A 516880-nucleotide genomic window follows, 5' to 3' on the forward strand; every position below is an offset into this window, starting at 1 on the left:
TATAGTCCTAACGGTAAGCTTGGACGCTATGTTGCTGCATCACAAACAATGGTAATCATTTTACATCATTCAAAACTTGGGAGAAATCTCGTAAACCTCCTCAAAATAACATGCTCCCATCTGCACAGGTACATTAAACAGCATCTATCTCGAATAACGTGCCATAAAAATAATATGCATCAAACAGACAAAGGGATATTGTGTAGGAAGGAGCTGCAGATGCTTGTTTAAACTGAAGATAGACAGATGGCACAATGGGCTAAGTGTTCGGCTGGCAACCGGAAGGTAGCTGGTTCGAATCCCGCTTGGAGTGCATACTGTCGTTGTGTCCTTGGGCAAGACACTTCACCCACCTTTGCCTGTGTGTGTCCTTGGGCAAGACACTTCACCCACCTTTGCCTGTGTGTGTGGATGTAATTATGTGAAGCACTTTGGGGTCAATGCAAGTTGACTAAAAATGTGCTATATAAATAAATAAATTTTAAAGATAGAAACAAATAGCTGGAGTAAAGGGCTTGTCCCACTTGGGCGTAATTTGCGCGTCATTTACACGGTATCCTAAAATTTGGGTGGCGAGTCGTGACGCGCGCATGGCGTGCATGACACGCGCGTGGTGAGGCGTGGTGGCGTATGCAGTGACACGCGGTAGCGCGCGGCGCCCCAAGATTTTGGGATGCTCAAAATCCTCGCGCGCCACCTGCGTGACGCGCAAATGACGCCCAAGTGGGACAAGCCCTTAACTCAGCGGGTCACACAGCATCTCTGGAGAGAAGGAATGGGATACGTTTCGGGTTGAGATCCTTCTTCAGACTGAGAGTCAAATTGGAATATTCTTGGTTTGGTGAACAGGCATAAAACCAGAGACTACTATTAATACTTCACAATCTTACCAAACCTAAAACTAATTATTAGGCATTTGTAGTTAATATATTTCTTCTTTCTAGCTCAATGCTTTTCAGGACATGAATCCCCATGGCAGCCTAACAGCAGCAACACAGACACGATTACCACGAAGGAGCCAGAGGTTGCACGGGAGACAGAGAAAGCTCTCACATTCTCTCAAAGGAACATTTCAAGAAACTCACAAGAAATTTGATTTGTAGATATACCAAAATCATCCTTCTGGTAAATTGATCATTTAATTTTAGTGTTTCTGCCCAAAATTGCTCCATAGTTTCACTGGGCGTCTTGTGTTAACCCGTAGAGTTTGTCTTTCATTTTATCTCGTTCTGAGGTGGATCCAACGGAGATGTGCATTTATTTTGGGGAAGGTCTGATGGTGAATTTCTTGTGTTGACGCTGATGTTGCTGGCTGCAGGCAAACTTACAGTTAGAAAGCTGGCCATGAATGTTCGAGTTTCAACAAGGCATTGCAGAATGGACTAGAAGTACTGCAAACAATGTGCCAGGGTCTAACAAATATTAATTCCACATGCTTTACACATAGAATGGCATAGCACATGTAGGAGTGTCTAGGTCGCCACAGTGGCACAGCTGGTAGTCTTTCTGCCTCACAGCGCCAGAGATCCGGGTTTGATCCTGACCTCGGGTGCTGCCTGTGTGGAGTTAGCATGATCTCCCTGTGACCACGTGGGTTTCCCCTAGGTGAATTGGTTTCCCCCAACATCCCAAAGACCTGCAAGATTGGAGGTTACTTGGCTTCTGTAAACTAGCCTTAGTGTGTAGGGAGTTGATGAGAAAATGGGATAACATAGAAAAGTGTTATGCTGCCTTGGCAAGGCCACCAGCATAATCAAGGACGAGTCTCACCCTGGTTCACTCCTTCTTCTCCCTTCTCCCATCAGGCAAGAGATACAGAAGTTTGTACCTCCAGATTCAGGAATAGTTTCTTCTTAGCTGTTATCAGAAAACTGAACCATCCTATCACCAACTAGAGAGTGGTCCTAACCTACCATCTACCTCATTGGAGATCTTTGAACTATCTTCAATTGGACTTTACTGGACTTTATCTTGCACTAAATGTTATTCCCTTTATCTTGTATCTGAACACTGCGGACAGCTTGATTATAATAATGTATAGCCTTTTCGCTGTCTGGATAGCATGCAACAAATAAGCTTTTCACTATACCTCAGTACACTTGACAATAATAAACTAAACTAAAGGAAAATAATGTGAATGAGTGATCGATGTTCAGTGTGGACTCTGGTTAAGTGGCCTGTTTCCATGCTATATCTCTAAATTAAATTAAACAGAGGTCTAGAGGCTAAAGAGGCTGGAGTGGTCATATTGAATATGGACTGAAGGCCATCATTGAAATGGGAAGGGTACTTATGGTTGGCTCAGTTGGCCAGGGGTGGACAGAGGTGGGAAGGTGAGAGGGGACTGCAAACTGCTTAGTGGATGCCAGTGGATTGGCTAAAGAAGATAGGTGTAAGTTGCTAAGAAAAGATGAGTAAAAGAGATGGCTTGCATCAAAAAAGAGGTGAAATGGACAGCCAAGGAAATGTCTTTATTTTTAAAGGTTATTTCTCTTTCATGCTTGTAAGATTGGGAACATCTCCAAGACAATGGGAATAGGAATGGGAACATGTACAATGGGAATGGGAATTTGTACAATGGGAAATGTTCCTGATTTTAACAATTACACAACGTCAATGAACTTTGCAGACAATTGGTGTGCAGAGACCTTCTTACCTTTGTTGCTGGTAGAACTGAGATGTCTGCATCAGTTCTATGGCTCCATGATATAATTTGTAACATCATAACAGCATTATAACAGCATTCTTTATGGAAGACGCTGATATTTCAAATTCTTATATTTAAATGTAATTATTGGATGGGGAATTCAGAGGACAAGGAACACACTGCAGTAATGTGTCTTTCCTTCTGTATGAATGAAACGTTCAAGATCGGATCATGAGGAAGGGTATCCCCACAGATATTTCAAACAAAATCTTTAAATCAGTATGTTTACACAGCTAGAATTCACAATACAAAGTGAAACTCACCTCTAGTTAATCCATGTCTGCCTCCTCTATTGAACTTTCCTCTGCAGTAAATTCAAATGTTGGTAAAGGCTTGTTAAATCCCGCTTTGTTTTTAAGCCAGTATGTTGCTTGCTTTCCTTTTCCCTTTTGAAAAATACAAGGGATTTATTTCATAAATGGAAAAAATTGAAATTATTTTTAAATTTATAAATGGAAATTATTACAGCATGTGCAGTACAGTGACGCAGCTGGTAGAGTTGCTGCCTTATAGAGCTACAGACCCAGGTGTGATCCTGACCACGGGTGCTGTCGGTTCAGATTTTGTACTTTCTCCCTGTGACCATGTGGGATTTTTCTGAGTGCTCCAGTTTCCTTCCACACTCCAAGGACATACAGGTTTGTAGGTTAATTGTCCCTAGTGTGCAGGATAATGTTAGTGTATGGAGTGATCGCTGACCGGCGTGGATTCAGTGAGCTGAAGGGCCTGTTTCCACACTGTATCTCTAAAGTCTAAAGTTGGTTTACCAAACAGTATGAATGAAGTCATTTTTCTAAGATTTATGTATTTTTATGCAAATCATGCAACCATATTTTAATTTGTTGAAGGGAAAAATAATGAAGTGATTTTCTCCTTTGTAACTGGAGAATAGTCAGTACCAGACTCGGAGCAGGAAACTGCAGTGAAGATCTGGTGTACAAGTCCTCCAGATACTCCATACAATATACTATGCATCCATTTAATTACAGAAAGGTAGGAAGGATGAGAAAGAATCAACCTCGGCCCAAGATGGATTATTTCAATCATATATACATACATATAGATCAGTTCAGCTCCTAACGTGGGTCAATTGCACAGCAGTGTCTGTGCCCATATGACATCCTTTGCTGGCTTTACCTTGCACTAAATGTTATTCCCTTATCATATACACTGTAAATGGATCGATTGTAATCATGTATTGTCTTTCTACTGACTGGTTAGCACACAACAAACGCTTTTCACTGTACCTCGGTACATGTGGCAATAAACTAAACTAAACTAAACTTTTCAAACGGCACAGATACTGAAATGGCAGGGTGGTTATAGAAACAATCTTGGAGACATGTGGCAGCCTACATTGTGCTGATAGTTTTGGCTGCAACAAATGGTACAACAACATCAACCCGATCAGTTTTTACATTTGAAAGAGGATCATCTTTAGGTTGTACTAGCATTTTTAATTCATGTTGAATGAATGAATGAATGAATGAATGAATGAATGAATGAATGAATGAATGAATACGTTTATTGTCATTGCACAATACTGTGCAACGAAATTCCATTACATCTCCTCCGGTTAAAAAAATACAAACACGACAACCATTAACACATATGTACACTTATTAGTAAAAAATAAATAGGTATTTTAAAAGAATTTAAAAGAATTTAAAAGAATTTGGCGGCATTTCTTGAAATTACATTTTGCTTCCCCAGCATTCTCTGTTGGAATTTAGCTCTTTTATCGCACATGGGTAGAAACTATTTTTTAGTCTACCGGTGCGAGCCTTCAGAGTCCTGAATCGCCTCCCAGAGGGTAGCAGAGTAAAAAGGTGGTTGGCAGGGTGGGATGTGTCCTGCTTGATATTTGTGGCCCGGCACAAGCATCGGGCCCTATATATGTCATCCAAGGAGGGCAGTTGGGCGTTTGTAATGTTCTGCGCAGTTTTTATAATTCCCTGCAACGCCCTCCTCTCAGCCACAGTACAGCTAGCAAACCACACCAGGATTCCATAGGAGAGGATACTCTCCACGGCGCATCGGTAGAAGGACAACAGCAGCGGCTGTGAGACGTTTGCTCTCCGCAGAGACCTCAGGAAATACAGCCGCTGATGTGACTTCTTCACGAGAGTGACGGTGTTCATTTGCCATTTGAGGTCCTGGGAGATGTTTATTCCCAGGAACTTAAAGCCAGTGACTCTCTCCACCATGTCTCCTTTGATGTATAAGGGAGCAGGTTCCTCTCTCCTCTTCCTCCTGAAGTCAATGACCAGCTCTTTTGTCTTTGATGGATTGAGTACCAGGTTGTTTTTGGTACACCAGACAGTCAGTTTTTGGAGAATGGAGCTCAATGCAGGCATCTTACAACCTTACCAACAGAACCATACACAAATAGCAGCATACATTTTTTCCAGCACAACTATTAAAAAATAATTTTACTGGAAAAAAAAACTTTAAATGAAGTGATGGAAAAGTTTATGATTTGATTCCTTACCTTCACTTTTATTGTCCCTCTCTCCACTATTTCATATCCTCCAAAGCCCCTCAGCACATCAACTGTGCTTTGCGACATGTGTATTTTCAAGGCTAAGAACAAAATTAGTTCATTATCCAGACTGCATCCCTTAAGAATGAAATTTACAGTGCACATTTCTCAATGATCATTGTGTAAACTGTCCCATCAGACTGTCGGCATGTCACTGTTTAGTTAACAGATGGGTAAATGTAATGCATGAAGGATTCCACATCTCCATTTATGTTCGGAACAGATACATTCAGATTGGATTTGATTGAATAGTACACAAACAAAAGCTTTTCACTCACCCCACAGTACACATGGCAATAATAGACCGAAACCTAAACATACAGGTTTGAACTGTACCGAGTTAGCCATATCACATTCTTTGCACTAGAATGGATGTGTACATTTCTATGAAGAACTATGATTTTTTTCTTTATTAGAGGCACCACTTAAACACAAATTGCATGCTGATAAAATAGTGAATTTGTACACAAACATCTCAAAGATTTTCCCCATAAGACGTGCTGAAGCACAAGTTTAGACTGCTTCTTACTGCTGCCTTAGTGCAAATAATGAAGGCAAAAGTTGGTTAAAAGGGCAAGTGCTCAAAAACTCAGTCTTGAAATTTAAAGCTCTTCCATTGCTGTCCATGTCTGTATGCAGTGCCGACCTCGCCTGCACAAGCCCTCAGCAGCATACAGTAGATAACGATTAGACTATGGCTGCAGGACTGTCCCAATTACTTTATGACAGCTAGTGCTGTCAAAGGCCTTTACTGCTATTTCCCAATGTCTTTGACAAACACCTTAAAAATAATAGGGTTAAGAACGATAAAATCATTTAATGACACGTGATAAAAAGGTAAATAAATATACAACAAAACAAAGGACAAATAAACAAAAATATATAACTAAATTATCAAATGAAGATTAGCAACGCCATTCAAATGAATGGGAATGTGCTGTGTAAGCCAGTTACAGCCGGCATGATGTGAGGGGCCAGATACGAAGTGCGCCTGACCTCTGTGGGTCTGAAACCCATGATGAGTGCAAGGGGCTGAGCGGGAGATCAGATGTGCCTGCATCTACCCTCTGGTAACTACCCAACTTCCGTGCTGCAGTGGGTATAAGCAGAAGTCCAGGAGATAGTGTAATGGGCACTGCAGCTAGCACACAGCTCTCCGTGGAACCTCCAGTTAGTTGTCAGTGTGTGTCCGACCAAGGCAAAGGTAACACTGAGTTTATGGCATTTGTTCTGCATGAAGTATTCCACATTTACATTAATGTGTAAAAAACAGAATGAGCAGAGTATACAATTCTGTGCACACTACATGTTCATTTAGGAAAGCCAAGCTTGCAATGATTATTAACAAAAAGGTATTAAAAACAGCAAAATATTTTGGAAATTGGAACCCTTGATTCTTTTACCAGGTGAAACAGCAAGTAAATCACCCTCCTTTCATTTTAGTATCCTGCACGTTGCTTAAGGCATTGTGTCTTCCACATTGGGGAGATAAATGTGAAATGTGCTGTTGCTTTGCTGAATATCTCTGCTCAATCCACAAGATTCTCACCACCTTCTCTTCCACCTTCCTGACCTCAGTCTTCCTCACTCCTCCTGGGAATATTCGTTTAAACACAGGCAGCCTATATTCTTATAGCTGGCACCTTACACTCTTTGGAATTTAATATTGAGTTCAGTAATTTCAGACATTGATTCTTCGGTTCCCATTTACATCTCCAACATGTCCTTAGCTCCAATACTTGTCTGATTAACATTGCTGCCACTGTGGTCTGATGTCCCTTCTGTCGTTTAGCACCTCCTGTATTTTTCCCTAACGCGGAACATTGTTTCTGATCTTTCCTCCCCCATTCCTCTTTCTCTCCACCTTAAAACCTGTTTTGTTTCTAATGTATTGATGAAAGGATATGGATTTGAAGCATTCACTGTCTTTCTCTTTCCCCGGGATGCTGCCTGGCAAGTTGAGCATTATCTGTATTTATTAAGGTGAAAAAGATGGAATACTTACGTAAACTGTTGCTTTCCATCCTTGAAGCTACATTGACTGTGTCTCCAAAGAGACAGTATCTGGGCATAATGACTCCAACTACACCAGCAACTACCGGGCCTACAGAAGCAAATGAACATGTAACTCAATGTCTGCAATCAAGGTCCTTCAAACTCCCCCCCCCCCAGTTCAGTACAGTTCAGTTTATTGTCACATGTACCGAGGTACAAGCTTTTGTTACGTGCTACCCAGTCAGTGGAAAGACAATCCATGATTACAATCGAGCCATTTACAGAGTAGAGGTTTAAGAGTGTGGAGTGATTGTAATATGTGAATGTAGATCAGCTTCTGTGGTTAGCACACAATATTGGAGAATTCAATGTTAATACCGCTGGGTTTATAACCCAAGTGGGGTGGGAGATTGCAACCTTCACGTGGTCCACCCTGTTTCAACTAATGCAATCAACCCGACGTGCACAAACAAATAGATGTAGTGTTTTGTTAGGCTGTGCACACCATACGCAAGAAGAAGAAGAAGAACAAGAAGAAGAAGAAGATAGCCCAAGTGAAAAATGAGGTGCTGTACCTCCAATTTGCGTGTGGCGATGGAGGAAGCCCAGGACAGAAAGGTCAGTGTGGGAATGCGAAAGGGAGTTAAAATGGTTAGCAACCCGGGGATCCAGGAGGCCTTGTGCAGCGAGCGTAAGTATTCAGTAAAATGGTCACCAAGTCTATGATTTGTCTCGCCAATGTACATGTCCTATTACCACCTCCTTTGACTCCATCCAGGGTCCCTGACAGTCCTTCCAGGTGAGACAGAGGTTCGCATGCACCTCCTCTAACCTCATCTACTGTATCCGGTGTTCCCAACGTGGCCTCCTGTACAGGTGGGTCTATGTGTAGACTCGGCAACCGTTTTCCCTGATTCGGCAAGAATCTCCCGGTTGCTGGTCAGCATGCACTCGGTGGGGCCGAAAGACCATGTTTCCAAGCTGTGTCTCTTAAAACTAATTGTCAGTCCTTCCTCCACAACCTTTGGATTCATGGGTGTGTCCCCTAACACAAATCTACTAATACAGGGGTCAAGGAAAGAGTGTTCACATCACAGCCCTGTTTTCAAAAATCTTTCCACCACCACGCACAAGAAGCACAAGAAGCGCAAGACAGACACCATTGTGCAGATGCCGAGAAGTGCGTTCAGCTCTGGCTGAACAACTTCTAATCTTGTGTGTGAACTCGATAAGAAGAAGAAGACTACTAATACAGCATCTATTTTAGGCCCAAACCATTGTTGTCACTTGTGATACTTGATTGACATTTTGCAAGATCTTAGAGGCTGGAACAGGATACTCCAACCTCCCCCCCCCCCCCCCCCCCCCCCCCACTTTAAAACAGACAATACATTAGTGTTACCTGTATTGAGACCGATGCGAAGATGCAATTGTACATTTTTTATGTGTCTTATCTTAAAGGCGGCGATGGAGCTGAGAAAATGCAAAGACATTGTGGCAATTTCCCCAGCGTGCTCCATTCCATTGCGAATTGGAAGTCCACTTGCTACCATGTAGGCATCTCCTATTGTTTCAACCTGTGGTCAAATAACAGAGGAAATTAAAAAAACTGAACAAACATCTAAAACTAACCAAAGTGAGCAGGCAACAAACTAACAATATTCTTTTTGCATTGGATTCGTATTTTGCAAAAGAAAAAAGGTGTCAGGCGTGGGACAACACAGTCAACTCTTGTTATTACGGCCCTCTTTATAATGGACTTTGGTTATAATGGACAGTATCCCCACAGGGGATAATCAGACACCACCGCCTCGTTTAGAACACAAGCAGCTTGGAACACTGCAGGAGGCCATTGAATTTGACAAGCAATTGGTTCGATCAACACTTGTGCAATGATGCACTATTAAACAATGTACAAACAGCCTTTAGTATTTTTAGCTTGCAACAACAAAAATACATGTTTTAGCTGTTAAAAATAATTTTGTATTTGAGAAAATCTCTTTGCTTGCTGGGTGGTTTAGAACAAATCTCTTACTTGGTTATAGCGGACAATGGGCTATAACGGACATCATCCCCCCCATATGAGGGTTATCTGTGCACAAGTATCATTACACTGCCATTCACCATATTGTATACTATTTGAACTTGCTAAATGTTGCCATTGCTCTGGTTATTTTATTGAATTTCAACAACAATTCACTGCCAATATGAGGAATAGTTAAATGATAGGAGCAGTTGCACCAGCCTTGGATGTAACTAAGTTAGCATTTAATATCCCATTCCAGGTGGAATATTTTAAAATAAAATTATTATCATCCCATTTACACTGGTGGTTCAACATCCTAGACTTCATTTCCTAGCAACACCATGGACTATCTTCATCATGTGGTCCTGGTGGCTCAAGGAGGCAGCCCACCATCACAATAAGCAATGGCCAAACTCTCCCAGTAAAGTTGCCAGAGGAGGTGGTTGAGGCAGGTACTATTACAATGTTTAAGAAACATTTGGACGGTACCTGGATAGGACAGGTTTATAGGGATATAGGCCAAACGCAGGCAGGTACAACGAGTGTAGATGGGACATGTTGGTCGGTGTGGGCAAGTAGGGCCGACGGGCCTGTCTCCACACTGTATGACACTATGACTCCAAGTACCCATCACACATATGTTGGTGAGGCCATTCTTGGAGTGCTGTGCTCAGTTTTGGTCACTTCCAGCTAGAGAAAAGATGCCATTTAGCTTGAAAGGGTGCAGAGAAGATTTACAAGAGTATTGCCAGGACACGAGGTCCTGAGCTGTAGGGTAAGGCTGGGACCTTACTCCTTGGAGTGCAGGAAACTGAGGGGTGACCTGATAACGATGTATAAAATCATGAGGGGGATAGACAGGGTGAAACCACAGTCTCTTTCCCTGGGTAGGTCAATCAAGAACTAGAGGGCATAGGTAAAAGGTGAGAGGGGTAAAATATACTGGGAACCTGAGGGTGGTGAGTATATGGAAAGAGCTGCCAGAGGAGGTAGTTGGGGGGCAGTCACAATATGTTTAACACATTTGGATAGGTGCATGGATAGGGAAGGTTTTGAGGAATGTCGGTCAAATGCGGGTAAATCAGACTAACCAGTGGGGCATCTTGGTTGGCAGGGACAAGTTGGGCTGAGGCTTATTTCTGTGCTATATGACTATGTCTCTATTTGAGCATGAAGAAGCTGAATTTATTGAAGGCTAAAGCATATAAATTTAATTGAGCAGTGGGATATTAGTTAGTATCAACAGACTGGATGCAACCATCATACAATGTGAGGGTTAATTTCAAACATATTTTTTTTTAAAACAGCACCGATTGCAAGCATTTGAAGTGCAATTACAATGGCTATCTGCGACTTGACTTTACCTTGTTCTTTCAATATCCAGTCTTACCTTATATACGTCATAAAACTTGAGAATTTCATCAAATAAGCTGTACAGGTCATTGAGCATATCTACCACCTGCAGAGGGGTGCTGATGGAGCAAAGCTTGGTGAAGCCAACGATGTCCGAGAAGAAGATGGTTACTGATTCAAAGAATTCTGGCTCCACAGCCTTTCCTAGCATGAGTTGCTCGGCAATGAAACTGTTGGTAAATAAAATAGTTAGCATCATCCATGGCATCAACAGTTGACCGCTTCACCATATACAGAAATGAGGCTAAGTGATTGACCTGAAAGATTAAAAAGCTGATTTAGACTTTATAGATACAGCACGGAAACAGGCCCTTTGGCCCACATGGGTCTGCACCGGCCAGCGATCAGCCAGTACACTAGTTCCATATCTTACACGCTAGCGACAATTTACAATTTTACCGAAGCCAATTAACTTAAATTTCTGCACGTCTTTGGAGTGTGGGAGGAAAGTAGAGCACTTGGAGAAAACCAATGTGGTCACAAGGAGAACACACAAACTCCGCACAGACAGCACCCATAGTCAGGATTGAATCCGGGTCTCTGGTGCTATTCTGCCACTGCACCACTGTGCAGCCCCTGTGATCTTCAGGGTTTCAGCTACTCTACAAAAAGGTATTAATACAGATATTGATGCGTAATGTACTTAAATGGGAATTTTGCTTAATATTTGCATGCCACCAAATACTCTATCGAACTTCCACAGATGTACAATGGAGAACATATTGAGTGGCTGCATCATGGCCTGGTTCGGTAACTTGAATGCCCAAGAACAAAGGAGGCAGCAGATAAATTGCCAGGCCCATCACATGCATCGACCCCCCCAACAAGCAAAGAATCTACAGGAAGCACTATCTCGAGAAAGCAGCTAACATCATCAAAGACCCACACTGTTGTGGCCATCTTATTATCTCGTTGCTCCTCCTGGGAAGTGGTTACAGGAGCTTGAGAACCATTACCTACGGGTTCAGGAGCAACTTCTTCCCACCAACCATCTGGCTCATGAACCACCTGCACAACCTTAGCCAAAGCTTTACCTCAGCACTGAAATATGGACTTTGCACTGAAGTCACACTATGGACTAAAGCTTACACCATCATGTTATACTGTATTATTACGTTTAATGTGCCTGTTAAGCTGCAGCAAGTAACAATTTCATTATTCTGTCCCTGTTGCAAATGACAATTTTGACTCTTGACACTTGTCAAAGACTTACAAGTGACTTGCCAGAGTCGGAACTGGGTCGTTCAATCTCAGTATGTTCAATGTGGTCATGAAAGGATTATACCTTGTGTTTCATAAAGATCCAATGTTTCATGATAGTGTAGTCTTCCAGTACATATTTATTCGCAGTCCTATTTATATTTAGAATAGTTCATTTATAGACTTCAAATAAGAATGGTATAAGTTTAACTTTGTGAGTTTCCTTATCGGAAAGTCAAGGAGGCAGTACCTTGGCAACAGGTTGATCAGGAGCTGGTCAATTTTCGCCTTCTCCTGTGTGAGTTGGCGAGTCCTTTCTTCAACCACCTCTTCCAAGTGATTCGCATATTTTTCAAGTTTATCCACCATAGCATCTAGAATGCTCACTTCACTATAAAGATCAAGAGAAATATCTAACCATACAGTGTGGAAACAGTCCCTTCGGATCCACTTGCCCACGTGCCCCATCTACATTAGTCCCAACTTCCTGCGTCTGGCCCATATCCCTCTAAACCTACCCTATCCTATCCCTGTACCTGTGAAGTTTTTTAAACATTGTGATAATACCTGCCTCAACCACCTCCTCCAGCAGCTTGTTCCATATCCCTACCACCCTTTGTATAAAAACATTGTCCCTGAAGTTCCTTTTAAATCTTGCCCCCGTCACCTTAGTCCTCTGGTTCTTGATTTCCTCTACTCCTCTCATGATCTTATTCACCTCTATAAGATCACCCCCTCAACCTCTCCCTATAACTCAGAAGAACAGCCATTCCCAAAACTCACTTAGCTTGGGGACTATGTTTGCAGTCAGCAGATCGACACACAGATTTCTTTGCTGGTATATTTAGAGAAGATATTGCAGAAAGAGAGGTTTCATAACCTTTATCAGAAGAGACTATTATTTACTATTGACATCATTCATCAATTGTTTCAGACAGTACATTATTTACAGAAATCTCTGAGAAATGAACGGCACCACAAAAATATCTTCCTTTGGATGATAAACTGATGACAGCAAAAAACAAACTGCTGACAAAATTCAGCAGGTCGGGCAGTGTCTATGGAGGTCTATGGAGTGTCAAATGGTAAGTCGGCATTTTCCATCGAGACCTTTGAGCTGGACTGAAAGAATAGAGGAGAGAAAGGTGATATAAAGAGGTGAGGGGGAGGGGTGCTTGCAAATGATAGGTGAATCCAGTTGAGGAGAGGGTTTATTGGCAAATGGATTCAGACGGAGAGAGAGTGGAAGAGATGGCGACAGATGCTGGAGGTGATAAAGTGGAGGCAACAAAAGGCTGTGGAATCTGATTCAAAAGGAAGTGTAGAACCAAAGAAGGGAGGGACAGTGGGCAGATGGTTACAGTGGAGGGAGAGGTGTGGGAGGAGTGTGCAGGTGATGAGCAGAGGGGGTCGGTGGGGAGAGGTGAAGCAAACTGGGTGATAGGTGACTGGGGACGAGAATGTAGGAAAAAAGTGGTGGCATGAGAGAGCCTGGGTAGATCAGGAGAGAGAAAGGGGCATTGGGTGAGCGGGCTGTGTTGAAGAATAGCACATCATATTGCGCATGAACAGTCTACAACCTGAAGTCATAAATATTGAATTGTCTGATTTCTGGTAACCCATAAATGTCCATTTCCTTCCACAGATGCTGCCAGAACCGTTGAGTCATCTAGCAGTTTGCTTTTTGCCCCATACTCCACCCCCAGTCCCTGGTGTCTCTAAGAAATAGCTGCCCCACTGATATTAGGAAGCGTTGATTCTATCAGTCGTTGTGAACTCCTAACTAGCTAATGTGCAGGTCAATACTAAGGACCAGAGAAGCTTCCAGCAGTGTCAAGCGGTGCATCTTTTAAGACTCACCCTTCAGGATTGTCCTTTCGCAGTGTATGTTTGATTGAGTGAAAGCCTGGTCTTTTGTCAGCACATTCATCCCAACAGGATTTCAGCAGAGTGACAATCTGTTCCGTACACTTCTCAGCCGACAGGGTGGGTCTCAGCAGCATTATAGGGTTTATGAGTTTACTAATAATTTCTAAGTACAATAAAATGAACAGCAAAATAACGTGATAATTAAGATAGACTTTTTCTTAAAACTCTTTAACGTGTTTCATTGACATTACCTGAACCAGAGGCGGCATTGCACTGGGAAAAATGTTGAGGTTAACAGGTTTTAAGATGAAGAGAAAAATGACAAGAAGCGAGAAGGAAATGGAAGGACTGAGAAGATGACAGAGATGAAATGGCAATAGGAGTTGACAAAGGTCGATGAAAGAGGGTGATAACAGACACTTCATTGCTGTTATATCTCCAACATTTATTTTATTTTATTTTTTTGTCACGAGTATAGTACAATAAAACGCTTTTTATTGTGTGCTAACCAGCCAGCGGAAAGACTATACATGTTTGATTGATGTATAACCTAGCCGTCTACAATATACAGATAAATGATAAAGGGAATAATGTCTAGTGCAAATTAAAATCCAGTAAAGTCTGATTAAACATTTACAGGTTATTGCCATTAAGTGTCTCTCTGTCCTCAGCCCAACCTATTGACTTTGCTCAGCATTTTCTGGTTTGAGTTCAGATATCATGTTGTTGAATATTTTGTCCTTTTTGCTGCTATCAGACTTCTACTTGCTTACTATTGCTCCATAAGTGCTACTTCCCTGTGGGTTTTCCGCCAGGGGCTCCATTTTCCTTCCACGCCACGCGCTTGGGAGGTTAATTGGCTACAGTACATTATCCCCAATTTAGGTGAGTGGTGGAAACTGAGGGCAGATGCTGAGAATGTGGGTGAAATAAAATAGGATTGGAATAAAATTAATGTAAATGGGTGCTTGATGGTCCTGGCAGATTTGGTAGGCTGAAGAACATGTGATACCCTATGATTATTACATACTATGTATAAATGTACTATGATTAGTACCGGTGTCAGGGGTTATGGGGAGAAGGCAGGAAATTGGGGTTAGGAGGGAGAGATAGATCAGCCATGATTGAATGGCGGAGTGGACTTGATGGGCCGAATGGCCTAATTCTGCTCCTATCACTTATGACCTGATGACTTTATGATCCTAGGTAGAACACTAAGCTTGGTACTGCCTGCTCAACAGATCTGAAAGTAATGTGAAGAAAAGTAGAACGTTTTAACAGTTTTCTGGAGAATGTGTCTCAACATTAAAGGGATGGTTTTCTTATTTTGTCATTAAGAACCAGTACAATTGGTTGAGAAAATGTTGATCTACACCTGACTACTTTAAGTTGATTTTGTTTATGCAAGATAGAAAGTTCCTCAATATTAACACATCTAAATTTAACGTGCCAAAATTATTGTTGGGTTAAAAGTTAAAAACACCAAATGAATCTAATAGCGATGGTTGCAAAGTTTGAGAAAGGTAAGGAAAAAGTGAGTAACAGAACGGTGGAGACTAGAGGTGAGAGAATAAAGAAGCAGATTGGGAAAAGATTACTGTGAGGAAGATATGCAGCAGGGGCAGCACAGTGGCGCAGCGGTAGAGTTGCTGCCTTACAGCGCTAGAGACCCAGGTTCAATCCTAACGACGGGTGCTGTCTGTACGGAGCTTGTACATTCTCTCTCTGTCATGGTGGATTTTCCAGTTTCCTCCTACACTCAAAAGGCATACAGGTTTGTAGGTTAATTGGTTTTGGTAAGTTGTAAAACAAATATAGTCCCCAGTGTTTAGGATAATGTTAGTGTTAAAGTTAGTAACAGTTTTTACCCCACTGCTATAAAGGCACTAAATGTAGCTGCCAAGGAACGCAGGGGCGATACATACTAAGGGACTGTGGTACACTGTGAAATCGACAGAAGGATGTAGGGTTGGGTGTTTATGCATGCTATTTTCATGATATTTATTTTAGTTGTTTATCTTTTTAATATTTTACCTTGTATGTATCGTTAGCTTTTAGAAATGTTTGAATGGTGCACTGACTGGCTGACATTTTTAAATTTCGTTGTACATGGTTCATGTTACAATGACAATAAAGAAACTATTCTATATTCTATTCTGTATGGAATGATCGCTGGTCGGCGGGGACTCAGTGAGCCAAAGTGCCTGTTTCTATGCTGTATCTCTAAAGTGTAAAGGTGCAAGAACCAGACTAACTATGATGCCTGATGGACTATCGGTCTACAGCAGCCTAAGTGAAAATTCATTCATTAATTTTCATTAAAGCATATCAATGACAATTTGGCATTCTATCTTCAAATTTCCAACACTTCCTGGCAATAAATATGACTTGTTGTCTACTTATGGTTGTTAATTTAAGCTAGAATATGACATCAGATAATTAGTGATGCAGTTAGCATCAGATAATTAGTGATAACAGTGGTGCAGGTAGCTCTCACAGCCCCAGAGACCCAGGTACCAATCTTGACCTTGGGTGCTGTCTGTGTCGAGTTTTCTCCTTGCATGGCTTTTCTTTGGATGTTTTAGTTTCATCTCACATCCCAAAGATGGGTGAGTTGGTAGGTTAATTGGCCCCTGCAAACTGTCGCTTGTGTGTAGGTGAGGGCTGGAATGTGGGAGAAATGTGGGGAATGTAGGGAAAATGTGATGAATGTAGTATTACACAAATGAGTAGTTGATGGTTGGAGTGGACTTGATGGTCGGAGTGGACTTGATGGTCGGTGTGGAGGTGTGGACTTGATGGTCGGTGTGGAGGTGTGGACTTGATGGTCGGTGTGGGCGTGGTGGTCGGTGTGGACTTGATGGTCGGTGTGGGCGTGGTGGTCGGTGTGGACTTGATGGTCGGTGTGGGCGTGGTGGTCGGTGTGAACTTGATGGTCAGTGTGGACTTGATGGTCGGTGTAGGCGTGGAAGGACTGTTTCCCTGTCGTATTTCTCTGTGAATCAACCTTTAGCAATGGAGTTGATCCCAAACTAGAAAGGACAACGATGCAAAAATAGATTCTAAGCAATGACACAATATTTGATCTTGTAAATCTAGATAGTTGTGTTAAATGAAAAATAGCATAATAAAATTCATGGTGATAAATGATCTATTTTACCTTTTGGCTCCATCAGAAAATCGTGGTAGGGACCTTTGTCTCCATGATGAATCAATTCTTTTGTAATGATGGCAAAACCATATACATCCCCTTTCTGGGTCCCATTGTATGGGCATTCCTCACATCGTAATAGTTCAGGGGCAGTCCAGTATAGATCTGCCGGAAGATAAATGGAATGCATGTGAGAACAAACTGTAAATTCCGAATCGCTTACCCTTTCTAAGATACGCTTTGGAGTTATTTGAATTACCTGTGTAATCCATATCTTCAGCAAAGATTAATTTTCTTTTGGTTTCATATTGGAGCTCCCAGAGTCCAAATCCTGATAGCTTTACTTGCATTCGGCTGTCTATTAGACAGGTTTTAGGCTTTAGGTTACCATGAGACTTCATTGGACTATCATGTAAAAATATCATGCCCTAGTTAAAATACAAAACATCATTCATTCTCTTCACAGGCAACATTTATTACAACAGTTGAAATTAATATTGTTTATGTAAACTATGTTAAGTGTGGGTCTTGGGTTTTTTTGTAAAGTAAAAACTGTAGAAAATGAAATGTCGTTCAAACCAAGTTGTTTGAATGACAATAAAAGGCATTCTATCTATTCTAATAATCTGATTGAAGCTAATTTATTTTACTTTTTTCTGTCTATGCTGTCGCCTTGTCTTTCGACTTGTATGAAATAGTCTGTCTTTTCCTCAATATTTTCCAGGGCCTTACCATTCATGGTATATGTCCTACCCTTCTTAGAGAACCCCCCCCCCCCCCCCCCCCCCTCCCCTCTCCAAAATACATCACCACACTTATTGGGACCACATTTTATCTGCCATTCTTCTGACCATTTGCAAACTAGGATTATCTATTGGATTCCATGGGCTATAACCCTTTGGACTAGTTTCCCAGGTGAATCTTGTCAAAGGCCTTATTGAAGCCTCTAAAAATTATATCAACTGCACTGTTCCTATCAGTTGATTTACGTTCGACAAGGTGACACGAAAATAGGTGAGGTAGTGTAGAGGAAGCAGGGACTCTGCAAAGGGACTTGCACAAGGTGGGAGAGTGTGCAGAGAAGTGGTAGATGGAATATAGTGTAGCAAGGTATGGAGTCATGCATTTTGGTAGTAGGAAAAAAGGCATGGACAAAATGGGAAGAGCATCCAGAAATCGGTGGTGCAAAAGGACTTGGGAGTGCTGGTGCAAGATTCTCAAAAAGTTAATTTGCAATCGGTAGTAAGGAAGGCAAATGCAATGCTAGCATTTATTTCAAGAGCTTGTATACAAAAACAGGTATGTAATGCTGAGATTATTTGGAGTATTGTGAGTAATTATGGGCACCATATCTGAGGAAAGATGTGCTGGCTCTGGAGAGGGTCAGGAGTAGGTTTACAAGAATGATCCCAGGAATGAGTGTTAACATATGATGAGCATTTGACAGCACTGGGCCTGTACTCGCTGGAGTTTAGAAGGATGAGGGGGCACACATTGAAACTTACCGAATAGTGAAAGGCTTGGATAGGGTGGATGTGGAGAAGATGTTTCCACTAATGGGAGAGTTTAGAAAACTAGACGTCATAGCCTCAGAATTTAAGGACATTTCTTTTGGAAGGAGATTAGGAGGAGTTTCTTGAGTCAGAGGATGGTGAATCTATGGAATTCTTTGCCACAAAAAGCTGTGGAGGCTGTCTATGGATATTTTTAAGGCAGAGATAGATAGATTCTTGGTTAGTATAGATGTCAAGGGTTATGGGGAGAAGGCAGGAGAATGGGGTTAGGAGGGAGAGATAGATCAGCCATGATTGAATGGCGGAGTAGACTTGATGGGCCGAAGGTCACTTATGACCATATGACTTTCGACTTTCTGCATTCGACAAGGTTCAACATGGTCAGTTGCTTTGGAAGGTTAGATCACATGGGATCCAAGGAGAGATAGCTGAATGGATAGAAAAGTGGTTTCAAGGAAGGAGGCAGAGGGTGGTGGTGGAAGGTTGCTTGTCGGACTGGAGGCCTATGACTAGTGGTGTGCATCAGGGTTCCGTGCTGAGCCCGTTACTGTTTGTCATCGATATCGATGATTTGAATGAGAACATGCATGGCAAGATTAGCAAGTTTGCAGATGATACAAAAGTGGAGGGTTTAGCAGATAGTGAAGAAGGTTGTGAAAAGTTGCAGCAGGATCTTGATCAATTGGCCAGGTGGGCTGAGGAATGGTTGATGGAATTTAATACAGAGAAATGTGAGGTGTTGCATTTTGGGAAGTCTAACATGGGCCGTGAATGGTAGGGCTCAGGAGAGTGTTGTAGAACAGAGGGATCTAGGAGTGCAGGTACATGGTTCCTTGAAGGTGAAGTCACAGGTGGATAGGGTGGTCAAAAAGGCTTTTGGCCTTCATCAGTCAGAGTATTGAGTATAGAAGTTGGAGGGTCATGTTGCAGTTGTATAAGATATTGGTGAGTCCACATTTAGAGTATTGTGCTCAATTCTGGGCACCATGTTATAGGAAATATGTTATCAAGCTGGAAAGGGTACAGAGAAGATTTACGAAAATGTTGCCAGGGTAGAGGATGTGAGCTTTAGGGAGAGGTTTAATATGCTGGGACTCTATTCCTTGGATCAGAGGAGGATGAGGGGTGATCATATAGAGATGTAGAAAATCATGAGAGGAATAGATCGGGTAGATGCACAGAGTCTCTTGCCCCGAGTAGGTGAATCAAGGACCAGAGGATGTAGATTTAAGGTGAACGGGAAAAGATTTAATAGGAATCTGAAGGGTAACTTTTTGCACAAAGGGTGGTAGATGTATGGAACAAGCTGCCAGAGGAGGCAGTTGAGGCTGGGACTACCCCCAATGTTTAAGAAGCAGTTAGACAGGTATATGGATAGGACAGGTTTGGAGGGATATGGGCTAAACGCGGGCAGGTGGGACTAGTGTAGCTGGGACACATTGGACGGTGTGGGCAAGTTGGGCCAAAGGGCCTGTTTCCATGCTGTATCACTCTATGATGCTATCACTATGATTCTATGACTCTATGACGCTATGATGCTATCACTCAATGACACTATCTTCCCTATCAGTATCATTAGACAAATTGGCCTGTAGTTAGGCATTTTCCTTATTCTTATCTGCCAGTAACAACTTGAAGCACCTCCTTGTCTTCCTAATTTCATTCTAAGTACCCCATGCCATGTTCTACTCTCCTGAAGGGTGTCACATGTTCTCTGTGCTCTTTACCTGCCAGATGTTTCTTTATTTTTCTATATCAAACTTTTGATATACCTAGAGATCTACGATTCCCTGAATTTTTCTTCCTCGCATTTCACTCTGAAAGGTGCTTATTAGACATGAACCCTTATGATTAAACCTTTATAAGACTCCCCCTTGTCAGATATTGATATATCTGAATGTCACTGCTCCCAGACTTTTTTTTAGCAAGGTTCTGTCTTCCTCCAATTCAGCAACTTAATTTCCAAACTATCCTCTACCATTCCATGACCATTTGCAGATGACACAAAGCTGGGTGGCAGTGTGAACTGTGAGGAGGATGCTATGAGAATGCAGCGTGACTTGGACAGGTTGGGGGAGTGGGCAGATGCATGGCAGATGCAGTTTAATGTGGATAAATGTGAGGTTATCTACTTTGGTATCAAAAACAGGAAGGCAGATTACTATCTAAATGGCATCAAGTTGGGAAAAGGGGAAGTACAATGAGATCTGGGGGTCCTTGTTCATCAGTCTATGAAAGTAAGCATGCAGGTACAGCAGGCAGTGAAGAAAGCAAATGGCATATGGGCCTTTATAACAAGAGGAGTCGAGTATAGGAGCAAAGAGGTCCTTCTGCAGTTGTACAGGGCCCTAATGAGACCACACCTGGAGTATTGTGTGCAATTCTGGTCCCCTAATTTAAGGAAGGACATTCTTGCTATTGATTACACAGGAGTGCAGCGTAGGTTTACAAGGTTAATTCCCGGGATGGCGGGACTGTCATATGCTGAGAGAATGGAGCAGCTGGGCTTGTATACTCTGGAGTTTAGAAGGATGAGAGGATATCTCATTGAAACATATAAGATTGTTAAGGGTTTGGACACACTAGAGGCAGGAAACATGTTCCCGATGTTGCGGAAGTCCAGAGCCAGGGGCCACAGTTTAAGAATAATGGGTAAGCCATTTAGAACGGAGACGAGGAAACACTTTTTCTGACAGAGTTGTGAGTCTGTGGAATTCTCTGCCTCAGAGGGCAGTGGAGGCTTGTTCTCTGGATACTTTCAAGAGAGAGCTAGATAGGGCTCTTAAAGATAGCGGAATCAGGGGATATGGGGAGAAGGCAGGAACGGGGTACTGAATGGGGATGATCAGCCATGATCACATTGAATGGCGGTGCTGGCTGGAAGGGCCGAATGACCTACTCCTGCACCTATTGTCTATTGTCTATTGTCTATTGTCTATGACCATTTTGAATTTAACAGAGAAATTAGTACTTCATCTTCTGTCGTAGGACTATCTACAAACTGGTTGTAACTTTCCATAGAAAGAGAGATAATCAAATTTATAATGGATGCTTCAAAGATGAATGAATTTTCATCAGGGTAATTGAATAAAGAGAAGTTAATAGATTAAACTGGAATGTTGTGTTTTCAGTTTGTGTTGTTTTAATAAGAAATAAATGATTAGTTCCTTCATCATTCCTGTGACAAAATTAATAGAAACATGCTGAAGAAATGTTTAATTTGTGATTTTACTAATTAGGACGTACAGTATGATAGTTCCAGTCATCAATAGCTACAGTATGAGGCCCATTACCTTACATCTGATCAATGTACCCCATGATAAAGCAATTTTAAAATTGATGCCAACTTTGAGTCCTAATCCATTCTTGATTAACTTGAAGTCGGAGATGATGGAGGATTAGGCTTGGGTTGGGTGGGAAGTACAGACGGAAACGGTTGAAACTAAATCACAACCAGCCTTATTATTTTGCTCAATGAATGTAACAGAACCCATGCAAATATACTTGATATCACAATATTGCAGTGAATCGTTACTTTGCTAATGTCCAAATATTACCTGCAGATACTCACGTTAATTATATCATAACATAACGAGAGCTTGAAAATCCAGTCAAGTTCAAATTCTACATTGTTCAGGATGTCCTATTGAAAGAAATGGAATATTTTAAATAAAGTGTGATGGTTAGAACGTTGCGTAGACTTTTACATCCATTTGGAAATTGGACGCAATTGTAAATAACTTAACTTGTGAATGGACAAGCATATTTAACAAATCTCTGACCTGTGGAAGCTGTAATTTGTATCAGTGCTTGGCTTTGTTCATTCACTACTTAAAACTACAACAAGGTGGAAGGTAACTACAACTAAGATGAGTGAGGAAAGATTTAATAGGAACCTGAGAGGTAACTTTTCTACACAAAGGGTGGTGGGTATATGGAACGAGCTGCTGGAGGAGGTAGGTTGAAGCAGGTAGTTGAAGCAGGTACTATCGCAACATTTAAGAAACACTTAGACAGGTACATGGATAGGGTAGGTTTAGAGGGATTATGGGCCAAATGCAGGCAGGTGAACCAGTGTACATGTTGGTCGGTGTGGGCATTGGGCCGAAGGGCCTGTTTCCACTCTGTTTGACTTTATGACCCAATAACAAACAACACTTTGACATTTTATACTTCAACGTGAAAAAGAAGCACCTTAATAAATGGAGTAAGTCGTGGGCTCTCAAGAAGGCTGGAGAGAAGATTTGTTTTGGTGGACAAGACAAAGTGAAGGAAATAGTCAGGGCATCTGACCACATCATCTCCACCTTCATGGACTGGAGACGCTAACCTGAGAGTGCATGTTACACATTTGAGAATACTAAGCAATGCCAAAAAAACCCTTATGTCAAATGGCTTACCATTAAGGTTCCTCTTTTGCAGCATTGTGTAACTATAAACACTCTTGTTGCATCAACACACACACCGAAGAACATTACGAGATTCTCATGTCTTAGTTCTCGCAACTGGAAAAAAAAATCATGAATAATTTAATAATTCAAATTAATATACCTAAACCAATAAAATGTACCAGATAAATTATGCCTTCTAAGTTAGACAATGGACAATAGACAATAGACAATAGGTGCAGCCCTTCGAGCCAGCACCGCCATTCAATGTGATCATGGCTGAACATCCACAATCAGTACACCGTTCCTGCCTTCTCCCTATATCCCCTGACTCCGCTATCTTTAAGAGTTCTATCTAACTCTCTCCTGAAAGCATCCAGGGAACTGGCCTCCACCGCCCTCCACCACCCTCTGAGGCAGAGAATTCCACAGACTCACAACTCTGTGTGAAAACGTATTTCCTCATCTCCATTCTAAATGGCTTGCCCTTATTCATATTCCATTGTCTGTTGATCAGAATCATAAACATCTCTTTGTTCGCAGTCCATCTTATGACAGAATTAATACATATGTCCTAAGGAAATGTTTAATTCTAATGGAAGGTTTAACAATTTCTTGCAACTGTGTTAGTGAAGTCCATCATTTCCAACTAAATGATAATTTTATGGTGGGTACAAAGCAGTTGGTCTCATCATTGACTCGTTAGCTTAAAGACGATGGGATGGGATGGGTGTGGGAAAGAAAGCCGTTATTTAGAGATACAGCACGGAAACAGGTCCCTCTTCTCACCGACTCTGTGCCGACCAGCAATCCCCATACACTAGCACGATCCTGCACACTAGGGACAATTTACAATCTTTACCAAAGCCAATTAACCTACCAACCTTTGGAATGTGGGAGGAAACTGGAGCTCCCGGGGAATACCCAGGCAGTTACGGGGAGAACGTACAAACTCTGTACTGACAGGATTGAACCCGGGTCTCTGGCGCTGTAAGGCAGCAACTCTAACGCTACGCCACCGTGTTGCCCCAGCATTGGTGAGGAGGAAGGAGGAGAAGATTGTGGGTATGGAGGGAAATGGCTAAAATGAAGTTGCAGCAGACATCATTACACCTGGACTATGGATGGGAATCACTGGTGTAAACAAAACATGACCTACTGTCCCCAGAAAGCTAGGGCTTTCTATCCCCATTTTATGTAATGTGAAAACAGGTTCAGAACTGCCAGTGATAGACAATCTGCCCAGGCTCTTACACAAGCTCATCGCTCAGGGGGAAGCTGAGGAACCAGAGCCCAGCAGAACCTTAAAAAGGCGGAAAAAGAAAAATTCTAAAACAAAAATAAAGGATTTTGGCAGCCAGTTTTCAGGGGTGTTTAATTGTGGCCTTGAAACCATGAACATGTCCAACATACCTGGTTCATTTCATATAGTATTGAACGCTTGTTCATGTCCGGAGGAGTCTTTCTCTCAAAGTTCAGGACTGTCACATGATTTCCCTGTAAAAGCAAAAAAGAATGAGTGCAGTAGTAATTTGGACACCACAGTCACCATTTGCTTTCCGCAAGGTATTTTTGCCCATTGACTGCAATTGGGGTTGGAGCAGAAGCTGTCTCATCAAATGGTACAATGTTTACCGACGCCAATTAGCCTACATACTGTGCAGAGGAACGGTTTGGAGGAAGCCAAAGCACCCGGGGAAAACCCACGCGGTCACGGGGAGAACGTACAAATTCCGTACAGACCCATAGTCAGGATTGAACCCGGTTCTCTGGTGGCTGTAAGCAATGTTTTCACTGCGCCGCCATACCACCTTGTATCGACAAGCTAATTCCCCCACAAGCCAATTGCTAATGTACTCATACCCACTTTATATCTGTCCCTTCATCTTTACCCCGGCCATAACTCACATGCAGGCAATGGCCCATTAAAAAATGTAAGGGAAGCCAAGTGCTTTGTTTTTATTTTATTTTATTTTACTTACTGCTACTATTTTAAACTACTTCACGTAAGTTAAGGATCTTTAAAAATCTACAATGTAACTGTTTCCAGATGCCTTGGATCACGGGCTGCCGAAGGGAATCAGGGTGTTCTAGGAGGGGGCCTCAGTTTGGGTGCCTGAGGACATTTAAATGCTTGTAAACCACTCCACTCCAGGAACAGCAAAAGACAAGTGCATCTGTTAAACGCAGAGTGCGGTGCAGGCCAACGTAGTATGATCCTTCTCAATGTAACCATCCATTGTAACTAACCGCACTTTGAAGCCACACGCTATTCCCAACATTTCCACTGGGTGGTTCTGCAGTGCTTTGCTCCCAGACACAGGCTCACCATCTCAAGCCAGCTGGTGATGACCTGACACATGGAGCTTGGAAGGTTGCGATCAAATCCAACCAGGATATAGTTGTTGCAGCCACTTAATGCACAAACAGCAGACACATTGTACAGGATACATCTACGACAATCCTCAACTATCAACCAGATAAAAATGCTCTGGCCCCGACACAAAGTGGCATTACTGTGATAAAGCTTTGAGGGTATTAGGCTGCTGAATGTTATGTTTGGTTCCTGGCAAAACTGTGGTAGGCATTCTTTGGGAAATATTGAAAGATTCAAGGTGTGGCTGCTTATCCAACTCAACTCCTGGCCATATTCAGTGCTATCCATTCAACAATTTGCCATCAATTACAGTGTTATAGAATCAAACAACTGTACAGCATGGAAACAGGCCACTTGGCCCATCTCTGTTCTGTTCACCATTACTCTGCACCTTCGGGCATCGTGTGCAAGTAGTATGCGTAACTTCTATCTCCAGAAAGGACAAGAACAAGGTTGCCTGAAATGCCACATCCTGTAAGTTCTCCCCAGTCCATAAAGTCATAAATCACACGTAGAAATACATCGGCTAGCCTGCAAGTGTATCTAAACTTCCCGTCCACTTTTATTACTTTTACCCAAGCTCCTCGCCACCTTCTCCTAGATTTTATGGATCTGACCAGTAAGCCTGCATACACTTCCTTCTTCCTTCCGATGTAGAAACACATTAAAAAGGAGCAGGAGCAGGCTATTCATCCCTTTCATAACCGATCATCCATCAAAACACCATATTCCCCCCTTCATACCTTTAAATATATTCAAGGATGTGGCCTCCACAACTGTGTGTGGTAAAGAGTTCTATAGGGTGAAGAAATTCTCTTAATCTCAGATGATAACTCTCTTACCCTGTACTTTTAAATTGTGATCCTGGTTTGAGACTTTCAAAACACTGGAACCAAACTTTTAAGTAATGTCAGAATTTTGAATGCTTCAATGAAGTTGCCTTTTATTCTGCTTAACTCTAGTGAATACAAAGTCTAATCAACGCAAAAATTGTTTGACTGCAGTGGAGATAGCCAGCAGCTTCAAATTCTGAGGCAATAATATCTGACCCGATAGTCAGATGTTTTAATGAAGTTAAAAAAGACTTCCCCCTAACTTCCTCATGGAGTTGTTATAAAGTGAACATCACATCCACCGAGCCTGCAGATGGATGGAATCCACAGTGTGATTTGGGGAGATCTTTGATGACAGAGGTCGAGAAGGACCCTGGAGAGAACTTTCTCATCGGTATCAGCAGGGAGACTCCACTATAGTGGTTTGGATTTGTCGTTGTTCTTGTAGCTGGTCATGGTTCCAGCATCTCAGACACCTGCTTAATCTGCCTCTTCCCAGATGTGGACTATCAATTTGTGGATTTATGATTGCCAACCAAGATGACCCATCTACTATAGTCCCATCTGCCCATTTGGCCCATATCCCTCTTAACCTTTCTTATCCATGTAACTGTCTGGATGTCTTTAAAATGTTGTTATAACATATTTTTGAAGACAATGTTTAGGTATGTTACAATACTTACCTTCAGCGGCGCTGCAATTCTGCCACTGGCCGTGTGCGCAATTTTGGCGCCTTTGAGGGGGGGGCGGGGTTAAAACGCAGGTTTCTCCTACCTTGTCCTGGATTATATTTCGTTGGAGTGCAAGCTTTTGCTGAAGAATCGTTCCGACAGGCGTTCTGTGTATTTTTTTTTTTTTTTAATCGCCCAACAAGTTCAGCGCTGGAGTAATTTTAAAATCTGCTTCTAAAGCCGTCAACGCCGACAACAGGGACGGATTTCACGTACGGGACAGGCATCAATCATACCAGTGCCTAAGAAGAGTAAGGTGACGTGCCTCAATGACTATCGACCAGTGGCACTAACGGTGGTGATGAAGTGCTTTGAGAGGTTGATCATGGAGCAAATCATCTCCTACCTCGACAAAAACCTGGACCCACTGCAGTTCGCTTACAGCCACAACAGATCAACGGTGGATGTGATCTCGCTGGCCCTCCACTCCGCTCTGGACCACTTGGACAACAAAAACTCATATGTCAGGCTGTTATTCATCGATTACAGCTCGGCATTTAACACAATCATCCCCTCCAAGCTGGTTACCAAACTCGCAGAACTGGGTCTCTGCGCATCCCTCTGCAATTGGATCCTCGACTTCCTCATTCACAGACCACAGTCTGTTCGTATTGGTGGAAATGTGTCAGCCTCGATAACAATCAGCACGGGAGCACCTCAAGGCTGCGTGCTCAGCCCCCTGCTGTACTCACTCTATACTCATGACTGCGTAGCCAGTCACAGTGCGAACTCCATTATCAAGTTCGCTGACGACACCACTGTTGTGGGACGTATCACTGATGGGGATGAGACAGAGTATATAAGAGAGATCGAGCAACTGTCCATATGGTGCCAGCGCAATAACCTGGCCCTCAACACCAGCAAAACCAAGGAACTGATTGTGGACTTTGGAAGGAGTAGGAGGGGGAACCACAGCCCCAATTATATCAATGGCTGAAAGGGTCAAGAGCTTCAAATTCCTGGGCGTGCACATCTCTGAAGATCTTTCCTGGTCCGAGAACACTAATGCAATTATCAAGAAAGCTCATCAGTGCCTCTACTTCCTGAGAAGAGTACGGAGAGTCGGTTTGTCAAGGAAGACTCTCTCTAACTTCTACAGGTGCACAGTCGAGAGCATGCTGACCGGTTGCATCGTGGCTTGGTTCGGCAATTTGAGCGCCCTGGAGAGGAAAAGACTACAAAAAGTAGTAAACACTGCCCAGTCCATCATTGGCTCTGACCTTCCTTCCATCGAGGGGATTTATCGCAGTCGCTGCCTCAAAAAGGCTGGCAGAATCATCAAAGACTCACACCATCCTGGCCACACACTCATCTCCCTGCTACCTTCAGGTAGAGGGTACAGGAGCCTGAAGACGGCAACAACCAGGTTCAGGAATAGCTACTTCCCCACAGCCATCAGGCTATTAAACCTGGCTCGGACAAAACTCTGATTATTAATAACTCATTTTCTGTTATTTGCACTTTATCAGTTTATTTATTCATGTGTGTATATATTTATATTATGGTATATGGACACACTAATCTGTTTTGTAGTAAATGCCTACTATGTTCTGTGTGCTGAAGCAAAGCAAGAATTTCATTGTCCTAAACAGGGACACATGACAATAAATTCACTTGAACTTGAACTTAAAGGAAAGCCGTTTATTTTATGTATAAAAGTGCTCCTTAAGATGCCTTTAAATTGCATTTTACATTGCGAAACTGTGATTTTTTTCCCCTATACGAACCGGCAGTATTTTTCCTGCCAATATGGGGTTTAAATTCACCGCAACCGCAACGTTAAATGGCCATTAATTTACCGGAATTAAACATTAAATTCCTTCCACTTGGCCTATAAATCCATGACAATGAGATTTAAAAATTATGTTATATTGAGAATTCTTGTGTGAATGTTATTTGGACAGTTAGGCTATTTAAAAATGTTAATCTATTCTTAAGAAATTGATAGATGTTTAGATCTAGTAATTGAATTTTGTAATTAGCTACAATTAGGTAACTAACTAATTATATGCTTTAATTTCATCATCTAAGTAAGATTGTTTCATATTTGTTTCAGAATGCTTCAATCTAAAATAACTGAAAATTTCTTTCAGTTCTCTTAATTTTTAAGAAAGTTACGGGCTTTTGGCTGTCCTCGATCACAGCTTTTGTGTTAAGTCAATGGAAAAGCAATAGGGAACAAGATGCTAATTTCTGAGTATGGAAATGGCCATAACTTTCTTAATACTAAAGATATGAAAGTGAATTAGGTGTCAAATTAAACTTCTTTTTATGCTTTATCTGATGGGATAAATTACAGATTTGATTTTTAAAATCTCAAAATGTTGTAACATTGCTACAATGTTTGTCAGATAAATGATCCACAAGTAATCTAGTTCATCTACCATGAAAGCTTATGTACAGGCTATTTCTTAAATAGCATAGTGTTAATTGAAAATGTTACATCCCTTTGAGAGACAACTACCAGGGATTACCAGCAGATGAATGAGCTCCAGAGCCACTATGGCAGTCAGAGGGTTGGGGTTCTGGGTTTTCCCTGCAATCTATTATCCCTTCTCATTCACAGTTCCAAAGTAAAAGTATACTGGTGGAAAATTGGCTGAAAGATTCAGATCAAAGAGATGAAATAGGTCACACTTAGAGTCATGGAGCTACACAACGCGATAACTGGCCCTTTGGCCAAACTTGCCCATGGTGACCAAATTGGCACTCCAGGCTAGTTTGCCACCATCTGACCCATAGCCTTCTAAATCCTTCCAAGCCACATACCTGTCCAAATGTCTTTTGAAAGTCAGAATTGTATCCAGTTCTATAGTTTTCTCTGACAGCTCATTCCAGATAAGGATTACTGTCTGGGTGAGTCCCACTTAAATCTCTTCCCTCTCAACTTAATCCCATACCCTTTAGTTTTAGAATCCTCTACTCTGGGGAAAAGACTGCGAGTGACCATTTTATCTATGCCCCTCATCATTTTGTATACCTCAATAAGATCACTCGTCAGCCTTCTACACTCCAATGTAGAATGTCCCAGCCTCTTTCGATAATTCAGCCCACGTCCAAGCAGTGATCTCATCAGATATGATCACATCAGTCACAAACAATTTTCCTTTATTCGTTAAATACTGCTAATGATTTTCACACAGTTATTTCATGCTCCGCTGTATATGTCAAGTAGTCAAACAGCTGCTTAGAAAGTTTTAAAACTGGGGAACATGAAAGAACATCATTGTTAGATCAACCAACTCTGATGTGCTTCCAAGCTACTCTTTGTGCAAAGAGCTTTTGTTTTCCTGTGCGTGATATTTTCAGCACAGGAATAGAGTCTATTTGGGTTTAATTCATCCCTTGTGATCTGACAAAGCCAACAGTAGTTGAGTCAGTAATGGACCACCGTAGTATTAGCACTTTTATGATTTGATGTTTTTGTTCATGAGCAGAATTTGAGAGGATTTCAAACAATTTTTAAATTTTTTTTAAATGTTGGGCCAGATAATGGTTAGCTGGCCATTTGACCATCGGCATGGTTAAACCTGTTCCTTAGTTCACTGCACTGCAGTGCGGAAGTAGGGAATGTGGTGGAGGTCAAATGTCAGGGCACCTGATCTCTGCACTGTACAAAACTGAGTTGAGGGGAGGTTCTCCATCATACTGAGGTGGGTGAGCAGATAAACGCTGCCTTTGGCCTCTCAGCCTTAGCTAGATTACCCAGCAAGGTCCCTTTCATTTGAATGGGGCCAGTCATAGAGTCAAGCCTGAGGAAACAGGCCCTTCAGCCCAACTTGCCTATGCTGATCAACATGCCCCATCTACACTAGTCCCACCTGCCTGTGTTTTTTCCTCGTTTCCCTCTAAACCTATCCACTCCATGTACCTGTCTAAATGCTTCTTATACGCTGCGATAGTCCCAGCCTCAACTGCCTCCTCTGGCAGCTCGATCCATACACCCACTGCCCTTTGTGTAACCAAGTTACCCCATGGGTTCCTATTAAATCTTCCCCCACCCCCTCGCCTGAACCCTATGTAGACATTGGATGCAAAAGGAAGAGAAGGTAAATAGTTTGTATTTTGTTAAATATAATAATTGATATTATTTTCATTAACAATGGTGTAACAAATTAAATTGGAGCAGTCATATGTGTTTTAAAATGAAATTATTTCTCATGTTTAAAAACTTGGATGTATTTCAGCTGCTATTGATATTAATGTGAGAGCTCTTTGCATTAAATGTAACAAAAAAGGTTTTGAACTACAAATGGTTGATCATGGTTGGGAGTGAGTTGTCCAAAAGCCACCAGGAGGTCTGTCCTCGAGTTCCACTCCTAACACCTAGTTGACCCTTGTGGACGGCACCACTTTGTGGGAGGGACACTGTTGCGAGATCTCAAGGCTGCTTGGAGCCACACACAAACTAAGAACTAAGAATTAAGAATAAGGGGTAGGCCATTTAGGACTTTAAAAATAAGGGGTAGGCTATTTAGGATTGAGATGAGGAAAAGCTTTTTCATCCAGAGATTTGTGAATCTGTGGAATTCTTTGCCACAGGTGGCAGTGGAGACCAATTCACTGGATATTTTCAAGAGAGTTAGATTTACCTCTTAGAGCTAACGGAATCAAGGGATATGGGGAAAAAGCAGGAACAGGGTACTGAGTTTGGTTGATCAGCCATGATCATATTGATTGGCAGTGCAGGCTCGATGGGCCGAATGGCCTACTCCAGCACCTATTTTCTATGTTTCTAACTCTGGATTCTCCGAGGACGAGAGCGGGCTTCGTTGGGAAAATTATAGCTTCACTAAGGGTGGCACAATGGCGCAGCGATAGAGTTGCTGCCTTACAGTGCCAGAGACCCGGGTTTGATCCTGACTACAGGTGCTGTCAGTACCAAGTTTGTACATTCTCCCTGAGACCGTGTGGGTTTTCTCTGGGTGCTCCGGTTTCCTCCCACACTACAAAGTCATACAGGTTTGTAGGTTAATTGGCTTCAGTAAAATTTAAATTGTCCCTAGTGTGTAGGATAGCGCTAGTGTCTGGGGTGATTGCTAGCCGGCATGGACTCAATGTGCCTGTTTCCGCACTGTGTCTCTAAAATAAAATAAACTTCCACAGATCTTTATACATCCTTTGGAATATCACACACAAGAGATAGCGTACATTACACTTATCTATGTAAACGCTACAAATGAAATTTAAAAGCACTGAATTAAGTTGTTTGAAAAACGTGACTTCATTAACCTCGGAAGAATGAAGCCTTTATATTCTCAGGTCATCCAAGAGTCGATAACAGCCAGTGATATTGATCAGAGGTTAATCACTATTGCTTAGTGGACAATGGATCATCATTATTCTTTGGACAATGGTGGCTGACAAGTAAGACCCACAAAGAAGAAACAAGCCAAATGTAGATCGAGAAGTGGGCTAGAAATTGCACGGTGCCTGGAAAGGTGCAATCATTCAGGGGTGCACAAACTGCAAGTAAAACCAAGGAAACATTTGACCTTATTTGGTTTTTCCTTCAATTTCCAACCTTCATTCTCCAATCAAAGTTTTTAAAAATGCAAGCCTGGCTGATGAAAATTTCTGATTGATGTTCCTCCTGCTGCTACTGCAAGCCTGTGTCCCAGACCTTTCATCAATGAGAGCGCTGTGGAGACCACAGTGCCGTGGTGCGGTGGTAGAAACGTTTGAATATTGCATTAAAAACTTCTGATGTAAAATCTCTCGGTGTATGTGAAATCTCACAGTGTGAGGTTAAAATCCCACTGGGTTGAATTGGCATACATTTCAAGGTTGTGCTTTAAATATATTTCAAATACCATTTCAATCAAATTCTGTAATACTCTCTGCAAATGATCTGACCTTGAACAAGAATGACTATTTAAAAAAAAAACTGTGTAAGAATTCATGAAGTAAACTCACCTGGTAAATGGCGACTGTGGTATAAATAGTTCTGTTATCCATTTTATCTTTAACACCATAATTCTGATGACTTGAAACATTACTTTTAGATCCGTTACCTCCACCGTCTCCTGTTGATGGGTTTTCATCGTGTTTCTGTGCATTAGTATGAAAATAAAAAACTAAATTTGTGTAAAATTGTGTTTTGTTTTACTCTATAAAACAAAGAGTAAGATGGATCTGTTCACAACAGACCTGTACCTTGGTATCTTTTATAAAAGCAATGTCTTCATAATTTATTTTCCACCATGTATCGTTATATCGGTTTAGGGATTTGTGCTTGTGTGACATCAGGAAACCAATGACAAGGGCCGCAGTAATAGACATGATCACAATCACAACGATTAAAATCACAACATAGCTATCTGTAAAACAGAAGAACAAGTGTGTACAAGGCAAGACCAAATTGATGGGTGTTGCTAAGGATTTAGACCATAAGAAATAGGAGCAGAATTAGGCCATTCAGCCCATTGAGTCTACTCCACCTTTCAATCATGGCTGATCTATTTTTTCCCTCTCAACTCCATTCTCCTGTCTTCTCCATGTAACCTTTGACACACTTACTAATCAAAAACCTATCAATCTCCATTTTAAAAATACCCAATGTCTTGGCCTCCACAGCCTCTGTGGCAATGAATTCCACAGATTCACCACCCTCTGGCTAAATAATTCTCCATTCATATATCCTTTTACTCTGATGCTGTGCCCTCTGGTTTTAGAATCTCCCATTACTGGAAGCATTCTTTCCATGTCCACTCTATCTAGGCCTTTCATTGTCTGGTAGGTTGCAATGAGATCTCCCCTCATCCTAAACTCCAGCGAGTACAGATTTGTGTGGCCAATGTTGGTTTAAATTTAAATCCTATTGACGTCAGTATCGTGACAGGAATAATATAGCCTCCCTCATGGGCAACTTTCCAAAGGAGGGGTTTCCATCCAAGGGATGGCATGTCACAATATCACACAATATCACAATACCGCACCCTGCATTCTGTCATTACAGGAGCTTGATTTGGGTAAATGCTTACCTAGTCCATCATGACAATTTTCATTGTAAAACCCACACTCAGGGAGGTCTTTAATCGGAGTTCCATCAGGCCACCCAATGTTTGGAAAATCTTCAGTGGGACTGAAAAATGAAATCTACTGTCAGAGAAAGCATAGGCAAACTCTGCACAAACTCCATTGGATGTCAGGAATAAACTGCTTATCACTGGAGCTGTGAGACAGTGAGTGTGTATATATATATATATATATATTGAGTCATATAATGATCAAGAGTGGAAATAGGCCCGTCGGCCCAACTTGCCCACACCAGCCAACATGTCCCAGCTACACTAGTCCCACCTGCCTGAGCTTGGTCCATATCCCTCCAAACTTGTCCTATCTATGTACCTGTCCAAATGTTTCTTAAACATTGAGATAGTCATGTATATACATATATATCTATATTACTAAAAGTCTGATCTTGACCACTTCCTGTTGTTCTGTATATTGATTTTAGAAACAACGCTGCCACGTACGGCTGTGATTTTTTGGCCATCTTACTCAGAGTCCCCCTCCGTTGCGCAGGACAAGAGGATTTTTCCCATCTATGAAAAATAAAATTTATTAGTGTTTAAAAAATGTTGAGATTCTCTCTCCTGAAGGCCACGCCCCTTCTGGAGGGACTATAAAACCTAGAAGTGTTGAGTGCCTCAGTCAGTCTCTGCAAGATGGGGGGAGCAAGAGGGTCACGTCTCTCAGTCTAAGCTGTGAATAACACTGAACACATGTCTACTAAAATATTTACAGATTGTTACTCACATTAACCCGGTCGACGCAATAAACAGGTTCCCTTCATATTTCATGTTATATTTCACGTTATTCATCATTAAAGTTTTAAAAAAGCCAAATCAGCCTTTCAAAAAACTCACAGATTCTTCAAGCAGCTCCGAGTGACATCACAGTACTCCCTCAAGGGGAGCGGGTCGCCACCCTCTCCACCTCCCCAATGGTTTTAACTTCATAAACCACTGATTCTTCGCAAGGAGGGGGGAACCACACAGGAATATTCTGGACCCCCCCCCCCCCTTTGCCTGGCCCGCCTGACCCAGTCACACTGAAGATGCGGCCTCGCTCGGCGGCCTCATTCGGGTCCTCGGATCCACGCCCGCCCGTGGCCTCGCTCGGATCGGCGCCCGCCCATGAGAGTGAAACCAGCGCATATTCGGAGCAGGTAGCTACATTTCTGCACTCAGGGAACCCAACCTTCACCCAGTTAAGTGTTTAAAAGGCAGCACATCTGAGAGGAAGATATCACCCATTAAGATCACAGCATGCAAGAAAAATATATGCATTCTGACTCTGAAAATCACTGCCTTTTAAAGATCATACTTTCCAGAAAGTGGAGGGTCTGAAGAAGGGTCCTGAATTAAAACATGGCCTGTCCATTCCATCAACTGATGCTGCCTGACCCGCTGAGTACCTCTAATACTTTCTGTTTTGCTTGCACAAAAATTGTTTATCAAACATTCAGATTAATTTATTGAAACATATCGTGTCTTTCAAAGAGCAATATTATTGTGACCAGATGCAAATTTGATGAACATTTTTTATAAGCCTTGGATAGACTTAATCTGGCTCTAGACATGAGGGAATAATATATGTTCACACAATATTCAACAACCCATTCATTAGCTGCAGAGCAGAACCTACCTGAGCAACTTGCTGTAACTGTCATATTCTAGAATAGGAACAAACTTTGTGCCATTTACATATTTTTGCATGTCATACACAGAATAATTCAAGGATCTTCTTCCGGAATAATCAATATTCACCAAGCCAGTCAGACCTATACACATAAAGAAAGAGTTGAATTGGTACTCATCGCATTGATGGGCTTCTTGTCCTTTACATAAAAATAACTAATCTCCCAGTGCAATGTTGATATCCTTATATTTATTGTTACAATAAATGCTATCGTCTTTGTTACTAGGATGACGAATGCTCAGTAATTCATTGTTCATTGGTCGTTGAGCATTCACTTACAATGACAAATCAGGAATCACCAATGGTGGATGTTTGCTGTAATTTAGAGATACAGCACGGAAACAGGCCCTTCAGCCCATCATCTCCATGGCGACCATTGATCACCCATTATTGCTAGTTCTATGTTATCCCAATTTTGCATGTACTCCCCACACAATCAGGGCAATTTACAGAGGCCTACAAAACCCGCACATCTTTGGGATGTGGGAGGTAATCGGAGCACCCGGGGGTCAGAGAGCAAATCCCATGGGGGTCACAGAGCGAATGTGCAAACGGCAGACAGACAGCACCTGTGGTCAGGATCGAACCGGAGTCTCTGGTGCTGGGAGGCAGCAGCTCTAACTTTATGCTACTGTGCCACTCTAGAAAAGGTATACTCTACTTCCTTCAGTCTGTGTCCTCAGAACATTAAGGCTCATCATTGTCACTAGACTTAAAATAATAAGGATGACACAGACCGCACTAGACAGGACAGCACCCGAGCTCAGGATCGAGCCCGGGCCTCTGGCACTGTGAGGCAGCAGCTCTACCAGCTGCACCACTGTGCTGCCCCAATGCAGCGAGGGAATCTGGGTATCAGGAAGCTACTCATCTGGGCAATGCAGATTGTGCAGCTGGGTGTCTGGGGAAATGGGTGACAGAGAATCTGGCATCTAGGAAATTAATCCACTGGGACATTAAATTTGGCATCTGGATAACAAGGGCCTGGACATCAGGGACAATGGACATCTGGGAAACAGTATCAAGGAAACAGGTACCTGGGAAACTGGGCTCCTGGGAAATGGGGCATTGGGGAAGTCAGCCGTCTGGGAAGACCAGGAATCTGGGAATCTCTTTAACCAACTTACATAGCAACATAGATGCATAGAAAATAGATGCAGGAGTAGGCCATTCAGACCTTCAAGCCAGCACCGCCATTCAATATGATCAAGACTGATTATCTAAAATCAGTACCCCGTTCCTGCTTTCTCCCCATATTCATTGATTCCGGAAGCCCTAAGAGCTAAATCTCTCCCTCTCTTGAATACATCCAGTGAGTTGGCCTCCACTGCCTTCTGTGGCAGAGAATTCCACAGATTCATAACTCTCTAGGTGAAAAGGTTTTTCCTCATCTCTGTCCTAAATGGCCTACCCCTTATTCTTAAATTATGACCCCTGGTTCTGGACTCCCCCAACATCGGGAACGTTTTTCCTGCATCTTGATTCATGGATTGAGAAATAAACAACACAGGGACACAGAAGGAAGCTCAACTAGCTTTGGTGAATTTTATACCAAATTACATAAGTGAAGGGAAATAAAGGAAAGAAAAAGATTAGTTTAAGAAAGAGAAAATAAAGAAATAGATTGTGTGAATATTGTCAGTTTTCTGGTAAGCCCTTACATCAAAGAAAAAGGTCCAACCCATTTGTGGGAAGGAAAAAATAGAACATTAATACAAGAAATGTGCCTTTTGTCTATCTTACATTTCTAATTGGAGCACAACTTTAGCTGACAACATAATAACATGTTTTATTTAATTTCAGCCAGGCCATGGGCTACTCAGAGTTGGAATATCTTACCTTGAAAGGAAAATAACCCAAGTCCTCTGGCCCAGATTGAATTCAGTGCCTGTGGTAAACTGGACTTCATGCTGTGATTGAAAGATACAGCATGGAAGCAGGCCCTTCGGCCCACCAAGTCAATGCCACCATCGATCACCCATTCATGCTAGTTCTATGCTATTCCACTTTCTCATCCGCTCCCCACATAGTTGGTACCAATTTACAGAAGTCAATTAAATTGCAAACCCATGCATCTTTGGGATGTGGGAGGAAACTGGAGCATCCAGAGAAAATCCACATGGTCATAGGCAAAATGTGGAAGCTGAAGGTCAGGATCAAACCCGGGTCTCTGCTGCTGTGAGGCAGTGGCTCTACCAGCTGCATCACTCTGCCTCCTTTCCTTTAATGTACAGGAGTAGGAGAGTCAGTAAGTTCCATCATCGAACATGAAATTTGTCCTTGGCACTGATATTTCAATTCTCATAAAATATATTAAAGTTGCTCAATATCCCAATAAAAAATAATTTATCATCATTTTTTAAAATTACTTTTGGAGCCAATGTGAATTTATTTTGCTGGCCGTTTATGGCTGCATTAGTAGCAAGAGAAGGATATTCACCAACAGATGAGGGAAGTCAGGTATGGAGTTACTCCAGGAAGGTTACATGATGTATCTTGAACTTACTGCTGAGAGAATGAATACAAACGGGAATTGCTGTGTGGGCAAATAAATAAAAAAGTCATGTGATATCACATTTTCTTACTTACCATAAAATTGCCGTTTACCGTAACCCTTCAAATTCTTAACAAATTCTCTTCCATTGCGTGGATCCATTCCCGCATCTAACATTTCTTGAACCCCCCAAGCATACAGCGTTACTGCATCATAAAGATAAGCTGAATCGGAGCTCATCTGTGTTAAAACAATATACATATGTGATAAAATACATTATTTCACATTCATCTGTTCTCTCATCTCTATTGAACAGTCTAGTTAATATGAGTGTTTATTACTAGCATTCTACTTTATCTATCATGAAGCAATTTTTCTCTCTTTATATGTTCGCCTAGTTATTACCAATGCGTTATTTATTTGTGGCACTCATGACAAAAATAATCATAGTTATTAACAAATAACCATCATCTGCATTTGTGTTTAAGAAGGAACTGCAGATGCTGGAAAATTGAAGGTACACAAAAGGTACACCATCATCTGCAGTCTCTTGTTACATCATTTTGATGATGCACTTTCACAAGATCAGTGGAGTTGTTTTAATTTTTTTTTAAATTGCAGTAGTTGAAAATCTGCAAAAAGAAACAGCAGGTCAGTCAGCATCTGCGATGGGAGAAACAAAGTTTAAAGTCAATGACTGTTTTAAGTCAATGACCTTTCTTCCAGGAAAAGTTAGATGCAAAGAAAGTTGTCATAGGAAGAGGGAAGAAGACAACAAAGAGGAGAGTCTGGGATTAGAGATTAAAATGGATGATGGAGCCAATTAACAGAAAGTGGTAAAGGCACAAATGCATAACAAAAGAAAGATCATTTCCCAATTAATTTCGTTTCTCCGTTCACAGGTGCTCCCTAAACTGCTAAGTAGGTCCAGCATTCTCTGTGTTGTTTTAAATTCAGTTTCATTCCACTAAGGAGTGAAAATGTGCTGTAACAATGCAAGTAAAATTAAATATAAACCTCTGCCACTGAAGACAAATTGCTGTAAAAGGGAGGTCCTTTGGATCGCTGGTAGGCTTCTTGTAGAAAGGTGTAATATTCATATTCACTGTATGACTGCAGAGTAATGAGAAATACTGGCTCATATGCCGCAAAGGTATCCTCATAATTCTCATCCGGCACATCTGATTTCCAAAAGTTATCCTATGGAGAAGGCAAGAGCATTGAACAGTTCTTAACATGTTTCTGGGTGTCATGTGTGGAAATAAGCATTGACTAACCGCATTGCCGTAGTGAGGTTTTAATTGAAGCATTGCTTTAAATGTTCCAAAATTTGATTTTGACAAGTTATTGTTAGATTGCAATTTAGCAAATTAGTTTAACATTCATATTAGGAAAGATGCTAGCGTTCAGGCAGGATGTCACAGTATATCAGAGTGCTGAGAAAAATTCAAGGTAATCATGCAATGTCGACATGCGGAAAGGAAAATCATGTTTGACCAATTTATCGATGTTCTTTGCAGAAATAAGCTGTGCTATGGACAAGGGACAACAGAAAAATACAAGCAACATATCATGTTTCTTCAATTGTACAAACAGTTTGTAAGAGTTTTCATAGATAAAAGAGTAACGCATCGAGTATCGCACCTGTAGAAAGTTAATCTTGGAAATTAGTAATGTAAGATGAAGAGATGCAGATAAAGTAAACAGGTATTTTGTATCAGCCTTTCCCATAGAGAAATAGAGAAACAGAAGGAACATCCAAGACACAGCAGTAAATAGGGAATTGGATTATAGAGATCAAGGAGGGGGGTTAGTGGATACTTTACATCTAGATTTTGGGAAGGTGTTGATAAGATTCTTATTTTGGAAAATAAAGTCTCATGGTGTAGGAGGTAACACATTGGTGGGATTGGATGACTGGTTGGCAAACAAGAACCAGGGAATAAGCATAAACATGAGACCTTCTGGTTGGAAAAGCACAATGCCACAGGGTTGCCTTCAGCCTTTCAAGATGTAGGTATGAAGGTATAACTGGTAAGTTTTCTACACAAAAGACGATGGGAAAGTAGTTTAGCAAAGAGATTAAACATGGAAACAGGCCCTTTAGCCCACGAGGCTATGGTTGTGTGCAATGGTTCTAGTCAGACAAAAGTGACTGCTTGCCAACTGTAAAAAAAAACATTCTTAAAATGTACTTACCACATAACTGCTGAGTTCAAACAGCTGAATGATAAAAAACACAAATTTCCCATTCGTCATGCCTTGACGATATGCCTCCAACATTATGGACCTTGCCACCCCAGGAGCACAAATTAAGATAACAACTGAAAAATAAATGTGAAGCAGTATTATTGATTGAAAACATAAACATGTATCGGATACATTATTGTAATACTTTAACCGACCATAGTACAATGAGAAAAAACCCACAAAGTGGTGGACTGACTCAAGCAGGTCAGGTGGACATGGATAGGCAATGTTTTCCCCGTCCTCTTCCACCGATATCCCATCCCCTCCCCTCAGACTTTACATTTCACTCATCTTCTGTCCTTATTTAACACCCTTTTGTCTCATTTTCATCTTTAGCCCATTTGCCAATCAACACCCCCTTTCCACTGCCCTCCACTCATCAGTATCCACCTATCACTTGCCAGGCTTTATCTCGCTCCCATTCTTTCCAGTTTTCTCCCCACTACTATAATCAGTCTAAATTAGGGACCCGATCAGAAATGTCACTTATCCATGTCAGCCTGAGATGCTGACTGACCTGCCGAGTTACTTTAGCACTTTGTTTTGTCTTGTAAACCAGCAACGGCCGTTCCTTGTATCGCTGCTGTTCAATTAGGTTATTTTATCATTATGTTTGTATTCCAAAATAGTTTTAGAAATCTTTAACCTTGTGTCATGGAATAATTATAAGTCCTGACATGGGGAGGGAGGGCGGACAGTGTCGGGATGAATGGCAAGGGGGAAAATATTGGGCAAAGGAAGTTGGTTAAAAATCAGAGCCTCTTGCCTTTCTGGTTGTCAATGTTATCATGAAGCTTGTTAAAAATATTAAAATATATAGTAAAAAGAATCAACTATTTAAAATGATTTAACATTTCAAAATCTGAATTAAAGTTTTAAAATTTACCATTTTATGTGGGTAGCTGTGTTTAGTTTAGGGATGGAAACAGGCCCTTCGGCCCACCGGGTCTGCGGCGACCAGCGATCCCCGCACATTAACACCCTCCTACACCCACTAGGGACAATTTTCACATTCACCAAGCCAATTAACCTACAAACCTGTACGTCTTTGGAGCGTGGGAGGAAACCGAAGATCTTAGAGAAAACCCACGCAGGTCACGGGGAGTACGTACAAACTACATACAGACAAAACCCATAGTCGGGATCGAACCCGGGTCTCCGGCGCTGCTTTCGCTGTAAGGCAGCAACTCTACCGCTGCGACACTGTGACCTTCCATGTTCTTAAGAAAGTTCATGAAAATTGTGTTATAAAAATAATTGTGTCAATAGGGGAAAAAACGTTAGGTGCTAGGTCGTTTCATACTCAAAGTTATTTTTTCCCCACATGATTTTCAAATATAAAGATCTTCTCAAGTTTTCTTGTTGTTACTGCAAGCTAAAAATACAAAAAGGCTGCCTGTTACATTGTTTAATGGAGTACCAAAGAACAAAATGCTGGAGGAACTCAATGGGTTAGGCAGCATCTGTGGAAGGGAATGGACAAATGACATTTTGGGTTAGGACCTTTCTCCATAATGATTGAATAATCGATTGATATCCCTGCATGTTCACGTGCCTGGATCTGGATGTAATACGCTGAAAAGCTCTAGGTAGAGAATCACTCGGCACTATGATGCTGGTCGAGACGGAGATGCTTTTTGAGTCAGTGCACCTTCCTATGTGTTGATGTTTTGGAGATCTCTGATGCTGGCTGGTAGGGTATTCTAATCCCTCGCTGTCTTGAAGAAAAATGAGTTAGAAAGTGCTAATGAAGTGTTGTGCGGAATGAAATAATTACCAGATTGGTAGCTTCTGGTTGACATGCCTATGGCCGCTTGGATTAACTGGATGTAGTCCTCCATCTTTAAATCAATGAGGGCTTGTCCCACTTGGGCGTCATTTGCGTGTCACGCAGGTGGCGCGCGAAGACTTTGTGAATCCCAAAATCCTGGGGTGCCGCGGGCGACCGCGCGTCACTGCCATGTGCGCGTTGTGCGTCGTGCGTCGTGATGTGTAAATGATGTCGCGCAAATGACGCCCAAGTGGGACAGGCCCTATCGTGGTATTCTGGATCAATAGTGGTATTCTGAATGCCTCCTAAATTAGCTATCGTATCTGCTTCACTACTTACCCCTGAAAATGAATTGGCCTTCCACATCTCCAACTCTCACTAAAACTGTCCCTCTCACTTGCAACTATGTTCTCGAGTATTTGACTTATGCACACTGCAAAAAAGACTGACTATCTACCCTATCAATGCCTCTCATAATTCTATACATTTCTATCGGACCTGCCCTCAGCCTCTGATACACCAGATAAATCAACCCAAGAATATCTCCTCAAAGCTAATACACTGTAATCCAGTCAACATCCTCTTTTGCATCCTCACTACAACCTCAACACCCTCCTTGTAATGCAGCGAGAACTGTACACAATAGTCCAAATATGGCCTAACTAAAGTTTTATACAGCTGCACCATAACTTCCTGCCCTGACCAACAAATGAAATATTGCCATATTATTTCATTACCTCAAGGATCAAGAGTCAAGAGTGTTTTATTGTCACTTACCAGGAGAGGAGTTGAGGCCAGCATAGATCAGCCTGCTGGGCCAAGCGCCTCACTCCTGTACCTGCTTTCTTGACAAAGGTGATAATTAAGTACATTGTTCTTGCTGCATGCCGCAGGCTACTATCACTGATATAAATAAGTCAGTCCACTAAAACTCTCCACTCCACAGCTAACTTCAGTCCTGTCTGCTGCAGCACAGAATCCTACATTAACATTCACACAGCTGAACCAGAGCAGCTTTGTTTTAGGGTCAAAGGTTATCTCCATCAAACCAACAATTCTTCCAGCTTAATTCATTTGAGAGCAACTGGGTTCACTTTTTACTTTGCCATATCTTTAGAAAATCAATACAAATACATGGGGAATAATAAACACAGGTGGTGATCATTGTTATAATGACTTACAAATGAAATAGAAATGGTTTCTAATTATTGCAATATGATTTTGCCTAACCCTCAAATTATACTTTGCGACAGAGATCTATGTATTCTATGGCAATTGTAGCATAATCTCGGTGAATGGTATTTACTCGTGAATATTATTTAAAGGTTTTATAGTGTGGTATTTAAAAGGAATATGATTCTCAGAATATAGGTTTGTGGGATTCAATTAGTTGGTGCAAATTTGAAATTTAATCCCATTTACCTGCCTTTTCCTCATTCCTTTTGATGTTCTCACTTTATTGATTGTACCCTGGTTCTGGATTCTTTCTACCTGCAGAAATAGATTTTATTTACCCCGTCGTCTTTCTAATTATTGAAAGTCAAGTAACAGTGATGAGCTTTAATTTTCTGAGAACAGATGGCTGAAGTTGTACATCTTTTCTAGAGTGGCACAGTGAGTCTACTCCACCATTCAATCATGGCCGATCTATCTTTCCCTCTCAATACCTATCTCCTGCCTTCTCCCCATAATCCTTGACACCCTTACCAATCAAGTATCTGTCAGTCTCTTTTAAGAAGCCAGGCAACTTTTAATAAAGTTTAGCGGGCATTTAACATGGTCGGTTTTCCTTGGTTCTGAAAACTCCAATGAGCCAATTAAAATGCCCGGTCAGTGAAGGAGATTGCCTACGGCTACCTCGACTGCCTACAACTACATGGCGACCCCACTCCACTGCACTACAAGTTCAAAAGAATCATGCCGACCAATTTTTATTCGCGGAAAATCTTTCAGCATGCTGAAAAATTTTCCTCGACCAAACTGAGGCCACAAGTATGCGGGAACTTCCCTCGAGCATGAATGAGAGTTACAGCGACCTCCCACGACCTCCATGAACCACGTGCCGACCATGCTGTGAGTTTGAGTCAAGCGCAAACTCTTCTAAACTCGCAAATTAGGTCCCCGCAGTGGTCCCTTTAGTACTATTTTCATTTTGAAGATAGTTAAGAAAAAATCTTAGAAGGCAATTGTGCCTTAAATGTGCTTGGGAGGGGTTAGCTTTGATAGAATGATAACTGTAAAGCAGGCTGAAATGCAGGATAACAATTTGCTTGTTTTTGCTATCAGTAACACTTACTTCTCGCTGAAACTGCAGCTTCCTTGAGTTTCACCTGGTGGAGGGCCATGTCGCCTGTGTCATATCTGATTTCAGCTATAATGGTGAAGTTTTCTTCCAGCTCATCGGCAATGATTTGCCAGAGTTGGTCAGTCATGTCCCAGCTGGACTCCTCGGAAGACCCTCCAAACATGGCAACGTTCTTCCAGCCAAAGAAACGCAAGGTTTTAGTGAGGACATTACCCATATTCTGGAGTGAAGACAGCAGGTTGACATAGGTATCGTACACGTAGAAATCATCAAAGGCAAGGGCCTGACCAGCAAATCCAAAGATGGGGATATTCCACTGAGAGGCAAGGAGACCTGTAATCTAAACAGCAAAACATGGACCATGGATTTATCAAAATAAGTAGTGCAACGGAGATGGCGTTTTTTCCTACCATTGAGAACTCTCTTGTTTATTCTGTGTGACTACTTCATCTATTCATTTCCTGGTTATTAATTTATTCTTTCTCCATGACATTCACCTTAAGCGCTCCTTGCCCACATCAGTTTTTTTTTTATTTCACCGTTCTTTTTTTGCTTCTTCAGGTCAGGTCGGGGGGGGAGTTCCCCACGTCACGGGTACCATGTAATTCCGTGCTACCTGCTCCATGGTCGGATAGTCGGCGACTAAACCGTCTCCCCCACCTGGTTTGCCAGGTGAAGAGGGGGCTGTGGACCCCCAGCAGGACCAAAAACAAGACCTGTCAAAGGGCGGATGAGCTTCTAGCGAGCCAACAGCCATCCACACTTCAGTAGTAGTTGCGATCACTGTCGTACATAGCATTGTAAGGAACGATGATGAAGCACACACACCAAAATCCTGTACTTCCAGCGGCGGAAGTCCACAGGAGCTGGAGGACAGAGATGTGTGTGGTACGTCCTTCATTGTTCCCATCGGAAACCAGCATCACTGCGTTGCGAATGTTTTCAACTATGATGAATGAATGAATGAATTTTTTGCTTCTCTAATTACTTTATCTTTTATGGTGACTAATTTGACTTCATATTCCATCTTTATTTTATAATCTTTGGAAATGATTTATTTTCTTTGCTTACTCGGTCTCCTCTCATTCATGGGTGGGTCGTTTGTATCAGGAGCTCTTCCCTTTAAACTGCCCCTCATATCCCCCTTTTCCATCCTTCATGGTATCAAATAATTAGCTATGCTAAGTAATAGACACTATTTCAGAAAGGTGTACCATTCACAATGCAAAATATGATATTTTAATTTCAGCATCAACGTAACAAAAGCAACCAATGGTAAATTGTAAAATTGGTACCAACCAGTTCTCCCAAAGTAGAACCTTTTTATGAGACCACTTACAATTTGATCCAAACATTAAACATTGCAGGTTGCTCCATTTTCCTCCACAAATATTAGATTTTGTTTCAGAAGATTTCTCCCTGACATAATAATTTTAGTTACGTTCATTTTTCAGGAGACATCATTTAACAGACACTAATATATTAATGACTAAACACAAAATCCGGTATAAATAATCTCTTACCTCTGACACATCCGGGCAAGCTGGTCCAAAAAGAGCAGAAATATTGTACCTTTGAACCTGATCTATGAACTCGCGAATGGATACTTTAGGATTGCAGTCACTGTCGGCATATACAAAGTCCAACGTATGATTAGGTAGGATGTTGGGGTCTAAATTTATTTTGTCAATGGCGAGCTGGATGGCAGACCCTATTCTCAAGGCACTGAAGGGGAAGGAGATGTTTCTGGGAAGCTGAAGTCCTAAGTAGAATTTCGAAGACTCAGTGCAGTGAACGGGACAAAGCATGCAGGAAAACAAAAAGACATAGCACAGAGCAGCTGACACAACCTGTACATGCTGTTTACTGCAATGATACAAACCAGGATCTTTATGATGAAATTTAGATTGTTTTAGCATCATCTCCCAACCACTGAGTGAAGAAGTCAGTGTGGTCAGTTCCTCAAACAATGTTAGTACCACAGATCACATATATTTATAACCAATGCAGGAGGTGGATGTGTTAATTCCCGAGTGCCTATGGCAGGACAAGTACTTCTTTGTCACTAATTAGCAGAAATTCCTGACTGTCATGTCACAACTTTGATTTAAGTGTTAGGCTCAGGTTAAAACAAATCAGCTCCAGAAATTGCACCTGGGTACAAGTTGTTTTTTTCCCGTCCTTATTCTGCTTCTCCGCTATTCTGATCATTCCTGTCAGTGAATTCAACCTGATAAGACTGGTTTTAGGTTCTTCCAGAGATCTCAACAATATAATTTAAAAAAAATAATCAAGTAATTGGCATTGGATCAAGATAACACCAACATACTGTCTATGATATCACCTTGATCTCTGTCCCTTTGTATCTTATGGGCCTGTCCCACTTAGGCGACTTTTTAGGCAAGTGCAGGAGACTCTGCGCTCGCCACATGGTTGCTGATGGTCACTGGTGAGTCGCCTTCATTGTCGCGAGGAGTTCCCGCATTCTGGGAACTAGTCACGGCCTCAGTATGGTCACCCACATTTTTCAACATTTTGAAATTTTTTCTGCGACCAAAAATTGGTGGCCATGGAGAAAATTGATAATCTTGTAGTCGTAGGTTCAGTTGTAGTGGGGTTGCCATGTAGTTATGCGTAGTCGAGGTAGTCGTAGGTACTTTTAGTTAATCGCCTTTGCTGACCGGTCATTTTAATTGGCTCATTGGGGGAAAAAAACGTAAGCAGGAGTTTTCAGAACCAAGGATAACCGACCGGTAATGTTAAATGTCCATCGAACTTCACAGCTGTGTATCTCTGGCTTATTAAAAGTTGTCTGGCTTCTTGAAAGTGGTCTCCCCCTCCCCTCTCCCCCCCCCCCCCACTTCTCCCCCCGCCCTTCTGCTCCTCCCCCTCCTCCCCCCCCCCCTCCTCCCCCCCCCTTCTCCCCCCCCCTCTCCCCCCCCTCTTCTCCCCCCCCCTTCTCCCCCCCCCCTTCTCTCCCTAGCTTGTGAACCTTCACTTCAGTAATCAGTCGTCTCGTCTGCTTCGTTCACCCTTTAAGGTACAGAATTCCAAGAATTCACCATCTTCTCAGAGAACAATAATTCGCCACATTGCTGCCTTAGATGGACACGGTCTGTGTGATTCCTAGTTCTGATTCTTCCACAAGAGGGAACATTCTCCTCACATCCACCTGCCAGGATCCCTCGGGTTCTTCGCTTTAGTTATTTCAGTTTTCAGTTTAGTTTATTGTCACGTGTACCGAGGTACAGTGAAAAGCTTTTGTTGCGTGCGAACTAGTTAGCGGAAAGACAAAACATGATTACAATCGAGCAATTTATAGTGTAAATGACCAGTCACACGCGAGCAGTGGCGTAGCGTGGGGGGGGCCAGAGGGGCGGTTGCCCCGGGCGGGCGCAAAAAAATAGTTGGATAAATTTTTTTTATAAAATGGCAAAAAAAATTGTTCTAAAGGCACGCTGCACCTCTTTAGCAGCCTTCCCCTGAATTATTGTAATAAATTTTTTTTGCCATTTTATAATTTTTTTTATCTAACAATTTTTTTGCGCCCCTAAAAATTTATCCAACAATTTTAACCAACCAGCGATCTCTGCGCCGAGGCCACTGCCACTGTCCCAGCCGCCGCTGTCGTCCACTGGGCCCGTGGTCGGGTCGAGTGGCCGCTGCTGCCGGAACGTGCCCCAGCTCCGAGTTCTGGTCGCCGCTGTCCCAGCTCCGAGGCCAGGCCGCCGCTGCCTCTGCTCCAGCTCCGATACCGTGTGGCCGCTGTCGCTGTCCCCGCTCCGAGGCCAGGCCGCCGCTGCCGCTGCTCCAGCTCTGATACCGTGTGGCCGCTGTCGCTGTCCCCACTCCGAGGCCAGGCCGCCGCTGCCGCCGTCCCAGCCGCTGCCGCTGCCATCCCAGCTCCGATGCCGGGCGGCCGCTGCCGCTGTCCCAGCTCCGAGGCCAGGCCGCCGCTGCCACTGTCGCCGCTGCCGCTGCCCAGCTCCGAGTACTGGTCGCCGCTACCGCTGCCCCAGCTCCGAAGCCGCCATTAGGCCTCGGCGCAGGCGGAGACGGGGGATACGACAAAAGAAGTCGCATCCCCCGAAGGAAGAAACCAAAAACCGCTAATGAGGAGGCGCAATATTTTAAACTGCCCCGGGCGCGCAAAACCCACCCTACGCCACTGCACGCGAGGCCTGGTCCCCCAATGCAACAGCGGGAGTGTTCTATGGTCGGGGGACGGGGATAGCTTCAGGTGGGTCCTGTCGGGGGGGTTGTGTGGGGGGAGGGGAGGGTGTGTGTGTGAGAGGGGGTGTGGATTGGGGGATGAAGGGGTTGGGTGGGGTGGGTGGGGGTAGGGGTGGACGGGGGATGGTGTGGGTAGGGGAGGAGGGGGAGATGGTGGGGGGTAGGGATGGGATGGTGGGGGTAGGGGTGGTATAGTGGAGGGGGTTGTAGGAGAGGGGTGGTTGTAGGGGGGTGTAGGTGAGGGGGTGTGTGGGGGGTGTACCGTATGGTGGGGGTAGGGGGGATGGTGGGGGTAGGGAGGTTATAGGGAGGGGTGTAGGAGAGAGAGGGTGTGGGGGTAGGGGTAGGGGAGGGGGTGTATGTGAGAGGAGGGGGTGTATGTAGGAGGGGGTGGTGTGGGCCCCCACTCACAGAACACAGTGCACAGCCCCCGCTCGCAGAACAGAGCTTGATTATGCTGCTGGCCTTGCCGAGGCAGCGTGTAGTATAAATTGAGTCAATAGGAGGGAGGCTGGTTTGTGTGATGGTCTTTTATGATCATATATGTATGTTTCAGATAGTTGGAAAAGTTGATAATGATGTTACAATTACATAATGAGAAAGGAATTGCTCTGCTCACAACACAGCAGAGCAGCAATGTAACATGGCCATTGGCTGGTGACCATAATATTTCTCACAGCACATGAGTGCCATCAAGAATACAACGGAGTCTTAGAAACCAGTGGCGGAACCAGTGAACTCCTTTGTTCAAAGAATCTGATGAGTATGTTCTATATTGCAAACACGGTGCTATCCACATATCCAGCAAATGTTGGGTGAGTCCAGAAGCAGGGGCCACAGTCTTAGAATAAAGGGGAGGTCATTTAAGACTGAGGTGAGAAAAAACTTTTTCACCCAGAGAGTTGTGAATTTATGGAATTCCCTGCCACAGAGGGCAGTGGAGGCCAAGTCACTGGATGGATTTAAGAGAGAGTTAGATAGAGCTCTAGGGGCTAGTGGAGTCAAGGGATATGGGGAGAAGGCAGGCACGGGTTAGTGATAGGGGACGATCAGTCATGATCACAATGAATGCACCTATTTTCTATGTTTCTAAATGACATAAAAAATAACAGATGCAAAGTACCGGAGGGGTAAAATCAAATGGCAACGATAATATCCACGATCAAGAGAACAATAGCTCTGTGATGCAAATTAGTCAGTCATAAAGCATGGAAACAGGCCTCTCGGCCAAACATGACCATGCCCCAAGATGCCTCATCTAAAGCCCCTGTCCCACGATGTGAGTTTACCCGAGAGCTCACCCGAGTTTAAAAAAATCAACTTCATCACGAGTATTTTTTTACTCTTGGAAATTTTTCACACTGTTGAAAAAACTTCATGAGTTTCCGCGTTTCCCGAGTACCTGCCGTTAGCGTTACGAGCCGCTACGAGACATCCACGAGCTCCGACGTACCCACTACGTACATTTTACGTACTTACCACGAGTTTGTTTTTTTTAAACTCGGAAGAGCACTTGCATCGTGGGACAGGGCTTTAAGCCAGTCTCTTTTGCCCTCATTTAGCCCATATGCCTTTAAACCTTTCATATCCATGTACCTGTCCAAGTGTCTTTTAATTATTTAGCTTAGTTAAGTTTAGAGATACAGAGCGACCAGCTATCACACGTGCACTAGTTCTATCCTCCATACTAGGGACGATTTTAAGAAGTCAATTTACCTATAAATGTGCGCAGGATGGACATCTTTGAATGTAGAAGGAAACCAGAGCACCCGGAGAAAACCCACGTAGTCACAGGGAAAATGTCCAAACTCCGTACAGACAGCACACATAGTCAGGATCGAACCAGGGTCACTGTGCCACCTTTGTTAAATTATCTTCATTAACTATCTCCTCTGGCAGCTTGTTCTATATACCCACTATGCTCTATGTGAAAACATTGCTAGTCACATCTATAAATTTTACTAAAACTCTCGTCTTAACCACTTCCTGTTTGCTTTTCTTTAAATTTGCGCAAAAAACGGTACCCTCACACCACCCCCCATACCTCCCCCCCATACCACCCCCCCACGCCCCACACGCTACTCCCCCATGCCACCCCACCCCCCACCGCACCCCCCACCGCCCCATGCCACCCCACACCATGCTACCCCACACCGCCCCATGCCACCCAACCCTCCCCACACGCCACCGAAGAAGTGGAAGCCAAATAACCAAACGGAAACTACGCTGAAAAGCCAAATAACCGAAAGTGTGCGACGCCGAAAAGCCACAAACCAAAAGGGCGCAATGCCAAAAAGCCAACTAACCGAACGTACGCGACACAGAAAAGCCAACTAACCGAACAGACGCAACGACGAAAATCCAAATAACGGACATGACATCGCCGGGGGCGGGACTTGTCAGCGATTGGTCCAGACCCCCGTGTCCATCACATCACTGGCCGGGGGAGACGGGAGGGTGGGGATTTCCCACACAAGACCACCCGGGGCTGGAGGGTGGCTGGGGACTCTGAACCCGAGCACCAAGGTGGAAGCGGCCGAAGGAGCACATCCCTCGGGACTGCCCCCACTCTCCCTCTGGGGTCAGCACTGTCCGGCCATCTCGTCTCCCCCGTGTGGCCACACTGTGACGGGCTGCGGGTCAGCAGCGCACACACACACGGGGCTGGGTGGAGCGGGGCTGTGGCTAATTAAGTGGTGGGATTATATCCCTGTTCTAACTTAGCCTTTGCTTTAAGCCGGTGGTTACATCCATTCCATCCCTCCCTCGCAAAGATGTGAGATTTCATTGAGCACACTTGGATGGATAGATGCAAGCGGCATGTAAACGTCTAGCATCTCTTCCATGCGCACAATACATGAAGCTGATGAAATGAGACAACTGTCACACCAAAGATGGACTCAAAATGCTGGAATGACTCAGTGGGACAGGCAGCATCTCTGGAGAGAAGGAATGGGTGATGTTTCGGGTCAAGACCCTTCAGACTCAGTCTTCAAGTCTACTGCCTCTTTTATCCATATTTGGGAAAAAGATTAAACATGTGGCAAATATGTTATTGCTGCCTTTGTGTCGGGGAAGGGGTAAAGTTGCAGTTGAATAATTTGCAATTTCCATTCCACTGTGCGACGTGGGCTGATCAATACCGCGTGGCCCGGCTATCTTTCACTGCTTGACTAGTGCTCGTGGGATTGATTTCAAGATGCTCAGATGATCTTCTAATGTCCTGAGTGCCAAATCCCTTCAGCTGTACCTGCAGCTGGAGCTATGGGTGGATTAGTAGACTTTGAAGAGGCATTGACACTTTGTTTTTATGTAGAGGGGTAAGGTACGTGATTTGAGAGTAATGTATCGTCTGCGGGGGGAAAAAAAGTACGACTTACTCGATACCGCTGCTAAAATGGCACCGTTAAATGCGCAAAGTTAAAAAAAACTAATGAACTGCAAATGAACTGAAAAAATACAAATTATCTGGTGTTTTGTGCGTGGGAGCATGTTGTGTGCATTACACAGGCAGCCAAACAAACAAACAACAAACAAACAAAGGACATTTATTATCACATACACCAATTGGTGTAGTGAAATTTGACTTGCCATTTGCAGCACACAAATAAAAATAAGACTCAACTTTAAAGAATTTAACAATAAACATAAAAACATCCCCCCACAATGGTTCCCACTGTGAGGGAAGGCAGCAAAGTCCAGTCCTATTCACCCATGGTCGGGCCTATTGAGGCCTCCATAGTCGCCGTTACGGCAGCCCGATGCTTCAGGCCCTCTCGCCGGATGATGGAACTCCGGCATCGGCAGAACCCTCTCAGCGACTTGGAGTGTCTGGAACGGCCGCTTCCTCCCCGGAGACCGTGGCTCCCGAAGTCCACAGGCCGCGCTGGTCGGAGCTCCAACACTGGCGATCTAGGCGAGCGATCCCAGGCTCCGCGGTGTTTAAAGTTCAGCGCCGCCCCGCAACTGGACGCTCCACAGACCGCAGCTCCGCGATGTTGGAGTCAGCAGTCTCAGCACTCCGGAGGCCACCGCACAGCAACTCGGGTAAGGCATTGCCCGCTCCGTGATAGTGCTTCAGCGCGGTGCCGCCGCCGAAGCTGAAGTCCTGACCATACTCGACGGCGCCCCCTACTAGACGGTATTACTGTGTTTAAACAATAAATAAAACGTGCTTCTTGTTGTCAAGGTGGGAGGGGGGGGGGGGGGGAGTGGGAAGAGATAAAATAGTTCGTTGTCGTGCACACTTGTCATCGGCCCGCCAGGGAATTTGTGTCCCCCCATGTTTTAAACGCGATTTCCGCCCATACCAGTAAGCGGAATTCTTCTAACTTCCGTGGACCTCCAGCTGAACCCAGCTCCAAAATAAATTTCAAATGTGAAACCTGAAACGATGCCACTTGATACAAATCAACATTAAAAAAACTTGAGGGAATCCGCAAGCAACGAACAACTCACTTATCTTCAACGAAAGACACTTAAAAAAATAATGAATATACGTCCCACTATTTCTGACCTGTGGATGTATAAATCTCCACGTTATTTTGTAAACTGGACGTTAGTTGTTTGATCTCATTATCAGGGCTATTACGAAATGGACTAAAAACGCGATGAAACACTAGCCATTAACTGGCGGATGCCTGCTTTAATAATTAATCATATGAAATGTACTGCCGATATGCATCCAATATTCATATAGGGAGGTTGCACGGCAGTCGAGGTCACGAATTGTGACCCGTACTGTTGCCACGCAAATCCTTCTGGAGTACAAGCAGTGAACGTCAGGTAAGCACTTACTATGGCTGCCAGTGCCCGGGCCATCTGTCCCTGCGGCCGGGGGGGGTGAGTCACTCGGTGTGGGTGTCGGGGGGTGAACCTCCCCGTGTGTGGGTTGGGGTCCGGGGGTCGGAGGGGGGGTGAATCATCCTGGTGTGGGGGTCGGGTGCCGGTGGCATTGCATCGCGGTCAGTGACTCTGGGTGGGCGGAGGGACCAGACTGTCCCCAACTCTGCTGCAGCTGACGGGGACGTTGCTGGGTTTTTGTCCCCGTGTGTCCACTACCTGGAGCCGCGGCCGCTCGCGGGAGACGAGGCGGACAGCGGCCATGGCCGGACTGCGCTGACCCCGGAGGGAGAGTGGCGGCTGACCCGAGGGATGCGCTCCTTCGGCCGCTTACACCTTGGTGCTCGGGTTCAGAGTGCCCAATCACTTCTGACACCTGAATCAATCTATCTCTATCTCAAGAATCTATCTATCTCTACCTTAAAAATATCCACTGGCGGCCTCCACAGACTTCTGTGGTAGAATTCCACAGATTCACCGCCCTCTGACCCTAGAAATTTCTCCTCATCTCCTTCCTAAAAGACATCCTTTAATTCTGATGCTAAGAGTTCTATTTCCAGACTCTCCCACTAATGGAAATATCCTGTCCACATCCACTCTATCCAAGCCTTTCACTATTCTGTATCTTTCGGTGAGGTAGCAGTGTTCATTGATGGTACCTGCCCCTACAAATTCCATGGGTAACATAACCAGTTGTACCTTTGATCCTTGTATAATGTCCCTCCACCATGGGATTTAAACAAACACCTACACTACTATTTTGTTTTGTGTGTTCCTTTGACCTTTGTCAGCATTTGCAAGTTATCTTTTACTTTGCACTTAGGGGTCTACTATAACCTTTTATCTTATCTATTTTGGCAGAGCGGGATGGTAAAGACAATAAAAGGTTCGGGGCCTAGATTTCATTTGCAGAGGTTAATAGAAGCTTTTTAATAGTTAGTAACTAATTAACAGGAGACTTTCATTCAATGTTTGCAATCGTTACAAAATAAGTAGTTCAAAGGGCAGACTTTATAAAAACATGTACTATTGGATGCAAAGTACAATTGGACTAAAGGAAATGACTGTGAAAAGTGTGGAGAGTTTGTAGACAGAAAATGTAACATCACAACCTGGAGGAGAAGCTATTAAGCAAATCATGTAAGTAACAAGAGCCATCCATGATATTTTAAATCAGGTATCAATTAACCCAAAGGTGGGATATAAACCAGCACTGCGTTGAGTGGGAAATTGTTGATAGGAGACTGTCCCTGTTCTTGCATCTGGAAAAAAAATATGTCTGGCTGGGAGCCATTGAGGAGGAACATGAGGTGGGTGTCAGGGTTTATGGGGAGAAGGCAGGAGAATGGGGTTAGGAGGGAGAGATAGATCAGCCATGATTTAATGGCGGAGTAGACTTGATGGGCCAAATGGCCTAATTCTGCTCCTATCACATGACTTTATGATATGATGAGTTTAGACCACTCTGACAAATCAGGGAAGACAAATGCATTTCTGTAGCGTTTGATCTAGGGAATAGATATACCTATGGCTATTTTATAGCTATCGTTAAGCTTTTATTGAGATACTGTTTAAGAAACCCACTAAACCAATATTTGTTTTACTAATTGGGTTTGGGGATCCAAGCATGTTAAATTGTTGGAATTATTCCGCCAATTCCAAAGTTTAATTTAAAGCAATACCTTGTCTTTTATCAATAGTTTCATATTACAGAATTTTTAGAGACAAGATATCTGATAACAATGCATCAAGATATCAAAAAGCAAAGTTGCCTGACAATACATTGTACTTTGATAACATTTCATGCAGTTGTATTTTTTTCTTAATTGAATTTAATACAGAGGAAGAAAATTTGCATTTGTATCATATCTTTCATGACTTGGAGGATACTCTAAAAGATTGTGCAGTCAGTGTGTGGCGTGCAGTTACAGTTATAATGAAGGAATGTGATAAATGATCAGGGAAAAAATAGAGAGCCAGGACATTGTCGAAAACTCCCATATTGTTCTCTAAATGGTGGATAACAGCAAAGCATATTTTACAGGAATGTGAGTTTAAGGCACTCTGAAATATCAGCGATTTATATTGAGTGTGATTGCTAAGTATTGTGGCGCATAGCAAAGATTTGAGTACATGAAACTCATAATATGAGTATACAGGTACAACAAGTAACTATGAAGGCTAATAGAATTTTGGCCATTATTGCAAAGATGGATATAAAAACAGATGGTAGACAAAAATGCTGGAGAAACTCAGCGGGTGAGGCAGCATCTATGGAGCGAAGGAAATAGGAAACATTTCAGGTCGAGTCCCTTCTTCAGATAGGGAGGTTTTCATGCTAGTGGTGTTGCAATGGAAACCATTTTTTTTCTCTTTCTATTTCATTAAAACCTTTCAGTATTGTGAACACATGATTTAAATCTCCTTTTTACATCCAGAACAATCTTATCAACCCAATGTTTTGCACAGCTTTACCATTGCACACACTCTACTAATCTCTGCTGCCCCTTAATGACATTCATATCTCTCCTGAAGCATGCCCAGAAGTGAGTACAATACTCCGGTGGTGGTGGCGGTCGCACCCTACTTTATGAAGTTTTTACGTTTGTTCTACACGTCTCTATTTTAGAAATGTAATACAGATGTTACTAGATGTAGCCATATTGAGAGCTCATAAAGCTCATAAGATTAAGGAATAATCTTTGTCAATAACATGGAAATCTCAGTCATGCACCTACACAAACATATATTTCTATTACTTTGTGTCTGACCATAATAGTGTCAGGAGTAGGTCACATATTTACTCAATAATGTTTTACCCTTCAGTTAGATCATAACTAAACTTTTATTTTCCCCATTCCATAATCCTTAATTTCTTTAGTGTTGATAATGCATTGATTTCTGTTGTAAATAGCCGTATTGGTTGATGATCCAATGACGTTGAGAATTCAAAACATTCACAACTTTGGGATAAAGAAATTTCTCCTCACTTCATTCCTAAAAGAAATACATCCTGCAAAGCTAAACTATGTTCTCTCTATTGTTGGTGTAGTCTCACCAAAACTAGATGTTGCAATAATATTTCCTTATTCTTATGTTCCAACAAGTTTTCAATAAAATGTAATATACTAATGGTCTTTTTAACCGGTTGTTACATCTACACAATATTTTCAACAGCTCTTAAATCAATTTACAAATGAGCATTTGTTCTTCTCTCCTCCTTTAAAATAAATTCTACTTTTTCATTCTTCCTTCTTTGGAGGACAACTTCAAACTTCCCCAAATTTTACTTAATCTGCCATTTTCTTCAATCAGTTTTCATGCACTGTATATCTTTGCAGCATCTTCATGTCCGCTAAGCTTGCATTCCCCCTCCCCCATTCATGTTTCCCCATTGAAACCATTGATATAGAATCGCCATCAGTCTGAAGAAGGGTTTCGGCCCAAAACGTTGCCTATTTCCTTCACTCCATAGATGCTGCCTCACCCGCTGAGTTTCTCCAGCACATTTGTCTACCTTTGATTTTCCAGCATCTGCAGTTCCTTCTTAAATGATATAGAATAGCTAATGCTTGAGTACTGGTTCCTGTGACACCCTACCAGTCGCACACATATGGATTGAGCTCGCATCTGTATCACAGTCACCATGAACAAAGGAGTTGAAGGTGAATTAAACTGCTCAAGATTAATATTGCTATTGAGACGTTATTGCGACAATCAACATTGATTGAGCCAATTGAACCTTTGAACTCATCTCAGCAGAGGTTCAAAGATACCTGGGTGCAGTGGCCTTTTTAATCAGGTTGGCTACTTGCCATGGGTGACAGGAATGAAATTTTACCATAGAACAAATGATCTTGAGCAAGTGCTGTGTGAGCAACATGTGTACATATACATATAAACTTTAAACCCAAACTACTGGCAGAGTACCTCTCACAAAGTAGCTCTAGTAATAAAGATAGGAGCTTCAGCTTTAAGTGTGTGTCTTCCATTGCAACTCTCGGTCATTAACGGCTCAACTATTAGGTATGTAAGGCTGCTTTCTTCCATGTTGATATATTCAGCTTAGTTATCTTTATCTTTGTTACCATAATTCTGACGTTTTTAGTCCATTGCTTGTGATAAGATGCAAATAATTCAAATTTTCGTCAACTCATTCTTTGCTTTTTGATCAAATTCGTCAATACATATACTTGACATTTGAACATTGTTTATTTTTTCTGAGCTGAGTGAAACATTTTCTCTAAATTTAGCCTTTTGGTTCAAACAAATCCAATTCTAACTTTACTATACCTTGCTTAAGTTATTGAATTCATAATATTAAATTAATGTTAGCTTGATACATAATATTCATAAAGGTGAAATCTATTCGTAAGCAAATATCAGGAGGCATGCTAAGAATGTATTTTTGCTTGTTTGCTTTAGCTCTATGCTTTATGACAGAATTAAGTTTGTTATATTTGTTGAATGTATTGATTGAAAGATTACAGTTAGCAATGTTAGATTCCACTGTCTTAACATAGTGATGTCACAATACAAATATCTAACTTTTACCCAAACTAATAGAAACATAGAAACATAGAAACATAGAAAATAGGTGCAGGAGTAGGCCATTCGGCCCTTCGAGCCTGCACCGCCATTCAATATGATCATGGCTGATCATCCAACTCAGTATCCCATTCCTGCCTTCTCTCCATACCCCCTGATCCCTTTAGCCACAAGGGCCACATCTAACTCCCTCTTAAATATAGCCAATGAACTGGCCTCAACTACCTTCTGTGGCAGAGAATTCCACAGATTCACCACTCTCTGTGTAAAAAATGATTTTCTCATCTCGGTCCTAAAAGACTTCCCTCTTATCCTTAAACTGTGACCCCTAGTTCTGGACTTCCCCAACATCGGGAATAATCTTCCTGCATCTAGCCTTAAGAATTTTGTACGTTTCTATAAGATCCCCCCTCAATCTTCTAAATTCTAGCATGTACAAGCCGAGTCTATCCAGTCTTTCTTCATATGAAAGTCCTGCCATCCCAGGAATCAGTCTGGTGAACCTTCTCTGTACTCCCTCTATGGCAAGAATGTCTTTCCTCAGATTAGGAGACCAAAACTGTACGCAATAATACGCAAAAACTAAGGGAAATGAATTGGGACAAAAAACTATAACTAATAACAATATATTTTATCGCATCTTCAGGAAGTTATGGGTCAAAAGGCTAAATCCATATTAACTATTTCATTTTGATGTTTCCCTTTCCCAAAGTAACTTCCTAAAATAATTCAGATGCTGGTATCTGGTAGATGTTATCTGCTAGCACATAAATGTTTTATTTCTTAACAAATGTAGTTTGTTTCCGTTTGTTTTTGGTGAATATTGCATTTGGTTTCATTTTATAGCTTTGATTTGTTCTGTACAATGTAAAAAGCATTGCTCACATAAAATTATAGTGGATTTCCAGTCCATTAGATGTGTTGTTGCTTTATATGTTTTGGTCACAAAATGTAATCATTGGAGTTTTGATATAGTTCTGCGCTGTTTATGGCTGTAATCAGAATTTGCAAAACAAATTCTCATTAGGTGAAATATGTTCTGGTTATATTCATAGCTGGATTGCTATAAATTTGAAAGATGCTATTTTCACCATGAAGATTTTTCACTTTTAAAATGCAACCTTCAGTGCAAATTTCTACCTGACAACAGACATGTGTCCTTTATTGCAATGTTTCATAAAAAGAGCTAGTAGCATTGATTTAATCTTCTATCAACAGAATGCCAAGGTGTAGCACTGTGAGCTTTGTACTTTGTGAAATGTGAATGCTGATACTGTTTAACGTGTTTGCAATAAGAGATAATCGATTTCCCTTTAAATTGTGCCCATAGCTTGAAACTCCTATCACAAGTCCAAGGTTACTCATTCAACATTTTAATAGCTGCAAATAAAAGTTTTGATTCATTTGGACATAGTTTTAATTTTGTTGACCGCATTGTGAGTTTGCATTTGGTACATTTTATTGTCGGCTCCTTCAAAATTAAAAATGTATTTAAGAATACATTTCTCTGCGGTGAATGAGTTAGCCTATCAGAATGCAGACATTTTATCTACGTAACTAATGAGACAACTGTATGTTGTATCCACTGCTCATGAAGATTAGACCTAGGATTAACTGGGGGTTTTTTTACAAATGTTTAATTAAACAGCCCTAAAAATGATTATTTTATGAAAGGGATAGTGAATCTGAAAACATGTAAATATACATAGAACATTGGACAGTTCAGCACAGGAACAGGCCCTCGAGCCCATGATGTCTGTGCTGACCATGATGCCATTTAAACTAATCCCATTTGTCTGTACATGGTCTATATCCTTCCATTCCCTGCCTCTTCACATTCCTGTCTAAATGCCTCTGAAACAGTGCCATCATATTTGCTTCCACCACCACCGCTGGCAATGTGTTCTAGGCAGCCCCATTGTTAGTATAAAAACCTGCCTTGCAAATCTTCTTTAAACTTTTCCCCTCTCACCGTAAATCAATCCCCTTTAGTATTTGATGCATCCACCCTGGGAAGAAGATTCTGACTATCTATCCTATTTATGCCTTTTATAATCTTATAAACTTCTATCAGATCACCCCTCAGCCTCTGATGTTCCAGAGGAAAAAAAAATCTAGATTCAACCAACCTCTCCTTACGGTTCCCATCCAGGCAACATCTTGGTGAACGTCTTCTGCACCCTCTCCAAAACCTCCACATTCTTCCTGTAATGTAGCAGCCAGACACAATATTCATCATTGGGTTTTATATATCATGATTTTTTGCAATTATCCTCTTCTAATTTGGGCTTCATATCTGAAGAAGGATGTGCTGGCTCTGGCGAGAGTCCAGAGGAGGATTACAAGAATGATTCCAGGAATGAGTGGGTTAGCATATGATGAGTGTTTGACAGCACTGGGCCTCTACTCACTGGAGTTTAGAAGGTTGAGGGGGGACCTCATTGAAACTTACAGAATAATGAAAGGCAAAGATAGAGTGGATGTGGAAAGGATATTTACACTGGTGGGAGAGTCTAGGACCAGAGGTCATAGCCTCCAAATTAAAGGGCGCACTTTTAGAAAGGAGGTGAGGAGGAACTTCTTTAGTCAGAAGGTAGTTAATCTGTGGAACGCATTGCCACAGAGGGCTGTGGAGGTCTAGTCAGACGATCTTTTTAAGGCAGAGATAGACAAGTTCTTGATTAGAACGTGTGTCAAGGGTTTTGGGGAGAAGGCAGGAAAATGGGATTAGGAGGCAGAGATCAGCCATGATTGAATGGCGGAGCAGACTCGATGTACCAAATCGCCTAATTCTACTCCTGTAACTTGTGAACTTGTGAACTTCAAGCATTGACATTCTTTCGAAGCTTTCAATATATCCACCACCCCCCACCCTTGTGTAATTTTTATTCTCAAGCTGCTGTATATATTTCCATTGATAAAAACTAAATTAATAACAAAGTGATCAGCAAAATCATGATGTGATTTATGTCTGAATGTGAAAGCAAACACTCATTGAAAGCTGATTTCATCCTCCCATCCTGGGTGTAAGGTTGAATTTTATGAATCATATTCTGTACTGGATTAGAGGGCCATTTGATCACTCATTGATAGTGACTGCGGTCTGCCATGAATACCATTTCATGTTGATCATCAACGGCACTCCTAATAGTGGCCTAATGACTCTATTACGGAAGTCAATTCACATTGAACCACATTGACTTGCACAATTGTGCAGCATAAGAACCCATAGACAGCATCCTTCTTGATGTCTTTCACATAGCGACTGCTTCAATTTCTCTGAGAGTAGACTGATCTAATACATTAGATTGCTTCAATCAAAACCAAAGTGCTGGACGACCTCAGCGGGTCAGGCAGCATCTATTAGAAACATAGACATTGAAAATAGGTGCAGGAGTAAGCCATTCGGCCCTTCGAGCCTGCACCGCCATTCAATATGATCATGGCTGATCATCCAACTCAGTATCCTGTACCTGCCTTCTCTCCATACCCCCTGATCCCTTTTAGCCACAAGGGCCACATCTAACTCCCTCTTAAATATAGCCAATGAACTGGCCTCAACTACCTTCTGTGGCAGAGAATTCCAGAGAGTGGTCTCACCAAGACCCTGTACAACTGCAGTAGAACCTCCCTGCTCCTATAAGATCTTCTAAATTCTAGCGAGTACAAACCGAGTCTATCCAGTCTTTCTTCATATGAAAGTCCTGACATCCCAGGAATCAGTCTGGTGAACCTTCTCTGTTCTCCCTCTATGGCAAGAATGGCTTTCCTCAGATTACGCCTGGAGTATTTAGAAGATCTTATAGAAACTTACAAAATTCTTAAGGGGTTGGACAGGCTAGATGCAGGAAGATTGTTTCTGATGTTGGGGAAGTCCAGAACAAGGGGTCACAGTTTAAGGATAAGGGAGAAATCTTTTAGGACCGAGATGAGAAAACATGTTTCACACAGAGAGTGGTGAATCTCTGCTCCTATACTCAAATCCTTTTGCTATGAATGCTAACATACCATTCGCCTTCTTCACAGCCTGCTGCACCTGCATGCCTACTTTTAATGACTGGTGTACCTTGACACCCAGGTCTCGTTGCATCCCCCCCTTTCCTAATCGGCCACCATTCAGATAATAGTCTACTTTCCTGTTTTTGCCACCAAAGTGGATAACCTCACATTTATCCACATTATACTGCATCTGCTATGCATTTGCCCACTCACCCAGCCTATCCAAGTCACCTTGCAGCCTCCTAGCATCCTCCTCACAGCTAACACTGCCCCCCAGCTTTGTGTCATCCGCAAACTTGGAGATGTTGCATTCAATTCCCTCGTATTGGGGGAACGGACAGATAATAATTCAGGTCGGGATCCTTCTTCAGTGATGGAGTCGTTTTTCTGCTTTAGTTTCAGTTTAGTTTATTGTCACGCATACTGATGTACCGTGAAAAGCTTTTTTTATTGCATGCTATCCAGTCAGTGGAAAGGGTGCATGATTACAATCAAGCTGTTCACAGTCTACAGATACAGGATAAAGGGAAGGCTGTTTAGTTCAAGATAAAGTCCAGTAAGGCTTGATAAGATGTTTAAGAAGGAACTGCAGATGCTGGAAAATCGAAGGTACACAAAAAAGCTGGAGAAACTCAGCGGGTGCAGCAGCATCTATGGAGCGAAGGAAATAGGCAACGTTTCGGGCTGAAACCCTTCTTCAGACTGATCGGGGGGTGGGGGGGGCAGGGACAAGAAAGGAAAAAGGAGGAGGAGCCCGAAGGCTGGGGGATGGGAGGAGACAGCAGGGGGACTGAGGAAGGGGAGGAGATAGCAAGGACTAACAAAATTGGGAGAATTCGATTTTCATGCCCCCAGGATGCAGACTCCCCAAGCGGAATATGAGGTGCTGTTCCTCCAATTTCCGGTGCTGCTCGCTGTGGCCATGGAGGAGACCCAGGACAGAGAGGTCGGAGACGGAGTGGGAGGGGGAGTTGAAGTGCTGAGCAACCGGGAGGTCAGCTTGGTTATTGCGGACCGAGCGGAGGTGTTCGGCTAAACAATCGCCCAACCTCCGCTGAAAAAAATGCAATTACATTTTACCCAGGAGATAGATTAACAATCACGTTGCCTCAAGCATAAACGTCATTCAATGATGATTAAGAAGCTATTCTGTAATTTGTTTAAACAAGGCCTTATCATATTTCCTCCCATATCTTGACCCATAAACTAGGTGATAAATTACAGCTGTGACCTCATGTGCTTCTGAAAACGATTTGGCAACTACAATCACATAATACTTTGAAATACACAATTGTGGTACATTGAAGTAATTGGAAATGTCTTAAACAGGGTCAGAAGTCAAAATTTAAAATGATTCAATACATACATGGACTCATATTAATGTTACGTGGCTTTTTGGCCATTTAGCCATAAGCCTGTGCCTCTGTTTGTCACCATATGGGTGTAGTTCTGTGATGCACAATATGTGACCTTCAGTTACAGTATATCCAGTCTGTAGGATGGATATCTGGACAATTCCTAGAATGACTAGAAGAATCATTTAGACAGGTACATGGTTAGGACAGATTTAGAGGGATATGGGCCAAATGTGAGCAGGTGGGACTAGTGCAGATGGGGCATGTTGGTCGGCGTGGGCCAGCTGGGCCAAAGGGCCTGTTTCCATGCTGTATGACTCTATGACTCTGCTCCCATAACCTTCCTGACACCAGGCCTTCCTGACACCCGGGACCTACAGTATCGAGAACTGGGACTGTGGACCTGACATGTGGTAGCCAGGAGCAGAAACTCAGGGACTGTGTTGGACCTAGTCCAAAGCCCATACCCAGGTCCATAGTCATCGCTGGACCCAGGTACCTGTACACTATGCTGATAAGGCATGAGTCTGTTCGCATAAAACAAATGCAATACTGGTGGGGACATAAGGACCTGCAGATGCTGGACGCATTCACAGAACACAAAGCACTGGAGTAACTTAGCAGGTCAGGCAGCATCTCTGGAGGCCATGATCAAAATTGATCAGCAATGACCACAATGAATGGCGGTGCTGGCTCAAAGGGCCGAATGGCCTCCTCCTGCACCTATTTTCTATGGATAGTAGTTGTTTTGGGTCCGGACCCTACTGGTGGGTGCAGGTCTGTCACTGTTCAACACTGGAGTGAATTACTGATATCACAGTCTATCACATGAAACAGTACTGGTGGGTGCAGGTTTGGCAAATGAGAGAGCAGCACCAGAAATGGCTAGTGAATGCACACTGAGTGAACACACACTGAGTGAACACACTGAGTGAACACACTGAGTGAACACACACTGAGTGAACACACTGAGTGAACACACTGAGTGAACACACTGAGTGAACACACTGAGGTGCAGAGACCATAGCAGTGAGTGGCAGTGACCTGACCAGTGAGAAACCTACAAAGAGGTATCCGTGTAATAGAAAAGAAGGAATGATGAGGGCAATTAGTGGACCAGTAAAGAGGCAATGAATAAGCAATATGAACCACAGCTGAAATAAAGTTTATAATATTCAATAAGATGCATTTTAATAATTGGATATCTTACTGAAGGAATTTATTAATTTTTTTTAAAGACCACTTAAAAGAAATTACAGATATTCACATTCTCACTTGCCATGAAAATACTGTACTTTTAAATTTGATTTTATTTTTCCACTTTATATTGCACTAACGGCAATGTAAAATGTCTGCTTTCTTGTTTGCAAATAAACTATTTATTTTGCTCTGAATATTGTTGGTTGATGAAATTTTGTTCTACTCCAAGTATAAGTGAGAATCAGTTACGTCACAAGCTATTAGAAATCAGTAAGCTCACTGGCCATCTCAGTGGATTCACTTTGAATAACACCAGGATGTTTCTTGCTTTTGTAGCATCACACTGCTATGCCTCCAATTCTCTTTCCTAGAGTACATACACTTATCATTTTGTTTAATAAACAATCTCTTAATGCTAGTTCTAAAAATTGACTTGTTTCAACTAGAATTTAATAGTATTCACCACCCCTCTCTCACCATGAGGGAGTGATTGTTTCAGGAACATTAAGGTTATTCAGTGGAAAAAGCTTCCAATGAAAATTGGGCCATTAAACAAAGAAACATGCTGATGGAGAGGGTGAGGGTGATAACAACCGAGGGAAGGGGACAATGGGAAACAGATTGCAGTTATATTGCAGATGAGTTAATGAAGATATTGCAAAGAAGCAATCTAGCAGTAAACGTGACTACTTGATGTAAAGTGGTGATTGAAGGAAGTAAGCTATCTTTCAGAGATGATCTTCAGTGGAACCTCGTGAATCAATTTGTCATGAAATCACAATCACCATTTATTAAAATATACAATTGCAGAATTTGAAGTGGGGGTGTATTCAAAAATACTAGAAAGGGTTTTAGTTGCTCAGTAGCATTTCATAGTTTGTTGGTGGTGGCAGTTTGTTGAAAACTTAATCGGTCAAGAGAGTCAAGAGTAAGAGTGTTTATTTGTCATATGTAGCGACATCAGACAATGACATTCAGGTAGCAGTTAACAGGCCTATAAATATGCATGGATAAATATAATAATCAAAAACTCAACAAATTAACAACCATAATACTCGTACAAAAAAAATTTAAATACAAATTATTCATACTGCTTTATTCAATCTTGTATGCTCTATGAAAATCATGAAGACCCAAGAAACTAATTTGTGCCATTATAAGCTTAGGTTTTCAATTCTCAATCTCTGGATGTAAATAAAATTAGGTATCATATAAATGTACTTGATAAAATTGCAATCAAGATTGGTCAAGAATTTGAGATGATGAATATTGCAAAATGATTGAGTGCCTGTTTTTATATAATTATTACAGCCACAACTTAGCACCAGAACTTAAAGAATGAGCTTCTTCCTGGCTGCCTCTGTGCCAGTTCTGGTCTTGATTGCTACTATTATTTACTGGTTGAGAGACAAACCAAAACCCATCAAAACATTATGTGATCTTTCCAAGCAATCTGTGCAAATCGAGGTGAGTTGAACAAAATGTAGATAATAAAGACGGTACGAGTAGATAAAAATGTATTTAAGGATAAGCTTAATATGTATGAAATGTGTGTTTGATGTAGATTTTCATTTTATGAAGAAGCAACAAATTAATCACACTGGCTTGCCACAAACCATCTTTTGACAATTTCCCTCATATTCTCTTTCTAAATGCATTAAATGTTGCTGGTCAATGATTTCTCAACCAAGAATAAACAAGACTTATCGAGGATAGTTGTAGTTTATAAATTCATAAGTTGTAGGAACAGAATTGGGCCATTTGACTCATCAAGTCTACTACACCATTCAATCATGGCTATCTATCTTTCCCCCTCAATCCCATTCTCTTGCCTCCTCCCCATAACCCCCGACACTTGTACGAATCAAGAAAAAAATCAATCTCCACCTTAAAAATATCCATTAACTTGGCCTCTACAGGGGTCTGTGGAAATCGAGGCTGTAATGATCCAGGCCTTTCACTATTTGGTAAGTTTAATCAGGGCAGAGGGAATGAGATCATGTCTCTTGACCATCAATACTGAATCCATTCTGGGCAAGTTAAGGCTGTGAATCAAATATTTTGTCTCCACTAGACAGATGGGTTAAAATTTATTTTGAGCTGGTTCAATGTACTGTTAGTTATTCTGAAATCATAAGCTGCTTGAAATATATAACTCATCAATGAAATTGTCATTAGTCTCTTGTTTATACGGATTGTAAATCCGTATAGATTTTCCAGATTAATACGACAAAAATGCACTGGGGTAGAACAGTCGGAGGATTCTTTGCATCAGAATGTACTGTCAGCTGATCTGGGAGTTGCTCCATATTAATGTGCTTTATATTAGTCCCAACCTGAAACATCGTCTGTCCAGACCCTCCACTGACTCAGTCTGACGCCTTTGCTTCCCCCCGAACTTCATTTTTTGCTCACGATTCCACCATTTCCAGTTTCTCGTGTTTCTCTGAACCTTATGTCAATCTGGGTTTCAGTATCATCTGCTTCATGAAGACGTTTTGTGAAAGGAAGCTTATTTTGTTTTTTTTCATTTGCAGAATAGTGGAGGTGCCAGGAGAAGTGCATTGTTGAAAGACGATGAAGTGATATCTCATTTTTATGATGATGTCAAAACACTCTATGAAGCTTTCCAAAGAGGTTTACGTGTATCAGGTATTAAAATACTCCACAACCACTGCACTGGGATCTGTCATCATTTTTTTCTATTTCACTATTTAACAGAATTACATATTTCTCTCCTGTCAGGTAATGGGCCTTGTCTGGGTTACCGCAAACCTAACCAGCCTTATCAGTGGCTCTCTTACAAACAGGTAAGAGGTGTTGAATTAATGAGAAAATCCAGGAAATAGTACAGAGATCCAAATTGTGGACGAGCTTGGGGAATAGAAAGGTACAGTTTGTTAGGATGGGGTCTTGACTCAGAGAAGAGGAAAATGATAAATAGTTGGGGAGGGTTTGTATGTGGTGAAACTGTCATTATGAGCTGTCAGTCTCAGCTCCACACCCCAGTCTATTTAAATACACATCAACTCCTCAGGAAACCGATTCACACTGTGAATTCCACCTGAATTGCAAAGTTGCGCTAATGAACTTTGGACCATAGCTTCCTTTTGCGTGTTGCACTTGACTGAATTGTTAGGTGAGAGATGTATGAAAGTTACAAAAGATAAGAAAGTGTATTTATCTCTGAAAAATCATGAACTAACAGGAAGGCATAGTATTTATCTTATTAAGTTCAATAGTGTCAACATACAAAATTAGAAAAGGTTGTCTATTCATAAGTTTATGTCAGAGGAGCAGAATTATACCCATCGAGTCTACTCTGCCAAACAATCATGGCTGATCTATCTTTCCCTTTCAACCCCATTCTCCTGCCTTCTCCCCATAACCTTTGACACCCTTACTAATCAAGAATCTGTCAATCTTTGCTATAAAAATATCAATTGGCTTGGCCTCACTGTTTCAATGTTCCTCTTCATCCTTCTAAACTCCAGCGAATACAGGCCCAGTGCCGCCAAACACTCATCATACGTTAACCCAATCATCCCTGGGATTAATGAACAGCTGAAAAAGTGTGTTTTGATAGTGATCCAAACCTAGACCACTGTTTCATGGCACCTGGATGTTTTTTATATTTTGATTAATGTTTTACAATTGATATTTTTCTTCTGAAATAAGAAACTAAATATTCCTAATATAATGTATCCAAGGTGCAGTTGCAATCTTCCTTTTAATGTGAATACTGGCGGCAGTTGACACCGTTCTCATTGGAAACAAATTGCAACATTACAACAAGGACATTTGCAACAAACGTCATGGTGCTTAAAGGTGTAGACCGAAGGAGTCAATAAAAATTCAACATTGGGCCATACATGACTAACTATTGACTTAAAAACATAACTTAGCTGGGATCAGTAGGTTGTGTGATGCTAAATGGATGGAATGGGTTAAAAATGCACAAGTGTTCTGTTTAAATCTATACTTAACTGTTCTCATTTACCTATAGGTGATTGATAGAGCTGAATATCTCGGATCAGGCCTTTTACATCGTGGATGCAAACCATCCCCAGACCAGTACATTGGGATATTCGCTCAGAATAGACCTGAGGTAAAGGATATTGAACCTTGGACTTTAGACTTCGGAGATACATTGCAGAACCAGGTCCTTCATCCCACCGAGTCCATGAGTCGCTACACACTAGGGACAATTTATAATTTTACCAAAGCTAATTAACCTACAAACCTGTACTTCTTTGGATTGTGGGAGGAAACCGGGGCACCTGGGAAATCCCACGCGGTCACAGGGAGAACGTACAAACTCCTTACAGACGGCACGTGTAGCCAGGATTGAACCCAGGCCTCTGCCGCTATAAGGCAGCAACTCTACCACTGTGCCACTGTGCTAACCACTATTACACTATTAATAGCTATGCTTCACAAACCTGTAATAAAGGGCATTACTTTTTAAGTTATGGATTTCATTTTGGCAAGTTGTGATATTTTGCCTGATTGCCTGAAATGAACTTTGTCATTTGACAACTGGGTAAATTTGTAATGTTACAAGTTTAAAAGCATCATTTAATCTTTATAATTTCTATCTCTGCTCTTTAAGCTGTCTCACAGACATGGCAGCCATGGTAACTTCAGCCATCAAAATGAGCAGGAAAAGTACTTTGTTTGAATTACTTCAATATTTCCCTATAACAACTCATAACAATGACAGCACAGTGGTAGAGCTGCTGCCTCACAGCACTGGAGACTTGGGTTCAATTCTGACCTCGGGAGCTGTGTGTGTGTGTGTGGAGTTTGCAAGTTCTCCCTGTGACCACTTGGGTTTCCTCCGGATGCTCTGCTTTCTTCCCACATCCCAAAGACAGGCTTTAAGGTTAATTGCCCTCTGTAAATTGCTCCTAAAGTTTCAGAAGTGGATGAGAAAGTGGGATAACATAGAACTCGTATGAATGAGTGATCGATGGTCAGCATAGGCTCATAGTTTAAATGCTGGATCTCTGAACTAAACTAAACCTGTCAAATTTAAGCCAAGAGTGGCAAAGTCCCATTTCTAGCTGTTAATGATTAACTGAAAACTGAAACAGATGTGCCAACATGAATAGTTAGTAGATAAGACAAATACCTTAAAAAAAATATGGTAATGCAACATTTTCAAATCTATTGCTATTAATACTTATTCACCATACAGCCAACAATGCCAAATAAAGGCAAAATGGTCAGCATGGACGAATTGGGCTAAAGGGCCTGTTTCTATTCTGTATGGTTGTATAACTATGACTCTAACAGCCTTGACTCTGTGGCCAGGATTTTCTTGGCCTGTTGAACCGAGAGAAAGTATTATTTTAAGAATATTAGAAAAGATAAAAATCACTTGAACCATTCAAATTTATCTCCAATTCTCAGAACATTGTATTTTCAGTTACACATGTATTACAATTGCTTAAATATACAGCATCTATTTGCTGAACATTTGGCAACACATACTTTCCTGCAGTAAACATTTTGACTGAATAATTGAACTTTGGCATATATTTAAGAGCAACACATTTATATTGCTGTAATATTGTTTTCAAGGCCCAGCCTATATATAGACAACTTTGTCTTGAAACTTATATCCATTGCAGTTTCTTGATATTTCTACTGTGGAAAATAATTTTATAAATTGAGATTATCAAACTTCAGGACTTGTTTTAGGGCTCTAATCTTTCTTTTCCTTTCTCATCAGTGGATAATTTCTGAGTTGGCATGCTATACCTACTCCATGTCAGTGATACCACTGTATGATACCCTGGGGGCTGATGCCATGGTGTACATTATTAATAGAGGTTGGTATAAGTTAAAAACAGATCTTAAATTGTTTTTGTATTCAGACAGTGATATCTAAAGAGTATTGCGTCAAGGAATACCTGCGAGCTTTTGCATAGAAGGAGATTTTGTCCCTGAGGGTTAGTTATGTTATACTAACTCTTTGCAACTCACTATTTTATTGCACTGAGCTGCTCCCGACTTTGCATCCATCAGCAGCAGTATGTACAGTAATGATTAATGTAACGTTATCTGGGCAACAATAATGGCTAGTCATTTTGTACTTTTTCTCCCCCAAACTATTTTCTCATCCAAAGGGATGGTGGCACAGTGACGCAGAATTGCTTACAGTACCTGGGATCCATGTTCGATCCTGACCAAGGGTGCTGTCTGCACGGAGTTTGTACGTTCTCCCTGTGACTGCATGGGTTTTCTCCAAGTGCTCCAGTTTCCTACCACATGCCAAAGACGTGCAGGTTACTAGGTTAATTAGCTTTTGTAAATGGCCCCCAGTATGTAGGATAGTGCTTGTGTAAGGAAATGCTGGTTGGCCCAGACTCGGTGGGCCGAAGGCCCTGTTTCCACGCTGTATCAATAAACTAAACCAGATATGGCAAAAGGAGGGTGTGTTTTAATGCAGAAGCAATGTTTAAGGCATAATAAAATGCTGCCTCAATTCCCAACAGAGAAATTGCTAAATCCTATTAAAGTTGCTATGTTCATTAAATCAGCATGTTTGTACTAAATGTAGTGGATCATACTTTGGCAGACTTAAAGAAAGGTCGATTGTAATTTAATGGCATTGGAATGATAATGTAATGATAGAGGAGCAAAAATGAAAAATCTGGCAGATGCTGGAAATCTAATAGAAAAAAGAAACCTAACATACACAACATGTCAGGTAGCAATTTTACAGAAAGAAGAAAAATGAGTGAAAGTTATGATTTGGTTACTTTCAAAAGAACAGAGAAAAGTTGAAAATAAAATATGTTTTAAGTTGCAGAGAAGGAGTGGGACTGAGAGAGAAGAGAGGAAATGCCCATGATTGGGTGAAATCCAAGAGACTGAATGACACAAGTGGTGCTGATGCCTGCTGCTAAAGGACGGTGAAGACTTTTAGTTTAGTTTAGTTTAGAGCTACAGTGTGTAAACAGGCCCTTTGGCTCACCGAGTCCGCACCGACCAGCGATCCCCGCGCATTAACACTATCCTACACACACTAGGGACAATTTACATTTACATCAAGCCAATTAACTTACAATTACCTGAACATCTTTGGAGTGTGAGAGGAAACCGAAGATCTCGGAGAAAACCCACGCGGTCATGGGGAGAACGTACAAACTCCGTACAGACGGCACCCATAGTCGGGATCAAACCCGGGTCTCCGGCGCTGCAAGCGCTGGAAGGCAGCAACTCTACTGCTGCGCCACCGTGTCGCGGTTAATTGTAAATGATCTCTCTGGAGGAAATGTCATAAGAAAGTGGAGAATTAGAAAAAAAGGAAAACAACACGGGAATTGTGAGGTCAATCTTAGGAAATTAAACACATGGTTGACGCTGGAAAAGAAATACTAACAGAAGGTGATAAATGCTGAGCAGCGACTAGTGGAGAGAAAAAACCTAAATTAATTTAATGGCTTCAAGACCTTTCATCAGAACCAAGCATTTCTGGTATAGATTGAAGGATAGATTAATGGCTCCAATGTGCCAGGTTAGAATATGACGCGCTGTTCTTCAAGCTTATTTGGGTTTTTTTTTTAAAGAGACCTCAGATAGAGAAATCAGGATGGAGAATTAAAGTGATGGACAACTGGAAGCTTGGCTTACCCTTGCAGAATGAAAGAAGGTGTTCTACAAAGTAGGCAGTAAGTCGGCACTTCTCCAATATGGAGGAGACCACATCACGAGAAGAACATGTGGCACACCAGAAAGTGAACCACTGCTTCCCCTGCAAGGAATGTGTGTGTCTGGATGGTGGGAAATGATGAGGTTGCTGTGTTGAACTTGCACTTATTTAGAGTTATTCCATTGCCAAGAGATGAAAAGTATTTTATTCAATCTTTTGATTGTAAAGACAACAGCAAAGTACAAGTTACCACACCTTTCAAGCCTTGAGTTGATCAGTCTTAGCCAGACTTATGACTTTGCTGTCTCTAAATCCCAGATTCAGGGTCTCTCTTGTACAAATTGGTCCTTGGTTCCCTCTGCGATCCTACATTCTCGCTGTTCTAGGGTTTGGTCAGAAGTTAACTCCTGTCTCCCACCCCTATCTCCTTCCTATGCCTTCTGTTCTGCTCCAGTGAACCAGTACTTTTGTAATAATCTAGTACAGGTCCAACACATTTCAGCCATCTTGGTCTTGTTGCATCTGGACTATTAGCTACCACAGTATCATGTGGCCCATTTCCCATGTTACCAATGGTATGCCTTCTTAGATACTGGTACTGAGCCAATTAGGTAGAGAGGAGCATTCATTGCTCGTAACTGTTTATATTGTCTTCATTCTCCACATGGGTCTAATAACCAGGTCTCATCACTCAGGTAATTCTCTGCCTGAATCTAGGCCATTAGTTATCTCTTATTACCATGGAAATTGCCAGAGCCTCTGTCTGCCATTGAGGTCCTGTTGGAGATGACTTAGCGTGGACCTTTGGTTTCTTGTCCAACTAGAGTCAGGTCTCATTGCTTTTGAGATATTGGTTTATTGAAGTCAATTTCCCAATTTTGGCTGCTACTTGGTGAAGCTGATAGAACTTCACACTAATGTATCTCATGCTGGATCCAGTCCTGGAAATTCACTTCTTCAATGAAGGCACTGTTAACATCTCTACATATATTTTCTTAACATCCTCAAGCAACTTTACAGACTATTAGGTATCCTGGTATGTGGCAATCTCCAAACATCTGTCAAGGCTATACTTAATTTCCATTCTTCCACTAAATGACAGCTGTTTCTACCCTCTGGAGACCACAAGGTAAATGGACAGGCGCTGTGCATCTTTCATGAGTTAGTGCCAGGGGAAGAGGAGTGGTTGGTGGTGATAGAAGAGCGAATCAAAGTGTTATGAAAAGAATGGTCCCTTCAGAGTGCTGAATCATAGTGGAACAGGAAGATACGTCTGGTTGCGGTTTCACATTGACTATGGCAAGGATTTTAGAGAACGATTTATGGATCATGAAGGCAGGTGAGGTGGAAGGTATGTACAAGAAGAATCTTATTCTTGTTCTAGCTGGGAGCAGAGGAGTTTAGAATGGAAGTGGAAGGAATGGAAGGGATGTGGTTGAGAGCCTAGTCAAATACAGGAGAAGGGGAGATCACATTTACAGAGAGAGGAAGACATCCCAGAACACCATTAGGTAGGGTGTTTTTTTTCTCTATGAAGCAGAGTTGTTTGAGGGGTGACCTGATAATTGAGGAATACAAAATTATACGGGTGGATAAACAGTGGAGGGTGCATAAATAGGTCATAAATCGAGAGAAAGAGCTCCTGTTGGTGGTGGTGTTTATGACCTGAGAGCTCAAGTTTAAGTAAGATATTGTGGGGATTTCAAAAATAATTTATTTCATCTAGAGGGTTTTGGAAATCTGGAAGTCATGGCCGGAGGGCTGTTGGAGGCATAAACTCTTACAACATTTAAATAGTATTTAAAAGGGTCGTGATCTGAAATGTCACTTGTCTATGTTCCTCAGAGATGCTGTCTGACGTGGTGAGTTACTCCAACACTGTGTCATTTTTTGCAAACCAACATCTGAGGTTCCTTGTGTCCAGTATATCCATGATCGCTGTGAACAAAACAAAGCGCTGGAGAAACTGTGGAGGGAATGGACAGGTGACATTTTGGGATGGGACCCTTCTTCAGACCTCAGGGGCAGCAGTGAGAGAAAGTTACACAGAACTCCCATTGGTGAAAGGAGGAGAACCTCTTGAAAATAGGCAAAATAAGCAAAATGGAGACAAAAGGAATACAGATGCTGGAATCTTTAGCAGAACACAAGGTGCTTGAGTAACTCATCAGGTCAGGCAGCATCAGTGGAGGATATTGGTATGAATGTCGGGGCTGAAGGATCAGTTTCTTCATTGTATGACTCTATTACATGGGAGGCAGCCAAGTGAAGAGAACTGCATACATATTAATGGTCATTGAGGAATGTCACAGAGTGTCATGGAGAGAAGAATCTGTCAAAATGCTGGAAGAAGGAGGGTTGTTTTTTGAGACCATGTGTTAGTGATGACAAAGGATTGTCTGTTAAATCTGATGGGCTAGCAAACAAAGGCAAGAAGATTCTTCTCAGTGTTCTTTTGAATTTGAAGATTAATGACTAAAGGTTACTTAAATAATTATTCATTTCTATTTAAAACTTGAGTGAGTGACTTATCTGCATTAAACAGTGATTATTCAATACTTTGGTTTGATATGATCATGGGGAAATGATTCATGTGGAATATCTTGTGATGCGTTAAAAGTTTGCTAAACTTAATATTCACATTTTATAGCTGAACTTGCAGTTGTGATCTGTGACAAAATGAACAAAGCAACGGTTTTGTTGGGAAATTGTGAAGTGAAGCAGACACCATCATTATCCACTATTATCCTGATGGATCCATTTGATGATGCCTTAAAAGAACGTGGGACAAAGTGTAATGTTGAAGTCCTCACACTGAAAGAAGTTGAGGTAAGATTTGTGAAATGTTTTGCTTTCGATCTAGTTTTTGAGGTACAGCGTGGAAACAGACCCTTCGGCCCACCGAGTCTGCATTGACCAGCGTTCCCCGCACATTAACACAATCCTACACACACTAGGGACAATTTACACTTGTACCAAGCCAATTAACCTACAAACCTGTACGTCTTTGGAGTGTGGGAGGAAATCAAAGATCTCGGAGCAAACCCATGCGGTCACAGAGAGAACGTACAAACTCCGGACAAACAGCACCTGTAGTCGGGATCGAACCCCAGTCTCCAGAGATGCAAGAGCTGTAAGGCAGCAACTCTACTGATACGCCACTGTACCACCCCCAAAACATGGAGGATGATGTACCAGATAAAGCATGCAGGTGGGAAAAGATTCTGCACATAAATAGACATTCTGTCTGAATAGTAACTGCTGGACCTATCAACTATGTCCAGGTGCCCTGAGTTAATTTAGTGAATTTAATTAATTTGATAACTAAGCACATTTCTTAGCTCAATTTATTTGCCGCTGACTATTTTCTGACATGTCATTAACTGTAATGCTCTGGCTCTTGAATAGAACTGGAGAAACCTAATTTTACTAATGTGTTTTTCTTTTTAGGATCTTGGAAGGGAAAATCTTCAAAAGCCTATTGTAAGTATCTTAGCTAAATTTACTGTGTAATCGTGCAGTTGCTCATGACTCCCTAATCCTCTTTATCTGGGTTTCTCTCGAGATTTTCCTCCATGTATACTGCTTATTTGATGCCTAAAGTTGTAACATGAGCTAAATTGCGTTACTCTTCTAGTCCTGGATAAAGAAACTCAATTAGCCTAGACAATGCTGAAATTCCAAAGTAACAATTGACCTAACTAATCAATGCCATTCATCCGTGTGAGCACACTAATGTTTCAATATCATTTATTTTGTTTCTATCCTTCAACTGTCTCCATAACTTATATAGTGGTATTGGTTTTATAGGGCCTGTTTTCTTGCTGTGTCAAAAAGCAGTTGCATTTAATTTTAGTTTTACCATTCCCATATACTCAACCACCAGAACCAGCCTGCTTTGATGGGTATTAGCCACATATAATTTTAAATATCACGACCAAATCATCCTTTAATCTGCATTGTTCCTATAATATTGCCTCATGAAAAATAATTTATAAGTGAACCCATTGTTTCCTTTCAATTGTCTCTATATTCTCGAAAACAGAGCCCCAACTTGCAGGATTTTATAACTTTGAAATTACTTGAATTATCAAGTAGGTTTGTTATTGTGTTTCAACTTCTATATTCTGCATGTTTATGTTGAAACCTATTATTCAATTACATTCATTTAAAGGGGCCTTATGATGATGTGTTAATGCATTGCTTTTCCACATCACCCAACAATCTCTCAAATCATTTCTAATGTTTTAGATTTTGTGTAACTTCATTTTATTAAAGAATCTAAAATGAGTCACATAACAAATTAGGGTCATAATTGTGATGACACGGTTAAAATACATACGTTTAAATGTGTCACTGGATAGACATAATTAAAGAGATGTTGCAATCATAGTAAAAATCTACGCAGCAAACCGATTATTAAGCACATATCTGAGAGGTTCAGCCATAAATATATCTTGCCGCATTTAAAGTTTACGTGTGAGCTCACAATTTTGACCTTGGCCTCACAATTGACCCAATCGTATTCTACTGCATTAATTGAAGTAAGGTAGATCTGCATCCCTCTGCTTGTGGTCGATCTGCGTAAGGTCTCCAAACCAAGGGTCAATAATTGTACTATTGCCTTCAAAACAATGGGGTTCAAGTCTTTTTCCAGAGAAAGGACTAAATCTTTGCCGAAACTCCAATATAGTGGTTCCTACTTGATTGCTGGGAGTGCCGTCTTTCTGATGAGATATTAAGCAGGGACTCCATCTGCATTGTCACACACACATGGTTGTACTCTTGGTTTTATTTTGAACTTTAGCAGAGTAACTTCTGCACAGTATTTATTCCTTGATCGACATAAATAAAAAAATATTTGGGTGTTTTTTTGTGGGACAGTATTGTGCAGAAATGCCTGTTATGTTACTACATTGGTTCCATTTTAAGCATTCCAGTAGCTATAATACTTTGGAGCATTATGACTAACTAAAGGCTTCACAATGAATGCAGGCCTGTCTGTGTGACTTTCGGATAACGGTAACTTTGCATGTATTTAAACTTTCCTTTCAATTCTACTTATTATTACATTTTTTTTGCATCTTCCCTCACTAAATAATAAAATTGTTTCTTATATGTGTGTCTGCGTCTTCAAACATTTGCATTTCTCTTTAATTTCATATTCCCTGGTCTGATTTCTGTTGGCCACTCTTCACATAAGACTTCCCTGGAATTTTATTTGGATATAAAACAGCTCAGCTTTGAATCAACTATTTCTCAGAATCAAACTACTTTAAGCCAGGAGGGATACTCCTCCAACACCACACACTCCACTGTGTTTAAATGACCAATCAAGATGATGGCAGGGATTTGATGCCAAAATATGGACATCTTTATAACCTTTTCACTATTATTTTTACTTCCAAGTTATTAATTACAAATGTTACAATTCAGAGTTCTTATTTTATGGGGGAACTTTGTTGCATTTTCATTTCAATTGATCATATAAATTAATACATTGCAATCATTAATTTTAAGGCCAATTTCATACACACTGTCTATTTTGAATATTTCTTCTCAAATAAGACTTTATTCACTGTTTTCTAGCCACCAAAGCCTGATGACTTGAGCATTATATGCTTTACAAGTGGAACAACAGGTATTTCAGTTCTCATGTTTGAGAGATTCCTCCTAATATGACTTAAAGTGTTTCTTTTGCAATTATGTATATGATAGGACAATCACAGAAGCCTTGGTCAAGGAATGGAAAAAAACAATGTACACATTGTCCTTAGATCCCAAGGAGCTTGATTTGAATCTGGCCAAGTTTCATGCAAGACACCATCCAAATGATTTGAGGAAATTGATATAGTTCCACACCGTCAAATGAATATAAAATAACCACGTTTTTAAAACATCCAGGCTGGTAAAAATAAATGTTATGCAATTTTAGCGTAATTAAATCTATCTCAATACAAAATGATGCCGGAAATTAATCACCTTAGGCGACATCTCTGACTTCAGTACTGAAGTTCCTGTGGAAGTTGATTCTCATGAGCTTCATCAATCTTTTCCCTACCAACTCCCGAAAGATATATAATTTTTGTTTTGAAATCTCCCCATTTCCTGAAGCTAATTTAGTCAAAAATTTGGGATCAATTTGGCAGAACTTGTCCTTTGGCAGAACTTGACACGTGGAAATGTGGCCAATTTGATAGAAAATCCCCCAAAAAATACACTGAAGCAAAAACCAGAAAATGCTGGAAAGAGAAACATTTGTGGAAAGAGAAACAGTTAACATTTCAAGTCTGAGATCCTTCACCAGTTCTGAAGTTTATTCAAAGTTTCTCTTTGTACAGATGCTGCCTGACTTGCTGAGAAGCATTTAAAGTTTTTTTTAAATAGATTTTAACTTTGCTCTGTTTAGCAATTGCTTTATATTAAAATAACCCACGGTTAATTTAATATAATTGAAAGATGCCTGCATTTCCTAGTAGATTTGGGTGTGGGAAATAGAACAGTGTTGTGTAATCTAGATTAGTAAATGTATATAGGAAAACATAGAAGAGTACAGCATAGGAACGGGCACTTTGCTCCACAATGTCTGTGCCTACGTGAATGGAAGGATATGAATCATGAAACATGAATGATATTCTGTATTTTCTGAAACAGGTGACCCTAAAGGAGCCATGTTGACTCATGGAAATATTGTGGCCAATTCGGCAGCATGCTTTAGGATGATGGAGGTATGTATGATAATGCTGCTGGGACATCTGAGCTGAAAGTGGCCATGGATGATTTTGCAATGGTATTTTGTGGAATTGCTGGGACAAACATGTATTAAATACCATGGCAATGCTCTGCTTTGAATTTACCTTTATCATTTTGTTTGACATTTCCCCAATCTCATGTGGTTGTGTGGTGCTGTTTATCTAAACTGCATCTTATTCATTGCCACAGATGGCGGTGGAGGCCATGTCATTTAAAGCGGAGATTGTTAGGTTGCTGATTATTAAGGGTGTCAAAGGTTACAGAGAGAAGGCAGGAGAATGGGGTTGAGAGGGAAAAATAGATTGGCCATGATTAAATGGCAGAGTGGATTCAATGGGCCGAATGGTCTAAATCTGATCCTATGTCATGGTCTATTAGATCTTGATTTCTCATCTGCAGCTGAATGTATTCTGTTGGGTGATCTGAATAACTTAACGGGGTGGAAGATTGCAACCTTCACGTGGTCCGCCCTGTTTCGACGAATGCAATCAACCCGGCGTGCACATCACATAAGATCAAATAGAACAAGTTGTCCTACAACTTTAGGCTGTGCACGCCACACGCAAGAAGAAGAATAACTTAACAACAAATCAATTTGTGAGGGATAGAGGCAATTCTTAAAGCTCCAAAAGAAAAGTTGGAGCATGCCTTCAGATAGTCAAAGGCAAAGCATTAGATGGAATTGGAAGTTCTTTTTAAAAAGGTTATTGCATATTAGGTAAACTCAGAGGAACCAGAAATTCTGGTGTTGGAATTTTCTTTTGTGTTTTGAAAGATGGCAAAGATTTGGCTTAGATTTCAATTAATTAAAAAATTGACAAGCCTTATGCGTACTTTATGCCTGACCTTAAGTAGATTTCTTTTCAATACTGCAGATTGGCTTTATTTGGATAAAGGGTTGAGACTGCTTTAATCCATTAATTCCAGTGCTAAGAACTGGAGCTGCTTTTGTAGAATTGAGACTCCTAATTGATTAATTTTGCTTTGAACAATCTCATGCTGACATGTCTTGTCACTTGTTGTTTGGATATATTCTAATTGCCTACTTCTTATCTGCACAGCCCAACTTTTCCATCAACGTTGATGATATTTCGATCTCCTACCTCCCTCTGGCACACATGTTTGAAAGACTGGTTCAGGTAACAAGATGCATTTTCGTGCAACTTCTAGGGCAAAATTAAACCTTCTTTCTCCAGCAAAACAGCAGTCTTGAGACAAGAGGGTGGATTTTGGGCATTATTTTGAGGTGTGACTGTTTTGGGTTTCTAATTTCTGAAATTAAGAGTCTCCGATTGTGTTAATGTTGTTTTGGGATGCTAACAGTAACCTGGAATAAGCAACTTCTTCGACCATGGTAATTCACTAATACAGTTAGTCACTGGAATCCAGTAGCCTAAATGTGAAAAATGTAGATTTTTGCATATATCGATGTCATTTTTTTTTAATCGCAGTGGTTTTGGGGTGCAATTTATTAATGAGATCATGCTGAACATAGCTTATTAAATGAATGCAATTGTATTGTATCAGGCAACACTGTACTGCAGTGGTTCCAGAGTGGGATTCTTCCAAGGCAACATCCAACTGCTACTAGATGATATGAAGACCCTTCAGCCTACATTCTTTCCAGTTGTGCCTAGACTACTGACTCGTGTCTACGATAAGGTTTGTTCCTTTTGCAGAGTTTAATGTGGAAGAAGAATATATTAATTTTAAAATAATATAATAATTTCTTTGCATTTTCTTTTCTTTCCCTGCCACTCTTTAATAAATGGCACAATTTTATATCCATTGAATATAGGTTTAGAAGAATATGGGCCAAATGCAGGCAGGTGTGACTAGTGTAGCTGGGACATGTTGGACGGCATGGGCCACTCCATCACTTTATCAACAGAGTGCATCACTCTCTCAATCTATAACACTGGGTGGATTGAACGATACAGCATGAAAACGTGTCCTTTGGCCCACCATCCATGCCAACCATTGATCACCCGTTTCACTGGACGCATAGCATTATCCAACTTTTCACAGAGCTATATCTGATTTGTGCTTTAATACCATCCATATTTTTTGCTTATGTAACCTCTATAGCCTTTGACTAACAGAATTCTATTAAGTTGATTTGAAATTTTTAATTGTCAGACAACCTCGATAGATTTTGGGCAGAGAGTTCCGTGTTTCCAGCACCATTTGAGTGCAAAAGCTCTTCCTAACTTCATCTCTGACTATTGTGAAAGTTTTGACCCTGGCTCTAACCTTTCACATCATAGGCAACAGTTTTGTTCTCTCCTTTGACCAGATTAAACAGCCAAATTAATCATCCTTAATGTTGATGTTTAGGATTTCTAATTATAAATTATATACCAGTTCAAGTTAAGTTATAACAGAGTGATTTGATTTTGACGTTCTAGAATTTGAATATTATTTTTTTATCTGTGCTGGAATTTTAACATTCCAATTTCATGTCAACTTCCTGCAATTTTCAACCCTTACATTTTTGTTTTCTGTTGGTTAAAATGTTAGAAGGGCAGTCTTTTCTTCTCTTCTTGGGTAACAGTTTGAAATACTGTAGGCCTCTCAAACAATGTAAAGGAATTGTAAATGTGAAATGTTATTCATTACCTTTAATATTTATTCCCTGCCACACTGTTGAGGCTGTACCACAAGGTAGATTGGGTTAGGAGAGATGATTGGACTTCTGACTTGGTTTGATGGTCTTCTGCTGTCAAATATATGAAAAAAAAACAAATATACAAATTAAGGCCATCTGTAAGTCACTTGAGCTAGCTGCACAGATGATTAAAATCATGAATAATCATGAATAATAATTAAGGATGTATTTCACTCTACCTCTTTGTGGCCTTTGTACTTGTTATTTTCCCTGTAGCTGTAACACTATATTCTGCATTCTGTATCATTTCTCTATTGGCACAACCTGTTGTACTCATTCATATATGATATGATTATAATCACATATGGAATGATTTGCCTGGATAGCACCCAAAACAGTTTATCACTATTTGGGTACACATGACAATAATAGACCAATAATAATCTGGATGATCAATTTCTCTCCTGGGATAAATAAAGTTCTATCGTGTCGTATTGTTGTAACCTCAGATCAGCATTCCTATCTGCCCATGGTATTCTTTCTCTTCTATTGCGTATCAATACACCTCTGCTTTAAAATTATTTTAAAATGCTTCCATTGGAGAGGAGAGCTTCAAAGACTCACATCCCACCATGTGAGATAATTTCAATGCATCACGGTCTTACTGTAAATGAACAACCTTCTATTTGTAACCATTGATCCCCTTGTGCTGTATACTACTCCAAGTGGAACCCACCCTACTAACTCACTCATTGCTCTACAGAAGGAAATCTTTTGACTCATTGGGCCCATGCCAGCTCTCAAAAGAACAATTGCATCCACTTATATCCCTGTACCACTGCAACATATCCTCCTTCACACATGCCCATCATCTCCCCTTTGATTATGTTGTCACTTACCTACACTAAGGAGCAATTTATATTTGCCAATTAACATAACAGCATATCCTTGGCACGTTGAGAAAAACAGATCACCCAGGGGAAACATACAGTCCCAGAGAGAACACGCAAACCTCACACAGACGATACACAAGGACAGGATTAACGCCATGTTTGTCAGTAGCTGTGAAGCTGCAGTGCCAACTCCTACAACACTCTGCCATCCTCGTGTCCAGATGGTCAAAACCACTCCAATCTATTCTTCCCTTTCATTCTTCTAAACAATAGCAAATACAAGCCTAGTCAGTCTAAACTTGCCTCATAAAACACCCTGCCCATTCCAGGTATTCTTTCAGTAAACCTCTGAAATGCCTCAAGCAACATAATTTCTTACATGAGGAAAACAGATGTGATCTCACCAATTCTTATTGGAAGCTGAACTATTGTATTCAATCTCCCTTGCACCAAGCAATAACATTTGGTTGGACTTCTTAATGTCTTGCTGTTCCTGCTTACCCCGAAAAATGATGATCTTGGAAATCAAAAACCTTCTGCATCTCAGAGCCTGCAGTCTATCACAGTTGAGATAACGTGCTTCTTTTTTATCTTTCTGCCAAAATGGACAATTATCCACATTATAATCCATGTGCCAGATCATAATCCATTTGCTTACCTTTCTTTTATCCATTTGCAAAATCCTAAAACCCCTTTCACAACTTGTTTTCCTATCTTCCTTTGTGTCATAAGCAAACGTAACAACCATACCTTCAGTGCTTTTATCCAATAGTAACAAGTAGATCCAGCACAGATCCAGGTCCATTTTGTACTCTCTACTAGCGAATAGTCCTCTATCCACACTATGGTGCCATCCATACAATGAACTTTCGTTTTTGTTCTGCAATAACTTTTGATGCAATATCTTAGTTTAGTTTAGAGATACAACACAGAAACAGGCCCTTTGGCCCTCCGAGTCCACACCGACCAGCGATCCCCGCACACTAACACTATCCTACACACATTTGGGACATACACCAAGCCAATTAACCTACAAACCTGTACATCTTTGGACTGTGGGAGGAAACCAAAGGTCTCGGAGAAAACCCATGATGTCACGGGGAGAAGGTACAAACGGTGTACAGACAGCACCGTTAGTCGGGATCGAACCCGGGTCTCTGGTGCTGCAAGCGCTGTAAGGCTGCAACTCTACTGCTGCGCCACCGTGTCTGCCCTAGTTCTTATCCAATTTCATCTGCTAATCTAACTATCATGCATCAGTCTGAAGAAGGGTCTTGACACGAAACGTCACCCATTCCTTCTCTCCAGAGATGCTGCCTGTCCTGCTGAGTTACTCCCACATTTTATGTCTATCATGCATCCATCAGTATCCTTTATCTACTGTAAATGTTACTTCTTCAAGGAATCCCAATAAGTAGGTCAAACTTAATTTCCCTTCCACAAAACTATGTTTATGTAGCCCGATTGTATAAAACATTTCAAAGTTCCCTGCTTTAAAGTATTAATAATCAAAAACAGTTACATTTAATTAAAAAAATACTTTTTCCATCAAGTGTGTAAAGTGAAAGAAATTAATTAAAAATATTGACTAAAATGTTAAAAGAACACAATCACGACATTTCAACCCAGTTTGGTGGCTCCATTGAAATGAGTGGTCTTGTGTTCCATATGTAGCATGGTGGTGTGGAGCTAAAGAGCCATTCACAATATGTGTCCTGTTCCTCAGCTCAATCGGACTGAACTCTGCCTCAGACCTGGTGCACTTGCTGATGGAGAGGTTGTCCGGTGAACTGCCATCTAATCTCCATCATGTTACTGACCTTCTTATTCCATGGCACAGAATGGAAATTGTGTTACCCGGGAGATCTACATCAAGCCACTGGATAGCACAATCCAAACCACTACACTCAATACACTACACTACATTCACACTTCAGTCTGAAGAAGGGTTTCGGCCCGAAACGTCGCCTATTTCCTTCGCTCCATAGATGCTGCTGCACCCGCTGAGTTTCCCCAGCAATTTTGTGTACCTTCGATATTCCAGCATCTGCAGTTCCTTTTTGAACACTCAATATCCCTCTTTGGTTGCTGACCTGTATAATTGTTTTTGGACTTGTTTCTTTCTCGTTTCTGCTATTAAGATGACTTAATTGAGGGGGGGAGGGGGTGTAGGGATGCCTGAAGACGCACTGGAAACTGGTGAGTTCTTTCTCCTTGAGAAGTATCTAGCCATTGCTATTCATTGATTGTACTACACTGGAGAGATTAAATTAAACTCTACCTCATGGTTTGGATGCACGGTATTGCCTATTTAATCAAACCTTATTGATCATTTGAGGTCAGGTTTTTGTGTGTGTTTAATGAAATGCAACTTCTTTCGCTGGAGGTTCTTCATTCAAAACAAACATATACATGGTTGATCAATTCAGAAATTCCAAACACTGCTCTAGAATTTAAATTTATTTAACACTTATTTTTTAATTACAGGTGCAAAGTTCATTTCCACCCCCTTTTAAAAGAGGGCTGTTAAATTTTGCACTTAGAAGCAAGCAAGCTGAACTCTTCAGAGGAATTAGTAGAAATGACAGCTTTTGGGATAAAGTGATTTTCAACAAAATTCAAGTAGGTATAGACTGTTTATCTTATCCTGAGCAGGAAATTACATTTGTCTGTTTTTGGCAATGGTTAAGGTAGCTGCTTGCAAACGTAATTCCTGGTTAGGTTTTTGGATGTCGTAACAGAATGCTAAGCTAACTATCCAAATTCTTTTGTCAATGAGTGTTCTTGCCACTGAATTTTTCCCCCATTCCAGCTGGGAAAGTATATTTAGGTACTGTTTACTTAGATCTGCAAATACTGTTCTGTAGCTAATTCACCACCGGCTTCATGGAGGAAATCAATGGGTCAAGCAGCAGCTATGGAGGCGAGGGCATTGTCAACATTTTGGGTTGGGACCCTGCATCAGTACTCAATGTTATTTTTTGCTGAAGATTAGACCATGACCATAAGACATAGGAGCAGAATTAAGCCATTTGGCTCATTGAGTCTGCTCCCCCATTCGATTGTGGCTTGATCTATTTTTACCTCTCAACCCCATTCTCCTGCCTCCAGCTAAAGGAATTTCTCCTCATCTCCATTCTAAAGGTACATTGTTTTATTCTGAGTCTGTGCTCTCTGGCCCTAGACTCTCCCGCTACTGGAAGCATCCTACCCACATCCACTCTATCAAGGCAAGCATCTGCAGCTATTTGTGCTTCTATGGTAGAGTAACTGTTTTATTGGCCCCAAAGAGGTTTCTTGAAGAAAGATAAGGCAGGTGAAACTTTTCTGGGAATACGTGGGTTCGTGTCACACTTTGACTGATTATTGTCGTACGAAGGCCCATCACATACATATAAGATCCTTGTTTAAGAATGTAATACAGTAAACCCTTGTTTTACCCGACCCCTTTATAACGGATTTCAGTTATAACGGACAAACTTGCCGACCCTCCCCAGCTCGTACCATCTCTCTGGCCGCTTACACCCCTGGCTTCCGATGCCACCCTCGGTTCGCAAGGTACACCAGTGAGCACTTCCTCTCCCCACAGCACGGCCTGGTTGACGCGGCTGTCATTGCAGCTCGCGTTGTAGTCTCTGGCCAACAATGCTTTCTTCAGACCTCCTCCAACGACAGAACATGTTCGGTCACTGTGGGGCTCACTCCCCTCTCACCAGCCACCACTTCTTTTCTATCAATGGCAAGGAGATTTATTGAATGGATCTTAATAAAGAGACAAAGTGACGGCCGACAGGAAAAAGCTGCCCCTGGTGAGAGGGGAGAGAGACCCAAAGTGACCAAATGCACCCTGTCAGTGGCAGTGGCCTGAAGAAAGCACTGCCAGCCAGGGGGTACAACGTGAGCCACAACAACGGACCATGCGATGGGTGAAGATAGGCTCGCTGATGTAGACCAGAGGCATCGGCGTCTATTTTTAAGGTGAAATAACGCACAATGAAGTTACGCAGCAGACTGAATCAGCCTGAAGGTTTCCAACATAACCTATCCATGTTCTCCTGGGATGCTGCTTGACCTTCTGAGTTTACTCCAGCACCTTGTGTCCTTTTGTGTATTAACCATCATCTGCAGTTCTTTGTTTCAACCACGTACACTGATAATGCCAAACTCGGTTAAAGCGTACAAATTGCACCAACAGACACCATTTCCCCCCTGTGGACCGCTACAACGAGGATTTAATGGATATTAAATAGAGCCGAGTGATTTCCTATCATCTAGATAAATACTATTAACAGAACATTATTTATAATTTGCAGATTTTAATCTAGTGCTGAAAGTGACAACTCATTGTGTCTTTATTTTTAATAAGCATTTAAAAGGTTGTTCTAAATTATTTTATCTATTGCAGGCTACCATGGGGGGACGTGTCCGTGTAATGGTAACAGGCGCAGCTCCCATTTCCCCTGCAGTTTTGACCTTTCTCCGAGCAGCATTGGGCTGTCAAGTATGTATCGAATTGTGTGCTGTTATTTCATTTGCTGTTGTTCATTTGCTTTTACCTCACATTTACCTTTTGCCCTGCAAATAGTTTTAAGATTTTGGGCCTTCAAATGTTTATGCAATTGAAAGTTTTCCTGTAAGAAGAAGCATATTAAGATTGTATATGTGGAAACATTGGAATGTTAAGAAATGGCTTAAAATGTAATGAAGTTACTGCATGGAGATCAACTAATCACAAATGACTTTTTTAATTAATAAGAGATGAACTGGGATCTAGTTTGTTTATGTTGTTAATAGATTTTTGAAGCATATGGGCAAACTGAATGCACTGCTGGATGTACCTTCTCAATGGCTGGAGATTCTTCTGCCGGTAACTTGTTTTTTTAAACACCTATTTTCCCTTTGCTTCCTCTCAAAGCTAATCATTAATTTGCATTTGACTTTCAAGTCGTGAACTGAAGCTACACATACTGCTTGATTCCCCTACCATTGGAAAATACTCTGTGCATTCGCCATATCCATTTTCCTCATGTTTTCTTACAAGTCTGTAAGATCAACCCTCAACCTCCTGCACTCTAAGGAATAAAATCTTAGCTTGCCCAATCTCTCCCTATAGCTCAGGACTTTGATAGACAATAATGGACAATAGGCAATAGGTGCAGGAGTAGGCCATTCGGCCCTTCTAGCCAACACCGTCATTTAATGTGATCATGGCTGATCATCCGCAATCAGTACCCCTGCCTTCTCCCCATATCCCTTGACACCGTTATCTTTAAGAGCAACATCCTTGTAAATCTTCTCAGCATTCTTACCAACTTAATATCTTTCCTATAGCAGGCTGACCCAAACCTGAACACCATACATCAAATGTGGCCTCACCAAGGTCTTGTAAAACTGTCACATAATGTCACAAGTTCTATCTGCATTTCCCTGCCTGATGAAACTAGCATGAGAAAAGCCTTCTTCATGACCCTAAATACCTGTGACACCAATCTCAGGGAACCACAACATTACTCATAGACCCCTCTGTTTTACAATACTCCCAGGGGCTCTATCATTCACTGAGAAGATCCTGCCCTGATGACTTCCTGCAAAGCAACACTTCACACTTCTCTGAATTAAACTTAACTTTATTTCCCAACACACATGCCTAACTGGTCAAGATCCCACTGTAATTCTTGATAACCATCTTCACTGTCTACAATGCCAGCTATTTTAATGACATCTGCAAACTTATTATATTTTACAGAAAAATTCCAGAGACAAAGGAGATATGAGTATACACATAGAAAATTCAATGAAAACACTTACTTTCTAACAATTTTCTTCAATCAGTGCAGTGGATCTTGGCAAATCCGGGAAAAACCCCCCATAATTGACCCATTTGTCCTGTTTACTAGATAGCCAACGTTTGAGAGAATTATGAACACACAGCGTTCTTTGTCGATACTGATCCAAGGTCCTCGTGTTTTATTTTTTATTGTAGGCCATGTTGGTCCTCCACTTCCTTGCAACATTGTGAAATTAGTTGATGTTGCAGATATGAATTACTTTGCTGCTAAAGGGGAAGGAGAGGTAAAGAAAAACATACTGTAACTTGACTTTATGTTTCCATACATTGTTTTTGCTGTTTGCTTATCTTTGTGTGCTCTCCCATTCCAGGTGTGCGTCAAAGGCACAAATGTGTTCAAAGGCTACCTGAAAGACCCAGAAAAAACATCGGAGGCTATTGATTCTGATGGATGGCTCCATACAGGAGACGTTGGAAAATGGCTGCCTGTAAGATTATTAATATATCCAAAAAAACTTGTATGTGGTCTTTCCAAATACCTGGAGCTGTGAGTTACCCAAATCTGCAACGTTCCATCTCACTTCCAGAGAAGGATTCTGATTCTGGTGGAAGCCTCTGATTGGTGGAAGAGGACCAGCGGAAGCAGCTGATTGGCTTGTATTGTATTTGTATTGTAATTGTAAGGCTTTATTGTATTTGGATAAGGGGGAGAATGAGGGCCAGGGCAGTTTACTGTTCTGGATGTCAGATGTGGGAGGTCATGGAGTCGGAGTGCCCTCCAGACGTCCACATCTGCGCAAGGTGCGTCGAGATGGGGCTCCTAAGGGACCGTGTCAGGAACCTGGAACAGCAACTCGATGACCTCTGCCTGCTCAGGGAGAGCGAGGAGGTCATAGAAAGGAGTTACAGGGAGGTGGTCACTCCAAGACCACGGGGAGACAGAAAACTGGGTCACAGTTAGGAAGGGCAACGGGCAGAGGCAGGGACTGGTGAGTACCCCGGTGGCTGTACACCTTGAAAATAAGTACTCATGCTTGAGTAAGGGTGGGGGAGACAGCCTACCTGGGGGCAGCGACAGCGGCCGGACCTCTGGCACAAAGACCGGTCCGGTTGCTCAGAAGGGTAAGGAAAAGAAGGGGAGGGCAATTGTAATAGGGGACTCTATAGTCAGGGGGTCGGATAGGCGATTCTGTGGACGCAGACAGGAGTCCCGGATGGTAGTTTGCCTCCCTGGTGCCAGGGTCAGGGATGTGTCCAAGAAATCCTGAAATGGGAGGGAGAGGAGCCTGAGGTTGTGGTGCATATAGGTACCAACGACATAGGTAAAAAAAGAGAAGAGGTCCTGAAAGAAGAATTTAGGGAGTTAGGTAGAGAGTTAAGGAGAAGGACTGGAAAGGTAACAATCTCAGGATTACTGCTTGTGCCACGCGACAGTGAGAGTAGGAATGGAGCGAGGTGGAGGATAAATGCGTGGATGAGGGACTGGTGCAGTGGGTATGGATTCAAGTTTCTGGATCATTGGGACCTCTTTTGGGGAAGGTGCGACCTGTACAGAAAGGATGGGTTGCACTTGAACTCAAGGGGGACCAATATCCTGGCGGGGAGATTTGCAAAGGCTACTGGGGAGACTTTAAACTAGTATGGTTGGGGGGAGGGACTCAAATTGGGAAAGCTAGCAGTCAGTGTGTGAAGCAGGGGGCAGAGAATGGTAGCACTCTGACCCAAAATGTAGGGGAGAGAGAAGAAAAAGAAAATAATCAGAGAATAAGAGAGGGTGGGTTTCTTAAATGTGTATATTTTAATGCTACGAGCATTGTAAGAAAAGTGGATGAACTTAGAGCCTGGATTGACACCTGGAAGTATGATGTTGTGGCGATCAGTGAAACATGGTTGCAGGAGGGCTGTGGTTGGAAACTAAATATTCCAGGATTTCGTTGCTTCAGGTGTGATAGAATTGGAGGGGCAAGAGGTGGAGGTGTTGCATTGCTTATCAGGGAAGATATTACAGCAGTGCTTTGGCAGGATAGATTAGAGGGCTCGTCTAGGGAGGCTATTTGGGTGGAACTGAGAAATGGGAAAGGGGTAGCAACACTTATAGGGGTGTATTATAGACCGCCAAATGGGGAGCGAGAATTGGAAGAGCAAATATGTAAGGAGATTGCAGATATTAGTAGTAAGCACAAGGTAGTGATTGTGGGAGATTTCAATTTTCCACACATAGACTGGGAAACACATTCTGTAAATGGGCTGGATGGGTTGGAGTTTGTAAAATGTGTGCAGGATAGTTTTTTGCAACAATACATAGAAGTACCTACTAGAGAAGGGGCGGTACTGGACCTCCTGTTAGGAAATGAGATGGGTCAGGTGGCAGAGGTATGCGTTGGGGAACAGTTCGGGTCCAGTGATCACAATACCATTAGTTTCAATATAATTATGGAGAGGGACAAAACTGGACCTAGGGTTGAGATTTTTGATTGGAGAAAGGCTAACTTTGAGGAGATGCGAAAGGATTTAAAAGGAGTAAATTGGGACAGTTTGTTTGATGGGAAAGATGTGGAAGAGAAATGGAGTACATTTAAAGGTGAAATTTTAAGAGTACAGAATCTTTATGTCCCTGTTCGGTTGAAAGGAAATCGTAAAAATTGTAAAGAGCCATGGTTTTCAAGGCAAATTGGACACTTGGTTCGGAAAAAGAGGGAGATCTACAATAGTTATAGGTAGCATGGAGTAAATGAGGTGCTTGAGGAGTATAAAGAATGTAAAAAGAATCTTAAGAAAGAAATTAGAAAAGCTAAAAGAAGATATGAGGTTGCTTTGGCAAGTAAGGTAAAAGTAAATCTGAAGGGTTTCTACCGCTATATTAATAGCAAAAGGATAACGAGGGATAAAATTGGTCCATTAGAGAGTCAGAGTGGCCAACTATCTGCAGAGCCAAAAGAGATGGGGGAGATATTGAACAGTTTCTTTTCTTCGGTATTCACCAAGGAGAAGGATATTGAATTATGTGAGGTAAGGGAAACAAGTAGAGTAGCTATGGAAACTATGAGGATCAAAGAAGAGGAAGTACTGACACTTTTGAGAAATATAAAAGTGGATAAGTCTCCAGGTCCGGACAGGATATTCCCTAGGACATTGAGGGAAGTTAGTGTAGAAATAGCAGGGACTATGGCAGAAATATTTCAAATGTCATTAGAAACGGGAATAGTGCCGGAGGATTGGCGTACTGCGCATGTTGTTCCATTGTTTAAAAAGGGGTCTAAGAGTAAACCTAGCAATTATAGACCTGTTAGTTTGACGTCAGTGGTGGGCAAATTAATGGAAAGAATACTTAGAGATAATATATATAAGCATCTGGATAAACAGGGTCTGATTAGGAACAGTCAACATGGATTTGTGCCTGGAAGGTCATGTTTAACTAATCTTCTTGAATTTTTTGAAGATGTTACTCGGGAAATTGATGAGGGTAAAGCAGTGGATGTTGTGTATATGGACTTCAGTAAGGCCTTTGACAAGGTTCCTCATGGAAGGTTGGTTAAGAAGGTTCAATGGTTGGGTATTAATGGTGGAGTAGCAAGATGGATTCAACAGTGGCTGAATGGGAGATGCCAGAGAGTAATGGTGGATGGTTGTTTGTCAGGTTGGAGGCCAGTGACGAGTGGGGTGCCACAGGGATCTGTGTTGGGTCCACTGTTGTTTGTCATGTACATCAATGATCTGGACGATGGTGTGGTAAATTGGATTAGTAAGTATGCAGATGATACTAAGATAGGTGGGGTTGCGGGTAATGAAGTAGAGTTTCAAAGTCTACAGAGAGATTTATGCCAGTTGGAAGAGTGGGCTGAAAGATGGCAGATGGAGTTTAATGCTGATAAGTGTGAGGTGCTACATCTTGGCAGGACAAATCAAAATAGGACGTACATGGTAAATGGTAGGGAATTGAAGAATGTAGGTGAACAGAGGGATCTGGGAATAACTGTGCACAGTTCCCTGAAAGTGGAATCTCATGTAGATAGGGTGGTAAAGAAAGCTTTTGGTGTGCTGGCCTTTATAAATCAGAGCATTGAGTATAGAAGTTGGGATGTAATGTTAAAATTGTACAAGGCATTGGTGAGGCCAATTCTGGAGTATGGTGTACAATTTTGGTCGCCTAATTATAGGAAGGATGTCAACAAAATAGAGAGAGTACAGAGGAGATTTACTAGAATGTTGCCTGGGTTTCAGCAACTAAGTTACAGAGAAAGGTTGAACAAGTTAGGGCTTTATTCTTTGGAGCGCAGAAGGTTAAGGGGGGACTTGATAGAGGCTTTTAAAATGATGAGAGGGATAGACAGAGTTGATGTGGAAAAGCTTTTCCCACTGAGAGTAGGGAAGATTCAAACAAAGGGACATGACTTGAGAATTAAGGGACTGAAGTTTAGGGGTAACATGAGGGGGAACTTCTTTACTCAGAGAGTGGTAGCTGTGTGGAATGAGCTTCCAGTGAAGGTGGTGGAGGCAGGTTCGTTTTTATCATTTAAAAATAAATTGGATAGTTATATGGATGGGAAAGGAATGGAGGGTTATGGTCTGAGCGCAGGTATATGGGACTAGGGGAGATTATGTGTTCGGCACGGACTAGAAGGGTCGAGATGGCCTGTTTCTGTGCTGTAATTGTTATATGGTTATATGGTTATATGGTAATCTCTTGTCTGTTTTCGTAACGGGCTATTAAATGTTCTGTTAAAAATCTTTTGAGAAAAATCATGGTGCAATTTTTCTGGCCTTACTTCAATTGACATTTAATTGCAGTAGGCCAAATGGCACACCATTGAAATAAGCACCTGCCATTTTCTTCCTTTTAGAACATTAAATATAGAAGCACAGGAACTGGCCCTTTGACCCACAATATCTGTGCCGAACATAATGCCAAGATAAACTAATCTCATCTGCCTTCAAATGATCCATATCCATCCATTATCTGCATTTTCATGTGCCTATCTAAAAGCCTCTTCAATGACACTTTCGTACCTACCTTCACCATCAACCCTTGCAGCGTTTCATGCACCCGCCCCCCGCTGTGTAAAAGAAAACTTGCCCTACACATCTCCTTTAAATTTTCCACCTCTTACCTGAAAGCTATGCCCTCTAGTCTTTGACATTTCCACCCTGGGAAAAAGATTCTGACTGTCTACTACCTTATCGAAGCCTCTCACAGTTTTATATGGTTCTACAAGGTCTCCTCTCAGCCTCCAGTGTTCTAGAGAAAATAACCCAAATTTATCCAAAATGTCTGCAACATTGTTTTTATCAGGAGGATGCTTATGAATGCTGCCTTTCCATATTTTGCAGTCTTTCATTTGGTTTGAACTTATTTGTTAGTTCTGCTTGACCTTTAGTAAGGTGCAATAATTGTGGAGGGGGGGTGGGCAGGAGGAGAGACTTCCACCAAATCATATCTTGACTTAAAAAGTGAAAAGCTATCTATTAAGAAGCCCTTTAAATCAATAACATTTTCAGAGAGTTGCAGTTTTGTGAAGGATGACTAAGAGATTTGACCTTAAATTTTACACTTGGTATTTATCTTTCATCTCAATTGAATTACTGCAAAGTCACTGCACCGGAGCTAATTATCTCATAATGCGGAAGGAAAAAAAAGTTTTTTATCTTAAAACTGATGAATCAATTGCTTATTAACTGTCTAAGAAGCTTGTTTAGGCTTGGATAATTAACTGATCTTGCGTATGTAGTTACAATGCACCTGTTCAGACATGTTGAGGACTAATGAGTGCTTCAACGTTACATGGAAAATAATGAAGAAAGGTGAACTAAATGTCAGATGCAAGGTTTTGTTGTTAATGGGTAATGGATAATTTGTGCTTTTAAGAATTAATAATAAAAAATTTGGCTGGAAAATCTGCAATATTTATTGGATATGTGAAGTAATCTCTTGTTATTTCAGAATGGAACGCTGAAAATAATTGACAGGAAGAAGAATATATTTAAACTGGCACAGGGTGAATATATTGCACCAGAAAAAATTGAGAATGTATATATTCAGAGTGGTCTTGTTGCCCAAGTTTTTATTGCTGGAGACAGCTTGCAGGTAAATGTTAAACAACCCCCCTACTGCTTCCATTTTATTTTAGTTCTACAGCCATTTTGGGTAGTGATGTTTCTACCACTATGCAAAAATCTGGCCTGTAATGTGCTGAATTAAAACGTTTCTCTTTAAACGTATAGTTTAGTAAAACATTTCGCAAGCTTCGTAATTTAAGGAACAGCAACCTTATCCAGTGTACTCAATTAATTGTATTGTACCTTTCTTTTTTCTCAGTCTTATTTGGTGGGCATTGTGGTTCCTGACCCAGAGGTACTTCCAAAATTTGCTGCAGGTAAAGGATTCGAAGGCTCTTACGAAGAGCTATGCCAGATTCCGGTATGAATTTTAATTTTGTTTTTACTTTAATTTTCAAGTTGTTGAACCAACAAAATAGTTAGCCATGATGGATCTTGCAACCAATTTGGGTTATTATTTGTTGATTTGTTCTAATTGATAAAGGATTTAAATTACAATGTACTGATATTTGGCACATTACTGAAGTAGGTATCATAGTTATAATTAATGCATTTGGTAGTGTGATTGATGCAATTGCGAAAATGAACAGGGACAACCTAGTTTAATTAAGGGTTCTGCTTTTCATTGAGATATAGATGTTTGTGATTGATAGATCTGCATTATCCTGATTACTTTTAAGAATTCACATCATTAATGTTTCCCTTTGCAAATAATTTCCATGACGCCGAGTCAACCTTGAGCCTTGTTCTTTTAAATTGAACCTAAATTCTGCATCAGTACAAAAATTCACAGCACCTCATGGGATTTCAATAAATAAAGAATTGAATTACTAGATGATTCTAATACATTTGATTGCTTCAAGTTTGCCAAACTATAATGAAATAGCCAAACTTGTTTCTGTCTTTCTCCCAACCATTATTTAGGAAATAAAGAAGGCTATCCTAGAAGACATGGTTAAGATTGGCAAAGAAGCCGGACTAAAATCATTTGAACAGGTATATTACTGTGTGGGGAAATTACCACCATCAATTAAGACACAAAGTACTGATGTAACTCAGCAGGTTAGGCAACAACCCTGGAAACCAGGGACAGTTGAGGTTTTGGGTTGGAACACTGCTATTGATTGTTGGAGGGGGGTGTGAGGGATAGAAAGCTGTAAGAGAGAATGGGCAGGACTAAGGTAACAGGTGAACGCAGACGTGCGAGGGTTTTGATAGGCAGATGGTTGCACAAAGGCCAGAGATGAAAAAAACAGAAGGCGTGAGAAAAAATAATTTAAAAGGTGAAGACATAGAAAGGATTGGAGGGGGAGGGGAGAACTGGGTGCGAGTCTAGGTGGAGTGTTGGGGGGAGAGAGGGGGGTTGTTATAAGAGGTTACCTAAAATTGCAGAATTCAATGTCCACACCATTTGGATTGCAAGCTACGCATGTGGAATATGAGGTGCAGCTCCTCCAGTTTGCATGTGGCCTCACTCTGGCAATGGAGGAGGCCCAGAACAGAAGCATCAACATGGGAACGGGAAGGTTAACAACTAAAAGATCTGGTAGGTCTTGGTGGACTGAGCCCAAGTGTTTGTCGAAACAGTTGCCGAGTTTATGCTTAGTCACAGCAATGTACTGGAGGCCACATTGGGAACACCAGATGGAGTAGATGCACAATAACCTCTGCTTCACCTGGAAGGACTGCTGGGGTCCCTGGATGGAGGCTTAGCGGCAGGTGTTACGTCGCCTGCGGTTGTAGGGGAAAATACCTGGGGATGGGGTGGTTTCTATGGAAAGCAATGAGTGAGCCAAGGAAATGTAGAGGGAGTGGTATCTTTGGAAGGCAGAAATGGGTGGAGATGGGAAGCTGTGACTGGTGGTGGGATCAAGTTGGAGGCGACAGAATGGAGTCAGATCTTCCCAACTAATCACTACAGATATACTAACTTATGAAGTTCAGAATGTATTCTATATCAGGGTCTATTTCCAAAATAGTTTGTGTAAATACTGCGGTTAGTTTCACAAATTGAATATGTTCAGTGGAAACCATGGCGTCAAATGGCTGTGATCTGTGGTATCAAGGCTTCTGTGCAACATTGTGCAGCTGCCAACCTAATGGATATCGAACTTGGTTCACTCAGTTATACCTTAATTTCAATTGCTGCTTATTGCTTGTACGGACTGGAGGATAGTACAACATTAATATAGGATACAATGGAAATGCTTTATTATTTATTGAATCCAATTAACTATCTTTGTGTCTCTGTCTCCTCTAATATATAGGATTTTTCCATTAAAGGGGGAAAATATTTTTTTATTATACACATCAGAACAAATTCTAGAATCTATTGTACTATAGCAAAAATTCATAAAACAAAATGTTCATAAATTGAGGAGCACCTCTGCTTAAGTAACTGTTTTATTTCCCCTTTGAATCTGAGTGGATTATTTCACACTTACTTGTGCCTTGTCAAACTGCTAGATGTTTTACACACTTAAAATTGCAACGATATTTATTGATAGATATCATCTACTGTAATTCTCAAATTTGTGTCTTGGCAAGTTTTTTATATCCCACCCCTCCATGACATAAACCATTAATTCATAAACCATAATGAAGATCCAGAGCTAATCCCTGTTGGATCTTGGTTTAATACTTAGCTGTCTTCTAACATTGGTAGGTAACATTGCATTAGCTGGGAATCAAAGGTTAAGGTTTTAGGGCAATAAAATGGAGTTATCAGATCAGCAAAGATCTTATTGCATGCCAGAGCTGACTTGACTCAAACTCAATGCAAGAAATAGAGCTAAGGGGAAGATACAGAGTGCAGTATATAGTTATCAGCTTTTTAGTGCATCAGTTCTACAAAGTCCAATGCCACAACTGGGGAGGGGAGAAATGAATCGGACAGTGGCCTAGCATATACAGTGCATTCAGAAAGTATTCAGACCCCTTCACCTTTTACATATTTTGTTACGTCACAGCCTTATTCTAAAATGGATTAAATTCATTTTTGTTTATCATCCATGTACACACAATACCCCATAATGAAAAAGCAAAAACAGGTGTATAGAAATTTTTGTAAAGTAGTTAAAAATAAATAACTGAAATGTTACATTTACATAAGTATTCAGACCCTTTACTCAGTACTTTGTTGAGGCACCTTTGGCAGCGATTGCAGCCTCAAGTCTTCTTGGGAATGACGCTACAAGCTTGGCACACCATTATTTGGGTAATTTCTCCCATTCTTCTCTGCAGATCTTCTCAAGCTCTGTCAGGTTGGATGGGGAGTGTCGATGCACAGCTATTTTCAGGTCCCAACAGAGATGTTCTATCGGGTTCAAGTCCGGGCTCTGGCTGGGCCACTCAAGGACATTCACAGACTTGTCATGAAGCCACTCCTGTGTTGTATTGGCTGTGTGCTTAGGGGCATTGTTCTGTTGGAAGGAGAACCTCTGCCCCAGTCTGAGGTCCTGAATGCTCAGGAGCAGGTTTTTAATCAAGGATCTCTCTGTACTTTGCTCCGTTCATCTTTCCCTCGATCGTGACTAGTCTCCCAGTTCCTGCCGCTGAAAAACATCCCCACAGCACGATGCTGCCACCACCATGCTTCACAGTAGTTACGGTTTTGGCCTGGTGATGAGCGGTGCCTGGTTTCCTCCAGACGTGACACTTGGCATTCAGGCCAAAGTGTTCAATCTTGGTTTCATCTGACCAGAGAATGTTGGAGCCTTTTGGCAAACTCCAAGCGATCTGTCATGTGCCTTTTACCGAGAAGTGGCTTCCATCTGGCCACTCTACCATAAAGGCCTGATTGGTGGAGTGTTGCAGATATAGTTGTCCTTCTGGAATTTTCTCCCACCTCCACAGAGGAACTCTGGAGCTCTGTCAGAGTGACCATCGGGTTCTTGGTCACCTCCCTGACCACGGCCCTTTTCTCTCGATTGATCAGTTTGGCCGGGTGGCCAGCTCTAAGAAGAGACGTGGTGGTTTCAAAGTTCTTCCATTTAAGAATGACGGAGGCCACTGTGCTCTTCGGGACCTGCAATGCTGCCAAAATTGTTTTATACCCTTCCCCAGATCTGTGTCTTGACACAATCCTGTCTCGGACGTCTCTGGCCAATTCCTTCGTCTTCACCGCTTGGTTTTTGTTCTGGCATGCACTGTCAATTGCGGGACCTTATATAGACAGGTGTGTGCCTTTCCAAATCATGTACAATCAATTTAATTTACCACTTGTGGACTCCAATCCACTTGTAGAAACATCTCAAGGATAAACAATGGAAACAGGATGCACCGAAGCTCAATTCTGAGTGTCACAGCAAAGGGTCTGAATACTTATGTAAATGTGATATTTCAGTTATTTATTTTTAATTACTTTGCAAATATTTCTAAACACTTGTTTTTGCTTTTATATTATGAGGTATTGTGTGTAGATTGATGATAAAACAAATGAATTTAATCCACTTTAGAATAAGGCTGTAACGTAACAAAATGTGGAAAAAGTGAAGGGGTCTGAATACTTTCTGAATGCACTGTAGGACCTTTTCAGAATCCTGATCAAAAAAGAGAAGTAGTTGAACCTGGGTCTGGTGTGCACACTTTCAACCTCTGTACCTTCTGTTGGACAGGAGCAGAGAAGGAGGAATGATCGGGGTGGGACAAGTTTGTGATTATGTTGGCTGCTTTGTCAACGTGAAGTGTAAATGGAGTCAATGGTGGGAAGTTTCATCTGTGTGATGGATGGGACTACATCTACAAGTCTCTGCAATTTTTTGTGGTCATGGGCAGAGCTGTTCCAAAATCAAGCTGTAAAGCAACCTGACAATATGCTTATATGTACCTATTCTGGTTAACATTTTTCTCTTCATACTCGTGCCTTGAATAGGATCTGCACAGACTTTTGCAATAGGTTTGGTTGAATTTTAGTTTGTTGGATCAAAATAGTTGCAGATCTTTAATAGGGCATTTCTTTTTCAAATGGGAAATTAAAGGAATGTTGTTATTCCTGTATAATTTACACTAAAATCCATTGTATTACATGTCTTGTAGAGATGAATCCATAATGTAGTGAACAATCCTGTCTTACAATCTTAATTCCAAATTGAGATGTAAATGACCGTTCATTTGATGATGGACTCCATTGTCAATTAATAGTTACTCTCTTGGCATGTTGGAGTTTGTTTTTGAAAGGAAATTGGTGCCTGCTCTGCAAATTTACACGATTCTGCAAGAAAAGCAAAACATTGCAGGTGTTGGCAATCTGCGATGGAAGTAAAATTACAAGGCATATAGCTAATGGTTGAGATGAGAACATGTTAATTGATGTGCATTAAAAATGTAAGTAATAAAAGGTGAAATTGTACATAAAAATAAAGCAACGTTGGCTCAACTTGGTTGCTCATTGGTATTGTTGTAGGAAAGAGTGAACGGATCATTTCTAGTCTTGACAGTTTTCCTGATCTTCTCTAGGTAAAGGACTTGTACCTGCACACGCACATGTTCACTATTGAAAATGGACTCTTGACTCCAACACTGAAGGCCAAAAGATCAGAATTAAGCACATTTTTCAAAAAGCAGGTTGATCGGCTCTACGAGAAAACACAGGGATAAACTCCAACTAGAACAAGACAATAATGTGTTCCTATCCTAACCATGTCATCAACTTGAATGGAACATTGAGATGTAAACCAGAATGTTTAAACCAAATAAAAGATTTTTCCAAAAAACACATTCAGTCGATTATTTTTTTCAGAGCACCAGGTTTGAGCATGGTATGAGTAGCAATGTTACAAAATTTTGAGATTTTAAAAATCAAGTCTGTAATTTATCCCATCAGATAAAGCATAAAAATAAGTTTAATTTGACATCTAATTCACTTTCATATCTCAAGTATTTAAAAAGTTATGGCCATTTTCATACTCGGAAATGAGCATCTTGTTCCCTATTGATTTTCTATGGACATAACAAAAAAGTTGTGATCGTGAACAGTCAAAAGCCCATAACTTTCTTAAAAATTAAGAGAACTGAATGAAATTTTCAGTTATCATAGATTGAAGCATTCTGAAACAAATATAAAATAATCTTACTTGGATGACCTGAAATTAAAGCATATAATTAGTTAGTTACCTAATTGTAGCTAATTTCAGACTTCAATTACTAGATCTAAACATCTATCTATTTCTTAATAAATGATTAACATTTTTAAATAGCCTAAATGTCCAAATAATATTCACAAATAATTCACAATAAAACATGATTTTTAAATCTCATTTACATTAATTTATAGGCCAAATGGAAGGAATTCAGTGTTCAATTGCTGTAAATAAATGCCCATTTAAAATCAGCTTTCCAGTGGGTCCCTGTGGAACGCGCTGGTTTAGAACGTTCACATTGCGGTAGATTTGTGCCTCAAATGCCCAGAAAAATACTGCGCGATATAATGGGCCCAAATTGAGCTACTCGCAATATTAAATTTTGTATAAAAGGATCTTTAGAAGCCCTTTTGAATGTAAAAATATACAGCATACCTTCTGCTATTTTCTTTATGAGACCCTGCGGTTGATGACGGTCGCGGGTTTAAAGATTGATTTTTAAACTACTATAACTATTATTCAAGGCCTTTAAACCTAATAATAGCTTTTGCGACGGGGTCTTCCAGCGATTTTTCGTTAATAATTAACTAGGCTGAACATTTTCGATTGGAACAGCTTAGAGAAAATCGCGTTTTAAACCCGCCCCCTCTAAACGGCGCCAAAATCGCGCACAGCCTCAGCAGCAGATCTTCAACGACGCTTCAGGTAGGCTTTGCAACATACCTAGTATGAGTCCAGTTAAATTCTTGACAAGGTTGAGACCCTTCTGGAATGTGTGGAGGGACGATAGCTGGTATAAAGGGGGCAAGAGCTGCATGCAACAGGTGTATTCAGACAAGGATCCACCCATCGTTTGCCAGCTTCTTGCTCGCTCCCCCTCACCTCTTTACACTGATTATACCGCACCCGCCGTTCTTAGTCCAGATGAAGGGTCTCAGCCTGAAACGTTAATGGTCCATTTCTTCCACAGATGCTACCTGGCCTGCTGAGTTCCTCCAGCAGTTTGGTTTTCTTTTCACTCCAGACTCTAGTATCTACAGTCTCTGGTCTGAATTTAAAACTGTACTTTGTGATAGGCCAGAAGTAATTGATGTTAACTGACAGCCACAAGAAATGGATGAATATATGATACATGAAATATATGAGCACTTAGGTTCAAATTTCATTTGCTTGTGATATTGAGTGCCAAAATTCTTCATCTACTTTGTAGATAATCTTTGCAAACGCAGGTTTGGATGATGCCTTGCACTAGTTCCCTGAACACTTGACTGAACTTCAGTTCCAGATAGAGAACTGAATGACCTGATCCCATTTATCTGAAAAGTGTAATCAGCCTGAGAGGTGGGCCCCCTAGCAGAAGCGTCCACATCGCGGGGCTGGAAACTGGAAGTATCCCGAGCTAATTCTGCTACCACCATCATCTATTGCGACAAGTGACGTCTTCCACTGATTGTCGCCAGAAGCTTGCGTCCGTTTTAGGACGGATGATGACTGCGAGGCCAACATTTGTAACAAGATGGACACGAAAAGAAGAAGCCTGAGAGGTGGCTAAATCGTGGGAGATGTACCACTGAGGATCATCTGGAAATGATCCAGTGGCTTTTGGTTTTCTGTTGCAACAGGTTTTTGAACTGTTTTTAAATGCATCACATCATACAGCATGGAAACACGCATAATGGGATTTGGGTAGAAGTTCACCCAGGTGGTAGGAGCAGAATTAGGCCATTCAGCCCATCATGTCTACTCCGCCATTCAATCATGGCTGATCTATCTCTCCCTCCTAACCTCATTCTCCTGCCTTCTCCCCATAATCCCTGACACCCGTACTAATCAAGAATCTATCTATCTCTGCCTTAAAAATGTACATTGGCGTTCTCCACAGCCTTCAGTGGCAAATAATTCCAGATTCACCACCCTCTGACTAAACAAATTCCTCCTCATCTTCTTCTTACAGGATCGTCCTTTAATTCTGAGGCTACGACCTTAGAATGGTAACTTAATTTCTATCCTAAAGGATATAAAGAGGGGCAGCACAGTGGGCGGCACAGCTGGTCGGGCTAATGCCTCAAAGCGCCAAAGCCGTATCAACCAGCATCTGCAGTTCTGTTTCTCCAATAAAAGGAATACCGAATTTAAATTTCAAAACACTTAACTTTTTAGAATTTAAAACCAAATAATCTTTTTAATGAAGTTCAGACCCATTCGCTGAATCTGGAGGTACTTGACACTGATGTGAAGCTCATGGACCAGTTAGAATGAAACCAAGATGGGAGCTGCAAAGGCGAGGTGGCCAGCACGTGATAGCATAAATTATTGTTATAGTCAAGTGAAGACTTAAAAGTGGAGGCACGGATGTGGTAGTAGATCAGTAGTTGTATTTTAGCATTTTACTTATATTACTATCCCAATTTGTGCCAGGAAATTGTTTCCAAAGTTTCACAGTAAACATGGATCACACAAAACCATATGAAAGGGAAGACAATTTATTGTTTCAAAATTGCAAATCGCCTCTCAAATCTCTATCACCATAATTAGATTGTTTCACAAACATTTGAAAATGTAAAGGAACTTCTTTGATTATAAAAGAAATGCAACTGCTTTATCAAAACAAGTCGATTCGAAATTAAATGTGAAAAAGAAAGCATCGGAAAAGAGATCCTGTAGAAGACCATCACCAACTCTGTTGTCAAAAGAACCGGTGCCAATAACTATCAGAAATTCTTTTTTTCCTCTTCTGTTCTTGTATCTGTGGCAGGGCCATTTAAGTATTTCTCAACACATTTTCTTGGGAACCAGCCTCGTTCATGCTTTCCAACTGTTTAAATACAAGTAAAAGATTATTGAAAGTAATTTAAATAACAATGTCATTACTTTTTGCAGATTCAAATAAACAGAAATGTTGCAATTGGACACATCTCCAGGAAACTGGGTGCCAAATTTACTTACTATAGGCATTTTTCTTTAAGTTCTTGTCGCCATACATCCAGTGCCTGAAGAGAAATATTAATTTCTATTGAAAATGAAAATTGATAAATGAAAAAACTCATTTTATTTTTTCACTTAATAATACAGGAGACGCCCAGCATTACAGGAGGTTCACTAGGATGTTGCCTGTATTAGAGTGTATTAGCTATAAGGGGAGGTTGGACAGACTTGGATAATTGTCCCTGGAATGCCAGAAGCTCCCTACAGAAGAGTACAAAATTAAGTGAGAAATCTGTATTTTTTCCTCAGGGTGGAAATATCACATGTGAGAAGCATATATTTAAAGTGAGATGGGGAAGATTAAAAAAAGAATCCAGTAATTATTTTGAGATCTTTTCATATTTACCTCAGCGAATGATATCCTGACAGCATCATGTGTCCTGTCAGGGGAAGTTATAGAAACAGATACGATAACAACATTCACGGGACATTGAGACAGGCCCAAGATGAAGCAGGGAATGGTCCATGTGCAGGCAAGAGAATAGTTTAAATTGGCATCATGGTCAACACATACATTTGGGCTGAAGGGACTGTTTCTGTGCTGCACTGTTTCTTCTATTTTCAAATACAATTTAATATGGAGCTAGATTATCAGAGGAGGAAGAGGGCGGTGCAGAGAAGTTTATGAAGGGAATTTCAGAGCTCAAGCTAACAACTTGAAATACTGCAGTGATTACACTTGGAGTGATCAATAGACTAGAGTTGGAAGAGTGCATGTATCTCAAAAAATAACAGCGAGGGAGTAGTTTACAGGAGATAGAGAGGAGAGAACCCATGGAAGTATTTGAAAACAAAGATGAGAATTTTAGAAACTACTAAAGTGTTTAATGGGAAGCCAATGAAGTTGACCAAGCTTCAATAAATGAATAGGGCTTGTCTCAACAGGCAGAGATTTTGATCACATCTAGTTTACCTAAATTGGAGAATAGAAGGCAGTCATCTGGCCATGAATGTCAAAAAAATATTTTCATTTCAAATCCAATGCTACATGTTCCATGACAAGATAAATTTTGCTCAACTTACTTCAAACCTCTTGTGGCCGAAACCAGTTCACCTTTTTTCAGCTGAATTCTGGGCTCTTCAGTACAAGGTGTGTTATAAAATGTTTTGAAACCTTTCGTTATAGGACAGCAAGCTCCATTGTAATCTTCAATCACTCTGTATTGAACCTGTCAGTAATAAGATTACAAAATCATGCAACTCACAACCATCACACTTTCAAATAGATCCCAGTGTCAATATAGCTACCAAGCACACTCAATTTACTTTGAAAAAACATCTGCTTTTGGTATAATAATTGAAGACAGATGTTACTATAGTCATACCTCAATGTCAACATTTACTTACACAAGCAAGCCAGGTGTTCGACAAGGAATTAAAATGTGTTCTACAGATTCTTTTCAATTTTTAACAATATGCTCTTACAGCTTCATGATTCAACTAAGTACCATGGCATTTATATTTCCCCGATTCAGAAAAGGGAATGATTTTTAACAAAACAATCCACCTTCAGATTATCAAGACGTAGGATTATTCCAGCCCCGCTCCTTATACGTGCCTGCACCAAATACTAACACTGTCCATCCATTACTTTCAAGGTTAAAGTAGAAAAATAGCTCTCCATAAAAACAAAATCCTAGTAATTACTGGGATCAACTTAAGCACTCAAGAAAGATTAACTACAATTCTCTTACTGCCTTGAAAAACTGAGCCTGAGTACTTAAAGTTGCTTGTTACTCCTTTTTATCGGTCTGCTATGCAAACTTGGACTCAAAACAATCCATCTACAAGCAAATCATCTTATCATTTCAAGAGGTCTGTGTTACTGTTGAAGATTTCAGATTAAACAAATGTGGGGAGTTTAATTACCTGGCAACAGATGATAGAAAAAAGTACATATAACTCATTACTGCTTCTGCCCCCCCCCCTGATTTTAATGACCAGGACACCATTTACTTCACACCTTTTTAATTACAGCAGTTTAAAAAAAAATAATTGTGCAATAATATTAAATGCAATCATGCAGAAGTACTTATTGCTCAAGGCAAAACACAAATCAGGTAAGTTAGTGACCTGACAATGTCACCAAATTCTCTTACTTATGTCCATTGAACATATCGCAGCAATTCGGATCAGTCCTGGAGCCTCATTAATGTATTATCTATATTAACAATTTAGGAGATGAGGGCAGAGTGCAAGGTAGCTGACAATACAAAACTAGGTGGGGGTGCAATGAGGATGCTTGAACTCTGGTTCAATGGGGAAAACCTGGCAAATGAAAAGTTTAATGTAGGAATGTGCACTTCAAAGGTCATGCACTTCGGTACAAGGAATCAAAAAGTAAATTATCTAATTGGAGACTGGTGAATGGAATAGAAAGGGATCTAGGCATCTTGTTGCATGAAGCAAAAAGCTAGTAAGTAGGTGAGCAATTAATTAGGAATGGTAAACTGGAGGAGCAAAGCATCAGCCAAAAAAATGCTGGCAATGCTGGAAATGAATAAATCTCAGGATTTGCTTTTCATAGGTTCAATGGGGAAATTCAAGGGTTTAGAGAGTGGTTGTTTTTCTAAAATACTATAGATTTTGGAATTGTTCCTGTGGATTGGACAAGAGCCAATGTGACTTCTCCAAATTAGGAAAAAAACGGAAAATGTTGAAATCTGTAATGATGGACGTAGCAGCAGAACACCTTTAAAAGAACCGACCAAATTCAGCATGGATTTATGAAAGAACATGTTTAACTAATCTGTTGGTATCCTTTGAAGTTGTTACCTGTAGAATTGAAAATAGGGATTCAGTGCGTGTGGATTTTGACTTTTTAAAAAAAAAAATTTTTTTTTTTTTAAAGGGGTTTGATAAGGTCCTGCACTGGCCAGTCAAAATGTTAGAGCAATGTATTGACATGGATTCAAATTGACGTACAGACAGAAATTAAAGTGAGAATAAACTGACTATTCTCAATTTGACAAGACATGGTGACATACTTAGGGATCGGAACTTTTCCCAAACAATAACAATTTAGTGGGCAAATTTCATAATTCCTGATAACACTGAAGTAGGTGGGATTGAGAGTATAGAGAGCTTCAAGGGGATATGAAATGCTGAGTGAGTGGGCAGGAACATACTACTTCATGTACACAAGGTGAAGTGAAGATGAAAAAAAGTCAAAGATCACCTAGCCAGTTGCATATAACAGAAAAATTGAGAATTTGTTAAATGGTAAGGGACTGGGTAGGATTGATTTTCAGAGATCTGGGTGTGCTTTACCCCTTACTGAAGGTGCAGCATGGTTAAGAAGGAGAAAATATGGCATGTTTTCCTTTACTACAAAGAGATTTGAATGCTGGAGCAAGGAACTCTTATTTACAATTGCACAGAGCTTTCTTGGACTGAACCTAAATTTTGCCTAAATTCTTGGCTCATCAACTAAGAAAGGGTGCAACATAAAAGTTGCAATGATGATTCATTGGAATAGTCCCGGGTATACAGGTTTTCTGTACGAGGAGAGACTTAATAGGCAGGGATTGTATTCTCGAGAGTTTTGAAGAACAAGAGCAGATTTCAATAAAACATTCACATTTTTTAAAGAGCTTGACAAGTTAGACACTGGGAATCTGTTTCTCTTGGCTGAGTTTAGGTCAGTGAAGCATAGTTTCAGAATAAGGGGACAGTGATTTAAAAAAATCTTCAGAGTGTGGTGAGCCATTGGAATTGTCTTCCCCAGAGGGCTAAATCATTGTGTTCATTTAAAACACATTGGTAGATATCAATGGCATTAAGGTTGTGGGGTTAGTTGCTCAAAAGATGGCATGGAGATAGACTGACATGATCTTAATGAGAAGATGTAGCTGCAAGTCACGTTATCCAAATCTGAAAAATAACTATAGATTTCTCAACTAACTACAAGTACAAATCATTTATGAAATCTAATTTGCACAAGGTACATCCATGAAATGCTGCCATCTGCCAAAAAAATGTGGGCATTACAGTACTTACACTTCTCACTCTTTTATCAGCTTTCTGCTTCAGCTGTTCTATCTGTAACAAGACAAAGTTCGCAAACACTGTCACAAATCAATTCATTCATTATTAACTGGTATTATTCAGAAGTCTTGAGAAATGACAACAAAATAAAACCATGTGCGATTCAAGATAAAGCATGGGTTCAAACATTTCTCTCTGTCCAAATTTCAAGGGACAATTGGTTTCTTTCTGATCTTACCCATTTTTCATCCGAATACATGGAAGTATTTATTTTGCAATTTCTATCAGAAATTTAACCTTTAGTTTACTACTGGAAAAGGAATAAAATGTTTATGCATTACATCTCTGGCACTTTAAGTCCACAATTTAATATACAGCAAGCAATCGATTTTCAGCTGTTAACTCATGCTGTGTAGTCAGCTGTCAAATGGAGCTCAAGTGCAAGGAAAGGAATCAAAAGAAGAGGTCACAAAGAGTTGCTCTCCTGTATTCCCCAATAGTCGGTTCAAAGAGAGCATGACTGTTAGCTCCTAAGCCGGTCGTCCCATGACCCATGTGCTATTAAAAACTGAAAGCCAAACAGGATATTAATATTAAACCAGCAACTTGGACTTGATTTTGCCAGTTGGGGAAACATCATCCTGTGAGCCACATGCCAAACCATTGGTATTTTTGAATAGTGAGATAGTGTATTATTTTACTGAACTTGGATAAGTAACCATCGCTGTTTTCTACAGTGCTTTAACGGCTAATTTGTAGTCAGCAAAGTTCCAAGTATAGCATAGATGATTGAGCAATAATCTGCATCATTGAACTTGGGCCAATTGTGGGCAAATGGGACTGGACATCATGGTCAAGTTAGGCTGAAGGGTCCTTTTCCCTGCTGTACGACTCCATAAACTTAATATGATTCAAGGTATTGAGAGAAGCTTCTGCTGCTTCAATAATGTGCCATAGATACCTTGTGGCAAAGAAAGTGACTCAAGTGAACCTTTAAAAGAGAATTGAACACTGCTGATCATGCAACAATACTGGTATAATTCTGTAATTAAGTCTGTCTACTGCAATGTATCATAGAACAACGCTCAAGCCCATAATGCAACACGAGCTAAGAGCATTACCATGTAGAGCAAGCCGATCAATTATTATACTAAACAGAATTAAAAGCACCATGACAAGTCATGGAATGACATTCATTGAAAAGTGCCCATATAGGCTTAAAATGATAAATAAATGCGCTGAATTTAAAAACCGATAATATTTTTTGAAAGGGCAACTACACTATTACTTGTTTTATGAGCATTTTGTGCAATTTTCATTCAGTAATCTATTAAAAGGGAATTTACCGTTAATGTGTATGGATGGTAGCCTTCATGAACAGGCCAGACAATTCCATCTGTTTCAGGAAGCCCAGACCACGTGAACACCTGCCTGAAGTTCTTCCACTTGCTTCCAAGGTCATATGGAAAAACGAACTGCTCACCAGTTTGATAATACTGGATTCTGTCTTTGGCCTATGAAAATTAGATTGCACTGGTAAATTTTGAAAACAATTATTATTGCATTGAAGGAACTTGATAACCTGTTTTGTACCATGGTAAAATTGGACAAAAACCAAAACATGGAGTTCCTTGGCACTTTGATAATTAATTTCTGCGAAAAATCTGTAACCGCCTTAAGTACTTCATTCTAAAACTCGCACTACCAGCGTCAGAGATATATCATGTTCATAAGTCATAAGAGCAGAATTAGGCCATTCGGCCCATTGAGTCCACACTGCCATTCAATCATGGCTGATCTATCCTTCCCTCTCAACCCCATTCTCCTGCCTTCTCCCCATAACCTTTGACGCCCTTACTAATCAAGAACCTTTCAATCTCCGCTTTAAAAATACCCAATGACTTGGCCTCCAAAGCACCTGTGGCAACGAATTCCACAGATTCACCACCCTCTGACTAAATAAATTCCTTCTCATCTCCTTTCTAAAAGGTACGTCCTTTTAGTTTGTGCCCTCTGGTCCTAGACTCTCCCACTAGTGGAAACATCTTCTCCACATCCATGCTATCCAGGCTCAAAATGGATGCACCCGATTGTAATAAAGTAAGCCACCAAAAATTCCAGTAATCTTCATAAGAACAGATGATACCCTGCGTACATTTCCATTTGGCAGTCGTGATGCAATGGGTAAAGTTGCAGGATAACAACCAACAGTTCAAATCCTACAAAGTTACCCTAGGAATATAAATGGGCATGAAACTGACAAGCCATCTGGCAAGGCAAAATCTAACATTATATTCAATGGCATTATTATCCATCAACATCATTAATCACTACTAACCTGAAAGTTATCTACACCAGTCAATAGTACCATCGCTGCAAGAGGAGGGCAGAGACAGGATACGCTAAAACAAGCAACTTGATTACTGATGGCCTTAAACATTTCTCTTATTTTCATGGTGTAATGGCAAATTTCCGACCCTTCCAATGTCCAACTTTAAGAAGCCAGCTACAGCAGTCTTCAGATTCCTTCATGATGAGAAATAGGTGATCAGAGAATTTGTGGGGTTCAATGGATCCTTGACAACGACGTTCATAGATCAGGAGTGAGACAGAAGACTACACTTCTGTTCTCATCCAGATCCAACACTCAAACAACTGGATACCAACCAGGACAAAGCATTCCGCCTGAATGATACACCAGCAACCTGCCAAGCATTCATTCTCATCATCAGTAGCTTACAATAATTGCAGTGTATCAAATACACCGCATAACTCACATAGGCACTCCAACAGCACCCCCTAACCTTGGTCATGTACCACCAAGAAGGAACACCATTACTGCAACTTGGATACATGTTACTATTCTTTCTTTGTCACTGGCTCAAAATCTGGAGCTCAAGCCATGAGCAGTTTGGGAATACCGAACAAAATATACTTGGGAAACAGATTTTAAATAGTTCTTTATAAAGACTTTCTCAGGGATTATAGAGAACATTAAATTATTCAATAAAATCTTACATTGGTCAAATTATAAAAATTAATAGACTACTTTGAAAGTTAAAGCAGTCTATTTTTTTTTAGTTCATGCCATGTTAAGGGGCATATCAACTATCATTTTTTCCCAAATTTTATGAGGAGAGTTTACAAGGGACTATTCAAGAAATGGTCCATCTCTTCGTCCATTCTATGGGATCTAATGTAGCAACATATCAAAGTGACATTGGCAGTATAGAACTGAGTGGGGCCACAACCTACCTTTTCTTCTATCCAAACTTCAATGGATGTTTTGTTTCTAAGAATCACTTTCATCTAGAAAAAGAGAGAGCAAAGTGAACCCAAATATTCACGCAAAATATCCAACAATGTTAGAGATTCTATTGAAATAGAGGAATATTGTTGCTTTTATAATAGGCAGCAAATTCGTGATAGAGTTCAGGGACTGGGTAAAATATTTGCAATGGGAATTAATTAGCTTGCTGGAAACACTGGCCTTAACAAAATTTAGCTCCAACACAATATTCTACGAATAAGCAATTTCTTTCAGTTCCCTATTCCGCATCTAACTATATTTTGGATTCCTTAATTTGATTATTCCTCAAAAATGTGCGATTTCTTGGATGCTGATAAATAATTAAATTGCATTTATAATGTTAAAGAATGACTTTAATGGGCAACTAACATTAAGAATATAACCTTCTGGTTGGACGATACATGTCAACATGTAAATTGGTTAAAAATGGAGGGAAGATTGTTTGCCTTTTAGTATAGGCTCGATTCCCCTATCTCCAACACATTTGAATAAGTCAACGTATAAGCAAAATCCGATAATACATAGTACTATCCATATCTGGAAACAGTTCAAATTCAGTCTTAAATTGAGAAACATGTCTCTCCTTCTTCCTATTGCAAACAATCCCTCGTTTAAACCGTCTACTTTAGATATGGCGTTTGTTCAATGGAAGAACCTGGAAATTAATACTGTGGGAAAGATAATACTGTAGAGATAACATAGAAACATAGAAAATAGGTGCAGGAGTAGGCCATTCGGCCCTTCGAGCCTGCACTGCCATTCAATATGATCATGGCTGATCATCCAACTCAGTATCCCATACCTGCCTTCTCTCCATACCCCCTGACCCCATTAGCCACAAGGGCCACATCTAACTCCCACTTAAATATAGCCAATAAACTGGCCTCAACTACCTTCTGTGGCAGAGAGTTCCAGAGATTCACCACTCTCTGTGTGAAAATAAGAAGGGGACTCTCTTTTCTTTTCAAGAACTACAGGAGAAATATCACTTGAACGCCAACATTTTTTTTAAAGATACCTTCAAATCCGAGATTATGTGAAAACATATACACAAGACTCTCCTCTTATGGGTCCAGATATATTAGACGCTTGTTTGAATAGACATGCCGATACAAGTAAGTTGATATCTTACATTTATAACACTCTCCTAAATATTGATACCCCACCTTCTGAGATTTATAGGCGAGCATGGGAGGACGAGCTGGGTTTACCCTTTTCAAAAGATATATGGGAGGAAAGCCTACTATACATACATTACTATTCTTAAATGTCAGGCATTGCCTGATACAATTCAAAGTATTGCATAGGTTATACTACTCAAAGACCAAATTGAATAAGATTTTCCCAACTGTCTCCCCTCTCTGTGATAAATGTCACCTCCAAGAAGCTACGCTACCCCATTCTTTTGTATCCTGTATAAAAATACAAAATTTCTGGATGGGAATATTCAATACCATTTCTAAAACACTCAAAATTCAATTGGAGTCAGATTCAAAATTAATAATATTAGGAATGTCAGAGGACTGCCCTAAGTTAACGATATTCCAAAGACGTTTCCTTGACTATGGTTTAATAACTGCGAAAAAACCTATACTTAAATTCTGGAAAAAGATAACAGTTCCCACAGTGAAGATGTGGATCGCAGAAATGACCGAGACACTGCATTTAGAAAAAATAAGGCTTGTTTTGTCTGACAAATCAGACCAATTTTCCAAAATATGGTCTCCTTTCATTGAATTTCTTCAACAACAGAATGGTTGAACACAAATTCAAAACCGACGTTAGGGTCGGGTGAGCGGGCGTAGGGAAGGGTAGTGGGATATATCTCCCCTTTTTTTCTCTCACTTCTTTGTTAGTTCAGGGGTTTTTTCTTCTTTCTTTTTCGTATCTTACTTCTTCCTTTTCATTCTTTCCTTTTTACTTTTTTCCGATTCACTTATCAGTTTATAAAATGTTAAAACTGAAGCTGTACGAAAATTGTATAATTGTTATGTCAATTACTTTCTCCTTGTACAATTGCTTCTAATAAAATAAATATTTTAAAAAAAAGAATGACTTTAAAATAACAAGTTAGCCATGTTCATTCAATGTGACTGGGTCTAAAATGTCCAACCATATATTTTAAAGCATTTCAATCCAAATTTTACCTGAATTATAAACAACATTCCAACAGCAATTGTTGTACCGATTGCCAATCCTAAAGCAAAGAGAGAGGCAGCAAATCCATAAATTCCAAAAGGAAGGATGAGCTGTGGATTGCTTCGAGTCATGCTCATATCAATTTTTACAGAACTCCAACCAAATGAAATCTGCAATAAATCACACATAAAGACTGTAAATAGACATAAATGCAAACACCTTACCAAGTCACTTTTTCAAATCATAGAACAACACTGACAAGAACAGGCCCTTCACATGACAATGTCCACAAGTTAAACTATTTACCTCTGCCTGCACGTGATCCATATCCCTCTATTCCCTGTATATGCGTGAGTCTACCCAAGACTCTTAAATGCCACTCCCTTTTCTGCCTCCACCATCCATTCACCCACCCTCTGTAACAAAAAATTGCCCCCTACATCATTTTTAAACTTTGCCTCTCTCACCTTAAAGCTATGTCCTCTAGTCTTTGACATTGATCCATTGACGTTTCCACCCTAGGAATGGGGTTTTGTCTGTCTACACCTATCTATACCTCTGATAATTTTATATATTTCAAACTGTTTCTTAGCGTGATATCTTGAGATATATTTGGAACAAAACGATGCTTTACTTACCCTGTTATAAAGCTGTGTGTACATGGTCATGATTAAAATCACAGAAGCATGAATACAACCCATAGGTGCTAACATCAGGAATAAGGTAAAGTAGCCATGGTTAAAATTACCACAACAATTATTGATCCATGGACAATGATGATCCATCTTCATCACACACCTAGGAGCAAAGAGAGAACCAAGAGAATATCAAATGCAATTCTATCAAAATAAGTAACTGACATGGTCAGGAACAGGAATTTTAAGTAGGTATGTTTACCATATTTTTATGTTTAATCTTATAAAATTTAATTTGCTTATATTTTCCTTGATAGATCTGAACAATTCAAGCAATTCATTTGAAATTAATAGCCATCAGCGGTTAATCAAAAAAAGCTTGACATTTCACCTCAGTCATTTAACCATCAACAACAATTTTTGCTTTGTCCTCATTTGAATATCATGTAGCAAAAAAAAGCAAAAGGGTGGTGGAACTCAGCATCTGCGGAGAGAACGGACGCATCGTTTCGGGTCGGGACCCTTCTTTAGCCTTAATTACATCTTTGCATCTTTGATAGCAATTCTTTTATGCAATGACGTTTCTTCTGGAATTTCTTTGATTTGTTGGCAATAATTCTACATCCGTGACTCCTGTTTTATACTTAACTGCAGATGAGAATATTCACTACGCGCACTATCAAAAACTAAAACTTAAAAAACACACCAATTTGCCTGCCACCAAAAGCAAGTATATTTCCCTGCATATACCCTATTTCTGGTTAAGTTTACAAATTGCACCATGATTTTCGACATGCTGTTCTTTAAAGGTCCTTCACAAAACATTTAAGAGTAAAGTACAAGAAGAGGAGACTTTGGTTATAAAGGCAAAAGCTTTTGATTTTGCATAGGAAAACCTTGATTATCTTTTGTAATTGTCATAGAAGCTAGCAGTTACTATTACTTTTCAAGGGAACAGTATATATGAAATAAATTCATGTTCAATAATCCTACTATTCAATGCTTTGCACCGGTAGATCATAAAAAAGAGAGAACTCAGTGACATGATATCAGGACAATAACCTCTCCCTCAATGTCAGCAAGACGAAGGAGCTAGTTATTGACTTCAGGAAGCATGCTGGAGTACATGCCTAGTCAGCAATGGAGTGGATGTGGAAATAGTTGAGAGCTGTAATTTTCCTTGGCATTAATATTTAAAAAGATCTGTTGTGGACCAACCACACTGATGTGACAGCCAAGAAGGCATACCAATCCTGAAACTTTTGAAGGAGACTGAGGAAATGTGCATGTCTCTTGTGACTCATACTTCTAACACATAGAAAACATCACAGCTTGGTCAGGACAGAGCTCTGCCCAAGACTGCAGGAAATTACAGAGTTGAAGATGTGGCTGAGTACATCATACTTCCCACCATTGACGTCATCTATACTTCACGCTGCCTCAGAAAAGCAGCCAACATAATCAAAGACCTAATGTAATAAAAAAGGAACAGCAGATACTGGTTTATATCAAAGATCGACACAAAATGCTGGAGCAACACAGTGGGTCTGGCAGCATCAATGGAGAAAATGGATAGATAAATTTCGGGTCAGGGCCCTCTGCCAGTCTCTAATCTTCAGTCTGAAGAAGGGTTCGGACACAAAACGTCACTTATCCATTTTCTCCAGAGATACTGCCTGATTGCTGAGTTACTCCAGCGTTTTGTGATAATCAAAGATCTGTCCCAGACCTCGGCCCCTATCCAGCAGAAAGTACAGAAGCTTGAAAGTGTGTAGCACCAGACTCAGGAACAGCTTCATCCCCGTCTTATCAGGCTTTTGAACAGCCCTTCCATAAGCGAGGGTACTGACTTATTCACCTCTACCCCACTAAGGAGATTGAACTTTGTCTCTGGAACTGATGTGCTGCAATGCTGAGAACTATATTCTGCAATCTGTATCTTCTCATTTGTTGTATCTATTGTACGCGAGTTTGAACTGATTAAATCTATGTTTGGTATATCGGATCTGTTTAGTCTGCAAAACAAAGCCTTTCACTGTACCTCGGTACATGTAAGAATAATAAACCTGAACCCATATTCTATTAATGGATTTGTCTTTAGCACAAAATGCTCATTTTGTCTTATTTTGCAATCTTCATATAATTAAGACAGCTGTCATTTGGCTTTCTAATTACATGCTACAATGTTTCTCTGAATACCAACCTCCCATTTCTCACTTCATTCTGCTCCTCTTTTGCCAAATTAGATGGTTTTCACATAATATTGTATCTATCACTCTGTTAACCGATCCATGCCTATTTACAGCCTTCCTTGTAGAATTCAATCAACCTGAAAAATAACCTACTCATTCCAGTTTTGAAAGTTAACCAATACCCAGTTAATGGTTCTTGTTGAGCACTTCTAATGCTTTTTGAAAACTCAGTGATATGACATGGACTGATTTTCCTTAAACTAACCCACCACGTACTACCTTAAAATAGTAACAGAAGTGCCAACTATCATTTCCCAGTTAAAATACATACCGAGCCTGCCAATCGCACAATTTATTCAGTGCTCTGATATCATTATAATAAATTTTACCAGCTTCCCTCCCATTGCCCAATAACCCCATTATTCAGAAGAGGAGCAACGTATGCTACCTTCCACAATGCAGGAGTTATGCTAAAATACAGGCAAGACCAAAATAATTGATTGATTACTTGCTTATCCACTTAGAAAATTGAGAAGAGCAATATATTTACTCAAGTAAAATATTTGAATTTTCTACTCTAAAGCACCATGGATACACGGATCTCAGTATCCGAGCAAATTTAAGACTCAGACAGATTTTAGACAATAAAGAGATTTAAGATTTATTGGTACACCAGTCATTGAAAGTAGGCATGCAGGTGCAGCAGGCAGTGAAGAAAGCGAATGGTATGTTAGCATTCATAGCAAAAGGATTTGAGTATAGGAGCAGGGAGGTTCTACTGCAGTTGTACAGGGTATTGGTGAGACCACACCTGGAGTATTGTGTACAGTTTTTACTCCAAATCTGAGGAATGACATTCATGCCATAGAGGGAGTACAGAGAAGGTTCACCAGACTGATTCCTAGGATGTCAGGGCTTTCATATGAAGACTCGGCTTGTACTCACTAGAATTTAGAAGATTGAGGGGGGATCTTATAGAAATGTACAAAATTCTTAAGGGGTTGGACAGGCTAGATGCAGGAAGATTGTTCCCGATGTTGGGTCCAGGACAAGGGGTCACAGTTTAAGGATAAAGGAGAGTGGTGAATCTCTGGAACTCTCTGCCACAGAAGGTAGTTGAGGCCAGTTCATTGGCTATATTTAAGAGGGAGTTAGATGTGGCCCTTGTGGCTAAAGAGATCAGGGGGTATGGAGAGAAGGCAGGTACAGGATACTGAGTTGGATGATCAGCCATGGTCATATTGAATGGCGGTGCAGGCTCGAAGGACCGAATGGCCTACTCTTGCACCTATTTTCTATGTTTCTAAGAGATGTGGGGACTGGCAGGAAAATGAATGAGGTACAGGGTTACCGTGATTTTGTTTAGAGGAGCAAGCTCAAGCTACATAACCAGTTCTACGTTTAGTTTTAGTCATCATATACCCAATTATAATCGGGCTTAGCAGATAGTTAACAAAAATCTTTGCAAAGTTGCAGAATTTACACGTGGTACAAAATTATGAAATATTTGAAGAAAAAATGACAGAACAAAATAGAAATTAAAGTTTTATTAAAACAACTTTGTTTTCAAGGGGCTCTATTGGTCCAAAAGGAGGCAATAATACTATAGTTTAGGAATCCAAAGTAATTTTCAGTCTTCTAAAATTTACACCTGCAAATTTTGTTCATAGAAACATAGAAAATAGGTGCAGGAGTAGGCCATTCGGCCCTTCGAGCCAAAAGGTTTAAAATTTAGTTTGCTCAGTGCATTTTTCATCTCACAGTATAAATTCAATTATATTTACGGAACAGAATAAATAGGATTGGCCTTAAAAAAAGTTTAAATTACAGAACATGTATAGTTTTTAAACAAACAACTATTTTGACAGGCTCTACAATAGTAAAGCTCAGGTCAGTGATTTTGTTCTAGAGTCATTTCAATTTGCAATATTTTTCAATTACTTTATTTTCATTACACCTTAACTTCCATAATGTCAAATCAAAGTTTTGAAATACCATTTGTTTCGCTTGCATAATTTTGTATTTAACATAATGTTATACGAGTGGCTTTATTTTCAATCTAAACATTCTGGAAAACAAAAACATTCTAAAAATTGCGTAAAGCTGAAGGGTTTGTCTTCATCTTCAAAATACTGCATTTTTGTATAAAATAAGTGTTTCACAGTGTGTGCTCGTGTGTAAAGTTGTCCAAACATACCTATTACATTTTCGGCAATGATGTGATCGGGGTGCCTTGTAACCGTGACAGATTCTGCAGTTCTGAAGATACATTGCATCATGAAAATTTTCCTTGAAAAGAATAAGATAATTATTATAATAATCTTTCTATTTTAGTGAATTGAAAAAATAAATGAACAAAATTCCAGCAATGGAAAAAATAAAGAATGAATGAGGATGATTCAGTGAATGCACATTGGTTTCATGGGATATTAATTGCCTGCATCACCTAGTGTGCTATTTTAGGTGACAGAACAATTGCTTCCAAAGTAGGGCAAGTAAATATTTACCATGCTCAGCAGTTATGTTTACACCCTTTGCTTCTGGCCACCTCAATTTAGAATATAAAGTCTAATGGCAGGTGAAATACAGTAATATTAATCATTAGATTACCAGGTGCTAGAAAGCGATACATTTAACACTGTTTTTCATGACTGCTGGAATCATTTCTGAATAAGACAAATGCAGTTCTACTTTTAAGGCTAGAGTTTATAGACTGATTGTGCAAAAAGTCAGACAAATTTCTTGGTTTTGTTAGCAGTACATGAAGTCTATACTAAGAATCTGATGCTAAAATTAAAATAACGTCTTTTCAATATATTTTCCCTTTATCTCTCAACCCATACGTCAGTCATTCGAGAATATGTGCCTCCTGTAATATGTATTCCTGTAGCTCCTGACTAAAGCAAAATATAGCGTACCAAGCAGATATAACACCTTGTTCAAGAAGGAACTGCAGATGCTGGAAAATCGAAGATACACAAAAATGCTGGAGAAACTCAGCGGGTGCAGCAGCATCTATGGAGCTAAGGAAATAGGTGACGTTTCGGGCCGAAACCCTTCTTCAGACATAATACCTTAATTGGGAGTGTAGGAAAGAACTGCAGATGCTGGGTTAAATCAAAGGTAGACACAAAATGCTGGAGTAACTCCTGACCCGCTGAGTTACTCCAGCATTGTGTGTCTACCTTAATTGGGAGGCTATTTTGTGAATTTTAACAGGGCCATGACCCTTCTACTCTAGAGGTCCTGACGATAAATAACATCAGAAACTGCTGCATGTTATTAAGGCATCCATGCAAGCAGTTGGCTTGCATCCGTGCAAGCAGTTAGCAGAAAAGCTCTGAAAAGCCAAGGATTAGCTCACAAGGTGAAGAATGAACGGACAAGTAGACTAAGTCCACTAATCCTTCACTCTGACTTTAACATTTGATGTGTCAGTAGTGCATCATGGTACATTTTCAACAGATGTGTAACAATATAGACACAATTGTTTCAGCTAAGTATACCAGACGTTTCTGAAGTCAACTACAGGAAGCTCAGACACCTCATACTTTAAGTTCCGGTGACTGTTAAGGGCACAAACCTTAGACGTGTAGTAAATGATGTACAGATACACACAAAAAAGATGCTTAAAGAATCTAGCATCTACAGCTATAACCATTCAAACTCTCACTCATAAAATTACCATGCACTAGTTAATACAATAGTAGCAAATAACTACTGTCAATGAATACATTCTTCACTAAAAAAATACATAATTTCCTTACCGGCTTCCATCCAATTGGCACATAACCAGGGCCAACAAACATTGCATTAAAATAATTGTAAAGTATAAGAACTGTCCAGTTTATCAACATAATGAAATTTATACTTCCACCTGGAGTATCGAGGGGCCAATACCAAAGCACTGAGTCTATAATGGCCATTGATGAACATACTGTAATCACAGATATGGCTATAATTGGTCCCCAGTGACAAATTCTTTTCAGTTCATGAAGATTTTCAAATCTGATAATCGACCACATGGTGCTTGATTGAAGACAACGACTTTGTAGTTATACATCAAATCACATAAACCAGGCTAAACGTCACTCCATGCCCGAGGTCGGGCAAAACATGATGCTTTTGTTGAGAAAATAGATTTACGAAAAAAAACGCCAGCTTCAGTTTTCGCTTCCAGTAAATTCATCATAGCTATGATTTATTTCCTCGTCCAAGTCATAATTTATCGCTTGGTATTCCCACATGCATTGCCAGAGCCATCCTAGAGGAACACAGACCAGGAATTAAAACTTGTTCTAAAGTTTTCTACGGCAAAAAAACAATTGCAGACTTCTACTTTATGTTTTTAAAAGAAGAACTTACTCGACTTAAAGTCATGCCACTTGATTGTGTTTTTTTTTAAATTTCCGGTCGTAAATGTGGGAAGAAATGCCAATGGCGATGGGAGCGATTGCAGGACACAGCCGGTATCATGTGCGGTGGGTGGGGATGGGATGGGACAGGTCGGGGCTGCGATTAATCGCCGGCGACTCAGTAGTGGCTGCAAAACGCCCGCTTCTGTGCATCAGCCCAGACTCCGCAGCGCGACTTCCTCCTTCCGTGCACCAGGCTCCGTGCGTGCCCCGGGAGTGAATGTGAATCTCGCCCGCACGTTACGTGGGGAGGAGGCGGCGTTCGGACCGACGCCAGGCCCTGCCCTGCCCAAAGATCTTATAGCGCTATAAGATCTTTGGTCCTGCCCTGCCCTGCCTGTGGGACAGACTCAGCTTCAGCTTCCGAGCTGCAGTCAGATCCATCGGGCTCTGACCAGCTCCTGCACAAAGCGAGATTACACCACAGCCTTTGCAGAGCACTGATTATCCGAAGAAGGGTCTCGACCCGAAACGTCACCCATTACTTCTCTCCAGGGATGCTGCCTGTCCAGTTTGTCCAGTATTTTGTGTCTATTTTTGGATTAAACCAGCATCCGCAGTTCCTTCCGATACTTATTATTCCCTTCATGTCACCCCGTCGCCGGGAGATGTTGCAGCGAATTGTGGACGCAGCCCAGACCATCACACAAACCAACCACCCTTCCATTGAAGGTAGACACAAAAAGTTGGAGTAACTCAGCAGGGTCAGACAGCATCTCTGGAGAAAAGGAATAGATGATGTTACAGGTTTTTAGTTTAGAGATACAGTGCGGAAACAGACCATTCGGCCCATTGAGTCCATGCCGACCAGCTATCCCTGCACATTATCACTATCCAACACACAAGAGACAGTTTTTTACTTTTATACCAAGCCAATTAACTAACAAATCTGTACATCTTTGGAGTGTGGAGGGAACGGAAGATCCCAGTTTAAACCCATGCAGTCACAGGGAGAACGTACAAACTGTACAGACAGCACCCATAGTCAGGATCAAACCCGGGTCTCTGGCGCTGTAAGGCTGTAACTCTACTGCTGCACCACTGTGCCGCCCACTGAGTCTGAAGAAGGGTCTCGACCTGAAACGTCACCAATTTCTTTTCTCCAGAGATGCTGCCTGTCCCGCTGAGTTACTGCAGCTTTTTGTGTCTTATCTTCAGTTTAAACCAGCATCTGCTATTCCTTCCTACATACTCCCTTTACACTTCACGCTGCCTTGGCAAGGCCACCTGTATAATCAAGGACAAGTCTCGCCCCATTCACTCCCTCTCTTATCAGGCAAAAGGTACAGAAGTATGAAAACACACACCTCCAGATTCAGGGACAGTTTCTTCCCAGCTGTTATCAGGCAACTGAGCCATCAACAACTAGAGAGCAGTCCTGAGATACTATCTACCTCATTGGTGATCCTCAAACTATTTTTGATCGGACTTGACTGGCTTCATCTTGCACTAAACATTATTCCCTTATGTGTAGGAAAGAACTGCAAATCTTGCATGAAACATTATTTCCTTATGTGTAGGAAGGAATTGCAGATGCTTATTTACACCGAAAAGACACAAAATGCTGGAGTAACTCAGTAGGACAGGCAGCATCTCTGGAGAGAACGAATGGGTGACGTTGAGTTATTCTAGCAATTTTGTGTCTATTATTCCCTTATTGTGTATCCGTGAGTGGCTCCATTGTAATCATGTATGGTCTTTCCGCTGACTGGATAGTACGCAACACAAGCTTTTCACTGTACCCAGGCCCTATCAGAGTGGCCCTCATGCCTGTCTGCTTCAAAGTGATCTTGATTTGTGGGCCTCTAAAATTGAGGTGCTCGGTTCTTGGTCCTTGGTCCTCCAAAATATTCCAAACGGAATTTAAACTGGAAGTGGGACTGCTTGATGTGGTTTGGGGGCCTCTAAAATTCAAATTGGCCTCGGCCTCAGTTCATCTATGACTGTACCTCCATACAAGTGACGAGAAACTAAACTGTTGTGTTTAAGAAGGAACTGCAGATGCTGGTTTAAACCAAAGACAGACACACAAAAAAGCTGGAGTAACTCAGCGGGACAGGCAGCATCTCTGAAGAAGAGTCTCGACCCGAAACGTCAACTATTTCTTCTCTCCAGAGATGCTGCCCCGAAACGTCAACTATTCCTTCTCTCCAGAGATGCTGCCCCGAAACGTCACCCATTCCTTCTCTCCAGAGATGCCGCCTGTCCCGCTGAGTTACTGCAGCATTTTGTGTCTGTCTTTGAATTGTAGAAGTTCGGGAGAAGGAATCGGGGAGAAGAATGGAGAGCAGGGGAGAGACAAGACTTTGCCTTCCATCACAGTGAGGAGGAGATTCACTGTGATGGATGTTTGTGTAAATTGTGTTGGTGTGGTGTCTGGGTTCTTTTCTTGTTGTATGACATAAGAAACCAAATTTCGTTTGGACTTCATTTGAGGAACACACTCGATTCACAGTATTGTGTTGTGTTGTCTTGTGCAAAGATGTTAGAGCAGATCTTTGGTCTTGTGTTCCCACAGCCGCTCTTCCCGCCTCACGCTGCCTTCAAACTCGCCAATGGCGGCGCCTCGACCAATGGCTGCCGTGCGCCGCTTCCGCCGCCGCCGCCGGCGCCTCCCACCCACCCACTCACTCACCTCGCCGGCGCCCTCTCTGTTTACATTTGGTCGCCGGCCTTTAATGAGCCGCGGAGCTTGAGTCCTCTTCCCTCATCTTTTAAATAATGTAAAGGGCGCAGTTTGCGTCGCCTGTCATCGAGCCACCTCGGCGCCTGTTGCTCGCGGAGCTTCTTCAGTGGGTGTCACGGCCGCTGTGGGAGACAGTGACGGGCATTTTCCAGAAGCCTCGGTGACACAGGCCGGAAGAAGCGGACGCTGCAGAGACAGCGCTTTAAACTCACAGTCACAGTCACAACCCCCGCTGAACATGTCCTCGGATTTCGAGGTGTACGAGCAGGATTTCGGGACCTTGACGGCCGACATCACCAATAAAGTGGGGAGGATACCGAAGTTATCTGGAGGTGGGGAAACCTTGTCTGCATGATGTGTTTGACCCTGGAGAGAGTTGATGAGCGCTTCAGGCGGCTGTGAATCGTGTGTGTTCCTCGATGTTATCTGTAGTTGTTGGCTAAACGTGTTGTCAATGTCATCCTTATTTATCAAAATAATATCAATCTCAACAGTTGGACGCCTCTTGTTTCGTCGAAAGCAACTTGGCTGCCGTACTTTAGGCACAGGTGATTTGAAAGGTGACCCATTCAATATTCATAAAGGTGACCCATTCAATATTCATAAGTAATTACAATTAGCAGTGAAGCAGTGAATTAGGTTTAGGTAATGCAACTAGTGTGCATTGGCCTGGAATCCAGAATCCCGAGTATTGCAGCAACGCGAAACTTGTTTGACAATCATTCATGATCACATTCATTCACAGGATGACTGGAGACGGACACGTAATTTATTTGCCATATTGTAACTCATGGTTTCGTGTGGAGAAGCTTAACACCCCCAAAAAGACGAAGGGTCTGTCTATACTAATCTAAATACTTTGTTGCAATTTTAGCCACAAAGTCACTTTGATGGACCTTGTTCAATTGATAATTTAACAAAATAATGTCATCAATGTAAAAGACCAGTAAGTAAACAAATTTACACTTGAAAGAATGTGTAAGAAATTGATCTAATACAAAATTTGATGAATGCCTATACTCAGTTATGCACGTTGAAATGATTCCGTTTCCTTTTCATCCGTACTATTGGTGTTGAATGATTGAGTTGAAGCCATATTTCTACGGCATGATACAGGCCCTTCGGCCCAACTTGTCCGTGCTAACCGAGATCCCTGACTACACTCTGGAATATTTTGAGGATGTAACTAGGAAAATGGACAAGGGAGAGCCAGTGGATGTAGGGTACCTGGACTTTAAGAAAGCATTTGATAAGGTCCCACATAGGAGATTAGTGGGCAAAATTAGGGCACATGGTATTGGGGGTAGAGTGCTGACATGGATAGAAAATTGGTTGGCAGACAGGAAACAAAGAGTAGGGATTAACAGGTCCCTTTCAGAATGACAGGCAGTGACTAGTGGGGTTCCGCAAGGCTCGGTGCTGGGACTGCAGCTATTTACAATATACATCAATTATTTGGATGAAGAGATTCAAAGTAACATTAGCTAATTTGCAGATGACACAAAGCTGGGTGGCAGTGTGAATTGTGAGGAGGATGCTATGAGAATGCAGGGTGACTTGGACAGGTTGGGTGAGTGGGCAGATGCATGGCAGATGCAGTTTAATGTGGATAAATGTGAGGTTATCCACTTTGGTAGCAAAAACAGGAAGGCAGATTATTATCTAAATGGTGTCACGTTGGGAAAAGAGGGAGTACAACGGGATCTGGGGGTCCTTGTTCATCATTTAATGAAAGTAAGCATGCAGGTACAGCAGGCAGTGAAGAAAGTGAATGGCATGTTGGCCTTCTTAACAAGAGGAGTTGAGTATAAGTGCAAAGAGGTCCTTCTGCAGTTGTATAGGGCCCTAGTGAGACCACACCTGGGGTATTGTGTGCAGTTTTGGTCCCCTAATTTGAGGAAGGACATTCTTTCTATTGAGGGAGTGCAGCGTAGGTTTCCAAGGTTAATTCCCGGGATGGCGGGACTGTCATATGCTGAGAGAATGGAGTGGCTGGGCTTGTATACTCTGGAGTTTAGAAGGATGAGAGGGAATCTTATTGAAACGTATAAGATTATTAAGGGTTTGGACAAGCTAGAGGCCGGAAACATGTTCCCGATGTTGGAGGAGTCCAGAACCAGGGGTCACAGTTTAAGAATAAGGGGTAAGCCATTTAGAACGGAGACGAGGAAACACTTTTTCTCACAGAGTTGTGAATCTGTGGAATTCTCTGCCTCAGAGGGTGGTGGAGGCCGGTTCTCTGGATACTTTCAGGAGAGAGCTAGATAGGGCTATTGAAGATAGCGCAGTCAGGGGGTATGGGGAGAAGGCAGGAACAGGGTACTGATTGGGGATGATCAGCCATGATCACATTGAATGGCGGTGCTGGCTCGAAGGGCCGAATGGCCTACTCCTGCACCTACTGTCACAAGTGACAGTTCCTTTCACTTTGCCCATACCCCTCTATTCCTTTCCTATCCAAGCAGTTATCCAATTGCATTTTAAATGTTATCGTTGTACCTGCTTGTTCCACTCCCTAACTCTCGATTGTACTGAATGGATGACACCTCCCTCTTCTTCCAACCCTTATTTATGGATAGGAATGTTTTGGAGGGACATGGACCAAATGTGGGCAGGTGGGTTCAGTGTACCTGTTTCCGTGCTCCATGACACCCGACTTTCTTTTTCAAACACAATTCTCATCAACTGTCTCATAAGAATAAGAGGGTGATCAAAGTGCAGAATGTGCTCTGAAAAATATTGCAGTAGAATGAACAAAGCCATTGATGAACAAAGGTGTCCAATGTTATTATAAGAAGATGGACAAAATGTAGTTTACCTTTATCAAGGAAGAGATGAAGGTCTTGGAAACATCTAAGAAAATATAAGATTGCTTGGTATCAGATTGTTCTTTTGATTGTGACAAGAATTATGACAAGATGTTGTATTGACCATTTTGGCATTAACAAATGATGGTATTTGATGTATGATTATGAAAGTAGTGATAATTAAGGTTATCTACAGTACAAAGGTACTGCACATTATATCTTAACTGGAATCATGTCTGCAGCACAAAAACCTGAAGGATTTCTATTTCATTTCCTTGAAGATCAGAGAAAAATGACTGAGGCCTCGATTATCAGGTGGTGATGGTGAGACTAGGTAGAACAGCTTCATTTAATTAATTAATTGTAGAGTCCTACTCAATACCTATCCAAGTTAACCTACTTAATTGACGGCAACGAACCATTCGACCCTTTGTGCCTCTTCTGTGTGTTCAGTAAGATCATGGTTAATCTTTTACTTCAACTCAACTTTCCTGCACTAACCCAGTATCTCTTGATTCTCTTAATATCCATAAAATCTATTGACATTTTCCTAGAATATACTGTGACTGAACTTCCAAAGTCTTTTTGGGAAGAGAATTCCAGTATGTTCTGGATGAAGATTTATTTTCTTATCTCAATCCAGAATGATGACTGACTGCTTATTTTTGGTTTGGTTCTGGACATTATTCTTACAGCTGCACTGTTGAGCCTTGTTAGAATTTTGTAAGTTTCAGAAAGACAGAAGCAGTTAGAATTGTTTCCCCCAACCACTACCCACTTCATCTCGTGTCTTAAGCCTTTCGATAAATCAATAGATTGTATATTTAAAGTGGACCCCCAATTACTGTAGAACATAGAATAAAGAACATAAAACTGTTAAACACAGGAAAAGGCCCTTCAGCCCACAATGTCCATGCCCAACAAAATGCAAAGTTAATCTCCTCTGTCTGCACGTGATCCATATCCCTCTATTCCCTGCATATGCATGTGTTTAAAAATAAAAAAAACTTGCTCCGCACATCCTCTTTAAACCATGTCCACTCACCTTAGAACATAGAAGAGTACTGCACAGAAACAGGCCCATTGGCTCGCGTGTCCACACCAAATTTGATGACAGATTAAACTAATCTCCTCTGCCTGCACATGATCCATATCCTCCATTCCCAGCCTATCCAAAAGCCTTGTAAATGCCACTATTGTACCTGCCTCCTCCACCACCTCTGGCAGTATATTCCGGCCACACACCACTCTCCTAACACCAACCAGCATCTGCAGTTCCTTCCCACCCACTATTGAGTGGCTGTGTGTAAAATAGATAGATAGACAGACAAACAAACAAACTTACCCCGCACATCTCCTTTACACTGTGTCCCCTCTCATCTTAAAATTATGCCCTTTAGTCTTTGACATTTCCACTGGCAAAATAAGATTCTGACTGACTACCCTTTCTCATTTTTTTCATACTTATGTCAGGTCTCTCCATTTTTATAAACGTAACCAAAATTATAAAATCTTTATTATGATGACCGTATGAAGCAAAATTTGTTCATTTCTTGTTGTTCACTGTTCAGTTCTTAGTCCGTTACAAACATTAGTCACCCACTAATGATATCCTATTACAATTACCTTGTTTTTAGGATGAGACTTAAATCAGATCCTATTTTTCTTTCTTTTAAAGAACATATTATTTCTGGTGGCTCAGTGGCAAGTACATTGGAACTAAATCATACAGTGACGAGGTCAGAACTGAGTCATTTAGCTAGTCCTCATACTCAGTGTGGTGCAAAACAATGGCTATCAATTGAGAAGAGATTTTGTTTTCTCTCTCGCTCTTTAAATATATCAAGGTTTGCGCTCTTCTTTCTCCTTTTTGCATTATGTTTATAACACAGAAGAAGACTGTTTAACATCAGATTCTTACTGATCCACAGGGAAGCAATCTTATTCATCATATAGTGTTTGAAGTAGGTAACAATAACAACATTTAAAAGACGTTTGGACAGGTACATAGTTTGGAGGGGTTTAAAGGGATATAGGCCACATGCTGGTAAATAGGCTACGCTTATATGGGGCATCTTGGTCAGCATGGACGAGTTGGGCTGAATGGCCTATTTCCATGCTGTACGACTCTGTGACTATATTCTCCCTCTACTTGTATCCTTGTGCCCTAAAACCTATCCTTGCACATGGCAATCAAATCCTCTTGGATTATTTTCCCATTAACCTGCATTAAGATAAGTTCCCATTGACATTCACTAAGAGGTAAATTGTGCAACTTTCTTGGTATTTCCATATTTGCGAGAAAAATATGCATCTGGAGGCAATACAAGCGGTCATGAAAATAATGTCCAGAATCTGCACAGGCAATATCTAAAATGTTGATTGAACTCCATCTGAATACCTTGTGAGTCTTTGGAGGTTTACATTGATCCCTGAAAAACACATCACAAGAGCCACCTCTCGGTGATGGCAGACATCAGTGATGAAATGCACCATTGCCTTCCAATCGGCAATGGAGACTTTTGTTGATAGATTGAGGAATGCAGTTTGAAAATCAGTATTTAAAAACTGGCACAAAGCTTATGCCAAGCAGCAGTGATCCTGGCTTCCTATATGCTTCAGACAACTAATAGTACGTCAAGCACAGGAAAGATACCACCAAAGCTGTCTCTATAAAATCCTCCCAGCGCATTGAACATATAAGAAAACTGCCACATTGTTCAAGTTCGTGAGTTTATTGTCATGTGTCCCTGTATAGGACAATGAAATTCTTGCTTTGCTTCAGCACACAGAACATAGTAGGCATTTACTACAAAACAGATCAATGTGTCCATATACGATAAGATAAATATATACACACATGACTAAATAAACTGATAAAGTGCAAATAACAGATAAATTAAATTTCTTTATTTATATAGCACATTTTTAGTCAACTTGCATTGACCCCAAAGTGCTTCACATAATTACATCCACACACACAGGCAAAGGTGGGTGAAGTGTCTTGCCCAAGGACACACACAGGCAAAGGTGGGTGAAGTGTCTTGCCCAAGGACACAACGACAGTATGCACTCCAAGCGGGATTCGAACCAGCTACCTTCCGGTTGCCAGCCGAACACTTAGCCCATTGTGCCATCTGTCGTCCCATAATGGGTTATTAATAATCAGAGTTTTGTCCGAGCCAGGTTTAATAGCCTGATGGCTGTGGGGAAGTAGCTATTCCTGAACCTGGTTGTTGCAGTCTTCAGGCTCCTGTACCTTCCACCTGAAGGTAACAGGGTGATGAATGTGTGGCCAGCATGGTGTGGGTCTTTGATGATACTGCCAGCCTTTTTGAGGCAGCGACTGCGATAAATCCCCTCGATGGAAGGAAGGTCAGAGCCGATGATGGATGGGCAGTGTTTACTACTTTTGTAGTCTTTCCTCTCCAGGCGCTCCAAGTTGCCGAACCAAGCCAACGATGCAACGGGTCAGCATGCTCTCTACTGTGCACCTGTAGAAGTTAGAGAGAGCCTCCCTTGACAAACCGACTCTCCGTAATCTTCTCAGGAAGTAGAGGCACTGAGAGCTTTCTTGATAATGGCATTAGTGTTCTCGGACCAGGAAAGATCTTCAGGGATGTGCACACCCAGGAATTTGAAGCTCTTGACCCTTTCAACCATCGACCCGTTGATATAAACGGGGCTGTGGGTCCCCATTCTACTCCTTCCAAAGTCCACAATCAGTTCCTTGGTTTTGCTGGTGTTGAGGGCCAGGTTATTGCGCTGGCACCATATGGACAGTTGCTCGATCTCTCTTCTATACTCCAACTCATCCCCATCAGTGATACGTCCCACAACAGTGGTGTCATCAGCGAACTTGATAATGGAGTTCGCACTGTGACCGGCTACGCAGTCATGAGTATAGAGTGAGTACAGCAGGGGGCTGAGCACGCAGCCTTGAGGTGCTCCCGTGCTGATTGTTATCGAGGCTGACACATTTCCACCAATACGAACAGACTGTGGTCTGTGAATGAGGAAGTCGAGGATCCAATTGCAGAGGGATACGCAGAGACCCAGTTCTGCGAATTTGGTAACCAGCTTGGAGGGGATGATTGTGTTAAATGCCGAGCTGTAATCGATGAATAACAGCCTGACATATGAGTTTTTGTTGTCCAAGTGGTCCAGAGCGGAGTGGAGGGCCAGCGAGATCGCATCCCCCATTGATATGTTGTGGCGGTAAGCGAACTGCAGTGGGTCCAGGTTTTTGTCGAGGTAGGAGTTGATTTGCTCCATGATCAACCTCTCAAAGCTCTTCATCACTACCGGCGTTAGTGCCACTGGTCGATAGTCATTGAGGCACGTCACCTTACTCTTCTTGGGCACCGATATAATTGATGCCCTTTTAAAGCAGGTGGGGACCTCAGACCTCAGAATTGAGAGGTTGAAAATGTCCGTAAAAACTCCAGCCAGTTGGTCCGCACAGGTTTTTAGAACACGACCGGGTATACCATCAGGTCCAGGCGCATTTCAGGGGTTCACCACTCTGAAGGATTTCCTGACGTCGGCCTCTGTGACTGAGACTGAAATACCATCACTGCGAATGGGGGCTCGGGAAGGCACATCAGTGTTCTCCCTATCAAAGCATGGGTAAAACGCATTGAGCTCGTCAGGAAGTGATGTTTCGACGACATTCGAGCTGCCTCCTGGTTTCGCCTTGTAGGAGGTGATTGCATTCAGCCCCGCCACAGCTGGTGAACATCTGGCTCATCCTCCAGTTTGGAGCAGAAGTCCCTTTTGGCCTTTTTGATGGCCTTACCAAGGTCATATCTGGACTTCTTGTAGGCCACTGTATCATCTGACGTGAATGCCCGGTGTCTGGACTTCAGAAGAGTGCGGATCTCAAAGTTCATCCAAGGTTTCTGATTAGGAAACACTCGGAAGGTTTTTGTAGGGATGCAGTCCTCCACACATTTCTTTAAGAAGTCTGTAACGACTGTGGCGTATTCGATCAAGTCCGTTGCCGAGTCCTTGAACATTGCCCAGTCTACAGACTCCAAACAGTCCTGGAGTTGTTCCTCTAATGCCCCCCCCCCCCCCCCCCCCGACCAGCTCTGTACTGTCCTCACTTCTGGTGGTGCGCTCTTCAATTGCTGCCTGTAGGCAGGAAGAAGCAGCACCGCGGTATGGTCGGATTTACCGAAGTGAGGGCGAGGGATAGGACGATAGGCATTCTTGATGGTGGTGTAGCAATGGTCGAGGGTGTTAGGTCCTCTGGTGCAGCAGGAGACATGTTGGTGGAAGTTAGGGAGTGAATTCTTGAGGTTTGCCTTATTGAAGCCCCCAGCAATGGTGGTAAATGCCTCGGGGTAAGACGTCTGGTGTTTGTTGACCACGGCGTGCAGCTCCTCCAGTGCCAGACGGACGTCTGCCTGGGGTGGGATGTAGACCGCGGTCAGGATGATGGATGTGAATTCCCTTGGGAGGTAGAAGGGACGGCACTTCACCGTCAGATGTTCGAGGTGTGGAGAGCAGGAGTTGGACAGGATTGCCACGTCTGAGCACCACGCAGAGTTGACCATGAGGCAGACGCCCCCTCCTCTCCCTTTCCTAGATGCCAATGTACGGTCCATATGGATGGTGGATGGAGAACCCTTCAGGCTGAACCGCTGAGTTTGGGGAGCTGGGGGTGAGCCATGTTTCTGTGAAACAGAACACAGAGCATTCCATCAGCTCCCTTTGATAAAGCAGCCTTGCCATTGTTTGTATGCATGACACCAGATTCCCAACACAAATAGTCAATTCCTAGTTCTATCATGCACAAACATGACAGAGATGAAATTACCAGACAGTCAGGTGGAAGATTCAAGAATGTGCTCCATGTCTCCTTAAAATGTCTGCAACTCATACCTGAAAAGGTTAGAAAGCTCAGCAGGTCTGATAGCATCAATAGAAATAGAAATTGGAGAAGTTCTGATGAAGACTTCAACCTGAAACATTAACTGTTCATTTTTCTACAGATGCTGGCCTGCTGAGTATATCTACTATTTTCTGCATTTACTTCAGAATTATAACAGCTGCAGTTTTCCTTTTATTTCTATCCCCACTAACTCCCAGAACCCCAGACCAATGACAAGGCAAAGTATAAATCCTTTTGTGTGCAATGACAGCAGTAAATTGCCTATTCCTCCCAAGGGGTGAATTTAAATGCTAAATTCTATAGTCAAAACAACGCAACATTAAGTAACCTATTGATGCTATTGGTTGTACTATTTCAGAATTTTTAATGTGAGTTTATCCCTCATTGCTCGCTGCTTGCAGGGAGCAGTTAATAATAAAAATAATACATATTGCTTATGCTGTCATCTACTGAAAAGGAACTGATGAACAATATGATCAGTGCATGTGACAGTACAGATAACGTGCTTTTCTTCAAATTTTGAACTGTTGGTTCTGTGGTCATGTTATTCCATTAATCCCAGTTTTCCACTTAGTTGGCTGGTTTTCTTTGCCTTCTGGTATTTACCCCATTCTCTTGAATGTTGCCATTGAATTAGTTCTCATCATCCTTTTATACATCAACATTCTGTCTGAGCAGGTCCAGAAATTCACTACCTAAAATTGCTTTCCTCGTATTATCGCCTACTCTTTTGCCAGTCATCTTAATCCCCTGATCTTTGGCGATCAACAGATGGAAACAATTTATTTTTGCTTGCTCTAGCATAACAAAAAATATGAGCAGGAGTTGTTTGTTTGAGCCTGCTTTGGCATTTGAAAGATCAAAAACAGAAAATGCTGGAAAGACTCAACAGGTCAGGTGGCATTTGTGGGGGAAAAAAAGAAAAATGTCACCTATCGATTTTGCTGAAGAAGGGTCCTGACCCAAAACATCGCTTTCCCATATTTCTGAAGAATGGTCCCAACCTAAATCGTTACCTATCCATGTTACTGAAGTAGGGTCCCGACCCAAAATGTTACCCATCCGTGCCTGAAGAAGGGCCCTGACCCATAACGTCACCTATCCGTGTTCTCCAGGGATGCTGCCTAACCTGCTGAGTTACTCCAGCAATTTGTGTCTTTCTAAAGATCCTGTACAGTTCTCTTGCATGACTGTCTTGGTATATAAGCTCAAAACAATTTCCCTACAACTTTTTTTGTCATTTCCACCATTGTTCTGAATTTTCTTTCAAATATTACAAATCGTAATCATGAACTATTTTCTGTGTGTTTGGAATAATTAACACAGCGAAGAAAAATAGCATTCTAATAGTTTTGGAACAAAAATAAACTGTTGGAGGAACTCAGCAGATCAAGCAGCATCTATGGAGGCAAATGAATGGTGATAGTTTCAGGTCATGATCCTGCATCAGGTTACAGGGTCATGACTTAATGTTGACTATCCTTTTGTCTCCACAGATGCTGTTTGAATCGCTACGTTCCTCCAGCAGTTTGTTTTCTTTTCCTCCAGATTCCTCCTGTTGTCTCTTGGGTCTCCATTTTAATAGTTCTGTTGCATCATCACTGGGGTTCAATTAAAGCGCATGATGAACCGAACATTAATTGTCCAAAAATGTCAATTATATATAATGCTGCATTGTACGGTATTGCTGTTGTGGAATTAAGGTTACCTGTCATCACGCACTTGAATCCTTGATGTATTTGGCACCAGTTCTTAATTTAAATAATTTGAGCATATAAAAACTGTTATTGTCACTTGCTGTCTTGCAACAATAACTTGTACATTTTATGGTTTTGATTGTTAATGATTTTGTATCAAATTTAAATGCTAAAGTAAGTACACCATTAACTCAAAGCCATCTAAATATAATGTTAATCTCTTTAGGAAGATTCATGTAATGAAATCTGGAATATTTATTCGTTTGTTAATTTTCTAGATGACAAGAAAGGTATGGTTACAAATGTGGAAAAGCAAATGGAAGAAGCTCGGGAACTGGTAAGAAGCCTATTATTGTGGAAGTCTAATTAATTCGTCGTGATTTGTGTTAAATTTGGACGTGAGGAGTGAAAGATGTGAATTTAATTTATATAGATACAGTAACAATATAAATGACTAATTTTATTCCATCCTCTTTAGTGGTTCATCTTTGATGTTAATTTGAGCAAGAAGGCCAAATTCTTCATTTCCAGATGAGGTTCAATTTAGTCGGACCATTTCTGCTGGAACAAACGTGATAATTTGTGCGTTTAGTTTGTGTGCTTGATATACAATGTCGTCAAATGTATAATCACTCCCTTTGGAAAAACGTGTTTGGATTTCTCCAGCTATTGTGTTCTGATGGCAGGATGCTCCGATGCTCCATTTTGATACAGTCAGAGGATCACACGCTAGTTTTCATTGGTGGGTTGGTGGAGGAGAGAGTTAGCAGCTTCAAATTTCTAGGCATTAACATCTCAAATGATCAGTCTTGAGCCCATCTCAAAGATGTAATCATGAAGAAAGCACACTGGTGCTACTACTTTCTTAGAAGCTTCAAGAGATTCCACGTGTCTCCTAATAGTCTAACAAACTTCTACAGATGTCCTTTAGAATGTATTCCTGGCTGTTATGGCAATTCAAATGCACAGGAGCGCAAGAGGCTGCGGAGAGGGGTGGACTCAGTCTAGTCCATCATGGGCATAGCCCTCCCCTCTATTGAAACCATCTACACGAGGCACTATTTCAAGAAGGTGGCATCTGTCATCAAGGGTGCTCACCATCTTGGCCACACCCTCTTCTCACTGCTACCATTGTGTTTCGCAATTTTTTTGTACATTCTTTATTTTGTTTTAGAAATTGTATGTGTAATTTAGGTATAATTTACGTGTAATTTGTTTTTGTAATTATGTGCCTGTAATGCTGCAAGCAAGATTTTTCATAGTTTCTGTATCTTGCCATACTTGTGCATATGACAATAAACACAACTTAATTAATGGCTGAGATTTCTCGCTGGGCCTGTAGTTTGATGGACTTGCTTTATTATTTCTGGATTCCTTAATCTGCAGGGCAGGTTCAAGTTAGACTCCCAAAGTTGCAAAATCAATTTTGCATGGATTGCACGTACCTGAATTTCAGACCCTTGCTCTGCATCTGTAGGGTCCTAAATTACCTTTGGAAATAATTGCTATCACAAAACAATAGAGAGCTGTAGTGTAGAAATTAATGAAAGCAGCTATGTTAAAAAAGTCCATTAAGTCTTAAAGTTGCTGTCAAAGAGTAATTTAACTTGGCCTTTTCGCCCACTAACTATAAAATATCCAGTTACAGTAACCCCATTTAATTCTCTTAGCATTCCCATTAACTCTTCCCTATAGATTCTCACCATCTGCATACTAGGAGCAATTTCAGAACACCAGGAGGAAACGCACATGTGCAAACTCTGCATAGACAACACCAGAGGTCAGGATTGAACGCAGGTCACTGTGAGGCGGCTTTCTATGCTACTGTGCCTCTGTGCACATTTCTTCGTAACATACCACCCAATTTGACTTTAAAGAAATCTCATATTCCCCCTGATTCAGTTCTGTTCTTTTTCTGTAAACATAGATGATATAGATGAGTATAGGAATCATGGTCTTGGGGCATTTGCAAACACTATGCGGTACAGTGAAGATAAAAGAGATGAATGAACTAGGGGTAATATATTTGGGATATGCTATCTAATGTGACTGAATGCAAGGTTACAAATTCTAGATTTAAAAATAAGGAATGGTGTGTACACATTCAGTGAAAAGACTAAAGAGAGAGAATTATGAAACCCAACGATGAGTTCAAAGACATAAATGTGAAGAGAATGCAAATGTATCAAACTATGTTTTTTGTAACAAAAGGCTAACATTTTAAGTTCTATAAATTTAAGAATGGAGAATGAACTAATGGCAAATTTATATAAGCTATGGCACAGTCACATCGCTGTGTCCAGTGTGAGGCTTTCTGTTGTGAAAGTGGCCATAAAGATATTAACACAGTCAATTTATCAAAATGAATTCAGGATTAGAAAACTTGCTTGTGGAAGACGTTTGAGATATGATATTTCTTGTCAATGAAATATAGAATGGGACTGAATAGAACTTTCCAACATTAGAATACTTTGCTTAATGACTAGCAAAATAAAAATTCTTTAGCGCTGGTGGACATTGGGTGGTGGATGATTGGTTGCCGAACTTCTATTTCCATTAGTTTTGGTGAATCTGCTACAGTTTTTTACTGATGACGATAGCAGTAAACATTTGGTTGCATTTATTCTGGTTGAGAAGTTACTGAAACAGGACTTTGCATTAAATTTGTTTTCAAAGAATGGTGGTTGAGTTAGATAGGCATAGAGAAATAGCAGGAAAGATGATTTTGCTCTTCTCGCCTGCTCTGCCATTCAGTACAATCACGGCTGATCATCTGCTTTAATGTAGGTTATCATTTTCTCTTCATAGTTGCTGGTGCCTTTTGTGTATAGAAACATATCTCTCTTCTAAAATATATTCAACCAGCTCACCTCTAGAGCCTCCTGAGTTTGAGGATTCCACTGCATCACCATTTTGCGAGTACTTTTTTGCTCACTCCTAAATATCTTGACCTACATCCTCTGCTTTTCTTGACCTACACCTCTGTTCTATATCCTGCTGCCAGGGGATTTGACCTTCCTGCATCCAGGCTGTCATGCCTGTCGGACCTCATTGAAACGTACAAAATTCTGTATTTTTTAGTGAGCTCCCTTCTCATTCTTCTAAACTCTGGTAAATACAGGCTGAGTCAATCTAAACTCTCCTCATATAACAGACGTGCCATCCCAGGAATCAGTCTGGTGAACTTTCTATGCAAGTATGTGCCTTTTCTTCAGTAAATAGATACATGTTGCACAGTAATCCAGATGTGGTCCCATTCAGTGGGATGTGGAATTAATGGAAATCTGTGTCAGATATGAGAGAGACATGCGCATCATTTAAGGGATAATCATATAAATATTGATGGTTGATAACTTGTCGCTCTGTGAGGTACAGATGAATTATTTTTTGATTTTACTGAAGACCCAGGATGGACATGTTACGCCATAAACTATAACTCGTTTCTGAAACCTAACAACTATTTGATTTCTAAAAAGCTATCAAGCATTGGCTTGCTATCTGGAAAGGGCTTGTCTACTCGAAGGTGCTTGGATATATTTTCTTGCATCTTATTTCCGCAATCCCGAAACTTGGCTGCAAATTACCAGTCTATTTCCTCAAATATTTGTCAGATCTCCATTACCAGTACTATAATCATAGAAATGTGCAGCATAGGAAGAGGCTAAATATAAACTGCTGGAGGAGCTCAGGCGGGTCCGGCAGCATCTGGTGAGGGAAATGGACTGATGACATTTAGGGTCTATCCATTTTTTTTGTGTTCTTCCATTGTGTTATCCATTTGAGTTCTTCCAGCAATTTATTTTTTTGCCCCACATTCTAGCATCTGCATTCTTTGTGTCCTCTGAGGAAGAGGCTATTTGACTATTGTGTACATGCTGGTCAAAAGTTGGCTTTGCTAATACAGTATCGCTTCAAAGCTTCTGGAACACCTAGATAACAAGTGCCCCATATGCTATACACCTGTTTATCGACTACAGCTCTTCCTTCAACATCATGATCCTATCCAAGCTTATCTTCAAACTTCTGGACCGAGGAATCAGCTACCCTCCTTGCCACGGGATCCTCGACTTTCTGATCCACAGACCTCAATCAGTAAGGATAGGTGTCAGCACATCGTCGATAATAACTCAACGCCGGTGCCTGCAAGGATGCCTTCTCAGTCTCCTACTATGTTCTCTAAACACTCGTGACTGTATGGCCAAATGTGGCTCTAATTCCACCTATAGATTTGTAGACGACACCACTGTGGTTGGCCGATTCATGAACAACGATGAGACAGAGGAAGGCAAGTGGATAAAGAACTTGGTGACACAGTGTTAGGACAATAACCTCTCCGTGAATGTCAACAAGATGAAGGAGCTAGTTATTAACTTCAGCAAGTATGATGATTTCACGGCATAATCAGTAATAATGGTAGGGAAGTGGAAATGGTTGAAAGCTTCATCTTCCTTGATGTCAATAGTACCAATGATTTGTCGTGGGCCAACCACAATGATGTGACAGCCAAGAAGGCACCCCAATGCCTCTACTTCTTGAGGAGAATGAGGAAATTAGGCATGCCTTCAGTGACTCTTACAAACGTTTACAGATCATCATTGAAAGCATACTGTAGTTTTGCACCACAGCTTGATTTGGGAACAGCTCTGCCAAAGACTGGAAGAAATTGCAAAGAGTTGTAGATGTAGCCCAGTCCATCATGCAGACTAGACTTCCCACCATTGACTCCACCTATATTTCATGCTACCTTGGAAAATTAGCCAACATATCAAAGGCTTATCCCACTCCGGTCATTCCTTCTTATCCCTGTTCCCGTCCAGCAGCAGGAACAGAAGCTTGAAAGCGTGCACTACCACACTTCTTCTTCTCTGTTCTCAGGCTTCTGAATGGTCCTTTCATAAACTAGGGTACTGTCCGATTCACCTCTTCCCCTTTGAGGACATTGGACATTAATCATGGAACTGATGCGCAACAATGCTGAGAACTACATTCTGCACTTTCTATTCTCTCCTTTGCTCTATCAAATGTACTTGAGTTTGACTTGATTATATGCATGTATGGTACATGTTTGGATAGCATGCTAAACTAAGCTTTTCAATAAACCTTGTGACAATAATAAACCTAAATCTAAACTTAAACGTTGTGGTGTGCTTCTAATCATTGAGAGGAAAATACTTATTTGCAAATCGCTTCTAATCCTTTGACCAATTACTTTAAATCTATGCTTTTTAGTTATTACCTAGGCCAAAGGAAATGGGTCATTTGTCCAGGCATATCATAAATTTGTACCTCTTGATTAAATTATCTAATTTCCAAAAATGTACCATATCTTAACCATTTTTACCTAATAACAAAAATAATTACAGACCTGGCAACTTGTTTTTAAGTCTTTGCACTGTCTTGGCTGCTGTTACAACCTTTCTGCCGTGTGGTGATTATAGCTGTTTGCAATATTGTAAGCTGTAAATTAACTATCATTTATACAATTCCATGAGAGTCAAGAGTGATACTTATATGTACTGACAATGAAACAATGAAATTATTACTTGCTGCAACTTAACAGGCCTATATGCAAAAACACAGGTAAATATATAATAATTAAAAATACAATAAATTACTAACTGTACCACAAGGTAACCTTCGTAGTGCAAAACTGAAGTTTGTAAGATTATAGATGCAGAGCTTAATGTTGTTAGTTTTGTGTTCAAGATTCTAATGGTTGGTGGATAGAAGCTATCTTTGAACCTGACGGACATGGTTGTCAAACCCCTATGCCTTCTTCCTAATGGTGGTATCAACAATAGAGTGCGGCCAAGAAGGGGTTGGTCTTTAATGATATTGGCTCTCATTTTGAGGCAATACCTCCTATAGATCCCTTTGATAGTGGTGTCACAGTACCTGTGACAGAACAAAGCGTATTATTCTCTGTAGTCTCCTTCGTTCCTGGGTGCTCGATTTGCCAAACCAAACCATGATGCAACCAATCAGTATATTCTCTGCAGTACACTTGTAGAAGTTCAATAAAGTAAGGATTGACATCCTGAATCTGATCAATCTTTCAAGGAAGTAGAGTCGTAGACCTCCTTCTCTTGTATTTGTGTTGAAGATAAACACAAAATGCTGGAGTAACTCAGCGGGTCAGGCAGCATCTCTGGAGAAAAGGAATGCATGACAAGCTGGATATGCTCAGCAGGCCAGGCCGCAACTACTGGAGAAAAACAGAGTTAATGTTTCAGTTTGCAAACCTTTAGAAGAACTGGAAAAAAGACCGTAAAGCTTCAGGGAGAGTTAGGGAGGGGATGTCTCTGATAGGATAAAACTGGGGTGACCATGGGAATAAGCTGTAAACAAGGTCATCAGGTGAATGGGAGCAGTTAGAGGGCGAGAACTTTGACGAAAGAACATAGACAAAAGAACGTGCAAATTGTGCAATGCAGCGCAAGAGGACAAGGAGGACGATGCAGAGCAGGAGGACAAATACCAGGTCAGGCTGGGCAATTTCTCCACTCCCAGAGAGGAAGGTAAATGGAGAAACAATGACCTGAGCGAATAGTACAGGTGGATCAATGACACAGACCGAGAAAACAATTTACCTGAAATTGCAGAGGTCAATATTGTAGTTCAGAACACAACAAAAAAGGTTGTGTGAGCAGTCAGTTAAATCCAGAAGGCTGCAAGGTGCCCAGTAGGACAATTGGGTGTTGTTCCTCAAGCGTGTGTTGATCAATGACATTATGAGAGGCCACAGAATGGGGGTGGCATGAGGAGTTAAATCAGCTGGGAAGGGAAAGAGAAACTTAAGGTCTCCTCTGATGACTGAATGCAGATGTTCTGTGAAGCAATCACCCCATTTATGTTTGTTTTTTCATTGTCGAGGACCACCTTGTGAACAACAAATGCAATACACTAGATTGGAAAAAGTGCAAGTAAATCAGAGCTCCACGTGGAGAGGCATTTTTGGTTGCTTGGATGGTATAAAGGGAAGAGGTGAAAGGAGAAGTGTTGCATCAACTGAGGTTGCAAGGGGGGAAGAGAGCGGTGATTATTGTTGAGATTGGAAAACCAGTGTTGTGCTGCAGGGATCAGTGGCCAGTCCCATGTATTTGGTTTTATATATATTAGATAATATTGATGATTTGTGTGAGGATAACATTGACATGATTATTAAGTTTGCTGAAGACACCAAAGTTGGTGTTGTAGTGGACAGTGAAGAAGTTTGTCTCAGGTTACAATGGGATATTGATCAACTAAGAAAGGGGATAGAGGAATGGCATATGGAATTTTACTCAAACTCCTTATGGAGTGATGCACTTTGCTAAGTTAAACCAGGGTAAGCTTACGTACTGAATGGCAGGGGCCTGGCGAGTGCGCTTGAATGGAGAGATCAAGGTGTAATGGGATGTAATGTTAAAATTGTACAAGGCATTGGTGAGGCCAATTCTGGAGTATGGTGTACAATTTTGGTCGCCTAATTATAGGAAGGATGTCAACAAAATAGAGAGAGTACAGAGGAGATTTACTAGAATGTTGCCTGGGTTTCAGCAACTAAGTTACAGAGAAAGGTTGAACAAGTTAGGGCTTTATTCTTTGGAGCGCAGAAGGTTAAGGGGGGACTTGATAGAGGTCTTTAAAATGATGAGAGGGATAGACAGAGTTGATGTGGATAAGCTTTTCCCACTGAGAGTAGGGAAGATTCAACAAGGGGACATGACTTGAGAATTAAGGGACAGAAGTTTAGGGGTAACATGAGGGGGAACTTCTTTACTCAGAGAGTGGTGGCTGTGTGGAATGAGCTTCCAGTGAAGGTGGTGGAGGCAGGTTCGTTTTTATAATTTAAAAATAAATTGGATAGTTATATGGACGGGAAAGGAATGGAGGGTTATGGTCTGAACGCAGGTGTATGGGACTAGGGGAGAATACGTGTTCGGCACGGACTAGAAGGGTCGAGATGGCCTGTTTCCGTGCTGTAATTGTTATATAGTTATATGGTGTACATAATTCCTTGAAAAAGTAGTGAGAAAGGCATCTGGCATACCTGCCTTCATCGACTGTGGCATTGAGTACGAGAGTTGGGACGTCATGTTATTGTTGTACAAAAAGTTATATAAACTACCGTTAAATATTATGACCAGGTCTGGTTGCCATGTTGTAGGAAGGCTGTTATTAAACTGGCGGAGCAGAAAAGATTCACAAGGATATTGCCTGGATTGCAGGTCGTGCCTTATAAGGTGAGGTATTGTAGGCTGTGACTTTCCCTGGCATGAAAGAGGCTGAGAGATGACCTGGTGAAGGTTGATAAAATTACAAAGAGCATAAATAGGGTAGTCATAATCTTTTTCGCAGGGCAGGGGAGTCTAAAACCAGAAGGCATAGGTTTTACACGAGCGAGAAGGATTTAAAGGTGATCTGAGGGGCAAGATTTTCATGAAGACGGTGGTGGGGATATAAAACGAGCTTCCAGAGGAAGTGATAGAGGCAGGGACAATTAGTATGTTTAAAAGACATTTGGGCAGGTACATGGAAGGGAACGATTTAAAGGAATATGGGCCCAACATTCGACTAACTTAGATGGGCATCTTTGTCTATAGACAAGTTGGGCCTGTGTCCATGCTATTTAACTCTATGACTGTATGTTGTTAAGAAAAAAAACATTTATTTAATAATGGTGATGGATAGTTTGTAAATTGATGTAGCATTTCTATATTAAACAAATTTCTGCTTCAAAATGATCTTACAGCAATATTTTCCTTCTTTATTTATTTAAACTTTGGTAACAGCTCGAACAAATGGATCTTGAGGTGCGTGAGATACCACTGCAGAGCCGTGGCCTGTTGAGCACTCGAATGAAGAGTTACAAGCAAGAACTGACAAAGCTTGATAATGACTTTGTAAGTTAATTTCTACTACTTATTGAGACACTAGACTACACAAATATCACAAACATTTTTGAAGTAGATGAAATACCTTGATATATTTGAATAGTCTTAATGTTACTTTAGGGTATAACATTATTGCTAAACTGGTAATGTAAGAGTTGTTAATCTCGCCAAAAAACGTTGATAGATTTTTGATAGATATTAATCGTATGACTATTTTACTACATTTACTACTTCCGACAACAACGATGTTGCTCCCGTCGTGGTTAAATGAGTAAGCACACAGTTCTTGGTGTATTAAGGCATGCAGTCTAGGAAGTCCAGACTCTCCCTACATTGACTATGCAGACCATGACTTTAGAGGAAGAAGAAAATCCAAAGTAGCAGTAACCAGAAGGAAATATTTCTTGTGCTTCCCATTTTGGTTCATGGGGTTAAATAGATTTAATAACACGTTTCGCAAAGCCATTGGAGGCATATTTAATAAGGACAAGTACTGAGCTATGAGTAAAAATAGAACACCAGTACTAAATGAATATCTCCTGCAAAGACACAGCGAGATGAAAACTCTTCTCCTGTGCTGCAAGATTTTGTCATGTTAGGTCAACGTTGAACATATTGGTTTTACAAAGGGAACAATCAACTTGTATTTCTACTCGTGACTCTTACCTATTAACCACTGCCGGAAAGCCAGGAAGACGTGCCGAGCACGATTGGTTTTGGCACTTCATTCCCTAGTGTTCATTAGTCAGCCACCTCATGACATTTGGACCTGTACAGGTAAGGCTAACACTAGTTTGAAATTTTGGAAAATTACTGGGTCCACTAAAATAGTACATCAGTACAAGATGGTATTTTCAGATGAGAGGAAAAAAGGCAAATAAAAGAAATACAAACTTCCCATAAAAACACTCTGAACATTTGTTACACAGCTTTCATACGTGGGAAGCTTTTCAGAAATAGCTAGGTGTAAGCAAACTTTGGTTGACGATGTCAAAGGAACTGGAAATTCCATGCTGCAGTTTTTCTAAACTATGGTACAGTACAGCTGTCACCACATACTATATTAACATTGCAGAAATAATAGAATGAAAATAACAGATTTTATGAACAACACATGATTTTCATTGGTGGAATTACACAGCACTCTTTGTTTCCTATTCAAGATGTAAAGCTGACATTCACTCTACTGATTTTATTTTTTGTTCCACTATCAAACAACAGTTCCGGTATCAAACAACTGAGCAAATGGGTAAAAATATTCCTCATTTCATCCTAATGAATCAGTTTAAAAGACAATACAATGGAGTATCTATAAATGATGGCTCATCCCATTCTAGGTTTAAATGTATTTAACTTCACAGATTATATTCATTTCACAATCCAATTGTTATAACTATTTTCAATAGGCTTTACCAACCATTTTGCTTTCTTCAATTCGGCTAGATATTTAATAACAACAGATCAGACAATAATGTTCTTGTAGATGAAAATGTTAAAAAAAAAACTGGAGTTTCTCACTATCTGAAATATATGCAAAACTTCCTGGAAACACTTAGCAGATCAGACAGTATCTGTGGAAAGAGAATAATTAACGTTTCAGGTCCTGCACCTTTTGTCAGAAAGGAACAGAGTAATGTGATGAAAGATCTCAGACCTGAAACGTTATGTTACTCTTTACACAGATGCTGCCTGACCTACAGAGTCTTTGCAGCAATTTCTGTCTTCATATCATATGTCCTTCTTCCGTGAAATAGAGGTACAAAGCATCAACCTCTTAAGGATATAATGCTGGCAGTTTGTTAACTTATAGTTCTAGATAAAACCAGAAAGCATGCAATGCTGAATGTGCGTGGTCTCCTAAAATACTTTGAATTCATTTTTTTTTTTAAATCATTTTTTTTGAGAAGTTGGATTTTTTTCTTTTAAGTTAGATTTCTGTAATTCTTACCTTTTAATTTTGCTCATAACCATATCTAGGTTAGAATCTGTAACATTTGAATTAGAAGCAGCAGCAGTGGTGGTCGCTACATCCAGGCTTCATATAAAAGGTGATCAGAAAGCTGCCATGTGTTGTGGGAGTGGTGACTGTTGATCTTTTACTTAGTATTTTTCTTTGAAGGGTGCAGTTGACAGCATTGCTGCCATGATCAGTAGCGGAATCTTTTTGCGTTCTTTTTCAGTGAATTTGTTTAAGTTAGGTTGACTATCACATGAAATGGCATAGGATTTGCTCCATTACAAGGATATCTATCAGTGACAGTGGCTCCAGGGAACTGTATGATAACAGCTTGGTACTACAGTGTGGGAAGTAAAATAGTTTCTTGTCTAAAATCTTGTGAGGATTTTGTAGAATCTATATGATGTCAGTCAATGCTAATGCTTTACTAAAAGTTTCGTGCTAGGACCTGGATAATTTCCAGGTTTGATAAGCTATCAGGTAATGTAGAGACGCAAGAGACTGCTGATGCTGGAATTTTGAGCAAAACAACAAACTACCAGAGGACCTCAGCAGGTCAGCCAGCATCAGTGGAGGTAAATGGAGAGATGACATTTTGGATCGGGACCCTCTGCAGTCTCTTCTGTCTTCATTTCACTGCTACACTGCGAAATCTCATCAAGGAATGTTCTTTTTGAAGTAATTCTCCTCTCTCTGGCGTGAGTTTGTGAGACCGTCTTTCACTGCTCCCTCTCTGAATCCTACCACCCTGCTCTTTCACTATGCCTTAAATTTCCCCTCTTCCTCATTGGTAAATATGGGACCCACCCAAAAATGTGTCTATCCATTTCCCTCAATCAGGTAATTTACCCTAGATCTCTAAAAATAATAATTTAATATTTAGTGTAAATTAATATATTTGGCTCGGTAACATTTTGCTTCATTATATTACCGTTTCAGATGTGAACCATTTTTGGAATATAATCATTTTCCAGCATCCATTTCCTCTGAATTTTATATTCGTTTTGCAATGGACGCAATTGTGATAGTCTGATGTGCCCAATATTTGTAATTTTCTTTCACAAATCAACATGCTGTTACCATCCCTTGAGTATTATACTGAATCTATTAGCAATATGATGGAAAAGCAAATCTTTAAATTAAAGTTCCTAAAAATGTTTGAGGAAATTCTGTGCATAAAAAGGCTGCAAAGGACTAGAACATATTTCTCATCTTTTATTAGTTTTTGTTTGCATTTAATTTCAGTTGTATATAATCCATAAAATTCACTTTAGTGTTACCTGAGACTTATTGCTAAAAAAATTCCAAAATGAGGCTTTCGGCCAACTGTTTTCTGTATTACAATATAATCTCATAGTTAATTGTTTCTTTGAATTGTTCTGTGGTGTGTTGTGCGCGGACGTTTTCATGGTATGCATTTGGTGTAGGAAACATTTTTTCATCATATTTCATAGTAAACAATTTACACTTGGATAAAGGTTAAATTATTGTAACCAATTGGGAAAACAGAATCTAGAATGAAATTTTAAGAAGCACACAATTGTTGGCTACTTTTGTCCTGTGATGTTTTGTGTAGTATTCAGTCTGTTCGTTGAAACCAACTGTCAATCATGATTAGGTAGACACTAGATATTATAGATGATTAGATAGTCAATGATTGTCTAATTATCATTGACTATCTAATCCGAGATGTGAATAACGCTTCACTGAGTGATCTACAAATCCACTTTCTGGCTTAAATGAGGTCTAGTATCTTCCATATCATTCCATACAAAATTTGGGGAAAAGAGCTGGGATGGCTTGTTGGATGCATGTAATTTTCAGATGTGCTGGCAACAATGAAATTGCTTTTGTTTGTATTTTAGATTTAAGCTGGTTGTGAATAATATCGATCATACCGCTAGATGGCAGTGTTTTCTGACTTTTTTAGCTACTGCTGCAGAAATCATATTTTTTCATTTCAACTACTACTCTCTCCTCTTCCTGTCCAAAAGACTAATTCTTGGATGTAGTAGCAAAATTGGCAACTTTGACTGCTACCTGATTATGTTTAAAGGTACGCCCTTTGGACCCAAATAGTGAATGTTATCAAGTAATTGGGCCTTATAGATATCACAATTGAACTCTCTGTACTCTTTTGACATCTATTCATTCATGATTCAAGGCATCACAGTGACAATTAGTGTAAATCTAGTTACTGTGTTCAAATTTTGTTTTGTTTTTTCCTTTGTGAACCCTGTAAACACAAAGTGTTGTCGTATATAAAATCTGACTTACTTCTGTAATTATGTAAATTATGTAAATCTCAATAAAATTAGGCTAAATTAATCAGTTCAAATGCTCCAGTGCAAGACATTGGTAAATACGTCAATAAAACAAAATGCTTTGTTTGATCCATCAGGCTTGCCATGCTGCTGAGCCAAACAAAATCTTGGTTCTTCAAATGAGTGTATGTACTTGCCATTTTTTTTTTTTAACCCTTCCATTTAGTCAAGAAAGATTGATGCTGTCTAACTACTTCCAGTTTGTGCCATAACCATTAACAACCTAGTCTATACCTTTGCCGTCAACTGAGCCAATGTTTATTCTATTGTTTGTAGCAGATCTAGAATTCCTTACAGAAAGGAGAGGGATTTTATTTTAGTCTTCGTTCATAGTTCATAACTCATAGGAGCGGAATTAGGTCATTTGAACCATCGAGTCTACTTTGCCATTCAATCTTAGCTGATCTATCTTTCCCTCTCAACTCCATTCTTCTGCCTTCTCCCTGTAACCTTTGACATCTGTACGAATCAAGAACCTGCCAATATCTGCTAAAAAACACCCAATGACTCTGGCTCCACAGCTGTCTGGGCAATTCCATAGATTCACCATCCTCTGGCTAAAGAAATTCCTCCTCTCCTCCTTCCTAAAGGTACATCTTTTTATTCTGAGGCTGTGCCCTCTGGTCTAGACTCTCGCTAGTGGAATCATCCTCTCCACATCCACTCTATCCAGGCCTTTCACTATTTGGTAAGATCCTTCAAAAACGAAGGAGCTGATCGTGGACTTTAGGAGGGCACATCATCCGAGGACGTACACACCATTGAGGATAAATGGGGATCCTGTGGATAGGGTGAGCTGTTTTAAATATCTGGTAGTCCACATCTCTGAGGATATGACATGGACATCACATGCCGCAGCACTCTTGAGTAAGGCAAGGCAGCGCCTTTACCACCTCAGGCAATTGAGGAAATTCAGAGTGTCTCCGAGGATCCTCCAGTGCTTCTACGCAGCGGCTGTGGAAAGCATCTTGTCCGGAAATATTACCATCTGGTTTGGGAATTGCTCTGCCCAGGACAAGAAGGCTCTGCAGAGAGTAGTGCGTTCGGCCGAACGCACTATGGGAACTTCACTCGCCCCCCCTGCAGGAACTATACATCAGGATGTGCAACTCCAGAGCCAATAAAATCATGGGAGACCCCTTCCACCCATGCAACGGACTGTTCCAGCTGCTACGGTCAGGCAAACGCCTCCGTTGCCATGCTGTGAGAACGGAGAGGTTGAGAAGGAGTTTCTTCCCAGAGGCCATTCGGACTGTAAATCTCACCAGGGACTAACTTTACTGAACGTTTTTCCTTCCAATATTTAATATGTAAAAGAATATGTGTGTGTTTATGATTGTGTTTATAGTTTGTTTGGTTGTTTGTCTGTTTGTCTTTTTGCACAAAGTCCGCGAGCATTGCCACTTTTCATTTCACTGCACATCTCGTATGTGTATGTGACGAATAAACTTGACTTGACGACTTGATTCCCCCTCATCCTTCTAAACTCATTCTCTACTTGTCAATGATGCGTGGGTAGCATTTGTTGTCACTAATTGTTATCTTATAACTATTAAAACTCTGATTTTGTATGTGGATGTGTGTAATCACATATTTTCGAAACAAAGACGCGCTAACAGTAAAAATTTTACATATTCCGCTAGAGATATTTTCTGTGGAATCCAAAATCGCCCTATCTGAAAAATTCATGCTTTATTTCTCCAGTTATTAATGAAAATGTTCAAAAACCCGAAAGGACTTTGGGGGGAAAAAAAAACCCGCTGTCAACTTGCTCGCGCTGTGAGTGACCCCACCCCACCCCCCCCCCCCCCCCTCCCCCGACCACTATCCACCCCCCGTACTCGGGCCCTGCTGCCTGGGGACGGGTGCGTTGGGGGGAGCAGACCCAACGTGTCTGCCCTTGGTCTAGTTAACATTTAAAATTAAATACAAATATTGGCAATATAAACTTTAAATGTTATGGACTTTTGAAACCATAATTATATCAATAACACTGACAGAAATTGGGGAGCTTTGAACTTAATGTTCTCATTAAGACTATAATCATAATATTAAAGCATATTCATTCTGGGTTTCCCAAAAACAAGAACATTTATCTTGGCCTGTTATTAAAGATCTTCAGTTTTTATTTGCTTCTACGTTTTAATTTTGGTAAAGTGTTTGTGACTCTACTATGTGCAAAGTTGTGGGTAAGCTTTAAGATTTACTAGTTGTACAACTTTGTTTGCTGCTAAACTTAATTTACCAGCAGACTAATACAATAAAAAAATGAAATGAGGTCTATTATTTGGAATAAAATGGTAAACAATGATTCAAAATCTCTATAAAAGTCTGTGAAGGAGTTCAGGAGAGCCAGTGTGGAGAAGAGAGGAATAAATTATGAATTCTGTTTTGTAATTAGTTTTACTCTATTGATTTTGAGGCGTGAATGAACTGCCTTTCTCTCTCAATTGTGTAGGAAGGAACTGCAGATGCTGGTTTAAACCGAAGTTAGACACAAAATGCTGGAGTAACTCAGTGGAACAGGCAGCATCTCTGGCGAGAAGGAATGGGTGACGTTTTGGGTCGAGACCCTTCTTCAGACTTGTGTCTATCTTCGGTTTAAACCAGCATCTGCAGTTCCCTCTTACACGTATTCCATTGCACATCTGATTTGTACAGATGGTGGCCTCTGATCTGTTCTTGTGGATACAGTATTTAATTAACTGATCCAATTAAATGTCATGTCAATGGTGGCCTTCAGGATGCCAACATGACAAGTTTTACTGGAAGTGACGCTATTCATTACCAAATAGATGTGGTAAGCTTTCTGTTTTTGGAGATGATCATGACCTGACATCGTTTTCTGCTTACCAGCCTATTCCTGGATATTTTATAGCATTTCTAACAGCCAAGTCTGGATGCATTATCTGAAGAGTTGATAATTGCATTGGATTCTTGCAATCAATGGTGAACAATCTGACTTGATCTTTGATGAAGGGAAGGCCACTGATGAAGTAACTAACGATGGTTTTGTCTCAGATACCCTTTTGAAGAACACTTGAGAAGTGTAATTGGGTTGAAATGATCGATCATCTCGAGCCACAGAATTCTTTTGGCAAAGATGGTTGTGGTTTGAGTCAGTTGAGTATTTCATCCCAATTCCCACTGATTTCAAATTTATTCGGATCTTTGATGTTACATGGGAAAAAAATGCTGTCACAGTGTCACACACTACTGAACACTGCCTTAATGTCAGCTGAAATTCATATATTTCTGTTGAATTGAACACTTTCTGTCAGTGTTTGGACCAGCAATGGAGTCAATTAGTTATTTTGGATTTCATATTGAGCATATGTGTGTAGGGACAATTTTATTATTGCCTTCAATTGAGAACTGACTGATAAGGGATTAATCGGACTAAATTATGATTTATCCTGCTCTTTGCGGACAAAATACACTTTAGTAATTTTTTGCAAAAAAGTAAACTGCTGGAGGAACTCAGATCAGGCAGCATCGCTAGAAGGAAATGGACAGACGATATTTCGGGTGGGATCCTTCTTCAGACTAAAGATTCGGATGCTGCTCAAGAATCTAGCATCTGCAGTCTCTTGTGTCTAACTAATCAATTTTCTGTTTTGTTGAGTAATTGTCAGCATTGTAGCTGCACAACAACATCTTGGGTAGAGTCACAGAGTTATGCAGCAAAGAAATACAGATCTTTCCGGCCATCATGCCCATGCCACTCATTACGTCTACTTGCACTAATCCCGTATGTGAATTCCCTGGAGCAGATATATTCAGTAATCCGAGCATAGTATATGCCCAGTGGACTTGGCAGTTTATTGATTTCATGTGGTGAATCAAATTGGATGAGAGCCAGATTCTGTTCTTAGTTTGGGCTTTAACATTGGGCGAATTGCAGGGAAGACAGAAATGAATCTTTCCTGACAAAGATACTCACGGAACTTCCATCATCTATTGTTGAACTGGTTCCTACTTGTAGAGATTTGTTGGAGGTGAGGTGAAGTACTGAGGAACGGAGATGTAGAACCTGACAATTTGGTCAAGATATAATTTGGGATAAAAACAGAAGACTGCACCCACCCAGTCATCAATCCTGATTAAGGGTTACTAATATGAAACTAACTTTGTTTTGCTCTCCACAGGTACTCCCTGACCTGCTGAATATTTCTAGCACTTTCTGTTTTTATTTCTCATTTCCATCATTTGCATACATTTGATTTCCACATTCATCTGTATACTAAATAAAGAAGAGATAGAGACGTTTTGAAGATGCTAGTGTGATCAAAGGCAAATTTGTTCATTGTGAGAATGTATCATAAAAGTTAACATATGTAGGTAACATAAGATGACTGGAGAAGAAAAGGATTTGAAAGAATTTCCATGTTGTAAGGATAAGCTGAAACAATATCTCTGTCAGAGCAATTCCATTTGTGGATTTTGAGAAGAAAGAAGAAGTGACCAGAGCACAGTTGGAAGACCATGGATTAAAGATATTGAAAGGAGATGAGATTATTGGAAGTATGGAAAACTATGAAATGGTGAATGATGGAAATCATTCAGTGTTCGTAATGTGGCCTCCTCACCACTGAGGAAACCAAATTGCGATTAAGTTCGCTCTTTGAGGAGAGCCTGCGCTAACTTCCCAAGGATGATCTTGAGTTTGTTGTTGTGATTCTCAATCCCAACCTGTCTATCATTGGCCTCCTCCACTGACATAGTGAGGCCAAATACAAAATAGGAGAAAGCATTTTTCTTCTTCCTTGGCATTATGCAACATTCTGGAATGAAATTTGAATTTTCCAAATAAATTGCTTTCTCTTCATTTTCTACTATCACACATAAATATGTCCCTTTCTCACCCCATTTCTTTAAAATGCCTTATTGAGTCAGTACTCATGCGCCTTATCACTTGATCAGTATCACTTTATATAGTCTTTTCATATTTTGAAAACGGACATCCTTCCATCCTTCCCCAGTTCTGAGGAAGGTTTCCTGACCTGAAAAATTGTTTGGTTTCTCTTTCTGCAGATGTTGCTTGACTGCCATAAGATTAAGGTGAGTTGTCAAACCTTGTGATCTTTTAAACCCTTCAGTTATAATTCTGGATTAAATTAATTGGACATGATTTGGAAAGGCACACATCTGTTTATATAAGGTCCCACAGTTGACAGTGCATGTCAGAGCAAAAACGAAGCCATGAAGCCGAAGGAAATGGCCGTAGACCTCCGAGACAGGATTGTGTCGAGAGACGGATCTGGGGAAGAGTATAAAACTATTTCTGCAGCATTGCAGGTCCCGAAAAGCATAGTGGCCTCAATCATTCTTAAATGGAATAACTTTGGAACCACCAGAACTCTTCATAGAGCTGGCCGTCTGGCCAAACTGAGCATTCGAGGGAGAAGGACCTTGGTTAGGGAGGTGACCAAGAACCCGATGGTCAAAGTCAATTATATTCGTCACATGAATTTGCGATGAGTAAAACTCTGACAGAGCTCCATAGTTCCTCTGTGGAGATAGGAGAACCTTCCGGAAGGACAACTATATCTGCAGCATTCAACCAATCAGGCCTCTATGGTAGAGTGGCCAGACGGAAGCCACTCCTCAGTAGAAGGCCCATGACAGCCCACTTGGAGTTTGCCAAAAGGCATGAGAAACAAGATTCTCTGGTCTGATGAAACCAAGATTGAACTCTTTGGCCTGAATGCCAAGCATCACGTCTGGAGGAAACCAGGCACCGTTCATCACCTGGTCAATACCATACCTATGGTGAAGCATGGTGTGGGGATGTTTTTCAGCGGTAGGAACTGGGAGACTATTCAGGATCGAGGGAAAGATGAACGGAGCAAAGTACAGAGAGATCCTTGATGAAAACCTGCTCCAGAGCGTTCTGGACCTCAGACTAGGGCGGAAGTTCACCTTCCAACAGGACAACGACCCTAAGCACACAGCCAAGACAACGCAGGAGTGGCTTCGTGACAAATCTGTGAATGTCCTTGAGTGGCCCAGCAAGAGCCCGGACTTGAACCCAATCGAACATCTCTGGAGGAACCTGAAAATAGCTGTGCATCGACGCTCCCCATCCAACCTTACAGAGCTTGAGAGGATCTGCAAAGAAGAATGGGAGAAATTACCCAATTGCAGGTGTGCCAAGCTTGTAGCGTCATACCCAAGAAGAGTTGAGGCTGTAATCGCTGCCAAAGGTGCCTCAACAAAGTACTGAGTAAAAGGTCTGAATATTTATGTAAATGTGATATTTCAGTTATTTATTTTTAATTACTTTGCAAAAATTTCTAAACACCTGTTTTTGCTTTTTTATTATGGGGCATTTTGTGTAGATTGATTATGAAAAAAATGAATTAAATCCATTTTAGAATAAGGCTGTAACGTGACCAGTGGACATAGGCCATACTGGGCAATGTTGCTCAGTGCTGCTGAGTTGAAAGAATGAGACCATGCATATCATAGAAACATAGAAAATAGGTGCACGAGTAGGCCATTCGGCCCTTCGAGCCAGCACCGCTATTCAATATAATCATGGCTGATCATCCAACTCAGTATCCTGTACCTGCCTTCTCTCCATACTCCCTGATCCCTTTAGCCACAAGGGCCACATCTAACTCCCTCTTAAATATAGCCAATGAACTGGCCTCAACTACCTTCTGTGGCAGAGAATTCCAGAGATTCACCACTCTCTGTGTGAAAAATGTTTTCCTCATCTCGGTTCTAAAAGATTTCCCCTTTATCCTTAAACTGTGACCCCTTGTTCTGAACTTCCCCAACATCGGGAACAATCTTCCTGTATCTAGCCTGTCCAACCCCTTAAGAATTTTGTAAGTTTCTATAAGATCCCCCCCTCAATCTTCTAAATTCTAGCGAGTACAAACCAAGTCTATCCAGTCTTTCTTCATATGAAAGTCCTGACATCCCAGGAATCAGTCTGGTGAACCTTCTCTGTACTCCCTCTATGGCAAGAATGTCTTTCCTCAGATTAGGAGACCAAAACTGTACGCAATACTCCAGGTGTGGCCTCACCAAGACCCTGTATAACTGCAGTAGAACCTCCCTGCTCCTATACTCAAATCTTTTTGCTATGAATGCTAACACACCATTCGCCGCCTTCACTGCCTGCTGCACCTGCATGCCTACTTTTAATGACTGTTGTACCATGACACCCAGGTCTCGTTGCATCTCCCCTTTTCCTAATCGACCACCATTCAGATAATTGTCTACTTTCCTGTTTTTGCCACAAAAGTGGATAACCTCACATTTATCCACATTATACTGCATCTGCCATGCATTTGCCCACTCACCCAGCCTATCCAAGTCACCTTGCAGCCTCATAGCATCCTCCACACAGCTAACACTGCCCCCCAGCTTCGTGTCATCCGCAAACTTGGAGATGTTGCATTCAATTCCCTCGTCCAAATCATTAATATATATCGTAAATAGCTGGGGTCCCAGCACCGAGCCTTGCGGTACCCCACTAGTCACTGCCTGCCATTGTGAAAAGGACCCGTTTACTCCTACTCTTTGCTTCCTGTCTGCCAGCCAGTTCTCTATCCACATCAATACTGAACCCCCAATATCATGCTGCATGAACCACATGCTGTTCTAGGAAAATCAGTAAACCTGGATGGAACATTTTGATTCATTTACATCTGAGATGGTGATTGTTGGTGAGTAAAAAGATGTAGTTTTAATAGTGTGCATTGGTGAAAACTTGGTCAAAGTCTAGAAGGAAATGGAAATAAACAGATGAGCAAAGTAAAAGGCAAATGGAAATTCTCTTGTGGAGAAGAGCACAACTTCGTCAAGGTGATTATTCCTGGGAAAGTTATAGCAGTATACTTAGGATTAAAATAAAAACAAATCACTCTGGATGTTTGAAATCTGAAATAAAAATACTCTTCAGAATATCTATGAATAATAGAGAGAGACTGTTATGATATCAAAGCTTTCATCAAAGCTAGAAAATCTTAAGAAACAAATCAATTTTTGATCAAGTACAACCATGGAAACTGCAAAAGAGAACCTCTGTAAAAGATCAGGAGATGGCATGAGGCATGAATTGGATGATGGTGCAATCTCATAATGGATGGTGATGTTGATAATAATTCCCAAAAAATCACAAGGTACTTTAAATGGTAAAATGGTGTATATTCTTAACCTGAGAGGTATTTGAGGCAGGTATTCTCACAACATTAAAAATAAACATTTAGAGAGCTACATGGATAGGATACGTTTAGAAGGATATGGGTAATCACAGGCAGGTGGAAAAAGTGTAGATGGGGCATGTTTCCATAATGTATGACTCCAAGAAGGCTGTACCTCAAACGTGATAAGTTTCATTGGGACTATCGAAGACGTTAAGAAGTCAGAGCAAGAGTTGGTTGGCGAGTTCAAGTGACTGGTGAATAAAAGCATGTGATCATTTTTGAAGTAACGTGTTGGAATCTAGAGCAAAAATCAAATTGCTGGTGGAACTCGGTCGGTCAAACAATATGTGTGGAGGGGCATGGACAGTCAAAGATTCAGGGTCCTTCTCGACCAATGACCAGAGGAATGGCTTCAAGTCGAAATGTTGACTATATATTTTCTTCTACGGATGCTACCTGACCTGCTGAGTTCATTCAGCAGTGGGGCTTTTACATTCATAGTAACTCTTATAATCCATGGAAAATATTATGAATGTCGGATACAGGTGTCGTTCACAGCAAACTATCCTTTAGTCAGATATACAATAAAATGTTATTTTGATAAAAAGTTGTTAAACATTCTGCAAAGCTAGTTTAAGTTCTTCAGAAACATACTGCACTTTATCTGAAGAGAGATGACATGGAAACACAAAGATGATTTTTCTTGCAAGTGATTCTAACTTCATGTTATTATAAATTATATCTCTAAATTATAAATGTTAGGTATCAATGAAATTTGAATACTGTACATTGCTGGGTACAATGAGATCCAATTAATGAAAGTGTGTAAGCGCACATAGTAGCAGCTCGCTATGCCAAGGTGTGTCACAATGATAGTGACAGTTGGAGGGAGAGTAATAAATTGAACCATGTCGGAAATATATAAGAATTTGATTGAGGAGTTGACATCTTTATGCCCTTTTCATTAAAATGCTGCTTGTGATGGTGACGAGTGATACTCTGCTTTCTGGGTGAAGCCACAGCATAAACTAATGCATGTCAACAACTTGGTGAAATTGATGTTTTTGATGTGCATCAAAGGTTGGTGGGAATTTGAATGTCTGGTATTTTAGATGCCATTCTAAGCGATTATCAGTGAACCTGCTGTGGCTGTTTATCATACAAAGTGTATTTACAATTGGGTGCATGTGTTTATATGAAATTACAGTAGGTATTTTACAGCATTGTTTTTGAAAACATATAAAAATCATTATAAAGTGCAAATGATTTATGTGAAATCTCTATTGTAACAAAGCTTATAACATTAAAATATACCAATGTTATCTAGAATAAGAACCCTTTCACTAATGATTGAGTTGTTAAATTTTTTTAAATCCCATTCACTGGGGTGAATTTAAACTAGTAAAACTTGAGTTCAGTGCAAATTATTATATTAAATCATGCAACTGACTAATTTATCACCCAAAGCGCTTGATTTTGCATGTTTTAGTTATATTTTGTCAAATCTATTGTGTAAGGTTATTATGCTGCTTCCTTTAGAACTCATGGCATATGAAGCTTATATTCATTCAATTGTGGTACAATGGAAGTGATTGAAGAATACTTGTCAATTTATTTATTATCATTAATGCCAACTTAATGCATGTTAAAATAAACTGGTTATTTGATGGATTGATAGACATGTGTTACTTGATTCTCTGGCTATTAATAGTAATTCTTAGAATCTGACCTGACAAATGATTTTCCGATTGAAATATGCCTTTTACATTGCAACATTTTATTCATGCCATTCTCTTGTATAATTGTGATAAATCAGATCAAGATTTATGGATTTGAGATGAAATATGTTGTAAAGTATAATTTCCAACCCATAACTGAAGCGTCCTAATTGGTATTCAATTGTAAGTTAATGTTAAATTCACAAGCTATTAACATTTAATTTACTAGAAATAGCATTGGTTAACGTTTATTTGGTTTACAGTGATGTACACAAGCTGATATTTTTTACGTCAAGGGTCGTCATCTTAAGAACTAATGCTATTTCATTTTACATGTCTATAACTTTGTTGCAATAAAACGAATATTTTTCACTGTGTCATTTCATTTCTTTGATGGATAGAACTAAATACCAATCCGATTTGAGGGTAAATTATGTATTCCTCAAACAGGCACACAAATCTGAAGGAGGATTTTCTTTCAGATGACTCAAAGCTTTTTAAGTTGTAAAAAGTTGTAAAGTCGCATTGGCCACAAATGTTTGCCACTCAAAAAGGAACATCTCCACCTGTTTTGGCTGGGTATGTTGTTTGCTGGAGCTGTTCAGACTAACCTGCAGCCCAAATTTCTGTTTAGTGCTGCATTTTCCTAATCTTTGTACAATTTTCCAGTGATCTCAATCCCAAGCATTCTGTGACTGAGACCACTGGAAAATATCCTATATTCTAATTATAGAAACTCCTCAACCTGTCTCCTCTACTTCATATTTGGGAGAAAACCATGGGTTCTAATTGCCAGCATTCTAATTTTGACTAAGTTTGGTGGTTTTGACAGCCGCTAGATATATGGATATCTAGAATAACTTATTTTTCCTTATTAAATATTTCATTAATGAAATCCATACCTGAATTTAATATCCTGGCAAATCTATGCTGCATACTCGCTATTTTTAATATCATGTCTGCAGTGGGGTACGTATCATACTATTCTAACTGTGATTTAACCATGACCTCATATATAATTTACTATTGCCTCTCTGCTGAGACTTGTGCGTTCTTATTTATTAAATTCAAAATGTATCTGGCTGCATTTTCCTGGTTGTAATTCCTTGCACATATTTTAAAGAAATTCTGCTTGTTGTCCTAGTTCTTCTGTTAGTTTCCCCAAAACTTCAATTCTTGCTTTTATTTCTTGATTGTTGTCCCAGAATGCAATAACTTATTTCATCACACAATAATTTCTCTTTAATAAATTACTTACTAAATATTTGTAATCTGCCTATAATTTCAATTTAACCTTCTCAAATTGTATTGAAGCTCGTACAACTACTGTTATTTTCATTTGTCAAATGTCTTTGACTGTTCTACGTGAATTGTGCAAGGAATCAGAGAGAGAGAGAGAGAGAGAGAGAGAGCACGAACGTTGTCCTCTGAGGCAGAATTCCACAGACGCACAACGCGCTGTGTGAAAAAGCTTTTCAGCAGCTACATTCTAAATGGCTTACCCCTTATGGCTTATTCTTAAAACGGCTTATTCTTAAACTGTGGCCCCTGGTTCTGGACTCGCCCAACATCGGGAACATATTTCCTGCTTCTAGCATGTCCAAACCCTTAATAATCTTATGTTTCAATAAGATACCTGTTCATCCTTCTAAATGCCAGAGTATACAAGCCCAGCCGCTCCATTCTCTCAGCACATGCCAGTCCTGCCATCCCGGGAATTAACCTTGTGAACCTACGCTGCACTCCCTCAATAGCAAGAATGTCCTTCCTCAAATTTGGAGACCAAAACTGCACACAATACTCCAGGTGTGGTCTCACTATGGCCCTGTGCAACTGCAGAAGGACCTCCTTGCTCCTAATATTTAACTCCTCTTGTTATGAAGGCCAACCTGCCATTTGCTTTCTTCACTGCCTGCTGTACTTGCATGCTTACTTTCATTTCAGGGCTCTTTTTTTCTCTGATGCCAGCCGGGCAACCTAGGCAGCTTTTTAGGTTGCCAAATGACAGTTTAGGTGGTCATGACGCGTGTGATAATGTGCTCGGACGACATGCGTAGTTACCAGTCGGAATTATGCTCAGTGAAGCATTCACATATTATTTATGCTTCAAATAAAGTCACAAACTAAACATATTCATCAATCAAGACATGATATATACCACAATGACATGCAGCAAAATTACAATACAGTATCCCAACTCTTTTAACATGTTGCAGTTAATGCAATTTCTATTATTTCTTTCCACTTCCAAACAAAAATGTGGTTGCATTATTCAGCACATGATCTACCTCGGTGAGACCAAGCACAGGCTTGGCGATCGCTTCGCACAACACCTCCATTCAGTTCGCAATAACCAACCTGATCTCCCGGTGGCTCAGCACTTCAACTCCCCCTCCCATTCCGAATCCGACCTTTCTGTCCTGGGCCTCCTCCATGGCCAGAGTGAGGCCCACCGCAAATTGGAGGAACAGCATCTCATATTTCGCTTGGGTAGCTTACACCCCAGCGGTATGAACATTGGCTTCTCCAATTTCAGGTAGTCCTTGCTTTCACCCTCCTTCCCCTCCCATTCCCAGCTCTCCCACAGCCTACTGTCTATGCCTCTTCCTTTCTTTTTCCCGCACCCCCTCCTCCGACATCAGTCTGAAGAAGCGTCTCGACCCGAAACGTCGCCTATTCCTTCGCTCCATAGATGCTGCCTCACCCGCTGATTTTCTCCAGCTTTTTTGTCTACCACCCATTCACACAAGTTCTGTTATCCCACTTTCCTCACCCACTCCATGCACATTAGGGGCAATTTTACAGAGACAAGTTAATCTACAAAGGCAATGCATCTTTGGGATGTGGTAGCAAACCCACACGCTTGCAGGGAGAATGTGCAAAGCTGTGCCACTATAATTTGTTTTCCAACACACAAAAAAATTATACGTTGTTAACTTTGGTTACTAAATAACTAATAAACTATCCAATTTCAGTCTTAAATCTCTAAGTCACGCTATGTCCCCTTTACAGCTACTTATGTTTTAATTCAGTTCAAGACTATGGAGCAGTACATTGGACATAAAGTTGCTGCCTAAAAGTGCCAGAGACCCGGAATTTATCCTGAATATGGGTGCTGTCTGTATGGAGTTTGCTCCTTTTCCCTTTGGGTTTTCGCATGGGATTTCTCTGGGTGCTCTTGTTTCCTTCCACATTCCAAAGGTGTGTCGGAACCTTTTCCAGACCCAACCCAAAACATAATATTTTCCTTTTGTCCAGAGATTCTGTCTGACTTGCTGAGTTACTCCAGCTTTTTGTGTCTATCTTTGGTTTAAACCAGCATCTGCAGTTTCTTCCTACACACACACGATACTATACGATAGAACTTTATTAATCATGAGAGAATACAACACTCTTGGCTCTTGACTTGCATCGCTAATGTGTGGGATAGAACTAGTGTACGGGTGATCGGTGGTCGGCGTGGACTCGGTGGGCTGAAGGGCCTGTTTCCGCGCTGTATCTTCAAATTAAACTAAAAACACTAAAACCAGAGAGAATCTAAAGAAGGGTCTCTACCTGAAATGTCACCCAATTTTTTTTTCTTCTATCCAGAGATGCTGGCTGCTCCATGGAGTTCCTCCGTACAATTAAAGCATGGAATAGTCTTCACCCTACCATAGTTACCCAACCAGACGCAACTAAATTTAAGGTAGACAAAAATGCTGGAGAAACTCAGCGGGTGAGGCAGCATCTATGGAGAGAAGGAAATAGGTGATGTTTCGAGTCGAGACCCTTCTTCAGACTGATGTGGGGGGGGCGGGAAGAAGAAAGGAAGAGGCGGAGACAGTGGGCTGTGGGAGAGCTGGGAAGGGGAGGGGAAAGAAGGAGAAAGCAGGAACTACCTGAAATTGGAGAAGTCGATGTTCATACCGCTGGGGTGTAAACTACCTAAGCGAAATATGAGGTGTTGCTCCTCCAATTTACGGTGGGCCTCACTCTGGCCATGGAGGAGGCCCAGGACAGAAAGGTCGGATTCGGAATGGGAGGGGGAGTTGAAGTGCTGAGCCACCGAGAGATCAGTTTGGTTATTGCGAACCGAGCTGAGGTGTTGGCCGAAACGGTCGCCAAGCCAACACTTGGTCTCACCGATGTAGAACAGCTGATACCTGGAGTAGCGGATGCAATAGTTGAGGTTTGAGGAGGAGCAGGTGAACCTCTGCTGCACCTGGACAGACTGCTTGGGTCCTTGGATGGAGTCAAGGGGGGAGGTCAAGCGACAAGTGTAGCATTTCCTGTGGTTGCAAGGGAAAGTACCAGGAGAGGGGGTGGTTTGGGTGGGAAGGGGTGAATTGACCAGGGAGTTACGGAGGGAGCGGTCGCTGCGGAAAGCCGAAAGGGGAGGAGATGGGAAGATGTGGCCAGTGGTTGGATCCCATTGGAGGTGGCAAAAATGTCAGAGGGTTATCTGTTGTATGTGTTGGCTGGTAGGGTGGAAGGTGAGGAAAGGGGGACTCTGCCCTTGTTATGTGTGGGGGGGATGGAGAGTGAGAGCAGAGTTACGGGGTATAGAAGAGACCATGGTGAAAGCCTCATCTATAGTGGAAGATGGGAACCCCCGTTCCCTAAAGTATGAGGACATCTCCGATGCCCCGGTTTGGAAGCCAGTGGTGGGAAATTTAAGGTAGCTCTTTTTTCCCAAGAGCCCTTTTTTGCTTAAGTCCACCCTCCACCACCTCCAGTTTAAATTCCATTTGGAATATTTTTGGAGGACCAGGAAACCGAGAAACAAGAGTTACTCCACGGAGTTACTCCAGGGAGTTACTCCAGCTCCAGGGAGTGATTCTGCGTTGGGTTTCAGTGGTCGTGGCAATGGCGGCCAGATCTCCCAAAATGCAAAGGGAGGGAGAAAGTGCCCGGCGCCGACCAGTGGCCATGGCAGTGCGCATGTGCAGGGCGGCCGATGATGTGCTGGCTGTGGTTGTGCGCATGTGCAGGGGGAGGATGTGCAGGCCGTGGCAGTGCGCATGTGCAAGGCGGCTGGTGAGCGGAGACTCGGCCGCCCAGACACGGATGGCGGGCGGAGACGGAGAGTGACAGAGAGAGAGGTAGAGAGGGGGGGCCAAGCCAGGCAAAATGACATGGCTTTTAGGTTGCCCGGCGGGACTTTAGGTGGCCATTGGCAACCAGTCAACTGTTAATTTCGAGCCCTGCTGATGAACAAAGACCCCCAGATCCCGTTGTACTTTGCCTTTTCCCAACTTGACACCATTAGATGATAATCGTCTTTCCTGTTTTTGCTACCAAATTGGATAATCTCACATTTATCCACATTAAAATGCATCTGCCCACTCACCCAACCTGTCCAAGTCAACCTGCATTCTCATAGCATCCTCCTCACAGTTCGCACTGCCACCCAGTTTTGTGTCATCTGAAAATTTGCTAATGTTACATAATCCCTTCATCTAAATTATTCATATATATTGTAAATAGCTGTGGTCCCAGCACCGAGCCTTGCGGTATCTCACTAGTCACTGCCTGCCATTCTGAAAGGGACCCGTTAATACCTACTCTTTGTTTCCTGTCAGCCAACCAATTTTCTATCCATGTCAGCACTCTACCCCCAATACCATGTGCCCTAATTTTGCCCACTAATCTCCTATTTGGGACCTTATCAAATGCTTTCTGGAAGTCCAGGTACACTACATCCACTGGCTCTCCCTTGTCCATTTTCCTAGTTACATCCTCAAAAAATTCCAGAAGTTTAGTCAAACATGATTTCTCCTTCCATGCTGACTCGGACCGATCCTGTTACTGCTATCTAAATGTGCCGCTATTTCATCTTTTATGATTGACTCCAGTATCTTCCCCACCACCGAAGTCAGGCCAACTGGTCTGTAATTCCTTGTTTTCTCTCTCCAACCTTTCTTAAAAAGTTGGATAACATTAGCTACCCTCCAATCCACAGGAACTGATCCTGAATATACAGAACATTGGAAAATGATCACCAATGCATCCACGATTTCTAGAGCCACCTCCTTAAGTACCCTGGGATGCAGACCATCGGGCCCTGGGGATTTATCAGCCTTCAGTCCCATCAGTCTACCCAACACCATTTCCTGCCTAATGTAGATTTCCTTCAGTTCCTCCGTCACCCCAGTTCCTCTGGCTAGTACATCAAGAAGATTGTTTGTGTCCTCCTCGGCGAAGACGGATCCAAAGTACCTGTTCATTTGCTATTTCCTTGTTCCCCATAATAAATTCACCCTTTTCAGTCTTCAAGGGTCCAACTTTGGTCTTAACTAATTTTTTCCTCTTCACATACCTAAAGAAGCTTTTACTATCCTCCTTTATATTCTTGGCTAGCTTACCTTCGTACCTCATCTTTTCTTTGTTGCCTAGATTATTTCTTTCTTTACCTGAATTTCCTGTGTTTTTTCTACCTTCCATCTTTATCTATCTATCTTCTATATACTACTAAAAGTCTGTTCTTGACCGGTTTTGGCCATCTATTGTGCGATTTCTGAGAGAACGCCGCCACCTACGGCCGTCATTTTTGGCCACCTCGCTCAGAGCCCCCCTCCACCGCATGTGTGCCGAGGATTTTTCCAGTCGATGAAAAATGTCAGAGATATTAATGATTTTACAAAATTCCCCCTTCTCTCTGCTGCCCCCGCTGGCGGCAGGGCGGATGGACTATAAAACCAGGAAGTGGTGTGCCTCAATTAGTCTGCAAGCTGGAGGAAGGCAGAGGGTCATGTTTCTCTCAGCTGTGAATAACACTGAACACATGTCCACACAACTGTGAGTAAGTACCCTTAATGTGGTTTGAAAATGAAAATATGGTTAAAGTAAAAAAGCACTGCCTGCAAATGGTTGTTTGGGTTGAAATAAAAACTCACTCTCTCTCCCCCCACCTCTCCTCTCCCCCCCCCCTCCTCTCTCCCCACCTCTCCCCGCTCCCCCCCTCCTCTCCCCACCTCTTCCCCCCCACCTCTATCCCCCCACCCTCTCCTCTCCCCCCCCCCTCTCCTCCCCTCTCCCCCCCTCTCCTCTCCTCCCCCCTCTCCTCTCCCCCCTCTCCTCTCCCCCCTCTCCTCTCCCCCCTCTCCTCTCCCCCCCTCTCCACCCCCCCTCTCCTCTCCCCCCCCTCTCCCCCCCCTCTCTCCCCCCTCCTCTCCCCCCTCCTCTCCCCCTCCTCTCCCCCCCCTCCTCTCCCCCCCCTCCTCTCTCCCCCCTCCTCTCTCCCCCCTCCTCTCCCCCCCTCCTCTCCCCCCCTCCTCTTCCCCCCTCCTCTTCCCCCCCTCCCCTCCCCCCCCTCCTCTCCCCCCCCCTCCTCTCCCCCCCTCCTCTCCCCCCCCTCCTCTTCCCCCCTCCTCTCCCCCCTCCTCCCCCCCTCCTCTCCCCCCCCTCCACTCCCCCCTCCTCTCCCCCCCTCCTCTCCCCCCCCCTCCTCTCTTCCCCCCTCCTCTCTCCCCCCTCTCCACTCCCCCCTCTCCACTCCCCCCTCTCCACTCCCCCCTCTCCCCCCCCCTCTCCTCTCCCCCCTCATCCTCTCCCCCCCTCCACTCCCCCCTCCCTCCTCCCCCCCTCCTCTCCCCCCCTCCCCTCCCCCCCCTCCTCTCCCCCCCCTCCTCTCTTCCCCCCTCCTCTCTCCCCCCCTCCTCTCCCCCCCTCTCCTCTCCCCCCTCTCCACTCCCCCCTCTCCACTCCCCCCTCTCCACTCCCCTCCTCTCTCTCCCCCCTCCTCTCCCCCCCCTCTCCTCTCCCCCCTCTCCTCTCCCCCCTCTCCTCTCCCCCCTCTCCTCTCCCCCCCTCCACTCCCCCCCCTCTCCCCCCCCTCCTCTCCCCCCCTCGCTCTCTTCCCCCCTCCTCTCTCCCCCCCTCCTCTCTCCCCCCCTCCTCTCCCCCCTCCTCTCCCCCCCTCGTCCTCTCCCCCTCTCCATTCCCCCCTCTCCACTCCCCCCTCCCACTCCCCCCTCTCCTCTCCCCCTCTCCACTCTCCCCTCTCCTCTCCCCCCCTCCCTCTCCCCCCCTCTCCTCTCCCCCCTCTCCTCTCCCCCCCTCTCCTCTCCCCCCTCTCCTCTCCCCCCCTCTCCTCTCACCCCCCCTCTCCTCTCCCCCCCTCTCCTCGTCCCCCCCTCTCCTCTCCCCCCCTCTCTCTCCCCCTCCTCTCCCCTCCTCTCCCCCCTCTCTCTCCCCCCTCCTCTCCCCCCTCCGCTCCCCGTCCTCTCCCCCCCTCCTCTCCCCCCCTCCTCTCCGCCCCCCTCCTCTCCCCCCCGTCCTCTCCCCCCCTCCTCTCCCCCCCTCCTCTCCCCCCCTCCTCCTCCCCCCCCTCCTCTCTCCCCCCCCTCCTCTCCCCCCCTCCCCCTCCTCTCCTCCTCTCCCCCCCCTCCTCTCCCCCCCCCTCTCCCCCCCTCCTTCTCCTCCCCCCTCTCCTCTCCCCCCCTCTCCTCTCCCCCCCTCTCCCCTCTCCCCCCCTCCTCTCCTCTCCCCCCCCCTCTCCTCTCCCCCCCTCTCCTCTCCCCCCCTCCCTCTCCCCCCCTCTCCCTCCCCCCCTCTCCTCTCCTCCCTCCCTCTCTCCTCTCCCCCCTTCTCCTCTCCCCCCCTCTCCTCTCCCCCCCTCTCCTCTCCCCCCTCTCCTCTCCCCCCGCCTCGTCCCCTCGTCCCCCCTCTCCCTCTCCCCCCCTCTCCTCTCCCCCCCTCTCCTCTCCCCCCCTCTCCTCTCCCCCCTCTCTCTCATCCCCCCTCTCCTCTCCCCCCCTCTCTCCTCCTCCCCCTCATCTCCTCCCCCCTCGCCTCTCCTCTCCTCCTCTCCCCTCTCCTCTCCTCTCCCCCTCTCCTCTCCCCCCCTCTCCTCTCCCCCCCTCTCCTCCCCCCCTCTCCTCCCCCTCCCCTCTCCTCCCCCCCCTCTCTCCTCTCGTCCTCTCCCCCCCTCTCTCTCTCCCCCCCTCTCCTCTTCCCCCCCCCCTCCTCCCCCCTCCGCCCCCCCCTCCTCCTCCCCCCCCTCCTCCTCCTCGCCCCCCCTCTCCTCTCCCCCCCCGCCTCTCCTCTCCCCCCCCTCTTCCTCTCTCCCCCCTTTTCTCCCCCTCCTCCCCTTCCTCCCCCTCCCCCCCTCCCTCCCCCTCCCCCCCCTCCCTCCCTCCCCCCCACCCCTCCTACCCCCCCTCCTCCTCCCACCCTCCCTTCTCCCCCCCTCTCCCTCCCCCCCCCCCCCTCCCCCCTCTCCCCCTTCCTCTCCCCTCTCCCCTTCCCCTCCCTCTCCCTTTCCCCTCCTCCCCTCCCCCTCCCCCTCTCCCCCTCCCCTCCACCTCTCCTCACCTCCCCTCCCTCACTCTCCCCTCCCCTCACCTCTCCCCTCCCTCACCTCTCCCCCTCCCCTCACATCTCCCCCTCACCTCACCTCTCCCCCTCCCCTCCCCTCTCCCCCTCCCCTCCCCTCTCCCCCTCCCCTCCCCTCTCCCCCTCACCTCCCCTCTCCCCCTCCCCTCCCCTCTCCCCCTCCCCTCTCCTCTCCCCCTCCCCTCACCTCCCCCCCTCTCACCCTCTCTCTCTCCTCCCCTCCACCTTTCCCCTCTCACCCACCCTCCCTCTTCTTCTCCTCGCCACCCCCTCTCCCTCTTGCCCCTCTCTCTGTGTCTCTGCCCCTTCTCTCTCTGCCCTCACTCTCTACCCCCCCTCCCCCCCTCTCTAGATGTGACTGCACGTTGGGGGCTATGCGTCAGTAGATAGGGTGGTTATGGGTAAAAGGAGCAAATTAATAATATTAATATAATATCAAGGGGGGTAATTAGCATGAGTGCGGGGGGGGGGGGGATAGTTAGTGTGTGTGACGCTGCATGCCGCCTCCCCCCCACAACCGCACGTTGGAACAGACCCAACGGGTCTGCACTTGGTCTAGTATAATATTAAAACTGTGTGTGTGTGTGTGTTTCTGCCTGTCTTGTGGTTGCCAGCCTGTGGGTGCCAGCCTTTGATTCGTTGCTACGCCAACGCCCAGATTTTTTCAATTTCGGTAGAGATTTCACTTTTCATTCCAAGTATCCACTCGTCGTGTTTATGTACACATTTTTAATAAAATCCTTCTCCCCCCCCCCCACTCACTCATTTTGTCGCCTCCTGCTGGCCAGCGACCATAACGGCTGCTGGCTCTCGCCTCAAAGACGCCATTTAAAAACAGCCGCACTGTTGAGTGCTCGAATCTTCAGTTGGAGGACCACGTCTCCCGTGGGGGCTACGGGTAAGGAACGGCTGCGCTGGCGGAGCAGACCCAACGTATGGCATCTCTGGTCTAGTGTCATCTATAACTCTTATCCTCACATGAATAATATAATAATAATAATAATATATCTTTTATTGTCATTGCACGTCAGTGCAACGAGATTTAGTGTGCAGCTCCACTGATGTACAAGAAAGGTAAATAAATACAATACATAAATAAACAAGCTGAATTGATTGACGTGACCATCTGAGGGAGACTGTCCAAAGGGGGTGGGTGGGGGGGCACTCATTAGGGCCGGTTCAGAGCCGCTATAGCTCTTGGTATAAAACTGTTCCTGAGTCTGGAGGTTCGGGCGTAGAAGGCCTTGTAACGTCTGCCGGAGGGAAGTAGTTGAAACAGACCGTGGCAGGGGTGTGATGAGTCCTTATGGATGCTGAGGGCCTTCCTGAGGCACCGCGTGTGGTAGATGCCCTCCAAGGCTGGTAGCTCTGTCCCGATGATCCTCTGCGCTCTGTTGACGACGCGCTGAAGAGCTCTCCTCTCCGCCTCCGTGCAGCTGAGATACCACACAGAGATGCCATACGTTAGTATGCTCTCTGTGGTGCAGCGGTAGAACGTTGTCAGCAGCTGTTGGGGCAGACCAGTCTTTTTTAATGTCCTCAGGAAGAACAGTCGTTGCTGTGCCTTCTTGATCAGCGCGGCGGTGTTTGTGGACCATGTGAGGTCTTCTGAAATGTGAGTGCCCAGAAACTTAAAGCTGGACACTCTCTCCACACTTTCCCCATAAATGGAGATTGGGGCGTATTCTCCAGAATGGGACCTCCTGAAGTCAATAATCAGCTCCTTGGTCTTGGAGGTGTTTAGTGCCAAGTTGTTATTGGCGCACCAGTCCGCCAGGTTCTGCACCTCCGCTCTGTATTTTGTTTCATCACCGTTGGTGATCAGCCCAATCACTGTTGTGTCGTCTGCAAACTTCACGATGGTGTTGGTGTCGAATGCAGGGACACAGTCGTGAGTGAAGAGGGAGTAGAGCATGGGGCTTAGTACACAACCCTGTGGTGTGCCGGTGCTCAGGGTGATGGTGGAGGACAGGTGCGGGCCCAGTCTCACTGCCTGCGGTCGCTCCGTGAGAAAGTTCAGGATCCAAGTGCATATCGGTGAGCTGAGGCCTAGCTGGTGGAGTTTGGTGGTGAGTTTGGTGGGGATGACCGTATTGAATGCAGAGCTATAGTCAATGAAGAGCATCCTCACACACGTGCCCTGTCTGTCCAGGTGAGTCAGGACAGTGTGAAGGGCCAGAGAGATGGCATCCTCTGTCGATCTATTTGCCCTGTATGCAAATTGATGGGAGTCCAGTGAGGCAGGGATGCTGGATTTAATATGGGAGAGGACCAGCCTTTCGAAGCACTTCATGGGGATTGGAGTCAGGGCAACCGGCCGGTAGTCGTTGAGGTTGGTGATTTTGGACTTTTTCGGCACCGGCACTATGGTGGCTGTTTTCAGGCACTTGGGGACCGTTGCCAGAGATAGAGAGAGATTGAAGATTCTCGTGAATACTTCCGCCAGCTGTCCAGCACAGTCCTTTAACACTCTTCCCTGTACACCATCCGGGCCTGCAGCCTTGCGTGGATTGATCCTACGCAGAGCGCACTGTACCTCCTGAGTGCTCAGTGTTAAGGCCTGTCCCTCCGCTATGGCCGGGGTTATTCCACACCTGGTGGTGTTGCCAGTATCGAACCGGGCAAAGAAGGTGTTTAGTTCGTTGGCCAGTGTGATATCGCCGTGGGGGCAGGCGGGGCTGCTCTTGTAGTCAGTGATGTCCCTGACACCCTGCCACATGCTTCTGGTGTCCGCGGTATTGAAGTGGTCTTCTACCCTTTGCCTGTGGATGACTTTGGCCTTTTTTATGCCTCTGTTCAGGTTCGCCCTGGCCGCACTGTAAGCAGAGTGTCCCTGGATTTAAAGGCGTTGTTGCGTGCCCTTAGTAGATCCTGAACCTCCTTGTTCATCCAGGGTTTCCGGTTTGGGAACATCTTTATTTGCTTGTCCACTGTGACAGTCTCCACACAGCAGTTGATGTAGGAGAGCACAGTGGATGTGTACTCCTCCAAGTCTACCTCTGTGCCACTGGTAGCCTGTTGTGCAAACAGGTCCCAGTCGGTGCGATCAAAGCAGTCCTGGAGTTGTAGGGTTGCGTCCTCGGGCCATATTTTGACCGTCCTTATTGCAGGTTTGGTCTTGCGGATGAGGGGTCTGTATGCAGGCAGTAGAAACAGTGAGAGGTGATCGGATTGTCCCAGGGATGGGCAGGGGAGAGCTCTGTATGCGTCCTTGATGTTGGTGTACACTTTATCCAACGTGTTTGAGCCTCTGGTAGGGCACTGCACATGCTGGTGGAATTTGCGGAGTGTGGCACGTAGGTCGACCTGGTTAAAGTCCCCTGCAACAATGAAGGCACCGTCGGGGTGAGCATCCTGCTGCTTACTGATGGCCGAGTGCAGCTGTGCTAGTGCTAGGTTAGCATTAGCCTGTGGTGGGATGTATATGGCCATGATGATAACCACAGTAAACTCCCGAGGCAGGTAAAACAGCCTACATTTAAGCAGTAGGTATTCCAGGTCTGGGGAACAGTAGCTCTCTACTGCAGTGTGGTTGGTACACCAGTCATTGTTGATGTAGATGCAGAGCCCACCGCCCTTGCTCTTACCGGAGTCCTTTGTTCTATCAGCACGATGCAGTGACCGGTTGGTCAGGTCCACAGCCCCATCGGGAACCAGCGCGCTGAGCCAGGTCTCTGTGAAGATCAGCACACAGCAGTCTTCCAGGGATCGCTGGGTGTTGATCCAGAGCCTTACCTCATCCATCTTGTTGGTGAGTGACCGGACATTCGCCAGAAAGACGCTTGGGAGCGATGGTCTTTGTGGAGCCCTCCGTAGCCTGTCCTGCACCCCCGCTCGCCTTCCACGTTTCTGCTTCCTTTCCTGGCGCTTGCTCCGTCTCCTGCCCTCTGGAGTGGTGATCCAAGGGGCTTTCCTGCCCAGCTCCGACGGGACGGTAAGGGTACTGTAGTACTCACACGCCAGTTTCTCGCAGCCACGTCCGATGCTGAGTAGTTCCGAGCGGCTCCATGTGCGACCAGTCGGGACTGCGATGCGGGTCTTGGAGTCCCTCGTCCTGTAGGTGAGTTTCTTCTTATGGTTCCTGGGGTTTCCGGGATTACTAGGGTTCCTATGGGTTCTAGGGGTTCTGGGGATTTTAGTTACCTTGTTTTTCCAGCCGCGTTCGGTAGCGGGCTGCTCCGAGTAAACTCGGGCTTGGGAGCGCAAAGCCGCTGCGTCTGGACGCGCCGCCATCTTACCATTAATGGTACTCATGAACTCTGTTTGTTGATCCGAAATGGCTCTATGTCTGCGAATGCTTTTCTTTTAAAATTCTTAAAACTCCCTCTGCAGTTTCATCCTTCCTGCATCTGTAATCTCCATGTAAGGTCGGCTACTTTGTTTCTCCAATTTTTAAACCTTGTATGTAATTTTCGTCCATCCACTTGGTTAGGATCTAAAACGGTACAGCATTAGAACAGGTCCTTCAACCTGTCATGCTTGCGCTAAACATGAAGACTAATTCCGTCTACCCTCTGATCCATTTCTCTCCATCCCCAGCATATTCATGTGCCCATCTTAAAAAAGTCTTAAATGCCACTATTGTACCTGCTTCCATCACCAATTCAATTCAATTCAATTCAATTCAACTTTAATGTCATTGCACAAATACTGAGTATGGGTACAACGAAATGCAGTTTTGCGTCAGTCCGTAGTAGTAGTGCAATATAGAAATTTAAAAAAAAAGAAGATACAGAATAATCAAAAATACAGAATAATTAAACAATGGGGACGGAGGGACCGGAGAAATCTATCGGCGGGACTCTGAGTTCAGCAATGTGATGGTATAATTGTAGAAGCTGTTCCTCATCCTGCTGGTACGAGACCTGAGGCTCCTGTACCGTCTCCCTGATGGGAGGAGGGCAAACAGTCCATGGTTGGGGTGGGAGGGGTCTTTAATGATCTTCCCAGCCCGTCTCAGACACCGTTTTCAGTGGAGGGCATCCATGGCAGGGAGCGGGGCACCGATGATGTGCTGCGCGGTTTTCACCACCCGTTGTAGTGCCTTCCTGTCCGCAACAGTGCAGCTGCTGTACCATACCGTGAAGCAGGTGGTCAGGATGCTCTCGATGGTACAGCGGTAGAAGTTGGTCAGTATCTGGGGGGACAGGTGGGCTTTCTTGAGCCTCCTCAGGAAGTAAAGGCGCTGCTGTGCCTTTTTGATCAGCTTGGAGGTGTTGAGGGACCAGGACAAATCCTCCGAGATATGTACCCCGAGGAATTTGTAGCTGGAGACGCGCTCCACCTCAGTCCCGTTTATATGGATGGGGGTATGACTGCCTCCTCTGACCTTCCTGAAGTCGACAATAATTTCCTTCGTCTTCTTGGAGTTGAGGACGAGGTTATTGTTGGCACACCAGGTTGTCAGGTGCTGGACCTCCTCTCTGTATTATTTCTTTATTTCTTTATTTATATAGCCCATTTTTAGTCAACTTGCATTGACCCCAAAGTGCTTCACATAATTACATCCACACACATAGGCAAAGGTGGGTGAAGTGTCTTGCCCAAGGACACACACAGGCGAAGGTGGGTGAAGTGTCTTGCCCAAGGACACAACGACAGTATGCACTCCAAGCGGGATTCGAACCAGCTACCTTCCGGTTGCCAGCCGAACACTTAGCCCATTGTGCCATCTGTCGTCCCTGATCTTGGCTCACCTCAATCGTTGTCACTGATCAGTCCTACCACCGTGGTGTCGTCAGCAAACTTAATGATGGCGTTGGATCCGTACTTAGGGATGCAGTCGTGGGTGAAGAGGGAGTAGAGGAGAGGGCTGAGCACACAGCCCTGTGGCACGCTGGTTATAAACACATGTTCAGTGTTATAGTGGAGGAGGTGAGGTTGTTGACCCTAACAGACTGGTCTGTTGGTGAGGAAATCCAGTGTCCAGTTGCAGAGGGAGGTGGAGATGCCAAGTCCGCTGAGTTTGGTGATCAAGCTGGCGGGGATGACAGTGTTAAAGGCAGAGCTGAAATCAATGAACAGCAACCTGATGTAGGAGTTGTTGTTGTCCAGGTGGGTCAGGGCAGAGTGTAGAGCCGCCGATATGGCGTCCTCTGTAGACCTGTTGGCCCGGTAGGCAAACTGATGGGGGTCCAGTGTGGGGGGGAGGCTGGCTTTGAGGTGAGCCAAGATCAGCTGCTCAAAGCACTTAGCAATGACAGGGGTGAGTGCCACTGGGCGGAAATCGTTGAGACTCCCTGTGGCTGACTGTTTGGGCACTGGCACGATGGTTGATGTCTTGAGGCAAGTGGGGACAACACCCTGGGCCAGTGAGAGATTGAAAACTCTCCCTTGGCAGTGCATTGAAGTCACCTACCACTATCTTTACAAAAACAAAACTTGCCCCACACATACCCTTTAAACTTTGACAAACTTTGTGAATTGATGTATCAGAAGTTGCAGAGTGACAGGATATTCCTATGCACTTACTGTGAAAATGTTCATTTTCATGTCATAAAGATTATGGCCCATGTTTTGCAGTTATAATCTTGGCAGAGCTATCGGTGTTCACTGCTATTACACCATGAAACTGACAGCAAATTCTGGAACAAGAACACATGCACACAGTTAAATGTGTACATTCAGAAATTACAGTCCTTGATCCCCTACTTCCCACAGAGAACAATGCTTTATATCGTCTTCAGCATAAAAGAAGGGAATTGATGATGTAATGAGAGTTTAGGATATGAATGTCATCTTTTGCATGAAGTAAGGCAATGTGGTTTCTGTTCAGGAATTCTGTTTCATTGATGATTGGCTGTGACGTACAATGTGTATATGCCATTATATCATGGAACATGGAACAGAGGATGCACTTTTAACCAAAAGCATTTAACGTCCTGTAAAAGTTGACCGATTAAGTGAAAATAAAATGTTGTCGGCATGGTTACTGGGAGCAAGCTGTGCTCATAACATAACATGTGTACAATAATTCTTTGAAGATTTTAAAGTACATTTTAAAGTAATTATTGATTATTATTGTTAATATTTCTTCTTCCACCTTAATCTCATGCATGTTCTATTCAAAAATATTCTGACACTTATATCGTTATAATCAAAAAGTGCTCTCCTTCCTTTCCCTCGCTACCACATTACTGAATTTGTCAGTGATTGACAGTTTGTGGTGACATTATTGTTGCTGGGTGCCAGCGATCCTCAAGGACCTATGTGACAAAGCCACCAAATGTCAAAAAACAGAAAATGCGTACAATGAGAAATTTGATAGTGAACATCTTGCTATTTAGTGCTTCACCTCTGTATATAAAATCGAGGTTGTTTATGGCTCTGAGCTGTTCATCGACTGTAACTAATGGCTGCTCTTGATTGTCCAGTTGCTGTGTTGAAGTATGCAATCTGTCTTTTGTTTGGCAAGACAGAAAAATAGCAACTTTTCATAATATTCACTCTCCTTTGATGACACTTGCAGTTCATACCTTTGTTGTATGTTGGTCCAATGACATGCCGCAGTGATTTGCATTCAGACTTCAGTTGGTTGTCTACAATGTGGTGTGCTAAAGATTTGTATTGGTTGACCTGTTCCAAATTTAAATGACTGACGTGAATGGTGTCCTAAAGAATTAAAGAAACCGTGTACTTCAGCTTTTGAGTGACAGTGACAAATCTTAAAATGGAGAAACAAGGAACTGCAGATGCTAGCTTTCAAAAGTAGACACAACGTGCTAGAATAACTTACCTGCTCAGGCAGCATCTCTGGAGAAGACAGATAGATGACGTTTTGGCTTGGGACCCCTATTCATACCAATTGGGGGGTGGGCAGGCAGAGGGGGGTGGGGGGGGGGCTTAGGGGAGAGGAAGAGGGAAAGGGAAGAAAGCTGGAAGAGAGCAGGGGTTTTGATAGGCAGATTGTTGGACAAAGGCCAACCCCCACATGCAATCTGGAGGACCTGCACCTTGTATTCCCCTTGGGTAGCTTACAACCCACAGTATGAACATCAAATTATCCAATTTTAGGTAACTACCCCCTCCCCCCCTCAATTCCCCTCCCCCCCCCCCTCCCCCCGCTTTCTATTCATGTGCTTGCTCCCATGTGCCCCACCTTACTTGGATTTGCACCCATTTCTCTCCTTCCATCCACCTACATTCCTTCAATTTTCACAAATCACCACTCTTCAATCCTTTCGTCTTGCAACTTCTATCTCTTCATCTTGGGCCTTCATCAAACTATCTGCCTATCAACCCCCCCCCCCCCCCCCCCCCCCCACACACTTGCCTATATCCAGGTGGTAGTTGCCAGGCTTCCTCCTGTCCTTCCTCTTTTCTAGCTTCTAAGGGTCCGGACCTGAAACATTATCTGTCCATGTTCTCCGGAGATGCAGTCTGGCCCGCCGAGTTTTCCTTTGTTTTTTTTTAATCTTAAAATGGTGCTTTCTGTAAAATGTTACTCAAATTGGCATTTAATCACTATTATTTGGATTTTTCTGGTGTCATAAAGATAAAAAATTATCACCAAGTATGAAATATAAGAAATATAATTTTTAAAGTATTAATTCCTCAGTTGCAATACTTATTGTAGCCGTAAGGTTATACAAACACAGCTATCCTCTTTTGATAATGCTTTGCAATCTAATCTTATTTTCAATTGCACGTATTAGCAAATATGCTGTTTTGGGAATTAGTGAATGATTGAGAAGTAAATTATTTTTCATTTCTCAATCAAGTTGATCATTGCACCGACTTTAAGGATTAGGGACTAAAAGCATTCCACAAAGTATTTCATTTTTTCTTAAAGCTTGGTGAAGCTTTTGCAGGTGCACATATATGCTTTTAATGTCACCTACATTGTCATATATAGGGTGTAAGGATATGATTGATTAAGAACAGGGATGCATTATTTACATGAGAAATCTGTGGTCATTTGTAATGTTTTGTGATAATATATTAATTCCATACAGCTGTATGGAAGAATAATGCAAAGAATCACTGCTTTAAATTTTATTTTCAGATGCATATAACACAATTTTAAAAGAAGAGCATTCTCACAGTTGACAGCCCAATCCTACATACTATCTTTGCGTGAAAATGTCTCTCTGTTTGTCAACGGTGTATGATGATATTTAAAAAATAAAACCTATTCCAATATTTGAAGAATTATGATTATAAATCCAAATTTATGAATTGTAACATTCCATGGAAATCCCAAACACAATTGCTGCTATCTTTAAATTCTTACTAGCAAAATCTCACAATGGATTATTTCATAATTATCTAAAACTCATTTTCAGATAATTATGAAATAATCCAAAAGAATCCAAACAGCTACTCTGGAAAAGAATGTAAATTTTATAAATCCGCTCTCTTCAGTGACCGTTTATGTAATTTACATTCTTGATTGATAGTGGGGAGAGAGGGTGGATGGTGCAACTTGTAGTAAACTGCAGGACACATAAAGTAATAATCCCAGTGCTGATGAATCGAAGCAATTAAAATCAAACTAACTTGTTTGATCACTGTTCAGCATCTGAGTAATAGCCCAGTTTGAAGAAAAATGCTGGTGGTCCCCTGAGATCAAATTCATTAAATGGAATAAATGTTTGTACAGAATATTGAAATGTTTTCTGATTATTCATTAACTGTCAAGAGAAACAATATCTGGGTATCTGTTAGAAATGTAATACTGGCAAGTACCATACTCATCTCTACCAAAGTATAATTTTATATGCATTACCCTATATTTTACCGTGCTTTTCATTCTAGTTTTGTGCATTAAAATTTATAAAAGAAGTGTTGTACAATAACATTAATAATTCTCAGCACGTAACAGAAATTTTGAAAAAATATCTATTTTTATTCATAATTTATATTGAAATGTCAAATAGCTGCCAAGTTGATCAAATTTAATGTTTTAATGAGGTGCATTGTATTGAAATATCTTTGGATTAATGTTAAAAATAAAACAAAAAAGACAAATCAATTTTATCTCATAAATAGAAATAATTTAAACTAATTCATCTAGAATTTAAAAATACACCTATTAATTTTACATTTTTAAGCATGTGAACATTTTATTTTATTTTTATATAAAGTATACGTGTTTTAATTATAGAGACCATTAAATGTTATTGCAGTACCAACTCGTAGCTCTTGGGGATATGCCTTTACCAAGTATTGTTCTGGCTGCTTCTCTTGATTGGCCTAGAAACTGCAATCAGCTGGAAGACAAATGACATGCCTCTTAGCCATTCCTTTTATCTTTGAGACGAGGATCAACATTGTATGCTTCCTAATGGAAATGTAATTTAATGAAATCTATTGGGTAAACATACTTCAGATGTTCAAAGCAGGTGACAAAGTTTTTGCTGGCAGCTGAACCTTGGCTGGATTCCAGACATCTAGTTACTATGCATATGGCATTGAGTGAAACACTTGGGTTAGGGACACATTTTAATTCATATTGCTTGTCTTGATCTGTATGAATGTATGAGTGTACAAGCATAAATTATGACAGTATATGCTTTTTGAATTGAAGAATAAATGATTCAGAGTGCTTTATTGATCTTTTTTATATCCTTGTAGAAGATGTCCCAGTATTGTCTTATGATAGGGGGTTTAAAATCTGCAACTAGATCATTCTATAAATTAATCACAGTGAAAATGCAACTGAAAAATAATTTAATTTCCTATTTATCATTGAAGTTGATTTAGCTTTAGGATGTTCTTTTTCCATCATTCAACAAATGTACTTTTAAATCTTTTTAATTGTGATAAAGCAAGAATAACTAATTTGTAAAAAAATTGAATCAAACATTATGATATTTTAAATAATGCAGGGTAAATGAAAATGTAAATTAAACAGTTTCATAAATAAACTGATCCTTTCTATTTAAGCTGGTGGTGAAAATACATATTGGATCCATTACTGTAAAATTATTACTATCTGGGCAACATATATTTTTCAGTTGGTAGGCATTGTTTGTTTTGTTGACAGGAAAATTGAAATTGTTGTATAAGCTATGGATTTGTATTTGGGGTAAGAAATAATTTGGAGTTAGATTAAAATGATTCCAAAGACAATTAAATTCCTGTTAGTTAATAATTTTCTTTGTCATTCCTGAATATGTAAGAGATTTGCAAAGTGTTGACCATGTATGCTTTTTAAAAAGTAAGTTTTGCTGTTAGCTACCAAGTACAGCACTTTATTGGGCTACAATGAACTGCTTCTCCAGGCGTTGCCGTTTTGAGAGGGCATCAGATTTGATTAGGATTGCTTTGATCGGAATGAAAGCAATCCAATTCACTCTGCACATTGCTGTCAACATGGGATCAGTGTGCAGCAGAAAAGTACCAGGTTCATATGGGAAGTCTCACACTTGTTCCTGCATCATCCCATGCATTCTTACAGTAACATTATTAAATTTTGGAAGAGTTGCTTACGTAAACTTTATATTCACCAAAAGCATAAGATTATTTTATTAATAATTTTAATTGGTAATATTTCAGTGGGGAATGTATCTCTCTTGTTTTAAAATGCTGCACCATTTTTGATTGAAAATAAGACTGATCACTTACAGGACATGTATAACTTTCCAGCTTTATTGCTTTCCCTGCAATTTGAGGAGCTTGCAGTCTATAGGCAGATGAGATTAGTTTATTTTAACATTATGTTCGGCCAAGATATTGTGGCCGTATGCAATGTTCCTGTATTGTACTCTTCTATGTTTTAACATTTGGCAGTAAAGTACCAATATATCATTTATCAACCTTGTTAATAAATTACAATTTACAGATTAGAAAACATACTACAATAATACATCATAGAATATGAAAGCAAGGAAATTTGTATTAGAGCAGTAGAAAATATTTGTTGGGCAATAATTTTCTACTTACAGATTGGGCAATTAGGTACCTGTGACCTTAACAGATAAAAGCCCAAATATCCCATTAGAGGAAAAATGTGATAGTACAAGGGAGGGATCAGAGGAGTATTATGAAGATATGGTAGGGCTAGAGAATATTAGTTGAATTTATTTGGATTGGAGAAATCTGAGATACTTAAATTATGAAGAGTTGAAGTAGAATGAATAAGAAAGACCTGTTTCCCTTGGCAGAGAGATGCATGGCAAAAGGAGCATAGATTTTAGGAATTTTTCTTCAGAAGGTTTGAAGTGAAGTCAGCTTGAAAAGGTGAAAAAGGCAGCAAATACCTACATTGACGCTATGGCCCACAAAGCACACCATCTTCCCAACTACCTCATTGCGGCTCTTGCGCTTTTTTTTTTTAACCTACACTTTATCGCTGTAACACTCTGCACTGTTTATTATCTCTTTTGCACTACCTGATGTACTCATGTATTGTAAATATATGAGTACATCAGGTAAATATACATGAGTACAGCTGCTGGAGGAACATGTGAGCCAGGGGCATCTGTGGAAGAAAGTTGACAGACATGGTTTTGGGTTGGTTACTATCTCCACCTTTCTCTCCTTGAACCTAATCATCCCATCCATCTGGATCCATTCACTTACTTCTATCAGCAATCTCATCTCGAATAATTCAGTCTGAAGAAAAGTCCTGATCTAAAATGTTGTCCATCCATTTCCCTCCACAGATGTTACCTGACCCACAGAGTTCCACGAGCAGTTTGCTTTTTTTAAATTGAAAACATTAATCTTCTTTAAATTCCAAGTGCTGGAGTTAGGTGTCAGTAAAATTTCCCATTAATGATAATATAGTACAGTGACCCATGTGTTAAATTATGTGACTTTGACATCAGTATAATTTTGTATGATCTTCTAAGTATCCAAGTAAAAAGCATTTTGGATGCTGTGTTTAGAAAAAAACTTTTATAAGTAAAATTAAAAGTTTAATTAAATATATCAAGTGAGATGCACTTATCAGAACTCGTATTGACTCGCATGTAGTTTGAAATACAGAATGACGATGATAATAGAACATAGAATTTCTGTGTATTATATTCTGGAAAAATATTCCACAATTGTCACTTTCTAAAATAAATACCGATAAGTGCCTCCACACAAACCGAAGGGAACAATAAAGGTGAATTGCTTATTGTGCCACTAATCTTATGTTTTTAATTATAAAGATAAGGACTGGATTCTTAGCAGTTTACAATCATGACCAGTAAGAAGATAACCCATGACTACAAAAAAGGATTAAACAATTTGTCCCAAAACATTGAACCTTCTATGATTTGCTTCACACTGTTTAGCATAAATAGCAAAATTAAGTACTTCAAATACCTGAAGTACGTAATTTTGTTTTCCATTATGATAATTATTTCTTTTCCTGCATTTAAAACTGCCCAAAATATGCTAAATTTAATTATTTTACCCCCACATTTTTACTTTTCATTGGTGATAAAAAAGGGTATTTGGGCTTTTATCTGTTAAGGTCACAGGTACCTAATTGCAGTGTTACAGGGGTAAGAGTGCATTTTTTCTATTGTTGATTAAAAACATGAACTGAGTGATCCTATTGCACATTAGTTACAAACAGAGGAAAGCCACAAGCTTCACACTAGACTTAAATTAGCATGCATGCTTTATCTTTTTATTTTAGAGAAAGCAAAACCATCTGTATATTTAAATTTTGCCTTTGAGTTTTGAAAGAAGGCCTTTCCTTTGTAAATGATTGCATCTTTTATTATAAATTTCTTAACCATAATAGATGAGTTAACGCATGCTTCTTGGTGTCTAGTACCTTTTTTCATTGCAACGTTTTTTTTATTCCCCAGTTCCAATTACATCCCTTTTCAGTTTCATTAATTTGGCTTGTTTGTTTATGGGCCTCAGTCCTAACTTGGATCTGAGTGTACAATTGATTTGGAGAGGAATTCTGTGTTGGATAACTAAAGTGAAAGGTGAAAAAAAGCCAGAAGCCGAAAATGCTTGTTCTTGCACATGATGACAAGTCGTGCCCTCATCCCTGAAACTGGTGTGGACCTTTGGTCCTCAGTGATCTGAAATGATAACGGGTTTCAGCAGAGGTGAGATTTGCAAATTGCTCTTATCCCCTCGCAGCTGATAGCAAGCTGTGATATGTGAAGTAGTGACCCTCCAGGGTCGATTTTGACACTTATTGGAATACACTGCACAACAGAGCTGATAGCATCTTGGACTGGCAGCAGAAGTGGGGTGAGCTAGGATAAATAAGTTGAGCTGAAGGAATCCAAGAACACACAGATTATCTTCAGGCGACAAATTGACGATTGTAGCCAGTTTGACAGGGAGTTGATTTGATTGTTGACATACACGGTTTAGTTTTGCAGATCTGTTTGTTTTGGGGTAATTTGTCCATGTTACACAATATTTATGAATACTGTTGCAATTCATTAGTAAATAATATCCTGACAAATTCCTGTTTTACAACCAGAGGCACACCTCATTGACTGCTATAGATAATTGCACAGCACATTATTAAATAAATGTGTTCCAAGAAATTGAATGTGTTTTATGTTTCCTTTAAGTTCTGGAAAAATACCCCAGTATTTCTCCAGATTATTTATTTCAGTTGTAGTTAATCAGATATGGTACTGAATCTGAAACCACCACAAGTAATGAAAATTTAATTTTAAAACCCTGTACGGTAAACTCTAATTTATCTGGAATTCACGCATACCGTGTTCTCATGCAACTAGCAAAGAATTGTTTTTAAGAAAATAAGCTCAAACAGTGAAGTGTGAAAGAACATTTCTAGTTCATTTATATAAGGGCAGCGCAGATGTAAGCTGATTAGCCACAACATCGATTTTGAAGATTTAGCTCTTCATGCGATGGTGAGTAGTTATTTGATTTACTTTGGCTGCATTTTACATTAATACTGTAAATATAGAATTGCAGTATAAAGCATTGTTACTTTAAAGTGTATGCGGATAATGTATAGTTTGGCAATTAAAAAAAAGTGTATGCTTATAATTCCTGTGTGTGACGTACAGTAAGCTTTTTGGAGCAGTTCTCGTGCAGCTGCCAAATACATGCAAAGGTACCCCTCCCCCAATTTTGGGTTTAATGTCGATTATTTTATTCTAGCATTCTTTGTGCTGGATAGTTTAAAGTTCTGTGACATCTTGACCAAATGTTTGCAAGGGGTTATGAGAAAAGAAAGTGATGGCAATAAATATAGAAGAATATGTTGATGTAGTGAAGTGAACGAAGGAAGAAGCTCATGTGGAGCATTCTGGTCGCTGCATTGTCAGAAGTGATTTTGCAAAGGAGATTTCTAGGATATTTTCTGAATTTTTAAGACGTTTATTATGGGAGAGATTGGTTAGTCTGTGATTGTTTTCCCTTGAACAAAGAAGGCTGAGAATGTCCTGCTAGGAGTATATAAAATTATAAGGGCCATAGAGCCATTATCAGAATCTTTTTTCAATAGTAGTGGTGACAAGAGAGCATAGATTTACAGTAAGAGGAAAGAGTTTTAAAGGGAATTTGAGAAGAAAGTTTGTACACTGAGTATTTGATAACTGGAACTGATGCCATGGGAGATGTTGGAGTCTGATACAATCACTACAGGTAAGAGACGGGCTCTTAGAAAGGCAATGCATAGAAGGGCACAAACTTAATGCCCGTGACAGGGCCTGTTTCTGTACTGAAAACACACTTTGGTGGAGTGTTGAAATAGATTACTCACAACTTTGATGCATGGTCTTGCATTGTGGCTAGTCTGGCTCATATCCCTGATTTTCCCTCATGGCCTTGCAAGATATTCTCCTCCTGCAAATACATCCTTACTTTTGAAAGCCACCACAGAATCGACATTTACCTCGCTATTAAGCCATTTAGTCAAGACCATGACGAATTGTTAATTTAAAAAAAAAAACTTGTAGATGTTAGCATCCAATATTCATTATAAGCCCACAGGTTTTCTTGACTATACCTTCTCCGCTCTGTTTCCCACAAGGTTTCTGTTCCATTTTTCCAGTTTCTCCAGGCCTGTTGTAACCTGAAATATCAGTGATTCTAAGATGTCTATTTTCCATACTTTTTGCTTCCTCTTCATCATAACTGACCAAGGACTTGACTGTTTCCGTGCTTCCAGTACTTCTGCCCTCAACCACTCACCCAGTCAGAGTATATATGGAATTCCTTGTCCTCATCTTCCAACCCAGCAACCTGCACATTCAATAGATTCCTTCACCAGAAAGATGTTCCCCTTTCAGCATGCTGAAGGTACAGCTCACTTTGTGACTCGTTGGTTTGCTCTTCCATTCCCATCAACTTATTTTTTTTTTTTTTAACACTTCTTTCTCATGCAACTGCAGGAGATGCAATATCACAATGTATAACTGTTTGGTTCCGCTCATTTAGATGAAGCAGCAAATCACTTGAACTTGTTCCAGTTCAGTGTGTTGCATTTATTGTTCACAAAGTGGCCTGTTCAATTTTGGAGAAACAATGCAGATTAGGTGACAACTTTGCAGAGTACCTCCAGTCCACTAAAATGATATTAAATTTCCAATTTGCTTTAATTCTCTGCTCTGCTCTCTGTTGGTCTCCAAACGATTCCAATAAAACCCAATGTGAGCTTTAGGAATAGCACTTCATCTTCAGTCTAGACACACTATAAATCTCAGGACTCTATTTCAGATAATAAGTCTTGCTTGTGTCAGAACAAACTAGTTTTGAAGTGAGTACATCTCGCTGTAACATTAATTTTGTTTCTCTCCGTGAACACTATCTGATCTCCAGTATTCTCTTTTATTTCTGATTTCCAGCAATTGCAGTTTTCAGCATTTCATCTCTTTCTATTTATGCTTCCCCATATGCTTCAAATATGATTTGCGAGAATTAATTATGGTCTCAGGCAGCATCAACACCATTTGTGTCACTTCGACCACTTTGGTCCTTACTCTATCCCAAATATTCCTTTTGTTTGCCATGCCTCCCCATCTCTGCAACTTAAAACATTTGTTTTGCCACTTTTCTAGTTCTGATGAGATGTCATCAACCTAAAATGATAACTCTTCTCTCCACAGATGCTCCCTGATCTTAGTATTTCCAACAGTTTTTTGTAATATGTGGAGTTACTTTTACAAACATAGGAATTCTTTTGGCAGGTTTCAAACGCAGCTCTGTGAAAGGAGCAAAGGGAAGAACAAGGCTTTTGTGACATTTGCCTGGAACACCACTGATAAATATCTCAAAAATCATTCCGAGCAATTGGGCCTGCCAGTCAATTCTCAATTATTTGTAAGTGATCTCCTAGTGGAAACTATCAGACAAAGAAGTTTTGTTTGTACCTTGTGGAACCAAACCATTAGGTAAAACATTTACGGAACAACGATGTATAGTTGTAAATTACATCCTTTGACTGCTGCTACCAACTGGCAGGTTGCAAGTCCCAGGGCAAAGTTAAGTCTTTCAGCAAAAAACCTTTATTGTAATGAAGAGCATTCTGAGTTGTCACCAGACAGAGTTATTGAATTTAGCTGCAACTAGGACAAAGCAGTTCATTGGAGCAGTTCTGGCCCTGCCTGGGGCTCTTCATTAGAGATGACTGCTCACACAGGCTATCGATTCCTAGTCTTTTCCTCGCCAACGAACACGCACTGGCGAACAAAATGGACGAGATCCGGCTACGGATTACCTCCCACAACTGGATTAAGGACTGCAGCATCATGATCTTCACAGAAACATGGCTTAACATTGACGTTCCTGACAGTGCCATCGAGCTAACGGGGCATCATATACTCCGAGCAGACAGAACGACAGACTCCGGTAAGACCAGAGGTGGGGGTCTGTGCATTTATGTAAATAAAGCATGGTGCACGGACACTACAATCATCGAGAGTCACTGCTCAGCTAACCTAGAGTTTATCATGGTTAAATGCAGACCGTTCTATCTGCCCAGAGAGTTTACTTCCACTGTTGTGACTGTAGCCTATATTCCTCCGGAAGCTAAAGGGCCTGCCCCACTTACGCGATCTTGGCTCGCAAACTACGCGACCTCGTGGTCGCTTGAGACGTACGGGCACCGTATGGCCGTGCGGGGCCGGTCCCACTTAGAAGCGCGGAGTTGTGCGGGGCTGGTCCCGAGATCGCTCGGGGCTCCGAAATTCTGGCAGTGGCCGAAATCTTCGCGCGCCAACGGCCTGTCGGCACGCAAGCACATTGCAGTCGTACGCAGCGTCTTGACGTAGTTTCGCAGCGTCTTGACGGCGTATGCCTAGCGCGTGGCGTTGCGCGATGACGTCACCGCCCGGCGTGGCGTTGCGTGATGGCGTCAACGCCCAACGCCGTGCAACGTCCAGTTTTCACTCGGATTGGTTCTGTCAGAGATCTGTTGGTTAGCACCATGGCACATTGTGCAGCAGGTGTAAGAAGGGGACAAACTAGGCAGTCAAATCAGAGTAGTGTGATCCACTGATGGGACCAGAAGCTTTGTGAGATTGGAAAAGGCAGGGTCTGCCTATAGTCGTTGGGTCTGTAAAGTAGTCAGGTCGGCTCCCTGCATCTTTTTGGCTTTGATGTGCGATTAAAAATCATGATTCACAATATATTTGCACCATATTATATTCTTCTGTGCCCATATACATCCGACAAGGATACATATGTTTGCTATGTGTTACATATGCACATTTTTCCTCTTTGATTAAGGATGAAATCTTTATGTATGTAAATTAAATTTAAAGGTATGTTATTCCAAAAATATAATAATTGTAGATCATTACTGCCATCACAACTAAGGAAATAGTATTGTCCAAGAAGCAAGGAAAATGGATGTCTTATTATGAGATTAATTAAATTCCAAATCTTATATGCAGGTACATAAATTCTCACGGTAACTTTTTTAACCAGAGGGATTCTTTCTGTCTGAAGAGCACTAATCGGTGTTGCTCTCTGAGGAAGTCAGCAGTACAGCTGCTTAGCTGTTCCACGCACACCAAGTTATTGTAAATATATATTACTAACTCCAGCAAAGTCGTCTTTTTGTAGTGGCAACTAACAAATGCAAATATAGCTCTCAGATGACATGTACATCGGGTCCAGTGAAATCTTACATGTACGTGAATATATTGTAGCAAATCCACTTAACATTTTTGTGGTCGGACACCTGTTACTGGCATTTTGTTTAAACGTCAAATTCAATCGGCCCGCCTCCTGCCCAGCTGATTGGTAAGTATGACGCAAATGACGTCATGCGCGAACTTCGCGTGAACTCCGCTTCCGTTTGGTAGCGCCAAACGCATGCAAGTGGGACAGGCCCTTAATGCTAAGCTTGCAATGAAAGAATTGCATACTGCAATTAGCAAACAACAGACTCACAGCCCCAAGACAGTCTTCATTGTTGTGGGTGACTTCAATCACTCCAACTTGAAGACTGTACGCCCCAAATTCCACCAACATGTCTCCTTCGCCTCTAGAGAAGACAAGATACTGGACCAAGTTTACACAAACATGGCTGAAGCCTACAAAGCCGTCCCCCTCCCCCACCTTGGACAGTCTGACCACCTCTCATTGTTCCTGCTCCCAAATTACTCTCCACTCATCAGACATGTTAAACCCACAGTGAGGACAGTTAAAGTCTGGTCAGAGGAGGCAGACTCCACACTTCAGCAGCGTTTTGGAAACATTGACTGGAATGTGTTTGCAGCTCAGGCCACCCTTGACTCCCACATGGACATTGACTCTTATACCTCCGTCTTGGACTTTATCAATTCCACCGTTAACAGAGTCACCTCCCTCAAACGGATTACCACATTCCCGAATTAGAAGCCATGGATGAATAGCGAGGTCAGGCTACTGCTGAAGGCACGTGACACCGCTTCCAGGTCAGGCAATGCTCGAGCCTACAGTTCATCCAGGGCAAACCTGAAGAGGGGCATTAAGAAGGCCAAGCACAGCTACAAGCTAAAGATTGAGGAGCACTTCAAGAACACCTCCGACCCCCGGCGCATGTGGCAAGGCATCCAGGCCATCACGGACTATAGACCCAACAACACCACCCCCACATCCAGCAACGCCTCCTTTCTTGAGGAGCTTAACCACTTTCATGGCCGCTTTGACAGGGACAATCAAGAGATGGCCATCAAGGCTGTGCTCCCTGCTGATCACCAGCCCCTCACACTCGCCTCCATCGACGGCAGCACTGAGCAGGATTAATGCACGAAAGGCTGCTGGCCCTGACGACATCACCGGGCGCGTCCTCAGGGCCTGTGTTTCGCAGCTGACAGACGTCTGGACTGACATCCTCAACCTGTCACTTGCCCAAGCAGTTGTCCCCACGTGCCTTAAAACCACCTGCATCGTGCCGGTGTCAAAACACTCCACTGCGGCAAGCCTCAACGACTTCCGCCCAGTTGCACTTACTCCCTTCATCACTAAGTGCTTCAAGAGGCTGGTCCTGGCACACCTCAAAGGCTGCCTACCTCCCACACTGGACCCCTATCAGTTCGTCTACCGCAAGAACAACAGAGACACCTACGTGAGAATGCTGTTCATCGACTTTAGCTCAGCATTTAACACCATTATCCCATCCAAACCGGTCACCGAACTCATAGACCTGGGCATCAAGCCCTCCCTCTGCATCTGGATACTGGACTTTCTAACCAACCCAGTCTGTTGGGTTAGACAACCACACCTCTTCAACCCTCACCCTGAACACCGGCGTTCCACAGGGCTGTGTGCTGAGCCCTCTCCTCTACTCCCTCTTCACCTACGACTGCACACCTGTACATGGTACTAACACCATCATCAAGTATGCAGATGATACAACGGTGATTGGCCTCATCAGCGACAACGATGAGTCGGCCTATAGGGAGGAGGTCCAGCTCCTAGCAGCATGGAGCGCTGGCAACAACCTGGCCCTTAACTCCAAGAAGACCAAGGAGCTCATTGTGGACTACAGAAGGTCCAGGGGTGGCACGCACACCCCCATCCATATTAATGGACGGAGGTGGAGCACGTTTCCAGCTTCAGGTTTCTGGGGGTCAACATCTCTGGACCCACAATACCTCAACTCTGGTCAAGAAGGCTCACCAGCGTCTCTTCTTCCTGAGGAGACTAAAGAAGGTCCATCTGTCTCTTCAGATTATGGTGAACTTCTACCATCGAGAGCATCCTTAATAACTGTATCACAGTATGGTTTGGCAACTGCTCTGTCTCCGACCGGAAAGCACTGCAAAGGGTGGTGAAAACTGCCCAACGCATCACCGGTTCCTCACTCCCCTCCATTGAGTCTGTCCAGAGCAAGCGATGTCTGCGAAGGGTGCTGCTCTCACCCCAACCACAGATTGTTTACTCTCCTCCCATCTGGGATGTGCTACAGGTCTTGGAAACAGAACCCTTATGTAACCTCAGGATTATAAACTCCAGAGTTCTTGTATTTAGATTAAATGATTCCCAGACTTACTAGTGTTTAAGAAAGAACTGCAGATGCTGGAAAAATCGAAGGTAGATTAAAATGCTGGAGAAACTCAGCGGGTGAGGCAGCATCTATAGAGCAAAGGAATAGGATCTGAAGAGGGGTCTCGACCTTCGCTCCCTTGATGCTGCCTCACCCGCTGAGTTTCTCCAGTATTTTTGTCTACCCAGACTTACTAGAATAATATTAATTATCAGAAAATCTGAATCAGTGATTTCTACAAGTTCGTAGTAGTACCAGTTACAAGATAGGCCAATAGCTTGCCTAAGTTATTCATTCTAAAAGAGTGAAAGATCCCTTGTTTATAACCAAAGGCTTCTTAAATGGTCAAAATGCATCTCTCTTACCTGACTACCACTCAATAGTTTGTCTGTCCCTTCTTTGTTTTTTTTAGTATGTTTTAGTATTCTTTAGTTTGTTTTATGTGGGGTTGGGGGGGGATGTTGGGGGAAAAGTTTATACATCTCTTACCTCGACGGAGATGCAATTTGTTCCGTGTCGTATCTCCATCCGCACTGCGGCCTAACAGCGAGGAGTTGGCGGCCTCTGCTGGAGACCGACTTCTGGAGCTCAAACTGCGGGAGCCTGCATGACTTTCCATCGTGGAGCAGGCGATCCCTTTGCCAGGGATCGACCTCGGAGATCCAACCGCGGGAGCCTGCGGATTTTAACATCGTGGAGCTCGCAATCCCTGCTTAGATACCGACTTTAGGAGCTCCAAGTCCCAGGAGCTTCGACTGCCCCAATGCAGGAGCTTCGATCGCCAGCTGCGGGAGCTTCGATTGACCCGACAGATGGTTCGACTGCCCCGACCGTTGGAGAATAAAGCGGGAAGAAGATTAGACTTTATTGCCTTCCATCACAGTGAGTAATGTGGGGAATCTGCTGTGTTGGATGTTTATGTTAACTTTTATGTAGTTGTAGTTTTTAGTATGGCTGTACGGTAATTCGAATATCACTATACCTTAATTGGTATACGTGACAATAAAAGACCTTTGAAACCTTTAAAACTATTGAATATCTATTATATTGGGACATCTTTTACATGTTACCATCCTATCTGTGGAGAAAAATTGCCAGATGCTACAACATATCTATGGACCGATAATGCTCTTGGTCATGGTAGAAAACTTTCAATCCATGGACCGATCAAAACTAATACTAATCATCTTGCGCCAGAATCCTCCAGCCAAAACACACCCCAGTCTACGTATAAAATCCCACCCACATTAACACAGGCAAATAATAAATAAAGGTAACTAAACATAACTATAATAAACTTACTTAAGCTTAATGGCTCCAACACTCTTCATGTGTGGTTTCCATTCTGTATTCTTGGTTATTCTTTGATCATGTCATCTAATGTGATGTTCGATCCATTTCTTGCAATGGTTTGCACATACAGGTACAGTGCCCTCCATAATGTTTGGGACAAAGACCCATCATTTATTTATTTGCCTCTGTACTCCACAATTTGAGATTTGTAATAGAAAAACATCTCATGTGGTTAAAGTGCACATTGGTAGATTTTATTAAAGGATATTTTTATACATTTTGGTTTCACCATGTAGAGATTACAGCAGCAGTGTTTATACATAGTCCACCCATCTCAGGGCACCATAATGTTTGGGACACAGCAATGTCATAAATCAAAATAGTCATGTTTAGTGTTTTGTTGCATATCCTTTGCATGCAATGACTGCTTGACGTTTGAGATTTATGGACATCACCAGTTGCTGGGTGTCTTCTCTGGTGATTGCAGCCATCTTTAACTTATTTTTGTTTTGGGGGCAAGTCCCCTTCAGTTTTCTCTTCAGCATATAAAAAGCATGCTCAATTGGGTTCTGATCGGGTGATTGACTTGGCCACTCAAAAATTGGCCATTTTTTAGCTTTGAAAAACTCTTTTGTTGCTTTAGCAGTATGTTTGGGATCATTGTCTTGCTGGAGAATGAACCGCCGGCCAATGTGTTTTTAGGCTTTTGTTTGAACTTGAGCACACAGGATGTGTCTATACACTTCAGAATTCATTACGCTACTACCATCAGCAGTTGTATCATCAATGAAGATAAGTGAGCCAGTTCCTTGAGCAGACATACATGCCCAGGCCATAACACCCCCACCATCGTGTTTCACAGATGAAGTGGTATGCTTTGGATCTTGGGCAGTTCCTTCTCTCCTCTATACTTTGCTTTTGCCATCACTCTGATATAAGTTAATCTTCGTCTCATCTGTCCACAAGACCTTTTTCCACAACTGTCGTTGCTCCTTTATGTTCTTCTTGGCAAACTGTAACCTGGCCATCCTATTTTAGTGGCTAACTAATGTTTGCATCTTGCAGTGTAGCCTCTGTATTTCAGTTCATGATGTCTTCTGCGGACAGTGGTCATTGACAAATCTGCACCTGACTTCTGAAGAGTGTTTCTGATCTGACGGACAGGTGTTTGGCGATTTTTCTTTATTATAGAGTGAATTCTTCTGTCATCAGGTGTGGAGGTCTTCCTTGGCCTGCCAGTCCCTTTGTGATTAGTAAGCTCACCAGTGCTCTTTCTTCTTAATGATGTTCCAAACAGTTGATTTTGGTAAGCCGAAGGTTTGGCTGATGTCTCTCTAACAGCTTTATTCTTGTTGCACAGTCTCATAATGGTTTCTTTGACTTTCATTGGTACAACTTTGGTTCTCATGTTGATAAACCACAAAGGTAATGAAAAGACTGGAGGAAAGACTAGGTGCTGAGAGCTCTCTTATACCTGCATTAAGGAGGTCATTAAACACACCTGAGCAATTACAAACATCTGTGAAGCCATGTGTCCCAAACATTATGGTGCCCTGAAATTGGGGGCTATGTATAAGCACTGCTGTAATTTCTACATGGTGAAATCAAAATGTATAAAAACGGCCTTTATTAAAATCTGACAATGTGCACTTTAACCTCATGAGATTTTTTTCTATTACAAATCTCAAATTGTGGAGTGCAGAGGCAAATAAATAAATGATGGGTCTTTGTCCCAAGCATTATGGAGAGCACTGTATCCTATTTTAAGAAATGTTTGAAAGTGTTTTATACACGATTATTCTTTTGAAGTGCAATGAATCTTGTGAAGGTAAATATAGCATCCAACTTTCAGACAGAGAACTACCATAAATAAAACTGAGATGGGAATAACGTTGGGTTGGATGCCATGAGCATTTTCTGCTTTAGTGCCCCGGGACTTCCATCACTTATTAAACACGTGTAAGCTGAACTTCCTATCTGAAGGAAAATGTAACTTCAGCAAAGCATTATACTTTCAGTGCCTGGTAGGAATCTTGAATTTTTAGCCACTGGAAATGTGGACACTGGAATCTTGTGTTGAACACAAAGTGCTGGAGTAACTCAATGGGTTAGACAGCATCTCTGGAGGACACGGTTAGGCAATGTTTCAGGTCGGGACCCTTCTTCAGACTGATTGTACTATGGGGGAGTAAGCTAGAGTAGTAGGGGCAGGACAAAGCCTGTCAAGCGATAGGTAGATACAGGTGAGGGGGTGTTTTGATTGACAGATGGGTGGACAGAGGCTGGACATGAAACAGAGACTAAAGGATGATAAAAGGAGACTGACCCACAGTTTAGTTTAGAGACACAGCGTGGAAACGGGCCCTTCGGCCCACCGTATCCGCACCAACCAGCAATCCCCGCACACTATCCTACACACACTAGGGACAATTTACACATACACCAAGCCAATTAACCTACTTACCTGTACGTCTTTGGAGTTTGGGAGGAAGCCAAAGATCTCAGAGAAAACCCACGCGGTCACGGGGAAACGTACAAACTCCGTACAGACAGCACCCGTAGTCGGGATTGAACCCGGGTCTCCGGCGCTGCAAGCGCTGTAAGGCAGAAAAGGGCCTGTCCCACTTGGGCAACTTTTCAGCGGACTGCCTGCGATCTTCAGGCTCGAGGCACTCGCCTGATAACCGCGAACTTGAACGAACTGGATCCAAACTCTCTAAATGGGTGGAAATTTCATAGATACAATCAGAGTTGTAATTTCTCGCAAGACACAATAAAACTTACTAAACAAAACTCAGTGGTATTGATGGTTACATTCCCATAATCACTTGAGTTAGAATATAATAAATTTATACTCTCCTGCATTAGAGTAAACAGTCTAGATTCTTGAAACATGAAGGAGATATCTACCATCTTTTGTCCCCTTTTCTTCTCCAGCCCTTGTCCACCCATCTGTTAAACAAATACCCCCTCTCCTGTAAGGGGATCTCTAATAAGGGCAAGAACTGCAATAAATTATATTACGGGTTGCTTCTTACTATTAAAAACAAGATTTGTTATTTATAAAAAAAGCTTACAGGAGTTACCATAATGTGGTGGTGAATGAGAACCAGGTACAATTTACTTGCACAATTGTTTGAAGTAATGCTTTGGTAAATGAAGTAATAGAGATAAAGTATAGGTAAATACTTATAACAGAGTGAGATAAAAGCCTAAGGTGAGAGAACAGGGCAGAGGGATTAATTTTGCATTACTCTGGCAACGAGTAGATACAGATATGATTGGCAAAGTTATAATCTTTCATTTTAGAAGCCACTGCAACAGGACAAGTGAGCACTGGTTCATGGTTGCGAATTTGGGATAGGTATTGGGAAGTAATTATCCACAGTGTGATCAATGGGTGAAATGGGCTGTCAGGAAGGTTGCTTGAAGCCATGTACAAGACTCATTTAAGAGCAGCTAGATACTGTAATGGGATATGGAAAGATGATCAGATTAGTATGTCTCGAAGGCAGCTGAGATTGTCTTCTGATCTTTCATTTAATCATTGGGATATGCCGAGGATTGGAAGGCCTCACATCACACCACACCACATCTTATTTTCTCAGTTTAGTATTAACTCATTGAGCCTGTGCGAAAATGATTAATGTAAAACATTTTAAATAGCTTTGCAGTATTCTGCACTTTGAATTCTTCGGTTTAGCATGGATTTCATCATTGTATGAAATGACTATATTGCTGGTGCCCAATGATCCACAACGTTACAATTCAGATTTATATTCTGAAGGTTACGAAACTCGACTATTTTCCCTTTCTCAACCATGTCATTTTATAGCAATTCATATGTCTCAGAAGGGGATGAATAGTTAACTCCCAGATGTCAAATCACAAATGGCTCTTTTCATTTTAGAGCCAGGAGTTGCAAAATGTTGCCCAGTAGCAAGATAATGTCCAATGACATTATCCAATAAGCGAGTTGGGTATTCTGAAAAACACAAGGAATCACTCGCTATAAAGAAAAAGCAAACAAAGCGCTGGCTGTGTAAACAGTTTATAAATTCTTATCTTTATTCATGATTTATGTGCAAAAATATATTAAATCTGAGGGACGGGGGTGCCAGGTAGCGGGAGAGCGGGGTGTAACAGCGAGAGAGAGGGGGCAGATGCAAGATGGGTAGAGACTGGACCGGCGGAGAGACATTCTCGGCAGCTGTGCGCGCCCTCACCGGTGGCTCATCCGCAGCCAGGATCGAATCCAGGACCCGGGCACCGCAAGCGCTGCGGAACCGCCACTGGACTGTGCCCGTCCCCCCCCCCCCCTCCCCAGAGCAGAGCCAAGCCGGAGCCAGCGCCTCCCCCCCCCACGCCTGCTGCAAGTCCGGGGCGCCACCACTACTGGCCGGCGCCGGACTGCCAGCCAACCCAGCGCGACAGTCCAAGGCTGCCAGCCAACCTGGCGGGAGAGGCAGAGCCAAGTTGGAGCCTGCGCCTCTCCCCCCCCCCCCCGTGCCGGCTGCAAGTCCGGGGCCACTAGGGCCACCCCGGACACCCCCGGCCACCCCCGGACAGGGACAGGACACCCGGGAGGGGACGGAGACAGCCCAGCAGCAACTCAACAGCGCTCGCAGCGCCAGAGACCCGGGCCCGACCCCGACCTCGGACGAAACGCAAGCCTGCACACAACACAGCACCAGAGTTGCTGAGAATGTTTGTAGCGAGTGATCTATGACCTGGGCATGTGCAGTCGGAATACCAAACGCGCTTATTTTTCCACAGTCCTATATTCAGATTCAAACTTTATTGTCATTGTGCAGTGTACAGTACAGAGACAACGAAATGCAGTACTCTGTACTGACATCCCTCAACAATAATTCTGGGAAATGAGTATTCAGCAGCATGTGAGATGAAATCTCTGCCTCTTCTTTAATGCTGTACTTAATGTTCCATCCCACTGTGTCACTACATCTCCATTCAATGTATGTGAGAGTAATATCATCACCAGGACACAACGTTGGAAGTTTAAAACAATTTTTAAGATACATTAATAAATATGAGAAAACAAATTATGAAGCAAATAAACGTATCTATATGTAACGTTTTAAATAACTGCACATTATTATTTCCCCATAGTTTGACAGGCAGTATAATCAAAAACTTTCCTGGATTAAAAGAAAAATCACTTTTTGCCCACAAGATGGCGACGTTGTTCTCTATTGAACCTTAAAAAGTAATCGGTCAGATACATGGCTGCCATTTTGAGGGAAACAATTGGGTTTTACTGCGAAGGAACTCAAAATTTTCTTATGTTTTCTCTTCACACCAAGAATGGGTTGCTTTGGTAAATAGTGTTAATTCGCGGATGCATTTGACAAACGGAGCACATCTTTTGGATCTTCAGGAATTTAAATTCTGTGCTTCCAATTGTTCATTATAGTTATATTCTAATTGATTTGATGTTTGCTGATTATCTCAAGAAAAAATTGCTGCTGCTATAATGAGCTGTAAATTGTGGGCACATATTCCCAACCAAGTCCTAATTTGGAGCAAAAGGGAAACACATTTCTGTTTTTAGTTGTTCATGACTATACTGTTGTGGTCAAGATAACAAAATAATGAGTTCACATACTTTGTTTTATAAGTTACTGGTGTATTTCCTCAAAGTTAACACGCAGGATTCAAATGTGAACTTAGCTCGTTTAATTTTTGTAATAATGGCAAAGAAGATGAAGACATTGTATTTGAGCAGCAGGTACCAGTAAAACCTCAGTTTCAATACTTTTTGTTTGGTGAGTTGATCTTATTCAGTCAGTGCTAGAAGTGTTGTGATTGGCGCAGCTGCTCTGTGTGAGGAAAAGGGTAGCTAGGTTTAGACCACCTGTAATAACAGCACAGCAAATCCATCTGTATATATTTGGTTGGAGGTGAGATTGGTCATCCTGTATTATTTACCAGAGAAAGCCTGCCGTCGCCTAGTTTGAAAGTTGATCCAAATGGCTCTTGAGCTTGGTACTGGAAGGTGCCGCCACTCATGAAGTAATTAAAACAGAAAATAATGGAAATATTCAAGCAGTATCTTTGAAGAGAAAAGTGGATACCATTTCTTGTTAATGACTTTCCAAAGAAACATTCATGAAAGTCATCAACCTAATGCTCAATGTTTCTCTCACCACAGATGTTGCCAGATCAACAACATTTTAGCAAGGTTTTTGTGTTTTGACCCATGAAGTAATGTATAAGTATGTTAGTCAACATCTTAAGAACATGTGGGATTCATGGGATGTGAGTTTAAACTCATAAATTGAATTGAATCCTTTATTTGTCATTCAGACCTTTCGGTCTGAACGAAATGCTGTTGCCTGCAGCCATACATGTAATAATAACAAAACACAATAAACACAAATTAACATCCACCACAGTGAGTTCACCAAACACCTCCTCACTGTGATGGAGGCAAAAGTCTTAGAGTTACTGTCTCTTCCCTCCTCTTCTCCCTCTGCGCCGAGGCGATACCCCACCGGGCGATGGTAAGTCAGTCCCGCGGTTCAAGCTCCGCGACCCGGGGGGTGGTCGAAACTGCCCGCAGCTGTTGCAACGGGTGCTCCGGAAAACAGGCACCAGCCTGTGACCTGCGAGCTCCCGACATTGTCCTCCATTGGCCCACGGCCGAGCCCCGGAACCAGGTTGCCGCCGCCAGAACGCCGCCTCAGCCGCCGTAGCACCGTCTCCGCTCCGCACCGGGCCGCCCACAAGGCAGCGTCTCAGCCCCGCACGGGAGCGCCTTCCAGCCGGGAGCCGGTCCGCCCACACGGCAGCGTCTCAGCCCCGCACCGTTCGCCCTCACCGGAGCGCCGAGTCGTGCCGCTACCCGGACGTCGCCACAGCTCAAAGACGGCCAGCCTCGCGTTGGTGAGTCCTGGCTGGCTCTACCTCCGGACCCTCGAGGTCGGTCGCAGGTTGGAGGCCGCCAGCTCCGCCATTAGGCCTCAGCGCAGACGGGGGAAGAGAAGGGGGATACGACAAAAAGTCGCATTCCCCCGAAGGGAGAGACAGAAAGCTCTGTTTCACCCTCCCCCCACACACATAACACCACCTAATAACCAAAAAATGTACTAAACTAGACAAAAAAAAACCAACATAAAAAGTAAAAACAGACAGACTGCAGGCGAGCCGCAGCTGTATCACAGCGCCGCCACTTCCGGAATAGTGCACCCTACTTGTGAGCGTGCCTAATGCTTTTTTTAAAACATAGCAAATTGCATATGAAATTATTCTGCCCAAATGTGTATTAGAGTCCTGCAATTAACTGAAAATAGTGTTGTTTAGTACTTTAAAACAAACGCATATATACAACCAAGAAAGCACAACAATGTCGTCACTTCCTCAGAAGACTATGGAAATGCAGCATGTCTCCAATATCTCTTAGCCATTTTCTACAGATGCACCACTACTCTGCCCAAGACCGCAAGAAACTGCAGAGTTGTGCACGCAGCCCAGTCATCACGCACCCCACCCATCGTCTCCATTTGCACTTCATGCTGCCTCAGAAAAGCAGCCGACATTATCAAAACCACTCATAGCCCCGTTCATTCCCTCTTCTCCACTCTCCCATTGGGCAGAAGATTCAAAAGCTTGTAAACATGTACTATCAGATTCAAGAGCAACTTCATTCCTGCTGTTATCGGACTGTGGAATGGCCTCTCTTATGCTAACGATGTATTCCCAATCCTCCAATCCACCTTTTTGTGGCCCTTGCACTTTTTTTGTCTGCACTTTCTTTGTAGCTGTAACACTATATTGCAGCGTGCAAAACAATGTTTTTCACTGTAAGCCAATACACATGGCAATACTATATCATGCCAATACATATTTTGCCTTGTTCTTGGTTCTTGGTTACTTGGTCCTCCAAAATATTCCAACTGGAATTTAAACTGGAGGTGGTGAAGGGAGGGATTAAGCCAGAAAGGGTTTTGAGCAAAGACATGTTAACAATGGTGAATTACTACAATAGAATAAAAAACACATAGAGATTATCTCTATATCAAAAAGTTAATACAATGAGAGGCAAGAAATATTGAATAAATGAACTGATTGCACATTCCAATGTTAATTTTTTCCCACTGTCATTCACAGTCAGCACTTTTTTAGGATGTTGGGATGTCCAACTGATAAATTATGAAATAAATAAATTGTCAGATGATTGGAGGATTCATTTATAGCTTAGTTATTTCCAAAAAAAATTATTCAAAATTTGTAATGGAGGCAAAATATTGTACTTAGATATCCTGCCTTTGGCAGGAGATAGCATTGCTGGTATTTTGTTAGCACCCATAGGCAAAGGAAATAAATAAGATTGAATCTTTGTTGGGCAATCACATCCTGAACTGTCGGGTAGTAATTCGCTTCTATTCTAGCATCAGAATAGAAGCGAATTTTCAGCTGTTGAGATCAGGAATATGGCTATGCTCTCTAATTAAACAATCACATTTGCATTTTTAAGTTTGCAATAAAGATCTCACATAGTCTGCTTATGTTTCTTGGTTATGTAATATAACCATTTGAGCTTTGTAATTTAAATTGTATAATATGGTGGCGCAGAGGGCAGGCACGGTGGCGCAGCAGTAGAGTTGCTGCCTTGCAGCGTCAGAGACCGGGGTTCAATCCCGACTACGGAATTTGGACCTTCTCTGTACGGAATATGTACGTTCTCCCCGTGACCGGCGTGCGTTTTTTTCTGAAATCTTTCGTTTCCTCCAACACTCCAGACGTACAGGTGTGTAGGTAAATTAGCTTGGTATAAATGTAAATTGTCCCTAGTATGTGTAGGATAGTGTTAATGTGCGGGGATTGCTGGTCGGAGGGGACCCTGTGGGTCGAAGAGCCTGTTTCTGTGCTGTATCTCTAAACTAAAACATGTTCAAGTCAAGTTTATTATCATATGCAGAAATAATGTGAAGTGCCAGTACAATGAAAATCTTGTGTGCAACAGCATCACAGACGCATACATTCAGACAATACACATAAACTTGTGTAACGTTTACATAATGTACATAAATGACACTAATTCCACAAAATAGTAAATAGCCTGCAAAAAACAAGACACTGCAAAAATACACAATTAGAAAACAAATCCATGGTAAAGCAAGAGGTGGTCAGTTGTTTTCCCCTCCCAAAGTAGGATTAAGGGAGTGCAATGCAAGAGCCTGGCCGTTGTAGTAAAGTAGCTGTTCCTGTTGGAGTAGGTCTTCATGCTTCTGGACTAGCAGCGAGAAAGGGCATGACCCAGGACGATGTGGATCCTTGATGATAGACGCACTTTCTTAAAGTGGCGCTGCATGTAGATTCTTTTGATGGTCGATTGGGCTGTACCTATGAATTTGGAGGTGAGGGAGGGGAGAGAAAAAAAGAGAGATATGGAAAGAGAGGGAGAGAGATTCACAATTTACTTTAAGCATGTGCTAAGTGTTTTATTGGATCATAATACTTGTAAAGTAGTGACAGATAAGTTCAAATATTGGTCAAGGCTCGTGTTAAACTTTTGATTCTCTTCAAAATAAGAATATAATGCATTTATTTTCATTTGTAATTGTTAGATACTCAAAACATATATAGAAACAGTGGGGCTGAAATTACTTTCTGGCAGGATCTTGTCAATAATTTCCCCAAAAGAATTCCAAGGACAAATGTATTTGGTAATAACATCTGGAAATGACCCACTCGTTAAACTTTGAACCCTGCCATTTTAACTGGCTTACTTGTATGGATGAAAATATATAAGAACATAGAGATGTTAGAACTCTGATATGAATGCAAGTAATGCTGGAAGCATTCAGTGGGTCAACCAGCATTGATGGGAAGAGAAACAGAGTTAATACTTGAGGGTTGAAGACCCTATTTTGGTTTCAACAATTCCATTCATTTTAGTGGAGCAATTTTAGACAATTACATTTTAGATGATCAAATTAAACTGTTAACTTTTAAATGTTTCCCAATGTTTTAGATACATTTCAAATTTTGTTGAATTAATAACTTTTTTCAGTGCATTTACTGGTCTGAATCTTGCTGCACTGGACCCATCACTCAGAATAACTATCTGCATTATCTCAGTGACTATTCTTATCAGACTTGCATGTGTGGAACTGCAGAGATAGTCTGCATAGGAAGGGACTGCAGATGCTGGTTTAAGGGCCGGATTTAGATGAAGAGAGGCCCTAGGCTATTCCACTTGTGAGGCCCCTCCCAATCCCCCACCCCTATGACGAGAGGAAGATGGAAGAGTCCACCAGATTGACGCCGATGTGCAGCCGAACGTCGCCAATGAGATAAGGGCTGGAAAGCTGCGCTTTTTATTTATTGCCAGTGCTAGTGTCAAGTTATCGGCTTAAAACACATTCTGAAATGGAGGGCAAGGAAAATTGACTATAGTGCATATGGAAGAAAGGCCTATGACAGTGTCAAAAATATTATACACCAAGCCCGTACAAAGCTTTTTGAAAAGGTGGTGGCATGTCAGAATCACAAAAATGTTATGTGAAATAAGTGCACGCAGCACATATCACAAGCGCGAAGCTCAAAGACCCTTGTGGCCGGGGTCTAGGGCCCGTTTAAGTGCCCTGGAAGCTCTGGGGTTTTAGATGCTCTCTGGTGCATTCTGAGCCTTATTTTGGAGCATTCTTGCACCAAATTTATGATTAATATTTCAGAAATAATTTTGGTTGAGTCGAGAGTAATGAGTGGTTGTAATGGGATGTTTGGGGTCATTGTTGTATACATTTTTTTAAATCAAGAATTGAAGCTGTCCTTGTTCTAATAATCAAGTTGTACTGTAAAATGTTATGTAAAATGTTATAAAGGAGCATGCAAACACTGCAAATAAAATACTGTAAGTTTTTGCAGTAAATAAAACTTTTTATTAGAAAATGTTTTGTGTGTTGATTTGATTGCCTGTTACTGTTCGACTGTGTTAGTGTGTGCACATTAAAAATATGATGCCAAATGAAAGTCGCAAACTATAGAATACATATTTTTCAATATTGTTATCAAGGAAAATAAAGTTCAAATTCTTTGATATTGTTCATATGGAAAAATATAATTACTCTGAAACCTACCTTAATTTTTGCAATCTCACTAGAGATAATCCCCCTTTCCCTCTCCCCCTCCTTCCCCCTCCCTCTCCCTCCACCTCTCTCTCCCTCCCCATTTCTCTCTCCCCCTCCCCCCTTCCCCTCTCTCTCTCTCCCCCTCCCCTCCCCTCCCTCTCTCTCCCCCTCTCTCAACCACCCCTCTCCCCCTCTCACATCCCCCCTCTCTCTCCATCCCTCCCTCCCCCTCTTTCTCCCTCCCACGCAGCGAGGCTCAGACTCCGCGCCGCAGACACTGCAGCCCCCCTCCCCCCGGCCAAGAGAAACGGGCACTCCCGCAACGCAATATTCCACTACTTACCTGGAGTAGACACCTAGGATCTTTGGTAGGCACGAGACATCGAGGTGATTGTGTGGAGTGCAAATGGAAATCAGAACTTGCCCGGGCCCACTGCGCACGCGCGGAGTGACAGCGTCATTTTGCGTCGCTACTGAGTCACCGGCTTCCCCCAACTGCGCAGGCACGGATGGTCACAATTTTCTTCCCCAAAACTTCCAGCGGGCCGGAACCAGAATTTCGGGTAATTTCCGTCAAAGTGGAAACGCTGATAGCGCTCCAATTTATTTTTTTCTCTGGATTTTTTTTACTCTGGGGAAAAAAACACCTCGATTTTGAGGCCTTAGGCTTCAGCCTATGAAGCCAATGGGTAAATCCGGCCCTGCCGAGGCCCCCCTAGATCTCGAGGCCCTAAGCTTAAGCTTGTGAAGCTTATACGTAAATCCAGCCCTGTCTAAGATAGACCCAAAAAGCTGGATTAACTCAGCGAGATCGGCAGCATCACGGTCGGGTCTGAAGAAGGGTCTTGACCCGAAACATCACCCATTCCTTCTCTCCAGAGATGCTGCCTGTCCCGCTGAGTTACTCCAGCATTTTGTGTCTATTTGCTGAGATAGTCTGATGTTTCATGGACTACAATGGTGTGGCTTCACTGGCAGCAGAGTCTCAATGATGACAAGGAAGCACAGATTGAAATACTTTGAAATCTTTAATATCGGGCAAAGGCTGTCATCCAGGTAGGCCAGTTGTAAACCTATAATGATTTTTAAACATGGCTGGAATATAAAAACGACTAAAAAAATAAGGAAATACTTGAACAAATAGTTTTAAGAATGACATTTTCTTAAATACCAAAAGAAAAGTTAAAAAAAGTAAAGAAAGCGATATGCACTTTGCCTCATTCGCAGTTTCCCAATCTCCATTAAAATTGTTGAGGTGAGGAATCCCGTGCCAGGTTAAGTCTGGAACATGATCTGAGAAACAATTTACCCAGGATAAAAGCTAGACTGTAAGATGTCTTTTCATGTCTAAATTCCTTGTATGTCTGCAAATGTATGACAGTTTTGGATTTGGTTCTATTTAGCTGGAAAAATTCTGGTGGTTCTTTGTATGGGGGCATGTCTTAGTCACCTGTCAGAATATTTATGTGGACAGGGTTTGCTATGTATGCTAGGATGGCCTTGCCAATCAAGATTGTAGCTGTTTTGAAAATAGTATGATGATATAATGGCAGTTTTTACAACGTTCTCAGTCCAACCGATAGCCATTAATTATCAGAGATGATTTGAAGGTATAGCCTAATGCACTCACAACACACATAAGACAGCAAAGATGAATCTTCCAGATTTCTTGATTAATTGTTTTTTTATTGAAGTAATACGAAACAAAGAAATAACTCATAACTTTCCGTTCTTAATCGCTGTTCCATTCACATCATATAAATCACATAAAAGCTTCTTCTGATAAAGGTATGTCGTCTCGTAACATGTGTGTCGTGATCATGGTAGAAAACTATTTCCCCTCATTCTCCGACACCAAACTGAAACTTCTAATCTGAGAGTCTGCGCCAGACTCCTCTAACAGAAGAACGCACCCCTACTACGTATCAAATCCCACCTACAAAAATACAGGCAGATAAAAACTAAAACTAAAAATATCAGACATGATAATAATACTGATTCCTACAGATGGCATTTGTACTTAATTCTACATTGGAGAATATTTTGTAAGAATTATTTTTGTGCCCCCAGAACTTGGGTATTGGCCTGGTAGCTGGTAGCTTGATATGTACATAAGTACAATGGCTTTGTGAAGAGAAGAGTCCATCTCTAAAACCTCTACAAATTGGTCCATACTTTAAAGAAATGTAATTGGAACAAAATACCCCCAAATTAAGGATTTGGATTAGATTCTACTCTAGTTAAATGTATCTTTCCACTATCCAAAGGATGTATCTGATAGTTCACCATTTATCTGCAATATGAGATGATTTATAAATAATGTGATGGGTTACATTATTTGTAGAGGGGTTGCCCTTCGGTCTTCACTGTGTTATATGCAACAGAATTATCTTTTTGATAGACATCTTGATTTTGTAACCTACTGAATAATCTTTAAATAAACTATGCTAAATTGTCAAGCCTATTGGGTGGGAGTTAGTTAAATGTTAAATCATAATAGTATAGATAGTATTGCAACCTGTATATCTGAGATGGCTTGAGGATGATTTAAAAAATATCCCTTGTAGAAAACTAAAATATGTTGAAACTGTAGAAAAAATATATTTTTTATTTTACAGTGCTAAATTCAAAAATTGTAAATATCTTTTTGCAGAAATATATATCTGCACTGTTAACTTTGTTTCGAAGTTAAGAACACATAAGTACCATTTTACCACCCTCCATGTGGTACTCACCGATACAGTATTTTTTTAATCAAAAATATTTATTTTAATATTAAAATAGTATTTACAACACAGTAAAACAAAACAGAACCCACCACCATAGTACAAGACACAACAAGTATACTACTACACAACTATATTACAATCCTTGTCCAGGATACATTCAACCCCCCTTGGTGCACAACGGTCCGGGAAATCCCTCAGGGTGCCCGTGGACAGCGCTTAGTCCCTTTCTAATACCACTCGGGCGCGGACGTAACCCCGATACAGTATAGCATTAATGATAGAGTACATGTCAGCTAGTTAAAGTCATTCCAGATAAATAACTATTGGATGCTGGACAGAGGTCTGATTAGCAACCTCCATGTTAAACTGCAGCTCTTTTTTTTGTATTGATAAAAGTTCCATTGTGCTGGACAATTGTTTGGTACAATTGGAAGTAAAATATTGCAGAGTTGTATTTTCTTTAACGGGTTTCAAATGTTTAAAATTTCTGATTGAATTCTTGGAAACATTCACAGGTAGTTGTGTTTGAACAAAGCTTTGGAATACAATGTGTCCATAACATGGCAGATACTTTCATTATGATGGAAACTAAAGGATTTCAATTCCAAGCGTGGGTTTCATATATTCATAGAGATATGTAATCTGGAAAACTGCCCTGCACCCAAACTGATGCCCATCCACCATCACTTGCAGGCTTTATCTCCAACCAAGATCTCTATCATCGCCAGTCCCATTTTCCTATTTTTGGCACATATCCCTCTAAACTTTTCCAGTCCATGTACCTGAATTTTAAATATTGCGATTGTACCTGTCTTTACCATCTCTTCTGGCTGCTCGAACAAAATACAAAGTGCTAATGGAACTAAGCGGCTCAGGCAACATCTGTGGAAGAAATGGACAGATGCTTTGGGTCAAGACCCTTCTGATTGATAGTTGAAGGGTGGCGAAAGCTAGATAAGAGGTGTGGGGGGAGATAAAGCCTGCAAGTGATGGTGGATACAGGTGTAGGTGGTTTTGATTAGCAGACGGGTAGAGTAAGTGACAATGGCTAGGGGTCAAAAGGAGACAAAAGGGCCTGTCCCACTTGGGCAACATTTTAGGCGATAGCCTAATAAGCGGTTGTCGCGTCGTGGTCGGGTCGTGACGCGTGGTGATGCATGTAGTGGCGCGCGGTGCGTCCCTGCCACCCCAGGATTTTGGAATGTTCAAAATCCTCGCGCTACATCTGCGTATCTTATGTCGTGCGCCCTTTTGCACGATGACGTACGGGTGACGCATGGTGACACATGGTCATTGCCTATGCTAATTTATTTTGCGTCACCGTGCATCACCACGCACCACCCATTCATTGTCGTGCGTCATGATGCGTCGCGGCGCGTCCACTTTTATAGGGAAGCTGGTTAATCAAATGATGTCACGTGCCCCAAATGACGCAACCTGTCGTATCTTGTCGTATCGTGTCGCGGGCGGACCTACATTGACGCCGCTTGATGGCTGTGACGTCACAGGTGCTGTCCTATGCTGCCATATGCTATCGCATGCTGTCCTGTGGTGACGCACAGTGACGCGTGCCCTGTCCCATGGTGGCGCATAGAAATTCATGATGCATGGTGACGCAGAGTGACGTACCTTGACGCAGCTGTGTCGTACTACTTGACGGTTTTCAGGGGACATCGGGCGTCAGTCACTGACGGCCGTCGTCGCCCACAAAATGGCAAAGTGGGACAGACCCTAAAGAGTGTCAGGTAAGGAGAGAACAGGAATGAAATGTAAAACCAGAGGAAGGGATGCAGGTGAAAGGGGCAGGGGGAGTGAAAAGAGGGAGGATAAAAAGGAAATGAGGGACTCGGGATGGGAAATTAGTTTGCGAAGGCGGGGAAAGAAACATGGTGACTGGGAGGGTGGAGATAGTGGAAGAAATGGCTGCAATAGTCTTAATTGATGGGTGGGGGCAATTGTCCTAATTGAAATTAATTGTTCATATGGTCCTGACCTGAAACGTTGCCTGCCCATTTCCTCAAAGATGGTGCCTGACCTGCTGATTCCTACAGCACTTTGTGTTTTGCTTTGTGCTTTGCTTAAGATTCCAGCATCTGCAGTTTCTTGTGTCTCTATTTTTCTGGCAGCTTGTTTCATGTATCCACCGCCCTTAGATCCCCTATGAATCTTTCCCCCTCACTGTAAGCCTCTAGTATCTATTCGAGACATCCCTACACTGGGGAAAAAGACTGACTGTCAACCTTATCTATGTCTCGCAACTTTATTAACCTCCAGGAGGTCACCCCTCAGCCTGCTTCGCTCCAGAGAAAACAATCCCAGCCTATCCAGCCTTTCATATTGGGATAAGTCCATGATTTGTATTGAACATGAAGGGTAACATCTGTGTCAGAATCCAATTTATTAACTAAAGCTTATCCTTCTATACTATAATCCCAACCAAACTCATTTCTAAACTCCTGAATTCCTAATTGTGGGGGCAGGGGGGTCGTGGGGGGAGGTGGGGTTGTGGGGAAGGGTGGGATGTGGGGAAGGGTGGGATGTGGGTGTGGGCGGGATGTGGGTGTGGGCGGGATGTGGGTGTGGGCGGGGGTGTGTGTGGGCGGGTGTGTGTGTGGGCGGGGGGGTGGTCGGTGTGTGTGGGCAGGGGGGGTGGGTGTGTGTGTGGGCTTTGGGGTGTGTGTGTGCAGGGGCGAAAATCCCGGGGGGTGCAGGGGGGACACGTCCCCCCCCTGTTTTGAGAGGTGGGGGACGATTCCCCCCCCACCCCATTTTTTGTAATCCAGATTTTAAAACCCAGTCAAATCTCCGCTTTCCGCGAGACTGTGGTGGTGGGACTGATGATCGAGGGCGCCCATTGGATGAGAGAGACGTCGGTCAGCAGGCAATGGGGGCGGGACATGATGATTCAGCGCGATCATTGGAGGAGGCGAGGTGTCGGTCAGAGGCGGAAGTAGGGGGGGTGCGACTCAGGATAGTGCGTGGTGATTGGAGGAGGGAGTCGTGCCAAAACACTCTCGGCACAGACCTGCACCTCTTCTACAGCCAGGATCGATCCCGGCTCTACGACGCTGTCCCGTCCCCACCCGAGTGCCCCCCCCCCCACGCCCAGGGGTGGCCAGAGACGTTGGGAATCGGACGGGAACTGTGCCCCCAGACCCACAGCCAGTGCAGAGAAGCAGCGCTAAACCCAGCTCAACTCTGCCTGTCCCGCCAGGTTAACCTACAGCCCTGCCTGGACTTGTGGGAAATATTGCCCAGGTTTACAGCCACCGCGGAGAAGCAGCGCTGGTGTCTTGTCAGTCCAGGCAGTGCTGTAGGTTAACCCGGCGAGACAGGCAGAGTTGAGCTGCATTTAGCGCTGGATTGAGCCTCCGAAGCCTCGCGTGTGTGGGTATGTGTGCAGTGCGTGCAAGAAATTGTGTCCCCCTGCCCCCGGTCCTCTCCATATTTTGTTAGCGATATCCGTGCCTGTGTGTGGGCGGGGGGGGGGGGGGGGGTATGGGGGTTATGTGGGGGGGAGGAGTTGTGGGGGGAGAGGGGTGCGTGGGCGGGGGGGGGGGGGGAGCTCAGATGAAAGACAGGGCAAGAGCCATGGGGGAGAGGGGGGCATCACGGGGGGAGGCGGGGAGGAGCCAGCGAGGGGGACTGGAGGGCTATTGGCTGGATTAGCGGTCGCTGGTCGTTCTCCTCCACTGGGATCAGAGTCTTCGCTTTCCGTTTGGCGACATCAACGACATCTCCGGAATGGGCTGGGCCTCCGACTCTGGGCTGGGCTAGGTCGGGTCTCCGACGCTGGGCTGTTGCTTGGGGCGGGGCTGCTTGGGGCTGGGCTGCTTCGGGTCCCTCCGAAAGTCCGGTTGGAAACCTCCGCCGGCCATCCTCTGAGCTCCAGTAAAGATGCGATGGCGCAGGAAGGGGCGGACTGTTCCGGGGAGTTACAGGGGAAGAGACTAAACCGCGCGCCGCTGACTAGCAGGAGAAGATAACGATCTGCGCACATGCGGTTTTTAAGATTTTTAAACCTCACTAACTTTTATGGCATTCAACCGATCGGAATGAAACTTTGTGGACTTGCAGCACAGGAGAACGGCGAGTGAACTGGCGAGAAATCATAGCGCTATAGCGAACCGTTTTTGCGCAAATAGAAAGACCGCCAAACCGGAAGATAAGAAGATCAGAGTTTTAGTTATGTATAGATAGATATAGATAGATAAATAGATGGATAGATATCATCAACAGTTTGTCCTGGTCCAACTGCATTGAAGCTAAGACGATGAAAGCACACCAGCACCTCGTCTTCCTCGGAGGACTAAAGGGCCACACGTGACAATTATTTTGGCGACTGCGGCATCATTGACTGACGTATCATGTCACCGAAAAATACATGGCATGACGACGTATGACGTAGCGTGATGACGTATGACGCGGCGTGAGAACGTATGACGCGCGGTGTTTTTTCAAGCGTCACCTTTTTTGTCGCCGCTGGATTTTGAAATGTTCAAAATCTTTTGGCGACACTGATATGATGCCGGCTAAAGTGGGACAGGCCCTTAAGGAATTTTGGCATGCCTCCAATAGCACTTATCGACTACTACAGATTCACTATAGAAAGCATGGGCGGAAATCCCGGGGAGGGGACAGGGGGACATGCCCGCCCCCCCCCCCCCCCCCCCCCCCCCCCCCATGTTTTGAGAGGTAGAGGACAATCCTCCCCCATGTTTTGTAATCCAGATTTTATAACTTGGTGGAAAAAAAATCTGTTAAAAATCTCCGTTTTCAGCGAGACAGTTGGGGTGGGACTGATGATCGAGGGTGCCGATTGGACGAGAGAGACGTCGGCCAGCAGGCAATTGGGGGTGGGGGGGGGGGGGTGGGGACCATGATGATTCAGCGCGATGATTGGAGGATGGAGGTGTCGGTCAGAGGTGGAAGTAAGGGGGTGGGACTGAGGATAGAGCGCGGTGATTGGAGGAGGGAGACGTCCTGGTGGAGCAAGGATCATGTAGCGGAGCTTGAATCGGCCCATTCGCGGGGGCTTTTCATCAGCGGTGTTGCTTAGAATCGGGCGCGGGATTTTCCACCGCCCCGCGGACAAATTGCTGCGTCGAGGCTCCCAATGTTGAAGCCCCCGCCGGGCAATGAAAGGCCCCGCGAACGGGCCGATTGAAGCCCCACGATTTGGGGCAGACGAAGCAGCTGTTGCTGACGTTCGGAGTCGGTCACCAACCAGGTCAGCTCCCGATGTTACCGTCCAAAGGGCCCACGGCTGAAGCCTCCAAAGCCTCGCTAAGAAATTGTGTCCCCCCCCCCCCCCCCCATGTTTTGATAGCGATTTCCACCCCTGATAGAAAGCATCTATCGCAAAGCATTACAACTGTCCAAGTCCACAAGAAATTGCAGAGAGTTGCAAACTCATCCCAGTCCATCACACATTCAGACTTCCACCCACTCCCCCTATCGACTCCAATTATCTTTCACATTGCCTCGGGACAGTAACTAACATAATCAAACATAATTTATACTAAGGTCATCCCTTCTTTTCCCCTCTCTCGTTGGGCAGACGATGCAAAGGTTTCAAAGCACATATCATCGGATTTAGGAACAACTTATTCCCCGCAGTTATCAATCTATTGAGAGGTCCTCTCATAAGCTAAAGGTGTACATCTGATCTCCCAATCTGCCTCATTGCATCTCTTAATTTTTTTAAATCTGCAGTTTCTCTGTAGCTATATCATAATAATGCTGTGGCACTATATGCTGTACTCTGGTATTTTTCTCTTTACACTACCAGTTGTACTTGTGGTTGGCTAGATTGGACGTGTATAATATGATTTGACTGGATGGTTTGCAAACAAATGTTTTCACTGTGTATCAGTACATGTGACAATAATAAACCAATACCAATGCCGAATTGGCTCTAATACATTTTGCAGCCTTCATTGGTGGTTAGGCAGCAGCTAACATTTAAGTATTGAATGCAGGAACGGCATGTCATACATTCCATTTGGAGCAAAAAAAACAATTGCAAAGCAACTTAAACATGCTTATAAAAGACGTTAAGGATAAATATTTGAAACAAAAGAAAGGAACATAAAGTTGCCTGAAGATTGGGAGCAGTTTACAATTTAGAAAAAAAAATTTAATTGAAAAAGGAAAAATAAACTATGAGAGTAAACTTGCATGGAACATAATTGATGGGTGTAAAAACTTTATCAAGTATGTAGAAAGGATAAGATTAGTGAAGGTAAATATAGAAATGAGATAACTTAAAATAGTAAACAAAAGCATAGCAGAGCATTTAAACAAATATTTTGGTGCTGTCTTCACAATTAACTTCAGAGAAATGTTAATGAACCAAATCTAATGAAATGGAGGAATTAAAGGAAATTAGCATGATGTAAAAAATGTCCCAGGGAATGTAATAGCATTAAATTTAATCATATTTAATAGCAGAAGATCCTCAGAATCTGATTATCTGCATCCCAAGAGGACTAAAAGAGTCTGGATTCATTGGTTGCCATCTTGCAAAATTCCATACTTTGTAGAACAGATTGAAGGGTGACAAAAATAACCCATTATTTAAAACGGGGGAGAGAGGAGGGAGAGAACTGGAAACAGCAGTTGGATTAGCCTTACATTAATGGTGTAGAAAATGCTGGAGTCTATTTTTAGGGATGTGATAACAGGATACTTTGGAAATATCAACAGGATTATGAAAAGGGATTTATGTTAACATGCCTATTGGAGTTTTTTTTAAGGATGTACCTGATAGTAAAGATGAGACAGTGAGGCAGAGTCAGTGGAAGTGGTGTATTTGGATTATGAGAAGGCTTTTTGATAAAATCCCATTTAAGAGCCTGATGGAAAACTAAATACATGGGATTGGGTTAAACATTGACATGGATTCAAAATTGGTTGCCAGGCGGAAAACTGAGAAATGGAACAAATGCAACTTTCTCAGCATAGCAGATGTCAATAATCACAAACCGAACGGATCATTATTTGCGCTCAAATTACTCATAAGAAACACATTTTCGGTGAGGGAACTACACAGATGACATAAATGTAGTGAGTTGTGAGGAGCGACAAATAGGCCTTAAGGTAATTTAAATATATTGACTGAGTGCGTCTATTCAGTAAAATGTGAAGTTATCCAGTTTAGTGGAAAAGCAAAGTATTATTTAACAGATGACTGAGAAATGTTGATGCACAAAATAACCTTGGGCATCTTTGTACCTGAAAATATAGCAAGCAGTTAAGAAAGTAAATGTGTAAGGAGGAACTGCAGATAGACACAAAAAGCCTAAGTAACTCAGAGGGACAGGCAGCATCAATGGAGAGAAGGAATGGGTGACGTTTCGGGTCGAGACCTTTCTTCAGACTGGTAAGGGATAAGGGAAATGAGATATATAGACCGTGATGTGGAGAGATAAAGAACAATGAATTAAAGATATACAAAAAAAGTAAAGATGATAAAGGAAACAGGCCATTTTTAGCTGTTTGTAGGGTGAAAATGAGAAGCTAGTGCGACTTGGATGGGGACGGATAGAGCGAGAGGGAATGCCGGGGCTATCTGAAGTGAGAGAAATCAATATTCATACCACTGGGCTGTAAGCTCCAAGCAAAATATGAGATGCTGTTCCTCCAAAGTGTGTTTAGCCTCACTCTAACAATGGAGGACAGAAAGGTCTGTGTAGGAATGGGAAGGAGAATGAAAGTGTCCAGCAACTGGGCGATCAGGTTGGTTCACGCAGGCTGAGCGAAGGTGTTCCTCGAAACGATCGCCCAGTCTGCGTTTGGTCTCCCTGATGTATAAGAGTCCATATCTTGAGCAATGGATACAGTAGATGAGGTTGGAGGAGGTGCAAGTGAACCTCTGCATAACCTGAAAGGGGTCCCTGGACAGAGTTGAGGGAGGAGGTATAGCGACAGGTGTTGCATCTCCTGCAGTAGCAGGGGAAGGTATCTGGGGAGGGGGTGGTTTGGGTGGGATGGAATGAGTTAACCAGGGAGTTGCGGAGGGAACAGTCTCAGTAAATGCTTTGTTTGTATTCATTGCTTCATTCCAAGACATAGAACAGACTACAGCAAGGCTGATATGAAAAGAGAAATGCATTTAAAGGGAGAAGTATAATGTAGTCAGGAGCAAAGACAATTGTGGAGGAAGGAAAACAACATTTTAATATGAAACTGATGAGCTTAGATCTGGAAAGGAAGGAATTCAAGGAATAATGATGGAGGCTACTCAAGATTTTCTTTCTCCCAGATTTGAATTTATTTCAGATGACTAAAGAAATTGTTCTGCAATCAAAATATTGCAATGTGCAATTCAAATGGCAAAATAGTTTCTAAATAATTGAGAGCAAGGAAGTGAATGACGGATTGAGCTTATTCAAGAACAGAGTAGAGGAGGCTATTGAGCCTGTGGCCCTATTTCCCTTGCCAATCATCTAATATCTGTGCCCCTTTGGAATTGAACTTTCAGCCAACGGAAACTGATGTTCTTCACCAATCTACCTAGCTACTTAAGATCTATCCTTAGCTTTCTGTTAAAAAGCGTCAGCTTCTCTAATCCATTAACCACATTTGTCAACATTGGAGCCAATCTATTGCACCTTTTCTGGTTCTCCTTCAAAACATTCTTGTTCTTTCCACAGTGTCGCTCTTTAGGAGCTGCACGTAGTAATATACTAAAATGGGAGATCTGCATTCCTGAAGGTATAATTATTAGGATGACATTTTTATTTGGGTAGATCATACTTTGTCTTGTAGACTAAAACTAAGAATAGCATGCCATCAACTTCCTTTATGGCTTTGATTTCTTTGAAGGTCTGTTGAAGAAAGGTACAGTGGCATGAAAAGGAAGCACCAGACAAGGTGCCTTTGCCTCTCATCTCTCTTCCATGTAGGATTACACTTAAGGATGACACAGTGGCACAGCTGGTAAAGCTGCTGCCTCACAATGCCAGGGACTCAGGGTCAATCCTGACCTTGGGTGGTGGCTGTGTGGAGCTTGCACCTTCTCCATGTGACCACATGGGTTTCCTCCGGGTGCTCGGAGTATTCTCCCGCATCCAAATGCTGTGAGGGTTTATAGGTTTATTGTAGGTTTATTGGCCTCTGTAAAATTCCCCTTAATGGGAGTGGATGAGAAGGTAGGATAACCTAGAACTAGTGTGAATGGGTGATCAATGGTCGGCAAGGACTTGCTGGTTATTTACATGCTACATCTCTAAACACGTAGGAGAGAGAAATTATGCTTCTGACATTGACAGTGCTTACACAGGCAGTAACTGGATTTATGCAAGGTTTTGTTTCAATGGGATAACATTTCTTCTGTCTTTTAAGGGGATCACATACAGGATGTTGACCCACATTGATATGAGCCAGTGGGCACAATATGGTAGTAACTTGATAATGTAATTAATAAATCCTTCTAGCATACAGCACTTTTTCAGATGATAGATCTTTGGAGTTGTATTTCTGAAAGGGCAATTGACTGTCCATCAACAAGGGAAAAGCTTGTCTTGTAGAAAGATTAGGTAAGTACTTTACCTTGAACTGTGAGATTTCAGCCTGAAGGCTTTAAATATACATGGACCAAGTGAATCAACTAAGGAAAATAACACATGAAAAAGGATCAACCTACATAATGAAAACAAAGCTTATTTGCCCATTCAACAAGATGGCGACCAAAAAGTTCGGAATTTCTGAGGATAATTGGGGATATTTAAAAATTGCACTAACCAAGTGGATTGATTGTGTAATGACAGGGTTTTACATTTACATTAATAAACTCATAGCAGTGGATATTGGGAATTCTAATATGGCAAAAGCTGACAAAAAAATGACTGCAAGCAATCATGTGGTGTGGATAGGATGTAATTACGTATTGAACTTTTTTTTAGTAATTATAAACGGTTATATAATTAGTTTTGGTAATGCATTTTGTAAAACCTAAGTGTTATTAGCCTATTCTGCTCAGAATGGAAGAGTTGAAACTTTGTGTCACTGAAGCAGAAAAACCCTCAGAAGTAAACTTTCTCGCAGAATTTAGATTAAAACAGCATTTTTCACAATTAAATGATTAAATCTATGGTTTTTGCCTTCCATTCTTTCTTAAGTTAATTTGAATATGCAAGATTATCTCTAGAATGATGCAAATTCTGTCAGAATGTAGAGGTAATGTATATCCAGAGAGAAGCTAAACGGGCAATTCTGAAAGTTGTCCGTGCCCTCGTTGTGCATTGACAATGAATCAATTTCAAAAGCAGATTGTAATATGTACCTACTATAATAAAAATGAACTGCAGATGCTGGTTATACTGAAGATAGACACAAATTGCTGGATTAACTCAGCAGGTCAGGCAGTATGTCTGAAGAAAATGGATGGATGACGTTTTAGGTCGGGACCCTTCTTCAGATTGATTGTAGAGAGGTGGAACTGGAAGCAAGAAAAGAAAGACCAGGACAGATCAGGGCCGACAACAGACTACATCAGGCAGGGTGTTTGTTGCAACCCACTGATATGAATGTTGAATTCCCTAATTTTACGTAAATTATACAAATACTCTCTCCCGCCCCCCCCCCCCCTTCCGTTAAAATATATAAGTTAAAAGTTGGCTAACCATGCAGTACGCAACAATGTATCCATCTTGAGATGACACCATCCCCAGCCAACAATTGTCCTATTGGAACTACCCTGCCTGATGTCATCTGTTGCCAGCCCTGATATGTCCTGGAATTTTTTGCTTCCAGTTCATCCCTCCTACAAAGTCTGAAAAAGGGTCTCAACCCCAAATTTCACCTATCCATTTTCTCCAGAGATACTGCCTGCCCACTAAGTTATTCCAGCATTTTGTGTCTGTCTTTGTAATATGTACCTACTGCAATGCATTTGATTTTAATGCAATGGTCTGAGGTCAGAATTCTACTCAAAAATATTTAATATATTAATGATTTGCTTGTGATGTTGTAAATGAAAATTACAAATAAGTGGCACGGTCTGATTTAGCAGCAAGACTCCCAGCTAGCTATCTTAAACAATAACTCTATTCCCAGCTCTTTCCCACATGATTGTGTTTCCTTCAATTGTTTTCATTGCATTCCCTAAAGTGACCATTGTGCATTTTTCTTTTTTAAATTCTATTTGCTTCCAAAATTCAACTTCGATAGGCAAATTAACTGTAATTAGGATGAGAATAGATAATCTGTCTCGGGTTGCTGAGCTGTGCTGAACATGTAAATGAAAGAAGAAAGGAAAATGCCATCACAGTTAATGTTTGACCTATGTATTTCCAGAATTTTCAGATCTATTTCAGGTTTTCAGTATCTGTTGATTTTAGCTTTTCAATAAAATTGTATAACAGGTATTACCAATTTTTAGTTACTATACAGCATATTTTCTTCATTCTTTTTCACCATCTATGTTTTGAAAACATTAATTTTATGGGCCTGTCCCACTTGGCGATTTTTTTAGGCAACTGCCGGCGACTGTCATAGTCGTAATAGATCGGCGAAAAACCGGCGACTACCTAAGTCATCCTGGCTACAACCTACGACAGCACCTACGTCGAGCTAGGCTCATTGGCATCAAATCCGCTGTCGCCGAAAAATTTTCAACATGTTGACAATTTAGTGGCGACTTTTTGCGCGACTGAGGAGACTACTCCCGGCAACCACCGGTGAACATGTGGTGACAAACTAGTCGCCTGTAGTTGTCTAAAAAATCACCTAAGTGGGACAGGCCCATTAGGATTTATTATTAATTGTCCTTTGAAAATGCGGTTGACTTTAAATAATTGTAAACTGCCAAAAGTTATGTGAATTCAGCTGACCGGGTCCTATGAAATGGAGGTACATTGTACAAGCACCAGCTTATTCACACCTTTGGATGAACCTATCCAGAATAAGGTCAATTAAGGTTGTGGGAAGACCAGGACTATCAAAGTCATTAAATAATCATATTTATTTTTTCAATATAAATTTTGTCTTGTCATGAAATATTTCATTTTTATTTGAAATTTGTAATGATTAAAACTAAGAGTAGTTGAGGAATGATATTTTTCTCTCGGAGTTTCAAGATATATAGAGTGAATATAAAACGGCATGCAAGCATTAAAGTTCAGTGATCAAATTAATGTTGCCTTTCCTATTAGCTACCTAGAGGCATGACAAGTTAAAGGGCCATATCATTCCCAATAGTGTGCTACTCAGCTGTATCAAACAAAATTGACACGGAAACTTATTGACAGTTTAATATTGCAAACTGCATTAGAAACATAGAAACATAGAAAATAGGTGCAGGAGGAGTCCATTCGGCCCTTCGAGCCAGCACCGCCATTCATTGTGATCATGTCTGATCGTCCCCAATCAATAACCCGTGCCTGCCTTCTCCCCATATCCCTTGATTCCACTAGCCCCTAGAGCTCTATCTAACTCTCTCTTAAATCCATCCAGTGATTTGGCCCCATTGCCCTCTGTGGCAGGGAATTCCACAAATTCACAACTCTCTAGGTGAAAAAGGTTTTTCTCACCTCAGTCTTAATTGGCCTCCCCTTTATTCTAAGACTGTGGCCCCTGGTTCTGGACGCCCAACATTTGGAATGTTTTTCCTGCATCTAGCTTGTCCAGTCCTTTTATAATTTTATATGCTTCTATAAGAACCCCCTCATCCTTCTAAACTCCAGTGAATACAAGCCTTGTCTTTTCAATCTTTCCTCATATGACAGTCCCGCCATCCCAGGGATCAATCTCGTGAACCTACGCTGCACTCACAAGGATGTCCTTCCTCAAATTAGGTAATATCTACATGACAATTTTTAAGAGATTGTATACCCAGTTACGTATTTAACTGAAAGGCAATTTAACGGAAAAGCAATATAACAGGTACTTGAACGATGATCAGGGTATAGAGGGATATGGAATTAATGCAGGGAAGTGAGGTTACTATAGATGGGGTTAGTACCAGCATGTTCACAGTTGGCCTGATCGGCCTGTTTCCGTGCTGTAAATTCTATAAAGGAATATAGCTCAAAGAATTGGAGAAAATGCATTAAAAATGATATAATGCATCTGTTTGGGATGTTTCTTTGAACAAAATGAAAAGAGAAGGTGTGTGCCTTTACATTTGCCTCTCCATTACGTGCTGCAAAAACAACACATGATCTGTTAAATTTCTATTTGTGGCATTTATGATCTACCATCTTGAGATAATCTCAACAATTCTGTCCATGGTAACACAAAAATTCTTCTTCTGAATGTTTTATTGTATTAAAAGTTTCACTGATACTAGTGAGTATTTATTATTAGGAAAATTACAGTAAATGAAAGTTGTCAACAAATTGTAATTTGAATATTCTTACATGTATTTACTCTTAACAATCAAACACGTCCAGGTTTTTTGGTGTTCAAAGAGTTTTCAAAACAAAGTTTCAATTACAGGTCAGCGAGATATGTTGGTTTTGTTTGCAAATTAGAAAAGCTTCAAAGCTATTTTTTTTTAAAAGATTGGTGACCAAAATGATATTGGCCCACTGAAGTTTGTATGCAATGAAGAATGTTGAAGTTCTTAATAGATTACCAAGATCGAGAGTAATGTCCATGAAAGTCAGTTAGGTTGAAAAATAAGATGCAGTGAGGATGCACAGTGAAAATGAAATATGGAGTTTAGCTATGTGACAGCTGGTATATAATGTGAAGACATCTAAAGCTTCACCATCAAAATGAATTTTAAAGAAAAACAAATATATTTCAAAAAGATAGAGAAATAAAAAGTTGGCATTCAGAAAAACGGAGCTGATTTCCAAACAACTCACAAAGTTACAATATACATTAATGATCTAGATGAAGGGATTAAAAGTAACATTAGCAAATTTGCAGGTGACACAAAGCTGGGTGGCAGTGTGAACCGTGAAGAGGATGCTATGAGGATGCAGGATGACTTGGACAGGTTGGGTGAGTGGGCAGATGCATGGCAGATGCAGTTTAATGTGGATATCTGATATTATCCACTTTGGTGGCAAAAACAGGAAGGCAAATTATTACCTAAATGGTGTCAAGTTAGGGAAAAGGGGAAGTACAACGGGATCTGGGGGGGGGTCCTTGTTCATCGGTCACTGAAACTATGCATGCAGGTACAGCAGGCAATGAAGAAAGCGAATGGCATGTTGGCCTTCATAACAAGAGGAGTTGAGTATGGGAGCAAAGAGGTCCTTCTGCCGTTGTACAGGGCCCTAGTGAGACCACACCTGGAGTATTGTGTGCAGTTTTGGTCTCCAAATTTGAGGAAGGACATTCTTGCTATTCAGGGAGTGCAGCGTAGGTTCACCAGGTTAATTCCCGGGATAGCGGGACTGTCATATGTTGATAGAATGGAGCGGCTGGTCTTGTATACTCTGGAATTTAGAAGGATGAGAGTGGATCTTATTGAAACATATAAGATTATTAAGGGTTTTGACACGCTAGAGGAAGGAAACGTGTTCCAGGTGTTGGGGGAGTCCAGAAATAAGGGGTAAGTCATTTAGAACGGAGATGAGGAAAAGCATTTACACACTGAGAGTTGTGAGTCTGAGGAATTCTTTGCCTCAGAAGGCGGTGGAGGCAGGTTCTCTTGATGCTTTAGAGAGAGAGTTAGATAGAGCTCTTAAAGATAGCGGAGTTATATACTTAAATTCTGGAAGAACGCTCCTATACCAACAATAAATATGTGGATTTCAAACATGTTTGAAACATTACACCTGGAAGATATGAGACTCCTCCTTGTAGGCAAATCAGACCACTTCCAAAAGACGTGGTCTGCATTTATCGACTTACTACAAGAATAAGGTGCATCAGTACTTCAAAAAAGAAATGGTGTCAGGATCTGGTAAGGGGGGAGGAAAAATACGAAGTTGGTATATCCCTTTTGCGCGGTTTTCATAATAGAGCTTTTGTTTTTTTGTTTTTTTCCTTCTTTTTTTTCTAGGGTCTATTTCTTAATTCTTTTCTCTAACTAATGGGTTTAAAAAAAAAAAATTATTGATCACTGTTTCACACTAACACAACTTTCTCTCACTTTCTCTACTTTCTTTATTTCTATCTTTCCTTAAAGCTTAAAAAAATGAAGGGGTACAATAAATGTAATAAGATATATCTGGCTTGTACTACTGTAATTTACTGTACTTCTAATATTTTTTTAAAAAGTACAAAAAAAAAGATAGCGGAGTTAGGAGATATGGGGAGAAGGCAGGAACGGGGTACTGATTGTGGATGATCAGCCATGATCACATTGAATGGCGGTGCTGGCTCGTAGGGCCGAATGACCTACTCCTGCACCTATCGTTTATCTATTGTCTATTATAATACATAAAATAAGTATTTGAAGTGGAAAATGATATGTTAGTCTTTATTCTGAAGAGACTGTAATGTCTGAGTAAGGAATTCTTAGTAATAAAGGCCTTAGCGGGATCACATGAGGAGATAGGTGTACTTTCATCACCTAACCCAAAGAAATTGTAGTTTGAAGATAAGTTATAAAGGTTCATTAGACTGGTATCTTTAATCAGGAATTGTTCTTTTTTTTTAAATTTGTTTGATGAAGCCCATATTTCCTATGTTTTGGTGAATAAAAGGTTATCTTATTGAAACCTTTGTAAAAGGGTTGACAGTAGATACTAGAAGGGTGATTTCCCCCCGACATGGGAGCCTGGAACTAGTGGTCAAAAGACATTGGAGACTGAAACTAGGTTTCAAAAGAAATGATCAGTCATGAAGGATCGAGATGAAACATAGAAACATAGAAAATAGGTGCAGGAGGAGGCCATTCGGCCCTTCGAGCCAGCACCGCCATTCATTGTGATCATGGCTGATCATCCCCTATCAATAACCCGTGCCTGCCTTCTCCCCATATCAGAAACATCTTTACTCAAAGTATTATTACGAATCATCGAATTCCCTAACCTGGAGATTCATAAAATCTTAGAAACTTACAGAACATGGAGAAGCCGTTAAAATATCACAGTTAAGAAAATTTGCGCATCCTAACCTTCTCTCCATGAGAAGTTCTGTGGTTTTGCGCTTAAAGTACTGGTCTATGAGATTAAATGTGATGAGGATGTTTGTCCAACATTTTGCTGGATTTCCAACATTTTTTTGGATGAACAATTTCTCCTCATTATCCCTCTAATTCTTGTATTCCTAGTTTTTAAACCACTGCATAAGGAATTAAGTTATTTTTCTTCACTCTGTTGAGCCTTCTCATATTATGCACTTGAATTAAGTTTCCCTTCTGCTACTTTTATTCTGATCCAAACCATCTTTACCGAGCCAAACTCTTCTGTATTCTTGGTAAAGCCTTGATAAATTCCTCATATCTGTTCTGCACCCCTCTGGTATCGCCAAATACTTCCTACGATGCGGAAGGCTGAACTGTATGCAGTTCCATAACTGTGACCTGTTTTATATAGTTCTGGCATAACCTTTCTGCTCTCATGTTGTAAGTCTGGGACAATAAAGGCAAGAAATGTCTGCAGCCTTAATAACCTTATCTACCTATTTTTCTGCCTTCAAACATCTGTGGGTGCAGTCCAAATATTCCTCTGTTGCACTGTATTATTCAAAAAATAAATTGAGGAACTCAGCAGGTCAAACACCTTTCAAACTCTTAAAAAAAACCTGGTGTCTTTCCAGACCTGATCCTATTAAATGGTCAAGCGGAATAGACAATGACTTACTTCTTTTATGGTTTGTGTGCTTTGCTTTTATTTTAGTGTATCATGTTTTTGTTTATTTGTTAATGTGCTTTCTAGATCATCAATGTCTGACATTATGTACATATTTGAATCGTTATCTTTCAAAAGATTTTTTACTTTCAATGTCATTATTTGCTTAATAAAGTCTTCCAAGAGAGAACTGATTTTCTAATCTAACTGTTTCATATATATATATATATATTATGCTGCAGTACAAACTTTTTTTTAAACATATTAACACTAGATTGTAATTGTGGGTTTTTTGTCTTGCCTTCCATTTTGTATTAATTTAACATGCCCCTAGAACAGGATTCCTTAAGGGTTGGACTTCAATTGTCATACTTTTCATTTCTTTTGGATTTTGTATTGAGTGAAGAACATGTGCTATGCACATTATTGCCATATTAGCAGATAATAGCAACTGACAGCTAAGGCATTGAACAGTGGAATACTTGGTTTGACTGACTACTCTAAGTATAGAACTCATAAACTATTAATAAAATGTGTTATGAATGTTGAAGCTATACTGTAGTGAACCTATGACATTACTTACTCTGCCAGTTGAACACTTGCCATGATATGTGTGTGTTTGTGTGCGTGTAAATACAGGAAGGCAATCATATTTTATTGATACATGTGCTAATCTGATGACCTGTTTTATCAGTAGACCAAGATAATAATGCTGTGCTTAATTTGGCAATATTTTTTAAAATATTTTGGTGAAAAGGGAGAAATAACCTGGAACTCGCTAAGTCTTGCGATAGCGATGCATATAGTGCAATATTTAAAATGTCCATTGAAATATAGTAAGTTATTAAATAATTGAATTTGATATGGCTGATGCATAAATGGGTTCAGTTTCTTATAATGCTGCAGACTAACTTTATTTGGCCTATTTTAATATCTGTACTACTGAAATACAGATTACCAGGGAGATAATGCTGCAGTTCAGTGAGCATATAAAATACCTGTACTGATTTTTTTTCTTTTGTGTGCTTGAATAGCATGACAGCCTGCAACATTTCCGTTACAATTCTTCTATTGGATATTTTTTTGTATTTATGATAATTACATTTGCAAGACTAATTAAGCTGATTTATATTTCTTACATTCAAATTTAAGACTGGTAATTTCCAAGCAGTCCATCACTTTAATGCAAGAAATTTTCAATAGATACAAAATAAGAATGTAAAGAGGGGACATTTAATGATACCTAGCAGCACCTGAAATAGAAAATGCTTACAATGATGTGAAGACTGGCAAGTCTTTTGGCCTTGATGGTATATGCTCAGTACATTAAAAAGTTGGAGCTATAGAGACTGTTTATTGACAGTACAATGTTTAATTTTTTAATATGAATCTGGAGACACAAATGTTTAGATGCACATCTGAATCTGAAGCCTAACTCCTCAGATCCAAAGAGATTTTGGGAAGTCTTCTTGCTTTGCATCTCCACAAACGTGGACCGCTCGATTCCAAAATAATAGGTAGACACACAATTCTGGAGTATCTCAGCGGGACAGGCAGCGTCTCTGGAGAGATGGAATGGGTAACGTTTCGGGTCGAGACCCTTCTTCAGACTCAACCCAAAATGTCACCCATTCCTTCTCTCCAAAGATGCTGCCTGACCCTCTGAGTTACTCCAACATTTTGTGTCTACCTTCAATTTAAACCAGCATCTGCAGTTCTTTCTTACACATTTTGTCCGAAATAATAGGATTCCAAACCTACTCATCCTTGAATAAATTAGTTAATGGTCGGGCAAGTTATAAGATAGTTTGGATGCTGAATTTTATCTAACACATTGAAGATGGTTTTGAAAACTATGAGCACACTTTTATGAACCTCTTTGTGACCTACAATGCTCTGAAACATTGAAAGCTATTTTGATAGATCAAAGATGTGATGAGGAATCATCTGTTAGACTACATGACACTCGGTGGGGGAGGGGAGAACACTCCACCTTTATGTTGAATCTAAGTGGGAAAAACACCACAACAGTGCTCACATCACAACAGTGTAAAGCCCTTGTCCCACATTCCTGAGTTACTCACAAATTCTCCCGAGTTTTTCCCTTGATTCAAATTCGGAGAATGTCCGTACCGAGTCCGTAGGAGTCCGTAGATATTTCGTAGCGGCTCGTAATCCCAGCCGTAGGTACTCGGGGCATCAGGTAAGTAGGGACGTTTTTTCAGCATGTTGAAAGATGTACCTACAGCGGGCATCTCCGAGTTTGAATCAAGGGGAAAACTCGGGAGAATTCGTGAGTAACTCGGGAAAGTGGGACAGGGGCTTAACTCAAGCAAGTGCACTCGCTTTCTGCTTCTTAAAACCTACTTGAATGACAACCCTAAACATCCAAACACAGGTGGCTTTATTAATGCTGATGGCCTGACGATTGCAGAGTAACTGGGAACTACATTCAGATCAAGAACACTATGATAGTTGCATTAGCTAGCCTAACTAATTGCCATGATGATGATTGAACATTGTGTTGTAAATCAACTTTAGTTAAATATTAAATTATAGATTAGCCTTTTCCTCCTCTGCTGTTATGATGTGAATAAAGAGCTAAAAATCAACAGGAATGGTGTCCATATCATTCTTAGTGCACAAACCCATTTCCCCCTGGATCACACCCTCTAGGTCCATGTTTAGAAGATGAGAAATAAAGATCTTGTCATCTGGAAATGTACAAACTGAAAATCGGAAGTGCATCTGTGAATGATTAGCATTTTCATACTCAGCTTATATTAGTCTCGTGCTATTTACCTGAGATGGTAACATTGCCGCATAGAGTGACAGTTCCAGAGTCATCATAGAACGCCTGGATCGAGGGAATTGTAGTTATTAATGGAGAAGGAAAAACAAGTGGAAAATGCCAGCGCCTGCAGCAAGCACCTCCAGCCAACATACTGTTTCAATGACAGAGTGCAAATTTCACCAAGAAATTCTGTATTGTTAGAATTGGTCCTTGGTAAAAATATAGTTACCTTTTCCAGGGATTTGGTGGAGTTTGAGGAAGAGGTAAATAAAAGTGATCAAATAATCCTTCTTCAGTTCTGTACTGTACATATAGTAGTACAGAACAGGAATTATGTCTGTACCAATTATGACGCCAAATTAAACTACATGTCAGTCTGCACATGATCTATATCCCTTCATTCCCTGTCTGTTCACGTGCCAGTCCTAACATGTTGAAATGTTGCTATCATACCTGCTTTCACCACCTCCCTTGGCAACTCGTTATGGACACCTACCACTCTGTGCCTCATAAATCTTCTTTAAATTCCCCCCTGCCTTTCACCTTAAAGGTTTACCTTTCATATTTAACAATTTCATCATGGGAAAACCTTATCTATACCTCTCATAATTTTATATACCTCTGACAGGTCACCTGCCATCCTCTGATACTCCAGAGAAAACAATCAAATTTGCTCAAGCTCTTCGTGTAGCTAACATTCTCTGATCCAGGCAATGTCCTGGTGAACCTCTTCTGCACTCTCCAAAGTTTCCACATCATTCTTTTATTGTGGAGATCAGAACTGCACATAATGCTTCAAATGTGGCCTAACCAAAGTCTTATAGAGATGTAACACGACTTCCTAAGTTTTGTATAAATTGCCTCAATGAAGGAAAATATGCTGTACAATTTCTGTACCACCCTATCTACATAATAACTATTGTTTTCTCACTTTTCCAATTCTGATGGAGAGTCCTTGATTTGAAACATGAGCTTTGCTCTCCCTCCAGGTGCTCCTGATATTGAGTCCTCTCAGTATTTTCTATTTGGTTTTGCATTTCCAAAATATAAAGATTTTTGCTCCATTTCATTTTAATGTGTTTTTTGAACTTTAGAGTGAAATATGCCCTTTGTTATTGAAATGAATGCATGGTTCATCACAGAAATTGATGAGTTTGAGTTTATAAGATACTGTTATCTTTTGTGATACCCTAGTATAATATAATACTTATGCTTAACATGCCAACATTCATTGAGGAAAGAAAAGGATCTGGTGAAGACACTTGAATTAATTGTGAAGGAGAAAATAATTCACCTTTGCATTGATTTTTTTCTCTACATCCCAAAGAGTTTTATGGCCGAATATTTGAAGAGTGATCAATACTAAGAAGTGCTGCAGATAGTGTATCACATGCAGCACTTGGATAAATCATTAGATTTATTTTAATTGGACATTTTAATTATTACGGTGATGGAAAATAGAGGCCTCTTTTTTTTAACCATACTATGGATCCTGTGCATCCATGTGATAAGGCTGACAGATCTTCTGTTGATCCAACAACTGATCCAAAACATTCGCTCAACACTGCACTAAGATTATGGGCTCAAGTCTTGTGCGTGACCTTGAACTCACAACCTTGTGATTTAGTGGTTATGGCCGAACGCTGATGAAGGGAATTTAGTTTAATTTACATGAATATTTTACCTATTCCAAAATTCCTGCACATTAATGATTCATTAATGCATCACGATGGAAGCCAATTTTTGACTGAATAAAGATGGTTAAGCGCTGTAGGGTTTCATTTAATTCAATTCACAAATATAGAATTTAATAGAAGTGTCTCGACCTGAAATGTCACCTGTCCATTCCCTCTAAAGATGCTGTCTGACATGCTGAGTACTTTTTGCTAGTTAATATATATATTTTTCAACTTTCATTTTCAATGGTTTGGAGATTAAATCATCTTGTAGGAATCATATATCCAACAATTTCTTATTGATTAATGTGTAGGAAGGAACTGCAGATGCTGGTTTAAACCAAAGATTGACACAAAATGCTGGAGTAACTCAGCAGGACAGGCAGCATCGCTGGAGAGAAGGAATGGGTGACGTTTCGGGTCAAGACCCTTATTCAGCCTGTCCCGCTGAGTTACTCTAGCATTTTGTGGCTATATTATTTAATTAATACTGTTTCTAAATAAACTGAATTGTTATTCTATTTAGGTTTGTGCTGCTGCTGATAACTTAAAAAAAACTAAAAAGCAAAGGGGGAGTTCAGATTTGTCAGCTGTTGGATCTATATATAGGGACAATACAGTACAATCTGGGAAAATGTGACGTTGTCTGTGTTATTAAGAAAAATAAAGATAATCAAATGGTGAGAGATACAAATTGTGTCCTAATGCATGATTCACAAAAGGCTAGTATATAGCAAATACCTATATCCTGGCTAATTGAATGTTTTTGTTTACTGCAAGAGAAATACAAAAGTCAGAAGGTTATGCTTCAGTTATAAAGGGCACTGGTCAGACCACATATACCATTTTGGCCTTCTTACAGGAAGGATGTTAAATCATTGGGGCCTATTTCCCTGCTCTTACTCTGAATTCAAATGTTCCTATGATTATATATTTTTGTCGTTGTTTTCATAATAGTTTTGGTTATTTTGGATGTTATGTTGGTGATTACAATGTTTGCAATTTATTTCATGCAATTTAGTTTTCTAATACTTCTTGTCAGTGAAATAAAATCTAATTACATATATAATTATTACATGAATAATATAATTCAGGGGTTCAAATTATATCATTGAATTAAGGATACCAAATTAAGTAAGCAAAAGTTACATTTAATCTAATATAGACACAAAAAGCTGGAGTAACTCTGGAGAGAAGGAATGCGTGACGTTTCAGGTCGAGATCCTTCTTCAGACTGAATATCTATCTTCGATTTAAACCAGCATCTACAGTTCTTTCCTTTACATTTAATCCAGTTTTCTTCAAGTAGTTTTGTACCTATGCACAATATGTGAATTTATTTGATTTCTGTATTGAAGTACTTCATATTATACTACTTTTTTCTTTTGAATCCGGTATAAAAATTACATGGATTATTTTTATCTTCAACTCTGGAGCAACCAATATATAACTGACCTTGGGAAAAGCGTTGAGTCTCAAGAATAAGACCAACAACGTTTTTTGTGATTTTCCTTGTCCATTGTTAATGTTCACAGCAGAACCGAGTTAAACAAGAACTGAAGTCATTTGAATTGAAAAGATAGATGTGATATGATGCAAGCTATGAGGACATTTCCCCCAACATTACCAGTCATTCATGTGGCCTCAATTACATGTGGTAGATATTTTTGGCACTGAGAATCTTGTACTGTTTCGTAGTATCAGTTGATCCAAACTCCAAAGGGGCATGATTGGAGCTCCTTCTTTTAGGTCCGGATTATGCAATGGCACATCAGGCGGTGACACAATGTTTAAAAACTCAACTGGAAAATGAACAGCCTCATCAATGTCTGTCACACTGTCAATAGATTTACAATGTACAGATTCCCAGGGAAGCTTAACAAAAGGGTCTTTCTTCATAGTCTGCGCTATACCATTTTTGATACTAAAATTGCTTTTTCATAACCATTGGTAATTCTAATAGTGTTGAGTAACATTTATGAAAACAGCTTGCATCAAATGAATTGATGTAACAATTTGGCCCAAGTTATTCATCAAAATCATTCCTGTGGCGTCTTCATGTTTAAGATTCCCATTTCCTAATCTGAATAAATTCAAAACAACTATTTTGCAATTGATTGAATGTCAAGTAGATTCGCCAAAAAAAGTGCAATTTCATACATTAGGTTGAGTAACTAACATAATATATTGCAGATATGCTGTATTTGTGGAGACTTAGAATTACATTTGATCAAATATAAATTACTTATGTCATATTGTGAACAAAGTACTTTTGTAAGGTTTGTATATTCACAAAATATAATGCCAATAAAAAAAATATTTTTGCAATACCACTCATTCATCCATAACTGAAGGTAAGTACGATAAATGCTGAAAATAATTAAATAGTTCTCTCTTAAAGTGGGTTGATCAGATGAATATTGCAGTGTTTTTGTTTGTTGAGTCCTGGAAGCTAAGTCCTTTGTCTCTCGACCTACCAATGCACCTATTCAGAAACAGTTTTCATACATACTGCTAAAGCGAATCTGTTTTGTGTGGATGATCCATAAGGGGGCTCTGCTGCTGTAGGAAGTCTATGCTTATAGTAATTCGTAAGAGACTTTCTAACACAAGTTTTGCACTTTTCCTTTCGTTTCTAGAAAAGGTCACGGATCGCCTACAGTGATGAGGTAAACCTGCGAAATGAGCTCCTAGGGGATGATGGGAATACCACCGAGAACCAGGTAGGGCCACTAATCAGCATACCCTTGTGGGTGGCTTGAGGGTGATGAAGGTCAGCAACTAGTACGTCTTCTCAAGCTGCTCACTAACAGCATTAACAGCAACTCAAGTGGAAATACATTGTTTAATGCTAAGCAACAGCAAACCTCTGATTTAAACCATTTGTTTGAATCATAGTGCATAGAAGACCAGAAGACCCTCCAAATTTTATTCGAGATTTTTCTTTATTTCAGAACAAATTTCCAGCTTAGAGCAAAATCTTCAAGATGTCAAAGTTTGCTTACAAGTTTGTTTATTTTATTAATTCAAGTAATATGGCAGCGGTCTGTGAAGTTGTGATCTCTAGCGATAATGCTATGGGGGGCTTACTATGCAAGAAATAGAGCAGACTGCAGTTTTAGGGCAGGGGTTGATGCCGGTCAATTTAATTCCCGTAGATCTAAAGGAGGTCAGTATCATCTCATATAGCCCTGGCAGAACAGATCATTATGAGCAACAAATCTGTTAGTTGCATGGCATGGATTTATAACGAAATGAATGGCAAACCTTTATAAGTTCTGAAAATTGTGTGTTCACCTAGCGATAATGTGTAAAGGACATTTAATAGAGTTCAGCATTTATTCGTTATCTGTATGCAGGCAGAGAAGGAATTGGCGTTATCGCTTTTCATAATTCTGTAGTTTTGTGCGTCACGTGGTCTTCACATACTGCGGCGCAGTTTCGATTTCAGTCACAGCAGCAGTCTGGCCACTAGAGATTCTGCCGGTTCAAACCAGCGCGTACCAGATTTTTCAGGTTACAAAGAACAGATTACTACTTGTATCGAATACCATATTGAAAATCTTTGTTTGAAAAGCCCATGATTATCATAACTGAAATGGCAGGATCCTGTTCTTAATGATAATGAAGGAAATGCAAAATGTAATCGGAAAATTTCAGACTGTATAGCGCTTCCTGTATAGCGTTGTCTTGTTGAATACTCTATTTGTTAATATGAATCAATGCGTACTTCGGCACGGTACAAAACAAAACCTAAAGCCCATTGCAAAATCATCCTCAAATCCATGGAGAAGGTTTAAAATCAGCCAGGCAGCACAAACAAGATAGAGTGCATTTTGTTTGGATTCTTTTATAAAACAGCTGCGCCATGCTTCTTACTACTCATGGTTATGACCAGAACGCGGATCCTCTCTTCTACTTAGTTTTGCACTTTGGCCCATTGAGCATTCTGGCCATTTTGAGGTGTTGACTTAAAAAAAAAAGAGTTGTTTTGTGAAGTAAAGGACAATTCGACAATCATTTTGTTGAATAGTATTTCTGTTAAGGGAATATCATTATTATTATTTCTAAAAGGTAGTTTACCAAAAATATCTTGAGTTGAGGTACTTTTCATTTGCTTTCCCTATTACTGTGCATTTTGCCCTCCTTTCTACTTAAAATACAGTCCTTTTCCTATTTTGAATTTCGTGATTTTTAAAAGTTTTTAAAAAAGTAAATTTTTTACCTCAAGGAATTAAAAAATTAAAAGAGAACAAAATTGGTCCTTTAATGCTGTTGATATATATTTTTAATTAACCTGGCTTTGTGGAGGATTTGCCTTAATTTTAACAGTTAAATAGATAATTACAATTAGTTTTATGAATCATGGACTTGAAATAATCTGTATTCTCTTTGGCTCTTTAAAATTATTGCTACGAAGCCCCTTTCTTTCTTTGAAGATTGTCGTAAACATACCTCTCGCGTATTAAATAAGAGACACATGATTGTAACAGTCTGTGTTGACAAAACAAAAACTAATCTTTGTTCTTTCAAAATATGGTTTTGCAAATTCTCTTTGCATGAGCCTTTTTAGGGTCTTTACAGAGGTTCTTCTATGATTTCCTAATACGAAGTATGTAAACAGATAAATTGTCATAGTTAATGTTATACCCAACTGTATGACAGATGTTTCATCCCTGCCATTTCTTTCCGTTTCATCTTTCTATGCGTTCACAGTTGATAAAATTGCGTGAAGAGGTGAGTGCATCCTTGTTTGTTGTTAGGTATCTATGTTTGTTTAGAAAATATTGGTGTTTTCTGTCAGCGGTTAATTTTATTTTGAAAACCACGTTACAAACCCTACAGGATTTATTTACCTTACATAATATAAAAATAAAATATAATCGGTATAATTTATCCAAAACAAGTACACTCACTATTTGAAGAACCAGATTAATTAGTATAGATTGTTATTGCAATGTGCCTGACCTTCACATCAGGTCCTATCTGCGTTGATCTGAACACATTGTTCTAATGATTTCGAAAAAAATTTCAAGGGAAGCTTTGAAGTGGCTTTAGCTGCTGCGATCTGCTGGCCACATCTCACAGATATGTCACCTCTGCCAGGAGGGAATAGGAAAATCACGTTTCGAATGGTAATGATAACATTCTAATCACTTCTTCTTTGAAGATTGAAGCAAGATACACTGTCAGTATCCCAGACTGTCAGTGCTCAAGGCACCAAGGCATCTTGCTCTAGGTGTATTAGCTTAAGTGAGCATGTCAATACAGCTGCATCAGGGAGATCCATAGGGGCTCATTAGAGCAAGGCAACTCACTTCTATGGACATGATTCAGATTGTTCATATGGCACCATTTTTATTAGAAAGTATTTCTCCAATTTTAAGTGACATCTGTCAGGGAAGAAAGTTCTTGGTGAAGCATTCTGACTGTCAAACTTAAAAATGGTCTTGAAATGTGGTAGCCCCTCTTGTTTTTTCCATGTGATTAGTTTGTATGCCTTTTGACAGCATGAATAGAACTTGGATGACAAACCAGGGTCTAGCCTTTTTTCCCCTGAAAGAATATAGGATTAAAATTCTCCAAAGAAAAAAGTTGATGGGTTTAAAGTATAAAAAACAACATTGCAAGTAAGAATCTTGTCCTGTATGTGAAAACCTTTCCTTTCCTCAATTTTCCTTGCATTGGTATGTCTTCATAAAAAATATTGTTAATAAACTTAGTACAAGTTCAAAACTTTTTAATGTCAACAGCAGGGATTGAAAATAACAAATAATACCTTTCCATCAAAGCATCAGTGACTTTTCCTTATTAATTCTGCTAGAATGTGTAGTCTGTTATGTGTACCTTGGTCTAATAATTTAAAGGTAATATATTTGCACTCCTGACACACACAGATACCTTCTGAATAGTATTAATAAAAATATGGTTTCTATACTTCTTTTGACATTTTTCTTCTTTACCTGTAGAAGTAAATTTCAACTATGAAACTCAATTCAAGGGAATTGCCCACTGATTAAAACCTTTTTTTTTCATTCTTAGCATGGTTGTAAAACCCGGTATGTTAATGTACAGTAACAATAAAATGTTGCACTTGCTTTTTGTGTAAGATATGATCATTGTGCTGCAGCTCTGCTTATCTGAAATTCCACTTATTATACAGCTATTTATTTCAACTTGTGTGGCACACTATTGGAGCCTAATTATTCAACAGAACATCAGTTTAAATAAGACTCCTGGCATTCACATTTTGCTGTAATGAGCACAAAATCCCAAGTGAAATTCTGTAGGATCTCATAATAAGACAGGTTAGAAAAAACGCAAGTAAAAACTATTAAAGATCAAGACTATCACGATTTTTCTCAAACTGCGATGTATTGCTAATAATCAATAAAATGTAGCAAATCTAAATCTTGCGCTAGTCGTATCTCCAAAAATGTGGCACCTGTCTTCTGTGGATAAAAGATCATCGAAATGAACTTTTTGGAATTGCACAATCTGTGAACATTTAATAAAACCGTTTTTCAGTTGCAAAGATAGTATTGCATATTACCATTTGAAATTGTTCCAACCCATAAATACATGTGTGTAAAGCATAATGGTTTAGATAGCATCGTATTACATCATGTTCACATTGTTTTAGGATTAATTCTGGTTAAATTAACCTTCATGATGTTATTCTTTATTTATGTACTGAAAACATCCATGTATATTTAGTACAATACACAGAAATATTAATTTTAATTTTAACATCATATTAAATATATATGTTTCCAATGCCATATTCTACCCCCAATTTTGTGTCTACAGCATGGTAATTAGATCTTTACTTGTTTTTGTAGATTTATGTACCTTGATTGAATAATTTCCCATGGCATCTAGTCCACCCTCATTTGCTAAAAAATAGCTCAAGTGGATGTTTGGCATCTATTGAAAAGATCAGTTTCTTGAAGACATTAAATTTTCTGAACATTATTTTTCAAAAAAAAGATTTTATTTCTCTTTTTATTGCTGAACTTGGCTGCTTAAAAGTTATTATACTGCCTGATTCCAAAATATAGCAATGTTTTCCTATGTGGTTCTTTTGCTATAAAATTAAATATAATTGTACCCAGTGCTTAAGTGTTGTCTATAATCATTGACAATTTTGTTTCAGAGAGCATGCCTGTTGGATAATACAGAGCGGTTGGAAAGGTCAACACGGAGACTGGAGGCTGGATATCAACTGACCGTTGAAACTGGTAAGGATTTTGAGAGGGAGCAAATTATCTACCTTATGCGCAGTAGTGATCATGACACATGGCATTTCTGGTACACTTCAGTGGTGAGGCCTGTGGAAAGACATGCTATAAATTTGCATGATGATCAGCTTATTTGTGTTCCTCAAATATATTTACTGAAACAATATGTGAAGCTTATGTATATTTTTACTTACTAATTACAAGGTATTTACAGAAACAAAAAATCAATTTGGAGTACCTAATTTCTTGTGGAAATACCATATTTATAATCTTAATTCTACTGTTGTACTTATTGGATGAAAACTTTGATTTCTCTGCACACACTCTGATGAAGAAAGGACTGGTTAATGTAAAAGTAAATCGCTGTGACTTGGAGCAGAAAGTGGAAGGTCAATTATTTTTGTATAGGCATTTATGACGAGCAATTTATTCATTACTCTCCAGTTGAACTCCTGAGAAATAATATAGTTTTGTGTGTGTCCTATTTATCTATAGCAATCTTTTAAAAGGAAGCTAAGAAATTGTATGATTCAAGCTTGAGGTCATGTGGAACCACACTCGTAATCAGGCTTCAAATTCACTGTGCAAAGGAGAGGTGAGAAGTCCCATGGAAAGAGCCAAAATGAAACTAATAAGAACATGACGGATGTATAATACAAAGAATAGTAAGGGAATCAAAAGTAAATAAGGGACAAAAAGGCATGCAATATCAAAATATTGGGGCAGAATAAACACGTAGATATGCAGAAAGTTGTGGGTTGGAACCTTATCAAAAAGGTAGTACAGCCAAAAAGAAACTTTGTAAGAAAGATCTAAACTTAGAGAAAAAAGAAACATTTTGTTGCCAACTCGGACATCAAGTAAGATACCAGGAGAGTGATTGCAGCTCCAGCAGAAAATTGCCTAAATCTTTCGGGAATCATTCTGGATAAAAGCAAACTACAGCTATTTGCTCAAGAGTTTGCTATGGTCAATTTAGTTTAAATAAATTAAGAGCAGACAGGGTGATTTTTTTCACCCACTGAGTTAACATAAACAAAAGTGTGTCAAAGGAAATCTCTAATTGGCAACTATTTTGATTTTCCGTTCTGGCATTGTGTGGAATATTTTTGGTAACATCAATAAGTACCCAAATACATTACTGAAATATGGAGACCAGCATGATAATGTGATTAATCCTTAAACTGTATCGCATGAGTCAATCTCTGCAGTAGGCATTCTTCAATAGATGTCTGGAAGGTTAAAATCTGACAAAATTCCTGCTTCTGATTGCTATTCAACAGCTCTGTTGGAACCTTGCATTTGTTAACAACATTATGTTCATTGTGGATGTCCTTGTAGTGGAATGGCAGACTGGCATTCATCAAAATGCTTTCATAATGGCCATTTGGGCAAAGTATTGATGGATGGGGCATCTCTGGAGATGCAACTCGGCAAAGTAGACAAAGCAAAATAGATTGGTAAGAAAATTAAAAACTACGCGATCAAACAGCACCTTTTCTTGGTTAAAGTACCAAAAAATCAATAACAATCTTGATCAAAATCTCAATTAAGCAGAAGTAGCCCTTGTAACTATTGTAGATTGTGGTAAGTAAATGCTTGTATCTAGCAAGGTAAATTTTACAGATGATTTGTTTATCCTTTTAACAGCTCCATGATATAAAAGTCTTTTTTTTTCATTTTTGCTTTGAGAAATTTCTTGCTGAAGTTTGCATCTTTAGATAGCAGTTGTCAGTGGGTTCGCTGCTTTTTTTGCATGGCTGTGTTGTGTGATTGGCTGACAGAGTTTTACAAGCATTCATTATATTACCAGACCTTGGATAATAAGCGGTTAGTATTACTGAGAAATCAACCACCCTGTTGCAGAGAGATGTGACACTCCTGTATAGGTTAATAGATGGCTGATAGTCCGATAAAAGGCTGCAATTGAATTGAGCGGTTTTGATCATGTCAAAACCCTGTAACTGAATTACAGCCATGTGTTTATCTGCTCTTTATTCTGGGTAAAATATATATAGTTCTCACTTTTTAGGATATAATACAACATTTACTGATTAAACTAATGTTAGTTGCAGGCCAACTAATGTTTGTTGTTTTTTAACTTTTTTTCAACATCCTCCAAGGATTGAAATCCACACATACCATAAATGGCAACAGAAAAAGGCTTGAAGGCAATCTGTATTAATAATTTGTGTCGTTGAACTTATTTGGTGTTAAGTAAACAGGTATAAGTTTTGGACAGAATTAGTTTTCTGCTCTTGAGCAGTGGTCTGTTGTGTGATGAAATGTAATTAATTTGTAATTAATTTGTAATTAAATGGAAGGCTCTCGAGAAAGGTAGGATGAAATTCCTGCACCTAGAGCTTCAGCATCTAAAAGCACTGCAAAACATGAGGTGCAGTTTAATTTGGGAATGATCAAGAGTGGATTTGGAAGAGTAAAGGTATCTCATAAGCTTACAGGACTAGAGAAGATTGCAGAACTATGGAGGCGTATGGTGGTTGACGTGGCTGAAATCAAGGATGATTATTTTGAAACTCAGGCATTGGTTAACTAAGCCAGTGTAGGTCTACGTGTGTGTGGATGATCATCTGGCAGAGATTTGTAATGTTTATACAGGTGTTACAGATGATCTCAACGCTTATGAAATTAGAATGAAGTTGATAAACTTAGGTGTGCATTGGAATTGTAGTGAAGAAGTAACAAAGACGGATAACAGTTGCAGTAGCAAATGAGACATGGGTAGAATCAAGAAATCTTATGAAATCACATTTTTCAAATGGTGGTTTGCATATTTAGCCGGAAGATCAATTCAGAATCACATTTGACTACAAGTTTGCAAGTGGTACACTTTAATGAAATGGTGGCCAGGGAGAGGTGTAGGAGGAAGATGAAGGAGTTGGTGGCAGGTTAAAGGGAATTGTTTCTGTCTTTCAAATATTCAGTTGGTGAAACATTCCACCCTGTCAATCATGAATGTCAAACAACAACTTACTGGAGAAATTCTGTGGGCCAGGCAGTATTTGGAGGGAAACGAACAGAAAACCTTTTGAGTCAAAACCCTTCGTCAGACATATTTCAAAAAATGTATGAGGAGTCACAACTTCCAATATGACCTGTCCATTTCTCCCCTCAGATGCCACCTGATCTGCTGAATTCGTCCAACAGTCTGTTTTAGCTCAGGATTTCAGCAGCTGCAGTCTTTTACGTCTCTAGTCATAGATATCAATCACAGATAACATAAATGTTTGCTAATTCATGCAGGTCAGGTTGGTCAAGGGAGGTGTTGGAGAAGTATAGTTATTGTAGTCCGTGTCTGTGGAAATTGCTCTGTGTTTGGATGATGCTGCCAAAGGATAGACGCATATGGGGATACCAAAGCCTGTCCAAGACAGTGTATGTGAAAATAATAAAACTCATCATCTCTAAAGCAAAATGGTAGCATCGTATTAAAAAGAATTATAAAACATTTTTTAAATTGAGCATTTAACCAAAGTCTTTATCTAATCGCATCTGTGCATGAATTGACCATAAATAGCAGCCTTTGAAATAGACTACTGCATACCATCACAAATGCTTTCCCCTTTTCGTGTGATCCTAATTTTTACAAGTACTAAATGTTACTTTTTAAGACCCTAAATAATTATTCAGAATGGCTCAACAAATGTAGGATATTGCATTAGCAGAACTACATTTCAATGTTTACAGATTTTTGTAGTTTTGAATGCTAAAGTTACAAATTATTTGCAGACAATGGCACAATTGAAATACATTTTTGAAATATATTTGGTTTGTGCATTCCATGTTTTTATTTTGAAGAGATTTTTTAAAGAAATGATAAATCTGGTATAAAGTGACCAGGCTCTGCTGAATCCAAAGGAGATATATCATTGTGACCTGCTCCATTTGTGTAATGTCATCAGAACCTCAGGCAATAGTTTGTATTTCTACGCATGTACTTAATACCGGTGTGAGATGTCATTGCAAGTAACTGAGAATAGTACTGATGGAATAAATGTTTGAATGTGAGTCTGGGCAATTTAAATGGGGCATTATGTTAATATATGTTAGGAATTCAACATGATCTAATCAGAATAAATATTTTATGATAGGAAATCAAATCCTCTCAAAACAAATGGAAAGATTTTCACATTTAAGCCATGTTGCTGCTGTGCTTTGCTATTTCTGGAAGCATTCAGCAGCAAATGGCTTCTGGTACCATTAGGCTGGCCCTAGAGGATTTTGCTCCTGTAAGTTCATTGAGCTTGGGTACAAGACCAACACTGCAGGCCATCAGCTTTATTAATGTGGCGATAAGCTGATTAGGCTATGTCAATCAAAGGTGCCAATATCTCAATTGAGAGGCCTTTTTTTTCTCCTGAAGCATTGAAGTTGCCAACAAAGTGATAGATGTATGGTACACAGAGCTCAACTTGTCAGCAAGCGAGACATAAGATCCTATGATGATGCACTGACTATATTAAAGAGTACATCAATTTGTTTAGCCTGTTTTGATTTTTTTTTCTGTGGCATTAGGCGTAAAAAAAAAATCATGGTTACAGCTTCACTGGAAAGCGGAGGGTCTTGGAAAAAAATAATCAGTTCTCTTTGAAGCCTATTGGAGACTTTGAGATCTTGCTGTGCCAGACGATGGGTATTCAAGTACTCCTGTAACCATCACACTCTGATCTCTCCCAAGCCTCTAGTAACTTTACTATTGATGTTTTAGCCTACAGAAGCAAAACTGGAGAATCTGATCTGGTTGTTCTTGCAATTGTCTTGGGTAGCCAAAATTAACAATTAGCACCACCTAATTATTCTAATCTAGCATTGCTATATTCAAAATAACATGCATTTGGGGTTGCAAAATTAACCTAATTTTCACTTGCCTTTTAATGCAAGACATTCAAAAGTGTTTAATACTTTTTCAAGAAAGTCGCTAATGTTTACTTCAGTATTCTTGAATGTAAAACAACTTAATTATGTTATTGTCATGAACACCCTGTAGAATGAATAACAATGCCAATATACACTTAACCTCCTTGAATAACATATATTGTGTATTTTGGCTCACTCGCAGCTTCCCAATTAATAGCAAAGAAGCTGGAATACTTGAAGAAAGTGCGGTGTCTTGTTAGCTACTTAACCATCTCCATTATTTTGCAAAATCAGCATTGAGTGAACTAATCTTGCAGTTGGTATTGTGTGGGAAAAATAATATTTCATAGCATTTTGTGAAATATACATACTGAATAAAATAATTTAATCAAAACACAATAAACTTAAAATATAATATTATAATATCCAGGTTAGCAGCAATAGAAGTCAAATAATTCCATATTAGTGAAGATGAATATAATATTCTGGATATTTTTCCATTAATTAAATAGTTTGACGGCAGCAAAGAAATCTTTTATTTGCTTTACTGGTATCTTCACCTTTTTTCTCCCCTAAGGCTCTCTCCAGTTTATCTCGCTATCCTGTCTGAAAAAAGTGAATGTAATAATAATTTTTTCCCTAATCGAGCCTTGTCAGGGAAGTGTCTTATCGTTAAAAGGAAAATGACACCGATGATATCGTAAACAGAGCTAGTGTCACAGCGTTCCAATCACAGCAATTCAGGCTCAGTATCTAGTGCTGCCACAAACACCTAGCAGCGTTTTCATCGAAACATCAAAAACATAGCAGTCATTAAAATTGCACCCGCGTAGAATTGCAGGGATCAGCGGCACTAGCGCAAAATAGGATGTGGGAAACAAGCTTCTAAATGTGCTAATTCCAATACCACGTGCTTATGGCTTATTTTAATCAGTAGAAACTTGCACATTGTAATAAATCAGCATTATTTGTTGTGACACCAAAGGACACAGTTGGTTCAAGGATTTAGTGGGTCGCTGGCAATTGCATACGGTGTGATGGCAAAGTATTTTACGCTTGAACTACGGTAGCTAAGGCCCAAACCCCAATTTATCCCCCAAACAAAGCACACAGTCTACACAATGGCCTGCTCAACATGCAATGATCTCCACCATGATATGGCCAACAGAAGCCTAAAAAAGAACAGGGCTTTAAGAGAATTCAATAGTTTGTTTTTGGTTTTCTTTGAAAAACTCCTCAAAAAGAAGAGTGTATTGGTAATTAGAGAGAACAGATGTCGCTAAGTCTTGTGACAGCTGAGCATCATTTTTCCTCCCAGAAATTATTATACTTTTGTTTTAAAGAAACATTTATTTCTTCATGTTTTAGTTTCTTAACACAGTTTTAAGTAGTTTTGGAGATAAATTATTAATAATGTTTGAAAAGATCACTAATTGGCTTAAGGGATTGTGTTTCAAACATGCTGCACTTTTAATGTAATGTTTGCATTTTTTAATTAATGTTTGCTGATGTGCACACTTCAGTGAAATAATGATTTTACTAAAGAGTAATGCTATTCCAACTTGATATATTTAATATCAGAGGAAAAAATGAATACTATACACACCCACACCACACACATATACATAGACACACATATTTGTATGTGTGTGTTTATATTTGTATTTATAAAATTAAGATAAATAAAGTGAGAACTAACATTTCTTACACGTTTCCCATTTACTAATTGTTATTTCAATTTTGTTTTGCTCATTTTTGACGTATAATGAGAATAGTTAAAATCCTAATAATTGTAGCGAAAAATATATTTCCAAAAAACATTACATTTTTCAACAAAAAACACCAAAATTAAGAGCAATGCTTATTTTAAGTACTCAATGAAATTTATTCTTACTGGTTTATTTCCAAGTGGAGCTTGTGAATGATGAAATCTTGTAAACCAGTGCTACAAAATGAGATTAAACTCTAACTTTTAAACTGCTAGGCACAAGTTTTATGTTAACCTACCAAACATATATTAATTTAATTTTAAAGCAATACCTTTTTGATTAATATAAACATGCCATCTCAATTAATTCTTTTAACAATCTGCTCATTGAGTAATTTTATTAAATAAATTAATTGTTGTCGGAAAACCTTTGGATCCAATGGTTTGCCTATGTTGTTTGAACTATTATGATAGGATGGCTGAATGCTTACCCAGGACCAACCCTATCTTTGCAACATTCGTGGTGGATTATTTAGCTCAGCACTGATCTAGCAGAATTTGTAAATATAAAGTTTGTTCTGATTTTACAATTTATGTTTCACTTTTTCCTTTTAAAGGACAAATATTTACAATGTATTAAAAAAAAAATTTGCAATGTATCCGTGTGACAAAATAACCAGCAAACGCCTGGCTTTGTATTTGACCTATAAACTGTGGTGGAAATTTCATTTTAATGTAGGATTGATCTCTGAGAACTGGGTTTTGCAGATGCTTTGCACTTCTGCACCTTATTATAGAATCAAATTCTTGATGTAAAGTGAAAATAATTAATGCTCATCTTTGCTGACAAAAATATATTTTCAGAAAACTAACTTCAATTGATAGTAAATAGGAAGCAATACTGTTTAAATCTAATATATTTGATAGACCAGAAATAAGACACAATCAAGAACTTTCAGGAATATGTGTTTATTTCTAATGATTACAATATTTAGCGAACAATCTGATATTCAGGTTTATTTTTCATTATCTTAAAAATAGCCAATATTACCAAAAATAGCTGTTTAGCTGCTGCACATTTTTACTTTTAGCATGATGCGAATCAATCAGCTACCTTGGTGTCTTTTGTTTGGAAGTTGCATAAATGCATTGAAGTAATTCCGTTTGCTTAGGGTTACTCTCAGGAAAACAACAAATGTGTTGACCATTCTATGACACTCCAAGTATAGTTTAAATATGATCTGCAAAAGGAAATGGAAAACAAAGGGCAGAAGTGGAACCTCAGGAAGTTGCTTTTGTTGAACTTTGAAGAGCTGACAGATTTGTTAAGAGGTAAAGTTCCAAAGAAGGCATTGGCATTTATAAATTATGGATGTAAAAGTTTTCTTCAACTCAATGAAAAATTAGTTGATTCAAGATTTATTAGGTGGATAAATAATCAAAATTATTGGGTAAATTACAGGAATAAAAAGTGTTCAGAATTCATGATGAATATTCTTTGGATTAGAATTCTAATGAATAGATGGTTTGTCAGAGTTTGAATTTAAAATGACATAGTTAGGGTAACACAGATAGGCTGTGCTCTTGAGCTGTTTGTAAATTTCTCTGGCATCCTTTTTGCTTGACTAGTGCATAATTCAGCAGTGTTATGTTAATTCAGTAGTAATCATAGTCAATAATTTGAAACCTTAAACAGAAGAAATCTAGAGAGCTACTGTTAGTACTTTAGTTGTGTTCGAAGATAACAAATATTATTTTTTATCAACTGGACATTGACTGATTTGTATTCCAAAACATGGGAAGAAAAGTTTAAAAGTTCATCTTGCTCAATCTTAACGTAACAGCGTTCAAATATTTAGTGTAACTAATTTTCTGCTGAGAATTTAGATCTCTTTAAGATTCCAAAGTGTGGGCTTAAATCAATTTTTTTTAAAGAATAATTTTGACTGAAGAACTGGGAACTGATTTTCGTTTCACTTCACATTCTGGCAAGTACAGTGCCCTCCATAATGTTTTGGTAAAGACCCATCATTTATTTATTTTCCTCTGTACTCCACATGTGGTTAAAGTGCACATTGTCAGATTTTATTAAAGGCCATTTTTATATATTTTGGTTTCACCATGTGGAAATCATGGCAGTATTTATACATAGTCCCCCCATTTCAGGGAACCATAATGTTTGGGACACAGCAATGTCATGTAAATGAAAGTAGTCATGTTTAGTATTGTGTTGCATATCCTTTGCGTGCCATGATTGCTTGAAGTCTGCGATTCATGGACATCACCAGTTGCTGGGTGTTTTCTCTGGTGATGCTCTGCCAGGCCTGTATTGCAGCCATCTTTAGCTTATGCTTGTTTTGGAGGCAAGTCCCCTTCAGTTTTCTCTTCAGCATATAAAAGGCATGCTCAATTGGGTTCAGATCGGGTGATTGACTTGGCCACTCAAGAATTGACCATTTTTTAGCTTTGAAAAACTCCTTTGTTGCTTTAGCAGTATGTTTGGTATCATTGTCTTGCTGTAGATTGAACCGCCGGCCAATGAGTTTTGAGACCTTTGTTTGAACTTGAGCAGATAGGATGTGTCTATACACTTCAGAATTCATTACGCTACTACCATCAGCAGTTGTATCACCGATGAAGATAAGTGTGCCAGTACCTTCAGCAGCCATACATGTCCAGGCCATAACACCCCACCACCGTGTTTCACAGATTATATTCATAATCATAATCAATACTTTATTAGCCCTATGTTTTGCAACATACGAGGAATTTAATTTGCCACAGTCATACCAATAAAAAGCACCAGGAAACACAAAATACATTTTAACATAAACATCCATCACTGTGACACCTGCACATTTCTCACTGTGATGGAAGGCGAAAACAAATTCAATCTCTTCCCTTCTTTGTTCTCCCGCGGTCGGGGGCCATGAGCTTTTTATTGACGGGGCGATCTTGGCTCCCGTAGCCAGCGGTCGGGCCCTCAGCGTCAGGGCGATCAAGCTCCTGCATCGGGGGGGAATCTCAGCTCCCCCGCAACGGGCGATCGGACCCCGGGTCGGGGCTCGTCAAAATCTTCTGCGTCATTTGGAGCTTCCCGACACCGGTCTCTACCCGAGACTGCGAGCTCCTTGATGTTGAAATCTGCAGGCCGTGGTTGGAGCGTCGATCCCAGGCAAGGTAAGTCCACGTCCCTGCGGTGGGGCACAAAGTCAGTCACGAGCAAGGCCCCACGGTGGGGCACAAAGTCGATCCTGAGCAAGGCAAGGCCTCCAGCTCCATGATGTTAGGCCGCAGAACGATCGGAGATACGATCTGGAAAACAATCGCATCTCTGGCAAGGTAAGAGATTGAAAAAAAGTTTCCCCTGACCCACTCCCCACCCCCCACATAAAACAAACCACATAACATTAATGCAAACTTTTGAAATACACTAAAAATAACAAAAAAAGATGGAAAGACAGACTGACTGTTGGCGAGGCTGCCCTCGTGCGGCGCCCCCTGGTGGTACATCATCATCGTCATCATCGTTGAAAACATCAAGGGGCACGGTGCCTTAATATGCTATGTAGGACAGTGAATGCAACTGCTATTGAAGTGTGGTTGGCCGTTGGCTCACTAGGAGCTCATCCGCCCTTTGACAGGTCTTGTTTTTGGTCCTGCTGGGGGTTCACAGCCCCCTCAGGTAAACCAGGTGGGGGAGACGGTTTAGTCGTCGACTATCCGACCATGGAGCAGGTAGCACAGGATTACATAGTACCCGTGGCGGGGGGATCTCCCCCCGACCTGATCTGTACATTATGGTGGGGTGGTATGCTTTGGACCTTGGGCAGTTCCTTCTCTCCTCCATACTTTGCTCTTGCCATCACTCTGATATAAGTTAATCTTTGTCTCATCTGTCCAAAAGACCTTTTCCAGAGCTGTGGTGCTCTTTTAAGTACTTGGCAAATTGTAACCCGGCATCCTATTTTTGCTGCTAACGAGTGGTTTGCATCTTGCAGAGTAGCCTCTGTATTCTTTTCATGTTCATGAAGTCTTCTGCGGACAGTGGTCATTGATAAATCCACTCCTGAAGAGTGTTTCTGATCTGTCAGACAGGTGTTTGGGGATTTTTCTTTATTATAGAGGGAATTCTTCTGTCATCAGCTGTGGAGGTCTTCCTTGGCCTGCCAGTACCTTTGCGATTAGTAAGCTCACCAGTGCTCCCTTTCTTCTTAATGATGTTCCAAACAGTTGATTTTGGTAAGCCTAATGTTTGGCTGATGTTTCTAACAATTTTATTCTTGTTTCTCAGTGTCATAATAGCTTCTTTGACTTTCATTGGCACAACTTTGATCCTCATGTTGATAAACAGCAATAGAAGTTTCCAACGGTATTGGAAAGACTGGAGGAAAGACTAGGTGCTGAGAGCTCTCTTATCCCTGCATGAAGGAGGCAATTAAACACACCTGAGCAATTACAAACGTCTGTGAAGCCATATGTCCAAAACATTATGGTGCCCTGAAATGGGGGGACTATGTGTAAACACAGCTGTACTTTCCGCATATTGAAACCAAAATGTATAATAATGGCCTTTAATAAAATCTGACAATGTGCACTTTAACTACATGTGATTTTTTATATTACAAATCTCAACTTGTGGAGTACAGAGGCAAATAAATAAATGATGGGTCTTTGGCCCAAACATTATGGATATTAAATGCTACATCAGCTCATTAAAAAGCACAGTTAAATGGTTGTCTGTTTGGCTGGTTTGTTCAGCATTTGCCTGTTATTCTGAAAACAAACCTCTGGGATGTTTTCAAAAAGAATTTAAAAAATAATTCTAAGTATTGTCAGGAATGAAAATTCTATCAAAATGATGATCGCCAGATTATTACGTCCTTCCTGATACCAAATGAACGAGATACTGTTTTAATATGTTTTTGTCAATAGGAGGATTCATTATTTATTATAAGCTATTAACAAAACTAATACTTAATTGGAAAAAAAAAAACAATGGATGAAGCAAAGATAATTAAAAACTATTTTTGGCCATATAGTTAGTTGTTTATCCACTGCAAGGAAATAGAATGTAAATCTTATTTTGTCTTGGGCATTTCGTTTTTCTTCATACCCTACACTGCTTCATCTTTAAACGTGCAAGAAAACCAAACTATATTTTCTTCTGAGTCATCATTGAATGATGAATATTAATAATTTTCTTAATATTAAATGTAGTAATAGGCCAAAATAAAAATGTTTGTATGGCATGAAGGATTTTTTTGTGGGATTGCTTCCGTACATGCATATGTATGCATGTGTGCACATATTCATAACTACAATAATCATGAGAAACGTATATTTTATATGATGTACAACTTTTAGGATTCCATTTTTTTCTGTAATATATTCAAATGAAATTAGATCTTGAAGCAAAGTGGGCTTAAAAATCCAAAAGAAGTATATCAATTAACTGCCATGGCACCGTCATTGTAATATGTTAAATGCAAATATGCAGAAGATATAGAACTACGAACCTTGAGCATTTTTCCATCTCTTATCATGGAAGTTCTCTGTGTTGTTTTCCTATTATATATTTGAGTTTTGTCTGATTAATTCAAATATATAACCTAAACTAATAAGCTCTATTCACTGCAGTTTTATATCTTTTAATACCTGCACATAGGAAATGAAGTAAAATACATTTTTTTGACTAAAAATGTGCCACAGTTCCATAAAATAAATGATGAGCTATTTTATATTAGAAATAAGTGCAACTGATGTTCACGTTTCCATCTCTTGCTATTGATATTAAGTGCTGTGTAATGTATGTTATTATCCTGCACTGTAAACCATTTTTATGGTAAATGTTATAGTAAATGCTCTTCAATCTTAACAAGCTACAAGTCAAAGCTTTCAGTTCACTATATTTAGTAACAATATAAATGGTTTACTGTTCACACATTGATTATGTGGGCAGGAAAAAGGCATTATTAGGACCACAGAGGGCTTGAAAAGATTATTATAATTTGGCAGTTCTGTTAATGGCACCTGTTAGAGGTGTGACAAAAACGACAATGACAGACTGTGTAATTCAATAATTGCTATCTTTGTGTGGTGTCAGGAGGTCATTTTCTATATGCTTACAAAGAAACCAGTGTTAGAATAGTGCAGACTTTGTCTAGTTAACAGGGACTGTGCAGCGGTCAATGCAGTCTTTCAAGAGGAAGAATTGAATGTTGGGCAGAAACTTGGGTGGGTCAAAACAGATAAATAACCCAAAAGCTATCTTTGGAATAGAATATACTCAGAACACTGTAGTCAATATTAATTATGATTTTTTTTTGCTGTGCTCTTCAGTACACTTCACATTTCTTCATGATTGTGCATTGGAAACAAACAAATAACAAATCATATTTTCATTGAGTTTTTGATTTCAATGTATCTTGCGCTGTTTTCTTTAACGTATTTTTGCCATATTTCGGTCTTGCCCATAATTTTTACATTTTAACTTTACAAAATTGGCTGAGACAAATGTGTTTTTTAAAAGAAAATTGTCATGGGAAATTTTGCAATACTCTAGTCCCAGATTATGTTGTTATGAAACTAGTACTTTTTAACATTTGCTCAGGGTAGTATATAACCTCAAGCCCAAAACTGTTAATTATCAGCTTATTAATTTTGATTAACAGAAGCTGCCATTTGCAGTATTTAATATGACACCATTGTATGCAAAACAAAATAAAAGCAGACGGTAAATGTTCAGTTTTCTTAACATTATTCTGAATACTGCTCTGCACTGTATTAATAAGTTGTTGATCTGAATTTTAAAAATATAATATAACCTTCATCCCACAGTTGCCTTAGCTAATTAGCAAAGTGTATAATGTTGAATGTAAGTATTTTTCAGTAAATGATATGACTTGAGCTCAATAGATTTCTGAAAGAATGCATTCACAGTATATGTTGATATTACTGTTTGCCTTTTATTTTAGAATAACCTTCTTGCAACCAATTACATTTTATTACCATCACACTCTACAACTATAGACAATTAAACCACTACCAGCCACAATTACAAACGGCAGTGCAATAGGCATTTGCAAATTCTTCTTGTTCTTCCATGTAAAGTTATGTCTTTCTCTGTTAAAATTATTTCCTCCAAACCATTTTCCGTCTTTGGGACATAAGATGTCACATTTCATATTTTCCATACAAGTCTTAAAATAATATTATGGGATAAATATGATTCCTGAAACTCTGAATTAAGTTTAAAGTAGACCCCATTTGTCAGAAAGTGTTCAAATAGACTTTCTTGCAGTCTGTTTCAATAAGGTACAACAATTTAGGTAATTATGTTGAATAAATATGAATGGCATTTCATAATAGATTATAATTATTAAGATCATATTTCACAGCCATATCATATACAAAGATATCAAGGTAAAAGATGCAACATAATTTATAAAAAGGTATTTTATATATATATCAGCATTGTAGATGTAAATATGAAGCATATGTAGAGATGACATTAATTGCCATTATTCAGATAATTCAGAATGAGCAACATTTAGATCTGTAGTCATTTTTATGGCTGGGGCTTTTCATCTCTAACTTTGAACTGTTTTATGTTTCAAGTCAGATCTAATACAGATGCCATGTTATTAAAGTATTTTTTCTGTATTTCCCTTAAATTTGACAATGGCCTTGTAGATGGTTACTTTTTGTTTTGCGAAGCAAAAATATATATACATGAAGACTTCTGCAGTGGCAAAACTCAAAACAGACTTGCTAATTTCTGAAAAGGCAGAATCCCAAGTGAATGCAGAAACTTAAAAAAAATTGTGACTCTATGGAGACTCGAAAGAATGTACTTCTCATATGTTCCTCAGTGCTGTATAAGGAATGAGAGCTATTCCTCTACATAGGAGTCTATGTGTTTTCAGCAGAATATAAAGTAATGCTGAAATCGAGAGATTTAAAAAAACTGCATGCATTTTGAGATTCCCAAAAGGGAATCAGTGTAAGAATGTGTAACAGATAATGACATAGGTAGAGCCTAAATTAAACATTCATGTATTTTTGTGTGGCAGTTTACTAAAATATTTATATTGGTCTATATTTTCATCTTTTTTGATTATTGGTTGCATAACATACACCTCATTTATTTATTCCTATGAGTTTAGTAAAGTAAAAGCTTGTTTTAAAAAATATATAAATCAGTATTCTAATTGACCTTTTTTTTGCCATTAGTCATTTAACATGTTGTATGGGCACTCCAATAGCTGAAATATCTGCAAAAATGTTACTTTATTTCAGCATATATTCAGACGTGTATCTATATGATTCTGAAATACTCTGAATACGCATGCATGCTTTTATAAAAAAGAAATTGCCAAATGAACATTGTACCAAAATATATATTTTTTAATTTGGCAGCGTGAAGTGTTTCGCAGGCGCTTGAAATGTTTGTGTATGGTTTTGTGCTAGAACAAAGAATTCAGACAGCTGTGTTGCATCTTTTTCTCAATTGAATTTACTTTATATTTTCTTCAGAGAATTTCCCACAGGAATCTTAAAAGAATCTTATATAATTACTTGAAAGTTTCATGCAGAATCATTAAAATAATTACTTTATGGATGTTAGTGTTTCTAAGAAACGCTTCTGATTTAAAGCCCAAATTGCTGTCAGAAGCTTGGAAATCTTTCCATTCCAATGATTTCAGGGACGAGCGACTGTTGATTTGCAATGCTGGTGTTGTTTTGTTGGTAACAGAAGATATCGAGAGGAAAACTGCTAGAGGTATTTAAAACCATGAAGAATTCAGCCTGGATAGATTAAATACTGTACCCATTGATAGAAGGGTTAAGAACTGGAGTTCTTAGAATGGAAGTAAATTGGTAAAATCAATCAAAAGTGACATGATGGTTAACTCTTTTATTACAGAGCATTAGTTAGAATATGGAATGCGCTGCCAAGGAACTAGTGGAAGCAAACATGGTTGTAGCATTCAAAAGAGAAATGGATATTAAAATAAATAAAATTAACAGAATTATTGGGAGAGTGGGAGTGTAGAACTAGCTTGATTGCTCTGGCTAGAGTTAGAATGGTCTAAATAATCTCTTTCCATGCAGTCACCTTTCTGTAATTCTGTTGCACATCTGTGTTATTTGTGGAAATAATGGCTTGATTACGAATGTGGCAACTTAGCACAAAATTATCTACCACATGTCCTTCAGTTGTTAAGTAGTTCTATTACACACCACAAATGTATATTGCAATTGTTACAAATAAAAAGCTGGTATTTCAGTTTCAGAAATACAATTTCAGACAATTTGTAATAATAATAATGCTGATGTGTCAGCTGTATTTTAGCAATGGTAAGTTTGAGGACAGGGATGTGGAAAGATGACAGTACCATTTCCGTGCATTTTGCTTTCATAGCAATAGCGTCAAAGTGTATGGTGAGGATTTTGCATTTGTAATAAGAGCTAAATTATTGTTATTCGCAATACATTGACTTAACATCCGTACATCTTGAGGGTGCTACATTGTTGCAGCAGTAAGTACAGATCAGATCCAGTGACAAGTATCTCTGTGGAGTTTGCATGTTCTCCCTGTGACCAAGTGCATTTCCCTCGGGTGCTCTAATTTCCTTCCACATCTCAAATTTATGCTAGCAGGTTAAATGTTCACCGTAAATTTCCCCTTGTACAGGTGGGTCGCAGGAAAAGCAGGGGGAGTTGTGAGAGAGGATATTTACAGTCAAATAAGTGGGGGAATGACACTGAAGGGATTATTCTGAGAATTAACGTAGAATTAATGGGCCAAAGATCTTCCTCCTATGTTAGAACAAAATATGAAAAAAACGAGAAACATTCATAGATTCACTTGGAAATCCTGAAGTTGCTGCCATTGTATCAGCCCTACGACAATATCTGCTATTTTATGAACTTCTCCACTGGAACTGAAGAAAGTCTGTCTGAAGGGTCACAAATCGAAATTTTGCCTGTCCATTCCCTCCACAAATGTTGTCTGACCCGCTGAGTTTGTGTTTTACTGAAGAAAATCAGTTGAATTGGCAAGAATTCAAACCAGCCATGCTTAATAGGATCTGGAAATAGTTATATAGAATATAAGTAGGTTTTTATGACAAGCTAAACCCTAATTATAACTTAGGAAATTCATTGGGCCAAAAAGATTATTTATGTGGATTGTGACTCCCTCACGTAAGTATTTCAAAATATAATAATATTTTTAAAACTTCTATTACTACATGAAATTTCAAACTGGTGTATCTTGTGTGTGTTCCTTCTTTAATTAGCATTCTGTCAAATGTATAAGAAGTTTGTTAAACACTTTTTTCTGCACTGCTTTGCTGTCTGTGACAATTCCTTAATGTGTTTAACTTGATTATATCATGACCGTTGTTGTGTCATGGATTTCAGAGAAGGGAAGCTCCCTTCAAGGATTGCTAGACCGTTGTGACGAGCTTTAGGGTCAGCTGCAAAATCCAGCATGGTCACGCTGTATGGTATTGCTGGTTTTAAATGTTGTGTTGTTGTCAGTAAGCTTTTAATAAAGAATTAATTATTTCATTTAGTTTTTTTTTGTTAAAACTTTCTTTTGGCGAGAATGAGTCAATTTGTTTATGTGCTTCTTTCATCACCAAAAGCACTTTGAAGATGCTGAACTCAACCATATGGGAGAGCTAAATTAACATACACTGTTGAAATTATTTGATTGGTACAGTACATCGGATTAATAGCTGCATGTTAATTCTCCTTCTGCACCTCTGGGTTGGTAAATACTAAAGCCAACTTTTCAGACATTGAGAGCATTGAAGTGTCTGATACCATGCTTTCTTACATCATTTATAAATATTTAAGCATGAGTAAAACCATTAACATGTGATCTGAACTTCAACTTTCTATCTGCTGTTCCATGGTTTAGGTTCATGAATTATGTTTTTGTGACAAATGGTAAGATATCCAGCATTTTTGTCTACCTTCGATTTTCCAGCAGCTGCAGTTCCTTCTTCATATGTCATCAAATCCATTGACCACAAACTATATGTTACAAAATGTGTATTTCAAATGCTGCAAATAAATAAATGTGATTATATAGTCATGTTTTAATGTTTTAATCATGCAATATATTCATTCTATCGTCTTCCACTTGGCAAATTACTCAGTGCAAATGGAAAATTACTTGTATATCTGCTGTCGATTACTTTATCTTGAAATTTGTGGTACATCACTCATAAAACCCTATAACTATTACAAATGCAAAACACTCTGAATGTGGCAAATATGAGGTAAAAGCAGAAAAGGGTGAGAGTACAAATTAGTTTAGTTTATTATTGCCACGTGTACTGAGGTACAGTGAAAAGCTTTTGCTTGCTTACCAGTCAAAAGATACATGATTACAATCAAGCCATCCACAGTGCACGGATAAAGGAAAAAGTCCGATTAAAGATAGGTTCAAAGGTCTCCAGTGAGGTAGATAGGAGGTTACGACCGCACCCTAGCTGATGAGAGGACGGTTCAGTTGCCTGACAACAGCTGGGAAGAAACTGGCCATGAATCTGGAGGTATGTGTTGTCAAACTTCTGTAGCTTTTTCCTAATGGGATAGGAGAGAAGAGGGAATGACCAGGGTGTGACTGGTCCTTGATTATGCTGGTGGCCTTGCAGAAACAGCGTGAAGTGGAGATGGAGTCAATAGAAGGGTGGTTGGTTTACGTGCCAGTCTGGGCTACGTCCACAACTCTGCACTTTTTTTGCGGTCTTGGATGGAGCTGTTTCCAACCAGGTTGTGATGCATCCGATAAAATACTTTCTACAGCACATTGGTAGAAGTGGGTGAGGGTTGTTGGGGGCAAGCTGAGCCTCCTAATCATTTTAAGGAAGTAGAGGTGTTGTTATGCTTTCTTGGCCATAGCTTCAATGTGGCTGGTCCGGGGCAAATTGCTGGTGATATTTATTCCCACGAACATAAAGCTTTTGACCTCCTCTACCTCGGCATCATCAATATATTCCCAGGTATGTGTACTGCTTTACTTCCTGGGGGTTAGGGAGCCTCAATAGAGGTTGTAATTGAGTTAAACCTTTAGGTCAATGAGCTTTTCGCAGAACTGGGAAAACTTAGACGGGAACAGGTTTTAACAATTAGACAAAGGGAGAAAGAAGAAGAGGCCAAGGATGGTTTGGAAGGCAAGAGAGATTAAAAGGGTGATGATGCCAAGTGAAATAAGGTGGTAATAAGCCAAAGACTGCAATAATCAGAAATAAAAACTAAATGCAGGGGATAATCATTTTATCATACTGCATCTGTGGAGAATTGATCCTCTGAGAAATATGATCTTGATTTTGGGAGGGGAAGTGTTGGGGTGGAAATGTGGACACTGGTGCAATTTAGGATCTAATCAACTATGATGCAGGGGCATCTGTACAGGAGGAAATATACTGGTAAAAGATGGCACACTAGAACTTATGCAACGTACTGGGAAATTGAGCAAGGGGAATAATTATAGGAAGTAGAGTGGCAAACAATATCGTCAATGAGCTAAGGAGTCTCTGTTTCTGTTGTGATTGGTGATATCTATCCCTTCCCCAACAATGGAAATAGAAAAATTGAAGGAAGGAGTTATCAATCAGCCAAATTAGCAACAATGATTACATTTTATAGCTCAGGGCAAGAACAGGAAGTATCTGCAAAGTTACCATAAGTGTACTGGCAAAAGGGGTGATTGTGCATACAAGAATTCAACTGAAACAAAAATGTTTAAGTTTGTCACGAAGGGATAGGCTTGGACCCATAGAAGGAAGTGAGTGGCTTTAAAGAAATTGTTCAATGTGAAGAAACTTGCATGTGGCTGTTAAAGGGAAAATCCATGAGTCCTCAAGCTGTACTGATGGTAAATGGGATAAAGAGGGTTTGTGTATTGACAGTGACAATGGAATAGAATGAGCCAGTGTGGGTTGTGGAAAGATTGCAGGAAGTTATTGGACAAGGTAAGAAAATGTAGACAAGTTATAAATGGATTCTCTGTTTCAAGAGATAGCTGAAATAAAGCTTTTTTTCTTGCAAGACCTGACAGCTTGTAGATCTCAAGAAGATGGAAAAGGTTGTGTCTTTTGAGACACTGTTGTTGAAGGCTGTGGAGGGAAGATCACCAGAGGAAATGAAGTATGACTGTGGGAAATCATTGCCTAAAGTTAGGTGGTGCAGAGGGAAGTATGAGACGATGTCAGAACTGCCATTGGCCTCTGCAGGATAGAGAGGTTTATTGACAAATAACCTTTATTTAGTTCTAGTTCAAGTTATTGTCATGTGTCCCTGATAGGACAATGAAATTCTTGTTTTGCTTCAGCACAACAGAACATAGTAGGCATTGACAACAAAACAGATCAGTGTGTCTATTGGCAATAAAACATCATCAGCCAAATATATTATCTGCGTTTTTATCTCTCCATAGATACTGCTTGACCTGTTGTGCATTTCAAGTAATTTGTGTTTATAATTCCATCACCTGCAACATGTTATTTTATTTTAATATCATTGTTGCACTTGTTCTGAGTGAATGAACTGCAGCAAGTTCAGCATTTGACAGACAGTATGGATCAGCTATCTTGAGGGGACATGACCAATTTGGTTTTGTGTCAGCGTCAATTGCTGCTTGCTTAAGTTTAGGCTGAAGTTTCCATAGATACATCAAAAAAATGTTTTGCCTGTAGCTTTATTGCTAAATGACAGGCACTGCTTGTTGTTGGTTAAACACTTCACTGAAACTTGTGAGAGCACAGGGCTGCATCATATTCACCTGCAGCTATTGCTTCCATCGAGAACTGCCAACAGCAGTGTCCTTCTAGCGAGTCAGTTTATCACTGAATTCTGTGCCTGCACATTGAACACAGGTGTCAGAGCCGAGCTGGAGGTTAAATGCTGGCGATTCTATCCTCCTGCTCTGCTTTTGCTTTCAACATTGAGTCTGGGGCTGAACACAAAAATTCTGGTGTGGCTGGATATCATATTCCTCAACTTTTTGCCTGTCATGGGAAACAGTCAGGGGAAGCATGGGCCCATTCATTTTGATGGGGTCCTCACCTTGTTTGGAAAGGTAAGTGATTTGTTTATCTTTCTTTGTATTGTTTTTGAATGATTTCCATTATAAGCTGTCTAAAAGTCATCAAGGCATCTTGGACTGGGGGTCCTCAGGATGCACTGCCTGGGGCTGGGTTGGCTGCTCTGCCTTGCAGAAGCATCATGGCAGCTGGGTCTCATGCTTGACTGGAAACCCAGAGCATCAAATCGGTAATTGTACTTGCAAGAATAGTGCTGGGGAGGGGAAGGCAGGGTCACAAATGTGGGCAGCAAACCTGATTGATTTAAACTGCATATAAAAGTGTGATTGTTAATGTCAACATTTGAGACAGATGCGTCTGATATCTTCCAGTCAATTAATTCTCAATTCCTCTTGGCTTGCACTGGGATGATCAGTACTCTTGTAGATAATCTTGTCCAGGATGATACTCAATTTGAGATCAATTTGAACAATAACACATTACTTTCAAAATGAGCATCAGAGTGACCACAACATTGTTTTAAGGCCAAAAACAAAACATGGATCAATTGCTAGGTCAAAGTCCATCATAACGTAAATGCAGGAAAATAATGTTTTCTTAATGATTGTAATTGGAGCTTGTGTTGGTCATGCTGGTTGTTTAATTGTGACCTCCAGGCTTTTAATATAGGCTGTAGCTCTCACTGTACTGAACAACTTAACTGTAATACTTTAAAGTGGTAATTGACATTCTGTAGTAATTTATTTTTAACAAGTATATTTTTATTATCACCTATTGTGTTGAACTAAATTTGCATGAAGAAATTTGTCTTACGAGCAAATGTTAACCAGTCTCAACTGGCTGTCTATCGTTGCAATGCAATTAGTCAAACTAGAAATTTATGGTAAATGCATTTACAATCAGGATTAGACTGTTAAAAAACTTGCTGCCTTTAAATGCATTGCTGTTAAATAGGCTCTGTAGCCTAATTATTCCAGAGTGTTGTGATTGGCATAATGCCACACTAGTCACATCAATTTCTTCCTCATCATTATTGATCACTTGCCCCTAGCCTGGATATCATGACCTCTTGAGGTGCTGCCAGATGATCCTATTCTGCACTCATCACTGTTCTGAATGCAAGCTTCGACTTGATGTGAAGTTGTGCATAAATGGCAAATGATGAGAGGAACAATGGATCATTTTAAACCCAAGACTAATAGATCTCAGTTAACCAGATATTAAGGAAGTTCATAAGATGGTAGATTAGAGTGAGCAATAGGAGTGTAAAAATCAAGGTCGACAGTGTCCTGTCGGCAGTTACCAAATAGATTTAGCTCGACCTAAGATGGCACCTACCTGTGGCGACATTTTGCGAACGGCACAACGAAAAATAGTGAAATACAGCATTTTTGAACTCACCTGCATCAGAGAATCCACTGTAATCAACGCTGTAAGTAGCGAGCTGCTAACGCATTTAACTGCGAACTCCTGATGTTAGCGACGGTAAGGGAATCCCCGATCGGAGCGACAGTAAGTGAATCCACGACCTCGCCGAGGAATGCAGGTACAGTAAGAACCTTACCTGTGAACACTGGGGAGGCCTTCATAGAGACCGGAATCTAGGCCGTCGGGCAGGATCTCCCAGCAGCAACGATGCTGGAGGTGCCGACTGTAAGGGAATCCCCGATCTCAGGGGACTCCCCGACCTTGCGGAGACCCGTAGGTACTGTACCTTTAAACATCAAGGAGGGCTCCATGGAGTACGGAAACGTGGCCGTCGGGCAGGACTACAAGTAAGACTGAAGCGGAGGGGACTTCGGCCCGCTCTCCCTACTATCCTACTGGCCAACGTACAGTCATTTGAAAACAAAGTGGAGGACTTAAGGGCAAGGCTGCTTTATCAAAGAGAGCTGAGGGAATGCTCTGTGTTCTGTTTCACAGAGACATGGCTCACCCCCAGCTCCCCAGACTCAGCAGTCCAGCCTGAAGGGTTCTCCATCCACCATCCGTATGGACCGTACGCAGCATCTGGGAAAGGAAGAGGAGGGGGCGTCTGCCTCATGGTTGAGCTTGAAGGTTGAAGACACTCTTCTGGACTCGCGGATTTGGTCGCCCAAGTAGGACAGCCCCTTTAAATGTATTGTGAACGATAATGGATGCATAGATGACCACTGCGTAATTCATTATTCACTTTCTCCAAACAAACCTTACATCAAAACTTTGTTTTCAAACTGATTTCGTTTTCAGTTGAGTTGTTTGTAAGATTTATCAAGGTTCTTTAAAGGAATACAATGAAGTTTTGACAATACACACAAATGTTATTCATTCGGTGGCATGAAAACTGATTGCTGTTTAGAGATACAGCGCGGAAACAGGCCCTTCAGCCCGCCAAGTCCACACTGATTAGCGAACCCCGCACAGTAATGCCCCTGTCCCACTTAGGAAACCTGAACGGAAACCTCTGGAGATTTTGTGCCCCACCCAAGGTTTCTGTGCGGTTCCCGGAGGTTTTTGTCAGTCTCCCTACCTGCTTCCACTACCTGCAACCTCCGGCAACCATCTGCAACCTCCGGGAACCGCACGGAAACCTTGTGTGGGGCACAAAGTCTCCAGAGGTTTCCGTTCAGGTTTCCTAAGTGGGACAGGGGCATAACGCTATCTTACACACACTAGCGACAATGTACAATTTTACCAAGCCAATTAGCCTACAAACCTGTATGTCTTTGGAGGGTGGTAGGAAACCGGAGATCCGGTTGCTGGCTCGAAGGGCTGAATGGCCTACTCCTGCACCTATTTTCTATGTGTCTATCCTTAAGAAAACCCACAGGGAGATCGTGCAAACCCTGTACAGACAGGACCCATAGTCAGGATCAAACTTGGGTCTCTGGCGCTGTAAGGCAGCAACTCCACTGCTGCGCCACCGCAGGTCATTCAAGTACCAGGAGAATATGTTATTCTGTTTTCTATTTGGAATCCTACTAATGTATTCAAGAAATGTTTGAAATATGACAATTAAGAATTGCCACAAAGTGCTGAAGTAACTCAGTGGCTGCATCTCAGGAGAACATGGATAGGCGATGATTCGGGTTGGGACCGTTTTTCAGACTGTGGTGGGGGAGTGGGTGGGCGGGGGGAGGGTTTAGGGTGAAGAAAGCTGAAAGAGAGAAGGGGCAGGAGAAAACTTGCCAAGTGACAGGGATATATAGGTGTGGGTTGGACAGAGGCTGGAGATGAAAAGACAAAAAGTGTGAGATAAGGAAAGAAGAAGGTGAGCATCCAGAAGGGGCACAGAGAAGATAGTGGGGGATGGGTGAGAGAGGGAGAGCAGTAAGGGGGGAGTGAGGGGTGGAGTGTGGAAGGTGTTAGGTTAGTTATCTAAAGCTGAGAATTCAGTATTTTTTTACATTGTAAGCTACCCAAGTGGAATGTGAGGTACTGTGCCTCCAGTTTGCATGTGGCCTCACTCTGGCAATGGAGAAGGCCCAAGACAGAAAGGTTAGTGTGGGAATGGGAAGGGGTCCACCTAGACATTCACCCATTTCTCTCCTCCCCCTCCCCTTCCACCTAAATTTCTTTGTCTGCCTGCACAATTAGCATATTTTCTAGCCATATCTCACACCTTTTGTCTTCTCATCTCTGGCCTTCCTCGAACCATCGTTTTACCGTGCATCATCTCATTGCTGGTGTGCAGGAGTAGAGTTCTTCAGTAACTCTTCAAAGCTGTATTTGACAGGTTATTGAAAGGTATAAGAAGGAACTGCAGATGCTGGTTTAAACCGAAGATAGACACAAAAGGCTGGAGTAACTCAGCGGGACAGGCAGCATCTCTGGAGAGAAGGAATGGGTAACATTTCGGGTCAAGACTATTCTTCAGACTGGTTAACGATAAGGGAAACGAGAGATATAGACGGTGATGTGGAGAGATAAAGAACAATGAATGAAAGATATACAAAAAAGTAACGATGAAAAAAGGAAACAGGCCATTTTTAGCTGTTTGTAGGGTGAAAATGAGAAGCTATTGCGACTTGGGTGGGGGAGGGATAGAGAGGGAAGGCCGGGGCTACCTGAAGTGAGAGAAATCAAGATTCATACCACTGGGCTGTAAGCTGCCCAAGCAAAATATGAGATGCTGTTCCTCCAATTTGCGTTTAGCCTCACTCTAACAATGAAGGAGACCTAGGACAGAAAGGTCTGTGGAGGAATGGGATTAAAGTGTCCAGCAACTGGGAGATCAGATAGGTTCAGGCAGACTGAGTGAAGGTGTTCCGCGAAACGATCACCCAATCTGCGTTTTTTCGACGGATAGAGTAGATGAGGTTGGAGGAGGTGCAAGTGAACCTCTGCTAACCTGAAAGGACTGTCGGGGTCCCTTGACAGAGTCTAGGGAAGAGGTATAGCGGCAGGTGTTGCATCTTCTGCGGTTGCAGGGGGGGTACCAGTGGAGGGGGTGGTTTGGGTGGGAAGGGATGAGTTAACCATGGAATTGAGGAGAGAACGGTCTCTGCGGAAGGCGGAAAGGGGTGGAGATGTGAAAATGTGACTAGTGGTGGGATCCCGTTGGAGGTGGCAGAAATTTCGGAGGATTATGTGTTGTATGCGATGGCTGATGAGGTGGAAGGTCAGGACTCGGGGGACTCTGTCTCTGTTGCGACTAGGGGGGGGGAGCAGAGCTGCGGGGTACCGAGAAGACACGAGTGAGGGCCTCATCTATGATGGGAGTGGGGAACCCCCGTTCCCTAAAGAATGAGGACATCTCGATGTCCTAGTATGGAACACCTCATCTTGGGCGCTGATGTGGCATAGATGGAGGAATTGAGAGTAGAGGATAGTCTTTGCAGGAAGCAGGGTGGGAAGAAATGTAGTCGAGATAGTCATGGGAGTCAGTATTTTGTAATAGATGCCAGTCAATAGTCTATTTCCTGTGATGGAGACTGTGAGATCAAGAAAGGGGAGGGAGGTGTCGGAGATGGTCCAAGTAAATTTGTGTGCAGGATGAAAATTGGTGATGAAGTTGAAGAAGTCCATGAGTTCTGCATGGGTGCAGGAGGTAGCACCGATGCAGTCATCAATGTAACAGAGATAGAGTTTGGGGATAGGGCCAGCGAACGGAGATAGTACCTTTTTGCATACTGTATCTTTCTTTCATTGTTCTTTATTTCTCCACATCACCGTCTATATCTCTCGTTTCCCTTATCCCTAAACACTCTGAAGAAGGGTCTCGATCTGAAACGTCACCCATTACTTCTTTCCAGAGATGCTGCCTGTCCCGCTGAGTTACTCCAGCTTTTTGTGTCTATCTTAGGTTATTGAAAGGAACGGGTTGATGTAAGTTGAACATACTGAAGTAGTTTGACTTTATGTAGACAACATTCTGATAATAATTGTTTGCAAGATCTCAAGCTCTGATAAAAAAGACAATGGGGGGGGGGTATTGCAATGTAAGTAAATGTATCATATCAGGAAGGCATTTGTCTTTGGAAAGGAGAATTACAAATGGGTAATACACAGCAAAGTTCCACAGCATATAGAAAGACTTAAACAAAATCTGATAACGTCCATACAGATTGCATGTCTGAATAACCCAAACTGCAGATTTCTTATTGGCCATAACCAGTGTTTGTACCTTTTTTGTTGGGGTAATGTAATAAAATAAATGGTATCAGTCTTACTATTCTCTCTCAAAGCAAAATACTTAGCTGACATAAGAGTGCAACTAGTTGCCCATCCAGGAATTGATTGGATTCGGCTCAATTGCAGTTGGCAGTTTTGAGCTTTAAGCAGCTACGGCTTGCTCAGAACCTCTGTTTTTGGAGGATGCACTTCTCTCTTTCCCCAGTGCTTCCCTTGCCTCTGCTTATAGTATATCTGCAGGCTACATATCTGTGAATGGAGCCTTTGTTTTCTACAGTAAAAAAGTCTTTATTGCTATATGGCAGACCTTAAAGTTGGCAACCGGCAAGCTGTAAGGGACAACCGATTAGTTGAAATTGCCAATGGGAGTGATTCTGTAGTTTACTTCTGGCATGAACTGCAGCTGGAGAAACATTTGCTATGGTCATACAGCTTTTGATAATAACCTTTTGATTGTTGTTACTTTTGGAAATAATGAACAGTTGGGATAAAGTTAAGGCACGGCCTTCTTTATACTCAAGGCTTTTTTTGTTAGTGTTAAAATTTTTACTTGCTTTGCCATCATCTTTATTCATAAGATGTGTGAAGTCTTATGTGGAGAGAAACTACTGCTACTAACCACATGTTTCCTTTCTAGCATATTCTATATATTTCAGTGCAAAAAAATGAGAGAAACACAAATAATGTGAAAGAATTGGCCAAAGAATTGCTAAGACATTTGCCTGAGTGCCTGAGTAAAAGAGAGCGGTTGGGGAGCAGGAACTTTATTTCGTGCAGTGCAGGAGGCTGAGGAATGATCTTCTGTAGGTATTTAAAATCATGAGGGGAACAGATAGGGTGAGTGTACAGTCTTTTTCCCAGGGTAAGCGAATCATGAACAAGAGAGCATAGGTTTAAGGTGAGAGGGGAAAGATTTAATTGAAATCTGAGGTGCAACTATTTCACACTTATGAATGAACTGCCAGAGTAAGTAGGTGAGGCAGGTATAATACCATTTAAAAGACACTTGGATAGTAAATGTTGAGAGGGATATGAGTCAAATTGTGGGTAAATGAGACTGGTTTATATGGACCACTTGGTTGGCGTGGACAAGTTGGGCTGAAAGGCCTTTTTTATACTCTTACCAATCTTGTCTACCAAAAGCAAAGCTGTAGTTCATTGGCATCAGACAAACCGATGGTACTCCACTCCAAATTAACTGTACAGCAAGAACAGCAATGGTTATTTAGCACCGTGAATGCTTTCTATCATTCACTGAAATTAGGGCTGATTTGTGGCTTTGATCAATATACAGGTTTGCCCATTTGGTTAATATAATAATTTGTTTATTTTTTCACTTCCAGCAATATCGCTTATAATGCTACATATTTGCAAGCTTAAATATATGACTTCCATCATCCAAGACTCAATAAATAGTGAGCTACGGAAGAGTCAAAATGAATTCCGCCACTTCCTGTGCCTGCCCATTATCTCTATCCTCGGTCTCAGCTATTTTCTAAGTTGGCTTAATTGGTATTGGTATTAGTATTTGCTTATTATTGTCATGCATGTTGAGTTGTAGTGAAATACTTTGTTTTGTGTGGTATCCAGGCAGATCATTACTATACATGAGTGCAATCATGCCATATATGAGTACACAGGGTAGTGCAAAAGGGAAAATGCACAGTGCAGAATATAGTGTGTAGGAAGGAACTGCAGATGCTGGTTTAAACCAAAGATAGACATTGATAGAGAATAATTTTTCCATGGTTTGTGTTGACATTAACAAATTGAAAAATCAAACAAGGAAAGATTTTCATGCTGAATACATTCAGAACTTTATTCAAATCTGATACGAGTAATGATAAGTAGTTTCTTGTTCCTGTTCGTTTTGCACAAATACTACATGAACTGAGTAGGAAGGAACTGCTGGTTTATACCAAAGATAGACACAAAATGCTGGAGTAACTCAGTGGGACAGGCGGCATCTCTGGAGAGAAGGAATGGGTGACGTCTCCCATTCCTTCTCTCCAGAGATGCTGCCTGTCCCGCTGAGGTACTCCAGCTTATTATGTCTATCTGCAGAATTTAGTGTTGCAGCTGCAGAGAAAGTGAAGGTAAAATGAAATGACAGGGTCACAGTGAGGTAGAATGGAATGCATCCTTGGTACATGAGAGGTACGTTCAAGAGTCTGACAACAGAGGGAAGAAGCTGTTCCTGAATCTGGTAGTATGCATTTTCAAGCTCTTGTGTCTTCTGACAAACATGAGAGGGGAAAAGATAGAATGACCAGAGTGTGAGTAGTCCTTGACAATGTTGGCTGCTTTCCTGAGGCAGAACTAAATGTAGACAGAGTCGATGGAGGGAGGCTGATTTGTGTGATGGGCTGGACTGTATCCACAACTCCGCTATAACCAAAATCCGTTATAAAGTGGTCCGTTTAAACACTGGTTTCCTATATAATTTCTGTACAGATACCAATTTTCTATGTGTTATAGTACAAGCAATCACACCAAACCTAAAGCTCCCAGTGGTCATGATTTGTGGTTAGGTGTCTGTATGAGCAATTTGAGTTGGAAAATGTGGCTTAAGGCACTTTCGATGATCTTTAAATGCATAACCCACAAAGAGGACTGGCCAGAAGCAGAAGACGCATTTTAATTTCTGTCTTTATACAATATTAATTGCTTTCTGCTTGTTGGTCAATCTGAATTCCCAATAAATTGTATGCATTTTGAAGCAAATGTAACTATAAGGATGTTAGATGTATGTCATCGTGGGTGATTGTATGATAACATAGACGGCTCGTGGCCCTTCTTTACTTTCGCTGACAAGTTTACTGGAGAGGCATATCTAAACAAGTAACTGAAATGCTCTGTTATTACCCAAAGCTATAATCCTGGCCAGGTTCCAGTATTCTTAATGCTGGACCTGTGCTAAAAAGATTGCAGTAATTTTGAAAAATTTGCATTTAGGATATGGCATTATTCGTTAACCTTTTAATACGAATCTCTGAAAATAAATTGCAGAACAATAAAGCAAAGCTTTGGCTAAAGTTCAAGAATACCTGCATCCACCTTCTTGGCCTTCTTGGCCTGTATAGAATATCTCACTGGCACACTTATGTGGAATGTGCACTTCTTTGCTCTATATTGTCATCATTTCATTTCATTCATTCATTCATTTTAAAGGGTCATTCGGGCATCAGATGGAGTTCTGGTGTATGCTTTGTATATAATTGCCATGAATGTTATAGCTACATTTTGCACATTGTTACGGAAGAATGGAATTTTGTAGTGGAAAGATGCAAGTAAATCTAAATGAGGAACCTTAATGGTATATTCCGTAACTTATGAAAATTGTACTTCAGATATCCATGCTAATCTCTGCTAATACATGTCTTTGAACAAATTAATTATAGGTTGCTTGTCCGAATTCCTACCTCTTGTCCCAATTTAATAACTAAATAAATATCAATGACAATTTTGATATTTTTCCCTTGTGTCAATACAGAATTGTTACATTACCGAAACATACATAGTCTTCATATCTGCAAATACAAAATTGACAGCCTCTTTTTTTCCAGTTTAAAGTTTTTGGAATTGTACAATGATTATTTTATACCGGGGTTACTGATTCACAAATCTTTGAAGTTATATTGGCAAATTGATAAGATAAAGTTTCAGAGTGAACTAATTTGCAGGGTTATGGGGAGAAAGTTAATGGATGGAACTAAATTAGATTGCTCTTTCGTAGAGATGCCACAGGCATGACAGTCCCAAAAACTTTCCACTATCATACACCAAGCAACAACCAATTAATCAAGTCCGAAGGAAGGCCCAATACATTGTCTGTCTATTTCCCTCCTCAGATGCTGCCTGACCCACTGAGTTCCTCCAGTAGTTTGTTTTTTTGCTCAGGTTTCCAGCGCCTGCAGTATTTTGTGTCTTCAAGTAATTGTTCTTTGTTTTATTAGTTTCCACCATTCTCTCCCTATTTAATTGTATAAATGTCTTGGATTACACCCTGTTCTTCCTTGTTGCTGATTATTGAAACAAACTGCCCATATAAATTATAACGGAATATGATTATCTTTCCTAGCATCAGTTCATCACCAAAATTAGATGTGGGATAAGCATTACAGGAAGACAATTTATTTTAACCTACTGGCAGTATTTGCACATGATTGGTAATGAGGGTCAGATACACTGCAGTTTGACAAGTGTTACACAAAGCAATTAAAATGACCACAGTATTTAAATAGTGAAAGTGATGTTTCATTTCTATGAGAACTTCACCAACTTCACTAGGCAATATTGAATTTTTCTATTTTGAGATGTACTGTTGAGGAATACCGAAAATTTCAAGAATCTTGCTTTACTGCAAGATCTTTTCAAATTTGATCAATGATTTGGGTGTTCTGTAGTCTAATGATGCTACCAAATCTATTAATTTAATATAACTTTTTCCATGTAAATTTAGTGTGATTAATGTTTTGTTTATGCTAAGAAATAAATTGTAATATTGCAAATGAGATTTTAATTAAAGATTAAGGATGCCATTTTATAGGTTAACTTAAGTCAGTCCAAGTCAAGTGCTTAATAGTTTGACCTTCACTGCAGACCTAGGAACTAATTGCTGGATTTGCAATAAACCCTACAATATTCAACTTTATGGAGGCTTATGAAAGATAATTCTCTATCAATGTGAGTTGCATTTCATCTTGAGAGTATTTGCAATCAAGTGGTGTGGAAAATCATTCACTCAGGCTACTTTTATCTTTATGCCAGAACAACATGTAATTGGAACTATTCATGATATTTTCATTTAATGAATGAAAATGAACTAATCCTGAGGAATATTTAGTTGGTACCTGATTTTACATCTTCATTTGTATTTGTACATGGTCTTTGTATTTTCTACTTGATGTTATGCTCTGATTTCCAATAAATATACGTTTTTCCAAATACGTTCTCTTTTTGTAATGCGAGCTGGATACCATATACTAAACATTTTTTAAATCTTGAAGAGTACGGTTATTTTAATAATAAATCAACATTATTATTTATATATTAGTTTATTTGAAGAAAAGTGAAAATACTGCATTTTTTGCAGGATATCTGTTGTTATTAATAAGGTTAAAGAGCCTCATTTGGCATGTAAATATTGAAATGAATGGCTGATGACACTAACTGAAATTTTTTTTTAAAACTGACTCTGGCCTATTTGCACCTCATGATGTCTCCTGACAGGCAATCTGCACTAATGCTGGCATGCAAGGCCAGGGCAAGACCTACTGCCATGCACCATTTAGGCTCTGTCAGCAGCTTCAGTCATGACTGGTTTAAACTGTTCAGAGTATTCTGTCATACGTCACCCTCAATTAGACTCAGCTTGCTGCATTTGGAAATAGCAACAGCTGGAGTTATCCGTTTGAATATGACTACAAATTGAATATTTCACTGGTGCAACAGAGTAAAACATGTACATCAAATATAATGCAATAAAAACATGAACAATGTTATGTAGTGAAACGACTTCATGCTCATAAGTTTACATATTTAAAGTATTTGATGGTTCATATTTAGGAACATATCAACAGTAGCCATTTGCCATGAAATTGGAAAAAGTACAAATATAGGCATATCAGGTCAAAATTTCAAAAATGTTTCAATAAATCTGTAGCAGCAATGCTGGGATGCTACAGTTGGATGATTATTCTACACTTTGTATAATGTTTATTACTTGTTACAAATAATGTTTCTGTTTCTTAGTAATTCTATGCATTACATCAACTCTGATCTTAATTTCAATTAGGTCATCTCATCAGCATCAGTTGTAGTTGATGAAAACCAGTGGGTAAGGAAAGTAAAAAATCAAAGTAGTTGTAATATTAGATGTGGAGAAAGTTACAACATTATATGTAAATTATTTCTTGGTTGGTCCCTGCCTCAATTTTTCCTCCCCGTTTTACTGCCATTCTGAATTAACCTGGTAATCTCGTAATCTGTTTAATTTTTTTTTTTTAATCCCCTTGTTCCCCCAAAAAATAATAAACCAGTATTACTAATATCTCGTCCATTCATCTTCTCATCAAATACTGGTCCTTCTCTCTTTTAAACGAGGTTACTCCTCAGCAGATATATTTTCTAGGTTTTTGTTCTACATGTACACTATTCATTTATTTTAAATATATAAATTTGCTCAAGCTTTGTCACTATAGCTGCTTACTATTCTATCTTGCTAAATTTAATATTAGATACTGTGTAGTACATATTTGATGTTTGGCACTCACAGGCGCCATCTATTCTCAGTGCCCCTCCCCTACCATGACCAATTGCATCCCATCCCAAACAACTTCTGCCTCTTTGTTGAACAATATTGTAAAACATGATGATTGCATCATAGCGTTAAAGTTGCCATCTTGATAGCTGTAGAATCCTTCCACAAGAAAGAGAAAAAAACACCACAAATAATGTAATCTTGTACAGAAACAAAGGTAGTCATGCTACTGATCACCAATTCTTTTTTATTTTTTAAGGCACTAAATCCAAATGTTACTGATTTCATAAAAACCTAGTTTTGGAGCCAAGTCGAATAATTGCCGTAGTTTTGAGGGGTATCTATTTGATTCAAATGGCACACTATATACAGTAATACAGAGTAACAGCAAAGATAATCATATGTTCATGTAATTGTTGCTTTAGGCAAAATTGATTATTTCTTTGCTGCCTTCAAAATTTCCTCAAAAGTACAGACTTATTTAAATCTTTGCACATCACCTCTTTCAACATGCATGCTTTAAATCCAGCCCTGGCAAATTTATATTAAATTCCTTGTTTAGCAGAACCTTAGAAGTTATCCCAAGAAGATACGCTTGCTGAAGAAGTATTAGCACCACTCTGATGTTTACCTAAGGATTGCAGTTGTTGAAATCACTGCAGCTGGTCTGATTATTGAGAATTTACTAATAGTAGCTGTCAGATTGATGATCTATATCAGACCTGTGTTTTGCTTTAGAAAATCTATTAATATATAAAACTCTCGTCCCATCCGACCGGCTGCCGTCCGGCTGCCTTTCTGCCTTTCGATTCGTTCCCGCCGTGCGATGTCACAATGCCCAATGCTCGCAGATGTCCAATCGCAATGCCCGACGCTCGCACACGTCCAATCGGAATGGATCCATTTACATGTACGGCTTACGGCCGCATTTCTTCCTTTGATTCCCTGCAACTCCGAAACCAGACGCAGAATCACCGATGTCTTTTCAATTTCGGTAGAGATTTCACTTTTCTTTCTAAGTATCCACTCCTCATTACATTTCGTCGTGTTTAAGTACACATTTTAAATCAAATCCTTCCCCCCCCCCCCCTCCCAAAATTTCAAAACTAAACTGGCTTCTCACCCACGGAATCAGCACCAGCCCATGCCCCTGCTGAACATTCCATCGTGTGATGTCACAATGCCCAATGCTCACATATGGCCAATCGGAATGGATTCATTTACATATGCCTATGCAGGAGCCCCAGCCAATGGTGAACGTTCCATCGTGTGATGTCACAATGCCCAATGCTCAAAGACATCGTTGCCATAGAGAGGGAGTACAGAGAAGGTTCACCAGACTGATTCCTGGGATGTCAGGATTTTCATATGAACAAAGACTGGACAGACTCGCCTTGTACTCGCTAGATTTTAGAAGATTAAGGGGGTATCTTATAGAAACGTATAAAATTCTTAAGGGGTTGGACAGGCTAGATGCAGAAAGATTGTTCCGGATGTTGGGGAAGACCAGAACAAGGGGTCAAAGTTTAAGGATAAGGGGGAAAGCAGAATCGCCGACATCTTTTCCATTTCGGTAGAGATTTCGCTTTTCTTTCTAAGTATCCGCTCCTCATTACATTTCGTCGTATTTAAGTGCACGTTTTTAATCAAATCCTTCTCCCCCCCCCCCCCCCCCCCCAATATTTCAAAAATAAACTGACTTCTCACCCATAGAAGCAGCACCAGCCCCAGCCCCTGGTGAACGTTCCATCGTGTGATGTCACAATGTCCGATGCTCACAGATGTCCAATCGGAATGGATATTCATTTACATATGCCTTTGCAGGAGCACAAGCACTTGGTGAACGTTCCATTGTGTGATGTCACAATGCCCAATGTTCAAATACATTGTTGCCATAGAGGGAGTACAGAGAAGGTTCACCAGACTGATTCCTGGGATGTCAGGACTTTCATATGACGAAAGACTGGATAGACTCGGCTTGTACATGCTAGAATTTAGAAGATTGAGGGGGTATCTTATAGAAACGTACAAAATTCTTAAGGGGTTGGACAGGCTAGATGCAGGAAGATTGTTCCAGATGTTGGGGAAGTCCAGAACAAGGGGTCACAGTTTAAGGATAAGGGGTAAATCTTTTAGGACCGAGATGAGAAAAACATTTTTCACACAGAGAGTGGTGAATCTCTGGAGTTCACTGGCACAGAAGGTAGTTGAGGCCTGTTCATTGGTTGTATTTAAGAGGGAGTTAGATGTGGCCCTTGTGGCTAAAGGGATCAGGGGGTATGGAGAGAAGGCAGGTACAGGATACTGAGTTGGATGATCAGCCACGATCATATTGAATGGTGGTGCAGGCTCGAAGGGCCGAATGGCCTACTCCTGCACTTGATTTCAATGGTTCTATGTTTCCCTCTCCTCACCCCTCTGCCACTCCCACCCATCCCTCTCTCCCCCATCCCCCTTCCCTCTCTACGCCACCCCTTCCCTCTCTCCACCCGCCCCCTTCCTCCTACCCCTCTGTCCCTCTTCCATCACTCCCCCTACCCCTCTCCACCTCCCTCCCCACTCTTCCACCTCTCCCCCTTCCCCCTCCACTCTCCCTCCCCACTCTTTCCCCTCTCTTCCCCACCCCTCTCCCCCTCCCTCCCTCCTCCCCTACCTCCCCATCCTCCCCCTCCCCCACATCTCTCTCCCCATCCCCCTCTCTCACCGCCTACCCCGCTCTCCTTTCCCTCCCAAATCTGTCCCGTTTCCTCCACTTCCTCTCCCCTCCCGCCCCACTTCCCATCTCCCCTCCCCCTACCTGTGTTTGGGGGGTGGTTAATGTGAGTTTGATGCCGCAGCCCCCCCCCCCCCCCCCCCCCCCGCAAAACGCCGTTGGGGAAACAGACCCAACGGGTCTGCACTTGGTCTGGTACCATTCACTTTTAAGACCCCTTGGGTTTACAGGATCTAAAAATGTCTTCAAGGAATACATAAAGTGCTGTTTTAGTCTAGTTTTGGGCTTCACTCTATGTCTATAGCACCATCTTGGGTGTTTTGATTTTACATTATGTCTAAGTCAAAACTTGGAAAACTTGCTTGAGTGCAAGTTTGAAGGACAGACTATGGTGTAGACTACACTGATTTGAAACTACTGGCATTGAGCTGTTTAAACAGCAGAAGTTCGGGATAATGCAAGAGCTGACAAACATGCAAAATCTGTGCTTGCAAGCATTTTGTATAGCTGGTTCACCCCTTTGCTGTGGTGCTGGATACCACTTGGAGTTTAGTGCAGAGCCCATTCTTGAGGGATTCCTCACCTTTTATTACTGATGTGACATGGGATCAGACCCATTAATTTCAGTGAGGGCTGCAGTTTCAATCAAGTACAGGAGGGAAATAGAAGATTTGTTTTCCTATAATTATGTTTAGCTTAAAACGTATAAGTATTCAGAAGTGTCTTCAGGTGATTTGGTTAACTTTAATATTTTTTAATGTGGTTTTTAATTACTTCAATTTCAAATTTTAAAATATTTTTGCCTTTCAGAGACATTTGAGAACAATTGATTACACTCGCATGTTACGGCTGCCAAAGCTGGAGATGTGTTTTGTTGGGTTTTTCGTATGGGTAGGATTTCTTCACTGCAGTGCTTGAGGCCTTGTTGCCATCAATGGAGTGTGGGAAGCTTTGTGTTAGCTAGATAGACCCCCAGTATCTGAACTTTGTAGGTATAGGCATAGGTGAAATATAGGTGGTCATTGCAAAGAGAATACTTCACCGAGAAGATCTGTCTGACAAATTTTCCAATACTAAATTAGATCTAGATATTAAAATGTGGATTGAAACCTGGATTGTTTTGCTGGAATCTGGAGCAACCAACCATCTTCTGGAGGAACTCAGCAGATGAAACAGTATCTGTAGGTTGAAAAATATGCTTGACTATATCAAATCGAAAACCTGCATCAGGACCGAGGGTAATTCAAGCTAGGTAGGAGAGAGGGGGCGGTGGAGTTTGGAGACAGGCAGGTGGATCATAGAAACATAGAAACATAGAAAATAGGTGCAGGAGTAGGCCATTCTGCCCTTCGAGTCTGCACCACCATTCAATATGATCATGGCTGATCATCCAACTCAGTATCCCATCTCTGCCTTCTCTCCATACCCCCTGATCCCTTTAGCCACAAGGGCCATATCTAACTCCCTCTTAAATATAGCCAATTTTAGAGGGAGTTGGGAGGGGGGGGGGGGGGGGAGTAATCAGCAGGAATACAAAGATTCTTGGATGCTGGCATTTGACAAGTAAGGCAGTTGATAATGGGAAACATTAAGAGAGTGGCTGATGGAACCAGATTTAGGGAGGGGGTAGGAGTGGAGAAAATTATTGCAGTTGTACACACTGTGTGTGTATAGTAAATGGAACCATAATGGATACGGGATGAAAATGGGAGAAGATGGGGGTGGAAAAGGGATCTGGAGTATGGGTAGTCTAATTTGTATTGGGCAGTGGAGAAGGCCAAGGATGGACAGGTCGGCGTGGGTACGCAAAGGGGAATAGAATCAGCGTGCAACTGGGAACACAGGATGCCCATTGTGGATAGATTGTAGGTGCTCAACAAATCATTGCCCAGTCTCTGCTTGATCTTGCCAGTGTAGAGGAGGCCACGTCAGGAGCACTGAATGCACAAGATGAGGTTCGGGGAGGTGAATCTTTGCCTCAACTGGAAAGACTGCTTAGAACCCTGGATGGTGGTTAGGGAGGAGATGGAAGAACAAGTGTTGCACTTCTTGAGGTTGCAGAGGAAAGTGCAATGGGCCTTTCCTCTGCAACATAAAATGTAAATAAAGTTCAGGACATTCTTAGTAAATTACGGAATGGTATAGCTTAACCTGCCCTGTTTAGATTATGCATTCAAGCTACAGTCTTAAGCAGGCTGGTGCTGCAACTCAGGAAGCGCTGTACGTTTTGAGGTATCATCTTTCGGATGGAAGTTTAATCCATTTTCCAATTAATGTGGATGTAAAAGATCTATAAGAAGAGGAGAGATGTTCTTAGTGTTTCGGCTGATATTTATCCATTAAAAGACATTATAAAGACAATATGGCTTGTTTGTGCCATTCTTATATTAAAGTAATGGCTGTACTTCAAAAGTACGTTATTGGCTTTAAAGTATTAGTAGTAACTGGATACAACTGAATGCTGCTGAATGAATACAAATTGTGTTTTTTATGGTCCAGATCGTATTGTCACTATGAAATGGGATAAGGTATCAAGTAAATATTACATACATGAAAATTTACTACATGCATGTAATAAAGCCAATATCAGTTCTGTTTCAGGGAACCAATTTGCCCTTCTTGACCAGTGTACATTGAAAACTAATTTTAGTCACTGGTTTGGACATTATAATTTCATGAGAGGCAGTTCTCTCTTTGGATCTGGATGTGACTTTGTCCTTGATTGCTTTCCTAATTTTTGGAGGTATGGAATTGTTCTGTTTTTCCGTTTATCCATTGATCGTCCCAATTGTGTACTCTAGAATATTGATAGAGAATGATTTTTCTCTGGTTTGTGTTCACATTAACACATTGAAAATCAAATGTGGAAATATTTTCATGCTGAATACATATCAGAATACAAATATGATACAAGTAAAGATGTAGTTTCTTGTCCCTGTTCCTTTTGCACAAATACTACCTGAACTGAGTAGGAAGGAACTGCAGATGCTGGTTTACACCTAAGATAGACATAAAATGCTGGAGTAACTCAGTGGGACAGGCAGCATCTCTGGACAGAAGGAATGGGTGAAGTTTTGGGTCAAGACCCCAAAATGTCACCCGTTCCTTCTCTCCAGAGATGCTGCCTAACCCGCTGATTTACTCCAGCAATTTGTGTCTTATCTACCTGAGCTGAATTGGGTTTATCCATACATAAGGTGTCGTAAATCCACAATACAAAATTTCCCACAATTTGACAACTAATTTACAGGCACAAAATAGTCCAAACATTTTAAGAAAAGGAAAGGGGCAGACCAGAGTACAGAAAATATGTTGTATAAGGTGACATTACAGTGAAAATTGAATTTGCAAAAAGAAAGTTCTGTAATGGGAGACACAAGAACTGCAGGTGTTGAAATTTTAATATTGTAAGATTTGATGCAAAACCGTTGTTGAGAGTGACAATGACCGTGATTTCCCAGTGCTAATGCCGAGATGGACATAAAAAAATCTGGAAAACTTCACATGTATTTTTAATCAGATGGAAAAGTTTGATTTTATTAATATATTGCCATTTCAGTGACTAAATTAATGGAAAGAATACATAGTATAAGCATTTCAGCTCTTCTGACCATGTCTTGTATTCTTACCAACCTACCTTTTTGTCTACCTACTCTTTTACAATACAATACAATACAATTCAATTTATTGTCATTTGGACCCCTTGAGGTCCAAACGAAATGTCGTTTCTGCAGCCATACATTACAAACAAACAGACCCAAGACACAACATAATTTACATAAACATCCATCACATTGCTGTGATGGAAGGCCAAAAAAACTTATCTCTCCACTGCACTCTCCCCCCCGATGTCAGAGTCAAAGTCAATGTCAAAGCCCCCAGCGGGCGATGGCGAATTGTCCCGCAGCCATTAAAGCCACGCCGGGTGATGCAAGGCCGCACACCGGGTCTTGGTGCAAGGCCGCCCCCGGCGCGCGCTCGCAGTCCCGCAGCCATTCCAAGCCGCGCGGGGCGGTGCTGTAAGGCCCCGCTCAGGTGCTCTTCAACCCCGCAACTCGGGCGGGAGAAGTCGCCGTTGCGGAAGCCCTGAAAAGCGGTCACCCTCCAGGGACCCGCGGGCTCCCGGTGCCGCCCGCCAAACCCGCAGTTGCAGCCTCCGAATCTCCGGGGGTCGGGTCGCAGCAGCGTCCACCACAGCTCCACCCGCTCTGGACTCGGCCAGCTCCGCGACGGTGAGGTGAGTAGTCGGCACCACAGCCCCCGGTCTTCCTGTTGGAGGCCGCTCCTCGTTGCAGCCCCAACGACAACGGAGACCCGACAAAGAAAAGGTCGGGTCTCCCGTGCAGGGAGAGATTTAAAAGTTACCCCCTCCCCCCCACACCACCCCCACACCCCCACACACATACCCCAACAAAAATAACAAAAACTACATAGAAACATAAGACATAAAATAATAAAAACGCAGACGGACTGCAGAGGCCGCTGCTGACGAAAGTCGCGCCGCCCATGTAATTGATCCAAATATCTTCTATGTGTATTAAACCAAAATACAGCAAAATTTTGCTCTAACAATTTTGTTTATCAGGGATAGTAAATTCAATGTTTCCGAATCACTGCCTGACAGAAAATGTTAAATAGTGATACTTATTCAGCATGAACTAACACTGCTTTTGTTCAGCATTATTGGATGTTTGGCTTTTGTGTTGTGTGCTTGAAATCCATACCGCCAAAACATTTAGACGAAAGACCAAAGTTACTAACCTTTCCAGGTACCAAGATGTATTCCTTGCTAACATGATAATAGATTTTAAAACCTGAAGATAAAACTTACGTTTTAATATCAAATGTATAGTTTTTCTTGCCATTAGTTAACTGATCCACCAATCATTTTGGTAAACTTATTCAGACTTTCTGCATTTATATTCAATTTGATTTATCCATCAGAATAGTCCATAGAAAGCCAGAGAAACAACAGAGTATGCACCTGCCATCACAGACTTTCAGTAAATGTATAGACTACATACCAAAGAAGTCAATCCAAGAGTCCCCCAACCAGAAACCATGAATGAAACATGGTTAAGTCCAAGCTTGTGTCGATAAAGCCAGATGGTCTCGACTGTACAAGAAATCTAGGTATTACTTCTGCAAATCCAGGAGACAATTCTGGATCAGCTAGAGCCTCAGAGTAACTGCATGGAAACCGGTGTAGTGTAATTACGTAGTGTAATAATAATAATAATAATAAATTTTATTTATGGGCGCCTTTCAAGAGTCTCAAGGACACCTTACAAAAATTTAGCAGGTAGAGGAAAAACATGTAAGGGGAATTAAATAAATAGACTTGAGACATGACTAGGAACACAAAGTAAAGACAGAATTCAATACAAAACACAATATGAGGCAATTAATGCACAGATGAAAAGGGAGGGGGATGTGGGGCTAAGGATAGGCAGAGGTGAAGAGATGGGTCTTGAGGCGGGACTGGAAGATGGTGAGGGACACGGAATTGCGGATCAGTTGGGGGAGGGAGTTCCAGAGCCTGGGAGCTGCCCTGGAGAAGGCTCTGTCCCCAAAACTGCGGAGGTTGGACTTGTGGATGGAGAGGAGACCGGCTGATGTGGATCTGAGGGACCGTGAGGGTTGGTAGGGGGAGAGGAGGTCAGTGAGATATGGGGGGGCCAGATTTGGAGGGCTTTGTAGGTGAGGATCAGGATTTTGTAGTTGATCCGGTCAGGGCCGGTGCTAGGAATTGCGGGGCCCAATTAGAAAACTGATGGCGGGGCCCCTACTCTCAGGGCCGGCCTTAGGGGGTGCGGGGCCCAATTGGGAACAATTTTGGTGAACCCCAGATTCCCAGCCAAGGTGTGTCAGCCCAGTTATTTAGTATATATTATGAAATTGTACACTAGGGTGTGATGGATTCTACACTGTGTGAATCTCTCCCGCTCCCTCCCGTTTGACTGTCAGTAGCTCCGCTGCTTCCAACCTTTACCGTAGCAGCTAATTACCATTAAACTGCATTATGTGATTGGACACAATGCCCTTGGAGACAGCGGCTGATTGGACGGGAGGAGATCTATTTGTGATTGGACGGGAATTTTAAAGCAAGCTGGTTGGTGATTGGATGCAACCCCCTTAGAGACAGCGATTGATTGGCCGCCAAACAAAATTGTCAAATCTGTAACAAAAATCGCGGGTCGGTGCGAACTCAGTGGATCTGGTTGTATCTCCAAACTAATCTGGTTGTATCAACCAGACTATCTGGTTGTATCTCCAAACTAAACTGGTTGTATCAAGCAGACTATCTGGTTGTATCTCCAAACTAAACTGGTTGTATCAACCAGACTATCTGGTTGTATCTCCAAACTAATCTGGTTGTATCAACCAGACTATCTGGTTGTATCTCCAAACTAAACAGTATAACATGCAGGTACATTCATTTAAAATTCAGTGATTATTTCACATGATTTCTCATTGTGTAAAGCTCAATATCTGACCAATTTCTGTTTAACACGTTTGGTCTGCCGTGAGCATTTTTCTCTCCCAAAATAGTTCACATCTAGCAAACCGATCAACGAACCAGACAGCAGTTGGACGCAGTCATAGAACCATAGACAATAGGTGCGGGAGTAGACCATTTGGCCCTTCGAGCCTGCACAGCCATTCAATATGATCATGGCTGATCATCCAACTCAGTATCCTGTACCTGCCTTCTCTCCGTACCCCCTGATTCCTTTAGCCACAAGGGCCACATCTAACTCCCTCTTAAATATAGCCAACGAACTGGCCTCAACTACATTCTGTGCCAGAGAATTCCAGAGATTCACCACTCTCTGTGTAAAAAATGTTTTTCTCATCTCAGTCCTAAAAGATTTCCCCTTTATCCTTAAACTGTGACCCCTTGTTCTGGACTTCCCCAACATCGGGAACAATCTTCCTGCATCTAGCCTGTCCAACTCCTTAAGAATTTTGTAAGTTTCTATAAGATCCCCCTCAATCTTCTAAATTTTAGCGAGTGCAAGCCGAGTCTATCCAGTCTTTCTTCATATGAAAGTCCTGACATCCCAGGAATCAGTCTGGTGAACCTTCTCTGTACTCCCTCTATGGCAAGAATGTCTTTCCTCAGATTAGGAGACCAAAACTGTACGCAATACTCCTGGTGTGGTCTCACCAAGACCCTGTACAACTGCAGTAGAACCTCCCTGCTCCTATACTCAAATCATTTTGCTATGAATGCTAACATACCATTCGCTTTCTTCACTGCCTGCTGCACCTGCACGCCTACTTTCAATGACTGGTGTACCATGACACCCAGGTCTCGTTGCATCTCCCCTTTGCCTAATCGGCCACCATTCAGATAAAAGTCTACTTTCCTGTTTTTGCCACCAAAGTGGGTAACCTCACATTTATCCACATTATACTGCATCTGCCATGCATTTGCCCACTCACCCAGCCTATACAAGTCACCTTGTAGCCTCCTAGTTTAGAGGGGTTTAAACGGTTTAGAGATGTTTAGAGGGCTTCAGATAGGTTTAGAAGTGTTCAGAAGTGTTGTAGAGGGAAATAGGGGGGGGGGGGGGGGGGATAGACGGGGTTTAGAGGTGTTCAGAGGGTCCCAGAGGGGTTTAGAGACGTTATAAGCCCCCCGTGAGAAATTGTATTTCTCTGAAATTGAAGATAGACATAAAGCTGGAGTAACTCAGCAGGACAGGCAGCGCAGCGACTCTGGAGAGAAGACCCTTCTTCAGACTGAATTGAACTCTCGTCGGTGAGAGTACTTGTGATTGTCTGAAGACGGGTCTCGACCAGAAACGCAACCCTCTCCCCAGAGCCCATGCCCGTCCCGCTGAGCCACCTTCAACTTCAGAGCCAAACAAAAAACACAGAGTGCTGGAGGAACTCAGCGGTCAAGGCGGCTGCCTCACCCGCTGGGTTTCTCCAGCATTTTTGTCTACCGCTAAACGTCAATGATTCCGGGAATGCTGAGGAGACAGGGTGATAGAGAGGGAGTGGGAGAGCTAGAGAGAGACGAGATGGTGAGCGGGAGAGAGAGAAGGAGGGAGAGAGAGAGCAAAGCACAGAGAGACACAACGTGGGTCGGTAGGTGAATGACTAACCTGCCCACCAGGAAGAAGCCCCTTCTCGCGGTCCGGGGCCCTCACTCATGATGGTGAGTTTAAAGAAATTCTCAATGTGTCATCGATCTACATTCCTCAGTAAATGTAATTGTGTTTTAAACAAGTATTTATGACGCCGCGTGAATTTTATACAAAGGAACATGGCGTCATTAATACTCATTCAAAACACAATAACATTTACTGAGGAATGTGGATGGATGCAGATTGATATAACAACTTGTTAACAACTTCATGTTAAGAAGTGCTAACAGTACTAGTTAACAAATCGTTTGTGTCTGATGGCCGTGCAGCGGTTGTTATACATGGTCGTTTTTTTTTAAAATCCGCATGGCGAATTAAAAAATATAATCTTTATTTAACAAAGAGAATTCGTATTTCCGTACGAAATACGGAACATTAGTGCGGGGCCCCCATTAGGCGCGGGGCCCAATTGGGGGCAATCGGTCAAATCGGCTTAAAACCGGCCCTGGATCCGGTGGGAGATGGGAAGCCAGTGAAGTTGTTTGAGGACTGGAGTGATGTGATGCCAGGATTTGGTGTGGGTGATGAGTCGGGCGGCTGCGTTCTGGACCAGTTGGAGTCGGTTGATGTAGGTGGAGCTGATGCCAAGGAGAAGTGAGTTGCAGTAGTCCAGTCGGGAGGAGATGAAGGCATGGATGAGTCTTTCAGCAGCGGGAGGTGTGAGAGAGGGTCTGAGTTTGGCGATGTTGCGGAGTTGAAAGAAGGAGGTTTTAATGACATGGCGGATGTGAGGCTCAAGGGAGAGGGTGGAATCAAAGATCACTCCAAGGTTGCGGGTCTGGGGAGATGGGGAGACAGTGGTGCCGTCGATGGTGAGAGTGGGGTTATTGATTTTGCTGAGTGTGGCTTTGGAGCCTATGAGGAGGAATTCTGTCTTATCGCTGTTGAGTTTGAGGAAATTATGTTGCATCCAGGATTTTATAGCTGACAAACAGGAGTTGATATGGGAGAGGGGGGGGGTTGTGGGGGGATTTGGTGCCGAGGTAGATCTGGGTGTCATCAGCGTAGCAGTGGAAGTCCAGGTTGAAGTGGCGGAGTATCTGACCAAGAGAAAGGATGTAGATGATGAAGAGGAGGGGGCCGAGTACGGAGCCTTGGGGAACGCCTTGAGTGACTGTGGCTGTAGCAGAGGTGTGGTTGTGGAGAGAGATGAAGTGGGATCTGTTGGAAAGGTAGGAACGGAGCCAGCTGAGTGCAGAGCCTTCAATGCCGAGGTCTTTGAGTCTGGTGAGCAGGATGTTATGGTTCACTGTATCGAAGGCTGCGCTCAGGTCGAGGAGGATGAGGATGTTGAGGGAACCAGTGTCAGCAGAGGTGAGGAGGTCTTTGAGGACTTTGAGGAGAGCAGTTTCTGTGCTATGGAGGGGGCAAAAGCCAGATTGGAGGGGTTCAAGTAGGTTATACGCAAGGAGGTGGGAATGAAGTTGTGACGCAACGATACGCTCCAGGGTTTTTGAAAGAAAGGGGAGGTTTGAGATTGGGCGGTAGTTAATGAGAGAGGAGGGATCAAGACCAGGTTTCTTTAAGATTGGTGTAACAGCAGCAGTTTTGAAAGCGGAGGAGACAATTCCTTGGGACAATGAGGAGTTGAAGAGATTAGTGAGGTAGGGGCAGAGAACGGGGAGGCAGGACTTCAGCAGGGGAGTGGGGAGAAGGTAGTGGGTTTGGAAGAGCTGATGAGTTTGGAGATTTCAATAGGGGTGACCAGGTCAAACTGGGAGAGGAAGCAGTGTGGAGGAGGGGTAAGGAGGTCAGTGGAGATGTTGAAAGGAGGGGCCTTGGTAGGTGGTGGAGTAGATGCTGGGGAGTCGGGTACAGGGGATAAAGATTGATAGATGGTACTGATTTTATCAGCGAAAAAGTGGAGGAATGAGTTGCAGAGAGCCGGAGTAGAGGTAGGGAGAGTGTTGGCTCGAGGCTTGAGGAGGTTGTCCACTGTGGAGAAGAGGGTTCTGTGGTTTAGGCAGGGATCGGTGAATAGTGTAGTGTAGCCGGTTACAAAGCAAAGTCAGACAGTACCCTAGTTCCTCTGCTGTACTGTTCTGCATTTTATGTTTTATAGCAGAGTCTTCAAACTGTTTTGAATAAATGTAGTAGTTTTTCACTGATCCACCTTATGAATTGCATGTCATGAACCTGACCACACCAGGGCTTAGTTCCTTACCATGTCTTTTTTTTAAATTTAAACATTTCCATGGGAAAATGTATTTTCCCATGGAAAATGGGTGCTGCTGGGCAGCCTAGCAATTAATGACATGTGAGCCACCCCCATGAAAGGCACCAGTCCTTATAGTGAATGGTCTCACATTGCTATTGAAGGGAGTGCTTCAGGATTTCACCCAGGGAATAGCAAATATATTAATAAGTTAAGATGGTGTGTGAATTGGAAATGAGTTTGTGACACATAATCTCCCTGTGCCCATGCTGCCCTATTCCTTCTGGTTTCGTGTCAAAGCTTTAGAGGTGTTGTGAAGGAGGTTTTTGTGCGTTTGACATATATACATCCAAAGTGCATTAGTTGTGGAGGGAATTTGGTTCGAGGGGAGTTCATTTTTTCCTCAAAAATTGGAAGCAAACTCAATATTTCAATATTGGATATAAATATCAACCATACACCATCCAAAAGTTTTACATTTTTTGGTAAACTACAGTGCAAAGGTTAGGTTACCAATTTGGATGCCCAATACATTTTGTTTTGCTTAATCAAAAATGTCTAGGAAGTTGGCTAGCCATTTATGACAACCAACTGAACTGAGATTTGAACCTACAACATATGGTTTTACAGTTGCACGCACTACTTATAGTAGGAATTCCTGAGCAAACTTTTTTTTTAAAGGAATATATTTGTGTCGCATATACAATTGAGAAAACTGCAATATTGCAAAAAAATTGTCTTCATTGTATTTTCCCTTTTCTAATTTTATTATTTACGAATTATAAAATATATCTTAAATTTCAATATTTTCCTCAATTATGTTGGCCCGACATACTCCACATATAACCAAAAAAAATCAAGTGATGCTGGTGATGGGTTGGAAAAAACAGTTTAATTCTAATCTTCCCAATACCGTCCAGTAATTAGACTGGTAAGGGCTCCGTTGCATTGCCCATTGACATGGCAGCAGCCATGAACTTAATCTACATCTGTGTCCTTCCAGGTTTGAGCTGGCTACCTTTCCAAATATCTCACAGTTGTCATCTACTGTGCAAAAGAGAAGTCACTGAACTGTTTCTTTGAAAGAAAGCTGAGTTTATTACATTATTTTTCGTCAGTAAGTTAGACAAAAAAGCTATGTGATTTAGCTTGAGATGTACTTTTTATTGCAGAATGCCTTTGCCTACATGTACACTGCTTTGTTGGCACAATATTTTGCCTCTTATGCATACCAGCAAATGGTTTCACTCACAATTAAGCTGTTGTGTTTGTTGGTGAGGCACATTATGGGGTTCAGATCGTTCACTTGTATCTGCTACTTTGGATACGTTGTTTAACATTTTATGGTTGTTAGTTGCATTGATTGAAAGTGTTTAATATCATATCAATTAAACTGCAGAGATTTTAGCTTTTCTGGGGTTAACATTACTTATTATTCAGTATTTGTGGCACCTTTATTGTCATTGTTACTAACATTGCTAATAACACTTATTAATGTAGGTGCTGGATTCTGTCTGAGATTCATGGAGCCATGGTGCCTAAAACCATGTAATATATTTTGTGATACAGAAACACAGCAGAATTATGTCAGATAGTTGCCAGAAACCGTCTTTGTGGAAACATTTCTGCAGTTTTTGCAAAACACTTAAGTGAATTTTTCTATTTCTTTTTGTAGCCTATACTAATCCCTTTAAAACACTTGGGGGCTGTAAAACGTTACGGACTTAATGGGGCATTGGAGTATTACTCTTTGGGCTTGTGTTCTTCCCACCCTCTCCCTATTTAATGATAATTTATGTGCTGATTTATTTCAGGAATTAGGGGGATTTATTCAATATGATGATGGTATAATGTTAGGAAGATAAATAACCATCAAGATCATTTTAATAATCTTAAACATTTGTTACATTGATAAATATTCAGAGTTCAACATTGCAAGAACTGGCAGTTTACAGTTGGCATTCACATTGGAAAGTTTGCAGGAAAACATTCCTTTTCATGGGAAAATGAGAAATTGAGCTTATTTTCAACAAAAATAGCTTTAAACAGCTCATACTGAACTACCTTCTTTCCACTGAACTGTGAAATTCCTACCATTATACCACTTATATGGAGAGGTTAATGTAAGGACTGTTTCGGCAAATCCATCCATTTTTTTGATTAATGAGCTGGATTTTCCTGAGAAATGTTGAAAATTCTGTATGGAATTGCTGGCATTTCCTTTTGTAACCATCAGGAAGTTTGAGACTGCCATGCAGATGTGCAGGCTTCCTGAAAGATGCTCGTTGGTAATTTTCTGACAGTTCCACATCAGATATTGGAGTCCAATGGTGGAATGGTAATGTCCTGTAAGAATGTTTTCTCCTTTGCCTGCACCAGATCTTGGCACAGACTCAGTGACCTTGTTTGGTTCAATTGAGTGTGAGGATGTGTAGAAAGTTTCAGGTGATTTACGTTTCTTGAATTAATTGAATTAACTTGAATTATTTAATTGTTTTAAGTGTGATTACATTTTAAAAGATTTTGAATATTTAGGAATGATTTTAGTATTTATCTTCCCAATTACATCAAACTGTTTGACAGCAAGTTAAGCTGGAGGCATTGGCTTAACTGTCTGTGAATACCTTTCAGTGGACAAAGTTTGTTTAAAGCCTGCCATAAGATATTGTTTACAATAACCCCTGTGCTGAACAGGGCCTTATGAACCAGACTGGAGCCAGCTTTGTTCAAGATTCTGGAATATGAAGTTCTGCTTCAAGGTAAGTTTGAACCCACAGGTAGAGGAGCAGTGAGGTGCCAAGAATGATACCTCATTATTTTAAGTGCCATTAATTATTCTGAATGCTCAGGTTTTTGCCTTGCAGTATAGAAAATACAATGTTCAGTTCCTAACCTATATGGATTTGGTCACAGCAGTTGTCAAACTGGGGGTGTTACAAACGGTTTCAGGACCAAATAAGTGAACCCTACTGGAAGGGTATGTGTTTGTAAATTTGGGGGTTGGGGAGGAGGGTTGTCTGTGTGCAGGGTTGAATTTAGCTATAATTTCCTACCTCCCACCACTCCATTTCCCTCAAGATAATGTGTGCTTGATTGGGAGGAATAATTAATTAGGATAGATATCATTGTGGTTGGACAGGGTTGGAAAATAGAGGGACTAACTTGAACGAGTTACTTTTAATTTAAAATGGACTGTAGCATCAAACAAGAGCATTATAGAGAAGAGGCTTTTTTTTCAAATGGATCATATATTTGCTGCTTAATATAATTATCCCCAATCTTTGAATAGATTGTCCAATGAAATATTATCTTTGAAGAGGCAGGAACAATAACAATTGATGATGTGGAATCAAAAAAAGTATTTGAAAGTCAACATGTAGTCCATTTACAAAAGAGAATCTGTTTATTTTTTTATATATTATTATTTTCTTCCCATCATCCTGTACCTTAAACATGAGTCATAAAACAGTTTGGCCTTTAATTTAGTCACCTGTTATTATTATCTTCATATGCAAGCTGATTAAAAATATTCTTGGAGTTGAAGCTCTTTCTTGTAACATTGTAAGTGAAAGCTGGAAAACAAAACCTGGCATTGCAAACTTCAACTTTGCAATGAATTTTAACTGGAACCGCCTAAGTGTCAACTCATAAAACACTAGAGTGACCATTCCCCTTGCATTTTATTTATTTTACACATTGGCACAACTAATCAGTGTATGTTGCAGTATTTTACAAACCATGATTTCTATGGAAAATGAATAATTTTAATGCAGAATTATTATTGAATGGAATTTAATGTCACAAAATTATTTTTGAAATGTATTGCCTTTTTCTTTTGCTTTCTAAATTCTGTCAGTTTCTTGCTACTATGTTTTATCTTTCTAGTAATTCAAATATCCTTTTCAGTACTCCATAATCAATTAGGCCCATTTAGAAGTGAGTATGATCAATAGCAAGTAAATAGTTTCAGAAATTTATGTCTGGATTTGATACTTTGATTGTTTCTAAATTTAAATTAAGTCCATACAGGACACAGACTTTACTTAAATGCTTTAGAGTTTGCATGCTATAATTAAACTCCAAATTATTGTGCATCTTTATCTAAATTACAGTCTGGTGGAATTTATCGCACGTGAGCAGAAATAAATACAACTGCTATGTGTGACACTCTTCCAATTAGCTGAGTTTAGAATGAGGTTGCACAGATTTTGTAGACCATTTGTCATTGATCTTGTGCAGGCCTTCAGGCTATCCATTGACAGCTGTAGTGAAAGAAGCCAAACCCTTCAACTTATATAAAATACCATTTAAACTGTCAAATGTTTTGTGTATTTAATAGAACAGCAACCATAACTTGCATTTTACCTGTAGCTGAGGGCAATGTTACTGCTTATTTTACAAACTTAATACCTTATGGAAAAGTTTGCAACTTACATTATACATTTATTAAAGTTGTTGCATTATCTTGGGCTATTGTGTGGTCTGTTATATTTTATTTCAATTAATGCATTGTAATTTCCTGGTAGAAATGTTATTACTACTATCCTTATCATCCATTCCAGGTTTAGTTTGTTTTACTTAATTCAGCTGAGGTGGAATGTCGAAGTGGAGAAACACAATGTTTGATAGAAATTACAGTTTTGATTCCCTTGGTCACTGATACGGTTTTGGTAGATTGTTTTCCCCCTTTGCATTCTGGCATTAAATTTAAAAAGCAGCTACTCTGAATTTGGGTTCTTTGTATTAAAAATACTTAGTGAGTTTTGTATTTTGTCTTAAATGGAAGCATCAATCTGTTTAAAATAAATTGCATTCCAAGGCAACAAGCAGAGTATCAGGCAATATGCAATGAAGCAAGGTGTGAATTGCCTTGATTTTTGTTTAGTCCAAAATATGGCATACTGTTGTAGGAACACCTGCTGATATAGATTATATGCACGTGATCAAAGTTGGAAGTGGTTGCAATAACTATTTCATTGTTTTTGTTTGAAAGATTGTTGAGATTTGGCAAAAGCCAGAGTGCTGGTGGAACACACCATGTCAGGCAGCATCTGTGGAGGGAAAGTGACAGATTGGGACTCTTCTTTAGTTTGGCAGAGAAGGGGGGGAAAGAAAGCTGGAAAAGAGAGGTGGGGGTGTGGCAAAGCCTGGCAAGTACGAGCTGGATACAGAAAAGCAAGGTGGGTGGAGTAAATAACAGAGGCTAGAGGTAAAAAGGAGACACCTTAAGTTATTTTGTGTAGGAAAGAACTGCAGATGCTGGTTTAAATCGACAGTAGATGCAAAATGCTGGAGTAACTCAGCAGGACAGGCAGCATGTCTGGTGAGAAGGATTGGGTGACATTTCAGGTCGAGACCCTTCTTCAGATATTTCACTCCATTATGAAAGAGATGAAGGAAACTTCCAGACCAGACATATTGTCACAGATGGGTGGAGAAAGTGACAAAGTTGAGGTAAAATGCAGATTAAAAGGATGTCAGATGCGGAAAGAGGAAAAGGAGCAAAATGTAAAGTGGAGGGAGGGGTATGGAGGAAGGAGGAGTATAAAAAGGAAATGGAGGACTCAGATGGGAGGTAGACATAATATGCTGGAGTAACTCAGCGGGACAGGCAGCATCTCTGGAGAGAAGGAATGGGCGACGCTTCAGGTGGAAACTCAGGTCAGTCTGAATAAGGATCTCGATCCGAAACGTCACCCATTCCTTCTCTCCAGAGATGCTGCCTGTCCCGTTGAGTTACTCCAGCATTTTGTGTCTACCTTCGATTTAAACCAGTATCTGCAGTTATTTCCTGCACACTCAGATGGGAGGGGTGGGAAATGAGCATACGGAGGAAGGGAAAGACACAAGTGGTGGAGGAAATGCATGTGCACTGTGGGAGGAGGATAGAGAAAGGGGGGTATACATGAAATTAGAGAATTCATTGTTGAAAGTGATGGGGTTGAGTTTTTCCATCCCATTTCTATTTCCTTAAGCTATTTCCCTTTTATCCCAATCTCTTTCTCTGACCCCTTCCACCTATTTCACTCCTCTTCTTTCCTTACCTGACACTCTTATGTCTCCTTTTCACCTCTAGCCGTTGTCACTATTTCCACATGTCGGCGATCACCACCCGCTCCATCTCTACCTCCCCACTCAGCTGTCTCCATCTATCGTTTGCCGGGCTTTGCCCCACCTACCTCCTTTCCAGCTTTCTCTACCCTACCCTACTCCATCTGTCTGAAAAAAGGTCCCGACCGAAAACTTTATCTATTCCCCCCACAGCTGCTTCTTGACCCGCTAAGTTCCTCCAAGATTTTGTTCAAGATTCCAGCATCTGCAGTCTTTTATGCCTGCATTCATTTGGTTTGATTCAGCTGTGCATTTTGAGGTTGTTTCAAACAAAAATAATGAGATAAAGATCTAATAATAAAATCTGCTGGAGGAGCTCAGTGAGACAGGCAGCATCTGTGGGTGGAGGGGAATGGTCCATGTTTTGGGTTGAAAGATTGTTTATCGCCCCAATTCCCGAATCTGAAGCCTCTTGTGTCTCCAAGTTAAAGATCCAACACTGGCACGATTTTTGTTACTGTCTTTATCCATTTCACCTTCATTGCTATCGACAGTGCCCTCCATCATGTTTGGGACAAAAACCCATCATTTATTTATTTTCCTCTGCACCCCACAATTTGAGATTTATAATAGAAAAAAAATCACATGTGGTTAAAGTGCGCATTGTCAGATTTTAATAAAGGCCATTTTTATACATTTTGGTTTCACCATGTAGAGATTACAGCAGTGTTTATACATAGTCCCCCCCCCCCCCCCATTTCAGGGCACCATAATGTTTGGGACACAACAACGTTATGTAAATGAAAGTAGTCATGTTTAGTATTTTGTTGCATATCCTTTGCATGCAATGACTGGTCACCAGTTGCTGGGTGTCTTCTCTGGTGATGCTCTGCCAGACCTGTATTACAGCCATCTTTACCTTATGCTTGTTATAGGGGCTAGTCTCCTTCAGTTTTCACTTCAGCATATAAAAGACATGCTCAATTGGGTTCAGATCGGGTGATTGATTTGGCCACTCAAGAATTGACCATCATTTAGCTTTGAAAAACTCCTTTGTTGCTTTAGGAGTATGTTAGGGATCATTGTCTTGCTGTAGAACGAACTGCCAGCCAATGAGTTTTGAGGCATTCGTTTGAACTTGAGCGGATAGGTTGTGTCTATACACTTCAGAATTCATTATGCAACTACCATCAGCAGTTGTATTATCAATGAAGATAGTGAGCCAGTACCTTTAGCAGCCATACATGCCCAAGCCATAACACCCCAACCACCGTGTTTCACAGATGAGGTGGTATGCTTTGGATCTTGGGCAGTTCCTTCTCTCCGCCATACTTTGCTCTTGCCATCACTCTGATATAAGTTAAGGGCCTGTCCCACTTGGCCGTCATTTGTGCGCCATTTACGCGCCCTGGTAGCGTGTGGGTAGCGCGGGGTGGGCGCATGGAGTGGCGTGGAGGAATGTGGAGTTGCGAGCGATATCGCACAGCGCACCAGGATTTCGTCTTGTACGAAATCTTCGCACGCCACCGGCCTGTTGCGTAAATGACGGCCAAGTGGGACAGGGTGACGTTTGGGGTCGAATGGGTGACGTTTCGGGTCAAGACCCTTCTTCAGACTGAAACATCATCCATTCCTTCTCTCCAGAGATGCTGCCTGTCCCGCCCACTTACTCCAGCATTTTGTGTCTATCTTCAATTTAAACCAGCATCTGCAGTTCCTTCCCACAGATTAATTTGGTCTGCAGCTTGCTACTTTTCATCACCTCTTTTTTTGAATAGGGGCATTACATCTGCAGTTTTTCCAATTGCTAGCACCACTCAAGAAACTGGAACATTTTAGAAAATCACCATAAATATCATAAACTGGGTAAACATCATAAACTGGGTATTCAAATTACGTCACGCACTCCAGACGACTGCGGACGCATGATGACGCGCGCGACAGTCACTACCGGCCTGTTGCGTAAATGACAGCCAAGTGGGACAGGCCCTTTAATCTTCGTCTCATCTGTCCACGAGACCTTTTTCCAGAACTGTGGTTGCTCTTCTTCTATGCGTGCGGAATTTGTACATTCTCCTTGTGACTGGTTTTTCTCTGGGTGCTCCCGTTTCCTCCCACAGGTTTGTCGGTTAATTGGCTTCAGTAAAATTATAAATTGTCCCTTGTGTGTAGGATAGTGCTAGTGTAAGTGGTGATTGGTGGTCGGCATGGATTTGATGGGCCACGGGCCTGATTCCATGCTGTGCCTCTGAATGCTAAAGTTTAAAGTTCTCTGTCATTTGACAAAAGTACTGTGCAGACTATCGAGAGGAAAGGCTAACAGGTCCCCAGGACCTGATGGCCTACATCCTAGGTTCTCAAAAGAAGTGCATGCAGTGATGATGGTAACAATGCTTGTGATCTTCCCTGATTCCTGGCATCTGTAAAGGTCCCGTTGGATCGAGAGACAGCAAATGTAATGTCCCTATGCCAGCAAGGAAAAAGGATAAAAAACTGAAACCCATTACCCAGTTAGCCTAACATCTATAATTAAGAAAATGGTGGAATCCATTATTAGTAAGTTTGGCAATAGGATAATTGGTAAATTTTGTTTTATGAAAGATATTGCATTTAATCTTTTTTTTTGGTACTCTTCGATGTGGAACATGGATCTTAGAAATGTAATGTATTTGACATTCCAAAAGGCAATTAATAAGGATACTGCATACTGCACAAGGTAAGAGCTCATGACGTTGGGGTAATATATAGTAGCATGGATGGAGGATTAGCCAATTGAACCAATAATCAATGGGGTTTTGAAGAATTAGACAGATAATATTCTGAGAGGGTTTAACAGGGTAAATACTAAGAGGATGTCCACTCTTCCGAGGGTTTTTGATCTGGGAGCAATATTTCTGGATAAGGAGTTGCAGATATAAGGGAGAGATCTCTGAGGATGGTAAATCGTTAGGAAACTTTGTCATTGTAATCTGTGATGGTAGAGTTATGAAACATGTTCAAGGACAAGATAAGCAGACTTTGTATTAAAATAAGTGCAGAGTTTATGGGGAACAGAAAGAAAAGTGGAACCAGCAAAGTTCAGATCAGCCACGATCTTATTGAAAGGCAGAGCAGGTTTGAGGGGTTAAATGGCCTGCTCTTATTTCTGTTCTTGTGTTTACTAAAGAAATGTGATAGTTCTTGTAATATATTCAATGAAATAACAGCATTGTATTTGAGTCATTTACTTCTATCAATTAAAATAAATACTAATATCAAGCGATGGGAGGGTGTGGGAGGAGGGCACACATGTATGGTTGCTGAAGGTACTGGCTCACTTATCTTCACTGCTGATGGTAGTAGCATAATGAAATCTGAAGTGTATAATAATAATAATAATACATTTTATTTAATGGGCGCCTTTCAGACATCTCAAGGATACCTTACATAGTAATCGGAATAAAAACATATAATCGGAATAGAACAGGTAAAAAAGACATCACAGAGACGCAAATTAAAAACAGAATTCAATCCAAAAACAGAATTCAATCCAAAAACAGAAAATCAAAAACACAGTGTGAAGAGAGAGCAGCAGCAGCCAAAACGCGCCAGCGTCCACTCTCTCTTCACGGCAGCCATCTTGGACACAGACCTACAGGACTACAATTAGACAAAAAAAATCATCCCCCCACAGTGGATAGCACTGTGGAGGAAGGCACAATGTCCAGTCCCCACCCCATGTTCACCCCAAAGTCAGGCCTATTGAGGCCACCGCAATTGCCTCTACGGAGGCCCGATGTCCCTGGCCGTTCTCACCGGGTGGTCTTGCCCCGGCGTCGGGAGAGTCCTTTCGGCGGCTGGGCTACCTGGAACGGCCGCTTCCTGGTTGGAGCCCGCGGCTGCCGAAGCCGACAAGGCTGCGCCGGTTTGGAGCTCCCAGGCTCCCGATGATAAAGTCGGCGCCGCCTCTCCGCACTGCCGCCTCTCCGCACGCCGCCTCTCCGCTCCGCAGACCCGCAGCCCCGCAGCCCGGAGATTGTTGCTCTCGGCGGTCCAGCTCGCCAGAGCTCCAGCGCGGCGACCCAGGCAAGGCATCGCCCGCTCCGCTCCAGCGCTCCAACGCTGTGCCGCCGTCGAGGCCGAGGTGCTGGGCTGTCCCCGCCAGGAAACGGCGCTCCAAGTCCGCAGGTAGGCCACGAGGACACATCCTATCTGCTCCAGTTCAAACAAATGCCTCAAAACTCATTGGCCGGCGGTTCATTCTACAGCAAGACAATGATCTCAAACATACTGCTAAAGCAACAAAGGAGTTTTTCAAAGCAAAAAAATGGTCAATTCTTGAGTGGGCAAGTCAATCACCTGATCTGAACCCAATTGAGCATTTGGGGACTAGCCTCCAAAACAAGCATAAGCTAAAGATATCTGCAATAATCACCAGCATCACCAGAGAAGACACCCAGCAACTGGTGATGTCCATGAATTGCAGACTTCAAGCAGTCATTGCATGCAAAGGATATGCAACAAAATACTAAACATGACTACTTTCATTTTCATGACATTGCTGTGTCCCAAACATTATGGTGCCCTGAAATGGGGGGGACTATGTATAAACACTGCTGTAACTTCTACATGGTGAAACCAAAATGTATAAAAATGGCCTTTATTAAAATCTGACAATGTGCACTTTAACCACATGTGATTTTTTTCTATTACAAATCTCAAATTGTGGAGTACAGAGGCAAATATATAAATGAGATTTACAGTGGTTAAACATTATGGGGGGAACTGTACAATCATTAACTATATTTTCATTGATTTAAAAAGTCACATTTTTATCATGATACCAACTCAGCTCTGAATAAACCATTTTCCACGGGATAATTTCTCAACCATTCTGGTATCTGCTATATTTGGAAAAGTTTCAATTTTTTTGTATTTTGCGGCCAAGAAACTTAATTATAAAGATAAGATAAATGCTCTGATTTTCTAGGCAGCATCAAAAGTAAAGGCATTTGTCGTTCACAATGCTGACAGCTCTTCATAGGCAATATGTGCGTTTTTGAGCCCTGATTATGGTGATTAGATATCCATTTTGATAGAAAGTGCTCCATAATGTGCCACAGTAAGGGATTTCAAACCAGAAAGCACTGATCTATTTATATTTAGTTTGGTGTGAAGTTGCGTTGGTTGGTAGGTCATGTCTTTGAAGTATACAATGCAGATGGTGATCACTGCAGTATAGTAGATCATGTGCCAGATTTGAAGTCCTGAACTATCAATATGCTTTCATTGGCAGTGGTGGTGAATTTCAACATTTATGTCTATCTTTGTTGGGAAATGACTCCCAAGATGTGGAAAGAGTTCCATATTTACTGGGGTCTCTTCATGGCCCTTTATTGTCACAGGACACTAGGAAAGGTAAAACAGAAAAGAGTGTTCATGGATCAAGTTCATAGCCGACTATCAGCAATGATCCTTTTCTACTATATAGTCAGAGGCATGGATCCTACCTACAGTCGAAACCAATAGCCCTGGAGAAGTATTCCCAATATTGTCTCTGCATCAATCTTCAAATCCAATACAGGATCAACAAGTCGTCATCCCCAGCAGAGAGGACCTGACTACATTTAAGTGGCTCTAATGAGTGCTGCATGGTAATATGTTCCCAATATCAAACTCCCGCATCGATACAATAACAGCAAGAAATTATTAGGCGGCCACTGGAAATACTTCAAGGATGATCTCAAAGCCTCCTTGAAACGTTGTATCACCAATTCATTGAAATTGCTGCTCATGAATGCTCAAAATGGGGAAGTATATGAAATGACACTGAGAATTTTGAGTATGTTTGTCAGAAGTACATAGATCCCCAGTAAAAATGGAGGAAGAAGTGCACCACCTTACTGTGGCCGAATTGACAGATCCCATATTGGCCTTATTAGCTGTCTTAGATAATATAAAGTGGAATAGAAGTAAGCTATCCTTGACCTCATGGGACTGCCCAAGAAGAAGGACATTTATACAGAAAACAACATCAAAAAGATGGGATTGAAAGAGGAAGATAGAAAGAAAGAGGTAGAAAGAAAAATATTTAAAATATTTCAATGTTTATACATCTGTAGTAATAATTAAGATCTGAAGTAAGAATTCGTAACCAAAATTGAATCTTTAAAGTCAGTGAGGTTGCTTTGTCATAATTAGGGCATTGTTAACTCTTGAATGAACAATCTCTAACTTTTACAGTGAATATGATGGATATATAAATACTATAAATTCATGGCCTTCGATTATTTAAAGCTGAATCTTTCAGTGAGATACCAATGTAGTGAACCTTGCGGGGGAGCAAAGCAATTTAGTTTGCAAACTTTAAAAGCTAGTATTTAATTGCTTCTATGGCTATTGATAGTTGCTATCTGATTTTCTCCATAATAATTTCTCACTGCCATTTTTATTGCAAAATCATTGCATACAAACAAAGTGTCGCAGCTTCTGACAGCAAGGGGCTAAAATATTCAAATAGCCACTTGTTTTTGGAAATAATGTCTCTGTATTACTAATTTGAGCAGGAAAAGATTGCTCATTAGACCATTGGCATAATATTTGGATGATTAGCCACTGTTGGATGATCAGCCATGACCATATTGAATGGCGGTGCAGGCTCGAAGGGCTGAATGGCCTACTCCTGCACCTATTTTCTATGTTTCTATTGTTAAATTCTCAAAATATTTAGAATGGCTCTTCGACAGACCACACGGCAACAGACCTAGGAACGGAATCGGCTATGAGTATTACAACTAGCTCAGCAATTGACAGAGCAGCAGCACCGGCAGGACATAAGCTACGAAGTTGTATCTTTGGCTGGGAAAAGATAACATCAGAGAAGGGTCTCAAGATCCACCAGGGCAGGAAAAAGTGCCTGAGAGAGCTTGGTGTGGGGCCTCGCATTGACCATTACTTTCTAAGAGGTAGGCCAAATCAGTCGAGTGAAGCCCAATGGCAGGATAACCACCACAGTCCACAGGGTATCAGTACCCCAGGCGAAGCTCAACCAGGTACAGTACCACCAACGGACACGAGTCCAAAGCCTAACCAGCCACAGTCAGCGGTAGAGAAGAAAATGGAAGGGAAAAAGCCTCAAATCTTGTGGCCTAAATCCTGCCAGAAGAAAAAGTGGGAGACCATTAACACTGACCTCGTCCATCTTCTGGAAGGATTGAAGGGATATGTGGAAAGAAAACTGGAGAAGATGGGAGACACCATATACAATTATGGGGCGGAGAGAATTGGGGTGAAGGTCATGAAACAGAGGACACAGAAGGATCCAGCACTCCAGTTCAAGTCCAGGAGGCAGCAGGAGATCAAAAGACTGGCGAAAGAAAGCTGAGAAAACAGTGGAGGAAGGCCACAGAAGCAGAAAGAAAAGGACTCTAGGCACTGCAGGCAGAAATAAAGCAGTGCCTGACAATCCTGCGCAGAGCAGAATGCCTGAGACAGCAACACAAGAAGAAAGAACGGGCGAGGACAAGTTTCTACAGAGATCCGTATAAGTTTGTCAAAAGCCTCTTTGTCAAGGAGAAGAGCGGGATCCTGAGAGTACCTGTAAGGGAACTGGAGGAGCACCTGAGGAAGATATACTCTGACAACCGGAGGCATGAGCCAGTCACCATTCCAGATGACATGCCACCTATCCACCCACCTGAGCACCAGATGGACATAAGGCCTCTTACATGGAAGGAGGTGGAGAACACAGTCAAACGAGCAAGAACAGCATCAGCCCCAGGGCCCAATGGCATACCATACAGGCTCTATAAGAACCCCCCTGGTGCCCTGAAATACCTTTGGAAAAGGAATCATACCTCAGGCATGGCAAAGGGCAGGAGGGATCTTAATTCCCAAAGAAAAGAACTCCTCAACCATTAGCCAATTCCGCCAGATCAGCCTTCTGAACGTGGAAGGAAAGATCTTCTTTGATGTTGTAGCCCAAAGACTCTCGGCATTTTTGCAGAGCAACAACTTCATTGACACGTCAGTGTAGAAACCAGGGGTACGTGGTTTCTCAGGATGTCTGGAACATGCAAACGTCATCTGGCACCAGATACAAACTGCCAAGAAGGAAAAGAGAGATTTGCATGTGGTTTTCTTAGATCTTGCCAATGCCTTTGGTTCGGTGCCCCATGAGATTCTTTGGGCAGCTTTTAATTTCTTCCAGGTCCCAGTGGTCATCACAAAGCTGGTAAAAGCTTACTTCCAGGACCTCCAGTTCTGCGTCACAACTCAGGACAACACCACCGCCTGGCAGCACCTTGAGGTAGGCATATTGGCAGGCTGTACCATTTTTCCCACTGGTTTTCATCATGGCAATGGAGCTCATCATTCGAGCATCATGATGGGTGGAGGGGAACGCTTGAAGAGTGGGCTGCGCCTTCCTCCAATCAGGGCGTACATGGATGATATGACCACAATAACAACTACAAAAGCATGCACCAAACGCCTGCTGGATAAACTCCAGGAAAACATCAAATGGGCACGAATGGAGATTAAACCCAGCAAATCCTGCAGTATTTCCATTGTCAAAGGCCGGCTCACTGACGAAAGGTTCCACATCAATAACGAGACCATACCAACTGTCCTGGAGAAGCCTGTCAAAAGCCTCGGGCGATGGTACACCGCATACCTCAAGGATGCAGAGCAGGTGGAACAACTCAGGCAGGATACAATCAGTGGCCTCAAGCAAATCAACAACACTGCTCTTTCAGCGAAGCTGAAGCTTTGGTGCCTTCAATTCAGTCTACTGCCCCGACTCATGTGGCCAATTACCATCTATGAGGTCACTTTATCCCATGTCAACCAGCTGGAGAGACTGGTGAACTCACAAGTGAGGAAGTGGCTTGGGCTACCGAGATGCCTCAAGCATAGGGCTTTATGGGAATGGAGCTCTGTCACTGCCAGTCTCAAGCCTGGTGGAGGAATACAAATGTGCCAAAGTGAGGCTGGACATGACACTACCAGAATCGCGGGATCCAATAATAAAAGGTGTCGCTCCAACCCGAGCAACAGGGAAGAAATGGACTCCAGCAGCAGTGGTACTGGACGCAAAATCTAACCTCCAACACCGGGACATAGTGGGCCATGTCCAACAAGGCCGAGGGGGCTTTGGCCTGGGAGCAATGAAACCTACCTGGCAAAAGGCTACTCCAGCTGAACGTCAGCACCTGGTGGTGGAGGAGATGCGCCACCAGGAAGAAGCAGCCAGGTGTGCCAAAGCCATATCCCAAGCCAAACAAGGCCGCTGGATGACGTGGGATGGCATTGAGAGGAGGAAGATCACATGGCGAGAGCTGTGGACCATGGAGTCAAATAAGTTGAGCTTCATTATCAGAGCCACATATGACGTCCTTCCCTCTCCCACAAACCTAAATCTTTGGCTGGGAGAGGATCTAGCCTGCCCCCTGTGTGCAGTTCCAGCAAACCTCAAGCACATCCTGGTCGGTTGTAAGACCAGCCTAACACAAGGCAGGTACACCTGGCGACACAACCAGGTGCTGAGGTGTTTGGCCGCTGAACTCGAGTGCAAGAGAGTTACCACCAACGCCATGCCTATCAATACCCAGATAACATTCCCGCAAATACCATCCTTCATCCGGGAAGGAGAGAAACGGAAGACTAACCCCTCACCTCTCAACTCATGCCCACTGAACGCAGCCAGGGACTGGGAAATGCGTGTTGACCTAGGCCAGAGGTTTTCGTTCCCAGTTGAAATCGCAGTTACCAACCTGCGACCAGACCTCGTTCTCTGGTCCAACTCCTGTCGGCGTGTTTTCATCATTGAGCTGACGGTCCCATGGGAGGAGGCTGTGGACGAGGCTTATGAAAGCTTTGATAATCAAACCTTGCAGCAGAGGCAGAGGAGAGAGATTGGAGAGTAAAGGTGTGTCCAGTGGAGGTGGGGTGCAGGGGCTTTGTAGCCAGTTCCACCGCAAGGCTCCTGAGGGAAGTAGGAGTCAAAGGCCAGGCACAAAGGAGGCAATAAAATAACTTGCCAATGCCACTGAACGGAGCAGTCACTGGCTGTGGCTGAAGAGGAAAGATGCTGTCTGGGCTGCCACGTGACCATCTAGAGGCTAACAATAAGACACACACCCAGGTCTAAGCAACCTGTGGTGGGCCTGCCTCGACTGAGGGTGTCTTGTGATAAAAGGCCAAAACACCCAGTGACGTTGAGGTACACAACTGAAGATGTGTCTGATTGTTAGCAAAATCACCTAGTGGTCATACCCAAGAATGTCAATTGTAATGAAATCTTAGGGATTGTAACACCCAGTCCTACTAATTGATCTGACTGAACAATACATGGATCAAATCTTGAAAATAACAGAAGACCACTGAATCTTTTGTTACTGTCAACTAAAGATATCCATCATTCTTTCCAGAGCTTTACCCATCCCAGTTTCCAATAAGCTGTCTTGTCGTTTTAAGGTATGGGAAGCTGATATTTCTGCTATTCATCCTGCATTGCATGCAACTTTGGTTCATTTAAAATAACATAAATACAAAAATTATTTCAGTTTGTTCAATTACTTGAAAGATGCATTTTAGATATGCGACTTTAAATATGGTGCTGGAGTAGGAAATCGTTAATTGAGACTTTTTTCCCCAAAAATCTGTATGCAATGAATCATTATCATTATCATTTTTATGACGAGCATTACATTTCTATTATTATGTGCTTTGTTTTCCTTACATGTAAGGATAGAATTACTGGCCAAATTATTTCAATTTAAAGAATGCTCTAATTTCTGCCTCAGCTGCACTGGAATGTCTATTTTTTTTAGGTTCTACTTTGCTATTTATTTGGACAGTAAAGTTTTATGAGGGAAATTTATAAATTCATTGATAAGCATCTCATTTTGAAGATGACACAATACATTCTGTTTATGCTGTTTTATCATAAGAAGAAAATTAATATCAGAAAGACAAATAGAACTACTCTGGTGTAATTCTTAATTATAATTATGAAGAACTAAAATGTCTGCCTTTTTGCATTTAATTGAAACTCAATATAGTGTAAAATTTAAAGTTGAAGACACTACTCTTGAAAATTATTTAATTAACCTGAATTAGAGTGTATGTTCACTATTTATTGGTGATTGTGTAAGGAATTTTGCCTTGTTCTTCCTTAAATGTTGTAACAAAAGACAAACATGTGGATTAGGAAAAGGACCTACATCATGCTGATGCTTATTCAAATTGGCTAAGTGCAATTTGTCCTGTCATAGATAGTCCAGTGTTTAATTCCTTGGGTCTGATAAATAGCTCCAAATAATATGTTCAAAATGAGAAAAATATATAATTTACCTGACATTGGTAGTAATTAAGTTCAAAACTGGAGAATATCATTCCAACAATATTCAATTTCACCATATTGTAATTTACAAACAAATGCAATCCAACTTGACCAATAACCACTCAGCTCAACATCCAATATAAGCCTATGGCTTAACAAACTTCAAACACCACTCTGCAATCCTCGGGCGAAACTAAATCTTAGCCTTAAGTAAAGACTATGAAAATCATTAAATTGGAGAAAAGGAGCAACATTACATAAATAGTTTCAGTGCATGCGTGTAAAATGTTAAGATGATAATATGTACTCATTCTTAACTGCATGTCGACCAACAGTAGGAAAATTAGCCAACATTAGAAATCTGGGAAATAAACTTTATCTATTATGTAATTACTTTCTTGACCCTCTCCAGATATCTCTTAACAGTCTAATACCTTAACAGTTAGAGACATGTGATGATCTCCTGTCCAGATATGTTATCACACACTGTTGGTGTCATTCTACATTTGATAGCAGAAATAGTACTTTAATCAAATGTAATAAACAGTTTGTTTCATGCAATAAATTTCCTGCTCTTTTTTTCCTCCTGCAATCACCCTTGTCCCCACTTTATACATTTGTTTATATGGACTTCATTGTCATATTTCTCATAGTGCCCTATCTTTACTGCATACAAAGAGGCCATTCAGCCCCTCCAGTCTGTGCCAGCTCCACGAGCATTGCCATCAATCCGATTTACCTGTTTATTTCCCTATAACGTATTCTCTCTCACATACCCATCAACTCGACCCTGATTCTCCTGACAGCAGGAACAGTTTACAATAACCAATTAACCTACCCACACATCTTCGGGACATGGGAGGAAACCAAAGCACCTGAGCAGGAACCCACAGGGTCTCAGGAAGAATGTGCTAAATCCACACAGACGGCACCTGATGTCCGGATCAAAGTCCAGTTGCTGGAGCTGTGTGGCAGCAGCAGAAACTGCAGTGCCATTGTGCCGTCCTGTCATTGTAAAGCAGTTTATTGAGTGCTAACAAAAACTGTTTAATGTAAAAATTGAAAGATTTGGTCATTATTTGACATTGCAGTGATTTATGAATTAAGTACAGGTACCAGTATATGAAATCAGAGCCATCAGTGACATTTACCATTCAATTTAATACATTTAACTCCTGTAAAAAATAACAATATTTCATATATTGTTGACCGGCTGTGTGCTTACCAGGTTCACAAGATCAATATTGTTAATAGTGAAGGAAAATAAATATGTATTCAGTATTGTTGCACAATCTGTTGGCGACTGCTCTGATTTTTCTGGTTAAATCTGTTATAGGTTCTGACTTTGCATATTTTATTGTCATATAAGCAAAATCAAAAATCACCACTTGTTCTGACATGAGATAAGTCTGTTTTTTCTGATATGTTTATTTTGAATTATTGATATATAGCCTACTCCCTTTACATCCATTGTTGACATTTGCATCTGCATTTGTACTCATTTCCCATAATAAGCATTTTATACAGCTACTACCATATTGCAGTAGTCAGTTTTAACACACTTGGAAAAGGGGAATGAGATTTGCAAATGATAAATGGGGAAGTTGACTACCTAACTAATAAAGATTTGTCTTAATCAAGTATGATTTGTCAGAACAGGAGCGCATCAGGGTCAGGGCAGAAGCAATGAATAATACAGCATTCACAGGAGGAAAGCACCACAGAAATGCGTAATAAATATGCTGTGATTATCCAGTGCTAATTCATATTCAGGGGATGAATTATTTCAGACCAGTCACAGCGATGGCGAGCCCGACCATCCTTCATAGAACTGTTTAAAGATGGTAAAAAAGTTATTTATTTCTCTCGTAAAAATTATCCTTTTAAGTGTTTATCTTCAAGCTTGTAGTTACCTTGAATATAGTTATTTAGGGGTATTGTTTTACTGTCATCTATGTCGTGGCTGCACTTTCTGCTTGTGGCTGTTCTCCTTGTGAAAAGGGCCAAAGTTCGTCAGTTGTGCTGCATACTGAATAAAAAAAACTCTTGCAAAATTGATGATAGCCCCAATTATTTATCTGTGTAGGGCAGTCAGAGTGAAGCAGATGCCATTGTGCCCCACGCCAGGATGAAATTAATGTATGATGTTTTGATCCCTATGTGTCAAGACAACAATTCATTTTGTGATATTCCAGCGGACATGCTTCTTTTCCTTGTTTATTGACTTCACTAGTCATTGACTATGAGGAAAAAACACAATTCATCAAAGTGACAATGTTTTACCCTCAATTACTGTCTGTGGCATTGTCACATTTGCTGGTGGAAATAAATTGAATCATTAGAACCAAGGTGAAGATGTCAACTTGGCAGCCAAACGAAACAGAGAAGAATCTAATTAACCAACCTGCTTTGAATCAGCAGTATTTAATGGCATCTGTTTTCCTTTTTTATTTTTCTATGGGAGGGTGTACGAGATCATCTTAAAACATTTTTTTCAGTATGTTCTTTTTATCATAAAATTCTTAAAATGCATTGAACCTGTGGGGAGGCATTATGCTATTGATAATCCCATGAGACAAACCAGTACCGAAGAAATACCTTAATGGGAACATCAATTTATAGTCAAATATCTAAAAAAAATGTATCCAGCTACATCTGTCATTGTTAGTTTCAACATTTAACACTTTCGCAAACTCAGTACAGGAAGTATTGTCGATTTTATTTCATATTTCTTAATTGTTAAGTTTTGATTACATGTTGATGTGTTTTAGACATTTTTAACATCATTATACATTTCACTTTTGTTGTTCCCAACTTAGAGAAGAACAAATTTAATTTGATCAGAGATTTCTCAGAATACTCTAATTTAAAAATATCTGTAAAGATTTAATTTATTTTTAAATGCCAGTTCTTTGCATAAACCTATTTAGATGGAATGTGAAAGATATATGCATTTCTGCAATTCAGCAATAATTATGAAGCATGCAATTTGAAGCACTTACTAAATATACGCTTTACATTTTATAGTTTGCATTTGATTTCTCAACAAATATTATTGTATGTTTACCCAAATCTTTCAGTTCTATACAATTGACCTGCGCAGCTGCTGCAAAATTATTTGGAAGGCAATTTGCTTTTTGCAATGTTTCACCAGTTTCTATTGTTTCTGCAGAAATTGGTTTCTCAGGTTGCAGCGGAGGTTGGCCACTAAAATGATTTAATTTCTGTGAAGTTTTGAAGGTTGTTGACTCAGTTTAGGTTCAGTCTCACTGTCTTGCACACTGAAGAGATTTTGATGCTTCATTTTTTATCAACTTTTTACATGCAGTGTAACTTATAGTGATTGTTATCTTTGGGTTACAGAACAAATTGGACAGGAGATTCTGGAGAACCTCCATCATGACAAAGAAAAGATTCAACGAGCTCGGGAAAGAGTGAGTATGTAATTGTTCAACTGAAGGGGCTTTCAGTCGATCTCTGTAGAAAATAACACAGAGCGAAATAATCAGATCTTCAAGTTAAGGGCCACAATGAACATATTTTTTGCTTAAATAAACTTATAAAATAGTTCACAGGTAAACACATACTAACTGCCAAATGGAAAAATCTAACCTTTATTCCAAATATCGACTGATTTTATAGATTTTTAAAAAAAGATTTCTGTTAAAATGAAGACCAGCAATATTAATGTTGCTAATGGTCTTTTAACTCTTGCATTAACTGTTTTCTTCATGTAGCTTTAGATTAATAAGTGTAATCTAGCTTTTGCTAGTTGGAGTTTATTTGAAAAAAATACATTGATCTGAAAATAGTGCCCAAACAATGAGGCTCAATTTTTTGGGACATTATAACAAAAAAAAAAATCCTGTGCATGATCATGCCTTATCTGTTTCCTAAACGGTGAACTGAACAAGGGATATAATCTTTATTCAAGATATTCTGACCAGTCAAGTTGTTGGTTCTGCTTGTGTATCTTATTAATTGCAACTTAAATATTTTTCAAATCCATATATCTTATATATAATATAGAAAGGCCTCAAATTGCTTAATTCAAGATTATATCATTCACATGATTTCTATGAATTTTAATTTTTGCTGCATTTTCTTTCATTAATCTTCCCACATAATTATCCTGGTTGTGCTATAATTTTGATAACTTATTGATGCAATACTACAATAAATTGTTCAGGTAGGTTACAGATCTCTGGATCTGTCCGTAACCTTTGATTTTCATCAGCCACTGTATTTTAAGTTTATAGTCAAACAATCTATGCAGTCAGTTTTTCGAACTCACGGATACATTCCGCATGAGAGTGGGAAAAAATGCAAATTTATTTCTCTGTTCATTCCAGAATTCTAACTTCAAGAGCATAGTTCATAGGTTTTTTTATGACTGCATATTTCTGCAAAGGTAGCAAAAGGGATCATTACAAAAACAGCATGCCAGCTTTAGACTCACCAAAATATTGGAGTCTGCACTTTTGTGCTTGAGTATACCTTAAAGGGATCAGCTTTTCCCTAGAAAAGAAAGGTAGAATAGAGAACTATCATTTTCCTAGAAAAATGAATTCATAATCAAGATTTTGATATGAATTCTAGGTCATAACCTTGACTGTATCAAGCTATGCTCGTGTTCGCCAAATTTTATTAAAGCTAGTGTCCTTTTGAATGAAGAATATAAATGATCAAAATTGGCTTCTGACAAGATTTTTTTACACAGCTATTGTTGAAAATATACATTAGATTTGTGAAGAAGGAAAAGTATGCTTTGTATATTGAGAGTGCACTGCTTTCTTGGAACTAGAAAGGCTTTTTTTTATTTGATGTACTGGTCTAGCCATACATTTCTTGGTACAATATGAGTGTCTTTCTTTTAAAAGAGTAAAATTAATTCTTCTCATTGGCAGTGGGGACCCGTTTTCAGTTTGAAAGTTGAACTTTTGTGTATGAAATAATTATTTAGTCATGTTCTGCCAAGTAAACCTTTGTTTCTCATTTTCTCTTTCAGCTGCGTGAAACTGATACAAACCTTGGTAAGAGCTCCAGGATCTTGACAGGAATGTTGCGAAGGTAAGGTCAAGGTAGGAATCTGTTGTGTTTTTTCTATAAATAATCTTCCCCCTCCCTTGAATGAAGTACTCGTTTTGCAGAAGTGTCAAATAATTGAACTGCGTTTCCTTCTTGGCGCTTGTTTTGCCATTTGCGCTTTTCCCCCCCGAAATACACGCGGTTCAAAGTATGCACAGCCTCATCTCATGTAGAACAAAATATAAATTGTCTGATTGCACATTGGGTGGCATTGTTTCATGCTAGCTGAACTAAAAACATTGCTGGAGTATGCTGCAGCTGGTGGCTATGGTAGCAGTGATATAAACTGTTCTTCTAATTTAAAGCACTGATTTGTTAATTTTTTAAATAGTTAATTCTGTTTTGGTTTTTAATTGATTTTTGGTAAATTGGATAGTGCCAAGGTACAGAATGGTATTTGTAACTGAGAGCCATCAAAAATCATGATTTAAACCCTGGCAGCATTTGGGAGGATTAATTTTATTTGTCTTTTCTCTCACTTCTGCCAACCTTTTACAATAATAGTCAATAAAAATTTTCACAATAAATCCACAAAAAATAAATGATCAGATCATAATGTAATCAAGCATTGATTAGGAGCATCTTGCATAGGAAAATGAAACTAGTCACTATTGAGGAATAGAAGACAAGAATGGTAATGTCAGTTTTTAGACTTTGTACCTTCACAGAAGTGAATTTGACTTGCATGAAGCCCCTGTTAAAGACAGGTGAGACATTATTGTATGCATAAGAGGTCAAATGAAGCAACTTTTGTCATCCATTTCGCTCCTATTAAATCTTCATTGCATTTACAAAAGATGGCCGGGACATTTTGGGAAAGGCCATTCATAATGTTATTCATTCCTCTTTGCCACAGATGTTCGAAAGATACTGTGCATAATCCTTTGTTTTACAATTTAGATATTTTCAAAATACGAAATATGGTTTCTGACAGTGTGGTTTTCTTCGTGAGGAGCTTCTGGCAAATCATTTGAGAAAGATGACTGAAGTCCCTTTGGCAAATCACGGGCTAGACTTGTGGAGTCCTTCAGGCAAATCACTCTGGTTAGACTCATAGAGTGCTTTTGTCAGATTTCTCTGGATAGACTCGGGGTGCTTCAGTCAAATTTATCTGGATTCATGGATCTTTGAGTCTTTATTCTTTTGCAAAGATAGTGAAGACCTTCAGCGAAATAATTAATGGATTCCTTAAAGCACATCACTGGATATCACAAGAATTAGGTGAAAAGCAAAACTGTAAGAAAGAAGCAAACAGGAGGTGCTATAGACAAAGTCCAATATCCACAATAGGTAGACGTGAATATTACAGCATCCTAGCTTATGGAAGAACTGTTCAGAAGCCTGATAACAGAGGGGAAGAACCATTTCCTGCTCTCAAGCTTTCAAACTTCTGTACCTTCAGCTGCACGGGAGCAGGGAAAAGTAGGAATAACTGGGGTGGGACAAGTCTTTAATTATGTTGGCTGCGTTTCTGAAGCACAGTAAAGTGGAGATGGAGTCAATTGTAGGAAGTCTGGTCTCTGTGATGGACTCGGCTATATCTACAACTCCCTACAATCTCTTGCCGTCTTGGGCAAAGCTGTACCCAAACCAAGCTGGGATGCAACTCGACAGTATGCATTCTGTGGTGCATCTGTAGAAGCTTGAAAGAGACATTGGAGGCATGCTGAATTTCCTCACTCAGGAAGTAGAGATATTAATGTGTCTTCTAGGCTGTTGCATCAATGTGGTTGGTCCACGACAGATTATAGGTAATATAAATTTCCAGGAACTTGATTGAAGCGCTCGAACCGTCTCCACTCATTGATATTGATTGAGGCGTCCACTCCACCATACTTCCTGATGTCGATAACTAGCTACTTTGTCTTAATCACATTGAGGAAGATATAATTGTCCTGACACAATGTTACAAAGCTCTCGATCTCTTTCCTCTACTCCGTCTGATCATTGTTCGTGATCCGTCCCACTGGTGTCATCTGCAAACTTTTAGATGGAGTTAAAGCCAAATTTGGCTGCACTATCATGGTGTACAAGGAGTAGAGGACTGAGAATGTATCCTTGCGAGGCACCGGTATTGAGAATCATCAAGGAGGAGGAGATCAGAAAGTTGAGAATCCACTGGCAGTGGGTGGTGTTGATTCCTAGATCAAGGAGTTTGGAGATGAATTTGGATTAGATTATGGTGTTGATGGTAAAGCTATAGTTGACAAATAGGAGTTTAATGTAGGAGTCCTTATTGTCTGTATGTTCCAGAGATGAGTTGAGGACCAGGAATACAAGCAAATCTTGTGGACCTGTTGTGACGATAAGCAAACTGCAGTGGACGAAGACTGTTGGGAGGGTGGAGTTAATGTGTGCCATCACCAGTCTGTCAGAGCGACTGGGCAAAAGTCTTTAATGCACACTATCTTACTTTTATAAACAATAGACAATAGGTGCAGGAGTAGGCCATTCGGCCCTTCGAGCCAGCACCGCCATTCAATGTGATCATGGCTTATCATCCCCAATCAATTTTGTTTTGTGCCGGGATGATAGTAGTCTTTTTGAAACAGGTACGGACCTCAGATTGGCGTTGTGAGAAATTAAAGATGTCTGTGACTATCTCTGGCAGCTGATCTGCATAGGCCCTGAGGATGTGGCCAGAAACTCCATCCGAACCGGTTGCTTTTCGTGGAATCGCTCTCAGGAATAATAATAATAATAATAAATTTTATTTAATGGGCGCCTTTCATACATCTCAAGGACACCTTACATAGTAATCGAAATAAAACATATAATCGGAATAAAACAAGTAATTAAAGACATCACAGTGACACAAATTAAAAACAGAATTCAATCCAAAAACAGAAAATCAAAAACACAGTGTGAAAAGAGAGCAGCGGCAGCCAAAGCGCGCCAGCGTCCACTCTCCCTTCACGGCAGCCATCTTGGACACAGACCTACAGGACTACAATTAGACAAAAAAATCATCCCCCCACAGTGGATACCACTGTGGGGGAAGGCACAATGTCCAGTCCCCACCCCATGTTCACCCCAAAGTCAGGCCTATTGAGGCCACCGCAGGAAGACCATTCATACGTCTGCCTCAGTAAACACTGGTGCAGGTGCACTGAGACTGGTGGGGCGGGTCTCAGCCTCACCTCAATTATATCTTATATCCCCCCCCCTCCCCCCACATAAAACAAACCGGAGAACATTTACACAAACTTATAAAACACAATAACAATTTTTTTTAAAGACGAAAAAACAGACGGCAGGCGGGGCTGCCAATGGTTCGCTGCCCCGAGAGGGCTTCATTGTCCCGTCCCCCCCCCGCCCACAATAAAGACTTATATTCTTTATTATATGATGTGTCGTGTGATCATCCATAAGCTGTCATACAAGTGTGGACATGAAATACTGCAGATGATGGATTTCAGAAATACAAGCAGAAAATGCACATTAGGCAGTATCTATCAAGAGAGAAACACTTCATTCAGTCCATATGGGTAACATTAAATCTCCATCCCCCTCTCACTCTGACCTGCCCACTCTGATCAACCCGTCCCATCTACAATTGTCCCACCTGCCTACGTTTTGCCCATATCCCTCTAAACCTAGCCTATCCATGTACCTGTCTAAATGTTTCTCCAGTACATGCCTCCTCCAGGCAACACGTTCCATACACCTTTGTGTGAAAAAGTTACTCCTCAGGTTCCTATTAAATCTTTCTTCCCTCACCTTAAACCTATGCCCTCTGGTTCTCGATTCCGACTCTGGACAAGAAACTCTGTGCGTCTACCCGATTTATTCCCCTCATAATTTTGTACACTTCTATTAGATCAACCTTCATCCTCTTGTGCTCCAAGGCACTGGTCAGACCGCATTTGGAGTATTGTGAACAGTTTTGCGCCCCTTATCTGAGGGAGGATGTGCTGGCATTGGAGATGGTCCAGCAGAGGTTTATGAAAATCCCTGGATCCCTGGAATGATTGGGTTAACATATCATGAGCACTGGGCACTGGGTCTGTTCTCGCTGGAGTTTAGAAGGATGAGGGGGCCCCTCATTGAAACTTACAAAATAGTATCAGGCCTAGATAGAGTGAATGTGAAGAAGTCTTATCGCTAAACTTTCTCAGAAGCCTACATTTGACTGTCAGACTCTGCTGCTGCTAGAATGATGCCTCAGATGTACAGTGCCCTCCATAATGTTTGGGACAAAGACCCATAATTTATTTATTTGCCTCTCTACTACACAATTTGAGATTTGTAATAGAAAAAAATCACATGTCGTTAAAGTGTACATTGTCAGATATTATTAAAGGCCATTTTTATACATTTTGGTTTCACCGTGTAGAAATTACAGCTATGTTTACACACAGTCCCCCATTTCAGGGCACCATAATGTTTGGGACATGGCTTCACAGGCGTTTGTAATTGCTCATGTGTGTTTAATTGCCTCCTTAATGCAGGTACGGTGCATTCAGAAAGTATTCAGACCCCCTTCATTTTTTCCACATTTTGTTATGTTACAGCCTTATTTTAAAATGGATTAAATTCATTTTTTAATCATTAATCTACGCACAATACCCCAGAATAAAGAAGCAAAAACAGGTGTTTAGAAATTTTTGCAAAGTAATTGAAAAGAAATAACTGAAATATCACATTTACATAAGTATTCAGACCCTTTACTATGACACTCGAAATTGAGCTTCGGTTCATCCTGTTTCCATTGATTATTCTTGAGATGTTTCTACAACTTGTTGGAGTCCACCAGTGGTAAGTTAAATTGATTGGACATGATTTGGAAAGGCGCACATCTGTTTACATAAGGTCCCACAGTTGACAGTGGAATGTCAGAGCAAAAACCAAGTCATGAAGACGAAGGAATTGTCTGTACACCTCCGAGACAGGATTGTGTTGAGACACAGATCTGGGGATGGGTATAAAACAATTTCTGCAGCTTTGCAGTTTCCGAAGAGCACAGTGGCCTCCGTCATTCTTGAATGGAAGAACTTTGGAACCACCAGGACTTCATAGAGCTGGTCGCCCAGCCAAACTGAGCAATCGAGAGAGAAGGAGCTTGGTCAGGGAGGTGACTAAGAACCCGATGGTCACTCTGACAGAGCTCCAGTTCCTCTGTGGAGATGGGAGAACCTTCCGGAAGGACAACTCTATCTGCAGCATTCCACCAATCAGGTCTTGATGGTAGATTGGCCGGACAGAAGCCACTCCTCAGTAAAAGGCACATGACAGCCCGCTTGGAGTTTGCCAAAAGGGTTGTTTTCTCTGGTGCTCTGGTCTGATGAAACCAAGATTGAACACTTTGGCCTGAATGCCAAGTGTCACGTCTGGAGGAAATCAGGCACCGCTCATCACCTGGCCAATACCATAGCAGACCATGCTGTGGGGATGTTTTTCAGCGGCAGGAACTGGGAGACTAGTCAGGATCGAGAGAAAGATGAACGGAGTAAAATACAGAGAGATCCTTGATGAAAATCTGCTCCAGAGCGTTCTGGACTTCTGGACTATATGCAAAGGTGGAGGTTCACCTTCCAACAGGACAACGACCCTAAGCACACAGTCAAGACAATGCAGGAGTGGCTTCGTGACAAGTCTATGAATGTCCTTGAGTGGCCCAGTCAGAGCCTGGACTTGAACCCGATTGAACATCTCTGGAGGGACCTGAAAATAGCTGTGCATCGCCACTCCCCATCCAACCTGACAGAGCTTAAGAGGATCTGCAGAGAAGAATGGGAGAAATTACCCAAATACAGGTGTGCCAAGCTTGTAGCGTCATACCCAAGAAGACTTGAGGCTGCAATCGCTGCCAAAGGTGCCTCGACAAAGTATTGAGTAAAGGGTCTGAATACTTATGTAAATGTAATATTTCAGTTATTTCTTTTTAATTACTTTGCAAAAATTTCTAAACACCTGTTTTCGCTTTTTTATTATGGGGTATTGTGTGTAGATTGATAATTTAAAAAAAAGAACTTAATCCATTTTAGAATAAGGCTGTAACGTGACAAAATGTGGAAATAATGAAGGGGTCTGAATACTTTCGGAATGCACTGTATAAGAGAGCTCTCAGCACCTAGTCTTTCCTCCAGTCTTTCCATCATCTTTGGAAACTTATTGCTGTTTTTCAACATGAGGACCAAAGTTGTGCCAATGAAAGTCAAGGAAGCCATTATGAGACTGAGAAACAAGAATAAAACTGTTATGGGCCTGTCCCACTTAGGCGACATTTTAGGCGATTGCAGGAGACTCTGGCTTGTTAAAAGTTGGCTCCCCCCTCTCCCCTCCCTCTCTCCCCCCTCTTTTAACGAACTTACCGTACACTGTGCTTAGCCGTCCTTTTACAGCGCCAACCTTCCTGTTCATCGTGGTGTGTGTCTGTTTCACCTTGGCTTTGCATCGTGCAAATTTTTTAAACAGCGCTTTCCCCGCTTGCCCTGTCCCCCGCCTGCATAATGGGCTGGTGAAGGAAGTGATGTGTTTGTTTGTGTGTGTGTGTGTGTGTGTGTTCCACTCTGATAGTCGCCGGCAGTCCGCTGAAAAATCGCCTCATTAGAGACATATGCCAAACATGAGGCTTACCAAAATCAACTGTTTGGAACATCATTATGAAAAAAGAGAGCACTGGTGAGTCTGCTAATGTCAAAGGGACTGGCAGGCCAAGGAAGACCTCCACAGCTGATGACAGAAGAATTCTCTCCATAATAAAGAAAAATCCCCAAACACCTGTCCGACAGATCAGAATCACTCTTCAGGAGTCAAGTGTGAATTTGTCAATGACCACTGTCTGCTGAAGACTTCATGAACAGAAATACAGAGGCTACACTGCAAGCTACACCAGCTACATTGGTTAGCTGCAAAAATAGGATGGCTAGGTTACAGTTTGCCAAGGAGTACTTTAAAGAGCAACCACAGTTCTGGAAAAATGGTCTTGTAGACAGATGCGACAAAGATTAACTTATATCAGTGATGGCAAGAGCAATGTATGGTGGAGAGAAGGAACTGCCCAAGATCCATAGCATACCACCTCACCTGTGAAACACAGTGGTGTGGGTGTTATGGCCTGGGCATGTATGGCTGCTGAAGGTACTGGCTCACTTATCTTCATTGATGATACAACTGCTGATGGTAATAGCATAATGAATTCTGAAGTGTATAGACACATCCTATCTGCTCAAGTTCAAACAAATGCCTCAAAACTCAATGGCCGGCAGTTCATTGTACAGCAAGACAATGATCCCAAACATGCTGCGAAAACAACAAAGGAGTTTTTCAAAGCTAAAAAATTGTAAATTTTTGAGTGGCCAAGTCAATCACCCGATCGGAACCCAATTGAGCATGACTTTTATATGCTGAAGAAAAAACTGAAGGGGACTAGCCCCCAAAATAAGCTTAAGCTAAAGATGGCTGTAATACAGACCTAACAGAGCATCACCAGAGAAGACACCCAGCAAATGGTGATGTCCATGAATCACAGACTTCAAGCAGTCATTGCATGCAAAGGGTATGCTACAAAATACTAAATATGACTACTTTCATTTACATGACAATGCTGTGTCCCAAACATTACGGTGCCCTGAAATGGGGGGACTATGTATAAACACTGCTGTAATTTCTACATGGTGAAACCAAAATGTATAAAAAGGGCCTTTAGTAAAATCTGACTATGTGCAGTTTAACCACATGTGGAGTACAGAGGCAAATAAATAAATGATGGGTCTTTGTCCCAAACTTTATGGAGCGCACATTAATCTTTATCAAGCAGGCTTTTGAAGTTCTTCATCAGCAGTTTCATCAGCCAGGTCCAATCATTTTCTGTGATACTGACTACAGAAAATGCTAATGTGATGGTGAGCTACACAGGCGCTGTATTTTACATAATACAACTGGGACAATCCTTTGAGTCATTATTGAATAGTATCCTTGGCAAGATTAAGATATGACCACAGTCTGACTACAACACTTGGCTAGAGCCAGTCAGAAGCATTTGAAGAGTATTTTATTGAAACAAACTTTGTTGCCCTGCCATGGTGTTCAATCATAGACTATTATTTTTCGATTTAGAATAAAATGCGTGTCCAAATTAGCAACATTGATGAAAATGGCAGTGACATAATCTACAAGAAGAACCTTGTCTGCACAAGATGATTTTAATGAGCTTCATCATTTTGCTGACTTACACAAATGTGTATGCACCAGTTATCACCCTGTCTTAGTTAATAGTACATTTCTTGTATGCTCTATAACCTTCTGTGTTTTCCACAAGATGTGCCCAGAGTGTTTCCAGCATAAAAGCTGGAAGGCTGCTGTGGCCCATTTGAGATTCTTTGAGATGTTCATGGTTGGAAACCATTGGGAGCTTGAGGCTAAGATTAGTCTGGCTCAGATGGGTTAGTGTTTATGGGGTAGGCTCTAGTTTTGAGATTGGCCAAGGGCCAAAAGTGCTGTTACCCTGGAAGATTTCTTTTTATTCGTGTTGCATAACTGCACCTGCTCCGAGGCTGTGTCTTTGTACTTCCACTAGGATTGTTAACCCTCCATGATTGGCTGGGTCTGTAAAGACTTAAGAAGTAATCTCAGGGACACGGTGGTTAAAAAAACATCAAATCCATTGTTTAATAAAGATATGTTTTCTATATACTATTACGATCTATAAAAATGTTGTAAGTGAGATAGGGAAGCTGGCTATGAGGAGAGCTTAATGGTGGGACTCACTCTAGAAAAATCCCTGGAATACATCCAACCTGAGTTGCCAAACCCCATTGAATTTGGCTTTTACATTTGGTTTATTTTGCCAGAATCATCTATCCTTTTTTAATGCTTGATGATAATGTACGTGACATTGTACTATGGTATAAAAAGCTTCGATACGAGAGTAAGCAATAGTTGGGAAGGCACCAAGAAAAATTATTGGTGCGAATTGAAGACTTTGCAGGGAAATGTTCAAGTCTGATTTGATTGGAAGGATTCATAATTGGAAGTGATGATGTTAGATCTGAAGAAGTCTGATTCTGTGACCCATAAACATCAGCAGTAATGGTAAATAAAGTATTGTCTTGATGGTTTTGTTGAGGTCTTGCATCATTCAATATTGCAATCAGGATTTTCTAAAATGGTACTGACATTGATCTGCTCAGCCTCCAGTGTTCATAGCTGGTGAATGTTTTGACTGACTTATTTTTACTGTGAAAAGATGGTTTCCAATTTTACATTAAATTTGAGGAGCACCTCCAGGAACAAAGGGCCTGTCCCACTAACACGACTTTTCAGCGACTGTCTTCGACCTTCAAGCTCGAGGGCACTCGCCTGAAAAACCTTGAGCTGAATCGACCGTCAGCGATTAAACCGTGAGCTGGATCGACCGTCAACACACACAAACACATCGCAAAGGCGGGGGCCAGGGAAAGCAGGGGAGCGCTGTCTAAAATTCATACCCACGATGAACAGGAAGGTAAAAGACAGCTGGCACGATGTATGGTAGTCCTTCAGAGAGTGTGGAAGGAGGGGGGGGGGGGGGGAGAGAACGGGGGAGAAAGGGAGGAGAAGGCGTGGAGACACATTTTTGAAGCCAGAGTTGGTTTTCCTTGGTTCTGAAAACTACAATGAGCCAATTAAAATGAGATCGCCTACGGCTACCTCGACTGCCTAGCGACCCCACTCCACTGCACTACGAGTTCAAAAGAACCATGCCGACAAATTTATCCTCGACAAAACTGAGGCCGCGAGTATGCGGGAACTTCCCTCGAGCATGAAGGAGAGTTACAGTGATCTCCTAGGACCACGTGTCAACCATGCTGCAAGTTTGAGTTGAGTGCAAACTATTCTAAACTCGCAAATTAGGTCGCCGCAGTGGGACAGGCCCTGAAGTAGGAGAATGAAACGGTTTTAAGTGATGTTTCAATGCCTGTACAACTTTATATTAATTCCCACTGATCATCTTCCATCATCAATATGGCATCAATCAGGATCATAATCGAATATTCTCCAATTGCTTGGATGAGTACATCTCCGGTGGCATTCAATAACATTACACATCCAGGACAAAGCAGCCTACCTGATGGACTACCATAACCATTCATTCCCTCCTCCAACAGCAAACTATATGCAAAAAGCACTGCAGTTGCTCACCTAGTTTATTCTGACAACAGCTTCCAAACTTGTGAACCTCTTTCTTAGTGGTAAAAAAGCACAAGCATCAGGTACACACGAGCATCACCATCTGAAGGTTGCCCTCCATAGCATCCTTACTTAGAAATATGTCGCTATTCCTTCACAATTGTTGGGTCTAAATCGTGGCACTCCCCATCAGTACTGTCACTCCCCATCAGTCACCGAAGAACCTCAAGAAGGCAGTTCATCACCACTTTCGCAGGGCATTTAAGGTAAAGAAATAAATGCTGGCTTTGCCAGCAAAGTACATATGCTGAAAAAGTAACAAATCAACCGACATAATATTTTCCAAGATCATAATCTGCTTTTAAGTGCAGCCTAGGTAGGCATAAAATGCTGGAGTAACTCAGCGGGATAGGCAGCATCTCTGGAGAGAAGGAATGGGTGACATTTTGGGTTGCGACCCTTCTTCAGACTTCAAACCAGAATTTGCAGGTCTTTCCTACACATTTAAGTGCAGCTCCCCTGTAGCACCCCAAATCCTCCAACAACAAGCAGTTTGTAAGTGGTGCAACTCAAGTTGGTTGCTCATCTGCTGTTTTCAAATGAGACCTGATGAAAAACCGTGTGACCAGAGCACTCTTCCCATCCACTGTGCCAACCTGTGTCTGATTAAAATTGGAATTATTCAGCCAATCAAACACAAACTTGGATTTTAAAAGTTAAGGATGCTGCAATTGTTAAGAAGAAATTATACAAATAAATATAAATCTTTTGCCAGCAGTCTGACCTTCCATACAATATATGTGAAATGTTGCACTTTACTTAGTGACGTGAAATGCTCAACAAATCTCTAAGAGTTTTGCATGAAGAGGGCTGGTGTGTACAATCAGAATGAATTACTTAAGTACTTAGACTTGTTGGATTCACTCCTTTCTGTATAGATATTCTATATATTCACTCCCAACTATAGTATTAAAATGCTTCTTTCATAACTCCCATGATTGGATTTAATTTCCAACTAAACCAAAACTCAACCTTCTTAAATCTCTTCCCAAAGCATGTAAATCGCATTAGTTTTGTCTGAGCTGCTATGTGGGATGTCCCAGTTTTGGGGGAGGGGAGACTAAAAAGGCTATGTTGCCAAACATGTGTTTTCTGAACATTTTGAGAGAATTGGCCCATTGTTTCAAGGTAATTTAGGCAATCTGGCCACTTTCATAATCCACACAGCAATTTTTTAATGATTTCCAGGAGGAATTTTCATCCACATTTATATGTAATGTGCTCTACTACAGCACCCACTTTATCTACTAAAATATTAACTCTAAAGACCAGAAGCTCATGCATGCTATATGACATTAAATTAAACAAAACTGGCTCTGTTATGATATTCATTTGGAAATGCATATTGGGACAAATGTGCTGCTTTTATTGAGACGAGATGCCACTTTTAGACCATTTTATGTTACCGTTAGATTGAAGATTATTGTGGGATACTGCATTCTTTGGTGATGGTAGACAAAACTACGGTCAAAAGCACGAACTAAAAAAATCAAATAGATTAAATAAATTGAAAATGAAGTGAATTGTGCCTTCAAACTGTAAACAGGTTGTCCATTGATATGAGAGTAATACTGACGGGGTTAAATCTGTCAGCTTTCTATTTTATTTAAGTAATCTCACTACAATGTGTTCCCATTGCAAACAACTGCTGACAAAGATTTACTCTACTGATTGTCATGGCTTCAGTTTAACAGAAACCTCACAATTCTGTTTACGAACCGTAACTTAGAAAAAACTGATTAAGAGTAAAATGTAAATGCTTTAAAAATGACATTAGTTAGATTCAAAATTCAGAGGAAAAGGAAGTAGGAATTGAAATAGATGCTTCAATGCCTGCAGACAATCAAAAACAAATGCTGCCAAAGGCCCACAATGACTGTCTCAGTAACAAATATTCTGCATATGTCTCCATTTTGTCAAAACTCATTAAATGGTCTGCCTGCATTATGTCATTTGGGGTGTCGACAAATCATTCATCATTTTTTGTGCAAAAATAACGTGAAGTCATTTAAATAATATCATATTAATGTTAAAGTTCAGCTTGAACTCAGCTGTCACTTAATGGCATAGCTTAATCAGACATAGCATTTAGAAAAATGTGGTCCATGAGAATATATTTGTTTTTAGGTTGCCCAAATCAAATCAGGATTTATGATACTCCATACTGGCATATTTTTACCGCATTTATGCTTGACATGTCTCAAATTTGCTTCTGAAAGTATTTATAATAATTTTCAATAGAAACGAACCATCCATGAGTAGTTTGTTTGTACAGATTTTATAGTAATTTAGTTAGACAAGGGCAAGCGAAAAACATTGTAACCTTTTAAAATTGCCTGTTAAATCTGAAGCGTCTTATTTTCTAAACTATAGGATAGATTTGTCATTGTAAATTGGCTTCTTGTGTAGCGTCGATGGAAGATATTTATCCTGCAGATCAATGATAAGAAAATACAGTGGGAAATTAATTTGTAACTTTGTTGCAAAATTCTGGTTCCTTTAGGGCATCAAGTGGATTGGGACATGTGTTATTCATTATACTTAGTGATAGAATTAACTTCCCTAAACAAATTTTTGCTTCAAGCCATTTTAAACTTCTATTTCTTCCAAAATGGACTTGTGTATTACGAAGTGGGTACCTACATCCTTTGATAGAATATGACTTTTGGTGATGTTGAACTTACCGTAATGATGGTCAGTCTCCCGTGCATGGTTTTAAAGTCAATGTCATAGCTTTAAAGTGTATTCTTGGAAAGTTCAATTTAGTGAACATGGAGTGATAGATTAATGAAGTTTATTTAAAAAAAAGTATAAATGGTTAAAAAAGATAGTGGTAAGAAAATGTACAGCTTGCCCAAATTACTTCTAAACGCCTGAGTACAATTCCTCATTCTTCTTTAAAGCATTCAGCTAAAACACATGCGAGACCAGAAAGCATCCTCTGTGTAAAGTGTTACAGATGCACTGTCTCCTGATTCATAGACCTATTGAGTTTGTGTCATTACCAGTGTGCATTATAGCAATGCACATAGTAGTGCTGCAGCTGATCAATTCAAAAGTTGAATGAATCATGGAACCTTACTTTTTTAACAGTCATTTAAATAAGTTAAACTGATGACAGGAAGGTAATGTCAATTCTCTCAGGAAAGTTGTATGATTGGGTGGCAGCATTATACGTTTGGTTTTCTCTCAGAATTTGTTTAGTATAGAATATTTGATGCAATATGATATAATGTTACAAATAATGTTATTATACCTCTTGTGAAGACTGTTGTGAGGCCTTCATTGGTTAGCTGCCATTAGAATTGTATTGCACAAACAACCTGAAGGCTGTGCTATGCCTCAGGAACAAAATGTACCCGTTAGATATGGTGGATCCTGCTTTCTAAATTAAGTGTGCAGTGGACCTTTGTAAATGTTTACACATTTAATCTGTCTCTAAATGCGTGGATTAGAACACACATTTCAGCACATACCAATCTCTATAAAATGCGTAATGAAGTTTATAAATTAAAGTGGTACATTTGAAATAGGGAGATGCTTATTATGTTCCGTGCATTATATTTATTTTAATCCCTTGTTCCTGAAAGGAATTGCCCTTCTTGAATATACTCCAAGAATGTTTTAAACATTGAGACAAAAAGTGAGTTTGAAAATGCTTGTACTGAAAAATCCTTCGCTATACTTGCAGAAAGTGGAAGATGCTTGTTATCTTACAATACTAAAATTGTTATACTAATCTTCGACAAAGATGTAGATTTAAATATTATTATATACACTGTAAGAGTAGAATTAAATATTATACTACAATAGTATATGCAGTTTTGGTGATAAAACGGCAGACTATAGATCAGACATCAATGATTCATGATGTATATTAGTGCCAAATGACTAGAAAATGTTAATAATTAGATATCCTTGTTTAAAATGCAGGTAGAATTGGATGCATGTAATTGAAAATAATAGTGTGCGTAAAGTTGTGTTCGTGGTATACGCAGCGGCCTCAAATATATGTCTTGACTCATTAATGTTTTGAATTTCAATTGTATTGTGGATTCTGGATCACTGGTAAGAACAAATGAAGAGCATAGTGATGGCTTTTGTAGCATAAATGTCTGATTTTAGTGATCTACAGTAGCAATAATATACACCTGGTTTAATCTGTATGCAGAAGTCAGTACACCTTTTAGAACATGTATTGAAAATGTCTTTATGCCTATTGCAATGCCCATAAACATGATCTCCTTGTAACTTGGTTTTATTTTGAAAGGGCGAACATTTTTTCCATGGTTATGAGAGTGAGGAATATAATTGTAAGTAGTGGATGATTGTTCTGGTTTTATTGTTGAGAGATGGTTTCAGAGGTATCTACATTTAGTATAGCATTGCCAGATACAAAGTAAAGCTCTGATCCATATTACCACAGCAATGTAGTAGATTTTAAACTAGTTACCCAAGTGTAATGTTAGCATTTTCCATGGGGTGCCGAATTTCCATTAGCATTTATTTCAAAACATTTTGGTACTTAATTTCTTGGAAGCAAACTGCTTATAGTATAGTTGATCACATTCCACTACAAAAGATATTATTAATATTTTTCAGGTTGAATGTTGCAACTCTAGAATCGTATCAGTACATTTTTGTCATTTTATGACTCCTGTAGAATTATCTTTGCAGCTTCCTGGTCTCTTTTAAATTATAAGGAAGCTAATGTCAAGTTGATGATCATTTGCAAACCTATGTCAGCACCAAAATATTTTGCAATCAATGTAAATGGGAATTTTGCAGCCTAAACACAATGCATGGAAAATGCTAACATTACACTTGGGTAACTAGTTTAAAATCTACTACATTACTCCTGGGCGTCAAGTTTAAAATATACTGCACTGTTGTGGTAGTATAGGCCTAGGGCTTTATTCAGCATCAACAATTCTATACTTAGGGAATTTTTGATGCCATCTTTCAATACCAAAACATATTTCTGAATGAAGGGATTTGGAGCTCACGATGTATTTAAATTGTAGACATTGTAATTTTCCATCAACAATTTGGATAAAACTTCTGTTATGGAACTATATTCTTTTATGAAATTTAAACCATTGCTAGGTTTATGTAATAAAGGAACGATGCTGTTCAAATTTTACTTTTGTTGTCAAAAATGTTTAGTGACCAACTTACCACATTTTGCTAAATATTTTAGAGAATTATATACTGAATCATGAACAAAGGGATTTCTCTTCCTGGAGTTGGCATAATTTAGATGGGCTGAATGGCCTCCTGTGATGTAATAATTTTGCGCTATTATGAAAATGATGTTTATGGACTTCTTTGCAGCACTTTCAATGTAATCATCATTGGTTTTATACAATTCTATTTATCTCACAAAGACAGAGAGTGGCAAATTTATTGGCACTGTAAGACAAATCTAAAACTATTTTGGTGAAGTGTAAAACAATAAAAGAGTTATTCGTAAAAGAAGAGAAAAATACATTTCATAGACAGGAAACTGACTGAGTGGAGTTGACATGGATATTTTGTGTACACCTATATAGTTCTGATGGATAAGGCTGTTGACTGGTTAGCTGAATGCAAGACAAATAATAAAACCTGTATGGCTTTGGAGTGTGGGAGGAAACCGAAGATCTTGGAGAAAACCCACGCAGATCACGGGGAGAACGTACAAACTCCATACAGACAGGGTGATTTAAAAAAGTTCTTGAAATTCTGTCTGAATTGATGAATGTGAGGGTTTTAGGCTGAAAATACTTGATAATTCAAATTGTAAGGGTAATTAAGTAGGCCCCGAACATGAGCTCAGTCTCAAATTGAGATTAATCTACGTGCCATACCGAGTATTGCGATGAATATCTAAAGATATCTTTACCTTGACTCTAGTGCTGCTAGGTTATATTGGAATAGTTTTCTAACTAACAAAAAGGTTCTGATCCTGTTGTACATTACATTATGGATAACATCTCCAAGGAAGAGTGGAATTAAAACATATATGCATACTTAAACTGAAACTCAAATGCAAGATTATTTGCAAACATTCTTAAATTCTGTTTTTAATATAAACTGTTGAAGTGGTTTGTAGTAGTTACTTTTATGTTGTGCCACAATACAAAGCTTTCATCCTGTTACAATAATATATTTTGAGTTTTCTTTTAACTTCATTAATTGTTATTAACATAATAGATGACTAAAATCTAATGGATGAATGAAGGAGACCAGTTATCAAGGCTTTATCATGTCAGCGAGTGTGTAGTTATTCTAAACAAATATAGTAATGACAAAAAATCTATTGATGCATATTGCTTTATTTATTTTGTTCAATATTTTCATTTATTTATTTTAACCTATATATATCATTATTTAAACCTTCCTTCTTGTACTGAGAAATTATTTTACTTTCGATATTTGTTCGGATTCATGATGCAGGTTTTCAAGCTGAAAGGTAGACTGTCCCTTTGCCTCCACAGATGCTGCTTGTCTTGCTGAGATCTTCCAGTTTGTTTTTGGCTAGTCAAGCAATTTGTTTTTAAATTTATGGTTTATTTCCTTTCCCATACTTTGGTCATTCTTCTCGTTCCTCCCTGGTTTAGATGGTGATCTTTTATGCAGCAGAGAAAATTATGAGCAGTAAGAAGAGAAACAGTTTCTTATCATTATTTAAATGGTACACTGAGGTTCCTGACCAAATTCTATCTGAAAAACTTCGCACTATCAGTGCCTAATACTGTGTAATCTTAAATGATGTCTGATAAAATTCAGATGACTGCCCCCTGCTGTGACTCTTTTTGTGAATCCAAATGTAATGCTGAGTGAATCATCAGATTTTCAAATGCAATTTTGTGTTGAAAAGATGTGTTTCCTTTTGAAATTATAGATTCAATGATTTTCACGTAGCTGCCAAAGCCGATATGAATGTCACCAGATTTTGTTTGCTTTTACGCTAATGAAACATGCAAAACAGATGCTGATGTTATGACTAATCAGTTCAACCCAGTACCTTTTTGAAAAAACTTGATTAGGTTGAAAAAACATAAATGATGCGAGGAAATTTTGATTGTCATTTAATTGAAATAGTATTCACTGTATTTAATGAAATATTCCTTTCAAATCTGGCTTTATTAAATTAAAGTTGCTGACCATTTAATGTTGATTCTAATCAATTTGGAGCCATTTTCTTTATGTGTTGCATTCCAATTCTATTATGAAATACAAAAGTACAGAAAATGCTGTGGTAACTCAGCAGGTCAGGCAGCATCTCTGGAGAACCTGGATAGGTGACAGCATACACCAGAGAATGAAGTCCTGTGTTGTGTGCAACAGCATGACACCCGGCTCGGCTGGATTTTTCTAGGACCTGTTTCCCACTTCTGACACCATGTATGAAGCAGTGATGACCACGTCGTTTAACTTCATAAAAAGTTATTTAATATTCAAATAACATACAGAAACCATGGATTCACTTCTTAAGTTGATGGCCCAAGTAGGTATTTAGAATCCCATGATATAATTTGAATCGCCAATTTTTCATGCAGATTATCAGCCTAGTTTTTATGCAGCATATCACCCAGATTTTTTTCTGATTCACACAACAGTTTAATTTGATCTCATTGGTATTTGTAGTCGTGCATGCATAATGATTCCTGTATTTTTGTGTATTACATCAAAGCATTTAATTTTATTTGAAATGTTTTGAAACCTTTTTGAGGAATGTGATGCAGGGTATGGCTAGAAATAACCCAATTGGTTAATTGCAACACTTTTAATTTCTTTGTATCTTTCGCCCCTCGAGTAAAATTTTAATGGGATTACAAATCATTATTTTTGGGTAAATAACCCTTTGCTTTTCCAATTCAACATAAAACAGAGCTCATGAGAACCGGCAATATTCCTGTATTTAAAGATGATGGCCTTATATAATTTGTAACTCAGATAATATTTTATGGAAAATATTTAGCAGGCCTCAGTGCATTAATAAAAGGAAAAATGTAAAGCTTCACTGTAAAGTCGTCTGGTGTTGAGACTGCATGTGGGTTATAGCAGGATAATATCATTTGAACCATGGTGTATACAAGTGATTTCATTTGCTCTCATTCCCCACTCACACATACAAAACACTTGCACGTGTGCACCCATCGACACAAAATAAATCTCTGCTCTGCCTCTGTATTTTTTAACTGAGGGTTATTGAAATAACTGAGAAGTTAATTTTGATCCTCACTCTTTGCGAAACAATTTGTTTACAACATTGCAGTGACCACATATCAGAGGCAATTTTATGGTCCTGTAACTCTCTGATAGTTATATTAGTTCAAATTCTTTCTTTTGTCTGCTTTTAATACGAAGGACAATTAAATTTTCCAAAGTAATCTTTTTACCAGGAGTACAGTTACCACATTTAGTCTAAATTTAGCTTCTGATCCCAAAGCATGATTTAGTTTGATAGGAAGTAAAATAGTGAATGTAAGTTTTTGGAGGTTAAAACAAGCCTGTAATCGGTGATTGAAAATGCACAAAGAAGAGTTGGATTTATCCTGGAAATGTTAACATTCCTCGTTCGAAAAAATGGAATAGGGTTGCAAAGTTTTCAAGAAACCAGTTAGTGACTCAATTTAGAAACATTTTTACTATGCACAGATTGCGGTGACCTTAGCTGAGCACCATATAATAGCAATGAATAGTATTTTATCAGTAGAGTGTTCAAAAGCTTTTCATACAAATTATTTTACTGAATAGAGCCTTCTACAATCCATCTTCTTCGTGTGTTTCTCAGTATCCATACATTTTCTCGGACCTTTTGTCTTTGAGTCAATTATAGAACACATTTTAGCTGTTTGTAAGCTACTGTGGATAAATCGTCTGAAATGTGAACAATATTCTTTCATTATAGGCTTTCTATGGGTTTAATACATTTTCCTTTTAAAAAGATAAATTCAATCTTTGGCATAAAATGCAAAAATAAATCAGCATTTTCAACATTAACATGTTATTTCCTCCAATTTTGTTCAATGAAATTGCCAACATATGTGAGCTATGTGCTGAATAATTTTCAAAAACATAGATCAATCTTTTTATTTATTTGTGTATTTATTCGTTGTTCGGAACGGAGCGATTGCAGGTGAGGCAAAAAATTATCATCCATCCCAAAATGCTACTAAGCCAATTTCTTGAACTATTGTAGTCTTTTTATTGAATGAACAATACTGTTGGGAAGGGAATTCTAGGATTTGTACTGAGTAGCAACATATTTCTGTTTATTCCATATATTTTCTCTGTTTACGAATGGCTGTGAAGAATAGATTGGGAACTGTAGACTGGTGAACCTTGCATCAGTGTTGGGTAAGTTATTGGAGATACTGCATGGTAAAGTGGTCCAGAAGGTCAAATGGAAAGGTCCCAAGGAGTGATATAGAACATAGAGACAAATAGGTATAGTACATAGTTCCATGAAGGTGACAACAAAGGTAAACAGGGTGTGTGAAAAGTGTCTGGCAGGATGGGTCCAAGTCAGCATGGATTCACAAAGGGGAAATCATGCTTGACTAATCTTCTGGAATTTTTTGAGGATGTAATTAGGAAAATGGACAAAGGAGAGCTAGTGGGTGTAGTGTACCTGGACTTTCAGAAAATCTTGATATGGTCCCACATAGGAGATTAGTGGGCAAAATTAGAGCACATGATATTGGGGGTAGGGTAGTGACATGGATAAAAAATTGATTGGCAGACAGGAAACAAAGAGTAGGGATTAACGGGTCCCTTTCAGAATGGCAGGCAGTGATGATTTAGATGAAGGGATTAAAAGTAACATTAACACATTTGCAGGTGACATAAAGCTGAGTGGCAGTGTGAACTGTGAGGAGGATGCTATGAGGATGCAGGATGACTTGGACAGGTTGGGTGAGTGGGTAGATGCATGACAGATGCAGTTCAATGTGGTTGAATGTGAGGTTATCCACTTTGATGGCAAGAACAGGAAGGCAGATTATTATCTGAATGGTGTCAAGTTACGAAATGGGGAAGTGCAACGTGATCTGGGTGGCCTTGTTCACCAGTCACTGAAAGTACGCATGCAGGTACAGCAGGCAGTGAAGAAAGCTAATGGCATGTTGGCCTTCATAACAAGAGGAATTTAGTATAGGAGCAAAGAGGTCCTTCTGCAGTTGTACAGGGCCCTAGTGAGGCCACGCCTGGAGTATTGTGTGCAGTTTTGGTCTCCAAATTTGAGGACCTCATTCTTGCTATTGAGGGAGTGCAGCGCAGGTTGACGAGGTTAATTCCCGGGATGGCAGGACTGTCATATATTGAAAGAATGGAGCGACTGGGCTTGTATACACTGGAATTTAGAAGGATGAGGTGGGATCTTATGGAAACATATAATATTATTAAGGGATTGGACACGCTAGAGGCAGATAACATGTTCCCAATGTTGGGGGAGTCCAGAACCAGGGGCCACAGTTTAAGAATAAGGGGTTGGCCATTTAGAACAGAGATGAGGAAACACTTTTTCACCCAGAGAGTTGTGAATCTGTGGAATTCTATGCCTCAGAAGGTAGAGGAGACCAATTCTCTGGATGCTTTCAAGAGAGAGTTAGATAGAGGTCTTAAAAACAGCGGTCAAGTGATATGGGGAGAAGGCAGGAACGGGGGACTGATTGTGGATGATCACAGTGAATGGCAGTGCTGGCTCAAAAATCCGAATGGCCTACTCCTGCACCTATTTTCTGTTGTCTATTGTCTATGAGGGGTACAGAAAAACAATAACCACACTTACTTCCCCAGAGTAGGGGAGTTTAAAACTAGAGAACATTGGTTTTAAAGTGGGAGGAGAAAGATATAAAAGGGTCCAGAGGGGCAACCTTTTCAAACAGAGGGTAGTGCATAATAATCTAAAACACTTGTTACCCAATCAAGACAGACCATTAGACCTCTCATCTATCTATCTATCTATCTATCTATCTATCTATCTATCTATCTATCTATCTGTCTGTCTGTCTGTCTGTCTGTCTGTCTGTCTGTCTGTCTGTCTGTCTGTCTCTAAAAGTCTGTTCTTTGGCCATTTGTGCTGCGATTTCCGAGAGACCGCCACCACCTACGGCCGTCATTTTTGGCCACCTCGCTCAGAGCCCCCCTCCGCCGCATGTGTGCCGAGGATTTTTCCCGTCGATGAAAAATGACAGAGATATTAATGTTTTTACAAAATTCCCCATTCTCTCTGCTGCCCCTGCTGGAGGGAGGGGGAGGGACTATAAAACCAGGAAGTGGTGTGCATCAATCAGAGCTCTGAATGACACTGAACAAATGTCTCCACAGCTGTGAGTACCCATAATGTGGTTTGAAAATGAAAATATGGTTAGTTTGAGGGGAAAAAAGCACTGCCTGCAAATGGTTGTTTGGGGGGTTTGGGTTGAAGTAAAAAGGAACCCTCTTTCTCTCTCCCCTCCTCTCTCTCCCCACCTCTCTCTCTCCCTGTCCCTCTCTCTCTCCCCCTCCCCTGTCTCTCTCCCTTTCTCTCTCTCCCCTCCTCTCTCTCCCCACATCTCTCCCCACCCCCCCCTCTCCCCACCCCCCCTCTTCCCATCACCCCCCCTCTCCTCTCCCCCCATCTCCTCTCTCCCCTCTCCCCCCCCGCTCCTCTCCCCCCCTCTCCTCTCCCCCCTCTCCTCCCCTCCTCTCCCCCCCTCTCCTCTCCCCCCTCTCCTCTCCTCCCTCTCCTCTCCCCCCTCTCCTCTCCCACTCTCTCCTCTCCCCACTCTCTCCTCTCCCCACCCTCTCCTCCCTCTCCTCCCCCCCTCTCCTCTCCCTCTCCTCCCCCCTCTCCTCACCCCCCTCTCCTCTCCCCCCTCTCCCGCCACCTCTCCTCTCCCCCCCCACTCCCCCCCTCTCCACCCCCCCTCTCCTCTTCCCCCCTCTCCTCCCCCCCCTCTCCTCCCCCCCTCTCCTCCCCCCTCTCCTCCCCCCTATCCTCCCCCCTCTCCTCTCCCCCCTCTCCTCTCCCCCCCTCTCCTCCCCCCCCTCTCCCCCCCTCTCCCTCCCCTCTCCCCCCCCTCTCCTCCCCCCCTCTCCTCCCCCCCTCTCCTCTCGCCCTCTCCTCTCCCCCCCTCCTCTCCTCTCCCCCCCTCTTTCTCTCCCTCTCCTCCCCCTCTCCTCCTCTCCCCCCCTCCCCTCTCCCTCTCCTCCCCCCCCTCTCCTCTCCCCCCCCCTCTCCCCCCCCCTCTCCTCCCCCCCCTCTCCTCCCCCCCTCGTCCTCCCCTCCCTCTCCTCTCCCCCTTCTCCTCTCCCCCCTCTCCTCTCCCCCCTCTCCCTCTCCCCCTCTCCTCTCCCCCCCTCGTCTCTCCCCCCTCTCCTCTCTCTCCCCCTCCCTCTCCCCCTCTCCCTCTCCCCCCCTCTCCCCTCCCCTCTCCCCTTCTCCCCCCTTTTCTCTCCCCCCCCCCCCCCCTCTCCCCATCCCCCCCTCTCCTCTCTCCCCCCTCCCCCCCCACCCCCTCCTCCCCTCCCTCTTCTCCTCCCCTCACTCTCCCCCTCTCTCTCTCCTCCCCTCCTCCCCGCACCCTTTCCCCCCCTCACCCACCCTCCCTCTTCTCCTCCTCTCCACCCCCTATCCCTCTTGCCCCTCTCTCAGTGTCTCTGTCTCTCTCTCTGTCTCTGCACCTTCTCTCTCTGCCCTCACTCTCTAACCCCCCCCCCCCCCCTCCCTCTCTAGATGTGACTGCAAGTTGGGGGCTATGCGTCAGTAGATAGGGTGGTTATGGGGTAAAAGGAGCAAATTAATAATATTAATATAATATCAAGGGGGGTAATTAGTGTGAGTGTGGGGGGGGGGGGATAGTTAGTGTGCGTGATGCTGCATGCCGCCTCCCCCCCCCACAACTGCACGTTGGGGGAACAGACCCAACGGGTCTGCACTTGGTCTAGTATAATATTAAAACTCTGTGGCTGGCTGTGTGTGTGTGTGTGTTTCTGCCTGACTTGTGGGAGCCAGCCTTTGATTCATTGCTACGCCAACACCAGACCCACAAACGCCCAGATTTTTTCCATTTCGGTAGAGATTTCACTTTTCATTCCAAGTATCCACTCCTCATTAAATTTCGTCGTGTTTATGTACACATTTTTAATAAAATCCTACTCCCCCCCCCCCCCCCCCCCACTCACTCATTTTGTCGCCTCCTGCTGGCCAGCGACCATAACGGCTGCTGGCGCGCACCTCTCGCCTCAAAGACGCCATTTAAAAACAGCCGCACTGTTGAGTCCTGAACGGCTTGAGTTGGAGGACCACGTCTCCCGTGGGGGCTACGGGTAGGGAACTGCTGCGTTGGGAGAGCAGACCCAACGGGTCTGCACTTGGTCTAGTATATTACTAAAACTCTCATCTTGTTTGTTTGTTTGCTTGTGTGCGTGTAGGTGGTATCCCAAAACCCCACCAAAATGGTACATGATAGCACTACAATTTTTGGCCCACCTTACCATTGTCCTTGGATGTAAATAAAACAAGTTTTGTTCGGATTGATGTTATATATTACAAGATATTGACATTTTAAACTTCACAAAAATCACTTTACAAAAATGCACGCCCTGCCCACCAGCCACCTTCGATGTCACAATGGAATCCCAAATATCATTTTTTTTTTAATCTAAATTTTCATTGACATTGATTTTATTCTAAATAAAAATCCCTGTAATCAATTTCTTCTGTTGTCATTAACAGCTAACATTGTGTTTAGGTTATTTTAAAGAACAAAAACCCGATTTTCATCAAGAATTTCATTTTGTTTAAAACATCGCGATTTTCATAGTGGTGGGGGGGGGGAGGGGGGGTGGTTAGAGGGGAGGTGAGTGTGGGGGAGCAGGGGGATAGAGGGAGAGGATGAGATAAGGAGGGAGAGAATGGGATAGGGGGGGGAGGTGACGAAAGAGTGGGGGTGGGATAGGGGGGAGGTGAGGATGGGGATAGAGGGAGAGGAGGGTGTAGGGGAGGAAGCAGAAGAGGGTTTGTGGAGGGTGGGGAGAGGGAGGATAATGGCGGAAGGGAATAGGGGACTGAAGAGGGAGAGTGAGATCCGTTTACATGTTATTGCCATTTTAAACTTTAACAACGGCAGCCGCGCCTGTGCAGTTGGGGGCTATGGGTGAGTGGTGGAATATTGGGTTGGGGGAACGGGGCCCAATGGGTCCCACTCGGTCTAGTGATAAAATAAATGTATTTGCTAAAGTGATCTCTTGGGCCTCTCCACTGAAAGGAGCAAAATGGGGCCTGCAAAGTGGCATGCCTTTACTGTTTAACTAATTCTTCCTTACTAGCTGCTATTATTGTGAAATTTATCATGACACTAATCTGTTCTGTAGAAGTACCCATCCACCACCTTATCTATTTCCCTAACTCTGTAACCAAATGTTTATCTCACTCTAATTTTATTCATATCTCTTCCCCAATCTCTCTCTTTTTTCTTTTTTTTTCTTTCCAAGGACTTTATTCAACAATTGCATATTACTGTGTACCAAAAGTACATAAACATTCAATTGTCACAATACATCAAGCAGTCATTATAATACAATGCTGCATCTTTATTTACAATGTTCTCGACCCCTCGTGGTGACCAGCGTACACGGAAGGTCTCCATGGACCACGTGTTCCCTCTCTAGGGACACGCGGGCACGGACATAGGCCCGGAAGAGGGGCAGGCAGCCGACTCTAGTGTGACCATCAACCACCCACTGCCTGGACCCGTGAATGGCCATTTTGGCCAGGCCCAGGAGCAAATTGACAGGGAGATCCCACACCCCAATCCCCGCCCCCCCCCCCACTCCCTGCCCTGTGCCCAAACACCTGGATTGTGGGACTAAAATGCAGCCAAAACTTAAGCAGCAGCCCCTTCAGATATGCATACAGGGGCAGCAACCTCACACACTCCATATACACATGGAACACGGTCTCTTCCTCGCCGCAGAAGTTACAAGCGGCCGGCGGGCCTGTGAACCGATTCAAAAGTTTATTACAAACCACGGCCCCGTGCAACACTCTCCACCCCAGGTCCCCCATGTAAAGGGGGAAGACTCCCTTGTAGAGAGACCTCCACTGGAGACCGGTCCCGCCGTCAGCTGATAACAAGGCGTGTCTGGACGGAAGACGAAGGCAAGGAGGTGCAGAGTGTGTAGGAGCATTCTGTACAGTAAGCATCTCTCCGCATCACGAAACGCCACGCTGGGCATCTCGGAAAGGTGGCTCATGTTGTGTGAGGCCGGTGCCCGGGAAATATTCCGGAGCCTGGGCCCGGCCCGGAGAGTAATTCCGGTGGAGCAGAGGTAAGTTTGCTCAGAATCACTCCGAGCACACGCCTCTCCTCCGAGCACCCGCCATGACGGGGTGAGGACGGGCCACCCTCGCAGCCACAACACCCCACTCCCCATGAGGAGCAATGCGCTGGCTGAAGATGACCAAATTCCTCACTCTTAACACATCGCGATAGAAACTAGGCAGACCCCGTATGGTGGGTCGACTGATACCCGCCACCGGGATCCGCGAAACTCCCCTTAAGCAACGGCCCCAGCGGAAAAAAATACGTGGCCAGAGTGTGCCATCTGTAGGGTGCTCCGTGTACACGTACCTCCTGAGGGAGAGCAGCCACCTGGCCACGCACGCATACCAAGGACTGACCACCCTCCTTTAACGGGAGACTCAGGACCGTTACGGAAACCCAGTGCTTCCTATCTCCCCAAAAGAAATCCACTAGCTTCTTCTGTATTGTAGTTGCAAAGATAGAGAGCAGGACAAGAGTAGCCAGCCGGTACCATAACATGGAGGCCACCAGCTGGTTTATGACCAGCACCCTACTCTGGAAAGAATAAACTCTAAGCAAGCCTGACCAGCTCCCTAGCCGGGCGACGACCTTTGTCTCCAGCCCCTACTAGTTCGCTGACCAAGCACCCTCAGTGGGACTCCGGTAGACCCCCAGGTAGAGGAGGTGCGTGGTGCTCCTCGCATACAATGTCATCTCCTCTGGCAGGGAGTCCACCTGCCACTGGCCCACTAAAAGTCCAGAACACTTACTCCAGTTGATCCTGGCGGACGATGCAGCCGAGAAAACCTGCTGGCATTCACACATCCTCCGCAGGTCAACAGGGTCAGTGAACGTAAGGAGTACATCATCGGCGTAGACCGAGAAAATCACCTCCACATCCAGTCCTGGTAGAGCCAGGCTGTCAACCGCCGCCGAAGAAAACGAAGGAACGGCTCCACACGGACCAAGTACAACTGACCAGACATGGGACACCCCTGGCGTACCCCCTTCCCAAAGTGAATGGGAGCCAACAACGCACCGTTAACCTTCACGAGACACTCTGCTGCGGGGTACAAAAGCCGGACCCGGGCCACAAAATAAGGTCCAAATCCGAACGCATGCAGTGTCCCGTAGAGGTAGTCATGATATACCCTGTCGAAAGCCTTCTCCTGATCAAGGGACAGAAAAGCAGCTGACTGACCAGTTCCCTGGGATATAGACCAGCTGCGTAGCTCTGAGCCCGAGACCGAGCCGCCGCCATCCTGACGGGTACAGAACAGCACCAGAGACAAGAGCACTCAGCTCAAGAGCAATCTCAGAGTCAGTCTCAGTCTAAAAGAGGAGCAGAAGCAGTTCTCTCCAGCCGAGCAAGGAAATATGCCCACGCTCAACTTCTCTGCCGAGAGCAGCTCTTGGGAGGCTTTTCTCAGGCCTTCCAAGCCTCCGGAAACCGCCAGATTCTAAAATTACCTTCTCTTCGTTTAAGCCCAGGTGACCTGCTCTGGGCAAAAAGGTATGGGAGCAAGGTTACGGTGCTAGAAACGACATAAACACCACCTCTTTCTGACTCCCGGTCTACGATAGGCAATCCGCCAGCCTCTGCCGCTCCCACGGCACTCCAGAAGACCGGTCGAATTCCTCACTGAATGGAGAAATCCTTTAAAAATGAAAGTTTACGCAGTCCAACCATTAAGTCAAACTACGAACTCTCACTGCCTCAGTCCCTCTTCCTTCGACAAAAACCTTTGAAAGATTGCTTCGAAACTTCTCAGCCCTCGGAGCAGAAAGAGACCCTCTTTCTCTCTCTCCCCCTCTCCCCCACTCCCCCTCTCCCCCTCGGTCTTGCAGTGCCAAGGAATTATATAATTAAATTCAAAGTAATGAATTAAATGATCAGGTGATGTAGAAATATGCATCTTATATATCTAAAACCAAATCATTTTATAAAAGAGCCCATTTGATCTTAACCTTGCAAAAAGTTCCTATTTCTATAAAAGTCACATGTGTTTTTATGTTTATTTTTGCAGATTACAGATCATTTTCAATGCCTCATGGTTAAGGGAAAGTTTGAGTATAAGGCTTTATTTATCAATGGTTTATTGAGTTCATTTGCAAATGCCGTGATTCAAGACATATTGACTACTGTCCGTAACTTCAGCTTTGGCTTTGGTTTGATGGTGGAGGAGCACATTTTGGTCTAAACAACAGTATCTCCAAGGACTGTCACTTCACTTATGATTTGCTAGAGCAGTGGTGTGTTGTGATTTGCACTTAGTGTGCTTTTTCATAGTGCTCCCCAAGGTGTTGATGATAGGGAACATAATTTTGCTCTTTTAAAAGGCTTAGTGTCAGCATGTAGCATTCCCAGGTCCAATAAAGTTTAGACAGATGCGGAATAAAGCTCCCTCTTTGCCTCAAGGTGTCAGTGTTGGAACCGTTGCAGTCAATACATGTTGCCTACACCTTTTGCTGCTTGTTCCTGCTAAGGCACTAATAACTGGTTCATTATAGACTTTTCAAGTAATTTTCTGTGAAATTAGGTTGTTCACATCAGGTAGATTCTTATTTAATATGATTTTGTGGTAAACTCATTTTTAGTTATTTCAACAAAACTGCGCTGGACTATCATTCTTAACTGCTATGTATTCTATTAAGTTCATTAATTGTGCTCATTGATAGATGATTTTAATTTTCTAATTATTGATATGTGAATAATTTTATAAATTGTAAATTACATATGCAGAGGTGATGCTAATTATGGTTAAAATGATGTACAAAATCGTTGTCCTTTGACAATAAATCAAAGCATGCAAAAGAAAATGACAGGCATGTGAGAATTGTTTTGAGAAATATTAGAGATTGGGGCCTTTTTTTGAGCAAAGCAAGCAGATGAATTCTCAGACATTATCAAAATTGAGATGTTTGGATAAAGTACACTGGGTATAAGAACCATTTCTACTGGTCTGTCAGTAATTAAATGGCTAAATTTAAAATAATTTCCCAATGATTGAAGGTACAGGATAGACTATATTCTTTCATGTAAAAAATGTTTTAATGTATAGAATGTTCTACTAGAAAGAGGAGTGCAAAGAGCATCTATGACAACTTTTCAAACAGGACTTAATATTATTTTAAAAATAAAAATATAACAGCATATGGGTAATTGGACTAATTAGATATTTCTTGCCGATAGCTAGCATCCTTGTCATTGGTAAAAGAGTGTCCTTCTGTTCTGCAAAATTCTGATTTGATTCAAAATGTACTAACTTCCTAACCACCCCCTACTGTACTTATCAAACTTTTTTTCCTATTTCTTACACTAGCTATCCCATGGCCACTGTGAGGGAGATGCCAATTAGTTTCAAATAGAGAACAGATTTTTATGTATGATGTGTCAATTGACCAAGTCTTTATTAAGTAGAACTCCCTACCAATCACCCTTAGAGATGGCAGAGGGAAGACTTAGATCACATCGATCTGAATTAAATTTGAGCCTGGGTACCAGAGATGAAAGGGCAATTCAGCATTCGATGCAGCTACACAGCCTCACTTCATCTTAATTTAAATTCTGATTCTAATAAAGCAATGGAATCTGTAAATTCCATTAACCTTTCATAGTGCAATGATGCTACTTGACTACCAAAAAATGTTATGTGGTCAAGTTTGTGTTTATATTGGTTGGTAGCAGGAATAACAAATAATAGCAGGAATAAGCCACATGGTTCTTGAACCTGATCTGCCCTTCAATAACATTACAGCTTATTTGATGGCTGGCAACTCTACTTCTCCACGTGATCCCATAACCCTGGTTGACCTGTAATCCAAAAGTCTATCTCAACCTTGATGATTGTTAAATACATTGCATCCACAATTTTTGGTGGGTTTGGGAATTCCAGAGTTTCTCAACCCTCCTAGTGATGAAGTTCCTCTGCATTTCATAATTAAATAGGTGTACCTTTATGCCATCAGGGCATATATCCCCTCAGTAATAAAAATGAACTGCAAGTTTATACCAAGGATAGATACAAAATACTGAAGTAAATCCGCGGGTCAGGCAACTTCTCTGCAGAAAATGGACAGGTGACATTTCGGGTCTTTATCCCTCTTATCCCTGTTGTATCCCTCTTGGGATTGCACCGTCCCTAGCCAGCAATCGGTCCATCAGAGCCAGCAATCGGTCCATCGGAACCACCCTGTCTGATGTTATCTGTTCCCGGCCCTGATTTGTCTTGGTCTTTTCTGGCTTCTAGATTCTTCCCCCTACAATCAGTCTGAAGAAGGATCCTGACCCGAAACTTCGCCTATCCATTTTCTCCAGAGATGCTGTCTGACCCGCATTTTGTGTCTATATATCCTCTCAGCATGACATGACATTTTCATTCCAAGAACTAACCCAGTGAAATTTCTCCACAAACCCTCAAAGGAACAAGGATGGGAACAGGAAATGTGAAAATTACCTCGTATATATTAGTGATTAATTTTCTGGATTTATTACACTTCGCTTATTGTGAAGGTTTACATTAACCAGCAAGTAAAATTGTTGGCTTTAAAATTCTTTTTTTTTTCCAACTCTCTATAAATTATTATAAAATGAATATGTGGAAATCATAAATATAAATGAAGGCATGTTTTTTTTAACAATGGGAAAAAGCCAGCCGAGCAGATGTGTAGTGATGTGATTAAATGACATCAAATGAACAATAGAAACGTGTTATATATGTTTTTGCCTCAGAATAGTCACAGCAATGTTTATCAGAAAGGAGGCACCAGAGCCTAACTGAAAGCATTACTGAACATTTCCTTATTTCAATAAAGAATTTCACATATGTGATATGTAAACCCCAGGTCAGTGAAATGTATAATGCTGTATAAGTGCATTTACCTAAAAAATTAGCAGTGCAAACTTTTAAATATCTTTAGAATAAAAATCTTAATAGGACATGCAAGGAATAAAACAGTATATATAATGACATCTAGTTTAAGTAAAATCTGCAAATAAGAAAATGAGCTTAAAAATATACCAGAAAGCAATATTGGCTGCAAAAATTGCATTAATATTGGTTCTTTTTTTTTTAAAGCAGACATTGTTGGCATGCAAGTAAGAGCTGTGATTTCCTGGTAAAATGTGGAAATGTGAAAGATTACTTTTTCTTGTTTTGCCTTTTGCATTATTTTGTAACGTGATTTGTGATGAATAAAAACTTTGCTCATCCAGGATTTCTTTTAATCCTCTGGGCAAAAACTTCTTAACACTTTTTTTAAAGAGAGGGGTGGATTTGTCATGTTCAGAACCTGGGAGAGCTTGATGGAAGAGGATATGGTAGATAAATCCTCTACAGTTAAATCCATGTCAGGAAGCCACCTCCAATCTTCACAATGAGCATTTTACTTGGAAAAAGTAGGTCATCACTTAGTTACATTATTTTAACATGGCTTTATCAGCTTAACTGAGGCCTATTGCATCTTGTACTTCACAGCACTTATGAGTTTACTTTTTGAAATCTTTGAAATTTGTCTGTGGTGACCATTGTAGCATTGTATGGTTCACCTCCCCCACAGTAGACTTGTACAGTTTCACTTTGGTTATTTGATGCCATCCAAGAAGGAAGTAGCATCATCGTGGATTGCAGAAGCAGCAGTGACCTGCTTCTCATAAACCCGTAGCTCTAAGGGAAACTGCAGATCAGCAGTGTGTAAAAGAATCAAAGAAATAGGAGCAAAGAATTAGGTCATCTCACCCTTTGGATTTGCTCTGCCATTCATAAAAAATGAGGTCTGATCTTCTACCTCAGCTTTCCACTTTCCAGTGCTTTTCTCATATCCCTATCAATCTGTACTTTGAACATGTACAACAATCAGCCTATTGGGACAGGGAATTCTTAATATCCCCCCCCCCCCAAAATGTTTGGAGACATTTCTCCTTGTGTCTGTGCTAAATGAAACTGGTCCTACATTTCTCAGCCAAGGAAAACATCCTCCCTGCATAAAGCCTGTCAAGCGCTTTAATAATCTTGTAAGATTCAGTGAGCGCTGCTCCTGTTCTTCTATGCTCCGAAGAAAACAATCCCAGTCTACTAGTCCTCTTGTGCAGTAAATCCATCATCCCTGGAACCAATCTGGTGAATCTTCTCTGCACTCGCTCTGTGACAACATCCTTTCTTTAATAGGAAAACCCAAATTATACAAAATGCTGCAAATGTAATCTCAGCAAGGCCCCACACAATTGCAACAAGATCTTCTGATTCTAGTATTCAAATTTTCTTGCAATAAAGGCTAACATATCATCTACCTTCTTAATGATTAGCTGCACTGGCATGTGGACCTTAAGTGACTTGTGTACAAGCATATGTAGGTCTCTTTGATCATCAACATTATCCAGACTTGCATCATTAACAAATACTCTTTTTTTTGTGCTTTAAAATTGCAAATTTGATATTGCCATGTTCTCATCCACTCACTCATCTTGTCCATATCCCCTTGAAGCTCTTTACGTTCTTCTCTATATTCATAATCTTCTCTAGTTTGCTTTTGCCAATAAACTTAGAAAAATGACATTTAAACCCCGAGGTCAATCATCCCTATGGTTTATGAAAAGTTGGGGCACAAGCTTGGATCACCGAATATGAATGAATGAATGAATACGTTTATTGTCATTGCACAATACTGTGCAACAAAATTCCATTACATCTCCTCTGGTTAAAAAAATACAAACACGACAACCATTGACACATATGTACACTTATTAGTAAAATAATAAATAAGCATTTAAAAATAATTTAAAAGAATTTGGCGGCATTTCTTGGAATACATTTTGCTTCCCCAGTGTTCTCTGTTGGAATTAAGCTCTTTTATCGCACATGGATAGAAACTATTTTTTAGTCTACTTGGACCTGAATCGCCTCCCAGAGGGTAGCAGAGTGAAAAGGTGGTTGGCAGGGTGGGATGTGTCCTGCTTGATATTTGTGGCCCTGCGCAAGCATCGGGCCCTATATATATCATCCAAGGAGGGCAGATTTACAGCATATTTACAGCAATCTGTATTTTCTCCTTCTGTGTTACATATATAACATATTGACGAATCTATGTAAGACCTCCTTGGAAGTCTTCCAGAATCCCACATTCATGAATTCCCCCTTATTTATTTTACTGGTCACATCTTTAAAGCACCAACACCAGCATACAGTGTGTGCAAGTAATGGTTAATCCTTCTGATCTGCTGGAACAGAAGTGTCTTGATGTATTAGGTGGCAGCAAACATTTACCGCAATTGGGACAACAATTGCTGCCAAATGACCCTGCTGGCCTTACTTTGCCAGAGTCTGTCAAGTTTCTTACAACTATTCTCACTCCGAATTTGCCTAGTCCTTTGGTGGAAATATTCACAAGATCTCTAAATGTTATCAGCCGGTTGGTTGAAGGCTTGTTTGCCAGGATATGCAGTCATTTTCTGCCATCAGACTGTCGACACTCATGTTAGAGGCAATGGGTGGTATCCCACAGTGACAAGCTGCCATCAAATGCACCCATGTGTAATTTAAAGTGCAAATAGATCACACAGGAGTATTCATCATCCATAAGGACTTACACTCCCTTGATGTGCAATTGCTGTGTAAATACAACTGTTTATTTAGATGTGCACTAGACGCTGGGTAGCATCGAGCATCTACTATGTTTTTGACCTGTGTCATTTTACCCTGCTTTATATTTTGAACTATACAGTAAACTATAGTTCACTGCTCAGAGATAAAGGATACCCACTTGAAGTATTGTTATTAACAGCTTTGTGGAATTTAACAACATTACACCCTAAACTGATATACTGAAACGGGTATGACAACCAGATATGTAATTGAACAAGTTGTTGACTTGTAAGTGTTGCACTGCTCTGCAGATGATTTACAATACTCACCAGGACCACATGGCAATTAAAGCATGGGCAAACTTGCAGAGGTTTGAACCTGCAGGTTTTGACAGTCAGAACCGTATTCACAGGGTGGAAATGTCTAACACTAGAGGGCATAGCTATAAGGTGAGAGGAGGAAAGTTTAATGGAGATGTGTGGGGCAAATGTGTACACAGAGGGTGGTGGGGGGCCTGGAACACATTGCTGGGGGGGTGGTGGAGGTAGATACGATAGTTAAGAGGCTTTTGGACAGGCACAAGGATGTGCAGGGAATAGAGGGATATGGCTCATGTGCAGGCAGAAGAGATTAGTTCAGTTTGACATCATATTCAGCATAAACATTGTGGGCTGACATTGAACATTGTCAATGATGTGCTGTACTGTTCTAAGATGCCGCCAGGATGGAACATAGTGCTGCCGTTGCATCACTTAGAATATCCTTTTATTGTAAGGTTCACATGGGTTCCACCAGTTCATATCAAAAGCCGCTCACTAGCCTCCCACAATATCACTGCCCCCCCCCCACTAATTCTGTAACCAACTATATATTTCTTCCACATTAACAAGGGTCAGCATCATTGTGTCCAGTGTCCTCATACAGCACAGAAACAGGCCCTTCTGCCCAACTCGCCCTGCCCCATTTAAGTGAGTCTCATTTGCCTGAGTTTAGACCATATCCCTCTGAAATGTTCTTATCTATTTATTTGTCTAAATGTCTTTTAAATGTTATTGTATGTGCTTTGACTACTTCCTCTGGCAGCTCAGTCCAGATAACCACCATTCCAGCTATGTAAAAAAATGTTGCCTCTCAGGTTCCTATTAAATCTTTCCCCTCGCACCTTTAACCTCTGAAAAAGGTTCTGTGCATTCACCCTATCTATTTACCTTACTTTTTAAACACCTCTACAAGATCATCACTCAACTTTCTGTGCTCCTGGTAATAAAGTCATAGACTGCACTACTGCACTACCTCCGCAGTTTTGGGGACAGAGCCTTCTCTAGGGCAGCTCCCAGGCTCTGGAACTCCCTCCCCCAACTGATCCGCAATTCCGTGTCCCTCACCATCTTCCAGTCCCGCCTCAAGACCCATCTCTTCACCTCTGCCTATCCTTAGCCCCACGTCCCCGTCCCTTTTCATCTGTGCATTAATTGCCTCATACTGTGTTTTGTATTGAATTCTGTCTTTACTTTGTGTACTAGTCATGTCTCTACTATTTATTTCATTCCCCTTACATGTTTTTCCTCTACATGCTCAATTTTTGTAAGGTGTCCTTGAGACTCTTGAAAGGCGCCCATAAATAAAATTTATTATTATTATTATTACTGTTCCTAATAGCTCAAGCCCTCGAGTCCACTCAACATCCTTGTAAATCTTTTCTGCATCTTTTGAGGTTTAATGGGATATTTCCTGTGCCAAGGTGACAAACACTGAACACAGAATGCCAACTGTGACTCCACCAATGTCTTACACAACTATTACAGCATCCCAATTTCTATACTCAATGACATGATGGGCCCAGCACTGATCCATGAGGCACATCACTGGTCACAGGCCAGGCCTCCAGACCAAAAAATAATCTTCCACCACTACCAGCTACTCCCTATCATGAAGCCAATTCTGTGTCAAGTTAGGTAGTTCTCCTTGGACCCCATGTGATCAAACCTTCCAGAGCAGCCGACCATGTGGAACCTTATCTAAAGTCCATGTAAACTACTTCCATCGCCCTTTTCTAAAAATTCTGAATAAAATTAATGAGACACAAATCCTTTTTCATGGTAGAAATTATCAAGTTTATCACTTAATAAGAATATCTTGTCAAGCTGAAGTAAACAAATAGCCTGGCAGTTATTGATAGCTTTTTAAAAGTCTCTTCTGGTTGCCAATCAGCAATCAGAAAAAGGCAGTGGAAATTAAGTATTTTTGGATCGGTCAAAATTATAACAGTTTAGCAATCTAACATTTTGTAATTTACACATAGGCATAACTTAGTTTCTTCTTCCACAGACAAGTGGTGTAGTCCTTGCAGTTTCAACTAATAAAGAGACTGCTCAGATCCTTACCCAGAGGTATCTGCCATAAATTGCTTTTCAGGCAGAATTGAAGCAGGTATTGATATTTGAACTGGTAGAAGTAAAAAAAAGACACATTTTCATGGTCCCTTTCTTCATCACTCCTCTCCCAGCTCACCTGTACACCACTACTAGCAATGAGTTGATGCAAGGGTGACTCTTGGCCAAGAGTAGGATATGATACTTCCTGTATAAGGTCAACAGCCAAGCCAGTGATGAAGATCTGATGCTTCATTCAACTGGTTGCACTTTCCCGAAGTGAAGACGTTGTTGCAAAGGCTTTAATGTCAGGTTTGCATGCTTGAGAGGGTGTCTATTTAGCTCTTGTAAGTCTGTACACTGTGACTGGGACACCTGCCAATACATTGCACATTATTTGCTGCTGCCGCAGAATATATCCTGTTCAGTAATCCCTGAGGTACAGTATGTGTGTCCAGCTGAGCCTGGCTTGGCAATTCTTGCGCCCTCTGTGGATTCCTCCCTGCTGTCACAGTCTTTATTGTCTACTTTCACTTAATAAGAATATATTGTCAAGCTGCAGTAGACAAATAGCCCAGCATAGCTTTTGATACGTTTTTAAATGTCTCTTTCAATTTTTGCTTTCCTTCCATGGAATCTTGTCATTAGTGCTAAATTGAAACTATAGTATTGGCCCCATATTGTGCTTTCCTCCTGTTCCTCCTGATATTTAATTCCATTAACATCAAAAGCCTGTACTTCAATGATTCTATTCCAGCATTTTTAGTGGTGGTGACCGAAGATAAATTTCTACTGTAAGATCTCCAACAAAATGTCTTCTAACTCTTAATGAATACAATTGTTGATACGCCTCATCATCAACTCTGAATGGAATGATTCTTAATAAACGAGTTGCAACCAAATGAACAAAAATCTTGAAAAAAGAAAACTGTAACAATTGCTTATAACCCAGGACTAAAATTTTGTAATCCAAAACTTGGTCGACTTTTTTGTTTCAATTCCTCAGATGCATAAAATCAATAAAACAGATAATCTTTCTCTTTGCGATTTGGGGATATGATGTTTAAAAAATTAATTGGCAAATAAATGTATTAACAATCTGTTCAAACCTATTGTTATCTCGTATTGTTTTACTCTAACAATGTGTTAAAATATTGCAAGTTACACAGCTTCATTTCAAAACTGAGATCAGAGATTTTGACATCCTAAACTAGAAATCATCAAATCATCGCAATTTATGGCACAGAAAGAGGCCATTTGACTTATTGTACTATTCTGGCCGAAGAGCTGTGATCCTGCATAATCCCCAAGCTGGCTCTCATTGAACACGTTGCAACACCAAGAATTTGTCAAAATACCTAATAATTGTGGTGAGGGAAACATGTTTTAGGCTTCCTTTATTCCTATTAGTGGGATAATTTAGCTGGATAAGTAATATTCCAGCACATAGAACATTTCTCCTTTATTCATTTCCATATTTACTTCCTTCTTACTCCTCAGTTCTCCTTCCCACCCTCCATTTTTTTCTTGTTCTATCTGGAATCCATCTAAATCTTTTGTTTTATTTTAAATAGCCTGCCTCCACTTTAATTTTAAATGCTGCCTATCTTTATTGCATCTGAAGTTGAAGTGTGCTCAATTCTTAGTTCATTTTTTTCTCATAACAAGTTGGTGTTATGTATATGTCTTAGTGTCTTTTAAAATGTCTGCTGTTTTGTCATTAAGCCCGTGTGCTGATGTCAATTATTGTTGGCTCTTATTCAACTGATCTTCCTATTAAAATATTGATCTAAAGAGGAGGGTGATTGCCAAAAATGCCACTGTTGGAAATAATCCAATCTAAGATTGTGCTAAAGCAGGGATAACCAATGTTATACATTTAGGAAAAAAATGATATTTTAGTTATGAATTGCCATTACAATGCAAGTTTGTCAAAGATTTCTGCACATGTTTATTAAATAAAATCCACAAAGAAAATGTAATCTGCAACAACATATGGAAATATTTAATTAGTTGGAACTACATGCTCTATTAAAAGGCTTCTTGGTGGATGCTTATCATTTCTACTTCAATCTCTGCAAAAGTCAGTTTATCAGCGAACAAATCTGACAGAACAGTGAATGTTCTCAAAGTTGGTCCTGGAGAGGAAGACAGAGCCATACTCCTTAAACCAAAACAAGTTGATAGAATAAGAAAGATACGTCCATAAAAATGGTCGAGGAGAGGGAAAGCAACTTTGTGTGATCCAAAGAAAATTTCAAATAGTATAATTGCAGTTTCCTGATATAATGGTGTCATTTATGATAGACACTGATAAATATTAGTAATGCTATGATTGACCATACAGATATTACACACACAGTCTCGTCAAAACTGGCTTGTGTAAATAAGGACATAAATAATATAAGTTAAAGTAAACCATTCACCTCCCATTTAATATAATCATAGCTGACTTTATTAATTGCTAATCTGGGGATAATATAGTGTCATTTTTCTGCATTAATCAGAATGCCTTCTCGTGACAGCATAAAGTCTATCTTTGTCTTGAATATGTTAGGTGACTGAATTTCCACAGCCCTCTGGCAGAAACATTCCAAAGGTTCAATGTCATTTGTTGGAAAGGGTGCAGAAGAGATTCGCAAGAATTTTACTTGGGCTTGTGGGCTTGAGTTAGAGGGAGAAGTTGGATAGGAATGGACTTTTTTCTTTTGAGAGGTAACCTTTATTGAGTTGCACAAGATAATTAATATAATGGATAAAGTGAACACTCACAGCCAGGATAAAGGATTCTAAAACTGATGATAAGGTGAGGAGGGAAGATTTAAGAGGGACCTCAAGGAAACATTTTTCACTCTGAGTGTAGCTCACATCTGAAATGAGCTGCCAGAGGTAGCTATACACTTAGATACAATTATGACTTTTAAAAGACATTTGGACAGATATATTGATCGAGGCTTTAGAGGGCTTGAGGTCAAATGTAGGCAATCAGGACTGGTCCAGTATGCCAACTTGATCGGCATGGACAAGGTGGGCCAAAGGGCCTGTATGCTTGCTATTTAGCTGTATGACTCTATGACTTTGTATATAAAAACTTCTCCCCTATAAATAAATAAATGTGATGTACAGTGCCCTCCATAATGTTTGGGACAAAGACCCATTTATTTATTTATTTGCCTCTGTACTCCACAATTTGAGATCTGTAATAGAAAAAATCACATGCAGTTAAAGTGCACATTATCAGATTTTATTAAAGGTCATTTTTATACATTTTGGTTTCACCATGTAGAAATTACAGCTGTGTTTATACATGGTCCCCCCATTTCAGGGCACCATAATGTTTGGGACAAGGCTTCACAGGCATTTGTAATTGCTCAGGTGTGTTTAATTGCCTCCTTAATGCAGGTGTAAGAGAGCTCTCAGCACCTAGTCTTTCCTCCAGTCTTTCCATCACCTTTGGAAACTTTTATTGCTGTTTATCAACATGAGGACCAAAGTTGTGCCAATGAAGGACAAATAAGCCATTATGAGACTGAGAAACAAGAATAAAACTGTTGGAGACATCAGCCACACCTTAGGCTTACCAAAATCGTCTTATTGTCGACTTCTTATCGAGTCCACACATAAGATTAGAAATTGTTCAGCCAGAGTTGAACACACTTCTCGGCATCTGCATACAATGTGTCTTGCGTTTCTTGTGCTTCTTGTGCATGGTAATGGAAAGATTGGTGAAAACAGGACCGCGATTTGAACGCTCTTTCCTTGACCCCGTTTGGAACATCATTAAGAAAAAAGAGAGCACTGGTGAGCTTACTAATCGCAAAGGGACTGGCAGGCCAAGGAAGGCCTCCACAGCTGATGACAGAAGAATTATCTCTATAATAAAGAAAAATCCCCAAACACCTGTCCGACAGATCAGAAACACTCTTCAGGTGTGGATTTGTCAATGATCACTGTCCACAGAAGATTTCATAAACAGAAATACAGAGGCTACATGGCAAAATGCAAACCACTAGTTAGCTGCAAAAATAGGATGGCCAGTTTACAGTTTGCCAAGAAGTACTTAAAAGAGCAACCACAGTTCTGGAAAAAGGTCTTGTGGAACGATGAGACGAACATTAACTTATCAGAGCGATGGCAAGATATTGGCTTATTTATCTTCATTGATGATACAACTTCTGATGTTAGTAGCATAATGAATTCTGAAGTGTATAGACACATACTATCTGCTCAAGTTCAAACAAATGCCTCAAAACTCATTGCAAAACAATGATCCCAAACACACTGCTAAAGCAACAAAGGAGTTTTCCAAAGCTAAAAAATGGTAAATTCTTTAGTGGCCAAGTCAATCCTCTGATTTGAACACAATTGAGCATGCCTTTTATATGCTGAAGAGAAAACTGAAGGGGACTAGCCCCAAAACAAGCATAAGCTAAAGATGGCTGCAATACAGGCCTGGCAGGGCATCACCAGAGAAGACACCCAGTAACTGGTGATGTCCATGAATCGCAGACTTCAAGCTGTCATTGCATGCAAAGGATATGTAACAAAATACTAAACATGACTACTTTCAGTGACATGACATTGCTGTGTCCCAAACGTTATGGTGCCCTGAAATGCGGGGACTATGCATAAACACAGCTGTAATTTCTACATGGTGAAACCAAAATGTGTAAAAATGGCCTTTATTAAAATCTGACCATGTGCACTTTAACCACATGTGATTCTTTTCAATTACAAATCTCAAATTGTGGCTTACCGAAGCAAATAAATAAATGATGGGTTTTCATCCCAAACATTATGAAGTGCACTGTAGGCCCACTCTTAATCTTTCCTTGTCGAACTAATCACCCGCCCTTGGAATTATCCTGCTGAATTGTTGCATTGTTGCATCAGTTCCTCTATTGAGAGTGTAAAGCCAAGGTTATACTCACAAATCTGTACAAGATATTCCAGGTACAGTCTCACACATGCCTTATATATTTGTAACAAGATGTCACCACTTGTGTGCTCAGATCCTCTTGTGAGATAGACCAACTGCATGTCAACTTTCAGTGATTCTTGCATGCATCTCTCAGAACACCAGTGCCTTTCATGTTCTTACAATTTAAAGAATACTCTGCTTTGCATTACGTCCACCAAAGTAGATAGTCGCACAGTTTTCTACATTCTATTCCATCAGTCAAGTCCCTGCCTATTCATTTAATTCATCTGTATCCACCCCTGCCGCCCCCAAAAGTCTACCTTTGCATCATCCACAAATTTTTTAATTTCAATTTCCTCATCTAAATCATTGATAAAAAAAATTGAACACTTAAAAGGTATTTCACACATATCCTTGCTGCAACCGATTAGTCACAGCTTCTCAACTTGGAATTGAACTGTTTATATTAACACAGTATACCCAAGACTTCACTCTTGTCAAACATGATTTCTCTTTCATAAATCCATGTTGACTCTGCCAAATCCAATTATTATTTTCTAAGTATCTAGTTGCCACTTCCTTAATAATAGAATCCAATATTTTCCCAACTACTGATGTGAGGCCAATTGATCTATAGTTTCCTGTTTTCTCTCTCTCCCTCCTTTCTTAAATATTGACATTACATTTGCTACCTTTCAAGGTGTCATTTTGTGTCCCACTAATTCCCTTTTTTTTTTGTTGCAAATTCTATTTCTTTACCCTTCTCTTCATTCTGTAGCTTTCCAATATTTTCCGTTGATTTTCTGTGTCCTCTACTGTGAAGACGGATGTAAAGTATCTATTTAATTTGTCTGCCTTTCCTTTTATCCCAATACACTTTCTCCTGGCTCTGCAAGGGACTAACATTAACATGTTTTTTTTTCTTTTTGCGTGTCGGTAGAAGCTTCCTTATGCAGCCATGTTTCTCAGTAGCTTGCTTTCATCTTGTGCTTTTCTTTTGCTTATCATTCCCTCGCCCTCCTTTGCCAAATTCAGGAAATGTTCCCATTTCCCATTACTACTTTTTGGCAACATTATAAACTTTTCTTTGCTCTAACCAAGATAGATAGTCACAGCCTGACCACTATTTCTGCAGAGTTATTTTTGCCTTTATATGAATGTATATGGCACTTATGCCATGTCCTCCACTACTTCTGGTCACTTCAGGTGTGCACATCGGCCCCTTGGAGCGGCGCCCGAACCAGCCAATCTCCTTGCAGGCTGCTGCAAGGCGTCCAGTGGCCCTCTCCATCATCTAGGTGCACTGCACTGACTCCTGCAGCCGGTTTGCTTACCGGCCCTTTGTTCCTTGTGTCCTCCGCCACCACTTTGGATCTCTTCTCCCTCCTCTCCTGTGCTCGGGGACAAGCAAGGCAAGGCTCGGCAGCTTGCCTCCTGTGGACAGCGGGCAAGCCAGGCCTGCTCTTGGAGGATACACGCTGCTCCACTATTCTTTAATAGGGCTGTCCTGCTTTTTGTCCACTTTGCCAAACCCTCGTCAAAGTTAAATGTCCTGGAATATTTAATTCCCAGCTCAATCAATTTGCAATCTTTTCTTTGGGATGGCTATTATATCCTTCTCATTTATTACTACTTGTACTGTTCATTGTTTTATGAATGGTTTATATACTTATGTACACTGCTTTCAATTATATCATTATACTAGTTCCTCTGTTGTTTAATTTAATAGGTATATATACATTTTTGTTCACTCTTCCATCTTACAGATTTTGATAGGAAGGAATTGCAGATGCTGGTTTACACCAAAGGTAGACACAAAATGCTTGAGTAATTCAGTCAGACAGACAGCATATGGTCTTGACCCGAACCCATTCCTTCTCTCCAGGGATGCTGCCTGTCTCGCTGAGTTACGCCAGCATTTTGTGTCTGTGGTAGATTCTGGTTACCTATGTGCTCTTTGAGGATGGCACACAGATTAAAAATACAACCAATTGATTTTAATTGAATTGAATAAATGTTATTAGCCAAATATGTATACATACAAGGAATTTGCCTTGGTGTTTTGATCGCAAGTAACAACATGATATACAGTAAACAATTAAAAATAAAACATTATAATTTAAACATGTGAAGAATGAAATAAAATACCAGAGCAAAAGGAGCCTACAGAACTTTGGCTGTTGAGTAGAGCTATTGCTCGTGGATAAAAGCTGTTTTTTTGTCTGGCTGTGGCGGCTTTGACAGTCCGAAGTCACCTTCCAGAGGGAAGTGCTTCAAAGCGTTTGTGGCCAGGGTCAGAGGGGTCAGAGATGATCTTACCCGCTCGCTTCCTGGCCCTTGCAGTGTGCAGTTCGTCGATGGCAAGGAAGGTTGCAGCCAATAACCTTTTCGGCTGATCGAATGATGCGCTGCAGCCTCCGGATGTCATGCTTGGTGGCTGAGCCAAACCAGACCATGATGGAGAAGGTGAGGACAGACTCTATGATGGTAGTATAAAACTGGACCATCATTGCCTGTGGCAGATTGTGTTTTCTCAGCTGCCGCAGGAAGTATATCCTCTGTTGGGCCTTTTTGACTGTGGAGTCGATGGTGGCCCCCCCATTTAAGGTCCCTAGAGATGATGGTTCCAAGGAACTTAAATGACTCGACAGATGTGACTGTGGTGTTGTTGATGGTGAGTGGGGGAGCTCTCCTAAAGTCTACAATCAATTCCACCGTCTTAAGAGCATTGAGCTCCAGGTTGTTGCGATGCCACCAGGACACCAGATGTGTTGCTTCCTGTCTGTAAGTAGATTCCTCCCCATCCTGGATCAGTCCAATCAGGGTTGTGTCGTCCGCAAACTTGAGAAGATTGACAGAGGAGTCTGTGGAGGTGCAGTCGTTGGTGTAGAGAGAGTAAAGGAGAGGGGAAAGTACGCAACCTTGCAGTGCTCCTATGCTGAGGGTCTGTGGGTCCGAGATGTGCTTTCCCAGCCTCACATGCTGCTTCCTGTCTGTCAGGAAGTTGATGATCCACTGACAGAGGGGTTCAGGCACAGTCAACTGGGAAAGTTTGTGATTCCCCAATAATATATTATAGTGTCTTTTAATGATGGTAGGACATATTTTGAGATTATTGGAAAGAAAAGCTGTGGAAATTTAGAAATCACCCGGATCTTTCAGTCCCATTGCTAATGCTATAATAGCTTATCGCAACATTTTCATATATCTGGCTTTCTCTGATATTAAAATCTTAGCTATACAGAGTTAGCTGCATAACCTGCTTTTGTAAGGTGTTTTTAGACACAATTTACACATTCAATTCAGGAGAAAAGTAAACATCTAAGCAAGAGAACTTGTTAAACAACTGACTTTATAATATAACAGTGCCAGTTCAGTATTGCTAAAAGCAAAGTTTGAAATTGTATTTACTGTATATTACGGGCATTCTTTGCAACTCTTTACTGGAAACTTGGAATCCGCGACCTGTTTAAAGCAATATTACAATTATGAAGCATTTAGAGATGAGCAAAAATCAAATAGACTCAAGGACAGAATATTGCATGATTTCCCTTGACATTTTTCATGTAATATATATCAATTCAGAGTTAAAGACCATTTTATTGGCTTTCTTCAAAAATTGAGTAAGCATTTTGCCCAATTCAATCAACAAATCAAGTATTGGGTATGGCTTTGCATTTCCATATCTATTGAAACTATGATATCAAATTATTAGCCATCTTGAGTCATACTCAAATGATATGATTTTATCATAGTGGAATTATATCCTATCTCTAATTTAGCTGTTTGAGTTTTAAAAACATTTTGATCCATCTAGCTAAGATTGTTCCATAAGTTTAAAGCTCTTAAAAGCATTCAGTCATAAATCATGGCATGTCAATATGTGCTATCAGCATCATTTTTAAAGCTTTTCTGTTGTAATACAGGAATACTGTCATTAGCGACACCTGCTTTAGTTATTTATTTTATTCCATTGAATAGACTACGTTCATTTTATACAGTGGTAATTCCATTTCAAATTTATCCAGGTATATGTTTCTACTACATCAATATAATGCTTACTGCAATTTTATTATATTCTAAGGAAGGCTATGCTGCTTAATTCTCATTCAAATACCATGTCATTAACTATCAGCCCTGCCCTGCTCTAAGCCATCTGCATGTTCTGCTTACTGCAGGTGTTATGTTTAGTTTATTCTTTGCACTTTTAAGAAGTCATTTTGGGATTTAACATTATCTCTTCCTTGAAGGGTTATTTATTTATTTCTTCCCACCCCCTCTCACTCAAACTATTTGCTTGAAACCACAATTAGGGGAGAGTAGGGTTATACTCTGTACAAATTATCTGCAGCAGGTTGGCAAAAAGCTTCACAGATCCGCAAAAGATTTCAAACTAGTGAGTGATTTGACAGAACGTTCAACTTGTCGGGATCCATTATTTAAGTGATGTCCTCACTCAGTGTGGATTAGTAATTCTACACCTGCTCTTAACACTGTGAACCATCAGGTGACAGGACCAATATTTGTCGGCTTGAAATGCTTTGCACGTTCACGGTGTCATCATGCTTGAAGATCATATGGGAAAGATGTTCTTAATATTTTTAGGATCTAAGCATGCTGGAATTATTACCCATCACCAATTGTCCAGAGGTTTTCTGGTCCGATGCTGTTGGTGGTAAGTTTCAAGATTTGAACACTGTCACTATGAAGGAATGCCTCACAAAACATAGAACAGTACTGAACAGGAACAGGCCCTTCAACCCACAATGTCTGTACTGAACGTGATGCCAAGTTAAATTAATCTCCCCTGCTTGCATGTGATCCAGATCCCTCCATTCCTTGCATATCCATTTTCCTATCTAAAAGCTTCTTAAGTGCCACTACCACCCCTTGAAGCATGTTCTAGGCACCCACCATTCTTGTGTAAAATGAAATTTGCCCTGCACATCTCCTTTAAACTTTCACCCTTTGACTTAGTTTCGTTTAGAGATAGCGTGGAAAACAGGCCCTTCGGTCTATCGAGTCTGCGTCTCTGGAATGTGGTAAGAAACCGGAGCTCCCATAGAAAACCCATGCCGGTCACAGGGAGAACATACAAACTCCATACAGACACCTGCAGTCAGGACCGAACCCGGGTCTCTAGCACTGTAAGGTAGCAACTCTACCACTGCGCCATGGTGCTGCCCAAAACTGACTGTATAACTTCAACATTTCACCCTTCCAAAAGGTTCTGACTGACTACCTTATCTATGCCTCTCATCATTTTATACACTTTTAATAGGTCTCCCTTCAACGTCCGATGTTCCAGAGAAAACAATCCAAATTTGTCCAACATCTGCCTGCAATAACCTCTGATCCAAGTTACATTCCGGCAAACCTCTTCACATGCTCCCCAAAGCCTCCACATCATTCCTCTAATGGGACAACCAGAACTGTACACAATACTCCAAATACAGCCTAACCACATTTTTATAAAGCTGCAACATGATTTCCTGACTCTTATGCTCAATGCCTTGACCGAAGAAGGCAAGTATAACATATGGATACCAATGCAAGCATATCAAGATTTAATAAGAACCTGAAGAGCAACATTTTCACACAGAGGGTGATATGTACATGGAACGAGCTGCCTGGGGAAATGGTTGAGGCAGTTACAATACCATTTACAAAACATTTGGACAGGTACATGGATAGGGAAGGTGTGGGGGAATATGGATCAAACACGGGCAAATAGGACTAGCATAGATCGGTATCTTGGTTGACATTGATGAATTGGGTCAAAGTGCTTGTTTCTGTGCTGTATGACTCTATGGGCACTTTGCCTGAGCAAACAGCTTGGCTGATCATGCCTTAGCCCACTTGAACCGATCTCAAGGCTGATCATAGTTGATGTGGACACAAGGTAATGGAGGAACTCAGTCTCAAAAGGGTCCCGACCCGAAACGTCACATCCATATTCTCCAGGGATGTGCCTGACCCGCTAAGTTACTCCAGCACTTTGTATCCCTTTTGTGTAATCCAGCATCTGCAGTTCCTTATTTCTACATAGTTGATGTTGACCTGGGCACTTGATTCTGGAGTCAATTAATGTGGTTTTAACCAGTACTAGACTGGAAGGTTAGTGTAGGATTGGGTCATCTGGCCTCATGTTCTGGGAACTACTGCTCTCCGAATAAGGCCGATGAGTGATAATGATGGCTAAACCAGGTACATAATAGCAAAATGTTATCCAATTTATAAGTACAAGCATATTTACCAAAACAAATTATTAGGCATATCCTATACAATGATATTTGTTGAAAAATATACATAGTTATATTTTTCATCAAAGCCTGAACCAATGTGAAAAACTTGACTCAAAGTAGTACAACTTTTCAAACATTTCGCTGGGGTTTGACTGTGGCACCATCGCCCAGTGCCTAAAAGTCTCTCATATCCACAGCTTAGGGACTGACAGCAACTATAGACATTCACAGGTTGCATGCCAGGACACTCTGTTTGTAAGCACCAGCCTTTCCCTCAGAAAATCACCATGAGAATATTTACTTCGGAGTAATCATAAGTTTTGTACTAAAGGAGGTCAAGCAAAAACTTTCCAACATATTTTGATAATCTTTGAAAGCAAAATGTTAGTTATCATTTCCCTGGTGATCTTCTACAAATAAAGTCAGGAAATAACAGTTAAGGGAGCCATACATTTAGTTGAAAAGTAAAGTGACATATAGCTCAGTGGAACCTTCATATTCTGTAGTGCTGCTAAGTTTTGATTATGTTTCCATTCTAAACTCTTTTCTTCAGAAAAAAGTTTGTAAAAAGAGTTAATGAATTCTGATATTATCATTTGTTCAGCTGATTTAGAATATTTTGGAAATTAAATATTTTTTGCAAAAGGATTTGATAAAGAAAGGAAGACAAACTCAATCTTAACATTTAAGTCATTTTATCTTTGTTTGAAAGTATATGCAAACTCACCAGAACAATAAAAAAAGATTGTTTTACAAGCAAGTATTTGTCTATTACTCTATCCAGATGCAGTCGAAAGAAAATAGTCCAGGACCCAATAAAATAATTCTGGAAGATACACTTAAAAGTTTATTCCACTGAAAATCTGTAGTAATTTTGTAGTTCAGTTCTCTTTAATAAGTGCTATAATGAGAGATTATTACAGATAATTTCAGTGTATTAGTCGATGTTTGTTTCAAAAAGCTAAATGGTGTAAAAATTAGACTGTACTAAAATAATCCACTGCTTCTTGTATCCCCCTGCTATTACTCTGTATTAACTCATCTTTTCCACTCTTGTGGTGAGAAAAATGTGCAATAGGTTCTGCCATTTTATCACTCATCTGCTTAGCATTTTTGCCATCAGGCTGCAAACATGTCTCCGTTCTTACATCGTTTATTCTGAAAGATGAAATTGTGAGTAATTGAATTCACAAGGAATAATGGCAGAGGTGAACACAGTGATTTAGGGAGTATGGAAAACAGTGAAAGACTGAGCCATTGTCATGGAATACGTCTGGAAGTCACATTCTGCAATAGATAATACCAAGTTATCTAAGACAAAATATTACCGATAACTATAATTAAAACTGCAGATTTTGAAATCCACTTCATTGAGCTACGGTTTCTAGCGTGTTAAGTGGGAATGCAAATGTGCTGTGGATCCATCGTTTTCTAATTAATGTCCTCTGAGCTAAACAAATCTCCTTCGAGTTCATTTATTTTTTGAATTGCCATTTATTCAGGCTATGATTTCATAATAAACATTCCAGTCAATATAGCTGATTTATGGCTGTGCACATTTATATTATTATCCTATGGAGCTATATAATTTTTAACATATTGCTACACTTCAAATGAATTATACCACCTCGTTACTTGCTGAGAAAATGAGTTGAACATCAGTTACAACAGTAAGGCTTACTTTTCTCTGACTAGTTAATTAAGCAGCAATTGTTAATTGTCAATTTATAATCTGAGTGTTAATTTTGATCTTTGCCCTCGAGTGTCTTTTTGAACTGTACTTTTGTTGAAATTCTTCAAAAAGTCTGTAACCATTTCAGAATTTTGCAGGAATTTTAGTTTTTGCAACTACAGCACAAAATGTAATATAAATATCACATTCAAGGATTCCGTACTGGTGGATTTGAGCATTTAATGTACACTGTGAGAACAGATTATATTGCAAGTGAAACCAGTCTATTGATTACTGATTCACTTACTTAGTGGAAGTATTTTTAGCTGCTTAAAGTGGTGTATATTTCCACAAAAGGGACAAATTGTGTTCTTTATTTTAAGTGTATCCGACCTTGGCAAAAAAAATCTATAGCAATTTAGTGGTTTCAATATTACAGTGATACTTTTTATTGAATTACTGTGACATATCAAAAGTTTTCTAAGGAAATATTTTCATTAAAAATGTTGAGGTTTGCCATCTGCATAATAGCTATTTTAATGGTCTCTGGCATAATTTGGTAATTAATTCAACAAAGCTCAAAGATGCATCTGTAAACTATCATTCTATAGTTGATATTCTGTCAGATGTTGTAGTAATTAATTACAGATGAGCATCAGTGGATCTGAAAAGGTATATATTTTGTGTTGTTGCAGCTGAAATTGTATATACATGTATTATAGGCTCTCCGCTTTCCAACAGGTTGATTTAGTAAAGAGGAATAAATGGGATTTATGTATCGCTGCAACATTTAATGACTTTTGGTTTGCTCTCTTCTCGGAAATAATTTTGAGGTTGATTAAAAATTAAAGCTAGCATTTTAAAATGTAATAGTTTTGTATATTTTCTTCCAATAAGAGGATATGCCTTTCTAAATTTCCCGATTGAGTCATTGTCTTCTTAAGCAGTCCTCATCTGAAACATAACTGAGGAAGTGGTTGTTTTAGTGGAAGGGTAATTTCTAGTTGTAATTGTGTCCGTTGTGTAGCCTGATCTTCTCTGTCTCTTTTATTTCCTTTCACAAACGTTGTTCTTCCATTATTCCAATGGTATGTATGAATAGTCTGATGGAAGATGGGAAGAAAATGATTTCCCTTGCTGAAATTGCTAAAGGGCAGCCTGGCACATCTGAAAAGCATGTGTTCTAATTGCTTCTGTTAAATCTGATGTTTCAGACTGAGGTTAGAGACTTTGAGAGCCCATAGAAGAACTGCTTCTTGGTTTGACATGTTGTGCAGGTAACATATTCCTCTCTTCTGGGTTAAATGTAGAATTTCTTGGGCAGTAACTTAACCACTGTTGCTTCCACATGTAAACCCCTATGAGACCATTTGTACATCAGCTGATAATAGCCAAGTACTTGCCACAAAACACAAAGTGCTGGAGGAACTCAACTCAGGCAATATCCATGTAGCGAGTGGACCAGTGACATTTTGGGTCTGGACACTTCTACAGACTCAATTAGTCTGAAGAAGGGATCCAACCTGAAACGTGGCCTGTTCATTCTCTCCACTGCCTGACCTGCTGAGATCCTCCAGCACTTTGTGTTTGCTCGAGATTCCAACATCGGCAGTTCTTTTTGTCTACCAAACACTACCACATTGAATGCCCAAATCCAGTCGACTTTACCAAAGTGCATCAGTTGTGCTGATGCCTCCAAATTACCTTCACCCGAAAATAGATAGTCGAAACAAGGAACTGCAGATGCTAATTTATGAAAAAGACACAAAATGCTGGAGCAACTCAGCGAATCGGACAGCATCTCTGGAGAACATGGCTAGGTGATGATCTGGGTCGGGGCCTGCCTTTAGACTGATTGTGTGTGTGTAGGGGGGGACTGGAAGAGAGGAGGGCAGGACAAAAGCCTGACAGGCAATAGGTTGATCCAGGTGAGGATGGAATCAAGGTATTCGGAAATGAGTTATGTGAGAAAGGAACAGGCAGAAATAATGGATCGGCTGGGGCAGTCCTGTTAGAAAAAAGATGCTGGAATCTGGAATTAAAAAACAGAATACTGGACGAACTCAGTGGGTAAAGCCGCATCTGTGGAGGCAAAAGGTGTATGTTGGTGTTTCGAGTCAATATACTCAGGACTGAGAGGGAAAAGGAAACTTCTGCCACACTTCTGCCAAAGTGCTACCTCCAAAAGGATATTAAACCTAGAACCTCTCTGGTCTGTGGTTCTGCTTCGCTAATCAATTTATCAAGGGAGAGCTGCGCAGCCAATATTGTTTAGTGTTTAAACATATTTAATATTATATTAATATTGATTACAGATTAGAACCAGACCAGTAAACTATTGACCAGAAGGTTATGTTTATTAACAATACCATGCAGTTATGTCTAAAGCTGAAGGCCATACTATTGCTTACACAAACATACCCTCTGTGTTACCCAGAGGGACATTTATCTGAAAGATGCATATGGTATAAGTTTTATTATACACTGCTATATCTAGCAACAACATTATATGTCTGGCATGGATTTAGTTACATTTCTACACCACAATTATCATAGTAAGTAATTGGATAGTTTGCAAATTATTCAGTTTTGTGCAGTACACTTTTTTTGAACACTTCTCCAATTCTCTGGCCGTTCTTGATTTCCTGCCTTATGTCAATCCGATCAACTAAATCCTTTGCTCTGAAATTCTCCCGTATCTTCCTTTCAGATTTATTTTCAAATTGTTTTATTGGTTAATTTTCAAATTATTATTGGTCTCAGGACCCACCAACTGCAGCACAGTGGCTCAGCGGTAGAGTTGTTGCCTTACAACGCCAGAGACCTGGGTCCGATCCTGACTATGGGTGCTGTGTGTACAGAGTTTGTACCTTCTCCCCGTGACTTACGTGGGTTTTCCTTGGGACCTACGGTTTCCTCCCACAGTCCAAAGACATACATGTTTGTAGGTTAATTTACTTGGGGAAATGGTAAGTTGTCCCTAGTGTGTGTAGAATGCTGTTAATGAGCGGGGATCGCTGGTCGGCGTGGACTCAGTGGGTTGAAGGGCTTGTTTCGTTAAACTAAACTAAACTGATGCTTTTATTAATGTATAAAAGTATGCAATTGCGGGGCAGAAATCGCTATCAAAACATGGGGGGGGGACACAATTTCTTGGTGGCCATGCGCGCGCACATACACACGCAAGGCTTCGGAGGCTTCGGCCCTAGGCCCTGTGGACGTTAACATCGGGAGCTGACTGACTCCGAACTCCAGCAACAGTAGCTTCGTCCGCCCCGAATCGTGGGGTTTCAATCGGCCTGTTCGCGGGGCCTTTCATCGCCTGGCGCGGCTTAAAATGGGCCGTGGGATCTTCCATTGCCGGGCGGGGGCTTCAACATCGGGAGCCTCGATCGCCTCGACGCAGCAATTTGACCGCGGGGCGATGGAAGATCCCGCGGCCGAAGCTCCGTTCGATGATCTTTGCTCCACCAGGATTTATCCCTCCTCCAATCACCGCACTCTATCCTCAGTCCCACCCCCCTACTTCCGCCTCTGACCGACACCTCCCTCCTCCAACCATCGCCCTGAATCAGCATGTCCCCCCCCCCCCCCACTGCCTGTGGAGTGACGTGTCTCTGATCCAATCGGTGTCCTCGATCATCAGTCCCACTCCCACTGTCTCGCGGAAAGCGGAGATATTTAATAGATTTTTTTGTCACCGAATTTCTAAATCCAGATTACAAAACATGGGAGGATTGTCCCCCACCTCTCAAAACATGGAGGTGATGTGTCCCCATGTTCCCCCCCCCCCCCCCCCGGGATTTCCACCCATGCAATTGCCTTTGACCTCTTTAGTTTAGATCCTGCAAAGTCACTCACTCATGCCCAAATCCAGTCGACTAGACCAGGCATGCACCAGTTTTGCACTGATGCTACACAATTACCATCAAAAACAAAAGAGACCACAGGTGCAGAAATTTGGAACATGAGGAGACAAAAGGTGTATTTTGATGTTTCAATTCAAGATTGCATCAGCACTGAGGGAAAACAGGAAACCGCTCCCACATATCTTCCAAATGGTTACCTCCGCAGGGGTATTAAATCTAGGACCTGTCTAGTCTATTTTGCTTAGCTAAACAAGTTATCATTACATAGATACATAGACAATAGGTGCAGGAGTAAACCATTTGGCTCTTCGAGCCAGCACCACCATTCAATGTGATCATGGCTGATCATCCACAATCAGTACCCTGTTGCTGCCTTCTCCACATACCTCTTGATTCCGCTAGCCCTAAGAGCTGTATCTAACTCTGTTTTGAATGCATCCAGTGAATCGGCCTCCACTGCCTTCTGAGGCAGAGAATTCCACAAATTCACAACTTTCTGTGTGAACATTTTTTTCCTCATCTCAGTTCTAAATGGCCGACCCCTTATTCTTAAACTGTGGCCCTGGTTCTGGACTCCCCCTACATCGGGAATCCTGCATCTAGTGTGTCCAATCCCTTAATAATGTTATATGTTTCTATAAGATTCTCCTCTCATCCTTCTAAATTCCAGTGAATACAAGCCCAGTTGCTCCATTCATTCATCATATGACAGTCCCACCATCCCGGGAATTAACCTGGTGAACCTACGCTGTACTCCCTCAATAGCAAGAATGTTCTTCCTCAAATTAGGAAACCAAAACTTCACACAATACTCCAGGTGTGGTCTCACCAGGGCTCTGTACAAATACAGAGTGACCTCTTTGCGCCTGTACTCAACTCCTCTCGTTTGGAAACTTCTGTTCAAAATTCAAAGGATAATTGTACATAACGAAGATTGTGCAGCCAATAGTATGAACAAATACAATTATTTCAGTTGGTGCTGCCATGTATCTACCTGGATTTCATGTATTGATTATTCAGTATAAAAGATTTCATGATATCAGTTCCTAAATTTACTAGTTTAATATCAGTCTACAGCCAAATTGATTCACTCTGTATTAAGGAGCTCAACATTATGGTTAAAGATTATGATATCTGAAAGTATCCTAGCTTTAATGCTGAATATTTGAGTTCCAGATGTATTTTTACCTCTGATTAAGCTGCTCCAGTACAGCAACAATGCTGGCATCTACCTAATGATATGGAAAATTGTCTAACATTATTTTCATTACAAAGAGAAATTCAAATCGCATTAGTCTCCCATTTGCCTCGCGTCAGTAAAGTGGTAAAAGATGTTGCCATCAGTACTAGTAAGAAGCAATTGCTCCCAGTAAATAACATCAGCAATACTCAGGTTGGGTTCTGCCAGAGCCACTCAGCTCCAGGCTCCATAATGGCATTGGTCCAAGTTTGGACATAAGTGATTAATTTGTATGAGGAGAGGAGAGCTTGATTCCTTTTGGCATGAAGACAGTATTTGACCAACTATGACACCAAAGATTCCGAATAAAATTGAAAATCAATTGGAATCAGGAAAGTGCTTTTTTAGCATTAATGGATATATTCATACACAACACGGAGAGGACAAAGGCTTCAATTGAGGATGCCCTTCATCTCAGCCTCAAAATATCAATGGAGGAGTTCTCCATGTCACATTCTAAGTCAAAACATCTTCACCTTTTTTATTGATGCTGTTTCTTCTATTAGAGATTGAAAACACTCTTACATGTGCTGATGAATACAGTTCACATCCTTACATTCTTCATAATGAAGGCGTATGCAGCAAGGTCTGGACATTATTTGACTGATATTTAGACAACAGAAGTCCCAGTTAATGTTACCCCTCCAACAAAGATCCATCCACCCCCACCCAGAGAGTTGTGTATTCACCCAGAGAGTTGTGATTCTGTGGAATTCTCTGCCACAGAAGGCAATGGAGGCCAATTCACTGGATGTTTTCAAGAGAGAGTTAGCTTTAGCTCTAAGGGCTAAGGGAATCAAGGGATATGGGGAAAAAGCTGGAATGGGGTACTGGTTTTGGACGATCAGCCATGATCATATTGAATGGCGGTGCTGGCTCGAATGGCCGAATGGCCTACTCCTGCACCTATTTTCTATGTTTCTAATATCTAATAGCTTTACCATGTTGACTTTACCTATTATTAGCTACAATGAGGTTATTTGAGTTCCAGAACTGACTCAACTTCTGACTTGTCAAAGGCAATTAACCATGGATAAAGGAGATGCTAACATGGATAAAGGAATAAATGCTTTTAGCAGTGTTTATGCAGCCCATCTTAACAGTGCCCTTTCCACCACTTTAAACACTCACTCCATATACTATATATATCTGCAATGGACGCCGTAGACAGGATATATGACAGCAGCTAATACATGAGAGTACCATCAAGCTGACGTTGCCTCCAAATTGCACACCTACCTGATTTGGATGTGATCCTGTCATACTATTATCAAATCCCTGGAAGTTTCTGCCCTACATCATTGTAGGAGTGCCTCCAGCACATGGGCTGGTTACCTCCATCTCAAGGTAATGAATTCTGTCTCCATCCCATGAGTAAAGTTAGTTCTCTTTAAGTTAAGATCTCTCCCAAGATAGATGACATTGGACCAGTTTTTTGCCCTCTTCACTGCCTTCTGTACTCTACTATCTTCCCTTGTACAGTGCCCTCCATAATGTTTTTATGACAAAGACCCATCATTTTTTTATTTGCTGCTGTACTCCACAATTTGAGATTTGTAATAGAAAAAATCATATGTGGTTAAATTGCACATTGTTAGATTTTATTAAAGGCTATTTTTATACATTTTGGTTTCATCATGTAGAAATTACAGCTGTGTTTATACATAGTCCCCCCATTTCAGGGCACCATAATGTTTGGTACACATGGCTTCACAGGTGTTTGTAATTGCTCAGGTGTGTTTAATTGCCTCCTTAATGCAGGTATAAGAGAGCTCTCAGCGCCTAGTCTTTCCTCCAGCCTTTTCATTACCTTTGGAAACTTTTATTGCTGTTTATCAACATGAGGACCAAAGTTGTGCCACTGTAAGGACAAAGAAGCCATTATGAGACTGAGAAACAAGAATAAAACTGTTAGAGACATCAGCCAAACCTCAGGCTTACCAAAATCAACTGTTTGGAATATCATTGAGAAAAATGGGAGCACTGGTAAGCTTACTAATCACAAAGGGACTGGCAGGCCAAGGAAGACCTCCACAGCTGATGACAGAAGAATTATCTCTGTAATAAAGAAAAATCCCCAAACACCTGTCCGACAGATCAGAAACACTCTTCAGGAGTCAGGTGTGGTTTTGTCAATGACCACTGTCCGCAGAACACTTCATAAACAGGAATACAGAAGCTACACGACAAGATGCAAACCACTGGTTAGCTGCAAAAATAGGATGGCCAGGTTATAGTTTGCCAAGAAGTACTTAAAAGAGCAACAACAGTTCTGGAAAAAGGTCTTGTGGATAGATGAGACAAAGATTAACTTATATCAGAGTGATGGCAGCAAAGTATGGAGGAGAGAAGGAAATGCCCAAGATCCAAAGCATACCACCTCATCTGTGAAACACAGTGGTTGGGGTGTTATGGCCTGGGCATGTATGGCTGCTGAAGCTACTGGCTCACTTATCTTCATTGATGATACAACTGCTGATGGTAGTAGCATAATGAATTCTGAAGTGTATAGTCATCCTATCTGCTCAAGTTCAAACAAATGTCTCAAAACTCCTTGGGTGGCGATTCATTCTACAGCAAGACAATGAACCCAAACATACTGCTAAAGCAACAAAGGAGTTTTTCAAAGATAACATTTGGTCAATTCTGGAGTGGCCAAGTCAATCACCCGATCTGAACCCAACTGAGCATGCCTGTTATATGTTGGAGATAAAACTGAAGAGGATTAGCCACCAAAACAAGCATAAGCTAAAGATGGCTGCAATACAGGCCTGGCAGACAGTGCTCCACACCTCAATTCTTTTCCCCCTGAAATAGAATTCCAAATTACCTGGAATTTGATGGTATTTCCCGGCCCGGTAAGCCATTCCCAAATGCACATGTGCGACTGCCGCCCCAACTGCACACGCGGGATACCGAGCCTAACGCGCATGCGCAGGGAGACGGTGTCCCTACTGCGTCACCGGCGCCATTTGCTATTGTGACGCTGTTGACGGGCCTCCCCCAACTGCACAGGAGCAGATGGTCGTAAATATACAGGTACGTACATTTTTCCGCAAATCATCCCGCAGGCCTGATTGGACCCCTTCGCATCTCCCCGCGCGTGCACAGTGAGCCCGGTATCCGCGAGTGCGCAGTTGGGGTGCAGTCGCACATGCGCAGTTGAGGAAAGGCTTACCGGGTTGGGAAATTTCCCGAAATTATTATTTAATTTCCCTAAAATTACCTGAAGACAACCAGAATTTCCCGAATTTCGGGTAATTTCCTTCAAGTGGAAACACTGCTGGCAGAGCATCACCAGAGAAGACACACAGCAACTGGTGATGTCCACGAATCGCAGACTTCAAACAGTCATTGCATGCAAAGGATATGCAACAAAATACTAAACATGACTACTTTCATTTACATGACATTGCTGTGTCCCAAACATTATTGTGCCCTGAAATGGGGGGGGGGGGGGACTATGTATAAACACTGCTGTAATCTCTACATGGTGAAACCAAAATTTTTAAAAATGGCCTTTATTAAAATCTGACAATGTGCACTTTAACCACATGTGATTTTTTTTTTTTAATTCCAAATCTGAAATTGTGGAGTACAGAGGCAAATAAATAAATGATGGGTCTTTGTCCTAAACATTATGGAGGGCACTGTATGTTGATGCTCAGAACTAAACACTACACTGAAAGAATCTCCTGATAATAAATTAAAGATTGATCATGACATTCAATGATATTGTTTTTGGCTATGTTATTCAATATTCTGTGGCTTTGGTGTTTTCTGCACTTAATTAATCAGGCTTTGAATCCATTACGAAGTTCAGTTATCTTCCAGCATCATTCATAGTTATTTTATCGCCTTTGACAGAATACTGGTTGCCTTTCAATCCCTGAATGCTGTTATTTAACTTGGCCACATTCAATGTCATTTGTCGTAATTCTGCCCATTTATGTGTTTTATCCAACTAATTGTTTAATTTCTGCGCAGAATCCTCCAATTCCATCAGCCACATTAATTTGGTATCATCTACATATTTTAGCAATACTCATTGAATTTTTGAAATCTGATCATTTTCCTTCCATCAAGAACATGCATTATTGAAAACTGATATTCTTGCACATCTTAACTCTTCAGTCATTTATATCATATTTTAGTGAAAGAATATAATAAACAGAGTACATATTTATATTAGGCATTCATAAATATTGAGCTATGATGAAATTAATGAAAATGCTCAAAAGACATGAATTTGTTTATCATAAAAAACAAATGTTGCCCCCTTATGAGGTCATGGTCAACACATAATCCACTGCTGTGAGGTCATGGTCAACACATAATCCACTGCTGTGAGGTCATGGTCAACACATAATCCACTGCTGTGAGGTCATGGTCAACACATAATCCACTGCTGGTCAGGAAAAGGTTTCTTGTTCTTCCATTCATGTTTTGAAATATTTTACATCACTATCAAGGAAAATAAGATTTAAATTCCCATTCGAAAGCAACACCCTGACAGTGTAGTTTGGCCCCACAATATTGGCCTGGATTATGTGCTGTAGTCCCGGAATGGGTCCTCAACTCATCTTCTTATTCAAGGGAGTTGGGAAAATATTTCAAAATTAAATTGGAGAAAGTATGAGAAAAGTTTAGGGGGATCTGACTAATTCGGCAAAAGCTCAAACGTGCCATATGTCCTTTGTAAAATTCTTTGATTATAGGTCTGATTAAGTAAATGTATTGATGTGGTGCTACCAGGAAAAAGGCATAAAATTCCCCATATTCCTTGGTATTTAATAATGGTGCAATAGTATGATTTTTTAAAGTGTAGCCTAAGTAAAAACTATGCTAAAATCTCAGATGCAGATGATTGTTTACCCACAGATATCTAGATTAGACATGCAACAAAGTGGATGGATGTCATTGTTTAAGAATCACATTAATTCTTAAACAGTCTTGGTCCAAGAAAATATGAAATTTTTCACTACTATTAGTGCCTCACCAAACATTTTGGATGATTAGATTTTCAAGGAACAATTGCCAGAATTTCATTTCAATAAAATGTGACAAGAAAATTGATTGTTTTGAGCATTTCCTGTCCAATTTGTCAAGTTTAGACAAACCTCTTGTTTACCTTTACGTTAGACATTTACAAGTAATTATTATTTGGTTTTGGTAAATTCCTTTCGTCTTGCAGAGTTAGACACAACATTGTTAGGCCTAATGAATAGGGTCTTCACCGTTTTTTGTTGAAGATTATTTGGTAGAAAAATTACAAAGGCTGGGTGTGACCTATGTCTTGAAACCTAACTACATATCAGTTGGCTTATTAACATACTGGATGTTTTACAATCCTTTAGAAACAATGGGAAATTAGATATTTTGAAAATGGGTGACTTTTTTGATCAAATAATTTTAGGTATTATGCATTTGCAATATGAAATCTGATACCATTAAGTTCTAGGTCACATTGCATGGAAGGAAATTTTACAATTTAACTACAATGGTGATTCATATACAGGTCAATTTTTTCAATGTTACAACAAATGCACCACAGAAGGTATCCTGATCCACTTGTCACTCAATATGCCCTCCCCTCCTCCCCAAAGCACTACCCAGCAGGGGTTACAATATTTTGGATGTCTGAAACTCTTTGTGACACTGTGATATTGTCCCGTCATTCATAGTAATTAGTTTCCTGCGAAGCAACACGTAATGAGACTTAAACACAAAGACCTGCTCACTAATTGTTACCGTTGTTAAAGGATTGGATTGAAAGTGACCAGCTGTGAAGGACAAAAATATGCTTTTAGACATCTTTTGTTGTTTTTTCACATCTGGACATATAGTCGCTCCCAAGAACATGGAATGTCACAGAGGTCATAGAAGACAAAGAGGGATAGTGCACCACCGTAGCTGTCTTAGAATGTGTTGCCTTTTGGTCAGGCTTGCCTCTGCAATAGTTAGGCATAAATGGGACTGAAGCTCTTTGTATGGCTAAGGTAGAAGAGGTAATAGCCATGTAGGGTGGCACTAACACATTCAAATAGCTTGAAATAAAAATGAAAGATAAGGATTGTTATTGATGCTCTGAGAACTGCTCTTTCATGGAATGCATTTTGTGTTTTCTCATACCCACACTTGGCTTTAGGATTTGCAATCTTTCTAACGATACTTACCAGGGATGTCCATTAAGCCCCACCCCTAACCGCATCATATGATGTGTTTGTATTGCTTACTGACAACCCATAATTTTTCAGAATTACACAGCTTGTATAAAATCGCACAGTGAGCTTTGTTGTGATAAGAAGAACTATGGATCTAAATTTAAAAAACCCCACTTTGGCCACATGGCTTTAAGTTTTTTCTCATCAAAGAAGCAAAGTGGTAGGTGAGTTAGAAAATCAAACACATGTCAAAGAGGCTCTATGGATCTCTATTGTTGAATACATTCCAAATTGATTTGAAAAGCATTAGTGAAGGCTCTGGGGTCCTGAGGGCACGCATAGCCGCCTTCAACTTGTCATGTGGCTGATGAAGGCTCAACTACTGCTGTTGGCTCTAGGTTTTCGCAGGCAAAGAAAATTCTTTCACATCCTTTGCTGCTGATAGTTCATCAATACCAATCAGCATTGTAGCCTCCTCTGCAAAAAGTGATGCTGAATTCTGTTAAAGCAAGATCTTGGCAAGTGTATATTCCAAAGGACAAGCAGGAGAGTGCCTCTCTCACAATAGTTTGGTCACAGCCTTAAATGATTAACACCATGTGTATAAAATCATGAGAGGATTAGATTGGGTCGATGCACAGAGTCTCATGCCCAGAGTAGGGAAATCGAGGACCAACGGACATAGGTTTAAGGTGAAGGGGAAAAGAGGAATCTGAGGGGTGACTTCTTCACACAAAGGGTGGTGGGTGAATGGAATGAGCTGCCAAAGGAGGTAGTTGAGGCAGGGACTATCAAATTGTTTAAGAAACAATTAGACAGGTACATGGATAGGACAGATTTAGAGGGATATGGGCCAAACGCAGGCAGGTGGGACTAGTGCAGCTGGGACTAGTGCAGCTGGGACTAGTGCAGCTGGGACTAGTGCAGCTGGGACTAGTGCAGCTGGGACATGCTCTATGGCTCTATGACTTTCTAATGGAATATCCAAAGGATGCCATCCAGATGTGTACTAATCCCTGGATCCAAAAGTTACAGTATATGACATTACCAAACAAAATGGTAGGTAGACAAAAATGCTGGAGAAACTCAGCGGGTGAGGCAGCATCTATGGAGCGAAGGAATGGGTGACGTTTCGGGTTGAGACCCTTCTTCAAACTGATGAGGGGATGGGGGGGGCGGGAAGAAAGAAAGGAAGAGGCGGAGACAGTGGGCTGTGGGAGAGCTGGGAAGGGGAGGGGAAAGAGGGAGAAAGCAAGGACTACCTGAAATTGGAGAAGTCAATGTTCATCCAGCTGGGGTGTAAACTACCCAAGCGAAATAGGAGGTGCTGCTCCTCCAATTTACGATGGGACTCACTCTGGCCATGGAGGAGGCTCAAGACAGAAAGGTCGGATTCGGAATGGGAGGGGGAGTTAAGTGTTAAGCCACCAGGAGATCAGGTTGGTTATTGCGAACTGAGCGGAGGTGTTAGGCGAAGCGATCGCCAAGCCTACGCTTGGTCTCACCGATGTAGAGCAGTTGACACCTAGAGTAGCGGATGCAATAGATGAGGTTGGAAGAGGTGCAGGTGAACCTCTGCCGCACCTGGAAAGACTGCTTGGGTCCTTTTTCTTCTTCTTGGTTATGGCGTGCACAGCCTAAAATTGTAGGACAACTTGTACTATTTGATCTTATTTGATTGTTCACGCCGGGTTGATTGCATTCGTCGAAACAGGGCGGGCCATATGAAGGTTGCAATCTTCCACCCATGCTTAGGTCCTTGGATGGAGTCAAGGGGGGAGGTAAATCGACAAGTGTAGCATATCCTGCGGTTGCAAAGGAAAGTACCAGGGGAGGGGGTGGTTTGGGTGGGAAGGGACAAATTGACTAGGGAGTTACGGAGGGAGCGGTCTCTGCGGAAAGCCGACAGGGGAGGAGATGGGAAGATGCGGCCAGTGGTGGGATCCCATTGGAGGTGGCGAAAATGTCGGAGGATTATCTGTTGTATGTGACGTCTGGTAGGGTGGAAGATGAGGACAAGGGAGACTCTGCCCTTGTTACGAGTGGCGGGATGGGGAGTGGGAGCAGAGTTACGGGGTATAGAAAAGTATATAAAATAGTCAGTTCATAATAGTCAGTCCATAGTCAGTTATGAATCACACTGATGATCTTGCTTCTCATTAGATTCAAGATTCAAGAGAGTTTATTGTAATGTGTCCCAGATAGGACAATGAAATTCTTGCTTTGCTTCAGCACAACAGAATATAGTAGGCATAAATAAATACAGAACAGATCAGGGTGGCCATATACTAATGAATATATATATATACACACATAAATAAGCAGATAAAGTGCAATGGGCTATTAATGTTCAGAGTTTTGTTTGAGTTGAGTTTAATAGCCTGATGGCTGTGGGGAAGTAGCTATTCCTGAACCTGGATGTTGCCGATCTCAGGCTCCTGTACCTTCTACCTGAAGGCAGTGGGGAGATGAGTGAGTGGCCAGGATGGTGTGGATCCTTGATGATGCTGGCAGCCTTTTTGAGGCAAGGACTGCGATAGATCCCCTCGATGGTAGGGAGGTCAGAGCCGATGATGGACTGGGCAGTGTTTACAACTTTTTGCAGTCTTTTCCACTCCTGGGCGCTCCTGGGCGCTCAAGTTGCCAAACCAAACCATAATGCAACCGGTCAGCATGCTCTCTACTGTGCACCTGTAGAAGTTCGAGAGAGTCCTCCTTGACATACCGACTCTCCGTAATCTTCTCAGGAAGTAGAGGCGTTGATAAATATAAATGATCTTTATAATTGCATTAGTGTTCTCGGACCAGGGAAGATCTTCAGAGATATGCACGCCCCTGTTATTATCACTAACTATTATCACTAACTGCAGGAGTAGGCCATTCATCCCTTTGATCCTGCACCGCTATTCAATATGATCATGGCTGATTATCCAACTCAGTATCCTGTACCTGCCTTCTCTCCATACCCCCTGATCCCTTTAGCCAAAAGGGCCACATCTAGCTCCCTCTTAAATATAGCCAATGAACTGGCCTCAACTACCTTCTGTGGCAGAGAATTCCAGAGATTCACCACTCTCTGTGTGAAAAATGTTTTTCTCATCTCGGTCCTAAAAGACTTCCCCCTTATCCTTAAACTGTGACCCCTTGTTCTAGACTTCCCCAACATCGGGAACAATCTTCCTGCATCTAGCCTGTCCAACCCCTTAAGAATTTTGTAAGTTTCTATAAGATCCCCCCTCAATCTTCTAAATTCTAGCGAGTACAAGCTGAGTCTATCCAGTCTTTCTTCATATGAAAGTCCTGACATCCCAGGAATCAGTCTGGTGAACCTTCTCTGTACTCCCTCTATGGCAAGAATGTCTTTCCTCAGATTAGGAGACCAAAACTGTACGCAATACTCCAGGTGTGGTCTCACCAAGACCCTGTACAACTGCAGTAGAACCTCCCTGCTCTTATACTCAAATCCTTTTGCTATGAATGCTAACATACCATTCGCTTTCTTCACTGCCTGCTGCATCTGCATGCCTACTTTCAATGACTGGTGTACCATGACACCCTGGTCTCGTTGCATCTCCCCTTTTCCTAATCGGCCACCATTCAGATAATAGTCTACTTTCCTGTTTTTGCCACCAAAGTGGATAACCTCACATTTATCCACATTATACTGCATCTGCCATGCATTTGCCCACTCACCCAACCTATCCAAGCCACCTTGCAGCCTCCTAGCATCCTCCTCACAGCTAACCGAGCCCCCCCAGCTTTGTGTCATCCGCAAACTTGGAGATGTTGCATTCAATTCCCTCGTCCAAATCATTCATATATATTGTAAATAGCTGGGGTCCCAGCACTGAGCCTTGCGGTACCCCACTAGTCACTGCCTGCCATTCTGAAAAGGACCCGTTTACTCCTACTCTTTGCTTCCTGTCTGCCAGCCAGTTCTCTATCCACATCAATACTGAACCCCAAATACCGTCTGCTTTAAGTTTGTATACTAATCTCTTATGTGGGTCCTTGTCCAGATATAACACATCCACTGGTTCTCCCTTATCCACTCTACTAGTTACATCCTTGAAAAATTATATAAGATTCGTCAGACATGATTTACCTTTCATAAATCCATGCTGACTTTGTCCAGTGATTTCACCACTTTCCAAATGTGCTGCTATCCCATCTTTAATAACTGACTCTAGCAGTTTTCCCACTGCCGATGTTAGACTAACTGGTCTGTAATTCCCCGTTTTCTCTCTCCCTCCCTTTTTAAAAAGTGGGGTTACATTAGCTACCCTCCAATCCTCAGGAACTACTCCAGAATCTAAAGAGTTTTGAAAAATTATCACTAATGCATCCACTATTTCTGGGGATACTTCCTTAAGTACTCTGGGATGCAGCCTATCTGGCCCTGGGGATTTATCGGCCTTTAATCCATTCAATTTACCTAACACCACTTCCCGGCTAACCTGGATTTCACTCAGTTCCTCCATATCATTTGAGCCCCGGTACCCTGCTATTTCCGGCAGATTATTTATGTCTTCCTTAGTGAAGACAGAACCAAAGTAGTTATTCAATTGGTCTGCCATGTCCTTGTTCCCCATGATCAATTCACCTGTTTCTGACTGCAAGGGACCTACATTTGTTTTAACTAATATTTTATCAACTGTTTGGAACATCATTAAGGAGAAAGAGAGCACTAGTGAGCTTACTAATCGCAAAAGGACTGGCAGGCCAAGGAAGGCCTCCACAGCTGATGACAGAAGAATTCTCTCTATAATAAAGAATAATAAAGAAAAATCCCCTTACACCTGTCCGACAGATCAGAAACAATCTTCAGGTGTCGATTTGTCAATGATCACTGTCCGCAGAAGTCTTCATGAACAGAAATACAGAGGCTACACTGCAAGATGCAAACCACCGGTTAGCCGCAAAAATAGTATGGCCAGGTTGCAGTTTCCCAATAAATACTTAAAAGAGCAACCACAGTTCTGGAAAATGGTCTTATGGACAGATGAGACAAAGATTAACTTATGGTGGCAATACCGACCTGGCAGAGCATCACCGGAGAAGACACCCAGCAACTGGTGATGTCCATGAATCGCAGACTTCAAGCAGTCGTTGCTTGCAAAGGATATGCAGCAAAATAATAAACATGACTACTTACATTTACATGACATTGCTGTATCCCAAACATTGTGGTGCCCTGAAATGGGGGACTATGTATAACACTGATTAAAACGCCTTTATTAAAATCTGATAATGTGCACTTCAACCACATGTGATTTTTTTTCTATTACAAACCTTAAATTGTGGAGTACAGAGGCAAATAAGTAAATGATGGGTCTTTGTCCCAAACATTATGGAGGGCACTGTATGAAGCAACTGAGTAAAAGCACAGAGAGGCCCAAAAAACAGAATAGATTTGCTCTTCAATGTGATCATCTTAATTCAGACATGCACTGGGTGTAAATCAGCAGTTTGACAGAGTTGTCTGACAGATTTGCCCCAGATCCTCCCTGTGACTTGGGTGAGGCCTGGGTCAAAGTAGTGGGAGGTCATTTAACAGGGGTAAGGATGGACAGTCAGTGAACTGCAACTTCTCTAGAGCAACAGGGTACACTTTGCTTCTTTTGGCGTTAGCATATTTATTCAATGTTTTGGGGTATCGGTGGTTTGGCAAGTTAGAAGTAGGTTACCTTGAATCTTTGATCTAACAATGCTTTAATTCAGGATATTCTTGGAATTTGATCTGGTGTTGAAGAAATTTCAGATCAATATACTAACAAAACTAACCAGACTAAAGCTAGAATCCATGCCAAAATTCCTCATTGAATGTTATTTATTCCAAGAAATTGTGCTGCTGGCATTCTGTGCTGCTTTTAGTCAACAGATGTGGAAATATATTGATAATTACATATTTTAATATTCTGTAACAGTACTGGGGCTATCTGTAATGTTGTTAGTTGGGATAGGTAAGAATATAAAATTATCATGTCATGAAACTGACCTCAAGAGGCAGCATCTGTCATCAAGGATCCCCACCATTCTCTTCTCACTGCTACTGTCAGGGAGGAGATAGAGAAGTCTAAAGTCCCACCAATAGGTTCAGGAATAGTTACTTTTTGAAACAACTTGTACTACCCTAATTCTACCTCAGCAACAGAACACAATGGACCACCTCTTTCATAACCATAGCCTTGTTTTCTAATTGTATGTTTTTACATGAATGACTTGTCCTTTTCTTTTCACTGTCTTGTAGAATTTATGTGTAACTTACATATAATGTATGTGTTTATGCGTTGTCTGAGTACATACGTGCCTGAGATGCTGCAGGATTTCCATTGCACCTGTTCTTCACCGTTCTTGTGCATGTGACAATAAACTGGACTGGACTTGATTTAAAATGATTCATTCCATTACTCCAGTGGCAATATTATTGGCCCATGTGCATTTATTTTCCAACAATGTTTTCTGTGTTGGATTTTTGTTTAATATATTTGTTTTATCTAAGTAAGTAAGTAAGTTTATTGGCCAAGTATTCACATACAAGGAATTTGCCTTGGTGCTCCGCCCACAAGTAAAAACATGACATCCAGTGACAGTTATGAATGACTCAGAAAACACTAAACATTAATAATAATAATAATAAAACATTAATGATGAAACACCATTGATCAAGCATGTGAACCAACAAAATACCAGATCAAAGGGATGCTACAGAATTTTGGCTGTTGAGTAGAGCAACTACTCGTGGATAAAAACTGTTTTTATGTCTGGCTGTGGTAGCTTTGACAGTCCGGAGTCGCCTTCTAGAGGGAAGTGATTCAAAGAGTTTGTGGCCAGGGTGCGAGGGGTCAGAGATGATCTTGCCCGCTCGCTTCCTGGCCCTTGCAGTGTACAGTTCATCAATGGAGGGAAGGTTGCAGCCAATAATCTTATCTGACTGCTAACTTAACGCAGTAAATTATGTGGTGCAGTTTTGGTCCCACTAACATTATTACAATAATCTCAAATTTTCTCTACTATTTTACTATAATATATGTATAGACTTACAGAAGACTGGAGGATCACTTGTCATGGATATTGTACATGGGAATCGGTGTGTCTCTGAACTCTGATTTAATACAAATATCAACCTTCTTCCCGCCGTAAATGTGCATTTCATTTCAGCTCAATTTCTCTGCTGTTTTAAAGGATTGGGATAATTGTGATCAAAGTGAGTGATGATAATTAAGAGTAGTGAGCCAATGACAACTGCTACATATATATCCATTTGCATATTTGGATTTTCTTCCATTGGTGCAGTGTGCTGGAATTTCTAATTGATCATAGTAGTAAAAATGAAAGCATTTATATATGGGTTGAAAGCATCCAATGCCCACAAATAGTTGACCCCATTCATTTAGAATGGCGCACAAATGTTCATAGCTCTTTTAGTTAGAACAGGGAACATATCCATCTGTTGCGTGCAATTTGGCACTTGAACTTGCAGTTTCAGAGAGCCTCCAAAGCTCATCCCTGAAGTGAAGCTGTGGAAAATCTTCCCAGAAATGTTTACTTCCCAGTTTTCCTTTTCCTTAAACAGTGATCATTAAAAGGGAATATTACTGGAGGGAGACAGAAGCAATAAAGATCTAAAATAACCGGCACGTGTCCCACAGCATTTGTGTTGAGCAGTTATAAACCTTTGAAGAGTAATCATTAGTTGAAGGGCTTGCAGTTTTCTGACATTTCATGGAAGCAGTTAGCTGAAAACACAGCAAAATTAGGCAGGGATTACTTTAAAAAGAAAAAAAGACAGCTCCAGTCAGTATGTAAACATACCAACTATGTTGCAATCAATGGTGCCAAGTGGACACACTCTTTGAAGGTTTCTCAGCTCCCGCTTCCACAACATTTTGAACTGTCATGCTCTGCAGAGGAGCCCTTCAACTAATGATTATTCTTCAAAGATGCAAGTCTGTTGAAAAATCAAATGCTTTGGGGCACAAAAAGAGGGGGTAGTACTTTACTCTGACAGTGCTTCTCCCTACAGTAACATTTTCCTTTAAGGGTCATTTTAATGGCTTCATAGGCATTCATTATCCATCAACAGGGTTGCATTCAGCATACATTAGCATGTTTTCATGCAAGTAGATCTTCTGTGTATTACAAACACATGTAATCATTTAACGTTGACTACTCCTAGCTAAATTTTACTGGCAATTTGAAATAAACATTTCTGCAGCAATATCTGTGGCATGTGTAATCACTTTAATACAATGGCTTTCCAGCATATTTAGTATGCATGCATGTGAGACCTGAACGTTCCAAGATGAACTGCTTCCATACAAGGGAGCAATGGAAGGAAATCCTTTGTCAATCCTTTACTTTATAAAATGTATCACTTTTAAATTCTTCATTTCAGGTAGAATGTATTGTTCTAAATCAAAGATTAATAGATAATTAACAGGAAAAAAAGGCAACTTACATAGTCTTCTAACCATGGCCAATATCTTAGCTGAAAGAATATATTCAATTTAGATTTTATTGCTATTTTGGGAGTTGCAAATTTACTGTTAAATCCAACACCCCAAAGACCAACAGATGACGTGGAAGGTAATTAATTGCACAGATTGCAATGGGTTGTAAACTTGTAATAAGCTGCTGATAACACGCAACATTTTATCACAGGGTGTAGGGAAGACAAAGACTCGTCTTCAAGCTGAGAATACACTTCATACTACGTGGCACTAAATTAGGAAGAGCTATCCCACAAACTAGTCAAGCGATAGGCAATTTCACAGACAACAAACCAGACTATTCTATCACAATCCTTAGTTAAGTCATGTTACACTGGTGGACAGAATCGTTTAGATGGCATTACAGGGAAGAGGGAGAGCCTTTGGAATCATCAATCAAAGAGTTGCTCCCAATCCAATGATTTCTCATGGCACCAGGTCATAGACGGACATGGAAAGCTCCTCTAGATTACCACCTACTGTGCTCCCTCAGCTGGGCTTTGTTGTGTTGAGCAACACTTGGAAAGGCATTAAAGGGCACAGAATGTATTTTAGGTGGGGAACCTAAATGTTCAAAGTGATTTAATTGCACTAAGACTAACAGAACTGACCAAGTCCTGAAAAACATGGCGGTAGTTAGTCTGAGTCTGCAGCAGATAATGAACCAACCAACACAGGGAATAAACCTACTTATTTTTCAATTAAACTGTGCCAGGTGCATTTGTCCAATATGTAGAAGTGACCACTGAACTGGAGACAATGTTCATTTTTCACACTGAGGCCATTCATCATGCTGTAGCATTACAGTTGAAATAAAAGGGACAGATTCCGTACCGAACCAGCAGCCCAAAACAGGACAGCCACAAGGCATAGTGGACCAATAACTGCAGCGAAAGTGTACACCACCACAATATGTAACAATATAGCGTAGCATATCCCATGGTCCTCTGTTATCTTCAAGCCAGAGAATAATTGCATGATCAATGAAAAGCACGGAAAAGCAAGTCAAGACAGAATCAGGTGTACATAAAAATGGGACACCTAGAGCAACGACAACGTGTGCATGCTAAGCAACAATAACAGCATGCAGTGGACAGAGCTAAGTGTTCCCACAACCAACTAATCATATCAAAGCTCTGCAGTTCTGCCACAGTACTTTTTAGTAGAAATCAAACAGCTAATGGGCGGAACAGACCAAGAATATATTCATCCTTAATGATGGTGGGGTCTTGCATGTGAGTGCCTTAGACAAGACTCAAATAATCACAGCATTTTCGGTCAGAGGGCTGTGTGAACATTCCATTTTCTCATTCTCCTTAGATCTTCAACATCACAATTCCATTCAGTTATTTTTATCTCGCTGAGAACACTGGATGCAGCAAAAGCTTTGAGACCACCCACCATTCCAACCATAGTCTTAAAACAAACCATGCTCCAGAACTAGGTATGCCTCTAGCCAAGCTAGTTCTAGAACTGCTATAACACTGGCATCGATCTGACACTAACAAACTTTACTCAAGCATGTTCAGTTAAAAAAAAAGACAAATCCAAACTGGAAATTACTACCCAAACATTCTCCTCTCAATAAGCGAGTTCGGTATTCTGAAAAACACAAGGAATCATGGGATTTGTCAAAGGTCATTTGTTATAAAGAAAAAGCGATCGAAGCGCTGGCTGTATAAACTGTGTATAAATTCTTATCTTTATTCATAATTTATATGTAAAAATATATTTAATCTGAGGGATGGGGGTGCCAGGAGAGCGGGAGAGCGGGGTGTAACAGCGAGAGAGAGGGGGAAGATGCGAGTGGGAGACGGGGAGAAACTGGACTGGCAGAGAAGCATTCTCGGCAGCTGAACTGCTGCTTGTGTACAGACCTGTGTTTCATCCATTGTCAGGATTGAACCCGGATCTCCGGAGCTGCAAGCACTGTTGAATTGCTACTGGACCGTCCCCGTCCCCTCCCGAGTGTCCCATCCCTGCCGGGGGCGGCCGGAGATGTCCGGGGTGACCCTGGACTGACGGGACACCGGCTCAGAGCAGTGGCGGCTCAGGCTTACAGCCAGTGCGGAGAAGAAGCACTAACTCCAACTCAACTCTGCCTGTCCCGCCAGGTTAACTAACAGCCCTGGACTGACGGTCCATGCAGACTGTTAGCCTAGGGCCACCACTGCTCCTGGCCGGTGTCCCATCAGTCCAAGGCTGTCCGTGAATGTTTATCGCAAATGACCTATGACCTGGGCATGTGCAGTCGGAATACGGAACTCGCTTATTAACACTAAGGGATAAAGGTATCCTTTACATTGTTTTGTAACAGCACCTCACTATCTACATCAGCCCTATAGGTCTTTTGAGAATTCTGTATTCTTCCAGATTGCTCTCTTTTTTTCAACAAGGAATGGAGTCTGAAGAAGGTTCTTGACCCAAAGCGTCACTTATCCATCCATGGTCTCCAGAGATGCTGCCTGACCTGCTGAGTTACGCCAGCACTTTGTGTCCTTTTGCGTATTAACCAGCATCTGCAATTCTTTATTTCTACTAATGTATACAATTTTGTAACACCTCCACCGTGGAGTTCATAAGTTCATAAGTCATAGGAGCAGAAGGAGGCCATTCACCCCATCGAGTCTACTCTGCCATTCAATCATGGCCGATCTATCTTTCCCTCTCAACACCATTCCTCTGCCTTCTGCCCAAAACCCTTGAAGCCATTACCAATAAAGTATCTGTCAATTTATTATTTAAAAATACCCAATGACTTGGTCTCCACAGTCATCTGTGGCAATGAATTTCACAGATTCACCACCCTAGTGACGACTAAAGACATTCCTCCTCATCTCCTTTCTAAACGTACGTCCTTTTATCTTAAGGCTATGCCGTCCGGTTCTAGACTCTCCCACGTGGAATCATCCTCTCCACATGCACTCTATCCAGGCCTTTCCCTATGCGGTAAGTTTCAATGAGGTGCCGTCAATCGCTCATCATATGTTAACCCAGTCTTCGCTGAGATCATTCTCGTATTCTAGCACCCTGTTACCTAAATGCCTCAGGGATCAATTTGTTTCAATTCTGTCTCTAGTCTCGTTAGGAAGTTGCGGGGTGGACAGCATTTTAATCACATTTCAATTCAATTTATTGACCGTCAATTTATTTGTCTTAATCATTGTTAATAATGTATGGATATATTAGTCATGTGATTGATTATTATTTTCAGTGCAAAAATATGACAGAAGATGGAATTTGAACAGAAAATGCAATAAATACTCTGCAGGTCAAGCAGCATCTCTGCAGAGTTGACCTGACATGAGAAAGCGTTAACAATTTTTCACACTCCATAACTGCTGCCTGCCCTGCTGAGCAATTCCAGAATGTTCTGTTAATCCTTTTTTCCCTGCTGCCATTCATAAAGTTTGCCCCATTTTAGTAGATGTGGCAACAGTAAAATGAAAGCTTGGAAAAGTAAGCAGATGCACAAACCTTATCCGATAACTGTTGTGCGATTTTGATATGGAAGTGAAAATGAGAATGTTTTAATAAGGCATGTTAAAAATAAATTGGGGCTCAACAGCGAAGTGTTTAAGTTGTAACAATAAATTCCTATTTAAGCAACGCTTGAACTCATGCCAAAGAGAGATTTATGTTAAAGAGAAGTTGCATAATAACTTTTTTTGTCATACGGTCTTTCAATTGGTCTCTATAGACCAACAAAAATGGACCCCACAGCTGTGCAAGCCAGTCTATCAGTAGATACATTTGTACCCTAAGCTTGAAAGCCTCTAGTTTACTGAGCATGGTGGTGTGTGTACAAGAAACTGAGTGTCTGCAAAAACACTGAGCATGCATTGTAAAACTTTCAATAAGCGTGCACTTTGTCATCAAAACACTGTCCACTTAAGTTAAAGGGGTATGTCAGCCTTTTTGAATCTTTTGTATATTTAATCACAGGCTATTTGAGTATAAACTCATTACCAATGTAAGTTTAAGATCCCTATTATTGACAAATTCATAAACTAGGCTGACATTTCAGTACAATGGATTGATACTGGATTGTTAGTGGTGCCACATGCGGGATGTGTAAAATTAATCAACACTCACCCCTCCCCCACTCCCCAAACAATCACCTTATCATTTTGTTTATCATCTCACTGTACTTCATTATGGATTTCATTTGAGATAACCAAATATGTAGCCAACTAGAACCAAGCCTGTTGAGTAGTCAGGATTGTATGTGGCAGCTCAGTTGCAGATGTGAATAAACTACTTGTTCAGTTTGAATTTTATGAACAAAGAACCTATTTTTAGGACATACACTGTGTGGCTTTTGCTGTGAAGCAACATGGAGACATGAAGAAGATATGCCCCAACATCCAAGGAGGGTGGGCTGTATTCCAAATTGTGGAGCCTGTCAATTCAAATCTTAATGTTTGTAGATGCGTCAGTCACTTTATCAGAAGAACGTTATGCTGCTCTCTGGCCTGACCTTTATTCCACAACCTTTTCATTCTTTCTTGCAAAGAGACAAGGAAAATGAAGATACTATATTACAACTGCCTGTTCACAGTGATGTGACGAGAAATTGGAAAGGCAAGCTTAATCGTGCCTATTGACTTCCCAGTGCTGTATTCAAAGTGAACATGAATCAAACACTTCCCAGTTATTATAAAACCTCATCAGAGTTTGTTTCTGACTCTGAAGGCTTCCCTTTTTTCAGACATTTACTGTAGTTTGAGGTGACTTCTTTCAGGTGACTTCACCATTCGTAACACCTTTGTAAACTTGATATTTCAATATGTTTTGAATACCTATTCAGGAGTAAAATCCAGATTACAAACAGAATATCATCCTAGAGAGGAGACAAGACACTGTGGGCCGGCAAGATGACACAGCTGATAGAGCTGCTGCCTCACAGCCCCAGAGACCTGAGTTTGATCCTGACCTCAGGTGCTGTCTGTATGGGGTTTGCACTGTTTCCCAGTGACCACATGGGTTTCTTCCATTGGCTCCGGTTTCCTCTCACATCCCAAAGACATGCGGGTTTGTAGGTTAATTGACCTCTGTATAATTGCCCCTAATATATAGGGAGTAGATGATAAAGCATGATAACATAGAACTATATGAATGGGTGATCAATGGTCAGAGTGGACTCAGTAGCTTATTTCCTTGCTGTATCTCTAAACTAAACTGAATGGTAGAAACAAGATCAATGAACAAGCTGTTGGAGGAACACAGCAAGTCAGGCAGCATCTGTGGAGGGAAATTAAATGTTTCAAATGGGGACCCTTTATTAGTCCAGGTGAAATGGACTATTAGTCCTGACCCAAAATGTCAACTGTCCATTTGCCTCCTTAGATGCCACTTGACCTGCTGAGTTCCTTCAGCAGTTTGCTTGTTGCATAAAAACATTCAGACCAGGATTAAACAAGAAACTGAATACATGTGAGAATATGAAGTTAAGAAGTGATTTAACATGTGAAAAAGTGTTCATGGTTCAAATGTTCAAAATTACTCTTTTACCATAAATGATAAGAAGGTTTTTTTGAACAACCATTCCTCTGCCTCAAACCCAGAGAAAACGATTTGAATGCACTAAAGTGTTTTTTTGAAAAGAAAATCAGAACACTTTCAACTTTAGTGTAAATTCCAATATATTTGTCAAAATTCCGAAATTAAGTTCTTGGAATTTACAGGATTTGTTTTCATGGCTCATGGAATGAAAATTTGTATTTTATTTGAGAAACATATGCATTTTCATGCATCAATTTCAACATTAATTAATATGCAGATGCATTATGCGTTTGTTGCCAATTATACAATGTTACGAGACAAACTGAAGAATTAGAAAACAAATAATTTAAGTACGCATGTGATGGTATCATCTTATCAAGAAATTTGAGCAATGACGTTAACTATATGGGGTTTTCAGTCACTACTGATCGTGAAGGCTTTCTTGGTCTGTTTTTTGAGGGGAAAGGCAGTGTTGATAGTGGCCCACGCCTGGTCTGTGGGGATTATTTCACCAGCTGTGGACCCATGAGGGACTGATTTAGTGTGAGAGCTGACTCCGAGCCAGTGGGCTTGATATATCACTTCCTGTTGGTTGACTAATGTGCTTAGCTGTTTTGACATGTGACCTGTTGCTGCTGGCAGCTGATCTGCTGGCAGTCTATTATAACACCAGCCTCTCCCTCTAATTATTGTGGGCTGCACATTACAGCAAGGCAAGTTTCAGATTGCTTATCCTAGGCTGATTGCCACCATTTGCAGCTGCTCCTACTGGCCAAATATTTCCTCTTGATGAGAGATCCCATATGTTTAGAAGACCCTAGGTGTCTAGTGTTCGGAACTAACTGCTCTCGGCTTAAAAGCCCCCGTGAGATATGACACAGGAATTTGACAGTATTACTAGTTGAATTGAATGTTGAGCCCTCTGTGTTAAGATACACATGGTCATTGTTTTAAAAAAAGTGGTAAATGAACTTGGAAAACTAACTACGGAAAGGAGAAGCTCTTATCGGAACAATTTATCATGTTTTGTTGTGTTTAAGTACATTGCATTAGTGTATAATAAATGACCTGTTACATTCTTGTTCAGGAGCTTTCAAAATACAGGCTGCTGAATCTTTGCCAGGTCACTTAATTAACCCTTAAACTGATCTCAACCGCACAGGCTTGTGTTTCCAAACATCAGGAAAACTTTCACTCATTTTACTTGTGTATTTGAATGATGAACATTTTTTGTTTCAGAAAAAAGTATGGTTATTAATATGCATGGGTGCTTGAGCCTACTAGGCAAAAAAAGCCATGCTTAATAAATAGTTCTTAAATTTATTAGCGCAAAACAAAATTACAAGCTCTTTAAAGCATAACAGTTTGCTGTCTACTGGAATGCTTGATGGGTTGTGGATGATGTGTTTTTCAAATAACGCAGCTCAATCAATCTAATCAACATCACCCTGTCACTTGAAGTTTGCTTTTCCAACGTTTTATTCTTGACGGTTTAAATCCTGGAGCAGATGAGGTTTACAACCTTCTTTTAATCACCATGTTAATGAAACAGAAAATTCGAGCTATCTTTATGACAAGACACACTTTACTGTCCCCTTTGAATTTCATCAGATGTGAAACTGTCTAGATTTGATGTTGCCAATGCAAGAAGTGCTTTGGTTCCTCAAGAAGTGCTAAGAATTTTAGCAGGCAGTTCGGCTTACAGACACATTGTGAACTCCACAAATCTGGCATTAGGTTGGAATCATTAACAGGAAGTTGGGTCAAGTGTACAAACTGCAGCTATGTTCAGCATATGTCTCGGAATTACATTTGCAGTTTTAAACAGGTGTTTGTCCATATTAAATTCAAACAGGAAACCAATTTCAACTATGCACAAGAGCTGTTTCTTCAAAACTCTTTTCCATATTTAAAATGTAAATGCTTTACTGGCAAATTTAATGTGTTCTTTTTTAGAAATACAATAAACAAATAAAGTTTTTTTAAAGTTTAATTTCATAATATATTATCATCAGTAGATTTGAGGAAAATGAGTTTAATTAAATCAATTGGATATTTTAGAGATCAGAAATATTGAATAAAATAAGATGTGTATATCTTTCTGCATAAAATGGATAATTTTAAGGCAAGCACACAATAGTTTGCATGATTGGCATCCCATCCATTTGCTTAAATCCCTCCTGACTCCTTTGAAGACAAACTAATTAACTAGTATGCTCAATATATTAGCTTCTACAGCTCCTTACAGCTTCTTCAGCAGCACCTCCCAAATCTTAGCCTTCACTAATCAGAAGGTCAAGAGTTGCAGGTGCTTGGGAACGCCATCACTTCCCAATCTACTACCAACCCAGCCAGGACACATCTTGTTATTCATTCATTATATCTGGATCACAGCATTGTGGCAACACTTTCACCACATAGATTACAGCAGATGAAAAAGAAAACACCTTTTCAAGAATGAGTAATAAAGGCTGACTTTGGGACTCACATCTTGAAAATAAATTTAGAAGAAAATGTGCTCGCACATGTTTACTTACACCACACTTGGATGATAATTGCCGTTAACTTTAGAGATACAGCATGGAAACAGGCCCTTCTGCCCACTGAGCCCACGCTGACCAGTGATCACCCATACACTAGTTCTGTCCTACACACTAGGGACAATTGACAGAAGCCAATTCACCTAAAAACCTGCACGTCTTTGGAGTGTGAGAGGAAACCGGAGGACCCGAATAAAATCCACATGATCACAGCGAGAATGTACAAACTCTGTACAGACAACACCTGCAGTCAGGATTGAACCCGGGTCTCTGGCACTGTAAGGCAGCAACTCTACTGCTGCGCCACCGTGCTGCCCAATAACCTGTCCAGTTATTTTAGCTTTGTGGTTGTCAGTGAAATTTTGATAACATTCGCTAAGCAAAGGATGCTGAGTGACATTTGGAGTGATGACGCTACTTAATGAAGAATATAAGAATTAGCAGCAGGAGTAAAGTATGTTCTCCTCCAAGCTTGCTGCACTATTTGGTGAGATCTTGGCCTCGGTTCCACTTTTCTTTCCGTTCCTTATAACCCTTTGGTTGTCCTAAAATCTGCCTCTTGGCCTCGAGTGCTTACAGTGGTTCAGCCTCTATTCAGCGGTAGAGAATGCCAAACGTTCACAACACTGAGAAAAGAAATTCATCCTCTTCTCCAACTGAATAAACCCTTAATTTTTTCATCTTTTTTTCTAGACTCACCCATGAAAGTAAACATCCACTCAACATCGGTGTTAACAAGCCCCCTCGAAGCTTAATATTTCTACATTAAGAATTTCAATAAGATACCCTCTCGTTCTTCTAAACACTCTTCTCAAACAATACAAGCAGTTTTCTCATGAAATAAGGAGACCTAAACAGTACTCCAGTGTGGTCACACGAACACTCTTTATAGTTGTGGCGAGACTCTTTCAATTTTATACTGCACGCCCATTTGTAACAAAGGCCAGCATTCTACCTGTCTTCCTAATTGCTTTCTTTACCAGCAGGCTGATATTCTATGTTTTATAGGTTGGCACAGTTGACAGACCCGCTGCCTCACAGCACCATAGACCCAGGTTTGATCTTGACATTAGGTGCTGTCTGTGGGGGGTTTGCACCTACTTCCTGAGACCACATGTTTCCTCTGCATCCCACAGACATACAGGCTTGTAGGTTAATTGGCTTCTATAAATTGCCCCGAGTGTGTAGGGAATGGATGAAAAAGTGGGATAATATGGAACTAGTCTGAATGGGCGATTAACAATCGGCATAGACCTGGTGGGTGCTATATCTTTCAATTCAATTCAATTTAATCCAATCCTATTCAATTCAATTCAAGTCATGCACAAGAATTGAATGTAAATATTTCCAAGAGACTGTTAATTCATTCATTCTGTGATTTGTTCAATGTTAACTGCCAGAAGGTTATAAAGAGTTTGTTTTTCTTCTTTATCAAGGTTTTTTATTGTGTCCTGAAAATATTTTCACCAAGCAGTTTTGTGTACTATTCATGCCCTCTTTCTAAGTTTCTCAAGGACATACAGTGTCCTCCATAATGTTTGGGACCAAGACCCATAATTTATTTATTTGTCTCTGTACTCCACAATTTGAGATTTGTAATAGAAAAAAATCACATGTGTTTAAAGTGCACATTGTCAGGTTTTATTAAAGGTCATTTTTATACATTTTGGTATCACCATGTAGAAATTACAGCTGTGTTTATACACAGTCCCCCCGTTTCAGGGCACTATAATGTTTGGGACACATCCATACCTGATTCCTGAAGAGTTTCTGATCTGTTAGACAGGTGTTAAGGGATATTAACCCCCAAAACAAGCATAAGCTAAAGATGGCTGCAATACAGGCCTGGCAGAGCATCACCAGAGAAGACACCCAGTAACTGGTGATGTCCAAGAAATGTAGACTTCAAGCTGTCATTGCATGCAAAGGATATGCAACAAAATACTAAACATGGCTACTTTCATTTACATGACATTGCTGTGTCCCAAACATAATGGTGCCCTGAAATGGGGGGACTATGTATAAACACTGCTGTAATTTCTACATGGTGAAACCAAAATGTATAAAATCAGCATCATCATTCTTTATTGTCATCATGCAAAGCAACAAATTGTACAGTGCAAAATGAGAAGACGTTTCTCAGGGAATACCGGAGCATCGCACATAAAAACTTAAACATTTCACACATAAATAAAAACAATCCAGTTCCTGATAAAAACAGTACGAATAGTTAAAAAAAAAAAAAAAATGACCTTTATTAAAATCTGACAATATGCACTTCAACCACATGTGATTTTTTTTTCTATTACAAATCTCAAATTGTGGAGTACAGAGGCAAATAAATAAATGATGGGTCTTTGTCCCAAACATTATGGAAGGCACTGTATACCATTCAAATGAGAGGATAAAATAGAATTATTCTTCCACTAGTGGTGTTTGGTATCTCCTTACTAGGAACTGTTTGGGAGCAAGCTAGTTTGAACATTCTGTTATACAATCAGAAATTAATTTGTTGTCTATTATATATCTCTTCATAAATGCCTTTTATATCAATTAAATAACATTTAATAAGAAAACATTTGTAATGTTATATTCACTTTCAGAAAAAAGGATCTTGTACCTCCTGACTTTTTAAAAATTGGATCATGCTTATTCATATTTTGACATCTGCAAGCTTTATTTGGGGGGATCTGGTGGTAATACAAATTCACACTGTCAATTGGAGATGATATCACATAGAAGTTGATATGAGCTCAGTTATCAAAGAAGGTAATGTAAACTGTTTCAAGTTACCATGTGAATTTATATCACTGATTTTTTTCTGCTCACCCCGCAAGCTTTAACCCAGGAAATGACCAAATTCATCCACACTAATGTCAAAAGTATGGCAACAGTGCTGATTTGAGTAAGATAAAAAATTCCAATTTACTTCCCAATTTACTTCCCAATCACCTCCTACAAGGCAAAACCAGGAGGCAGCTCGAATGCCGGTGTAACATCACTCCCTGACGAGCTCAATGCGTTTTACGCACGCTTTGACAGGGAGAATACTGATGTGCCTTCCCGATCCCCCATTCGCTATGATGGCATTTCAGTCTCAGTCACAGAGGCCGATGTCAGGAAATCCTTCAGAGGGGTGAACCCCCGAAAAGCACCTGGTCCTGATGGTATACCCGGTCGTGTTCTAAAAACCTGTGCGGACAAACTGGCGGGAGTTTTTACGGACATTTTCAACCTCTCACTTCTGAGGTCTGAGGTCCCCACCTGCTTTAAAAGGGCATCAATTATACCGGTGCCCAAGAAGAGTAAGGTGACATGCCTCAATGACTATCGACCAGTGGCACTAACGCCGGTGGTGATGAAGTGCTTTGAGAGGTTGATCATGGAGCAAATCAACTCCTACATCGACAAAAACCTGGACCCACTGCAGTTCGCGTACCGCCACAACAGATCAACGGTGGATGCGATCTCGCTGGCCCTCCACTCCGCACTGGACCACTTGGACAACAAAAACTCATATGTCAGGCTGTTATTCATTGATTACAGCTCGGCATTTAACACAATCATCCCCTCCAAACTGGTTACCAAACTCGCAGAACTGGGTCTCTGCGCATCCCTCTGCAACTGGATCCTTGACTTCCTCGTCCACAGACCACAGTCTGTTCGTATTGGTGGAAATGTGTCAGCCTCAATAACAATCAGCACGGGAGCACCTCAAGGCTGCGTGCTCAGCCCCCTGCTGTACTCACTCTATACCCATGACTGCGTAGCGAACCACAGTGCGAACTCCATCATCAAGTTCGCTGACGACACCACTATTGTGGGGCGTATCACTGATGGGGATGAGTCAGAGTACAGAATAGAGATCGAGCAACTGTCCATATGGTGCCAGCGCAATAACCTGGCCCTCAACACCAGCAAAACCAAGGAACTGATTGTGGACTTTGGAAGGAGTAGGAGGGGGACCCACAGCCCCATTTATATCAACGGGTCGATGGTTGAAAGGGTCAAGAGCTTCAAATTCCTGGGCGTGCACATCTCTGAAGATCTTTCCTGGTCCGAGAACACTAATGCAATCATCAAAAAAGCACATCAGCGCCTCTACTTCCTGAGAAGATTACGGAGAGTCGGATTGTCAAGGAAGACTCTCTCTAACTTCTACAGGTGCACAGTCGAGAGCATGCTGACCGGTTGCATCGTGGCTTGGTTCGGCAATTTGAGCGCCCTGGAAAGGAAAAGACTACAAAAAGTAGTAAACACTGCCCAGTCCATCATCGGCTCTGACCTTCCTTCCATCGAGGGGATTTATCGCAGTCGCTGCCTCAAAAAGGCTGGCAGTATCATCAAAGACCCACACCATCCTGGCCACACACTCATCTCCCTGCTACCTTCAGGTAGAAGGTACAGGAGCGTAAAGACTGCAACAACCAGGTTCAGGAATAGTTACTTCCCCTCAGCCATCAGGCTATTAAACCTGGCTCGGACAAAACTCTGATTATTACCAACCACTTTCTGTTATTTGCACTATCAGTTTATTTATTCATGTGTGTATATATTTATATCATGGTATATGGACACATTTATCTGTTTTGTAGTAAATGCCTACTATTTTCTGTGTGCTTAAGCAAAGCAAGAATTTCATTGTCCTATACAGGGACACATGACAATAAACTCACTTGAACTTGAACTTGAATCCCTTGTTCACCCTGCCCTGAGTGCATCCCTGGTATCCCTAGTATTGACAACATCAGCACGCCTCATTCCCCATTGGTCCACATTGATGGTCTCTCAGCAATGATCTTCCTGTTCACTGGAAACCCCCGCAAGTCATTGGGGAGAATACGTAGCCTCCTGCTTGCTCTTGGAAACCTTTTGAAAACTATTTATACATTTAGCTCTACACCCCAACTCCTTCCCTAATGTTCCCTGCTGCCCAGCATCCATCACTCTTCTCAACTCTGCAGAGCATTGTGAGATTTATTTATCTCTTTGAAAAACACCACTCAACTGTAATTCCTCTTTGATACCTCTGTATTTAAACTGTAGTAGATCTCAAATATCAGATTTCATTTTGTCAGGGCACGAGGCAGTGAAGTGGCATCATGTTGCCACTCCACACTGATATCTCCTGTTGACTGAACATCATCAATGCAAGTCAAGCACATTTCTCAGTGTTCCTCTCCATGTCTTTACTGCCGTGATATTATTGTTATACCAGTACACAATCTGCAGCCTTTTGTGTAAAAGTCCATTGTAAATGCTCACAATACATGTAACTCTCAGGAGGTGAATCTTTTACCAGATTCACTTAAAATAAATCTGATGTGTAAACAAAGATTAAAACTGTCTATAAATCATACCATGTATAAGCTTAAACAATCCTTCAGGTATGTTGACTTTCAAACATATAACCCTGAGTAAGATTCAAATAGCTGATCTCTCTTGATGACCCAATGCATAATGCCTCTGCATCCCGCTGTATTCTGCACATATGAACCTTCCACATTTGCTCACCGTTTTTTGCTAAGTTAGCTTGATTTTTAGCTACACCACATTGAGTAACCTTGGGTCTTAGAAGACACAGAAGCAATATTCTTGGGCCTATGATACCCTTCATGACAGAAGCACCTTATTGACAAACAAAAAATAACCAGCACCAGAGATCTAGAAGGCTGAGAAACTCTTCCTTTGCAAAATCAACACTCTAAGGAGGTAAAGGTATAATACGGACAACATGGAGTGGGCGAAATCATTGGTTAAAGGCCATAGTCATTGCATGTAGTTTTTGCTTCAAAGTGGTATGTGCTTGAAATTTATGAGGGTTATAAGGTTTCATTATTTTCAAATAAATTCTTACTTTACATTAGGATAGTAAGGATTGCACCACAATCTTGTACTATTCTGCTGTTTTGCACACGTCATATTTGTTGTATTTATCATTATGTAAACTGTTTACTCAATGAGCTTCATGTGAACAAGGAATTTTATTGCACCCTAGTATATATAACAATAAACCTATTTGAATCTGAATCTGGGGGGCAGTCAGTCACAAAAGATAGCATGAGATACAAATAACTGCAGATGCTAGTTTACATAAAAAGCACAAAATGTTGGAGTAACTCAGTGGGTCAGGCAACATAGAAGTTGGCACTTTATAAATATAGCTCACCGCAAGTAGTGTTTGGCCATAATCGTTTTACAGAACATGACAGCAATGGTCTGTGTTTATGCCTGCTTATTTTCTCATAGGTTTTACAAATGAATACTTACATTTATGAGGTAAAAGAGGGCTTGTATTTCACATTTTTCTTGCATTGCTGGTGTTCTGGAATCCATTGTGAATTTGTATCTGCAATGAACCATTATTATCTGTTGTTTGCTTGCCTTGACACTATGGAAATAATTTTAGCCTCCACACGCTCACCCCACCCCAAGCAATCAAAACAACTTAGGGGAGAAACTATATGCTAGAAAGCCCTTACAATGATTCACCAAGGTATCTGCATGTCTTTTTAACTTTGGGCTTGTGCCTACATGAACTCCATATCTAATGTAGGTTTACGTGCTATTTTTTTTTGGAATGTCATCGCACGTACCTATTGTTCCAAAGTAAATTCCAGTGGATTTTTATTATGTTGTGAATTTCATATGGCATATTTTCATATTGAGTTAAAGAAGCAGAATGTTTTGGGTATTGGTCTAGACTAGATAGCCTGAGGTTCTTTTTTTGTCTCGTAATCCCGAAAGCTATATCCATAGATAAATTCCCTTTAGATGTTTAATAATAAATGGGCTTTCATCTTGCTGTTTGAAAAGTACATTTAAGTATTGAATCCTTACTTTGTTGAAAAACAAACAGTTATAATGCATTGCATCTGCATCTGTTAATATGCTGCTTTGCATACCCAACTGCCAAAAGCACTAAATAATGAAAATCCCCAGGACCTGTCTCTGCGTGTATCTTCTGGCAAAGATAAAGCTATTTGTCTATTAGAATGAAGCGCCAAAATACACTGGTCTTAAATATGAGAGATATGCGTGCTTGTTATTAAACTAGTAAAATAAAATCTGAACATATCCACACTGATTTCTGACATCTATTTAACCAACAGCAATGTTAACTTTGACCATTTGACTATGAATTTAATAGAACTAAAAGAACTACATGAATTATATTTAATTCAATAAATGGCTAATCAGGATGCAATAGAGTTGTGATCAAATTCTTTAAGTATCTGCAATTTGTACATTCATTTTTGGACAGTTTCTTATTAAGTTTTATAAAGTTGTTTAGTCATACTTGGATACTGACCTCCACAATATGCACAAAAAGGCAGCCACGGATGTGTAAGGCTTTTACCAGGCCCATTTTTAAGGTGGTCATTCCGAAGGCCACAACTCTTTGCTAGGGGGTATTTGCTTTGTTTTGTTTTCTCCAACATTGCAGAAAATACCTGAAGATGAAGTAAGATCTGAGATAAGAGCAGAAAAGGTGTTACTGACTGTTGACTCATTTATCATTATGTTGTCAGTGAAAATCCCAAAATAATGCTGCCAGAGTCACTAGCCTGACCACCAGGAGTATCGTGAAAAAAATGATAATTCAAGAAAATATGCCAAGCAACTGTATTTATTTTTGATAACTGTTGAAAATATAGTGGTAATTCAATTGCAATTTCTCTTATTTACAATCCTTGTTTTCTTTAATTGTAAAATTCTTGCAGTGATTGACATCAGAAAAGATCTTGGTGCCATTTACTCAATGCAGGGTCTTTATTGATATTCATAGCAATCTATAATTGTTGAACTCATTGGAAATCTTTGCAGAGAATTTCAGATAATCTTAACTAAATAAAAGAAATAGAACCTGGTGTCAGGAAAGCTTGGAAATCTTAAAACTAAAATATAGATTTGGCTGGACAAACAATTTAAGGTTATGGGAACCAAGGCATTAACACAGAACATAAAATGGTGTACGTCAGGAATAGGCCCTTCTCCCCACCATGTTTGTGCTGACCATGACGCCAATTTAAACTAATGCCATCTACCTGCACATGGTCTTTTCCCCTCTAAACTTTGTCTATTCATGTGTTTGGCTAAACCACTAAAATGCTGCTATCATATCTACCACCATACTTGGATGTTCCAGTCACGTATTACTCTGCATTAAAATAAAACTTGCTCATGCGTCTATTTTAAACTTTCCCCCTCTCACCTTATACCTATGCCTTCTGGTATGTGACCTTTCCAGCCTGGGAAAAAGACTGTTCATCTATCCTATCTGTGCTTGTCATAATTTTACATACTTCTATCAGGCCTTTGGCCCTTCAGTGAAAACAGTCCACGTTTGTCCAGCCTCTACTCATAGCTAATATGTTCCAACCCAGGCAACATCAACCCAGGCATCGTCGTCAATCATCTCTGTAACTTCCTCAATGAACTCAATCAAATTTGTGAGACATGACCTCCCCCACACTATGCCATTTTGATCATCTCAAATAAGTCCACGTTCTTCCAAATACTAATAAATCCTGTTCCTAAGAATATTTCCCTACCACTGACGTGAGGCTCACAGGTTACTGGTATTCTTGGTGTCCTCATTTGCTCGTTTGTCGCTGTTTCCTTTCTTAAAGAAAGGGATAATGTTGGCTATTCTCCAGGATACCGGGACCTCATCAGGAAATACAAAGCAATTGTTATTTAATTGTATCGCATTACAGGTTTAAGTGGATAAAAATATTTTTTTCTGCTCCTCTGTTCTTTTGCTGAACTTTACTCGCAGTTGCTCTGTAGGAATATGTTGCCATTTATCCCAGTTTAAGCTGCAACTTAATGTCACCAGACGTTAATGAAAAGAAAGCTTTTGATTAATGAGAAATATTGCTTATCAGGTGCATCTTTATATTATGCTTTATCTGGTATCATGTACATTGCTCGACAATCTTTTCAGTGTCCTTTAATACAAATGTCTAACAGCAAATTTGGCAGGTAGCATGTGCATATGTCTTTCATGCCAAGAGTGAGCTATCTCTCATATATCATTCAGGAATTCAGTATAGGTATTCAAGGTACAGTCCTGAAATAGGCATTAGGCATTTTGAATATGCAAGAAAAGGGTGTTGAATGTTTTTAGTCCCCTTTCATATTAATGGCTTGCCCTAAGCATAGTAAGCACATAATCTAAGGAAGAACCAGCAGGAGGTGAAGTCCATTCCTGGCCTGAATCTATATTTAAAATATATCAAGAAATGATATGCTGATAGAACAAGAGACTCTCAGACATAGGAAAATGATTTAAATCAAAAAGTTGGCAGACATTACACTTAGATTCAAGGATTTAGGCCATTTTGGCTGATGAGAAATGTTGCCGTGGCCAGCTCATTCAGCAGACAACGAACACCTGATTAGGATGTAGTCTAAAACACCACTGTTTATGCTCCTATCCCAAATGGAGACTTTATAGATTATGGTCCCTTATTTCACAATTAGAGTAAAAACATATGAACTTTAAACAGCACATCACAGAAATGGCCCTTCGGCCCACAATGTGGGCGACGAACATGATGCCTAGTTGGACACAAAAAGCTGGAGTAACTCAGTGGGACAGGCCTATTTAACAGATGCAATCTGCCTGTACATGATCCATATCCCACTATTCCCTGCACTTCCCTGCCTATCTAAAAGCCCCTTAAATGCCATTATTGTATCTGCCTCCTCCACCACCCCTGGCAATGTGTTCCAGGTCCCCACCATTCTTGTGTAAAAAGACTTGCCCTATATATCTCCATTAAACTTTCCTCGTCTCACCTTATACCCATGCCCACTAGTTTGACATTTCCACCCTGGGAAAAAGTTCTGACTCTCTACTCTATCTATGCCTCTCATAATTGTATACACTCTACGAAGTCTCCCCTTAACCTCTGACATTCAAGAGAAAACAATCCAAGTCTCTCCAGCCTCTCCCTGCAGCTGAAACCCTCTAATCCAGCCAGCATTCTTGCAAACCTCCTCTGCACCCTCTCCAAAGTCTCCACGTCTTTCCTGTAATGGGGTGACGAGAACTGCATGCAATACTCCAAATACAGCCTAACTAAAGTCCTATAGAGCTGCATCATTACTTCCTGACTCTTATATTCAATCCTCTTAGCAATGAAGCCAAGCATACCATACGGCATCTTTAGCACCCTATCGCCTGTGCTAAAGTGAGCTATGAAACATATATTTGCTATGCTATAATATGCTATTTAAATTCTTGTACATTGATGAAAATTCCAAGCTCTCTCCACCTGGCACACTAACATTTTATATTCTATCCCATATTTCTACTGATTCAAAGGTTGGTCACGAAAATGAAGAACAAAAGATTAGATTAGATTAATTTTGTTGAAAACATTAGCGACGCAGTGGTGCTAGTTTCCGATGGTCACGGTGACAGTGGTGCTAGTTTCTTACGGCACGGTGACAGTGGTGCTAGTTTCCGATGGTCACGGTGACAGTGGTGCTAGTTTCTTACGGCACGGTGAAGGCGGCCAAATCCCAACTCTTTGAGGTGTACGACAAACTGAAGGAGGAGGAGGTTGCGAGAATGATAGAGGATGCCAACGATGGTATGTGGTATAACGAGGCATGGAGGGTCGTGAACGAGATCAGTGGCAGGAAGAAGGCCAAGTCAGGTCAAGTCAACGGGAACTCTCCAGAGGACCGAATCAACACGTGGTTCATCCACTTCAGGAACCTGCTTGGGTTACCTCCAACTGTCACTGAGGAAGATGAGGAGATCGAGACTGTCCTCATGGATGTACAGATTCACAACGGCCCCTTCACCATGGAGTAGCTGCGAAAAGTGAAGAGCTCGCTGAAGCAAGGGAAGAATCCAGGCCCTGATAACATCCCTCCAGAGGTGTTGAAAGACTGTGAGCTCGACGACATCATGCTCAAGTTCTGCAACACAGCGGTAATGATGAATGACAAGCCAACATAGTGGTCACGATCCAACATCATCCCCGTCCAAAATCTGGGAGCCTGAACAAGACTGACAAATATCGTGGCATCAGCCTGACATGTGTCTTGGCCAAGGTCTCTAACTGCTTGATTCTCAACCGGATTCGGGTTGCAATCGACTCAAAGGTACATTACAATCAGAGCGGCTTCAGAGAGAAGAGGAACACGGTCACAAAGATCCTTGCCCTCCGAAGAATCATTGAGGAGGTGAAGAATAACAACCTGTCGGCCGTCCTAACCTTCAGAGACTTCAAGAAGGCATTTGACTCGATTCATCGATGCAAAATGGTGAGTATTTTGAAGGCTTACAGTACCCCTCCTCCTCTCCTGAGAGCAATTGAGGACATGCACTTGGGCACCACTGCCAAGTTTGTCACCCCGGCTGGCGAGAGCAAAGTGTTTGAGATCCTTGTGGGGGTCTTACAGGGAGACACGCTGGCACCATTTCTCTTCGTCATTGTCCTTGATTATGCCGTGAGGCCGGTGCTCAAGGAACACGAGGTCCTCGGCTTCACAATCACCCCAAGGCGTTCACGAAGAATTGGGCCAGTCAATTTTTCAGACCTCGACTTCGCTGATGACTTTGTCCTGCTGTCAGACCAGATTAGGGAGACACAGGAGCTGCTCGGCAGGGTCAAGATGGATAACGAGAAAGTGGGCCTCCACCTTAATGCCAAGAAGACGGAATACATTGCGTTTAACGATGGTGACCATGAGCCTCTCAAGACCAGTGGCGTTGAATCCCACAAGAAAGTGGAGGACTTCAAGTACCTGGGAGCGAGGATGCAGAACTCGGAGAATGACATCAAGGTCTGGAAAGCGCTCACATTGAAAGCCCTCAATAACATGGAAAATCTGGACGTCTCGGATCTCTAAGGGTCTCAAACTGAGATTCTTCCATGCAACTGTAGAGACCATGTTATTGTACGGGTGTGAAGCATGGACTCTCACTCGAGCACTGTCCAAGTCTCTCGATGGTACCTACACCCGAATGCTCAGAAAAGTTCAAAATGTCAGTTGGAGGGACCACATCACCAACGCCCAGCTCTATGGGGAGATTCCACCTCTGACAGAGAAGATCAGGTGGAGAAGGATGAGGCTCGCTGGTCACTGCCACCGCCCCCAGAAATGCCAGCAAACAAGGGAACCCACCCATGGAAGACGTGACCCGGGATGGCCAATCAAGACGATGATGAAGACGTTGATGGAAGACGCATGTGTGGAGACAAAAGAGGAGCTTGCCAGCTGCATGGAGGACAGAAATGTGTGGTGCGTCCGTCACCGAAGAACAAAATAACCATTTGATTTTGATCACAATATATTTTGCACAGTCTTATGATTTGCCAAAAATAGTCTGTGGAATACCTGATCTTTGCTGAGCACTGTTGCTCGAAATATTTCTCTTGAGACGGTGTGGAATTTCATTTAGATCATTACTTGGTTATATCAAAGACGTGGACACAGAGCTATGGGACATTGGGTCAGCTGTAGTTTCTGCATTAAATACAGACTAGCTTCACACATTTAAGCAGCCCATTATCCATTTATGGGACACAGTGACACAGCCAACCTATACTGCCCATCTCCAAATGCCCATGGGATGGAGCCAGAGATGAGCTACTTTCTGGAATGGCTGCAGCCTTTCTTGTAAATGTACAACGGAAAGGGACCATTCAGCAGGGCTGTCAAGATTTTGATCCCAAGATCATATAAGACCAAAAAAAGGGGCTTGCCACAACAGAACTTCAGATTGATCTTTCATATTCCTTTTTGTTTAATTGTTTTACTTCTTCATCATCTTCAACAGTTTGGTTCACGTTTCCTCATCATGTGCTAATGTAAATTATTTAATTCACATAAAATCAGTTTTCTTCTCTTCACAACTAAAACCGGTTTAACTTATAGGGATTATTCCTTATCAAAATATGCCGCATGTGACACAAGGGTAGTTTTAAAAGAAGAACATTTGCAGCCCTCTTGAAGAATTCTGTAGACTTTCACATTTAGTATTTATTCAATCTGCTTTTGGCTGCCATTTCCTTGTCTTTTTTTTCCTGTCCTTCTGAAAGTGTGACTGATGTTAAGCAATGTTTGCATCGATGTTGGCAGTCATTCAGGATCTTTTCCAAATAGCCATTTTTCATGTCTGAGCCAACACAGTGATGTCAACAGATTTTTGACTCGGGAGATTAGAGCCAAGTCTAGTCCTGTTTTTGGATGGGTATTTCACAGCAGCAATTTGAAGTTAGTAATTAGGCACAAGAATTTTATTTTAGCTTGAGATATGTTGTAGCCATTTGTGACATGCTGACTCTTATCCCAACTCAAATTAGCTCACCTAATTCATTTGACTTGCGGACGTCTTGGTTTGTGCAAGTGATTTCCACACCATGTGATGTACATAACTATTTAAGCCATTTATTTTATTATTTTGCCTTGACCAGAGCAACACAAGCTTAAGGCATCTCCCGTAGTATATCGTCTCAATAAATTACTGTTTCTCTAAGGAAGATTAAGCTATGTTTTTTTAATCAATGTGGAAGTTCTTAAATAAATTAAACCAAGCAATAAGCGGCGTGTTCAGACATCCACAGTCATTTTGAAAAGCAATGTTATCAGCTGATTAATCTTATTTCCAGTCTGTAGGGTTACTGCGGTTCACTAACAGTCCATCACTCACCCCTCCAGCTCAAAATATGATCTGGCATCGTAAATTTATAGTTTTGAACAATGACTGACCCTTGAATAAAAGTCAAGGCTGTGGCGATTGTCGGATGAAGTACATTACTTTCTACTTTAAACTCAAAACAACTTATGTTCAGAAATTGCATCTCATTTGCGATGATATCATGACAGATCATGACATCATTTCAGTGGAAGTCTGATTGCTATGGCAACAGCTCATATTATTGCAAACTTTTGTGTAAACTTATGGTCTGCATCCCACCTGGGCATAGATACTTGAAAGGCAATGAGAATCCATAAATTATTTTTCAGTTTGCTCTACAATTTAGGTACAACTTTCATTGATACAATGTACAGTGTGAGCAGTACATCATTTTATTTAGGCAGATTTCGCTCTTGCTGAAAAATATGCTGTTATGCGCAATGTATAGTTTATCCAATCACTGTCATAACTCCGAGCCAGGTTAAAGGTCATTTTTTAATCCTGAAAGTGGAGTCACAGGCTGATAAGGTTTGTGAGGCTTTTGGCACGCTGGCCTTCATTGGAGCATAGAAATGGAGACATTATCTTACAACTACACAAGACATTAGTAAGTTTGCACTATAGTTTTGGTCACCTTGCCTGAGGAAATATGCTGTTAAGATGGAAAGGGTGCAGAGAAGGTTTACAAGGATATTGGGGAAGACTCAAGGGCCTCAGCTATAGGGTGATGTTGTGAGGCTGGGAGATTATTTCTTATCTGCAGGAGGCTGACGGGGGATCTCATAGAGTTGGATAAAATGAATGCAAAGTCTGAAGATGGATTCCACCCCAAAACATCACTTTTTTTTCTCCAGAGATGCTGCCTGACCCACTGAGTTACTGCAGCATTTTGTGTCTATCTTAACTTGTGGTTTACTTCTATCAATCTCTGCATTTGCAAATCTTTTTAACCTAGAATTTATTTTCGGTGATATGAAAGTTGAAAGGGGAAGAGGTAATGCTGAGCAAGTTGCAGTTTACTGTTGTATAATGTTGAGTCAAATTGTGGTTTGAACTTCGTGTGAAAATATGCCTAATAACACAGAAACTTAAAGAAAATTTGGAGAATGGGGTGTGAGAAGGGAGAAAGAGAATCTATCAATCTCCAATAAATGTGAGAAATGTTTATCTTTTGCATCAGATTTAAAGATTAATATTCCTTGAAATACAGTTAATAATAATAATAATAATAAATTTTATTTATGGGCGCCTTTCAAGAGTCTCAAGGACACCGTACAAAAATTGAGCATGTAGAGGAAAAACATGTAAGGGGAATGAAATAAATAGTAGAGACATGACTAGTACACAAAGTAAAGACAGAATTCAATACAAAACACAGTATGAGGCAATTAATGCACAGATGAAAAGGGACGGGGACGTGGGGCTAAGGATAGGCAGAGGTGAAGAGATGGGTCTTGAGGCGGGACTGGAAGATGGTGAGGGACACGGAATTGCGGATCAGTTGGGGGAGGGAGTTCCAGAGCCTGGGAGCTGCCCTGGAGAAGGCTCTGTCCCCAAAACTGTGGAGGTTGGACTTGTGGATGGAGAGGAGACCGGCTGATGTGGATCTGAGGGACCGTGAGGGTTGGTAGGGGGAGAGGAGGTCAGTGAGATATGGGGGGGCCAGATGGTGGAGGGCTTTGTAGGTGAGGACCAGGATTTTGTAGGTGATCCGGTGGGAGAGGGGAAGCCAGTGACGTTTTTTGAGGACTGGAGTGATGTGATGCCAGGATTTGGTGTGGGTGATGAGTCGGGCGACTGCGTTCTGGACCAGTTGGAGTCGGTTGATGTAGGTGGAGCTGATGCCAAGGAGAAGTGAGTTGAAATAGTCCAGTCAGGAGGAGATGAAGGCATGGATGAGTCTTTCAGCAGCAGGCGGTGTGAGAGAAGGTCTGAGTTTGGCGATGTAGCGGAGATGAAAGAAGGAGGTTTTAATGACATGGCGGATGTGAGGCTCAAGGGAGAGGGTGGAATCAAAGATCACGCCAAGGTTGCGGGCCTGGGGAGATGGGGAGACAGTGGTGCCGTCGATGGTGAGAGTGGGGTTATTGATTTTGCTGAGTGTGGCTTTGGAGCCTATGAGGAGGAATTCTGTCTTATCGCTGTTGAATTTGAGGAAATTATGTTGCATCCAGGTTTTTATAGCTGACAAACAGGAGTTGATATGGGAGAGGGGGGGGGGTTGTGGGGGGATTTGGTGCCGAGGTAAATCTGGGTGTCATCAGCGTAACAGTGGAAGTCCAGATTGAAGTGGCGGAGTATCTGACCAAGGGGGAGGATGTAGATGATGAAGAGGAGGGGGCCAAGTACGGAGCCTTGGGGAACGCCTTGAGTGACTGCGGCTGTAGCAGAGGTGTGGTTGTGGAGAGAGATGAAGTGGGATCTGTTGGAAAGGTAGGAACGGAGCCAGCTGAGTGCAGAGCCTTCAATGCCGAGGTCTTTGAGTCTGGTGAGCAGGATGTTATGGTTCACTGTATCGAAGGCTGCGCTCAGGTCGAGGAGGATGAGGATGTTGAGGGAACCAGTGTCAGCAGAGGTGAGGAGGTCGTTGAGGACTTTGAGGAGAGCAGTTTCTGTGCTATGGAGGGGGCGAAAGCCAGATTGGAGGGGTTCAAGTAGGTTATACGCAAGGAGGTGGGAATGAAGTTGCGACTGCAACGATACGCTCCAGGGTTTTTGAAAGAAAGGGGAGGTTTGAGATTGGGCGGTAGTTAATGAGAGAGGAGGGATCAAGACCAGGTTTCTTTAAGATTGGTGTAACAGCAGCAGTTTTGAAAGCGGAGGGGACAATTCCTTGGAACAATGAGGAGTTGAAGAGATTAGTGAGGTAGGGGCAGAGAACGGGGAGGCAGGACTTCAGCAGGGGAGTGGGGAGAGGGTCGAGGGAGCAGGTAGTGGGTTTGGAAGAGCTGATGAGTTTGGAGATTTCAATAGGGGTGACCAGGTCAAACTGGAAGAGGAAGCAGTGTGGAGGAGGGGTAAGGAGGTCAGTGGAGATGTTGAAAGGAGGGGCCTTGGTAGGTGGTGGAGTAGATGCTGGGGAGTCGGGTACAGGGGATAAAGATTGATAGATGGTGCTGATTTTATCAGCGAAAAAGTGGAGGAATGAGTTGCAGAGAGCCGGAGTAGAGGTAGGGAGAGTGTTGGCTCGAGGCTTGAGGAGGTTGCCCACTGTGGAGAAGAGGGTTCTGTGGTTTAGGCAGGGATCGGTGAATATGGAGGAGAGGTAGGCAGATTTTGCAGCAATGAGAGCATCTTTGTAGTCAGTGAGGTGGAGTTTGTAAGCTTCAAGGTGGACTGTGAGAGATGATTTCTTTATAAGTCGTTCGAGTTGCAAACGTAGAGACTTTTTAATCACATTGCATTATTCGGAGTTCATATTTTTAGATGTATCCAATTTCAAGTAGAAGATAGACACTTGGGTGATCGAAAATATGAAAATATGGAAGGGCCTTTTCATTGTGTTCCTAATTTTAGAATTAGTGCAAATTTTCTTTGAGAAATAGTTAAGAGTCTTTAGTTGGTAGTTCTACCAGGTTGCTTAATTAAAATTATTGCCCATTAATTAGCCTAGAAAATCAAAACTTGTTTGATCGGGAACTTACACACACTAATTTTCAATATTTCCAGATATATGAAAAATTCTTCACACGTTTTCCCTCAATTTCAAATCATCAAGTAGGCAATCCGTGCCACCAACTTTTTAAAATGTATTAAAATTTGTAGAATTATACATTGAGATAGTTGGGTCAGAATGATGTGGTTTAATGCAAAAAATAAAACATAATTGTCAGTGTCAATTTTCCACCTGTGAGTTATCCAGTGCAAAATTACTTACATTTACATTAGGGGAGAAAAACATTTACAAGAAATTACATTAAAAGAAAACCCTGTGAAACATAGCATGTAGTATCTTTGTACCAAAAGAACCAGTTTAATTTTTCAGGCTTCCTTGAAGGTCTGGATCCAGCCCAATTAATTTAAACTCTAATGGTGAATAATTAATCTTCGCAGTGTGGCCAGTTTTGTGTCCGGGGTCGACTCTGACACCATGGTATTTAAACAACCTCAGTAGATTGTGGAAACTTAGTTAGAACTGCACATTATCTGCACTTAAAATTTTAAGATGGTTTCTGCACGTCATGCTGATTCCAGCACACAGAGGAAACTCTACCACATATTTATTTTAAACGCAGATGTTGACCCAATTTAAGTAATACATTGCATAAACTATTTACAAAGTAACATTTTGAAAAGTTGTCAGTGGCATTGCCTATGCCAGTGACTGAGTAACCTGAATTTTCCACAGTAATGTTATTCATAGGCTTACTCGAGTACACGATCAAGTCCGTAATTTTGTGCAAAATAACAATGTTTTTCCACTAATCATCAGGAGAAATACAAATTCTGCTGTTAAACAGATTGCAGATAATTGATGACTGCAGAAAAACACTGCTCAGCTTTGCAGCTTTCAAGACAACTTCCATTCCTGAAATTGTAACATGGCAGCTGCTAATCCAAACTTAGGTATAGTGCTGCTTTCTCTGTTAGAATGATAAGCATCATGATTGAAACATGGTGACACAAGCATGCACTGTCAAGAGTTGATCATGTGGTTAAATTAAAATAGGCTCTTTGTTGATGAAGTTAAGGAGAATAAGACTTCCATGCTTCTAGTACTAAATACGTCTCTTTCTTAATGTCTATAAGTTTATTTATGAGTAGAAAACATGCCACATATGTATATTTAAAATATATCCAGCAGCACCAATATGATTCCACCACCAGACACACAATCCCCTCCTCTTTCAGTACTTTGAAGACACTGTTTACTTTGTGATTCACTGATCTACTCCTGCTAAACACACCCCCACCATCCCAACACTCCACCCCCTCCCCCCACCAACCACTCCTTGTCTTACAGCACATTCCCATACAATCGCAGGACCAATGGTAGTGCAGTGAAAACGGGAGTTAGGGTATTGGTATTCTCCTCTGGCAGTATGTGGGAACCAAAGAGACTTCCAGTGTCCCTGAGGACCACACCTGTGGGAAGTGTGCCCAGCCACAATAACTGACTGACGGAACTGGAGCTGCGACTGGGAGATCTCAGGATCTTTCAGGAGAATGAGAGCATCATACAGTGAGATGGTCGCTCCTCAGGTGCAAGGAGAAAGTAGATGGGTGACCCCCAAGAAAAGGAATAGGTAGCATGCATGAATCCCCTTGTGAACAGGTGTGCCCCCTGGGATATTGTTGGGGGGTTATGATCATTCAGGGAGGAGCAATGGCAGCAGTAGAGTCTGTGGCACCAGGTCTGGCTCTGACTTTAACTTCCCCAATATTGACTGGGACAGTACAAAAGGCATAGACGGAACAGAATTTGTTTGATGTATCTGACAGTATGCATATAGACCAACTCGAGGAGAATCTCTACTAGACCTTGTATTGGGAACCAAGCCTGACCAAGTCGCCGTTTTTTCAGTGAAAGAGCATTTTGGAAACAGTGATCACAACTCATAAGTTTTAAGATAGGTATGAAAAAGGATAAGTTTGGATCTTGGAGGAATGTACTAACCTAGGGTAAAGGGGCTGTCCCACTTGGGCAACCTAATTGGCGAGTTTAGAAGAGTTTAGGAGGGTTTGAAAAAAATGTCATGTTGAAGACCTCCTTCGATTATGTAGAAGACCTCCTTTGACCTCCTTCGACTATGTTGAAGACTAGCTTCGACTAGCTACGACTAACTTAGGGAAAATTGGACACCGAATAGTGGAGAGTGAAGACGACCTCCTTCGACCTCCCTTCGACTATGATGAAGACTATCTACGACTACATTCGACTACCCTCAATTACCTACGATTAACATGCTGACCTATTATGACCTACTACGACTAAACCTGCGAGTAAAAAAAGCATAGATTTTTTCCATGGCGACCTTTTTTTAATCGCGGGCATTTTTCAACATGTTGAAAAATACGCCGCGACCTAGCTGAGGCCTCGAGTACGCGGGGACTACTCTCGAGCATGAAGGAGAGTTACAAAGACCTAAGACCTCGTGTCGACCATACTGCGAGTATGAGGGCAAACTCGCCAGAACTCGCGGATCAGGTCCCACTCGGATTAAGTGGCACAGGCCCTTTAGGCAGATTACAGCATTATTAGCTAGGAGTTAGGGAGAGTAAATTGGGAACAGTTGTTATTGGGTAAATCCACATCTGACATGTGGGAGTAGATTATAGACTAGCTGATCAGAGTTCAGGCCCAGCATGTTCCAGTAAAGAGGAAGGACAAAGATGGCAAAGTTTGGTAACCTTGGATGGCCAGAGGTTATAAATTTGGAAAGATTAAATCAGATAGGGCCTCTGAGGCAGATAAACGAGCAGGAACAAACTCAAGCAGGTAATTAGAAGGGCCACAAAATCTCAGACTAAGGAATATCCCACATCTTTTTTTACATACATAAAAAACAAGGGTAACCAGGAAGAAGATAGGACCACTCTAGGATAACAGAGGAAATTTATGCTTGGGAGTTAGAGCTTGTAGGCGATGTACTAAATGAGGAACAAGGTTCTAGCATGCCTTATGAGAATTATTAAAATTCCCAAGGAGCAAAAGGGCACTTGAGAGTTGTGAATAGCACATGATCTTTCACTTCTGCACTTACTACAAGAACCAGTTAGGATCGTGAAACTATCACAAAAGGTACAGTTTCCCAGAGTAGCTATTGGATTAAAAAGCAATAACACCAACAGTCACACACTAGTGGCATAAACATTGAATTCTCCAATTTCCGGTAGCCCTTGCTGTCTCCTCCCCTTCTCAGCTCTCCCTCAACCCTCGGGCTCCTCCTCTTCCTTTCTTCTCCTCCCACCCTCCATCAGTCTGAAGAAGGGTTTTGGCCCGAAACATTGCCTATTTCCTTCGCTCCATAGATGCTGCTGCACCCGCTGAGTTTCTCCAGCACTTTTGTCTACCTTCGATTTTCCAGCATCTGCAGTTCCTTCTTAAACTGTTACTCTCCTTTAATTTGAAGTAACAGTTTTTCTGCATTTGTGCAGGCAGGGTAAGGTTCTTTCAAACATCACCAGATATAGCTTCTTCCTCTGATCATTATTTTTTTCCTTCATTGCCCAATAGCACAAAGCCCAATTCCATTTCAGGCAGTCTAAAGGAGATCAATTGACCAATCAAAAATTTGAGACTATTTGTTCTTGACCACAACCAATACCCAAACAAAGTTAGGGCCTGCAGAAAGAAATGATAGGGTATGGGCAGGAAAATCGGTGGAGAGGCAGGGATTGAAGCCTGATTATCGAACATCATATTCTTTTGGTTAGACACAAAGTGCTGGAGCAACTCAGCGGGTCAGGCAGCATTTCTGGATAAAAGGAACAGGTGACATTTCGAGACGGAACCCTTCTTCAGACTCTGACTCAGACTACTTCAGGTTCTTTCGTATAAACCAGTATCTGCAATTTCTTCCTACACATACTCTTTTGGTTAATTGCTTTGCTATTAATTGTAAATCATAAGGTCATAAGTGATAGGAGCAGAATTAAGTAATTCGGCCCATCCAGTCAACTCTGCCACTCAATCATGGTTGATGTACCTCTCCCTCCTAACCCCATTCTCCTGCCTTCTCCCCATAACCCCCGACACCCGGGTTAGTAAATATATTTTTATTGAAATATTTTTATTTTTGGTTAACTTTGAGGGTGTTACTGCTTTTTAATCCAATAGCTACTTTGAGAAACTACTTTTTGTGTCAGTTTCAGGAATCTGAATGATTTGTAGTCAGCGCAGAAGTGATGCTAATCACTGCCCTTAAGTGCCCTCTTGATCCTTGGCGGTTTTAATAATTCTCATAAGGCATGCTTGAACTTTGTTACTCATGTTGTGAAACCGCATGATGCCAACTGGATGGTCAACGGTATTATTTCAATTAAGTTTCAATGCTTGCCAAATTTCCAGTATTTGAATAAGGAGTGATCCGTACCACCAGCTTCCTTCATCCGACTTCTATATCTGTCCGTGTTTAATTATAGTCTAATTTGCAGGCTTTAATGTTATCTCAAGTACACTGAAAATCAAAATGTATTTGCATCTTGTTGCAAATACCTGGTTGTCCTTACATTATGCATGTGTATTTCAAACCTCTTTCTTTTCCCAGTTCATTCCCATTCCTACAGCACACACCAGCTGAATTATTCCACAGGTGACCCATGCCCTGAACAGCCAATTGCTGATTTCAATTCCGGCAATTGGCTTTGAGAATACTACGACTTTGAGTAACTTGTTTCAGAGTGTATTTGAAATTCATTTGGTAAACATTCATTCTTTACTTGCTGTAGCCACCTATTAAGATGGTAAACTTTGCGGTCTCATACAACAGTCCGCATTCTTGGATTTGTGTAACATGCCACATTTGTTGCTGCATCTACAGACTGATATGTTTTTCTTGAGTAAAAAAATTGCTATCACCACTCTATTTACAGTAAACTGCCTCTAGATGTCTGCCGTGGCCTTTTATACTTAACAGCCTTGAAAGATCAGTTTGCATCAAGATGGTCGAAACTGAAAGTGGAGTCCCGGGGGTTTTTAGCTGGGCTCTACTGATTGAGTTTATGTTTCAGGAGGATTGAATTCCTGCCTATTACACAATCTGAGCCTTTTGTCAAAAGAAAAACAGAACTAGTGTGAGGGGGAATTATTCTGATAAAATTATCAACAGTTTTACAGCCCCGATCCAGATCATGGGATATTCCAGACTATCAACAAAACAAAATAAAGCTGTTCTTTTATTCCAAACTATTTGAACCTAATTTGTAAATAGAAGCAGAGTTAATATATCACATTACTCAATTTAGGAGTCTAGACTTGTATTAACTCTTTAATTCAATGCAGCATTCAAGGAGAGACTAGATAGGCTGGGGGCTTTTTTTCCTGAGTGGTGATCTTACAGAGTAATATAAAATCATGAGGGCACAGATAAGGTTAATGGTCACAGTCTTTTTCTCTAGGTAGGGGAAGTCTAAAACTGGAGCGCATAGATATAAGCTGGGAAGAGAGAGATTTGAAAGGAACCTGAGGAGCAGCTTTTTCACACAGAGGAGGGTGATGGGTTTGTGGAACAGGTGGAGACAATTACAGCATTTAATAGATTATTAAACAGAAAGGAAAGGTTTATAGTTGAATGTGCCCATCGCAGGCAAATGGGACAAATCAAGTAAGCAACTTGGTCAGCATGGACGAGTTGGGCAGAAGGGCCTGTTTCCTCGGTATATAACTCCGTGACTAAATATTGTCAAGACGCAATCTTGTTGAAGATGCAGTCAGTTTTGCAAGCAACATTTATGAGGCTCTACAGTGTATTTACAATGTATGCACGTCGTCCTCTGTAGTAATTGCCTTCCACGTTGTATTATTTTGTAAGATTATCTCCATCCCATTACTTCACTTGAAGCCATGCAGTAAATGACAGGCATAATGGAAGATAGGTACCTATACATCAGATGCTGCAGGTGGAGTATGCTGCCTTGAATGGTGTAAATTGACAGCTGCAATAGAAGTTAAGAGCTTAAATGACAAAACTCTGCGGGTAGCAGAAAAATAAAGTGCAAACAACAAAAATACAACACTTGGGTACATTGTAAGGAGTGAAATATGTGTGGGTTTATGATTTTAGAACCCCTCTGATTTCTTTCAGACTAGTAATAAATTCCCATCCATCATTTATCTATGCACAATACCAATGGGTTTTCCTCAAAGATTCAGATGATTTTATTTCTTTGAATTTTTTCTTAGATATATAGAAAAGCAGAAGAAGACAATATGTAAAGGAATGTAGTAAAATGGGTTGATCTCTCTTGAGTTCTTTTTCAGAAGATTGAAGGGTGCAAAGACGGCAGAATGAGTGTATTTGCTGCATAGCTTCTAAACTGTGCATTATAGTTTATAATCTCCTCCAATTTATCTGGTTCCTCTTGTTTTACTAGCCATGCTCTGGCACTTTGTCTCCACATGCTTAAATATGATTGGCAGTGACTTTCACTGGCTCTCCCTCAACCTCATTGCAAGTCCGTGTACTTTCTGACACAGACAGCTGAGGCTGGATTTCACAATGTGCGTCATACTGAGGCCACTAGTGCTTTCCGCCGAGTTCATGGGATTGGGTTCAACCTCAACACCTTCTGCTTCATGTGGTGCAGCTCACACTCATTTGAGGATTGTTCATTTAAGTTTAAGAACGTTTCTCTCTGTTGTTTTAATTTAATTTAAACCAATGAGCTGCTTCCAAAATGTAAATGCTGATTAAGCTGCATAATGCAGGGTGTGCTGATTTTATGTCCTCTTCCAAAAGTAGTGGCACAGTCAGCTCGGCGGTAGAGCTGCTGCCTTACAGACCCAGGTCCAATCCTGTTTGTACGGAGTTTGTACGTTCTCCCTGTGACCGCGTGGGCTTTCTCCGGGTTCTCCAGTTTCATCCCACATTCCAAAGGCGTGCAGGCTTGTAGGTTAAGTGGCTTCTGTAAATTGTCACTCGTATCTAGGATAGTTCGAGTAGTGTACGATTGATTGTGGTTGGCACAGACTTGGTGGGCCGAAGGGCCTGATCCACGCTGTATTTCTAAACTAAACTAATCAAAGTGCTATCTAAAAAAAATTCCTGCTCGCACTTCCCAGTCTAGTGAACTGAATTTTGCTATTTTCATATGCAACATTAATTTCAGACATTTTTAAAAACAAAGATTTAGAGGAGTATTTTATTGTAATAGCACATTGTGAGTTTACTGCCACGGTACTCCAAATAGTTTTATCTAGATAGCATCCACAAGCGTGCACTCTTTATTTGAGACAGATATGACTTTCTAGAGAAAAAATAAACACCGTTCTCTGTTTAAAAAAGAACGCAGCCTAATTCAGTCTGGAGCCATGCAGGTAATTTTCCCTTCAGCATTTTTGCTTGGCTAAGACAGGTTAGGCTGTGATTGCAGTCGCCCTGTCTGCACGATCTGGCATGGCTTACATACCAGGGGCACATTTTGTTACAGCACAGACAGGAAGATGATCTGATTGGCTTGGATCCAGAGCATGTTCTCAAAGGTCCCTTTGATTGAGAGTCATTTGGGCACAGTATAGGAAATACTGTGTGCTCCCCTCATTCAAAAATGGGCATTTAACTTGCAGGGGAAAAAATTTACGAGGTTAGGCATAGGTCCAATTTTAGAATTCTCATTTTGAAATGTTATCAACCATACATGTATATCAAGACTAATATTTTCCAAATACGTAAGCGATGGTACACCCATTGCCGCAATTAAAAGTATTCAATAACATCATTGTCTTTGGTATACTTTGTTTTTAAATGGGTGGAGTAAAACCACAGATTTAAACATTTTCTGTATTCTTATAACTCCAGTAAGTGCCTCAGTTGCCTTGAGCAAAAAATAGCCAAATATGACCTGGTGTGTGTGTGTGTGAAATTGTGATTAAATCTGTCTAGATTTTCATTTAAATGTTATAAAAAGCAATAGAGTTAACATGTCTTTTAAGCAAAATTAAATGTATATGTTTTACTACAGCTATCATTTTGATAATGTTAGGTCACTGATCTGTACATTTATAAGCCTACGTATTTGAGAAGTAATATAAAAACTTAAGGAAAAGGCAAATTTTAAAATGTAAATGCTGATGTCATTTCATAATTAAAGGCTTGTTCAAGCAACAACAATGTGTTTTGGGGAAATATGGTTTGAGTTGGGTGTCAGAAGTGTATTTCTATCAAAAATATTTAAAATATGAATGTCTGCGGGCAACCCTTTCAGACAAATAGACACAGAGAAAGGAAAATGAACGCACAGAGCTATTGGGCATTATTTCTTTGTCATCTCTGATGTGATAAGCAAATAAGTCAGATCAATAGGTAATGACATTAAAATCATATTATTTACTGCTGAGGCAGTTACTTTCAAGTGTCTCACACCTTTATAAAATAATTTAGTGAGGATACAATTGATTCATAAAATATGAATGTACTTTCTTGAAAGTCCAATTAAAAAAAAAAAAATCAGTATTTAAAAGCACCAATTGAATGCCAAGTCCCAGTTGATTGATATATTGTATGTCAGCCATTAGAGCAAAACGCATTACATTTCTAAAAGTAAGAATGGTGATTAGTTTGTGAAATAGTGTTTTAGAATGAAATCAATTGGAGTCAGATATGTTTACAGTGGGTGCATCTCACTGCATTCAGCCCTGGATCATCTTTACAAGAAGAACATCTACATCAGGATGCTATTTATTGACTACAGCTTTGCCTTCCACACCATAAGTTAGAATGAGCTCATCTCTAAATGTCTGGACCATTGCTTTTGGGCCTTCATCTACAGCTCGCTTATGAACTTTCTGACCGGCGGATAATGGTTGTTAGAATTGGTCAGAACATTCCCTCCAGCCTGATCCTCGTGTTCCTCAGCGTTGTATGCTCAGTCTCTTGTTCTTCTCCGTATACACCCATCATCGTGTGGCCAAGAACAGTTGAAGTTCACCAATGATGCCAGATCGTTGCCAGCCGGATCAACAAGAATGATTAGATGGAGTACAACAAACAGATCGTGAACCTTGTGTCATGGTGTGAGACCAACAACCTAGTCCTTAATGTAGCAAAACAAAAGAGTTGGTTGTTGACATTAGGAAGCAAGGGGGTGAATACAACCCTGCCTTCATCAGCAGAATTGCTGTAGATATGGTCTACAGATTAAAGTTCCTGGGGATCCATATCACCAGCAGCCTAACCTGGTCCCTTTACATTGACGTGGTGATCAAGAAAGCACATCATTGCAGGGCTGCCAACATTGGGTGAGAGTTGAGAGTGAGAAATTGCGAGGGAGCGTAGCGACCGAGGGGGGGGGGGGAGGGTGTGGGAGGGGGTGTTCCCCCTCCCATAGTAGGCTCCGGAGACGGCACCAACCCGGTCCGCTCCTGGCTCCAGGCCGGGGTTAAAACTCCATGGGGTGTGGACAGAGCGGCCGACGGACATAGAGCCGCCGGAGGTGAGGGTGGGAGGTGTGTGCCGTGCCTCAGGGTGGAAGGGGGAGGGGGGTTGGTGCTGGGACTACCGCCGTGTCACACCTATCACATCATTTGCATGGGAGAAACGAAACTACTTTTTTTCCCCCAAAATCATCCGTCTGGTCTGTAGTTTGACAACCCTGCTTTAAACCAATGCCCTCTAGTTCTTGAATCACATATCCTGGGAAAAAGACTATGTATTCACCTGATATTCCCCTCATGGTGTTTACTCACCTCTAAAACAGTTTTTGCTTTATTTTGAACTTTCAGTGAGAAATTTATGATCAGAGTGAGAGCATGAGAATTTTGTGAAATGCATGAGTCTCACGCTCAATGCGTGAGAGTTGGCAGCCCTGTCATTGTATTTACTTTCTTAGTGTGAGGGGATTCAGCGTGTCCATAAGGATTCTTGCGGACTTCTACGCTATTCTGACGGAGTATCTCAGCCTGTTATCACAATTGCTCTGTAGTTGACCACTTGAACCTACAGAGAGCGGTAAACACAGACCAGTGCCCAGTCCACCATAACCTCATTATTTCTTTACGCCCAGTCATCGTGCACTACATAGGAAGGATGGAATTTTTGTCAGGTACAGTATGTGTATCACCCTGGCCATTTCTTCTTTTCAAAGATTCAGGAGATTGAAAACTCAGACATCCAGACAAATACAGCTTCTTCGCCACAGCTAAATGACTCCTGAACCAATCACTTCTTTCACATTCATTCCCAGAGGTGCTATCGTATACTCTTACTCTTAATGCTACCTCGTTTGGTTATTCTATTATTGTATTTTTATATTCTTTTGCACTATTCAATGTTTGCACTACAATCTTGCATCATTCTGCTGTTTTGCCCACATCCTTGCTTTTATTATTATATTTAACATAACTATGTGTATTGTGTATATTCTGTGAACTTCGTGTGAATGAGGAAGTTTATTACATCGTGGTGTATGTGACAATAAAGTAATCTAATCTTGATTAATCTAAACCTGGGGATTTTGCAGTTGTATTGAGGGTAAACAGTCAGCATTCACCTCAACTGCATTGTGAAATGCACAATGTCTTCAGAAGTGCACACATTCTCGGTTGAAACAGAAATCCTGGTTTGGCTGTCAGTGATTCTCTGCTGCTCCAGAGGTTATGCTGTTTTACAACGTTCTACAGTGTAATTTGCAGAAATCAGTGAATTGACAAGAACTTAGGGTATTGAATGAACTTCTCTCTGTAAATTGTTGTGCCTCGGGTGTAAATGATTATATGCTCTGCTGTATTTACTGCTTAGCACTCTCCTCTGTTCCTGAAGAAAGTATATTTCTCTCAGAAATGTTATACAATTCATTTTGTTTTAAAGGAATTAACGAGATTCACATTTCTATCACTACTTTTATCAAGTGCAAGTTCTAATTATTTTGCAGTGTGTAAAATATTTAGCTTTGTTTTTAATTCCATTATATTCTTCTGATTTGCTCCTTGACAGTTCTGCCCTGTGATTAGCTACTCTAGCTTGATGACATATCTGTTGCCGGACTCCAGGGAGTCCCTAGAACTGATGCCTAATGACAACAGATGTAAGAAACAGGGAAGCCCACATCACGAAGATGACTACTCTTTGTGGGCAGCTACCTTTTGAGGTTAATGTGAATGCCGTCATTTCACTGCTGACTATAAAAAGCGGGACATGTGTCAATTGCTGTAGTGGTTTACAGAGCAGAATTTTGACCCACTTTTGCAGCCTATATATATTCTCAAGAGTTTTAAGCTTCCACCACACGTTTCAGCCTTTGAATTGTACGGCATTTAGCACTTACTCATTGTGGTAAAAAGCGTCTGGAACAAAAATGGAACAGCTGATTTTAGACTGGTTCTGATTGAAGCTTGTATTCCTTTACATTTATAATTATATCCATACATCTCACGGATTTCATAATTATGCCGGTTGCTGAGCAACTTAAGCTGAAGTTGTCACCCAAGTTCCAATGAAGAGTAAAGCTAGGTGTGTCCTCTTGAATTACGTGAAATACCCTGTATTATAATAGTTATGGTTATATGGTTATTCAGATACACTCATTCCAAAATTAGGATTCATGTGGGATGAGATACTGAAAGATAAAAGCCACTCACTACCAGAGGTTGAGTTGGGAATAGTTTAAGCAGGGCCGGCCTTAGGAGGTGCAGGGCCATATTGGGAACAATTTTGGTGAGCCCCAGGCTCCCAGCCAAGGTCTGTAGAATCATAGAAATACAAATAAAGTCTATTATAGACTTTATATCTCTATGGTAGAATGGAAGGTAATCAAATTGTGCGCTTGTAAAGTGCCTGCGAGTTAATGGACCAAACAGATCTAAGCTACATTTTAATATAAATCTGCATACGTAAGCCTACAAGTAACAAACAAAATGTGTAGATCACCTCTGAAAAGTACACAGTTACAATACCACTTGTTTTAGTGACTGTGAAATGAAAAAAAAATTAACTAGTTCCTGGAAAACCAATAACTATTGGAGAAAAACCAGTCGAGGCATTAAATGTTGGGCTTCAGCCCCATCCTACCCTTTGGGCTTCTACCCCATCCTAACTTAGTTGTGTGTGTGTGGGAGGAAGGAGAGAGGGGAGGGAGGGAGAGAAGGGAGGAAGGAGAGAAGGGAGTGAGAGAAGTAGAGAAAGAAGGGAGGGAGGGAAGGAGAGAAAGAAGGGAGGGAAGGAAGGAGAGAAGGGAAAAGAGAGAGGGGAGGAGGGGGGGAAGGAGAGAAGGGAGGGAGGGGGCCGGCGGCGGGAACGGAAGCCGGGGTCGGGGGGAACGGGTGTGAGCTGAGGCCGATGTTTGTAACGTTGCTCCAAACCCTGGCCCGGCCCTCCCTGTATTGTTCACCGCGTCTTCCCGGGGAGAGAGAAGGGTGGAGCCGGGGCTGTGTGCGTGAAGCACAGCGACTGGAGGGGCGGGAGCGCTGCCCCGGGACGGTGAGCGAACGACTCACCTCCTCCTTCTCCATTCCCCCTCACACCACCTCCCCGTCTACCCCTTTCTTCCCCCTCCACCCCTCTACTCTCTTTCCACCCCTCTCTCCCCCCTCCACCCGGGGTAGTTCTACCCGAGCCAAGAGTAGATTACTCCAAAGCAAAGCTGGGAGATTAAAGGATAGACACAAAATGCAGCGGGTCGGGCGGCGTTTCTGGACAAAAAGAATAGGTGGCATTTCCGGTCGAGACCCGTCTTCAGACTGAGTCAGGGGAAAGAGGAACTCAAACCACCCCCCCCCCCCCCCATTCCCTCCGACACGGACGCGGGACGATTGCCGTCCCCGCCCCCCCCCCCACCCCTTTTGCTAACCATCGGGGGTTTTTTTCCTACGGAAAATCCTTCAGGTTTTCAGGAAATCCTTCGGGGTTTTTTAAATTAATTTCCCCCGTACCATTCCTGTACTTTTTCAATAGCTGCCATGGCCCATTTGGTGTCATCCTTCGCCCTGCTCCTCAAAGCTGCTCCTGGTCTCGGCCTGCACCAATCTGCCGGACATGCTGTGTGTGTGTGTGTGTGTGTTTGTTTGGCAGAGTTTGAGGGGAGAAGCGCCGGCACCAAGAGCGAGCGAACGTGCGGACAGACGGGCGAAAGCAACGCTGGTTCAGTTATGCTTCTCGCAGCGTTGCGGTGGAACAGTTGCAGAGCTCGTGGATCTTTTGATTACTCTGGCGCGGGGCCCCCTTTGCGCGGGGCCCAATTGGGAGCAATCGGTCCAATCGCCTTAAGGCCGGCTCTGAGTTTAAGGTCCAACTGTTGTGCAGAGCAAGACTAAAATCATCTTCAGAAGGTGTAAATCTATATATGTTTTAGCAATATTGATATAATTGTGAATATGTCTATCAGGACTGGTAGCATAATCAGAGAAAGGTGTTTATAATGTATCGAAGTAATTCTAAAGCTGTGCCACGCCTTAAACCTAAATTCTGCACATCAGATGTTCTGACTGGTACACACAATTGCTGGGGAAACTCAGCGGGTGCAGCAGCATCTATGGAGCGAAGGAAATAGGCGACGTTTCGGGCCGAAACCCTTCTTCAGACTGATGGGGGGTGGGGAAAGAAAGAAGGAAAAGGGGAGGAGGAGGAGGAGCCCGAGGGCGGGCGGATGGGAGGGTGGGAGGAGACAGCTAGAGGGTTAAGGAAGGGGAGGAGACAGCACGGGCTAGCCAAATTGGGAGAATTCAATGTTAATGCCATAAGGACGCAAGGATCCCAGACGGAATATGAGGTGCTGTTCCTCCAATTTCCGCTGTTGCTCACTCTGGCAATGGAGGAGACCCAGGACAGAGAGGTCGGATTGGGAATGGGAGGGGGAGTTGAAGTGCTGAGCCACCGGGAGGTCAGGTAGGTTATTGCGGACTGAGCGGAGGTGTTCGGCGAAACGATCGCCCAACCTACGCTTGGTCTCACCGATGTAAATCAGCTGACATCTAGAGCAGTGGATGCAGTAGATGAGGTTGGAGGAGATACAGGTGAACCTTTGTCGCACCTGGAACGACTGCTTGGGACCTTGAATGGAGTCGAGGGGGGAGGTGAAGGGACAGGTGTTGCATTTCTTGCGGTTGCAACGGAAAGTGCCCGGGGAGGGGGTGGTGCGGGAGGGAAGGGAAGAATTGACGAAGAATGTTCTGACTGGTTTGGTTAGTTGCTATCTGTTAATGTAATCTTGAAAAACCACCAGTCAGGAATCAGAAATAAAAGCAGCCAGTCAACTAACTTGCTTTCCTCCTTTCAAAGCTTCAGTGCTTTAGTCACATGTATTTGCAAGATCCTTCAGTGCCATAATCCCAGATGGCCATGCCGGATTTTATGCTTGATTTCCCACCCTAATTTTGCCTTTCACTGGCCAACTGTAAAGAACTTCCAAAGTCCACAAAAAGTCACTATACAGGTCACCTCCATGTAATGGCCTGTTGAGTAATGGAAATAGAATTCACAAATCACTGTCCAAAAATTTGATATACGGAATAACATTTTGCTCTCACTGAATTTATGTGAAAAAAAAAATAAGCACAGAATTTTTTCTTTTGACTTGTGTTTTTCGACCTATGTACAGAGATGGCACCAACTACACATTACGGAAAATCGTGATGTGTATTGTGTTCGAGGAATTCAAACCCTCACTCCCTTGGGTGTCACCCGTATTGAGAAGGCATGTAAATATGAAAATCTGTTGATGAGCTGTGTGGAAAATAATATAAAGATTTAATGGATCAAAACTAAGATTATGTGAAATTGCTGCTCTTGGAGAAGGTTTAGACATACTATTCCCAACAAACTACAAACGTAGGTGACCTGGGAGCATTGTTGTCATAGGAAAGTGTTCATTATATTTTGATGGGGCCAATAAAATGTTCCACGAGAGAGGCAAATAGAGCAATGGAAGATATAACTAAAACTATGACTGAAACTTTAATTTCTACATCAGGATTGATATAAGTTTGGAAAGCTCCTAAAAAATTGTCTCTGGCTCTCCCCTCAGGATCAAGAAAAACTTGCTTCTGTGTGTTCTGAAGTGACTGTGGAGTCCTGAGCAGGACCTGGAAATCTTCCATAGGTGGGCCACGTGGTGCTTGGGCAGGGTAGCATGGGTGGGTAGAATGCAATGCTGTGCACTCTTAGCATTACATCTTTTGCAAATGGCTTCTGTATGCTCCTGTTGAAGAGATATCCTGTGGTGAATGCTTTCTTGGATGCTCCTTCTCCATTTGGAGTGATCACCACCTGGTAAATTCCACAGAATCATACACAGCCTTGTTTGATCCCATTTTGCAGTGGGATCGGGTCTGTGGTAGACCCGATAGTTAAGATCATGGTTTGTATGTCAACACATAGCAAAAATAAAAGAGCAATGCATTTCTGACAACACAAAATTTAATGAGGATTTTCCATATTTACATAATGGAATCTAAGGGTTTTGTGAGAAGATTGAGGTAATGTTTAGTGATTTTTGGTTTTATGATCCAGTCGTCAGGGATTGCCGGTCTACCTCAAGGATCAAGGGCAACTACTTCATCTCTACCTACTAATTCTTCCTGATTAGAATTTTATTTGTGGTTTAAAAAAAGACAAAGTGCTGGAGTAACTCAGCAGGTCAGGCAACATCTCTGAAAGACATGGATAGTCAATGTTTCAGGTCAGGACTCCTCTCCTTGGATTTGACACATGGGTGTAGATCAAGGTAATTGTAGCTTTCTGTATCAGAATCTGCATTGGAAAGAGGATATCAACAACTGAGAGGAGGTCGTCGAGAAGGATTCTTGTGATGACTTTTCCTGTGGCAGATAACAGGAAGATAATTTCTTGAAGATGGTCAAGATTTTTGCATCACTGAGATGAAGGAGCTGAGGCCATAGGCACTTCTTTATTTCTGCAGGAAATTCAGCCACTCCGGAGACCTTTCAGTGGTAGCAGTGCGGTTGAAGCAGAAAGCAGGCTGTGGTATGGAGTCAAGTCTGTTGCAACAAGGTTATGTGTTTGGCCTCAGCATTCTTTTCTCTTCATGCCGTTATTGTGTTTCCAATCTCAGAAACCCTTGTGTTTACAATTGATTTGCCCCGAGATGTCTTGGTATTCTCATCAAACCAGAAACACGTTTTCTCTGGTAGAAACGCCAAGAGACATGTCACAGGTGCTAATTGTGATAAGACTCTAAGACCATGAGACATAGGAGCAGAATTAAGCCACTCAGCCTTTCAAGTCTACTCTGCCAATCAATCATAATTGATTTAATTTTCCCTCTCAACCCCATTCTCCTGCCTTTTCCCCATAACCTTTGACATCCTTACTAATCAAGAATCTATCAATCTGCTGTAAAAATACCAAATAACTTTCTCCACAGCTTCACCACTCAGGCTAAAGAAATTCCTCTTCATCACCATTCTGAAGGTATGTCCTTCTATTCTGAGGCTGTGCTCTCTAGTCCTAGACTCTCCCACGAGTGGAAATATCCTCTCCACCCACTTTATCCAGTCCTTTCACTATTCAGTAAGTTTCAAGCCCAAAACTGCTCACAGTATTCCAAATGTGACCTCACCAGCACCTGATAAAGCCTCCCTCAGCGAAGTGATGCACTTCAGGACAGACATGGGTACTCAATGACTCCTGTGGACTGGAAGTTTACAGTGCAGACAAATACAGTAGAATGGTTCATATGGGTTGCATTTCCACGAACCAAACAGTTGCTAATGTGGACTTTTTTGGTTTATGAAATAAAAAATCTGGCACTAAATGAGTCAGCGATATTGAATTGAGCCTGAATCTATGAGGCCTTTGTTGCAGTTTCGATGTTATTGATATATTGGAATGTGAGGAAGAATTGAAAGTGGGGATGATGTGGGGTTGTAGGCCAGTGAAATCCTTAAGAAATAACAACAAAGAAATCAATGCCAGGAAGATATCAAGGCAATGGTCTGTATCCTTTGGTACATTGGGAACTGTGCCTGTAGTGTGGGATTCTTCTGTTGCAATGTTTATGGTCCAGTTGCCAGGGATTGCTAGTCTACCCACGGATCAAGGGCAGTTGCTCTATCTTTATCGACTAATTCTTCCTGATGAGAATTCTATTTGTGGTTAAAAAGGATACAAAGTGCTGGAGTAACGCAGCAAGTTAGGCAGCTCTTTTGGAGGACATGGATAGGTGGCGTTTTGTGTCGGGACTCTTCTTTTGTAAACCAGCATCTGCAGTTCCTGTGTCATCTTCTACTAAGCATCGTAAAATCTATCAGCATCGTAAAATCCGAGAACCCCAATTTAGTATGTTGGGAAATATGTATTTAGTTGATTGACCAAACAAATAATCAATTTTGTTACCTAAATTAACCAATTTCAAAAGTTCAGTGAATTAAGTATTTACTGTAGTAGCAACCCTTTAAGTGTTGGTTTCTCAAGTGGTGACCAAAGGTGAGTTCACTCAGCAATGTAGCTTTAATGCAGACTTTGTGATTATTAACAGCTGGAGATTTGGTATAACTTTACCTTGTGGCCCAGCATAAAACAACTTATTTCTAAGGAAGACACAAAATGCTGGAGTAACTCAGCGGGTGAGGCGGCATCTCTGGTGAGAAGTAATGGGTGACTTTTCGGGTCTCGAGCCGAAACGTCGCCCATTCCTTCTCTCCAGAGATGCTGCCTCACCTGCTGAGTTACTCCAGCATTTTGTGTCTACCTTCGATTTAAACCAGCATCTGCAGTTCTTTCTTGCACAACTTATTTCTAAGTATGTTTGTCATTGTTCCAATAGCTCATTTCTATATTCTTATGTTACTCCTTTATCTTCAAAATTAGAGTTCAGATTAAAAAGGCATAGAAATAAAAGTGCTTTACGTGAGTGAGGCAGCAGTTTCAAAATGCAATTTTCTGCTGAAGCTTAGTACAATGCAAACAAAGATTAAAATGCTTGTGTTTTGACAGTATATTGCAACATTGTCTTTAATTAAAGGGATGGGCATATTGCTGCTTTTGGTTTTACTCAGTCACTTATTACGTGTTTTTAAAAAAGAAATAAGTTCAGAAATGCCATCTACATACAGCCATGTCTGTGTGTACTGTCATTTGCTATATGTGGTACCCTTAGTTGGGAAAAAAATCTTTTAATTAGTGTGAACAACTGTCTTACAGTTCAGTTCATTTCCCATGAGAGCATTTGATTGCCATAGATTTTATTGCAGAACTTGGCACTATTCCAGCTATGGCCTGGAATTTGTTAGTCTAATGGGGTGTAAAGTCTATTGATTGTGGCCTCCAGGGTAACAACCAAATAGAACAGTAGCAACAAGTCAATAACATTGTTGTTTCAATAAACTATTCACTTGTGGTGCTAGATTATTTTACAATGCAGAGCATAGTTACCAGAAAATCTGTATGTCTGACATGCATATGTAGTGTTTTGTGTGTGTGAACTTTTTAAAACTTTCTTACGAATGACGGAAAAGATATCAAAAGAAAGGAAGACAAAGGATTATGAAGTTGAACTTCAGTAAATCAGACAAGTAGACTACAAAATCAAAGAGACTAAACCATGAAGCACAAGGGCAATGTAGTACGAGCATTTGCCTATCATCCAAAATACAAGCATTGTACAAAAGGAAACAGGAACTATTTTCTGTTGGATATATCTGTTTTAAATCTTTTGTCTTCAGAAATGCCTGATATGTATTTGACAGATCTATAAAAATGACAATAGAATTGTTATTTGATGCCTATTCATGGTGGTCCAGGGAATACTGCCAGTCATTTCACAAATATACAAATGAATGTATCAGGAGCAGGAGTGTGCTCTTGAGCTGCCCCATCACTTCACAACTATGGCTCATCTGTTTGGAACCTTATCTTCACATTCCCATCTATTCAAAGTTAGCGCAAAGCCCCATGTTTATTCAGAATCCATCTCCCTCTGCCTTAATAATATGCAAGGATTTTGCTTTCACCGCCCTTTGAGGAAGAGAGTTCAAATGACTCTAAATGCCCAGAGAGAAACATTTTTGGCCTCACTTTTACCTTAATTTCTTACCGCTGGTCAGTACGAACTCAGTGGACCGAGGGCCTGTTTCCATGTTCTATCTCTAAAGCCTAAAGTCTTATACTTGATACTTGAACAGTTGAACTTTGTTCTAGATTCTCCCTCCATCTATCATCTCATTTTCCGCTCTCCCAACAGCAGAGTACAATCTTAACCTGTTTAGTCTTTCCTCATTAGACAACCTGCTCACTCCAGATTCTCATCTAGTAAACCGTCTCTGGGTTGTTTCCAATGGATGAACATCCTTCCTAGGATAAAGAGACCATTACTGTACACAGTAGTCCAGATGTTAGATTCTGTAGCAATAAACTATAAACTCCGTCAGCATTACTAATTTCTTGCTAGACCTGTACAATAACATTGCAACATTGTTAACCAGAACACTCAGATCCCATCACAAGATACGTTTCATTTTATATAAGAGATTGATAGCTATTGAAGGCATGGGTGACTCTGTGGGTGTATTGCCTCTGGACCAACATGGGCAGAAAATTACATCCAATGTCTGATTGCATAGTTGTGTTTGAAAACTAAGCCTATGATTATATACAAAGCAACAATTTGGACTACCCCATTCAAGGCACCAGACAAAGTTACAAGTTTCCCACCAGGGAAAGGAAATGTACATTAATCTTGACCTAATCTTGCAAGCATATACTGGGAAAATGTTAGAAGCCCACACTATCCTAGATGTAATGAAAGGCTGAACTGGGAAAGGGGGAAACAATCTGCAAAAAACTGAAAGAATACTGCAGGAACTCCAGATATTCAAAACTTTAGACTTTTACGCTTTAGACTTTAGAGACACAGTGTCGAAACAGGCCCTTCGGCCCACCGAGTCCACGCTGACCAGCGATCACCCCATACACTAATCCTACACATTTGGGACAATTTACAGAAGCCAATTAACCTACAAACCAACACGTCTTTTTAAGTGTGGGAGGAAACTGGAGCACCCAGAGAAAACCCACGCCACAGGGAGAATGTACAAACTCCATACAGACAGCACCCGTAGTCAGGATCTAACCTGGATCTCTGGCACTGTGAGACAGTAACTCTACTGCTGTGCCACTCTCATGCTTTATTTTTAGTCAGTAAACAATCTCCAAAATGCCCTTGCTGACTGTCATGGGGAAGACCCATTCCAGTTCCTCCTAATTATTACTCTCTACTAAGAGTGGCGGCGCTGCACTGGCAGCAGCGGCTCATCGGCAGTCCCGTTTTGTTTGTGTTTTTCGTGTTGTTTATTTCGTTTGGTTAGTCTAGTTTTTGGTTCTTAGTTTGTGTTTGGTGGGGGGGGGGGTGAAACGGGTTTTGCAGTCTCTCCCTGCGGGGGAATGCGACTTTTTTGTCGTATTCCCCTTCTCTGCCTCCGCCTGCGCTGAGGCCTAAATGGAGCTGGCGACCTCGAGGCTCCGGAGGCAGAGCCCGTTAGGACTCGCCCTGAGCTCGCTCCCGTGAGGGCGGTCCGGCTCAGGGCTGGAACAGTGCTCCCGTGAGAGGTTGTCGGGGCGGCCCGGCCCGAGGGAGAAGCGACGCCCAAGTCGGGGCGGCCCGGCCAGTGGGAGAAGCGACGCCCAAGTCGGGGCGGCCCGGCCAGAGGGAGAAGCGACGCCCAAGTCGGGGCAGCCCGGCCAGAGGGAGAAGCGACGCCCAAGTCGGGGCAGCCCGGCCAGAGGGAGAAGCGACGCCTAAGTCGGGGCAGCCCGGCCAGAGGGAGAAGCGACGCCCAAGTCGGGGCAGCCCGGCCAGAGGGAGAAGCGACGCCCAAGTCGGGGCGGCCTGGCCCGGGGGAGGTTCGGCGCCCATGTCGGGGCGGCCCAGCCCGAGGCTGAAGACGGTACGGTACTCACGTGAGGGTGGCTGGGACGGTGTTCTGGCGGTGGTGGCCTGAGTCCGGGGTTCGGCCGCGGGCCAGCGGCTGCATCTGCAGGACTGGTGGGCGGCAGCTTCGACCACCCCGGGCCGCGGTGTTTGAGCCGCGGGACTGATTGTAACATCGCCCGGGGGGTATCGCCTCAGTGCAGAGGGAGAAGAGAAGGGAAGAGACTGCAGACCTAAGACTTTTGCCTCCATCACAGTGAGGAGATGTGGGGTGGACTCACTGTGGTGGATATTAATATGTGTTTATTGTTGTTTTTATTGTATTATATGTATGACTGCTGCAATTTCTGAATGACAATAAAGGCTGTCTGTCTGTCTGTCTGTCTGTCTGTCTGTCTGTCTGTCTGTCTGTCTGTCTGTCTGTCTGTCTGTCTGTCTATCTATCTATCTATCTATCTATCTATCTATCCTTCCTCCACTTTCAGCCAGACTACACACCAACCTACAGTCTGGGTTCAAGGCCTGGATTAACTATGTGGTAAAATAAATTAAGTTTCATGCGGATGAACAGATGATTCCTCTTTGAAGTCTAGTGAATGTTCAACTTCCTACAACTTGATTTATCTGAATGCCTTTATTACAATGTAGAAAGTCTCATCCAGGTTTCAGTGTCTATAAAGTAGGAAAAAGTTACGAAACATTAAAAAAAATCTGCTTGTATTTGATTTTGAGTTGGTTCCCTACTTAAAACATAACAGTTCAAGAAATTTCCAAAAATTGCATAAGAATCCCAATCCATCATGATCAATTTACCAGATAGAGCCAAGAGCAGACTGCTTTCATAGTTTGATGTTCCATTCTGTAAAAAGCAAACGGACTGCTCAGCACCAACGAACATTCCATTTACGTTTTATACAATGGAACGGATCATTGGAAACGAATCTGAAGGTTCTCGGCCCGAAACATCACCCATTCCTTCTCTCCAGAGATGCTGCCTGGCCTGCTGAGTTACTCCAGCATTTTTTCTACCTTCGATGTAAACCAGCATCTGCAGTTCTTTCCTACACATCGTTGGAAATAAAATCACTTTTTAATTGAATCTTCGGTAACTTGGTCTCTTTGTGCATGCTGGTAGACTAAATTCACCGTTGGTTGGTTTCCCACTCACCACCCTCTTTATTTTTGTGGGAGTTCATTTATATGCGAAGGCCACTCAACCAATGCGATCAAAACAAATGAATTGGTAGTGTATCTCATGACCCCAAATTGGGCAAGATCATTATTTGCATAACAGCTTTAATTATACTTCAAAACACATTTACTAGCAATTTGAGCCATGCTGGCAACAGGAAGGCATGAATATCTATATCATACATCAATGTAAATTTTACAATTCATTTGGAAGGAGTACACATGTGGATGCTTACCCCCTTTGGCATCACATTAAGTTCAAGCAAATGTGACAATAACCAATGGAGATGAGTTGAACCTAACTCCACTGTATCAAAGTACAAATTCCTTGTACTAATAGTATATGTAATTCCACTACTGAGAACTGTTTCAGTATCTTTATCTAAGGAAGTAAATACTTGAAATAGAGGGATGCACAAGGGTTTAGTGGATTGTTTCTGGGATGAGGACATTGACCAATGAGGACGGCCTGGGTTCTCTGTAGCAATGTTACAAAATTTTGAGATTTAAAAAATCAAGTCTGTAATTTATCCCATCAGATAAAGCATAAAAATAAGTTTAATTTGACACCTAATTCACTTTCATATCTCAAGTATTTAAAAAGTTATGGCCATTTTCATACTCGGAAATGAGCATCTTGTTCCCTATTGATTTTCTATGGGCATAACAAAAAAGTTGTGATCGTGAACAGTCAAAAGCCCATAACTTTCTTAAAAATTAAGAGAACTGAATGAAATTTTCAGTTATCATAGATTGAAGCATTCTGAAACAAATATAAAATAATCTTACTTGGATGACCTGAAATTAAAGCATATAATTAGTTAGTTACCTAATTGTAGCTAATTTCAGACTTCAATTACTAGATCTAAACATCTATCCATTTCTTAATAAATGATTAACATTTTTAAATAGCCTAAATGTCCAAATAATATTCACAAATAATTCACAATAAAACATGATTTTAAAATCTCATTTACATTAATTTATAGACCAAATGGAAGGAATTTAGTGTTTAATTGCTGTAAATAAATGCCCATTTAAATCAGCTTTCCAGTGGGTCCCTGTGGAACGCGCTGGTTTAGAACGTTCACATTGCGGTAGATTTGTGCCCCAAATGCCGAGAAAAATACTGCGCGATATAATGGGCCCAAATTGAGCTACTCGCAATATTAAACTTTGTATAAAGGGATCTTTAGAAGCCCTTTTGAATGTAAAAATATACAGTCTAACTTCTGTGGTTTGCTTTATGAGACCCTGCGGTTGCTGTCGGGCGCGGGTTTAGAGATTGATTTTTAAACTACTATAACTATTATTCAAGGCCTTTAAACCTAATAATAGCTTTTGCGACGGGGTCTTCCAGCGATTTTTCGTTAATAATTAACTAGGCTGAACATTTTCGATTTGAACAGCCTAGAGAAAATCGCGTTTTAAACCCGCCCCCTCTAAACGGCGCCAAAATCGCGCACACCCGCACCGGCAGATTTTCAAAGACGCTTCAGGTAGGCTTTGCAACATACCTATTCTCTGCAGTCTAAAAGATAATCAGGTTCTAATGTTCAACACTCTTTGAACGCTTGTTGTTGAATGTCTATTTCTTCAGCAAGGATAATATAAAACTACGAGCCTTAATCTTGCGAAAAAAGGTCAGGCATTTAAGACTGAATTGAAGACAAAATTTTGAATCCTTTGTAGAAGTTAGTGGGTGAATATGAAAGAGTGAGATTGATGGATGGATTCTTGGTCACAAGGAGAATTGAAGGGTATGTGGATGAGTTGGGAAGTGAAGTTGAGATAACAAGATTGAATGGGGAAGCTGGCTCAAAAAATCCTGTGGTTTATGGGCCTGTCCCACTTAGGTGACTTTTTAGACGACTGCAGGAGACTCTGCGGTCGCCACATGTTCGCGGGTGGTTGGCGGGCAGTCGCCTTCGTGTTCATGAGCAGTTCCCGCATTTTGGGAACTAGTCGTGGCCTCATTATGGTCGCCGCAAATTTTTCAACATGTTGAAAAATTAGCGGCGACCAGAATGAAGCCGCCATGGAGAGTAGCCAGAATTCTTGTGCCGTAGGTGGGTCGCCAGGAGGTCCTAGTGGGTTGCCAGGAGGTCGAAGGTTCTCGTAGGTTGTAGCTGGTGCTTGCCGGTGAATTTCATTGACTCATTGGGGAGAAAAACATAAGCAGTAGTTTTCAGAACCAAGGACAACCGACTGGTAATGTTAAATGTCCGCCGAGCTTCACAGCCGTGTATCTGGCTTCTTAAAAGTTATCTCCACTCCTTCTCCCTCCGTCTCCCACCCCTCTACCCCCCTCTTTTAAAGGACTTACACTGTGCTTTAGCTGTTTTAATCACAGCTTCCTGTTCATCATGGTGAGTGTGTCTGTATCACCTTGGCTTTGCACCGTGTGAATTTCACTCAAGACAGCGCTCTCCCTGCTTGCCCTGTCCCCTGCCTGCATAACGGGCTGGTGAAGGAAGCGATGTGTGTGCGTGTGTGTGTGTGTGTGTTCCACTCTGACAGTCGATGTTCCAGTTGCCGCTGTTTCAGGCTACTTCCCCCAACTTGACAGTCGCCAGCAGTCGCCTGAAAAATCGCCTAAGTGGGACAGGCCCATGACTCAAACTTCTGTTTCCCAGGCATCATCGAACTTTCCAGCTCGGTATATAAGCGGACATGCTGGCACAATTACAGGTTTACACCACATTTATAAAGAGTGGCATGAATTTTGTGGTCACTGGCATAGTGACAGCACACACTGCTATCCTGAGAGAGCTGCCCGCAAGGTTCTCGAGATTTCTGCACCACGGGATTGTTCTTTTTCCCTTCTTCTTGAATGACGATTCAAAGAAAATTCCCGGAGTGCAGCATCCTTGTTCCCTTTAACCTGTACTGAGAGGCCAGTCAATTAAAGAATTGTCAGACTACAGATAATGAAAGGGAAGCGCATTATTAAACATTACATGGTGTGTTGAACAAAGATTGAAACATATATGATTAAAGTGGTGAAAATCATACTAAGGGAATTTTTCATCTATTTTAAATCTATGTGAGGAAAGTACAAAACCAGACAATTCGTTTTTTTTAATAGGATTTTATAGCATAATAAGCATTCAGAAAAACATTTAAGGCATGATCCTTTCAGATTGTTTAACAGGGGACTGGTTTGCTTATACCTGAAATTCTCATCAGTTCAATTGATTTCCCTTATTTGCAGTGGGGAAGGCTTGAAAACAGACAAGACTGTGGACAAGGATCTAAATAGTGACCGCAGCATTTTTGTTTCAATGTGCAACTGCATTTTCACAGAAGTACCGATTGTTGCCAGTTCCAGGGAGTAATCACAGCCAACATGAAACTTCAGCCCTTGTTACAACTGCAAATCAGACCAACATACTTGAAAATGCTGAAAGCCCTCACTTTCAAATGATTGAAGTTGAAAAGCAAAGCAGTGAATTTTCCTCTTGTGTAACCGGTTCAGTGTCCACAGCACACTAACATACTGATAGTTGTGAATTGCACTGTGCACCAACCTATCTCAGCTACAATGACTCCAGCATAAGGTAGTGCATTAACTTTACCATAGCATTTAAGAGACAGCATGTTGAAAAGTATTTGTTTTCTTGTCTTCAGACCTCACTGAGCAGAATCAATGAAGTGTTCCAAAAAGAACTCCATAGTAATATATTACAAAAGCAGGGAAAGAATTTTAAACTATAAAAAAGCAGAAAACAGTAGTATTCATTCATACTTTTATAATGTTTCCATTGTTCCTGCACGAACTTGTTTAAAGCAACAATAGACTGAATTTGCCCCGACTCACAAGAAGAGAAAGATAATCCATTGCTACCATTCATTCAGAATAGTCTTATACTCTGCAAGGGGATACCCAAATCTAAATTACATTGTCAATTGTCAAAAATTGCATCTTTTATTTCTCTCTGTTTTCTCTCCTCTTTGCCACTGCCCACCGCTGCTTTTTTTTTCTGATGGTCGCACATGACATCTGTAAATTTACCTACATCTTCACTGCAGCAGGTCATCCTCACAATTTAGGAATAAATGTGTCGACAATGCCAATTCTAAATTAGGAAAATAAATGTATTCATAGAATCATAGAATCATAGAAAGTAGGTGCGAGAGTAGACCACCAGGTCCGTCGAGCCCGCACCGCCATTCACTCATGGCTGAACACCAAACAGACACACTTACCCACAAACAGTAGACACAAGACACAGAACACAAGACACTACCCTCCCCTTTATACCGCTATCACCCCTCTCCACCCCAAGAACCGCGTGATCTCCTGGGGGAGGCAAAAAACCGGATAAAAACCCAGGTCCAATTCGGGAAAAAAATCCGGGAAATTCCTCTCCGACCCCAATCCAGGCGATCGACACTTGTCCAGGAGATCACTCAGGTCTACTATACTAACCATACCTAGGTCCATATCCCTGCCCTCTCCCTGTAGCCCCTTATCCCCTTGCCAGCTAAAAAACCATCTATTTTTGACTTAAATATACTTAACGTTTCTGCTTCCACTGCTCCCTGGGGCAGTGAATTCCACAAACTAACCACCCTCTGGGTGAAGAAGTTCTTCCTCATCTCAGTTTTAAAAGAGCCCCCCCTCACTCTGCAACTATGTCCCCTAGTTCTAGCCTCCCCGATCATTGGGAACATCCTCGGTGCATCCACCCGATCAAGGCCCCTCACGATCTTATACGTTTCAATGAGATCGCCTCTCATTCTTCTAAACTCCAAAGAGTAGAGTCCCAGCTTACTTAACCTTTCCTCATATGTCAATCCCCTCATTGCAGGAATTAATCCTGTAAACCTTCGCTGCACTGCCTCCAGGGCTAGTACATCCTTTCTCAAGTATGGACCCCAGAACTGTACACAGTATTCCAAATGTGGTCTCACTAATACCGTGTACAGCTGCAGCAAGACCTCCGTGTTTTTATACTCAATCCCCCTAGCAATAAAGGCCAAAACTCCATTGGCCTTCCTGATTGCTTGCTGCACCTGCATACTCACTTTTAGTGATTCATGTACTAATACCCCTAGATCCCTTTGCGTTGCATTACAACGCAGCTCCTCCTCATTTAGAAAATAACTTGCCCTATCATTTTTTTCCCCAAAGTGAATGACTTCACATTTATTAGTATTAAATTTCATCTGCCAAGTTGTTGCCCACTCACCTTGCTTATCCATATCCTTTTGCAGACTCTTCCTATCCTCCTCATCCCCTACTTTCCCTCCCATTTTCGTATCGCCCGCAAATTTTGATATATTACACTTGGTTCCCTCCTCCAAATCATTTATATAAATTGTGAACAACTGGGGTCCCAGCACCGACCCTTGCGGAACCCCGCTAGTTACCGGTTGCCATCCCGAGTATGAACCATTTATCCCCACTCTCTGCTTCCTATTCGTTAGCCAATCCTCTACCCATGCTAATATATTACCCCCAATCCCATAATTTTTTATTTTTAGCAATAGTCTCTTATGTGGCACCTTGTCAAAAGCCTTTTGGAAGTCCAAGTATACCACATCCACCGGTTCCCCTTTATCCACCCGAGTTGTTACTTCCTCAAAGAATTCGAGCAGATTCGTTAAACACGATTTCCCCTTCACAAAACCATGCTGGTTCTGTCTGATGAAGTCATGTTTATCCAAGTGGCCCGTTAGTGTTTCTTTAATAATTGTCTCCAACATTTTACCCACCACCGATGTTAGACTAACTGGTCTATAGTTACCCGCCTTCTGTTTACTTCCTTTTTTAAATATAGGTGTTACATTGGCCATTTTCCAATCCACTGGGACCGTTCCTGCCTCCAGGGAGTTTTGGAAAATTATCACCAATGCATCCACAATCCCCACTGCTATCTCCCTCAAGACCCTTGGATGTAATCCATCAGGCCCAGGGGATTTATCCTCCTTCAGTCTCATTAATTTCCCTAATACCACCTCCTTGGTGATCTTAATAGTATTTAGCTCCTCCATTCCTACCGCCTCCTGTTTATCCAGCGTTGGAATATTTTTTGTGTCTTCTATGGTGAAGACTGATACAAAATACTCGTTTAATGCCTTTGCCATTTCCATGTTCCCCACCAACAACTCTCCAGTCTCACCCTCCAATGGACCAACGTTCACCTTAGCCACCCTTTTTCTTCTTATATAGCTATAAAAACTCTTACTATTAGTTCTTATGTTGTTCGCTAAATCCCTCTCATAGCCTATTTTCCCCGTCTTAATTAATCTCTTAGTTACTTTTTGCTGACCTTTAAATGCTTCCCAATCCTCTACCCTCCCACTACCTCTGGCTACCTTATATGCCCTTGCCTTCAGCCGAATACTATCCTTTATAGTTTTACTGAGCCATGGCTGACTGTTCTTACCCTTACCCCTTTTTTTCTTCATAGGAATAAATTTTTCTTGAAGGTTATACAGTAGATCCTTAAACGTACACCACTGCTCATGTACCGTCTTATTCTTGAGTCTGCTATCCCAGTCAACTTTGATCAGCTCAGTCCTCATACCTTCATAATCCCCTTATTTAGACTAAGCACCCTAGTCTGAGTTTCAACCTGCTCCCCTTCTATTTGAATATGGAAATCGACCATATTGTGGTCACTTGTTCCCAACGAGTCCCTAACTATGACATATTTAATTAATCCTGCTTCATTACACAGGACCAGATCTAAGATTGCCTCCCCCCTTGTCGGTTCCGTGACATACTGTTCTAGGAACCCGTCTCTAATACATTCTATAAACTCTTCCTCTAGTCTACCCTGCCCAGTTTGGTTTGCCCAATTAATATGAAAATTGAAGTCCCCCATGATCACAGCAGTTCCCTTTTTACATGCGTCAACTATTTGCAGATTCATGTTCTGACTAACAGCGTCACAGCTATTTGGAGGTCTATAAATTACACCCACTAGTGTTTTTTTCCCCTTGTTATTCTCTATCTGTACCCAAGCTGTTTCACTATCCTGATCCTTCAACGCAATATCCTTCCTCTCCATTGCCGTTATTCCCTCCCTTATTAAAAGGGCCACCCCTCCTCCCTTTCTTTCCTGTCTATCTTTTCTAATTGTCGAGTACCCCTCTATATTTAACTCCCAGTCCTGATCCCCTTGCAGCCATGTCTCCGTAATGGCCACGATATCATAACTATATATACTTAATTGCACCGTTAATTCATTTATCTTATTTCGAATACTCCGCGCATTTAGATAAAGCACTTTCAGATGATTTTTACTACCCTTCCTTTCCGTTTTTGCCCCTTTTACATCTAGAGCTTTATCTTCACACATTCTGAGAAACCCCCCGTCTCTTCTTCTCTGTTTATTTCCTTTTTTTTCTTTCTCCTCTTGTGTCCGAGTGCTTCCCTTTTCTGCTTCCTGCCTCCCATTTGGTCTACTAGCTTTCTCTATTTGAGTCCCTCGCCCCAACCATTCTAGTTTAAAGTCCCCCCAGTGACCTTTGCAAATTTCCCCGCCAGGATGTTGGTCCCCCTCGGGTTCAAGTGCAACCCATCCTCTCTGTACAGGTCCCACCTTCCCCAAAAGAAGTCCCAATGATCCAGACTCTTGAATCCCTGCCCTCTGCACCAGTCTTTCAGCCACGCATTTATCCTCCACCTCGCTCTATTCTTACTCTCACTGTCGCGTGGTACAGGCAGTAATCCTGAGATTGTTACCTTTTTGGTCCTTTTCCTTAACTCTCCTCCCAACACCCTAAATCCTCCCTTCAAGACCCCTTCACTCTTTTTACCTATGTCATTTGTACCAATATGTACCACGACCTCAGGCTCCTCTCTCTCTGATTTCAGGATATCTTGGATGCGTTGAGACACGTCCGAGACCTTGGCACCAGGGAGGCAGACCACCATCCTGGTCTCCCGACTGCGGCCACAGAAACGCCTATCCGACCCCCTAACAATAGAGTCCCCAATTACTATTGCCCTCTTCTTTTTTTTCCTACCTTTCGGAGCAACAGGGCCGGTCTCTGTGCTGGAGGCCCGTCCGCTGTTGCTACTCCCGGGCAGGCTGTCATCCTCATCCGTACTCAAACAGGAGTACTTATTTGCAAGGTGTACCGACATTGGAGTACTCCCTCGTTCCTGCCTCTGCCCCTTGCCCTTCCTTAGCGTGACCCACATGTCTCCCTCCCGTGGTTTTGGAGTGACCACCTCCCTATAACTCCCCTCTATGACCTCGTCACTCCCCCTGACAAGGCAGAGGTCATCGAGCTGCTGCTCCAGGAACCTAATACGGTCCCTTAGGAGCCCCATCTCTCTGCACCTGGTGCAGATGTGGACGTCTGGAGGGACATCCGACACCATGACCTCCCACATCTGACATCCAGAACAGTACACTGCTCTGACTGTCATTCTCTCGCCTTACCCTGGATCCGATACCAGTACAATACAATAGAAACTGCTGGGAGAAATCAGCAGGTATCTGACTCACAACAACTGCTCCCTCTTGCCCTTTAAACTGTACCTTTATTATATAAACAAAAAGCACTGTACCTTCAGCCCACAGTACCTTCAGCCCACTGTACCTTCAGGCCACTGTACCTTCAGCCCACTGTACCTTCAGCCCACTGTACCTTCAGCCCACTGTACCTTCAGCCCACTGTACCTTCAGCCCACTGTACCTTTACTAAAGCACTGTACCTTTAACCAGAAAGCAGAAATGCTAACCTGAGGTTGCACCCAATCAGCTGCTTCCTCTAGTCTGCTCCCACCAATCAGCGGCTTCCCCAGAAACCCTCCCTATGGAGTGTGGAACGTTACGGGATTTGGTAAGCCCTGACCCTCCACCGCTGTCTCCAACGGTCCTGGGTCTCTGTGAGAACAAGCCCCGTGCCCGATTCAAGTACTCACCGCCCTGACCCTCCACCGCTGTCTCCAACGGTCCTGGGTCTCTGTGAGAACAAGCCCCGTGCCCGATTCAAGTACTCACCGCCCTGACCCTCCACCGCTGTCTCCAACGGTCCTGGGTCTCTGTGAGAACAAGCCCCGTGCCCGATTCAAGTACTCACCGCCCTGACCCTCCACCGCTGTCTCCAACGGTCCTGGGTCTCTGTGAGAACAAGCCCCGTGCCCGATTCAAGTACTCACCGCCCTGACCCTCCACCGCTGTCTCCAACGGTCCTGGGTCTCTGTGAGAACAAGCCCCGTGCCCGATTCAAGTACTCACCGCCCTGACCCTCCACCGCTGTCTCCAACGGTCCTGGGTCTCTGTCATTGTATCACTTAAAAGTGAAATTACCAAATTAATTGCTGATTATGATTTTTTTTTAACAAAGTATTATTCTTTATTGGTAGATGAGGGATAAAGAGAAAGAGACACCTCTGTGCTTATCAAAGTATTTAGTGGTTAATAAAGTATTGTTGAGAAGCACTCACTCTTGGAATGTAGGGAAATAGAGCAGTCAATTTCCACACAGTATGGTTCCACAAACAACAATGTAATAATGACCAGATAATCTGCTTCAGTAATGTTGATTGACAGATAATTATTGGCATGGATACTGGGAACAAAAGCCTTCTCTTCTTTGAATATGCCAAGGGATCCACCTTTATATCTGCGTGGTTTAACATCTCAGCGGAAAAATTCAGTTATTCTTGGAAACTGATGCCTCAGCAAACAATACATGCAAGACTTGTGAAACTGATGCTTGAAGCTCACAATGCTGCTTATAGGCTATATTCCTATTGGGATGTTCTTGGGAAATCATCCATCTATAGTACCACTGAAAGCAAGCTTTTAAAGTGGGAATTGCACTCTGGCTGCAAAACTATAAAGAGGGAGAATATAACTGCAAAGGCTGTAGATCAGCCCTTACGTTTACCAGTGCCACTCCAGAAGCCCTATATATTTACAAACCAATTCCATATTCGGTGACACAAGTCTCAGGCTGATGAAGGGAACCAATGAAATGTGGATGTAATCCATTCCACGGAGACATAAGAGGCAATGCTGGAAACTGGAGCAAAAGCAAACTGCTGGGAGAACTCAGCGAGTCAAGGGGAAAGGAATTGTCAATGTTTTGGTTCGAGACTGTGCATCAGGTTTGTTTTTCCGATCAACTCTACCTTGAGCTTAGGGTTAGTTTCCTTCACTCTGTGCACGGGCAATGTATTCTTGATGGTATGGAGAGCCTCAGTCACCTCAGTATGTCTGTATTGTCCTCACTTTGTCCGCATGAAGCTTATGAGATGCAATACTTATATCATTCATTGTGGACTGGAGCAGCTTCATGAGGACAAAGTGAAGGGCTGTGGGGCAGATGATCGCTGCAGTGATGTCCATGGTATTCCAGCTGAGGTTGCAGCTGGTTGGATAATTCAATGACAGCTCCCATAATGTAGCTCAGGCCATCTTATTTATTGTTGCTCAGTGAAGTTAATACATGGAAGCACTAAAAACCGCAGATGATGGAATCTTGCTTGAAACACAAAATGCTGGAGTAACTCATGGGTCAGGCAGCATCTTTGGAGGTCATGGATGGGTGATGTTTCGGGTCGGGATCTTTCTTAAGGCATGGAAGGTTCATCATGAAGACCAGCTGTGGGAATGGACTCACAGGCATTGCCTTCATCCACCTTCTACTTAAAACTCCTTCTCTCACCGTTTCTGCAACCCCTCCTCCTCCCATTCCACAGGCAAACCTGAACCTATCCCGAATGAAATAAACATTTTCTGAAGAGGATGAAAAAGTGGAGCACAACAGTTGCCAGAACAAAATCCACTTATGGAACACAAAAACTGTAAAAAAAGGCACGAGGGACCTAAAAGTAACTTGAAGTCCAAAACAAACCTGCATAATCCATGTGAAACTATGAAACCACTTTAAATACCACACTCACATGATTTTATTCTTCGAGCTTTGTAAATTGCTGGATGAATTCATCACAGTTAGACATGGGCATATTAGTTCTGAGAAAAGCTGCTGCAGGAATTGTACACAATTATTTATATTAATGATTATTTCTGGTGCCATTGGCATATGGTCTGTATGTTTAGAGAACACCCAATCCCACATGGTAATCATTAAGCTTCTGTTGGTTATATAGAACCCTTGGGCACCTCATGATGCACATGCAATGGATTTTCCTGGCTCTCATCGAAAAGACAACCTTCAATATGAATGAATCTTCTGGCTTAGACTTCGTGCTCCACATCCTGCATTGGCTGTGAATCCACAGCCTTTCGTCCCAAACCCTTCCACCTTCTTTTAACCTTGTCGAATTATTGACTGTCTCTTCAAAACAATCAAACAATACTTGCACATGGAATGAAATTAAAGAAAGATGATTTTGTACAAAATTAGCTTTTTTTAATTTAGAGCTTCTGAACTTCATTTTTCCTTGACAATTTCTGAGCTTCCAAATGTGTCACAGCCAGCATGGAACTCAGCAGTAACTATTTATCTTTGGTTTAAACCAGCATCTGCAGTTCTTTGTTTCTACAGTTTAGAGTTGTGCAGGTTGGTTCAAGAACCTAATAGTTGTCGGAAAGTAACTGTTCCTGTTCTGATGATGTGGGACTTCAGGCTTCTGTTCCTCCTGCCTAACGTTAGCAGCGGGAAGAGGGCTTTACCAGTTGATGTGGATCCTTGATGATGGATGCCACGTTCTTGAGGCAGCGTTTCATGTAGATGCTCTCGATGGACGGCAATACAGTGCCTGTAATGAACCAGGCTGAGTCCGCCACTCTCTGCAGCTTATTTTCCTGTGCGTTGGAATTGCCGTACCAGGCATGAGCAACCAGTCAGGTTACTTTCTGCAGTACATCTATAGAAGTTTATTAGAGTATTCAGTAACATGGCGAATCTCTTTAAACTTATAAGAAAGTAGAGGCACAAGCACAACTTCTTTGTGATTGCCTCTATGTACTGGGATCAGAACAGGTCATCAGAGATGTTAACACCCAGGAATGTGAAGCTGCTTACTCCCTCGCAGATGCACCAATGAAAACTAGGATGTCATTTCCCATTATTCACTTTCTGAAGTCAAAGGATTAGTTCCTTAGTCATGTTTATGTTGAGCACCAGGTTGTTGTGGCGCCACCCAACCAGGTGTTTTCTCCTGCACGCCGACTCATCACAATCTGTGATTCAGCCTACAACAGTGGTGTTGTCGATGAATTAATAGATGGCATAGGAGCTGTGCTTAGCCACACAATCATGGGTGTAAAGAGAGTGGAGTAGGGGGCTAAACACACAGCCCTGAGGTGCACCTGTGATGATGGTCAGTGAGGAGGAGATGTTATCACCAATCTGCACTGATTGAGGTTCGCTAATGAGGAAGTCAAGGATTCAGTTGCAAGGTCTTCGAACTTGGTGATGAATTTGGAGGTGATGAATGCCAAGCTGTAGTTGATGGACACTATATGTTCCTGTTATCCAGATGGGCCAGAGCCAATTTATCAATATTAAGTAGCTCCACAATAAAGCTGATCAGTTGAGCAAGCTGAGAATAACTTACCCAATCCCCACCATGGAATTGTACCTGAGTGCCTTGAATACCTATATTATTCCTCGATTAAAGTAGCAAGACATGGATAGCATAACCTGGATAGTTCTTTTCTCTGGAATTAAAGCATGTCATGTCATCACACAAAGTGACAGTGCATTACACCCCCACTTCTTAGTTTCTATCGTTTATTGTAACTAGGCAGTTTATTTTTAAATGTGAAGGTACCAGCAGTGAATCCAACAGTGTTTTATCCAATGAGTTAAGTTCCAATGTAAATTCCTTCCTGAGCATTGACATCTGAAATACTATAGCTCTAGAGAACTGCTTTTGCGGTATTTTTTTGCAAGTGGCCTAAATTTTAGGAAAGAAAAGAAACAGCATAACTTTTAACAAGCATTCATAAAACAAAATACCTCTGGCTTGGTTCCCCAGTGATCCTTTCCTTTAGTGTATTGGTTAAATACTACTAAATTCCTCATGCCACCTTAAAGTGTTTTTTGGGAATATCGTTCTTGAGCTTTTGATGCCAAACTTTGAAGGAAGTGTCTCATAAGCTTGGAATCACGCAACACAGGGAGGATTCATCGTTAAGTAAATATGTACATCCATGGTTATTTATTGATTTAGTGAATATTGTCTACGTGTAAATAAGACAGCACTGATAAGGCAACACTGTGCCTGTGCAAGATATGCCTGTATATGTGTTATTAAGAAAGCTGAGTACATCTCATATATCATAGGTTAATTTCAGACAATGACCTTTGATTAGAACTCGTGATGTAAGATCATTAACCGTGTTTCTCTCTTCACCCATACTGCCTATTAGCTGAGTCTCACGTTGCGAGTTGACACAAGAGGTACCCCGAGTTAAAACTCGTGGTAATAATGTACGATTAACGTACGGAACTCGTGGACGCAACTTAGAGACTCGTGGCGCTAACGGCAGGTACTCGTGAAACTTGTCAACTCTTGCAAAAAATCAAACATGTTTAAAATTTTCCACGAGTCAATTTTACTCTTGTGGTTAAGATTTGAAACATTTTAACTTGTTGTAAGAACGTAGTGGCCCGTGCGTTTACCTTAGTGTATCGTGAGTCTACCGTGGGAACTCTTTAACTCAGCGGGCAGACAGCAGTTGATTGTCGCTCCCTTCAGTTTCCCAGCGACAATCTTCAGTTTCCCAGCGACTATTTTTTAATGACAGGAACATTTTACAATGAAATGCAGAAAATAGTCAAGAGCCGGCATGCCCGCTGACTCCCATCCCCCCCCCCCCCCCCCCCGGACCGGGGGGGGGGGGGGGGGATGGGAGTCAGCGGTCACGCCGGCTCTTGACTATATTTTCCGCATTTCATCGTAAAATGTTCCTATTATTAAAAATAGTAATGTCTATCCTGTCATGAGTAATGTGTGAGCCTGCAGCCCATCACCTCCACCCCCCTCCCCTCAGTCCGACACCGAGATCCTGCTGAAGGTGGGCAGCTGCCGGCTGGATGAAGTGACAGCGGGTACCGTAGGGGCAGAAGCTGATGGTGTGCAAGGTACGTCTTGTTCTTGAGGTGGCGGATGAGGGGGCGCAGCTCGGGCTGTGGGCGAACTGCCACTTGTCGCTGTAGCGGCCCATCGGGGAACGGGTTCCTTTGGAGTTGGAGCGGGGCTGGGCTGGAGTTGCTGTTGGCTGTGGGTCTCTAGGTTCTCCGTGCTTGCAGTGGGCCTGGTGGGCCTGGGGGTCGGTGTCCCATTGGTCCTGACGTCTCCAGCCACCCCCCTGGACAGGAGCTGAGACTGGGAACTGTACCACCCTTGCCCCCTCCCTCTGCAACTGCAAACAACCCCACTCTCCTCCTCACCTAACCCACCCCCCCCCCACCTTTCCCTCCCAACTCCAGTCCTGTCCCGACCCCCTGGGAAACTGAAGGGAGCGGCTGCCCCTGGGCGACTGGCACTGACCTGCTGGCATCGCCGACGTGAAGACAGTGCAAAGCCCCCGCGCCGGTGCAATGGGCGGGGAGCTGGAGAAGGGAGGGAAGGGGTCACACACATAGCCGGGAAGCAGAGGGGTGTAGGTGGGGATGGTGACAGATAGGGCCAACAATGAGTGGAGAAAGACAGAAACACTGACGTGCAAAGGAGACCTACAGCAGTGCATGATCTCTCTCGCGTTATGGCAGGTGATTGTCGCCTGCCCGCTGTTCCTGACGCTAAAGCCTTGGGATCGTTGCCCTTCGTGTTGGCGTGGAGGGGAAGGGGGGTATTGTGCTGTTTGGTCGCCCCCTGCTATCCCAGGGACAGGGAGACACAGCGGCTTTTGAGACTGGTGGGCAATCACTTCCAAAGTGTCTGCCAACACAGTTAGTACACCTCTCCTACACTTGTCTCCCGCTTTAAGATCATCCCGCAGAGAATGATCCCAGCCTAACCCAAGAGCCATGTCACCCCAGACAGATTAATGACGCCCCCCCCCCCCCCAACCTCTCTCCACCTCAACTCACGCCTGGGCACCAAAGCAGCTCAGGAGGCGAACCCTGAGCTCCATCTCCGAACAATCTGATGTGCACATCCGTCCACATTCAAAGATTTAATCTCCCGTCTCCCCGCAGTGTGTAGACATGGCAGTAAATTCAATTAAAACATATCAAACCTGTGTGTTTCAATCAAATCATAAGTATAACTGCTCTCGCACTGGATGGTGCGCATTTTCCCTTTGTAGGTCACATCAATAGATGCGGCCGCGCTGAATTCTATCTTTAAAACAAAGCCACAGGATGGAGAGGTCTTCTTTAACATTGTTGCTTATTAAAACATAACACTGTTGCTTATTAAAACAAAACTTCAATCAGGATTGGCTCAAGAGTAACTCGGGAGACGAACTTGGAACATCGCAGAAATGACAAGTAAACGGCAAACTTGTCATACCCGTGGGAACTCGGTTAAACTCTTGATCATACACTTGCAATCTCGTACACAACCACGAGTCTTTCACTCGGGGTACCTCTTGTGTCAACTCGCAACGTGAGACTCAGCTTTGACCTGAGTAATTTCTGCATTTCGTTTTGTGTTATTCCCGATTTTCAGACTCCACCATATTTTACTCTAGTTTGACATAAAAAATACTAACACTTTTTTAGATCATTATCAACACCAGTAATAGTATTCCCTACAGTAGGACTCAGGATGCTACAATAGTTGGTTTATTTGTGTTTTGTTTGTATAGCCAGTTGGAGAGAGAATATCAATTTCACAGGAAATGGCAAGAATTGATAGGAATAGTAATGGAAGGATATGGTTCCATATGGTAGGCTGTACAGGATCCAAGGAGAGATAGCTGAGTGGATAGAAAATTGGCTTCATGGAAGGAAGCAGAGGGTGGTGGTGGAAGGTTGCTTCTCGGACTGGAGGCCTGTGACTAGTGGTGTGCCTCAAGGTTCGCTGCTGGGCTCGTTACTGTTTGTCATCTATATCAATGATCTGGATGAGGACATGCACGGCAAGATTAGCAAGTTTGCAGATGATACAAAAGTGAGTGGTTTTGCAGATAGCGAAGATAGTTGTGAGAAATTGCAGCAGGATCTTGATCGATTGGCCAGGTGAGCTGAGGAATGGTTGATGGAATTTAATGCAGAGAAATGTGAGGTGTTGCATTTTGAAAAAATGGGCATGACCTACACAGTGAATGGCAGGGCTCTGGGTAGTGTTGTAGAGCAGTGGAATCTAGGAGTGCAGGTGCATAGTTCCTTGAATATGGAGTCGCAGCTAGGATGGTCAACAAGGCTTTTGGCCTTCATCAGCCAGTATTGAGTATAGAAGTTGGGAGGTCATGGTGCAGTTGTATTAGACATTGGTGAGGCCGCATTTAGAGTATTGCGTTCAGTTCAGAGCACCGTGTTATAGAAAAGATGTTGTCAAGCTGGAAAGGGTACAGATAAGATGTATTCTTTCCAGGAATTTAGAGGGATGAGACGGGATCTTATTGAAACATATAAGATTATTAAGGGATTGGACACGCCAGAGGCAGGAAACACGTTCTCAATGTTGGGGGAGTCCAGAACCAGGGGCCACAGTTTAAGAATAAGTGGTAGGCCATGTAGAACGGAGATGAGGAAAAACTTTTTCACCCAGAGAGTTGTGAATCTGTGGAATTCTCTGCCTTGGAAGCCAATTCTCTGCCTCAGAAGGCAGTGGAGGCCAATTCGCTGGATGCTTTCAAGAGAGAGTTAGATAGAGCTCTTAAAGATAGCGGAGTCAGGGGATATGGGGAGAAGGCAGGAATGGGGTACTGATTGTGGATGATCAGCCATGATCACAGTGAATGATGGTGCAGGCTCAAAAGACCGAATGGCCTACTGCTGCACCTATTGTCTATTGTCTATGAACATTTTGCCAGGAGGAGAGGATGTGAGCTATAGGGAGAGATTCAGTAGGCTGGACTCTATTCCTTGGAGCGCAGGAGGATGAGGGGTGATCCGATAGTGTATAAAATCATTAGAGGAATAGATCAGGTAGATGCAGAGAGTCTCTTTCCCAGAGTAGGTGAATCGAGGACCAGAGAACATAGGTTTAGGTGAAGGGGAAAAGATTTAATAGGAATCTGATGGGTAACTTTTGTCAAAGTGTGGTGGATGTATGGAACAAGCAGCCAGAGGAGGTAGTTGATGCAGGGACTATCGCAACATTTAAGAAACAGGTAGACAGGTATATGGATAGGACAGGTCTGGAGGGGTAGGGACCGAATGTGGGCAGGTAGGACTAGTGTAGCTGCGACATGTTGGCCGATGTGGGCAAGTTGGGCCAAAGGGCCAGTTTCCACACTGTATCACTGTATGACTCTATGACTATATGACCAGCAGTGGAGAAGAATGTGTGATAAATGCATTTAAGGCAGATGTAGGGAATTTGACCCTGAAATTGAACAGGCAAATAGTTGAATGAAGGTGTGTTCCACTGATAAGGGGCACGATTAAGAGTTGTTACCTATGTAACCCAAAATAAATTAAAGGAAATATTTACTGCTTAATTAAATGCAAGCAAGTAATCCAACTAATCTGTGCTATAAACTTCCAGCTGGGTGTGATTACATTTTGTTAACAGTGAACAATACTGAGAATAAATGGCCCCTTTAAATATACAAGTGAGTGATTTTAAATTGGATCTTCCTTTCTGCCAAAAGCTCCCCTCCCATCTGTTCCCAACTCAGGCACAGAATTCAATAAAACAAATATTGACTGTGGTTATCTACCAATGACTGCTAAGTTACAACCCAAAGTACAGAATGAATCTTTAGATTTCACCATTGACCTCAACTTGTAGCTCTTAAGCACATCTCTAACCCAAGGGGCTCACACATGCTGTGTAAAAGTAGCCAGAGCACGTAGATTGTGAATAACTCTGTTAAGTAATGCACCGTAAGGTGATTTTGCCATGCAAGAGGCATGTTTAGACAGTCAGAACCCATTTCCCACGATGGACATATATCAAACACCCGAGGGCATAGCTTTAAGGTGAGAGGGTCAAAGTTTAAAGGAGATGTGCATTGCAATTTTTACACAGAGGGTGGTGAGTGTCTAGAATACGCTGCCAGGGGTGGTGATGGTGGTGGAGGCAGATGCGATAGTGCCATTTAAGAGACTTTTGGATATGCACATGGATATGCAGGGAATGGAGGGATATGAATTATGCAGGTAGGTTTGGTCATGGCATCATGTTCGGCACAGACTATGTGGGCCGAAGGGTCTGTACCTGTGTTGTCCTATGCTTTAAGTGGATCTCCCTCGGCACTGATATGCAAGTCTATTATATTTTGAAGTTATCCAAATTAAATTTAGGTAGTTGATTGGAAGTTGCCAAGGCCCCACACAAAAGGATAGATCAGACAGTTTACTAGGACGCGGCTGGTTTGGAACATAGTAGATCTCTATTTCGAATCTATTTTAACGTCATCAAGAGGCCAACCGTCCTTTCAGCAAATTAACATTAAATTGTAACTGCTATTCAGATGCGTGTGTGCACGCCATGAACTGCATTTTCTTATGCCTGAGACCAGTGTTAACCCAGCATTCTATCCTCACTCTGGCATTAGCACAAAGTAGTTACTATAATGATACTATTTCAGTAAAGATACCTAAATAAGCCGTTGCCATTAAAAAATAAAATGTGTTTTCAATGCCTATAGCCCTACTGCTGAAATATATAATGAAGTAACAATATCATAGGACTATAATTAAAAACTGTGGTTCTCTGGTAAAGAGATTCATTATTTGTTCTTGTTTCCCAGGATTGGTCTCTGGTGTACAATACTGAGCACAGCTTTCGCCTTCAGGCATTATAACACAGAATCGGTCATTTCTGTAATCCATGAGGACAATATTTTAGATTGTTTGCCCTTAACAGTTTTTTTTTTAACGTTTTTTTATGAAAATGCCTCCATAACCTGAAGGAGTACTTGAATAATGTAATGCCTCAAAACCTAGCGTGGGTATCAAGTTCGGTACAACTGCTGAACAGATGCTGTAGTCACAGTGGATGTTGTATATCTGCAGAAGCCACAAATATGAATTACAGCTGAAATGGTAAAACAAATAGTCAGACTGTTACGTGATAGCATGATGTATCGGTGAATTAGAGCGCAGCAAATCCTTGCACAGTAGCGTGACATGCACCTTCGCCAGCAGTGCACGTCCTCACTGAATTCTTCAGCTCCACTATCAGGGAGGGTCACAATGTACGGCAGAATTATGACCCCTAATGAGATTTCAATGCTTGGCAAACAATAAAAATTTATGAACTGCATAGTTTCAAGGAGTAGTCGCATGGTTATTGTTACACCCTTTCAACAAACATTGTGAGTTGAGATCCAGCTGTTGCACAAAGCTGAAGGATTTGCGTTTTAAGAAACGGAGTGTATTACTCGTATGGTTTGCCAGATATCTTCCGCTTAATTTGTGTTGACCATTTCTCACTAACTTTGCCAGCTCTTCATCCACTCGCTACATTCAGTTTTGTCACTGACCAACAATTCTTTTAAAAATTGACTTTGATAAGTTGCAACGCTGTATTTGATAAGAATTTCATTTCTGCCCTGAGCTTCTTCTCATTTCTTCAGACTGCATTTTGATATTTTTTTGTGCAATATTTAAATAAACCAGCAATGTAAAAGCGAAGCACGCTGCTGAACTAGGCCAACCCCCCAGGATACCCCAAGATGTGCCTGGTGTAAATATATATTTGGGCTGTTGTGAAGAGCTCAACAAGGGGTGAAACAACAACAGGGACAAAACTACATAGGTTATAAAAGAAAAGGTTAGAGAAGGTAGTTGAGGCCAGTTCATTGGCTATATTTAAGAGGGAGTTAGATGTGGCCCTTGTGGCTAAAGGGATCAGGGGGTATGGAGAGAAGGCAGGGATGGGATACTGAGTTGGATGATCAGCCATGATCATATCGAATGGCGGTGCAGGCTCGAAGGGCCGAATGGCCTACTCCTGCACCTATTTTCTATGTTTCTATATGAAATGGGTCAATGGTACATCATTGGCACATGTACTGAGGTACAGTGAAATTCTTTATATACAAGCGTCGCTAGGTTTGGCACCATTTTCATCAATCAATCAATCAATCAATCAATCAATCAAGCACTTTATTCATCCCCGAGGGGCAATTTAAAGGGCGCATTACAATAGCTTTTTAAAAAAGAAAGGGACACAATCAACGAAGAGACAAACATTCAAAGCTACTCTCTGCACCAACCGGTCGACCGCACGAGCAGTGACCCGGCAAGGATTGGGTTGTCAGCAGCGATACAATAATAAAGAACACACAAAATGTAACACAAACATCCACCACAGCATTCATCACTGTGGTGGAAGGCACAAAAATTTGGCCAGTCCTCCTCCATGGACAGGACCAGAGTCCAGAGTCAGTCCAGGATCGGCTCTTCCTCACCGGAGACCGCGGCTTTAGATTGTTGTAGTTGTTCAAGTTGTTATAAGTGCACAGTTTTTAACTTGGCCATAAAGGTCCGTTGTCCTGGCAGCGTTGAGGGTCGACCTGACCAAGTGTAGCCGTTGGTGTCCTCTACTGCAGCTCCAATGGTGACATTGCTGGGTCAGCCCGGCCAAGCAACGTTGTCAGTGTCGTCCACTGGTGCTCCACAGCTCTGTGCCATTGCAGGTCGTGTCGCATCCACATGCTCGGCCTCTTATGCCGCAATATTGCATGCCACTGGTTTTTAATGCACTAAATGTTGGCACTACATTTTGTCCCAATATCAAATAAGTTTTCACCAAAGAACAAAGGCACTTCCTTGCTTTAGGAGCTCCCGGTCGCATAGTTACCCACATCTAAAGGCATTAGCAGTCAAAGTGAATTCACAGGCAGCTGCGGTGGCTCCAAAACCAACGCTACCCCCAGGATGCAGGGCAGCGGTATTAAAAGGAATTATTGGTACAGTCAAAATTATGTTGGGTTTGCAAAATCTGTGGTAATATTTTAAAGTTCTGGCTCTTTGACAACTTGTGCTGAAAATAATTGTGGATAATTAAGCTTGATGTAGTTTTTTATGTGTTTTAGTTTTTTTCCAAAATTTATTTGTAATTTTATGAGTATAAATCAGTGACTACTGAATCAGAATATTTGATTGTAGAGCTTTTTATTCCTTTCTTGCACTTTGACTCTTGACTCTCATTTAATTAGGAATATCAGACCATGCCAATCCTCATATTTTCAGTAACTTAATGTTGTTATGGATTTAAATACAGGCACTCCATGGTTTACCTGATAGGCAACTTACATAATTTTGCACTAACGTAAATAATTCTTTAAGGCCACTGCTTTAATCTGAGTTGCGTGTTTGGGTTGTCTCAGTAGCAGTCAATGCGGTCATATCAGCAAATCAGTCAACTGTTCTCGTTCATGCTGCCAAGTGGTCTTCACGTCGGAGCTCCCACATGGACTTCACGTCAGAGCCCCCACATGGTCACTGTGTCGGAGCCCCCACATGGTCACTGTGTCGGAGCACCCACATGACCATTGTGTCGGAGCACCCACATGGTCTCCACATCGGAGCCCCCACATGATCTCAGGGTCGGAACCCTGACATGGTCACCGTGTCGGAGCTCCCACATAGTTTCCACATCGGAGCTCCTACGTGGTTTCCCACTGGTTCGACACAGTACAAATAGTCAATTTAGACGAGCACGGTCGCACTTCCATTTCCAACTTACATAACATCTGACTTGCCATGATCCACAGGTCGTAACAGTACATAAGTCTGTAGAAGTTTTCTTGAACAAGCACAGTTCAGCCTATGCACAATGCAGGGGCCAAATGGAGTGCTTGCTACGACCACGATCATTTCACAGCAGAGATATTTCACACTCCATTTCTATTAAAGTAAATTCATATTATTTCCAAGGCTGTAATTTATTGAAGTGTCTATGTGGAGTAGTTGCGACATTTTCAACTTTCCTTCACATTTAGTTTAGTTTAGTGATACAATGTGGATCCAGGCCCTTCGGCCCACCGAGTCCGTGCTGACCAACGATTCTTGCACACTAACACTATCCTACACACACTAGGGACAATTTACAATTTTACCAAGCCAATTAGCCTACTAATCTGTACGACTTGGAAGTGTGGGAGGAAACCGAAGCATCAGGAGAAAACCCAGCCAGGTCATGGGGAGAACGTACAAACTACATATAGACAGCACCTTTAGTCAGGATTGAACCCGGGTCTCTGGCACTGCAAGGCAGCACTCTACTCTGTGCCACCGTGCTGCCCTATAACAAACCACATTATGTGATTATTTGCTGAGGTAAACAGACAAAAGCTGTTTCAATCTTCCTGTTGCAATACAAAATGTCTTAAAGCTGCAAAAGGGCAGGGTGTACAGTTAAGACAGTTCATACAATCCTTTTGAAATGCACTAACACCTCACAATTATATTGTTTTGCTTGAACTTATTCATCATCAGTTTATGCAGGTTAAAAGCTTTCTTTTTTGAGATGATGAAAATGGCAAATTCCTCAGGTTCCTTTTTAAAACTAAGATATCAGAGAATAACAGTGGAGAAAAAAACAGGACATTTTAAAATGACCTCACTATCTCCATTGCAGGTGATAGACTTCTGACCGACATCCACTATAAACCCACTGACTCCCATGGCTATCTGGACTACACTTCTTCCCACCCTGCTTCCTGTAAGGACTCCATCCCCTACTCCCAATTCCTCTGTCTACGCCGCATCTGCTCCACGGATGAGGCGTTCCACACCAGGACATCTGAAATGTCCTCATTCTTCAGGGGACGGGGGTTCCCCTCCTCCACCATAGATTAGGCTCGCACCAGGGTCTCTTCCATACCCCGCAACACTGCTCTCTCTCCCCATCCCCCCACTCGCAACAAGGGCAGAGTCCCCCTAGTCCTCACCTTTCACCCCACCAGCCGTCACATACAACAAGTAATCCAACATCCACTATAAACCCACTGATTCCCATGGCTATCTGGACTACACTTCTTCCCACCCTGCTTGTCACTAAACACCTCCAAGACCAAGGAGCTGATTATTGACTTCAGGAGGTCCCATAATGGAGAATACGCCCCAATCTCCATTTACGGGGAAAGTGTGGAGAGAGTGTCCAGCTTTAAGTTTCTGGGCACTCACATTTCAGAGGACCTCACATGGTCCACCAACACCACTGCGCTGGTCAAGAAGGCACAGCTGACATTAAAAAAGACTGGTCTGCCCCAACAGCTGCTGACAACATTCTACCGCTGCACCACAGAGAGCATATTAACGTATGGCATCTCTATGTGGTATCTCAGCTGCACGGAGGCGGAGCGGAGAGCTCTTCAGCGCGTCGTCCACAGAGCGCAGAGGATCATTGGGACAGAGCTACCAGCCTTGGAGGGCATCTACCACACACGGTGCCGCAGGAAGGCCGTCAGCATCCATAAAGACTCATCACACCCCTGTAACGGACTGTTCGAACTACTTCCCTCCGGCAGACGTTACAAGGCCTTCTACGCCCGAACCTCCAGACTCAGAAACAGCTTTATTCCAAGAGCTATAGCGGCTCTGAACCGGCCCTGCTGAGTGCCCCCCACCCCCCCCCCCCTGGACTGTCTCCCTCGGATGGTCGCGACACACAGCTTATTTATTTATTTTACTTTTCTTTTTCATCGGTTGGAGCTGCATACTAAATCTCGTTGCACTGATGTGCAATGACAATAAAAGATATTATTATTATTATCCTCCGTCAGTTTCGCCACCTCCAACGTGACCCCACCACTCGCCACATCTTCCCATCTCCCCCCATATCTGCCTTCCGCAAAGACCGCTCCCTCCATAACTCCCTTGTCAATTCTTCCCTTCCCTCTCGTACCACCCCCTCCCGGGCACTTTCCCTTGCAACCGCAAGAGATGCAACACTTGTCCCTTTACCTCCCCCCTCGACTCCGTTCAAGGACCCAAGCAGTCGTTCCAGGTGCGACAGAGGTTTACCTGCATCTCCTCCAACCTCATCTATTGCATCCGCTGCTCTAGATGTCAGCTGATCTATATCGGTGAGACTAAGCGGAGGTTGGGCGATCGTTTCGCCGAACACCTTCGCTCGGTCCGCAATAACCAAGCTGACCTCCTGGTGGCTCAGCACTTCAACTCCCCCTCCCACTCCGTCTCCGACCTCTCTGTCCTGGGTCTCCTCCATGGCCACAGCGAGCAACACTGGAAATTGGTGGAACAGCACCTCATATTCCGCTTGGGGAGTCTGCATCCTGGGGGCATGAACATCGAATTCTCCCAATTTTGTTAGTCCTTGCTGCCTCCTCCCCTTCCTCAGTCCCCCTGCTGTCTCCTCCCATCCCCCAGCCTTCGGGCTCCTCCTCCTTTTTCGTTTCTTGTCCCCGCCCCCCCCACCCCCGATCAGTCTGAAGAAGGGTTTCGGCCCGAAACGTTGCCTATTTCCTTTGCTCCATAGATGCTGCTGCACCCGCTGAGTTTCTCCAGCTTTTTTGTGTACCTTTGATTTTCCAGCATCTGCATTTCCTTCTTAAACACAAAGGACATTTTAAAAGATTGTTTTTGTAAGAATAGCTCTTGTTTTCTTAGACATGGGATTGAATCCTGTTGGATCCAGTGGGCTGTTCGACCTCACCACCAGCACTACCTTCCCGCCCAAGCTTGCTGGCTGTCAAAGGCTTTGTAACAGTTTTTTTTAAATGTCTCCGAGTCAAATAAATGTAAATGGCAAAACTAAAAAAAATATAGATCGTTAAAATATAAACTAACCATAAATTTTAAAAACATGAAATAAAGTAAAATGAGTAGTACCTGTAACTATATTTGCCTTTTGCCTCAGGCTGGCAAATCCATTCAAATGCATAGGATCACTATTTGCAAGTCTGTCTCTCAGGTTTAGATACAAAGTGAATCTAGACACTGTCCAAGGAGAGATCTCTCCATAACTGTGTTCACTGGTTTACCAGCAGAGTAGACATTTAATGATACCAAACTCTGACTCTCAGGTTATCCCGGAATTTCACGTTTCCCACATGTGGGCAGATGCCCATGCGCACCTGGTACAAATGGTTGCCATTCATGGTCACGAAGATAACCATCTGCTCTAAGTCAACAAGAACCAACTCATTCACTTCTCAAGCAGACAGTGAAAGTGAAGCTCATAGAAATTATCTTTTGCAAATTTGGTTGCATGTTTATTCTTATGTTTTAGTTTTCTGCGCATTAGTAATTTGGAATATAATTGAACTGACCTGTACAAATGTAATCCTACCACAACAAGGGAACACTAAGGACCACCTCTTGCACTACCATGGACTTGCTTTCTGATTGTGTTTTTGCACTGATGTCCCGTCTTTGCACAATCTTTTTCTATTCACTGTCTTGTATAATTTATATATAACATATGTATAATTTATGTTTTGTGTGTTGTCCGTGTCTATGTTCCTGTAATGCTGCTGCAAGCATATTTCATTCTTCATGTACCTTACCGTACTTGTGCATATGACAATAGACAGGACTTGACGATGAAAATCACCCCCTGCTATGCCTAACTGAGAAAATGAGTGTTTGACAGCAGGTATTTTAAATAACTGGGGAAATACCACCTAACACTGTCTGCAAAGATAAGCAAACAACTATCAGCATCCTCTCCCAGACTATGGATCTCCACCATTGAAACCTTCATTACATTCAGTTGGCTCCTTTTAGACACAGACTACAGCATTCAAATGCTCTGCTGACACTCTATTCCAATATGTCACAGAAAGAGGTTATCAGGTGGACAAAGGAAACATCCTTGAAGAAATACAACATCCCTATTACCTCCTGGGAATTGATAGACCCTTGCTCAAGAAGAAGAACAGTTAAAAACACGTCATTACACGCAATGGACTGAACAGTGTTTGCCACTTTTTGCAATCTTATTTGTTCCTTGGCGTTCATGTTGCCAAACCAGGCAGTGACGCGACCAGTCTATATGGTCTCTACCTGTAGAAGTTCAAGAGCTGATGTACTGAATCTCCTCAATCTACACTTTATGTAGCAGCCAAGGCAATTGGTGCTGGCAAGCTGGAACGAAGTAATAGCGCACATATCTTCTTCCTCTGCCTGGAGTAATATATAACATAAGTACAAAAATATCTGGAAAATAGGATGTGTTTTATTAAAAGATTGTGTTCATTTCCATCTGGTTTCCCTTTAGTCACTCTGCCCAGGTGATGCAATATTGCTTGGTTAAGGTTCTGAAAAGCTTTCTCTAAAATTCCTGAGCAAGTGAGGGAAAGGAATAATGTTGAAGATGAAAAAGAAAAGGATTCTTGAACAATTCTGTGAGTTCACTGTGTGGTCATTAAAGTATAATTTGCCCGGAGTCTTTCTTGTTAGCCTCAGGTGCATGGAGACAAGAGCAATATTCTGGTTGCAGTTGGCCCCGTCTTTTTCACCTGTGAATGTGAAACAAATACACTGCAGAAGGTATGTTCTGACTGTTGTTTTGATTTAAGTCCAGTCAGGGAAGAAACCTTGGTATCATCCGACCGATCACTGGGGAGATGCGGAGTTTGGAGATCAACCAATCTGCACTGTACTGATAAAAAAAAAAGCCACCCACCTGTAAGGTGCTCTGAGGTTGCAGCTGTAAAATGTGCTGGAGGCAACTACTAAAGTTCGCAGAAAATTGCAGAGAGCAGCCCATATTAAGATTTTCATGTGTAAAGACCTCTCCGCAAAAGGTTTCAGTTCTTCCACTGAAACCTGACCAGATTATTACCTACAAAAACTGAAATATTTATGAATGTTCACTTTCAAGAGAAATCGTTTTGAAGCTCTTTATCTTGTATTTTGTAATGCCTTCACTTTATTTTTGTTATATATATCGCTTATAATGTATTGGATCTGGGACTGAGAAAGGTGGCACTTGCATGATTAAAAGTGGCATTTTTTAGACCACATCATATCTCCTACAGCACAATTTTGACAAATGTGTAAATGTTCCTTTAAGTATAGTATTTCTAACTTTAAAAAGTCGGTAAATCAACAATCTCTAATTCGACTGATCTTGTCGCATTGAACCTGCTCTGGAACTTGATGCTCTCTCGTCTTCCATTCATTTAGGATGGGCTGTTGTCCTTATCAATGGAATTTTGCTTTCATAGCAGCAACACAACAAAGGTTTAACTACAGCTGAGTAAAGGTGAGGTAGTGGGTTTCTTTAGCCTGAGTACACCCAACTATCGTATTCTTACTCTCCCCCACCCTTGTCACAGACTCGAACAAGCACAATTAAGAGATTTGACACCATCAGTATTCCAACTCCACCTAGTTAAAACATTACGGCGAACTCTAGCAATTGCATATTTTGTCCCCATCAAGGCCCTCAACGGCAAACTGCAAGAATCACCACAGGAAGAAATGTACTGATGGATCTACTTTATCACAAATCTCTTATTACACAAGTTTTTTTGTTACCACATTTGGCTTTATGTAAAATGGGAAATTGGATCCCATCCTCCAGAGTCAGTACTTGTAAAATGACAACAGAAGCCTAGCCTGTGGTCTTTGTCTGCTTTTGGTACTTACACCACCTTAAAAATTTAATAATTCCCCACTGAGGGTTAATTGGACACGGCCACATATCTACATTTAGTTGTGTGGAAACAAATTAAAATGTTTACAAAATAAGCAAGAACCTCCAACAAGATTGACTTTTGTTATATTCATAAATACAAATTAATGCTTCTGTTTAAAACAACTGGTTTGTTAACTTGTTAAATATAAATTTTACAATGAGCATGAACTGCTTTAAGACTCCCGACATGCTGGTGTGAAATTTCTCTATTAAACTCTGTCTACTGTCAGCATAAGCCCTGCAAACATTTGAATCGTGGTTTGGTTTGTCAGATTGGCAGGATTAAACTGCACGCATGATTGTCAGTTTTGTTCCCTCCATCCTGGGTCTTTGTATATTTCTTTACAGTTTGAAAACTATCAAAGATTTCCATCTTTGCACCCTTTGTCGGTGGTGAATAGTGCCATTAGACTTTGAACAATTTCATGTCTGAGGGTCACCACCTCCCCCCACCCATCCCACCCCACCCCCATCCTCCCATGTGAATAAAAGCCACAGGTCAGGTCTTTTTGTGAATAGCCTCTTCTTTATCTCACAAAGCCAACAGTACAATGTCTATCAGGGGAACAAAACGACACCTTGCTGACGTTTTTGTTCGTATTCGGACACAAAATATCATATTACTATATGGGAACCATCCACATTATTTGCAAATTTAATGTACAAGTTATTCTTCCAATCCATTTATTTTGCTCTGCAGCACAGTGGCGCAGAGGTAGAGTTGCTGCCCTGCAGCCCCAGAGACCCAGGTTTGATCCTGACTATGGTGCTGTCTGTACGAAGTTTGTACTTTCTCCCTGGGTTTTCTCCGGTTGCTCCGGTTTTCACCCATACTCCAAAGATGTACAGGTTTGTAGGTTAATTGGCTTCTGTAAATTGTAAATTGTCCCTATTTTGTAGGATAGTGCTAGTGTATGGGGTGGGCGCTGGTTGGCGCGGATCCGGTGGATCACAGGGCTGTTTCCTCGCTGTATCTGTAAAGTCTAAACTTAAAATGAGTGGGAATAATGCACCAAGGATTTATGGCTCTCTAGAGTACCGATGGAGTCATGAAGTTTTACTCCAAGTCTAAAGCACCAGCAAATTAGATAAATTAATGAAACCCACAGTAAAATTGAATGTGAGAAATACATGCGCATAAGGTCATGTGCTTCTTTTCACTGCCCATTTTTCAGTTGTTAAGGCACCAGCCTTTTGTTATGATTGCTGATATAGTTGTGACTTTGAATACATTTTCCTCGTGCAGCGTTGTTAAGCTCTCAAATGTTTCCAATCAGGGACTGAGGCTCACCGAGTCTGTTCATATTCATGCTCTGTACACGATATTGGCAAATGCTTGGAGCAAAGTCAGTTTTTTGGCTGATCCTAGCTTAGAGTAGAGCATGGACTAAAGGAAAAATATCCAAGCGGAAACATAAGTAGGGGATAACTGGTGTTCCGAAACCAGTTACAAAGTCTGGGGCTCTTCAAGTAGAAACAAGGAACTGCAAAAAAAAAGAAACAAAGTGCTGGAGTACCTCAGGCAACATCTGTGGAGAACATGGATCAGTGATGTTTCAGATCAGAACCCTTCTTCAGATCTCTTCAAGTTACCAGTTGAGTAAAGCCAACAGTAAAACTAAGCTGAGTACTGTTCATTCCAACTCCTTGTTTGTGCCAGTAATTTGGCAAAATAAATCCCTGGTGTTTCCATCAGTGTTTATGAGGTTTTCTTATTCTATAAGTAGCTGCCCCTCCCCGTGTGCGGACGTGGCGTCGAAGGACGAGAAGCCGAAGCAAAGACGTGGAAGCCAAATAACCGAACGGAAACTACGCCGAAAAGCCAAATAACCCAAAAGCGTACAAAGCCGAAAAGCCAACTAGTCGAAAGGGTGGGACGCCTAAAAGCAAACTCACCGAAAGGCCGTTATGCCGAATCGCTACCTCAATGAAAGGCTGCATCGCCTACAAGCCAACCCACCGAAAGGCCGCTCTGCCAAAAAGTCAAATAACGGACATGATGTCGCCGGGGGGGCGGGACTTGTCAGCGATTGGTCCAGACCCCCGCGTCCATCACATCACTGGCCGATGGAGACAGGAGGGTGGGGGTCATTTTCCTACACAAGCCATAGGTGACTGGGCACTCTGAACCTGAGCACCAAGTTGTAAGCGGCCGAAGGAGCGCATCCCTCGGGACAGCCCCCACTTTCCCACGGCCACCCTCCACCTCATCTCCCCCATGTGGCCGCACTGTGACGGGCTGTGAGTCGGCAGCAGATGCACACACACGGGGCCGGATGGAGAAGAGGTGTGGGACAGGCTGGTCCCTCCGCCCACGCAGAGTCACTGACCGCGATGCACCGCCATCGGACCACAACCCTCACACCAGGCTGATTTACCCCCCTGACCCCCGGACCCCAACCCACACACAAGGTGATTCACCCCCCCACTCCGGCCGCGGAGACTGATGGCTCGGGGCATTGGCAGCCATAGTAAATCGCTTTTAAAACATGGGGGGGACACAAATTCCCTGGCGGGCCGATGGCCAGTGTGCATGACAACGAATAATTTTATTTCCTCCCACTCCCCCACCCCCCCTCTTGACAACCAGAAGCACATTATATTTATTGTTTAAACACAGTAATACTGTCCGGCTGCCTGCGTAATGCACACAAGCTCCCACACTCAAAATACCAGATGATCTGTAATCTGTTTCAACTGAAGATGGACACAAAAACCTGGAGTAACTCAGTGGGACAGGCAGCATCTCTGGAGACAAGGAATTGGTGACGTTTCGGGTCAAGACCATTCTTCAGACCTGAATGGTCTCAGCCGATGAAATGAGACAACTGTCACACCAAAGATAGACACAAAATGCTGGAGTGACTCAGTGGGACAGGCAGCATCTCTGGAGAGAAGGAATGGGTGGCATTTCAGGTCGAGACCCTTCAGACTTAGTCAAGGTGCCCAGTCACCTATGGCTTGTGTGGGAAAATGACCCCCACCCTCCCGTCGCCATCAGCCAGTGATGTGATGGATGTGGGGATCTGGACCAATCACTGACAAGTCCCGTCCCCCCCCTCCCTCCCCCCCCGGCGACGTCATGTCCGTTATTTGACTTTTCGGCAGCGCGGCCTTTTGGTGAGTTGGCTTGTAGGCGACGCAGCCTTTCGGTGAGTTGGCGTTTTGGCATAGCGGCCTTTCGGTGAGTCTGCTTTTAGGCGTCCCGCTCTTTCGGTTAGTTGGCTTTTTGGCTTTGTACGCTTTCGGTTATTTGGCTTTTCGGCATCATTTCCGTTCGGTTATTTGGCTTCCACTTCTTAGCTTTGACTTCTCATCCTTCGACGCCACGTCCGGGTACCGCCCCTCCCATTCCTTAAAATCTGCACCCCTGACCTGTTGAGCTTTTCCAGCTGCTCTCCAATTTTTTGGCTCTAGATTCCAGACGTGCAATCTAGTGTATTCGTTAAACCTGCCCCATTATCGATAGAGGAGGATACAGTGGCCATCATTTTAGCGCAATTTTGTTCCACAAACAAGTACAAAGAAAGATTTTAATTTGGTTTCAGCTGTAGATTCTGTTTTCAATTCTGAACCTTGTGAACCTTCTGAATTTTGTAGTCGGCAGGGCAGTTCTCTGCATATCGCCAACTTGGACAATTTTACTATTTTTTTATCAAGCCAATTAAACAAGCCAATTAACCTACAAACCTGTACTTCTTTGGAGTGTGGGAGGAAACCGAGGTTCTTAGAGAAAACCCACGCAGATCACGGGGAGAATGTACAAACTCCATACAGACAGCACTTGTAGCCAGGATTGAACCCGGATCTCTGGCGCTGCATTTTGCTGTAAGGCAGCAACTCTACCACTGTGCCACCGTGACTGCACATTTAGAACTATAATTGTAATTTAAAACACGGTGTTAATAGCACACCAGTCTACTAATCCATAAATTGACTGTGTTTGTTGTCTTCAACCAATAATGGTGGATTTGCAGTCCACAAATGCCAGGTATTTGAAGGCCTCGCTGTGCTGTCGGATCCGGGCCAGGCCCTTGGGTGAACTGTCTCACAGGACATGATGATTTTACTCCCATGGGAGCAAAGACAAAGACAGTCTTCAGCCGACGTTTAACCTGGTAATGGGGTTATCTGTGGAGACCCAATAGGCCGGAAAAACCCAGCTGAGGTCTGCAGACAAACTTGCAGCCTTTATGAAGGCCAGGCAGTTTTTATTTGCAAATGCAGGATATACAAAGTGGTCATTAACCCAACAAGTAATTCTTTTATTTAACCCAACAGCATCTTTTGTTTACAGACTTTATAACTGCGTAACCTGATAAATCATCCAAAGATAATCTTTACCACATCTATACCTGACCCGTAAGGTTGTAGTCAATCTGACTGTACTTTGTATTGCATTCAGATGAGCAAAAAACCTATTACCCAATTAAAGTAAATAGCATTTTGACAATGTTTCTGTTTGACTATTTTTAATATTAAATCAGAACAATAGAAACATAACCCTCATCTGTAGATATCGTCAATGTTTCACTTTGCTAAGTTTTACACTTCTCGCCAGATTGATTGCTGAGCCCCTCAGGTCAGAATGTCCGCAGTTGCTGGAGGCTTCAGCTGATAAAGTCACATTGGGGGTCTCAGAGACTTGAGTAGTTGGAGCAACCATCCATTTAACAACGTAAGAGATTTAAGGATTGAGTAACAAACAACCGAGGAGGGTGAAGCAAAAAAAAGGATAACAAATAATGTTTCTCCTGTCAGGCAGAAGGTACAAAGGCTTGAAAGCATGTGCTAACAGATTCAAGAACAGCTTCTTCCTCACTCTTAGCAAACTCTTGACCGGACCTCCCATATACTAAGGATGAATTCCCGATCTTCCAATCTACCACATTGCAGTCCTTGCAGTTTTTTTAATCTGAATTTCCTCTGTAGCAACAACACTAGATTCTGCGTTGTTTGTTTTGTCTTTCACACTACCTGGTGCATCCATATATGATATGATTTTCCTGGATAGCACACCAAACATAGTTTTTCACTGTATCTCAGTAGATTTGACAATAATAAACCAAAACCGATACCAGAAAAAATATGAGAAAGCAAAAGAAAGATTGAATGAGAAAGACATTAAAGGTAAAGGAAAAGGTAAAGAATTAACATTTTCAATTTTATCTTTTTGGTGTCTTTTAAAACAATTCACAAACTAAAGAAAAGAGTGGTGAATTGGAAGTCATTAATAATTATCACAAGATTAATAGTGTGCGGATGTTACTAATTATCATCCTTCCACCTAATCATAATGGAACTTGTAAGGACTTCTGCATCTCATCTTGTTTTACCATAGTAAATAAAACTCTGGTTACAAAAGGTTGTAATAATATATTGGCAGTATGCGTTTCTGATGCAGACCAAATTTCCTATCAGTATGGACTCATAATTGTACCTTTGGCTGAGATAATGTAGACATGGCTCCAAAACTGACCCACTGTAGATTTAGAATTAGCCAAACTGGACATTAAAATCACTGCAAATGTTAGCCTTTTTAGTGTCAGCAGTTTAATTAAAACCACCATGCTATAATTTGATTCTTTAAACTGTTATTTCCAACACTCAAATTCCCATATATTCACACGCCAAATTACTTTACTTTTGGACACGACCTTTTTAAAAAAAAATTGTATGGAGCATTGGAGGCACTTCCTAGCAGGCAACCATTATCCAAATTCTTGTTCCACTCTTGAACTGGCAGATGAAAGATACACAAACTACTGTGTCTCTTTTATATCTTCCTCTTGCTGTGGGATAAGGATCAATCTGGTGTTTTATGCACCTACCCATGTAGCCTCCATTCCCATTACCCAGCTGATACCAGAATGAAGAATTTTCCATTTGCAACTCTGATACACAAGTTTATGCCTGACCTCTCAATGGACAGATAGTTACATGCTGTGTGTGTCTTGATTTACAGTTCAGTAGCTTGCCTTTATCATCGCGGAGGATGTGCGCTACTTGCACAACTCATTCTACTTGCTTCAATTTTAACAAGCATTTCCCAGGGCCTCAATGGTTATTTATTTTTCTGATGAATTATCATGTTCATGTAAGGCACCAAATACGCGTTTGATATTGGCATACTATGTTATCAAGCCATTTGTGAATAAATCGATCTGCCTGTCTTTTTTTGTTCACTTCTGCAACGGATATTTCCAAGATTTTGTTGATTTGTTCAGGCATAAAGATTGATTTCTGTTATATCTACCATCAATGGCCTTGAAGTGAGCTGATGATACAGAAGAATGCAAAGCATGCGTACCTCAACAAGAAATCCTGCTGCAGTCAGGATTTTAATGGCATCTTTGTGGAAAGGCTTGTTGCCTAAAGAATATCCTGAGGAACTGATTAGCTGCTCTTATTCGTGCTGTAAAAGTACTAATATGGCATGAGTAAAAACAGAAAAGCATAAAATTACATATTTTAATTAAGCCTGTGCCTTCTCATTCATCTTTCTATTTGCTATGATTCTGACTTCTAGTCTGTTTAAATGAATATCTAGCAGGCTCTTGATGGGGTGACTACAAGGATATCAGAATATAGATGGTCCTTGAAGAATAGTGAGGAAAAGTAAATGAAATTTTTAATGAGCAATGGATTAAAACTCTATTTTGTGAAAAGGTACTCTCTCATTGTGAAGCCTCCGCATTTGTATCCTGTTTTCTTGTCTGCAGACAAAATCTTAACTATATTTAGGTTTATTATTGTCACGTGTACCGAGGTACAGCGAGCAGTTTTGTTTTGTGTACTATCCAATCAGATCAGATATACCTTACATAAATGCAACCAAGTCAAACCAATTGTTACAGCGTTAAAATTATTTAATATAAAATATTACAAGGTTAACATGACTTACGTGAGTATTTAGATTTTTTTTAATTAGACCTCATATGGTCTTTGAAATTGAAAGCCAAAAAAATGTTTTAAAAGTATCCTTGCATAAATTTTCCCTATGCAGTTTTAATGTAAACTTAACATTATAATATCATTTAGCGTTATTTAAAATTCAGAAAAATACCACTGGTTTAACATATGCTTCAAGAAATGTATTTACCCTTCTTCACATTCTAACTAGCCTAAGCTAACTTATTATCACTTAAATTTCAAATCACATATGCAGAGCATACTTTGAAACATTTTATATGATGACATTTCAAAATTCCATTCTTCAGAAGCAAAACTGTTCATACTTAGTATTTGTATAGCAGGAAAGACAGTAACTAATACCCTGAAAACCTTGTAGTAAACATGTAATGTCCAGGGGAGGTTTTTATGCAGTTTGATACACTTGAAAGTGGCTTGTGTAAGGCAGTAACAGGGATACTGACGCTTTAATGGAGCAATGCTTCCTCAGCGTTCGTCCTTTTCAACTTGTGGTTTGGCTCTATGAGGTTTTTTTTTCCTGAAAACATTGACAATAGCCCAGGTCTGCAAGCAGGTTTCATTATACTGAAAGCTAAGAGCATTTACACATGTCCTTTGTTATTTCTGTGGTCTGGGCACAAGCTGGCTAGCATTGGGGGTTGTTGAAGGTTTTGTGTTGATCCTTGCTGGCAGGAGTAGTCAGATAGCAAGATGGATCCAGCGCTTGCAGTGAGTGATGAATGGTGACAGAGATGGTCATTCATCTCCTGCTTAGAATGTGGACAAAAACTAAAGCAGTTTTGCGGAAGACATGTCAGCAAATGTGATAATTTTGTAACCTGTCAGTTGGATAGAGAGCAGCCCCTTTGGAGTGTCGTGAGGAGACTATTAGTGATTTGACATGTATCATTTACAATCCAATCCAATTTCTGCTTATTTAGTGAGAACTAATGCCTTTCACTCATGCGCAACTATTTATTTCATTTGTTTCCTTGCTAACTATCAGATATTAGGAAATAACACACAAAAATACAGGAAATGCACAGCAGGTCCACTAGTGACTGTAAAGAGTAAAGGCAGATTAATATTTAAGGTGTGTAGACCTTTGATCAAAATTGGCCTGCAAAAGGTTCCACACCTGAAATGTTAACCTCTCTTTAATCTTTTGAGATAATAGCCCAGACCTGCTGTATATTTGCAATGTTTCCTGGTTTTATTACAGATTTTCAGCACGTGCAAATATTTTCCTTTCTCTACTGGGCATTTAAAAGTTTGACATCCACATAATCAACAATAATTGCATGCTTGGTACCTTTGTGCACTTGTTTTTTTTTTAGAAGTGCAGTATACTTGCGAATTTGTGCTTTGTATGTTTGTTTAATGTACACTTTGAAAGTAATTTTCAAACCATCGCTATAAACAGGAGCTGACAGTGTTCAGCAAACAGCAGGAATTATATCCAATATGTGTATTTTCATGTAGAAATGTAAACGTATAAACGTGCCTCTATTTGATGTTACTCCAAGCTTCAATTTAATTCAGAAGTTACATCTACATGAGCACCTCTAGTCTACAGACTGACATCTTTGATCACTGGTTAGCTGAATAAGGATTTTATTTGTTGCAGTTTCTAATCTCTTTACTCTTTTTTTTGTTTCCTCCCTTCTGCCCCCTTCTTTAAAATCCCTGTCTAGGATCATCCAGAATCGGATCGTCGTGTTTATCCTGGGCGCCATCATTCTCCTCTCCATTGTGCTGGCCATTTATTTTGCTGTCAGAGGCCACTGATACGTCTCTATTCTTCTGTGATTAATAACGACAAACTGCTTGTTCAGTGTAATTAGGACAAATTGGTCACATGAATCATCTTCTTGCACTGACAGATTCTTCTCCACTGGCTCAAACAGTGTAAAAAAAAATTTTTTTTTTGTATCATTGTTTGCTTGTTTCTTCTTGTTCTTGAGAAAGTGACTTGGATTTTTAGTGAAACTGGGATCGTGTGGACTTCTTGATTGTTCAGCGCTGGAAGAAGGGGGGGGGGGGGGGAGTAGAATCATTTTAAGTCTTGTGATGGGGTTGTATGTTGGTGCACTACAAGCCTTTGTATATGTGTGTAAGATCTGCCAACAGCTTGCAGGTTATATCTACAGAGGATAAATGATGGGGAACTGTGGTTAGCTGTGAAAAAAAATATACACAGTGACGCACTGACATGCACAGCTTCCAGGTCCAAAGGACAAGTGGATTGCCTATTTCCTGTCTTCACATTGGTTTAGGTTTTAGATACATACCTAATTAATTATTGTGACACTCCCTCTTTCACAAATGCATCATGTAACATTATGGAAATTACACTCAAGTGCAAAATAAATAACTGGAAATAAATGGCTAACCTATGGGCTTTACTTGCAATACTGATAATGTGAAAAATAATTAAAAGATGCAAAGCAAGAATTTAACTAAATTAGATCTTGAAGGCTCCTGCTACAGTTTTAAACGCCGCATGTAATGTCAGAGAACGGAGAGCATGCCTGACGTCAGTCCACAGCAATATGATGAGGAGTATTTGATATTCTGTTTAAGGCAGGCTGAATTGTCTTATTTTGGAACTGACTTGGTGGGGGGCTTTCTTTGCTTTTGCTTCAGAGCTGAGAGCTTCAAAGACAGAAATTAACAGTGAACAAAATTGTGCAGATCTGACCGTCCCCATGTGGGTAGAACCCACTGAGGTTATCATTATCTTAAATTCTACCAATTCCGCAAACCTCATCAGATAATGACCTCTATAGTTTTTCATTACCATGGCAGCACAGATTGTCTAGCCCACTGTAAAAAAAAAATTGCTCTCTTCACTATACATTTTTTTCTCTTTTTTTTAAACCTGTCAGATCATTTCAGTATTTCAAACCTGAAGAAAACAGCCTGCCTGGAAATGTATTTGAAGTTGTAATAGTGTCAAAAAGTCACAGTTGACTGACAGATGTCAGTCCCAGTGGACCTCATTAAATCATAAAAACTTGACAAGGAAATAATTGTGCATCACCAACAACCTGGCTACTGTTTAAACATTTTATTTTGTTTCATTATTAGGATCAACTATTTTGTTCATTAAGAAATTGCATTAAACAACAGTTTTGTGGCTAATGATCTGTTCTGGGCTTATGTCTGTTTTCTTTAAACATCAGCTGCGTCATGTGGTTTCTTTGCAGCCGTGCTATCATCTGGCAGAAATCCACCACTCAGAGCTGCGGGTGCCATTGGAATATAAAATGGATTATTCATTACCAACCTCCTTGTGACTTATTTGGTTTCATGTAGTGGTTGAGGGTTTCGCTGTCTTCCGCAGAGAAGATGAAAACTTGTCAAAAATAGGTTATATCTTATTCTCGGGGCAACAAAATCAGTGGGTACACACATGCTTCAATGTTTAATGAATGCAGATTTTAACCCCTTTACATGACTTTGACTGTGAGCTCCGCATTGACAATGAAACCTCACTTTAAGAAAGAACTGATAGTTAATTGGCAACCTGGAAGTGTGTCATGATTTATAAATTACTGCTAACTTTAGGTTATATTTTCTAATAATGAGATATTTCAAATAAATATACATATTCATGCATTCACATTTTGCACACATTACAGAAAGTAAGCTTAATTATGTGTGAATTTTGCTGTTATTGTAATGACCATTTGCAGTAGAATGTTTTCTGCTCATTTATTTATTTAATTGATTCTGTATAAAGAGCTATGGCATCCACCTTTATGTTTGCTTTCTCCTTGTGGCTGTAGATTAGGTATGGAATATGTATGTTATTTAATATATCAATTACACTATTACATTCCAAAGGAATAAAGTGTGTGTCGCTTTTTTTTCTGTGCTATACTGAGTGATCGCATTTCAAAGCCTGCTCTGTATGATACCTAAAGTGTTTTTTTTTCTTCAAATTCAAGGATTTTGATAACCCAAGTGGATATATGCTGTCTATTGATTTTTTTTTTTACAATGACTCCTGGATAACCTATTTTCTCATTCATTTTTAAAGTGAGCTCGTGAGATTTTAAAGCAGTTCTGCCCAGACTCTGAAAATCAAAATCCTTTTTTGACCCCTGAAATTCTAATCCCACCATAGATCACAGTTGTTGAATATTATCTTTTTAAAAAGCTGGTAAAACAAAAGTGTCCAATTCACTGGATACAGTGGGTCATGACTGCAATTCTAATTATTAAGGCAAAGCATCATTTTACAATATCATTTAAATATATCACAAAACAGTTGCCATTTTTATTTATATATAGATCCAGCTTTGCAGGTTGTTCAAGACACATGACTTTTGATGCATGTGATTTTCCAATGACGAACATTTGTTATTAACTGAATTACAAACAAGTTCCTTTGCATCTGGCAGCACCATCTCAATGGGTGCTGTCTAACTTCTGCACAAAACCAAATGGACTATTCTAGTGATGGCATTGTTTGATGGCATTGACCGGATGGATATTTACATGGAGGGCCTGATTATCTTCGACCTGGCCAGTTGCCCAAGACTTGCTACTCACATCCCTGCCATTCAGCCTTTGTTCTTCCTCAATGCATGGGGCCAAATGAATTGCCTGATATATACTGTATGAGAACTAACGGCACAGGAGAGACGGCTTCATGCAACAGGTTGGTCCCATGCCTAACTCCCACAGTGCATATGGGATTTCACTGCTGTCAAAGGCCTTTGAACTATTTTCTAAGTGTTTCTGTGGTCGTGGAAATTCCAGAACTGTTCCAATTGATTTGGTGTAATTTAAAGATTTTATATCTTTATTTATCTAATTAAACATTTTAATATTAAAACTGGTTATTAAAAAACCCCATAGATCACAGTGTGGGCAATTCCATTCTGTATGCCAGCCCACCACAGTATAAAGCTACGGGCCAGGTGCGAAGTGCATCCATATCCTCAGGTCAGCAAAACAGAGTTCTGCAGATAGACATAAAATGCTGGAGTAACTCAGCGGTTCAGGCAGCATCTCTGGAGAAAAGGAACAGGCGATGCTTTGGGTCGGAACCCTTCTTCAGACTGAAAGTTGGAGACCATTGTCTGTAGCATTAAGTCAGGACATTATGATGGCAGAGCAGGCAATCAGTATCTCAATATCAGCACATTTCAGATTCATGCATTTCAACACAGCAAATCCTTTTTGAACTTCTCGTGGCAGGTTGGCCGACTTAGCCCAATGTTTTGCAGAATTAATTCATTCTTTTGGCAGGTGCTATTCAGACCCTTCAGGCTGTGGTTAATATTTTTTACGAGCGGTATGTTTTGAGTAAAGAATAAATATTGTAGAACAGATAACACTGAAAATAGTCCACAAAAGACCTGACATCTAGCCTTATTTGCCCATTCTTATGTCTGTAGATGATATTGGTGATCAAAGTTGACAGCAAGGGAAAGGGTCATGTTCCCAACTTGTGTCAACTTAGTCCCATGACTGCCCTTTCCCCTGAGCAATATTTATCCATTTCCAAATTGTAAATGATTCAGTTTCAACTATTATTTATGTAAGATCACATCAAATGCCATTTGGACAAAATAAAAGCTTTGTTTATTTATTTAGTGATGATTTCAAATTTATACTCTCTACATATTCATTCCTCAAGCAGTCCCAATAATCTATCCCCAATTTTTCAGCTTTGTCTTCACTTAACCTTCGGTAAATAATGAAAAGAGCCTGTTTGCCTGACTGTCCTTGTGACTAAAGCCTACAATCTCTGGAATCATCTGGGTAAATTCCATTTGCTTCCATTCCATGACCTTCAAATACTTCCTAAAATAAAGCGACCAAAATTGTACACCATATCCTAAATGAAGCATATCGATAAATTTAGAATTGCTCCTTGCTTTTCTATACCATACTTCTATTTATAAATTCCAGGAACCCAAGTGCTTTCGCACAAAGTTTAATCAATAGGTTTGTGCAGCTGAACTCTCACAGTCTCTGTGTCTTTTGAAGTTTTTATCATTTAATGCATGGGCCCCTCTCCTTATCCTTTCTCTCAAAGTGTTACACCTCATGTTTTCTAGCAGCACATTTCAACATCATCTGTCAGCCAACCTCTTCACAGTTAACTGTCCTCCTGCCCTGTGGCTGAAATTTGGCATTAGTCTGGGAAAAATTGTTATAAATATACCATGAGTTCTGAGTTGCATCAGATTGTCTGAAAAAAATAGTATCCACGTGATTTTGTGAATCCATATCATTGCTATGCAGGAATTTTCTCGATCATCTGTGCTTGTGCTGTTCATGATTTTGATGCATTGTAACTCAACTAAGGTCAATAACATGGCTCCACTCTTTCCATGCTAAAGACCGGAGGACGTCAAGTTGCTGCAGTTTTAGCACTCATGAAGAAGAGCAAATTTACAGTCAGGATTTTTGAAAAGGCAAATACAATCCTGATGTTTAATTTGGATTTTATTTTATTCTGGGATCTGCACTGTACTTTCTGTATCTTTGATTTTTTTTTTTCACAGCATGGGGTTCAGTTACAATAAACAGTTACCATATTTACACTTTACTGAACATACCGATCTTGAATTTACAATGGAGATTTCTCTGCATATTTCATCCAAGATTTTTACGCTAAAGTTACATTCAGCTTTAGTTTTAGAGAATAAGAATGGAAACAGGCCCATCGGCCAACTGAGTCTGTGCCAACCAGCGATCACCCATACACTAGTTCTATAACACACAAGGGGCAATTTACAGAATCCAATTAATCTACAAACCCCTGATGTCTGTGGAATGTAGGAGGAAACCGGAGCACCTGGAGAAAACCCACGTGGTCATAGGGAAAATGTACAAACTTTGTTCACTCAGCTCCCATAATCAGGATCGAACCCAGGTCTACTGCTGCGCCTCTGTGTCGATCCAACTGAATTTCTGTGGTCTTTATCACAAGTTTTAAAATTACTGCACCAGAACTATGATCTGCCTATATAACTGGCCTCACCACTAGTAATAATCGCCATTGGGAGTTTGCACTAATTGTGCTTGTTGGCAGTCCTTTGAGAAGGCTCTAGAAATTTAAGATGGTTCTTTTAGTTGCTACTCATTAATAGGAATGACTGAAATATTTTAATTAAAAAAAAATTATCCCAATGTAATTAGCAAGCACTTCTGAATATTAGATAATTTTCAGGAATTTAAAATTGGATTACATGGAGATGATTGATGGATATGATGAATAAAATAACTAATTTTAGCGATAAATCTATTTTTCAGTGGTATTTATTTATTTAGCGAATGCAAAGTCCTTTAGCCAAGTAGTTGCCTCTTGATCTGCTGTGTGAAGGGTGACAAGTCCTCCTTTGAGTCTTTGTTGAGGGCATGCTTCAATGATGTGTTGCATTGTTTGCTGCTCTCCACAAGCACACCATGGGGTTGGGCTGCTGCCCCATTTGTGAAGGCTGGCCAAGCAGGGGCCATGTCCAGTCCTGAATCTATTCAGCGTCGTCCACTGCTTCCTTGGGAGATTGGTGCCAGGGACCGGTAGGGTGGGGTCTGACACCAGATGTTTATTTGGGACGTCCTTGGACTCCCATTCCCTTTTCCAAGCTGATTGGATGGTGAAATCAGCTGGTGGTGGGTTCTTCCAAATTGGTCGTCTAGATGGAAGTCGAGCAGTGTTGAAGATGTCCATGTGAATTGGCAGGTGAGGGGATATTTTGGTCTTTTGGAGCATCCTTTGAGTGAGGACTATTCGCCGGATGTGTGGAGGGGCTATGTTGGATAGGACAGGGAGCCAGGGGAGTGGTGTTGAGCGGATTGTTCCTGTGATGATCCTCATTGTTGAGTTCAATTGATTGAATGATTGATATAATTTAATTGCCACACAACCAAGGTCGGTGGAATTTGGGTTGCCAGCAGCGGTACAGTAATAAAGAACACAACCACAATAAAAAATTTACACAAACATCCACCACAGCATTCATCACTGTGGTGGAAGGCACAGAGCTTGGCCAGTCCTCCTCCATTTTCCCCCGTGGTCGGGACCACCACCCTCCACAGCCGTTGCTGCGGGCGTCCAGATGGTAAGGGACAAAGTCAAAGTCAAGGTGAGTCCAGGATCGGTTCTTCCCAACCAGAGACCGCGGCTTCAGGCTGGTGTAGGCCACAGGCCGGCGGTCAAAGTTTTAAAGTACCTGCGGCTTCTGGCTGCCGGCTGCCGCGGGCCAGCGTAACGGAGCGCTCCCCTCCAGCGAGGTCTCACCCGCTCCGCGCCGAGAGTCCACGCTGCGCCCGCCGCTGAAGCTCCGGGCGCGTCTCCGGGAAAGTCCGTGCCGATCCTTGCTGTTAGGCCACGGGGGAGGCGACCTGAAAAAATCGCCTCTCCATGGAAGAGGCGGCCGAAACGGTTTCCCCCTTACCCCCCCACACCACCCCCCACACATAACACACAAAGAAACATTAAAAACAGACTTTTAAACATACTAAAAAATAAAAAAAGTTGGGGGTAAAACGGAACCGCTGCCGACAGGCTGCTGCCAGTGCAGCGCCCCCTTTGGGTGTCCACATGGTGTGTGTGGGATGACCTGGACCAAACAGGGGCACAATATTCGGCTGAAGAAAATGCAAGGGCTAGTGCTGAAATGCGCAGTGTGGGGGCTGCTGCCCCCCACTTTGAGCCAGCAAGCTTACTGAGGAGATTGTTTCTGGACTTCACCTCAGCTGCTGTTCTTTTAAGATGTTCCTTGAAGGATAGGGTCCTGTCAAGGGTCACTCCGAGGTAGGTTGGAGTGGGGGCATACTTCAGTTTGGTCCTGCTCAGATAGATGTTTGGTTCTCTTGTGGCTTCTGCATTATGGAGGTGGAACACACTGGAGACCGTTTTTGCTGGGCTTGGTTTTAGGCGACAGGTTTTGCAGTACTCGTCCAGTTTAGCAAGGTCTTCATTGAGCACCTGTTCCAATGTACCAAAATCTGGTGCTTGGAAGGCCAAACAGATGTCATCTGCATAGATGAATTTGCGGGATTTGGTGGTGGGTAGGTCATTTGTGTAAAGGTTGAACAAGGTCGGGAGCCCGTTCTTCTGCATTCTCCATGCACTCTTGTTCTGTCCAAGGTGAACTCTGAACCTGCGGTTGGAGAGCAGAGATTTGATGGTTTCTGATGCCCAGGCAGGGAGTGCTTTGGTGAGTTTTAGGTGGAGGCCTTTGTGCCACAAAGTGTCATAGGCTGCGGTGAGATCAAGGAACACTGCCCCGGTCTTCAGTTTGTTCTCGAAGCCGTTTTCAATGCAGGTGGTTAGGGCCAGAACTTGTTCTCCTGTGCTGCGGTCCTTGCGGAAACCTGCCTGATCCACACTGAGAATCTCTGCTACTCCTGGAGATATACGTTGTAGTATAAGGCGTTCTAAGATTTTGAGTGGGACGCAGAGTAGAGAGATTGGGCGGTAGCTTGCTGGTAGTTTTTCGTCTTTGCCAGGTTTTGGTATAGCAATGACTTTTGCTGTCCGCCATATCTTTGGGATGGAGTTAGTCTGTATGGCCCTAGTGTAGAGTTGGGTCAGCCAGGTTAGAGCTCGGGGCCCAGGTGTTTCATGAACTCTGGAGAGATGTTATCATAACCTGCTGCCTTTCCACATTTCAGGCCCTGCAGGACCTTCTCCAGTTCAGCCACCTCAAAGGGCTCAGGGTTTCTTTCCTTTCCAGGTGTTCGTCGAAGTGTCCTTAGCTCTGTTGCGACAGCTCTTCTGGTGGACTTGTCTTGGGATGCTTTTGCAATATTCAGTAGGTGGGATGCAACCTGGTTGGGTGTGACAGAAGGTCGGCTTTGGGTAGGGGGTTTCTGTGCAGCTCCTAGGCGGCGGATGAGGCTCCAGCATTTTCTGCTAGAGTGGGTGAAGTTTAGCTCTGCTACTGTCTCCTCCCATTTCCTTTGCCGAGCTGAAGATAGTGATTCAATGAGATGTTCTGCTATCTCAGGGTCCCCTGATGTTTTGTAGGTTTGTAGGAGGGCAGCGCTTTCTCCATCCAGGCATGGGACGTAGAGGGGACGGTAGCCTCTTGGAATTGTTTTGTGGGCGGCTTTATAGATGGCGCTGCAGAAACGGTTGTATGCTTCATCTACAGTGATGGTGTGGAGTGGGATGGTAACAACACTCTGGTCTAGAGTTTCACTGTATTTCTTCCAGTTGGCTTTGCGTAAATTCCAGCGCATCTTTCTTGGACTGTTTATGACTGGGAGGTGTAGGCCGATGTGTATGAGTGAGGGGCGGTGTTGACTGTGTGGGAAATCTTCCAGGATGAGGGCCTGTGCAGGGTAATGGGTTCCATTCAAAGAGCTGACCCAGCACAGGTCAGGAGAGTAGTCCTTGTTCCACCTGGCAGAGTGGAATGTTCCTCTTTGTTTTGGGTCGTGTATGAGAGCAAGGTCATTTCTGGATGCCCAGTCTGAAAGTGCCTCCCCATCATGATCCGCTGCTGGGTAACCCCAGTCAGGGTGGTGGCTGTTAAAGTCTCCCACATAGATGGCAGGGTGGGGAAGGGTGGGTAGGACTTGCAGATCCCCGTTGGCACTTGGTGGCTTGTACACATTGACAATGTGGAAACCACCAATAGTTATGGTATCCGAGAAACTTGCTATGGTCAGGTGACTTGCTTCAGCTATCACGGAGCGCACATAGGTGGCACGTCCATGTTTGGCATGGGGAGCGTAGCAAAGAAGATCAAAGCCATTGATGGTGTAACGGCCCGCTTCCTCTGTGCCAACATGAGTCTCTTGGAGACAGATGACGTCAATGGAGTGTTGGTGGACGAGGACTTTGATGAGGCGTCGCTTGGCTGCAGAGAGGCCTTCAACATTTAGTTGTAGTATTCGGAGAGCAGGTCCAACTGCTAGGTGCTCTTGAGGCTGGTCGTTGTTGCTGCTTTCGGCTTTGGGATAATGACTAGGATTCTTTGACTTGGCTCTCAGGCGTCGCCTTGTAGAATTTAGTCTGCTGGAAGGATCATTGGCTTCCCCAGGCGAGCCTGGGTACTGACGGGGGGCGCGACGAGAACGCTGATCCATTGTCCCCCTCAGTGGTATTAATCAACCTAGACCAGGTTGCCTCTATTAAATACATCAAGGAATATTTTTCAAAGCAATAGTTAAAATGTTTGCTCTGCCCAATTGCAAGCAAGTTTTGTGCTTGGCAATAGTTAGATGGGTTCAGGGGAAACTCAAACGAAAAACACTTCAAAATGAGTACAATTTTGTGTGCAGTTTACACACATGTTGCAAGTTGCCCCTAAAGCAGAAACTCTTCTCCAGTAAATTAAATTTGCATAAATGATACCTGCTTCAAAATTTAATTTTCATGAAATCAATGGGATAAAGAGTTGCAGAATACAAGCAAGATTATGCACTTATTATATATTGCACTTTATTCTGACTCTGGTTGCAAAAGGGCCAGATCATTCCTTCAAATTGACTGTGATTAATCTGCACCTTAATTCTATATAATTTGTCATTCATGCTTACTGTATATCTGCTTCTGTTTCGCTTTACATTTGCACTTCTACTATTAAAATTCTCAGGTATTCTCAAATGAGGAAATCGTACAAATTTTGACAAAAGTGGATGTGATGATACCAAAGAAGAGATTTTTCAATCATTGACACTGGTACGCTATTTGCAGGTACTATCATAATATTTAAGAGACATTTGGACAGGTACATGGATATGATAGGTTTAGAGGGTTATGGGTCCAGCGCAGACAGGTGGGTCTAGTGCAGATGGGGAATGTTAGTTGGTGTGAGAAAATTAGGCTGACGGGCCTGTTGCCATGCTGAATGATTCTATGACTCTATGACCATTGATTACAATCCACCAGTCCATAAAAAATGCTATTCATTACCATTAATGTGTTTCTGTTATCCAGCCAATTGTTATTCCCTTTAATGTGTGTCTTACATTTTAGGAGCAATCTTGTATGTGTAGATTACTCTATTAATCTATCCAACAGCCTCATTTCATTTTCATTTGCTAAATTGATTTCATAACTCATGTTGGATTATGGCCACTGTGGATGTTTGACTGGCTGTTATGTTCGTCTCCTTTATTGACTGGGTATTGCAAAGGTAGCCCATATCATCCCATTTCCACAATCCAGCATATTAGAAAGAATGTGGTTGGGGTCCATGTTACTTCCTATACAACGTTTCTCACTGTCAGAACCTGGCAACATGATTGCTTTAAATTCCAGCAGATTTCCCAGAATTGTTTGAAATTAACAAACAACTGTAGATATCCTCTTCCTGTTTTTGTAATTATTAACAAACACTGTCAATTCAGGTCATTATTTACATCTCTTTGTAAGGAATGTCCTTCCGCAAGTCCGTGTTTAAACAAATGAACAGTGTTCACCGATATCTGTGAAAGCACAAGGCAGTTGCTGTTGCTCAGATACGTTCCATGGAGTCTACTGGAGGTTGCAAGATGATGGGAAGGTGGTAGATTTAACAGGTGAGGAAATCTGAATTGATTCAAAGTGGCAATATATGAACGGGAGCACAGGTTCACTCTGCAAAGTGCATGTTGGATAGATTGCACACGGGCCTAGGGGGCGACATTTTAGAAGTCATACAGCATGGAAACAAAAAGCCATGTAGCCCACCATGCCCACGCCAACCTGTGGGCATGCATCTGCATTAAGCCCATTTTCCTGCTCTTGGTCCAAAGCCTCTGCTCAGCAATCCAAGTCCTCAGTTAGACACTTATTAACATTGTCAGCAACCCTGCTTCTACAACCATCTCAAGCAATGTATTCCACTCTCGGAAATGTTCAGATACAGTAAGTAACGGTGAAGAGTGGGCTCTTTTTGAAGGAATGAATTAAGACAGGATGAAGTGCCAGTCCAGATACAGTATCTCAACTCAAAATGGCCACTACCTCCACAGATACTGCTTGACCCATTGAGTTACTCCAAAGTGCTGGGATTCATTGTTTGGCTCATCTGCAAACCTTTGTGAAATAAAAGGTTTGTTTTGGGAAAGGATCCTGCGACATCCTGGTCCACATTAGTTACCTGAGCTTGCAGATGCTGAGTTATGCATCAGTAGAAGACCACTGGTGGCTGTTCAGTGCCTTCAGAATGGGTGGGGAAAAGTAAAGAGAGAGTTAGATTTAGCTCTTAGGACTAAAGCAATCAAGGGATATGGGGAAAAAGCCGGAACGGGGTACTGATTTTGGATGATCAGCCATGATCATCTTGAATGGCGGTGCTGGCTCGAAGGGCCGAATAGCCTACTCCTGCACCTATGTTCTATGCTTGTGTAAACCTGGGCAGGAATAAGGTCATAAGGTCATGTGATAGGAGAAAATTTAGGCCATTCGGCCCATCATGTCCACACCATTCAATCATGGCTGATCTATCTTTCCCTCTCAACAGCATTCTCCTGCCTTCTCCCCATAACCCCTAACACATGCACTAATCAAGAATGGCAGGATTTCTGCTGGAAATGGTAATGTGGAAATCTTTGGGGATCATTGTGAATATGTTTTTACATGTCTGTGTTCAGGAATAACGGGTGACAGCAACACCAGAATTCCTTAAACAGGGTCCATGTTTACATATAGAAACAAGGTACTGCAGATGCTGGTTTACCCAAAAGGACGCCACAAGCTGGGGCAACTCAGCGGGTCAGACAGCATCTCTGGAGAACATGGACTGGTGATGACAGGTGATAACTAATGTGGACCAGGATGCTGCAGGATCCTTTTCCAAAACAAATATTTTATTTCACAAAAGTTTGCAGTTGAAGAAAACAATTGATCTGCAGCAAAGAAAAAACTGCTGGAGGATTCTTCATCTGAAGAAGGGTCCCGAACCGAAAACATCACCTATCAATGTTCTCCAGAGATGCTGCCTGATACACTGAGTTGCAGCAGCACTTTGCATCCTCCACGTCTACACACATGGGAGCAATAATGTTAGGTCTAAGGAAAAAAGTATAATGTGAGCTACTGTCATGGTTGGTGGATATCATTCATGTTTCAAAATCTGACTTGAGAGTCTATCTGCTAAAAATAAAATTACAACCAAGGTGTGTATACATCAAAGATGGTCAATGCAACAGCAGATCAGCCAGCAATTAACAGGAATAAGCAAAATGAACCATTACAGCCAAGCAATACAAAATAATGGTTACCTGGTACTTTAAAGGCAACTGAAAAAAACTTTTTAGATAGATAGATAGATAGATAGATAAATACTTTATTAATCCCCTTATTCAGGGGAAATTCTGATGTCCATGCAGCACACTAATAAAAAAAATACAACACAGTATTCGTAAAGAAATTCAACACCAAAACATCCCCCCACAGTGATTCCCACTGTGGGGGAAGGCACAAAGTCCAGTCCCCATCCCCTTGTCCACCTTGTCCACCCAAAGTCGGGCCCAATTGAGGCCTCCACAGTCGCCGCCACGGCGCCCGATGTTCTCGCCGGGTGATGGTACACCGGCGTCGGGAGAAGCAGTTTCCCCCTTCCCCCCCACCACCCCCCACACATAAATCAAGAATAAGAATTTTTAATATGTGGCCAGCAGTTTAAAATCACTGACATTTAATGAATTATGGTAAATCATTTATTGTTGGACTGTTTAGTTCGTTATGACAGTGACCACATTGCTGAAAAAAGCAGAGGAATACCTAACCAGTGGAATTGGCCAGTCTCACACTTTGACCAGGGTGGGGGAGGAAGGGGAGGAGGGATGGAGGGGGGGGGGGGGGGACTCAAATCCAGCCCCTTTTAATCTTAAAAACAACGTAAAACACAGACAATCTAAAGGAATGGTCCGGGCAGAAAATTCCTCTAACATTTGTGCTGCTTCCGCCCTGACCGCAACAGCCCCATAATTTATGTGTGACCCCACATTTGAAGATGTTAAGTTCCAAGGGAGCAAGGGGCACAAAATGTATGTTGTGCTTTGTACCTGACAGGTCATCACAACAGTGCTGGTCTATGATGAGCAGTTGCCTCTGATGGGAGTCATTGTGTTGAAGGATGCTTTCACTGTTTTGTCTACATTCCCATGACAATACAGTGAAGAATAGGAGCATGGGCTGGAAATTAGAAACCAGCTTATAACTGGCGGAACGGTGGCGCAGTGGTACAGTTGCTGCCTTACAGCGCTGGCAGTGCCGGAGACCTGGGTTCAATCCTGACTATGGGTGCTGTCTGTACGTAGTTTGTTCGTTCTCCCCGTGACCGTGTGAGTTTTCTCCCACACGCCAAAGACGTACAGGTATGTAGGTTGATTGGCTTGGTGTAAGTGTAAATTGTCCCGACTAGGATAGTGTTAAAAAGTGTGGCGATCGCTGGTGGGTGCGGACTCGGTGGGCCGAAGGCCTGTTTCCACGCTGTATCTCTAAACTAAAAAACTAAACTCCACTGCGTGCAACAATGAAATGCAGCCAACTAGTCTTTAAAAGGGCATTGATATGGTTGCATGAAACTACAGCTATAACTCAAATCTCCTCGACTGGAATGATTTGTTGATCACGGGTGGACTCTCAATAAATAAGCTGTGTAAATATTTACTTTCTGTAAATAAACATGGAAAAATTGCCAAGAAATCACTCAATGCTTCATGAAGTGTCAGCCGAGTCGATCATACTCCTGCATTAGAGTCAGAGAGCTGTGCCTTCGATTTCCACTCAGAGACTGTAACACAGAAACCTAAAGGGGCTCTCCAGTATTGAGGGAGTGCTGCAAAACCAGGTGTGACACCTTTCAATTAAGACAGCATTTGTGTAGTTTTAGGAAATGGTAGGTAAATATGTCAAATCCTGATTGTTTACATTCAGTCTCCCTGACTGATGTCTTCCATTTCTTGTTGGTTCAAAGTTCAGAGTTCGGGATGGCACAGTGGTAGAGTTGCTGCCTTACAGTGCCAGAGACCCGGGTTCGATCCTGACTATGGGGGCTGTCTGTACGGAGTCGGTACATTCGCCCCACAACCAAATGGGTTTTCTCTGGGTGCTCCGGTTTCCTCCCATACTCCAAAGACATACAGCTTTGTAGGTTAATTAGCTTCGGTAAAATTGTAAATGGTCCCTAGTGTGTAGGATAGTGCTAGCGTGTGGGGTGATCGCTGGTCGGTGCGGACTTGGTGGGCGGAAGGGCACCATCTCAGGCAGCATCTCTGGAGAAAAAGAATAGGTAACGTTAGGGGTCAGGAACCTTCTTCAGATTGAAAGTAGGAAGGGGTGGAGGGGAAGAACTGGACGTGGGAAAAGACCGTTTTGCTGCTGAAATTCTACAAAGTGTGGCCAATTTGAACATGGTAGGAGAACATCTCAACATTTGAACATGGTAGACAAATGATAACTGATATTGTGAAAGTGAAAATGGGAGTACTTAATCAAACAGAACAATGGAGGAGAACTCACTTTAGGATTAAACAACATGGCAATGGACATCACCTGAGGGGGAGATGGAGTTGAAAGCAATGACATATAGGAACTGAAGGAGGTAACGAACATCTATATAACTAAAAGTATCATCTTGACCACTTCCTGTCCGTGCTGTATATTGATTTTAGAAAAAAACGCTACCATATATCGCTATGATTTTTGGCCATCTTACTCACAGTCCTCCTCCACTGAGGCAGCCCCGAGGATTTTTCCGATCGATGAAAAATATTTTTTTTTATGAATGTTAAAAAAATGATGAGATCAGCTGATTGGTCCTCCTGCCTGTCAATCACCACGATGAAGGTAATGCCCCTTCCGGGGTGGGGGGGCAGGACTAAAACCCCGGATGCCTGGACGTGAGTCAGTCACTCTGGAAGATTGCGAGGGAGAGGCCACAACTGTGATTCTGCTGTGAGTCAACTGAACTGTGAGTCTACTGAAGTGTGAGTCTGCAATGTACTTGTACCGTCTGAAAAAGGGTTTCGGCCCGAAACGTCGCCTATTTCCTTCGCTCCATAGATGCTGCTGCACCCGCTGAGTTTCCCCAGCAATTGTGTGTACCTTCGATATTCCAGCATTTGCAGTTCCCTTTTGAACACCTTGATGTACTTGCAATACATGATTTGTTAGCCCTTAATGAAAATAAAATTAGTTGTTTGGCCTGCCCTGTGCTTGAAAGTGAAATGGCAATGGAAATGAAATGAAATGAAATGAAAATGAGATGAGTTGTTTGGCCTGCCCTGTGCTTGAAACTGAAATGGCAATGGAAATGAAATGAAATGAAAATGAGATGAGTTGTTTGGCCTGCCCTGTGCTTGATCCTGAAACAGCAATGGAAATGATATGAAATAAAAATGAGATGAGTTGTTTGGCCTGCCCTGTGCTTGAAACTGAAATGGCAATGGAAATGAAATGAAATGAAATGAAAATGAGATGAGTTGTTTGGCCTGCCCTGTGCTTGAAACTGAAATGGCAATGGAAATGAAATGAAATGAAAATGAGATGAGTTGTTTGGCCTGCCCTGTGCTTGATCCTGAAACAGCAATGGAAATGATATGAAATAAAAATGAGATGAGTTGTTTGGCCTGCCCTGTGCTTGAAACTGAAATGGCAATGGAAATGAAATGAAATGAAATGAAAATGAGATGAGTTGTTTGGCCTGCCCTGTGCTTGAAACTGAAATGGCAATGGAAATGAAATGAAATGAAAATGAGATGAGATGTTTGTCCTGCTCTGTGCTTGAAACTGAAATGGCAATGGCAATGAAATGAAAATGAGTTGAGTTGTATGGCCTGCCCTGTGCTTGAAACTGAAATGGCAATGGAAATGGAAATGAAATGAAATGAAATGAAAATGAAATGAGTTGTTTGGCCTGCCTGAAACCACTGATTTCAGCCCACAAGGCCCCCATTCACCGAGAAACCAGTCCCTTTTGCCCCAAATGCCCGTATTAGCCCAGGAAGAGCATTTTGGCCTAAATGCCTGTGCCAGGTCAGGAAAAGTCCAGAAAAAGTGCCTTTCACGGAGATTTCACATATTTTTTTTAAAGAGGCCCTTCAGCCCACCAGGCCTGTACTAGCCCAGGAGGAGTCCCTTCGGTCCATCAGTAAGTATTCCCCCTGCAAGTATTAAACCTCATCCCAGTATTTTTCTCCCTCCCTTCATTGGCTCCCTGTGAGATCCAGGCCAGGATAGACTTTCCTCCTTCATTGCTGAAATCTGCAGAAATAGATTAAAAATATCTAAAATTGATTCTCCACCCTCTCCCCTTTCTCTCTCACAGTCTCTCGCCTGTTTTGGGCAGAATTTCTGGCAGTTTCTGAGCTGGCAGTCCACCAGCCCTGAGTGACTGAGCTGCCAGCCCACCAGACCTGAGTGACTGAGCTGCCAGCCCACCAGGCCTGAGTGACTGAGCTGCCAGCCCACCAGGCCTGAGTGACTGAGCTGCCAGCCCACCAGGCCTGAGTGACCGGGCTGCCAGCCCACCAGGCCTGAGTGACTGAGCTGCCAGCCCACCAGGCCATTCCAATATTGGTGGCCAGTGGGAGGGGGGGCATTCTGGAGCGCTAGTATGGGCGTTGTGGGCCGAAGGGACTGGTTTCCAGAGGGACACAGTACACCTGGCGTGACATAACCCAGTATCTTGTGTGAATTCAATATAGTCTTCCTGTACTTCTTATGAATTCCCAAATCTCAGACATTTTTATAAATCACTCTCTTAACAAGCCTGGCCACTTTCAAAGATACATATATCCAGGTAGCACCGTTTCTGAACAACCTTTGGAACTCTGCCATTTAGTCTATATTTTGTCTGTAAAAATATATTGCAATATGCTTCCCCATAATAATGCCCAGCTCTTTTTAACTGGTCCTTCTCCTATTGGGAACATAAGGTAATTGACCTGTTTCTCACTCTGAGATTCCTCATCCTAGCCTGTGGTCTAATCAGGAAGAAGTAATTTATTAATAACTTGACCTTTGGCAACCCACAGTTTATTATTTCATTGGCAAATATTGTAAAGTAGATTTACTTTAATCATTTTGCTGCTGAAATATGAACCGGTTTGATTCTTTTGGTTTCCCTAATGGTAATATTATAAACTTTAAACCTTTGGGTTTCCCACAATGTTTCCTCAATATGAATTATATTCCCAACATGTCCTGGGAAGTGTAACATTAGAATGGAGCCTTGTGTGCTTATTCACCAATTTTCTAATTTTATTATCAATCTAAGTTTATACTCCATCAATAATAAAGATTTGTCTGAATACATCTGTGTTGTTTGGCCAGAAGCACCACCACAGGTTTTCTCTATCATCTTAAAGTAATTTCTTCCTTTCCTCCTGCTTTCCACACAAAGTAACAAATTACCCTTACAAACACGAAAAGTGCCTCTCAATGATGGCTTGGACAAATAAAATATCAATCCAATAATTTGCCATATCTGTGCAGAACCGATTCTCTCTGATCAATAATGTTGCATGCAGATTGCCGTAAAGCCAGTTTGTTACAGCCTGTCTTGTTCAACGGAAAAGACAAAGGTCCGTCTCATTTCATCTGTTCGTGTCTGCTGGTGGCGGCTATGACTACACATTCTGGGTTAGAGACAGATAAGGATTTAATCCCTCAAGCTGTATTTCGTTCTCCCATCAAATTTATTCTTCCCTTCTGGATTTAAGAAAAAAATCATTATTACTCCTTTGTATGAGTGATTTAAAGAATGAGAAAATCTTACGCAAGATGTCCAAATGCAAGCAATTTGTCCATCGCCAATTCCACATACTTGTCTATGTTGTTTGAGGTGTGGACCTCAGACTGGGCATCACAGTGACACAGCCAGCGGAAGTGCTGCTTTGCAACTCCAGCAAGATTTACCCATGACTTCTGATGTGAAGTTTGCATGTTCTCCATGTTATTGTATGGGTTTCCTCCCACGTCCCAAAGATGTGTGTGTGTTAAGTTAATTGGCCACTGTACATTTCCCCAAGAGCGTAGCTGTGCGGTGGATTCTAGGAGAAAATCGACATGAATGTAGGGAGAATGTAGGATTTGCGCAAATAGATGCTCAATGTTTGATACAGACTCTAGCCTGAAGGGCTTTCATTTCCATGCTGTTTGAATCTACAATTCCTAGTCGAGAAAATATTTAGAACTTTCACTCAGGATAGTGGGTATATGGAACGAGCTTCTTGAGGAGGTAGTTGAGGCAGATACTATAACAGCATTTAAGACACTTGGACAGTACATGGGTAAGAAAGATTTAGAGGGATGTAGGCCAAACGTGGGCAAATGAGATTAGCTTTGATGGGGCATCTTGGTCGGCATGGACGAGTTGGGCTGAAGGGCCTGTTTCTGTGCTGTAGGACTCTACGACCAGTTAGACAGAGACTCAATACCACTGATTGGTTATACTGGATAATACCTGAGCTTAGATCATCTAGTGAGGTCTAAACTGAGGCTTAAAGCCATGACCTTCTGACTCATGTGAGCCAAACTAACAAGGCTAAATTGAAGATTTCAAATGCAAAACTCCAAAATGAGCGGGCACTGCAAAACACATGGAAGAATGCCTTTGTTGGGGAGAGTGCTCACAGGTACAAGCCTCATGTAGAAATTCCTGCTGAGACAGAAATATAGGAGAGGAAAGCTCTCAATTTTAAACTGTGCATTCTGAGTAGAAGAGAAAGATGGCTGTGGAAATACCTGACAGGATTGAACCATTAATTATGGCTGCCGTTCACTGTCCAGATGATGACAATGGAAGCGGTGAAGTGACATTGCTCTGGAGGTAAGATATCTTCCATCTTAATTGGTCGAACATCAATTCATTCCTTGTGTTGATTCTAATTTGGAGGCATTCTAATAGGGCTTTAGGAAATAATGATCGTAATATTTAATTTTCATTTGGGTCAGGGTTATGTAGGACGTGCCAGTGAATCTGTCTGAACTGGCCAAAGTGACGTGATACGTTGGCCATTTTCATGTTGCCATGCCTGTGAATGTGCGAGACTGAGGTTTGTTGGTTGCATCTCCCGTGTAAGGGTGGGAACGTAGGCAAATGTACCACACACATGTCCCAGCTTCAGTGAAGGCTCCTGCAGCAGGTAAGAGACAGTACAATTAGTCTCTTCCCCTGGGGCCTAATGGAAGGGAACAGTTCTAAGAGATTAATATAATTAATGTAATTTTTTTTAATGTCAATAGACATTTAAAAAAGGTTTGCTTAATATTTCTGAACTTTTTGAAAATTCTCCAGTGGATTATTAATTAATTGTTTTAATGTTTAAGGATATTTAATGGATGTAGAAACCTTTTAATGCTTTACATTAAAAGGTTTGTTTTTTTTAAGAGTTTGTAACTTTAGTCTCTTAACTAATTGTCATTCTTTTAGGTGTTTATTTGTTCTTTAATATGAGAAAGCTTGTGAGTGTTCCATAAAGATTCAGAATATTTAACATATTCAGTAGTTTGTATCAATCTAGTCAATTCAAAAGGCAGCGGATAGCTGTTGATTTTCTTTATATGGGCTGGGTTTGTTCTGCTAGGTTTGGATTTAGGTTTATTATTGTCATGTGTACCGAAGTACAGTGAAAAGCTTCGTTTTGCATGCTGTCCAATCAAATCTGACAATACTATACATAAATACAATCAAGTCAAACTCAAGTACAACAGATAGAGCAAAGGGGAAGATATAGTGTGCAGAATATAGTTCTCAGCGTTGTCGCATATCAATTCCATTAACAAAGTCAAATGTCTGCCATGGGGTAGAGGTGAATCAGACAGTATTCTAGCTTATGCGAGGACCATTCATAAGCTTGATAACAAAAAGTAAGAAGCTGTTAGTGAATTTACTCATGTGTGCTTTCAAGCTTCTGTAACCTCTGCCCGACGGGAAGTGGGGAGAAGAAGGAATGACCGGGGTGGACAAGTCTTTGATTAGATTGGCTACTCCACAATGATCGTTATGAAATCAGGAAGGCCCCGCATCTCACCATTCCCAGCCCCTTCTCAAAGTTTCTGCCAGGAAAAAGCACCTGAGATAAGTCTGAATATTGTTTGGAAGTCAGAGACCTGGCAAATGGCACCCACATCCCTTACATGAAGATAAAGAACACCTGCAGTCACATGAAACCATAACTGTCGAAAAGTGACAAAATAACATTAGATTTTAAAGCCAAAGACTTGAGGACAACATTAAGTGTGAAAATTGAATCAAGTGACGTTTGGCAGACTTTATTGCAAAAAAAAGCAATTAGTTTTGGAAATTTTGGTTTGTTCCAACCAAATTCACAAAAGGGATTAAAGAGAAACAAACTTGTTAAACAGAAGTGAAGGGAATAATACCATGCTATGTATTTAGGCCAAGCAACTCAACAGGCAGTGTCTACCCCATCCTGCACGACCCCTCATCAATCAAACAAGTGTCGGAGGAACTGAGCATCTATGGAGGGAATGGTCAGGTGACGTTTCAGGCCGGAATCCTTCTTCAGACTCAAAGCTTCAGACCTTTTTCAGTTTCTGAAAAAGGGTCCCGATCCAAAACTCCATCTTCCTCCACAGATGCTGTCTGACCCGTTGCGTTCCTCCAGCATTTTGTGCTTTGCTCAAGATTCCAGTATCTGCCGTCTCTCGTGTCTCCTTCAACAATCAATCCCCCCCCCCCCCCCCCCCCCCCCCCCCCCCGACTGGAAATGTTCACCTCTTCCAACTCCAAACATTCAGCCTGTGTGTATCCCCCCAATTCCCCATAGCCAATCCACAATTGTCTGACCATCCTTTGTAGGCATCTCCTTAACCCTCAGCCATACACCTGCTTGATCTGTCTCCCAATCCCATCCTCAACACCCCCTTGCCGTAATAACATTCTGTAAAATAAACTTTCAAGTATTAATAATAGACATTGTTTCCTTTATTTTTTTTATTGTTTCCAGGCATACACTGGCCTTCCTCCAAATCCAAGGCGTAGCTATGGGCACTCGCATGGGTCCCAGCTATGCCTGCCTCTTTGTAGGATACGTCAAACAATCACTGTTCCAGGCGTTCACTAGCCCTATCCACGAACTCTACCCCCGCTACATTGACGACTGCATTAGTGCTGCCTCCTGCACCCATGCTGAACTCACTTACTTCATCAACTTCACGACTAATTTCCACCCTGCACTCAAATTCACTTGGACCATCTCCAACATCTCCCTACTGTTTCTAGATCTCACCGTATCCATCACAGAAGACAGACTAGTGACTGACATCCATTGCAAACCCACTGACTCCCATAGCTATCTAGGCTACACTTCTTCCCACCCTGCTTCCTGTAATGACTCTATCCCCTACTCCCAATTCCTTCGTCTATGCCGCATCTTTGCCCAGGATGAGGTTTTCCATACCAAGTCATCCGAGATGTCCTCATTCTTTAGGGAACGGGGGTTGCCCTCATATCCCGCAGCTCTGCTCTTGCTCCCCCTCCCCCCATTCGTAACAAGGACAGGGGGTCCCCCTTGTCCTCACCTTCCACCACATCAGCCGTCGCATACAGCATATAATCCTCCGACATTTTCGCTAACTCCAGCGAGATCCCACTACTGGCCACATCCTCCAATCTCCACCCCTTTCTGCTTTCCGCAGAGACCGTTCCCTCCGTAACTCCCTGGGCAACTTGTCCCTTCTCACCCAAACAACTCCCTCCCCAGGTTCTTTCCTCTGCAACCGCAGGAGATGCAACGCCTGTCCCTTTACCTCTCCCCTCGACTCCATCCAAGGACCCCGACAGTCTTTTCAGGTGAGGCAAAGGTTCACTTGCACTTCCTCCAACCTCATCTACTGTATCCGCTGTTCCAGTGTCAACTCCTGTATATCGGCGAGACCAAGCGCAGGCTCGGTGATCGTTTCAGTCTGCCTTAACCTACCTGATCTTCCAGTTGCTCAGCACTTTAACTCCCCCTCCCATTCCCAACCTGACCTTTCTGTCCTGGGCCTCCTCCATTGTCAGAGTGAGGCCCAGTGCAAATTGGAGGAACAGCACCTCATATTTCGCTTGGGTAGCTTACACCTCAGCAGTATGAACATTGACTTCTCTAACTTCAAGTAGCCCTTGCTTTCCCTCTCTCCCCATCCCCTCCCCTTTCCCAGTTCTTCAACCAATCTTACTGTCTCTGACTACATTTTATCTCTGTACCGCCCCCTCCCCTGACATCAGTCTGAAGAAGGGTCTCGACCTGAAACGTCGCCCATTCCTTCTCTCCAGAGATGTTGCCTGTCCCACTGAGTTACTTCAGAATTTTGTGTCTACCTTTGTTTATTTTATTATCATTCTGGACAAGTTCAATTGTTTAAACCAAATTCCAGGATATGGAACAGCAAAAAAGGAATTGCATAAATAATGAATATAAAGTAGCAAAAATCCTTCCCTTCTACAATTAGAAAGAAATTGGTCCAAAATTAAAGATGCCTTCATTGAATTTTGCACAATTCTGCCAAAACCAGTGGAAAGCTGTTAAAATTACAACATTATTTGAAGAAAAGATTGTAAAAATCTACCAGCGATCCGCAGTCCAATAAGCCTGCTGTATAGCTATGGACTCCCACAGCTACTGTGCAACGTCCCATGAAGATGCTATTCCATATTCCTTCTCTGTTTCATCTGATCTAATGTTGCCATGTTACATAGCGATGCTTCCAGCATTTCATCTTTTCTGAGGATTTCCCCCTGCTGTGGGTTGGAGTGCTCTCAGTTGTATTCAGCCATTTGCAACCTTTCTGCCCTCACCCACTTCAACCTTCCCGGGAGCACGAAGGTTTCCTTTGACCTCCCTTCAAGCAGTCAGTCTCCATGCCAAATGGATCCTCCGCTGCCATTTCTGATACCTTAACTGTAACACCACCACCAAATGGCTCCCCTTCCTTTCCTTCATTTCAGCAAACACAGGCGCCACTGCGGCACCACACTTCATGCCCCTACATCACAGCTTCTGAGATTCAATGTTGATTCTCATCTCCACTGATGTCCCTTTAGAATTTGTGCGTTCTCCTTCAGTTTCCCCTGGATGCTCTGTGTTCATCCCTGAGGTGTGCAGGGATGTATGATAATTAGTTATTGCAAACTACCCCTTGCGTGAGTGGTGGAAGAATCAGGGTTGATTGTGGGCAAGAAGAGAGAGAACAGGTGACATAGAAATTTGTTGGGAGATAGGTATTGTGGGATTACAAAATGATACGATACGATAAAACTTTATTTACCACAGGAGGGAAATTAGTCTGCCAACAGTCATCAAACACAAAATTACATGAAACATGAAATTAAAGCGATGAGTGAAAAGTCCAGGATTGGGGATGTGCAAAGATTGGGGGGGGGGGGGGGGAGGGTTCAGTCTCCCCCACGACAAAGGGACAGAATTGCTCTGAGAGTTGAATGGCCTCTGCCTATGTATTGAGAAGTTTGGGCAAACAAGACATTTTGCAGGGACTGAACCCAGCACAATACCCTGATCCCTTCTTTAATAACCCTGATTACTGCAAAAGGAATATTGCCCAGGAAATGATATCATCTGATGCATGATTGCCACAGAAATCTTGTCAGGCACTTAAGGATAAATCATTCCAGCATCTGCTCGATTGGATATCCCGGGTGATGTGAAAAGACCCGACAATGATCATTATTGTATGTTGTTGCGGTTATAAATTCCATTTGAAAACGTGTAACGCTTGACCGGAAAATAATTAGATGATTATATTTTGAGGCAACAAACTGGGCCTCAAAATATTCATGTGTGTTCTGTCGGTTGTGTGTTGGACGTTAGGCCTGAACAGTGCTTCACCATGTAAAAAGATCATCAATTATTTGCTATATCGTTGGGGGTTGTTGGGATGCCTCTTCACCCTGCATTCAATGGAAAAGTAAGGCCAAGGATTATTCTACACTGGCAAATAGCCACCCCCCCCCCCCCCCTCCACGATGATAGTGTAGCCTGTGCTATTATGTGTACATTCAAACCACTCTAATATCTGTTTTTTTAATCTAAGAAGGTGATAGCCAGAAATCATAATTTCACACCCCCACTTCCATCAAGATGTTTAAATCCATCGGAGAATTTCGTACATCCACCATCAGATCTTGTTCCATTATAGCCAGTCAGGCCACAATTTTGCCATTCTTCACCCAAGGACAATCAAGTAGTTCTATTTACATTTTATGTTTTAATAAGCATTTATCTTTAATTTGCCACTTAATAATATCTTGGTGTTGGGTTGTACCTGCTTCTGAACACACTCTCACATCCCCATAGATTGCCACAATGGGTTTTTGCTGGTTGCAGTACAGCCCAACATCTCAAGTGATTCAATGAATTCTAACTCACAGGGCTCTTTAATAATTCACATACAGGAGTGTAAAATGCCGAGCATCGCACTAGTAGGATCACATTGCTATCAAACTATCTGGGGAGGAAAAGATGGAAACGACCTGAACAATGTTTTACCACCATTTCTGAACTAAAATCTTAAATACTATCAGCCAAACAGCAGTCAAGAAACATAAAATACTTTTCACTTCTACTTTGTTCCCTGCTGTGATCTTACATCAAACACCTAAGACGCTAACTCATTTATGCATTCGCACTGCTAACTCCTTCAAGAAATCAAGCTGGCACAGCCCAAGGGTCCTATGTTCTAAAGCAGTTGCGGAGCTTTACATGTTGGACTTAATTCATTTTACAGGTTTTAATTACTTAAGTGCAAATGATATAAAATTATGATCAAGTTTCAATGGCAAATCTGGAAAGTTATAATCATAGTGCCAATTCACAGAAAACCTACACAGGCGAGATATGGAAATGCATTTTATGCTACAGAAATCTGAGGCAATTAATGATGAATTCCTGCAGTTATTTCAGCACAAATCTTTACACAGTTTACCACACCAGAACTGATGCATCACAGCAATTATTTCTCAAAGCAAGGTCCTGTGGACCTTCACAAAGATTCTCACCTGAGATGACTTGATTTTAATTAATCCAATCCCATTGTGCCTGCTTATGCTTTTAAATGTTATTGATGCAGTTTAATGTAATAAGGTGTGTGATATGACAGTGGAAGCGAATATTCCAAATGGGAGCACAAACTAAGTGGACAGCGCTGCTAAGGCAGATTGTTAGATAAGTAAATACATTTATTGGTTTTGAGGCACAGGCCATTAAAAGTTAGCTCACAGGTTGAAAAGGACTTATGGGAAACTGGACTTCATTGCAAGATAGCAAGGAAAGAAGGGCAAACAAGTACTGCTGTATTTTGGCAAAGCATTTTTCAGCCTTGTGCTGTAGTGTGATGAGAATCCCTTTAGCAAAGGAACCTAATTCTAGAAGGTGAGCTGAGACTGTGCATGCAGAAAATAAATGACTTCACACAGAGGGTTGTGAGATTATGAGATATCCTGCCCTCGGTAATCATAGAAACCGAATCAGTCACGGTCTTTCTAAGATCTGATGGGATTGTGGGGGGAGACAAGGCGAGTGCTGGAGATCCTGCATTTCATACAGCTGGGTAATTCAAAACGATTCAATTTGCTTGACATTTTGTTGACTGATAAATTGCTTATATATATTTTACAATATGGATTTAGGCTGCAGACTTAATACAATACCATCGATATGAATAGGAAGGGTATAGAGAGATGTAGGCTAAATGCAAGCAAATGGGGCCAGCCTAGAATGCCATGTTGGTCGGCATGGGCACGATGGGCTGAAGGGCCTATTTCAGTTTCTATGATTCTATGGCAAGAATGCTTCATTTGAAATTAGCATTGGTGCAGATTTCAACATCAAGTTCTCTATTTTATTCTGCAATTTTCTTTATGGATTCCATGCCAGGTATGTTGTTCTTTGATGTGATAGTGTGTCTTCCTCTATTCCCCTATTTCAGCATGGACAGGCAATGGTGTAGTTGTACCTCAACTACATTGTAAGCTGCTACAGGAAATATTGGCAACGTCAATCTAAATCAATAACAGTGTAAATGAAGGTTGAGGTTCTTCAAATCACAGAGTGCCTCAAAGTTCAAGACATCAGCAGTTGTACCAGTGAACACTTTTGTGCTGTTGCAAGTGATTACTGCACCTACACAGTGCAGTCTTTGGGAATTACTGCCCTCTTTGATGTTAGAAATTATACTTTTTTAAGCCTGATGTACCTGAGATCTGCATCTCTCCACGTGACCACAGAGCCGACATACAAACTGAACCTCTAAGTCTCTGTTGCTGTTTCTCCTTTGCCTCCATTGCCCACTCCATCACTCAGGGCCACTTTACCTCAGTTCCAAGTCCCTGGTGTGCACTTACCTAACAGTGCTTCAGAAGTTGAGAATGAGTTGGATGCAACATGCTAACAGTTCATGCTTCCTCTGGGATGTTTAGATACGGTAAAAGGGTAAGGAAGGTATATCTTAAGGGCCTGTCCCACTTTGGCGATTTTTTCGGCAACTGCCGGCGACAGTCACAGTCGTAGCAGGTCGCCGAAAAAACGGCGACTGGACCCCCCCACGACAATGTCTACTACAACCTACCACCTAGTCAACGTCAAGTTACGGCAAGTTACCGACAACCGGCGACCCATCAGGACATCCACCTACGACCACACCTACGACCACACAGGCGACAACCTACGACAACCGGTCAACCTACGTCCACCCACGACAAGCTATGACCCTGTCGGCGACAACTGAAGCCAACTAGACAATTCCGTCATCGGTACCTGTCGCCGGTTGACATAGGTTGACGTAGGTAGTCGCCAAAGGAATTCACCAAAGTCATCGCCCGGCGACAACCTACATCACCTGGCGACAACCTACATCATCTTAGCGACAACCTACGACAGCACCTACGACAGGAGAAGACAAGCTACATCAAGCTCACAGTCACCGAAAGGTTTTGAACATTTCAAAATCCAGCGGTGACAAGAAAAAAGTTACGAATCTTTAGGCGACTTAAGGAGACAACTCACGACCATACAGGCGTCACCCCACGACCATGTGGCAACAACCTAGTTGCCTGTAGTTCCCGAAAAAAATCGTCTAAGTGGGACAGGGGCTTTACGCAGTCACGGGGAGAACGTACAAACTGTACAGACTACATCCGAAATCAGGATCAAACCCAGGTTACTGGTGCTGGAAGGCAGCAACTCTACCGCTGTGCCACTGTGCTGCCCGTCTGGTGATCAGTGTCGTGGAAGTAGTAAATCAGAGGCCAGTACTAATAATCGAAAAAACGTGAGTTCATAATTCAGGGAATATATGTTGAACCAATACATCACTGGTTCCTCTGTAGCTGAATCATCATGTCTGATTCTCAACGGTATCTTTAAGAAAGATGCGCAAATTGTGAAGAGGATGTGGAAAAGACCAACTGAGATGGTTGTGAGAGTCAGCAACTTCTGTTACATGGACAGACTGGGAAGGCAAGAAGAAATTTGACGGAAGTGTTCAAAATCATAAAGCTCCTAATAAAGTGAATAAAGAGAAATCATTCCCGGTGACAGAAGGGTCAAGATCCAGAGGAGACAGGCTTAAAGTAATTGAAAACTGAAGCAAAGATGACATGATGGAAAAGGATTTTCACACAGAGGGTAGTTGTCATCTGAAATGCACCACATGAAACGATGGTAGAAGCAGATTCAATCATGGCTTGCAAAAGGGAATTGGGTTAAGTGTTGGAAGAAAAAGTAAATTTAGGGCCAAAGGGAAAGAGCCAGAGAATGGAGCTAATTGGATTGTTCCTTGTATAAGCCAGCATGAGACCAGTGGACTACAGGTCTCCCTCCATGCTTGAACAATTCTGGACAGAGTCTCACCATCACAGTTTAAGAATTCAGTTAAAGTTTTTTTTAAATAAAAATCCGGCAATAGCAAACTGATACCAGCAATAGTTCACAAAGCTGCCAGACGGCTGTAGAGAGCAGCTGCCTCACTAATGTCTTTTAGGAAAGGAACTCAGTTGTCATTTGTAATGGACGGGAGAGAGACACATCAAGTGGATAGCTCTCAACGTCCTTGCCTCCAACAAAGTTACTAATCTGTCTCATCTGGTCATTCCCCTGTCCAGCCCTCGTCCACTCCTTGAAATCTATGCGATGTGATCTTAAATGTTTCTGGTAGACAAGTGCTTCAAGCCATTCCTCAGCAGATCTGCCTGGATTGTTAGCTCCTGCTCCCCTCTATTCCCTGCTCCAGAATCATCCTGGAATACAAATAGAACCTAAGAGTTAAGGGCCTGTCCCACTGACGCGACCTTTCAGCGACTGTCTTCAACCTTCAAGCTCGAGGGCACTCGCCTGAAAAACCTCGAGCTGGATCGACCGTCAGCGATGAAACCGCGAGCCGGATCGACTGTCGGCACACACACACACACACACACACACACACACACACACACACACACACACACACACACACACACACACACACACACACACACACACACATCGCAAAGGTGGGGGCCAGGGAAAGCGGGGGAGCGCTGTTTGAAATTCACACCCGCGATGAACAGGAAGGTAAAAGACCGCTGGCACAGTTCGGTAAGTCCTTTAGAGAGCGCGGACAGGGGGGAGGGGAGGAGAGAAGGGGAGAGAAGGGGGGGAGAAGGTGGAGAAATGGAGTGGAGACACTTTTAAGAAGCCAGACAACGTTTAATAATGTTTAGCGGGCATTTACTTATACATTTACTGGTCGGTTTACTTACCTTTTTTCTCAACGACTATCTTCGATTAACCTCGATTGACTTTGACTACCTACAAATAGCATTATGACCCACTAGTACCTACTACGACTAAACCCACGAGTAAAAAAATATCGATTTTTTCCATGGCGACCCTTTTCTACTCGCGGGCATTTTTCATCATGTTGAAAAATACTCTGCGACCTAGCTGAGGCCTCAAGTACACGGGGACTATTCTCGAGCATGAAGGAGAGTTACAAAGACCTATTAAGACCTCATGTCGACCATGCTGCGAGTATGAGTCGAGGGCAAACTCATCTGAACTCGCCAATTAGGTCGCCGCAGTGGGACTGCCCCTTTATGGAGCAAGACCACACAGAAACAGTCCCTTTGGCCTGCGAGTCTTCACTGATCATCAGCCCCCTGCTTTCAATAACCCTACATTACTCTTCCTTCTCCACAGCTTCTCAACATCTGCTTCTTCTATAATCTTCACCTCCATCAATGAATATTTCCGGGATTATTTTTAATGCTCTGGCCACCCTGTCAGCGCTTGCCCTTCCTTCCCTGACCCACCAGATCTCTCAAATGAAAACAAAACTTTCAGTATCATCGTTACTTTTTTGCATATCTTTTATTCATTGTTCTTTATCTCTCTACATCATCGTCCATATCTCTATTTCCCTTATCCCTAACCAGTCTGAAGAAGGGTCTCAACCCGAAACTTCACCCATTCCTTTTCTCCAGAGATGCTGCCTGGCCCGCTGAGTTACTACAGCTTTTTATGTCTATCTTTAGTTTAAACCAGTATCTGCAGTTCCTTCCTACACACTTTCTGCAATGTCTCTTCTGTTTTACTTTGCCTTGAACATGAGATCCACCACCACCTTCCTCAACCCCCCTCCCATGAAGTCCTGACCAACCAACTTCCTTTCCTGAATTTGTATAGTTAGCTTATCGTATAGTTATCAGTTTACTCCCCTCGTGTACTTTCAATTTCAAATCTATAGCCCTTATTCAGCTTAAATATTAATTGGGTTGTACAGCGTGAAACAGGCCCTTCAGCCCAACTCGTCCATGCCGATTCAAGATGACTTCCTAAACTAATTCTATGTCTCTGCATTTGGCTCATGTCCCTCTAATCCTTTTCTATCCAGGTACCTGTCCAAATGTTTATTGAACATTGTAATTGTACCCACCTCTTCTGGCAGCGTGTGTTGTATACCCGTCACCCTCTGTGAAAAACCTCCCCCTCAGGCCCTCCCCAAACCTTTATCCTCTCACCTTAAACCTATGGCCTCTAGCTTTCAACTCCCTTATCTGGGGAAAAAGATTGAACATTTTTCCCAGAGAAAAAAAAACACTCATTGACTGCTCTATTCCCCATCCTTGAACATTTCCACCCTCTGTCTAATCTGTCAAAAGTAATTCATCATTTCCACAAAGAAACGTTGGTAGGTAAAATATTCTACGTAATGTAATGTAAAATCCATCTGCCTTTGCCAAATCCTGCCCAATACCCCCTGAGTTTCTCCAGCACTTTGTATTTTGTTCAAGATTCCAGTATCTGCGATTCCTTGTGTCTCCTCCCCATTACTTCCTTATTAGGCATTGACTTCTTCTGTAAACAAAAGAGAAAAGACTGTCAGGATATACGCCACACACTTTGCAGCCTGTGGAGAAGATAATTAAATGAATTACACAGCAGATGAAAGTGATTGTACAATGTGAGCTTCCACCTTCAGATGTAACTGACCCAAGTGTTCACTATGCAATGCGGCTACGACAGTACCATAAATAGATTTACAGACAGGCGTATGATTATGCACTTTATATCAGCGCCGAGACCTCCTTGGTATTAGATATTAATGGACAATTGGTCAGTGGAGGTGCTATGGTATATGGTTCATCCATTCCAACATATACACACACATTTTCCAGCAAGATAGATGAAGTACAATATGTAGCACCTAGTACCCACCGATGACTCTTTCTTTGAAGAGATTAATTGCTTTTGACAGGTCTATTCCATATACTGACTCTGAGTAGAATAAGTTCCTGTTTAATTTGGTGCTTGTATCCACATTCTTTCGGAAATGAAAATCATAATAGATTGTAAAATTTCCAACAAATATCAAAGATTCATGTGCTGTGCCTCAGAAAGGTGTTAATAGTGGATGGGAAAGGTTCCCATTAGGCAGTATCCCACCAAAACTACACAATGATAAAGTTTCCGCTCAAAATATTCAATCGGTCTTCAATTGGTCTCTGGCTATTAATTCATTCGCTCAGGGACTCTCTGGGGGCTTGTCCACCACAAAATGGTATTAGTTTGACTACTCCTGCACTATACAGAGTGAAATAGGCCACATTGTCAATTTGTTTCCCTGTGTCACATGTACTTAGATAATAATCGGTACTTCTGTGCTTCAGCAAATTGATTTTATTTTATCGAACTACAGCCTGCACGCCATCCAAGGTTCGTGCAGGTCCAAAGATGGCAAGATCTCGATAATTGAACAAAATGAGAAGAGTTTTGCAATATTAACGGGGATTTGATTTTATTTGCGACCCTACTGGTTCCAAGATTGACCACACATAAAGAAAACATTGGAGAAAATGACTTGACATTGTTTTATTACTTGTTGCTTGGACAGAGGCCACTGTTATTGGTTTATAATTATAAAGAACACCAGACTCCACTCCTTCCTGTTGATCATAAAGACTGGATTTTGTTTAGGGTCATTTAGGGCTGATGAGTGTTACTTGGTATTTTGGTTAGTAGCCCATGACTGCTCTCTGAACCCACTCTAATCAGAGCCGGCCTTAGGAGGTGCGGGGCCCAATTGTGAACAATTTTGGTGAGCCCCAGGTTCTCAGCCAACAAGTCTGTAGAATCATAGAAATATAAATAAAGTCTATTATAGACTTTATATCTCTATGGTAGAATGGAAAGTAATCAAAATGTGCGCTTAAAAATTGCCTGTGAGTTAATGGACCAAACAGATCTAAGCTACATTTTAATATAAAATTGCATACATGTAACAAACAAAATTGTAAATCGCCTCTGAAAAGTACATAGTTACAATACCACTTGTTTTAGTGACTGTGAAATGAAAAAGAAAATTAACTAGATCCTGGAAAACCAATAACTATTGGAGAAAAACCAGTCCAGGCATTAAATGTTGGGCTTCAGCCCCATCCTACCCTTTGGGCTTCTACCCCATCCTAACTTAGTTGTGTGTGTGTGTGTGTTAGTTATGTGTGTGTTAGTTGTCTGGGCATGATATGTGTGGGAGGGAAGGAGAGAAGGAAGGGAGGAAGGAGAGAAGGGAGGAGAGACGGGAGGGAGGGAAGTAGAGAAAGAAGGGAGGAAGGGAAGGAGAGAAAGAAGGGAGGGAGGGAAGGAGAGAAAGAAGGGAGGAAGGGAAGGAGAAAAGGGAGGGAGAGAGAGGGCTGGCGGCAGGAGGGGATGCCGGAGGACGGTTGTGAGCTGAGGCCGAGATTTGTAAACGTTGCTCTCCCCCAAACCCACGGCCCGGCCCTCCCTGTATTGTTCACCGCATCTCGCCGGGGAGAGAGAGGGGTGGAGCCGGGGCTGTGTGCATGAAGCACGGCGACTGGAGGGGCGGGAGCGCTGCCCCGGGACCGTGAGGGAACGACCCACCTCCCCCTCTCCCCGTTCTCCATTCCTCCTCACACCCTCCTCCCTCCCTACCCCTTTCTTCCCCCTCCACCTCTCTACTCTCTCTCCACCCCACTCTCTCCCCTCCACCCGGGGTAGATCCACCTGAGCCGAGAGTAGATTACTCTAGCGCGGGGCCCCCTTAGGCGCGGGGCCCAATTGGGAGCAATTGGTCCAATTGGCTTAAGGCCGGCCCTGGCTCAAGTGAATCTGTAGATTTATAGAAAATGTACATAATCAAGTCGGCTCTGTTTCACCAGCGTATTCTCCCTTGAGAAAATAAATTGAGATAGATAAAGAAATAAATAAGTAGCTTCCTTTTACTTGTTCCCACTGCTTACTCATGCTACTGTCTAGATGCCTGCTCATATATAAAGTGGGATCATTCAACTCCAACCAGACCCTGTGGCAGCCAGGGTACTGCTTCCCAGATCCCGCTCTCCAATCTAACTTGGGTAAGGTCACCCTTGGCACCTGCACTGCACCATACACATGTCACCAGTGCCCAGACATCCCACTACACACCTGGCAAAGACCTTTGTGTTTAAGAAGGAACTGCAGATGCTGGAAAATTGAAGGTAGATTAAAGTGCTGGAGAAACTCAGCAGGTGCAGCAGCATCTATGGAGCGAAGGAAATAGGCAATGTTTCGGGCTGAAACCCTTCTTCAGACTGATGTAGAGTGGGTGGGGGGGGGGGGGGAGAAGAAAGGAAAAAGGAAGAGGAGGAGCCCGAGGGCTGAGGGAGAACTGAGAAGGGGAGGAGACAGCAAGGGCTACCGGAAATTGGAGAATTCAATGTTTATGCCGCTAGGGTGCAGACTGCCCAAGCGGAATATGAGATGCTGCTCCTACAATTTCCGGTGGTGCTCACTCTAGCCATGGAGGAGGCCCAGGACAGAGAGGTCGGATTCGGAATGGGAGGGGGAGTTGAATTGCTGAGCCACCGGGAGATCAGGTTGGTTAATGCGGACCTAGCGGAGGTGTTCGGCGAAATGATCGCCAAGCCTATGCTTGGTCTCACCGATGTAGATCAGCTGACATCTAGAGCAGCGGATGCAATAGATGAGGTTAGAATAGATGCAGGTAAACCTCTGTCGCACCTGGAACGACTCCTTCTCAGCTCTCCCTCAGCCCTCAGGCTCCTCCTCTTCCGTTTTCCTTTCTTCCCCCCCCCCCCCCCCCCCCCCACTCTAAATCAGTCTGAAGAAGGGTTTCGGCCCGAAACGTTGCCTATTTCCTTCGCTCCATAGATGCTGCTGCACCTGCTGAGTTTCTCCAGCACTTTTGTCTACCTGGCGAAGACCTTTGTTAAGGCCTGTTGGTGGACATGTGACATGCACCGAGGTAAACCTGAAACTCATGCCCTTGAAACTTGCCCCAGGTTGAACGTTCCTGTTCATTCCCCTGTCGAGTACTATGACACCACAGCCAGACTCTTGAGAATGTGCTCCCTATGCCTGTAAAATGGTCCTGACTCAATGTCATAGCCTGGCACCAACATTAAACGATTTATAGTCTAAAATCATCCTCCTCTTCCAGTTCATGTCCCTTGTCCAGTGCCCCGATCCAGTTTCATAGTAGCCAGTCTTCGAGACTGAGATAAATACTGAGCTGGGCCACCCGACCTGACTTGAACCAGAATGTTTCAGCAGAATATACACTTGACCCTTCCTAAGCCATCACCTATCGGCGGGTCTCAGTGGGATGGGATCAAATGGTCAGGCTCTCCAGTGAAGACTAGGGAAGGCAGTGTGTTAGCCCATGACTATGTAATTTACATAGGCTACAGGCAGGTTCCTCTTTAAATGGTGTGTTTAGCAGGAGAGCATTTTAGGTTACTTTTGGGAAATAGTGTAAAACTTTTTCCTGCTCTTGGATTAGTTAAGCACAGTATAAGTTAAATTCTGTCTTTGTTTGATTACTGTAGGGTTAGTGTAACAGATGAGTTGGTGTGGACTCAATGGGCCGAAGCGCCTATTTCCATGTTGTAATTCTCTATGACCATTGCAAAGTGGATGATAATCTTAATTAAGTATTGGATTGAAATGTAATTTCCCTAAAAGCCTGCTTTTGGAACAGAGCTTAAAGAACGTAAGACGATTGGGTCAAGAGTAGGCCACTCATTTCCTCTGATGTGCCCTAGTATTTAATATGATCTGCTCCATTCCTCTATGCCCTCAATTCTCTAATCCATCAAAAATGTACCTACTTCCTTTTTAAATACCCCAACGATCTTGCTTCCACCACCCTCCCTGGTAGACAATTCCAGACATTCAGCCCTCTCTGCAAGCGGAGACAATAATCCCATCAGTCTGGGCTGGATCAGACTCGGGTGTGATAAATGGAGTTATAGACATGTTGAAACAAGGAACTGCAGATGCTGGTTTGCAAAAAAAGACACAAAGTGCTGGAGTACCATAGCGGTCCAGATCCGAAATATCACCTATCCATACGTTTCCTGATCCGAAACCTCACCTATCCATGTTCTTCAGAGATGCTGTGTGACCCACTGAGTCATTCCAGCATTCTGTGACTTGTTCTAAACAGGTTACTGCCCCTGTAACACTTGGTGGAGTTCTCTGATTTTGGAATGTCCTCCATCACTTCCAAAATGAAGGGTCCTCTCCATCCAATACTGCGACACCATACTGCTTGCCACAACATGACAAAATCAACAAACTGCTAAATACATGGCAAGAGGAACTGCTTGCTTTATACCTGAAAATACGCTTGCAACTAGTGGTTGATGGATGTGGTGTAATTCAGCTTTGAGAGGAAAGCTCACATCAGATAATGGTTAAAAAAAAAACACCACGTCCCTGTTGGCAAGACAGATAGATAGCTGTGGTCTTTTCATGCCAACCACAAAATAAAACAGATGGTTCGAGTTTATTGGAGTGGTTGAGCTATTATGCTTTTACATTTATATCAAGCATGTTTTCCAGAGGTGCTGCCTGGCGCACTGAGTTACTCCAGCATTTTGTGTATTTTTTTGTCAACCAGCATCTGCAGTTCCTTGTGTTTAAAGAGTTAAGTTTGTCAGAAAATACACAAGCAGTGGATCATTAATGCCAACCCAGAACGTGCATCCTTATCGTTTTTAGCCACAGATTTAACCCAAATTTAAATCTTGGAATCAAGTTCTATTGCATTCCTAAACAAGCAAGAGTGGAGCTATCTCATCGATTGACTGAGTTGTTAGTACATTTTTTATTGACAAATTGGCTTGTAATTTTAGGCTCAAGGTGTAATCTTTTCATAACCGCAGTTTATGCACTCTACATTCTACCATTTGTGGCTAGGTACTATTAGCACTTTGACAGCAAATGTTTTTATTTTAAACAGCTTCCTGGGCAACGCTCCCAACGAGAACAGATCTAAAGGAACAGGATCAAAGAAGCCACCCAGCATGTGGTGTAGCTGGTCAGTAAGACAGAGCAATTGGTGAATTCATTATCCAATTTCAAATCCCATTATTTTCAATAGGAATTGCACTGCAGGTGTGGTGTAAGTTTGACATAATGCTAATGGCATCCATTCCATAGCTCGGGCACAAAATGAGCATTGTAGAAAAGTGACCTTATAACTTTAATGATATTCTTTAAAAATTACACAAAATAAAATGAGTTTTGGTGCCATTAATCAGTGTGTACCACATTTAGAGAGCCTGATGAAAATGTATTACTTCATTTTAACCAGTTAATATATTGCTTATTCAATGCAGTAGATGGTAACATATGTGCAATCCGCATCAGGACCTGGTGGTTCATAGAGAAAGCTACAAAGTGTTATTGAGCTGTATTGCATTGAAACGTGAATGCAGACTATCTATTTTGTAAATGTTCGAATTACAACTGAGAACTGACTCAACTGAAGAATAAGGCTGCTCCATTTGATAATTATCCTTTACCCCTATCTCTGTTCCTGTTACTTGCACAATGTTTAAATGGGTTTCTCCCCTCATCAGCGCAAGGCAATGCATTTGTCAGGGATCTAACTTCATACATTTGTACTAGCAAATGGATTAATGTATGGTGCAGATATGCATAAATGGTCACTTTTTATTTGCCCTGGAGGCCTTTACACTTCCAATCTGAAGTGTGAGCTTGCTTCTTGCCACAGGAGGCCAGACAGTGCATGAAAAACTGGTGCAATGCAACCAAATGTAGCCACCACTATCTGAAATAGGACACTGGAAATTCCGAAATTCCCTCCCTAAATCTCTGTCTTGTGCACAGAAGAAATTCACCTTCGATGGGCAGTCATTCAAATTGAATTTTGGAGGCGGTGGAAAAGACATAGCCATTGATGGTTCAATGGCAACATTTGATGATGCAAAACCAGATTTCAGTTTCAGTTTAGTTTATTGTCACGTGTACCGCAGTACAGTGAAAAGCTTTAGTTGCATGCTAACCAGTCATTAGAAAGACAATACATGATTACAATGAGGCATTCACAGTGTACAGATACATGATAAGGGAATAACATTTAGTGCAAGATAAAGCCAGTAAAGTCCGATCAAAGTTAGCAGAGGGTCACCAATGAAGTAGATAGTAGTTCAGGACTACTCTCTAGTTGCAGTAGGATGGTTCAATTTCCTAATAAATAGCTGGGTCATTGTGAGGAAAATGCAGGGATGCTTTGGTGCAACATACACAGGTTAAATGAATGGGCAAGAACATGCCAGGTGGAATAGAATGCAAATTGAGGATCGGTTAACAGATAGAAATCAGAGAGTAGGAATAAACTGTTCATTTTCAGATTGGGTAGCTGTGACTATTGGAGTGTTGCAGGTAATGGTGCTGGGCCTATGTTGTTCACTATCTTTGTCAATTCATTGGTTGAGAGGACCAAGTGTAATATGTCCAACTTTGTTGGTGATCATTCACAATGGTAGAAAAATAGAAAAACAGAACATTTTAGAAATGAATAGAGAATGCAAAATGGTGGTATTCAGAGAGACCTGGGTATCCTTGTACACAAATCACTGAGGGTTAATGTGCAAGTAAAGCAAATAATTAGGAAGGTAAACAGTGTATTGACCTTTAATGCAAGAGGCTTTGGATGTATGTGGAAAAATACTACCAAATTATCCAGGATCCTGATGAATTGCCACTAGAATATTGTGCACGTGTTTGGTTTTATTACCTGAGGAAAGATATGTATGTTTCAGAGGGACTGCACTTTGGTTCACAAGATTCCTGGGATGGTGGTTTTGTGAGATGAGGAGAGCTTAATCAGATTGACCTGCTTTCCTTTGAGTTTTGAAAAATGAGTTGTGTTCTCAATTGAAACATAGAAATTTCCTACACTGATTGAAGGGTAAATCTTGAGGCTGATACTTTCCTTGGCTGGGGTCTAGAACCAGGCCTCACAGTCTCCAAGCAAGAGTTTGGCCACTCAAGACAGAGATGACAAGAAGCTTCTTCAGCCAGAAGGTGATGAATTTTGCTGGAATTCACTAACCATGAGGTTCAGTTACTAAGTATATTCAAAGCAGAGATTGAATGGTATTTATATGTTAAGGGATCAGAAGATATGTGATTGTATTGGACAGTAGCATTGAGATTAAAAAGTCAGACATGATTTAATTGAAACAGAGCAGGAACAAGGGACTAAATGGCCAGTTCCTGCTTTATCTACGTTTGTTGCAGCACTCAAATAGTGTTTTGGGATATTTTATTATGTGAAAGGTGCATGGGAATATTTTTGATGAAATAGAAGATCACAGAGACGGAAACAGCGAGCAATTTGGAAATAATTACTGATTGATTAAAAACTGCAGTTGTATCTTCAAGAGTGTTTATTATTTTCTGGATCACAGTATTTTGGATGAAGCAGAAATAGGATTTAGATGTTAGAAGTGAACTTGATAATACCTGACATATTTAGGCTGGATATTAATGTACTGGGAAGAAGTGGTTAAAGAAATGAGAGGCAAAGATATAATAGAGCAATGTATTGGCACTAAAATGCAAGGGCATTGTGTTCTCTTCCCTTGGCTTAGTTGGGAACAGACTTCATGGGGGCATAATCCAAAAGCATCCAACATTCATTCATTCTGATGAAATGTTGACTCTGCTTCCCTCTTCGTGGATATTGTCTGACCCGCTAAACATTCTCTATTTGATTCAACAGGACCAAAAAGGACAGGAGTTGGCAAATACATTGTGTATAAACTATGTGGGATGATGCATTTGGATGGAAAGAGTGAGAATAAACAATGGAAAATAAATAATAGCATTATTTAGGTAGCAGAGGTCATAAGGTTATAAATGATAGGAGCAGAATTAGGCCATTTGGCCCATCAAATCTACCCCACTATTCAATCATGGCTGATCGATCACTCCCACCTAACCCATAAAGGTGGAGGCAAGCCAAGAAATTATTCAATAGAGTTGTTTCCAAATTTTAACTGTTATAATAAAAGTACACAACTTTTGCACTTGTGTATGCCTTGATTATACTCATGCTTAGAAGGATTTGACTGGATAGCATGCAAACAAAGTTTTTCACAGTATCTCAGTACATATGACAATAATATACCAATATCAATCAACAACCCTGGAGTCTTTTTGGTCTGTGTAGCACACCGGCTGAATTTATAAATCCACTGAGTTATCGTGGGATCCACACTTGCCTTGATCTCACTTTTTAAATTATGTTTACTATTTTGGTTGCTACCTACAGTTAGGACAATAATTGACTCCAGCTGTGTCGCTCCTACCATTGCTGTGGTTCTACTGAAATTCTCTCTTTCATGAATTTGGAAGATCCAGCATGCCTCTTCCAATCTTTTTGGTGCAACTCTGACTTGGTTTGTCTATATATCACCAATCAATAGTGTAAGTATATTGATGTCCAATTACCTTAATTGTGTCGAAAGACAACAAACAGTTCATTGTCTTGTTTCAGTTACTTGCTGTTTCTTATCAAAAGTAAGCCTGACTGCATGAGGACAGTAGAAGAGAAGGTTGGGGTGAATGAACAAAGGGAGAGTCTGCGATAGGATGTCAGTGGCCTCCTGGGAACAGGTATCAGCACTTTAAGCTTCTGGGTCTAAATAACGAGTTGTTACCAGTAAGGTGTGGGCTCCTACCCAGCAGGCTAGACAAATATGGTTTGAATGAAAAATGAGCCAACATCATATAAAAACAGAATCCAGAAATTGCTCAGCAGGTCAGCAGCATATACGGGAAGAGAAACAGTCAACATTGCGGATGAGGGACCCTTCATCAGGCTTGAGAATGAAAACATTCCTCACACCTTCTCTCCTACTGAACACTAACTTGCTTCTCTCCCTTTCCCAGTTCTAATTAAGAGTCACACGCCTGAAAGATTGACGGTTCATCTTTCTACAGATGATGTCTGACCTGCTGACTTTGTCCAGCATTTTCTGTTTTGTTTCAGCTTCCAATCAACTACAGTTCGGTGGATATTATATATTCCTCACTATATCTTATATGTTGCTGGTTCTACTTATTTAGATATGATTTTCATGGTATGTCACCAATCTCAGACTTGTATGTCTGAAGATTTATAGAATGATGTACATCACAGTGGTCAATAAGCAACTCTGAATTAAAGTTACAGTGGTGACTTTGTGTACTTGAGCATAGAAATTGATAGAAGAACACGAAGAAACAACAATGTTTTCTCTTGATCATTGTCACTTCTACTTCCACCCCGCTAATGATGGAAGTATTTGTGACTGTTCAGGCCACTGTGCAGTCTCTAGACTGAGCAGAAAAGTCCCACAAACTTGTCCAGATAAGTACTAACATGAATCTAGCCCTTGGCCCAGGACTTTAGTGTGGGCAACAAAAACTGGTTAAATGGGTGGCACACAATCACTGCGCTGGTTCCTTTTGATACTTACAGTGACACCTGGTACACCTTGACAGGTTTATGCATCTCAGTATACACGTGTTTCTCAGGAGAGAGCTTCTTTGTACGGTAAGAATGCTCAGGATGTAAGTAGGAGGCAAGGATTCATGCCATTTCACCCATATGGTGCCAGTATCCATTCTGCTTATTACAATTATAGCAGCTTACAGATTTGGGCCTTTGTGTGCAAGCGAATAATGGGAATGCTTCTCATTATTTTTATTGGAATTTGAATTGCTAATGATGTGTGTTAAATAATAGAGTTTTAAAATGAAATGATCAAATTTTACCAACAGTATTATTACAATGAAAACATGCACTCGTTACATGACACTCAAAGGACGATTCATCTGCTAATTGATAGGATCTAAAATAACTTTACGATGATTAAAATAATTTGGATTTGAATAAGAATAGTAATTCAATCGCAACATTCCCGCTCAGTTTTGACTACAGCAGTGTAATGGACTGGTGTGTATTGTAATATATTAATAGGTTCAATGAGACACTGAGAGGGATGAATCATGTTTCAGCCACGATGCCACTTCCAGTTTGCCACGGGGATGGTAAAATCTTGGAAAATGGCAGGATTATGAAATATTCATGAATTAGATATAGACTACACTAAATGTCCATATATCTTTTTGTTAGAAGTGTGGGATATAAATTGCCGTCGCCTTGCAGAGTCTGGTATGTATCACAAAGAATGTGATTTTTAACCATATAGGTTCCTGTGCATACAGTTCAATGGGTCAGAAATGAAAGGACATTTTATGTGAACATTTTGTTTGGGTGAAACAGCTGTGTGGTTATATTTTATTTATACGACATGTGTGGGCTGAATACCAATGCATTATTTGTGGGGAAAGGCCTGGATTCCACTTGGCACTCTCCCATTGCAATGAGGCTGGGATTTGGACCCTGTGGAATGAAACAACCTTTTTTTTTTAGCCCAACATTTTTCCGCTTCGTTACACTACAGGCTATCAATATACACATACTTACACTCACCTTTTACACAACTCGACTCATGCGGAAAGCTATTTTGCTCCATTTCTTAAAGTTTATCATCAGTACTTTTATTAATGATACAAACTTTCCCTGCAGATCCCCAGATTTCATGAGGATAGCACCTGGTGGCACGATTCTAAGTTATAAACTTAATACCTTGTGCTATGTCCAATTAAATATTCAAATTTCTGTTGTAATTCAACTTTTATTTCCAAGCCCTCTGGAATATTCCCATCAATGACTAACAAAAGAATATTAGAGACGTGTAATTACTACAATGCACTTGTTCCCATCAGGGGACCATCTAATATTCAGTTAACAGCAGGCAACTTCCTTACTTATCGCCATTCACTCTCAGGTTTGCCAGATTAGAATAATCATCTCTGTCAATAAGAGCAAAATACTGCAGCTGCTGGAATTCTGAAATACAAATAAAAAATCCCGGGAAAGTTCAGGAAATCAGGCAGTGACAGGGAGAGAGGGAAACGAGTTAATGAGCCTTCATCAGAGTTGTGAAATATTAGAGATGTAGAGGGCTTATGTATTCACTGGACCAGAGAGGAGGAAAGGGGCAAAGGGGGAAATATCAAGACATTAAATGACAATAGGGAGAATAGTGTAAGGCAAAGTAGAATGAAAATGGGATAAGTAAAAAAAAATAGACTGATAGAGATAAGTTTAGTTTTCTGGTCTGAGGAAGGATTCCGACCCGAAAAGTCAACTGCCCATGTTCTCCAGAGATGCTGCCTGACCCGCTGAGTTGCTCCAGCAGATTGTTTCTATCTTCATTATAAGCCAGCATCTGCAGTTCCTTCCCACGCATTAGTTTAGATTATTTTAGTGATACAGCATGCAAACAGGTCAGTCGACCCAACATGTCCACACCGAGCATTGACCACCAGTTCACGCTAGTTCTAAGTTATCCCACTTTCCCCACACCTTGCACAGTAGGGACAATTTTTTTTTACAGAAGCCAATTAACGTACAAACTCGCAAGCCTTTGTGATGTAGAAAGAAACCGGTGCAACCGGTGGAAACCCACAGTGCCATAGGAAGAACATGCAAACTCCGTACAGACAGCACCCAGGGTAGGATTGAACCCAGGTGGCGCCAGCAATGGCTGCCTCGCCAACAGTCTGTCTGTCCCTTCCTTCTCTGTTGTTTTATAGTATGTGTTAAATGTATGTTTTAGTGTTCTTTAGCTGGTTTTATGGGGGGGGGGGGGGATTTCTTTTCATCTCACCTCGATGGAGATGCAATTTTTTTCAGTGTCGTATCTCCGTCCACACCGCGGCCTAACATCGTGGAGTTGGCGGCCTTTGCTGGAGACCGACCTCTGAGCTCCAACCACGTGAGCCTGTGGGACTTAACATTGTGGACTTAACATCACGGTCCCTGGTTAGAGACTGACTTTGGTAACTAAAAGCCGCAGGAGCTTCGACCGCCCCGACGCGGGGGCTGCAACCGCCAGCTGCGGGAGCTTTGATCGCCCCGACGCGGGGGCTTCAACCGCCAGCTGCGGGAGCTTTGATCGCCCCGACGCGGGGGCTGCAACCGCCAGCTGCGTGAGCTTTGATCGCCCCGACGCGGGGGCTGCAACCGCCAGCTGCGGGAGCTTTGATCGCCCCGACGCGGGGGCTGCAACCGCCAGCTGCGGGAGCTTCGATCGCCCCGACGCGGGGGCTGCAACCGCCAGCTGCGGGAGCTTTGATCGCCCCGACGCGGGGGCTGCAACCGCCAGCTGCGGGAGCTTTGATCGCCCCGACGGATGGTTTGACTGCCCCGACCGCGGGAGAATAAAGAGGGAAGAAGATTAGACTTTATTGCCTTCCATCACAGTGAAGAATGTGGGGAATCCGCTGTGGTGGATGTTTATATTACCTTTTATGCAGTTGTGTGCCTTGTTGCTTTTTTTTAGTATGGCTGTATGGTAATACGAATATCACTGTACCTTACTTGGTACACGTGACAATAAAAGACCTTTGTAACCTTTGAAAGCTTTGAACCCGGGTGTCTAGCACTGTGAGGCAGCAACTCTACCAGCTGGGCCACTGTGCCACCCTTAATGTCAATAGTGTCATTGAAATTAGAGTTAAACGGTGTGGAAACAAGCTCTTTGGCCCGTCTGATCTGATCTGACCTGACTTTCAAACACCCAGTTACATTAAGATCATTTTTATTCCCCCCACATTCCCATCAACAACCCTCCAGAATCCCCCCCGTACCTGCATTTGATATGCCTAGAAAAGCCCCAACCTGAAATGTTTTCTGACCATTCCCTCCACTGATGCTGCCTGAACCACTGAGTTCCTCCAGCACTTAGTGTTGTGCTCAAGATTCTAGCATCTGCAGTTCCTTGTGATTCCAAATGTAAACATAAATTTATTTGCATGCTCCTGTAGGTACAGTAGGCTATAAGAAATAGAAATGAATTCACTTTTCACCTGATAAAGGGTTTGGGACTTCGACAGTGTGACAGAGAGCGATAAAAGAATGACAGAAATGTACATGCAAGAGGAGGATTTCTGCTTGTTGTTTCCATATTGGCAGATGAAGACTTTACTTTGTACTTTAGAGATTCAGCGCGGAAACAGGCCCTTCGGCCTAATGTCCACACCGACCAGCGATCACCCCGTACACTAACACTATCCTACGCACAAGGGACAATTTACAATTTTACTGAAGCCAAATAACCTACAAACCTGTACATCTTTGGAGTTTTCGAAAGAAACTGGAACACCCAGAGAAAACCCACGCGGTGAAGAGGAGAACGTACAAACTCTGAACAGACAGCACCCGCAGTCAGAATCGAACTGAGGTCTCTGGCGCTGTCAGGCAGCAACTCTACCACTGTGCTGCCCTTTAGAGCTATTCAGATAACTGGAACCTTACAAGTTATAATAATAATTAAAACTCCACTCCCCGCAACATTGACAGATCTCTTCCAGATGCCTTGTGGTGCGTCCTGTAACTTGATGATATCGATGCAGATGGTACTCCACTTCTTTAAACAGATGCTGCCTGAACTGCTGACTGTTTCCAGCATTTTCTATGTTTTTTTTAGGGGAGTTTCATAGATTAATGATCTATTGAGAAAAAAAAGTAATAACGATATTTCCATCTTAAATCGGTTGCCCTTTATTGTAGATTCTCTCACAAAAGAAAACGCACTCCCTGCAATCACCTCAGAATCGTATGTGTTTCAGCCAAGATCTCTCTTGCTCTTTTAAACTCCCGTGGATACAACCTATCCTCATAATGCAACCTGGTCATTCCATGTACTCAAATAAAATAGAAGTGCTGGATGAATTCAGTGAATCAGACTGCATGCATGGAGGGCATGGATGGGTGACATCAAGGTGTGGTCTGGAATCTTCTTCAGTTACTCTATGATTTGCTCATGATTCCAGCAGTTCCTTGTGTCCCCATTCCATGTACTTACCTATTAAATCTTCTCTGATGCTTTAATATTCTTCCCCCAATAAGGAAACCAAAACTGCACAATATTCCAGCTGTGGTCTCTCCAATGGTGGATATAACTGAAACATAACTCATTTTTATATTCCATTCCCCTTGTAATGAACAACCACATTCTGTTAGATTTCTTACACCTCCTTGATTCACCTCCTTACTAGCCTTTTCTGGATCATGTACAAGATCACTCTGCATCTCAGAACTTCACAATCCCACACCATTTAGATAATATGTCTTTTAGAAAATGTTTCCTGCCAAAAGTACAATTTCATATTACCTCGATTTGGTAAATGTTATGCCCACTCTTGCATTACATAAAATACTACTCTTTTTATCTACTCTGTTTCTTGTTTCTGAAAATGAAAGGCCTAGATAGAGTGGATGTGGTTGAGGATGTTCCCACTAGTTGGAGAGTGTAGGACCAGAGGACAGAGTCATAGAATAAAAGGACCATACCTTTAGTATGGAGATGAGGAGGAATTTCTTTAGCCAGAAGGTAGTGAATCTGTGGAATTCATTGCCACATATGGTGTTGGAAGCCTAGTCATTGGGTATTTTTAAAGTGGAGATTGATCGGTACTTGATTAGTAAGGGTGTCAAAGGTTACGGGGCGAAGGCAGGAGAATGGGGGTGAGATGGAAAATAGCCATGTTTGATTGGAAGAGCATACTCGATGGGCCGAATGGCCTAATTCTACTCCTATGTTTTATAGTCTGCGAATCTTCTATCCACATCAAGGTAATGGCCTCTACACCACGAGCTTTTATTTTCCAGAATGACTGAAGAACTACAACCTACAAAACTCTGAACCAAGAACTGGGAAATGGGATTAACTTAAGGTACATTTTTGGCTACCATAGTTATGATGGGTTGAATAACCTATTACATGTTCAGTAAATGTTTATGTTTCTAACTGTCTCCCAGTGTTGCTGAGGTAAAATGGTTTATGCCAAACACAGGAATGATAATGAGAACTTTTGCAATCAGAACTATTTACAAGCCCTAAAAAACTGGAGTTTCTTGAGTATCAAGGACATTTTGTAGAGGGTTTGGCAACTGATTCATTAGCACATTAGCATGTGTACTGGCTGAGTGCTTCTCAGGTTTAGGATCAATCTTGTGATTCATGATTTTCTGCAAAGGTTGTGCTTGAGTTCAAAATATCGTCAACAACCTGCGAGATGATTGATTCCTTTTAGACTTTAGACGTATAGACTTTGGATTTTCGAAATACAGTGCGGAAACTCGCCCTTTAGCCACCGAGTCTGCACCGACCAGCGATCACCCCATATACTAGCACTATCCTACCCACTAGGGACAATTTACAATTTTTAATTTTTATCAAAGCCAATTAACCAACAAACCTATACATCTTTGGAATGTGGAAGGAAACCGAAGCATCCGGTGAAAGCCCATGCGGTCACGGGGAGAACGTACAAACTTCGTACAGACAGCACACGTAGTCAGGATCGAACCGTTGTATGTCAGCAACTCTACCGCTGTGCCCTGTGCCGCCACAAAGAAGAAATAAATGATCACCTCAAATTTTACAAGTAGCTGTGATTAGGGTTGTTGCCTCGGGTTTGTGGGATTCTTGGGGTTTGATTATGTGGCATTTAGTGATTATGGTACTTGATCACTTGACTATACACACCTAAAGCTTAATCCCAGGATATTTGTCACCTGCATGAAAATTACATTGTGTCCCTGGCAGCTGACTATTTCTGTATCATTATGGCCTGAGTAAAATATTTGACTCTTTGAGAATAAAACATTATTCATAACTCAAAGAGAAAACAATGAAGGATTCAAGGAAATGTACTGTTTAAATAAAAACTCATGCGGTATTCCTAGGGTGCTGACTGCACCAAGAAACACTATTACCACTGATTCAACATAAACATCAATAATGTGTGGAATTTCTAACCAAAATTTTTGTTAGTTTTTATGACCATTTGCAATATACAGCAAGTTATAAAAATAATAAATATAACCAAAGGAAAGCAAATTTAATTCACTGGAGGCACGACATTGCAGATGCTGGAATATTGGGTATAAAACAAACTGCTGCATCAACTCATGTGTGAGGCAGTACATGTGGTGGTAAAAGTACAGATATTTCAGGTCGAGGCCCCATTCTTCAGACTTCGCCAGTTTGAAGAAAGGTCTTGACCCCAAACGCCGTCTGTCCATTTCATCCCACAGGTGCTGTCTGACCCGTTGAGTGCCTCCAGAAGTTTGCTTTTTTAAATTTAATTCACCCTTTCCCACACGTCACTGCTGAAGTCCAGTCTAGTATATTGCTCTTTCTCTTCCTGGCCAGAGAAGCTCTCTCTCACTCAATCAGCTGGTGCTGCTCGCTCATTCTCCCAATCTTCCCACTGTCCACGATTCTCTCTCCTTCCCCTGTCTATAGGGATCCTCTTGCTACTGTGTTTGTGCTCCTCTCTCCCTTTACCAATCTGCCCTGTTGCTCTCTTTCTCCCCAGACTGGTGCCATTTCTGTTTGTGTTGCACTCGCTCCCTTTCCCCATTTGGTGCTACACTCTTTCCGCATGGACAGCGCGTGGGTAGCGCGGGATGGGCGCATGGAGTGGCGTGGAGGAGTGTGGACTTCGTCCTGAACAAAATCTTCGCGCGCCACCGGCCTGTCGCGTAACTGACGGCCAAAGTGGGACAGGCCCAAGACCCTGGCGCGGCGCAATGTCTCACCTTCAACAGCAGCAGAAGCAGGCAAACGATCGCCGAGCTCAGCCTGGGGCTCACGGCCGTTGCGGATCCGGATCTGCCCCCACTCCTACTCCCAGAGCGGGGCCAAGACGATTGGAGATAGATACAAAATGCAGGAGTAACTCAGCGGGACCGGCAGCATCTCTGGAAAGAAGCAATGCGTGACGTTTCGGGTCGAGACTCTTCTTCAGACTCTCTGCAACTGCTTGCAGTCTTGGGCAGAGATGTCAAGATTCAAGAGATTCAAGAGAGTTTATTGTCATGTGTCCCAGATAGGACAATGAAATTCTTACTTTGCTTCAGCACAACAAGTAGGCATGAATACAGTTCCCAAACCATACCGTGATTGAACCCTACAATATGATTTTTACAGTGCCTCTATAAAAGGCCACATCGAAGGTATCAATAGCAAGCCACGGAATTGAACCAAATGCTACATGTAAACACCATATGAATAAAACTGGATATTCCATTGCCATTGACCTGGGCACTGGAAAAGGTAATAAGCAAGTGCCTATACTGGGAGAGTTATTTCATTAAATCAGAAGAAGGGTCCCAACCCAAAACATTGTCTATCCATTTCCTACAACAGATACTACCTGACTTGTTAACTTCCTCCAACAGTATGTTTATTGCTCAAGATTCCAGCATCGGCAGTCGCTTATGTCATGGGGCAACAGTCCAATGAAGATAAGCTCACAGAATCACTGCTTTCAGTCGTGCCTCATCTCCACCACCCCTGGGTGTGCTCTGTTGCCTTGTCTAAGCAGCCCACCAGAGCTGCTGGTACAGTGGGATGTAGTTGGATGGGAATGGCTCATCCAAGCCATTGGCTGAGATCCCTCACCCTTGACACCAGACCCAGAGTTGTTTTCCCCCCCCTTTTCCCCCCTTTAAACATGGGCAAGCAAACCCCTTTTGATTTTCACCTCCAGTCCTCCCTCAATTGGTAGACACCACTTGGAAAGAGAAGCTTGAGAAGACACTGGTGGGAGCTTTCACTGGCCATTAGTGCGAGTGATCTGGTAAGACCTGCACTGACATGCTGAGGGAGATGCCCAGCAGACATTGCAGCTGGTGGTGAGGAAACCCAGAATGAGGAAACAAGCCAACTCAACTTTATCATCAGCAAACCAATGAGCAAAAAACTTGATGATTGGAGAGTCTTTGGAAGAAGCATTGAATGACAAAAACATTGAAGATGGTGAAGTTAAATTAAGTGAGTAAACTGGAAAAAATAAAATTAAAGACCAGCAAAAAAAAGGGGGAAAAAAATATATGGGGAATAACAAACTGGCAGAAACATCAATTATTTTTATATTATGGAATTTTATATTATACATATTATAATATATTCTACATTATTGTATTTTATATTATTTATTTTTTTTTTTTTTTAATATTTTATTTTATTAGAAGTAAGTACAGTCATATGGCACCAAAGTGCCTAATATATATTTTCATAATACATTTTATGTACAACTTCTTTTTTTTTTTTTTTGTTACACTGAAAAAAGATTAGAATAAGAAAAAGAAGTTAGATAGTAAAGGATAGAAAGATGTGAAATATATAGTGTGTGAGAAAAGAAAACGAGTAAATGAAGAAAGTTGAGAGAGAGAATAGAGAGAAGAAAAGAAAAAAAGAGGAGATCATTATTTATAGTCTTGACCAACCCTCGTCCAGTCCTGAAACAGTTATTTTTTACAATTGTGTTGCACCATATGATTCCAAGAAAACGACGAATGGAGACCAACTCGTTATGAATTGGTCTGATTTATCCATTAGGAGGAATCGCATTTCCTCAAGATGAGCGGTGTCCAACATACTTGCAATCCACATTTTAAGCGTTGGTATTGATGTACCCTTCCAAAATTTAAGAATTAATTTTTTTGCTATTATTAAACCATAGTTAAGGAATAGATTTTGAGATGTGTTCAATTTATTCCCATCTTCCATTACGCCAAATATATATTTTATATTATTTAGAAGATATAATAAACATAGCAGAAATTGAAAGGAACCCATGATCTAAAAGGAACTTGAAGTTATAAATATCACAAAAATGTGTTTAAGAAATTAAGAGAATTTAAACCAGACATATGCTCTGGACCTGATTGATTGATTGATTGATTGATTGATTATACCTTTAATAATCCTTTACAGGAAATGTCAGTGCCACGACAGCTTCAAGACAGACATAACACCACACATTTCCTCAAATAGCTTCCATACTTAACAAGTTAAAATACAAGTTAAAATACAAGTTAAAATACAAGTTAAAATACAAGTTAAAATACAAGTTAAAATACAATTAATTTAAAAAAAAAGTGCAGTTATTTATGCGCATTATATAACCTTATAGCAGCTGGTAAATAGGACTTCCTATGCCTCTCAGTTTTGCACATTGGTGCAATCAGCCTCTGACTGAAGATGCTGCTCTTGATCACCTTCAGGGCATGGAGTGGGTGAGTGGGGTTGGTCATTATTGAACCCAGTTTGTTCAGAGTTCTGGCCTCTGCCACCTGCTGGACCGTTCGTTGCTCAGCCCCGACCACTGAGCCGGCCTTCCTGATCAGCTTGTCCAGTCTGTTTTTGTCCGCTACGCGGGCGCCATCTCCCCAACAGGCCACAGCAAAAAAACAGAGCACTGGCCACCACTGAATGGTAGACACTGCACAGTAGGGGTTGGCAGATGTTAAATGACCTCAGCCTCCTTAAAAAATACAGTCGGCTTTGTCCCTTCCTGTACACCGCCTCCATATGACACTTCCAGTCCAGCTCACTGTCAAGCTGCACCCCAAGGTACCTGTGGTTAGCGACCACCTCCACCTCAGTGCCCTTAATGGTGATTGGTGTTGCTTGAGTCCTCCTCCTCCCCCTCCTGAAGTCCACAACTATCTCCTTGGTTTTTTTGGTGTTAAGATGGAGGTTATTGTGTGCACTCCACTCCACAAAGTTACTTATTATGTCTCTATACTCCTCCTCATTGCCCCCTTTAATGAGGCCGACAACAGCTGTGTCATCCGAAAACTTCTGCAAAAAGCAGCTGTTGGTGTTATATTGGAGATCCGCTGTGTAGATGGTAAACAGGAACGGAGCCAGCACAGTTCCTTGTGGAGCCCCTGTGCTGCTCAAGATGGTGCCCGAGACACTGTTCTGTAGGCGCACGTCCCAGAGCTTTAAAAGATGATGCTGCAAGGATAACAAATGCTTTTGTACTTCTTCTTCTTATCGAGTCCACACACAAGATTAGAAGTTGTTCAGCCAGAGCTGAACACACTTCTCGGCATCTGCACAATGGTGTCTGTCTTGCGCTTCTTGTGCTTCTTGTGCGTGGTGGTGGAAAGATTGGTTGAAACAGGGCCGCGACGTGAACGCTCTTTCCTTGCCCCCGCTTTTGTACTGACCTTCCAAGATTCCAAGGATTATGCAACAAATCCATTAGATTCGAAGGTAAGAAATTATAGCGCCACTTTTTAAGAATGGAGATTGAGAAAATTAAAAACCAGTTAACTTGACATATTTTTACAACAAAATGCTGGAATCCATTATTAAAAACATGGAAATAAAACACTTAAAATGTTCAGGTAGAGTCCAGATAGTTTAGTTTACTTTAGAGACACAATGCGGAAACAGGCCCTTCCGTCCACCGAGTCCGCACCAACCAGTAATCTCCGCACGCCAACACCGTCCTACACACACTAGGGACAATTTACACTTATACCAAGCCAATTAACCTACAAACCTGTATGTCTTTGAAGCATGGGAGAAAACCGAAGATCTCGGAGAAAACCCACATGGTCACGGGGACAATGTACAAACTCCGTACAGACAGTACCCGTAGTCGGGATCGAACCTGGGTCACAGGCGCTGCAAGCGCTGTCAGGCAGCAACTCTACTGCTGTGCCACCTTGCCGCCCCGTTTTATGAAGGAAAAGATGTTGGACAATCCGAATAGATCTTTTGAAGATGCAACCAGCATGGAAGACAAGTGAAAAACCAGTGGATGTAATATATTTGGGTTATGAAAATGTGTTTGATAAAATGCCACACAAAAAAATGTTACATAAAATAAGAGCCCAGAGTGTGAGGAGAAATGATGAGCTTGGACACAGCACTGATTAAAAAAATAGAAATCAGAGAGTGGAAATAAATGGGTCATTTTCAGCTTGGCAGACTGTTACTGGTGGGGTGCCATAGAGATCAGACCTGGGCTCTCAGCTATTCACAATTTATATTCATGACTCAGATGAGTATTTTAATGATACAAAGCTAAGTGAGAAAGTGAACTGTGAGGAAGGGGCAAGAATCAAAAAAAGGAATTAAGATAAGTTTAGAAAGAAGCATATATAATGATGGGAATTGTGATGTTAAGCACTTTGTTAAGTGGAATAGAAAAGCGAAATACAGTACGTTTTTTTTTTAAACAGTGAGAAACTATTGCATGAAGACACAGGAAACTGCAGATGCTGGAATCTTGAGCAAATGAAAGTTCCTGAGAGAGCTCAAGGGGTCATTGCAGAGAGGAAATAGACGGCAACATTTCAGGTTGGGACCCTTTTTCATAAACCATTGCATGTTGGAGTACAGGTATGAATGGTATGGTGGCTCAAGATGGTGATTCCAAAAGTAAACAAGAGATGCCGCAAGCAATTCGGAAAGGAAATGTGATCTTTAATCGTGAGGAGATGGAGTATAAAAGTCTTGTTGAGATTTGTTGGGGGCTGGGGAATCAGACTTTTGTACCACCTTGGTCTCTGTGTCTAATTGGGAGTAACATTTGCAGTGTACATTTAACAATGGAATCCTCACAAGGAGTCACAATCCCATGAGGAGAGATTATTTGATTTTTCTTCACTTATCGTAGTATAAATGAATGTTCAGAAGACTCTGATATGGGTTGACAATATAGATGCTTTGAAGCTACTTCCCCTGGTGAGGTTGAGCAGAAACACAAACTGACCCGCCTATGACCACCATGCAAACAGGGGCATCTGAGAGGATGGGCATTCTATGGTAAATTACCAACCTTCTGACTCCCTGGAGCCTTTCCATCTTCTAGAGGGCACAAGTCAAGAGCATGATGGACTGGTCTCCACTTGCCTGCAGCTTCAACTAACACTTCAGTCTCTGACAAAAATGGATCAGCTACCTTGATAGATACCCTCAATCTCCCTAAACACACACAAATAATTGCTGCTTGCTCACAGTCTACATTTTATTCACCTCGATTTCTTCAACATCTCCAAAACCTGTGGCTCTTCCACTCATGTGCTTAAACACTTCACCATCTGCAGTTTCCTCTACAAGTCAAACTTCATCCAGACTTGGAAATATACTGTAATTCCTTTATCATTGCTTGGTCTGAATCCTGTAACTCCTTATTCATCGGCACAGTAGGAACACCTTCACCAGTAAGTCTGAAATTGTTGAAGGAAGCAGATCACCAGTAACTTCTCAAGGACAATGACAAGGGCAATTTCTCTTTGCCTTCCACGCAAGTTTGTGTCGCATTTCTCCTCACTGAAAAATTCCAGCACATCATTTGCTTTAACCACATAAATGTAAGAACACAAGAAAATAGGAGCAGAGATAGGCCACCAGGCCCATCAAACCTGCCTCACCATTCAATATGATCACAGCTAATCTGTGCTGGCTTCAACTCCTGTACCAGATCCCCATAGTCCTCAAATTCCCAATCTTTCAAAGAATTCTCTTCCCTCACTTTAAATATTTCTACTGACCACCCATCACCTTAACATATCGAATGGGCAGAGAATTTCACAATGGGAGAGGTGAGTTCTGGGCACTTGAATGAGGTCCTTATTCTCTCCCACTGATGAAAAACATTTCAAAATCGACTGTGTCAAGCTGTTGTGGAATTTCATGTTTAAATAAGGCCATCCCTGATTCTTCTAAACTCCAAGGAATACAGACCCAAGCTGTCTAGCCTCTCTTGATAGTACAACATTCATCGTAGAAATTTGCCTGGAAAATGCCGTGGGGCTGCCTCCAATGCTACAATATCAATTTTTAGTGAGAGGATGAAATGAGAGGATCCAATATGTGTCCAACATGTGTAATACTGTAACAGAACCTCCCTATTGTTAACTCCGACCTCTTTGCAATAAAGGACAACATGCAATGTATCTTCTTAACTATTTTTTGGATCTGCCTGCTAAATGTTTGTGTTTTTGTGCACTGGAACATGTAGATTCCTTGCAACCCCAGTCATGTGCACTCTCTTCATTTAGATGATGATCTTCTTATTCTTCTTATTGAAGTGCATAACTTCTCCCCGTTAGAATCCATCTGCCACGTTTTCCCCCATCACAGAAACAGAACATTCTCAACACCATATGGCCTCCTACTTATTTTCATTTCATCTGCAAAGTTGGAAGCATTATATTTTGTTCCCTCCCCAAATCACTAGTGAAAATAATAAACAATTAAGGCCCATGACTCACCCCTGAGGTACTCCACTCGTTACATTCTTCCAGCCTGTAAAGGACTTATTTATTCCAACTCTTTTCTAAATGTGACGGCCAGTTTTCAAATTGTGCAAACGTACAGTGGGATGTAGTTGGATGGGAATGGCTCATCCTGCAGTACCTTTGGCTCTTGATTTATGCATCAGGTCCTGATGTAGCACCTTTACATATTGTTTCTTGCCCTCTTTCTTCCCCTCTTTCAATTCGATCTCACGTCCTCAAAAAATTCAAGCAAATTTGTCAAAGGCTATTTTGCTTTTTATTAAAACCATGTTGACCAGATTTGAATATATTCTACTTTCCCAAATGATTAATTATTTCCTCTTTGATTATATTCCCCAGCATTTGGCCAACTATAGATGTTAAACTACTTGGCCTATAGTTCTCTGCCTTCTGTCATCCTTCTTTTTTGAACAAGGGAGTCACATTGGCTGTTTTCCAAACTTCTGCAACTTAGTGAATTTGATAAATTGCTGCCAATGTATCCAATATATCTGAAGTCACTTCCTCTAAAATCCTTCGGTCTCAGTGATTTGTCTGCCTTTAGCCCTGTGGGTTTCCTTTATTCTTCATCTTGTGATTGTGATTTTTATTGATTCCACTCTTGAATTTAGCCCGGCTCCATGATGAAAACTGTAGCGTAAAAATCAATTGAACATATCTGCATTTCTTTGTTTCCAATTATTAATTCACCCATGTTTTTCTCTGGAGGTTCCACAATTACCTTGGCAGCCTTCTTCCTCGTTATATATCCATTGTAGTTCTTATTGTTTGTTTTTATATAACATAAAAGTTTTCTCTCAAAATCAATTCTCCTCCCTCTCATGAGCTTTTTAGTTTCTCGCTGCTAGATCCTAAAAAGTTCCCAGTTCTCTGGATGGCTACCAGCCCTTGCCACTTCCTATGCCCTACTTTTCAACACATGATGCCGGACTTCCTTTGTTCAGCAAAGAGTTTGCCTCTTTCTCATGGACCTGCAATAAAGCAGTTTCCTCTCCATAATGGGAGGAACAGCAAGGGTCAGACCACATGGTTTAGCTACAATTTACCAGATCTGGGCTAATGTCCTTTTCTGATCGATGCTTATGAGACCATTTCACCTATAGCACGTTGAAGATCACTTTGGTGAATTTCCACTCAAAATAAGAAGTTTATGTTAGTTTAGTTTAGAGATACAGCAAGGAAACAGGCCCTTCAGCCCACCAGCGATCCGCTAGGGATAATTTTTACATTTACAAACTTGTATGTCTTTGGAATATGGGAGGAAACCAAAGATCTCGGAGAAAACCCACGCAGGTCATGGGGAGAACATACAAACTCTGTGCGGACAGAACCCGTAATCGGGATCGAGCCCGGGTCTCTGGCGCTGCATTCGCTGTTGGGGAGCTCTAGGTGTAATAACTGAGACTATTTTGTTATCTGTCAACTCTTTGTAGTGTGAGCCTATCCAATGCCCTTATCAGTCATTGCAGTAGTCTTTGATCCAGCTAACTTTGTCTGGAGCAACATTGCTGTTTTCTGGTAAGTCATCTGGTTTCTGGATATGGTTGAAATTCTCACTGTTTCTTTCCTTTTTTGTTCATCAAGCCCCCTCTTTCTTTCTGAAGCCTTGTGCTGCGCTATCATTAAATCTACACTAAAATCAGAGATTGCTTTAACTAGTCAGCAGGTCAGGTAGCATCTGAGAGGCATGAAGAAAAGTGCATGGTAAAGTCATTGACCTGAAATGTTTACTGTGCTTTTCTCCCAATGGAACTGGTAAAAGGTTATCCACTTGAAAGGCTCACTTCCTCTCTCTAGATATGCTGGTCTGACCTGCCTAGTGATTCCAGCTTCTTCTGTCTTTGTTTCAAATGCCCAGTATCAGCAGTATTTTGTGCCAATATCACTAAGGCTTTCATTGGTGCTGCTTCCTGTGGTAGCATGGGTAGGAGTGTGGTTGTTACCTGACCAGCATATTAAGTTTGAACTATTGATGCAGGGTTTTAATTAGAGATAGTAGGGTGGACCAGTAAATATGTGTCCAAAGTAATCAGTACAAAGAGTACAAAATCATGAGAGGAATAGATTGGGTAAACGCACAGCCTCTTGCCCAGTGGGGGAAGGGGAATGTACTTATTTCCCTTACCCCAGGCAGGGGAATTGAGAAACAGAAGACATAGGTTTAAGGTGAAGGGGGAAATATTTAATAGGAACTTAAGGGGTAACTTTTTTACACAAAGGGTGGTGGGTGTATGGAACGAGCTGCCAGAGGAGGTAGTTGAGGCAAGTACTGTCACAACATTTAAGAAACATTTAGACAGGTACATGGATAGGATAGGTTTAGAGGGATATGGGCCAAACACAAGTAGGTGGGGTTAGTGTCGGTGTGGGCAAGTTGGGCAGAAGGGCCTGTTCCCACATTGTATAACTCTATGAGTCTATGACTCTAAATGGGTTAACATCAATGTTAATGATACAACCATACCAGTAACTAAGTAATTTAAGTTACCCTTATTCCTAGTTTGAATGTTATCATTGGTGTCATGTATATAAACTCTTTTCATTCACTACTGACCTTCAGGGAAGGAAATTTGGCATTCTCACCTAGTCTGCCTATATATGACTATGTACCCACCTACATGGTTGCTGCGTACACTATGTTTGGACAATAATTGCCCACATTGGGAGAAGTGTCCACTTCCCATGAATGGATTTTTTGTTCTGGCCTGGAACAGGATCTCTCGCTGACTGGCGACCCATCTGATGTCATTAGTGATCTAACCCAGGATCACAATGCTTTTCTCAGCATTTCCTGAGGCACAATCTTCCTCTGAAGGGTCTGGTGGGAACTTGTGATCTGTATTAGAGGGCTGATGACCCACTACTCTCCCATAGTGTCATCTGCAGTGGATGAGACTTCCTCCAAGACTTGCTGAAGGTTAAAGCCATAAGACAAATCATGTAATCATAAGATTGTAATAATGCAAAAACATGAGGGAATCATTAAGAAAAATTAAAACATTAAAAATTGTCAAAAAACACAAAACACAAACATAGATACATTTAAACTAATTAAATAGGATTATTTTAGGGCCATTTCAAAGGGACATCTGTACTGACACCAGATTACCTTGGTGCAGAATCAGGGTGCAGATTCCCATGGCTGAGAGATGGCAGCGATGGATCATCTGGGACTTGGACTCCACAAGGATGGGACATTCTTGCGATCCAGCTGTGCCAACACAAGCAGGCAACTGGAGCGGAAGGTCATACGACATCCTGGGTTCAGGGCTCTTCAACATCCAAAAGGAAGCTGTCAGTTTTAAAGCTGGATCTGCAGCATGGAAACAGGCCCTTCGACCCACTGAGTCCATGCTGATCATTGACACTAGTTGTTGTTACTTTATTACCACTTGTACCTAGCTAGGTACAGTGCAAATCATGGCCTTTACAAACAAAGTGCACAAAAGAGTCGCCACAAAGGCGTCGACAAAGTTACAAAAAGTACTCATCCTTCGCCCCCATCCCAAGGCTCTGCCCTTAATTCTCGGCGGTCGTTTTCTCCCCCCACCCCAGACCGGGTCCCCCTTTGTTCTCGGCGAAGCGGCCCATCCACCTTGGCCCAACCTCGAGACTCTGACCTCGAGACCCCGGTCACGGCCTGACTCTGACCTCAGCTAGACTCCGTTTGAGGCTTTGACCCGACCAAGGCTCTGACCCAACCTCAATGCTCCGACCCGATCTCAAGGCTTCAACTCGACCTCGTTCTCAGCCCAACCCAACCTCATCCTTGGGGCTCCTAGTTCTAGGTTAATAAACATTCTCATCCACTCTTTACACACTAGCAATTTTTACAGAGGCCAATTAACCTACAAACCTGTACACTTTTGGGATGTGGGAGGAAACCAGAACATCAAGTGGAAACTCATGCAGTCACAGGTAGGACCCAAGCTCAGGATCAGGTCTTACCATCTGCTTATTAGGCTTGCCCAATCACTGCAATCAATTTTCTCCATTAAGCCCTTATACTCCATATAATCTAAGTCCATAATCTTTTTCCCTGTCATCCTGTTTGTCTTAATTATTACCGCTTCACATTATTTAACCAGTAAAAAGGCAATTGGTTTCTAGCAGAGTCTTACAACCTATCAATTTGTAAGCTCACCCATTTCAGAATGAGGAAGAGCTTCCATTGTAATGAATCTTTGCATGTGAAGATGGCAGAGAAATTACAATGATGAGGAAGACCATATGTGAAGTAGGGTTATGGGTCAATCCACAGGTATAATATAAGGCAGATATGTTTCAATGGACCATTCTAAAATACGGTGTTATGTGGCCTCTCTGGCCCAAGATGCAACAAGGGGAGCTGACATACATCCTCAAACAATGGACAAAAGGTCACTTCTGCATCTGATAGTGCACAGATTGTAGTATGGAACAAGCTGCCAGAGGAAGTAGTAGCAGAGGCACATGGATAGGAAATGCTTAGAGGATACGGGCCAAATGGTGACAAATGGGTCTAGTTTAGATGGAGCATATTTGTTGGCATGGACAGGTTGAGCCAAAGTGTTGTATCATTCTATGACTCTATGCCTAATGTACTGTATAAAGTCCTATTCCCTTTAACCCAGCTAACGATGAACCAAGCTTATACAAAATTCTGAAAAATGTAATAATATAAATAAACATAAAGTATGAAGAACAACTGAAAAACACAAAAGACTTTACCTGTCATGATGCATCACATTTAGAGAAGGGCATCAGCCTGGATGCCTGGACTTTGGAATCATCACTTAGCGAAATCATAAAATCCATAGAATGGATAGGCAGTAATAGTCCATGACATAAATACTTCCAGGATACCACACAACACATATCAGACTTTATAAAACAAGATTAATAAACACATAACGTCACTGATGCCTGGGGAAAATAATCTGTATGATACAGGTCAACGACTCACCAAAACATAGGCTTAGTGTAAATTACGTATATGTCATTCAGTCTTTAGACTTGTGATGTGCAATAATTTCACAAGGTTTATATTGTCATCAGCCAAGTTAAGTCAAGTTGAGTTTGTTACCATATACACAAGAATGGTGAGGCATTGGTACAATAAAAATATTGCTTGCAGCAACATTGCAGGCATATCGACTCAGACAACACATAGAACATAAAATTATACATAAATTACACAAGACAGTGAAAAGCCAAAGATAACAAAACAAAACATCAGTGCAAAAACTCAATTGGAAACAAATCAATTGTAGTGCAAGAGGTGGTCCATAATGTTCCGTTACTGAGATCAGATTAGGATTATGTAGTTTGGTTCAAGAACCTGATGGTTGTAGGAAAGTAGCTGTTTCTGAACCTGGTAGCGTGGGACTTCAGGCTTCTATTCAACCTGCCTGACGATAGCAACGAGAAGAGGGCATGGCATGGAGAGTGGGATCCTTGATGATAGATGTCACCTTTTTGAGAGAGCACCTCAGGTAGATGCTTTCCATAGTAGGGAGGGATGTGACCGTGATGTACTGGGCTGAGTCCACCAGTCCCTTCAGCCTCTTGCATTTCTGTATGTTGGAATTCCAATACTAGGATGCAACCAGTCAGGATACTTTCTACTGTGCATCTATAGAACTTTGTTGGACTATTCGATTACATGCCAAATCTTAAACTTATAAGTGGAGGCATGATACATCTTCTTCATGATGACAAGAATCACGAAGAATCTCTACAAGGCCTTGTCAAATAATTGTCAAAAGTTACCATGAAGATATTAGCTTATGAGCATACCATTGGTTCATTAAATATTTAACCTCTGGTATCTTAATACAAATACAAACATGTTTAAAATGAGTATATGAGTATCTGCACGATAAGGAAAAATGACATTTTAGATAAGCAATGGAATGTATGGTGTAAGATCGCTTACAGTGTTTTAGTTCCAAGCCTTTAGCAGCACTTGCAGAGAGTGGCCATTTAATATCAAGGTATTATGTTCTCAAACGCACGATTCTTCTTCAGTATTTAATCTTTATATTTTACTGAAGAAACAACTGGCATTTAAACCATACCTTTCATAGTTCCGGGACATCCCAAAGCATTGAACAGACAAGTATTTTGTCTGGCAACCAATTTACACACAGTCAAATCCTCCAAAAAACATTGAGAGGAGAACCATTAATCTCCATGAGTGTTGTTGGTTGATGGATACGTGTAGGTTCATACAACTAGATGAACATTTCTGCTTTTGTTATCATAGGATTTCTAGCTTCAACCTAAGAGGGCAGATAACTCATCACTTTAATGTTTGTCATTTGAAGGATAGCACCTCTAATAATGCGCCATGCTCTAAACCCCTGCACTGTTACTTCATTTACATTTTATGAGTGGAAATTCTTCACTCATTTTATGAGTGAAAACAAAGATCTATTTAAAATCTACAAGTTGCATTTAAACCGAGCACAACAATAATTTTAATTCACCTGCGAGAACATATCAAGCCAGGAGATGGGTGGGTGAAGAAAGGAATTAAAATTTCATTCATGTACCTGCTTCCACCACACCCATCCTACCATCAGACCCATACACACACACACCATGTTCACATGAGTTTCTAGTTGCACATCTATCACCTGTATTATTGTGATTGAATTTAAGAATCAATTCTTAATCCTTTTCAAAATCCTTCAGGAAAATGTGTGGAGAACAGACCCAACTTGTTTCTCTGGTAACCCACAGCTGGGAGGGTTCTTCATAATATTGAGACAAACTACACTTCTTCCCACCCAGCTTCCTGCAAAGATTCTATCCCCTACTCCCAATTCCTCTGTCTATGCTGTATCTGTACCCAAGATGAGGTATTCCATACCAGAACATCCAAAATGTCCTAATTCTTTAGCAAATGGGGGTTCCCCTCTTCCATCATAAATGAGGCCCTCACACGTGTCTCCTCAGAATCCAACAGCTCTGCCCTTGCTTCCCCTCTCCCTAGTAGCAAAAGGGACAGTCCCCCTAGTCATCCCATCAGCCGTCACATACAGCACATAATCCTCTGACATTTTTGCCGACTCCAATAGGATCCCACTCCTAGACACATCTTCTCATCTCCAACCATTTTCGCCTTCCATAGGGACCGTTCCCTCCGCAACTCCCTGGTTAACATCCCTTCCCAGCCTAACCAACCCCTCCCCAAGGACCTTCCCCTGCAACCGCAGGAGATGCAACATCTGACCATATACCTGTAGATCAATGTCACTCATGTTATGAGTCATGCTTTGGTAGTTACGTCCACTTGCTTTTACAGTAATCCTCCCTGCCTGTTCCCTTTAGAATTAAACAGACGTGCTAGTATGAAGTTATATATGTTATGTCATTAATAAAGTCTTTGAACCTTTATCATGGTGTAAGGCTTCAGTTATCACAACAGCCGAAACACAACATGGTGTCAGAAGTGGGATACGAACCCACGCATCCATTTGGAAACGAGACGGTATCTCCAACAGCTGCATCTCTTGGCTCGTTTGCTGGAAGTGGGGCTGCTAAGAAAATCAATGTCAAACCATCCTGAATACGAATCAACGAGCACCAAGTACTGCTTGCCATGCCAATCAAATATGTCAGCTGTGACTGTAGACCACGGGAGAGCAAGTACCGGATGTGAAATAAGTGGTTGCTTTTGTTGGTGAGGTGCCAAACCGTTGCACACTGCACAGGATGCCACATTCTCGGTGATGTATTCGGCCATACCAGGCCAGTAAAACATGCTTCTTGCCCATAAGACAGTAGCTTCAGCACGTGGGTGCCATGCATGGACAGCGTTAAAATACTGGTTGTGCAGCGAAGCAGGAACCACAGCCTTGTGTCCTTTTAAAATAATGCCAACCTGCAGCACCAGCTCATCACGAACAGCAAAGAAAGGCCGGACTGGCAGCGGAACGTTGTAGTGCTTGTCTGGCCAGCCGCGCTTAATGACGGAGGTAAGCGACCGTAGAGTACTGTCAGCAGCAGTGTGGGCAACCAAGTCCTCCATACAAGACGAGGGAATAAAACACACAGTCATTACCAGAAAGTCATCATCCGGCGAGCGTGGATCCTCGCAGGTCTTCCGGGATACACACGAGAGAATGTCAGCCAGGTGCATATCCTTACCGTGCTTGTGGATCAGAACGATGTCATATTTTTGGAGTTACAGTAACATCCGCTCTAGGCTCGCAGGAGAGGCGTGGATTGGTTTGTTGAAAATGCTGATCAGAGGTTGCTGGTCCGTTTCAATTGTGACCGTGTGACCAAGATGAAATTGTTGAATTTCTTGCAGGCGAAAACAACCGCTAGCAGCTCTTTCTCACTTTGGGCATATCATTGTTCTGTGTCAGTCATGGTGCGCGAGGCATAGGTAACAGGCTCATTGCCATTGCCATCATTCAGAAGAAATGCTGCACCTAGCCTGTGTTGTGAGGTATCACGTCAGTGTAACCGGTAGTTTAGGATCAAAGTAAGCCAGTGTAGGAGCACTAGACATCTGCTGCTTAAGTGTGTCGAAAGTGTGTAAGATGGCACAATGGGGCTGATATTTTGCTGAAACCCGGAATGAATTTGCTCAAATAGTTAACCATGCCAAGGAATCTCTGCAAACTCAGCACGTCTGTGGGTGCTGGGAGCTCATTGATAGCACTGGTTGTCGCTAGATCAGTTTTTAGACCATCTTTGCTAAATATATGCCTAAGTATTTTACAAATTGCAAATTCACTCTGAATTTGCATTTTTGAGGATTCAGCTTGAGATGGATGGCCTTGGCATGATCCAAGACCTTTGTCAGATTGGCATCGTGTTCGTCGACCGCTCTTCCAGCAATGAGGATATCATCTACTACGATGGAGCATGGGTAGCCTGCAAACAATTGCTCCATAGCTTTTGGAAATACTTCACTAGCAGAACTTATTCCAAAGGGCATGCGAAGAAATGTATAACAACCGAATTGTAGATTAGTGACATGTGATGAGTCATGCATTTGTAGTTATGCCCACTAGCTTGTTAGCATCGCGGTCTGCTGCATTCCTTTAGTTTAAAGTGGAACTCTTAAGAGAGAAGTTGTATTGATTTGTAGCCAATAAAGTTTATTATATCCTGATCTTGATGGAAGGCCACTGTTATTATAAGCACCACAATCGACATGGTGTCAGAGTGTATGGACTCACTCCTCAATTGATTCTATTGTTTTTATTTTAGTTTATTTTTTTTAAACTGCGGTTATGGCTGCTGCTCTCAGGAAGCTGGAGATCTTGATGTTTGATGCAGACCTTGCAGAGCGATGGCCTGTATTCGAGGAGGATTTCTCAATCTACATTGATGCTGCGTATCCAGCTGCTGACCCTGCTCTTCGTGCATCAATTCTCCTAAATTTGGCGGGCACTGAGGCTGATCGACGTGCCAGAAGATTTCACTATGAACCGGCTAGAACTGACGCTAATGGTATACAGATTGCTGCAGAGTCTATTTGTGATCCTGAATGTCTCCTGCGTAAATTATCGACAATTATGTGAGTTACAAATTAATGTGAGCATTGAATGCCATAACATTTTTTCAATGTGTCAAAAACAAGGTGAACTTGTGGAGCTATATGTTAATGCACTGAAGCATGTCGCTAGTCGATGCGATTTCGGAGAGATTAAGATAGTTTGGTACAAGATCGTTTGATACATGGCATATTGAATGATAAACTATGCGATGAATTGTTGCGAGAAGTTGACCTGACCTTAGTGGCTGTTGAAAACCGCTGTCGCATAGCTGAATTAACCAATGCTCACATTAAATCACTGAAACATTCTGCTGTTCATGAAGTCTATGCAGCCAGCGTGTCTAATCAAACTCCTGCTCGCCCATTACAGGGGACAGCTAATAACCCAAGGTGGATTGCTAATTGCTTTAATTGTGGCGGTTCACACACTGCAGTTCACGACCAGTGCCCTGCGTATGGAAAACTCTGTAGATTTTGCAATAAAAGAAACCATTTTGCCAAATGCTGTTCTCAATCTACATTGATGTGGCGTATCCAGCAAACAATTGTTCCATGGATTGTTGAAATACTTCAATGGCAGAACTTATACCAAAGGGCATCCTCAGAAATTTATAACGTCCGAACGGAGTACTGAAAGTTGTCAGCTTGGAGGATTTATGTTCCAGTGGAATGTGCCAGAATGAACTCTTGGCATCTAGCATTGTGAATACAGTTGCTCCAGCCATCTGCGCCGCAATCTCGTCCACAGAGCGCATTGGATAACGCAGTCATTTAATTGCTGTATTTAAGTCCTTGGGGTTGATACAAATCCGTATCTCATCTTTGTTCTTCTTAGTAGCGACAACCATTGAGGAGACCCAGTCTGAGGGTTCAGTTACAGGAGTAATCACACCAAGTCACCATTCTGTTAAGTTCACTTTGTACACGATCCCGCATAGCATGGGGAATCTTGTGAGCTGGATGAACAGCTGGGATTGCCTCAGGATCGATAGTAATCGTGTATCTCACAGGCAACCTGCCCTGCTTGTCGTTAAACAAATCCTTGTATTGTGTAAAAATGTGATGTGTAAAATCATAGCCCATAGTCAGTGGACAGACAGAAGGGCTGAAGGAAATCAAACCCATGTCATAGCATGCATCGGCACCCAGTATGGATGGTACCTTCTCGCGTACCACGAAGAAATCCAGCATGTGGTCACTCGCGTTGAGATTGCAACGTAACTTTATCTGGCCGATAGGGTGTAGTGGAGAACCATTAAACGAGATAAGTGACGCAGTTGTCTGAGTTAGAGTTTCCGTGTTTTTCAGCTGTTGGAAGACAGCCTACGATATAGCATTACAGCGTGCTCTACTATCCCTCTTAAGATAAAGAATTTTGCCATTAATGAGCAAAGCGACCTTGGGATCCAGCTTGTACGCTGAGCCAGACAAAGCATGTACATCAATCTCTGTGCTATCACCATCTGTTTGTGCGAACTCGGAGCTTGGACATTCATCCTGGTTTAACGAGTTGGCATACTGTCTCATTTGAAATCTGTTACTGCGTGAACTGGCACGGCAAGCAGTACCTGGTGCTCGTGGATTCGTATTCAGGATTCGTATTTGTATTCAGGATGGTTCGACATTGATTTTCTCAGCAGCCCCACTTCTAGCGGTGTGATTTCGAAATTATCTCGTCACTTTTCTGTCCACGGATCTCCGGGCAAGCTGCTGACTGACAATGGCAATCAGTTCACCAGCCAACAATTCAAAGAGTTTGTTAGACGCTGGAATTTTCACCACATCACAAGCAGCCCTGAATATCCACAGTATAACGGACTGGCAGAACGGGCTGGCAGAAGTGCAAATCAGCTCATGGAATGCTCTCATAGAGCTAAATCTGACATATTCCTGGATTTACTCAATTTACGCAACATTTCCCGTGACCCTGCCTTGGGTTCACCTGCTCAACGATTATTGTCAAGGCAGACCCGTACCACACTGCCCGTAGCAGATCAAGCATTAATCCCACAAGTTTTTCCGCCTGAGGAGGTTCAATCCAGGTTGCAACAGAAGCGTGACATTCAAAAGAAATGGTTCGACAAGGCGAGTAGGTCATTGTCACCGTTGACCAAAGGACAGGTGGTCCGCTTACAGACTGACAAAGGCCACGACCGTATTGGGGTAGTTTCTGGTCTTGCTTCGGAGCCACGCTCGTATATTGTTAGGCGGCACCTACCGACGCAACAGGCAACATCTTCTGCCTGTGAACGAGCCAGCCCCTCCTCCATATTATCCGGATCGTACACGTTCATTTCAATCTGCATCTAGTGACCCTCGAATGCTCTTGCCAACACAACAATCCATGCCTGCGACAGTTCCTCTGTCTGTTCCATCTTCGCCTGTGCGCCAGTCTCCTGCATCGACTCCAGGGACGTTGGTGCACTTCCCCTCGGCGGTGAAGTCACCTGCTCTTTCCCCGGAGAAAAAGAATGGAGATGGCCTCTATTGTACACGTGCCGTTCGTGTTTGCAGGCCGGTCGTGAAGTATCCGGACTATGTTTGACTTTCCACCAGTCTGTCATCGGTTGTGAGACTTGCTTTGCTTAGTTATGGGTCTATATTGTTATTGATTCTTTAAGAGGGGGGGATGTAGATTAGTGACTCATGTTATGAGCCATGCATTTGTAGTTACGCCCACTAGCCTGTTAGCATCGCGGTCTGCTGCATTCCTTTAGTTTAAAGTGGAACTCTTAAGAGAGAGGTTGTATTGATTTGTAAACAATAAAGTTTATATATATCCTGATCTTGGTGTAAGGCCATTGTTATTATAAGGACTACAATCGACACGAATGGAGTGCTGAAAGTTGTCAACTTGGAGGAGTTATGCTCCAGCGAAATCTGCCAGAATGAACTCTTGGCATCTAGCACTGTGAATACAGTTGCCTCAGCCATCTGCACAACAATCTCATCCACAGTGCGCATGGGATAGCGGGGTTGTTTAATTGCTGTGCTTAAGTCCTTGGGGTTGATACAAATCTGTATCTCGTCTCTGTTCTTCTTAGTAGCGATGACCATTGTGGAGACCCAGTCCGAGGGGTCAGTTACGGGAGTAATCACACCTAGAGACACCATTCTGTTAAGTTTACTGGTTCGAATCCCTCTTCTAACACCACTGAGTTCTCACAACATGCCGCTGTTCGTGACCATTGCCCTGCG

The 516880-nt window shown here is 41.5% G+C and overlaps 4 protein-coding genes and 1 long non-coding RNA gene across 13 annotated transcripts; 3 read left to right on the forward strand and 2 right to left on the reverse strand.

Moving 5' to 3' along the window:
* Positions 1–798: 798 nt before the first annotated feature.
* On the reverse strand, positions 799–46080 carry LOC116981404 (guanylate cyclase 2G-like). Its single transcript, XM_033034457.1, has 22 exons — positions 45796–46080; positions 44264–44612; positions 40146–40270; positions 38964–39146; positions 38042–38186; positions 35399–35534; positions 33730–33830; positions 32903–33066; positions 32663–32797; positions 24219–24302; positions 22818–22922; positions 21989–22060; positions 17163–17331; positions 16913–17068; positions 13744–13915; positions 12134–12274; positions 10661–10853; positions 8647–8821; positions 7255–7353; positions 5199–5290; positions 2971–3093; positions 799–1312 (listed from the first exon to the last, which is right to left on the reverse strand). Exons 1-21 carry the CDS (start codon positions 46078–46080, stop codon positions 2977–2979), a joined length of 3198 nt encoding a protein of 1065 aa, XP_032890348.1. The 3' UTR covers positions 799–1312; positions 2971–2976.
* Positions 46081–54342: 8262 nt separating this feature from the next.
* acsl5 (acyl-CoA synthetase long chain family member 5) lies at positions 54343–99926 on the forward strand. 4 transcript variants are annotated; one of them, XM_033033849.1, is made up of 21 exons: positions 54343–54487; positions 65761–65916; positions 66987–67101; positions 67195–67259; positions 68456–68557; positions 70187–70286; positions 74763–74941; positions 75563–75595; positions 77702–77753; positions 78767–78840; positions 79927–80004; positions 80393–80527; positions 84854–84988; positions 86772–86867; positions 87161–87233; positions 88350–88438; positions 88526–88642; positions 94093–94236; positions 94468–94569; positions 95133–95204; positions 99666–99926. In XM_033033849.1, exons 2-21 carry the CDS (start codon positions 65788–65790, stop codon positions 99804–99806), a joined length of 2031 nt encoding a protein of 676 aa, XP_032889740.1. In that variant the 5' UTR covers positions 54343–54487; positions 65761–65787; the 3' UTR covers positions 99807–99926. The 4 variants fall into 4 exon arrangements, with proteins under 4 accessions (XP_032889740.1, XP_032889737.1, XP_032889739.1 ...); XM_033033846.1 differs by having other exon boundaries at positions 54343–54486; positions 65745–65916; XM_033033848.1 differs by lacking the exon at positions 54343–54487 and adding an exon at positions 57232–57373.
* A 2829-nt stretch (positions 99927–102755) lies between these two features.
* On the reverse strand, positions 102756–122722 carry zdhhc6 (zinc finger DHHC-type palmitoyltransferase 6). 3 transcript variants are annotated; one of them, XM_033033850.1, is made up of 11 exons: positions 122587–122722; positions 119304–119800; positions 117734–117825; positions 113348–113507; positions 112718–112879; positions 110516–110569; positions 108607–108774; positions 107273–107314; positions 104297–104442; positions 103235–103278; positions 102756–103103 (listed from the first exon to the last, which is right to left on the reverse strand). In XM_033033850.1, the coding sequence occupies exons 2-11, from the start codon at positions 119559–119561 to the stop codon at positions 103000–103002; spliced, it is 1230 nt and encodes a 409-aa protein (XP_032889741.1). In that variant the 5' UTR covers positions 119562–119800; positions 122587–122722; the 3' UTR covers positions 102756–102999. The 3 variants fall into 3 exon arrangements, with proteins under 3 accessions (XP_032889741.1, XP_032889743.1, XP_032889744.1); XM_033033852.1 differs by lacking the exon at positions 122587–122722 and adding an exon at positions 120418–120429; XM_033033853.1 differs by lacking the exon at positions 122587–122722 and adding an exon at positions 119902–120198.
* A 126-nt stretch (positions 122723–122848) lies between these two features.
* On the forward strand, positions 122849–452096 carry vti1a (vesicle transport through interaction with t-SNAREs 1A). Of its 4 annotated transcripts, none has more exons than XM_033033856.1 (9): positions 122849–122969; positions 133319–133377; positions 141815–141925; positions 225690–225773; positions 227767–227787; positions 230207–230291; positions 296586–296656; positions 298231–298303; positions 449939–452096. In XM_033033856.1, exons 1-8 carry the CDS (start codon positions 122876–122878, stop codon positions 298294–298296), a joined length of 591 nt encoding a protein of 196 aa, XP_032889747.1. In that variant the 5' UTR covers positions 122849–122875; the 3' UTR covers positions 298297–298303; positions 449939–452096. The 4 variants fall into 4 exon arrangements, with proteins under 4 accessions (XP_032889747.1, XP_032889745.1, XP_032889748.1 ...); XM_033033854.1 differs by having other exon boundaries at positions 298231–298292; XM_033033857.1 differs by lacking the exon at positions 227767–227787.
* On the forward strand, positions 424260–438037 carry LOC116981119. The gene is made up of 3 exons (XR_004414167.1): positions 424260–425488; positions 425695–425697; positions 438027–438037. It is a non-coding gene; the product is annotated as an uncharacterized LOC116981119 (long non-coding RNA).
* Positions 452097–516880: the final 64784 nt, after the last annotated feature.

This window comes from Amblyraja radiata, chromosome 15 (genome assembly GCF_010909765.2).
Source record: "Amblyraja radiata isolate CabotCenter1 chromosome 15, sAmbRad1.1.pri, whole genome shotgun sequence".
Lineage (NCBI taxonomy): Eukaryota > Metazoa > Chordata > Chondrichthyes > Rajiformes > Rajidae > Amblyraja > Amblyraja radiata.

Excerpts from the sequence above, each read along its gene's own strand:
- LOC116981404 (XM_033034457.1), bottom strand. The coding sequence starts at position 46,080 with ATGCTTTGTCCCGTTCACTGCACTGAGTCTTCGAAATTCTACTTAGGA. Across the intron at positions 39,147-40,145 it reads TTGAACTCAGCAGTTATGTG|GATAACTTTTGGAAATCAGA; the intron begins GTAAGTACATTT and ends CCTTCTCCATAG. Across the intron at positions 32,798-32,902 it reads CTTTTATAAAAGATACCAAG|AAACACGATGAAAACCCATC; the intron begins GTACAGGTCTGT and ends ACTAATGCACAG.
- acsl5 (XM_033033849.1), top strand. The coding sequence starts at position 65,788 with ATGAGCTTCTTCCTGGCTGCCTCTGTGCCAGTTCTGGTCTTGATTGCT. Across the intron at positions 67,102-67,194 it reads AAGAGGTTTACGTGTATCAG|GTAATGGGCCTTGTCTGGGT; the intron begins GTATTAAAATAC and ends CTCTCCTGTCAG. Across the intron at positions 67,260-68,455 it reads AGTGGCTCTCTTACAAACAG|GTGATTGATAGAGCTGAATA; the intron begins GTAAGAGGTGTT and ends ATTTACCTATAG.
- zdhhc6 (XM_033033850.1), bottom strand. The coding sequence starts at position 119,561 with ATGTGGTCGATTATCAGATTTGAAAATCTTCATGAACTGAAAAGAATT. Across the intron at positions 117,826-119,303 it reads TGCCAATTGGATGGAAGCCG|GAAAATTTTCATGATGCAAT; the intron begins GTAAGGAAATTA and ends ATTCTTTTCAAG. Across the intron at positions 103,279-104,296 it reads TCGGCCACAAGAGGTTTGAA|GCACTGGATGTATGGCGACA; the intron begins GTAAGTTGAGCA and ends ATTTCTCTTCAG.
- vti1a (XM_033033854.1), top strand. The coding sequence starts at position 122,876 with ATGTCCTCGGATTTCGAGGTGTACGAGCAGGATTTCGGGACCTTGACG. Across the intron at positions 225,774-227,766 it reads GGAATACCACCGAGAACCAG|TTGATAAAATTGCGTGAAGA; the intron begins GTAGGGCCACTA and ends ATGCGTTCACAG. Across the intron at positions 296,657-298,230 it reads TTCAACGAGCTCGGGAAAGA|CTGCGTGAAACTGATACAAA; the intron begins GTGAGTATGTAA and ends TTTCTCTTTCAG.